The sequence below is a fragment of the Scyliorhinus torazame genome, chromosome 11 (assembly GCF_047496885.1).
Source record: "Scyliorhinus torazame isolate Kashiwa2021f chromosome 11, sScyTor2.1, whole genome shotgun sequence".
NCBI classification, from domain to species: Eukaryota; Metazoa; Chordata; class Chondrichthyes; order Carcharhiniformes; family Scyliorhinidae; genus Scyliorhinus; species Scyliorhinus torazame.
This window is the reverse complement of record NC_092717.1, coordinates 207,843,795-208,420,510: the sequence shown is the minus strand read 5'-3', so window position 1 is coordinate 208,420,510 and position 576,716 is coordinate 207,843,795. Positions and strand designations below refer to the sequence as shown.

The 576,716-nt window shown below is 48.0% G+C and overlaps 1 non-coding gene across 1 annotated transcript; it reads left to right on the top strand.

The window, feature by feature from the left end:
- Positions 1 to 455,059: 455,059 nt before the first annotated feature.
- LOC140386090 (5.8S ribosomal RNA) lies at positions 455,060 to 455,213 on the top strand. Its single transcript, XR_011933568.1, has one exon. It is a non-coding gene; the product is annotated as a 5.8S ribosomal RNA (ribosomal RNA).
- Positions 455,214 to 576,716: the final 121,503 nt, after the last annotated feature.

Genomic DNA, 576,716 nt, shown 5'->3' with positions numbered 1-576,716 from the left:
AAAGGCATGGAAAGTGATATTTATACTGAAGGGGGAGGCATTGAAAGATGAGTCAGCCACAGAAACCAAGGGAAAAGAGTGCTGATGACAGTCTCCAGAGGGAATAAAAGGTGTGAAAGGCCAAAAAGCAGAGAAACTAAAATCAGAGGGTAAGCTGTGCCAGATGTAGATGTGGGGGAGGGGGGACATTGGTGGGAGAGAGGTAAAATGAGAAAAAGGGGAAAGGGGAAAGAAAAGGGAGAAAAGGCAAGGAAATGGGGGATATAGAGGGGAATATAAATATAAAAGAAAGATAAGAAATAAATAAAAGACAATTAAAATTAAATGGAATGAAAACAAAGGATTTGAGGTGGCGTAGAGCTAATCATCTGAAGTTGTTGAATTCGATGTTGAGACTGGAAGGCTATAGCGTGCCTAACCAGAAGATGAGCTGTTGTTCCTCCAGTTTGTGTTGAGCTTCACTGGAACATTGGAGCAGGCCAAGGCCAGGCATGTGGGCGAGGAAGCAGGGTCTTGTGATAAAATGGCAAGCAATGGGAAGATGAGGGTCCTGAATGTGCACAGACCGAAGGTGCTCAGTATAGCGATCACCCAGTCTGCATTTGGTCTCTCCAATATAGAGGAGACCACATTGGGAGCAGCGAATGCAATAGACCAAAATGGAAGAGTTGCAAGTGAAACTTTGCTGAACCTGGAATGAGTGTTTTGGGCCTGGGATGTTAAGCATGGAAGAGAGAAAGGGACAGTTGTTACACCTTCTGCGATTGCATGGGAAGGTGCCATGGGAGAGGTATTGGGTATGGTGGAGGAGTGGACTAGATTATCTCGAAGGGAACGGTCTCTGCGGAATGCTGACAGAGGGAAGGGAAGAAATGTTTGGTGGTGAAATCGCGCTGGAGTTGGCGAAAATGGCAGACGATACGGAGGCTGGTGGGGTGAAATGTGAGAACGAGGGGGAGTCTATCCTTGTTCTGGGAGGGGAGGGGGCGAGGTGGTGTGGGAGATGAACCGCACGCTGTTGAGAGCCCTGTCAGCAACTGTAGGTGGGAAGTCACGGCTGAGGAAGAAGCATCATATTTTTGAAGCACCACTTTGAAAAGTGGCATAATCGGAACAAATGCAACGTCGGCAAAGGAGCTGAGAGAAAGGGACGATGTCCTTACAGGATTTGGGGTGTGAAGAGCTGTAGTCCAGATAGCTGTGGGAGCCAGTGGGCTTGTAATGGATATTAGTAGATACTCTAATGCCAGAAATGGAGACAGAAAGGTCAAGGAAGCAAAGGGAAATGTCTGAGATGGACCAGGTGAAAGTGATGGAGGAGTGGAAACTGGAAGCGAAGTTGATGAATTTTTCCAGGTCTGGACGAGAGCATGAATCAGTACCAAAATAGTCATTGTGTGCCGGGAAAGGAGTTGTGGCAGGGGGCCCGGATAGGCCTGGAACAAGGAATGTTCCACATACCCCATAAAAAGGCAAGCATAGCTAGGACCCATGCGGGTACCCACTGCTACACCTATGATTTGGAGAAAGTGGGATGCGTTGAAGGAGAAGTTGTTGAGAGATAGAAATAGTTCAGCCAGGCGGAGGAGAGTGGTGATGAGTGGGAATTGTCCAGGCAACTTTTCGAGAAAGAAGCAAAGAGCTCAGAGCTGGTGTGGGATGGAGGTGCCGAGAGATTGCATATCTCATAGCAGCCAGTTAGGGCCTTCGAGCCAGAAGCTGTCAATATGACGCAGGGCATCAGAGGAATCCCGGTTGTAAGTGGGGAGGGAATGGACCAGAGGAGTAAGGATGGAGTCAAGATTACATGATGTCAGAGGAGATGTGTGACAGAATACGTGCTTCAGCAGCTGCTGCTTTCGCACTTTGTGCTTGTAAGATTAACAATGATATATCTAAACCCTCTCTCCCCCCTCATCTCACTCCCTCCCTCTCTCCCCTTCCCCCCTGTCCCCTTCTGTCCTCTTCCCTCACCTCCCTTCTTCCCTTTCCCCCTTCACTCTCCTCCCCTCCACTCCATTTTACAAATAGACAGAAGCATTGTCTTTATGTGGAAAAATATATTTGTATGACCACTGTGTTTAAGTGAGAAAATATATTTCATTGCCTGAAGTTGTTATTACACAAAATGTCATTGTTCAGCTGATAACTTTAATTGGTTTTAAAGTTTGGTATTTATAAAAAATCTTTTATTAATAAATTATTTCCATTAAACTTTACAAGCTTCTACAAAAGTTCTACTGAAACATCAAAACACAACATTTAATTGTGGGATAATTGAAGTATACACAGGTAACATGGTGGCATAGTGGTTAGCACTGCTGCCGCACAACACCAGTGCCCAATGTTCAATTCAGACCTTGAATGTGTGGTGGTTTCACATTCTCCCCGTATCTGTGTGTGTCTCCTCCGGGTGCTCCGGTTTCCTCCTCAGCCCAAACATGTGCAGATTAGGTAGATTGGCCTTGCTCAATTGCTTCTTTGTGTCCAAAGGTTAGGTGGGGTTACAGGGATAGGGCCGGGGCGTGAGCTTGGGTAGGGTCAGAGCACGGATACAGACTCGATGGGAGACTGGCTTTTTTCTGCACTACAGTGATCTCTGGGCAGGACCTACTGGCAGCGGTGTGCCCGAAAGGCAATGTGGCATGTCCAGTAAATGCCGGTATGTCCCTCTTCCAGGATCGACCCGGTTCGCCACGCATCGCGAGATCTATAGCGTGGTCGTGATCTGAATCCTGCCCATTGTGGGAGGGATCACTATTTTGCAAGTCTGAATATTAGAGTGAGGCAGCTAGTCTCACTCTAATATGCATTCTCACGATCTACCGAGAACCTGGGGCCTAACCCCCTCGCCTTGGAGACCTTGGCCGGGTGCTGTTCAGTGCTGGTCTCCACAATTGGGGAGCAGGTAAAATGGTGTTCGTGGGGGTCTCCTCAATACAGGGGATGGGACAAAGTGCAGCCTCGTCAGGGAGTTCCCCACTGAGGCCCCGAACATAACCAGAGTCCTGGTAGATAGCATGGTGTTCATTGGCGCTGCAAGTGCCAGGAAATACCCGGCTAAATGTGCTTGCTACGGGACTCTGTTGCCATTTGGTTAAAGTGCTCCCTCTAATTCTCTAAATACAAATCAAAAAAATATCAGGTGTTACAAGGAGAGCGAAAGCAAAAAGCCCTGGGGCGCTTATAAAATCTTATGACCATAATCTAAAGTAAAACATACAAACACCTTTAGGCATGATATTGTAATTGCGACATCTTAATATAGTGCAGATTTAAATAGTTTCACAGATTTGAAACAAATAACAAAACCTATGTTCACTTATGAATAATAATCACCTTTAATCATAAAAAATTAAATTAAAAATTACTTCAAAAGAACCAATAACAACAACAATGCGTGTATAAAAGAAAGCAAAAATAACTGTAAGAAAACTTCTACATATGTTTAAAACACTTGGTAAACACGTTGTCTGTTGTCTTCAATATAAATCTGCAGTTTAAATGCCTGCCCTCAATGGACGATCCCGTGGCTGCGGCGTCACAAGGGGGTATGGCTACATCGAAACTGCTCCTCGCTGGAGCCTGCCCCGTCTGCAATGCTGGAGGCCCGAGGCTGCTGTTGGAACAGGAAGGTTCGTTGCACTTTCTGAGGGCAGATAAGTGCAGTTTTCTCTTCCAGTATTGGCGGCCGGCGGCTTTCTGCCGACCATCGGAAGTTACGGGCTAAATCTCAAGTTATTTGGGATGTTTTCTGCATCCTAGGTATGATATAAATGCAAAGTTTTCTGAAGCAATTATGAAAATATCAAACTCTATAATATTGATCACCTTTATTTGAAAGAAGAAAACATCCAGAATTTGTAACATTTTTCTACAAAGACCAGAGCATTTAGGTGATTCAGCACTGTCAAATTTTCAGTTTTATCATTTATCAGTTTTAAATCTGCAACATTCTTTTTGTCTTAATTCAGACTCGGTTAGTCTGTTTACCATGGGTGCAATTGGAGGCATCTTCCTGGTCAATCCAAATCACTCACCCATTCCTTTTTCAACCATTCACCTTTCTTCAAAACCTATTGCTCGACAGTCACTTAAGATTTGCACCCAGTTCAGAATCGGATTTGGGTTACAATCTCTCTTTATGCAGCCCCATAAGTGTAAATCATTTATTTCCGCCTTCATTGGGAGATTCTGCTTTTCAAGTCTGGCACACGAGAGATGGCAAAACCCTTGCTAACGTTAATATTGATTCTTGCTTCTTTTGACTCTCTGTCTCTCGGATCTGCACACATATCTTTCATTACTTACAAATAAGTCCATAAGGTATAGGAGCAGAATCAGGCCATTCGGCCCATCGCGTCTGCTCCGCCATTCAATCATGGCTGATATGTTTGTCATTTTCCTGCCTTCTCCCCATAACTGCTGAAAATCCAGTCAATGCACACGAGCATTTGGTAAAATGATACTTGTTTTGTCTTTTGTATTTAGGATGGATGTTACACAGAAGGAGTTAACAAGTTTAACAAAAGAAGTCTATCCATATACCCGGGAGAAGAGAACACATTTCAGCTTTGCAATTGTGCATCCCAGATCCTAAACGACCTGGTTACAGGTTTGCATCAGAGTCTCCATGAACTTATTGAATGGTGGATAGGCTTGAAGAATCAAATGGCCTCACCGTCCTCCTATTTCTATGTTCATTTACCTGTAAGAGTTTTGAGGCTCACAGACCAAAGTTGAAATCAGTATGCTCATTAATTTGCATATCTCGAGTTGTGGATGTTGACGTTTGATTTTTCCTTCATTCTGATTGCTGCTCAACAAGAACAAAAAATGCTCAGTTTCCTTTATTGACCCTAAATCACCAATATATATTCATAGAATCGTTACAGTGCAGAAGGAGGCCATTCAACCCATCATGTCTGAACCAACCCTCTGAAAGGGCACTGTACTTAGGCCCACATCCCCACCCTATCCCGTAACCCAACCAAATCTTTTGGACACTAAGGGACAATTTAGCATGGCCAATCCACCTAACCTGAACACCTTTGGACAGTGGGAGGAAGCCGGAGCACCTGAAGGAAACTTACACAGACACGGGGATAACGTACAAACTCCACACAGACAGGGATCCAAGGCTGGAATTGAATCTGGGTCCCTTGCGCTGAGAGGCAGCAGTGCTAACCACTGTGCCACATTGTATTTTATTCAAGTTAAATTATTTTGTTAGGAAACTTTCTAATCTTTTCACCACGGTGCCCTTTGCCTCCTACCTAAATAACCTTTTGGGAGCACGATTCTGATTCAGATTTATCAGAAGGTAACTTCTGATTCACTCTTGTGCACATTCCTCATATGTATGTGCAAGACCATGGTCTGCTACAATTTAAAATCTTGCATTGTGTTCATCGATCCAAAGTTAAATTGTCTTAACACTTATCCAAATTGTGATCCAACCTGTGAAAAATGCCATACTGCCCCAGTCATGTATTTTGGTTTTGGACATAAAGTTTTGCATCACACACATATATAGCAGTAACATTGAACCGCCTCCTATTCCAGCAATCTTTGGAGTCGAACAAAATGAAAATGGCATCCCCCCTACAAAACTCCAGACTGATGTCTTCAGCTTTTCAACATTATTGGCGAGATTCCTTATTCTATTAAATTGGAAGCAGTTTCCCCCATCCTCTTTTACTAATTTGATGCGTGATCTTACGCAGAATCTCAAACTTGAGAAAATAAAGTACAGAAGGAAAGGCTCCATTGATAGACCTTATGGAGCTTCGCACCATTTCCTTGATTATTTTGATGAACTACAGCTCTCCACTTTCATATTGCTGACCTAATCAGCATCTTATATCATGTGCAACAGTATCTGTCCTGTGATTGGTGTTGCTTTTCTTATTTTGGGGTGGGCTTGAAAAGGCTTTTCTTTCATCGTTTTTTATTTGCTTTCCTTTTTCTTCTTCCTTTCTTATCTCTTATCTTTCTCTTTCTCTTCATTGCTGTACTGTAAGCTATTTTCTGTACTATTATTCACAATGATTGTTGTTTAAACATAATAAACAGAAATGAAAAGAAGTTCCATATATTGCTTGCAGTATATATATATATATAACCATTTGGAAGAACAAAGGCAGAAGATACTTAGGAACAGCACCACCTGGAAGTTCCCCTCCAAGTAGCTCACCATCCTGACTTGGAAAGCATATCGCCATCCCTTCATTGTTGCCTGGTCAGATTCCTGGAACTCCCTCCCTAACAGGACCAGGGGTGTACCTACATCACAGGGGCTGCAGCGGTTCAAGAAAACAGCTCACCACCACTTTCTCATGGGCAGCTACAGATGGTCAATAAATGTTGGCCTAGACAGTGACATCCACATCCGGTAAATTTTTTAAAAATTTCAGTGTGAAATAAAAGCCAGCTCCCTATCCTGGTGACATAATCAGGGTGCTGTCATGATAATGGAGCCAATTACAGTTATCTGCATGCCGAATCTGGTCCTGCGTGTTTCCTCTTTCTGGTCTAGCTCACTTGGCTAGACAGCTGGTTCATGATGCAGAGCAAGGCGGGTTCAATTCCTGTACCAGCTGAGGTTATTCATGAAGGCCCTGCTTTCTCAGCTTTGCTGTTCTCACGCCTGAGGTGTGGTGATCCTCAGGTTAAATCAAAGGGCAAAGGGTCATCTGGGACTACGGTGACTTTACCTTACATCTAAAGTTGATACGAGCGTCCCTTTTTAAAAATAAATTTAGAGTACCCAATTCATTTTTTCCAATTGAGGGGCAATTTAGCGTGGCCAATCCACCTACCCTGCACATATTTGAGTTGCGGGGGTGAAACCCACGCAAACACGAGGAGAATGTGCAAACTCCACACGGAGAGTGACCCAGAGCCTCGGCCCAAAGCCTGGGACCTCGCGCTGTGAGGCAGCTGTGCTAGCCAGTGTGCCACCGTGCTGCCGATATGAGCATCCCTAATGGGAAAGGTTCTTAATGGGTCCGAGTGTAAAAATGGGAGACATGCACATGGAGCTTCCCCTTTGCAACTCGACGCAGATTTGATTCCAAATATAAAATAAATCAGTCCCCAATATTGATGGTGGAAGTGGCTGTCATGTACAAGGGTTCTCTTGTGCTGCATTTTGCCTGAAGGAACTTGTTAAATAAAAGCATTTTGCATATGCTTAGAAAAACAGACAATGCGATACTCATGAGTGTTAAATATTTAAACATGGCATTAATCATTGTCTTCGAGACAATTATTGAAGACAAGAGGTTGTACAAGCAGCACTAAGGCTGATAAAATATTCCTGTCTGATTGCAAGGTTCCCTGATGAAAAGCCCAAAATCACCATCTGACAAGCAAAAGGTCAAGTGGAAGGAATTTATCAGAGTACAACAATTGCCTGATCCTTAATCATTGAATCTCAACGAGAATTAAGCCTTGTGTGTGGTCCTGCTGCAGCACACTGCAGTAAATGTTGCAGCTATCCTATAGAGCATCGAATCCCATCAAATACACGTTTTGAATTCTTCCTCTTGGCAGGGCTAGATCATATGATTAATGATCCTTTACTGACCCAGCAGAATACATCAGCCTATACTTACTTCAAATCTAGTTTCATAAATCATTCCCTGAATAGCATAAATCCATACTTCTGGCATTCTCAAAAAATGAGGATGACTCCAGCTGTCACGCCATCATGCTCAATTCCCAAGGGATGCTCCCAGGCTTATCTCTACCGAGCCTTTCCTTCCCTGAGGCCCATCCAGGCCGAATGCTGAAGCCTGGTTTCTGTTGAGCAGTGTCACCAGTGTCAAACCACCTGCATCGTAATGTTGTGCTGGTGAATGAATTCAGCGGAGCATGAAGTGAACAAAGAAACAAGTAGAAGAATGGAAAATCCCGATCAAGAGAAGTATTCAAAGAAGTAATTATCATTGAAATATACTGGGAGCTGTGAAGCTGATGGCACAGCTGTCGATAGTGGTGTGCAAGAGGCAAGGTTTCAAATGAGTCGGGAACTCTGGGCAGAGTAGGGATGGGTGACCCAGTCACAAGGCTCAACCAGCTGTTTTCACTGCTGCCCTGTTGCGATCAGTGAACTCACTGGAGGTTGCAGTTCTGAGCTCAGGCCTTGCTGATCCAGATTTCACAGTGCATTTTACAACTGAGCCCTTGGGAGGGTAAGATGAATCAAAATGATCATGAGCTAATTTGAAGTTACTTAACTGTTGCTATAGATAATTCATAAATGTGCGACCTTTTTCCACTTATTGCTTCTAGCTATATTACAATGAGCTGAATGTTAATGTTTTATTTGTGAGGGTGATGAAATGGGTCCTTTGTTTGACTCCTAAAATTCTTGTTGGGGTGACTGAAGTAGGAGACAGGGGCATGTGTATTGATATTATCAATATGGATTTTAAATAGGCATTATAGTTGCAAGCAAATCAAGGGTTGTGTGGGTCAGGCAGGAAAGTGGAGTTAAGGCCACAATCAGATCTTGCTGAATGGTGGAACAGGCTGAAAGGCCCACTCCTGCTCCTATTTCCTTCGAAGTTATTACTCAGAAGATCCTGGCTTAATAGCTCACCATTGAAAAGACATGACTGATTCAAATCGGCCCAGAACTTCTGTTCCCCGGGAGGTGACACCAGAAGATGTGCTGACGGAGTTAAGAACATCAGACAGGAAATTAACCTGCATCTGAAACCATTCAATACTCCAATTTATAAATTGCTCCAACTCTCTTAACAGGCAGTGGTGTAGTTGTAATGTCCCAGGCCTCGTATTGTGAATGTTCTGGGGATATGGGTTCACATCCCACTATAACAGCTGGTAGAATTGAAATAAATCTGGAATTGAAACTGTTCTCAGTAATGGTGATGCATGAGAAAAATCATTGACTGTTTCTCCTTAGTAGTGAGGTCTAAAACCAGGGGACATCGATTTCAGGTAAGGGGCAGGAGATTTGGGGAAAAACCTTTTCGCCCAGAGGGTGGTCAGAATCTGGAACTCTCTACCTTAAAGAGTAGTAGAGGTGGAATCCTCACAACATTTAAGGACATTTAGATGAGCAATTGAAATGCCACAGCACACAACGCTATTGACCAAATACTGGAAAATGGAATTAGAATGGATTGGTGACTGATGGCCGATGCAGACACGTTGGGCGGAAGGGCCCCTTTTTGTACTGTAAAACTCTTTGGCTCCTTAAAAATAGTTACTCTGGAAAAGTTAGATGAATTAGAATTGACTCTAACGCCTGGGTAACTATGCTACTGAACCGCCCCCACCCCCAATGGCCACCGCCTGGAGACTTGGGCCGCGATTCTCCAATCCCGCGGCCATGTTCTGATGCCAGCGTGAAAAGCAGCACAAACCACTCCTGTGTCAACGGTCCTTGATTGTCAGGTATACACCACTTCCTAGGGGGCTAGGTCGGCACTGGAGTGGTCTCCGCTGCTCAAGCCGGAACAGCATGGCCGGCGTGAGTCCGCACATGCCTGCTACGGCTGGTGCGAGTTCGCGCATGCATGCTGCAGCCGGCGCGAGTTTGCGCATGTGCATGGGTTCCCGTCTCTGCGCCGGCCCCCGGGCAATCTGGCGGAGCACTACAGTGGCCTGGCGTGGAGGAACATAGGTCCCCATGGAAATAGCTCGTCCGCTGATCGGTAGGCACCGATCGCGGGCCAGGCCACCGTGGATGCCCCCCCCTGGGTCGGATCCCCCCCGCCCGCTCCCCTACCAGAATGGCCCTCGCAGACAGAACTCTAAGGTTCCGCTGTGTGGGACAATACGTGACCCACGCTGGCGGGACTCGGCGGGCACACGGCCCTTCACGGCCCGGAGAATCGCCGGGGGGGGGGCGCTATCAACAGCCCCCCCCGACCGGCGCAGCGGCGATCCCGCGAGCGCCCGAGAATCGGCAAGCCGGCGCGGGGCGGCGTGGTGCGAATTCTCACACCCACCCCTAGGGGTTCTCCGACCAGGCGCGGGGTCGAGAATACCGGCCCCGGACTATGCCTCCCCTGTTCCCCACCCTCCCTACTCTACCCTATCAATTCCCTATCACACCCCATTTCTCCAACTACCTCCCCCAACCCCTGACCACCCAACTCTCTTACCATCTGCCAGACAACTTTCCTCACCCTGTCAAAACTCTTATTGCCCCCAACCTGCCTAATCTTCCATCCCTTTCTTAGGCTCCCCTCACATCCAATTACTCCCCCCTCTGACCACCCAACATCCGCCTCCGACCACCCAACCCCTCTCGACCACCTGAGGCCCCACTTTTATCACCCTTACTAACCCTTCTCCTTGGCTTCTCGTGTGGCTAGGTCATTTAAACTTAGCAGCTTTATGGCAACTAGTGCTGTAAAATAGGGCGTGTCTTGAGTCTTCCTGATACTGCTGCCCTGAACTGGAAGGACCCCTGAGTTGCTGTGCTTCACATCTCTCGCGATGCCCAAGTCAGAAGGTCGAGCGGAAAACTTGAATCTCCCGAATGAGGTCGGGAGAAAAGGAGCTGAGCGGAAATCTGGTACTGACTGCCTCTCCATGGAAATTTAGTTCATAGATTTATATGATATTGTATGTTTTCTGGGGACCTTAAATGATTGTTAGTGTATCTCTGTTGACCTTCACCTAATTTGTCCGTTCACTTTAACCAACTCTGATTTCATTGGATTGGATTGGAATTGTTTATTGTCACGTGTACCGAGGTACAGTGAAAAGTATTTTTCTGCGAGCAGCTCAACAGATCATTAAGTACATGAGAAGAAAAGGGAATAAAAGAAAATACATAATAGGGCAACACAACATATACAATGTAACTACATAAGCACTGGCATCGGATGATGCATTCAGGGTGTAGTGTTCATGAAATCAGTCCATAAGAGGGTCATTTAGGAGTCTGGTGACAGTGGGGAAGAAGCTGTTTTTGAGTCTGTTCGTGCGTGTTCTCAGACTTCTGTATATCCTGCCCGATGGAAGAAGTTGGAAGAGTGAGTAAGCCGGGTGGGAGGGATCTTTGATTATACTGCCCGCTTTTCCCAGGCAGCGGGAGGTGTAGATGGAGTCAATGGATGGGAGGCAGGTTTGTGTGATGGACTGGGCTGTGTTCATGACTCTTTGAAGTTTCTTGCGGTCCTGGGCCGAGCAGTTGCCATACCAGGCTGTGATGCAGCCTGATAGGATGCTTTCTATGGTGCATCTGTAAAAGTTGGTAAGAGTCAATGTGGACATGCCGAATTTCCTTAGTTTCCTGAGGAAGTATAGGCGCTGTTGTGCTTTCTTGGTGGTAGCGTTGACGTGGGTGCTCTCATAATTGCTCTTATTTAAGTTTAAAGTACTAGTCTTAGACCCCATCTTCTCTCTCTCAAACTGATTGTAAAATTAATTCGATTATGATTGCTGCTACTTGGGCACCTTCAGTATGAGGTCATTAATTAATCCTATGCCGTTGCACAATTCCAGGTCTAGCATAGCCTTGCTCTCTGGTTGGTCCCACAACATGCTGTTCTCCGAAATTATCCAGGAAATATTTTATTAATTTCTCATCTATGCTACCATTTGTCCATTTGATTTTCCCGGTCTGTCTGCAGGTTACAATATCCATGGTTATCGCCATACTTTCTGACAAACCACCACTACGTCTTCCTTTATATCCCGTCCTACCATGTGGTTACTATTAGGGAGTCTTTATCATTTCTCATCTCTACCCAGACAACTTCTGGATCCTGGTTTCCTGAATCTCTCCCTACTGTACTCACACCATCATTAATTAACAGTCACCCTTCCACTTTGTCATAGCTTCATCTCCTTCCTAAACATCATATAGCCTTCAATATTCAGGTTCCAAACTAAGTTATTCTGCAGCCATGTCTCTGTAATGGCTATCGGATCATATAATTTTAAAATCTCTATTTGTGCTATCAGTTCATCTGTTTTGTCTCAAACACTATATGTGTTCAGATACAGAGCCTTTAGCTTTGTCCTTTTATTATGTTTGTAAAATCTATAGCTTAACTGCTGATTCACCTTTAGATTTGCACTCTCTGCCCCTTCCTGCCATGGTCTGTTTAGCATTTCCCATATTAATGCCTTTGTCTCTTATGTGGTCTATACTCTGTTTTACCACATCTTCTCAAATGTTATCCCTTGGCCCACTATTTCCTAGTTACATCACTCAATAGAATGCTGGTCCGAGCATCGTTCAGGTATAGACCCTCCAATAGTATATCCCCCACTTTCCACAGTACTGGTGCCAGTGCCACATGAACTGAAACCCATTTTTTCCACATCAGTCTTTGAGTCATGCATTTGTCTCTAATTTTATTTAACCTAAGCAAATTTTCCCACAGCTCAGATAATAATCTACAGATTATTGCCTTTGAGGTTCTGCTTTTTTATTTTGTGCCTAATTCCTCACACTGACAATGCAGAATCTCTTTCCTAATTCTACCTTTGTCGGTGGTACCTACATGGACCTCAATGTCTGAATCCTACCAATCATTCTGCATGTTCCTCTCCAGCCCTGAACAGATGTCCCAAATCCTGGCACCAGGTGGCCTTCTGGATTCTCACTCTCAATGGCAGACAACAGTGTCTGTTCCAACTCACTCTACTGCCCCCTACTATCACTACATTCATTTAGCTCCCCTCATTAAAATGCCTTCCTGTAACATGATGCCATGGCCGATCCGCTCATCTACCTTGCAGACCTTGCTTTCACCTACACTGGGATTGCAAGCACTACAGACCTGTTTGACAATCGCAAAGTTTGAGGCTTATCCCCTACTGTCTGCCTATTCCCTTTATCTGCCTCATTCACAGTCACACCTTCCTGTCCCTCACTGCTGACCAAGTCAGACATTCCCTATTCTAAGAGGTGTGACTGTCTTCTGGAACAAAATGTCCAGGCATTTCGCTCCCTTCCTGATGTTGCACAGTGTTGTAGTTCAATACACCTGGCCCGCAATTCCAGCTGATTACACTTCCTGCAGATGTATTTGTCCTAGATTACACAGGTGTGTGAATATCCCACATTCCACAGCTGCAAAACAACACCTATTATGCCATTGTTACTCATGTTATTTAGTTAATGGAATTGAATTACTTTCTTAAGGGGAGGACAAGGCATCCATGGTTGATGAGGGAAGTCAAGGACAGCGTCAAAGCAAAAGAAAAAGCATACAGAGTGGCGAGAATTAGTGAGAAGCCAGAGAATTGAGAAGCCTTTAAAAGCAAGCAGAGGACAACAAAAAAAGCAATAAGGGGAGAGAAGATGAAATATGAGTGCAAGCTTGTTAGTAATATAAAAGAAGATAGGAAGGGGTTTTTTCAATATAGAAAAGGTAAGAGAGAGGCAAAAATAGACATTGGACCATTGTAAAACGTGACTGGAGAAGTAATAAAAGGAAACAAAGAAATGGCAGATGAACTAAATAGTTACTTTGCATCAGTCTTCATGGTGGAAGACACCAGTGGGACGCCAGAGCTCCAGGAGAATCAGGGGGCAGAGGTGAGTGCAGCGGCCATCACTGAGGATAAGTTTCTGGGAAATGAAAGGTCTGAATGTGGATAAGTCACCTGGACGGATGGACGACACCCCAGGGTCCTAAAAGAGATAGCTGAGGAGATTGTGGAGGCATTGGTGGCGATCTTTCTGGAATCACTGGAGGCAGGAAGGGTCCCAGGGGACTGGAAAGTGGCTAATGTAACACCACTGTTTAAGAAGGGAGGGATGCAGAAGACAAAAAATTATAGGCCGGTTAGCCTGACTTTGGGCATTGGTAAGATTTCAGAGTCCATTATTAATGATGAGATCGCGGAGTACTTGGAAGTGCATGGTAAAATAGGACTGAGCCAGCACGGCTTTATCAAAGGGAGGTCATGGCTGACAAATCTGTTAGAGTTCTTTGAGGAGATAACAAGGAAGTTAGACAAAGGAGAACCAGTCAATGTGATTTATTTAGATTTCCAGAAGGCCTTTGACATGGTACCACATAGGAGATTGTTAAATAAGTTAAGAAAACATGGCGTTAAGGGTAGGATCCTTACATGGATAGAGGATTGGCTGACTGGTAGAAGGCAAAGATTGGGATTAAAGGGGTCTTTTTCAGGATGGCAGCTGGTGAATAGTGGTGTGCCTCAGAGGTCTGTGCTGGGACCACAACTTTTCACAATATAGATTAATGATCTGGAAGAAGGAACTGAAGGCACTGTTGTTAAGTTTTCAGATGATACAACGATCTGTAGAGGGACAGGTAGTATTAAGGAAGCAAGGGGGCTGCAGAATGACTTGGACAAGCTAGGAGAGTGGGCAAAGAAGTGGCAAATGGAATACAATGTGGGAAAGTGTGAGGTTATGCACTTTGGAAGGAGGAATTTAGACATAGACTATTTTCTAAATGGGGAATTGCTTAGGAAATCAGAAGCACAAAGGGACTTGGGAGTCTTTGTTCATGATTCTCTTAAGGTTAACGTGTAGGTTCAGTCTGCAGTTAAGAAGGCAAATGCAATGTTGGCATTCATGTCAAGAGGGCTAGAATACAAGACCAGGGATGCACTTCTGAGTCTGTATGGGGCTCTGGTCAGACCCCATTTGGAGTATTGTGAGCAGTTTTGCCCCCATATCTAAGGAAAGATGTGCCTTGGAAAGGGTCCAGAGGAGGTTCACAAGAATGATCCCTGGAATGAGGAACAATTGAGGACTTTGGGTCTGTACTCGTTGGAGTTTAGAAGGATGAGGGGAATGTAATGATATGTATATAGTCAGGTTTGTGAAGGGTTAATAATTACATCTCTGTGTAAATCAAACACTAGCTATGACTTCTCTGTAGTTAAGTTAGATTCTGAGGGAATTCTTGGAGAACCTGGAAGGAGTAGCAGAAGGAGAAAGTATAGTGCAAGCATAAGAAGAAGATTAGAGTAGTTGGAGTTAACACAATGTTAGATCATAGTGTAGTTAGTGACTATTTCGATTATAGAGTACTTTAAGACAGATTCAATATTACTTAATTATTATCTGCAGCTTAGTAGAGTGTGCGAACTTCATTTAATTAGTCGTGTAATAATAAATTAATTTTGTTTCAATCTCTTGATTGGTATATTTGTTGTCAACACTACATTGGATCGTTTTGGAGATAGGACAAAGAATACAACATATTACCAAGCATGGTGACACAACATGGTACCAGAGTGACTGCTGAAGCTAGTTAGATAGTTTAGTAAGGATTTAGTCAGAAAAACTAACACGCAACTCGAATTTTGAAGAACAAACCTGTTACTGCAATACATTGAAGAATCCAGGACTGATGGAGAAAGCTCACGCTTCTGGACAACTCCGGCTCACCGGTAAACTAGGTGTTACCTGGCGAGTGTTCAAATAATAGTTTCAGATATACCTGTTGGCTTCTGATTTAAATGATGCGAGCAATAATAATAATAATAATTGCTTATTATCACAATAGGTTCAATGAAGTTACTGTGAAAAGCCCCTAGTCGCCACATTCCGGCGCCTGTTTGGGGAGACTGGTACGGAAATTGAATCAGCGCTGCTGGCCTTGTTCTGCATTACAAGCCAGCTGTTTAGCTCTATTTCTAAAGATGGCTGGTGCACAAGCCATAGAAATGTATAACTCATTTCAATTTGCTACGGTTCAAGACAAGACTAAATATTATGTAGTCATAGCAGAGTTTGATCTTCACTGCAAGATCCAGATTAATGAACCTTTTGAGCATTTTGCCTTCAAAAGAATAATGCGAAATAATGGGAATCAATTGATTGCTTTTTGACTGATCTCAAACTCTTAGCTCAAACATGTAATTTCTCCGTTTTAACTGATTTAATTATCAGAGATCAAATTGTATTTGGAATAATCGATGATAAGCTCAGGGAGCATTTTCTGAGACAGAAAGATCTCCAGCTTGAAAACGCTATTGAAATGTGTCGTATGCGTCAATTATCCAACAGTCAATATATTGAAATTCTCCAGCAAGAAAGGGGTGCAAAAATGAACCTCGAGGTAGAATGCATTAGGGCTGTGTCGCAGCTCAGAATGATGCGCATTTTGAATGGCAGTCATCTTGCGCATGCGCGTCTTTAGCCCACACATGCGCATTTCACAAAAAGATGCGAGATGGAAGAAGACCAATCTGCACATGCGTGAAGAAACTGTACACGTGACGACATGAACGTCGTGACGTGTGGACGTTGTGGACACGGCCACCCACACAAAAAATGTCCAGCACGAGTAAAAAATTGCTCACAATGTGGCAAACACAACCACTTTGCTGCACAGTGCAGATCCACTCTTAAATTTAAATCTGCAAATTTAAATAAACAGCAGATGAATGTAAGAAGTGTGGACACAAAAGAAGAAGCTTTTCAAAAAGACAATTTTTCCAATGATCTTGATGCTTACGGTTTAGAAGTCTCATTCTTCAGAGACATCATTGAGAAATGTGATGATACCACAGGTATCTCATCTTCTCTTCAGGTAGTTCATTCTATCAACACAGAATTGGAATGGTACTTCAAATTCATGATTCTCAAATCAAATTTAAACTTGACACAGGAGCTTCTGCAAACCTACTCAAGAGGCATGATCTTTCGCAACTGAAGCAAACTCCTAAAATCAAGAAATCGAATTGTCAATTGCGTGACTATAATGGTAATGCCATCACCTCAGTGATAGGGCAGCACAGTACCATAGAGGTTAGCACAATTGCTTCACAGCTCCAGGATCCCAGGTTCGATTCACGGCTTGGGTCACTGTCTGTGCGGAGTCTGCACGTTCTCCCCGTGTGTGCGTGGGTTTCCTCCGGGTGCTCCGCTTTCCTCCCACAGTCCAAAGATGTGCAGGTTAGGTGGATTGGCCATGCTAAATTGGCCTTAATGTCCAATATTTCCCTTAATGTTGGGTGGGATTACTGGGTTATGGGGATAGGGTGGATGTGTGATCTTGGGTAGGGTGCTCTTTCCAAGAGTCGGTGCAGACCCAATGGGCTGAACGGCCTCCTTCTGCACTGTAAATTCTACAAACTCAGTGGGATCTTGATATATACTGGTTACCAATCACGACACTGCCATATCTCTAAGATTTGAGATTGTTGTTTCAAACAAATCTTCACTCTTTGGTGCGCAAGCCTGCAAGGATCTTCACCGAATTCAGAGAATTTATAGTGTGAGTTCGTCTCATCCACCAATTCAAGATGACATACAAGGAATTTTTGATCGCTTTCTGCATGTCTTTGAAGGCCTGGGTACTCTTCCCTATTAATATAAAATTCAGTTACAGCCAAATGCCAAACCAGTGGTACACCCGCCGAGAAGAGTTCCTGCACCACTTCGGCATAGATTGAAGCAAGAACTTGCACGTATGCAACATCTAGGCATAATATCCAAAATAACAGCACCGACTGACTGGGTCAGTTCCATGGTGTGTGTCAAGTAACCTTCTGAGGAATTAAGGATATGCATTGATCCTAAAGATCGTAATAAAAATATTAAGAGAAAGCACTATCCCGTAACAGCCTCCCCGAACAGGTGCCGGAAAGTGGCGACTAGGGGCTTTTCGCAGTAACTTCATTTGAAGCCTACTTGTGACAATAAGCGATTTTCATATCCTATACCCAAGAGAGAAGAAATCACCAGTGAGATGGCAAATGCTAAAAACAATTCCAAACTGGATGCTTCCAGAGGATTTTGGCAAATGAGTTTGTTGACACAAGCAAGAAATTGTGTAAGTTCAACACACTGTTTGGAATTATCTTAGCATCAGAAATTTTTCATTGACTGATGGAACAGATGACTGAAGGTATTGAAGGTGTACGAGTTGATATGGATGATATAATTGTCTGGTCATCTACAAGAGAAAAACACAATGCAAGGTTATTACAAATATTTCAGCGAGTACATGAATTTGGTTTGAAACTGAACAGAGCCAAACGCAGTTTTGGTATCTCAACCCTGAAGTTCCTTGGAGATCAAATTTTGTAACATGGTGTGCGACCTGACAATGACAAGATTGCTGCCAAATCCCAGAGGACAAGAAAGCTGTGCTGAGATTTTTAGGTGTTGTGGATTTTCTGGGAAAGTTCATTCCCAACCTCTTGTCCAGAACTACTTAAGAAATCTCATCAAAAAGTCTACCACGTTTGCATGGACTGACACTCATCAAAAAGAATGGATCGGTTTGAAGTCCAAACTGACTACCGCACCTCTTCTTTATTTCTTTTACCCGGCAGAGAAACAAAAATCTCAATGGATGCAAGTCAAAGTGGAATTGGAGCAGTTTTGCTACAGAAAGATGCCAATTCTTTATGGTTACCAATTGCCTATGCTTCCAGAGCAATGATGCCTCCTGAACAACGGTATGCCCAAATAGAGAAGGAATGCTTAGGTTTACTGATGGGTGTTCTCAAGTTTCATGATTATGTTTATGACCTTCCTACATTTACAGTTGAAATTGATCACAGACCACTTGTTCATATCATTCATAAGGATTTAAATGATATGACACCAAGGTTACAGGGTATCCTGATGAAGCTACATAGACACTACTTTCGACTTGTATATACTCCAGGCAAGGAATTGATAATTGCTGATGCGTTATCATGTTCTGTTAATTCAGAAGAGCAACCACCTGAATTTATACAGCATATAGAAGCTCAAGTGCAGCCCCGAGCTGAAACTTTACCTGCATCAGCCGACAAACTGAAACTTATCCGTGAAGAAACCAAGAAAGATTGAATGTTACTTCGAGTCATAGACCATTGAAACAATGGTTGGCCAATAGGACATTGTTCCAAGTATAGGAACATACAAGCTGAACTAACTGTCGTGGATGGATTGTTACTTTGACTTGATCGAATAGTCATACCTATGTCACTTCGACCCATGATTCTGAAATAGATACAAGGTCACCTTGGCTTCGAAAAATGCAAGAGAAGAGCACGACAAGCTGTGTATTGGCCAGGTATCAACCGAGACATCAAAAATCTGATACTCAAGTGTGAAACATGTCAAAAATTTCAACCTGCGCAAAGAAAAACTTCTACCGCATGCATTGGAGAAAATTCCATGGTCAAAAGTAGGAATTGATTTGTTTCATTTCAATGGTCGTGATTACGTGTTAATCATAGACTACTTTTCGAATTATCCTGCAGTCATCAAGTTGTCAGACTTAACTTCTCGATCTGTTATAAAAGTTCCAAATTAAATTTTTGCCAGACATGGTATTCCGAACACTGTCACATCTGATAATGGACTGTGCTTTGATAGTCATGAATGGGCTGAATTCACCAAAGAATATAATTTTGCTCACATCACATTAAGTTGAGAAAGGGGTTCACATCATGAAGCAACTTTTTCATAAATCCTTTGATTCTCATGCTGACATGAATCTTGCTTTACTCAACTACAGAGCAACTCCGCTTGCCACGGGTTTATCACCAGCGCAATTGTTGATGAACAGGGAGCTAAGGACTACTCTTCTGTCCATTAGACTACCTGATCCAGATCATCTACCCGTAATAAAAAAGATACAATGTTAACAAGATATGCAAGAACAATACGACAATCAACATGCAACTACACTGGAAACACTGAATCCAGGGGATCAAGTCAGGATCAGAATTCCTGATGGAGGATGGTTTGCCATTGCCAAAGTTGTTCGTCAAGTAGCACCACACTCCAATGTCATTCAAACGAATGAAGGTTCAATTGTTCGACATAATTGATGAGCAAGATTTTTCCAGATCTACAACTATGTGAAAGTCTTTTCAATGGCACGATGACATCTTCCAAAGTTATTGAACACAGTACGAAGTCTTACAACACCAGGTTAAAGTCCAACAGGTTTGTTTCGATGTCACTAGCTTTCGGAGCGCTGCTCCTTCCTCAAGTGAATGAAGAGGTCTGTTCCAGAAACACATATATAGACAAATTCAAAGATGCCAAAGCCGGAATCGAACCTGGGACCCTGGATCTGTGAAGCAATTGTGCTATCCACAATGCTACCGTGCTGCCCGTGGGAGAGGCTGAAAGCGGGATCCGTGCCAATCTACCCAGCGTTCTCCCGTTGTAGAGATCCGGAGAGAAACTAATCGTCACCAATTAAGGCAAATCTCTATTTTGTTAATGGAACAAATTCCTATCTAATAGCCTCCAGCGAGCAGTCACTCGGGTGCCCTTTAGCGCACCTATTTAAAAATGTGAAGCTAGTGCAATGGCTGCTATGGGGATCGGAGGAGGTGAGTAGCCATCTCCAAAACCAGGCAGTCAGTCCAGGGTCCCTCGGGTTGCTGCCCGAGTGTTCGGAACAGGTGGGGAGAACTCGGGAGGGACAGGCCTTGTCATGGGGGCCGGCCGCCATTGGTTGGGGGGGGGGGGATTGCCCCTGGTCTGGGGGGTGATGAACTCAACTCGGGTCAAACATGCCACCCCCCCAGATAGTGTATATCCATACCAGGGCAACTTCAGCGGCTGCCTATCCGTCCCCTCGAGCAGCCCCAGGATAGAGCCCTGTCCGTGGTAATATGGTGCAGGTCACTTTCACTCCCACTGACTGGGGCGACTTCTGCCTGCATAGCTGAAGGCTATTCCTAATAGGGAATTGGCAAGGTTAGTTATTGAGCTCCCCACAGCTCCCAAGTGACTGCAGGGTGTGTTTGCTGATGCTCCTATATGTAGCTGCAATGCCTGCAGACGTGGTGTTTGTTTGCTGCTGCCTTTTCTGCTTCTGGTTGGCCTGGAATAAGGCAAAGGGAGAATGTAAGCAGGCCTACTACCAGTCTAAAGAAGGAGAAGGGGTGATCTTTCAATCTTCTGCTGTGCTCTATTTTAGTGTGACTTTCTGGTCATGATTGTTCCTGTCTTTGAGAGTCTGCTGCTGGGAGCTGCCAGAGGGGGAGAGAGAGGCAGAGCAACCTGAATGCTGTTGTATCTGCATAGTAGCTGTGTGTCTGTTTGATGATGTCTCTTTTGCTTCTGTATCTTGGAGTGCATGGAAAGGGAGGGAGTAAGAAAAACCCTGTCAGTGCTGGAGAGGGGGAGGTGGGCTGATTCGACTGTGCTATTTGCTGAAGGTATTGAAGAAATGTTTTTCTGGATATCTGGTGGCTTTATTGTACTGTTGACAGAAGAATGTTTAATGTCTGGAAGCTATGTGTGTACTCTTGCACTGTTGATTGTTTAATGCATGGAGGCCATGTGCTTGTCTGCTGCAGCCCCCTTTGCTTCTGTGACCTGGAGTAAGGAACCACTGCGAGTGCTGGAGAGGGGGAAAGGGTGCTATCTCACTCTTCCGCTGTGCTTTGCTACAGTGTGACTTTCTGGTGTATTGTTGCGCTACCCCCCCAAGTTACTTTCTCCTGATGTGAGTCTACTGCTGGTTGCTGCGGGAGGGAGAGAGCGCGGTGAGTTGATTAGGATGCTGGTGAATTCATTGTACTGTTGACTGCGTACTGTTTAATGTGTATTTGATTTTCTTTGTATGACTGTAACTTTGTGTTTGTACCAATATTCTGTCATGAGATGGTGCCTGTGTGTATGGCACAATGTCTTTTTTTGTTGTTTGATGGTTATTATGATATATGGACTGTTAAGTAGTTTTATCTTTTTGTGTAGAGGTATTGTTCACTGTTTAACAAATAAAATATTCCCAAGTCGACTAATTGCTTCACTCTGACTGTAAATAATTACTGTAAATAGTTGCAACATGTAACGAGGCAAACGGTGGCGGAGTGATTAGCACGCTGTCTCACGGCACCGAGGATGCAGATTCGATCCCGGCCCCAGGTCAATGTCTGTGTGGAGTTTGCACATTCTTCCCGTGTCTGCGTGGGTCTCACCCCCACAACCCAAAAAGATGTGCAGCATAGGTGAATTGGCCATGCTAAATTGCCCCCTAATTGAAAAAAAGAATTGGGTGCGCAAAATTTATTTTTAAAATGTTGCAGTGTTCAATAAATCTGCTTTGTTCACGTATATTCATTTTGTTGCAAGCATTGGAATCAACCATTATTTCTTTTTTTTTATTTGAAGGGATTTTCTTTTCAAAATGGTATTTGGTTCAAAGAATTCCAGCAATATTCCAGAAACTCAGCTAGACATAAGACAATTTTAATATATAACAGTTGGAGTTGTTCATGAGGGTCCCGATGTCCCGGGTCCCAAATGTCATTTGAAGGGATGGAAGATGCCTACGTGTGAGTTCTTTCAATGTGGGGTAGCTGTTACACACATGAGGGGCTGGTTTAGCACAGTGGGCTAAACAGCTGGCTTGTAATGCAGACGAAGACCAGCAGCGCGGGTTCAATTCCCGTACGGGCCTCCCCGAACAGGCGCTGGAATGTGGCGACTAGGGACTTTTCACAGTAACTTCATTGAAGCCTACTTGTGACAATAAGCGTTTATTACTATTATTATGTGACTGCACGGGCTCAGCAGAGCAAGGCCTGGTTCAGTGACATGGGGCCGGGATTCTCTAAAATCCTGGCCAAGTGTTGACGCCGGCGTAAACACCGGAGTGCTTCATGCCGGCGTCAATGGGCCTCTTGGCCCAGTGATTCAGTGGCCCACAGGGGGCCAGCAGAGCGCCGGAGTGCTTCACTCAGCTCCGGCGCTGAAACGCAGCCCTGCACTGCCGACGCAGGCGCACGGCGGCCGTTTCCGCCCCGCCGCATGCGCGTGGTTGCCGTTTCCGCGCCGGCGGTGCGCAACATGGCATAGCGACACAGCGGGCCCGTGCAGAAGCAGGTAGGCCCTCCACGGATCACGCGCGCCTGTCGATCGGTAGCCCCCGATCATGGGCCTTGCCGTCGTGGAGGCCCCCCCCAGAATCTCATCCCCCCCCCCCCCCCCCAACCAGGACAGCCACCATGGCCGCGGGTCCAAGCTCCTGCCGGGTGGTACCATATGTGAACCACGCCGGCGGAACTTGGCCGGTCGACCGCGGAGAATCACCGTGAGGGGCCTCTTTCAACGGCCCCCGACCGGCGCCAACGGCGGCCGCGCGCGTGACTTGCGCCGATTCTCTGGTCGCCGGATAATCACGTCCCGGCGTCGGAGCGGCGTGGCAGGAATTTACGCCGTCAACGATGATTCTCCAAAAGGGCGTGGGCTCGGAGAATTCCAGCCATGGAAGTACAAGATGACTGGGGATCAGGCTCCAATATATGGGCCCAGGATCTGGAGGCCTGGAGACCTCACTCCCTGGGATTCATGAAGTGCAGGTTATAAAGAATGAGACTTCAGCGAAGAGAATGGGATTGTAAAGATCGAGACACAGTGAAGAGAACAGGGTATAAAGATTGAGACTTCAGTGAGGATAGCAGGCACCACTGAACTTTATGAATCCCAGGGAGAGAGGCTATGCGGAAAGAAAGATGGACGGTAATGAGCATATGTGTTTGTATGTCCCGTGCCCATACTGCAGTGTCTGGTCTTCAGTCATCTTGGGCCCTCTTGTCACTGGAGCAAGGCCATGCTCCGTCAAGCACATGTGATAACTGGTGTGCAATAGCCATCCCATGTTAAAATAACTTATGTGCAGGCATCTTCCATCCTTTAAAATGGGGTGGATCTTCATGGACAACCCCAACAGTGACAGACCTGAACAGCATACTTCCATCTTTGTCCGGGATCTCAGGCGTTTTGACATTGACATTGTTGCCATAAGAGAGACCCGATGGCAGGGAAAGGCCAGCTCAAGGAAAGGTCAACCAGAAGAAGAACACCACCTCTACAGGGTTGGCTCTGCCATTGGAATCAAATTAGTTTGCAGTTTAAGAGTCTCCCCTTGTGAGATAAAACTTAACTCAGAACCAGTGCGTGATAGTCCTCAGCGAGTCAGCCCCAACACTGGAAGCTACAGATGAGTCCAAAGAGGAATATTACTCCAGCCTCGACCAATCCTTGGACAAGTCCCAATGGGTGACAACCTGGTCCTCCTTTGTGACTTCAATGCAAGATTGGAAAGGACATAGACCTCTGGGGAGGTGTGATCGGCAGAGAGGGGGAGGGAAATCCAACATCGATGGTGCTCTGCTCCTGATAAAATATCTAGAACAATGCATTGTTATAACCAACACCTTGTTCTGTCAGAGAGATGAGTACAAGGCTCAATGGCAACACCATCACGTCAAGTACTGGCATCTGCTCAACTATGTCATCATCTGAACAAGGGACCGCAAGGTCTTGTGTATCACACCCGCCATGACAGGAGTTGATGACTGCTTGACGGAACACCATCTAATCCATTCTGTGATCAACATCAATGTAGCCCCAAAGCAGAATTAGCAATAGAAGCAGGAAATTCATTGCAGAAGTACTCAAACACCTTGATAAGAGAGCTCTCTTCAGTCAGCAACTCACTGTCAACCTGATGGTTGCCGGTGGCCCAGAGATGCAGAGTGTTCACACCGCCTGGCCAGCCCTCAAGTCCTCCATAGTCAGCATCTGCGAAGGGACAGTTGGTCACTCGATCAGGAAGCAGCAAAATGATCTGTTGAGAATGATCAGTAAACCCAGGAGCCAATTATCAAAATTCTCCACAACTTTAAAAAAAAGATGGTAGCTCTAAGGCATGCATTATGTACAGCAGGCACCTCAAAACCTGGAATAGTACCACCAGCACTGCCTCCACAAGATCCTGCAAATCCATTCGCAGGATAGGTGCACCAATGTCAATGTTCTTACTCAAACAAACATCCCCAGCGTCGAAGCATTGACCGTGCTCGATCAGCTCCGCTGGAACGGACACATCGTCTACATGCCTAAATATGACACTCCCGAAAGAAGCGCTCGACTCGAGCAAGATTGTCCGAAGTGGAGGAAAAGCATCTGGGAAGGAGCTGATGACCTCAAGTTTCATTGCCGAGTGGAAGTTGAAGCTAATCATTGACAGTGAAAGGAACACATGGCAACCGGGGCAACACCCACTCCTCCAACCACCGTCTTCCCCGTCTATAACAGAGACTGCAGGTTATGTCGGGCACTATCCAAAACAGAGGCCAGCACCTGAATGGATATTGGCTCCCTTGTGGGATTTACCTCCTGCATAAAGACAAATAGAGCTATTGGATCCTTGGACAACGTTTACAATCTGCAGACATGTTGCGGCACGTTGGATTGCTGTTATAAACACAGAGATTGTAAGTGCAGCTCGCGAGAAGAATACCAGAAAAAAGGGCAAAATAAACAGGAATTTTGGAATTCCCCAAAGTATCTGCTAAACCTGCTACCTGAATGTAAACTAAGGCTGACAAGTCATACGGAGAGTGCAAATACTGGGTGAACTGTTGAAAATTATTTCCTTCACATTTACCAAGTCATGCAATGCATGGATTACATGGTGCAAAAGTAGGCCCTAGAGGTATAAAACAGCAGATTGAATGCACTGTATCATATATCTTTATCGCTTTTATTGTCTGAGCAGAAGCATGCGCTCACTTGTGAAAAAAAATCTTTCAGCATGAACATTGAAAAGTTCATGTAACCCCAACGTGGTGAGCAACAGTTTGTGAAGACATCTGCTGAGGATATATAATCCTAGAGAATGGAAATGCAGTGGAAAATTGTGTGGTAAATTGGAATGTGCTTGAAGTTTCTGTGAAGGAGAAAAGTTTTTTTTTTAGCGGACAAGCCCCTGAAGCCATCAGCATATTGTTCCTCAGCTGTATGGCAGTATAGTGGGATGCATAGCAAGATGTACAACATATAGATCCAAAGAGATCAATTTAGACTTGCATTTGCCCTGGTGAGGTTACATTTGGAGTGGTGCGTGCTATCCTGTTCTCTTCCACTTCATGATGGATATTTCTGATATTGGATGGGAGCACTGAGGACTGCATGGTTGATGTCAAAATATAAAGGAATGATGTATAAGAAGAAGACTGGCCGCCCTGTCTTATTTGTCTCTTCAAATCGGAAGACCGAGGGGGTGATTTGATAAAAATCTTTTAAATTATGAACAATTTGGACATATTGGAGTCAAGTAAGCTTTTATGCCATTGGCAGACTTCAAGCACAAGGGATCATATGCATAAATAAAGGGTAGAGTTTAACGCTCCCCCCGAAACTTGAACTGGAGGACACTGGAATGGCTTGGGGGTGAGGGGTGGGGGTGAGGCTGCAGCTGGTAGTGGTCGTGTTCATGTAGCCGGGTGGAAAGGTGCAGAAAGGAGACCCTGTCACCTTGGATAAAACAAATTGCTCCAGATGCTGGAATCTGAAACCAAAGGGAAAATGCTGGAAAATCCCAGCAGGTCTGGCAGCATCTGTAGGGAGAGAAAAGAGCTAACGTTTCTGATTTGTTATGTTATCGGTGTAACATAAGCGGCTTCCTTGTGGTGCACTTGACAAAGGAAGGTTCAGACGTGGAGATAACTTCAACACGTTTATTAAACTATTTACACTTCTATTACTTGGGTTCGACACTACTGCTAATCCTACTATAGCTACCCAGACTGACTAACCAGTTGCTGCAATCCACGTGGTGGGTGTAATATTGAATCAACCCTGTGTCTGTACTCACTGACTGTCTCCACTGGAAAGAGGCAGATCATGTGTGTGGTGTCCTTCATGTATGGGTTGGTGTAATGCCCCCTGTGGTCATGTCACCTCCTTGTGTATCGTTTTCAGAGATGTGGAAAGAAGAAAATAATTTTTTCAAGGAATTAGATTCTTGTTTACAGATGGAATTCAGAGTTATTATCAATGCTTCAAATGAGTACTATGGATTGACGGACAAATGGTATGTTCCTGCCTGAAATCTGTACTGTTCATGATTCAGCACAATATCTCAGGATAGGAACTATTCTGGTCCCAACAGTCGGATACTGGACAGAAACCCTAATAATTTATCTTAATTTTGAAAGCTTGTGAGGAAAGAATACTTCACTCCAGGAATGATTGCATGAAGAAATAGGGATATGGCATATTAAAACAAACTTTATTGGTAACACAGTATTCAAATGTTTGATATCACACCTGGAAATGGTTTACAATTATCCCTTAAACAATACTACTCAATACAGTGAATACAACACCCTTAATTGCTATCCTTATTTCTCCCAATGACACAGGGGAATACTTACTTTACCATGACATTCTTTTAGAAAGAGATCATTTGACACTGCTTTACAGAAAATATCTGACTCCTGTCAGAAGGTCTGCCTGTATGTCTTCAAAAGCTGTTTCAGTTGGCTTGTTTCAGCTCCCCCCTTGTCCTCAGACAAGTCAGCACTGCTTTAAATACTGTTAATTAATCAATTTCAACTAACTGACAGTGAGAGCAGAACTGTTTCATTGTGCTCACAGCTTCAGCCAGATCAGAAGTCAACTGAAAATACTGTCTCAAAAAGCCTGATGCCTTAGCTCCACCCAGCAGTGACATAATCTCACCAAGCTGAAAACTAATTCATCACCCAGGGAATCCATTATTCAGAACAAAACGGCATCAGCCCAAGCTTTTTACAATGGTTAAGTGCACCTCTAGTTCCCAAAGGCTTTGTTGTTTTTCACCCTAAGAATCTTTTAAAACAGGATTTCAGCAGTCAAACACACTCTAATCCAGGCTTTTAACCCTTACTTCACCAAATACGTACAATACAATGTATCTGAAATTCCCACATTCATCACGGAACATATATCTGAAATGTATGTGATGTATAAAACAAGTCTGCTGGACTGAGGTTTATGCTGCTGAGACTTTCACAGCCATAGGAAGAGGTACCCAGGTGCAACCTATAGAAATGGCACTGCTTATACAATGCCTCTGAAATTATGCCAAGGTGCTGATTATAAAAGTCCTGATAGGATCCTGGATGAGAACCCACCTATTTGCAATGTGTAAAATTGTGAGGGGACGTTACTGCACCACAGGAGTGCTAACAATAGTCCATAGATATATTTAATTTAAACACAGAAATTACCACATTAACAACAGATAAATAGCTTTACAGTTAACAGTTATAACAGTTCTGAAGTAAAGGAAGAAACTTTAACTTACTTGCAAAACTTTCCTCTGTATTCTAATTAATTAAACCAGTAGACTCGAAATGTCCCCCATGAAAAATGTTAGCAGTCAGGTTTCCACTTGCTTTTCTCTGTGCAGAATCTTTGGAGAGAACCTACCAGGACCAAAACTGAAACATCTGTTCATATTGTCGGGTGGATGGACCTTTAAGAAATGAGTGTTTATCAAATGGCTGCAGTGATGTCAGTGTGTGGGTGGAGCTGGGCTGTCTGTCTGTTTTTACTTTCGTTTTGAGCTGAAAAGCTGCTTTGTGGCTCTGTTTTGATTTTGTTTTCAGAGTTGGAGAGCTGTATTCAAAGCAAGCAGATGTATAACATGATCTTTCTCTTACAGGCTATAGAATGTCTTCAGCTCATTGATGATTTCAAAGTAATACCTGTTTCTGTGGAGATTTTAAACCTGCTGTCTTTGTTTAAAAAAAGGCTTTAACTTATGGATGTTGCAAGGAAAGGTATCAAGAGTTACCTAAAGAGTATTGTATCTGTGGGGTTACGTGTGTTGGCAGTTGATAAACTGTTTACTGTGTGTTTATAAAATGTCAACTGGATTCATAGAATAAACATTGTTTTTGTTTAAAAATACTTAAGGTCTCTGTGGAAATAACACCTGGAGAATGGACCCTTGTGCTCCCCATAAGCAAAATCTATTAACAGTTGTGGGTCAGGTGAACTCCATGATATACTTTGGAGTTTTCTAAATCCTGGCCCATAACAATATCCAGCAGGTTGGAGAATTCCTGGGGAGAGGCACGAATCCCGCTCTGCTGCACCAACGCCCCAACACCGGCTGCCGTTTTTTCTGGCGCCGTTTTTCGGGCGGCGGTGGGATTCCCATCACACCGGTCGGGGGCCGTTGAAAGCGTCCCCCCCCCCCAACGATGGGCTGAGCGGCCATCCATTTTTGGCCAGTCCCGCCAGCGTGAATTACTCACCTCACGCACGGCGAGATCTGGCAGGTGAGTATGCGGGGATGGTCCTCGAGGGGCTCTGACCCTGGGGGGGGGCCGCCACAGTGGCCTGGCCCGCGATCGGGGCCTACTGATTTGTGGGCGGGCTTAGAACATAGAACATAGAACAATACAGCGCAGTACAGGCCCTTCGGCCCACGATGTTGCACCGAAACAAAAGCCATCTAACCTACACTATACCATTATCATCCATATGTTTATCCAATAAACTTTTAAATGCCCTTAATGTTGGCTTGTTCCATGGGGGCACTTCTTTCTTCCGCGCCGGGCCCCTGTATGGCTCCGCCATATTGCCAGGGGCCGGCGCGGAGAAGAGAATCCCCCGCGCATGCGCGAAAATATGTCGGCCGTTCCACACATGCGCGAGATCACACCGGCTGTTTCACGTAGGCGCAAACTCGCGGCGGCACTTTGGCGCGGCTGGAGTGGCGGCAACCCCTCCGCCGTCCACCTAGCCCCCTAGAAAGGTGAGAATTCCTCACCTTCGGGGGCCGTTGACCCCGGAGCCGTTGGCGCCGGTTTTCCCACCAGCGCGGGTTCTTAGTCCCCAGAAGGGAGAATCCGGCCCACATTCCTCATAAATTACCGATATTCCAGTTGCCCTTTAAAAGTAAACAATATTTCCTTGCAGATAACTTCACCTGCAAAATCAAAAATCAACAAATTTACAACCCCTTAATCACAGCTTTAGCAGACATACTGGCTGTATGCGTATTAACACGGGTTTCAATAACATTACTGCAAAAAATATATAAAATATGACTTCCTTACATTCACCACAGTTCTCTAGCATATCTTCCAGACTCACCATTGTCCAGCTTGTTAACCCTAAAACCTTTTCCTGACATTCATGTGCCTCTTGTTCTTTCTCTCCTTATATTTGCAATATTCACCATCACTATCTCTCCTTACCTAATTAACCCGAGTGAATTCACACTTCTTCACTTTGCTTTTCTTTCCACAGTTTTCAGACACTATGCCCTATATAAGTGTGAAGTAGGAATGGAACTTGTGTTTTGGACACTCGAAAGTATACGGCTAACCAGGCCCTGTAGAACTGAACAGCAAGACTCATTTTAATTATTTTCAGCAGGTTTCCCGACTGCATCAAATTAGCTTTTCTAGTCTGTCTTGGTGTTGGGTGAGAAGACAGCTGGGGAACAGAAGAGAATTGGTGGGAATAGAGTTTGAGAATGCAGTTGGGGAGGGACAGCTAAATGTTGTGGTAATACTGGAGATGCTTTCACCAGGGGTTAAGATTGTGGGCCAGAGTGAAACACTGCTACTGCTCGCAGCACATAATCAGTGCTCCAATAGAACTTAACACTTCCCTTTAGCTCACGGGTTTCCTGAGGTACAGTAAGTCCAGCCCATAATCATTAAAATGAAAAGGCAATTAGAGACCTACTTAAAATATTTTACTGAGCAGCCAGTCTGCTAAGACCATGTAGATAATCCACACCTCAACATGTCTCCATTAAAATTAGAAGTTGGAAGTGGGTTGGGTTTGGGTGTCACATTTTAACATATTTATCCTGCCTTCCCCTTGGACCTGCTCTGAGTTGGGGGCAAGGGCAGTGGTGTAGGTTGTTACCTCCCATATCCCCAAACTCAGCAATTTTTATCCCGATCCCTTTTGGCTTACTCCACTATCCCTCCCTTCAAATGCTTCCTTGTCTCTTCAACTGTTGATATTTTTTGGTAACTTTTCAAAGCATTTCTCACTCTTCCTCCACAGATGCATCTTGCTGTAAAACCCTTGGAGTGCTTTATTTTGGATGGACTTCCTTATAAAAATGCATGTTGCTGTCATTGTTGGGGTTGACTGACCTGTTGAGAGTTTGTCGAATTTGCATCAAGTTTGCATCAGTGAGTTAACCAGACAAGTGCAAAAGAAAAGAAAACCAGGAACTGTTATGGTCCTGTGACAAGTATGAAAATATATGGGAAACGTATATCAAATGAAGCATAAAATTAGAACTAGGGATGTAAATGTAATTAAATATTTATCTCTTATTGCATTATAAAATGAAGTGTGCAATAAAACCAACTAGCTCATAAAAATGATTATGTATCTCACTAGTTTTTAGTTACATTAAGGAATACACACAACCAAAGTGTTGATATTTGTATGTTAGAATGTATCAATGAAACAATAAGTGTTAATCTTTAGGAATGCTAATTCTTTGAATAGGGACTCTAAAACCTGATTAATAACCCAATAACAACCTTAACTTAAGTACGCTATTAAAGGTATAATAATGGATCATTCTGCTTTTGGAGTATAACCTGTTCAGATTCTGTAAGTGGTGCAGCACTGATGTTCCCTGCCGAGCTCCTTCAGAATCGTACATATCGCAATGTGGTTACCCCTCATTCATCTAAAATCCAGGGCCAGGATTTCTAGGATGGTGGGGTTTCCCATCTCATCATCCGCGGAGTTGGCAGTGAACACATTGCATCGCTACTGGTCACCACACAGCCATTTCACATTCTAATAAGTGCTAATTGGCGGATTGGCCGGCAGGTCTTCAGTCAGTATCGCGTCAGAAGATGTAGTGGACTTCGCAGAGTCTAAGGGCAGGATCTTTCAGCTCTGCCCACCGCTGGGAACATCTTCAGGCTTACCGCTCCACCTCAACAGGTCCTATCGTGGTGGGGTTGGAAAATCCTGACGTAAGAGAAGCCGTGGCAGAGTGGCATTGTCACTGGCCTAGTAATGCACAGGCCCAGGGTAATGCTCTGGGGACTCAGGTTCGAATCCCACCAAGGCAGTAGATGGAATTTGAATTCAATAAAATAGAATCTGGAATTAAAAGTCGAATGGCGACCATGAAACCATTGTTAATTATCGTAAAAACCCATCTGATTCACTAATGTGCTTTGGAAAAGGAAATGTGCCATCCTTACCTGGTCTGGCCTACACGTGACTCCAGAGCCACAGCAATGTGATTGGCTCTTAAATGCCCTCAGAGATGGGCAATAAATGCTGGCCCAGCCACTACGCCAACATCACATGAACACATTTTTTTTCAAGTCTTGGATGACTATTATTGGACCAGGTAAGTGTGGCTGTCTTAGGGTAAGTCTTGTGGGCAGCACGGTAGCACAGTGGGTAGCACTGTTGCTTCACAGCACCAGGGTCCCAGGTTCGATTCCCGGCTTGGGTCACTGTCTGTGCAGAGTCTGCGTGGGTTTCTTCCGGGTGCTCCGGTTTCCTCCCACAAGTTCTGAAAGATGTGCTGTTAGATGAATTGGACATTCTGACTTCTCCGTCTGTGTACCCAACAGGCGCTGGAATGTGGTGACTAGGGGCTTTTGACAGTAACTTCATTGCAGTGCTAATGTAAGCCTACTTGTGACAATAAAGATTATTATTATTAAGGAAGGGGAGCTGAGTTGAACACTGATTGAGGTCATTATCTGCTTGCTCTGTGTACCTCCAGAAGCAGCTAACTAAATGTTGTTCTCTGGTCACACTAACAGCCTGTATGGCATTGGATGTGACTATCTTCAAAATGTGTACACACAGCAGGTACCATTTTGGACTCCAAATGGCCCACATAGCAACTCTTCTCAATTTCATGTCGAATGTCTGATTTGGCTCAGGGTATCCGAAATGTTAAACTACGGATGCTTGAGTTTGTCTCTTTGGAAATTAAGAAATTCCATGAAGAGCTGTTCAAAGGACATAGAAACATAGAAACATAGAAAACTACGAGGAGGGGTAGGCCATTCGGCCTTTCCTGCCTGCTCCACCATTCATTATGATCATGGCTGATCTGCCAACGCAATAGTCTAATCCAGCCTCCTCCTCCCCAGCACCCCCCCCCCCCCCACCCCCACCACCATACCCTTTGTTCCCATTTGCCCTAAATCCGATATCTAACTGCCTCTTGAAAACAATGAGGGGTAACCTCAATTACTTTGTGGTAACGAATTACATGGACCTACCGCTCACTGGGTGAAGAGAATTGAAGAGAAATTATGAAGAAAATTGATAACAGTGATCCATGCAAATTCTTTACTGTGATGGTGAATTCAAATCGCTGACGATAAATTAGGAAGTTAGGACTAAGTGTGCAAGTAAGGACAAATAAAAAATAAAGAATACTTTCAGCTAAAGCATAACAGAACTGCGCAACAAAGTTCCAGGAAAAGCCATTGGAAACAAATATGTAGGTTCCAGAGATAATTAGATATGTCTCTGAGAAGAGATGAATAGCTCGAGGAAATACTTGTTAGGAAGGAAGATGTGTTGGGCATTTTGAAAAACTTGAGGATAGACAAGAGCCCCGGGCCTGACGGGATATATCCAAGGATTCTATGGGAAGCAAGAGATGAAATTGCAGAGCCGTTGGCAATTATCTTTTCGTCCTCACTGTCAACAGGGGTGGTACCAGGGGATTGGAGAGTGGCGAATGTCGTGCCCCTGTTCAAAAAAGGAACTAAGGATAACCCTGGGAATTACAGGCCAGTTAGTCTTACTTCGGTGGTAGGCAAAGTAATGAAGGATAGGATTTCTGAGCATCTGGAAAGACACTGCTTGATTAGGGATAGTCAGCACGGATTTGTGAGGGGTAGGTCTTGCCTTACAAATCTTATTGAATTCTTTGAGGAGGTGACCAAGCATGTGGATGAAGGTAAAGCAGTGGATGTAGTGTACATGGATTTTAGTAAGGCATTTGATAAAGTTCCCCATGGTAGGCTTCTGCACAAAGTAAGGAGGCATGGGATAGTGGGAAATTTGGCCAGTTGGATAACGAACTGGCTAACCGATCGAAGTCAGAGAGTGGTGGTGGATGGCAAATATTCAGCCTGGATCCCAGTTACCAGTGGTGTACCGCAGGGATCAGTTCTGGGTCCTCTGCTGTTTGTGATTTTCATTAATGACTTGGATGAGGGAGTTGAAGGGTGGGTCAGTAAATTTGCAGACGATACGAAGATTGGTGGAGTTGTGGATAGTAAGGAGGGCTGTTGTCGGCTGCAAAGAGACATAGATAGGATGCAGAGCTGGGCTGAGAAGTGGCAGATGGAGTTTAACCCTGAAAAGTGTGAGGTTGTCCATTTTGGAAGGACAAATATGAATGCGGAATACAGGGTTAACGGTAGAGTTCTTGGCATTGTGGAGGAGCAGAGAGACCTTGGGGTCTATGTTCATACATCTTTGAAAGTTGCCACTCAAGTGGATAGAGCTGTGAAGAAGGCCTATGGTGTGCTCGCGTTCATTAACAGAGGGATTGAATTTAAGAGCCGTGAGGTGATGATGCAGCTGTACAAAACTTTGGTAAGGCCACATTTGGAGTACTGTGTACAGTTCTGGTCGCCTCATTTTAGGAAGGATGTGGAAGCTCTGGAAAAGGTGCAAAGAAGATTTACCAGGATGTTGCCTGGAATGGAGAGTAGGTCTTACGAGGAAAGGTTGAGGGTGCTAGGCCTTTTCTCATTAGAGCGGAGAAGGATGAGGGGCGACTTGATAGAGGTTTATAAGATGATCAGGGGAATAGATAGAGTAGACAGTCAGAGACTTTTTCCCCAGGTGGAACACACCATTACAAGGGGACATAAATTTAAGGTGAAAGGTGGAAGATATAGGAGGGATATCAGAGGTAGGTTCTTTACCCAGAGAGTAGTGGGGGCATGGAATGCACTGCCTGTGGAAGTAGTTGAGTCGGAAACATTAGGGACCTTCAAGCAGCTGTTGGATAGGTACATGGATTACGGGAAAATGATATAGTGTAGATTTATTTGTTCTTAAGGGCAGCACGGTAGCATTGTGGATAGCACAATTGCTTCACAGATCCATGGTCCTAGGTTCGATTCCGGCTTGGGTCATTGTCTGTGCGGAGTCTGCACGTCCTCCCCGTGTCTGCGTGGGTTTCCTCCGGGTGCTCCGGTTTCCTCCCACAGTCCAAAGATGTGCGGGTTAGGTGAATTGGCCAATGATAAATTGCCCTTAATGTCCAAATTGCCCTTGGTGTTGGGTGGAGGTGTTGAGTTTGGGTAGGGTGCTCTTTCCAAGAGCTGGTGCAGACTCGGGGGGCCGAATGGCCTCCTTCTGCACTGTAAATTCAATGATAATCTATGATTAATCTAGGACAAAGGTTCGGCACAACATCGTGGGCCGAAGGGCCTGTTCTGTGCTGTATTTTCTATGTTCTATGTTCTATGTTCTAAAGGGCACAATGGGCAGAACTGATCTGCAAAATAGGATGCTTAAGTGCGTTTACACCAAAAGTCATGAAACTTGACAGACCAGCAACGTTTTTGACTCAATTCCTGGTCTACACTTAATTATTTGACCAAAGTTGAGGCAATTGTATATGTCCTTTAATTGGCCTAAGCAACATTAGTTCCATTGGGCAAAATTTTCCTAATTTTGTATTCCTGCTAATTATCTGATCTTGAAGTGCAAATCAAGAATGGGTCGCACTTGATCAATTTTATTTCATGGATTTCAAACAAAGCAGTGAAGCTCTTTTCTTTTTACAAATAATAAATTTGTCGTTATTGGATTTCTGCTTGTCAAAGGAAGATGCGCACGAAGAATGATTTACTAGGGATTGGGACTTTTCAGTAGTTCCTGATCGAGAATACAATCAGTTTCCACTTTTGGACAGGTCAAACTCTTCAGGGAGTTGCATTGGAATCGATGCCTGCGACAAGTACTCAGCCTATTTTTTTGTTTAATTTGGCACCAGGGTCCTAAAACAGATGTTCGACCCCAGATTAGCATAGTTTAGATACTCACCTCCTGTTTCGGCGAGGTGTCCTGACATCTCAGAAGCTGCTCGCCAGCTGCCAATCTAATATATAGTAATTATGCCACTAGACCAGTAGTCCTGAGGTCTGGACCATCTGGAGCCTTGAGTTCATATGCCACCATGGCAGCTGAGGAAAGTAAATTCAATGAATTAAATAAATCTGGAATAAAAGGCTCAGTTTGCCTTATATTCAAACCAAAGTCAGAACATTGTGACTTCACCACACAATCAGGACTACTAATTCAATGCAATACTGATGGAGTACTACCCCTGTGTTCGAAGTGTGCCTTTTTCAAATAATGGTTAAACCGAGACCATATCTGTTTGCTTGTAAAGCCATAATGAGTTTTAAAGCACAGAAAGAGGACCCTTCAGCCCATCATGTGTGCATCGGCTATCAAGCACCTATTTATTCGAATCCCATTTTCCAGCACTTGGTCCGTAGCCTTGTATGCTATGGATTGGATTGGATGGATTGGATTGCGTTATTGTCATGTGTACCGGGGGTAGAGTGAAAAGTATTCTGCGTGCAGCTCAGACTGATCATTCTGTACATGAAAAGAAAAATACATAATAGGGCAAACATAAAATACATAATGTAAATACATAGGCACAGGCATCGGGTGAAGCATACAGGAGTGGAATACTACTCAGTAGAGAAGATGTGTGAAGAGATCAGATCAGTCCTTAAGTCCATCAATCCGTACGAGGGTCGCTTAGGAGTCCGGTAACAGCGGGGAAGAAGCTGTTTTTGAATTGAACAATTTTAGTGTGTGTTCTCAGGCTTTTGTATCTCCTGCCCAATGGAAGAAGTTGGAAGAATGAGTAAGCCAGGTAGGAGGGGTCTTTGATTATGTTGCCCGCTTTCCCAAGGCAGCGGGAGGTGTAGACAGAATCAATGGATGGGAGGCGGGTTTGTGTGATGGACTGGGCGGTGTTCATGACTCTCTGTGGTGCTCATCTAAATTATTCTTAAATGTTGTGAAGGTTCCTGCCTGTACCACCCTTTCAGGCAGTGGGTTCCAGATTCCCACCACCCTCTAGGAGAAAACGTTTTTCCTCAAATCCCCCCTTAAATCTATGTCCAACTGTTCATTGACCCCTCTACTAAGCGATAAAATGTATTCCCATCTACCCCACTTAAGTCCTTCATAGTTTTGTACAACTTGAACAGGTCCCCCCTCAGCCCTCTCTGCTCTAAGGGAAACAAACCCAACCTAACCAGGTTCCTCTCTTCATAGCTGTAATGCTCCAGCCCAGGCAACACCCTGGTGAATCTCCTTTGCAATCACATCCTTCCTGCAGTGTGGTGACCAGTTGGACGTTAAAACTGTCTGTGTGACTCTTCAAAGGAGAGGAAGAGGAGATCTCCCAGTCTCATGTCTGGCATTCCTCGTCCAACAGCATTTGGTCAGACATTTAGTTTGCTGCTTTTGGGGCACTCATTTGGAAATTTTGTGCCATATTTAACTACAGTCGATCCATAATAACACTTCAGAGTATTCCATCAACTGTGAGGCATTTTTTGCACACGCTGAGAACTTGGGAAGCCATTATGCCAACGTAAGTTCTTTCTGACCCTCAGTGGGAGTCAACACCTTCAGAAAAGGAGGGCAGAAAATTGGCACAAAGGCTTACTACCATTGAGTGACTCCAACCATTCGACTCCTCATCAGCAGGAGTACCCAACCTCAAAGGAATTATTCAATTAAAAAGAAGACGACTTAATTGAATTTTGAATGAGCTTCCACATTAGGAATAAGCCGCAGTGTTGTTAGACTTGTAAAAGAATTAAAATTAACATTTCAAGATGAGACCAAGTTCAAATAAAGTACAGCTGAATAGCATTATCCAACTGGCATTTGACTAATCTAATGTTGAGAGGCTGCAGTGATAGGTGAGAGCTGACTAATGAGGTTGTAAACTGATGTGCACCTCATTCTTTGTAATGTGGAACTGCTGAAAAATAGCTGTTATTCTCATTAATCATTCTTGTTACCAAGCATTGATGATAAGGGCTGCCCTCCATTTAGTTGTTCACTGAAATGATACAGTTAGTAATTAATGAATCCTCAAAGAAACGTCTGACAAAAAGCATATGGAGTTGTCATTTGTAGTCAAAAACGGTTAAAGATGCCCATTTTAAGATTTTCCTGTATGCAAAAGCATGCGTCCTTATTTTGGATTACTCGCCAGTAATTAATTGAATGTTTTCTATGATTTTGTATGGTTCAGTACTTATGTAATGGGCGGGACTCTCTGGCCACCTTTGCCCGGCGACCGATGGATCCCGCCCGAGGTCAATGGACTTTTCCATTGTCGGCGTCTCACCCGTGGCATTCTAGCGGTGGGCGGGGCGGGTGTATTCAGCTCACAGATTGCTTCAATAAAGATCACTTCAAAATTTCTTCCACTACCAATGGCCGGACTCTAACTTATCTCCAAAGTACTCAGTCTTGATGAGCACCTAGACATTGAGTGTTGCCAGGCTATTGAAATGGAGAGGGATAGGGGGCAGGGGGCGGGGGGTTTGGTGAAGTTGGTGAGGTGGAAGGCGATTGGCAGTTTTACACTCTTGCTTTAACTTGGTGACCATACGTAGCAGATGGCGTGTCACAAAGGAAATGACACTAGTTCCTTTACCCTTGACTTGCCCAGCCATGCTCTTGGTGCCCTGGAATACATATAGATCATTCAAATTTGGGATGTTGTAATTTGACAAAGAGATTGACTTTGTGCGTTGTTGGGGGCAGGAGTTATTGGGGGTTGACACCCCCCCCCCCCTCTCCACCCCACCCTCTCCAACATGAGCAGCGAGCTGGCATGGAGCAGGCAGGCACACCAAAGATAATTCTCAATGGGTGTTGCACTCTTCTGCCCATTGCAATTTTGAAGCCCTCCCACTATCGCCAACTCTAATTGAGGGCAATATTGGAGATCATCGGCAGGCATGATCCTGCATGGATTGCGGCTTGTGGAATTTTAAGGCCTCTTCTGTAGCAAGAGGATGTAGATCTAATTTCAAGCACCAGAAACAGGTTCATTTCACTGTGGTTGGAGTGACACCTGCCCTCTGGAATCAATTATCTTTATATGATAATATTTGGTGCTTTTCAAAGACCTGAAAAAGCCATAACAGCTGACGGTTGGCAGGTGTTATCCTGATGTATGTTAACGGATGGAATTCCGCTTGATATAGGGTTCACAGGTCAGAGGTTAACTCATGTCACTTCTATGAAAATGGCTGCAGCAAAAAAGGGTGAAATGTGGGAGAATTGGCTCCCATGTTATGTGAATTCAATCTTCTCATCTGAAGATTAAATACATTTTCTTCCTGGCCTCAAGTGGAATTTCAAAGATTTTAACAAAGAATCATAAATAACAGTGAATCTGCTGTTGAATGGGATCTTTACTCTTGGTGTTGAACAAGCTGTGTTTCTTAATTTTTTCTTATGGTATGGGCAAGACTGTATTTATTGCACCCAGATATAAAAAATACAGGGTGGAGGAAGATATTGTTTCCATCACATATGTGGTAATCCATTCGAGTGCCACTATTTACAGAATCTATCCAAATTTTACTCCATTAAAATCAATTAGCTGTATATCAGACAACTCCTGTAAAGGCTGATAGGTCTATTCTATTAGCTGACGTTCAGTTGGCGAATAAAAAGTGCACTTGAATATTGCTGAAAAGCGAAACATGTTGCCAAAGTTTTTAATTTTGCAATCATCAGGGCAAATGCATGAATGCCAAATTTCAAATGATCACTGCAATTCATACGAGAAGAGAAAAAACAGGTGCTGATTGGATGGCAAGTCAACTCTGGCTGAGGCCTTCCCAGCAGGCCAAGCTCCCAGGTAATTTTTTTAAAAGGCTTGAGGCTTGAACATGTTCCTTTTGTTTGCTCACATCAGCAACGGTCATCAAGGCATGCAAAAATACTTTTGCCCGTCATGGCATTCCACTGACAGTTATGACTGATAATGGCCCTTGTTTCTTCAGCCAGGTGTGGACGGATTTTGCCCAGCAGTACAATTTTACGCACGTCACTTCAAACCCCCACTACCCCCAGTCGAATGGGAATGCTGAAAAGGGAGTCCACATTGTTAAAAGACTGTTGTGCAAAGCTGCTGACTCGGGTTCGGATTTTAACCTGGCGCTGTCAGCCTACCGGGCGACTCCTTTGTCCGCTGACCTGTCCCCTGCACAGCTGCTGATGAACCGCACACTACAGACGACGGTGCCGGCTATCCACATCCCGGATCTTGACAATTTTCCGGTCCTGCAGAGGGTGCAACAGTCCTGGGATCAATGCAAGTCACATTCACTATTTATTGACCTACACACATTTTTTTTAATAATTAAAAAAAAAGGGGGGGAGATGTCATAATATACACACAGGTATATGAAGGTGCACAGACAGGCAGTGATTGATGCACAGGATGACCAGTGAACACACAGAACACAGCAGCCAATCACCAGACAGGACACGACTACTATAAAGCCAGAGGGCACTAGTTTTCCCGCGCTCTTGGGATCCAGCCTCTGAGATAGTCTGAGCCCATGAGCAGCAACTAGAACTTACACCATGTGATAGTAAGATAGTCTGGTCAGGTTAGCCTCAGGTATCCAGTCAAGTCAGCATAGTGTCAACCCACAGTTAAAGTATGTATGACAGTTAAGAGTTCAATAAAATCGAGTTGCATTTCTTCAAGAGCTGGAAGCCTGTCTCTTTCACTGCTGCAGTAAACGCAGTCCTCGCAGGCCCGGCATACCCAACACATCAGTGTTCTGCTTGGCTTTGAGGTGGGAATCATAGAATCATAGAATCCCTTCAGTGCAGAAGGAGGCCATTCAACCATTGAGTCTGCACTGACCTTTGGACAGAGCACCTTACCTAAGCCAGGTTACCCGGCTTGGCCATTCACTGTCGTTTGTTTTTGGGTTCAGAAGGCCTTACCTTTTCAACCTTGTCCCTCGCCTGAGGTATGGTGATCTTTAAGTTAAGCCACCAAGGAGGAGCTCCGTCCCCAAGGAGGAAAGCAGCCTATGGTCATCTGGGACGATGGTGACATTACCTTACCATTTATTTATCTCTGTCCTGCCTCCCAAACCTCCTGTTTCACTTTGCTCCCAGCCAATGCTCCGCCTGTCCACACAACTGCTGCAAGTGATGATCCAACCCACCAGGACACCGACTTGTCTAACTCCCAGCGCCCACTAAGATTCCTGGAGGAATAGGCCCTGAGGGAGCTATCTCATTCCTCTAACAATCAAACTCTCACAGAGCAGAATCACTGGGAATGAATACATGCAATCAGAACTTTACCAAGGTGACCACAACAACAACCTTGCCCAAAACTGGATTCTCTTTTGTCTGTACATTGTTAGTCTCAGAAATGACAATGATGTGAAACGTAACCAGTTTAACATCAACGTGTGAAATGTTAGACAGTTCCAGCATAATCTCTCTGCTCTTATACTCTATACCTCAGCTAATAAAAGCAAGCATACCTCATGCCCTCTTAGCCACCTTATCCACCTGCTCTGCCATCTTAAGGGACCAGTGTACATGCACGCCAAGGTCTCTCTGATCCTCAGTGATTCCCAGGGTCCTGCCATTCATCAGGTATTCCCTTGCCTTGTTTGTCCTGCCCAAGTGCATCTCACACTTACTATAGTGGTGGCATCTGTAATTCAAGATAATTCATCGCATGTGAAATATTTTGGGATGACCCGAGAGATATGGCAAGGCTCTCCGAAAACATAGATTCCCTTTTACTGTCATTTCCATTTTTCGCCTGTGACGAGGTGATGGTAGTGGCATTTCCAATAACCAAAGCAAACATTAGAACTCAAGAGATGATCTCCATTCCCTGTCCTCTGCCCGATTTTGGACATGACAGAAGGTAGCCACATTAACAGCCGAAGGGTCTTACTCAGAACAACCAATGATCTCCAATCGGCTCTTTCGTGGAAATAAACCACAACAAGCCGTTTGTGTCAATTTATCCAGAGGAACAGGTTGCTAAAGTTAAAATAATCTACCTCAAGAATAATTTATAGCCTGAAAACATTCTGTTAATTTCCATCCTGCTGCCCTGGATACAGCTGGAAGGAGATTCATATAAGCTTAAGATTTAATTCCACACCTCCAATACCCAAGGGCTACATGCATATCATATTAGAAGGTGCCACATGGTCGGCAGGTTTTTGGAGTTTTAATCACTTAAAAAGCAAAGTGTTTTCAATGTAAATACCCATCCATCTTAATAAAGCAAAGCAACCAACTTATTCCTCAAATAAAAGCAGCAAACGGCACTGGGATGAACCATCTCATCACCGACACCATGAATGTAGTGGAGGATTTTCTCCAATTTAACAATTCTCATGGAGCGGAACTATCCCTTTTGAACACGCTTATGCTTTTCCAAGTGATTATGAGCATAGGAAATGTTACTGCCATTAATATGATGCCAATTATACGTGGCAAGCAGAGGAATTCTTCTTCCACGTCACGGCTTGTCAGCAACTTTGTCAAGACTCACCACTACAGGGTTCCAAGCTGACTTCTTGGGTGTGTGATTTAAAACTTTTTTGTTCTGGATGCCAGCCGTCATGCCCTCTGATGCTCGATCAATAGCTCCTGAGACGAGTTTGGAGACAATTGAAGGCTTTATTGCACTAGATGTTTCCCCCAGCAGCGCAGGTACAGAATGCAGCTGCTGGGAAGACACAGGCTCTTATACTCCGCCTTACTGGGCAGAACCAGCAGGCAGGCTTCACCAGTGAAAATAGCAGTCTCAGGTACCTCCCACACTAATGGTCTTATAGCATAATTCAGGGTACCGTAATACACCGAATACCGACTACCACATTCAGCCCCTGTTAAAAAAGAGTCCGGCGGGGGTGGTGGTCTTGCATTATACAGTGGTAGAGGTGTAGGGTGTGGTTGTATCCGGTATACATCAGCACAGTGTTTTGCCTCGTTACATGTTGCAACTATTTACAGTAATTATTTACAGTCAGAGTGAAGCAATTAGTCGATCGGGGGCACTGGTCGTCCTCTGCGATCGTCATAGCTTTGGCGGTGCTGCAGGCGCCGGCACGGGCATCCTGGCTCCGGGAGCATGGCTTCGGCTTCTTCAGCAGCTTCATCACCCCGAGATGGGACCAGTGGAAGGACCGATCCACCTGGGAAGGGGGCGGCTGTGGGGTGCGCCGGTGGAAGGGAGGATGTGGTGTGGAGGTGTGTGTGGGGATCCAGCGGGTGCCAGGTCCCGTAGGGAGACTGTATCCTGTCGGCCGTCGGGGTACGCCACGTAGGCGTATTGAGGGTTAGCGTGCAGTAGGTGGACTCTCTCGATCAATGGGTCCGACTTGTGCGCTCGCACGTGTTTGAGGAGCAGGATGGGTCCAGGAGCTGCCAGCCAGCTTGGGAGCGAGGTCCCGGAGGAGGACTTCCTAGGGAAGACAAGGAGACGTTCGTGAGGGGCTTGGTTGGTTGTGGTACACAGCAGTGACCGGATGGAGTGGAGAGCATCCGGGAGGACCTCCTGCCAGCGGAAGACTGGGAGATTCCTGGACCGTAGGGCCAGTATGACGGTCTGCCAGACCGTTCCGTTCTCCCTCTCCACCTGCCCGTTTCCCCGGGGGTTGTAACTGGTCATCCTGCTTGAGGCAATGCCCTTGCTGAGCAGGAATTGACGCAGTTCGTCGCTCATGAAGGAGGACCCCCTATCACTGTGTATGTAGGCGGGGAAACCAAACAGCGTGAAGATACTGTGGAGGGCTTTTATGACGGTGGCTGCGGTCATGTCGGGGCAGGGGATGGCGAATGGGAACCGGGAGTACTCGTCAATCACATTCAGGAAGTATGTGTCACGGTCGGTGGACGGGAGGGGCCTTTGAAGTCCATACTGAGACGTTCAAAGGGACGGGAAGCCTTTATCAGGTGTCCTTTCTCTGGCCTGTAGAAGTGCGGCTTGCACTCCGCGCAGATTTGGCAATTCCTGGTGGCGGTCCTGACCTCCTCGATGGAGTAGGGCAGGTTTTGGGTCTTATTGAAATGGAAGAACGAGTGACCCCTGGGTGGCAGAGATCCTCGTGGAGGGCCCGGAGGCGGTCCACTTGTGCGTTGGCACATTGTGCCGCGGGATAGGGCATCAGGAGGCTCGTTTAGTTTCCCAGGACGATACAAGATCTCATAGTTGTCGGTGGAGAGCTCGATCATCCACCGTAAAACCTTATCGTTCTTTATCTTGCCCCGCTGTGCATTATCTAACATGAAAGCAACCGACCGTTGGTCAGTGAGGAGAGTGAATCTCCTGCCAGCCAGGTAATGCCGCACAGCTTCTACTATGGCCTGGGTCGTCTTTTCAACTGAGGAATGGCGAATTTCTGAAGCATGGAGGGTGCGTGAGAAGAAGGCCATGGGTCTGCCCGTTTGGTTGAGGGTGGCCGCCAGAGCTATGTCGGACGCGTCGCTCTCGACTTGGAAGGGGAGGGATTCGTCGATTGTGTGCATCATGGCCTTTGCGCTGTACGCTTTGATGCGGCTGAAGGCCTTGCGAGCCTCTGCCGACAGGGGGAAAACTGTGGATTGAATTAGTGGGCGGGCCTTGCCCGCATAGTTGGGGACCCACTGGGCATAATACGAAAAAAATCCCAGGCAGCGTTTCAGGGCCTTGGAGCAGTGGGGGAGGGGGAACTCCATGAGGGGGCGCTTGCGTTCGGGATCTGGGCCTATAACTCCATCATGCACTACGTAGCCGAGGATGGCTAGACGGTCGGTGCTGAACAAGCATTTGTCCTTGTTATATGTTAGATTAAGGATTCTTGCGGTATGGAGGAATTTTCGGAGGTTGGTGTTGTGGTCCTGCTGGTCGTGGCCGCAGATGGTGACGTTATCGAGGTACGTAAACGTGGCCCGCAAACCGTACCGGTCAACCATTCGGTCCATCTCCTGTTGGAAGTCCGAGACTCCATTTGTGACACCGAAGGGAACCCTGAGGAAGTGGTAGAACCGCCTGTCTGCTTCGAATGCAGTATATTTCCGGTCGCTAGGGCGGATGAGGAGCTGGTGGTAGGCAGATTTTAGATCCACCGTGGAAAAGACCTTGTGTTGTGCAATCTGATTGACCAGTTTAGATATACAGGGGAGAGGGTACGCGTCGAGCTGCGTATAACTGTTGATGGTCTGACTATAATCGATGACCATCCTATGCTTCCCCCCGGTCTTTACTTGAGCTCTCTAGGGATTGTTGCTAGCCTCAATAATACCTTGCTTCAGTAACCACTGGACTTCCGACCTAATGAAGGACCAGTACTGGGCACTGTACCGTCTGCTCCTGGTGGCAACGGGTTTGCAATCCGGGCTGAGTTTCGCAAACAGGGAAGGCGGATCGACTTTGAGGGTCGCGAGGCGGCAGACAGTCAGGAGGGGTACAGGGTCGCCAAATTTAAAAGTTAAGCTCTGGAGATTACATTGGAAGTCTAACCCTAGGAGCGTGGCAGCACAGAGGTGAGGAAGGACGTAGAGCCGGTAATTTTTCAACTCCCTTCCCTGGACCGTGAGGTCTGCTATGCAGAACCCTTTGATCTCTACCTAGTGAGACCCGGTGGCCTGGGAGATTTTTTGGTTGACTGGGTGGATGGGAAGAGAACAGCGCCTTACCGTATTGGGGTGTATGAAGCTCTCTGTGCTCCCGGAGTTGATCAGGCAGGATGTTTTATGCCCATTTATGAGCACGATCGTCGTCGCAGTCGAGTGTTCGGGGCCAAGACTGGACCGAGACTGGTCAAGGGTCACCGAGGCAAGTCGTGGCAAAATTTGGATGTTTTCCTCGGGCGGTGTTTGGTCATCCGAGTTGGGGTCCTGAGAGTCCAGCCAAGATGGCGGCACCCATTGGTTGCACATGGCTGGAGGTGTACAAGATGGCAGCACCCATCCGTCGCACGTGGTCCCCAGGGGACAAGAGGCGGCGCGCGAAGGCCGCACCTGGCCCTGGAGAAGGAAGATGGTGGCGCCCACTGGCCGCATGCGGCTCGTAGAGAGAGTTGTGGTGGCGGTCCCGGTTCGCCCCCGGAGATCGCGGCGACCGCCCGGGCCTGACATACTGCCACGGAATGGCCCTTTTTGCCGCACCCTTTGCAGATGGATGAGCGGGCCGGGCAGCGCTGCCGGTGGTGCTTGGCTTGCCCGCAAAAATAGCAGCGGGGCCCCCCAGTGTTGCCTGGCAGTCTCACAGCACAAGCTTGTGGGGGAATGGGGGATGCATCGGAGACGGCCGCGGGGGGGTTCCACGCTGTCCAAGGGGCTGCCGCGTGGTCAGGGACATAAGTGCAGGTGTTTTGGGAGGCCACATCCATGGAGCTAGCAAGGGCCCATGCCTCCTTGAGGCCTAGTGTCACTTTCTCCAGCAATCGCGGGCGGATTTGGGAGGACAGCATACCTGCAACGAAAGCGTCCCGGATCAAAAGTTCTGTGTGGTCACTGGCCAAAACTTGCAGGCAGTCACAGTTCCTCCCTAATGCCAGGAACGCACGGTAGAACTCCTCCAGCGATTCACCGGGGATTTGTCGCCTCGTCGCGAGCAGATGTCGGGCGTAGACCTGGTTTCCAGGGCGAATATAGTGTCCTTTCAGCAGGGTCATTGCGGCCTCGAAATCGTCCGCATCCTCGATGAGGGTGTAGATCTCTGGGCTCACCCTCGAGTGGAGAACTTGCAGTTTCTAGTCCTCCATAGGTTCAGTCGTGGCCGTCCTGAGGTACCCTTTGTAGCACGTGAGCCAGTGTTTGAAGGTTGTCGCTGAGTTTGCCGCGTGGGGGCTGAGTAGCAGACTCTCTGGCTTGATTCGGAGCTCCATTATATAAAATCTAGTGCAATAAACTGATGCTCAATCAATAACTCCTGAGACGAGATTGGAGACAATTGAAGGCTTTATTGCACTAGATGTTTCCCCCAGCAGCGCAGGTACATAATTCAGCTGCTGGGGAGACACAGGCTCTTATACTCCGCCTTACTGGGCGGAACCAGGAGGCAGGCTTCACCAATCAAAATAGCAGACTCAGGTACCTCCCACACCAATGGTCTTACAGCATTATTCAGGGGACCGTAATACCCCTAATACCGATTACCACACCCTCAAATAAGAGTTTATTCAGTTCAGGCCAGTAAATGAGATTTCTCCAGTGGTGGAGCACTGGGGTAAGCAGTCAAGGTGGGTGCCAGCATTTTCAAGATATGAACCCATGCAGCTAAAGGTAAATTCTATTTATGTAAGTGTGTATATTTGGGGTAAAATAATAATTGAAATTTTTGCGCAACATACAGTTGAACTGTGGCTGTGAATGTGTTTTGATTAAGCTAATGGATTTATTTTCTGCAGTCCAATACTTTAACCATGGCTGAACAATTCTCTCTTGTCATTGCATTAACCACCTCTACTTGATTGAGTACAACAATTTTTCTGTTGAGAATGACACTGTAAATATGTATCACCCATCTCTCTCTGTCACTTCTGTTGTGCATGACGGGACTTCAGTAGGATCGCAGAGGTTTCAGACCCCGAGACACTTGGACATGCATATTTGCTGAGTGGCACAGGTGGTCAGAAAGGAAGGGGTGTCAAATCCATTGCCAAGGTAGAGAAGTGTGAAACACAGTGCAGAAATATTTATGGTGCATTTGTGAATAAGATAGAAAATGACATTTTACTCATGAAATTTTGAATGCCAGGTTTTTCCACGACGCAATATTCAATTTGAAATGAATCCAGGATAACAAGACTTGATAAAACTCATGCAATATGGATGGCATATGATAACGCATTTCACCAGTTGTTAAGCATTAATGATATGTCAAGCAAAGCAAAAAGATTTCACATTTTCTGCCCTGTATTCTCCCACTGACTGAGCCACTCACACATTAATCTGTTTCTTCTGATCATCCTGACCGATTAGGTCAATGTTTCCCGCCATCTTGCAATGTCCTTGCCTTCTCTTCAAGGAAGTTCCACATCTTTCCTTCCCCAACTTATCAGGCGATGTGCTTGGAAACATACCCATTCCTCTTCCCTTTTTTCTTTTTATCCTGATCGTCTGCTGAAGTCTTCCTTTCTCTTTCAGTTCTGAAGGAGGATTTCATCGGAAACCTCAACCTGTTTTTTTTCTTTCGCTGCTCATGTTGACTGACATGCTTCACATTTCCAGCTTTTTCTGAGGCACATGTTTCTGCTTCTAAATCCAAATGGGAAAATTGAGACAGGTAGGAATTCCTGTCGAATGAAGTGTGCCTATTATCCTGGAGCCCATTTTCCTGTTTTGTTATGATTAGATGATCGAATAACCCGTGGTTCAGGTCAGTTTTATTATTACACGTGATGTGCTTGTGGTTATGAAATAGAAATTCTAAATTCCAAATCACTGAAAGGGATAAAAAACACAAGGGGCGCAATTCAACGGGACAAAAACACAGTGCTAAAGAACACTCCATGCAACAGCACATTGCCCTTTTTTTTGGCATGCTGAGGGAAGCCCATCGAGGCCGCATTTACATCAGAGTATTCATGGTGCGAGTGCAATTTTTAAAAGGAAGCTCCGATCTTTCAAGACAATCCGCCTGCCCCCGTTGCTGTTACTATCCTCCTGACGGCTGTTACTATCCTCCCAATAGTTGGCACTATTCTCCTGATAACTGTTACTATCCTCCTGTTAGATGTTACTATCATCCTGATAATTGTTACTATCCACCTGATAGCTGTTACTATCCTCCTAATAGCTGTTACTATCCTCCTGATAGCTGTCACTATCATCCTGATAGCTGTTACTATCCTCCTGATAGTTGTTACTATCCTCCTGACAGCTGTTACTATCCTCCTGATAGCTGTTACTATCCTCCTGATAGTTGTTACTATCCTCCTGACAGCTGTTACTTTCATCCTGATAGCTGTTACTATCCTCCTGTTAGCTGTTACTATCATCCTGATAACTGTTACTATCCTCCTGATAGTTGTTACTGCCCTCCTGACAGCTGTTACTATCCTCCTGATAGCTGTTACTATCATCCTGATAGCTGTTACTATCCTCCTGTTAGCTGTTACTATCATCCTGATAACTGTTACTATCATCCTGATAACTGTTACTATCCTCCTGATAGTTGTTACTGCCCTCCTGATAGCTGTTACTATCCTCCTGATAGCTGTTACTATCATCCTGATAATTGTTACTATCCTCCTGATAGCTGTTGCTATCCTCCTAATAGCTGTTACTATCCTCCTGATAGCTGTCACTATCATCCTGATAGCTGTTACTATCCTCCTGATAGTTGTTACTATCCTCCTGACAGCTGTTACTATCCTCCTGATAGCTGTTACTATCCTCCTGATAGTTGTTACTATCCTCCTGACAGCTGTTACTTTCATCCTGATAGCTGTTACTATCCTCCTGTTAGCTGTTACTATCATCCTGATAACTGTTACTATCCTCCTGATAGTTGTTACTGCCCTCCTGATAGCTGTTACTATCCTCCTGATAGCTGTTACTATCATCCTGATAATTGTTACTATCCTCCTGATAGCTGTTGCTATCCTCCTAATAGCTGTTACTATCCTCCTGATAGCTGTCACTATCATCCTGATAGCTGTTACTATCCTCCTGACAGCTGTTACTATCCTCCTGATAGCTGTTACTATCCTCCTGATAGTTGTTACTATCCTCCTGACAGCTGTTACTTTCATCCTGATAGCTGTTACTATCCTCCTGTTAGCTGTTACTATCATCCTGATAACTGTTACTATCCTCCTGATAGTTGTTACTGCCCTCCTGATAGCTGTTACTATCCTCCTGATAGCTGTTACTATCATCCTGATAGCTGTTACTATCCTCCTGTTAGCTGTCACTATCCTCCTGATAGCTGTTACTATCATCCTGATAACTGTTACTATCATCCTGATAACTGTTACTATCCTCCTGGTAGTTGTTACTGCCCTCCTGATAGCTGTTACTATCTTCCTGATTGATGTGTTGGGTGCTCTGGATCCGTGGAACACATACAGGCCACCAACACTTAAAATAGTGCAACACTATTTTATTAAGTTAGAAACTGTTGAACATACTTTCACTGTGGGTTAACACAATGTTAGATTAAACTAAAGACCTATGCCTGTCCTAACCAGTCTATGCACTCAGCACATGGTGAAGATCTGTGCTGTAAGCTGTAAGCTCTGCCCTTCTCGGAGGCTGCATCCCGAATGAGCGGGAACTCTGAAGCCCCCTGTCTTTATAGTGATGTGCTCTAACTGCTGATTGGCTGCGGTGTTGTGTGTGTTGATTGGTCCCGCTGTGTGTCCATCACTGTGTGTGTGTCTGCACCATGATATACTGGTGTGTGTTATGACACTGATAGCTGTTACTATCATCCTGATAACTGGCACTATCCTCCTGATATCTGTTACTATCCTCCTGATAGCTGTTACTATCCTCCTGATAGCTGTTACTATCCTCCTGTTATCTGTTACTGTCCTCCTGATAGTTGTTACTGTCCACCTGATAGCTGTCACTATCCTCCTGATATCTGTTACTATCCTCCAGATAGCTGTTACTGACCTCCTGATAACGGTTACTATCCTCCTGTTAGCTGTCACTATCCCCCTGATAGATGTCACTATCCTCCCGATAGCTGTTACTATCCTGATATCTGTTACTATCCTCCTGATAGCTGTTACTATCCTCCTGTTATCTGTTACTGTCCTCCTGATAGCTGTTACTATCCTCCTTATAACTGTTACTGTCGTGTTAGCTGTTACTGGCCTCCTGATAGCTGTTACTATCATCCTGAGAGCTGTTACTATTCTCCTGATAGCTGTTACTATCCTCCTGAAATCTGTTACTGTCCTCCTGATATCTGTTATTATCCTCCTGATAGCTGTTACTATCCTCCTGATAGCTGTTACTATCATACTGAGAGCTGTTACTATCCTCCTGCTATCTGTTACTATATTCCTGATAGCTGTTATTATCCTCCCGATAGCTGTCACTACACCTGATAGCTGTTACTATCCTCCTGATAACTGTTACTGTCCTACTGATAGCTGTTACTATCATCCTGAGAGCTGTTACTATCCTCTTGCTATCTGTTACTATCCTCCTGATAGCAGCTATGATCCTCCTGATACCTGTTACTATCCTCCTGTTAGCTGCTATTATCCTCCTGACAGCTGTTACTATCATCCTGAGAGCTGTTACTATCCTCCTGATAGCAGCTACTAGCCTCCTGATATCTGTTACTATCCTCCTGATAGCTGTTACTATCCTCCTGATAGCTGTTACGATCCTCCTGATAGCTGTTACTATCCTCCTGACAGCTGTTACTATCCTCCTGACAGCTGTTACTATCATTCTGTTAGCTGTTACTGTCCTCCTCATAGCTGTCACTATCCTCCTGATAGCTGTCACTATCCTCCTGATAGTTGTTACTGTCCTCTTGATAACTGTTACTATCATACTGATAGCTGTTACAATCATTCTGATAGCTGTTACTATCCTCCTTATAGCTGTTACTATCCCCTTGATAGCTGTTACTATCATCCTGATAACTGTTACTGTCCTCCAGATAGCTGTTACCAGTGCCAGTACGTCCTTTCTCAGGTAAGGAGACCAAAACTGAACACAATACTCCCGGTGTGGCCTCACTAACACCTTATACAATTGCAGCATAACCTCCCTAGTGTGAAACTTCATCCCTCGAGCAATGAAGGACAATACTCCATTTGCCTTCTCAATCACCTGTTGCACCTGTAAACCAACTTTTTGCAACTCATGCACGAGCACACCCAGGTCTCTCTGCACAGCAGCATGTTTTAATATTTTATCATTTAAATAATAATCCCTTTTGCTGTTATTCCTACCTCGATGGAAAACCTCACATTTGTCAACATTGTATTCCATCTGCCAGACCCTCGCCCATTCACTTAACCTGTCCAAATCCCTCTGCAGACTTATGGTATCCTCTGCACTTTTTGCTTTACCACTCACCTTAGTGTCGTCTGCAAACTTGGACACATTGCACTTGGTCCGCAATTCCAAATCAGTTATGTAAATTGTGAACAATTGTGGGCCCAACACTGATCCCTGAGGAACGCCACTAGCTCCTGATTGCCAACCAGGGAAACACCCAATAATCCCCACTCTTTGCTTTCTATTAATTAACCAATCCTCTATCCATGCTACTACTTTACCATTAATGCCATGCATCTTTATCTTATGCAGCAACCTTTTGTGTGGCACCTTGTCAAAAGCTTTCCGGAAATCCAGATATACCACATCCATTGGCTACCAGTTATCTACCGCACTGGTAATATCCTCAAAAAATTCCACTATATTAGTTAGGCACAACCTGTCCTCTGAACCCATGCTGCGTCTGCCCAATGGGACAATTTCCATCCAGGTGCCACGTTATTTCTTCCTTGATAATAGATTCAAGCATCTTCCCTACTACTGGAGTTAAGCTAACTGGCCTATAGTTACCTGCTTTCTGCCTACCTCCTTTTTTAAAGTGATGTCACGTTTGCAAATTTCCAATCCGCCGGGACCACCCCAGAGTCTAGGGAATTTTGGTAAATTATCACTTGTGCACTTGCAATTTCCCTAGCCATCTCTTTTAGCACTCTGGGATGCATTCCATCAGGACCAGGAGACTTGTCTACCTTTAGCCCCATTAGTTTGTCCATCACTACCTCCTTAGTGATAACAATCCTCTCATGGTCCTCATCTGTCATAGCCTCATTTCCATCAGTCACTGGCATGTTATTTGTGTCTTCCACTGTGAAGACCGACCCAAAAAAACCTGTTCAGCTCCTCAGCCATTTCCCCATCTCCTATTATTAAATCTCCCTTCTCATCTTCCAAAGGACCAATATTTACCTTAGCCACTCTTTTTTGTCTTATATATTTGTAGAAGCTTTTACTATCTGCTTTTATGTTCTGAGCCAGTTTACTTTCATAGTCTACCTTACTCTTCTTTCTGGCTTTTTTAGTAGCTTTCCGTTGTCCCCTAAAGACTTCCCAGTCCTCTAGTCTCCCACTAATTTTTGCCACTTTGTATGTTTTTTCCTTCAATTTGATACTCTCCCTCACCTCCTTAGATATCCACGGTCGATTTTTCCCCTTTCTCCCGTCTTTCTTTTTTGTCGGTATGAACCTTTTCTGAACACTGTGAAAGATCGCTCGGAAGGTTCTCCACTGTTCCTCAACTGCTTCACCATGAAGTCTTTGCTCCCAGTCTACCTTAGCTAGTTCTTCTCTCATCCCATTGTAATCGCCTTTGTTTAAGCACAAAACACTAGTGTTTGATTTTACCTTGTCATCCTCCAACTGTATTTTAAATTCCACCATATTGTGGTCGCTCCTTCCAAGAGGATCCTGAACTATGAGATCATTAATCAATCCTGCCTCATTACACAGGACCAGATCTAGGACCGCTTGTTCCCTTGTAGGTTCCATTACATACTGTTCCAGGAAATTATCCCGGGCACATTCTATAAACTCCTCCTCAAGGCTGCCTTTACCAACCTGGTTAAACCAATCGATATGCAGATTAAAATCTCCTATGATAACCGCTGTACCATTTCTACATGCATCCATTATTTCTTTGCTTATTGCCTGCCCTACCATCCTGTTACTATTTGGTGGCCTATAGACTACTCCTATCAGTGACCTTTTCGCCTTACTATTCCTGATTTCCACCCAAATTGATTCAACCTTGTCCATCATAGCACCAATATCATCCCTTACTATTACCCGGATGCCATCCGTAAACAGCAAAGCTACACCACCGCCCTTACCGTCCATTCTATCCTTTCGTATAGTCTGATACCCTTGGATATTTAACTCCCAGTCGTGGCCATCTTTTAACCATGTTCCTCAGCCATTTCCAAAATCTCCCATTATTAAAGCTCCCTTCTCATCCTCTAAAGGACCAATATTTACCTTAGCCACTCTTTTTTGTTTCATATATTTGTGGCAACTTTTACTTTCTGTATTTATATTCTGAGAAAGTTTACTCTCATAATCTATCTTACTCTTCTTTAAAGCGTTTTTAGTAGCTTTCTGTTGCCCCCTAAAGATTTCCCAGTCCTCTAGTCTCCCACTAATCTTTGCCACTTGGTATGTTTTTTCCTTCAATTTGATACTCTCCCTTATTTCCTTAGACATCCACGGTCGATTTTCCCTCTTTCTACCGTCCTTCCTTTTTGTTGGGATAAACCTTTGCTGAGCACTGTGAAAAATTGCTTGGAAGGTTCTCCACTGTTCCTCAACTGTTTCACCATAAAGTCTTTGCTCCCAGTCTACCTTAGCTAGATCTTCTCTCATCCCATTGTAATCTCCTTTGTTTAAGCACAAAACACCAGTGTTTGATTTTACCTTCTCACCCTCCATCTGTGTTTTAAATTCCACCATATTGTGATCGTACCTTCTGAGAGGATCCCTAACTATGAGATCATTAATCAATCCTGTCTCATTACACAGGACCAGATCTAGGACCGCTTGTTCCCTCGTAGGTTCCATTACATACTGTTCTAGGAAACTATCGCGGATACATTCTAAACACTCCTCCTCAAGGCTGCCTTGACCGACCTGGTTAAACCAATCGACATGTAGATTAAAATCCCGCATGATAACTGCTGTACCATTTCTACATGTATCAGTTATTTCTTTGTTTATTGCTTGCCCCACCATAATGTTATTATTTGGTGGCACATAGACTACACCTATCAGTGACTTAATTCGCCTTACTATTCCTGATTTCCACCCAAATGGATTCAACCTTATCCTCCATAGCACCAATGTCATCCCTTTCATTTGCCCGGATGTCATCCTGAAATAACAGAGCTGCACCTCCTCCCTTACCATCCACTCTGTCCTTCCGAATAGTTTGATACCCATGGATATTTACCGCCCAGTCGTGACCATCCTTTAATCATGTTTCAGTAATGGCCACTAAATCATAGTCATTCACGATGATTTGCGGCATCAACTCATTTACCTTATTCCGAATACTACGAGCATTCAGGTAAAGTACATTTATGTTGGCTTTTACACATCTGTTTTGAATCTTAACACCTTGATCAGTAACCTCTCCTAAGTTATTTTTCCTCTTAACTTTTCTCCTAATTTTCCTTGACGTTGAACCCATAACTTCATGTAACAAGCTGCCGCGTCGCTTTCCATTTATGTTTTTACTTCCGGTTTTATGCCTTTTTGTATTACTGGGCCTAATCACTGAACTCCCCTCAGTCACTGTACATTGTACTGTCGCCCTTTTTGATTCTTGACAATGGCATCTCTGCCTTACAATTTCCCCCTTACTGCCTTTTGTTTCTATCCCTGTTTTACTACCTTCCAACTTCCTGCATAGGTTCCCATCCCCCTGCCACATTAGTTTAAACACTCCCCAACCGCTCTAGCAAATAGCACCCCGAGGACATCAGTTCCAGTCCTGCCCAGGTATAACCCATCCAGTTTGTACAGGTCCCACCTCCCCCAGAACCGGCTGCATTGCCCCAGGAAATTGAAACCCTCCCCCTGACACCATCCCTTCAGCCATGTATTTATCCTATATATCCTGTAATATCAACTCTGAATAGCACGTGGCACCGGTAGTAATCCTGAGATCACTACGTTTGAGGTCCGATTCCTTAACTTCCTTCCCAGCTCCCTGTATTCTGCTTACTAACAGCTATCCTCCTGATAGCTGTTAATTTCCTCCTGATGTCTGTTACGATACTCCTGTTAGATGTTACTGTCCCCCTAATAGCTGTTACTTTCCTCCTGATATTTGTCACTATCCTCCTGATAGCTGTTACTATCCTCCGGATAGCTGTTACTATCCTCCTGATAGCTCTAACTATCCTCCTGATAGATGTTACTGTCCCCCCCGAAAGCTCTTACTGTCCTCCTGTTAGCTGTTACTATCCTCGTGATGGCTGTTACTATCCTCCGGATAGCTGTTACTATCCACCTGATAGCTGTTACTGTCCCCCTGAAAGCTGTTACTGTCCTCCTGATAGCTGTTACTATCCTCCTGATAGCTGTCACTATCCTCCTGATATCTGTTACTATCCTCCTGATCGATGTTACTATCCTGTTAGCTGTCACTATCCTCCTGATAGATGTTACTATCCTCTTGATAGCTGTTACTGTCCTCCTGGTCGCTGTTACTACCCTCCTGATAGCTGTCACTATCCTTCTGATAGCTGTTACAATCATTCTGATAGTTGTCACTACATTCGTGATAGCTGTTACTATCCTCCTGTTAACTGTTACTGTCTCTCTGATAGCTGTTACTTTCCTCCTGATAGCTGTCACTGTCCTCCTGAGAGCTTTATCTATCCTCCTGAGAGCTGTTACTATCCTCCTGATAGCTGTTACTATCCTCCTGATAGCTGTTACTGTCCTCCTGATAGCTATTACTATCCTCCTGATAGCTGTTACTATCCTCCTGATAGATGTTACTGTCCCCCCCAAAGCTCTTACTGTCCTCCTGATAGCAGTTTCTATACTCCTGATAGCTGTTACTGTCCTCCTGATAGCTGTTACTACCCTCCCGATAGCTGTCCCTATCCTCCTGATGGATGTTACTGTACTCCTGATAGCTGTTACTGTCCTCCTGATAGCTGTTACTACCCTCCTGATAGCTGTCCCTATCCTCCTGATGGATGTTACTGTACACCTGATAGCTGTTTCTATCCTCCTGATAGCTGTCACTATCCTGCTGATATTTGTTACTGTCCTCTTGATAACTGTTACTATCATACTGATAGCTGTTACAATCATTCTGATAGCTGTCACTACCTTCCTGATAGCTGTTACTATCCTCCTGTTAGCTGTTACTGTCCACCTGAGAGCTGTTACTGTCCTCCTGATAGCCGTTACTATCCTCGCGATTGCTGTTACTATCCTCCTGATGGCTGTTACTATCGTCCTGAAAGCTGTTACTATCCTGTTAGCTGTTACTGTACTCCTGATTGCTGTCACTATCCTCCTGATATCTGTTACCATCCTCCTGATAGCTGTTAATTTCCTCCTGATGTCTGTTACGATACTCCTGTTAGATCTTACTGTCCCCCTGATAGCTGTTACTTTCCTCCTGATAGCTGTCACTATACTCCTGATAGCTGTTACTATCATCCTGATAGCTGTTACTGTCCTCCTGAGAGCTGTTACTATCCTCCAGATAGCTGTTACGATCCTCCTGATAGCTGTTACAGTCCTCCTGACATCTGTCACTATCCTCCTGATAGCTGTTACTTTCCTCCTGATATTTGTTACTATACTCCTCTTAGATGTTACTTTCCTCCTGATAGCTGTTACTATCCTCCTGATAGCTGTCACTATCCTCCTGATAGCTATTACTAAACTCCTGCTAGCTGTCACTGTCCTCCTGCTAGCTGTCACTGTCCTCCTGATAGCTGTTACTGTCCTCCTGATATTTGTCACTATCCTCCTGATAGCTGTTACTATCCTCCGGATAGCTGTTAATATCCTCCTGATAGCTGTTACTTTCCTCCTGATAGAACAATGAACAAAGAACAAAGAAATATACAGCTCAGGAACAGGCCCTTCGGCCCTCCAAGCCCGTGCCGACCATGCTCCCCGACTAAACTACAATCTTCTACACTTCCTGGTTCCATATCCCTCTATTCCCATCCTATTCATGTATTTGTCAAGATGCCCCTTAAATGTCACTATCGTCCCTGCTTCCACCACCTCCTCCGGTAGCGAGTTCCAGGCACCCACTACCCTCTGCGTAAAATACTGTCCCCCTGATAGCTGTTACTTTCCTCCTGATAGCTGTCACTATACTCCTGATAGCTGTTGCTATCATCCTGATAGCTGTTTCTGTCCTCCTGATAGCTGTTACTGTCCTCCTGAGAGCTGTTACTATCCTCCAGATAGCTGTTACGATCCTCCTAATAGCTGTTACAGTCCTCCTGACATCTGTCACTATCCTCCTGATAGCTGTTACTTTCCTCCTGATATCTGTTACGATACTCCTCTTAGATGTTACTTTCCTCCTGATAGCTGTTACTATCCTCCTGATAGCTGTCACTATCCTCCTGATAGCTATTACTATACTCCTGCTAGCTGTCACTGTCCTCCTGATAGCTGTTACTGTCCTCCTGATAGCTGTTACTGTACTCCTGATAGCTGTCACTATCCTCCTGATATCTGTTACCATCCTCCTGATAGCTGTTAATTTCCTCCTGATGTCTGTTACGATACCCCTGTTAGATCTTACTGTCCCCCTAATAGCTGTTACTTTCCTCCTGATATTTGTCACTATCCTCCTGATAGCTGTTACTGTCCTCCTGATAGCTGTTACTGTACTCCTGATAGCTGTCACTATCCTCCTGATATCTGTTACCATCCTCCTGATAGCTGTTAATTTCCTCCTGATGTCTGTTACGATACTCCTGTTAGATCTTACTGTCCCCCTAATAGCTGTTACTTTCCTCCTGATATTTGTCACTATCCTCCTGATAGCTGTTACTATCCTCCGGATAGCTGTTAATATCCTCCTGATAGCTGTTACTTTCCTCCTGATAGAACAATGAACAAAGAACAAAGAAATATACAGCACAGGAACAGGCCCTTCGGCCCTCCAAGCCCGTGCCGACCATGCTCCCCGACTAAACTACAATCTTCTACACTTCCTGGTTCCGTATCCCTCTATTCCCATCCTATTCATGTATTTGTCAAGATGCCCCTTAAATGTCACTATCGTCCCTGCTTCCACCACCTCCTCCGGTAGCGAGTTCCAGGCACCCACTATCCTCTGCGTAAAATACTTGCCTCGTACATCGACTCTAAACTTTGCCCCTTTCACCTTAAACCTATGCCCCCTAGTAATTGACCCCTCTACCCCGGGGAAAAGCCTCTGACTATCCACTCTGTCTATGCCCCTCATAATATTGTAGACCTCTATCAGGTCGCCCCTCAACCTCCTTCGTTCCAGTCAGAACAAACCGAGTTTATTCAACCGCTCCTCATAGCTAATGCCCTCCATACCAGGCAACATTCTGGTAAATCTCTTCTGCACCCTCTCTAAAGCCTCCACATCCTTCTGGTAGTGTGGCGATCAGAATTGAACACTATACTCCAAGTGTGGCCTAACTAAGGTTCTATACAGCTGCAACATGACTTGCTAATTCTTATACTCAATACCCCGGCCAATGAAGGCAAGCATGCCATATGCCTTCTTGACTATCTTCTCCACCTGTGTTGCCCCTTTCAGTGACCTGTGGACCTGTACTCCTAGATCTCTTTGACTTTCAATACTCTTGAGGGTTCTACCATTCACTGTTCTTCCCTGCCTGCATTAGACCTTCCAAAATGCATTACCTCACATTTGTCCGGATTAAACTCCATCTGCCATCTCTCCGCCCAAGTCTCCAAACAATCTAAATCCTGCTGTATCCTCTGACAGTCCTCATCGCTATCCGCAATTCCACCAACCTTTGTGTCGTCTGCAAACTTACTAATCAGACCAGTTACATTTTCCTCCAAATCATTTATATATACTACAAACAGCAAAGGTCCCAGCACTGATCCCTGTGGAACACCACTGGTCACAGCCCTCCAATTAGAAAAGCATCCTTCCATTGCTACTCTCTGCCTTCTATGACCTAGCCAGTTCTGTATCCACCTTGTCAGCTTACCCCTGATCCCGTGTGACTTCACCTTCTGTACTAGTCTACCATGAGGGACCTTGTCAAAGGCCTTGCTGAAGTCCATATAGATAACATCCACTGCCCTACCTGCATCAATCATCTTTGTAATCTCCGCGAAAAACTCTACCAAGTTAGTGAGACACGACCTCCCCTTCACAAAACCATGCTGCTTCTCACTAATACGTCCATTTGCTTCCAAATGGGAGAAGGTCCTGTCTCGAAGAATTCTCTCCACTAATTTCCCTACCACTGAAGTAAGGCTCACCGGTCTGTAGTTCCCTGGATTATCCTTGCTACCCTTCTTAAACAGAGGAACAACATTGGCGATTCTCCAGTCCTCCGGGATAGCTGTCACTATCCTCCTGATAGTTGTTACTATCCTCCTGATAGCTGTTACTATCCTCCTGATAGCTGTTACTATCCTCCTGATAGCTGGCACTATCCTCCTGATAGCTGTTACTTTCCTCCTGATATCTGTTACTGTTCTCCTGTTAGATGTTACTGTCCCCCCGATAGCTGTTACTATCCTCTTGATAGCTGTTACTATCCTCCTGATAGCTGTTACTATCCTCCTGATAGCTGTTACTTTCCTCCTGATAGCTGTTACTATCCTCCTGATTGCTGTCACTATCCATCTGATAGCTGCTACTATCTTCCTGTTAGCTGTTACTATCCTGTTAGCTGTCCCTATCCTCCAGATAGCTGTTACTATCCTCCTGACAGCTGTCACTATCCTCCTGATAGCTGTTACTATCTTCCTGTTAGCTGATACTATCCTCCTCATAGCTGTTACTATCTTCCTGATATCTGTTACTATCCTCCTGATTGCCATCACTATCCTTCTGATAGCTGTTACTTTCCTTCTGATAGCTGTTACTATCCTCCTGATAGCTGTTGCTACCCTCCTGATAGCTGTCACTATCCTCCTGATAGCTCTCACTGTCCTCCTGAGAACTGTTACTGTTCTCCTGAGAGCTGTTACTACCCTCCTGATATCTGTCACTATCCTCCTGAGAGCTGTTATTATCCTCCTGATAGCTGTTACTATCTTCCTGATAGCTGTTAATTTCCTCCTGATGTCTGTTACGATACTGCTGTTAGATGTTACTGTCCCCCTAATAGCAGTGACTTTCCTCCTGGTATTTGTCACTATCCTCCTGATTGCTGTTACTCTCCTCCTGATAGCTGTTACTTTCCTCCTGATAGCTGTCACTATCCTCCTGATAGCTGTTACTATCCTCCTGATAGCTGTCACTATCCTCCTGATAGCTGTTACTCTCCTCCTGATAGCTGTTACTTTCCTCCTGATAGCTGTCACTATCCTCCTGATAGCTGTTACTATCCTCCTGATAGATGTTACTATCTTCCTGTTAGCTGTTACTATCCTCCTCATAGCTGTTACTATCTTCCTGTTAGCTGTTACTTTCCTCCTGATAGCTGTTACTGTCCTCCTGATAGCTGTTACTTTCCTCCTGTTAGCTGTTACTATCCTCCTGATTGCTGTCACTCTCCTCCTGATAGCTGTTACTATCCTCCTGATAGCTGTTACTACCCTCCTGATAGCTGTTACTGTCATCCTGATAGCTGTTACTTTCCTTCTGATAGCTGTTACTATCCTCCTGATAGCTATGACTATCCTCCTGTTAGCTGTCAATGTCCTCCTGAGGGCTGTTACTGTTCTCCTGATAGCTGTTACTATCCTCCTGATAGCTGTTACTATCCTCCTGATAGCTGTTACTATCCTTCTGATAGCTGTTACTATTCTCCTGCTAGCTGTTACTGTCCTCCTGATAGCTGTTACTTTCCTCCTGATAGCTGTTACTATAATCCTGATAGCTGTTACTTTCCTCCTGATATCTGTTACTATCCTCCTAGTAACTGTTACTTCCCTCCTCATATCTGTTACTATACTCCTGTTAGATGTTACTGAACATAGAACATAGGACATAGAACATTACAGCGCAGTACAGGCCCTTCGGACCTCGATGTTGCGCCGACCTGTGAAACCACTCTAAAGCCCATCTACACTATTCCCTTATCGTCCATATGTTTATCCAATGACCATTTGAATGCCCTTAGTGTTGGCGAGTCCACTACTGTTGCAGGCAGGGCATTCCACGCCCTTACTACTCTCTGAGTAAAGAACCTACCTCTGACATCTGTCTTATATCTATCTCCCCTCAATTTAAAGCTATGTCCTCTCGTGTTAGACATCACCATCCGAGGAAAAAGGCTCTCACTGTCCACCCTATCCAGTACTCTGATCATGTAGTATGCCTCAATTAGGTCACCTCTTAACCTTCTTCTTTCTAATGAAAACAGCCTCAAGTCCCTCAGCCTTTCCTCATAAGATCTTCCCTGCATACCAGGCAACATTCTGGGAAATCTCCTCTGCACCCTTTCCAATGCTTTCACATCCTTCCTATAATGCGGTGACCAGAATTGCACGCAATACTCCAAATGCGGCCGCACCAGAGTTTTGTACAGCTGCAACATGACCTCATGACTCCGAAATTCAATCCCTCTACCAATAAAAGCTAACACACCGTATGCCTTCTTACAACCCTCTCAACCTGGGTGGCAACTTTCAGGGATCTATGTACATGGAAACCAAGAACTCTGTGCTCATCCACACTGCCAAGAATCTTACCATTAGCCCAGTACTCTGTCTTCCTGTTATTCCTTCCAATCTGAATCACCTCACACTTTTCTGTATAAAACTCCATTTGCCACCTCTCAGCCCAGCGATGCAGCGTATCTATGTCCCTCTGTAACTTGTAACATGCTTCCGCAGTGTCCACAACTCCACCGACTTTAGTGTCATCTGCAAATTTACTCACCCATCCTTCTACGCCCTCCTCCAGGTCATTTATAAAAATGACAAACAGCAGTGGCCCCAAAACAGATCCTCCTATTTCTGTCCCCCTGATAGCTGTTACTTTCCTCCTTATAGCTGTCACTGTCCTCCTGATAGCTATTACTATCCTCCTGTTAGCTGTCACTATCCTCCTGATGGATGTTACTGTCCTCCTGATAGCTGTCACGATCCTCCTGATAGCTGTTACTTTCCTCCTGATGTCTGTTACTATACTCCTATTAGATGTTACTGTCCCCCTGATAGCTGTTACTTTCCTCCTGATAGCTGTCACTATCCTCCTGATAACTGTTACTTTCCTCCGGATATCTGTTACTATCCTCCTAGTAGCTGTTACTTTCCTTCTGATAGCTGTCACTATCCTCCCGATAGCTTTTACTATCCTCCTGTTATCTGTTACTATCCTCTTGAAAGCTGTTCCTGTCCTCCTGATAGCTGTTACTATCCTCCTGATAGCTGTCACTATCCTCCCAATAGCTGTTACTACCCTCCTGTTATCTGTTATTATCCTCCTGATAGCTGTTACTATCCTCCTCATAGCTGTTACTATCCTCCTGATAGTTGTTACTATGATCCTGATAACTGTTACTGTCCTCCTGATAGCTGTTACTATCCTCCCGATAGCTGTTACAATCATCCTGATATCATAGATTCATAGAATTTACTGTGCAGAAGGAGGCCATTCGGCCCATCGAGTCTGCACCCGCTCTTGGAAAGCGCACCCTACCCAAGATCCACCCTATCCGCATAACCCAGTAACCCCACACAACAATATGGGCAAATTTGGACACAAGGGGCAATTTAGCATGGCCAATCCCACCTAACCTGCACATCTTTGGACTGTGAGAGAAACCGGAGCACCCGGTGGAAACCCACACACTGGGAGAACGTGCAGACTCCGCACAGACAGTGACCCAAGCCGGGAATCGAACCTGGGACCCTGGACCTGTGAAGCAATTGTGCTATCCACAATGCTACCGTGCTGCCCATACCTGTTACTATCCTCCTGTTAGTTGTTACTATCCTCCTGATATCTGTTACTATCCACCTGATAGCTGTTACTATCCTGCTGATAGCTGTTACTATCCTGCTGTTATCTATTACTATCCTCCTGATAGCTGTTACAATCCTTCTGATTGCTGTCACTATCCTCCTGATAGCTCTTACAATCCTCCTGATAGTTGTTACTGTCCTCTTGATAAATTCTTATCATACTGATAGCTATTACAATACTTCTGATAGCTATCATTGTCCTCCTGATAGCTGTTACAATCCTCCTGTTCGCTGTCACTTTCCTCCTGATAGCTGTTACTATCCTCCTGATAGCTGTTACTATCCTCCTGTTAGCTGTTACTATTTTCCTGATAGCTGTTACTATCATCCTGATAACTGTTACTGCCCTGCTCATAGCTGTTACTATCCTTCTGATATCTGGTTCTATCCTCCTGATAGATGTTACTATCCACCGGAGAACTGTTACTGTCCTTCTCATAGCTGTTACTATCCTTCTGATATCTGTTACTATCCTCCTGGTAGCTGTTACTATCCTCCTCACAGCTGTTACTATCCACCTGATAGCTGCTACTAACCTCCTGGTAGCTGTTACTATCCACCTGGTAACTGTTACTATTTTCCTGATAGCTGTTACCATCATCCTGATAACTGTTACTGTCCTCCTGATAGCTGTTACTATCCTCCTGATATCTGTTTCTCTCCTGATAGCTGTTACTATCATCCTGATAACTGTTAATGTCCTGCTCATAGCTGTTACTAGCCTTCTGATATCTGGTACTATCCTCCTGATAGATGTTACTATCCACCGGAGAACTGTTACTGTCCTTCTCATAGCTGTTGCTGTCCTTCTGATATCTGTTACTATCCTCCTGGTAGCTGTTACTATCCTCCTGGTAACTGTTACTATTTTCCTGATAGCTGTTACCATCATCCTGATAACTGTTACTGTCCTCCTCATAGCTGTCACTATCCTCCTGATAGCTGTCACTATCCTCCCGATAGCTTTTACTATCCTCCTGTTATCTGTTACTATCATCTTGAAAGCTGTTCCTGTCCTCCTGATAGCTGTTACTATCCTCCTGATATCTGTCACATCCTCCCGATAGCTGTTACAATCCTCCTCATAGCTGTTACTTTCCTCCTGATAGCTGTTAATATCCTCCTGATAGCTGTCATTCTCCTCCTGATAGCTATTGCTGTTCTCCTGATAGCTCTTACTATTACTTTCCTCCTTATAGCTGTTACTATCCTCCTGATATCTGTTAATATCCTCCTGATATCTGTTTAGATTCTCCTGATAGCTGTTACTTTCCTCCTGATATCTGTTACTATCCTCCTAGTAGCTGTTACTTTCCTTCTGATATCTGTTACTGTCCTCCTGTTAGATGTTACTGTCCCCCTGATAGCTGTTGCTGTCCTCCTGATAGCTGTTACTTTCCTCCTGATAGCTGTCACTACCCTCCTGCTAGCTGTCACTTTCCTCCTGATAGATGTCACTATCCTCTTGAAAGCTGTTCCTGTCCTCCTGATAGATGTTACTATCCTCCTGATAGCTGTTACTATCCTCCTTTTATCTGTTAATATCCTCCTGATAGCTGTTACTATCCTCCTGATAGCTGTCATTCTCCTCCTGATAGCTATTGCAGTCCTCCTGATAGCTCTTACTATTACTTTCCTCCTGATAGCTGTTACTATCCTCCTGATATCTGTTAATATCCTCCTGATATCTGTTTATATTCTCCTGATAGCTGTTACTTTCCTCCTGATATCTGTTACTATCCTCCTAGCAGCTGTTACTTTCCTTCTGATATCTGTTGCTGTCCTCCTGTTAGATGTTACTGTCCCCCTGATAGCTGTCACTATCCTCCCGATAGCTTTTACTATCCTCCTGTGATCTGTTACTATGCTCTTGAAAGCTGTTCCTGTCCTCCTGATAGCTGTTACTATCCTCCTGATAGCTGTCACTATCCTCCCAATAGCTGTTACTATCCTCCTATTATCTGTTACTATCCTCCTGATAGCTGTTACTATCCTCCTCATAGCTGTTACTATCCTCCTGATAGTTGTTACTATGATCCTGATAACTGTTACTGTCCTCCTGATAGCTGTTACTATCCTCCCGATAGCTGTTACAATCATCCTGATATCATAGATTCATAGAATTTACTGTGCAGAAGGAGGCCATTCGGCCCATCGAGTCTGCACCCGCTCTTGAAAGCGCACCCTACCCAAGATCCACACCTCCACCCTATCCGCATAACCCAGTAACCCCACACAACAATATGGGCAAATTTGGACACAAAGGGCAATTTAGCATGGCCAATCCACCTAACCTGCACATCTTTGGACTGTGAGAGAAACCGGAGCACCCGGTGGAAACCCACACACTGGGAGAACGTGCAGAATCCGCACAGACAGTGACCCAAGCCGGGAATCGAACCTGGGACCCTGGACCTGTGAAGCAATTGTGCTATCCACAATGCTACCGTGCTGCCCATACCTGTTACTATCCTCCTGTTAGTTGTTACTATCCTCCTGATATCTGTTACTATCCACCTGGTAGCTGTTACTATCCTACTGATAGCTGTTACTATCCTGCTGTTATCGATTACTATCCTCCTGATAGCTGTTACAATCCTTCTGATTGCTGTCACTATCCTCCTGATAGCTCTTACAATCCTGCTGATAGTTGTTACTGTCCTCTTGATAACTTCTTATCATATTGATAGCTATTACAATACTTCTGATAGCTGTCACTGTCCTCCTGATAGCTGTTACAATCCTCCTGATCGCTGTCACTTTCCTCCTGATAGCTGTTACTATCCTCCTGACAGCTGTTACTATCCTCCTGTTATCTGTTAGTATCCTCCTGGTAACTGTTACTATTTTCCTGATAGCTGTTACCATCATCCTGATAACTGTTACTGTCCTCATGATAGCTGTTACTATCCTCCTGATATCTGTTACTCTCCTGATAGCTGTTACTATCATCCTGATAACTGTTAATGTCCTGCTCATAGCTGTTACTAACCTTCTGATATCTGGTTCTATCCTCCTGATAGATGTTACTATCCACCGGAGAACTGTTACTGTCCTTCTCATAGCTGTTACTATCCTTCTGATATCTGTTACTATCCTCTTGGTAGCTGTTACTATCCTCCTGGTAACTGTTACTATTTTCCTGATAGCTGTTACCATCATCCTGATAACTGTTACTGTCCTCCTGATAGCTGTTACTATCCTCCTGATATCTGTTACTCTCCTGATAGCTGTTACTATCATCCTGATAACTGTTACTGTCCTGCTCATAGCTGTTACTATCCTTCTGATATCTGGTTCTATCCTCCTGATAGATGTTACTATCCACCGGAGAACTGTTACTGTCCTTCTCATAGCTGTTACTATCCTTCTGATATCTGTTACTATCCTCCTGGTAGCTGTTACTATCCTCCTCACAGCTGTTACTATCCACCTGATAGCTACTACTATCCTCCTTGTAGCTGTTACTATCCTCCTGATAGCTGTTGCTGTCCTCCTGATAGCTCTTACTATTACTTTCCTCCTGATAGCTGTTATTATCCTCCTGATAGCTGTTAATATCCTCCTGATATCTGTTTATATTCTCCTGATAGCTGTTACTTTCCTCCTGATATCTGTTACTATCCTCCTGTTAGATGTTAATGTCCCCTGATAGCTGTTACTGTCCTCCCGATAGCTGTGACTTTCCTCCTGATAGCTGTCACTACCCGCCTGCTAGCTGTCACTTTCCTCCTGATAGTTGTCACTATCCTCTCGAAAGCTGTTCCTGTCCTCCTGATAGCTGTTACTATCCTCCTGTTATCTGTTACTATCCTCCTGATAGCTGTTACTATCCTCCTGTTATCTGTTACTATCCTCCTGATAGCTGTTACTATCCTCCTGTTATCTGTTACTATCCTCCTGATAGCTGTTACTATCCTCCTGTTACCTGTTACTATCCTCCTGATAGCTGTTACTATCCTCCTGTTATCTGTTACTTTCCTCCTGATAGCTGTTACTATCCTCCTGATAGCTGTCATTCTCCTCCTGATAGCTATTGCTGTCCTCCTGGTAGCTCTTACTATTACTTTCCTCCTGATAGCTGTTAATATCCTCCTGATATCTGTTTATATTCTCCTGATAGCTGTTACTTTCCTCCTGATATCTGTTACTATCCTCCTAGTAGCTGTTACTTTCCTTCTGATATCTGTTACTGTCCTCCTGTTAGATGTTACTGTCCCCCTGATAGCTGTTACTGTCCTCCTGATAGCTGTTACTATCCTCCTGATAGCTGTCACTATCCTCCCGATAGCTTTTACTAACCTCATGTTATCTGTTACTATCCTCTTGAAAGCTGTTCCTGTCCTCCTGATAGCTGTTACTATCCTCCTGATAGCTGTCACTATCCTCCCGATAGCTGTTACTATCCTCCTGTTATCTGTTACTATCCTCCTGATACCTGTTACTATCCCCCTCCTAGCTGTTACTATCCTCCTGATAGTTGTTACTATGATCCTGATAACTGTTACTGTCCTCCTGATAGCTGTTACTATCCTCCCGATAGCTGTTACAATCATCCTGATATCATAGATTCATAGAATTTACTGTGCAGAAGGAGGCCATTCGGCCCATCGAGTCTGCACCCGCTCTTGGAAAGCGCACCCTACCCAAGATCCACACCTCCACCCTATCCGCATAACCCAGTAACCCCACACAACAATATGGGCAAATTTGGACACAAAGGGCAATTTAGCATGGCCAATCCACCTAACCTGCACATCTTTGGACTGTGAGAGAAACCGGAGCACCCGGAGGAAACCCACACACGGGGAGAACGTGCAGACTCCGCACAGACAGTGACCCAAGCCGGGAATCGAACCTGGGACCCTGGAGCTGTGAAGCAATTGTGCTATCCACAATGCTACCGTACTGTCCATACCTGTTACTATCCTCCTGTTAGTTGTTACTATCCTCCTGATATCTGTTACTATCCACCTGATAGCTGTTACTATCCTACTGATAGCTGTTACTATCCTGCTGTTATCTATTACTATCCTCCTGATAGCTGTTACAATCCTCCTGATTGCTGTCACTATCCTCCTGATAGCTCTTACAATCCTCCTGATAGTTGTTAATATCCTCTTGATAACTGTTCTTATCATACTGATAGCTATTACAATCCTTCTGATTGCTGTCACTATCCTCCTGATAGCTCTACAATCCTCCTGATAGTTGTTACTGTCCTCTTGATAACTGTTCTTATCATACTGATAGCTATTACAATACTTCTGATAGCTGTCACTATCCTCCTGATATCTGTTACAATCCTCCTGATCGCTGTCACTTTCCTCCTGATAGCTGTTACTATCCTCCTGTTATCTGTTACTATCCTCCTGGTAACTGTTACTATTTTCCTGATAGCTGTTACCATCATCCTGATAAATGTCACTGTCCTCCTGATAGCTGTTACTATCCTCCTGATATCTGTTACTCTCCTGATAGCTGTTACTATCCTTCTGATATCTGTTACTATCCTCCTGATAGCTGTTACCATCTCCCAATAGCTGTTATTGTTCTCCTGATAGCTGTTACTATCCTCCTGTTAGCTGTTACTATCCTCCTCACAGCTGTTACTATCCACCTGATAGTTGCTACTATCCTCCTGATAGCTGGTACTATCATCCCGATAGCTGTTACTATCCTGTTAGCTTTTTTCTGTCCTGTGATAGCTTTTACTATCCTCCTGATATCTGTTACTATCCTCCTGATAGCTGATACTTTCCTCCTGATAGCTGTTACTATCCTCCTGATATCTGTTAATATCCTCCTGATATCTGTTAATATCCTCCTGATATCTGTTTCTATTCTCCTGATAGCTCTTTCCTCCTGATATCTGTTACTATCCTCCTAGTAGCTGTTACTTTCCTTCTGATATCTGTTACTGTCCTTCTGTTCGCTGTTACTATCCCCCTGATAGCTGTTACTGTCCTCCTGATAGCTGTTACTTTCCTCCTGATATCTGTCACTATCCTCCCGATCGCTGTTACCATCCTCCTGATAGCTGTTACTATCCTCCTGTAGCTGTTACAATCCTCCTGATAGTTGTTACTGTCCTCTTGATAACTGTTCCTGTGGTGTTGGGTGTTCTGACACACAGATGAGCCAACACGGTTGCATATGGTACAACGCTACTTTATTTAAACTTACTATTTACAGTTTGGTCTTTGCACTCTGCACGTGGGGGGTTCCCTGCTTGTGATGTTTTAACAGCTCTTTCTTGTTCCCTTCTCCCCAGACCTACTGACTACCAGGTGTCGTGCTCGTGCTTTTTATGTGGTTGGTGTTCTTGTCTGTGATTGGTTGTGGTGTTGTGTACTCTGATTTGCCTGTTAGTGTGTCCATCATGATGTGTGTGTTTGAATATCATGACATCCTCCCTTTTTACAAAGATATGTGCCTACGTGGTAATAAATATGATCGTGTCGTGAGTGCATCTAAGCGTGTGTGTGTGTCGTGTGCAGCATGTGCATATGACGGAACTATGTACATGGGGCGATGTCGGGTGCGTCACATGAACCAAGTTGTACCATAACATAACATAAATGCGAACGAGAGAAGAAGAAAAAAAAACTTGAACAGTTGTCCAGTCAGACGACATCTGGAACGATAAACAACAACAGGTTATCATGTAAAATTGTGCAACTTGTTAAACATATGAACGGTATTATAAGTCCAGTCTAATGGGCTTGCGACGAGTTCGGGTTGACCGCCTCAAGGGTGGATCAAGAACCACCGGCTGCTGTGCAGGCATGGCCATGGATGGCGATGGAAAGGGCGTGATGTGCGGCAGCTCCACAAAGTCATCCTCGGAAGCCTGTTGAGGATCTGGCGTGTGCGTGCTGTGTGGCTGTGAGCGTGGAAGTCGGCGAAGGGCGCGCCGATTGCGGCGACGCACGGAACCATCCGGCATGCGAACCAGGAACGAGCGGGGAGCCACTTGTCGGAGGACTTCGGCCGGTGCTGACCAGCCACCATACGGTTGATGGACGCGTACTTTGTCTCCGGAGGACAGGGGGGGCAGGTCCGTCGCTCGTGTGTCGTACCGACTTTTCTGGCGATCACGCTGCAGTTGCATGTTCCGAAGAACCGCCTCATGGTCTGTTGTTGGTGCCAGGATGGAAGGTACCGTCGTCCTGAGGGAGCGACCCATTAGTAGCTGCGCTGGCGAGAGACCCGTGGATAGCGGGGCCGATCGATAGGCCAGCAAGGCAAGGTTAAAGTCCGATCCGGCAGCAGCCGCCTTGCACAGGAGCCGCTTGGCGATGTGGACACCCTTTTCAGCCTTCCCGTTCGATTGTGGATGCAGAGGGCTGGATGTCACATGAGTGAAACCATATGCTGCGGCAAAGGACGACCATTCACGGCTGGCAAAACAAGGTCCATTGTCTGACATGACAGTCCTTGGAATGCCAGAGCGAGCAAATGTTTCCTTGCAGGCCCCAATGACTGCGGACGACGTCAGATCATGGAGAGGCATGACTTCCGGGTAGTTTGAGAAGTAGTCTATAATAACAATGTAATCCCTGCCGAGCGCGTGAAATAGGTCAACACCCACCTTCGCCCAGGGGGACGTCACCATCTCGTGTGGTAGAAGTGTTTCCGGAGGTTGCGCCGGCTGAAACCTCTGACAGGTTGTGCAGTTGAGCACCATGTTGGCTATGTCTTCATTAATACCCGGCCAATATACCGCCTCCCGGGCCCTTCGTCTGCATTTTTCGACGCCCAAGTGGCCTTCGTGTAGTTGATGAAGAATCATCTGGCGCACGCTGTGCGGAATAACGATCCTGTGTGATTTCATAAGGACCCCGTCTATGTTGGTGAGATCATCTCGCACATTATAAAACTGGGGGCACTGCCCTTTTAGCCACCCTTCCGTCATGTGGCGCATCACTCGCTGCAGAAGGGGGTCAGTCGCCGTCTCTGCGCGTATGTGGGCCAGACTAGGATCATCAGCTGGCAGATTTGCTGCTGTCAGAGTTACGTGTGCCTCAATTTGACGCACGAACCCCTCCGCATCTGGTGGTGTGCTCACTGCTCGGGAAAGAGTGTCCGCCACGATGAGCTCCTTCCCCGGAGTGTAGATCAGTTCAAAATCGTACCTCCTGAGTTTAAGTAAGATGCGCTGGAGGCGAGGAGTCATGTCGTTCAGGTCTTTGTTAATGATGTTGACCAGGGGGCGGTGGTCAGTTTCGACCGTAAATCGTGGCAGGCCATACACATAGTCGTGGAACTTGTCCAGTCCAGTTAACAAGCCCAGGCATTCTTTTTCGATTTGCGCGTAGCGCTGTTCGGTAGGGGTCATGGCTCGTGAGGCATATGCAACCGGGGCCCATGACGACGTGCTGTCTTTTTGCAGGAGTACCGCTCCAATACCAGATTGGCTGGCGTCTGTTGAGATCTTTGTAGGGCGAGTCGTGTCAAAGAAGGCCAGCACTGGTGCCGTGACCAGTTTGTGCTTGAGCTCCTCCCATTCCCGCTGATGCGATTGGTGCCAGTTGAATTCTGTCGATTTTTTTACGAGATGGCGCATATTTGTTGTATGAGAAGCCAGGTTGGGAATGAACTTCCCAAGGAAGTTGACCATGCCCAGGAATCTTAAGACAGCCTTCTTGTCAGCCGGTCGTGGCATGGCTGTGATGGCGCTAACCTTGTCTGCATCGGGACGGACCCCTGACCTTGAGATGTGGTCCCCGAGGAATTTCAGCTCCGTCTGGCCGAAGGCACACTTCGCATGGTTGAGACGCAGGCCATTTTGTCGTATGCGGGTAAAGACACGTCGTAGACGATGCATGTGTTCCTGCGGAGTGGTGGACCAAATGATGATATCGTCCACATATACACGTACCCCTTCGATGCCTTCCATCATCTGCTCCATAATGCGGTGGAAAACTTCAGATGCCGAAATGATGCCGAATGGCATCCGGTTGTAGCAGAATCTGCCAAAAGGGGTGTTGAATGTGCATAGTCTTCGGCTGGCCGGGTCCAGTTGGATCTGCCAGAATCCTTTGGACGCATCCAATTTAGTGAATATTTTGGCTCGCGCCATCTCGCTGGTGAGGTCTTCTCGTTTCGGGATGGGATAGTGTTCCCGCATGATGTTGTTATTCAGATCTTTTGGATCTATACATATACGGAGATCGCCAGAGGGCTTCTTTACACAGACCATGGAGCTGACCCATGGCGTGGGCTCCGTGACCCTGGATAGGACCCCTTGGTCCTGAAGAATCTGCAGTTGTGCCTTGAGGCGGTCTTTGAGTGGCGCAGGAACCCTGCGAGGTGCGTGAACGACAGGGATGGCGTCCGGTCTGAGTCGAATCTTGTACGTGTATGGCAATGTCCCCATGCCTTCAAAAACCTCCTGGTTGTGAGCAAGGAGGGAATGGAGATTTGCGTGGAACTCAGCATCCGGGAAGTCGGATATCTCATCTGGAGAGAGAGACATAATGCGCTGTACCAGGTGAAGAACCTTACACGCCTGTGCGCCCAGTAACGAGTCCTTTGATGAGCCGACAACTTCGAAGGGGCGTGTGGCCGTGTACCTCTTGTGAGTCACCTGTAGCTGGCAAGATCCTATGGACGGGATGACGTTCCCGTTACAGTCAACCATCTTGAGCCGGGATGGCGTGATGGGTGGTTTGACCTTCATGGCCTGGACTGCAGAGTAAGCAGTCAGGTTGGCGGATGCGCCGGTGTCCAGACGGAAGGCGACGCGCGATCGGTTGACCGTCAGGGTGGCACACCACTCATCGGCTGGATTGATGGCATTGACCTTGTTGACATCAATGACGGAAACTCGGAAGGCATCCTGGTCATCTGCATCACTTAACTGGAAGTCTTGATGCGTGGGCTGGACGGTCCTGACTTGTCTGCGAGGTTGTCGAGGATGCGCCGGATCCATGGGTTGAGCCGAACGACAGTGGGCTGCGTAGTGGCCCATCGTGCCACATCTGTGGCACTGTCGGTTTTTTGCAGGACATTGCCCTTTTAAATGTAGAGCTCCACAATTGCCGCACGTCATGACGTCACGGCGTTCGTTGCGCCACTGCGCATGCGCAGTGCGATCTTGCGGTGGGCGCGCCTGCGCAGTGCGTCCCTCGTTGTGGCCGTTATTTTTGGCGCGCACCTGCGCGGGAGACCGCGAAAAGCGCGGGAAGCGGCCGCTGTCGTCCGGGCCGTGGGTCGGGAAGTAATCGACGGCCTGGATGCGTTCGACGTCGTGGGCGGCCTGGCTTGCCGATTTGACGGCTGGGGACCCCCTCCGTGCCAACTCGGACGCCTGAAATCGGGCAAAACGGCAGGTAGCATTTTCGTGGAGGACACAGGCTTCCACAGCAGACGCTAAGGTGAGGCTTTTCATTTTAAGAAGCTGCTGGCGTAGGCCACTAGAGGCAACGCCAAAAACAATCTGGTCCCTGATCATGGACTCTGTGGTGGTGCCGTAACCGCAGGACTGCGCTAGAATCCGGAGGTGCGTCAAAAAGGGTTGAAAAAGCTCCTCCTTACCTTGCAGGCGTTGCTGAAAGAGGTATCTTTCAAAACTTTCATTTACTTCAACTTGAAAGTGCTGGTCCAGTTTGAGGATGACCGTGTCATATTTGGCTTGGTTTTCGCCTTCTTCGAACACCAGTGAGTTGAAGACGTCGGTGGCGTGCGGACCTGCGTAGAAGAGGAGCATTGCAATCTTCGTGTCATCCGAGACATTCTGTTTTTCGGTGGCACGGATGTACAGGTCAAATCGCTGCCTGTAGAGCTTCCAGTTGGTACCTAGGTTCCCCGCGACTTGCATCGGCTGCGGTTTGCCGGTGTGGTCCATGTCCAGAATGGCAGGTTAGTAGGCAGGTATCGATCCACTCCTGTACCATGTGGTGTTGGGTGTTCTGACACACAGATGAGCCAACACGGTTGCATATGGTACAACGCTACTTTATTTAAACTTACTATTTACAGTTTGGTCTTTGCACTCTGCACGTGGGGGGTTCCCTGCTTGTGATGTTTTAACAGCTCTTTCTTGTTCCCTTCTCCCCAGACCTACTGACTACCAGGTGTCGTGCTCGTGCTTTTTATGTGGTTGGTGTTCTTGTCTGTGATTGGTTGTGGTGTTGTGTACTCTGATTTGCCTGTTAGTGTGTCCATCATGATGTGTGTGTTTGAATATCATGACAGTTCCTATCATACTGATAGCTAATACAATCCTTCTGATAGGTGTCACTATCCTCCTGATAGCTGTTACAATCCTCCTGACCGCTGTAACTTTCCTCCTGATAGGTGTTACTGTCCTCCTGATAGCTGTTACTATCCTCCTGATAGCTGTGACTGTCCTCCTGATTGCTGTCATTATCCTCCTGATAGCTGTTACTATTCTCCTGACAGTGGTACAATCATCCTCTTGATAACTGCTACTATTGTCCTCATTGACAGAACATATTAACCGGCTGGATTCTCCATTTCAGTGATTAAGTGCCTTCTCAAATGGAGCACTTGCGGGTGTTTTACGATGCCAAAATTGGCACGAACCCTCACCGATTCTGGGACCGGTGATGGGCTAGCAACGGCACCGGGTGAACCTCCAAGTTCCCGTGCCGAAAACCGTTGGAGGATGACTGGGTCCTTGGCCGTGCATGCGTACGCCAACGACCTGCAGCGATCGCGCCACACAATATGGCCATCCGTGACCCCAAGGGCCACCTCCCACCCATCCTCCCAGCCCTTGCGGCAACACCGCAGGCCACTGGCACAGATCCAGGCTGAGTGTGGCGGCACTGGACACAACGCAACCGCCACGCCGGGTTCCCGACCGCTCAGACCACACGTCACCCGCGTGTTCGGGAACTCGGCCCATCGGGGGCGGAGCATTGCCATGCCACGCTATTATGCCACTTCCAAGAGACGGCGTCAAACCAGTGCCAGCTCCGATTTGGGTGCAAAGTGGCTCACCCGCCTAATTCCCGATTACGATATTGCCGGCAGGCAACAGAGAATCCTGCCCAACAAATTTCCTCTCAGATTAAAAATTTGAGAAAACTATCCCTCTTCACAGCACCCTCCCACCACCCCCCCCCACTCACACACCCCAGTCCCACACCCAACCCTACCCCCCACTCCCACCCCCAACCACACCACCAACTCCTACCCCCACCTTCACCCCCACCCCAAACCCCATGCACACCACAACTCTCACCCTCACCCACCCCCGACCCCACCTACAGTACTCCATCACCCCACAGAGCAATGGGTTTGGAGATAATGCAAAATCAGATATCACTGGAGCAGTTAAGTCATTCAAAAAAAGCTAAACAAATATTTGGTAAGGCGCTATCTGCTATTTGGATCAAATATATTTCCTGTACAGCACGTTTTCTGATTAAAAACCTTATTTCGCCATCATTTTACCTAATTTGGGAAGGAATCTTTCTCCAGCAGAGTTGGACAGATTGCTCCAAAAAAGCTCGGGTGGCATTTTCAGTCCAGCGACGCCAGAATTGCAAAATGCCATTGGACGGGAATCGCGGGTCACCCGAAAACCTATGGCCGGCGCCGAGTGCCTAACAGAAATCCACGCCTCCGGTGCGTAATGCGTTCCATGCTGCACTCAGGCATGGGCACACAAATTGTACATTAAAGACCATTGGCATATTATTAATGGGCCTGACAGGGCATTCTCTGGGCCTCCTGCAATGCTCTGCCTCCGCCAGGCGAAAGTACTAGTGTCAAGGTTCAGTTGAGGTATTTAAAATTGGGAAACAGTCACCATGGCTGCTGAGGGAGAGAGAAGAGACAAGGCATGTTCCCTGAGGCGCAACCATGATGTCGGCTCGGGTGGCATCTGCCTGGACCGGAGGAAGTAGCAGGACTACCAGGAGATGGGCTGAGGGGTGATGGTGCAGTGTCCCCCTGGGATCTGGGTGTTTAGACAGGGATAGCACTTGCTGCGGCCTGCAAGTCAGCCATTCGCTGCGCAGACCACTGACCGGCCAACATGACCTGTGGTTGCGCTGAGCATCACCGGCCGTCCATTCCCCCCCCCGGCCCCCCGCCAACCCCCCCCCCCCCCCCCCGACCACAATGAGGAGACACCCTGCTGAAGGATATCACCCAGACCACCCAAGGAGGTCACCCAAATCAGTTCCCACATGACAGCTCATGGCAGGGGGAGCAGAGCATGCCATTGGCATGGGATACACAAGCCACCACTACCCCTGCCGGAGTCAGAGGCCCCCTCGGTGCCAGGCACTGATGGTGCTCGGGACGTGGTGTGGAGGGCATAGCGTCAGGGGGGATGGCTAGTGGTGGGGGCGAAATTGGGACACAAGGGAGGATGTGCTGGGCCAGGGGCAGCAATGCAGGCAGGGCCACCGTATATCCTGCCGGACCTGGTTGGGCATGGGTGCACTCATGTCATGATAGCACAGTGGTTAGCACTGTTGCTTTACAGCGCCAGGGTCCCATGTTTGATTTCCGCTTGGGTCACTGTCTGTGCTGAGTCTGCATGTTCTCCCCGTGTCTGTGTGGGTTTCCTCCGGGTGCTCCGGTTTCCTCCCACAAATCTCGAAAGATGTGCTGTTATATAATTTGGACATTTTGAATTCTCCCTCTGTGTACCCGAACAGGTGCCAGAATGTGGCGACGAGGGGCTTTTCACAGTAACTTCAGTGCAGTGCTAATGTATGCCTACTTGTGACAACAATAAAGAATATTATTATTATGTCTGACTTTCACCTCCTGCAAACAATGAATTTTGGTAGACCAGGGAGACCGTACAGCATATCTGCCGCATCATGGCGCACCCGAAACCGCGGGATATGGGAGAGCTTAATCGCCCCCCCCCCCCCCCCCCCCAGTAGAGCCCAGGAGATACTCCCACATCATTGTGGTCCGCTGTGTCCACCACAACGTTGCACAACAGAGGGGCACCATGCTGAAGGAGGAGGATGAATGCCAGGCCACGTCCGATGAGGAGTATGGGGACGAGGCCAGGATGCGCAGGGTATGGGGCCTGAGCAGTCACAGGAAGCTGCACAACACGTGCACCAGGGCTAACGCACACAGGAGACTCTAATCACATCGAGGTTCACCGACTAGGGGGCCTAGCCATTGGCAACCCGAATGTCCTGTCGCACCCCCACACACCCCGCCGTCCCCAGTCAGCCATTCACTCCCTCCCCTTTCCACACTCCCTGTATCCCCCCCTCCCCAGCACCTGCAACCCAAGCGTGCTTCCTACCTGCTCCACTACAGGGTATTGACCCTGGGTTTGCAGTATCAGTGAGCCTGGTCTACGGGATGGAGGATGACGATGACCCGATTCGCAGTGAGCATCGTTTGATAACACCTGACTCCTGCCCTTGTCACCATCTGCCCGGGTAATCTCTGTATGAGTGCTGGCCATTCCATCTCCCAGTCCTATCAGACCCCTGGGGTGGTGGAGGTGGGGACAGAGTCCGGAGTTGGGGGGGAAGGGGAGGAGAGTGGGATGTCATGCACCAGGTTAACCTATCAGATGGCACCCCACATATCTGGCCCCATTCTGTGCCGCCTCCGGGGGCAACACTGGGGTTGGCCTCTGACTGCCCTGGGGGTCCATCTACAACGCCCGCATCCCAAATCAGTGGCCTCCCAAAGCCCCCCAATCCGGCTCCCGCACTGCACCAGGCCAGCCCAGCCCTTCCCTCACACCGTTCTGACAGAGCACCAAGGCAGGTCGGAACATTGGTAACCAGTTGTTTATTGTGATATGTCAAGTATTGTGCCCTAGCCCCTATCGCTAACCTACGTGCTTCACCCGTGCCAACCTAACTGGTGTCCAACTCTCTAGCCTTCTGTGCCCTAAAGCTCCATTTATGTGGGTCTCCAGGCGGTACATCAGAAGTGGAGGCGGCCTGTTTCGATCCCAGCCTGTGACCTGGGTTCCCTTTTGCAGCCATTCTCTGGGGAGAGTGGGCCCATTCATCCTCCAGATATCACAGGTGGTGTGGTGCCACCCTGTTCTTCCCGCTCCCCATCGGAAGTGCTTGGGACAGGTGGAGGCGGAGCCAGAGGTGCAGCGGTGTTCCGGCACTGCACCTGCAAGAGTCACCGGCACGGGCCCCAGCACCCCCTCCTCCCTTGGGGTGCCTGATGGCCCCCAGCTACTCTTTGGGATGGGGGTGCAGCCGGTGCAACCTCCGGGGCTCCCCTGCCACCTGGCACTGCCAATCCTGGAGGCCCGCACTCATCGCGAACAGGGTCTCAATGCTTGCAGCCATCGTGCACAGGGACAGGGCCACGTCATTCAGGGACTGTGCGAGGTCCCTCAGTGTCTGGTTCAGGTAAGCCAGTGCCAGGCCAATACTCTTGATGTCCGCAGCCATCAATTGCTGCCCACGCTCTGGAGAGCTGCAGCAACATCTATGTAGCCCTGGTACATGGCTGCCTGTGACATGGCCACTGTGGTGTTGGGCGTTCTGACACACAGATGAGCCAACACGGTTGTATATGGTACAACGCTATTTTATTTAAACTTTCTATGGACAGTTTTGTCTTGATACTCTGCACGTGGGGATTCCCTGTTTGTGATCTTGTAACAGGTCTTGTCCGTATCTTTGTCCCCAGACCTACTGTCCACTAGGTGTCGTGCTCGTGCTTTTATGTGGTTGCTGTCCTTGTGTGTGATTGGTTGTGGTGTTGTGTGCTCTGATTTGTCTGTTGGTGTGTCCATCATGATGTGTGTGTTTGAATATCATGACATCCCCCCTTTTTACAAAGATATGTGCCTACGTGGTAATAAATATGATCGCGTCGTGAGTGCATCTAAGAGTGTATGTGTGTTGTGTACAGCATGTGCATATGACGTAACTATTTACATGGGGCGATGTCGGGTGCGTCACATGAACAAGGTTGTACCATAACAGAACATGAATGCGAACGAGAAAAAAAACTTGAACAGTGGTCCAGTCAGACGATATCTGGAACGATAAACAACAGGTTATCATATAAAATTGTGTAACTTGTTAGACATATGAACGGTGTTATAAGTCCAGTCTAATGGGCTTGCGACGAGTTTGGGTTGACCGTTAGGGCGGCACACCACTCATCGGCTGGATTGATGGCATTGACCTTGTTGACATCGATGACGGAAACGCGGAAGGCATCCTGGTCATCTGCATCACTTAACTGGAGGTCTTGATGCGTGGGCTGGACGGTCCTGACTTGTCTGCGAGATTGTCGGGGATGTGCAGGATCCATGGGTTGAGCCGAACGACAGTGGGCAGCATAGTGGCCCATCTTGCCACATCTGAGGCACTGACGGTTTTTAGCAGGACATTGCCCTTTTAAGTGTACAGCTCCACAATTGCCGCACGTCATGACGTCACGGCGTTCGTTGCGCCACTGCGCATGCGCAGTGCGATCTTGCGGTGGGCGCGCCTGCGCAGTGCGTCCCTCGATGTGGCCGTTATTTTTGGCGCGCACCAGCGCGGGAGACCGCGAAAAGCGCGGGAAGCGGCCGCTGTCGTCCGGGCCGTGGGTCGAAAAGTAATCGACGGCCTGGATGCGTTTGGCGTCATGGGCGGCCTGGCTTGCCGATTCGACGGCTGGGGACCCCCTCCGTGCCAACTCGGACGCCTGAAATCGGGCAAAACGGCAGGTTGCATTCTCGTGGAGGACACAGGCTTCCACAGCAGACGCTAAGGTGAGGCTTTTTATTTTAAGAAGCTGCTGGCGTAGGCCACTAGAGGCAACGCCAAAAACAATCCGGTCCCTGATCATGGACTCTGTGGTGCTGCCGTAACCGCAGGACTGCGCTACAATTCGGAGGTGCGTCACAAAGGGTTGAAAAAGCTCCTCCTTACCTTGCAGGCGTTGCTGAAAGAGGTATCTTTCAAAACTTTCATTCACTTCAACCTTAAAGTGCTGGTCCAGTTTGAGGATGACCGTGTCATACTTGGCTTGGTTTTCGCCTTCTTCGAACACCAGTGAGTTGAAGACGTCGAGGGCGTGCTGACCTGCGTAGAAGAGGAGCATTGCAATCTTCGTTTCATCCGAGGCACTCTGTTTTACGTTGGCTCGGATGTACAGGTCAAATCGCTGCCTGAAGAGCTTCCAATTGGTACCTAGGTTCCCCGCGACTTGCAACGGCTGCGGTTTGTCGGTGCGGTCCATGTCCAGAATGGCAGGTTAGTCGGCAGGTATCGATCCACTCCTGTACCATGTGGTGTTGGGCGTTCTGACACACAGATGAGCCAACACGGTTGTATATGGTACAACGCTATTTTATTTAAACTTTCTATGTACAGTTTTGTCTTGATACTCTGCATGTGGGGATTCCCTGTTTGTGATCTTGTAACAGGTCTTGTCCGTGTCTTTGTCCCCAGACCTACTGTCCACTAGGTGTCGTGCTCGTGCTTTTATGTGGTTGCTGTCCTTGTGTGTGATTGGTTGTGGTGCTGTGTGCTCTGATTTGTCTGTTGGTGTGTCCATCATGATGTGTGTGTTTGAATATCATGACAGCCACCACACGCACACTGTGCCCCAGGCCTTGGACAACCTGACCCATAGCTGGATCTGTGGGATGAGAGTGGTGCCAGGGGCATGGAGGTGGTGACTAATCCTGACCGTCCTGAAGGGATAGTGCAGCTTCTTCCTGCACTGCTGGCCGGTCCTGGTGGTGGGGCCCACGACGCTCACTGCTTCTGCCACCTATGCCCAAGCCCGGTGGACATCCGTGGGTGGCAGCCTCCTTCTCAACCCGGGGAACAGGGTGTCCTGCCTCTCCTTCATGGCATTCAACCATGTCTCGAGCTTGCCATCAGCAAACATTGGTGCCGCTCTTCAGGGTAGTGCCTTCTTGGCTGGAATGAGAGCATGTGGGGATTGGAGTGCTTACATGCGGCTGCCAATCATGAATCGCACGAATCACATGCTAACGTTCGTTGGAATTGCACGAGTTTGATGTGGTGCTGGTGCTGGCCCATTAGGATGTCCTGAATGACATCGGGACCGGTGCCACTTTTGGGGCCGGATATCCCTCGTGACTCAGTCCCAGCATCATCACTTAGTCTCTGAAATGGAGAATCCATTCTTCAAAGCTGATCGAAACAAAGTAGGAAGAACACCCAATCTCTACCTCAGACCTTCAGAGAAGTTCAATTATCCTAGTGGAGTGGTGCAGCGACAACAATCTATCCCTCAATGCCAGCAAAACTAAAGAGCTGGTCATTGACTTCAGGTAGCAAAATACTGTACACACCCCTGTCAGCATCATGAGGCTGAGGTGGAGATGGTTAGCAGTTTCAAATTCCTCGGGATACACATCTCCAAAAATCTGTCCTGGTCTACCCACGCCGAAGCTACCATCAAGAAAGCACAACAGCGCCTATACTTCCTCAGGAAACTAAGGAAATTTGGCATGTCCACATTAACTCTTACCAACTTTTAAAGATGCACCACAGAAAGCATCCTATCTGGCTGCATCCCAGCCTGGTATTCCAACTGCTCGGCCCAAGACTGCAGGAAACTTCAGAGAGTCGTGCACACAGCCCAGTCCATCACACAAACCTGCCTCCCATCCATTGACTCCATCTACACCTCCCGCTGCCTGGGGAAAGCGGGCAGCAGAATGAAAGATCCCTCCCACCCGGTTTACTCACTCTTCCAACCTCTTCCATCGGGCAGGAGATACAAAAGTCTGAGAATACGCACTAACAGACTCAAAAACAGCTTCTTCCCTGCTGCTACCAGACTCCTAACCGACCCTCTTCTGGACTGACCTGATTAACACTACACCCATGTTTGCTTCACCCGAAGCCGGTGTTATGTAGTTACATTGTGTACCTTGTGTTGCCCTATTATGTATTTTTGTTTATTTCCTTTTCTTTTCATGTACTTATTGATCTGTTGAGCTGCTTGCAGAAAAATTACCTCGGTACACGTGACAATAAACAAATCCAACCCAATCCAATCCTCTCATTCCAGTTTTAACAATTCCATCTAACTTGTTGACCTTTATTTAACAGGGGCTGACAGGTGAGTCCATATATCCCAGCATTTTCTTTATTCAATAGTCAATTTTGAAGTCAGTGCGAATAAAAATTGTGAGATGTAAAACTGGCTCACTCTCGTCTGTTTTGCACTGTTTCCAAAAGTCGAAATTATCCCTTTAACATGCGATAAACAGTGATAATTCAATCTCTTTGTACAAGCTAACTTCCACATCCTCTTCACTTGGTAAACTCACAGGGTGAGAATTTAGCTGAGAATTAAGCGTTAATCATATCCAAATAAGTGAGCACATCACAGGGGGAAAAAGAAGAAGATTATAGATGACTATGTTGGTAGTTTGTCGAGCATATCCTGGAATTTAAAGTAAAGCTATTATTTCAGTTCAAAGAAATTCCATCAAGACTATAGCTCAAACCTGTCAAAATAAATCAACCCATTTGTGAATACGCCTTAAAATATTCCACTCGAATTCTGCAACCTTTTGGGGGGAAAATTCAATCCAACTGCTTCAAAGTAATTTAAAGAATCATAACTAAAGATTGCAGACAGTATCTGCTGCTATTAAGAAGACTATAACCATTGAATAAACCTATCTTGTGATGCGATGTTCGCTGAATATGAAAAGGTTTCAGCTCGTTATATGACCTCAGGTGATTCTGTTATAAACATTAGATTCTGAGACAATGCTTGTTTATTTATTTCAAATTCAATCAGTGGGATTCTCTTTTGCACTGGCAGTGCACCATACCCACGGATTTCCCGGCGGCGAGGGGTGGCCACACTGGGAAATCCCGCGGGAAAGGAGAATTCCTCTGTCGGCAAGGGCGCACTGCCCTGGAAAATTCGGCTGCCGCACCAGAAAACCCCGCAATGTCTTTCTGGAGAAAAAATAATATATTTAAACTTACTCAAGTTTTTTGATAGACTACAATATAATAGACTAATAAATACATTCAGAATGGAGTCCTGGCAATGAATCAGGTTAATGGTTAGCCAGCTGACATACAGAAGTCAAACTATCGGGGTAAAGGCTATTCAGGGAAAGGGCGGCAAATGGCACTGTGGTTAGTACTGCTGCCTCACAGCGCCAGTGGCATGGGTTTGTCTGTCTGGAGTTTGTACATTTTCCCTCTACCTGTGAGGGTTTCCTCTGGGTGCTGCGGTTTCCCCCCACAGCCCAACAATGGGCAGGTTAGGTGGATTGGCAATGTTAAATTGCCCCTCAGTGTCCAACAATGTGCCGGTTAGATGGATTAGCCATGCTAAATTGCACCTTAGTGTCCAATGATGCGCAGGCTAGTTGGATTGACCATGCTAAACTGTCCCGAGGTGGATTAACGGGGATGGGGGTGGTGCTGGGTCTCGGTAGGGTGCTCTTTCAGAGGGTCGGTGCAGACTCGATGGGCCAAATGGCCTCCTTCTGCACTGTAGGAATTTTATGATCCAATGGCAACAGGTGTGAAATGAAGTTCCAGGCTAAATTAGTGTTGGGTCATTGTTGTTCATAATTTATATTAATCTCTTAGACTTTGGAATCAAAATTATAATTTCTAAATTTGCAGGTAACACCCAATTACGGTCAACCAATCCAGCACTGCGGAAAACAGCAATGATTTTTTTCATGGGAGTTGGGCAATGCTGGCATGGATAATATTTATTGCCCATTCCTAATTACTTTTGGGAAGGTGGTGATCAAGTCTCTTCTCGAAGCACTACAGTTCATGTGGCAAAGATCCTCCCACAGCGCTGTTAGGGAAAGAGTTCCAGGGTAATGACTGAGCGATGGTGAAATATTGGTCCATGACTTGTGAAATTCCCAGCCTTGCATTTAGGGGGTTCCCCTATGATGTGCTGGGAATCCCTCTCGGAAGTTCCCACATAAGGGTTGACCCAGCAATTGCCCAGAAGTGCTTTGAGTAACTTCCTTTGAACATTTGCGCTGGGCTGGGAACCATGTGACAGAAGTGGCTTAAATCGCTGACTTCGGATGATTCTGCCAGTTTTACCCTCATAGTTATTCTGAAAGAGTTAGAGGAAAAAAATCAATTCCAATCACTGAGCAACTATATAAAAAACCCAGACGTGGCCTTGCAAGGGACACCCCCCACAAATGCAACCCCCCGCCCCAGGGGACTACCCACACCAACCCCACACCCTGAATGTTTAATACCTTCAAGTACTCATCCAATTTTGTTTTGAAAACATTTATTGCTTCCACTTCCAGAAACTGCACTGCCTCTTGCTGAGGGTATCCGGACGGCCCTGGGTGTCTCCATGGGATGGAGGAGCAGCTGGGGTGAGCTCCAGAAGCCTCTGAATCATCTGGTACATCCAGTCCTAAAGGTTCCCTATTGTCTGCACGGTGGTTTCTATACCCTCTCAGTGATGGTCCTCAGTGACTGGGCCCCACTCTATAGTGCCGTGACAATGTTCATCTGCCTCTGGGTCATGGCCCTCATCGATGCCCTCTGCCATGGTCGTCATAGTCTGAGAAATGCCTTGGACACCACCAATCAAGGCGCGGATATTGTTCTTCAGATTTTCCACAGCGGTTGCCACCCGAACAGTCTTGGCCTGGGTGCCGTGCAATGCCGGCACCACCTCCCGTGTCTGAAGGCGTTTGTACTCCTTCAATTGGTCTTGCAGTCACTGGAATGTTACTGATGCCCCCTCTGAATGTCACTGTTGTGTGCTATCATCTGCATCCACCCGAGGAGATCCTTGTTCAGAGGTTCGACATCTGGCTGGGACCCAACTAAGTCCTGGGATCCAGCAGACCTGCAACTGCTGCCTCCCTTGAATGTTCCTGCCTCCACCTGGTGTGCATCGACAGCTGTTTGTGCTCACCACATGGAGCCCTGGAGCCTGTCCACTCATGTCGGCCACCGAGGTGTGTGTCTGCTCCGGTAGAAGGTGTGGATGATAGATGTTCTCCTCAGAACTCACCTCAGAGGTGTTCTCTTGGGTGGCAGGGGGTGGAATGACTCCTGATGGCCAAGCCCCATCAGATAGTGACCCTGCAAGGTAATGGACATGTGGTGAGTGAGGGGGAAGGATAATTCTGTGGGACATCAACAACTCACTTGAGACAGGTCATTTGGGTGAAGGGGCAGTAGATTCTCACTTGTCTGTCGCAGGTCAACATTGCTGTTGGTCACTGCTCTCTCCTCAGGCAACCCCACAATCTCCAGTGCCTGTTCCTCATATGGGGTGAGGACTCGGATCTCTGGAACTCCCCCCGTGTTTTGTGCTCTTTTCCTCTTATTATGGGATATCCTCTTCTGTGGGGATAAAGAGAGGGCACTGTGAGCCACATGCTTGATGGGTCAGGGAGTCGTTAGAGGTGGCATTTGTGGGCACCGCCCAGAGACATTAAGGGGTTGTGCAGGTGGGTGCAAGGGGGTTCTGAGGAACAAGCTTGAAGATCAGATGTTAGGACCATGCGAGGTGTCAGATTGTGGATTGGGGGTGGGGGTGGGAGGGTTTGGGAAATTGAAGGTGGCAGGTTGGACTGATGTAATCAGAGAGGTGGTAACTTACCCTCGCAACTTGTTGGAAGTCGTTTGTCTTCTTCCGACATTGGACGGCGAGCGTCCTGGTCACGGTGCCCGCACTCACTGCAGCTACCACTGCCTCCCAGGCAACATTGCTCACCCTGCTGCTGGTTCTCTGACCCCCTCAGGGGAATACGGTGTTCTGCCTCCCATCCATGGTGTCGAGAAGCCAAGCCAGGTCTGTACCCCAAAGCGGGGAGCAGGTTTCCGTGCTATCATCCTTGTGTTTTTACTGCTGAGGGAACCTTTAAAAGCAGCTCCCCGTTGTTAATGGCGAGCAGCTCAGGCGTGAACCAGGTGAATCAGACAGGAGGCAGGCAGGAGATTTATGTGGGGGCTGATTTTTTTGCACTAAGTGGGGGTAAATACAGATCGGGATTTTGCCATCGCAGGCGACACGGAACACCCTACCAAACTCGCCCAAAATGGCACTTTAGTCATTTTTTGGGTGAATCGCACCAAATATCACAGCATTCCTCTTTCCCTAAAGAGAAAAGTTACACAACTTATAAGCTATGTACATAATAGAATATAATTATGAACAGAATTGACACATGCATTGATTCTCGTATTAGATATTTAAGTGTCTCTGAAACGTACAGATGGCTTTCTGATGTGACCTGGGCTGATTACAGTGAAACTTTGCTGAGATCTGAAGTTGTCAACTCTTTTCTCTTCACTCGTGAGATTTGTGCATATCATCGCCCTTAATTCCATTCTTAAAACTTGAATGTATACTTGTTCCTGACACTGCAGGAGTGCTAAGTATGATGCTCTTGGAATAATAATTTCAGCTGACATTTCATTCTCCTTAAGATTGCTCCATTCGGGATGGTCACCTCATATGACTGTGTTTCATTGCAAATCTTTGGCGCTTCCACAGGAAGCCATGTCCTTTCTTACGGGCGGATCACTTTGAACTTTTCCCTCCATGCAAAGGAGGTAACTCCACACATGCAAAGTTGACATGTGTGTAATTATCTTGCTTTGACAACAATCCAACTTGGACCAGAAATGATCTGATGACTCAGAAGAGTTTTCTTTACTTGCCTTCTGAATATAGGCTGGAATTCTCCAGCCATTGGGATCCTCTTTTCCCGCTGGCAGTGTACCACTGCTCCTGGGTTGCCCGGTGGTGTGAGGTGGCTTCAATGGGAAATCCCATTGTCAAGTAGCGGGAGTAGAGAATCCTGCTGCCAATGAATGGCACATCGCCGAGGAACATGCGGCTGGGGACCAGAGAATCGCACCCGTCAACTTTACTGTCCACACTATCCTTTCTGCTCATCCGTTTGTGCGTGGAGAGTGTGGGTTTAACATAACGTTGTTCACAGCCCAGCTTGCTCTTATATCTTGGAAGGCTTTACTGCTATTCTGTGGATAATTCCATGTTCAGTTGAGGCATTCAAGAGAACATTGGGTGATTACTTGAATAGAAACAATGTGCAAGGGTACGAGGAAAAGGCAGGGAATAGCACCAGGTCATGGGGCTGATTCTCTGTTCCTCAGGCTAAGTGCCGATGCCAATGGAGGATCTGTGGTGTTTCCTGATGGGAAAATCGGCACAAAACCAACACCGATTCCGCTAACAGTGAGAGGCTAGCACCGGCAACGCATGAAACACCTGCAGAATGAGCGGAAAATAGTTGGAGAATCGTTGGGTCCGTGCTGCACATGCGCAGGGCTGACAAACTGCAGCCGAGGGTATGCCCCCACCCCCCACACACGCACCGTCCGCGCCGGAAAAGATTGCGCCGGCTGTGCTGGACCGAGTACCTGCCCACCCCGACCCCACCGCCCAACGTCCTGACCACCACCAACCACTCCCCTCAGCCGTCGCAGAAGCCCCCCAGCCAGTGGCATGGCTGTCGGATATGTATGACGCTGCTGGACACTGTCCATACGCCCTCTCTCTCTCTCCGCAGCTGCCGTGCCAGGCTCACGGCCGCTGAGACCACACATGGCCCTCGCAGCCAAGAACTCAGCCCATTCGGAGGTGGAGCACCGTGGGTGGGCCCGTTAATGACATTCCAACAGGGCTGCAACGCCGACTTGGAGGGGGCGGAGCATCGCAACCCGCCGCCTGCCGCGATTTCGCCGTCAGGAGCCGTTCTCCGCCCGGTCGTCGTTCCCGATTTTGGGGTCGGGCAACGGAGAATCCCACCCACGATGTTCACCTGGGGAGCTGCTGCAGACACAATGAGGTGAATGGTTTCCTTCTGCACAGTAACAATTCTGTGATTCTTTGATTTTGTGACCCTTGTCTGACACAATCTCCTCCAGGGAACCAAAAATACTGAAAACAGTGCTCATCACTGCATGCACTTGATGAATCCCTCAGTTAATGAATGATAGGAAATTTGGACAATCAACAAGTAAGAATTCATCAGCTCTGACAGTAAACAAGTCAGTTGGTATTATGGACCACGGATGTGACAGAACATCATGAGGATGGTGGGGCTCTTTGTGTTGACTCGCCTGAAGCTCATGCCATGTATCGCACATCCTCACAGCTTGTTCAATGTCATTCTTGATCCCCGGCCCATAAATAGTCCTCAACACGGCGCCCCGCAAGGCTGCGTACTTAGCCCCCTACTCTACTCCCTGTACACACACGACTGCGTGGCAAAACTTGGTTCCAACTCCATCTACAGGTTTGCTGATGATACGACCATTCTGGGCCGGATCTCGAATAAGATTGAGTCAGAATACAGGAGGGAGATAGAGAACCTAGTGGAGTGGTGTAGCGACAACAATCTCTCCCTCAATGCCAGCAAAACTAAAGAGCTGGTCATTGACTTCAGGAAGCAAAGTACTGTACACACCCCTGTCAGCATCAACGGGGCCAAGGTGGAGATGGTTAGCAGTTTGAAATTCCTAGGGGTGCACATCTCCAAAAATCTGTCCTGGTCCACCCACGTCGACGCTACCACCAAGAAAGCACAACAGCACCTATACATCCTCAGGAAACTAAGGAAATTCGGCATGTCCACATTGACTCTTACCAACTTTTACAGATGCACCATAGAAAGCATCCTATCAGGCTGCATCACAGCCTGGTATGGCAACTGCTCGGCCCAGGACCGCAAGAAACATCAGAGAGTCGTAAACACTGCCCAGTCCATCACACAAACCTGCCTCCCATCCATTGACTCCATCTGCACCTCCCATTGCCTGGGGAAAGCGGGCAGTATAATCAAAGATCCCTCCCACCCGGCTTACTCACTCTTCCAACTTCCTCCATCGGGCAGGAGATACAGAAGTCTGAGAACACGCACGAACAGACTCAAAAACAGCTTCTTCCCCACTGTCACCAGACTCCTAAATGACCCTCTTATGGACTGATTTCATTAACACTACACCCTGTATGCTTCATCCGATGCCAGTGCTTTTGTAGATACATTGTATATGTTGTGTTGCCCTATTATGTATTTTCTTTTATTCCCTTTTCTTCCCATGTACTTAATGATCTGTTGAGCTGCTTGCAGAAAAATACTTTTCACTGTACACTCGGTACACGTGACAATAAACAAATCCAATCCAATCCAATCCAATCCAAACTATCAGATGTGCAAGTCATCTTGTTCATTAAGAAGATCCTAACAAAGCACTCTTGATACCAGCACTTATCCAGCCCTTGAGAATAGCTCCACTTGAAATGCCTAATTCATCACTGTTATAACCCGAACAAGACCCACGGGGACGGCCCAATTAATCTCCCCGTGAGACTCATGGAGCACGAGCTCCCCTGATGAGGGGCGTAGGCCCATCAGGGGGCTAGTTAATTCAGTACCATAAATACTGTCACAGGTAGGAGCCTAGCTGCAGAGTAGTCCCGCCTGGGACGGGGACGGGGACGGGGATGGGGACGGGGGCGGGGGCGGGAGCGGGGGCGGGGATGGGGACGGGGACGGGGATGGGGACGGGGACGGGGATGGATTCTAAATTGGCGATGAAGATAAACTACAGTTGGCGCTGCTAACCAGTTGGAGCACGACAACCTCTCTTCATAAAATAATAAAGGTTGCACTGTTTGGAAAATGCCGCTCTTTTGCCGACTCAATGCATATGATGCAGGTGTAGAAGACTGAACTCAGTATGCGGAGGGCACGCACTATTTTTAAGGCGAACGTTATCATTGGGATGAACAGCAGACAGCAATTCTACTGACCGCCTGTGGGGCCCCCACTTTCAGCATCAGAGAGAGCCTAACACACCCGCGGCGCCAGACTCCCAGATGTTTGAAGAGTTAGTGACGCTCGATGCAAAAACCTAAGACCCCAAGTTGTCGGTTATCATACAGAAGTACTGATTTAATAAAATCGAGAGGACCCCAGGGGAGTCTGTTACCAAGTTTTTGGTGTGAGTGCACAAACAGGTGAAGTTTTGCTACTATCGGCTATCACTACCCGAGATGCTATGGGGTAGCCTTGTATGCAGAGTAAATAATATGGTGACCCAGTGGAATGTACTGGCCGAGCTATTGCTGAAGAGCACCCGTAAGGACTGAGACCCCCAGAACTCCACCACCCTGACCCGAACACCGTCAGGCCCAGGCATATTGGGCAAATGTTTGCTACAGCCAGCGGGACACCTTCCCGGAGTCGATGGAGGATGATCTAAGGTGGTGCGGCACTTGCGCCGGTGAAACTGCAGGGATAGGAAACCATAGGTCCGCCAGAAAACTCTTCCCCCTACCCAAGGGAGACACCAGCCCAGAGCTAGGACCTCCACTTAGAACAACCTGATGATCATAGAATCCCTACAGCGACGAGGAGTGTGTGCCAATGCATTGCCGCGCCAAGAGTTGCCCCAATCAGGATTACTGTCCAGGTGAACGGTCACCCTTAGACATGGAATTGGACACACAGGCTTCAGTTTCAGTAACAGGGAGGCAGACCTTCAAGAGAATGAGGACTAGAGTTCAACAGTTGGGGTAAGGCTAGCGACCTATATAGGGGAACCCCCGAGCCATAATGGACATGATGATGACCCCGGTTATGTATGGCCAGCAATCCGTTTGGCTGCTGTTAATAATAATGCGGCGTCCCGGACAGAATCTGCTGGGCCGTGACTGGCTACAACGCCACCGGCTAGACTGGTACAGATGTTCCGGATGGGGAAGTACCCAGAGGTCTGGTAGGAGGGCCATGGCCAAGATATCTATGGATCCTGAGGCCTAGCCAAAGCATTTCCGGGCCCATCTGGTCCCCATGCACTACCGGTGAAAGTCAAGGACAAACTCAACTGAATGGATTTGGATTTGGGTTTATTGTCACATGTATCGAGGTACAGTGAAAAGTATTGTTCTGCGTACAGTTCAGACAGATTGTCCCATACATGAAAAAACATAGGACATGTGATAGATACATAACGTAAATACATAGACTCAGGCATCTGGTGAAGCACACGGATTGTAGTACTGCTCAGTAAAGAAGACACATGGAGAGGTCAGTTCAGTCCAAAGATGGGCATTCAGGAGTCTGGTAACAGTGGGGAAGAAGTTGTTTTTGAATCTGTTAGTGCGTGTTCTCAGACTTTTGTACATTCTGCCTGATGGAAGAGAGTATAACCCGGGTGGGAGGGGTCTTTGATTATGCTAACTGCTTTCACAAGGTAGTGGAAGATGTCAATGGATGGGATGTGGGTTCATGTGATGGGCTGGGCTGTGTTCACGACTCCCTGTAGTTTCTTATGGTCTTGGGCCGGGCAGTTGCCATACCAAGCTGTGATGCAGCCAGATAGGATGCTTTCTATGGTGCATCTGTAAACATTTGTAAGAGTCAGTGTGGACATGCCGAATTTGCTTTGTTTCCTGAGGAAGTATAGGCGCTGTTGTGCTTTCTTTGTCGTAGCGTTGACGTGGGTGGACCAGGACAGCTTGTTGGTAATGTGCACATCTAGAAATTTGAAGCTGTCAACCATTTCCACCTCAGCACCATTGATGCAGATATGGGCGTGTACAATACTTCGCTTCCTGAAGTCAATGACCAGCTCCTTAGTTTTGCTGATGTTGAGGAAAAGATTGTTGTCATTCCACAATGCCACAGCGTTCCCTATCTCCCTCCTGTACTCTGACTTATCATTGTTTGAGATTTGACCCACTACAGTTGAGTCATTTGCAAACTTGTATATGGAATTGGAGTCAAATTTTGCCACACAGTCATGTGCGTATAGGGAGTAGAGTAGGGGGCAAAGTATACAGCCTTGCGGGCCCTGGTATTAAGAACTATCATGGAGGACATGTTGTTGTTTATTCTTACTGATTGTGGTCTATGGGTCAGGAAGTTGCAGAGGGAGGAGCCAAGTCCTAGGTTTTGGTAATTTGATATGAGCTTGACTGGGATTATGGTGTTGAAGGCAGAGCTGCAGTCAATCCTCAGCTGGGGCTTGTTTAGCACAGTGGGCTAAACAGCTGGCTTGCAATGCAGAGCAAGACCAGCAGCATGGGTTCAATCCCCGTACCGGCCTCCCCGAACAGGTGCCGGAATGTGGCGACTCGGGGCTTTTCACAGTAACTTCATTGAAGCCTACTTGTGACAATAAGTTATTATTATTATTAATCAATAGGAGTCCAACGTAGGAGTCTTTGTTGTTTAGACCAGTTGTGGTGATATGCGAATTGCAGTGGATCAAGGCATTCTGGAAGTATGGAGTTGATGTGTCTCATAACCAACCTCTCGAAGCACTTCATAATGAAAGATGTCAAGGCCACCAGATGGTAGTCATTGAGGCACATTACCTGGTTCTTCTTTGACACAGGTATGATGGTGGTCTTCTTGCAGCAGGTAGGAACCTCGGGAAGGAATAGGGAGAGGTTGAAGATGCCTGCAAACACATTTGCCAGCTGGTCCGCGCAGGATATGAGTGCACAACCAAGGACTCCGTCAGGACCCATTTCTTTCCGTGGATTCAATTTCAAGAATGCTGATCTGACTTCAGAAGCTGTGACGGTCGGTATTGGTGTGTCCGAGGCTGCTCGGGCAGTTGACAACGGTCTGTTGGTTTCCTGCTCGAAACGCGGATAGAATGCATGGGTTTATCGGGGAGGGGTGAGCTGTAGCAGGAGATTCCACTCGGCTTTGCTTTATAGCCCGTTATGTTGTTTAAGCCTTGCCATAACCGATGAGCATCAGTGTCGTTGGTCTGTGACTCTAGCTAAGTCTGGTACTGTCTCTTGGCGTCCCTGATGGCTTTATGGAGGATGTACCTAGGTTTCTTGAGGTCAGGGTTGCTTGTCTTGAACACCACGGGTGGGATTCTCTAAGCCTCCGTGCCAAAATGGCGCCTGAGCTGCGAGGAACACTCCGGGGCCCGGCTAGCCCTCTGCAAATCGGAGAATCACCCTCGACTTTCTCCAGGTAAGTCCAGAGTGATTTGCGTGCATTTTTTCGCGGGTGTGGGGACATCGCCCTATTATTGGCGAATCCCACCCCACACACCTGGCTTTCAGTAGGGAGTGAATCTCCCAATTAAACCATGGTTTCCAGTTGAGGAACGCACGTACTACATTTTTTAGCATGCAATTTTCTACACACTTGCTGATGTAGTCTGTGATAGTAGTGGCATACTCGTTTAGGTTTGCCACTGAGTTCTTAAATATGGACCAGTCCACTGACTCCAAGCAGTTGTGTAGGAGCTCTTCCCTTGCCTCTGACCAGCATTGCATGATCTCCTTAACGGGATTCTCCTGCTTAAGTTTCTGCTTGTATGCCGGGAGAAGGAGTACAGTCTCGTGGTCCGATTTTCCGAAGTGCGGTCGGGGGATGGATCAGTAAGCGCCCTTGATGTTTGTGCAGCAGCGGTCAAAGATTTTGGCGCTCTTGGTGGGACAGGAGATGTGTTGGTGGAATTTTAGCAGTACACTCTTAAGGTTGGCCTGGTTGAAGCCCTGGCCACGATGAACAAGGCCTCCGGGTGTTCAGTTTCATTGTTATTTATAGCGGTGTACAATTCGTCAAGCGCCTTCTGCACTTCCGCCTGGATTTAGACCACTGTCATGATGGCAGAAGTGAACTCCCATGGAAGGTAGTATGGGAGGTACTTCATAGTCATGTATTCCAGGTCTTGGGAGCAGTAGTTCACCAGGATCACCACATCTGAACACCAGGAGGAGTTAATGAGGAGATACATCCATCACCCTTCGCTTTGCTGAAAACAGCGTGCCCTCAGGTTATATGGCACAGTCCAGTGAGGCAGGGGTGAGCCATGTCTCTGTGAAACAGAGCAAACAGCAGTCTCTTACTTTCCTCAAAGAGGTAAGTCTCGCGTTAAACCCATCCAGCTTGTTTTCGATCGTTTACACGTTTGCCAGGAGTATGATGGGGAGAGGAGACTTGAAACCGGGTTGCTTTAGTCTCACCTGCAGACCGCCATATTTCCCTCACTTCACTTCCTCGGTCGGCAGCTGCTTCTGGATTGTCCCGAGATCTGATGGGAGAAGCCTGATCTTCTGGAATGTAAATGGTCGCGTCTGGCGGGGTCTGTTTGTCTCTGAACCAATGTCACGAGGCAACAGCACAGTCTTTCCTATGTTGTGCTTTTTTAAAACTTCACTAAACTGCTGAAGCCTTAGTAACCTGTCTCTTCACTTCAAGAGTCGTAAAAGCTTGTTAAAAATATAAGTAAATTAAAAACTCCCCAGATTTGCTGCCACCCAGCTCACAAAAGAAACTCTCAATGAAATCAAACCCAGGTTTCACATTTCTTAACATACAATTACAAATAAAACTTAAAGCTATACATTGTCCCTAACAATAGCCTTCAGGTTTATGTCAACAAGTAGCTAGTGAAATTTCAAGCACATTTTTTTTTCAACAACATTTTTTCTTATCAAAATTTTAAAGAGCAGGGGGCTTAGATAACTTGACATGTCCACAGAGTTTATCCACTTTTTGCACACATTCATGTGTGTCCTTAGCAATCCCTCAGGGCATGTGACTGCTTCCAAAGGGTATGTCACCTCTCCCAAGTGGTTACCGGCTTCTCCATATGTATACCTAAGCTCTCCAAAAGGTTTTGTGACCTCTCCAAATAATTGCAGCCATTATAGACCTTTCTTCTCAAGCCCACAAATTGTGCTTCAGAAACCTGGTTGACCAAAATTTCATCTGTGCGAAGGCAGCTGCATATTTAAATGTGCAACCATGAACAGTGAATGGACAAAAGAAGCCTCATCTCCATTGCCATCAGTTTGAATTGATGGGTTCTGAAATTGACCCTGATTCTCATTTGATCTTCCAGTGATGTCCAAATTTTAGATAGGTCTTTCTGTTCTGCTGCTGACAGTCCAGAAGAGTTGATGCAATGAAAACCTTCATTGCCTATCACTATCTTTATCTGCATTGCATGCTAGTTGGGATCTTTGACTGTATAATCCAAAAAGCTTAACCCTATGTACGGTCCAAGAAATAGGAGTTTGCTAAGGATGTCTGGAAACTTCCAATTCGTAACTGGGTATTTTGTTGAGATGGCGCCAAAACGTTATTGTGCCAAACAGTTTCTCTTGCTAACACTTCCCTCTTAAACAACCTACCTCAATGGTAAAAAATACAGCACGGGTCCAGTGCACCTGCTGCACTGGACCTCTGTCACTGCCTGAGCTTTGTGGTTGCACTCACCCATTGGTGTCCAACCTCTGCGTGTGAGGATTATATCCACTGAGCTCTTTTCGGTTGAAAAAGATCCCACAGTGCTCAATGTCTTTGTGATCTCTCAGCCCCGATATGGATTGAGTTTCCAGCTCTTTTCCTCCAAAACACAGCTGTTTTAGGAGATTATAAAAGCAGAATGTGCTGCAATAATTCAGCAGGTCCAGCAGCATTTGTGTGGAGAGAATCAGAATTAATGTGGGCAGCATGGTAGCGCAGTGGTTAGCAAAGTTGCTTCACAACGTCATGGTACCAGGTTCGATTCTCAGCTTGGGTCCCTGTCTGTGTGGAGTCTGCACATTCTCCCTGTGTCTGTGTGGGTTTTCTCCGGGTGCTCTGGTTTCCTCCCACAAGTCCTGAAAGACGTGCTGTTAGGTGAATTGGACATTTTGAATTCTCCCTATGTGTATCAGAACAGACACAGGAATATGGCGACGAAGGGCTTTTCACAGTAACTTCATTGCAGTGTTAATGTATGCCTCCTTGTGACAATAAAGATTATTATTAAATTAATGTTTTGAGTCCAGTATGAAGCTTCTTTGGAAATCTGTACGATCGCCATTCCAAAACACCTCTGGCTTCAATTACTCACTCTCTCAATTCACCTATTCTCAAGGGTGGATTCCAGACCAGGGGCAAGATTCTCCGCAATCGGTGCGATGTCCGCCGACCGGCGCCAAAAACGGCGCGAATCAGTCCGGCATCGCGCCGCCCCAAAGGTGCGGAAGTCTCCGCATCTTGAGGGGCCGAGCCCTCACCTTGAGGGGCTAGGCCCGCGCCGGACTGATTTCCACCCCGCCAGCTGGCGGGATAGGCCTTTGGTGCCCCACCAGCTGGCGCGGAAATGACTTTGCCGTGCGGCGCATGCGCGGGAGCGTCAGCGGCCGCTCACAGCATCCCCGCGGAGTGGAGGGGGTCTCTTCCGCCTCCGCCATAGTGGAGACCATGACGAAGGCGAAAGGAAAAGAGTGCCCCCACGGCACAGGCCCGCCCGCGGATCGGTAGGCCCCGATCGCGGGCCAGGCCACCGTGGGGGCACCCCCCGGGGCCAGATCGCCCCGCGCCCCCCCCCCCAGGGCCCTGGAGCCTGCCCGCGCCGCCTTGGCCCGCCGGTAAGAGAGGTGGTTTGATTCTCGCCGGCGGGACAGGTATTCCAGCAGCGGGACTTCGGCCCATCGCGGGCCGGAGAATCGCCGGGGGGGTGGCCCTCCAACCGGCACGGCGCTGTTCCCACCCCCGCCGAATATTGGGTGCCGGAGAATTCGGCAAACGGCTGGTGCGGGATTCATGCCAACCCCTGGCGATTCTCTGACCCGGCGGGGGGTCGGAGAATCCCGTCCCAGATCTCAAAACTCTACAGCTGTTGCTTCTTCTAGCCATTTTCCATCCTCCAAATATGCTTTGGCTGGTTCTGTTCTTCAACAATGTCACCACTTTGTGATTGCTGCTACTAAGTGCGAATTGTTGCCACTACATTGAGCATCAGTGCTTCCACCTTGCTCACCGCTGTCGCCTTGTTATAGTATTGGCTCTTCACACCAACATACAAAACATTATATGGATGATTGGTTATTTATTGAAGAATAACATGATTCTAGAACTCTTCAATACATGTGTTACCTGATAATCAATGCTGTTCCTACTATGGCATTGTATGTTACTTGCATCACTTCCTGTGATAACGTATACCAAGCGATTTACATATTTAATAGTATTTCAGGAACGTAGAAACAAGGGAGTAGGTTAATTAGCCCTTTGAGCCTGCTCTGGCATTCAATACGATCATGGCTGATCTGATTGTGGTCTCAACTCCACTTTGCCATCAGCTCTCAATAACCCCTGACTCCTTTATCTGCCCTATCAAATCCTCTCAGCGTCATAGGTTAGCACTGTTGCTTCACAGCGCCAAGGTCCCAGGTTCGATTCCTGACTTTGGTCACTGTCTGTGCAGAGATTGCACATTCTCCCTGTGTCTCCATGGGTTTTCTCCGGTTGTTCGGGTTTCCTCTCTAAAGTCCTGAAAGACGTGCTTGTTGGGTGAATTGGACATTCTGAATTCTCCCTCAGTGTACCCGAACAGGCGCCGGAGTGTGGCGACTAGGGGATTTTCACAGTAACTTAATTGCAGTGTTATTGTAAGCCTACTTGTGATAATAACAATAAAGATTAAGATCATATATGGTTCAATAACATCCCCACTCATTCTTCTAAATTCCAATTGGTGTAAATCCAACCTGTTAAAACTTTCTTCGTAAGATAAGCACCTCACCCAGGAATGAATCACGTGAACCATCTCTGAAGTAGGCCTAATGCAATTATATATTTTGTTACAAATGAAATCTGTGCACAATATTACAAATGCGGTCTCACCAATGACATGCACTACAAAAGCATTGGAACAACACCAGCTAGGGGCCACACTTGCCAGATGCTAAACACTGTTTTGTTCTGACAGTGATGAATGCCCTCAGGCTTTAAGCTGACCAATCTTCTTGATATGCACAAAGCAAATTTGATTGATAGATCTGTCACTGCAATATGTGCCTTGAAGTGGGTCAGCTTTCATAATTGTGACTGATCTTTTTGACAGTTTTGCATTCACTGCGATACATATCTTTTGACATTCCTTTTCCTCAGCTTGTAAATCAAAGTAGATTGTAACAATTGTCCTCTAACAAGGTTTTTTTTTGTGAATCTCCATTTTGCCAGGCAGCTGGTGGAGAGGTTCAAGGAATATCAAATTTCACTGACCTGTACGCTCCAAAGTTCCAAGATCTGCCAAAAGTTTTCATGGCATTCGTAATTTAGAATGGATTTAGAAAATGTAAATGATTTTCTTATTGCAACTTTAAAAATGTGTATCTCACCTGGTAGCTGGGGTGAGATACACACTGAATATTTGACTTCGGTATAGACGTCACCTTATGGCCACTTCTTCTATCTGTGACTTAATTCTGAAACCCATTGGAACCGTGAGATGTTTGTTTCTTTTTTTGACAGGTTTTGTGATCTCGATGAATCACTGTGATTTATATATCTGCTGTCTTAGTCCACATCTTATTCTTCCACAATCTTCATGGAGTTGGGCCAGGTTTTTTAAGAGTCATGATTCACGGTCCCTCAGAGAAGTCATGAACCCTGGTCTGCAGGAGGGGGCCTGTGGAAAGGTAAGTTCAAAACATCGTCCTGATGTCCCACATGCAAAGTTACGCACCCGCATCCACACCCTATGGCTGCCTGAGCCTGCTTTGCCAGGCTATGGCATATTCCCATGAACACCCTAGAAACAATGAACCCCCTAGTGTATAGTTGAATGTGTAAAAAAAAAGCATTAAAAAGTAATTTATTCATAAATTTCTCCTATATTGAAAAATCATCATCACGCCAAGCCAACAAAATTGTTAATCATCCAGGCCCTTCAAATTCTCAACAACAAAACCATAAGTTAAGTGGTTTCAAGGGTTTATGTTTTTTGTTATTGATACTTTCAAGGGCCTGGATGATTCACAGTTGTGTTGGCTTGTAGTGGAGATTTTGTTTTTCAATCCCCCCATCACGCCTCACAATTCCCAACACTGGCTGGCACTTTGTTCCAATGTGGATGGGTGGGTTGAGCTGAATTTTCCGAATTCCAGTTACCCACCTTAATAATGAAAATCCAGGCCAGAGTGATGGATACACACAGATATAAAAAGAACAGGACCACAGACACATTGCAAAAAAAAGAGAGACAAATAAATCTGCTGGAATTCTCCCATCATTGCGATTCACTTTTCCCGCTGGCAGCACCCCCCCCCCGCCCCCGGTTTCCCGGTGGCGGAGGGTGGACATGGTGGGAAGATAAAATCCCACTGCTAGCGAACAGTGCGCAGCTGAGAAACACATGGCTGGGGAACTGAAGTATCCTGCTCTGAGTTAGAGAGAAGAAGGAAACAGATCGTGATACATAGGTATATGTAGAGAAAGAGATGGGGCGACATTCTCCGACCCCCCACCGGGTCGGAGAATCGCCGGGGGCTGACGTGAATCCCGCCCCAGCCAGTTGCCGAAGTCTCCGGCACCGGATATTCGGCGGGGTTGGGAATCGCGCCGCGCCGGTTGGCGGGCCCCCCGCTCGATTCTCCGGCCCGGATGGGCTGAAGTCCCGCCGATAAATTGCCTGTCCCGCCGGCGTAAATTAAATCACCTACCTTACTGGCGGGACAAGGCGGCGTGGGTGGGCTCCGGGGTCCTGGGGGGGGCGTGGGGCGATCAGACCCCAGGGGGTGCCCCCACGGTGGCCTGGCCCGCGATCGGGGCCCACCGATCCGCGGGCGGGCCTGTGCCGTGGGGGCACTCTTTCCCTTCCGCCTCCGCCACGGTCTCCACAATGGCGGAGGTGGAAGAGACTCCCTCCACTGCGCATGCGTGGGAAACTGTCAGCGGCCGCTGATGCTCCCGCGCATGCGCCGCCCAGAGATGTCATTTCCGCGCCAGCTGGCGGGGCAACAAAGGCCGTTTCCGCCAGCTGGCGGGGCGGAAGTTCCTCCGGCGTCGGCCTAGCCCCTCAATGTTGGGGCTCGGCCCCCAAAGATGCGGAGCATTCCGCACCTTTGAGGCGGCGCGATGCCCATCTGATTGGCGCCGTTTTGGGCGCCAGTCGGCGGACATCGCGCCGTTTCCGGTGAATCTCGCCCATGCTGTGTATAAATATACTCAAAGAAGACAGAGATAGATCATTTACGTTAATGGATGGGCTTGTCATTTGAGTGGAGCAGGTGGTGGGGACATGCTTCCATATTTGAAAGCAAACTTATTTTGTTCCGATACAATTAGTTGCCAACTGTGCGTTTCTATTAGTCATGCTCTAATAGAGTTTGATGCAGGTTGCAGCATCTCACATTCAAGACACTCAAAACCATCCAGAACAGCTGGTCATGATTTTATTTTTGTGAATGGGATGTGGGAGTCGCTCGCATTTATTGCCTGAGATTACTTGAGAGTCAATTACATTGCAGTCGGTCTGGTATCATATGTAGTCCAGGCCAGGTAAGGACAACAAATTTCCTTCCCTAAAGGACATTAGTGAAACAGTTGGATTTTTATGATAATGGTTTCAAGCTCATTGTTCGACCTTTTGTTTTCAGATTTTTAAAAATTGAATTCAAATTTCACAATCTGCCTTGGGGCATTTGAACCTAGCGCCCAAGAGCATTGCCCTGGGTCTCTGGATTATTAGTCCAACAATACCACTGCCTCTCCTGAAGGACTCACTCTGTTTTCCTCCAACAAAATGCCTCAACCTCTATTTCAAGAACATATCCTTCACTATAATATGGTTCTTTTTAATTTTCCCTATTAGGCAACCTGTGTCATGCCAGGTTTCTAGCCTGCTGTCTGTTTATTCATCAACTGAGAAAACCCCATGCGGAGCTTCAATTTAGGTCAAGCATGTTGATTAACAATGTAATAAAATCATCTTATCACCAGAAAGTAAGAAGACTAGACTGGGTAAGACCAATTAGTCCACCGACGGGCTTCCCTTGAATACCCTGGGCGGGATGTTCCGTTGGCTGACGGCAAAATTGCAAAACGCGATCGGTCGGAGAATAGGTTCCAATGCCAAAATCACGGCAGGTGCCGATTTGACGCCAAATCACAATTCTCCGTCACGTCGACAGCGGTGTCAATACAGTCCGGAATGCACGTACAGTAGACACTGTTTGCATATGATTAGCGGGCCCTACCCGGTATTCTCCGGGGCCTCCGCAATTCTCCACCTCCGATGGGCTGAATACCCGACAGCGAGGTTCACTTGTACTTTTAAAAATTGTGAAACAGACGTCATGGCTGCTGAGGGAGAGAGAGAGGGTACGGAAAGCGTCCAACATCACCATAGTTTGCTGACAGTTGTCCCGCTGGCAGGGAGTGCTTCTGTCAAGGTCGGGGGAGTAGCGGGGGTGTGGCTAAGAAGTGGGCTGTGGGGTTAGGGTGGATGGGCACGGAACACCTTTGCCGCAGTTGGAAAGGCAGCCATGCAGCTGCGCATGCCACTGATAGCCCACTGTGAACTTAGGGCCATAGGTCATATGGGTGTGTCCCCAGGGAATCCCCCTAGGTGCCCTCTGTCCCCAGCTGACCCATCAACAGGATGGGCGTGCTCCAGCACAACCAGTGACATTTGTTGGCTGGGATGAGTGTGTGTTGGGATTGTAATGTGTATGTGCGGCTGCAGCTTGTCAGCCTCTCGAGTGTCAATCACAGATCTAGCGAATCTCACACCGCTTTTTTATTGGAATCGATTGTGTTCCACGTGGAACCAATGCTAGCCCCTCCACAGTCGCTGAATCAGTCCAGGTTCAGCGCCAGTTTGGGTGCTGTGAAAGTTCTGCCCCGTCATCACACTTAGTCTCAGGAACGGAGAATCCCACCCGCAATCTTTCAGATCGCAGCTAATTCTTCCAGTTCTGTAACCTTATACCTTGCTTACATTCCCTTCAAGTGTGGCTGAGGATTATGAATTTACCTTTTAAAAGCAATGCTTCCATGATGCGCAGCCTAATGAGCCATTTGGTGTTGGGGCATTCTGGATTCAGTCTTTGATCTGTGCATTTTGATTGCTCTTCATGACTTTGATAGCAGAGAGAATCAGAATTGTTACCACACAGAAAGAGGCCATTTGGCCCATCGTGACGGCACCGGTTCTCCAATCAAGCATCAGGGGCGTCATTCTCCGACACCCCCGCCGGGTCGGAGAATGGCCGTTGGCCGCCGTGAATCCCGCCCCCGCCGAAGTCTCCGGTACCGGAGATTGGGCGGGGGCGGGAATCGGGCCACGCCGGTTGGCCCGGATGGGCCGAAGTCCCGCCCAGAAATTGCCTGCCCCGCCGCGTAAATCAAACCTGGTATTTACCAGCGGGACCAAGCGGCGTGGGCGGGCTCCGGGGTCCTGGGGGGGGCGCGGGGCGATCAGACCCCATGGGGTGCCCCCACGGTGGCCTGGCCCGCGATCGGGGCCCACCGATCCGCGGGCGGTCCTGTGCCGTGTGGGCACTCTTTCCCTTCCGCCAACGCCACGGCCTCCACCATGGCGGAGGCGGAAGAGACTCTCCCCACTGTGCATGCGTGGGAAACTGACAGCGGCCACTGACGCTCCCGCGCATGCGCCGCATTTCCGCGCCAGCTGGCGGGGCAACAAACACCATTTCCGCCAGCTGGCGGGGCGGAAATCCCTCCGGCGTCGGCCTAGCCCCTCAATGTTGGGGCTAGGCCGCCAAAGATGCGGAGCATTCCGCACCTTTGGGCCGGCGCGATGCCCGTCTGATTGGCGCCGTCTTTGGCGCCAGTCGGCGGACATCGTGCCGTTGGGGGAGAATTTCGACCCTGACTTAGTGCATTTTCCCTGTACTCCTGCACATTGTTTCTATTCAAGTAATCATCTAATGCCGTCCTGAATACTTCAATTGAATCTGCCTCCACCACACTTCCAGGCAGTACATTCCAGACTTGAGCCACTCATGTGAAAAAAATTCTCAACTCACATTTGCTTCTTTTGCAAATCACTTTAAATCTGTGCCCTCTCGTTCTTGATAGTTTTCCAACAGGAACAGTTTTCCCCTATCCACTCTGTCCAGCTCTCTCATGGTTTTGAACATCACTAATTAAATCTCCTCTCAACCGCCTCTCGAAGGAGAAGGGTCTCAATCTCTCAAATCGATCCTCATAACTGAAATTTCTCACACCTGGAACCATTCTTGTCAACTTCTCCCATATTCTCTCTGGTATGTTAATATGGTAGATTAATCCCAAAATCTAGCTCCCTTTAAATTATTTAATTCCTTCTAATATAAGCTTTAAATTAAATTTCAAACTGTCTTGCCAAACATCGGCATCGCCTCTCTCCATACTTGTATTCCACATCAACAACTCAGCACCTGGTATTAGTGCCACTATTAACTGCTGTTAGAAAAAAGTTTTACAAAATATAAAATTAGCATCTGGATCCACTGCAAGGCATATGGGAGGCTGAGAACTTGCTGAACATATGTTTCGGAAGGTTCTCAGCTATAGTCTTAGAGACGCAGAGAGTACAACAGACCTCCAAGTGCATGGCAGTAACCAGTTTTCAGCATTGTTATGAGTGAGGGTAAAGGCACTTCAGAGGAGCTTGGAGCTTGGCACTGTGGAGCAGTGAACCACACAGAGGGCACAGTGAAATGCAATTCAGTGGTTATGAGGGATTCAACTGTCAGGGGACAATTTCGTTCAACATCACTTCAATTCGTTCAAAGCTCAGCTGCTCTTGTCCTGCTCAGTGTACAGTCTCACACACCCTGTAGTAACTGAGCTGGATTCTTCGGGCTGGATTTGATTTTAAGAATAAGTGCCGATGTCGGCGTGGAAACAGTGGTGTTTTACGACAGAAAAAACAGCACGACAGCTGCACCGATTCAGCTACTTTTAATGGGATAACACCATCGGCACGTGGAACACAATCAATTCCATGCGGAAATGGTGCCGGGTTCACTGGGTCCGTGATTGCTGCACATGTGGCTCAGACGCCCTAGCCACACTGAAATGATCCATTCCCCCCCACACACACACCATCTCAGTCAACAAGATCGCTGGAAGGAGAGCAGCGCCACAGTTCAGGGACCCTGAGCTGGACACCCTCATAGATGCCATGGAGGACAGAAGGATGATCCTCTACCACGGCCTGCGAGGAAGGCCGCGAGGCGCCGCTGTTTGCCATGGGCGCAGGTGGGAGAGGCGGTCAGCGCCGTGGGCAATGTCGCCAGGACTGGCATTCAGTGCAGGTAGAAACTCCACAAACTCCTCAAGGGGGTCAGGGTGAGTAGGCACGAACCCCCCCCCCAACCCACACATACCCGTAATCCAGCTCCTCCCCCCCAGGCAGACAGCCAAACACGCACCCTGTCCCACATGCCAGCCGCCGTGGTCAGGTGCCCTGGCCACTGGGGCCACTTTCTACCCAACCCCTGTGCTACATGCGTCGGAACATCGAATGGTTCTGCTGTTTGTGTTTCCCCCCTGCCCCCATGGGAAGGATGCGCAAAACCGTATGGAACGGGCGAAGACTGGAGGGGGATCAACAGAACTGCGGCCCCTTACCATGCCCGAACAGGGAGCACTGGATGTGGTCGGTGGCCGTGTTTGGATTGGATTGGATTGGATTTGTTTATTGTCACGTGTACCGAGGTACAGTGAAAAGTATTTTTCTGCAAGCAGCTCAACAGATCATTAAGTACATGAGAAGAAAAGGGAATAAAATAAAATACATAATAGGGCAACACAAGGTATACAATGTAACTACATAAGCACTGGCATCGGATGAAGCATACAGGGGTGTAGTGTTAATGAGGTCAGTCCATAAGAGGGTCATTTAGGAGTCTGGTGACAGTGGGGAAGAAGCTGTTTTTGAGTCTGTTCGTGAGTGTTCTCAGACTTCTGTATCTCCTGCCTGATGGAAGAAGTTGGAAGAGTGAGTAAGCCGGGTGGGAGGGATCCTTGATGTGCTTTCTTGGTGGTAGCGTCGATGTGGGTGGATCAGGACCGATACCCTGACTGATGCCTGGCCAAGAGACTGCCTCTCGGGCTCAACGGCGACACTTTTTGACCCCCAGGTGACCCTCGTGGATTTGGCTGAGGACCAGCTCTCGCATGCTCTGTGGGATTACTATCCTGCCCAGCTTCATTAATATGCCGTCCTCTACCGCTAGATTGTCCTTTATATTATAAAACTGGGGGCATTGCCCCTGTTGCCAATCATCCGTGAGATGTCGCATTATCCGCAGGAGTAAAGGATCCCTGGCTGCCTCCTGACGAATTTCCCTGAGCGTCAATCTGACAAACAAAGTCCGACTGCTCACATCGCATGGTGATGGATCTGGAGAGTGCGTCGGCCACAATGAGCTCTTTGCCCGGGGTGTAGACCAGGTCGAAATCGTAGCGGCGGAGTTTGAGGAGGATACGTTGTAGCCGTGGCATCATATCATTGAGGTCTTTTTGGATGATGTGAACGAATGGCCTGTGGTCTGTCTCGACCGTGAATTTGGGGAGTCTATACACATGGAATTTGTCAATTCCTGTGAGGAGGCCCAGGCATTCTTTTTCAATCTGAGCGTATCATTGCTCAGTAGGGGTCATGGCTCTAGAGGTATATGCGACTGGGGCCCAGGAGGAGGATTTGTCCCGCTGGAGGAGTACTGCCCCAATGCCAGCCTGGCTCGCGTCGGTGGAGATCTTTGTCTCCTTGGCGGAGTCGAAAAATGGCAGTACCGGGGCCTTGGTGAGTTTCGCCCTGAGCTCACGCCACTCTTGCTCATGAGCGGGCAGCCACTGGAAGTCTGTAGTTTTTTTGATAAGATTGCGGAGAGCTGTGGTGAGTGATGCAAGGTTGGGGGTAAACTTCCCAAGGAATTTGACCATCCCTAGGAAGCGGAGGACAGCCTTCTTGTCCTCCGGGGTCTTCATGGTGTTGATCGCCGATACATTGTCTGCATCTGGCTGCACACCGAACTGCGAAATATGGTCGCCAAGGAATTTTATTTCTACTTGACCGAACGAGCATTTGGCTCTATTGTGTCGGAGGCCATGCTCGTGGATCCTGTGGATCACTCGCTTGAGGCGATCGATGCGCTCCTGAGGATTTGTGGACCAGATAATAGTATAATCGACGTACACTCGCACCCCCTCGAAGCCCTCCATCATTTGCTTCATTATGCGGTGGAACATCTCCGAGGCGGAGATGATGCCAAAGGGCATCCGGTTGTAACAGTAGCGACCGAACAGGGTGTTAAATGTGCACAACCTTCAACTGGATGCGTCCAGCTGTATTTGCTAAAAACCCTTGGAGGCATCCAGCTTCGTGAAAAGCTTGGCGTGAGCCATTTCGCTGGTGAGCTCTTCTCGTTTAGGTATAGGGTAGGGTTCCCTCATGATGTTCCAGTTCAAATCTTTGGGGTCGATACAAATGGGAAGTTCCCCTGATGGCTTTTTGACACAGACCATGGAGCTAACTCAGTCCGTGGGTTCAGTGACCTTAGAAATGACGCCCTGGTCCTGGAGGTCTTGCAGCTGCTGCTTGAGGCGGTCCTTAAGGGGTGCCGGCACCCACGCGGTGCATGAACCACAGGTGTGGCATTCGGCTTCCGCAGTATCTTGTATCGGTAAGGTAGTGTACCCGTACCTTTGAAGACGCTGTGGTATTGTTGACATCTGGCGAGGCCGTTGCCTCTGCGGACGACATGGTGTGAACCCGCTGCACAAGATTCAGGATTTTGCAGGCCCGAGGACCGAGCAGGGAAGCTCTGTTGGTTCCTACAATTTCAAAACGCAGGGTTGCTTTTGAAGAACAATGGGATACCACAAGCTGGCATGAGCCACTGGCAGCAATGGCATTGCCATTGTAGTCGAGGAGCTTGCAGGCCGGTGGAAGAATGTTTGGCTTGACGCGGATGGTGTCAAGATCAGACTTTGAAATGAGGTTTGCTGAAGCGCCAGTGTCCAGCCTGAAGCGTATACGAGCCTCGTTGATCGTAAGGGTGGCACTCCACTCGTCGTCCGGATCAATGCTCATCACTGGGAGTTGTTTCACCTTTTTTGCTGAAAGCATCGTATGCTTGGTGATGGTGCCCACCGGGAATGGGGATATGAGGACCTCGGTGTCGGAATCTGGAACCATGTCAGAGTCGGAGTCTGCAACGGGTTGCTGTACTGACCGGACGTTCCTGCACTGCGACTGGGATCGCTGTGTATTGGGCAGTTGAGCAGATCTGCACAGGGCTGCGTAGTGGCCAAACTTGCCGCACTGGAGACAACGTTGAGATTTCGTGGGACATTGCCGTTTTAAATGGGTGGAGCCACAGTTGTGTGCACATCATGGCGCCGACATCAGGACGCTCCGTGCGCCACCGCGCATGCGCGGTGCGGTCGAACGAAGTGCGCACCTGCGCAGTTCGTTCGTCGGCATCGCCATCCCCTTGGTCGTGGCACGCATGCGCAGGAGGCCGGGAAAAGCGCGAAATGGCCACCCTCATCCAGGCTCAGGCCCTGGAGCTGTTTTACGGCCTGCACCCGCTCTGCATCGTGGGGGCCTTGCCACGCCATCTCTGCCGCCTTGATATGGGAGTACCGGTTGTTAGCGTGCTCGTGGAGGACGCAGGTTTCAATGGCGATGGTCAGGGTGAGCTGCTTAACTTTAAGGAGCTGCTGGCGAAGGGGATCGGGGTGGACCCCGAAAACGATCTGGTCGCGGATCATGGAGTCGGAAGTGGAGCCGTAGTTGCAGGACTGCGCGAGGATACGGAGATGGGTTAAGAAGGACTGAAAAGGTTCATCCTCACCCTGAAGCCTCTGCTGGAACACATTGCGTTCAAAGCTCTTGTTGACTTCGATGTCACAGTGGCTGTTGAACTTCAGCAGGACTGTTTTAAACTTTGTCTTGTCCTCGCCTTCAGCAAAGGTGAGGGAGTTGAAGATGTGGATAGTGGGGTCCCCGGCTGTAGAGAGGAATAGAACGATCTTCCTGGCATCCGATGCGGTTTTGAGGTCGGTGGCGTCAAGATACAGCTGGAACGTCTGCTTGAAAATCTTCCAGTTAGCACCGAGGTTGCCGGCGATGCGGAGCTGCGGGGGAGGGCAGACGCTGTCCATGTTACCGGATGGCTGATCACTGGTCAAAGTCAGACTATCTCAAGGTAGGTCCGTCAAACTCGAGCATGACTCACTGGTACCATGATGTGTTGGGTATGCCGGCTCTGCGAGGACTGCGTTTACTGCAGCAGTGAGAGAGACAGGCTTCCAACATTTGAACAAATGCAACTCGATTTTATTGAACTCTTAAAAATCATAAATACTTTAACTGTGGGTTGACACTATGCTGACTTGACTGGAGACCTGAGGCTAACCTGACCAGACTATCTTACTACCACATGGTTTAGGTTCTAGTTGCTGCTCACGGGCTCTGACTGTCTCAGAAGCTGGATCCCAAGAGAGCGGGAAAACTAGTGCCCTCTGGCTTTATAGCGGCCGTGTCCTGTCTGATGATTGGCTGCTGTGTTCTGTGTGTTCACTGGTCATCCTGTGTGTCAATCACTGCCTGTCTGTGCACCATCATATACCTGCGTGTATATTATGACAGAGGAGTCCATCCACGTGCAGATGCAGGGGGTGGTGCCGGTCATGCATGCCACCCAGGCCGACACTGCATGGGTGCCGTCCTTGTGGAGACATTGGGGGCGATGGTTTTGATTATGGATTAGCGTGTCCATGGTCTGGGGCATTCTGTGCAGGCGAGGGCCGAGGCCTAGGACAGGGCTGTCCTCTTACAGGCAGCCAGGTACCAGAGCTACCTGGACATTGCAGTGGCGCTTCTCAGCATGGCCCAGTCACAGCAGGCCTTGGCTGGGAATGTCGACTGCATTTCCCAGGTGCTGGCCAGCGTCGCACAGGCACTGGGTGGAGTGGTCCCAGAGGGAGGTGGCCCGGTCCCAGAGGGAGGTGGCTCGGTCCCAGAGGGAGGTGGCCCAAACTCAGAGGGAGGTGGCCCAGACCCAGAGAGAGGTGACCAGTGATGCGGCACAGACCCTCAGGGTGGTGGCACAGGCGTAGCGTGATGTGGTGCAGTACCAGGCGGAGATGGTCCACTCCCTGCGCTCAATGGTCACGAAGGTGCAGACCCTGGTCGAGACCAGAGAGGGCCGCCAAGACTGGCAGCGCCAGGTGGCGGGGACCTCAGGGGGTGGCTCCGCTCGCACCCCCATCCAATGGAGTAGCCCGGGAGCCATCGGGCACCCCGAGAGAGGAGATGATGGGGCCGCGCCGGTGACTCCCGCAAAGCAGGTGCCGGAACACCGCAGCACCTCAGACTCCCCCCACTTTTGTCCTTGGTGCATCTTGTGGGCAGCGGGCAGAATAGCTTGACACCACGCCACCTGGGACACCCGAGCAGCGGCCGGGTCCATCTAGGCCATTTCGCCCCATGAGACGCACGCCAACGGGACCCTTATCGCAGGGCAGGAATCACAGCAGGCTCACTGCAACCTAACACCAGTTAGGTTGGCACGGGTGCAGGACACAGTTCAGTCATAGGGGTTAGAACACAGAATGTATATATTTCTTCACATTAAACACCTCTAAAACCATTGAAAATTGCATTGGTGCTCTGTCAGATGGGTGTGGGGGATGGGCTGGTCCGGGCTGGCCGGGGGAAGTGGGGGGGTGGGGGACCAGTGCAGGTCCTGTGGGAGGACTGTCCCCCACCTCCCTTCTCCCCCCCGCCCACCCCCACCCCGTGCCACAACCGTCCCCAGAACCCACAGCCCAGGGATTCGACGGGGCCGGGTGATGGCCTGGCCAGCTCGCATGCAGAGGTCACTCAGGTGGAAGGTGCTGCTGTGGGCATGAGTCACATGTTGTCATACGATGCGGAGTACCTTAGCTCATTGCAGAGCGGATTGTCATCATCCTCCATCCCATGGACCAAACCCAATGTCACTGCCAACCCAGGGCCCCCAGCTCGTAGCATCGCAGGAATGTATAACGGAGGGGTGTGCAAGCGGACGGTTTGGCGGTGTGGGAGGAGAGGTGATGTGGGTCTGGGATGTGGTGTCCGTGCCCCAGGCTAGCAACGCCCCCCCCTTTCTCCACCCCCTCCCTCCTAATTGGTGAACCTGGAGGCGATCACAGCGTCCCGTGCCGTTGGCCCTGCCCCCATGTCCTGCTCATCGTCCCCCTCCCCCGCATCCTCCTCGTCGGACAAGGCCTGCCCTTCCTCCTCCTCCTCCTCCTCCAGCAATTTAAATCCATACCCTCAGCGAATTAGCCAGGTGCTAGTCCTGGTATTACCACAATGCTGTCATGTTCTTGTCGGATGACCTGATTTATATTACAAGAACACTTGTAGCTAAAGCTATAAGATTTATTATGATTAACTGTGGGTCAACTACATATAAAACAAAAGACGAATAACACAAGCAACCTCTCTCTTCCCTGCTCTCCAGTCAGTCTGAGGTCAGTTTGACTCTATAATTCACTGATATACTACTGAGCCTTCTAGTGGTCAGTTGGTGAATTACAACACAACCATGATATCACTACATCCCCTTTCCTTTGAAGGAATAAATTAATACATTATCATCGGTATATTTACATGTGATATAATTAGACCTGTGAGTCTAACAGTATTAATTTATATATATATATAAATATATATATCGACTATAGTCCAAATCTATAAATTGAGTAGATCTGGTTTTCTTCTGACTCTGGTTGATCTTCTCAAGGTTTGACCTTGCTGCTCAGAGCTTGACGATTCAATGTTCTCTATTACATTCTCATGCTCAGGAACTGCTGAACTATCTGACACTGCAGCTGACGTTGATATTGACGTAGATTTGTCATCCATCATGTTGTTGCGAAAGTCTTCTCTGGTTTTCAAGAGTGCGCGGTGATTTCGTCTTTTAACCAATCAATGCGTGGTGATTTGTTCTTAAAACCAACCCATCTTCTGTCTGTACATTGTAGGAACGAGGTGCTACTTCTTGAAGTACAATGGCTTTTCTCGACCAATTGCCTGAAACTTCAATTCTCACAATGTCACCACTACTCAGAAGTGGTAAAGTTCTAGACACTAACATAGAACTGCTTGTGTTTTGATTTAATATTTTGCATTTCCTGCAGTACCACTGCATTCTCTTCCTTCTTTTCCAAGTATGGAAATCTGATATGCAACCTTCTATACATGAGTAACTCTGCTGGCAATCTACCAATGGTAAAGCTTTGTAATGTGATTTTGTGAGATATGGATCAGATTGGCTGTCCATTGCTTTCTGTAATAATTGTTTTACAATATGTACACTTTTTTCATTAAGATCTTTGGGATCTATATGAGCATCACCATTTTTTTGTTTCACACATACCATGAAATTTACCCCATTGATAGATTCTTCTATCTTCTTGATAACTTGTAGTTTTGTATCTCATACGGGTAGTCGGGTACAAATGAGATTGAAATGCCGATGTACATCATCAGCAATTTCACTACCAATATTATGTATCGGTGCTCTAGACAATGCATCTTCTTCAAATTTATCTCGTTAGAGAATGGTAGTGCACTAAAATCAGTGGACACATCACTGAATTTGCTGCTTATGTTCTCAGAATCGTTGGACTGTTGATCCAATCCTTTGTGGATGATATTTACCAACTGCACTCGACCGAATTCTCCACAGGACTGATCACCTAAAAATGAATCCAAGCCCTCCGATACAATACATAATGGGATGGAATAAACGGTGTTCTTCGCCACCACACTCAGGCCACAAGCACCATAACACTTAATGCTTGAACCGTTATAATCTCTCAGAGATATTTTGTGATTTCTTCTAATCGGATGAATTATTAGATTTTTTTAAATCAGTCCTGTTGATTAAGTTGGCTTTGGCACCAGTGTTTAACTTCAATTGGACCACTGTCCCATTCACTTCAAGTGGTAGCAGCCATTTGTCCTCATCAATGGCATTTATTTTAAATGGAGTATCAGTTTGCATTTTCTAAGTGCTGGAGAACTTTTTGGTGTCTCCAAAAAGTGATTCTTCTCTGTTATTACTCCAACAAACAATGATGTTTCATCACTGGAGACTGTGTCTTCCACTGTGCTGACTGATGTCGGGTTGAGCTTGGAGTAACAATTCCGAGCAAAGTGATTTTTTTTCCTTTGCACCTGGAATAAAACTTGCCAAACACTGGACATTGTGTTAATGTGTCCCTTTGACCACATCTTTTGCACAGAAATACTTTGTCCAGACCTTTAACTTGTTTGTTGGTGTGCGAGGAACTGCCTGAACTTTCACGCCTTTTTTGGAAGTTCCCCGCCTTGTTGGAAAAATGGTGGCAACCGGAGTGCTTTCCTCCAATAAGATGCCACCATTATTGAGAAACGTTTTATAATGCTGTGCTGCTAGCTCGTGAGCCTGGAAAATCTTAACTATTTGTTGCAAAGGCAGCTCCGATTCCCTCAGCAACCATTTTTTCAGCTTCTTTTCATTCACACCAAACACAATCTCGTCCCGAATCATGGAAGATTCCATTGCAGAAAAATTACAGGTTTTAGCTTTTAACTTTAAATCAGTGATGGAATGATCAATGGACTCTTCTGACTTCTTTAAACATGATCTAAACATGTAGAGCTCATGAATTTTATTCTTTCTGGGGGTGCAATGTGCATCAATCTTTGAATCATCTCGTTAAAATTTTTACTATCTTCATCGTTTGGAAATTTAAACACATTAAACACAACAATTGTTTCGGGCCCTGCCGCTGATAGGAGCATCGCTACCTTACTCCAATCTGATTGACCTCCTAAAGTTATTGCAGTAAGAAACAGATTAAATTGTTGTTCAAATACACGCCAGTTGCTGTCCACATTACCATGAATTATGAGACTCATTGGTGGTTTCAACAACTTCATGTTGTTAATTCTTGCAGTCTGCTGTTTTAGTTTGTGTTAGTTTGTTTTAGTGTTTAATATCACCCAACCATGGTACCATGTAACATTCTTGTCAGATTGCTTGATTTATATTACAAGAACACTTGTAGCTAAAGTTCTAAATTATTTATTAACATTAACTATGGATCAACTATATACAAAACAACAGATGAATAATAGTATGCACAAGCAACCTCTCTCTTCCCTGCTCTTCAGTCAGTCCGAGGTCATCTGACTCTAACATTCATTTGACTCGTAGTGGTCAGTCGCACCACCATGATATCACTATAAATGTTACCATCCGTCCATGTTGTAAAACACCCTCCTGATTTGCTCCCACCATGTTACACTGATGCACAAAGTAAAAAAATTGAATTTATTAGTTTAGTCTCAATTAGAAATTTGTAATCACACTAAATGCCATTGCTTAAGAAGGAAGGTGTGATGGGGAGTGGGAGGGCGGTGGAAAATCGATCAGGGCGCAATGTATTGATTCCTATCTTGTCATGGGAGACAGTGGGATTGATCTACCGGCAGTTCGTGCCGGCGAGATATTCCTGTCCCACGCTGGCGCGCGGATTTCCCGGTGACGAGGGGTGCAGTCACTGGGAAATCCCATTGACAATGGCAGGGTCGGTAAATCCTGCTGGCGGCTGCCTCCATCGGCGTAAAACATGTGGCGGGTTGGTCGGAAATCCCATCCAGCGTATATGTGTATGAATGTTAGCTAAGAACAGGGGGCTGGATTCTCCAATAATGAGGCTATGTCCGTACACCAGCTGACGTTTCACTCTAGACTTTCCTTAAAAAAGTGATTCTCCCATCTGCAGGGGGCTGGCAGGGCCCCAGAGTGCTTCTTGCAGCTTTGGCTGTGGATACGGTGCCCCGCACCTCTGGTTGGGAGTCCGCGCATGCACATGGCGGCGGCCTGCAGTGGCATCAAAAATGTAGGCCCCCCTAGATCGCGCACGCCCACGGGTCCATGCCACCCGATCGCTCCCCTGGCTGTCAATAAGCCCCCCCCCCCCCCCCCCCCCCCCCGGGACCGGTGAACAATCCCCCCCGCCCCCCCACCAGGGTGGCCGCGGACCAGCTGACATTCCCGACAGCCGACAGGTGGTTAGAACCATATCGCCGGGACCTCGGCCAGTTGTGCGCGGAGAATCGCGGGGGGTACTCTGTCAATGGCCCCCTACCCGCGGCGTGTAGTTCACGCGTCCGCGATTTGCGAGCGATCCTCCAGGGACCGGAGAATTATGGGACCGGCGCCGGGTTGACCACCATTCTCCGTCCCCCGCATCGAACGTGATTTTGGAGCAGAGGCTCAGAGAATCTAGCCCAGAGATTCAGTGTTATGCCTTTCATGATCAAATAGCTGCTACATTTATTCTGACATGGAGAATGAGTGTTTGCACGAGACATCAGAAGGGTGCCAGTATCAAAGAACAGGAGAAGTCAATGTGATAAACAGAGATCAAGGACATTATAGTGAACCTTTATAGAATGTTGATTGCGCCTCAACAGGTGTAGTGTCCAATGTTGGAGATTGCAATTTGGAAAGGATGGAAAGGGATTGGAGAGTGTTCTGAAAGGATTCACAATATACTGCAGTTCTGACAAGAGATTAGTGAATTTGGGGCTATTCTCTTTCGAGGAAGGGAGATTGTGAGGATATTTGATTGAGGTGTTCAAAATCTTGAGGGATAAAGCTAGAGGAGATTTAGAGAAACTGATTCCATTGGCAGAAGGGTCGAGAACCAGGGGATAGTGCTTTAATGTGATTGATGAAAGAAGCAACAGCGACATGATGAAAAACTTGGGCAGGATTCTCCGTTGGCCGACGCCGGAAGCGGGAAACACGATTGGGCAGAGAATCGGTTCCGACACTGAAATAGTGACGGGTGCCGGTTTCACGCCTCATCGCAATTCCCCTTTGCCTCGATTGCGGTGTCAATGTGTTCCAGCACGCAGGCTCAGTAAACATCCTTGGCACATCATTAGCGGGCCCGATCCTGTATTCTCCGGGGCCTCCGCAATTCTCCTCCTCCACTGGGGAAAATTCCCGATGGGGAGCTTCACTTGTGCTTTGAAAAATCTTGAAACTGATGCTGTGGCTGATGAGAGAGAGAGAGGAAGTAGGACACACAGAGACATGACCGTGGACTGCTGGGCGGGATACTTGCCAGGCTAGAGAGGTGGGGGGGGGGGGGGTCCTGCTTGTGCCGGGGGGCAGGAGGTGTTGACGGGGAACGAGCCATGTGGCCAGGGTGACTCCTCACAGGACTGAGGCAGTGTCTAGGCATGGAACACAATTGCCACGGGCTGCAAGACAGCCATCTTGCTGCACACCACCTTGACAACCCTGGTTCTGCAGAGAGACACCCGACCGTATGGGTGCCCCCATCCTCGCACCCCAGCCCCAACACTCCCCGCACCCAAGCCCCCACCCTACCAACCCCCCACACCCCAACCTCCGCCATACCACCCCCCAACCGGTCGCCACCCTCTGGTGGGGCATCAGGGGGCCTACCCAGTGCAATGACCACTGTAGCACCTACAGGAACACCAGATGGGTGACACGGAGTGTACTGCTGGCAAGGGCAGTGCCAGCCGACGGTAACCCTTGCCGCAGGGATGGGTGCCAGGGACATAGGTCCCCTTGATTCTGGCCACTAATGGGTTCCAGGATGCAGAGAGGGGAGGGGTGACATGCGGGGGCAGAACCCGCAGTGCCATCCTGGGGCACCGTGTAGCCCATTGAACCTGGTTGGGCATGGGGGTATGCACTATGCTACCATGTTGGCCTTTCACCTTCTGCAGACAATGGATATTGGAATACAAATAGCAATGGTGTTCTTCCTCCTAGTCACAGCAGCCCTGGGATACCATTCGGCTGTATGAGTTGGAGCTGCTCGAGGAGGAGGAAGCTGCAGCAACGAAGCGTGCAGCAGCGGAACAGGAGACAGCCTCTCAGGGTGGAGAACTGGCTGCCCAGCAGGTCAAAGAGGAGAAGGTGATGCAAAGGAGTCACTGCATGAGGCCTTGCGTGTAGTGGAAGTGCCAGTCATTTGAGGACCTGCCAGACTGGCATGCCGTTGAAGTCTCCAGTGGAGCAGGTGGACAGTGCGACATACCTGCCAGATCATGGCACACCTGGCATTGTGAGGGAATGGATGAGGACACCCGCTCCCGGTGGCGATCAACGAGACAGTCATCTTGAAATTGTAGTGCCCCGGGGTCCTTCCGGCACCGAGTAGGGACTTGTCCAGGATCTCACAGAGCTCGGTGCACATGTGTATCTGCACCATCAAGGAGGCCCTATATGCCCAGTCGGCACAGTACATCTATTTCAATGTTGACCAAGCCCATTAGGATGCCCGGAATAGCGGGGTTCACTGCCATCGCCGACATGTCATGGGTCGAGGGGGTGATCGACCGGATGCATGTCACCCTACGGGCACCTGCAAATGGCAAGGCCGCACAGCACCATCTGAATAATGAACGTGCAGCTGATATGTGACCATCAGCTGCACATCATGTACGTCTGCGCCCAATTCCCGGGCGTGTGCATGACACCTTCATCTTGGAACACTCGATGATTCCCTGCCTCTTTGTGGCACCCCCCCAGCTGGGCGGGGGGGGGGGGGGGGGGGTGGTTGGCTCCTGGGCTGCAGTGGTATCCACTGTGGTCGTGGCTGATGACACCGATCCGAAGGCCACAGACATGCAGAGACCCGCTACAATGATGCCCGTGCAGCGACCAGGGGCATGACCCACCAGTGCTTCGACATCCTGAAGACGCGGTTTAGATGTCTGGACCATTCTGCAGGAGCCTTGAATATGGCGCTGGGAGTGTTGCCCACATCGTGGTGGCCTGCTGCGCCCTCCACAACATCGCACAGCAGAGGAGCGATATGCTGGAGGAGAAGGATATATTATTTCTTATGTCCTAAAAAAGCTCGTAGTCTTCCAGTTGAAGTAAATGCTTTATTGCGTTAGATCTTTCTCTAGCCACTATCTGTCATTCCTGTGAAGAGAGGGATCCTGGATCCCGTCTGTCTATCTTATACCTCTCTAGTGCTCCCTTTAGTGATTACAGGGAAAACTGTAGAAAACAGGCAGATAAATGATGTTATGTACAAGTTGTGATGATATTGAGAATTATACAAAGCCAAATAATACTTATGAGTCCAATCATTATAAAAAATGTTCTGAGTCCAAACTTTATACATTTATTAGGTTGAGTTTTTTTCTTCTTCTGTTGCTGAGGTGGTGATGTTGATATTGTAATTTATTTGTGAACGTCGTCAGTGTTCTTGTGTTTAAGTAACCAACAAGTCATCATGAGGTGTTTGAATGGTCAAATCACTTTTGTTGTCTGACCTGGACTTTGTCCTGTGCTTGTGGTATCGATTCTGGATGGCATCTGCCTTGAAAACTGGTTTGCTTGTTTGTTGTGGAGCAGATATGAATTTGTGAGATTTGTTCTCATGCCATGTTATGTTTGTACTCTTGCCATTGTTTTGGACTGAACTGTTACATTGTCCTTCATGTGCAGAGTTGTACCATGTTGTACAGGTCATTGTTTCATTGTTGTTGTTTTTGTTGTTTCAGTCGTTTCTGTTTATGTTGTTTTCATTGTTGTTCTTGTTGTTTTTGTCGTGCTTGTAGTTTCTGTTGTTGTCTTTATTATGCTTCTTGTTGTTGTTTTTGTTGTTGTTCTTGTAGTTTTTGTTGTTGTTCTTGTAATTTTTGTTGTTGTTCTTGTAGTTTTTGTTGTTGTTCTTGTAGTGCTCAATGGCTGTTCCGTGTGGATAATTTGAGTTATTCTCAAAGTTATTGGTATCAGTGCCCTTTGTGGTGTCCGATGTTTCATTGAGCGTTTTGACTTGAGGATTTTGAGAATGATCTGATGTTTCATTGATCCTGGTGACATCAGTCCTTTGCGGTTGAGTGATTCCTCTTTGATTCTTTGGTGCTCCTCTTCTGGAGTAATTTCTGCTTAATTTACTTCATCATTGATCTCTTGGTGCTCCCTTGTGGAGTAATTTGTGGTTGATTTGCTTCCTCGTTGATCCCTTGGTGCTCCTCATCTGAAGTCATTTGTGGTTGATTTCAGTTTAGTGTGGGTTGTCAAGAGTGGATGAGGTTTTAATTGATGTGGTCTCACTGGACTCAAGAGTAGTTTTACTTTGATTGTTGAGTGCAGAGCTGAGATCTGTCTGTCTCGCTGTGGTCTTGCACATCATGTATGCTGATTGTGATCACTGTGTCACTATTCGCACATACAGTGTTTGGACATTCATCATATTCATGTTGTTCAAATGAGCTGGGTAGACTTTCATAGTCTGCTTCTGGTTGCTCAAATAAGGTGGATAGACCTTCATAGTCTTCTTCGTGCATGGTTATCGCTCTGAAGTCTTTAATTGCTTCCATTCTGGAGTCTGTCAACGAGCTCTCTGTGTAGGCTTGTGTCGCTCTCTCTCTGGAGTCTTTCATCACTCTCTGTGTGGATTCGTGCAGTGTTCTCTCTGTGGAGTCGTTCAGTACTCTCTGTGTGGCATTGTTTTCTTCTTGGGTATTTGACAGGTTGCTGTCATCCAATGTATCGACGATCTGCCATTGCATCATGGTATTGGATTCATCTACCATGAGTAGAGTCATGTTGAGCTTTTTGACTGTGTTGCTGATGCTATGATCATCATATCCAAACAACTCAGCCATGTGTGAGTAGTATTCTTTGATAAACAAATCATCTTTTGTGGTTTTGGATTTGTTTCGTGCTCTTCACTTTTTATTAACAAATCATCTTCATCAGTTTTGGATTTTTTATGCTGCAATTTGCTAGTTCCGTGGTGCTGCAAAAGTTATTTTCAATTTTTTGTTGAAGTTCAGGCAATGTTGTGCCTTTTGAGGTTAAAGTTTTGGATTTTGTACCTTTCAGAGTCTTAATTGTGATTTGTGGGCATTTCCCCTTTAAGCTGGTGTGGTCGGAGTCTTCTGACCTCATGACGCTCGTGACATCATGCGTACTACTCAATTGCGCATGCGCAAATTGATCATCGGGCGTTGTGCGATCTTTTTCCAACTGCACATTCGTGGCTTGCGCATGCGTAGAACGATCTTCGCCCAATGCGTCTTTTCTCAACTGCGCATGCGCGGCTTCGGGTTCCTGCGCATGCGCAGAACGGAATTTTGCCGTTTTGCGTCTTTTGTTGATGTGCGCATGTGAGGACAGTTTTGAATCAGAGGCGCCGCGATGATGAAGCTGATTTGAATGCTGAGACTCCATTTTAAGTTTCTCAGCCTCGTAGAGAGTGTTGTTTGTTTGTGAAAACTAAAAGTACTGATTATTAATTGTTTTCTTGCGATTTACACTTTTCAATCACGATTTCCAGCATTAAACCTTTCTTTTTTAATAATGATTGGTTGAGTTTCGCATCACTTATTCCCTGTACAATTTGGTCTCTGAGCATTGAATGTCTCACAGCAGCATAGTTACAGGTGTCACTGTGATCTTCAAAATTTCTGAGCATCACTTTCAATTTAGTTCTGTCTTCACCTTCCAAGAAATCAAAGGAGTTATAGATTTCACTCGCTTGATGCCTTGCTAGTTGCAGTGCTATTTTCGTTTCTTCAGAGGCCGTGTTCAAATCATTAGCTCCGAGATATATTTCAAACATTTGTTCACAAATTTTCCAGTTATAACTTAAATTATCGGTTGTTTCCAGCTGTGGTGGAGTTCCAATGCGTTCCATCGAATCAGCGAAGTCTCCCCACGTTGAATGTCTGGTACGAGTTTTCTTCTCTTTTTGATCTTTCTTTGTCGGCATCTTGTGTAATCTGTCTAGTAAGCGTTCTGAAGCTAGTCCTGGTACCATATATTATTTCTTATGTCCTAATAAAGCTCGTAGCCTTCCAGTTGAAGTAAATGCTTTACTGAGTAAGTTTGTTCTCTCTCCAGCGCTTATACTAGATGTTACAGCTGAGCTGTCTGTTTGTGTCTGCTCACTGGCTGCTGTTCCTGTCAAGAGTGGGAGTCTGGATCCCGTCTGTCGATTTTATACTTCTCTAGTGCTCCCTCTTGTGATTACTTAGCTTTAGTGTATTTACATTAACCCCTTGTATACATTCAGATATGCAGATCACTACAAAGGATGAATTCCAGGCCTCGTCTAATGAGGAGGATGCAGGGAAATGGGGCTCAGGCAGGCACGGGAGGCTGCACAACGTGTACTGCAGGTCCAAAACGCAGGGGATGATGTGATCGCCTCCAGGTTCACAGACTAGGTGGGGGGGGGGACTGACCGGTGGCATGGACACCACATCCCACCCCCACACCAACCACCCCGCCAGCCACCCGCCCCCCACAACCCCTTCTGTGATACATACCTGCCGCACTACGGGGATGTGGGCCCTGGGTTGGCAGTAACAGCGGATTTGGTCCATGGGATGGAGGATGATGACAACCCACTCTGTGATGAGCTCTAACAGTCCACACCGTTCATCAACGTCTGACCCAATGTAGCACTTCCCACCATCCACCCGATGATCCCCGCATGCAAACTGGCCATTCCGTCACACAAACCCATCAGATCCCTGGGGTGGTGGAGGTGGGGATGGTGAGGGGGGAGGGGGGAACTCAGGCCACCCACAACATCTGCCCATTCCGTCCCCCCCTCCCTCCCCACCCCCATGCCCTCGAACTGGCCAGCCCAGACTAACCCACCCTGCACAACCCGAGGCAGGTTGTAACATTGTGAACAGGTGTTCAATGTGGATAAATATATACAGAGTTGTGCCCTGGCAGCTATCACTATACTGTGCCCTGCACCCAGGCCAAATTAACTGGTTCTAGCGTTCTGGTCTTACAGGCCCTCTGGCCATGGCTGGGTGGATTCCCAGATAGTACATCAGGAGTGGAGATGGCCTGCTGTGATGCCCGCCCTGCAGTCTGGGTCCCCATTGGGGTCATCTTCTGGTGTGACTGGGCCTGGATGTGCCCGGCTGCTACTCGGGTGTCCCAGATGGCGTGGTTCCACCCTGCTCTGCCCGCTGCCAACCATATGCACCAGTGACAGGAGGGCGGGAGTCCGAGGTGCTGCAGTGTTCCAGTACCTCCTCTACAGGAGTCACCAGCATGAGTCCCATCACCTCCTCCTCCATTGGTGTGCACGATGGCTCCCAGGCTACTTTGTGGGACAGGGGTGTGAGCAGAGCTATCCCCTGAGGCTACCCCGCCACCTGGTGCTGCCAGTCCTGGAGGCCCGCTCTTCTCTCGGCCAGGGTCTCCATGCTCGCAGCCATGGAGCACTGGGAGTGGACCATCTCCACCTGGGGTTGTGCCACATTACCCTGTGACTGCGTCACCACCTTCTGCGCCTGTGTCACATCATCCAGTGAGTGTGCCATCTGTCTCTGGGACTGGGGCACCTTCCTCTATGTCTATGCCATGTCAACCATTACCTGCTCAATACCACCGGCATTCTGAAAAATGGCCTGCTGTGACTGGGCCATGCTCAGAATCGCCGCTGCAATGTCCAAGTGGCTCTGGCACATGGATGCCTGTGGGAGGGCAGCCCTGTCCTGGGCCTCGGCCACTGCCTGCACAGGTCTTGCACATGCTGATGCATAACCAAAACTCTTCCCGCCCCCCCTCCTCCCCCCACCCCAGTGAGGTGTTGGCCTGGGTGGTACACATGGTCGGCACCACCTCCTGCTCCTCCACCTGCGCCTGCAGGTGCTGGATGCTCGCCGACGAGCCCTCATGTAGTCCACAGCTCTGCATCTGCATCTCCACAAAGACGCCCGAAACCCATCTGGACGTCAGCTGGTCCCTGTGGTCAGCTCGCCCTCCAACCACCTGCCCCTTCGGGAGTTCCTACCCCTACGTGTTCTGGAGCATATGTGTGGCGCTCTGCAGAGAGTGTTCCAGGAGTCCCTTCACTAAAGTGCCCAACCGAGGTAGTGTCTCTGGCATGGTGGAGGGTGTTGGAGACAGCTGAGACGGAAAATCCGTGGCAGCCTCGGACTCGAGCTCCGGGCTTTCTCGGGTCTCAGGCCTATGGGTCCCCTCTGTGTTGGCGTCATTGCCGCTGCTCGGCATATGGCGGGGTTCGGGTGAGGGCGGGGGGCACACACCAAACAGACCCACCCCATCACCAGCAGCTCCTGCAAGACACAAAAGAAGACGCATGTTTAGACCATGGGCCTGGGGGGTATTGGGGAGATGGGGGTGGTGTGGGATCGAGTATAGCGTGGAGGCAAGGGTGGTGTGGGAATGAGGGTCTGGGGGTGATGGTAGTGTGGGGGTGAGCGTGCTGTGAAATAGATGTGGGGATGAGGGTGGCATGAAGGTGCTGTGAGGGTGGTCTGGGGATGAGAGTGGCGTGAGGTTGGTGTGGGCGTGAGGGTGGTGTTGGGGGGGTGCGATTGACCCACGTAACACGGGGAACTGCAACTCACAGCGGCCTCACTTCCTCACCCTCAGCCGATCTGAGCCCGGCGATTTCCCTTTACTCAGGCACGCCGACCATGTCCAGAGCCCGCTGCTCTGCCAGGTCCTGCAGTCCCCCTCCACTTTTCTCTCGCTCCCTGCATTTATGGCTGGCCTTCTACTGGGGGGGTGGGTGTCAGGGGGAACAGACAATTCACAGTGTAGACAGTCTGATGCATGCGGTCCAGGGGGTTGTTTCAGTGGCCATGGCGCCTGAGCATGGCGATCGGTATGGGTGCTGGCATGCGGTGTCGGGTGCGGGTTCCTCCTAGGCGTCCAGCAGGGTCTCGAGCTCGGCGTCCGTAAATCATGAAGCCGCGCGTCTTGCTGCCATCTTGTTCGCTGGGATGGTGTGTGTGGGGAGTGTGTATATGTGGCTGCAGCTTGTCAGCCTCCTGAGTGTCAATTGCAAACCTGGCGAATCCTGCATCGTTTCTCATTGGAATCGATTGTGTTCCGTGTGGTACCAGTGCCAGCCCCTTAACAGTCGTTGAATCAGTCCAGGTGCGGCGCCAGCTTTGCTGTCGTCGAACTCCACGAATCCTGCCCCGGTGACAACACTTAGTCTCAGGAAGGAGAATCCCGCCACTTATCTTTGCAGTGAGCGGTTAATTGGATTGGATTGGATTTGTTTATTGTCACGTGTACCGAGGCACAGTGAAAAGTATTTTACTGCGAGCAGCTCAACGGATCATTAAGTACATGAGAAGAAAAGGGAATAAAAGAAAATATATAATAGGGCAACACAAGATATACAATGTAACGACATAACCACTGGCATCGGATGAAGCATACAGGGTGTAGTGTTAATGAGGTCAGTCCATAAGAGGGTCATTTAGGAGTCTGGTGACAGTGGGGAAGAAGCTGTTTTTGAGTCTGTTCGTGCGTGTTCTCAGACTTCTGTATCTCCTGCCCGATGGAAGAAGTTGGAAGAGTGAGTAAGCCGGGTGGGAGGGATCTTTGATTATGCTGCCTGCTGTCCCCAGGCAGCGGGAGGTGTAGATGGAGTCAATGGATGGGAGGCAGGTTCGTGTGATGGACTGGGCGGTGTTCACGACTCTCTGAATTTTCTTGCGGTCCTGGGCCGAGCAGTTCCCATACCAGGCTGTGATGCAGCCAGATAGGATGCTTTCTACGGTGCATCTGTAAAAGTTGGTCAGGGTTAATGTGGACATGCCGAATTTCCTTAGTTTCCTGAGGAAGTATAGACGCTGTTGTGCTTTCTTGGTGGTAGAGTCGACGTGGATGGGCCGGGACAGATTTTTGGAGATGTGGACTCCTAGGAATTTGAAACTGCTAACCATCTCCACCTCGGCCCCGTTGATGCTGACAGGGGTGTGGACAGTACTTTGCTTCCTGAAGTCAATGACCAGCTCTTTAATTTTGCTGGCATTGAGGGAGAAATTGTTGTCGCTACACCACTCCACTAGGTTCTCTATCTCCTTCCTGTAATCTGACTCGTCGTTATTCGAGATCCACCCCACTATGGTCGTATCGTTAGCAAACTTGTAGATGGAGTTGGAACCAAGTTTTGCCACGCGGTCGTGTGTGTACAGGGAGTAGAGTAGGGGACTAAGTACGCAGCCTTGCGAGGCCCCAGTATTGAGGACTATTGTGGAGGAGGTGTTGTTGTTCATTCTTACTGATTATGGTCTGTTGGTCAGAAAATCGAGGATCCAGTTGCAGATTGGAGAGCCAAGTCCTAGGTTTTGGAGCTTTGATATGAGCTTGGCTGGGATTATGGTGTTGAAGGCGGAGCTGTAGTCAATAAATAGGAGTCTGATGTAGGAGTCTTTGTTTTCAAGATGCTCTAGGGATGAATGTAGGGCCAGGGAAATGGCGTCTGTGTGGACGGTTGCAACGGTATGCGAATTGCAGTGGATCAAGGCGTTCTGGGAGTCTGGAGGTGATGCTCTTCATGATCAACCTCTCGAAGCACTTCATTACGACTGACGTCAGGGCCACCGGATGCTAGTCATTAAGGCACGTTGCCTGGTTCTTCTTTGGTATGATGGTGGTCTTCTTGAAGCAGGTGGGGACTTCAGAGTGGAGTAGGGACAGGTTAAAGATGTCTGTGAATACCTCTGCCAGCTGGTCCGCGCAGGCTCTGAGTGCACGACCAGGGATCCCGTCCAGGCCCGTCGCCTTCCGAGGGTTCACTTTCAGGAAGGCCAATCTGACTTCGGAAGCTGTGATGGTGGGTATGGGTGAATTATGGGCTGCTGGGGCACTCGACAGCGGATTGTTGGTTACCTGCTCGAACCGAGCATAGAATACATTGAGTTCATCGGGGAGGGGTGCGCTGCTGCCAGAGATACTGTTCGGCTTCGCTTTGTAGCCCGTTATGTTGTTTAGTCCTTGCCACAACCGCCGAGAGTCTGTCTGTGACTCTAGCTTGGTTTGATATTCTCTCTTGGCATTCCGGATGGCTTTGCGGAAGTCGTACCTGGATTTCTTGTATAGGTCAGGGTCGTCTGCCTTGAACGCCTCAGATCTGTCCTTCAGTAGGGAGTCAATCTCGCGATTGAGCCATGGTTTCCGGTTGGAGAACGCATGGACTGCTTTCTTTGGCACGCAGTCGTCCACACATTTGCTGATGAGGTTTGTGACGGTGTTGGCATACTCAATTAAGTTGATTGCTGAGTTCTTAAATATGGACCAGTCCACTGTCTCTAAGCAGTCACGTAAGAGCTCTTCTGTCTCCTCGGACCAGCACTGCACAACCTTCTTAGCTGGATTCTCCCGCTTGAGTTTCTGCTTGTATGCTGGGAGAAGGAGCACCGTCTTATGGTCTGATTTCCCAAAGTGCGGTCGGAGGATGGAACGGGAGGCGCCCTTGATTTTTGAGTAGCAGTGGTTAAGAGTGTTGTTGCCCCTGGTGGGACAGGAGATGTGCTGGTGGAATTTTGGCAGTACACTCTTGAGGTTGGCCTTGTTGAAGTCTCCGGCCACGATGAACAAGGCCTCCGGGTGAGAGTGTGGTGGATGCAGATTCAATTGTGGCTTTCAAGAGGGAATCGCATAATTAGCTGAAGAGAAAAAAAATATCCAGAGCTACAGGGAAAAAGTGAGAGAATGGGACTAACGGAGTAGCTCTTACAGAGAGCTAGCATGGACATGGGGCTGAATGGCATCTTATGTGCTGGAACTGAAGTTTGAAGCACAGCAGCTGTGCATCCAAGGAGAAAGGAGAAAAATCTGAAGAAACTAAGTAAGTATTTTGTTGACTGTTGCCTATTTGTCAGGCCATCTATGCCCCATTGCCTGTTATACAAATGAGTCTCATCATCAGGTAAGTCAACTGAGAAATCTGTGTAGCGAGAAACTTTGATGTTGATAAATTCTAAGAAATCAAGAAATACATTGATGAAGTGGAAGGAATATATCCACATAAAAATATTACAGTAACTTGCACCTATCGTCCAGCAGACAGGTTGTCATGATGCATTATGACCTTGACAACGTACATACAATGAATTAATGCTGTTTTCGATGGATTTACAATTGAAAAAAGAGCTGAGGCAGCCGGAGAGTTTATCCCAAGAGGCCATGTTTACAGAACATGGAGCTCCACCTAATCTCCTAATGGTATGTCATTATTTTGAGAGTTAAAGAGTGCAGGTATTCCCTTGACAGAAAAAGATTGCAATCTCAGTCTCATTAACAAAGCTAACGATCCTGTTGTTGCATTCAGAAAGCTTCATGCGACATTGGAACCTTTGTTGCATCTTTCAAGAGCTTCCTCTTCAGAGAGGCTTTGATTCTGTATGCACTTTATTTATATTGAAAAGCCTGGATGAGGGAACAAGATTTATAATGCAGGACACCAGCAAGGTTGAAAGGAGTAAGAGAAAGGATGAGCTGCATCAAGAAGTTGTGATGAATATCTTGTTCATGGATCATGTTAATATTTCAGAGGTAATGATGGTTTCTGGGAAGAATAACGTTTAACTGTAGAAAATGAGATACATGCAACAAAAGCGACTTGGAGTCTATTACACATTAAAGGGTTGGGGCTACGGTGACTTGAGCTGGAAAGTTAAGCATCATAAAATAGCAGGCACGCTTACTTAACTGGAGAACTGGAGATGATATTGACACAACGTGCAAAAAAATGCAGTCCAGACAGATGTTTTGTTTTTGGAGTAGGAGCTAAATTAGTTTCTGATGCGACCATCAATTCACACGAGACAGAGAGTTGAAGTGAACAGTGGCTTTAATCAACTAGAACAGTGCCTGCCTGCGACTGCTCTGCACTGATAGCCGCCTACAGGGCAGTTGCTCGATATACCTCCCCTCAAGGGGCGGTGCCAGGGTCGGAGCCCTCAAGGGCACCAACATGATACAAGCGGTGTAATACAATACAATGGTCCATAGGTGGAGCCCATAAAGGCAACAACATAGTACAATGCAATACAGTGGTGAATGGTTGCCATAATACGTTCACCACATTTTCAAAGCATTCAGTGAACCCTGAAAGGTTACATTGTCAGAGAGTTAGGTGGAACTCAAGACGTTCACAGGTTTCAATCGATCTGTGTGTAAATATGGCAGGAGTGGCAAGCTAGGATAAAATTCTGGACATCTTCTCTGATGCCCGGCCACCAAGTTGATTGTGGTGCTTTCGCCCTACATTTACCTCTGCTGAGGTGACCTCCATGTAGACTGTGAAGAATATCTTATCACATTGCATGTGGTATGACCTAACGATGGTCATAAAGTAGGAGGTCACCCGCAGCAGTTTGTTGCTCATAGTATTTGCAGAAAAAATAATCAGTACGGTTGTATTTGGACCACCTTTGGAGAAAGAACTTGGGTGACCCTAGATAGCGCCAGTAGGTGGCGACTCTCTGGGAAATCTCTCCCACTGATCTTCTTCCTATATCTCTTATAACAATACAAACCTTTTAAATTTAATTCTAAAACTAACACTGTCTCTAACCTTTCTCTCTTATGTTAACTTGCAGGTCTGAAGATGCTCCGCCTGGCCAGGTCCAAGTCCTCCAAATCACAGGCCCGACTCTCAGACTCACATGCCCGCAGACCCCGCAGCGTGGCTGTTTGCCTGCCGCCTCCGCCCCCTTTGGACGCGTCACCCGCCTTGTGTTGTCCGTGGGGGCAGCCATCTTCGACTCTACACAACATGTGCGACTCACGGGGGGCGCCATCTTGGCCGCCGTCTCACACGCGGCCCGCCGTGTGCGACTCATGGGGGCCACCATCTAGGGGCTGTTTAGCACAGGGCTAAATCGCTGGCTTTGAAAGGAGACCAAGGCAGGCCAGGAGCACGGTTCAATTCCCGTAACAGCCTTCCCCAACAGGCGCTGGAATGTGGCGACTAGGGGCTTTTCACAGTAACTTCATTTGAAGCCTACTTGTGACAAGAAGCGATTTTCATTTCATTTCATTTATTTCATCAGTGGATCAGCCCAAGTGACCTTGCAGGACTCCTCCAATGACCAGAACCTGGCCTCAACCTGGAAGCAGATGAGACCTGACACGGAAGTCCAACCTCGACCTCTCGTAGGACCCGACCGGGCCCTTCGGAGTGCCCGACCTGGCCTGGGAATCGACGCCAGCCCCCGGAGTGCCTGATCCAGCTGCCGGAATGCCCAACCCGGCCCCCAACCATGAGACCTGGCCCAATCCGACCCGGAGAGGCCCGCCCAGCACCCTAACTTACTGACAGATGGAGGAAAGGAGGAGAATTAGGCCTACTCCAAAGCCCGATTTCAGGAGCGTCCGATGAGACCACCAACGCTGGAACCAAACATGGGACCCGGCCCAACCTGACCCAGAAAGACCCTGCCTGTGACCCAAACCTGGACTAAAGACCCCTAAAATGGCGGAGGCCACACAAAAGGACCTGAAAGCGCCGAAAGGTAGACCAGGCCTCGCGTAACCACGGGATCCAAGCGGATCGCGAACATGCCTTTGCAGCTGCTCCGAAAATGCAACCAGCACCCGGGACCCCACCAGACCCGACCCCGAAATCGCAACCAGCACACGGGACCCTGCCAGACGCAATCACTTACCTTCCACAAGGTCAGACTTCTCCCATCAAATCCCGGGATCATCCAGAAGCAGCTGCCGACCGAGGAAGAAAGGGAAACATGATGTTCTGTAGATGAGACTAAAACAACATGGTTAAAGTCTCCGCTTCCCAGCATTCTCCTGGCAAACATCCAAGTGATCGAAAACAAGCTGGACGAGCTTAACGCTAGACCTACCTCTCATAGGGAAGTAAGAGACTGCTGTGTGCTCTGTTTCCTGGAGACATTGCTCCCCCCTGCCTCACCGGACTATGCGATACCACCTGATGGCTTCTCAATACACCTTCTCATCAACCCCTCCTGGTGCTCGGATGTGGCGACCCTGGCGAACTAGTGCTCCCCGGTCCTGGAATATCTGACTGTGAAGTGCCGTCCATACTACCTTCTATGGGGAGTTCACTTCTGCTATTATCATGGTGATCTACATTCCACCCTCGGCGGAAGTGACGAAGGCGCTTGATGAATTGTACACTGCTATAAATAATAATTGAACAGAATACCCGGGGGACTTGTTCATCGTGGTCGGGAACTTCAACCAGGCCAACCTCAAGAGTGTACTACCAAAATTCCACCAAAACATCTCCTGTCGCACCAGAACCCCAAACATCCTTGACCACTGGTACACAAACATCAAGGCGCTCACCGATCCATCCCCCGACTGTACTTAGGAAAATCGGACCAGAAGACAATGCTCCTTCAACCCGGCATATAAGCAGAAATTTAAGCGGGTGAATCCGGTTAAGAAGGGCGAATAGTGCTGATCTGAGGCATCAGAAGAGCTCCTAAGCGACTGCTTGGGCAGCATGGTAGCACAGTGGTTAGCACAGTTGCTTCACAACTCCAGGGTCCCAGGTACGATCCCCAGCTTGGGTCACTGTCTGTGCAGAGTCTGCAGTTCTCCCCGTCTCTGCGTGGGTTTCCTCCGGGTGCTCCGGTTTCCTCCCACAGTCCAAAGATGTGCAGGTTAGGTGAATTGGCCATGCTAAATTGCCCTTCGTGTCCAAAACGGTTAGGTGGGGTTACGGGGATAGGGTGGAGGTAGGGCCGGTGCAGACTCGATGGGCCGACTGGCCTCATTCTGCACTGTAAATTCTGTGATTCTGTGTGATTCATTGGACTGGTCCATATTCAAGAACTCACCGGCCAACCTAAATGAGTATACTACCACCAGCACAGGCTTCATCAGCAAGTTGTCGAAGATTGCGTGCCAAGGAAAGTAGTATGTATGTTCCCCAACCGGAAACCATGGTTTAATTGGCAAATACATTCCCTAATGAAGGACAGATCTGAGGCGTTCAAGGCAGGTGACCCTGACCTATACATGAAATCCAGGTACGACCTCCACAATGCCATCAGGGATACAAAAAGACAATATCAGAGTCACAGACTAACGACAGGGACTTTCGTCGGTTGTGGCAAGGTTTAAACAACGTAACGGGCTACAAAGCAAAGCCGAGTAGAATCTCCGGCAGCAGCGCACCCCTCCCTGATGAACACAATGCATCCCATGCTCAGTTCGAGCAGGAAATCATCAAACCGTTGTCAACTGCCCCAGCAGCCCGGATACACCCATACCTACCGTCACCTACCGAGGGGCTGTTTTAGCACAGTGGGCTAAACAGCTGGCTTGTAAAGCAGAACAAGGCCAGCAGTGCAGGTTCAATTCCCGTACCAGCCTCCCCAAACAGGCGCCGGAATGTGGTGACTAGGGGCTTTTCACAGTAACTTCATTTGAAGCCTACTTGTGACAATAAGCGATTTTCATTCATTTCATTTCATTTAATTTCACAGCTCCCAAAGTCAGGCAGGCCTGCGTGAAAGTAAACCCTCAGAAAGCAACGGAGTCCCTGGTTGTGCACTTAGATCCTGCGCGGATCAACTGGCGGGGGTGTTCGCGGACATCTTCAACCCCTTCCTATTCTGTTCCGAGGTTCCCACCTGCTTCAAGAAGACCGCCATCATACCGGTGCCAAAGAAGAACTCCATTGGGGTCTGATGATTGTCTGTTCAGAAGTGTGATGGGGGGTCTGTTGGGGGTTGTGAATGTGATGGTCTGATGGGGAGACTGGGAGGGGGGTCTAATGGGATGTTGTGGGGCTTGGTCACCCTCATGTGTGTATGCGTGGTGGGGGAGGATGCCCCTACTTGTCAGCTGGGGGGCAGGATTTGGGCTGTAGGGGGGAGTGGGGCCAGCTACCAGACTTCAGTATCAGGCCATCTGCTGACAATGATGGCCTAATACTAGGATTCCAAAAAAATCCCATGAGTTCCCCTCCATGCATAAATGGACATGGAGAAGGGGAAGTGAATCTCTTCAGCGTGCCGCTCCTAGCACCAAAGGGGAACAGGGACAATCTACTCCAGCGGGAGAACTTCGCCTCCCATACAGAAACTCTTGCCCTGAAAGATCTGTGAGAATAAAATGAAAATCATCCCATCTGATGGTGGCCTCTGTTGGAGGGGTCTCATATGGGGATCTGATTGGCTACTCTGTTGTAATGGAGGTCTTTTTTGGGGGTCTGATGGGGGATCTCTGTTGGGGGTTCTGAATGTGATGGTCTGATGGGGAGACTGGGAGGGGGGTCTAATGGGAGGTTGTGTGGGGAGCTTGTTCACCCTCATGTGTGCATGCATGGTGGGGGAGGATGCCCCTACTTGTCAGCCTTAAAACATTTGAACTGTATCGGCATGATAAAATGAAAGATCTGTGAGGTAACGGTAAAAGTATTCCCTTTAATGTGGTGAAAATCTTTGAAGTCCTTTTTTACAGTTAATTTCATTGCCCTTTATCTTTTTAAAGTTGCATGCCTAGAAGCCTAAAAGCTTTGAACTGCGTTATTTACATTCATGGACCATTGCCTGTTTATCGGATAAGCATATGGATGATAAGGGCATAGTGTAGGTTAGATGGCTTTTGTTTCGGTGCAACATCGTGGGCCGAAGGGCCTGTACTGCGCTGTATCGTTCTATGTTCTAAAAGCATCTTAATTAGAACAAAAGAACAAAGAAAAGTACAGCACCGGAACAGGCCCTTCAGCCCTCCAAGCCCGTGCCGACCATGCTGCCCGACTAAACTACAATCTTCTATACTTCCTGGGTCCGTATCCCTCTATTCCCATCCTATTCATGTATTTGTCAAGATGCCCCTTAAATGTCACTATCATCCCTGCTTCCACCACCTCCTCTGACAGCGTGTTTCAGGCACCCACTACCCTCTGTGTAAAAAAGTTGCCTCGTACAGCTACTCTAAACCTTGCCCCTTGCACCTTAAACCTATGCCCCCTAGTAATTGACCCCTCTACCCTGGGGAAAAGCCTCTGACTATCCACTCTGTCTATGCCCCTCATAATTTTGTCGACAAAATTTGTAGACAATAATTGTCAGGATCAGGCAGTTTCAAAAGAAATATTACCATTGTTTATTTATATAACTCGACAGGGGTCCATTAACTCTGAAGTACATCCTCTTTTGAGCAGCTGCTCTTTCTAACCGCAGTTTTTTAAAGGTGCTGTCTCTTTGTTCTGAAGAGCTTACTAGAAAGACCTATGGAGGCTGAGGATATTGTCCCTATTCTCTCAAAGATTGTTGACTGACCCGATCAACTATCTCAGGGCAGATAAAATGCTGAAAGGGAGAAGGTTGAAGCAAAATCGGCCACTGGGCGTAATTATGGTTGTCATCTACATCATCTATGGCCAGCACAGTAGCATTGTGGTTAGCACTCGGCTTCACAGCGCCAGGGTCCCAGGTTTGATTCCCCGCTTGGGTCACTGTTTGTGCGGAGTCTGCACGTTCTCCCCGTGTCTGCGTTGGTTTCCTCTGGGTGCTCCGGTTTCCACCCACAGTCCAAAGATGTGCAGGGGTAGGTGAATTGGCTATGCTAAATTGCCCTTAGTGTCCAAAAAAGGTAAGGTAAAGTGGGGTTATGGAGTTAGGGTGGAAGTGTGGGGATAGGGTGGAGGTGTAGGCTTAGGTAGGGTGCTCTTTCCGAGGGCCGGTGCAGACTTCTGCACTTGTAAATTATGTGATTCTGTGATACCTTGATTCCTTGTCGAGGTGTATTTGCCAAATGCTGATGCTGATATCGCTCTTCACTAAAAGGATTCCTTGGCCAAACTGTTTTCTGTCGATGTGATTGGGTGGACTCCTCCCTGCACGATTTTATGAAGCTGCTTAAGTTCCACACAAAGACAAATGTGCCATTAGGTTTCGGAAAGGTGGCCAGACCAGAACACTAGCAGGTTGGTTGTGTGACCAGGGAAATAAGATGCCTGTGTAAAATGCGACCAACCTTCGACAACAGGAGTGCGGCACCCTCCTAGAGGCAACCAAAGAGACTGGCATGTCATCTGGGAGAAGACAAATATGGGGCGGGATTCTCCGCCGACGGGATGATCCATTTTGCTGGCAGCCCAGGGGTTTCCCGACAGCGTGGGGCTGCCCCACAATGGCAAACCCCATTGACCAGCCGGCAAACAGAGCATCCTAACAGTGTGCTGAAACAGAAATGTGGCGGGGCGGAGAATCCAGCCCATGATAGTCAATCTTTAACTTCCCCAATCCATGAAAAACTTGCGGAAACATAAAGCAGGATTACACAATAAATGGGAGGATACTGAGAGGCATAGACAAAGTGAATATTGTGCGTATTCACACATCCCTGAAGGTAACAGAACAGGTTGATAAGGGGGTTAAAAAGGCATATTGAATCCTTTCATTTATTAGCTGAGGCATAGAATATAAAGCAAGGAGGTTATGCTGGAACTATATTAAACATGAGTTAGGCCACAGCTAGAGGATTGCGTGCAATTCTGGTCACCTAATTAGAAAGGGTGTCATTGCTTTAGAAAGGGTGCAGAGGAGATTTACGAGGATGTTGCCAGGACTGGAAAATGAAAGCTGTGAGGAAATATTGGGTTGGCTGTGGTTGTTCTCCTTAGAATAGAGCAGGCTGAGGGGAGATTTGATTAAGAAGTGCAGAATTGTGAGGAGACTGGATAGAGTGGATGGGAAGAGCCTATTCACTTTAGCAGAAAAGTCAGTGACTAGGGGTTCAAAGTGGACAGAGATTCAAAGTGATTGGTAGAAGGTTAGGGGGTAGATTAGGACATTGTTTGTCACTCAAGAAGTTTGTGGCACTCACTGTCCAAAAGGCAGAAATATTCAACTAATTTAAAAGATTTCTGATTATGCATCTCAAATGCCATATCCTGCAGGGCTATGGCCAAATGCTGGAAAGTGGGATAAGGCTGTTTAGCTTGTTTGCTAGCCAATGTGAACATGATGATGTCATGATCCCCCGGGCTAGCATGCGGTCCATTCCAGCCCCACTTGACTGGGAGTCGCAACACAGGTGAAATCAAATTTTATTTTAAATACCCGAGGTCCTTGGTTGAAACCAATAAACTACAGTCACCAGGTTTGTAACTTTAAAACATAAGTAACCTATTTATTTTTAGGGCAGTGCGATAACACAGTGGTTAGCACAGTTGCTTCACAGCTCCAGCGTCCCCAGGTTTGATTCCCGATTTGCGTCACTGTGCGGATTCTGCACGCTCTCCTCGTGTCTGCGTGGGTTTCCTCCGGCTGCTCTGGTTTCCTCCCACAGATCCAAAGATGTGCAGATTAGGTGGATTGGCCATGATAAATTGCCCTTAGTGTCCAAAAAGGAAAGGTGGGGTTACTGAGTTACGGGGATAGGGTGGAGGCATGGGCTTAAGTAGGGTGCTCTTTCCAAGAGCCAGTGCAGAACCGATGGGCTGAATGGCCTCTTTCTGCACTGTAAATTCTATGAATCTATGAAACCTTTTATTCTATACGGTATGAGAATTAAACTCACAGAAGATGTCACTGATCATCTGCCGCAGCTTTCCCAACCATGCCTTTCTAACTCATACCACTCTCTATACACTCACACACACAGACAAAGAACAAAGAGGGGGAAGGGTGATGGAAAGGGAAAAAAAATATAAATAAAAATAAAAAGATAAGGATCCTTGATGTACTGGGATGACTTCCAGTCAATGTCTTTCTGAAGTTTAGGTTTTCATTTTGGTACTTCTTCATTCTCAGCTTGAGATGCTTTTCTCTGGCAAAGTTATCTACTTTCTCTGCAGACTCAGCATCCTATCATGTTACAACAGAAGGATGTGCCAGGCATTCACTGCTTTTAGAACAATCGAGTGGTTCTCTCACCTCAGCAAGCAGGACAGAGAGAGAAATTGTCTCTTTCACTTCCATGGTTTAAATGTGGCTATTAAGTTCTCTTCAAAAGCATCACACAGGAATCAATCACTGATCGTTGTCAGGCAGAACACCTGGTTTCCAGTTGACCAATTAAATTGAATCCCTCCAAAGTTGGTTCTTAAGATCCACCCGCTGCTGAGGAATTTGGTTTCTACTCTCCAAAGTACAAAACAACAGAACAGGGTCCTGGCAAGCAGGTGGTTTCAACTGACTCTTCTGCTTAAAATTATGGGTCCAGATTATGGGTCCACAAATCAAAATTCATAAAAATAAAATTTCAAACATGGGAACAAAGGAAATACATAGGAAGCAATCTTACAATGGGCAAAGTGGCCCCTTTCTGTGCCATAAACATTCTATGTTGAGCCTGGTGTCAGAAGGAAGAATCTGATCGACATTTTGTATGATGCCTAACTGTACCCACGTATTCCCGCTAAGTAGGGAAATAGATGTTTCATTGTTGAAGGCTGAAGAGAAATTGTGTCGGACCATGCAAGGCAATCAGCCAGTATAGGTACTCCTGCGCTTGTTTTGAATTTGAAGCATGTTGAGAATACTCCAACCTCTAAATTGATGGACCAGAAGTCCTGGGAATGCAAGTGAACTGCACAAAGGAAGTGTGAGAGAAACGCTAATTTCTGGTGATGGCATTACCCGCTCCATTTGTTTGAGGCTTTACCACTGGAAAAGTCCCATCCTGTTGAATCTGAAGTGCTGAGGATCCCTCATTGGGCAATCCTGCCATTTATGCCACATCACAGACATTTCAAAATGGCAGCTGAGCAGTTTCCCGCCTTTTGAATCGTTTCGCTGGTTTTCAGCCCGAATGGAATTACCGAGTGTCATGCCACAAATGAAGGGTGAACCTTTGGTTGTAAATATTTCCCACGACACATCATCCAACTGCAACCTACGTGTAAGTTTTTGAATATGAGTGAGGTGGATGTTGACTAATCTTGCTGTGCAGCCATCATTAACTCATCTACCATAAGTCTGTTGCTGGGATGCTCAACATGGCACCTTGCCAAAGCGGGACTGCAGTCTTCTTGGACCATGGGTGTTTGTCATGTGGCACCAACAATAAACTAAATTTGAGCTGCTAATCTGCAAAGATTTTGTAGAAGGTGCTTGGCCAGGATTCTAACAAAGAAAAGCCATAGGTATATCAGGGTACCTCTTAAAAACTAGTTTATTTATACTATTTACAGTTTGTATATAGGGAATTATTGGGAAGGCATATCTCTCTTCAGTGTTGCCCATCTGCTCCCCACAGTGCCTCTTACATGGCTTCCTCATGTCAGTGTCACATCATCATGTACCCATAGATTAGAATATCCATTCTGTTAACCTTCGTAATACAGTATGGCTTTCAGCTCACAAAGAAGCCTTTAGAGCTGTTAACAGCTTCCAGACAGTTAGGGTTCAGATAAATCCTCCCTGAATTGAGAAGGTGGTAGATGGTCATTGGTTCTATGCCAAACAATTTGGCATCAGAATGCCCTGGCAGTCATTTAGAGTTTGGAGCAACAGGAATATTAGAGTTTGGGGTAACCCAGAAGCAGTGCCAGCTTACTGAAGCTTACGGTTTACAAAAGAGTTGGAATTGTGGTGGTATTGAGAGCTGAGAGGGTAGATTTGAGAATCCTGTGGAATGTGGTCTCAGGAGAAGAGATTGAACCATCAGGAGTTGAGCAGTTGTTTGAATTACCTGGGAGATTTGGGACCCTATAGTTCACCATTGCTTTCTCCATGGAAACATCAATTGGAGTTGACCTGCTGACTAATCAGCACCCTTCACCCCTGTAACATATTTTTTTTAGATCGTTTGAGAGCTGTATTCTCATATCTGTTCTGATGAGTGCAAGTTGAAATGTTTCAGCAACATATCTCCCTTTTTCAGAATTATTCACAATAGCCATTGCAATGTTGAGAAAGTCTAGAAATGGCATTGCAAAGAGAAACATTTGAGCCTCACGATGACTGATGACTTGCCAGCTTATACATTTTTCACTATGTTGTATTAACAAGTGCTGGGCCCAACATGATATATATATCAAATAAGTCAGCCGCATTCTAGTTTAAAAATCAGATAACCCATTCAAAGAGAAAATAGGGTGCTGAATTATTCTCTAGTTAATGTTTCTCTTCTTTTTTTCCCTTTGTGAGTGTTGAATAACAACTAAGACACACCAATTAATCAAACAACTCATCCAGGAAATCATTTAGTCACGTAATTTGAATGGAAAGTTTTCTGGGTGCTCAGCTGATACTGTCAATATTTTATGATTGGGTCATTAGGTATAATGCATGCCTGGTAAAATGCAGGATAAAAGTCTCTTTGCCATGTTTGCAGGGATACAATAAGTTGAATCAAAGTGTTAAGCGCAAATTACTTTTTATGACACTTCTCCACAACAGCTATATGTTCCTATCTAGTTAAGGAGAGAAGCAATCTAAAGCTGGTTCGCGGATTTATCATTCATCCTGCCTCATATGCAAGATTCCCGTCAACTCCTAGCTGCATAATGATGATTAAAACTACAGCCCTGATTGTGTGAAGAGAGCACTTTCCATACTCAAATTGTTGTTGTGTCAAAACCTCCTTCCTATCATTCTCTTTTTCTCCTAACATCAAGCGAGACGCAATATCTACTGTAAAGAGCAAAGATTAATAATGGAGAAGAAATGAAAATGCAAATGAGAAACGCAGGAAAAACAGGATGAGAGAGAAGAAGAAGATAGAACTTCACAGTATCAACCATGTGTTGATGGTGTTCGGAAAATAAGGGTTGTTTTAAGAGAATAGATTTGTATTGGTCAGCATTAGGAATAAGGCATTGTTTTAAGTGGGTTTAATTGAATATTTCCTTGCCTGGAAGGGTAAAACCCATAATTTGATTCATGTTGGACAATAGTGTTTGTATGTGTGGGGGTTGGTTAAGTTCCAATTAGTGTGCTTAGAGAGGGCTACGCATGAATAATAAATAATCCAGCAATGGTTGCAAAGCAACTGAGGTCTTGTAAGGCACAAAACTTTTAAGTTTTATTTCAGCTAATTTGATTGCAGTTGAAGATAGACAGTGAGAGAAGGCAGCTCTCACAGGTCTGCTGGAAGCACTTGGTTCATAAGATGAGTCTGGTACTTGTGATGGTATTGAGCCATGTAGACCAGGGGGTCTGGACTGCTCTGAGTAAACTGGTTTGAGTTGGAGCTGTAATGGAGTCTTATATTCAATTCCAGGCTAGCCAAAATCAAAGTTATTGAAGCTCAAGTCAAAAACTCCCCAGTGACCACTGTCAAAAGCATGCCAGTGTGGGAATCAAGTGAGTATTGGGAAAAGGGGGGCCAAAATTTGAATAAGGCTCCTTTGTGGGTGTATAATGTGCAATTATCCTGAATTTGTTCATGGTGAAGCAGGTAGACTTCAAACTTGGTTCTGCCTGTTCATCTCAATAATTGTTGCATGCAGGCCAGTGTGAAACTCTTTGTTAATTGGCCACATGGTGAGCATCGCACCCAGGTGTGGCATAGGTAGCCGGTCAAAACCAGGTGCCCACTCCTGCTTCTCTCAGACAATGAATCCAACTTTTTTCACATTGCAGCAATGGGCAGTGACTGTGTGATGTTGGCAATGTAGCTGGAACCAGCCGAGGAGTATTTAAGGATTGAAAAAAAAAACTGAAAAGGAGAGGGAACTAGGCTGGGTGTGGTCAATGTCAAATCAGGTTTAGACTGAGAAATAAAGAGAGGGGTAGGAAGATTGGGTTAAGAGGGAGAGAGAGAAAAGAAAAAAAAAGTGAGAAAAAGATTTGAATTTGAAAAATGTTAAATTTTAACTGTCTCCAACAACAATTTACTATCTCAAGTACGCTACATGTATCGTTGTTCATTCTGGATGAGGGATGTTTATTGGCAACTATTAAAAATCATCACGTTGTTAAATATTTTAATTTTTAAAAGTGGAACAACAATTTCCACTTGCATTGTGCCCTTAATGTAACAAAACCTCCGGAAGTGAATTGCAGGGGTTTAGAAAGCAAAATGTGTCAACAAATCACATAAGGCGATGTTAGGGAAGAAAAATTGGTCTCAGAGGTAGGTTTTAAGGAGTGTCTTAAAGGAGAGGTAAAGACAAAGAGATGAACTTTGGGTCTAGGCAGCTGAAGACGTGACTATAAAGATTGAAATGATTAAAATCGAAAATACACAATTGGATGAATAATGATATCTTGGAGGGTGTGGGCCTGAGAGTGATTGCAGAGATAGGGAGAGACTTGAAAAAAAGGATAAGATTTTCAAAATCAAGGCATTGACTGACATGGAGCCAACATAAGTCAGGCAAGTGCAGGGTGAATGGAATTTGTCTATCTTAGCTTTCTGTGATGATTTTAATGGACAATTAATGTGCAAATGCAGAACCATCCTGACATGAGGTTAAAGCAAGACAGAGTTTTCATGCATGCCTGAGCTGCAGAAGTTATCTAGAACCACTGGTGATTTTCAATTCACGGTTTATCTCTCCCTTGTTACAAAGGAACATGAGTAGGCCATTCAGCCCCTCGAGTCTGCTCTACCATTCAATGGCCGATCTGTGGCCTATCTCAAAACACCTGCCTTTGGCCTAAATCTCTGAAGGTGTTTGCTCAACAAAAAATGATCTGCCTCAGATTTAAATTGAACAACTGATCGAGCATCAATTCCAAACCTCGACCACCCTTTGTGTGTCATAGAATCATAGAATTTACTGTGCAGAAGGAGGCCATTCGGCCAATCAAGTCTGCACCGGCTCTTAGAAAGAGCACCCCACACAAGGTCCACTTCTCCACCCTATCCCCATAACCCGGTAACCCCACCCAACACTAAGGGCAATTTTGGACACTATGGGCAATTTAGCATGACCAATCCACCTAACCCGCACATCCTTGGACTGTGGGAAGAAACCGGAGCACCCGGAGGAAACCCACGCACACATGGGGAGAATGTGCAGACTCCGCACAGACAGTAACCCAAGCCGGGGATCAAACCTGGGATCCTGGAGCTGTGAAGCAAGTGTGCTATCCACAATGCTACCGTGCCAACGTGCTTCCTAACATCTCTCCTGAATGATCTGGCCCAGATTTCTGGACTATTCTCCCAAGATCTAGAATCCCCACCCAGTGGAAACCAGTTTATCTTTATTCACTCTGGCTTTTCCTGTTAATATCTTGAAGACTCTGATCAGATCGCCCCTTACACATTGCAGATTGCTGGACGATTTGAAGAATAATGATATGTGTGCTGTATTTTTTAGGCTTCTTTCATGTGTTCAGCATTTTGCAACTTAAGTAAATGTGATGGCCGGAATTTTCCGGCCGTTGCAATTCACTTTTCCCGCCGGCAGTGCACACCCACCCGTGGGTTTCCCAGTGGCATGGGGTGGCTTCAATTAGATATCCCATTGGGATATCTAATTGCAGCGAGAAGACAGAATCCCTCCGCCAGCGAACGGGGCACTGCAAGGAAGCACATGGCTGAGGAACTGGAGAATCCTTCCCGATAAATCAAATAACAAAATGCTACAAGGTAGCTCGCCATGCTTTCCCTCATCTAGGCATCGTTTAAGCTTATACTGACAGCATGAAAAATGAAAGTATTTCAATATGCAGCATTAGCATCCTTCACGTTGACAAGTACATATCTTCACATAAAACACAAAAGTCAAAAATAGCTTATCTCTTACATTCAGTGTCACATGCTATTCACATACTTGTCTGAATGTGATTGACAGGTTGAGCACCCACTAATGTCAAAATTTGGAGTTTTGAGCTGTGGGTATTTTATTGCAGCATCTAAAAGAGAGATGGTAAGGAGCTCAAAATTATTACTGCAGCCTTCTGCTGCTGAAACAGAGGAGGTTGAGGAAGAGAAAGAAAATGAGAGGCGGCAATAATATTATTATATCTGAATAAACAATAAAATTATCCGGGTTATCGATGATTAAATGCATCATTGTTCACATGACTCCAGCAATTTAAAGTACTGAACAATTAATTGGTAAAGAGGACACAGCCCTCCATCTATTTAAACAAGATGTGTTCACTTATTACATTGATACCAACTAAAACACAAAAAGGAAAAAAATACAGTTTGATATTGTTATGGGCCAGAGTTTAGAGAACCCCAAAGTGTATCATGGAGTTCACCTGACCCACAACTTTTAATAGATTGTAGTATGGGGAGCACACGGCCCACTTTATAGGGGTGGTAGAGCAGAAATGGAAAAGTATTTTTTAAAGCAAAACAATGTTTATTCTATGAACTCAAGTTAACCTTTTTAAAACAGTGATACAGTGAACATCTTAGCAACCATCAATTAAAATACAACCCCAAAAGAATACAGCACTAAGTAATCCTTAATAACTTCCCAAACAACATCCAGAAGACAAAAGAAACACCTTTTAACAGAAGCACATTACGTTTACATTCACTCCTGAGAACATTTATAATTCTGAATTTACCAAAAGAGATAGTCTTTTCATGGCAGAGAGATCAACAGTACAACTGCTCTGTCTGACTTCAGCTCCAACACTGAAAATGAAACTAAAACACATCCTGCAGCAAACAGCCTAAAACAAATGTAAATAGCTGACAGACAGCCCAGCTCCACCCATACTCTGGCATCACTGATAAACACCCATTTCTTAAAGGTACATTTCTTAAACACCCATTTCTTAAAAGTACTCTCACAATTCACCTCCCCCCAAGAAAAAAAAACCCATCAACTTCAAGATGGTTTCATTTTTCACCTTTTCACCATCTTTTAAGAAATGCATACAGTAAATACACTTTATCGTTTCAAAAAAAGCAACACACACAAACAGGTATAATAATATAGTCCATTTTGTTTTGTTCTTCCTCCAACTGAAATCCGTCTCGATTGACAGTCTCTTTGAACAAGAAGGTCTCTGCACGATCCATCCATTTCTCTACGCCTTGACATGTCTCTTTAAAGTCAGATACTTTAGTTCAATCTGATCACAGAGTCCCTTGTAATTTCCAACACAGGAGCATTGGTTATCACAGCTTCCAAGCAGTCAAATGCCTGTTGAAACTCCGCTGTCCATTGAAATTTTCGAAGTTTCTTCAGCAAGTCCATCAGTGGAACAATCACACAACAAAGCTGTTGCACAAATGTTCGATCAAATCCACTCATGCCAAGAAATCGCATTATTTCCCTTCGTCTTGAGGGTATCGTAAACTCCTCAAGGAATGTGACTTGGGCCTTTCCAAATTCACTTTTGGCTAGGTTTACCACCAAACCCGCCTCCTGAAGTCGATCGAATCACTCCATCAGATGTTTCAAATGTTCTGTCCATGTCTGGCTGAAAATTACCAGATCGTCGATGTATACCGCACAATTGGGTAATCCTGAAATGATTTTGTTAGTTAACCGTTGAAATGTGGCTGGTGCGTTTTTCATGCCAAATGGCATTACTTTGAATTGGTATATACCATCTGGAGTCACAAAAGCTGAAATCTCCTTCGCCCGTTCAGATAAAGGTACCTGCCAGGAACCTTTAAGTAAATCCAGTTTGGCGGAGGCTTTTGAACGTTATCATGATGCCGGCAAGGGAGGGGGAGGCGGAGATAATGGTGGCGATGGACGCTGAGAAAGCCTTCGATAGGGTAGAGTGGGGGTACCTGTGGGAGGTGCTGAAGAGGTTCGGGTTTGGGGAGGGGTTTGTCAGGTGGGTTAGGCTGTTGTATGAGGTCCCGATGGCGAGTGTGGCCACAAATAGGAGGAGGTCCGAGTACTTTCGGTTGCACCGAGGGACGAGACAGGGGTGTCCCCTGTCCCCCCTGCTCTTCGCACTGGCGATTGAACCCCTGGCTATGGCACTGAGAGATTCGAGGAACTGGAGGGGGTTGGTGCGGGGTGGGGAGGAGCATAGGGTGTCGCTTTATGCGGATGACCTGCTGCTGTATGTGGCGGACCCGGTGGGAGGCATGCCAGAGGTAATGAGGATGCTTAGGGAATTCGGGGACTTTTCAGGGTACAAGTTCAATATGGGGAAGAGCGAGCTGTTCGTAGTTCAGCTAGGGGACCAGGAGAAGGGGACTGGCGAGCTCCCACTAAAAAGGGCGGAGAGGAGTTTCAGATATTTGGGGGTCCAGGTGGCCAGGAGCTGGGGGCCCCTGCATAGGCTTAACTTTCCAAGGCTGGTGGAGCAAATGGAGGAGGAGTTCAAGAGGTGGGACGCGTTGCCGCGTCCCTGGCGGGTAGGGTGCAGTCAATCAAAATGACGGTGCTCCCAAGGTTTTTGTTCCTGTTCCAGTGCCTCCCCGTGTTTATCCCGAAGGCTTTTTTCAGGCGGGTTAACAGGAGTATAATGGGGTTTGTGTGGGCGCGAGCGTCTCCGAGGGTGAGAAGTGTGTTCCTGGAGTGGAGTAGAGATAGGGGGGGCTGGCGCTGCCCAACCTCTGTGGGTACTACTGGGCCGCCAATGCGACAATGGTGCGCAAGTGGGTGATGGAGGGGGAGGGTGCTGCATGGAAGAGGCTGGAAAAGGCGTCCTGTGTGGGTACGAGTCTGGGGGCGCTGGCAACGGCGCCGCTGCCGCTCCCTCCAAGGAGGTATACCATGAGCCCGGTGGTGGTGGCGGCCCTCAAAATCTGGGGGCAGTGGAGGCTGCATAGGGGGGAAGTTAGGGCCTCGGCGTGGACCCCATTACAGGGGAACCACCGGTTCGCCCCAGGAAGAACAGGTGGAGGGTTTTTGGGGTGGCACAGGGCAGGCATACGAAAGTTGGGGGACCTGTTTGTGGACGGGAAGTTCGCGAGCTTGGGTGAGCTGGAGGAGAAGTATGGGCTCCCCCCTGGGGAACACCTTCAGGTACTTACAGGTAAGGGCGTTTGCCAGACGGCAGGTGGTGGAATTCCCACACACAGGACAGGGTGCTCTCGGGGGGGGGGGGGGGTGGGTGGGAGTGGGGAAGATCTCAGAAACTTACCAGGTGATGCAGGAGGAGGAGGAGGCCTCGTTGGTGGAGTTGAAAGGTAAGTGGGAGGAGGAGTTGGGAGAGGAGATCGAAGAGGGGACGTGGGCAGATGCCCTTGGGAGGGTGAACTCTTCCTCTTCATGCACGAGGCTCAGTCTCATACAGTTTAAGGTGCTGCACAGGGCACACATGACCGGGACAAGGATGAGCAGGTTCTTTGGGGGTGAGGACAGGTGTGTTAGGCGCGCAGGGAGCCCAGCAAATCACACCCATATGTTCTGGGCATGCCCAGCGCTGGAGGAATTTTGGAAGTAGCAAGGACGGTGTCGAGGGTGGTAGGATCCCGGGTCAAACCGGGCTGGGGGCTCGCAATATTTGGGGTGGCAGAGGAGCCGTGAGTGCAGGAGGCGAAAGAGGCCGGAATTCTGGCCTTTGCGTCCCTGGTAGCCCGGCGAAGGATTCTCCTTCAGTGGAAAGATACGAGGCCCCCAAGCGTGGAATCCTGGATCAGCGATATGGCAGGGTTCATTAAATTGGAGAGGGTGAAATTCGCCTTGAGAGGGTCGGTACAAGAGTTCTTTAGGCGGTGGCAACCGTTCTTAGACTTTCTGGCAGAACGATAGACATTGGTCAATGGCAGCAGCAGCTTGTGGGGTGGAGGGGGGGGTTTACTTTATTTTTGTTTATGTTATTTACACTGGAAGGGTCTGAGGGGGTGTAGACACCTGTTGTCTTAAGTCGGGGTGTTAATGTTAATTTATTATTTAGGTACGGGGGGAGGGGTTTGGGGGGTTGCTTTTTTAGATTGTGTTTGGTACTTAACCCTGTTGGGTTCTTTTTTCTTTCTCATTTTGTTATTGATATTTTATGAAAACCTTTAATAAAAAGTATTTAAAAAAAAAAAGTAAATCCAGTTTGGAAATAAAAGCTGATTGTCCCACTTTCGCAATGCAATCCTCCAAATGTGGGATAGGATAAGAGTCCTTTCTTGTAACTGCATTAACCTTTCTATAGTCTACACACAACTGTTGGGTACCATCTGGTTTAGGTACCATCACTATGGGTGAGCTCCATTGGCTGCAACCCACTTCAATTATGCCATTCTTAAGCATACTCTCAATCTCTTTGTTAACCTGTGCCAATTTTAAAGGGTTAAGTCTGTATGGATGTTGTTTGATTGGAACAGCATTTCCCACACTTATATCATGTATAGTATTTTTAGTACTTCCCAATTTATCTCTACAAACTCGCCCATGTGGTATCAATAACTGTTTCAGGTCAGATCGTTTTTCATCTGGAAGGTAACTCAACAATTTATCCCAATTTTTAAGAACATCCTCATTTTCCAATTTAATTTGAGATATGTCAAAATCAGTCATTTGGATTTGGTTCGTCACTTTGAGTTAGAATCATTAAAATCTCCTTTTTCTCTCCTTCCCTTTCAAAGTATCTTTTAAGCATATTCACATGAAACAACCGGTGAGTTTTCCTTCAACTGGTGTTTGTACCACATAATTCACCTCACTTAATTTCCTTTCAATCTGATAAGGTCCACAAGACCTAGCTTTTAAAGGTTCACCTACCACTGGTAACAACACTAAAACTTTATCTCCACTGGCAAAACTACGAACTTTGGATTTCTTGTCCGCGACCCGTTTCATCACATTTTGTGCAACTTTTAAATGTTGTCTAGCCAATTCACCTGCTCTATTTAATCGTTCCCTAAAATTTGACACATAATCCAATAATGTAATTTCCGATTTCTCACTCACCAATTTTTCCTTAATCAATTTAAGTGGTCCTCTTACCTCATGACCAAAAATTAGTTCAAAAGGACTAAATTTGCTTGATACATTAAGTGCATCCCTAATTGCAAACAGTTAGAAAGGAATTCCTTTATCCCAATCCTCTAGATAATCTTGACAATAAGCCCTCAACATTGTCTTTAATGTCTGATGCCACCTTTCTAACGCTCCCTGCGATTCTGGATGGTACGCAGTTGATATAAATTGTTTTATTCCTTAGCTATCCATAACTTCTTTGAACAACTTGGAGGTAAATTTTGATCCTTGATCCAATTGTATTTCTGTGGTAGTCCATATCTAGTAAAGAATTTAAGTAATTCCTCCACAATCTTTTTAGCTGTAATATTACGTACTGGAATGGCCTCTGGAAAACTAGTAGACACATCCATTATCATCAAAAGATATTGATTCCCACTTTTCGTTTTAGGAAGCGGTCCTACGCAATCAATTAGGACCCGTGTAAAAGGTTCCTCAAATGCTGGAATTGGTATTAAGGGTGCTGGTTTTTTCACTGCTTGAGGTTTCCTTATCACTTGACATGTGTGACATGATTGACAAAATTTAACTACATCTGTATGTATTCCAGGCCAATGAAAATGTTTGTGTATTTCAGCTTGAGTTTTCCTTATTCCCAAATCAACTCCCACTGGTACCTCATGTGCAACTCGCAACACCTCTTTTCTATACCCTACCAGCAATACTACTTGATGAACATCTGCCCACTTTTCATCCGCCTGCAGATGTAAAAGTCTCCATTTTCTCATTAAGACATTACTTTTACGGTAATAACACTCTGGTATACACTCAGATTCCTCTTCCGTATATGCTTTCTGATACATCCATTTTATTTCTATATCTTTCTGTTGTAACTCCGCCAATTTTCCTGAACTAAAAATATCCGCCTCATCCTCCACTTGTTCTTGTTCTTTTTCAACCATCTGATCAAAAATCGTTTCTGATAATTGCACTTCAACTTCATCTTCACTCTTTGATTTTGCCTCTTGACTTAACCTGTGACTTTGCGACCTTGTTACTACACAATCCGTAAAAATCCCAGGATATTCGTCCTTCAACACTTCAATTGTCTGATTTTCCACTGGCTTATCAACCACAGTAGGCATCATTCCCACCTGTGATCCAGCTATCTCATTACCCAAGATAAACTGTATTCCTGAACAAGATAGTTTCTCTATTGCTCCTACTACCACTTCACCACCCTTCACTGGACTTTTCAACCTTACTTTATATAATGGAACACTACTCCTCTCACCCTGAATTCCACATATTATCACCATTTCTGGCAACATTCTTCCCAAACTACTTAACTCCTCATCTCTTACCATTAAAGATTGACTAGCTCCCGTATCTCTTAAAATTATCATAGAATTTACAGTGCAGAAGGAGGCCATTCAGCCCATCGAGTCTGCACCGGCTCTTGGAAAGAGCACCCTACCCAAGGTCAACACCTCCACCCTATCCCCATAACCCAGTAATCCCAACCAACACTAAGGGCAATTTTGGACGCTAAGGGCAATTTATCATGGCCAATCCACCTAATCTGCACATCTTTGGACTGTGGGAGGAAACCGGAGCACCCGGAGGAAACCCACTAACACACAGGGAGGATGTGCAAACTCCGCACTGACAGTGACCTAAGCCGGAATCGAACCTGAGACCCTGGAGCTGTGAAGCAATTGTGCTATCCACAATGCTACCCTGCTGCCCCAAAATTGTGACTTCTTTACCTGCTCCTCCTGGTACACATGAGTAAACTTTACACACACAAGTAAATTCTTTAAAGAGATGTGGCACCTTCTTATCAATCACCTCTTGATCAGGTTGTACAATCTTTTGCACCTCCTTCGCTTCACTTGGGCTTTCCTTTACCACTTTCACAAACCCCACTGTCTTATCCTGTTTTACCACATCTGCCTTCCCAGTGTTTTTCTTCAACCATCAACACTGTGACTTTACATGGCCTAGTTTATTACAGTGAAAACATTTGAAACTTTTCATGTCTATTCCACCCTCCTGGATTATTTTATTAATCTGAGGTACACTCTCCTTATTATCTCCCATCGGATCACCTTTACTTTTGCCACTTGAGTATTTCTCATGTCTCCAGTTTCTATCCTTCACAGGCTGAAACTGATGTCGGAAACCAAGCTTTGATTAAAAAACTGATTCATAATCATCTGCCTCGCAGTTTTAACCTTCTGCTCTTCCACATGAGTTCTCACTACATCAGGAATTGAATTTTTAAACTCCTCCAATAGTATAATTTCTCTGAGAGCTTCATACGTTTGGTCTATTTTCAAAGCTCTTATCCACCTATCAAAATTACTCTGTTTGAGCCTTTCAAGCTCCATGTCTGTTTGACCAAATGCTTTCCTTAAATTTCTAAACCTTTGTCTGTAGGCTTCAGGCACTAGTTCATATGCACCTAAGATGGATTTTCTTCACCTCCTCATACGTCCCAGATACCTCCTCCGGTACTAATGCAAACATTTCACTAGCCCTACCTATCAGCTTTGTTTGAATCAGTAATAACCATGTGTCCTGTGGCCAGTTCATTTGTTTAGCCACCTTCTCAAATGAAATGAAAAAGGCTTCCGCCTCCTTCTCGTCAAACCTTGGCAATGCTTGGACATATTTAAATAGATCCCCACCGAGCCTTCGACTTTGAAGCTCTTTTTCACTATCCTCAGCACTATCATCCAACTGTACGTTTCCCTTTACATCTGCCAATTTTAACTGACTGTGATGTTTCATGGCCACTTTCCGAAGTTCAAACTCTCTCACTTTATCTTTTTCCCAGATCTGTATCTCCCTTTGTCATTCTTTTTGTTTTGCTAGGGCTATTCTTTCTTTTCTTCTTTCTTCTTTCTCTCTTTCTTTTTCCCCTCTCTCTCTTTTGTATTCAAGCCACTTTAATTCTTTCTCATGTTCCATTTGTTTAAGTTGTAACTGAATTTTTGCCATTTCCAATGAGTCAAACTGTATCTCAGGCAACTTTAAATGCTTAGCCACTGCCATAATTACCTCATCTTTTCACATTTTGTCAGGTAATGTTAACTGCAATGTTTTTGCCAACTCTAACAGTCTGCTTTTAATCACTGTCCATAAGGTACTGTGTGTGACCGTCTCCACCCCCAGAACTGAGCCTCTGAAAGAGCCATTGTCCACAACACACTCCCCACTTAAACTAGAATACCACACCTGATAAGCAACCACAATATGCTCACCCCTCACTGTCTTTAAGTTCACTAAGCCAATCCAATAGATAGACTTCTATCCTCCCGAGCCCCCAATTTGTTATGGGCCAGGGTTTAGAGAACCCCAAAGTGTATCATGGAGTTCACCTGACCCACAACATTTCATAGATTGTGGTATGGGGACACACGGCCCACTCTACAGGTGTGGTCGAGCAGAAATGGAAAAGTATTTTTTAAAGCAAAACAATGTTTATTCTATGAACTCAAGTTAACCTTTTTAAAACATACAGTGGTACAGTGAACATCTTAGCAACCATCAATTCAAATACAACCCCCAAAGAATACAGCACTAAGTAATCCTCAATAACTTCCCAAACAACATCCAGAAGACAAAATAAACATCTTTTAACAGAAGCACATTGGGTTTGCATTCATTACTGAGAACATTTATAATTCTGAATTCACCAAATGATCAAGAGATTGTATTTTCATGGCAGAGAGATCAACCGTACACCTGCTCTGTCTGGCTTCAGCTCCAACAGTGAAAACAAAACTAAAACACACCCTGCAGCAAACAGCCTAAAATGAAAGTAAAAAGCTGACAGACAGCCCAGCTCCACCCATACTCTGACATCACTGATAAACACCCATTTCTTAAAGGTACATTTCTTAAGCACCCATTTCTTAAAGGTACATTTCTTAAACACTCATTTCTTAAAGATACTCTCACATGACAATACCTGAACTTACGTTTGTGTATTATACTGTGTAAATATATCAGATTTTGATATCTCCTATGCCATGATATTGTTTATTTCTACAGTTTGCAGGAGCTCGCTCTCTAAAGAAACATAGAAACATTCACCAAGATTTTCCCATATATTCCAATGTTGGGCGGGAAAAATGGTATTGGAGCCATTGACAGCAATGGTGGCTTTTCTGCCATATAATGCAGCTCTTTGGAAAATAACATTCAAGTCACAGGTTCATGAAGCATTGCTGGTGGGCAGCCTCTGATTCACTTGCCCTGCCAGCAACTATGAAGATCGGGGCAGTATTTATAATGGTTGCCCCAGTGCTGAGGAAGCAAATCAGTTCATTCTGGAACTCCCCAATGGCACCCCCTAAAACAACTCGGGCATGCCTGGCACTGCTCCCTGGCACTGCCTGAGTAATCCACAAAACTGCTTCGGAACCCTTCTCATCAATCACATTCGCACCAAGTTTCATGTCATCACGAAATATTACGAACTTGGAAATATTACGTTTGGTTCCCTCATCCAAATCATTGATGCATATTGTGAAAAGCTGGGGTCCAAGTACTGATCTCTGCGGGATGCCACTTATCACTGCCTGCAACATCAAAATAGGCCCATTTATTCCAACCTAAAAGCAGTGACTTTTACGGCCTTTATTTTTCCCTCGGGATAAACAAACCTTTGCACCAAATCCAAGCTGTTATTCTTTATGGATGGATGCAGATTGTGAGTGTTAGTGATTTTACCCAATGCTCTCCTTAAATAAAGATCACCCGTTCCAACCTTCCAGCCAGTTCACCAGTGATAAAGAGAAGAAACTAGTCTGGGATTAAACATTAGAATACATCACCTTATCACATCGGGAAGATATGGGTCGGGATTCTCCGATCCTGCGGCCAAGTTCTGACTCCAGTGTCAAAAGCGGTGCGAGCCACTCCGGCATCAACAGGTTGGCAGGCCCGGGTATGCACCCCTTCCTAGGGGGTTAGTACTCCGCCGGAGTGGTGTCTGCTGCTCGCGCCAGCGCGCCACGGCCGGTGCGAGTCCATGCATGCAAGTGGGTTCCCGTCTCTGCGCTGGCCCCCAGACAATATGGCAGAGCCCTACAGGGGCCCGACGTGGAGAAACATAGGCCCCCCACAGAACGAGCCCGCCTTCTCATCGGTAGGCCCCGATTGCCGGCCAGGCCACCATGGAGGCCCCCCTCGGAATCGGATGCCCCCGCCCCCCCCCCACCAGGACGACCCCCGCAGCCAGAACTCAGAGGTCCCGCCGGGTGGGACCATACGTAACCCACGGCGGCGGGACTTGGCTCAACTTGGCGGGAACTCGACCCGTCGAGGCCCGAAGAATCGCCGGGGAGCCGCTTTCAACGGCCCCCGACCGGCGCGGCGGTGATCCCGTGGGCGCCCGAGAATCGGCACCATAGAGACGGCGGGCCAGCATCGGGGCAGCTTGACGCAATTTCTGCACACCCCCCCCCCCCAGCGATTCCCGGCTATAGAATGGGAGGGAAATTTGAAACTGCTGCCTGAAATGGTAAATGCTGCCGAAACCAGCTATGAGCTGAAGGGGGCGATTCACCCATAAAGTTTCTATGTCCGGTTTTGGACACGTTTAGTGGGGTGTTTCTCGGTGGCTGCAGTGCCAAGCGACATCTCGCTATTCAACGGCACTTTCCTTTTTGTTGGCCTCGGGGAATTTCTCTCCGCCAAGGCCGCACTCAGAGGGATTTCCTGCTGGTGAGCTGAAGGTCGGCAGTGGCAATACTCTTCGCAATTCAGGGGGCTATTTTGTCTGGCTGCCCTAGTCTCCCCTCCCCCCTTTCAAGTCCTCCACATTTTCCTTCTCCCCTTCCAACCTTGTGGAGGCCCCACTTCACCCTCTATCTGGTAAAATCCCTGTGCCCAATCCGCTGGCACTGCCAGCCTGACACCCTGACAGTGCCCCTGCGAGCCTGGCAATGCCACCTTATACCTTGGCAGTGTGCCAGAGTTCCTTGGTGACACTTCCAGGGTCTCAGGCTCATTTAAATATGCTGATCTGGGTCACACCCAGGCAGGGCGAGATCCAGATCCAGGCCTCTTGTGAAATACAACGGCCTCGTCCCGACATTAAGTCGGGTGCGACAAGGCCGCTGAATCACACACGGACGCTTGAAGCAGTGGACCTCAGTGAAAGGCGTTCCATGCAGATTTTCAGAATGGTGACTTCTAATTGGAACAAACTCTCACCATTCCACTCAGCCAAACCCTCTTGGAAGACATACTTGGCCAAGTTTCCCTGACACAAAGTAAAACATTTTTTTTTTTACAGTACCCAATTCTTTTTCTTTCCAATAAGGGCCAATTTAGTGTGCCCAATTCATCTGTCCTGCACATCTTTGGGTTGTGGGGGTGAGACCCACACTGCCTGACACAAACTGCTGATGATGGCAAAACGAAACTGCCCAGCAGTAGCATTCTGGCACCATGTCATTTTTCAGAGTGTGCAATTGAAGAGAGGTTTTGATGTTTGCCTGCAGGAGAAGATGATGACAGAATGGACTTTGTTAATTAATAATGGGGAGGGAGGTCCATGTGGTATAGGTATCAGCATCAGTTCTGTTTTGTAGTTTCTACATAATTCCATGCACTAAGTAATTACACGAACTATGCACTTACAATAGTCCATACCCTCAGCAGCATGAAAGCACTTGGCCGAAATGTTTCAGTAAGTGATGATCTCTGTGGTGGAAACTTCCTCTTGCCCCGTGGGAGTATATATCTGGCTCCAACTCAAGAGCAAAAGCTATACAACAATAGTGATGTTAGCAAGCATGTATGCAACCAATCAAACTGATATATTCACACACAACAGGCCAGAAGGTTTAGAGGAAGATGGTGGCATTGTGGTAATGTCTTCGGTCTGGTAACCCAGCAACCCAGTCTAAAGCTTTACTGACATGGGTTCAAATCCCACTGTGACAGCTGATGGAAATTAAATTAGTGAATCTGGAATTTAAAGCTCTCTCAGTAATGGTGGCCATGAAATTATTGTTGTAAAATCCCATTTTGTTCACTCATGTCATTTAGGGAAGGAAATCTGCCACTCTTACCTGGTCTGGTAAGTATCAAAGGATATTGGGGGGAAGGCAGGATTAAGCTATTGAGTTGGATGATCATGATGAATGGCAGAGCAAGCTCGAACAGCCGAATGACCTCCCTGGCTCCTATTTTCTATTTTCCTATTTACACGTGACTCACGACCCACAGCAGGTTGATTCTTAACAGCCCAATGAAATGGCCCAGCAATCCGTTCAGTTCAAGTGCAATTCAGGATGGGCAACAAATACTGGCCTTGCCAGAGATGCCTGCGCAGTACGGAAAAATAAGGGAAAAATAAGTTGAAATTACTTGCAAATCTTTCACTTTTGATTTAAAATTTCAGAATGTATGACTGTACTAAGGGCGGCACGGTGGCACAGTGGTAGCACTGTTGCTTCACAGCTCCAGGGTCCCAGGTTCGAGTCCCGGCTTGGGTCACTGTTTGTGCGGAATCTGCACGTTCTCTCCGTGTCTGCATGGGTTTTCTCCGGGTGCTCCGGTTTCCTCCCACAGTCCAAAGATGTGCAGGTTAGGTGGATTGGCCATGATAAATTGCTCTCAGTGTCCAAAAACGTTTAGGTGGGGTTACCGGGATAGGGTGGAGGTGTGGGCTTAAGTGGAGTGCTCTTCCAGGCCCTGGTGCAGACTCGATGGGGCGAATGGCCTACCTCTGCTCTGTAAATTCCATAAGTCAAAATAAATTCAAACAAGCTTCAAAAAAGAAAATAAAAGCAGGGGGTGGAATTCTCCGATCCTGGGGCGAAGTGTTGACTCCGTCGTAAAGGGCTGGGCGTTTTACGACGGCATCATCTGGCCCCTAAGACCAGCAATCCTGCGCCGCACAGGGGGCCAGCATGGCACTGGAGCGACTCACGCAACTCCAGCTGCCGATACGGGTGTCAGGACGGGCGCCGCGAGTTCGCACCTGTGCGTGGGTTGCCGTCTCCGCGCTGGCCCTGACGCAACATGGCGAAGACCTACAGGGGCCCGGCGCGGAGGAACATAGGCCCTCACCAGGATTAGCCCGCCCGCTGATCAGAAGGCACTAATCACCGTGGAGCCCCCCCCACCCCCGGAGTCGGATCCCCCCTACCAGGCCGTCCTCCGCAGCATGAACGGCGAGGTCGCGCTGGGTAGGATCAGACGAGAACGATTCCGGCGGGACTCGGCCTAACAGGGGCAATAAAGATGGTTTCAGTAATTTGAAGCTCGAACACTGTTAAAAAACAAGTTACACCTCATTCAACAAGGTGCAACCTGTTCAAGGGCCTTTACAGTATGCTGACTGCAACGTTCCAGTGAAAGGTTTCATCAAGTCATGATTGCAAGTGCAGGACACCCTCTGAAGAAATGTAGAATCAGCTACAGAAACATCTGGATTTCTGAGTTATTCTGTGTTCTTCTATCAGTTGAGGAAGATGAATATTGACAGTCCTGTCGTCATTACCACCACAAAATCTGGGCCCTGAGGATTTTGCAGCAAATACATAATCATGAATTGCACCCGTGACAGTCCTTTACTGCAGATGAATCTACCCAGCTGTATCTGCAGAACTGATTGAACACGGTGGTAAGAAACAGGCACTGCTCTTCAGTGAAAAGTGGCCCTGTAATCCTGCTATCGAGCAGCATTTGTACTGCCATGACTTGCGCATTGACATTCAGTTTTGGTTCCACCCAAGCCATTCAGTTCCTGACCTCATTACATCACTGGTTTAAACATGGGAAAAGGAGCTGAACCAAAAAGGTGAGGTGAGGGTGGCTACCCATGATATCAAGGCAGCATCCAACCCAATGAAGCATCAAGGAGCCTCTGCTAAAGTGGAGACAATGGGGATCAGTGGGAAAACTCTCCATTGGTTAGAGCCATACCTATCTCAAAGGCAGATGATTATAATTATTGGAGGTCAATCATCTTAATCCCCGGACATCAATGCACGACAGTGTCCTAGGCCTAAGCATCTTCAGTTGCCTCAGTTACCTTCCCTTAATCATAATGTCACAAGTGGGAATGTACGCTGATGTTGGCACAATGTTTAGCACCATCCATGACTCCTCAGATGTTGAGGCAGCCCATGCCCACATGCAGCAAGACCTGGGCAATATTCAGTCATGGGCTGATAAGTGACAAGTAAAATTCACGCCACACAAGTGTCAGACAATGATCACCTCAAACAAAACAGCATTTAGCCATTTCCCCCTTACATTCAATGGCGGGAAATTGCTGAATCCCCCACTATCAATATCCTTGGGACTACCAAATGCCTTGATGTGGCTATATGAGCAGGTCAGGACATGTCAGAGCTATATTGTGTAATAACAAGGAACAGAGAAGCAGGTCCATAGCCAACTGAAGTTATTTAATGATAAGTATCTTCCAAAAGTTTTAATTTAATTTAAAGGGGTAAGTCATGGCAGGAAAGCACAAAGCCATGGTGTGCTCCTTCTGCCCCATGTGGGAAGCCGGGAACATTTCCAGTGCCCGGCAGCCAGCATGTGTGTGGGAAGTGTCTCCAGCTTCAGCTCCTGGAAACCTGGGATTCAGAGTTTCCATGTTGACTGGGAACCCTGGAACATCAGTGAGGGGGAGAGCATTGTGGATAATGTAGTGATATGCATCACTGTATGTACACAAAGGGTTAATGTAAATGCACCACAACTAAGTAACCAATCGAGGGAGCACCTGAGATGTATATAAGAGACAAACAGGAAGTCAAGGTGCATTCTTCACAGGAACGGCAGCTAGTGAGCAGGGCGCAGGCAGACAGCTCTCATATAACATCTAGTATAAGCGCTGGAGAGAGAACAAACTTACATAATAAAGCATCCACTTCAACTGTAAGATTACGAGCTTTATTCAGAGACAAGGAATAATACATGCTACCAGAACTGGCTTCAGAACACTTTCTAGAAGATTACACAAGATGCAGACAAAGAAAGATCGAAAAGACAAGAAAAGTCGTATGGGACATTTGACGTGGGGAGATTTTGCTGATTCGATGGAACTTGTTGGAACTCCACCGCAGCTGAAAACAACCTGTAATTTAAGTCATAGATGGAGAATTTTTAAACAAATGTTCGAAATATATATCGCAGCTAATGATTTGAGCACGGCCTCTGATGAAATGAAAATAGCACTGCTACTAGCAGGACATGAAGCTAGAGGAATCTATAACTGCTTTAATTACTTGAAAGGTGAAGACAACACCGAATTAGAAGTAATACTCAAAAAATTTGAAGATCACTGTGACCCCAGTAACAATGCTGCTTTAAGACATTCAATGCTCAGATATCAAATTGCACAGGGAATGAACGAAACTCCATCAATCATTATCAGAACAGAAAGGTTTAACGCTGGAAATCACGATTGAAAAGTGCAGATTGCAAGAAAAAAATAACATTACGTTTTTAACAAGAAAGAACGCCGAAAAAGTTCCTCTATATGGGTCTAAAGAAGTTAAAATGGCTTCTGAGCACATCTTAAACCGCCCGGGGAACAAAAGATGCAAATCTGGATCTGTGTATCCGCAGGAAACAGCAGCCGTGCATGCGCAGTTGAAAATAGCCGTCTTTTGCAAAGACCGTTCTGATTGAAAAAAAACGTTTTGGAAGCAGATCGTTCTGCGCATGCTCAAGCTATTGAACAAAAAGAGCGCACCGTTCGAAGCTGGATCTGCGCATGCGCACGCCACGCATGTGCAGTTTACGAAAAAGCGCACAGTGCCTCTCGAGTGGCAACCCTGACCCTGGCAAATCGGACACTGTTTTTCATTGGAATCAATCATGTTCCACATGGCACCGGCGCTAGCCCAGTAACGGGTCATGAAATGGTTTGGGTCTGCCGCCAATTTAGTGGTCGTAGATATCCACTGATTCAGACCCGGCAGAAACGCAGTTTTTGAAACGGTGAATCCTGCCCATTGTATTTTCTAGAAATTTCCAAAGGCAGCAGAGTTATATTGATAATCCAAAGTAATGTCTGGAATAGAAACATAGAATTTATGTATATGGTCATGGAAATTCACCAGTGACGATGTTTCAGCTTAATCAGTTATGTGGGAAATTCCTCAGGGAAAAAAAATTAAACTCTCCTCATAGTTACACCAAAGTATTTCATGAAATTCCAGACTCTTTTCTTGTTTGTGGGAATGTGCTGCGCGGAAGCTAGATTTGTTTTCCTACGTTGCAATAGTGACTAGATTTCAAATGAAGTGTGATGGGTCTGTGAAACAAATATCATGAAAGGCTTTAGATAAATACAAATTCTTAGACAGAGCCAGGGTTTAGACGGGGTCTCTCCGCTATCCGGCGGGGCGGGCCGTACCGTTGCCGAGGAGTGGCGTGAACCACTCCGGTGTCAGGCCACCCCGAGGACTCTGTAGGCCGCCCGTGGAGCCAGGTCCCACCGGTAAGGACCTTGTTTGATTTACGCCGGTGGGACTGGCCGAAAATGGGCGGCCACTCGGCCCATCGCGGAGTGGAGAATCGCCGGGGGGGCCACTGCCAACGGCCCCCAACCGGCGGGACGCGATTCCCGTCCCCGCCAAAAAACCAGCGCCGGAGAATCCAGCAGCCGGCATCGGGGCAGCGGGGCGGGATTCACGCCGCCCCCCCCCGGTGATTCTCCAGCCCTGCGGGGGGTCGGGGAATCCCGCACTGTCTGTGCTGAGAATTTAATCAAAGAAAATAATTCAGGGCACCATCACTAGGCACTTGTAAATGCCCCATTGCTCTCCAAGAAGGATCGTCACTGTTGTATGTTGGTTGTGACTGACCGAGGAATGTCTGTGGCGACATAGACACGTTTGAACAACAACTGGTTTATAGCATGAACAGAACCATTTGCAGACATACATGAAATGGATTCTCTGGTGCCCCAGCCATGTGTTTCACGCCATTCACCAGCGATTGGACTCTCTCTTCCTGCCGCTTTCAATGGGATCTCCCAATGAAGACACCCCACGCCACCGGAAAACGGTGATACGCCGCAACGGGAAAAGAAAATGCCATCGGCCGGAGAATTCCGGCCCAGGTGTCACTCAGCCTGAGCCATGAATTAACTCCTACCAAACTCTTCGTCACCTGACTCTCTTACATCATCATGTAGGCATCACTCTTTCTCCAGTCCCACACATTCAGCCCCAAACAACCCAGTCGGTTCATTAAGGAATTGGAATAAATACTGCCTGGAACTGAATGGGAATGATTTCAACCATTAATATTGGACCCACCCCTCCAGATTTTATGAGTCAGCTAGGCTGGCCAGTCAATCATCAATGTTGCCTTGGAATACGCAGAATTACCTGTTTCAGTTCTTATTACCGAGAAGATTAATGTTTTATTTTCTAACTGTACTTTAATTCTTGTGATGGATGTAACTCTTTCCATATCTGGTGGGAGATGAAATAGGTTAAATTATCTTTTCAGCAAGTGACTGATCTGTATAGTAGAGATCCAAGCACAATTGAAAACATCTCACTGTGCCAAAAATGAATCATGTGGCATGCCCTAATGTCTTATGATCTTTCAGTTTATACTTTAAAACTAGACACGAACAGGCTATTAAAATAACTGCTGCAAATGAGGCCTATGAGCTTCAAACAGCCCTAAATCACAAGCCAATGCCTAATTAAATAGGGGCAGCCACAGCTATCCAGGGAACTCACACATCTTTTTGTTCAGGGATGGATCAACACAAATGAACATAGGGTGCAATTCAGTGGACAAAAGTTCAAGTCCAGCTTTGAGTGGGTTTGGCACGGAACTTCGCGTTGGCCGTGTTAGTGACGGAAATGAGCCCCCACGAGAATCTCAACATAACTGGCTGTCTCGCCATCTGATTTGCCTGACACGTGCATCAGCTGCTCGCCACAAACTCCCAGTCAACACACAAGCATAGCAGTGCGCAGACCTGCTCCTCACTTTGGGAATGCCGACCTGACAAGACTTATCGACGCTGTGGATAAGAAGCGGGGCACGCTATTCCCCCAAATGGGCTGGAGAACCAGCAGCAGGGTCAGCAATGCCACCTGGGTGGCAGTGGCAGCTGCTGTCAGTGTGGGCAGAATGACCAGGTGGACTGCCATCCAATCCAATGTAGCAAAAAGACAAACAACCTCCAACATGTTGCAAAGGTAATTTTTTTTAATTATAAATTTAACGGACAATTTTAGTGTGCCCAATCCATCTACCCTGCACATCTTTGGGTTGTGGGGGCAAAACCCATGCAAACATGGGGAGAATGTATAAACTCCATGTGGTATTATAGGTATTACGGTACCTGAAAGGCTAAAGCACCATTGGTGGAAACTGTATGCTTGCTATTGGTTAGAGTGTATGATAGCTCCGCCCTGATAGGCGGGGTATAAGAACCCGTGCCACCCCAGCAGCCCGCATTCTGTACCTGAGCTGTTGGAGGAAACATCTCGCCTCGTAAAGCCTTCAGTTGGACTACAACCTCGCTTTAGTGGTCATTGATCGTGCATCACTCCACATCGACAGTGACCCAGAGCCGGGATTGAACCTGGGACCTCAGTGCCTTGAGGCAACAGTGCTAACCACTGCTCCACCGTGCTGCCCTCCTTGCAAGGGTAAGGTACCACCTCTCTCTTGGCACCAATTCCACCTGTCACACTACAATTCCCAAACCCCCCCTCGCCCCAATTTACTGGCTGACACCTCATACTCTCCCCACATCTGATCTTCAAGCTTGTTCCTCAGAAACCGCTGGCACCCACCAGCACAACCCCGTCATGTCCAGCTGCAGTGCCCACACATGACTCCTGCTAAATAGCCCCATTGACCCATCAAGCGTGTGGCTCACAATCTCCTCTCTTTGTCCTCTAAGGAGAAGATAGCTCACAGTAAGTGGCAAAGAGTCAAGACGGTGGGGAGGAAAAGCAGAGATCTTAGTCCTCACCCCGTATGAGGCCCTGGAAATTGTGAGGTTGCCTGAGGAGGGAGCAGTCATCGCCAGCGAGGTTGGCCTGTGGCAGAAAGGTGAGCATCCATTGTCCCTTCATTCAGATGACATGTCTCAAGTGAGTTGTTCATGTCAGACTAAATGATCCTTCTCCCTCACTGACGACCTTGTCTTGCAGGATCTTCATCTAATGGGGCCGGGCCACCTGGAGATGTACCCAGACACCCCTCCCCCGCAACCCAAGAGAACTCCTCGAAGGAGAGCTCCGAGGAGACCACTCGCACAGCCGTCACTCCCATCTTCCACCAGTGCAGACACACACCTCAGTGGGTGACATTCGTGAACAGGCTGCGGTGGCACAACCTGATGAGCACCACACAGCTGCTGATGCACATCAGGTGGAGGCAGGAACATCCAACGGAGGCAGCAGTTGGAGGTCTTCTGGATCCCAGGACACAGCTAGTTCCCAGCCAGATGTCAAGCCTCTGGACAAGGTTCACCCTGAGCTAATTCAGATGGTAGGACAGAGCCCTGAGATTCAGGAGGGTGCGTTAGACACTCCAGCAACTGCAAGGCTGATAGGAGAAGTCGCAAAGCATTTAGGCACAGGGACCATGGCTGAGGGCCTTGACATCATATCCCAGTCAACTAGTGACGTGTCCCAGACACAGGTGGACATTGCCAAAGCACTGCAGAGTGTAGCCCAGTCACTGAGGAACACCGCTGTGGCGCTAACACTGTAGTACAGACAATGGGGGCCTCCAGGACTGGCAGAGCCGGATGACTTAGAGGCAGCTGTAGCTCACTCCAGCTGCACCTCCATGGTGTCCCCCAGGTTCGAAGGGCATCCTCAAGGAGGTGGAAGCACTGGAGGCCAACGTGGGACATGCCCCCAAGGAGACTAAGGTGGTCTCCGGTTCTTCTGATTCCCCCTCCTGACACCAATGAATCTCATGGGCAGCTGGCAGAACAAGGTGGTACGGCAATGCCTGTAAGACCAATAAGGTGGCTGGGACTCTCTAGCTCCTGGTCCTGCAGAGGATGCCCGACAAGGGCTTCAAAGGCCACAAGATGTGAAATGCAACAGGGTGCCTCCACCTCTGATGTGCCCCCTGGGGACACACCTAGATGTAGCACTAGGCTATGGAAAATCAAGAAAGGGTGAGGAGCACTGACTGGGCACTGGACACAACACTATCCGTAGCTAGGGGGAATAGAAACCTATCACAGTAAAACGTTCATGATTCAAACATATCACACCTGACACATGTGAAGCCTCTGTCATGTTATTCTTCACAGTGGGCCTGCCTACACCCCTGTTCCCTTCCCCTCCCTTGGGCAGAGTGGCCCAAGATCAAAAACCCTCAAAGCTGTCCCTGTTCAGAGGATGGGTGTGAGCGCGCTGTCAACGGAAAGACAGGAGTCAGACTTTATCAGATCCTGAGGAGCACCAGAGCTTTCTTCACAGCGAGTGAGCATCACTCTCCTGACTCGGAAAGTCACCCATTGACAGTGCCGACACAGACCCATCACCTTGGGGTGATGTTACACAGACCTTTGGAGGGGGAAACGGGGTGGCCGGGGAGTTGGTCGTGTGATGTTGGAGATGGAATGGGGGTTGGAGAAAATTGGGAGGGGGATGCAATTGGGGAAGGTGGTAACTGAGGGGTAGAGAAATGGGGGATGGGGGGTGAGGGGAGGGATGGGGGGGTGTTGAGCTGATGGACACTGCCTCGTCCTCGGAGAATCTGGAGCTGATGTGGGCCTTGCTGGTATGTCGGACCCTCGCCGCAGTCTCTGCTCCATCTTCCGGCTCCTCCTCGGACTCATCCTCCAGCCCCTCCTAGTCCACCTCCTCCTCAGAGTAGGACACATGTCCCTCTGCCTCCTGCTCCTCCTCCCCAGCATGTTGCCCTGCTGCTGTGCGTGTTTTTGGAGTGCACAGAAGACCACCATAAAGAAGGACATTCTCTGGGGGGTGTACTGCAAGACACTGCCATAGCAGTCCAGGCATTAGAACTACATTTTCAGCAGGCCAATGCACTGCCTGGATGGCAACGTGGGCCTCATTGTAACGGGTTTCCGCCTCGATCTCAGACCTCCGCACTGGCGTCATCAGCCATATCCTCAGACGGTATCTCTTGTCTCCCATGAGCCAAACTATCATCCTGGTGTGGCCCTTGAAGGCACTGGGGATCTCCGAATGTGGAACACATAAATTCTCTCCATGACACATAACAAATTATTTATTGCATTATTTATTATATACTATTGGAATGCACACAGTGTTAAAAATTGATAGCTATTTCTCCAATTGTCAAAGAAAATATTCTGCATCATTAATATACATCTGGAGGATCTCCCTACAGAACCCGCCGTTGTTAAATTTCTTAGCATCTGTTGTGTACAGAGCCTTAGTTACATTCTGTCCTCGAGCACTGTCCAGATACCAATTTGGATAAATGGCAACATCGACTGTTTATATCCTTCTCTATAAAATGACATAGAAATTACATCAACGAAACAAACATTTCTGCTCAATCAATCCATGTTAATCTTTATCTTAACATGAGCACAAGATTGTCACTGATGTTAGATGCCACCAACACCTGGAAATTTGAAGTGAAAACAAAAAATGCTTGAAATACTCAGCAGGTCTGGCAGCGTCTGTGGAGAGAGAAACAGAGTTAAAGGGTGCGATTCAGTGGACAAATTTTTAAGTTCGCTTTTGGGCGTGTTCAGCGGGGTGTTTCTCAGCGGCTGCAGTGCTGAGCAACACCCTGCTATTCAACGGCACTTTGCCATTCTTTTTGGCCTTGTGGAGCTTCTCCCACCCGTGGCCTCACTTCAAGTGATTCCCTGCTGGCGAGTTGATCTCAAAGAACGGGGCACCATTTTGATCTGCAGCCCAGATCTTCACACCAACCCCCCACTCCCCCCCCTCCACCCCTCTGCTTTCAGGTCAACCCCCCCACACACACACACACACTTTCTGCCTCACCCTCCAACCTTGTTGAGGCCCCTGGGAACCACACTCCTCCAATTGACAAGGACCCCCGGGCTTGACCCCTGGCAGTGCCAACTGTCGTGTTGGGTATTCTGCTATACAAACGAACCAACACGGTTGTAGATGGTACAACTCTGTTTTATTATTCGAGATAACATCTACTGTATACTTCTGGCAGTGGTTCGTACTTTACCAGTTAACCTGTAGACCCAGCCCTAACACTATCTTAGAGAGGCACTCAGCACATGGTGTATGTCTGAGTGGCGCGCTGTGAGCTCTGTGCTCTGAGCTATCTCCTGCTGGAATGGGCGGGAACTGTGGTGTTCCCCGTTTTATAGTGCGTGTGCTCTCACTGGTAATTGGCTGTGATGTTGCGTGTGTGATGATTGGTCCGTTGATCTGTCCATCAGTGTGTGTGTGTTTGCACCATGATATGTTTATATGAATATCATGACATCCCCCCTTTTTACAAGAATATGTGCCTATATGGTAATAAATATTGGTGTGTACTGAGTGCAGCTGAATATGTGTGTGCAATATCTACAACATGTACATGAGGCTAAACTATATACAGAGGAAGGTGTCAGGTGCAACATAGCAACGAGGTTGTACCATAAACAAAACAAGTGCAATCATCAAATATCGAAAGAGAACTCCTGAAACGACACAAAGAGAAACACATTAAAATTGGTGCATAACAATTCAGTGAGTCCAATGTGCAACAGGCTCATAAGTCCAGCCTAGTAGGTGAGCGACGAATTCGGGTTGACCGCCTCAAGGTGGGTCAGGATCCACCGGCTGAGGAATGGGCCTGGCCACGGGCGATAGAGGAGGCATAGTGGCAGGAAGCTCCACGAAGTCGACATCAGGGACAACAGGAGGGCATGGCACCGGTGCATGATCACGTAGCGAGCGCGGAAGCAGCCAAAGGATCGCCGATTACGACGGCGAATGGAGCCATCAGGCACATGAACCAGGAACGAGCGGGGAGCCACGTGGTGGAGAACTTCGGCAGTTGCCGACCAGCCACCCTCTGGTAGGTGTATGCGGACGTTGTCTCCAGGTGCCAGGGCAGGAAGATCAGTTGACCGAGTGTCATGTGCCACCTTCTGCTGAGCACGCTGCTGTCGCATCCTTTGCAGTACTGGAGCATGGCCGGGTTTAGGAACATGAATGGACGTTACAGTGGTCCTGAGGGCGCGACCCATCAACAGCTGGGCTGGTGAGAGGCCTGTGGACATTGGAGCCGAGCGATAGGCCAGCAGGACTAAACAGAAATCAGATCTGGCATCAGCAGCCTTGCAGAGGAGCCGCTTCACGATATAGACGCTCTTTTCCGCCTTGCCATTTGACTGGGGATGCAGAGGGCTGGACGTCACGTGTGTGAAGCTATACGAAGCGGCAAAAGAAGACCATTCTTGGCTCGCAAAACAGGGCCCGTTGTCTGACATGACGGTAAGCAGAATGCCATGGCGAGCGAAGGTTTCCTTGCATGCTCTGATTACAGCGGACGATGTCAAATCGTGCAGGCGTATGACCTCCGGATAATTTGAAAAATAGTCAATTATGATGATGTAGTCCCTGCCGAGCGCATGAAAAAGGTCCACATCCACCTCCACCCAGGGGGACGTTACCAACTCATGGGGCTGAAGCATCTCAGGGGGTTGCGCCGGCTGAAACCTTTGGCAGGTGGGGCCGTTGAGCACCATGTTGACGATGTCGTCGCTGATGCCCGGCCAGTACACAGCCTCTCGGGCCCTCCACCTGCACTTCTCAACCCAGAGATGGCCTTTGTGTAATTGTTCGAGGACCAGCCTGTGCATGCTGTGTGGAATCACAATCTGGTCCAACTTTAGGAGGACACCGTCAATGACGGCCACGTCATCCCGGACATTGCAGAATTGTGGGCACTGTCCTTTGAGCCACCCTTCCGTCATGTGGCGCATCACACGTTGTAGAAGGGGGTCAGCCGCAGTCTCCCGGCGAATACGGGCCAGACTTGCATCATTAGCTGGCAGATTGGCTGATGTGAAGGCCACATGCGCTTCGACCTGACAGACGAACCCCCCCGATTGGGTCGGTGTGCTTACTGCTCTGGGTAGGGCATCCACGATGATGAGGTCCTTTCTCGGGGTGTAGGCCAGTTGGAAGTCGTACCTCCGGAGCTTGAGCAGTATGCGCTGGAGGCGAGGAATCATCTCGTTCAGGTCCTTTTGTATGATGCCGACCAGGGGCGATGGTCCGTTTCCACGGTGAACTGAGGGAGACCATACACGTAGTCATGGAATTTATCTATGCCGGTTAACAAACCCAGGCACTCCTTCTCAATCTGCGCATAGCGCAGTGGGGTCATGGCCCGCGAGGCATAGGCGACCGGGGCCCATGATGCAGTGTCGTCCCATTGCAGGAGTACTGCCCCAATGCCGGACTGGCTGGCATCAGTCGAGATCTTTGTATCTTGAGTAGTGTCGAAGAACGCCAATACCTGGGCTGTGGTGAGCTTGATCTTGAGCTCCTCCCATTCCTTCTGGTGTGCGGGCAGCCACTGGAACTCCGCAGTCTTCTTCATGAGGTGGCAAAGAGCCATTGTGTGGGAGGCAAGGTTGGGAATGAACTTCCCCAGGAAGTTGACCATCCCGAGAAAGCGTAGCATCACCTTCTTGTCTGCCGGCTGTGGCATGGCTGTAATAGCTGTCACTTTGTCTGCATCCGGATGCACCCCTGACCGGGATATGTGGTCCCCCAGAAACTTTAGCTCAGTTTGGCCAAAAGAACACTTGGCTCAGTTGAGGCGCAGGCCGTGTTCTCGCATCCGAGCAAAGACGCGCTGGAGACGACTGATGTGCTCCTGTGGTGTGGTGGACGAGATGATGACATCGTCAACGTAGACGCGCACCCCTTCGATGCCCTCCATCATCTGTTCCATGGTTCAATGTAACACCTCGGATGCTGAGATGAAAAATGAAAATGAAATGAAAATCGCTTATTGTCACAAGTAGCCTTCAAATGAAGTTACTGTGAAAAGCCCCTAGTCGCCACATTCTGGCGCCTGTTCGGGGAGGCTGGTACGGGAATCGAACCGAGCTGCTGGCCTGCCTTGGTCTAGTGATGCCAAACGGCATCCTATTGTAGCAGTACCTGCCAAAGGGAGTGCTGAAGGTGCACAGCTTCCTGCTGGACTGATCCAGTTGAATCTGCCAAAAACCCTTTGAGGCATCAAGCTTTGTAAAAATTCTAGCCCGGGCCATTTCGCTCATGATCTCTTCCCGTTTGGGTATGGGGTAGTGTTCCCTCATGATGTTATTGTTCAGGCCTTTCGGGTCGATGCAGATCTGGAGTTCACCAGAGGGCATTTTTACGCACAACATGGAGCTGACGCATGGCGTGGGCTCCGTGACCCGGGATAGCACCCCTTGGTCCTGGAGATCCTGCAGCTGCTGCTTGAAGCAGTCCTTGAGTGGTGCTAGGACTCTACGAGGTGTGTGAATGACCGGGGTGGCAACCGGTTTGAGCCGTATTCTGTAAGTGTAGGGCAGTGTGCCCATGCCCTCGAAAGCCTCCTGGTTGTGGGCGAGGAACGAGTGGAGCTGTGCCCTAAAGTCTGCATCTGGGAAATTGGATGTGCCTTCTGGAGACAGAGTGTGTACCCGCTGAACGAGGTGGAGAACCTTGCATGCCCGTGCACCTAGCAGGGAGTCCTTCGAGGATCCAACTATCTCAAAAGACAGTGTGGCTGCGTGTGAATTCTGTGTAACCTCGAGCTGGCAGGATCCCATGGCGGGGATAACATTACCGTTGTAATCGACCAACTGACAGCGGGATGGCCGAATCGGTGGTTTGACCTTCAAGGCATAGAAGGCTGACCATGCAGTGAGATTGGCAGAGGCACCAGTGTCTAAACGGAATGTGATTGGTGATCGGTTGACCGTTAGGGTGGCACACCATTCATCACCCGGATTGACGCTGTGCACTGGCATCGGCTGGTGGGTCCTACTTAGGGACATCCGATTTCTGTCAATTACCGCAACGCGGAAGGCTTCCCGGTCGTCGGTATCACCGGTCTGTACGTCGTCAGGGTATGACTCAGTGTATGGAGGCTGAATGGCCCGCACGTCCCTGCGAGGCTGGCGGAATTGGGGAGCGTTGGCAGTTTGAGCTGCTCGACAGCAGGCAGCACAGTGGCCCATCTTGCCACAGCGGAGGCATTGCCGATTTTTCGCTGGACATTGCCGCTTTAAATGTGCGGATCCACAGTTGCCGCACGTCGTGACGTCATGGCGTTCGTTGAGCGACCGCGCATGCGCAGTTCGGTCCTGCGTAGAGTGCGCCTGCACGTCACGTCCCTCTGCGTCGACATCTCTTTTGGCGCGTACAAGCGTGGGAGGCCGCGGAAAGCACGTGAAATGTACGCCCTCGTAAGGGCCGCGGGCCGGGAGGAACTCGATGGAGTGGACCCGTTCGGCCTTGTGGGATACCTGCCATGCCGATTCGGCCGCCTGGAATTGGGAGTACCGGCTGGTCGCGTTTTCGTGGAGGACGCAGGTTTCGATGGTGGTGGCTAGGGTGAGGCTCTTTATTTTGAGGATCTGCTGGCGTAGGCTGCCTGAGGTGACCCCAAATACTATCTGGTCCTGAATCATGGAATCGGAGGTGGCCTCATAACCACAGGATTGCGCAAGGATATGGAGGTGTGTCAAAAAAGATTGAAAAGACTCATCCTTACCCTGCAGGCGCTGCTGGAAGAGGTACCTCTCGAAGCTCTCATTCACTTCGACGCTGAAGTGTTTCTCAAGTTTTAGAAGGACCATCTTGTACTTCGTCTTGTCCTCGCCGCCCGCAAATGCCAGGGAGTTGTAGATGTGGATGGCGTGTTGCCCTGCCGTCGAGAGGAGGATTGGATTGGATTGGATTGGATTTGTTTATTGTCACGTGTACCGAGGTACAGTGAAAAGTAATTTTCTGCGAGCAGCTCAACAGATCATTAAGTGCATGAGAAGAAAAGGGAATAAAAGAAAATACAAAAATACAAAATATAGGAGGGCGATCTTCCTGGTGTCCGATGCATTCTCTCTGTAAGTGGCTTCTAGGAAGAGCTGGAAGTGCTGTTTAAACAGCTTCCAGTTGACGCCGAGGTTTCCAGCGATTTGGAGCGGCTGCGGCGGGCTGATGGTGTCCATGGCGCAGGATGGCAGATCGCTGAAGATGTGCAGGTAGGTCTCACAGTTGCTGGGTTCCAATCCTGGTACTATGTCGTGTTGGGTGTTCCGCTATACAAACGAACCAGCACGGTTGTAGATGGTACAACTCTGTTTTATTATTCGAGATAACATCTACTGTATACTTCTGGCTGTGGTTCGTACTTTACCAGTTAACCTGTGGACCCAGCCCTAACACTATCTTAGAGAGTTACTCAGCACATGGTGTATGTCTGAGTGGCACGCTGTGAGCTCTGTGCTCTGAGCCATCTCCTGATGGAATGGGCGGGAACTGTGGTGTTCCCCGTTTTATAGTGCGTGTGCTCTCACTGGTGATTGGCTGTGATGTTGCGTGTGTGTTGATTGGTCCGTTGATCTGTCCATCCGTGTGTGTGTGTGTTTGCACTTTGATATGTTTATATGAATATCATGACACCAACCTGACAGGTTTGGCACCATGACAGTGCACAGAGCACCCTTATAATGCACCCTGATGGTGCCCAGGTACCAGGGGCAGTGCTAAAGTGCCACCCTGCCCTGTCCCCTTTCTTCCGGGGGTCTCCAATGACCTGCGAGATCCACTGAGGTGTTGTTACGCCCGGTCCATGTTTACGTGGACCAATACTAAACAGCGCTCTGGAGAGGCCTCGCAGGCGTGGCCGTTGAGTCCTGGTCACCAGGTGACTCCAGGCTCATGGCGTCTAAATGAACCATCAGGCTCATTTAAATCTGGAGATCTGTAACTCGCCCAGCAAGGGCGGGATTTAGATCGCACAAGGTGGAGCAAGTCGGGTGACTCGCGATCGGCCCCACGCGTGGCATGGAGCCCAATTTGGGGTTCTCATGTGATTCATCCATTGATCCCAGATCTGCTCTGACCGTAATGGGGTCGCTGACTCACGCCCACGATTTTAGAGTCAAATATGATTTCTTCAGAACCCAGAGTCATATTCAACTTGAAATATGGGCAGCAGGGTAGCACAGTGGTTAGCACTGTTGCTTCACAGCTCCAGGTTCCCAAGTTTGATTCCCGGCTTGGGTCACTGTCTGTGCGGAGTCTGCACGTTCTCCCTGTGTTGCGTGGGTTTCCTCCGGATTCTCCGGTTTCCTCCCACAAGTCCCAAAAGACGTGCTGCTAGGTAATTTGGGCATTCTGTATTCTCCCTCAGTGGACCCGAACTGGCGCCGGAATGTGGCGACTGGGGTTTTTTCACAGTGACTTCATTGCAGTGTTAATGTAAGCCCAATTGTGACAATAAAGATTATTATTATTAATATACCTTACCCCTGTTTCTCTGTCCACAGCCGCTGTCAGACACGTTCGGCGGGATTCTCCCAAATCGCCATGATGGCCCGACGTCGGCGTAAAAAACGGCGCGAACCACTCCGGCGTGGGGCCGACCGGATGTTGCGGAATTCTCCACACTTTTGGGGGCTAGTCAAGTGGCGGAGGCGTTGGCGCCACGCCAGCCGGCGCCGAAGGGACTGGCAAGTTAGCGCATGTGCAGAACCGCCGGCGTGATTCAGCACATGTGCAGACCTGCCGGCGTATTCTAGCGCATGCGCAGGGGGTGTCTTCTCCGCGCCAGCCATGGCGGAGCCCTACAGGGGCTGGCGCGGAAGGAAGAAGTGCCCCGATCGTGGGCCAGGCCACCGTGGGACCCCCCCCAGGCGGATCTGCCCATGCCCCCCGAGGACCGGACCAGCCAACTTACCTGCCAGGTCCCGCAGTGTGGGACCATGTCCAATCCATGCCAGCGGGTCTGGCAGAAACCGAAGGCCGCTCGGCCCATCGGAGCCCAGGGAATTGCCGGGGGGCCGCTGCCAATGGCCCCCGACCGGCGCGGCGTGATCCCCGCCCCCACCCAAGAACCGGCGCCGGAGAATACGGCAGCCGGTGTTGGAGCAGCGGTGCGGGATTCACGCTGCCCCCCCCCGGGGATTCTCCGACCCAGCGGGGGTGTCGGAGAATCCCGCCTGTTGAGTCATCACTTTCTGTTTTTATTCCAGATTAATGTCATCCACAGTATAATGCTCTTGATGATGCTCTTGGATATTTTATTACATTCAAGTCACTGGGTGGGATTTTCTGCTCCCATCAACGGCATATTTTCGGATGACCATTGGCCAGAAGTGGGATCTTCCAGTTCCACCGATGTCTGCAAGGTTTTGTGTGCCCTGCACCCCCTGTCGCCAGGAAACATGCCACAGGGATGGGGGAACGGCGGTGGGAGTAGGGGGAGGGGGGGTCACCATTGGTGGGACCTTCGGATCCCCCTGACAGGAGGGTAGGAAAATTTCATTGACAATATAAATTTAAATTGTTGTTGTAGTCTGCCAAATCTTAATGTCCATTATGATATATCCTCCATCTGTTGTTGATGGACTTGTATTCCTTTGTGCGTTCCAGATCACTCGAAGCCCGAGTTGCTATGACGGTATACACTTTTACATGCATGTTGTGGCCCAAAGATGTGGATGGCGATGGTCGATTTCTTTCCAACACGTGGCTAACCAGGAATCTCTCCTGCTCTTCCCCCCTGCCATTGGCACCTGTTGGAAGGATTTGCAGGTTGATCGATAGTCAGCCTGTTTGGCCATGTTATGAACGCACTTTCCTTGGCCATTGAGTCATGGGGCAGGGTTTGACCCCGAAACGTTGACTCAGTGGCAGGAATACCACCCACTGTGCAACAAATGCCCATTTGAATTCCTTCACCAGTCTCCTTCATCTTACTTATATTTTAAAAATCTTGCTTCACTCTGATGTCGCGTGCAGTGTTTTACAATTCGGATTCCCTTCTATTACTTTCTTTGAATCTCGTTCGTTTTCCCAGCCCTGTCAGGTTTGCACTTTTCTTCCCATTTGCATGGAAGCCTCCTCTTTCAACTTGTTACTGACACATACCTCACTGATTGATCATAATTTAATTACAACTTAAACTGGCGAGATGAAAATTTCCTGATAGCTGTCCTTGCTATTTAAAATCAGCTTAATCAAATTCTGGAGTTATGAAAATAAGCCACTGAACTATCGTTTGACATTACTGGTCTTTAATGAATTATCTCACAGGCGGCCTGCTCCCACAGGATGACAGGAAGCATTAATAACTCACCTTGTCAATCAGATATGCTTGTGCGGCAATGTCTTTCAACTGGCAGAACAATATTAATCTGATTAACACATTAATATGTTTAATTAATCCACGGTTATGCAGGGCTGGCTTCATAGATAAACTGTTGCTTGGGCAGATTAACCCATTATAATGTGCAAATGAATGTTGACATCCTCTCCAAATGAGATTTAGCTCCAACACACATCTGTATATTTCAGATTTGTATGTCAAAATCAAATTCATTGAGCATTCAGCACTTGGCTGCAGAATTTTATTTTTAAGTCCATCATCTGATGAGTCTTACTTCCTATTCCCCAAAACGAACAAGTAGCTTAAGGAACCTTATCTTGGCGTGCCACAAGCCAGCTCTAAGTGATAGGATTTTGCTGCTTACATGCCTGTGAGAATTGCTGGTCCCAGCGCTCATTATTCCACGACTCTTTTCACTCCTGTTCCAAGGGAATATGTATTCTTTGTTGACAGTTGCAGAGCTCAGCATATCTACTTTGATAACAGGGAAACAGAAGCCTAACATTCCTGTGGCCAAGATTTCCCTTTAGGTCGGGATTGGGTGGTAATAGACCTTTCATTGTCTATTGACATTTGTGCCCTCACTTTATCCGTTGATCTCAACTGGAAATTGATTGCCGAATCCATTGTTGAATCTGTCAAACATTGCCTTGATATAGTATGTAACAATAGAGGAACTTCACCCAGCTACAAAAAATAGAAACAGATGGCAAGTTAAATACATAGAAATACAGAGAAATTGTTATGAAAATGTGTTGTATCAAATATTAGTTTACCATCGGCTGGAGATAGATCGCTTTATGATGTCAGTAGCGATATATGTATTAAACATTTTTGAAAAAAATCACTTTTCCTTGGTAAAGGACAGTGTCTTACAGCGGCCACTATGCTGCATCAGTGAAGCTCTCGAGTACAGATCACGTGATCCAACTCTTGGGTATAAAAAAGATACGTGATTTATAATAGTAAGAGGCAGACGGCTGCAGGCGTAACCTTACCCCAGCTCTCTTTTTCTTCCAAAATCTCTCTCATCGAAGCTGAGCTGTTTGTGATTTGACAAACCTACCAGAAGACCTCACTGCTGCAGGTCAAGTGTTCTTAAAGGATAATTCCAAATCAACATTACTGTCTCTGGTGAGAAACCCCAAGAACCAGTAACATCCGTTGGTCGTGTAAAAGTAGTATAAATAGCAGAAAGGGCAAGAATTCCTCGAGTCTGATTTTCTATCAGAGTATGTTTGCAGTCCATTGAGAAAGGTATGAGAGCTAGGCCAGCTGCAGGATTTTCCATCAGCGGGATCCTCCGCTTCGCCGGCAGCGCACCCGCACCCGCAGGTTTCCAGACCGTATGGGTGGCCACAATGGGAAACCCCATTGTCCGACTGTGGGAGCGGAGAATCCCGCTGCTGGCGGGGGCACACCATGGCAGAAAATGGAGCTGGCGGGACAGAGAATCCCACCCCTGGTTCTTGGGAATGAGCGGGCCAAGTGGATCATGTGTCAGGAGAACATTTAGGCGACAGCGATTATTGCGCCATAATGTTTAAGCTGACAAAGTAAAAAGTTGAAGAATAATCTGTGGTAAAATATTTGATTGGTGGAAAATCACCTTCAATGGGGTAAGAATGGATCTGGTCTGAAAAAACTGAAGTCAAAGGTTTGAAGGAAGAATGGTAGCTGAACAGTGGGCCGCTTTCAAAGAAGAGATATCCAAGCACAGTCAAAGTTTATTCACGCAAAAGGACAAACAAATCCAGAGATCCATGGATGACAGAAATATAAAAATTAAGACAAGGAAGAAAAAATATGCTTCCGACAGATGCCAGCTAGAAAATACAATTTCAAACCGAGCTGACTGTAGAAGGTGCAGAGAGGAGGTGAAAAAGTGTTATAATCCTCCAGGCTACCAGGCATGAACTACACTCAGTAGTAAAGCGGCGACTGTCGTCCTCCTACTTGCTGGCTCACTTTGACCGGTTAAAGCCCTTGTTGCCCACATGTGACACCTCGCCCTATGGAATTGGGGCCGTCCTGGCACACAGGATAGACAATGGTACCAAGCGTTCACTTCACGCATTTTGGCAGCGGTGGAGCGAAACGTACGCCCAAATAGAAAAGAAAGGGTTGGCACTGGTGATCGGCATCAGACGATTCCATCAATATGATTATGGCCTTGTGTTTGCGGCTTATACCGACCACAAATGGCTCTTGAGGCTATTCAAAGAGGACAAAGCAATTCCCCCGGTGGTGTCTGCCCACAATCAGAGTTGGGCTCTCCTTCTGGTGGCGTACTTGTATATTTTGGAACATTGCGCAGGGGACAAAGATTCCCCATGCGGATGTTCTCAGCCGCCTCTCGCTGACCACCAGCGCGCCAACACGGGTGGCATCAGACGAGGTAGTCGCAGCCTTACATTTTATGGACGCATTGCCGGTAATGGCGGCCCAAGTAAAGGTTTGAACACAGTCAGACCCACTGCTGGCCAGGTCCGCCTCATCCTGCTGCATGGGGCCCAGCCTCGTGATCTCTCGGAGGACCTGAGGGGTATTACCACAAATGTGGCTGAACTCAGCATGGTGGACGGCATCCTCCTGTGGGGTTCCCAAAAGGTCATCTGTGAATGCAGCCAGTGGGCAATTTTGTCGGACCTCCACAGCAGACACCCAGGAGTCTCCAAAATGAAAATGTTGGCGTGGAGCTATGTGTGGTGGGATGGCATCGACGCGGAGATAGAGAAGTTAGCAAAGCAGTGTACCCAATGCCAGGAGCACCAGAAGCTCCTCCTTCGCCCCGCCTCCAAGTAGATTTTGCGGGGCCTTTCCAGGGGACAATGTACCTACTAATAGTAGACACGCACTCTAAATGGATGGATATACATTGGATTGCGACAACTACATCAAGAGCCACCACTGAGTGGCTCAGGCAGACATTTAGTGTTCACGGACTCCCAGAGGTACGTGTGGTGGACAATGGAACTGCGTTTATTAGTTCGGAGTTTGCAGATATTTTGAAGTAAAATGGGGTCCGTCCTGTCTACACCGCACGTTATCTCCCGCCCTCAGATGGGTTGGCAGAACGTACTGTATGGACATTCAAACTTGGGATGAATAAACAGACCTCGGGCTCACCAGAAACTCGCCTCGTCTGTTTCCTGTTCTACTATAGGACCACGCTGAATGCTACCACTGGGGAGATGCCCACGGAGCTGTTGATGGGTTGTCGCTTGCTTACGTGATTGAGCCTCGTTTCGCCAGACATTGTGGATAGGATCCGTGACCGGCAGGAACAGACCGGAGCGAAGCGAGCCAGGCCCGTGAGAGAATTCACCACAGGTGACTCTGTTTACGTCCGGAATTGTACTGACGGGGCATTATGGATTCCGGGAATGACCATAAAATGGTCCGAGGTAGTCTCATATACGGTGCGGGTGCAAGAGAAAGATTTGAATCGGCACGCAGACCATCTCCGGAGCCGGGTGAAACAGGGACCCGTGGACCCACCATGGATCCTGATCCCGGTAGTTCCCCTCCCTCTGTAGCAGTTGCCGGTGGTACCCAGTGAGGCGGCTGGGCCCTGTGACTCTGAAATGCATGAGATCGACCAGTCCAACCACGAGTCGAACATGGAGTTTTTGCCCACCGACGATGCAGGTTCGAGGGTGACCACCGAATGAAAGGCTGCGGAACTTCCCAGACATTCAATCAAGAAGCGACGCTCCCCGGTCTGAAACACTCTTCTGGCCTCGAGTGGCAGCCGCCGAATAATCATCCTTTGGCAAAGAGGGCAAAGGATTTCCTCACTTCCGTCGAAATGGATGATGTTTCGGATTTTGGTGGGGGGGTGGGGTGTTTTAACCCTGCAGGAGACCCAGGGATTTACAACATCAGAATCTTTATGGCCTCACCTGAATATGATCTTCCAGATGCGAGGACGGGGCTAGCCCCTCCCTTTCCGAGGACTGCTGGAATATAAATACCCTGGCCCAGGAGCAGGCTGGGTCTGGGAGACCCTTCAGGGAGCAGGACGTGTGTATAGTAACCAGAATAAAACTGAACCTTTCTACAGGCATCACTTCCGATGCTTGCCTGAGACTTTACAAAAAGCAAATAAGATAAGTAAAGGGGAAGTATGAAAAGGGGCTGGCAGATAACATGAAAAGGGGCTGGCAGATGACATAAAAAGAATCTCAAAGTCTTCCAGCAGCATATAAATAGTAAAAGGGTGCCAAAGAAAGAATAGGCCAATTCGGGACCAGACAATGGATTTATGCATGGAGGCAGAGGGCATAGTTGAGGTATTAAAGAAATACTTTGCATCTGTCTTTAACAAGGAAAAAGATGCTTCACAGGCCATATTGAAAATGATGGTAATTCAGACACTGCAAGGTTTTAAAATGAATAAGGAGAAGGACTGGCTAAGTGTCAGTATGGGACTGGGACTGGATGCGATTTAACCAAGGATACTGAAGAAAGTGAGAATGGAAATTGAGGAGGAACTGGCCATAATGTTTCAGTCTTAGACACATGGGTGATGCCAAAGGACTGAAGAATTGCAAATGTTACATCCTGGGCGAAATTCTCCCCCAACGGCGCGATGTCCGCCGACTGGCGCCAAACACGGCGCCAATCAGACGGGCATCGCGCCGGCCCAAAGGTGCGGAATTCTCCGCATCTTTGGCGGCCTAGCCCCAACATTGAGGGGCTAGGCCGACGCCGGAGGGATTTCCGCCCCGCCAGCTGGCGGAAATGGCGTTTGTTGCCCCGCCAGCTGGCGCAAAAATGCTGCGCATGCGCGGGAGCGTCAGCGGCCGCTGTCAGTTTCCCGCGCATGCGCAGTGGGGAGAGTCTCTTCCGCCTCCGCCATGGTGGAGGCCGTAGCAGAGGCGGAAGGGAAAGAGTGCCCCCACGGCACAGGCTCGCCCGTGGATCAGTGGGCCCCGATCACCGGCCAGGCCACTGTGGGGGCACCGCCCGGGGTCAGATCGCCCCGCGCCCCCCCCACAGGACCCCGGATCCCGCCAACGCCGCCTGGTCCCGCCGGTAAATACCAGGTTTGATTTACGGCGGCGGGACAGGCAATTTCTGGGCGGGACTTTGGCCCATTCGGGCCGGAGAATCCAGCAGGGGGCCCGCCAACCGGCGCGGCCCGATTCCCGCCCCTGCCCAATCTCCGGTACCGGAGACTTCGGCGGGGGCGGGATTCACGGCGGCCTACGGCCATTCTCCGACCCGGCGGGGGGGTCGGAGAATGACGCCCCCTTGTTCAAAAAAAGGGTATAACGATAAGCCCAGCAACTACAAACCAGTAAATCTAACTTCAGTGGTGGGGAAACTTCTGGAAACAATAATTTGGGATATATTAATAGTCTCAGGGACAAACGTGGGTTAAATAAATAAAGCCAACATGGATTTATTAAGGGAAAATCATGTTAAGTAACTTGCAGGAGTTTTTTGAAGAGATGTTTGGGGCAGCACGGTAGCATTGTGTATAGCACAATTGCTTCACAGCTCCAGGGTCCCAGGATCGATTCCGGCTGCGGAGTCTGCATATCCTCCCCGTGTGTGCGTGGGTTTCCTCCGGGTGCTCCGGTTTCCTCCCAGAGTCCAAAGATGTGCAGGTTAGGTGGATTGGCCGTGATAAATTGCCCTTAGTGTCCAAAATTGCCCTTAGTGTTGGGTGGGGTTGCTGGGTTGTGGGGATAGGGTGGAGGTGTTGACCTTTGGTAGGGTGCTCTTTCCAAGAGCCGGTGCAGACTCGATGGGCCGAATGGCCTCCTTCTGCACTGTAAATTCTATGATAATCTATGATGTTAGCAAAGGCAGGTGAGGGTGATATTGTTGATGTGCTGCACATGGGCTTCGGAATGTCATTTGCCATAGCACCACACAACAGACTTGTGACAGAAGTTATGGCTCATGAAATAAAAGGTAAAGGAGCAACATGGATATGAAATGGGCTGAGTTACAGGAAACAGCAAACAATGGTTAATGGATGTTTTACAGGCTGGACGAAGGTTTATGGTTGAGTGCTGGGATTCTTGCTTCTTCCAAAATGTATTCAAGGCCTAGACCTTGGTGACCAGGGTGCAATTTAAAAATTTGCGGGTGATACGAAACTTGGAACTGTGAGGAGGCTAGTGTGGAACTTCAAAACAAGTTAGATGAGTTGGTGGAATGAGTGTTCAGGTGGCAGGTGAATTTCGAAGCAGAGAAATGTGAATTGATTCATTTTGGTAGGAGGAACATGGGGAAACGATATAAAATAAAGTGAACTAATCCAAAAATGGTACAGGAGCAGGGGGACCTGAATATACATGTGCATACGTTATTGACGGCGGCAGGACAGGTTTCAAGAGCGGTTAAAAAAATATGCAGTGTCCTGGCCTTTATTAAGAGTGGCACTGTGTACAACAGCAAGAAGACGATATTGAACTTGTATAAAAGCAAAAAATACTGGACAATCTCAGCAGGTCTGACAGCATCTGGGGAGAGAGAAAGGAGCTAACATTTCGAGTCTGGATGACTCTTTGCCAAGTGGTTTGGGTTCTGATGTGTTGGGTGCTCTGGATCCGTGGAACACATACAGGCCACCAACACTTAAAATAGTGCAACACTATTTTATTAAGTTAGAAACTGTTGAACATACTTTCACTGTGGGTTAACACGATGTTAGATTAAACTAAAGACCTATGCCTGTCCGAACCAGTCTACGCACTCAGCACATGGTGAGGACCTGTGCTGTAAGCTGTAAGCTCTGTCCTTGCAGGAGGCTGCATCCTGAATGCCCGGGAACTCTGATGCCCCCTGTCGTTATAGTGGGTGTGCTCTAACTGGTGATTGGCTGCGGTGTTGTGTGTGTTGATTGGTCTTGCTGTGTGTCCATCAGTGTGTGTGTATCTGCACCATGATATACTGGTGTATATCATGATATGCCCCCTTTTATAAAAGAATGTATGTGTGTGGCAATAAATAATGTATGGTGAGAATGTTCCTAACTACGTGTGGGTTGCGAAGGCATATTTACAGGACTGCATACATGAGAACTAAGCTATTTACATGGGAAGGTGCCTGGTGCAGAGAAGCAGTATGCAACAAGAATAACGAGATCAACACTATATACAAACCAGGGAAACAATCAAACAAAGCAACAAAACAATTCAGAGAGTCTATAAGTCCGCAAAGTTCATAAATTAAGTCTCTGAGGTGGGAGACGAATTCTGGTTGACCCTAAGGGTGGCACACCACTCATCGCCTGGATCGATACTGTATACCAATAGAGGCTGGATTCTTTGCTTCGGGGAAACCCTGTTTTTGGTAACGATACTGATTCGAAAAGGTGTCTTCGGGTCCTCGGTGTCAATATTGGGTCGTAGGTCCGCATCGGACTCGGTGACCGGGGGTTGAATGGCCCGGACATTCCTGCGAGTCTGGCTGGAGCGATACGAATTTGCAGGCCGTGCTGATCTGCATAAAGCAGCATAGTGTCCAAGTTTGTCACATCTAGGCATTGTCGGGAATTGGCAGGGCATTGCCACTTTAAGTGGGTGGAGCCACAGTTGCCGCAGGTTGTAGCGTCAGTACGTTCGCTGCGCCACCATGCATGCGCGGTGTGGCCGTACGTAGTGCGCGCCGGCGCAGTACGTTCGTTGACGTCCCCTCGTTCGGTGCGCACAAGCGCGGGAGTCCGCGAAAGGCACGCAAAATGGCCGCCCTCATCCAGGCTGAGGCCCTGGAGTTGCTCGATTGCTTGGACCAGTTCTGCCTCGTGGGGACCTTGCCGCGCCGTATCAGCCGCTTAGATGTGGGAATACCGACTAGTGGCGTGTTCGTGTAGCACGCAGGTCTCGATGGCGGCCGCTAGGATGAGCTGCTTTACCTTGAGGAGCTGCTGGCGTCGGGGGTCCGACTGAACACCGAAAACGATCTGGTCGCATATCATGGAGTCGGAGGTGGGCCCGTAATTACAGAACTGCGCAAGGATGCGGAGGTGGGTGAGAAAGGACTGGAAAGGTTCATCTTTACCCTGTAAACGCTGTTGGAATACAAAGCGCTCGAAACATTCATTCACCTCGATGTTGCAGTGACTGTCAAACTTGAGGTGGACCCCTGTCTTTATAGTGAGTGTGCTCTAACTGGTAATTGGCTGCGGTGTTGTGTGTGTTGATTGGTCTTGCTGTGTGTCCATCAGTGTGTGTGTCTGCACCATGATATACTGGTGTATATTATGACAGGTTCATACTGTAATATTGCGTCTAGTTCTGGGTGTCGCACTTCAGGAATGCTGTGAAGGAATTGCAAAATCTGCAGAAAAGATTCATGAGAATGGTACCTGGAACGATAAAAGCAAATTACTGCGGATGCTGGAATCTGAAACGAAAGAGAAAATGCTGGAAAATCTCAGCAGGTCTGGCAGCATCTGTCGGGAGAGAAAAGAGCTAACGTTTCGAGTCCAATGACACTTTGTCAAAGCTAACAGACAGAGAAAGTGGGAAATATTTATACTGTGGAGTGAGAGTGAAAGATGAGTCATAGCCACAGAAACCCAGGGAAACCAGGTGCTAATGACCACAGCAACCAAGGGGAAAGAGTGCTAATGGCAGTCCCCAGAGAGAACAAAAGATGTGAAAGGTCAAACAGCAAAGAAACGAACATCAGAGGATGAACTGTAGATGTGGGGGGAGGGGAAGGGGTCAGCAAAGAGGATAAAGGTTAAGGAAAGGTGGATAAGATTGGAGGAGGGGAAATTAAATATATATTAAGGAGGTGAAGGGGCAGGTGTTATACCTTCTGTGATTGCATGGGAAGGTGCCATTGGTGATGGGAGAGGTACTGGGTATGGTGGAGGTTTATCTCTTTACCTCTTCCATGCTTAATATCCAAGGCCCAAAACACTCATTCCAGGTTAAGCAGTGTTTCACTTGCAAATATATATTTCTCTGTCTATTAGCTTTGACAAAGAGCCATCGGACTCGAAACGTTAGCTCTTTTCTCTCCCTACAGATGCTGCCAGGCCTGCTGAGATTTTCCAGCATTTTCTCTTTCGGTACTTGGAACGAGGAACTTTGGTTATTTTTTTTTGAGAATCTTTATTGTCACAAGTAGGCTAACATTAACACAGCAATGACGTCACTGTGAAAAGTCTCTAGCCGCCACATTCTGGCGCCTGTTCGTATAGACAGAGGGAGAATTCAGAATGTCCAAATTACCTAACATCACGTCTTTCAGGACTTGAGTGAGATATTGAATTGCAAATGTCAGATGGGATCTCCCCCCCCGCCCCGGCAACATGTTTTGCGGTGGTCATGGCAGCCCGCTATTGACCAGCAGCTGAATCTTCCGGTCCTGATGCTGTCAATGAGTTTGCACCCTCCGCTGGTAGCGAACCCACAGCAGGGGAAGGTTCCATTGGCGGGACTATGAAATCCCACCCATCACCTCAATTTTAAATTAAAACTCCGTTATAGCTAACCCAGGAAAAGGGACATAGAGTCATGGGGTGTGATGTTCCCAAAAGAGAACAAAGCCTCTGAGCGAGCGCCTTTCGCTGTGCGTTTCCCCGCACTCGCAGCGCCGAGAGACACATGGCTATTCAACGTGACTCGCGTTGAATAAGGGGCCCGAATGGGGAATGTGTGGCCGAGGCCGCACCTAGCCCCGTTTTTTATAATGGGTATTCAAAATTCTCTTTGAATGTTAACATTCCCTAACCAGATCGTAAAAAATATCTGATGGACTTAGCTAGTGATTCAAAACAAACCTGTTGGACTTTAACCTGATGTTGTAAGACTTCTTACTACTCTCTTCACATAGTAAGTGAGCTTTTACAGGTAGGACCATCATTTGTTTCTTGCACTCATGATGCTCGGTATACCATTCTGCAAACAGCACAACAGCCCCCGTAATGAGCTGCTGTGTTTTTACTGGAACAAATTATTTGTTTTGTTTCCCATGTGACCATAGTGACTAATAATAATAATCTTTTTTATTGTCACAAGTAGGCTTACAATAACACTGCAATTAAGTTACTGTGAAAGGCCCCTGGTCGCCACACTCTGACGCCTGTTCGGGTACACTGAGGGAGAATTCAGAATGTCCAATTCACCTAACAAGCATGTCTTTCAGGACTTGTGGGAGGAAACTGGAGCACCCGGAGGAAACCCATGCAGACACGGGGAGAATATGCAGGCTCCGCACAGATAGTGACCCAAGCCGGGAATCGAACTTGGGTCCCTGGCGCTGTGAAGCAACAGTGCTAACCATTGTGCTGCCGTGCCGACCACTGGATTTTGGGAAGGATTTTCCACAGCCCCATGGTATGCTTTGTGGAAGTGTCCCGCCATTGGCCAGAGGCAGGTACAGCCAGTCCCCACAATTTCCTGTCATTTGCACCTCCCACGACCTGGGAGCCCACAGCGGGGGGGGGGGGGGGGGGGGGGGGGGGGGGGGGGGGGGGGGGAGCTGTCGCCTTCAGTGGGACAAGAAGATCCAACCAACAGGAATGACTAGAATATCCCACCCTTTTTATTTGGCTAAAATCACTTTAGGCCATCCCAAGGGTGTGAAAGCCACATTATTGTTTGCACTGAGTGCTGAATTTGGTGCATTTGAGTGCTATAGTGAGAGTTTGGTGACTGAGGGAGTGCTGAATTTGGTGCATTTGAGTGCACCAGTGAGAGTTTGGAGACTGAGGGAGTATAAGGGTTCATTTTTATCTAAAGTCTCGTCTTTCTTTTATTTAGTTAATTAACTTAAAAGTTGCAGTTTGGTTTAGAAGAAGGTGAATTTCCAATCAGCTTTAAACAAAGGTTCTTCTTGTAGGTACTTGCAGCTGGAGCTTGTTAATTAGTTAATTGGATTAGGCCAGTTTTCAGATGCTAGATTCACAGTATAAAAGTGATCCACCTATAGTGCAGACTGTGTGTGCACTGAGTGCTGAATTTGGTGCATTTGAGTGCTATAGTGAGAGTTTGGTGACTGAGGGAGTGCTGAATTTGGTGCATTTGAATGCTTTTGTGAGAGTTTGGTGACTGAGGGAGGTAGATGAGGAGGGAGTAAGGTGCTGCTTTCACTTTGTTTCCTACATTTCCGCAAAGAGCAAGAAGGGAGCCAGGAGTTTACAGAGAGTGCAGCTGACTGGGAGCAGAGTCGGAGGGCGGAGTTCCAGTTGGTCCACAGGGCAGCTATATTCTGTAACGTAAGAGGGGATGGAGGCTAGGCCAGTTGCATGCTCCTCCTGTAGGATGTGGGTGGTGAGGGATACCACCGGTGTCCCCGCTGACTAAACCTGCGGGAAGTGCACCCAACTCCAGCTTCTCAGAGACCGTGTTAGGGAACTGGAGCTGGAGCTGGATGAACTTCGGATCATCCGGGAGGCAGAGGGGGTTATAGAGAAGAGTTACAGGGAGGTAACCTCACCCAAGGTACAGGACAAGATAGTGTAGATTAATTTGTTCTTAAGGGCAGCACGGTAGCATTGTGGATAACACAATTGCTTCACAGCTCCAGGGTCCCAGGTTCGATTCTGGCTTGGGTCACTGTCTGTGCGGAGTCTGCACATCCTCCCTGTGTGTGCGTGGGTTTCCTCCGGGTGCTCCGGTTTCCTCCCACAGTTCAACGATGTGCAGGTTAGGTGGATTGGCCATGATAAATTGCCCTCAGTGTCCAAAATTGCCCTTAGTGGGTGGGGTTACTGGGTTATGGGGATAGGGTGGTGTTGACCTTGGGTAGGGTGCTCTTTCCAAGTACCGGTGCAGACTCGATGGGCCGAATGGCCTCCTTCTGCACTGTAAATTCTATGATAATCTATGATTAATCTAGGACAAAGCTTCGGCACAACATCGTGGGCCGAAGGGCCTGTTCTGTGCTGTATTTTTCTGTGTTCTATGTTCTATTATTAATGGAAAATCCTTTGAAAAATCCTCTCGATTTCCATTAGAATATCAGGGATAATATTCATGGAATGTGTTTTCCATGAATCACATTGCTATGGAATCGATGGGTGTTGAATGGCTTTTCTGATGGTGAATAAGAGGACATGTTAGTGTGCAGTTGATTGCCATTTTATGAATTGCAACATTCGAGGCATTGGGGGAAAATTAGATAATCGAGTGGAACTAGCTGGAGAGGGAAAGAAGATTGACAAAGCAAAGCAGAAGAGGATGAAATAATCACTGGAGCAGAAAGAAGTGGGCATAAAATAAGTACATAAATAAAATAATGACATGTGAAGCAGGAATGTTTATCAATAAATAATGAGCAGCAAGCGCAAAACACTAATTGAACAATGGAGCATGAAACCCTTAGCATGAAGTAAATGGATAAATAATGGGGTGGAGGCAAGCACAAAATAAGTAAATTATGGAACAGGAAGAGTTTTTTGTGGACTAAATATATCAGTATTAGCATAGGTGGAGGGATGCAGGAAGTAAATAATGGAGCAGAAATGCATGCATCAAAAAATAATCATGGACAAGCAAAAACTTGAATCAGATGAATTAGTAATGAAGCGTAAAGCAGTTGGTAAAATAAGAGACCAGCAGACAATGTATTTGTCAAGTATACAGCACTGAGGTGTGCTAGGAAGCATAACTGAAGCCTCAGTCCGTGAGTAACAACGTCAAGTGCCACCAAATGGAATGGATAGACACGGTTAACTTTCAGCTTTTGAGGCTCAAAGTAGGTGGTGTTGCTGCACATCAGTCAATGTGGTGCGGAAAACTACAAGAGGGAGTGAGGGTGGGTGCTTGAGGCCCAAGGCATATTGACAACAGTTGGAGGGAATGTAAAAACATACAGATAGTTACTTTGGAAGTGGCAACAAAGTCCAGATTCATGAAACAGGTGGTGTCATGGATCAAACAATTGACATAATCCAAGAGGTGTTAATACTTTGATGCAGTTTGCCTTCATGTGTTTTTTCATGTATCCTTTTGGTGGAAGAGGGGCTTCATTGCATTGAGGCTACAGTGAGCACACCTTATCAACAGGAAGATACCATTTGTATTTACTTTTCCGTGGAGGTTAGGTGGATTGGTCATGGTAAATTGCCCTTAGTGACCCAAAAAAGTTTGGAGCGGTTATTGGGTTACGGGGATAGGGTGAAAGTGAGGGTTTAAGTGGGTCGGTGCAGACTCAATGGGCCGAATGGCCTCCTTCTTCACTGTCTGTTCTATGTTCCCATCCTATCTTTTCCAATAGTTCCACTCCAGACATCAGTCACGACCGACCCCAGCATCAAAATCCCTCAGAAGACTGATCTTTTCTTCTTTATGGATTCCAGTGAGGACTTCATGAAGGTCAGAATAGAACTTTTCCTCATCATCTTTATCAGAGTCAATGATTTGGGCACCAATCCTGATAACGGTGGCATTTTGATTACCACTGAGTTCCAAGATCCTAATCCAGGGAGAAAACCCAACTCTGTGGACACAAGGGTCACTAGAAACCCTTCCTATCCCATACAAGTTGTCCTTCCCAGCTTTTTCCTTCAACTACCCCTCCCGAGGGTGGCTTAACCTATCCTTGAGTGTTGCCAAAACAAACCCCATATATCAACCCACTGTCAGGCAAATATTCCATCTCCCAGATCTGTTGAAGGACAGACTCTCTCGAGCGTGTTAAGCACTTCCCAATCACCTCACTCGAAAGGCCTCCAATGATGAGGAGTGTTGTGTTGGGTGTTCCGATGCACAAATGATCCAACACGGCTGTAGATGGTACAACTCTGTTTTATTGTCTTCAACAATGACAACTACTAACTGCTGGCTTAGGTTCGTGCTTCACCAGCTAACCTGTGGACCCAGCCCTATCACTATCTTGGTGAGGCACTCAGCACATGGTGAATGTCGGAGTGGCACGCTGTGAGCTCTGTGCTCTGAGCTATCTCCTGGTAGAATGAGCGGGAACTGTGGTGTTCCCTGTTTTATGGTGCATGTTCTCTCACTGGTGATTGGCTGCAATGTTGTGTGTGTTGGTTGGTCCAACTACCTGTCCATCAGTGTGTGTGTGATTGCACCATGATATGCTGATGTGGATATCATGACAAGGAGATTCAAAACCAGATCAGCTGAGTCAGTTCAGCCTTTTACAAACTATGGTAGCAAGTGCTTGACAACAAAAGCCTCTAAAAGTCAACGATAGTCCAAGTGTACAGAGCAGTTGTCATCACCACACGCCTGTACTGCAGTGAGATCTGAACTGCATGGCAGCCACACATAGGAGCCTGAAAAATACCAAAGGCAATGCCTCCACTGAATCTTCCATTGGGAAGACCATCAAACTGGAGAACATCTTGAAACCAGGTCCACAAACATTCAAGCAAAACTCCTGCAAGATCAACTTTGATGGACTGGACTCAATGTCCATGGGCTAAAAACTATCAATGCCAAGCCCTGTTTCACCAAATCTCAAATGGCCACTGTTCCAGAGGGGACAAAGCAAATGCTTCAAAGCCACTCTGCAGCTCTCCTTGAATCACAGCAACATTGATATCAATGACTGGGAAGAGCTTGCTACCAATTATTCAAAATGAGGACAGCTTGTCTATCAAGCTGCATCACACTTTGAGTCACAATGATGAGATGGAACTGGTGCAAAGGAGGAAGGAAAAGGAAATAAATCCTGCACTCCAGATCACACAATTACTTGGGACATACTGCCCCATGTGCTTCAAGATATGTGAGTCAAGGATTGGCCTGTTCAGCCACATGAAGATCCAGAGCAGAAAACCGGAATCCTGAGTCATCCTGTCATCCTCGAATCAAGGGACAGACAATGATGATGATGTTGTGGCATGTAATCTTCCAGCACAATTTAGTTTTGAGAGGACAGTAAGTATGATCATAAGCACTTGCCACTTTTAATATGTTATAAATAGAAAGTTAGAATTCACGTAGCTTATATATAGTTAGACTATCAATATCCAGATATAGTTCTAAATATCCAATTATAATGTCTTGCTTCTTTTCACTTTCTTGACAAAATTGCTGCACAAAACAATTTTATATTATTATTATGTTATATTCTTATATTATAATTTTTGTAAGTTAGATGTGCATTCATCAATATTCACTGCACAGACGAAGCTGCATTATTAAACTAATAAGAAATGTATCCATATGGGTTATGATTCCTGAGAATTTTATTACAACAGTAATATTTTCCCAAGAGCTTGGCTTCTTTGTATTTCATTATACTTCTAGACGACTAAAGCCCCTTTCTGCTTTGAATATCTGTGGCTGCTTGTCACAATCAAAGCCCTGCGGACAGCAGTTCCAATTTTGCACCAAATTCAATTTTCAACATCTGGACTCCCAGTACTTCCAGGTGTACCTCAGCTGGACCCTGGGACATTATGAAGTTTAACGAATGACAGTTTTGCTCCAGGGCTGAGACTGTAACATCTGGGATGAGTATTTTTTTTATTCTTCTGACTCTGCTGCAGTCTTGACAGTTAAGCATTTAAGCAATAACAAGACCTCACAAGATTGTCAATTATATTTGCATCTCAATTAACTCTTTGACTACAATGGTTAGAGCTTCAATGTGCAGCATTGACCCAGGCTGTTGGTATTACACTTCAAAATACCTTATTGGTGCCATCAAGTCATAGTCATGAATAGATTTTCTGACTACTGCAAATAGAACATGTATTTTACACGGGCTGAATTTTACTCTCCCTGAAGACTAGTGTAATTAAATACTGGCAGTGTGGGAGAGAACTACAAGGACACAGGTTGACATCCCAGGCACAGCTCATCTTGAGGCAAAGCAGTCCTTGTAAATGTTTTATAAATAATAATTTGGAAAGAAGGAAAGACCTCAAGCACTATTTATACAAAATGGGATTGTAATGTTAAGTTAACATTCAGAGCAGGACATTTAACTTAATCTTTGCAAGTCAGCTTTTGTACAGATCCAATGGAAATAATTATGAGGTAAGAACCTTGAATTACCAGTGACTGCTTCACATTTTGCACTGAATGAGCTACCTTTAAATACAATGAATGCTGACTCAGTAAAGAAAGACTGACTTGACTTCAATTTACATGGCACCATATCACTTATTTCAGGAAAATCTCAACGGTCTTTACACACAATTTACAATGAAGTCATTGATGTTACATGGGCAAATAAAACAAATTACAGACATAAAAATCCCTCAAACAGCAATGAGTTATGATTAACTTATTATCAATTGCATGGATTGAGAGAAATGTTGGACTTGAGATCAAAAGGACACCATGTTCTTTGCATAACAGAATCAGATCTTAAACTGCATTGTGAATGATTAGAACAAATGGACAGTGATTTTAGTTAAAGCTTGACAGTACAAACAATTCAGGTCTCCTTCAGTATTGCACTGGAATGACAGGCTAAAGTAGTCACCATAGTCTCAGATAACCAAAGGCTGCTTTCCCCTTTGAGGGTGATTTAATCTGAGGATCACCACACATTAGGCAAGGGGCAAGGTTGAGAAGGCAGGGCCTTCATGAGTAACCTCAGCCAAGTCGGGAATTGAACCCGCACTGTTGCTCCGCAACATGAACCAGCCATCCAGCCAACTGACCCCCAATGCCTCATGTGCAGAAGTTCAGGTTTGGAACTTGAAAGCACAACCAAATGCCCCAAGGACAAAAAGAAACAAACTAAGAATACAAATACCGAGAATTAAAAATATCCAAGAATTTGAATGTCTACATTTCTATTCGGTGGGCACTTTTTGTGACTGCTCATTATTCTTCATGGAAACTGTAGAACTCCTTATTCTCCCCCCACCCCACCAAATACCGCACCCACTCCTGCCTTTGCTTACGATACTGATTTTCAGTTTTCAAACAAAACCGTATTTCTGTTTAGTGATTTATTCTGTCCCCTGCTTTTACTTGTTGCGAAAAATGTTTTTTCCTGCCGAACAGAATACTCTTCCTTCTGTTCAGCATCTACCTTTGACACCCGGAAATATTTCAGACTCAGGCAGTACGGTAGCACAAGTGGCTAGCACTGTGGCTTCACAGCACCAGGGTCCCAGATTCAATTTCCCCGCTGGGTCACTGTCTGTGCGGAGTCTGCACGTTCTGCGTGCGTGTCTGCGTGGGTTTCCTCTGGGTGCTCCGGTTTCCTCCTACAGCCCAAAGACGTGCAGGTTAGGTGGATTGGCCATGCTAAATTGCCCTTAGTGTCCAAAAAAGGTTAGGAGGGGTTATTGGGTTACAGGGATAAGGTGGAAGTGAGGGCTTAAGTGGTTCGGTTCAGACCCGATGGCCGAATGGCCTCCTTCTGCACTGTATGTTCCATGTTAAGGTGACGGAATTTACCAGTTTGCATCTAATTTCTGTTTTTAATATGGAAGCTAAATTTAAATTTACTTTCAGAAAAATAAGAGTACAGATACCGCTTCTTCGCAAAAATCATCTGGAAAACTACAAAGACATAATTGCTGTTATTTGAATCCTACTGTGCGCAAAATGGCCACAGTATTTACTTAATTATTCATTATCACTGCCCTTAAAAGCAATTTGTTATACAGGAAATGCTTTGTGGTATTTCTGAAACATGTAAGAAGATGCTATGTAAATCCTTAGGTCTCCGTTGGTTGCATATCGCTATTTGCCATTTAGAAGGTTGTGGTGAACCCCCTCATTGTACCTTTGCATTCACAAGGTGCAGGTACAGCCATGGTGCTGTTGGGAAAAGAGTTTGAAGATTTTAACCCAGCAACAGTGAAGAAGCAAATATAAATCTGTTATAGCCTTTTTTTAGGGCGGCATGGTGGCACAGTGGTTAACACTGCTGCCTCACGACGCTGAGGACCCGGGTTCAATCACGACCTTGGGTCACGCTCCGTGTGGAGTTTGCACATTCTCCCCATGTTTGCGTGGGTCTCACCTCCACAACCCAAAGATGTGCATGGTAGGTGGATTGGCCATGCTAAATTGCCACTTAATTGGAAAAAAATAATTGGTTAATCCAAATTTTTTTAAAATAACCTTTTTTTCTTATGTTAAATTGAAAGATCTTTTATTGAACCTTTACCTTCTGTTTTGTTGCTCTTTTAGGTTAGAAACAATTTTGAAAGATAAACCTTTGCGTTGGATGGAAAGGGACAAAAAAACAACTAAATTGAAGATTTGTCATAGTGAGTTCATGCACTAAGCAGCTCATGGAGATTTTCTGCATCCAACCAAGGAAATGCTAATTGAGGCTGCACCAAATTTGTGGTCACACTGGTATATTAATGAACATTGCACTTATGAACTAAAAAATTGAGGTAGAATTAATATTAGAGCAATGAATATTGATTGTCATAGTAATGTGTGATATGATAAAAAGATTATTTGAAGGCATGTGCAGTATTGCAATGTACCTATGTAATTTTGCATTTATTTACCCATCAATCATAATTTCATGGATCTGATCATTTTGACACACCATAAGATCAATGATGGGATTGTTACATGTTGAAAATAATTAAAGCCAAAAACGAAAGTTGTGAAGATTCAAAGGCCATTACGGAAATGCAGCCATTACAGACAAGTGATTGAGTATCAATCATTGGATGGGAGGAGATTTGGGAGAACTCGGGTGTGGAGAATTGCCTGTCAAAACTGCAGATGGCCTAATTTTTAACTTGTTTAAATTGATGGATACAAAAGTGGGTGTATTGCAGAATGTGTGTGGAATGGACTGGTGAAGACGTGGTGGAAACTTATTCAATAGTAAATTTGAAAAAGAAATGTAGAAGTCTGTGGAAAAAGCAGGGCAGTAAAAATAATTGAAAGCACTGGAATTTTGCTCCTGAGGTGGGGAGCTCAAGTCAAGAAATTTCAAAGTTTAGTGCACCGTCTCAGGTAAAAATTCCCTCTGGCACCATTTTCACATGAAAGTGTGGGGAGTGGGGGGTTGGGAGGAGGGGTTGGTGGTGCGAGATGGACTTGGGCCTGGCTTCCCTATATGCAGATCGAAGAAGGTCACAGGGTGTGCTGTGTGAGGATGTGAGCTGTTTAAATTTCCCGCTTCAGTTATCGGGAGAGCAATCCGATGGTTTTGTTAAATATTGGGCCCTCTGGCTCTCAACCCCCGTATCCCCTCACACCCTGCGCATGCTCCATATTACACCATGTTAATTGATGCCAACAAATGCTTCCATCCAACCCCAAAGGCCTCTTATATCCTCCATGCGAACCGTGGCCCACCCAACCTACCTCCATGGCCTCTTATAGCCCCTTTGTCAACTATGTGCCAAATCATGTCAACTCATGATTCAATACTCATTTCCATAGTAACTTACAGCCGCTTATGCTAACATAATGCCAACATGTTATTCCCTCTAATCCTTGAGGCCCCTTGTAGCCCCCTATTCCAGCTTTGTTGCATCTCATGCTAACCCATTCCATCATCACCACCTCAGCGCAGTATGGTGACACAGTGATTAGCACTGTTGCCTCACAGCACCACTGACCCACGATTGATTCCGGCTTTGGGTAGCTGTTTGTGTGGAGTTTGCATGTCCTCCCCGTGTCTGTGCGACTTTGCTCTGGTTTTCTCCCACAGTCCAAAAAATGTGCAGGTTCAGTGGATTGGCCAAGACCAATGTGCAGAGATAGGGGGCGTCATTCTCCGCCGGCGGGAGTCTCCGTTTTGCCGGCGCCCGAGGGTTTCCCGATGGCTTGGGGCTGCCCCACAATGGGAAACCCCATTGACCGGCCGGTGTTACGGAGACTCCCGCCGGCCGGTCGGGGCAGAAATGTGGCGGGGCGGGTAGGAGAACCCTCATAAAGACAAATATTTGTATTCAGAGTCATTTTAATGCATTTGAATCCCTTTAGGTACTTAAACCCTTATAAAGACAAATATTTGTATTCATAATCCTAATCAAAGACAGATAACCTTTAATAATCTTATTTAAGGTGTCAAACAAAGAGTGAACCTATGCCCCTCCATAATGAGTATGATAGGCTGTGGAAAGCAGGCAAGTATTAATAATGCTATATTTATTGCATTTTGATTATGTCAACAACCAGCTATTGAAAGTGCGAGAACATAACTTATTCAACTCTCAGAGACACAGGAAGGTGTATTCATTTTTTAAAGGGAAGGGCGCTTGAAAGTTCTACATGCTTTATTCACCATCCAAGAGCATTTGACCGTCACCATAAATTTGGGGAACACTGCGAGTTGAGATAGTTTGTGAAGTGGATCTTCTTGTCCTGTGCACTGAGTTTAAATGGGCCAGCCAATTCATAATTCACACCTGTGCACTTCACATTGTGCCACCTTTCCTCTACTATCGAAAATGGGATCTGCTGGAAATGGGGCAAAATATCTGGATCTGGGTCCCGTCCGCCATTCTAAAGTCTGTGGAGTTCACAAGAGTCAATAAAAACCTTGCACAGGTATAATGGGCTAAACAGCCTCTCTCTATGTCATCTGCGTCTCTGATTCCACCCTGCCCATGTTTTATGTGTTCACACATGTGATGATTAAGACCGTGCATTTGATGTCATCTGCTCCAAGAATTCTAATGAACACATTTGGGGCAGCATGGTAGCACAGTGGTTAGCACAGTTGCTTCACAGCGCTAGGGTCCCAGGTTCGATTCCCGCTGGGTTACTGTCTGTGCGGAGTCTGCACATTATCCCCGTGTCTGTGTGGGTTTCCTCCGGGTGCTCCGGTTTCCTCCCACAGTCCAAAGATGTGCAAATTAAGTGGATTCACCATGATAAATTGCCCTTAGGGTCCAAAACGATTAGGTGGGGTTACTGGGTTACTGGGTTACGGGGATAGGGTGGAGGTGTGGGCTTAAGTGAGGTGCTCTTTCCAAGGGCCGGTGCAGACTCGATGGGCTGAATGGCCTCCCTCTGCACTGTAAATTCTATGACTCTATGACTTTATAACACAGTCTTTGTTAATTGATGCAATTTTTTTATTGAAATGCTAGAAAGGAAGATGAAACTGTTCAGTTTGGGACATTAAAATGATTCAAAACTTAAAAATAAAATGAACTATGTCATGGGGACGGGCAGCATAATAGTAATGTTACTCACCTGGTATTCCAGAAACACAGACCAATGTTCTAGAGACATGGGGCGTCATTCTCCGACCCCCCGCCGGGTCGGAGAATGGCCGTTGGCCGCCGTGAATCCCGCCCCCGCCCCCGCCGAAGTCTCCGCTCCCGGAGATTGGGCGGGGGCGGGAATCCAGCCGCGCCGGTTGGCGGGACCCCCCGCTGGATTCTCCGGCCCGGATGGGCCGAAGTCCCGCCCAGAAACTGCCTGTCCCGCCGACGTAAATCAAACCTGGTATTTACCGGCGGGACCAGGCAGCGTGGGCGGGCTCCGGGGTCCTGGGGGTGGCGCGGGCTGATCTGACCCCGGGGGGTGCCCCCACGGTGGCCTGGCCCGCGATCGGGGCCCACCGATCCGCGGGCGGGCCTGTGCCATGGGGGCACTCTTTCCCTTCCGCCTCCGCTACGGCCTCCACCATGGCGGAGGCGGAAGAGACTCTCCCCACTGCGCATGCGCGGGAAACTTTCGGCGGCCGCTGACGCTCCCGCGCATGCGCGGGGAAACTGACAGCGGCCGCTGACGCTCCCGCGCATGCGCCGTATTTCCGCGCCAGCTGGCGGGGCAACAAACGCCATTTCCGCCAGCTGGCGGGGCGGAAATCCCTCCGGCGTCGGCCTAGCCCCTCAATGTTGGGGCTAGGCCGCCAAAGATGCGGAGACTTCCGCACCTTTTTGCCGGCGCGATGCCCGTCTGATTTGCGCCGGCTTTGGCGCCAGTCGGCGGGCATCCCGCCGTTGGGGGAGAATTTCGCCCATGAATTCAAATTGTATCATGGCAGCTGGAGGGAGTAAACTTTGATAATTAATGGCCGAGATTCTCCGACCCCCCACTGGGTCGGAGAATCGCCGTTGGCCGTCGTGAATTCCGCCCCCGCCGCCCGCCGAATTCTCCGAAGGGAGAAAAGTCGGCGGGGTGTCAATCGCACCGCACACCTCGGAGAATGGCACGGGTGGGCGCAAGGCAATGGAGTTTGAGGCTGCCGATATTCTCCCGTCCGGATGGGCCGAAGTCCCGCCGACGTGATGACGGGTCACGTCGGCGTAAATCAAACCACCTTTCAATCGGCGTCAACCAGTGCTCAAGGTTTACGCCGACCAGCGTGGAGGTGGGTGACGGCCTGGAGGGTTGGCCGCTGGAGAAGCGATGGCGTGGCTGCAGTCTGAATGTGTGGGGGAGAGGTGTGTGTAGGGTTTGTGTGTGTCTGTGCGGCGGGGGGGGTGGTTAGAGTGGGATGGGCTCCGGGGGAATGCCGGGAGGGGGATTGAGTGCCGGGGATGGGAGGATGACTGCTGGGGAAGGGGACGGGGTCCGTGCCGGGGAGGGGTACGGGAGGACGGGGTCCGTGCCGGGGAGGGGGGTGGGGTCCGTGCCGGGGCGGGGGATGGGGTCCGTGCCGGGGAGGGGGATGGGGTCCGTGCCGGGGAGGGGGTTGGGGGGGGGTCTGTGCCGGGGAGGAGGATGGAGGGACGGGGTCCGTGCCAGGGAGGGGGATGGGGTCCGTGCCGGGGAGGGGGATGGGGTCCATGCCGGGGAGGGGGATGGGGTCCGTGCCGGGGAGGGGGATGGGGTCCGCGCCGGGGAGGGGGATGGGGTCCATGCCGGGGAGGGCCGTTGGGGGGGGACAAGTGAGTTGGTCCACCTGGCCAGGTGCCAGCCACCAATAGTCGGGCCCATGCGGTCCATGCCACCTGGCAGGGGGGAGGAGGGGGTATGGGCAATGATGACATGTCGTCGTTCGCCCCCCCCCCCCACCCCCCCCCACCCCCAGGCCGTCATGTTTTCCGATCAGCCAGCGATGTTGGCCGCCGTGGCGGCAGCCGCTAATGTCCATGTTGCCCTGGATGAGGATGCGGAGGAGGAGCGTGCCAGAGAGGCGGCGCAGGCAACCGCAGAGGGGCCGGCGGCAGCCGACCAGGCTGGAGGGACACCTGACCGACAGGACGAGGAGGGGGAGGAGGACGTCGCGGCCCCACGGCAACGGAGGCACCCGAGGGCGCCCCGTGTGTACCGGCCCCGGCAGTCATACCAGGACCTCACGGACCGAGAATGCAGGAGGAGGCTCCGGTTGAGCCGGGAAACCGTGGCACACATCTGCCACCTGCTGGCACACCTGTCACTGTGTGGCACTGGCGGGGGACACCCTCTCCCCGTGTCCGTCAAGGTTACGGTGGCCCTGAACTTCTATGCAACGGGGTCATTCCAGGCACCGAGTGGGGACCAGTCTGGCATATCGCAGACATCGGTGCACCGGTGCATCCGGGCAGTGACAGATGCCCTATATGCCATGGCGCACCGCTACATCTGCTTCCCCGTGGACCGGGCCAGCCAAGATGCCCGGGCCCTGGGCTTCTCTGCCGTGGCCGGGTTCCCCATGGTCCAGGGCGCGATTGATGGGATGCACGTCGCCGTGCGGCCACCTGCAGATAACAGGGCCGTGTTCACCAATAGGGAGGGGACCTATTCGATGAACATACAGGTGGTCTGCGACCACCGCATGATGATCCTGCACATCTGCGCCCGGTACCCGGGCAGTGTACACGACTCATACGGTTGCTAGGCGACATAGGCTACCCATTGCGATCGTGTCTGATGACGCCTATACGGAGGCCACGCAATGAGGCGGAGAACCGCTACAATGATGCCCATGTAGCGACAAGGGGAGTGATAGGTGCTTTGGCATGCTGAAGATGCGTTTCAGGTGCCTGGACCTCTCTGGGGGCGCCCTCCAGTATTGGTCAGGTAGGGTCGGCTGCATCATTGTGGTGTGCTGCGTCCTGCACAATATAGCCCAGCAGAGGGGCGATGTGCCGCAGGCAGAGGAGGGCGGAGTGGAGGAGCAGCAGAAAGAGGCGCAGTCCACCCCAGATGAGGGGGATGGGGGCAATGGTCAGGGCAGACGGGGTAGACACAGGCGGGTGGCTGTCCACCGTTACCGGCTGGCCCAGCGGGCACGGGACAGACTGATAGACGCCCGCTTCACTGACTAGATGGGCGTAGGAATCGGGTAGTATGGCCACAGACCGCACACCATGGCAACAGCCGACCACCCACACCCCCCACCCATCCACTCACCCAGCACCCTCACACCCCTCCCCAACCCCACCCACCCCACCCACATGCACACCACCCCCCCCCATTGCCAATCCGCCTGCGGCACAACGGCCGGGCTCACACAGTTGCCGGTGGACGCGTGTCTATTGCAGGCCATGGAGGATGATGACACATCGTTGGACTATGTCTGACCCATGGCCACAGTACCACCATCCACCCGGACCATCCCTGCATGCGGCTGTGACACTGCAGCGCACGGTCCCGTCCTCTGCCCGGGGGGATGTTGATGGCGGCCCAGGGGGAAGGGGGCAGACTCACCTGTGGTTGAGGTAAGACCACCCCTCACACACACACTTGCGCTCAACGTACATGACACCCCCGCACGCTTTGGACAGAGCACAAAGGCTGCTTCTGTAGGTGTAACATTGACTTTAATAACAAAAGGAGTTCATGCACGTGCCCTAGCTCATAAAACTCATCTGTGCCCAGCACCCGTGCCAACTTACTCAGTGTCTAATTGTTCGGCCTTACAGACCCTATGACTACGTCTACGTGGTTCCCCAGACGGTACAGCAGAACTGGAGGTGGACTCCTGTGATTCCTGCCCTCTGACACTGGATCCCTTTGGCGGCCGTTTCCTGGGGCGTCCTGGCCTAGATGGGCCAGGCTTCGGCCCGGGCAACTGGGATGGCGAGCTGCCAGCCTGTCCTGCCCGTTGCCCACCCGATGCTCCTGGGACGGAAGGGGGGGAGTCCGAGGTGTCGCGGTGTTCCGGGACCTCCCCTACAGGGGGACCTGGGACGGACCACAGCACCTCCTCCTCCCTCGGGGTGCCCGATGGCCCCCAGGCCTCTACATGGGTGGGGGATGCGAACGGACTGGCCATCCGACGCCCCCCCGACATCTGGCGCTGCCAGTCCTGGAGGCCCGTGCTGGTATCGACAAGGATCTGCAGGTTTGCAGCCATGGAGCTCAGGGAGTTGGCAATCCCTGTCTGTCTGGGCGACGCCGGCTCGCACATGGGCAATGGCGCCGATGCCCTCAGCGATGGCCTGCTGAGACTGGGCCATGGCCTGCAGAGACTGTGCCACGGAGTTGAGCCCCTCTGCCATCTGGCACTGGCGCTGGCTCATGGCCTCCTGTGAGAGGGCAGCCATGTCCTGGGCCACAGACGCTGCCTGCACGGAAAGCCCCAGGCCTCGCAAACCGTTCCCCATGTCTGACACCGTCGCACCCATTGCCTCCACCGCGGACGCCACCCGTGCGGTGTCGGCCTGGGTGGCACGCATGACCGGCACCATTCCCAGCTCCTGGACGCGGGTGGACTCCTCCACCTGCGACTGCAGCCGCCGCAAGCTGGCCGTCACCCTCTTCGCTCGTCTCAGGTTCGGTGGTTGCATCGGACCTATGGGTGGGTGTGGTAACTCCAGGAACCTGGGATCCATCTGGGCGGCAGATGTTCGCTTGGGCTGGGCTGCCCTCCGACCGCCTGGCCCCTCTGCTGCTCCTACCTCCACCTGCTGTACCGGGACAGCTGTATTGTGCGCACCAGTGAGTGTACCAGACGCCTCATCACTAAAGTGCCCAACCGAGGTGAGTGTTTCTGCGATGGTGGAGGGTGTTGGTGACAGCAGTGGCGTTGTGTCGTGCGCATCGTCCGACTTGGAGTCCATGGCACTTTGGGGTGGCAGTTCGTCTCCGCCCATCCAATCTGTGTCACTGTCCTGTATTTCAGTTTCCTGGGTAGTGGTGTCCTGGGTAGAGGTGTCCTGGGTAGTGGTGTCCTGGGTAGGGGTGTCCTGGGTAGTGATGTCCTGGGTAGTGGTTTCGTTGCTTGGCTGTGACGGGTGCCTGTGGCTGCCCCTCTCGTCGCTGGGTGGCACACGCCTGCGACGTCACACCTGCACGAGACGGGGGCGTCGTCTCCCTGTTGCTCCAGGTCTCTCCATCTCCAGTGGTCTCCGAGGGGCGTCCTGCGGGCGTCGCATGCCAGAGGGGCCACGTCTCTCCGTCTCCAGTGGTCTCCGAGGGGCATCATGCGGGCGGTCTCATCTGCGGGGATGGGTGCCTGGACGTTTGCTCCTGTGATACACAATGAAGCATGCATGTTAGACACGCAGGCAGTGATCAGGTGATATGAGGGAGAGGGATATAGGGGAGGGGGGATATGGGGATGGGCTGTCGGTGGCTCACTTGCTAGTACGCCCCCGACCTCTGCATCAGCAACCTCCCGGTCCTTAGGTCCGCCAGCCAGTTCCAGGGCCCTTTCCTCATGTTCGGTCAGTGGCCTCTCATCAGCTGGGCCTCCTCCAGTCCTCACATGCTCCCTGGTGTTGTGTGCGCATTTCTCCTGTGGGGTGGTGGTGGCAGGGGTAAAAGGCAACAGCGTTAGACAGGTATATGAATGCACGCCATCGGTTGCGCGTGTATTGCAGAGGTTAAGGTTAGGGCTGGATTCACTTGGGGAAATGGGGGATATGGGGGAGGGTGGATATGGGGGAGGGGGGTATGGGGGAGGGGGGATATGGGGAGGGGGATATGGGGGATATGGGGTAGGGGATACGGGGGATATAGGGGAGGGGGATATGGGGGAGGGGGGATATGGGGAGGGGGGATATGGGGAGGGGGGATATGGGGAGGGGGATATTGGGGATATGGGGGAGGGCGGATATGGGGGATATGGGGGAGGGGGATATGGGGTAGGGGGGATATGGGGGAGGGGGGATGGGGGATATGGGGGTTATGGGGGAGGGGGCATATGGGGGAGGGGGATATGGGGGAGGGGGATATCGGGGATATGGGGAGGGGGGATATGGGGGATATGGGGAGGGGGGATATGGGGTATATGGGGAGGGGGATATGGATATCGGGAGAGGGGGCGGCTCATCCTGGCTGCTCTGACGAGGTTGTTCACCTTCTTGTGGCACTGGGTGCCTGTCCGTGGTGTCAGGGCCACAGCGGTGACGGCCTCTGCCACCTCCCTCCACAGACGTTGGCTGTGGCGTGGGACAACTCTGCGGCCGTGTCCGGGATACAGGGCCTCCCTCCTCTGCTCCACTGCGTCCAGGAGCGCCTCAATGTCACGAGACTGGAACCTCGGGGCTGAGTGGCGGGCGGCCATCCGGTCGGGTGTTCTGGTCGGGTGGGGGGAGCAGGGCGTCCTTATGAGCCGTCATGCCGTGCGGTGGCGTGAACCACGTGAGCCAGCGCGGCTAGCGTCACGTCGCTGCTAGCCCATTCCGGGCCGGAGACTTTGTGACGTTTGGGGCGGCATGATGCAGGTGGGATTTGCGCCGTTTTTGGTGCCGGTCAGCGGACTTTGCGCCGATAACGGAGAATTTCGCCCAATAAATCTGGAATATAATATTAATCTTATTCAGACAGCATGATCGTAAAAACTCATCTGATTCACTATTTAGGGGAGGAGATCTGCCATTCTTACCTGACTTTAAATGTCTTCTGAAAAGGCCAAGAATACTATTCAGTTGTATTAGATCAGTACAGAAAGCACCATGGTCGAACTTACATAACTGCACTGATCCAAGATGGCCACTCACCACCACCTTCTGAAGGACAAGCAGGGGTGGACCATGAATGCTGGCCTTGCCATTAATGCTCACATCCCAATTGAGCCATGGTTAAATAAAGGTAATTTGGGTTTCATAGAACATATAGAACATAGAACATAGAAAATACAGCACAGAACAGGCCTTTCGGCGCACGCTGTTGTGCCGAACCTTTGTCCAAGATTAATCATAGATTATCATCGAACCCACAGCGCAGAAGGAGGCCACTAGGCACCCCGAGTCTGCACCAGCCCCCGGAAAGAGCACCCCACCCAAACTCAACACCTCCACCCAACACCAAGGGCAATTTGGACATTAAGGGCAATTTATCATTGGCCAATTCACCTAACCCGCACATCTTTGGACTGTGGGAGGAAACCGGAGCACCCGGAGGAAACCCACGCAGACACGGGGAGGACGTGCAGACTCCGCACAGACAATGACCCAAGCCGGAATCGAACCTGGGACCCTGGAGCTGTGAAGCAATTGTGCTATCCACAATGCTACCGTGCTGCCCAGCATGTTCCAAGCATGTTTCTTGCTGAGGAAGATTGATTTAGTTGGAAAGTATGGAATGGTATTCCTGCCAAGTCATCATCAAAATGGCCTTAACGCCATGTGTAATTGAAAAAAATATATAATGAAGCCACCTTCATTTATCTCATATTGAACATCATTGTCTATGCGAGGTTGTACAGAAATCAAGCATCATTGCTTGTGGAGTAAGAAAGACTCTAAATGTTTGCAGCAGCACACAGCATGGCAATGCTGTCATTTAGTGTTGTTGCTCCAGATATCACACAGTTCTACTCGCAGATACAGCCACCATCTGCCAATCATCAGAGCCAGAAAACGTCTGCCTTTTCTGAAAAGTCCGTGACCTTGGCTTCCAGTCGGAGCAGAACAAATCCCCAGCTCATCAAACAGATGCTCAATAGGTAAATGAACTGCTTAGGAGGAAGGAATCTGCAGAGAAGGTAGAGGCTTGCTGCTGAGTAATTGAATAACCTCCCACCACAGGCATTTAGAATGACAAAACATTTCTTGTTGCTGTCATGCAGTGGAAGTAAAGAAATAACTTATTATCTCCTATGTATCTGGCAATTGAAAGGAAATTACATTGCACCCCTCTGGTACAGTCTCCTGATACAGGCGGATAGAAGCAAAATGTGCTGCAGGAAATGAAGGCCCTGGCTTTTGCTGCTCCCAGCACTAGCATTATACCTGAAAACATAATTCAAACAGCTGAATAGACATGAAGAAAACAATTACGGTCTTCCCACAGGCTGTAAATAGACTGCATTGTAGAATTATTATACAATTGTGAACAGAATGCTGCACTGGTCATTAAATTCCAGAGCGCTCCGTTTCTGATTATTGTTAAACAAGAGTCTATGGAGCAGATCTGATGGCTCTGTTTTTAAATGCCAAGTGTGGCAGCGATGGACTCTGGATCTACCTCTGTGCTGTGATGTATATGCTGAGTTCAACAAGAATGGTGATCAGGACAATGACTCAGGTTTCCCTAAAAACATAATGATGGAGCTTAAAATGCTCCCATTTACTGCACAAATAAGGTAGCACCCCCATATGAGGAACAGTGCGCAGTTAAACTCTGATATCCAAAGATTGGTGCCTGAATTCTACTGTTCTGCCGTTAGTTTCAAGACAATGGTGTCTTGCTGGCTGTCTCCCCATTATAATTTACTGAATGGCGTGAAGTTGCTGGGCTGGAATCTCCGCAGGCGTGATCCTCCGTCTCGCTTGCAGCGCACTCACGCCCACTGATTTCCCAACGGCATGGGGGTGCCCACAATGGGAAACCCCATTGGCTAGATGGCGAGATTGAGGATACTGTAAGCAGAAACCAAACTGAAAAGATTTTTGTGCAATGTATGGGTTGTGATGGCATATTAACAGCAGAGTTGATTGCCCAGTTATCGTGCTGCTTTATGAAATGAGATAGCAATGTATGGCTCAATACTGTGAAGCATGGAAGTGTATTGTTGTCTCATCCATCAGGAAGACAAGGTGAGACGCACAAAGGCCAAAAAGACAATGGCAACCGACAAAAGAAGTCCTCATCAGACTTCACAATTCTCATTAAAGCATTTTTCCATTGACGTCCAACCATAGGAGACTGATTTAAATGGATCCATATCTGAATTATTCATTTTATAATGGAATTGATTAATCTGATTAATTACTTTGAATAAGTATCGGACCACAATAAATCCTTTGGGAAATAAAACAGTTATCGAATACACATATTTCTTTTCATTGCGTAAAATATTTGTCATTGAAATTCTACAATTGTCAGTATGTAATTAGAGTTCTTGTTCTGCAAGGGGCCCAAGCTATTGATAACAGTGTCAGCTCAGCCTCGTAGAAGATACTTTCCAAAGTCAGCACACTTGTCTATCAACTGAGCTGGAGGGAACACCGAATGAATTTCAGAGTACGGTTTTGAAAATTACACGAGTCAGCTGTTTTTATGAGTAGGCATTAAGGTGATATTGTATACTACCAGAAATTAGCTGACAGATCTGGCAGTTGCTTCCAACTTCAAGCCACCCTTGAACATATAACGTTGACTGACACTTCAGTACAGTACTGAAGGTGGGCTGTGTTATCAAAGATGCTGGGCTGGATTCTCTTATTCTGCGGCTATGTCCACAGGACCTGTCCGGTCTTATGACCAAACAGACGGTGCCGCCCGCGCAGAATGGCTGGGTCTGAGGTTGCGCATGGGCACGGCAGTGGCCCGTGGTGGCCGTGCAGCATGGCACCAACAGTGCGCGGACCCAGCCTGCCAAACACTGTCCCTCTGTAACGCCCCCTCGCCACCCCAGTCTCCCCAGGCCCCGCTGAAGCACCCGCTGCCAGCGGAATGGATCCCCCACGATTGTGGCGGTGCTGGAATTAGTCCGCAGCCATCCCCGAAAGTTGTGAGGACACGGGCTCCATGCTGTCGGATACACGGCCCATCGGGAGGAAGCATTGGGGGAGGGCCTCAGGTGAAGTCCTGATTCCAGCGTAAAAACGCATTCTCCGGCTGATCGCTGAACGCGATTTCGGCGTCGGCTATCGGAGAATCCAACCCGCTATCTTCTGAATCAAATATTAAACTGAAGACCACATCTGCTGAAGTGGATGTAAAACAGACAAGGTTCAGTTTAAGAAAAGGAGGAAGATATTCTCTGGAAAGGCTGGTGAATATTTACCCCTCAGGCAAGGCAACATTGCGAAAATTGATTCTTTGTTTGACTACAATTGGTAATAATAATAATCTTTATTGTCAAAAGTAAGCTTAAATTAACACTGCAATGAAGTTACTGTGAAAAGCCCCTAGCCTCCACATTCCGGCGCCTGTTCGGGTACAGAGTGGGATAATTCAGACTGTCCAGATTACCTAACAGCACATCTTTCAGGACTTGTGGGTGGAAACCGGAGCACTCGGAGGAAACCCACACACACACGGAGACAACATACAGACTCCACACAGACAGTGACCCAAGCCGGGAATCGAATCTGGGATCCCGCAGCTGCGAAGCAACAGTGCGAACCATTGTGCTATCGTGCCAACTTTGAAATATCCCGTGTTCATGGAGGGCCCTATTTAAATGCAAGTTCTTTCTTTGACTTGAACTTTCCACACCACTCTCTTACTCCTGCTCCCGAGGAAGTTCAAAATATCATCATGTAACTGAAGAATACCTTGCTTGCTGAAGAATTCAAAATCCTTGAGGGTGTAGCTAGTTTCCTGACCAGAAATGAAAAAGCAAAGAAAAAAAGACATTATTTAGTGTTATATGTTATTGTGGTAGTCTGTGTAGAGGTATTACAGTACCTGTTAATGCTGGAACACCATTGGTCAAGCTGTATTGTAGCTCCATCCTGCAAGGCGGGGAATAAGAGCCCGTGCCGCCCCAGCAGCCTTCATTCTGTACCTGAGCTGCTGGGGGAAACATCTAGCTTATTAAAGCCTTCAGTTGGACTACAGCCTTGTTTTGACCGTGCATCAATTTAATAAGCGAGATTTAAAAGGATGGAGCTCCGAATCAAGCCAGAGTATCTGCAACTCAGCCCTCACGCGGCGAACTCAGCCGCAACCTTCAAGCACTGGCTGGCGTGTTTTAAAGGATATCTCGGAACGGCCGAAAACACACCTACGGGAGAACAGAAATTGCAAGTCCTGCACTCGAGGACGCGGACGACTTTGATGCAGCAATGGAGCTGCTAAAAGGACATTATATTCACCCGGTAAATTAGGTCTACGCCCGACATCTGCTAGCAATGAGGCGGCAAATCCCTGGGGAATCACTGGAAGAATTCTACCGCGCGCTCCTGGTGTTGGGGAGAAACTGCAGCTGCCCGCAAGTTTCGGCGAGCGAACACAGAACTCTTGATCCGGGACACTTTCGTGGCAGGTATGCTGTCCTCCCAAATCCGCCAGCGATTGCTGGAAAAAGACACCCTAGGCCTCAAGGAGGCACGGGCCCATGCAGGCTCCCTGGATGTGGCCTCCAGAAACGCCCGTGCTTACGTTCCCGACCACGTGGCAGCCTCCTGGGCAGCGTGGAACCCCTCCGCTGCCGATCCCAAGACATCCCCCATCCCCCCACAAGCTTGTGCTGCAAGGCAGCCTGGCAACCCCGGGGGGGCCATGCTGCTACTTTTGCGGGCAGGCCAAGCACCCCCGGCAGCGCTGCCCGGCCCGCGCGTCCACCTGCGAGGGATGCGATAAAAAGGGCCACTTCGTGGTGGTATGCCTTGCGGTCGCCGGCGGCGAAAGCGGACCGCTGCCATCTTCCTCCTCCAGGGCCACGTGCAGCCCCCAGGTGCCGCCATCTTGTCCCGCGGCTGCCACGTTCGATGAATGGGCACCGCCATTTTGTGCACCCCCAGCCATGTGTGACCAATGGGAGCCGCCATCTTGGATGGACTCCCAGGACCCCAGCTCGGCTGACCACACACCGCCCGAAGAGAACGCCCAACTGCTGAGATTAGCCTCGGTGACCCTGGACCAGTGCCGGCCTCGAACACTCTCAACTGCTACAACAACAGTACTAATCAATGGGCACGAGACGTCCTGCTTAATCATCACTGGGAGCATGGAGAGCTTCATACACCCGACACGGTAAGGCGCAGTTCTCTCCTCGTCCACCCCGTTAATCAAAAAATCTCCCTGGCCTCCGGTTCCCACTCAGTAGAGATAAAGGGGTTTTGTGGAGCAAACCTGACAGTCCAGGGAAGGGAGTTTAAAAATTACCGGCTCTACGTCCTTCCCTACCTCTGCGCGGCCACACACCTGTGTTTAGACTTCCAGTGTAATCTCCAAAGTCTAACTTTCAAATTCGGCGGCCCAATAGCCCCCCTCACTGTCTGCGGCCAAGCGACCCTCAAGGTCGAGCCGCCTTGCCTGTTTGCAAACCTCACCCCGGATTGCAAACCCGTCGCCACCAGGAGCAGACGATACAGTGCCCAGGATCGGATCTTTATTAGGTCAGAGGTCCAAAGGCTACTGAGGGAAGGAGTCATTGAAGCTAGCAACAGTCCCTGGAGAGCTCAAGTAGTGGTGGTAAAGACCGGGGAGAAGCATAGGACGGTCATCGACTACAGTCAGACCATTAACAGGTTTACGCAGCTGGACGCGTATCCTCTCCCCCGCATATCCGACCTGGTAAACAGGATTGCGCATTACAAGGTCTTCTCCACGGTGGATCTTAAATCCGCCTACCACCAGCTCCCCATCCGCACTAGTGACCGCAAATACACTGCCTTCGAGGCAGATGGGCGGCTCTATCACTTCTTAAGGGTTCCCTTCTGTGTCACCAACGAGGTCTCGGTGCCCCAGCGTGAGATGGACCGAATGGTTGACCGGTGCGGTTTACGGGCAACATTCCCGTATCTCGATAATGTCACCATCTGCGGCCACGACCAGCAGGACCATGACACCAACCTCCAAAAATTCCTCCAGACCACAAAGATCCTTAACCTTACATATAACAAGGATAAATGCATCTTTAGCACCGACTGCCTAGCCATCCTCGGCTACGTAGTGCGAAATGGAGTTATAGGCAGCGACCCTGAACGCAGGCGCCCCCTTATGGAATTCCCCCTCCCTCACTGCTCCAAGGCCCTGAAGCGCTGCTTAGGGTTTTTCTCTTACTATGCCCAGTGGGTCCCCAACTATGCGGACAAGGCCCGTCCCTTGATCCAATCCACAGTTCTTCCCCTGTCGATAGAGGCCCGCCAGGCCTTCAGCCGCATCAAAGCAGACATTGCAAAGGCCATGATGCACGCCATCGATGAGTCCTCCACTTCCAGGTCGAGAGCGACGCAACTGACGTCGCTCTAGCGGCCACCCTCAACCAAGCGGGCAGACCCGTGGCCTTCTTCTCACGTACCCTCCATGCTTCCGAAATCCGCCGCTCCTCAGTCGAAAAGGTGGTCCAGGCCATAGTAGAAGCTGTGCGACATTGGAGGCATTACCTGGCCGGCAGGAGATTCCCTCTCCTCACTGACCAACGGTCGGTTGCTTTCATGTTCAATAATGCACAGCGGGGCAAGATAAAAAACGATAAGATCTTGCGGTGGAGGAGCGAGCTCGCCACCTACAACTACGAGATCTTGTATCGTCCTGGGAAGCTAAATGAGCCTCCTGATGCCTTATCCCGTGGTGCCAACGCACAAGTGGACCACCTCCGAGCCCTCCACGAGGACATCTGCCACCCTGGGGTCACTCGCTTTTTCCACTTTATCAAGACCCGCAACCTGCCCTACTCCATTGAGGTCAGGACAGCCACCAGAGACTGCCAAATCTGCGCGGAGTGCAAACCGCACTTCTACCGGCCAGAGAAAGCGCACCTGATAAAGGCTTCCCGTCCCTTTGAACGCCTCAGCATGTACTTCAAAGGCCCCCTCTCCTCCACTGACCGCAACACGTACTTCCTGAACGAGATTGATGAGTACTCCCAGTTCCCATTCGCCATCCCCTGCCCCGACCTGACTGCAACCACCGTCATCAAGGCCCTCCATAGCATTTTTGCACTGTTCGGGTTCCCCGCTTACATACATAGTGATAGGGGGTCCTCCTTTATGAGCGACGAACTGCGTCAATTCCTGCTCAGCAAGGGCATCGCCTCGAGCAGGACGACCAGTTACAACCCCCGGGGTAATGGACAGGTAGAGAGGGAGAACGGGACGGTCTGGAAGACCGTCCTACTGGCCCTACGGTCCAGGAATCTCCCAGTCTCCCTCTGGCAGGAAGTCCTCCCGGATGCCCTCCACTCCATCCGGTCACTGCTTTGTACCACGACCAACCAAACACCTCACGAACATCTCCTTGTCTTCCCCAGGAAGCCCTCGTCTATTGACCTTGCTCCTGACCTGGCTGGCAACTCCCGGACCCATCCTGCTCCGAAAACACGTGTGGGCGCACAAGTCGGACCCGTTGGTCGAGAGGGTTCATCTTCTCCACGCTAACCCCCAGTACGCCTACGTGGCATACCCCGACGGCTGACAAAATATGGTCTCCCTACGAGACCTGCCGCCCGCCGGATCCCCACGCACACCCCAGCAACCAGTCCCACCCTCCCTCCCACCAGTGCACCTTACAGGAGGATCAGTCCTTCCGCCGGCCCCATCTAGGCCTCCCCACCCACCGAAGCACCCCGCAGACACTCCCTTCCCAGGTCAACCGTTTTCCCTACCAGCGCGGTCTAGGGGTGTTGAAGCTACCACAGAGATCAAGGCCACGCTCCCGGAGTCACAGACGCCCGAGCCTCCACCGGAGTCACCACCGGTGCTTCGATGATCACAGAGGACGAGCAGGGCCCCCGATCGACTGATTGCCTCATTTTAAAGTGTATAGTCAATATGAATCTATAAATAGTTACAAAACGCTGTACGGAGGTATTACGGTACCTCCATAACTATAATTTCTACCATGTTACCATGTCGTAATATCAAGCCACCACCCTCGCCGGACTCTTTTTTTAAAAAAATATATTTTATTGAAGTTTTTCAAACAAAAATTTTCCATTTTTACATCTTGAAAATAAAATATACATTAAACATTATTTAAATAATATATTAAACTAACAACAAATGAGAAAAAAGTAATACACAAGAAGCAAATATAAACAACTAGCATAAAAAGAAAAACAAAGCACAAAATAACACTCCCCCCCCACTTCCCCCCTCCCCCCTGGGTTGCTGCTGCTGTCTTTTCTGTTTTTCCATTATCGTTCCGCGAGATAATCAAGGAACGGTTGCCACCGCCTGGTGAACTCCTGAGCTGATCCTCTTAACGCATATTTTATTCGTTCCAGTCTTATGAACCCTGCCATGTCGTTTATCCAGGCCTCCACGCCCGGGGGCTTCGCTTCCTTCCACATAAGTAGAATCCTTCGCCGGGCTACTAGGGACGCAAAGGCCAAAACGACGGCCTCTTGCGCCTCCTGCACTCCCGGTTCTTCTGCAACCCCAAATATAGCTAACTCCCAGCTTGGTTTGACCCGGACCCCCAGCACCTTTGAGATCACTCTTGCCACACCCTCCCAGAACTCATGCAGTGCCGGACACGACCAGAACATGTGGGTGTGGTTCGCCGAGCTTCCCGAGCACCTCGCACACCTATCCTCCACCCCAAAAAACCTGCTCAGTCTTGCTCCCGTCATATGCGCCCTGTGTAAAACCTTGAATTGAATCAGGCTAAGCCTGGCACATGAGGACGAGGAATTTACCCTGCTTAGGGCATCTGCCCACAGCCCCTCCTCAATCTCTTCCCCTAGCTCCTCCTCCCATTTTCCCTTCAGCTCCTCTACCATTGTCTCCCCCTCGTCTCTCATCTCCCTGTATATTTCGGACACTTTACCTTCACCAACCCATGCCCCCAAAATCACTCTATCCTGGATCCCTTGCGTCGGGAGCTGCGGAAATTCCCTCACCTGTTGCCTCGTAAATACCCTCACTTGCATGTATCGGAAAGCATTCCCTGGTGGCAACTTATATTTTTCTTCCAATGCTCCCAAACTCGCAAACGTCCCGTCCACAAACAGGTCCTTCAGCTTCCTAATTCCTGCTCGCTGCCAACATTGAAATCCCCCATCTATCCTCCCCGGGACGAACCTGTGGTTATTCCTAATCGGGGACCACACCGAGGCACCCGTCACTCCCCTGTGTCGTCTCCACTGCCCCCAGATCTTCAAGGTCGCCACTACCACTGGGTTTGTGGTGTACCTTTTCGGGGAGATTGGTAGCGGCGCCGTCGCCAGCGCTTTTAGGCTCGTTCCCTTACAGGACGCCATCTCCAGCCTTTCCCACGCCGCACCTTCTTCTTCCCTCATCCACTTACAGACCATCGACACATTGGCGGCCCAATAGTAATCATTCAGACTCGGCAGTGCCAATCCCCCTCTGTCCCTACTGCGCTGCAGGAACCCCCTCTTTACCCTCGGGGTCTTTCTCACCCACACAAAGCTCGTAATGCTCCTGTCTATTTTTTTTAAAAAGGCCTTTGTAATCAGGATGGGGAGGCACTGAAACACAAAAAGAAACCTCGGGAGGACCACCATTTTAACCGCCTGTACTCTGCCCGCCAATGACAGGGGCACCATATCCCACCTCTTGAAGTCCTCCTCCATCTGCTCTACCAATCGCGTCAGGCTAAGTTTATGTAGGGTTCCCCAGTACCTGGCCACCTGAATCCCCAAGTATCGAAAATTCCTTGCTACTCTCCTCAGCGGCAGAGCACCTATCCCCCTACCCTGTTCCCCGGGGTGCATCACAAAAAGTTCGCTCTTTCCCATATTTAATTTATATCCCGAGAACTCTCCAAACTCCCTGAGTATCTGCATTACCTCTGGCATCCCCTCTACTGGGTCCGCCACATATAACAGCAAATCGTCCGCATATAGTGACACACGATGTTCCTCTCCCCCTCTAAGAACCCCCCTCCACTTCTTAGAGTCCCTCAGCGCTATGGCCAATGGCTCAATTGCCAACGCGAACAGTAACGGGGACAGGGGGCACCCCTGTCTTGTACCCCTATGTAATCGGAAGTAACCCGATCTTTGCCTATTTGTAACAACGCTTGCCACCGGGGCCCCGTCCAGGAGTCTAACCCATCTAATGAACCCCTCCCCGAACCCAAATCTCTTCAGCACCTCCCACAAATAGTCCCACTCCACTCTATCGAATGCCTTCTCTGCATCCATCGCCACCACTATCTCTGCCTCCCCCTCCGGTGGGGGCATCATCATCACGCCCAGCAACCTTCGTATATTGGCGTTCAATTGTCTCCCTTTAACAAACCCTGTCTGGTCATCATGTACCACCCCTGGGACACAATCCTCTATCCTTGTTACCATCACTTTGGCCAGCAGCTTGGCGTCTACGTTTAGGGGGGAGATGGGCCTGTAGCACCCGCACTGCAGCGGGTCTTTGTCTCGTTTCAGAATCAACGATATCGTCGCCTCCGACATTGTCGGGGGTAATGTCCCCCTTTCCTTCGCCTCATTAAAGGTTCTCGCCAGAAGTGGGCCCAGCAGGTCCACATATTTCCTATAAAATTCCACCGGGAACCCATCTGGTCGCGGGGCCTTCCCTGCTTGCATGTTCCCAATTCCTTTGATCACCTCCTCCACCTCAATCTGTGCCCCCAGACCTGCCACCTCCTGCTCCTCCACCCTCGGGAACTCCAGCTGGTCCAAAAAATGTATCATTCCCTCTTTCCCCTCCGGGGGTTGGGACTTATACAGCCTCTCATAAAATGTCGTAAGCACCTCGTTCACTTTCCCTGCTCTCTGCTCCATCTTTCCCGTTTCGTCCCTAACTCCTCCGATCTCTCTCGCCGCCCCCCTCTTTCGAAGTTGTTGGGCCAGCAGTCGGCTCGCCTTTTCCCCATATTCATATTGTGTTCCCTGTGCCTTCCTCCACTGCGTCTCCGCCTTACCCGTGGTCAGCAGGTCAAACTCCGTCTGTAGTCTTCGTCTTTCCCTGTATAGCCCTTCATTCGGGGCCTCCGCATACTGCCTAGCCACCCTCAGAATTTCCCCAATCAATCTCTCCCTTTCTTTACCCTCTTGTTTCCCCTTGTGGGCTCTAATGGAAATCAGCTCTCCTCTAACCACCGCGTTCAGCGCTTCCCATACTACTCCCACCTGGACCTCCCCACCATCATTGACTTCCAGGTATCTTTCGATACATCCCCTCACCCTTCCACATACCCCTCGCCCGCCAGTAGTCCCATGTCTAATCTCCAAAGTGGGCGCTGCTCCCTTTCCTCTCTTAGATCCAGATCCACCCAATGTGGGGCGTGATCTGAAATGGCTATAGCCGAGTACTCCGTTCCTGCCACTTTCGGGATCAGCGCCCTTCCCAAGACAAAAAAGTCTATCCGGGAGTATACTTTATGGACGTGGGAGAAGAAGGAAAACTCTTTACCCATCGGTCTGGCAAATCTCCACGGATCTACTCCTCCCATCTGCTCCATAAATCCCTTAAGCACCTTGGCTGTTGCCGGCCTTCTCCCGGTCCTGGATCTGGACCGGTCCAGCCCTGGGTCCAGCACTGTGTTAAAGTTCCCCCCCATTACCAAGCTTCCCGCCTCCAGGTCCGGGTTACATCCCAGCATTCGCTTCATGAATCCCGCGTCATCCCAGTTCGGGGTGTATACATTCACCAGCACCACCGCCGCACCCTGCAATCTGCCACTCACCATCACGTACCTGCCCCCACTATCCACCACTATGGTCTTAGCCTCGAACGATACCCGTTTCCCCACCAGTATTGCCACCCTCTGTTTTTCGCATCTAACCCTGAGTGGAGTACCTGTCCCACCCAGCCCTTCCTTAGTCTAACCTGATCCGCCAGTTTCAGGTGCGTCTCATGGAGCCTGACCACGTCCGCCTTCAGTCTCTTTAAGTGCGCAAACACCCTTGCCCTCTTAATCGGCCCATTCAAACCTCTCACATTCCACGTGATCAGCCGGGTTGGGGGGCCATTTAACCACCCCCCCTCGTCGACTAGCCATTCCCTTTTTTAAGCCAGCTCCTCACCCAGGTCCCACGCACCCGTCTGTCCCCCAGACGGCGCCCTCCCGTCCCGACCACCTCGTCTCGTATCAGCTCCCCCTTACCCCCAGCAGCAGCAACCCAGTTTGCCCCCCCCCCCCGCTAGATTCCCCTCTAGCTTGATTGCTCCCCCCATATTGCTTCCGGGAGTCAGCTAACTCTGGCTGACCTCGGCTTCCCCCGTTTATCCTTTGACCTCCCTGCGTGTAAGGCCCCCTTCCTTCCTGCGCCCATTTTTCCCGCCACAATTTCCATAGCGCGGGAGAAAACCCGCGCTTCCCTCTCGGCCCCGCCCCTAATGGCGCAGTTCCTTCATTCCCCTTCCCTGTCCCCTTTTCCGCCGGCGCCCACATTTCTTCGTGTCCCCCCCTCAGGGGGGGGGAGAAAAATTCCCCGTCCAACATTATTACATATTAGCCCTCCCCTCTCCCCACTTTACATTTCTGTGCCACCACCTCGCTACCTCTCTCCAAACATCAATTTCTCAAGTCTAGTCCAATTTCTCTTCCTGAATGAATGTCCATGCCTCCTCCGCCGTCTCGAAGTAGTGGTGTTTGCCCTGGTGTGTGACCCACAATCTTGCCGGCTGCAGCATTCCAAATTTTACTTTCTTCCAATGGAGCACCGCTTTGGCCCGATTGAAACTCGCCCTCCTTCTTGCCACCTCCGCACTCCAATTTTGATATACGCCTATCACCGCGTTCTCCCACTTGCTACTCCGTGTCTTCTTAGCCCATCTCAGGACCATCTCCCTGTCCCTATAGCGATGGAACCTCACCACTATTGCTCGTGGTGTTTCCCCTGCCTTTGGTCTTCTCACGAGGACACGGTACGCTTCCTCCACTTCTAGGGGGTCCGTTGGGGCCTCAGCTCCCATTAGAGTATGGAGCATCGTACTCACATACGCCCCAACATCAGCTCCCTCTGTCCCTTCGGGGAGACCTAAAATCCTTAGATTCTTCCTCCTCGAGCTGTTCTCCAGGGCTTCCAGCCTTTCTATGCACCTCTTATGTAGTGCCTCGTGCGTCTCCGTTTTTACCACCAGGCCCTGTATCTCGTCTTCGTTCTCGGCTGCCTTTGCCTTCACTCCACGGAGCTCCATCGCCTGGACCTTTTGTGTTTCCTTCAATCCCTCGATTGCCAGTAACATTGGTGCCAGCACCTCTTTCTTGAGCTCCTCCACACACCATCGGAGGGACTCCTGCTGTTCCGGGCCCCATACCATCTGGGCTCCCTCGGCCGCCATCTTGCTTCTCCCTTCTCTTCCCTGCCACTGCTCCAAAGGATCCTCCGCAATCTGGCCACTACTGTCGCCCCTTTCCATCCACACCCGGGGGGACTCCTTTCTTTGTCACCTCACACTGGGTTTGGCCGTAAAAAATTTCCGTTGGGGCTCCCGATAAGAGCCCAAAAGTCCGTTAAAACGGGAGGTGCCGAAACGTGCGGCTTAGCTGGTCATCGCCGCAACTGGAAGTCCGCCGGACTCTTTTTTAACAGGGGGTGACTGTGGTAGTCTGTGTGGAGGTATTACGGTAGGTGGTAATGCTGGAACACCATTGATAGATATTGTATGTTTCCTATTGGTCAAGCTGTATGGTAGCTCCGCCCTGCAAGGCGGGGCATAAGAGCCTGTGCCGCCCCAGCAGCCTTCATTAATTATGATGCGATGAGGCAAGACTTAGGATGCATCGGATGAAGAGGAAAACTGCAGGGGATGGGCACAATGGAAATGTGGAGATTGTTCAAGGAACAGCTACTGCGTGTCCTTGATAAGTATGTACCTGACAGGCAGGGAGGAAGTGGTCGAGCAAGGGAACCGTGGTTTACTAAAGCAGTCGAAATACTTGTCAAGAGGAAGAAGGAGGCTTATGTAAAGATGAGACATGAAGGTTCAATTAGGGCGCTCGAGAGTTACAAGTTAGCTAGGAAGGACCTAAAGAGAGAGCTAAGAAGAGCCAGGAGGGGACATGAGAAGTTTTTGGCAGGTAGGATCAAGCATAACCCTAAAGCTTTCTATAGATATGTCAGAAATAATAGAATGACTCGGGTAAGAGTAGGGCCAGTAAAGGACAGTAGCGGGAAGTTGTGCGTGGAGTCCGAGGAGATAGGAGAGGTGCTAAATGAATATTTTTCGTCAGTATTCACACAAGAAAAAGATAATGTTGTCGAGGAGAATACTGAGATTCAGGCTACTAGACTAGAAGGGCTTGAGGTTGATAAGGAGGAGGTGTTAGCAATTCTGGAAAGTGTGAAAATAGATAAGTCCCCTGGGCCGGATGGGATCTAACCTAGGATTATCTGGGAAGCTAGGGAGGAGGTTGCTGATCCTTTGGCTTTGATCTTTAAGTCATCTTTGTCTACAGGAACAGTGCCAGAAGACTGGAGGATAGCAAATGTTGTCCCCTTGTTCAAGAAGGGAAGTAGAGGCAACCACGGTAACTATAGACCAGTGAGCCTTACTTCTGTCGTGGGCAAAATCTTGGAAAGGTTTATAAGAGATAGGATGTGTAATCATCTGGAAATTAATAATTTGATTAGAGATAGTCAACACAGTTTTGTGAAGCGTCGGTTATGCCTCACAAACCTTATTGAGTTCTTTGAGAAGGTGACCAAACAGGTGGATGAGGGTAAAGCAGTTGATGTGGTGTATATGGATTTCAGTAAAGCATTTGATAAGGTTCCCCATGGGAGGCTACTGCAGAAAATACGGAGGCATGGGATTCAGGGTGATTTAGTAGTTTGGATCAGAAATTGGCTAGCTGGAAGAAGACAAAGGGTGGTGGTTGATGGGAAATGTTCAGACTGAGTCCAGTTACTAGTGGTGTACCACAAGGATCTGTTTTGGGGCCACTGCTGTGTGTAATTTTTATAAATGACCTGGAGGAGGGCGTAGAAGGATGGGTGAGTAAATTTTCAGATGACACTAAAGTCGGTGGAGTTGTGGACAGTGAGGAAGGATGTCACAAGTTACAGAGGGACATAGATAGGCTGCAGAGCTGGGCTGAGAGGTGGCAAATGGAGTTTAATGCAGAAAAGTGTGAGGTAATTCATTTTGGAAGGAATAACAGGAAAACAGAGTACTGGGCTAATGGTAAGATTCTTGGCAGTATGGATGAGCAGAGAGATCTCGGTGTCCATGTACATAGATCCTTGAAAGTTGCCACCCAGGTTGAGAGGGTTGTTAAGAAGGCGTATGGTGTGTTAGCTTTTATTGGCAGAGGGATTGAGTTTCGGAGCCATGAGGTCATGTTGCAGCTGTACAAAACTCTGGTGCGGCCGCATTTGGAGTATTGCGTGCAATTCTGGTCGCCGCATTATAGGAAGGATGTGGAAGCATTGGAAAGGGTGCAGAGGAGATTTACCAGAATGTATGGAGGGAAGATCTTATGAGGAAAGGCTGAGGGACTTTAGTCTGTTTTCGTTGGAGAGAAGAAGGTTAAGAGGTGACTTAATTGAGGCACACAAGATGATCAGAGGATTGGATAGGGTGAGCACAGTACGAAGTCTTACAACACCAGGTTAAAGTCCAACAGGTTTGTTTCGATGTCACTAGCTTTCGGAGCGCTGCTCCTTCCTCAGGTGAATGAAGAGGTCTGATCCAGAAACACATATATAGACAAATTCAAAGATGCCAAACAATGCTAGGAATGCGAGCATTAGCAGGTGATTAAATCTTTACAGATCCATAGATGGGGTAACCCCAGGTTAAAGAGGTGTGAATTGTATCAAGCCAGGACAGTTGGTAGGATTTTGCAGGCCAGATGGTGGGGGATGAATGTAATGTGACATGAATCCCAGGACCGGACCGACCTCCTCAGAAGACAAACATGGGACACAACCGACAGAATACCCTTCGTCGTCCAGTATTTCCCCGGAGCGGAGAAACTACGTCATCTTCTTCACAGCCTTCAACATTGATGACGATGAACATCTTGCCAAGGTCATCCCCACACCCCCACTACTTGCCTTCAAACAACCGCGCAACCTCAAACGAACCATTGTTTGCAGCAAACTACCCAGTCTTCAGAACAGTGACCACGACACCACACAACCCTGTCATGGCAATCTCTGCAAGACGTGCCAGATCATCGACATGGATACCACTATTACACGTGAGAACACCACCCACCAGGTACGCGGTACATACTCGTGCGACTCGGCCAACGTTGTCTACCTCATACACTGCAGGAAAGGATGTCCCGAAGCGTGGTACATTGGCGAGACCATGCAGACGCTGCGACAACGAATGAACGGACATCGCGCAACAATCACCAGGCAGGAATGTTCCCTTCCAGTCGGGGAACACTTCAGCAGTCAAGGGCATTCAGCCTCTGATCTCCGGGTAAGCGTTCCCCAAGGCGGCCTTCAGGACCCGCGACAACGCAGAATCGCCGAGCAGAAGCTTATAGCCAAGTTCCGCACACATGAGTGCGGCCTCAACCGGGACCTGGGATTCATGTCACATTACATTCATCCCCCACCATCTGGCCTGCGAAATCCTACCAACTGTCCTGGCTTGATACAATTCACACCTCTTTAACCTGGGGTTACCCCATCTCTGGATCTGTAAAGATTTAATCACCTGCTAATGCTCGCATTCCTAGCATTGTTTGGCATCTTTGAATTTGTCTATATATGTGTTTCTGGATCAGACCTCTTCATTCACCTGAGGAAGGAGCAGCGCTCCGAAAGCTAGTGACATCGAAACAAACCTGTTGGACTTTAACCTGGTGTTGTAAGACTTCGTACTGTGCTCACCCCAGTCCAACGCCGGCATCTCCACATCTTGGATAGGGTGGACAGTGAGAGCCTTTTTCCTCGGATGGTGATGTCTAGCACGAGGGGACAGAGCTTTAAATTGAGGGGAGATAGATATAGGACAGATGTCAGAGGTAGGTTCTTTACTCAGAGAGTAGTAAGGGCGTGGAATGCCCTGCCTGCAACAGTAGCCGACTCGCCAACACTAAGGGCATTCAAATGGTCATTGGATAGACACATGGATGATAAGGGAATAGTTTAGATGGGCTTTAGAGTGGTTTCACAGGTCGGCGCAACATCGAGGGCCGAAGGGCCTGTACTGCACTGTAATGTTCTAATGTTCATTCTGTACCTGAGCTGCTGGGGGAAACATCTAGCTTATTAAAGCCTTCAGTTGGACTACAACCTCGCTTTAGTGGTCATTGATCGTGCATCAGTTACATGTTACATTCATTGACGGTACATTACAAAAACAGGCCATTCAGCCCAACCTGTCCTTGCTCCTCCTATTTCATTCTTAATCTAACCCCATTGGTTTAAACTTCTAAACTATTCCTTCATTTGTTTTATCCAACTGCCCTTCGAATGCATCAATACTACTCTCCTCAACTATTCCTTGTGGTAGCATGTTTCATGTTTCAATTTATGGCCCCGAGGTTGGGTCCTCTGCCACCCTCTGCTTGAATGGAAACATCTGCTTTATGTCTCCCCTGTCAAATCCTATCATAATCTGAAAGAATGCTATCAGGTTATCCCTCTGCTTTCTTTTCCCGAGAGAAGAGACCCAGTCTGTTCAATCTTTGAATCTCTCAGTTCTGGCTTCATCCTTGTGAATCCATTGTGTGCCTTCTCCAGCCGCCTCCATATTGTTCATCGAATGTTCCATCGAATTACACAGCATGCCTTTCACAACCTCCGGTCAGCCCAAACTGCTTCACAGCCTATTGAGGGACTGTGATTTTTTTCAAGTGCATTTACTGTTGTACGATAGGGAGGACAGTGGTCAATCAGCTCACAGGAAGCTCCCGCAAGTAAAAATAAATAAATGTTGCCACAGCCCCAGAGGACCATAGGCTGCTCTCCCCATTGAGAGATGACTGCTGGTGATTTATCCTAAGGGTCACCACACCTCAGGCAAGGGGCAAGGTTGAGAAGGCAAGGCCTTCACGAGTAACCTCAAATGGTACAGGAATTGACCCTGCGCTGTTGACATCGCTCCACGTTACGAACCAGTCATCCAGCCAACTGAACAAACTGGCCCCACACTCCCATAGTAACCACCTGATAATGAGCAGCTTTTCAATGACATTAATTGATGGATCAATATTGATCAGGACATCAGGGAGAATTCCCCCGATTTTCTTTGAAATAGTAACATGGTATGTTTTGCCTTTACCGAGGAGGCCGTACACAGCCTCTGTCTAACATCTTATCCAAAAGACAACACTTCAGGTGGTGCAGCACTGGCTCTGCACTGAACTGAACTGTCAGACTAGGTTTTTCTCCCTCAGTCACTTGGGTCTTGAAATTGACTTGAAATTGTAAGTTACTGACTCAGACGTAAAACCGCTACCACTCAGCCGCGCTGACACCTGAACAGTGTATGAAACGTAGGTACTTATTTGATTGAAATTGCCTTGCTTGTCTGCATGCAGAGAGAGCGCCTGCTGAAAAGTGCTTTGAATAATATCAGGAGCAGGTGGTTGACAGTAAATTAAAGCCGCGTGAAAAAATCTCGAAATTCTGATAGAGACTTGGCAAAAAAGTAAAATATTGCACACTCTTTGCTTAAATGGAATGTTTTTTAAAAACATGTTCATGGGATGTGGGTGTCGCTGGCTGGGCCAGCATTACAGTGGGCTAAACAGCTGGCTTGTAATGCAGAACAATGCCAGCAGCGCGGGTTCAATTCCCGTGCCAGCCTCCCCGTTCAGGTGCCGGAATGTGGCAAATGGGGGCTTTTCACAGTAACTTCATTGAAGCCTATAGTGACAATAAGCGATTATTATTATTATTATTGCTCATCCCTAAGGACATTTAAGAGTAAACCACATTGCTGTGGATCTGGAGTCACAAATAGGCCAGACCTGGTAAGGAAGACGGATTTCCTTCCCAGAAGGACATTGGTGAATCAGATAGTCTGGCAGCTTTATGGTTACAGCAGTGCCAGTGACAGTAGTAGCCAGGACTGAGACATCCCAAAGTCCCAAGTGCTAATTAAAGTGTTGGAGGTTCTCCTGGTACGGGGGAGAAGGGTGTGGTGATCAGGGCAGGGCAGGGTGATTCACCTCAACTGGTGCAAGGGTGTATTGGCCACCCTAGGCTTTGCATACCCTCTGCCCTGTAGAATTACGGACAAGTTGGTGGTGGCTGAGCGGGTGGTGGGAAGGCCATCCAGGGGATTAGAAGCACACACTTACCCACCCCTTCCCTAATCCCTGCCTGCAAACTGCTGGCAGTAGATAAGAAAGTTCTGCGCTGGTTTGAGAAGCGGATAACCAAACTTAAAGTAATTGTTCATTCTTATAAAGTCATAGTGGGAAGTATGTAGACTAAACAATGGGCCAGCTCTCTTAGCTTCTTGGTGGGGACATGAGTTCTAAAACTCTCCCAATAAGGGTTTTAAATTATTAAGCTGGATCCCCAAACCAAGTGATATGGAATTGGGGATAATTCGTTGAAATCTCTGTGTAAGAAGTCCCAGTCTTGCCACATTGTTATGGAAATAGATTGCAGGGTGATTGTTGTTTTTGGTTTTGTGCTTGTCTGTGTGATTTCTGACAGAGACATATAGATGAAAATCAGAAGATGAAAATCAGCTGGAGTAGCAGGAACCATATGTGTTGCTGATTTGGAATTATGAGATGCAGTGAGGCCCATGCGTGAGCTGCAGAATCCACTTAATCTGGTGTTGTAGGAGAGATGGAGCATTCTCCTAGCTGGATGCTAGTGGAAGAACCCTAAGAAACAGGATACCTCAGAGAATGACCAGAGGATTGAGGGGAATCAAAGTGAATTCCTGGAAGCTGTGCCATACCTTGGTTTGCTCCCAGAAGTTGTGGGTACTCCCTCAAGGTCCTGGAAAGTGTAAGAGAACACTTGTATGAAGTTAAAAGCAGCACAGGGTGAAATGTATTCATTTTTTTTCTGGTAATCACCATGTTTGGCCACATTATGTATGCATGTTATATGGTTATCAAATGTTAAAGTGCGACTTTAACCTAAAGCCTTTGGCTCAAAAGTCAAGATGTGAACACTGCACCTCAAGACCTCTGTTTAGACAGTACGAAGTCTTACAACACCAGGTTAAAGTCCAACAGGTTTGTTTAGATGTCACTAGCTTTCGGAGCGCTGCTCCTTCCTCAGGTGAATGATACCTCTTCATTCACCTGAGGAAGGAGCAGCGCTCCGAAAGCTAGTGACATCGAAACAAACCTGTTGGACTTTAACCTGGTGTTGTAAGACTTCATACTGTGCTCACCCCAGTCCAACGCCGGCATCTCCACATCTGTTTAGACAGATATGGAAAGGATCGATTCTAAGAATGACATTAAGTTAAACAGTGACATTATGAGAAGAGGAAAATGAGTACAAATTGATAGAATGCACTTTCAGAACTTTTTCAACCATTGATTAATTCCTGGTAGGGAAGTTGAAGCAAACCTCTGGAATCATTTAAGAGATAACGAGTCATTGTGATGGGAAATTCTATTGTTACTATATACTTACCTAAATGATCTGTGAGTATTATATAGTGTTGATCTGCCCATGGGTAGCCACTTGGATCATTTTCCCATACCTCACGGTGCGGTATTTTCTTCTCCAGTTTCTCCTAAGAACCTTCCATTTTCAACTTCAATGAGCAATATAACGAGGGAAAAGAATAAATGAGTTGGTTTCTCATATGTGGTTGAAGAAAACACACGTCCTTTCCTGCAGAATCCTTCACCTGTAAGTAACCGTTGACCATCAAGGTTCTAGCTCTTCCACCATTACAACCCAAAGATTCATTGGTTCCGCCATTAGCCATGCCTCATAACGTGAGCATGTCACCCCCTTAACCAGGCCTGAGGTGACTCATGAAAGGTCAGGGATGACCAGCTCTAAGATCTCAAATGACACTGCTACCCTGTGTGTTGGAATAATAACTTTAAAATAAGTTGGTTAAAAATGACTGAAAGTTCTCTAACCTAATGGCAAAAACATTTGGAAAAAGTATTGCCAAAGTGTTGTTTCATTTTCTCTCGCAGTTGCTATGAATAGAATTTTTCTTTGCAAAGCCTGGTTTGGATAGACTTACTTAATTAACAAAAGAGTGGTTTCTTATGCATTTGGGACAGACTCAAGATATTACTTAATTATAATGCGTCAGTCTTAGCTACAGTTCTGTTGGATAAATATTTTCAATTTGATCACAAAAACAGTGATGTGTAAAAGAACGTTACCATACTTGTTAAATTTACTGGAAATATTAAAGGGAAAGAAAGGGAGCTTAACCTCCTTGTTGACGATCACAAAACAAAGTATTTATGCACACTTTGGAGGTGCCAACTACATGTTGGAGATTTAGGGGCGAGATTCTCCGACCCCCCGCCGGGTTGGAGAATCGCTGGTGGCTGGCATGAATCCCGCCCCCGCCGAATATCCGGTGCCGGAGAATTCGCACCGCGCCGGTTGGTGGGCCCCCCCCCCTGCGATTCTCCGGCCCGAATGGGCCGAAGTCCCGCTGCTAGAATGCCTGTCCCGCCGGCGTAGATTAAACCACCTACCTTACCGGCGGGACAAGGCGGCGCTGGCGGGCTCCGGGGTCCTGGGGGGGGGGGGGCGCAGGGCAATCTGGCCCCGGGGGTGCCCCCACGGTGACCTGGCCCGCGATCGGGGCCCACCGATCCGCGGGCGGGCCTGTGCCGTGGGGGCACTCTTTTCCTTCCGCCTTCGCCACGGTCTCCACCATGGCGGAGGCGGAAGAGACTCCCTCCACAGCGCATGCGCGGGGATGGCGTGAGCGGCCGCTGACGCTCCTGCGCATGCGCCGCCCGTAGATGTCATTTCTGCGCCAGCTGGCGGGGCACCAAAGGCCTTTTCCGCCAGCAGGCGGGGCGGAAATTAGTCCGGCGCAAGCCTAGCCCCTTAAGGTTGGGGCTCGTCCCCCCAAGATGCGGAGGATTCCGCACCTTTGGGGCGGCGCGATGCCCGACTGATTTGTGCCATTTTGGGCGCCAGTCGGCGGACATCGCGCCGATACCGGAGAAATTTGCCCCAGATGCCTGATTTAAAACATGGAGACTTGTGGTATCAGATCAGCCTGGGGCCATTGACACTATTACTTTGGACCTCAGATGAGAATTGAAATGACCACTATCAGCACCAACTCTCACACCAGAGTAGCCCTGCTGCTCACAGACTGGCACTTCCTCAGGATAGAGGGCACCAGCAGAGAGTTGCAGCTCACGGAAAGCTCTGCCCAAAGTGTCTCTCCAGGAAAAGGTTAAGCTATCTCAACATGTCGGACCATTTGTGTCTCAGGGGGCTCAGCAATTTTGTCAATGTGCTGGCAGACATTTGTCAGCTGCTGAACCTGGTGATCATTCTTTACCAGTGGCTGTCAAAATAGACACTGGCATTATTATTTCTTTGCTTCTGGACCCTTGCACGGCTTTTCCAAGGTTCTGGTAGTTAAGCTTTTGTTTTATAATCGATCCACATAAATATTTCTGTGCACCACGTTCATGTCTTGCCCATTCTTGGATGCTCTGCTGGCAAGTGGCTTTTTCAGTTGTGTGGCCATGAATGGGAGAGTATTAATTGATGTCTACCAATAGAAGTTTATGGAAGCTCTGTGTTACTTGCTCTGTGGGTAGGGGAGGGAAGGGAAAGTACCAAAGTGGCCTTTGCATGTCATTGTTAAGATGGGTGCCGCAATGAAATCTAATCTCAAAACTTTGAGATCATGGTCAGTAACATGAGCAGCGTGTGGCACCTTGGCCAGGTAAGCTTCCTCCTCATCTCCCAGCCAGTGGAATACTTATGCATAAGTCAGGTGAATGGTGGTTTGTTTTAGGGCTGCCAATTATATCAACATTCCCTGTCATGTCAGAATGAATTAACTCTCATGTTAATGGCTCTAGCTGCCTTCTCACGGGTGCAGGGCATTACCACACGCATGAGGCAATTAAATCTCCCAGGGGCGTTCGTCAACCACGGGCACTTTAATTTCATCACAGGTGTTCAATCACTAAAGGATCCTCACATGGGTTCATATAAGATTCCCAGGAAGGTGACCTGATGCCTTTAACCTCCAGCAAAGTATCCTCCCTGACACATTGAAGCAGAGTTGCCAGCTGACTGCCCAGAGACAAAGGAGTATCCACTGATAATGTGGCTGCTGACCCCTCTCAGAAACCCCAGGAATGGGGCTTAGGCTAAAGGAGCAATATGATTAAATGCCATATCACCACCAGATGTGTTATAAACGAGAAACAAGCCAACAGGTGCTGAAGAAGCACTTTGTGAGATGCTTCTGCACCATTAAACAGATATGGAGGTGCCCTTCATTACACATCAGCAACGATCTCCAAAATATTGCACAACAAAGAAGTTTGGAAGTGTTGGAGGAACAAGACTCAAAGCACAGAGCTTCCTTGGGTGAGAAGGACATAGAAGATGACAGAGAAAGGGAGGAGGAGGATGGTTAACTGGCCAAGGTGCCACCAGCTGCTCACAATACTGCCCGTGATCCCCTCATAATTGAGATTGGATTTCACCACTGCCCCCATCTTAACAACCACATGCAAAAGCCACTTCTGCACCTCCCCTTCCTCCCCTACTCCAGAGCAAGTAACACAAAGTTGTCTGCAAACCTCCATTTCTTGGCCTTCACATTCACAGCCACACAACTTAAAAGGCCACATCCCAGCCACGCATCCAAGAATGGACAAGACATAAAAGTGGTGCAAAGAAATATTTTTGTGGCTCACGTACAAAACAGAAACTTAACAATGTGTACACACCCAAGTGCATGCCCTTTTGAATTTTACAAACCTCAGCAGCGATAGAGGCAGTCTGCTCAGGTCTCTTTTCTGATAGCTGAGATACTTTTGGCTGACATTATCGGTGTTTTAGCACCTGTGACAGCCCTGGAAGTGACTAATTCATCTGCACCTTTGCTGAGACAGACTCAGCAATCAAGACATGAAGCAGTATATATCAGAGACAGAGAAGGTGTTGGATGGTGGGGGTGGTGGTAATGTAGAGAAAGAGGTGAGAAATTGAAGCTATTTGAAGTGAATCTTTACTTCCATGTCTCTTTTCACCATCATTCATCTCCTTACCCAGGCATGCCTCCCTGCTAGCATCAGATGAAGCACACGTTGGTACAGACCAAGGGTATCAGTCATCCAATGTAAGGTGGGATTCACAGTGTTCAAGCCATTGATGAATGCCATGTTTGAAGCTCTATGCATGTGGCCACTCTTTCCAGGGACAAAGTCATCATCACAAAGATGTATAACATCATGCCAGGAATGCTTGAAAATTAACCTCTCCAATCTCTCTGCGAGCATGCATAGTGCATCTGAAATGCCTGCCAGTATATTGAACATATACGTTCTCCCCGTGTTTGCATGGGTTTCCTCTGGGTGCTCTGGTTTCCTCCCGCGGTCCAAAGATATGCGGGTTAGGTGGATTCCTAAAAGGTTAAGTGGGGTTATTGGTTACGGGGTTAGGGTGGAGGCATGGGCTTGAGTGGGGTTCTCGTTCCAGGGGTCGGTGCAGACTCAATGAGCTGAGCGGCCTCCTTCTGCACTGTAAATTCTATGATTCTGTGATATCCATCCCTGGTCTATAAATGTCCAGTTCATCAATGGTCACCAAGAAATAGCATCTATGTCCAGCCGAACAGAGTTTGCATGATCCTGCACTTTTAATTCAAACACTCCACTGCTGTCCCTGTCTCCACCATCTGTTCTTGCTATCTTGTGATGTGTGAGTCATCAGGGAAGAATCTAACTATCTGCCTTACTGCGCTCACTGAAGAGCGAGAATTGGTGCAAGATTGACATGAGTCCCATGGTGGTACAGCCGCAGAGGGAGCAGCATCCTTTGAGAAGTATTTGATGTCACCCAGCTAGACTACCATCTGTGCAAATTATGACAGCCCTTTGGGAGATAAAGGACATGAATGCAGGAACATTTGACATTATCAATGTACACATGATGATAGCGCACTTGCTGTTAACACTAAGTCAACATGGGTCTTGTATGCCATGTTGCTGTCAATATTTAATTATTTCACCTCATACCTGGGAGACACCCATCTCTGATGGTCAGGCATGCTGAAATTCCATTGATGTTTTCTTGTTAGCTGTGAGATACTGGAATCAGTTTCTCTGCCTCTCATTTGTTTTCACATCTCATGAAAGGATGGAAAGAAGAGGACTATGAGTGAACATAATAAGTTAATCGGATAGGTCCCCGAGGGATCTCGCAGCATTGGCTTGGAGTAACTGGGACACAGAAAGGTAAGTCACGCCCCTTTTTACAGCAGTAGTTGTCATAAAGGGAGGATTAAAGGCACAATTTACAGTGAGCAGGTAAGTTATAAAGTTTAGTAACCAAGTTGCCAGTTGGGGAGGGGGGAACAGGGGGGCAAGTGTCTGTCGGACCTGAGGTGAGGAGGGAAATGGGTTGGTTTTGGTCGGAGTCAGTGGGGGGGGAGGGGGTCGGTCAGCCCCAATGGCGGGATGGGTTCTAGGTGGGAGAGAGGGTGGGATGTCGGTCCGGAAGGGGATTTAGTCTGGGAGGCGGGTAAGTCCTGAAGAGGGTGCAGTCTGGCAGGGCAGGAGGGAGGGGAGTCAGTCCAGGGAGGGGGGTGGGTGGAGATTCTGACTGGATTGCACTGGGATGGGGGTGTCTGGAGTTTCAGATCATGCCTGGGAGTGGGAGCTTTGTTCAGAGTCAGTGGGGGGGGGTGTTGAGTGGATCCAATGGTGGGGTGTCGGTCAGACCCAATAGAGGGGCATGTATGGGTGGGAGGGAGGGATAGGGGTTGGTAAAAGATGGAGGGAGGGGAGGGGGATGGGGGAGGGTGGGTCAGTCTGGGACAGGGTTCAGTCCAGGAGGGTGGTCAGTCAAAGGGGGGAGGGAGAGGGGTCAGTCCGATGGGGGCGGCGGGGGGGTGCTTGGGCCCGGTCGCAAAGGGTGTGGGACGTCAGGTAGGGCCAGTTAGTGTTGTGTCACGTTGGGAGATGGGGGGGTTGGGGGTGCGGTGAGCCAGGCTGAGGAGTGGGGGTTGGGTCAGTTCAGGCAGGAGGTAGTGTGGTGGGTCCCCTGGGGGATCGCGTTTGGTGGGGTGTCTCATGCAAGGTTGGCTCTGAGTGCTTAGATATTTACTCCGGTGTTTGAAGTTTTATTTTCCGTTTAACCCTTTCAGAGTAACTCCCAGGGTAAAACTGACAGAACCATCCGCAGTTAGCGATTTTAGTTGCTTTGTTGGATGTTTCCCAGCCCAGCACAATTATCCAGAGGAAGTTAGCTTTTCCGGACAATTGCTGGGTAAATTTAGGGTACCACATAAATGCGACCCTGGAGAACCCGGAAGTTCTCGACCATTGAATTCAACAACTTCAGACCATGAACTCTGTCTTCAATCTTGAATGTCCCCCAAATGCTGCTCTGTATCTTGTTCTCACAATTTTGTATTTAGACAGCATTGATCTTTATCCTGCTGTTAACACACTCTGCTGTTTTCCTTTAAAGTGGCACAAACCTTTATTCTGCTATTGACAGCCACTCTGGACAAATAATATGTTTCTTTAAATACTAGCATTACTATCCCTTTTGCTTTTTGTTCAATGGCATCTTTGTCATTTAATCTCCTTCACTCTCCAACCATTCTCTGACCTTCTCTTTTGCTCCATCTGCCCCCATCTCTCGATTCTGGCACTTTCTTTCCTTTGGCTCCGAACTCCAAATTGCATATTGGAAGTGTCACTAATGTTGAAAATGGCCTCATGCGGGTCGTCAGCATGCCCGCTGACACTAACAGTTTGGAAATCCCAGCAAACATATGGCAATACAGTGGCTGGCCTAAAATGAAAAACGCTGGTAGATGTGTTGTACAGACTTCTGAATTTCCTGCATGACACTAGACCGCAGCCACACCTGACTCCCAATAGATCGCAAAATTAAAATCCAACCCCGAACTGTTTTGAACGTTTAAAACAGCAAACTAGCTGTGAGCTAGCAATTCAGAGGTCATTAATTCATTTCTCACCATTGCAGCTTGTGAAGACTGATAATTTGTGAGATAATACCATGAAATTATCATGAATTGTGGTATAAAAAAAAACCAATTGGTGCATATTGTCGTTTAGAGAACACAATGGTGCACCAGACAAGACTCTAATACATAATCTGTGATTGCCATTTTGGGGTCTCTGAAGTGACTTGATGTAGGGCCAACTAACTTCTCGTGGGGGGGGGGTAATTAAGATTATGCAATAAATGTAGTCTTGGTCGTTCTGTCCATATTGAGGTGACATAATTAAAACATTGTTAGCGTATTGTGGTCAACGATGAATTATGACCTATTTGTCACTTATGAGGCTGAACGTAAAGGGCGTAACTTTGCTCTCAGTGCTGCCTGAGCCAAGAAAACCGCGTGCAGCTCTCCAGCTGCACAGCTGAGTTCTCTCTCTAGATTCTCTAGCACTACGAACTCAAAAAATCTGGGGCCGTGGTTTTCGCTGACAGGGTGGGGTCTGATAGAGCCGACGCCGCGACCTGTGTTGAAACAATACTCCCTCCCCCTCCCCCACCACATACAGGAACCCCCGCACGAGCACTGGGGCAATCTCCCCCACACAAAATGGGAGCAGCCCACCCTCCCTCCCAATGGAGCTTCCCAGAGGACCAGCCCCTGACACTTGCCACTGGCACTTCCAGTTTAGCACTGCCAGGTTGGCTCTGTCAGGGTGCTGGGGGCAGCCGGGGTATGTCCCTCTCAACCAGGGGGCTATACTTACTTTTGCACCCCCCGATGGGTACCCCTCAACTGCTTTATGTTGTTAAGTACCTGTTGTAAAACACGCCAACTAGATGTCACATTGGTGAGGGGAAGTTCTTTATGTGAGGGGGGGATCGGGGGGCGGGGGGGGGGGGGGTGGGGGGGCAGACATATGTCCTTTAAACATTTGTAAATTTATTAAAATGCATTCAAATGAGATTCCCGCCCTTTCTTGGTGGGAATTCCATTACGTCACTGACAAGGGGCGGGGTTAATCAGAGGACAAGATCTTGCTCCTGCGATCTCATGAGATCTTCCATCAGTGCTGAAATGTTCGCCTCCCAATGTCCTCTTTGAATTGTGGATTTTTTAAATTGACATCCCAAGGTGAAAGTTCAAGGTTCAAGTGTATGGTCCACATGCTGAAGAAAAAAGAGGAACAAAATAAATTATTGATGTTCAGCTGGCGCCAAGCATGGCTTTTAAACGCCTTTAGAATCTGAAAGAATAAATGATGATTGTTCGTAAGAAGTCTGGATGATGAATGATTTGGGGACAGCACATTGTAATTACAGATTTTAACACAGGATGTTGGGAGCAGAAAGATTCTGAGAAAACTTGAAGCCGAAGTGCAATCAGCTGATGACCTTTTCATTATATCATGTGAAGGAAGGTATTAGACATGTTATTCATACTATCCCTGCAGGGCAGAAGGAGGCTATTCAGCCCATCATGTCTCCATCGACCCTCCAAAAGATCACCCTGACCTAGACCTCCCCTTTCCTAATCCCCGTAACCCCCCCTAACCTTTGGACACTAAGGGGCAACTTATCATGGCCAATCCATCTAACCTGCACGTCTTTGGACTGTGGAAGGAAACTGGATCACCCAGAGAAAACCCACACAGACACGAGGAGAATGTGCAGACTCCACACAGACAGTCACCCGAAGCTGGAATCGAACCTGGATCCCTGGCACTGTGAGGCAGCAGTGCTAACCACTGTGCCACCCTTGCTGAAGAATCTTTCATGTCTGAATATGTTCACGTATAAGACGTTTTGTTATGATTGGGTAAGAAGGAGTGAGCTGACTCCCCTTCAATTCAGCCCCCTCAGTTGACTGCAGTAAAGGTTTTAAAATTTATTTTCCCCATAAATTATTTTCCAACCCAAATGTATTTATTTAATAAGGAGCCAATCTGTAGCAAAGGAAGGATTAGCGAACACCAGTCGGCATGTATGACAAATTATAACGGTTTATGTTCAGACATTATTTACACACAGTCTTTCACGATGTTATCACTACTCATTCTGGGATCTACTCTGGCTGCAAAAGCCTGTGCTCTGCACCAAGATCACTGTGCTCGATTCCCATTGGGTGATGGGGCCACATGACCCTCCTGATGTACGCCCCTTAAAGGGGCCAGCTACTAATCGCTCCTCCTTCAAGTGTCTTATTATACAAACATGACATATTTGTACAATTGACAAAACACCAGTGCTGAGAAACACCTCTTGTATACAGTCCATCAAAAGCTCAGTCTGTCAGGGGACGTTATCTTCCTCTGGGAGCCACAAAGCTCAATTGGTTGGGTCATCTATCTCAAATTTCCTCTCTATTTTTGAAGAATCGTAGTTCCTCTTTTGACAACTCTGCCTTGTCTCCACCCTCCCCAGCAAATTCAGAATTACGAAAATGAAAAATGAAAATCGCTTATTGTCACGAGTAGGCTTCAATTAAGTTACTGTGAAAAGCCCCTAGTCGCCACATTCCGGTGCCTGTTCGGGGACGCTGGTACGGGAATCGAACCGTGCTGCTGGCCTGCCTTGGTCTGCTTTAAAAGCCAGCGATTTAGCCCAGTGTGCTAAACCAGCCCCTCAGCTGGCTTAATCTGTCCCTTAAGCGATGGTGCAGTAACAACTCAGCTGGAGCCCTTCCTGTCATTGCATGTGGGGTGGTTCTGTAAGCCAGGAGAAGACGTGCAACTTTAGTCTCCAATGGAGCAGGTGATTTTTTTTCATACCAGCCTTCAATGTTTGGACAGCACGGTCAGCGAACCCATTCAACGAAGGGAGGTATGGTACTGTACAAATGTGTTCAATGCCGTTGAAGGCCATGAACTTGTGGAACTCTGCACTAGTGAATGCTGTGCTGTTGTCTGGAACTAGCACCTCTGTCATACCATGGGTTGCAAAGCCTTGACACAATTGCAGCGTGGAAAATTGTGGATCCATTTTGAATACCTAGGTCCATTTTGAAATGGCATCCACCAACAGCAGGAACATTGTACCCATAAATGAGCCAGTGTAACTAATGTGGACTCTCACCATTGGCCAGTCATAAGGGTGTAAGGGAGCAGTGACAGGTCATTTCTGTTGTGGTTGGCACTGGTCACATTATTTTACCATCTGTTCTACGTCTGCATCAATCCCAGGCCAACAAATATAGCTCCTCATTAACATTTTAATCTTTGACAAGCCCGGATAGACACTATAAACTATCCTCGTAACAACTGTCTTCCTGTTTTTGGGACCGCCCCCAAAGGATGACACTATCCTCGCAACTAAGCTCATCCTTTCTGAGCTGATATGGCACAACCTCTTCAGAAATGTCCATGTTTTGCCAATCATGCAAAATCATGTACTAGATCCTTGACAACAAAGGGTCCCTGTTAGTCCAGTATTTGACTTGCTGTGCTGTGACGGACAAGGAATCCATAATGTTGAGGACCATCACAATCCATTTTGGTACTTAGGAGTGTGCTCTGCTTTTAGGTAATGGAAGCTGCCTTATAGCTACTATGTGAGTCCCTGGTGGATTCTCAAAAATATATTCGTTGGCCATTAGGAACAATGTCCACCACTGAATTTGAGCTGAAGCAATTGAAGGTACCTCCTTGTTTTCTTTGAAAAGTCCTAAAAGTGGCTTATGATCTGAAATAATGGTGAAGTGGCAGTCATATCCATACTGGTGAAATTTCATAATGCCATAAATGATGGCCAAACCTTCCTTTTCTATCTGTTAATATCCCCATTCAGCATCAGATATATCTCGGTACATAACCAGTGGGTCTCTCAGATCTGTCATCCGTTACAAGAGAAATTAAAGCCCGACCTCCATCCAGTGACAAATCTCACGTACGTACCATTGTTTCCTTTGTACTAATAAACTTGAATGTTGAAGCACTTGCTTCACTTGATTGAAAGCTTTTTTGTGGATTCTTCCAGTACCATTTTTGGCACTTCTCCAACAGCACATGTAACAGGGCTCTTTTGTTATGTCCTTGTCGTGGCATAAGCTGCTTTCTTGATGTGCACTCTGACAAAGGAAGGTTCAGACTTGGAGATAGCTTCAACACGTTTATTGAACTTTTAACAATTCTCCTACTTGGATTCGATGCTACTTTTAATCAGACTGACTAACCAGTCTGCTACAATCCACGTGGTGGGAGTGATGTGTTTCAATCAACCCTGTGTCTGTGCTCACTGAGAGTCTCCACTGGAAAGAGGAAGATCATGTGTGCAGTGTCCTTTTATATGGGTTGGTGTAATGCCCACCTGTGGTAATGTCACCTCTCTGTGTATCGTGACTGCCCATTAGTCGTGTCCTATCTTACTGACCTATTGGTTGACTGTCTGTGTGTCATGTCTCTGGTGTTCCCGCTAATGTCTAGCTAGGTGTAGTGTATGTACAATATGTACAATAACCCTTTGTGTACTTACAGTGATGCATATCACCACATCCCCCCTTTTTTCATGTTACATATTTTCTGTACAGTGTTAAAGAAAATTGAACAAACTAGGTAGATGAGTGATGCTCTGTACAAGTTATGATAACAGTGATCATTAAACAATAAGTCCAAATCATGTGCATGAGTCCAAAGTTCATTAATTATTATGGTCGAGTGGCTTTCTTGTTTGGTTGGTGAGTTGGTGATGTTGATGGTGGCATTGCATTGTAAACGCCATCGGCATCCCTGTGCTGAAAGAACCAAGAAGTGGTCAAATCATTTCGTTGTCGGATTTGGACTCTTTTTTTTCTTCTTTCGATGCATGTGGTGGTAATTCTTGATGGCATCTGTCCTGAAAGCCAGGTTGCCTGTTGATAGTACAGCAAACGTGAATTGTTAAGATACATCTTGCCATGGCATGTCATTGTATTGAGCTGAGCAGTAACAATTTCCCTCATTTGCAGAGTTGTACCATGTCGTAGTTCCAGTGGCGTTGGTGTTTGTCGTGCTTGTTGTCGACGTTGTTGCCTTTGGTAGGCTTCTTGCTACTGTCTTTGATGTTGTTGCTGTGGTTGGTTTTGTTGCCGTGTTTGCTGCGCTCAAGGACCACACTCTCTGGATAATATGAGTCCTTCACACAGTTACTCGTGTTAGCGTGCTTTGTGGCGTCTGCTGTCTCCTTGGGCGTGCCATCACTGAGGTTGCGGCGCTCCCCGTCTGGAGTCATGTCCGGCTTACTTGAATCAGCTTTGGTTTGTCGATGCTCCCCGTCTGGAGTCTGGTCTGTTTCACCTGAGTCAGTTTTGGTTTGTCGATGCTCCCCGTATGGAGCCCTTTCTGGTTCACCTGAATCAGCTTTGGTTTCTTGATACTCCCCGTCCGGAATCATTGCAGGTTCACTTGAATCAGTCGAGATTTCTTGATGATCCCCGTCCGGAGTCATTTCAGGTTCACTTGTATCTTCTGGGGTTTCTTGATGCTCCCCGTCCGTAGTCAAAACAGTCAGAAATGCATTTGCTTGTGGAGAGGCTCGAGCGAATGAGGTTTGAAGTAACGTGGTGTCACCGGAGTCACTAGTAGTCTCACTGTGATTGTCGAGTGCCTCTGTACATTCTAGCTGAGGTCTGTCAAATTGCATATCTGGTATGGGAAGTGGGATGCCGTCGTCACTTGTCTCACATACAGTGGGTAGAGCCTCAGTGTCTTCTTGTCTTTCACTTGACCTGGATAGACTGTCAGAGTCTTCTTCTAGTGGCTCAAATAATCTGGGTGGACTGTCATAGTCTGCTTGCTGTACACTGGAGCGTGGCAGACTGTCATAGTCTTCTTCTTGTTCACTTGAGCGTGGCAGACTGTCATAGTCTTTCTGTTATTCACTTGAGCGTGGCAGACTTGCATTGTCTGCTGCTGGTTGCTCAGAGGAGGTTGCTAGACCCTCATGGTCTTGTTCATGCAAGGACTGCGCTCTGGAGTCTTGCATTGCTTCTATCGTGGAGGCTGTCCACAAGCTCACTGTGGAGGCTTGTGTCACTCCCTCTCTGGAGTCTTGCAGCGTTCCTTGTGTGGAATCGTGCATTGGTCTCTCTGTGGAAACTGTCAACACTTCTTGTTCATGCAAGGACTGCGCTCTGGAGTCTTGCGTTGCTTCTATTGTGGCGTCTGTCCACGAGCTCGCTGTGGAGTCTTTCATTGCTTTCTGTTTGGGGGCTGGGACCCTTTGTGGTGCGTGGACCACTCTCTGTGTGGAGTCAGGGACACTTTGCGGTGCGTGGACCACTCTCTGTGTGGCAGAAGGCCGCTCTCTGTGGGCTTGTACCGCTCTCTGTCTCTTGGTGTCGGGCCGCAGCATAATCCTGCACTCACGAGTCGGGATGTCATATCTGCTGGCCTGAGGATCCTCAAATCCGAAGAAATCGTCGTCGGGGTCGTTAATGTGCAACATGTCTAGTTGCGGTTCGGATTTGGTACTAGGGTAGCCTCCCAAGGTGAAAGCTTCGTCTGAGTCAATGTCTTCCAAGACCATATCATCACGTTTTGTGTCGGAGCTGGCATTGGGCTCGCGATGTCCAAAGAAGAATTCAAGGTCTGAGTCATAGTCTTCAAGGACTGTATCATCTCTTTGGGTGGTGCTAACTGCTTGTTGCAGGGTTCTGCGGAGGTTACTTTCAGCTACTGGTCGAATGTCAGGCATTGTGCTGTCGTTCCAGGTGAAAGAATCTGGTTTTGAGGCTTTAAATTTTTTTTCCGTGTTTTGGGACATTTCCCCTTTAAGTGGGCGTGGGCCGGTGCCTCTGACATCATGATGCTGGTGACGTAGAGTTTAGGAAGCGATTGCGCATGCGCAGATCGCTGTTCCTTTACTTGGGTCCTTTTTCGCAATTGCGCATGCGCGGCTTCTCCCGTTCTGTGCGCTCTTCGCGCAACTGCGCATGTGCAGCACCTTTTCCATGATGCAATCCAAAACTGCCATTCGTTGCTGCAAGCCTACCTCGCGGTGAGTTTTGGCACCTCTTTTACCTTTTCTTCTTGTTTGTACCTCGCAGAATTCTTGGAATTTGTCCAGGACTGCCTGGAAATCGCTCTTGTTTTGCCCCTTTGAGTATTTGAATGTCTGGAAGATTTCAGCTGCTTCTGGACCCACGATGGTAAGTAGAAGCTTTATTTTCTCTGCATCCGCCACGCCATCTAGGTCGCACGCTACCAGGTAGATCTCGAATCTCTGCCGGAATCAACGCCAGTTTTCACTGAGATTGCCTTGGTACTGGAGCTGCTGTGGAATTGGAATCCCAGACATCATCTTGCCTGGCTTTTGTTGCTGGTTGTCACTGTTCGCTGAGTTGAAACTATATGGATTTAACAGTCCACTTCTGGAACCATGTTTTGTTATGCTCTTGTTGTGGCATGAGCTGCTTCCTTGATGTTCACTCTGACAAAGGAAGGTTCAGACTTGGAGATAGCTACAACATGTTTATTGAACTATTAACAAGGGCTAGCAACATTGATAAGTGAGGGAGGAACCATTCGTAGTAGTTAACCCTTCACACGAAAGATCTGGGGCGAAATTCTCCGGAAACGGCGCGATGTCCGCCGACTGGCGCCCAAAACGGTGCCAATCAGACGGGCATCGCGTCCGCATCTTTGGGGGATGAGCCCCAACATTGAGGGGCTAGGGCGACGGCGGAGGAATTTCCGCCCCGCCAGCTGGCGGAAACGGCCTTTGTTGCCCCGCCAGCTGGCGCGGAAATGACATCTCGGGGCGGCGCATGCGCGGGAGAGTCAGCGGCCGCTGACAGTTTCCCACGCATGCGCAGTGGCGGGAGTCTCTTCAGCCTTCGCCATGGTGGAGACCGTGGCGGAGGCGGAAGGGAAAGAGTGCCCCCATGGCACAGGCCCGCCCGCGGATCGGTGGGCCCCGATCGCGGGCCAGGCCACCGTGGGGGCACCCCTCGGAGTCAGATCTCAGGACCCCGGAGTCCGCCCACGCCGCCGTGTCCCGCCGTTCAAAAGGTGGTTTAATCCACGCCGGCGGGACAGGCAATTTAACGGCGGGACTTCGGCCCATCCGGGCCGGAGAATCGAGCGGGGGGGCCCGCCAACAGGCGCTGCCCGATTCCCACCCCCGCCAAATATCCGGTGCCGGAGACTTCGGCAACCAGCGGGGGCGGGATTCACGGCAGCCCCCGGCGATTCTCCAACCCGGCGGGGGGTCGGAGAATGACGCCCCTGAGCTCTGAGAGGCTCTTGGGGCTGGTGTTTCTTTAATGGTTCGCACTTTAACTTCCATTTGGTGCAGCCCTTGAGCATCCACCCTGTATCCAAGATAGGTCACCTCTTTCACATGAAAGGTGCACTTTTCTCTCTTCAAGTGCACTCCTGCTTCCTGGAATCTTTTTTAAGCTTCATCCAGATTTTTCAGACGTTGTTCCTCAGTGGACCCTGTAATCATGACAACATCTAAGCAAATGACAACTTTGGGCATGCTTTGCAGTAAGATTTACATAGTCCGCTGGAAGATGGCACAAGCTGACCAAACCACAAATTGTATTCATGTGTATTGATCGAGTCCTTTGTGGGTGTTTAGAGTGGCATAATTACTCGATGCCTCTTCTAAGTCTAATTGTTGGTTGGTGTAGCTCATGTCCAACTTCAAATACATCAGGTCCCCAACCAACTTTGCATAGAGCTCCTCTATTGTGGTTATGGGATATCTGTTCAAATTCATGGCTTGATTCAGCATTAACTTATAATCTTCACAAATTCTGATTACTTTGTCTGGTTTAACTGTGGTGATAGGCATCACTGTAAATACACAAGGGGTTAATGTAAATACACTACGACTAAGTAAACACAAGAGGGGGCACCAGAGACGTCATGCCATGCAGACATACAGCTAATGAAAACATAGAATAGGACACAACCAATGGGCAGTTAAGACACCCAGAGGTGACACTACCACAAGGGGGCATTACACAACCCATATATAAGGACAGGGCACACATGCTCTGTCTCTTTCCACAGGCGACACTTGGAGAGTAGGACAGGGGCAGATCAGACGCATCACACCCACCACGTGGCTTCGAGCAGGCTGGTTAGTTAGACTGAGGTATGATAGCAAGATTAGCAGGAGCGTTGAACTCATAGAAAACTGTGCTAATGGTTCAATAAATCACATTGAACTTACTTCAAAGTCTGGAGTATCTTTTGGTCAAAGCTGCATCGAGTTGCAGCCAGTGTTATCCCAGAGTACAGAACACAACAAACAACCGGTACGCTGGGTACGGCCATCTCAGCAAATTGTCCGGATTTGATGTTGGCCAGATCTTCCAATTGCCACAATTCTGTTTCAACCTTTCCCACTAAAGCTCAAGACACAGGCCTTGTCATACAAACAAAACTTGATGTAGCTTCCAAACCTACATACCTCCTAGTTTGTACTCCTTTAACCTTTCCAAGTTACAACCCCCCATGTTATTTACCAACGCTTGGATATTTCCTGTTTGAACCGGGCTGGCCCTGCTTGCTTGTGCATTTGTGCCTTAGATTAGTCATTTTCAAAGTTGGGGTCGGGACCCGCAGGTGGGTCACGGGCGGGTATCGGGATGGTCGCGGAGCCATCCATCATGGCGTTCCCGATTGCGGGAATTCATGCGCTTTTTAAAATGCCGGTTGCAACCATCTTTAAATATGACAGCTGTGACCTGCATTCAGAATGTGGCCATGCTGTGCATGCGTGCCCGCTCATCAAAGAACAAAGAACAAAGGAAAGTACAACACAGGAACAGGCCCTTCGGCCCTCCAAGCCCGTGCCGACCATGCTGCCCGACTAAACTACAATCTTCTACACTTCCTGGGTCCGTATCCCTCTATTCCCATCCTATTCATGTATTTGTCAAGATGCCCCTTAAATGTCACTATCGTCCCTGCTTCCACCACCTTCTCTGGCAGCGAGTTCCAGGCACCCACTACCCTCTGTGTAAAAAACCTTCCTCGTACATCACCTCTAAACCTTGCCCTTCGCACCTTAAACCTATGCCCCCTAGTAATTGACCCCTCTACCCTGGGGAAAAGCCTCTGATTATCCCACTTTGTCTATGTCCCTCATAACTTTGTAGACCTCTATCAGGTCGCCCCTCAACTGCCGTCGTTCCAGTGAGAACAAACCGAGTTTATTCAACCTCTCCTCATAGCTAATGCCTTCCATACTAGGCAACATTCTGGTAAATCTCTTCTGCACCCTCTCTAAAGCCTCCACATCCTTCTGGTAGTGTGGCGACCAGAATTGAACACTATACTCCAAGTGTGACCTAACTAAGGTTCTATACAGCTGCAACATGACTTGCCAATTCTTATACTCAATGCCCCGGCCAATGAAGGCAAGCATGCCGTATGCCTTCTTGGCTACCTTTTCCACCTGTGTTGCCCCTTTCAGTGACCTGTGGATCTGTACACCTAGATCTCTCTGATTTTCAATACTCTTGAGGGTTCTACCATTGACTGTATATTCCCTACCTGAATCAGACCTTCCAAAATGCATTACCTCACATTTGTCCGGATTAAACTCCATCTGCCATCTCTCCACCCAAGTCTCCAAACGATCTAAATCCTGCTGCATCCTCTGACAGTCCTCATCGCTATCCGCAATTCCACCAACCTTTGTGTCGTCTGCAAACTTACGAATCAGACCAGTTACATTTTCCTCTAAATCATTTATATATACTACGAACAGCAAAGGTCCCAACACTGATCCCTGCGGAACACCACGAGTCACAGCCCTCCAATTAGAAAAGCACCCTTCCATTGCTACACTCTGCCTTCTATGACCTAGCCAGTTCTGTATCCAACTTGCCAGCTCAACCATGATCCTGTGTGACTTCACCTTTTGTGCCAGTCGGCCATGAGGGACCTTTTCAAAGGCCTTACTGAAGTCCATATAGACAACATCCACTGCCCTACCTGCATCAATCAGCTTTGCGACTTGTTCGAAAAACTCTATCAAGTTAGTGAGACACGACCTCCGCTTCACAAAACCATGCTGCCTCTCGCTAATACGTCCATTTGCTGTTGCGAAGAATTCTCTCCAGTAATTTCCCGACCACTGACGTAAGGCTCACTGGGCTGTAGTTCCCTGGATTATCCTTGCTACCCTTCATAAACAAAGGAACAACATTGGCTATTCTCCAGTCCTCCGGGACATCACCTGAAGACAGTGAGGATCCAAAGATTTCTGTCAAGGCCTCAGCAATTTCCTCTCTAGCCTCCTTCAGTATTCTGGGGTAGATCCCATCAGGCCCTGGGGACTTATCTACCTTAATATTTTTCAAGACGTCCAACACCTCGCCTTTTTTGATCTCAATGTGATCCAGGCTATCTACACACCCTTCACTAGACTCAATATCCACCAATTCCTTCTCTTTGGTGAATACTGACGCAACGTATTAATTTAGTACCTCACCCATTTCCTCTGGCTCCACACATAGATTCCCTTGCCTATCCTTCAGTGGGCCAACCCTTTCCCTGGCTACACTCTTGCTTTTTATGTACGTGTAGAAAGCCTTGGGATTTTCCTTAACCCTATTTGCCAATGACTTTTCGTGACCCCTTTTAGCCCTCCTGACTCCTTGCTTAAGTTCCTTCCTACTTTCCTGAGATTCCACACAGGCTTCGTCTGTTCCCAGTCTTCTAGCCCTGACAAATACCTCCTTTTTCTTTTTGACGAGGCCTACAATATCTCTCGTTATCCAAGGTTCCCAAAATTTGCCGTATTTATCCTTCTTCCATACAGGAACATGCTGGTCCTGAATTCCTTTCAACTGACATTTGAAAGCCTCCCACATGTCAGATGTTGATTTACCCTCAAACATCCGCCCCCAATCTAGGTTCTTCAGTTCCCGCCTAATATTGTTATAATTAGCCTTCCCCCAATTTAGCACATTTACCTAGGACTACTCTTATCCTTGTCCACCAGCACTTTAAAACTTACTGAATTGTGGTCACTGTTCCCGAAATGCTCCCCGACTGAAACGTCTAACACCTGGCCGGGCTCATTCACGACTACCAGGTCTAGTACAGCCCCTTCCCTAGTTGGACGATCTACATATTGTTTTAAGAAGCCCTCCTAGATGCTCCTTACAAAGTCTGCCCCGTCTAAGCCCCTTGAACTGAGTGAGTCCCAGTCAATATTGGGGAAGTTGAAGTCTCCCATCACAACAACCCTGTTGTTTTTACTCGTTTCCAAAATCTGTCTACCTATCTGCTCCTCTATCTCCCGCTGGCTGTTGGGAGGCCTGTAGTAAACCCCCAACATTATGACTGCACCCTTCTTATTCCTGATCTCTACCCAAATAGCCTCGCTGCCCTCTGAGGTGTCCTCCCATAGTACAACTGTGATATTCTCCCTAACCAGTAGCGCAACACCACCACCCCTTTTACATCCCCCTCTATCCAGCCTGAAACATCTAAATCCTGGAACGTTTAGCTGCCAATCCTGTCCTTCCCTCAACCAGGTCTCTGTATTGGCAACAACATCATAGTTCCAAGTACTAATGCAAGCTCTAAGTTCATCTGCCTTACCCGTAATACTCCTTGCATTAAAACATATGCACTTCAGACCACCAGACCCGCTGTTTTCAGCAACATCTCCCTGTCTGCTCTTCCTCAGAGCCATACTGGCCCTATTCCCTAGTTCTCCCTCAATGCTTTCACCTTCTGACCTATTGCTCCGATATTCACCCCCTGCCATACTAGTTTAAACCCTCCCGTGTTACACTAGCAAACCTCACGACCAGGATATTTATGCCTCTCCAGTTTAGATGCAACCCGTCCTTCTTATACAGGTCACACCTGCCCCGGAAGAGCTCCCAGTGGTCCAGATAACGGAAACCCTCAATCCTACACCAGCTGTTTTGCCACGTGTTTAGCTGCTCTGTCTTTATATTTCTAGCCTCACTGGCATGTGGCACAGGGAGAAATCCCAAGTTTACAACCCTAGAAGTCCTGTCTTTTAACTTTCCGCCTAGCTCCCTGAACTCCTGCTGCAGGACCTCATGCCCCTTCCTGCCTATATCGTTAGTACCAATATGTACAACGACCTCTGCCTGTTTGCCCTCACCCTTCAGGATGCCCACTACCTGTTCTGAGACATCCTGGACCCTGGCACCAAGGAGGCAACATACCATCCTGGAGTCTCTTTCACGTCCACAGAAGCGCCTATCTGTGCCCCTGACTATAGAGACCCTATGACTATTGCTCTTCTGCACTTTGACCCTCCCTGCCGAACATCAGAACCAGCCATGGTGCCACTGCTCTGGCTGCTGCTGTTTTCCCCTGATAGGCTATCCCCCCCGACAGTATCCAAAGGGGTATACCTGTTCGAGAGGGGGACAACCACAGGGGATTCCTGCACTGACTGCCAGTCCCTTCTGGTGGTCACCCATTTCTCTGCCTGCACTTTGAGTGTGACCACATTTATATAACTGCTATCTATGACACATTCCGCCACCTGCATGCTCCAAAGTGCATCCAACTGCTGCTGCAACCGAACGATGCGGTCTGTGAGGAGCTCCAGTTGGGTGCACTTTCTGCAGTTGAAGCCATCTGGAATGCTGGAAGCCTCCCGGACCTGCCACATCTCACAGTCAGAGCACTGCACTCCTCTAATTGACATTGCATTAATTAATTAGTAAATTAAATTTTAAATTAAAAAAAAAAGTTACTGTTAACTATATGTTTCCTAGCACTAGATTTCTACTATAAATGTGAAAGCTAAATACAGTACTCTCAGATCTCTGGCTTAGATACCCCTCTAAATTATAATTAAGTAATTATGTTTAATTAGTTGAACAATGCTTAATTTTTAAATTTAGTGTAGATTCCCAACCAGCCAATCAGGTCACAGCTTTACTGTGATGTCACTTCAGTTTCCCCCCCGCCCCCGACACAATTTGAAAAGATAATAAAAATAAAAATAAAAATCACTTACCTTCCCAGGATGCTCTCTGGTTATCTCCCTGCAGATTAACAGTTACAGGCTAGAAGAAAGAGAACAAAACAGTCAGGAAAAAGCACCTTCTCCCACTCTGCACCGAATTACCTCCCTGCACCAAATTACCAAGTTCCAATTCCCACTCTGGCTGTGTCTCACTCACTCAGGATGTGTCTCCTTGACCTGCGCAAAGCTATCAGTATGCATGCCTGGAATCTAGCAAAAAACACCACCTCCTCCTGATGCCAGCACGCTGAGCCCCAGGTGAAGACTTCTTTTAATTCAATGTAGTCTTCCTGCCTGAAGTGACGGCAGAGTACAGGTCATGCGCCCCAAACACTGAGATCATGTGTTCTGGGCGCGATTGCGATTCCTCCATCTTGTTAGCAGCAAATAAGCAACAGGATTGTAAAATTTAAAATGGAAGAGAGGACCAGAGACTTCAACAGGCCACAACTAAACCTGCTGGAGAGAGTGGCTCAGGCGAATCCACAGCAGGACAAAGCATTGCTGGTGTGAGCTCCAGGACCTCTGATGAACATCCCATACAGAAATGTAACATTGAATGACAAAGCAAGTGAGTTCATGAGGACCAAGCAGGCTCACCTGTTGTCACATTAATGGTAAGTGAAAATGGTGGGTCGCGACGGTTGGCCGTCGTGTGTCGCGACTGTCGGCCAGTTGGTAAAAATAGGTCCCCGGAAAAAAAGTTTGAGAAACACTGCCTTAGATGGCCTTTCTTCTCACACCTGTAGCAATTGGCTACTTTGAATTTGCACACTTCTGGAGAATGGCTTCCCCCACATTGAAAGCACTCTGTGTTACTCCTAGGCTGCTTAAATCTTTAGTATTTAGTGATTTTCTGTACTGAATTCACTCCCTGAGCTTGATCCAGCTGGATCCGTGTTTCTGGTGCTATTACTACTCACGGTTTCCTATCCTAACTGGTGGACTTCAAAGCTTTTTTTGCCTTGTAACTCTTCGGCACCTTTTTCTGTGCACTCATTTGCTGTCGCCATTTCAAATGTCGTTTTGAAAGTCAACTCGGACTCAGCCAGTAGTTCCTTCTGTATGGATATACTAGTCACACCCCACACCAGCCAATCTCTGACCATATCATTTAAAGTATTCTATAATCTACTTTATCTTGGGTAGGAATGCTGTGAGGATCTCCCCCAGGGCCCTTCCCATTGAGTTAAACTTATATCTTTGCAGTGCCACCAAGGCTTCTGGGTGATAATGCCCCATTGACTAGTTCCACAACCTCTTCAAATGAATTAATTTTGGGAGCTTCCGGAGATGTAAAACTATGAATCAGATTATAAGTCTGGGACTTGATGATAAGTAAAATGACTTTCTTTCTATCTACCCCATCTATTCCGTTAGCCCTGAAAATATACTCCAGCCTTTTGATATACTGCACTCAATCCTCAATGGTTAAAGGTTCCTCGCTTCTCGAAATGAGGCATATTTATTCTCTCTTCTTCAGGCTTTGAACAAACTGATTCACCTTGTAGTTTTTCAATGGCGCTCTCGTCGAATTTCTCTGTGCTAATTAAGTCATTATGTTTTACCACCTCGCCAGTGTAGTAAAGGAAGGATGAGTGATCATCAGCCAGTATGTATAACAAATTATAATGGTGTATTTTGTTATGGGCGAGGCATTTTCAGAACCCAAAATGTATCATGGAGTTCAACCAACCTCCCCCTTTAATGTATTTGTTGCTTTTCCTAGCACACGGCTTGTTCCCTAGGTGTGGGGTTACAATTATGGACAAGTGGGTTTTTAAACACAAAACAATGTTTATTCCATGAACTCAACTTAACATCTCAAATAAACATTGGATCTCTTAACACCACTTACTTCAAAGATAACTCTGAAAATATTACAACAGTAAATAATTCCTCAAAATGTTCCTTCAAACTTCCAAGAGACTTAACACCTTTAAACAGAATCACATCAGGTTAAAGGCTTTATTGTTATGAATTTAAATCACCCAAATGATCCAGAGATAGTCTTTCATGGCAGAGATCACAGCAAATCCAGCTCACTGCAAAACACACACTCCCCAAGCTCTTTTCCTCCAAACTGCAACTCTCTGGAAACACACAGACACACACAAGCTGTTTTTTCAAACTGCCGCTCTTTGGAAACACAGGCACACACCAGCTCTTTTTCAAACTCCAACTTCACAATGGCTGACCTAAAACCCAGCTCCACCCACACTCTGACATCACTGCATTTTCTTAAAGGTACAGTGCGTAAACATCCATTTCTTAAAGGCACTCTCACATGACAATTTACAAACGGTATTTACACAGAATCTTTCAAGATGTTATCGCTATTTGTTCTAGGATCTAGTCCAACTGCAAAAGCCTAACCTCTTCACCAAGATCCCATGCTCAACTTCCATTGGGTAATGGTGTCATGACACCCTGGGCTAGTGCACGGTCAACATGGCTTTCTCCCACAACAATGTTTGCCTCAGGTCTCCTAGTTCTAGCGAGAGCGACATTCTGCCCTGGAGTACAATCCAGTTTTGTTTCCTTTTCAGAATCATCCTTATGAACCCCAATTAGTCCCATGGGCTTTCCTCACAACTTCCAATAGGCTGACCACTTTATTGCAATGTGAGTCAGAGCAGAGATTTAAAAAGAGTGGGAGCTGAAAGGGACACCTTTGAGCAGCGGGTTGAGTTTCAAAAACAATTCAGGTGTGCAGATAGTCTGGGTCACACTGAGGTCAAAAAGGAAGAGGTGTTGGGTGTCTTGAAAAACATTAAAGATAGATAAGTCCCCAGGGCCTGATGGGATCTACCCCAGAATACTGAGGGAGGCAAGGGAAGAACTTGCTGGGGCCTTGACAGAAATCTTTGCATCCCCACTGGCTACAGGTAAGGTCCCATAGGACGAGGGAATAGCTAATGTTGTTCTTTTGTTTAAGAAGGAGAACAAGGATCATCCAATAAATTGCAAGTCAGTGAGCCTTACGTCAGTGGTAGGGAAATTATTGTAGAGGATTCTTAGAGACAGGATTTACTTCCATTTGGAAGCAAGTGGACATATTAGCGAGATGCAGCACTGTTTTGTGAAGGGGAGGTCGTGTCTCACTAACTTGATTGAGGTTTTCGAAGAAGTGACGCAGATGATTGATTGACTGACAAGGGAAGTCAAGGACAGCATAAAAGCAAAGGAAAAAGCGTACAATGTGGTGAGGATTATTGGGAAGTTAGAAGGTTAGGAATCTTTTAAAAGTGAGCAGAGGACAACTAAAAAAGCAATAATGTGGGTGTGTAAGCTAGCTGGTAATATAAAAGAAGATTGCAAGAGTTTTTTTGGGATATATAAAAAGTAAGAGAGAGGCAAGAATGGACATTGGACCCTTGTAAAATGAGGCTGAAGAAGTGGTAATAGGAAACAAAGAAATGGCAGAGGAACTGAATAGGTACTTTGCATCAGTCTTCACAGTGGAAGACACCAGTGGCATACAAGAACTTCAAGAGAGTCAGGGGCAGAGGTGAGTGTAGTGACCATCACTAAGGAGAAGGTGCCGGGGAAACTGAAAGTTCTGAAGGTAGATAAATCACCCAGGCCGGATGGACTACACCTCAAAGTTCTGAAGCAGATAGCTGAGGCGATTGTAGAGCCGTTGGTGGCGATCTATCAGGAAACACTGGAGGCAAGGAGGGTGTCAGAGGATTGGAAGATGGCTAATGTAGCACCCCTCTTTAAGACGGGCGAGAGGCAGAAGACCGGAAATGAGAGGTCGATTAGCCTGACTTCGGTTGTTAAGGTTTTAGAGTCCATTTTTCAGGATGACATTGCGGTCTACTTAGAAGTGCATGGTAAACTAAGACTGAGTCAGCACGGTTTAGCCAAGGGGAGGTTATGCCTGACAAATCTGTTAGAATTCTTTGAAGAGGTAACGAGAAAGTTAGACAAAGGAGATCCAGTGGATGTGATCTATTTGGATCAGAAGGCCTTTGACAAGATGCTGTACAAGAGACTGTTGAATAAGGTAACAGCCGATGGTGTTAGGGGAAAGTTACTTGCATGGACCCAACCCACACAACCCAAAGATATGCAGGTTAGGTGGATTGGCCACACTAAATTGCCCCATTATTGGGAAAAAAAATTATTGGGTACTCTAAATTTAAAAAAGGGAAAAAAAAGAACACTACATAGAAACATAGAAAATAGATGCAGCAGAAGGCTGTTCGGCCCTTCAAGCCTGCACCACCATTCAATATGATCATGGCTGATCATGCAAATTCAGTATCCCACTCCTGTCTTCTCTCCATACCCCTTGATCCCTTTAGGCAAAGGCCATGTTCAGCTCCCTTTTGAATATATCCAACAAACTGGCCCCAACAGCTTTCTGTGATAGAGAATTCCACAAGTTCACAACGCTCTGAGAGAAGAAGTTCGTCATCTCAGCTCTGAATGGCTTGCCTCTTATTCTTAGGCTGTGACTCCTTGTTCTGGACATCCCCAACATCAGGAGCATTCTTCCCGCATCGAGCCTGTCCAGTCCCATCAGGATTTTATATGTTTCTATGAGGTCCCCTCTCATTCTTCTAAACCCTCTGAGTTCAAGCCCAGTTGATCGAGTATTTCATCATAAGTCAGTCCCGCCATCCCGGGAATAAATCTTGCAAACCGTGGCTGGACACCCTCAATAGCAAAAATGTCCATCCTCAAACTAGGAGACCAAACTGCACACAATACTCAAGGTGTAAACTCACCCAGACCCTGTATAACTACAGCAAGACATGCCTAATCCTATACTCAAATCCTCTCGCTATGAAGGCCAGCAAGCCGGAAGCTTTCCTCACCGCCTGCTGTACCTGCATGCCAATCTTCAGTGACTGTTCCATCGTGACACCCAGGTCTCGTTGCACTTCAATTTTTCCGAAACTGCCACCATTCAGATAATAATTTGCCTTCCTGTTTTTGCCACCAAAGTGGATAACCTCACATTTACCAACATTATATTGCATTTGCCAGGTATTTGCCCACTCAACCAGCCTGTCAAAGTTGCCCTGCAGACTCTCTGCATCCTCCTCACAGCACACACTGGTACCCAGCTTAGTGCCATCTGTAAATCTGAAAAATTGCATTTAATTCCTTTGTCCAAATCATTAATATATATTGTGTATACCTCCGCAATAATCTTAGTGGACCAGATTTTATTGACTAATGTGTATTTATTATTTTCATATTTATCATAGCTAGCTTTCAGAATTCCCTGGTTGCGGTCATCAAAAGGAGAAAGATTACCCTCTCACTGTATGGAGCAACATTATGAATTAATTCATATACACTTCTTCTGGTTAAGATATATAGAGAAATCATAAATTCTTGTTCCAGCTGAGGCTATTCATAAATATCCTGCCTTCCCAACCTTGCTCCTCGCCTGAGGTGTGCTGATCCTCCCGTTAAATCACCCTGTCAGCTCTCCCCCTCAAAGGGGAAAGCAGCCTACGTCATCTGGGACTATGAAGGCCTAAGTCTCTTCTTTTTAACAAAATTGTTGATTTATTCTTTCATAGGATGTGGGGGAGTCACTGGCTAATTCAGCATTTATTGCCTATCCCTAATTGCCCTTAAGAGTTCACTGATGAGCTGTCTCCTTGAACTACTGCAGTCCTGATCAATTCTTCCAAAAGCTAATCTCTAAGTTTGGATACCATCCTTGTTATTTGGAAGTCTTATGGTTCGGTTCGTAGCAGTCCTGCCTTGGAGCAAGAAGGACCTGGTTTCAAATGCCCTGCAGGAAGGAGCATTCATGAAGTGGTTCAGCAGATTGTTGCGACACTCCATGTCATTTTCCCAAGGGGAAAACATTTGTGTGAATATACATAAAAAAAAGTCTGATTTACAAATCCTTGTAAATCTTTTTTCCACGTTTTCCAGTTCTTCTATGGTGTTTTAAAAAATGGAGACCAGAGGGCCTGTACAGTTCTCTGAGTACAATTCGATCAGGTCCTATACAAGTTTTAGAGTAACACTTCCCTGACAGCATCAGCACTACAGTGCTTTATAAGCTTTAGATTCACCCTGTTTCATTAATTGAAGGGGGAAAAAAAGTTATTGGATTTAGGACCTTTCACAAAACCAAGTAAGATTTAACCTAACAAAGAGTGAAGAGATATGTGAGTGACAGCACCAACTTGTATTTGTAAAACACCTTTAATGTAGAAAAAATGCAGCCTACAACATTAGCAACTTTGGAAAAATATCTCTAAATAATTAGCATATTACAGACAGCTAATAAATTACTTATGAGGTATCGTTGGTGATGCCATCTAGGGAGGTGAACATTGCGGGCAAGACCACCTCTAATTGCCCTTGAGAAACTGGTGGTGAGCCCCCTTCTAAATTGCTCTGGTGCATGTGATATAGCTACACCCCAGTGTTCCCAAGAAGAGGTTTCCATGTTTTTCATCCAGCAAGTGAAGGAACAGTGTCAAGTTCCAAGTCAGGATTGTGTGTGACTTGTAGAGGAACTTGCATCCAAATGCTGCCCTTGTCCTTCCAGCTGGTAGAGGTCACATGTTAAGAGGGTGACGTAAAAGGAGCCCTTTGCAAGTTGTTGCCATGCAGTTTATAGATGGTACACACGGCTGCCTCTGTGCGCCGTTGGTGCAGGGAGTAAATGTGATGACCACGCGCCTACTTAGCCACCACAAAAACTTCAGTGATTCTCCTGCTCTCTCTTTATTCCTTGTTCCAAATTCTTCCAAGGATTTTTTCCCCCCCTCACTCAGGTTACAACTCTGGGCAACACAGATAAGCATACATATGAATTTAACCCACTCATAAATTTTTATTGAGAATTAGAATTAAATATTAAGCCTTTCTTGATTAGTCACATATGCAATTCAACTGTGGTAAAGAATAAAATTGCTACCTAATAAAATTTAAATCCACTGCAGCAGCTGTTCTTCTTCACTGCCTTAACTGCTTAATTCATTATGATAGTTAATAGGAATTCAGGTCATTTTCGTTCACTGGATTTATGAGCCAAGCCTGTTCCAAAGGAACATTTTTTTTCTCCCTGTTTTACTTACTTATTTTTGTTGAGAAACTCAGCTAGAAAAGTCAAAGCTCATTGTGCAGGCCCCAGTCAAGACAGTACAAAAGAATGAGAGATGGTGAGGTAAACTCGGAAGCAGAAATACCTGACACCTAGCTGGAGTTTTAATATCCTGGTTAATCTTGACTCGAATCAGCTGAAAGTATTGACACAAGGTACAGTCGTGACAAAGGCCTAAATTTTAATGTGGATGAGAACGTGAGCTTGGGGGCTGGTTTAGCACAGCAGGCTAAATAGCTGGCTTGTAATGCAGAACAAGGCCAGCAGCGAAGGTTCAATTCCCCAAACAGGCGCCGTAATGTGGTGACTAGGGGCTTTTCTCGGTAACTTCATTGAAGCCTACTTGTGACAATAATTGATTATTATATTATTATTATCATTATTATTATAGTTGGGGGTGGACAGGGGAAGAATGGCTGGAGGCATTCCAAAGCTGACAAACTATTTTTAAAAAAAAATTTAGGGTGCCGAGTTCATTTTTTCCAATTAAGGGGCAATTTAGCGTGGCCAATCCACCTACCCTGCACATCTTTGGGTTGTGGGGGTAAAGCCCACGCAAACACGGGGATAATATGCAAACTCCACACAGGCAGTGACCCAGAGCCAGGATCGAACCTGGGACCTCGGCGCTGTGAGGCAGCAGTGCTAACCACTGCACCACCATGCTGCCCAAACCTGACCTGGAAAGGTGCGTTGTCAATTTCTAGATGCTACCCATCATTTAGCGTGCTATTGGTAAACTGTTCTCCAGTCTACAGGTTGCATGAATGTCCTGAAATTCAACTGTGAAGCCAAAGAGAATGCTCAGTGGCAATGGAGAGGACTGGGCAATCACAGCACGGTAGCATTGTGGATAGCACAATTGCTTCACAGCTCCAGGGTCCCAGGTTCGATTCCGGCTTGGGTCACTGTCTGTGCGGAGTCTGCACATCCTCCCCGTGTCTGCGTGGGTTTCCTCCGGGTGCTCCGGTTTCCTCCCACAGTCCAAAGATGTGCAGATTAGGTGGATTGGCCATGATAAATTGCCCTTAGTGTCCAAAATTGTCCTTAGTGTTGGGTGGGGTTACTGGGTTATGGGGATAGGGTGGAGGTGTTGACCTTGGGTAGGGTGCTCTTTCCAAGAGTCAGTGCAGACTCGATGGGCCGAATGGCCTCCTTCTGCACTGTAAATTCTATGATACCATCATAGAATCACTATAGTGCAGAAGGAGGACTTTCAGTCCATCAAGTCTGCGCTGACGCTCTGAAAGAGCACCCTATTAAGTATTCATAGCTTGATAGTCGGAAAGGGTTTGTTCATAGTACGTTTGCTGAGAAGTTACTTTCAACATTGTTGAGGTTACTTTGTACAACGTAGAAGTTACTTTCTACACTTTGGCAGTTGCTTTTTTACATTCAGGTCGGGTGGCATTTATTCTGCTTCAGATTGGATCTCAGGTGATCAGAAACAGCACTCATGTCAGTCTGCTGCTCACAGACCAGCAGAAAGGGGGCCAGCAGAAAGGGGGCTGGCAGAGAGGGTACCAGCAGAGAGGGGACCAGAAGAGAAGGGACCAGACAAGAAGGGTCCGGCAGAGGGGGAACCAGCAGAGAGGGGACTAGCAGAGAAGGGACCAGTAGAGAAGAGACAAGCAGAGAAGGGACCAGCAGAGAAGGGACCAACAGAGAAGGGACCAGCAGGGGGAAGAGGTGAGTGAAGTGACCCCGCGGCCGACCCCGAAGCATCTCCCATCCCCCCACAAGCTTGTGCTGCAAGGCGGCCTGGCAACCCCGGGGGGCCCCGCTGCTATTTTTGTGGGCAGGCCAAGCACCCCCGACAGCGCCGTCCAGCCCGTGCATCCACCTGCAAGGGATGCGGTAAGAAGGGCCACTTCGTGGCGGTATGCCAGGCCCGGGCGGTCGCTGCGGTCTCCGGTGGTGAATGCGGACCGTCACCTCAATCCTCTCCACGGTCTCCGTGCAGCCAGCGGGCGCCGCCATCTTCCTCCTCCAGGGTTACGTGCGGCCTCCGGGCGCCATTTTCTCCCGCGGACGCCTCGAGCGATGGATGGGCGCCACCATTTTGTACACCCCCAGCCATGTGCGATAAATGGGCGCCGCCATCTTGCAACCCAGCTCGGCTGACCACACACTGCCCGAAGAGAACATTCAACTGCTGCCACGAGTAGCCTTGGTGACCCTGGACCAGTCTCGGCCCCGAACACTATCGACTGCTACGACGACGGTGCTTATCAATGGGCATGAAACATCCTGCCTAATCGACTCTGAGAGCACGGAGAGCTTCATACACCACGCCACGGTAAGAGGCTGTTCTGTCCCCGTCCACCCCGTTAATCATAAAATCTCCCTGGCCTCCGGATTTCACTCAGTAGAGATCAAGGGGTTTTGTGTAGCTAACCATACAGTCCAAGGAAGGGAGTTCAAAAACTACTGACTCTACGTCCTTCCCCACCTCTGTGCGGCCACACTCCTCGGATTGGATTTTCCGTGTAACCACCAAAGTCTAACGTTCAAATTCGTCCACCGTATACCCCCCCTCAGTGGCTGCAACCTCACGACCCTCAAGGTCGATCCGCCTTCCCTGTTTGCGAACCTCACCCCGGATTGCAAACCCGTCGCCATCAGTAGCAGACGGTATAGTGCACGGGACCGGATCTTTATTCGGTCAGAGGTCCAACGGTTACTGAAGGAAGGTGTCATTGAGGCTAGCAACAGCCCCTGGAGAGCTCAAGTAGCGGTGGTAAAGACCGGGGAGAAGCGTAGGATGGTCATCGACTACAGTCAGACCATCAACAGGTTTACGCAGCTCGACGCGTACCCTCTCCCCTGCATATCCGACCTGGTCAACAGGATCGCGCATTACAAGGTCTTCTCCATGGTGGATCTTAGGTCCGCCTACCACCAGCTCCCCATCCGTAATAGTGACGGCAAATACACTGACTGCGAAGCAGATGGGCGGCTCTACCACTTCTTAAGGGTTCCCTTCGGTGTCACTAACGGGGTCTTCGTCTTCCAATGAGAGATGGACCAAATGGTTGACCGGTACGGTTTACGGGCCACATTCCCGTATCTCGATAATGTCACCATCTGCAGCCACGGCCAGCAGGACCACGACACCAACCTCTGAAAATTCCTCCAAACCGCAAAAATCCTTAACCTAACGTATAACCTTCAGCCGCATCAAAGCAGACATTGCAAAGGCCACGATGCATACCATCGACGAGTCCCTCCCCTTCCAGGTCAAGAGCGATGCGTCTGACGTAGCTCTGGCAGCCACCCTCAACCAGGCGGGCAGACCCGTGGCCTTCTTCTCACGCACCCTCCACGCCTCCGAAATCCGCCATTCCTCAGTCGAATAGGAGGCCCAGGCCATAGTAGAAGCTTTGCGACATTGGAGGCATTACCTGGTCGGCAGGAGATTCACTCTCCTCACTGACCAACGGTCGGTTGCTTTCATGTTCGATAATGCACAGCGGGGCAAGATAAAAAACGACAAGATCTTACGGTGGAGGATCGAGCTCTCCACCTACAACTATGAGATCTTATATCATCCCGGGAAGCTAACCAAGCCTCCTGATGCCCTATCCCGCGGCACATGTGCCAACGCACAAGTGGACCACCTCCGAGCCCTCCACGAGGACCTCTGCCACCCGGGGGTCACTCGATTTTTCCACTTCATCAAGACCCACAACCTGCCCTACTCCATCGAGGAGGTCAGGACAGCCACCAGGAACTGCCAAATCTGCGCAGAGTGCAAGCCGCACTTCTACAGACCAGAGAAAGCGCACCTGATAAAAGCTTCCCATCCCTTTGAACACCTCAGTATGGACTTCAAAGGCCCCCTCCCCTCCACCGACCGCAACACGCACTTCCTGAACGTAATTGACGAGTACTCAAGGTTCCCATTCGTCATCCCTTGCCCCAACATGACCGCAACCGCCGTCATAAAAGCCCTCCATGGTATCTTTACGCTGTTCGGTGTCCCCGCCTACATACACACAGATGGGGGTCCTCCTTTATGAGCGACGAACTGCATCAATTCCTGCTCAGCAAAGGTATTGCCTCAAGCAGGATGACCAGTTCCAACACCCGGGAAAACGGACAGTTAGAGAGGGAGAACGGAACGGCTGGAAGACCGCCCTACTGGCCCTGCGGTCCAGGAATCTCTCAGTCTCCCATTGGCAGGAGGTCCTCCCGGATGCCCTCCACTCCATCTGGTCACTGCTGTGTACCACGACCAACCAAACACCTCACGAACGTCTCCTTGTCTTCCCCAGGAAGTCCTCCTCTGGGACCTGGCTGGCAGCTCCCGGACCCGTCCTGCTGCGAAAACACGTGCGCGCGCACAAGTCGGGCCCATTGGTCGAGAGGGTCCATCTCCTCCACGCTAACCCTCAGTACGCCTACGTGGCATATCCCGACGGCTGACAGGATACGGTTTCCCTACGGGACCTGGTGCCCGCTGGATCCCCACACACACACCCGCCACCAGCCCCACCCTCCCTCCCACAGCTGCCCCCTTCCCAGGTGGATCGGTTCTTCCACCGGCCCCGTCTGGGCCCTGCCCACCGGCGCACCCCACAGCTACCCCCTTCCCAGGTCATTCGGCCCTTCTACCAGCCACGTCTGGGGGTGATGAAGCCGCCACAGAAGCCAAAACTACGCTCTCGGAGTCACAGGCGCCCGAATCTCCACCGACATCACCACCAAAGCTACGACGATCGCAGAGGACGACCAGTGCCCCCGATTGACTGATTGCTTCCTTTTGAAATGCACATTATTGTTGTAAATAGTTAACATTTGTAATGAGGCAGAACGCTGTACGGAGGCATTACGGTACCTTCATAACTATAACTTCTACCACTTTTACCACGTTGTAATACGAAGCCACCCCCCCTCCCACCGGACTCTTTTTTAACAGGGGGTGAATGTGGAAGTCTGTGTTAGGAGGATTACTGTACCTAGTAATGCCGGAATACCATTGGTGGAGAAAGTACTTGTTCCGATTGGATAAGCTTGCATGTTAGCTCCGCCTTGCAAGGTGGGGTATAAGAGCCCGTGATGGCCCAGCAGCTTTCTACTGTAGCTGCGCTGCTGGGGGAAACATCTAGCGCAGTGTTCTTCAAAGTCAGGGGCGCGACCTGCGGGTGGGTCGCGGGCAGGTGTCGGGAGGGTCGTGGAGCCGTTGTCCGCAGCGCTCCCAATCGCGCAAATCCGCGCGCAGCAGCCGGCTTTTCATAACGCCGGCTGCAAGCGGCCGCAAACATGTTAAAAAATAAATTTGGCCGCATTGCGCATGTGCGCCGTTAATCGGGCACGCATGTGCAGTGCGGCTGCTATTTTTTTTAAACGGTTGTAACTTTTTGTTTTTCAAGTTCTGTAGTGGTTTTTATTCATTTATCTTATTCATTTAATTTTTTTTTTTCATTTATTTTGTTCATTTTATTTTTTTACAAGTTCGGGGGGGTTTTATTGATTTTTTTAACTCATTTTATTTTTATTTTTTTACAAGTTCAGGGGGGGTTTTATTTGATAAAATATTACAGGAAAAAAATTCTGACACCAGAAGGCTTCACCTTCATCCTACAGGTTCCATTGGAGGAGCGATACGAGGGCAAAAGGGACCCGAAACCATTTCCTCCATTTTTGTCAGCAACAAACAAGGTAAGAGAAAATGGTGGGTCGCGCAGGTCGGCCGGCGTGGGTCACAAAGGTCGGCCGGCGTGGGTCGTGAAGGTCGGCCGGGTTGGGTCCCGAAGGTTGGCCGGTTAGTAAAAATGGGTCCCCGGAAAAAAAGTTTGAAGAACACTGATCTAGTGTATTAAAGCCTTCAATTGTCTCCAATCTCGTTTCTGAGGTTATTGATTCTGCATCAGGGAATAAATATGATAGAAGCAGAGAGGTTGTTTCCTCTGGCGGGTGAAACTAGAACTAGGGGGCGTAGGCTCAAAGTAAGGGGGAGAAGATTTAGGACTGAGTTGAGGAGGAACTTCTTTACCCAAAGGGTCGCAAAACTGTGGAATTCCCTGCCCAGTGAAGCAGTTGAGGCTATCTCGTTAAATGTTTTTAAGGCAAAAGTAGATATTTTTGAACCGTAAAGGAATAAAAGGTTACGGAGAGTGGGCGGGTATATGGAGCTGAGTCCACTAAACGATCAGCCATGATCTTATTGAACGGCAGAGCAGGCTTGAGGCGCCTAGTTCTTATGTTCTAATGTTTACCAATGCCCTCCACTTTCTTATCGCCAGACCCTTCCAGGGCTTTGGTGAAGACGTTTGCAGGATTGCTCAATTGGTCCCATACAAATGCAAGATGGAGGACTGATGGATTGATTGTGAGGGCTGGAAATGATTTCACATTTGCCACTCTGATGATGCCAGTCAGAATGAACGCAGCAGCGAGGTTTGGACTTGCAAGAGGTAGAAGGTGAAAGCTGAGGTCCCATTAGATGATTCAGAGGTGGGGAAAGGAAGAAAAGGAGGGTATTTACCCCCCCCCCCCCCCCCACCCCCCAGCTGCTCACATTGCTGCTCAGCTGCCAAGAATCCCTTTATTAGTGCAAAATTCACTTTGGCTGCATCATGTCAGGAGGAAATGGAAAGATTATTCTTCCCCTTGTAACACACCCACCAATGCTGTATGCTAGCCTTTTGTGATTCATGAACTAGGATACCCAGATCCCTCTGTACCTCAGACCTCTCACGATTTAAATAATAAGCATATTTTTTTATTTTTCATGCCAAAATGGAGAATTTCACATTTGCCTACATTATACTCCATTTGCCAGATTTGGTTGCCGATTTACTTAACCTATCTACATCCCTTTCTCACCTCCTTACATCCTCTTCACAATTTACTTGACCTATCTTTGTGCCATCAGCAAATTTAGTAAATATAACTTCAGTCACTTCCTCCAAGTCATTTATATAAATTGGAAAAGGATGAGGACCAGCACTGATCCCTGTGGCACACTACCAGTCACATCCTGCCAACTAGGAAAAGATCCATTTATACCAACTGTCTGTTGTGTGTTAGCTAGCCAATCTTCAATCCATGCAAATACATTGTCCACTACACCATGAGCTTTTATTTTATGCAATAGCCTTAGATGTGGCACCTTATCAAATGCCTTTTGGAAATCGAAGGACAGTACATCCGCCAGTCCTCCTTTATCCATATGTGACTCCTTCAAAGAACACATGAGGAATTCTGCCTACACATGTGCAGAACAGATGTAGCTATCAGGTGAGAAGGCAGTATGGGCTACTGATTGAGAGGTGGGCTCTGGGTGTCAAGTGTGTTATGAAAGATAACCTACCTTCTCATCAAGAGCAAAGTCTTGATCTCCAGGTCATGACAGACCTCAGAATTCCTATGCATGCTCAGACCAGGAGCAGATTGCACATGTGCAGTTCAACATTTTGGGTTCCAGGGGCTCATCTTACGTGAGGAGTGTTCAGGAAAAACCTCTTCCTGCCCCTTGCCAACATTGTCTTTCAATTAACATATTGAAACATAGTACCGAGTCAATATTTCATGACCTTTTGTGGAAATTTACAGTGTGCAAAATGGCTGTTGTATTTGCCTAAAATGCAACAGTTACTGAGCTTGAAACCAATTTAGTGACATTGGCCCAAATATTCCATTCAGCATCAGAAGAGTTCCGGACAATGCTAATCGTAAGTGGGGTAGCAATAGGAGAGGGTTAGCACTATCCAGGGTGCTGGATGGGGTGTGTCTCATTGGAGGGGTTGGGAAACATTGTCAGTAGTTAGGGGGAGGGGGTCAACATTGTTATGGATTCTGAAACACTATAACACCCCAGCTGATTTTTACTTTGAGATTCACTGGTTTTAGACCTGCTGTGAAAAGTTGTAAATAAATCCATGTAAAAATGAGGGTAAGTATATGTCTGCATGGTTCTGGTCAGTGACAGAGCAATCTGAGCAGGGTAAAATTGGCAATCGGAAGTTTAAACTTCCCACAGAAGTACATGAGATGTTTGTACCTCAGAACTTCCAAGGTTCCCATTCGTATTTTTCTTGGTGTCATAGAGTCATTGTGGCTGAGAGAATAAATTATTACTTTGCATCTGTTTACAGCAATGGTGTAGATGCTGCCAATGGGATAATGAAGGGGGTAGTTGACATATTAGTGAGCTAAACTTTGGAAAAGAAGAGGGATTAGATCGGCAGCTGTACGAAAAATCCATGAGTCGCTTGGATGGATCAAATGTCTGCGAGTAATAGAGTTTTTACAGCACGGAAATTGGCCCTTCGACACATTGTATCCTCGCCGGCCAACAAGCATCTATTTACTCGAATCTCACTTTCCAGCACTTGGTCCGTAGCCTTGTATGATGTGGCTTTCAAGTACTCATCTAAATACTTCTTAAATGTTGAGGGTTCCCACCTCTACCACCCTCCTGCCATTAAGCCAATTTTGGATCCAATTTGCTGAATTGACCTTGATCCCATGGGCTCTTACCTTCTTGACCAGTCTCCCATGCAGGACATTGTCAAAAGCCTTATTGAAGTCCATGTAGACTACATGAGCTGCACTGCTCTCACCTACACACCGAGTCACCTCCCTGAAATATGTAATCGAATTCGTAAGACATGGAGTTGGATTCTCCGGCCTCCCATCCCATGCATCTTTCTTCACAGCGGGAGGCAGCACGCCGTTTGTTAGTGGTGCGATTCTCTGCTCCTACTGCTTTCAATGGTAATTCCCATTGAAGCCACTCCACCTCACCCGGAATGCGGGAATGCACTGCCGACGGGACCAGAGAATCCCACCACTCGGGAATGGCCGGAGGATTCCGGCCATGATATCTCTTTGACAAAGCCATGTTCACTGTCCTTGATTAACCCCCAAGTGGATATTAATTCTGTCCCTCAGAATTTTTTCCAATAGTTTCCCTACCACAAAAAGTAGACCCACTGGCCTGTTATTTCCTGGTCTTTCCCTATTTCCCTTCTTGAATAATGGTACCACATTAGCTGTCCTCCAGTCCTCTGGCACCTCGTGTACCAGAGAAGATTTGAAAATTATTGCCAGAGTCCCTGCAATCTACTCCCTTATCTCCCACAGCAGTGGGATACATCTCATCTGGTCCTGGTGATTTATCTACTTTTGAGTCCGCTAAAACTGTAAATACCTCCTCCCTCAAGAACATCTCATTTTTGGATTGGATTTTGTTTATTGTCACGTGTACCAAGATACAGAGAAAAGTTTATTTCTGTGAGCAGCTCAAAAGATCGTTATGTACATGAAAAGAAAAGAAAAATAAATACATAATAGAGCAACACAAGGTACATAAGCACTGGCATCGGGTGAAGCATACAGGGGTGTAGTGTTAATGAGGTCAGTCCATTAGAGGGTCATTTAGGAGTCTGGTGACAGTGGGGAAGAAGCTGTTTTTGAGTCTGTTTGTGCGTGTTCTCAGACTTCAGTATCTCCTGCCCGATGGAAGAAGTTGGAAGAGTGAGTAAGCCGGGTGGGAGATGTCTTTGATTATGCTGCCCGCTTTTGCCAGGCAGCAGGAGGTGCAGATGGAGTCAATGGCTGGGAGGCAGGTTCGTGTGATGGACTGGGCAAGTACATCACAATCCCCCTTGCTGATTTCCAAGGATATGCAACAGGATGTAATATTGTTGACTGACTTAATCATACTGTTAATTGACATTTGTGGTTGAGATTTGTGGAAGCTGTTCAATTCAGGAGGAGCATTGATCGTTTAAAATGTAACACAGAAAGCAATGTATATGTCAAATGTAACAGCTGCTGATTGTTTCATCCATCACTGATTACAAAGGCAGTAGCCTATCAGAGTTAAAACCTATGGTTTGGTTAGCAAGATGCAGAAAATGTCGTAAAATGAATCACATCCAATAAACAAACATGTTTCAAAAGCTATTCTTCACCTAACGCCTAGTCAGGACATTGCAGATATTTTACATATAGGGGAAATCTAGAAACCTTGTTTTGAAGAACATGGATGGGAGAGAGAACAGAAGCTGTCATTGTTTGACAACATTTCCTTTTGAAATTCTGTAGAATGGGCAGACAGGTCTAATTTATATGTTTTGTCGAGGGTCTTTGTCTTAACTGTCCAAGCAACAGGTTTTAAGGAGTCAGAAACTTAAGAGGCTTCAATCGTTCATTGTCATATGTCACTGGCAAGACCAGCATTTGTCACTCACACTTAACTGCCTTGAGAAGGTGGCGCTAAGCCAACCTCTTCAATCGCTGCAGCCAGATGTTGTAGATATACCCACAGTGCTTGTTATGAGAGAGTTGCAGGGATTTTCCCCAGCAACAGTGAAGAAACAGCGATATAGCTCCAAGTCAGTACGGTGTGCGATCTTGGAGGGGGACTTGCTATGATGGTATTCCCACGTGTCTGTTGCCCTTGTTCTTCTAGGTGGCAAAGGTCAAGAGTTTGGAAGACACTATCAGGAGAGCTTTGTTAAGTTGCAGCTGTGCAGGGCGGCATGGTGGCGCAGCGGTTAGACTGCTGCCTATGGCGCTGATGACCTGGGTTCGATCCGGGCCCTGGGTCACTGTCTGTGTGGAGTTTGCACATTTTCCCTGTTTCTGCGTGGGTTTCACCCCACAACCCTTGTGCTCCCCATAACCAAAATCTATTAAATGTTGTGGGTCAGGTGAACTCCATAATATACTTTAGTGTTCTCTAAACCCTGGCCCATAATAAGGGGGAAAGGTAGGGAGCGGCTGAAGGGAAGATGTGTTTCATGATGGCATCACGCTGGAGTCGGAGGAATTAATTACTCCCATCACCCCATCCCCTTCCCATGACACCTTCCATTGCAACCATAGAAGGTGCAACACTTGCCCAGAACACATCTTAACATCTCAGCATTTTGCCCTTGTGCCCACATGTATATCTTTGGCCTGCTGCAACGCTCCAGTGGCACCCAACATAAGTTGGAGGAGTAGGATCTCATCTTCGAATTAGACATGTTACAGCCATCAGGACTCAACATTGAGTGCAATAACTTTAGACTGTGACCTTTCCCCTCCTCCACCTTAAACCCTTTTTAGAAATGTCCCATACATTTATTGCCTCAGTGCAAAAACCCTCCCTTCCACCCCACCACCACAACATCTGTCTCTTCTCCTTCAGGTTTCTACCTCTTGTTGCAATCTCTCGCAGCTACAATTTAATATTCAACACATGTACCCTCTCCTTCAATCTGATGAAGAATCAAATGGATTCAAAACATTAACTCTGTTTTCTCTCACTACAGATGCTTCCGGACTTGCTTTTCCAGCATTCTCTGTACTTTTAACAGATTCCAGCATCTACAGTACTTTGCTAACCCTAACAAACTGCTCGCTTATGTCTTGTAGATGGTGGATAGGCTTTCTGGAATCAAAAGGTGAATTATTTGTTGCAGAATTTTCAGCCTCTGACCCCTATTTATACAGTACGAAGTCTTACAACACCAGGTTAAAGTCCAACAGGTTTGTTTCGATGTCACTAGCTTTCAGAGCGCTGCTCCTTTCTCAGGTGAATGAAGAGGTATGTTCCAGAAACACATATATAGACAAATTCAAAGATGCCAAACAATGCTTGGAATGCGACCATTAGCAGGTGATTAAATCTTTACAGATCCAGAGATGGGGTAACCCCAGGTTAAAGAGGTGTGAATTGCATCAAGCCAGGACAGTTGGTAGGATTTTGCAGGCCAGATGGTGGGGGATGAATGTAATGTGACATGAATCCCAGGTCCTGGTTGAGGCCGCACTCATGTGTGTGGAACTTGGCCAAATGTTTCTGCTCGGCGATTCTGCGTTGTCGCGCGTCCTGAAGGCCGCCTTGGAGAACGCTTACCCGGAGATCAGAGGCTGAATGCCCTTGACTGCTGAAGTGTTCTCCGACTGGAAGGGAACATTCCTGCCTGGTGATTGTTGCGCGATGTCCGTTCATTCGTTGTCGCAGCGTCTGCATGGTCTCGCCAATGTACCACGCTTTGGGACATCCTTTCCTGCAGCGTATGAGGTAGACAATGTTGGCCGAGTCGCACGAGTATGTACCCCGTACCTGGTGGGTGGTGTTCTCACGTGTAATAGTGGTATCCATGTCGATGATCTGGCACGTCTTGCAGAGATTGCCATGGCAGGGTTGTGTGGTGTCGTGGTCACTGTTCTGAAGACTGGGTAGTTTGCTGCAAACAATGGTTCGTTTGAGGTTGCGCGGTTGTTTGAAGGCAAGTAGTGGGGGTGTGGGGATGACCTTGGCAAGATGTTCATCGTCATCAATGACGTGTTGAAGGCTGTGAAGAAGATGTCGTAGTTTCTCTGCTCCAGGGAAGTACTCGACGACGAAGGGTATTCTGTCGGTTGTGTCCCATGTTTGTCTTCTGAGGAGGTCGGTGCGGTTTTTCGCTGTGGCGCGTTGGAACTGTCGATCGATGAGTCGAGTGCCATATCCCGTTCGTACGAGGGCATCTTTCAACGTCTGTAGATGTCTGTTACGCTCCTCCTCGTCTGAGCAGATCCTGTGTATACGGAGCGCTTGTCCATAAGGGATGGCTTCTTTAATGTGTTTAGGGTGGAAGCTGGAGAAGTGGAGCATCATGAGGTTATCCGTGGGTTTGCGGTAAAGCAAAGTGCTGAGGTGACCGTCCTTGATGGAGACGAGTGTGTCCAAGAATGCAACTGATTTTGGAGAGTAGTTCATGGTGAGTCTGATGGTTGGATGGAACTTATTAATGTCATCGTGTAGTCGTTTCAGTGATTCTTCGCCGTGGGTCCAAAGGAAAAAAATGTCATCGATGTATCTGGTGTATAACGTCGGTTGAAAGTCCTGTGCGGTGAGTAGGTCCTGTTCAAACTTGTGCATGAAGATGTTGGCGTATTGGGGTGAGAATTTGGTCCCCATGGCTGTTCCGTGCGTCTGGATGAAGAACTTGTTGTCGAAGGTGAAGACGTTGTGATCCAGAATGAAGCGGATGAGTTGCAGAATTGCGTCTGGAGATTGGCAGTTGTCGGTGTTGAGTACTGAGGCTGTTGCAGCAATGCCGTCGTCATGGGGGATGCTGGTGTAGAGTGCCGAGACGTCCATTGTGACGAAGAATGTTCCTGGTTCAACTGGTCCATGGGTGCTGAGTTTCTGTAGGAAGTCCGTCCCCTATTTATACGGCTGACTCCATTAAGCTTCTAGGCAGTGTTAACCTCCAGCAGGTGATGGATTCAGCAGTGGCAATGAACGTTACTTGCCAGTTATCACTTCTAACCTATGAACTCTCCAGGTCTTGCTTCATGCTGACATAAACTGCTGCCATATTCATATGTGAATAGTCTTGAACACTCTAATTGTCAACAAACATCTCCACTTCTGAACTTACGATAGACAGGAGGTGATTGATGAAGCAGCTGAAGATGTTTGGGCCTATGACGCTACTCTGAGGTGCTCCTGCAGTGATTTTCTGCGTCTGAACTGATTGGCCTTAAAAAACAATCATCATCCTTTGTGCTAGGTGTGACTGGAACCAGTCAAAAATCTTTCCTTCACTTCAATTTTATTGGGCTCCTTAATGCCACGCTGCGTCAAGTGATGCCTTGATCTATATTACCTTTCAGGTGAAACAGTTTCAGCTGCCTTCCCTTGTCGATCCTGATTTAGAAATCATTAAGCTTTCGGACGTTGGTGTTTGAATTTTTCATCATAAGGATGAGAAATTACTATCAGACAATGGGCTTTCAATCATTTAAAGCAGCTTAATGGGTTTTGTATTGCATCTGCCTTTTAGCTGAAGATGGTATTCCATCATCTGGTCATTCAGTCTTCTTTGCCTTATTTTTTAACTAACCATTGGGATTTTTGGCTGGAATTCTCCAGCCGTTCGCGACGTGAGTGACTTCAATGGGAATTTTTGTTGAAGCAGCAGGAGAAGAAAATGGCGTGCCACCAAGAAAGAGGCCGAAGATTCCTGCCCATTTTTAGGAATGCTGCGATGTATGATCTGTAGTTGAATGTTTGGACTCCATAAAAAGCTGATCTACTGGAATGTGAAATGGTTTTGCAGTGGACTCGGTCATAATATTGTGAGGTAGAACAAAGAACAATACAGCACAGGAACAGGCCCTTCGGCCCTCCAAACCTGTGCCAATCAGGTATCCTATCTAGGCCAACCATGTAAAGGAATGGATAAGAACCATGGAAACCCTTGTTTCCTTACATTATTCTCTGTCATCAGCGTTTTGTTTAAGGGGTGTGTGTTTCTCAACCACTGAATGGAAGGATAAAGGACAATTTGCTTAATCAGCCACAAGCATTTTGTGGGTTTAATTGAAGAAGTTTATTTATTCACGTGTTGTTGCTAAAAATTTAATGATATGGCACCCACTTACACACACACACACACACACTCTCTCGAGGAAAATACTGTTAAACAGAATAGTGCACTTTTACAAGTTATCAACAAAAGAATAGTTCATCTGTTTGAGTAATCTTGGAAAATACATGGTGCAGGCCTCTTCAAAAAGCGATTTTTCACTCCTGATTTGTGATTCGTTGAATTCAATAGCTGAAGTGGTAAATACCAGTCAATGCAGAAATCTCTTGGAGAGATTAACTTTTCAGGATCACGAAGTTCATTACTTACTGTCTTGTTACCAGGAAGTTTGTTTGCTGTATTGGTCGATTTGAAGACAAATAGGTTTTGAGACCTTATGATTTTTCAGTTTCCATTTCTTAAGGGATGGGTGTTGCTGTCCTTTTTTGCTGCTGATGTTACTGCGGCTGTGTGTAGCACTTAACAATTAAAAGGGGGGACTAACATGGTTGCATTTCCATGTGGCCTCTCACGGATCCCTTCCAAATATGGTTCTGGGCATATGTTTATTGGCCAAAACCTGGGTTATTTTTTGCAGATACCCACCCTGGTGATTTGAGACAATCATCATCTTTGTTTCAAAATGGTCCATTCAGATCAGGAGACACATTTTGGATGATTTCAGGAGATTGATAGTGACAACTCTCGTCTGAAATGTGTCTTTTTATCCTTAGAAAGACAGTGAGGTAGTTTTGAATCCAAAGACCAAATCAGCTGATCTTGGCAGCCATCCTTTGCAATGTTTTATTGTCCACTTTTACAGAAGATTCCACACTGAATACAGTCCATTTTTAAAAATTATGGATAGGGTCTGCCTTTACTGGACAAAGGGATAGGCATTGGTATTTAAATGTTGGCAGTTTCGCATTTCCTTGCCCCCTTCAGCCTTGTATTTTTGTTCTTTCAATCATATGCCTCTGTATCATCTAAGGCAGTCTGGTCTCTCAGGATCGAGGGTGACTTGCTTCCAATTTGGTTCAATGGGTTCGAAGATAGATGATACGTGTAATATGCGATTTGCAGACTGTGTCACATGCAGGGGCCAGTGGTGCTTGAAGAGTTCAGCAGATAAAGTGTTTGGGTGTTTCTGCATTCTCTTCCAATTCCTTAATGCCATCTCTTTATGCTGCTGATGTATTTTCTTGATGTGCTTGCTGCCTTCCCAAATAAACCTTCTCCATTTTGGTTGTTCATATGCCAGAAACTCTCATGAGCCAGTAGGAATGCTTGATCTCCTTAGCGATGGTTGAGGAAATCCCAAAAGCATTTTCACTGTTCTCCTGGGAGACTCCTAACCCTAACCCAGTTGTTAGCAATTCGCAATCACTGCCAAAGTGCCAGCTTAGCCATCAATTAACTAAGAAATAGAGTATTCGAGAATCAGGATCTCTATTCCAAGACTAAGGTCTACAGATGAGTTCACAGTGATCCCTGCATTCTTGGAGTCCTGGACAACCAATAACAGACATCTCAAAACATTGGAATGTGCCATCAGCAGTGCCTTCGCCAGATTCTCCAAATCTGGTGGCGATAAAGGCAGTCCAACTGCAACATCCTCTCCAAAGCCAACATGTCCACCAATGAGGTGTGACTGACTAAAATCTCACCCCGTTGGGAGGTACATGTCATTATTATGCCTGAGACCAGACTCTCCCTGTTTTACATCTTAGACTGTTAAAAAGTAATGGAGACCATTATGTACAGTGTCCTCTCCAGAAAGTTGTGACATTAAACCCAATTTTGTTTTATGCTTATCATCTTTTGTTAAATGCATTGTAAATACTGTGGATTGCTGAAGTATGGAGTCCCAAGACTGTTCAGTGATCCTCAAAGCTTCCATCTCAAGGTCTACTTTTGGGATCCCGACTTTACCCTTCGGCTTCTGGCAATGTAAATTGCAACTGATGGAAAAAAGGGAACTGCTGAAATGTCTAACCATGCCACAACCAAAAGCAATAACAAGCACATTGAAAGATCATAAAAAGCGCTCAATTAGAAATTAATATTGCAGCAGAATAATGTCCAAATTGCTATTTCTCCTTTAAGAGTGCATTCTTCACAATTTGGACACTTAATATTTTGAGTGTATTCCTGGCACAAGTCATAGAAAATGCAACCACCAGGTATAATTTATGAATCATTAATAAGGGTGTTGCAATGCAATCACCATTCACATGAAATTTGCTGACTGGCTGAAAAATAACACCTTTTATTTTGAGCAGAAGAGAGACCTGAAACACGATTCTCAGATTATCTTCCCCAATATCTTGTACAGATCCTGACCACAGAAATTCTCTTTGTTCTTTTCTATTCATTCTTGGCACGTTAGCACCGCTGACAAGGTCAACATTTATTGCCCATTCTTAATTGCAGTTGAGGGGGCAGGACGGTGGCGCAGTGTTGAGCACGGCTGCCTCACGGCGCCAAGGACTAAGGTTCGATCCGGGCCCCAGGTCACTATCGGTGTGGAGTTTGCACATTCTCTCGGTGTCTGCGCGGGTCTCGCCCCCACAACCCAAAGATAAGCAGGGCAGGTGGATTGGCCACACTAAATTGCCCCTTAGTTGGCAAAGAAAACGAGTAGGGTACTCTAAATTTTAATCCTCCAAAATTAATTGCAGTTGAGAACATAGTGGTGAACCACCTGGATTTGAATGGCCTCCTCAGGCCAGTTCAGAGTTAAGAGCCAATCACAGTGCCATGGTTCTGGAGCCACCCGTAGGCCAAAGCAGTTAAGGTGAGCAGACTGAGTCCCCTGAAAGACATTAGTGATCAAAAGGTTTTTTGCTTGCAACAATCCACTAGTTTCATAATCATTATTAACAGGGCTAGTATTTTATTCCTGATTTATTGGTTAATCAAATTTCAATCACACCCCCACCCCCATGCTGGGATTTGAATTCACATCTTCAGGGTATTACAGTCCGAGCCTCTGGATGACCAGTCCTGTAAAATTACCACTCTGCAACTGTCTCCATGACAATGTACTAATAGTAATATACCAATGCACTAAAATAGATCAATGGGATCAAAAGAGTATATCCTAAGATTGCTATTTGAGATGCAGAGAACAGGAGGTCTTGTGATGCAATGATGCCCTTTCCTGCCTCTGAGCCAGACATTCAGAGTTCGAATCACACTCCAGGACTTGACAGTCACCACAGAAGGTATCTTCATAATGAGGCCTGCAAACTGGCTAATTAACAAGCTGTAAGTCCTGCCAAATTACCCCAATGGCAAGCGGTAAGAATGGGAAAGAAACTTGGTCAGTCAGGTGATGGAAAGAAAATTAGAGTCTCTGCTGTCACTATTCATAGCTCTGGTATGCAACATGCATGTAACAGTGCATGTTACCACAGCAACTCTGACTCCTTGTTGGGGGGGGGGGGGAAGAGTCGGGGGGGGGGGGGGGGTGCAGTGTGCTCCAGTTGGCTTGAGCGAACAGCACAGGATTTGATCCCTTTCCAAAACTGTGGTGGAGATTGAGGTGCTGTAGGTTGGACACGCCTGAAGAAGTTGAAAGGATAGCAGGCTGGTTGAGATGATACAAGTACAAACTGTGAAGGGAATAGCTATGATTGGCTGTCAGTGCTGGAATTCCCCTTTCGTGCAAACTGCTGAATTGAATAATAATTCAGATTATGTGCATAGCTGCAATTAAGGTTGCTAATTGGCTTATATTTGGTATTTGAGAATATCATGAGGAATTACGATATTAGCTCAATGCTGATGCAGAATTTTGCAAGGATTTTGCAGAATGAAATTTTGGGGGTAAAGTGGTATTAACTGTTAATAATGAGATTTTACGACAGTTTTGTCTGCTAGTGAGTTTACACTGATTTCATTAGATAGCTGGTAGTGCTTTTTTGATGTTACCATGCTCTTTCTTTTCTTTCCTGATGTTTTTATTTTTAGTGGTGCGATTTTATTTTGTTTTCTTCTTTATTTGATTTAAATCTTCAGTCTCTTTCCTCAATTTGCTGGATGAGCGATCATGGGGCATGGATCCAGCATCCATGTCGAGCTGGAGGAGGAAGAGCTGAGGCGGCCGTAGTAGCTCCTCGCTGATGAAAATCCATCTCCATCGGATTCACCTGCATTTGCCTTGTCTCTCTGCCAGCAGGTGTATTCGAGTGCAAAAATGACCTCAATGTGTCAAAGCAGCAGTGCTTGAAGAATCTGCAAGTAACTAAGATTATTCAGAGCTACCTCCTTCATGAAGTCTTCCAGCTACGTTCCACTGCCGAATGTGCTGCGAGTCATCAATTGTACCTTTCTAGGCCCGTGAACTGTAAGGCATCCCATCTGCCCCACTTAAGAGGCCTCATGGAATCTCTTACAGTACAGAAGAAGGCTATTCGGCCAATCGAGTCTGCACCCACCCTTCGAAAGAGCGCTCCACCCATGTCTACTCCCCTGTCCACCCTGCCCTATCCCTGGAAGCCCCATAACCTACACATCCCTGGGCATTAAGGGAAGATTTTGCATGGACAATCCACCTAACCCGTACACCTTTAACTGTGGGAGGAAACCGGAGCACCCGGAGGAAACTCAAGCACACACGGGGAGAATGTACAAACTCAGCACAGACAGTGGCCCAAGGCCGGAATTGAACCCGGGTCCCTGGCGCCGTGAAGCAGCAGTGCTAACCACTGTGCCACCGTGGCACAGATCATCGCCATTGACACTTCAGTGCAGAACTGGAAGAGTGCAAGGCTGTTTCCATTCAGTGCAACCACTGACCCAATCTGACACTTGATAATGAAAGTTTTTAAATTTGTATTTTGCATAACGATATAATAATGTGTGCAGGTCATGTTTGCATTTGTTGAATGAATGCTTTCTCCTGCCACACTTGTGTTTGATTTACCTTTAAACAAAAAGAAAATATAAAGTACAATTTTGGTTTCTGTAACCCCATTCACTGAATTCAATTTACATAAAATAGCCCACGTCTTGTCATTTTACTGCAAGCAATTAAGCATGAGGTGACAATGTTTTGACACAGGAGAGGTGGTTTGAACAGATGTATTTCTCGGCAGGACGAGAAGGTCAACATATTTGAAAAGATTCACCTTGAAACACATCGCTTCACATGATTTAAGCATTATTCAGTCTTTATCTTCTTTATTTTATTAGCATTTTATAAGCAATGAACAGAAGAAATCTTTTTTTTATTCCCATTTAAACTCGCATAGCGAGTGCTCAGAGCAACCTTCAACTCGTTTACTGGCAAAAAACACTTCTGCTCCACCAAACCTATTGATGAATAGTCGGCATAATGTCAACTGATTAAGGGCATCCAACTGTACACTGTGGTAGCCAAGTTGACAAGTCTGACATTGCAGAACACACTCATTGTCAAATAGCCTCAGGCTTCTCCTGGCTTATACTGAATGAAAGCTTACAAGCACCACTCTCTAAGTAGACCCATAATTACATAATGAAGTCTTTTTAGAAAATGGGTATAGACTAGGGTGTAATGGTTCACTGTGTCCTTGTATTGCATAATGATCCGTTGGAACATTATTAATATTTAGGAATAAATGGTGCTACAGGACTATGTTATGCCTTGCACAATGTGAATTCTTCCTCAGTGTACCCGAACTAGGGGATTTTCACAGTAACTTCATTGCAGTGTTAATGTAAGCTACTTGTGACACTAATAAAGATTATTATTATCTTAAGAAAATGCCATGTCATAATTATGAGCCCTGGCTGAATTGATAAAGATTTTATGAGTAAGATGTTAACACTTAATGATAGAATCACTACCGTGTAGAAGGACGCCAGTTCAGAAGGAGGCCATTCGGCCCATCAAGCTTGCACGAACCCTCCGAAAGAACATGCTGACTCTCAGTACATGAGTAGGCTAACTCTCCAGCCCACACTGCCCTATCTTTGTAACCTAGCCTGCACATCCCTGGACACTAAGGGGCAATTTAGTACAGTCAATCCACCTAACCTGCATATCAGCCATGATTGTATTGAACGGTGGAGCAGGCTTGAGAAGTTAAATTGCCTACCCCTGTTACTAGCTCTTATGTTCTAAGAAAGAACTATTCGGTCTAATTCCGCCTTCCAGCTCTGTAGGTAACAGCACCTCAAGTACAAATCTGGTGTTCTTGATTAATAAAGGGTCAGAGGTTATGGGGAGAAGGCAGGAGAATGGGGATGAGGCACTTATCAGCCATGATCGAATGGTGGAGCAGACTCGATGGGCTGAATGGCCTAATTCTGTTCCCATACCTTATGGTCTTATCCTTGCTGGGTGAAAACCGGAACACCCGGAGGAAACCCACACAGACATGACGAGAATGAGCAAACTCCACACAGAGTGTCACCCAAGACCAGAATTGAACCCGAGTTCCTGGCGCTGTGAGGCAGCAGTGTTAACTGCTGTGCCACCGTCCCGCCGTTAAGTGATGCTTAAGAAAATAGAAGTGGGAGTAGGCCATTTGGCCTCTTAAGGCTGCTCCAATGTACAATAAGATGATGGCTGATCTGATTGTTGCCTGAATTCCACTTCCTCCCTTTTCCCCATAACCCTCGACTCCCTTGTGGATCAAAAACTTGTCTAATTCAGTCTTGACTATCTTCAATGATTTTGCATCCACTGCTTGCTGCGATAGCGAATTCCAAAGATTAATGACCCTCTCTATTCCTGTCTTAAATAGGAGATCCATATTTTGAAACTTTGTCCTCGAGCCCTAGATTCCTCCATGAGGGCAAACATTTTCTCATCATATGTCCTGTCAAGTTCCCTCAGGACCTTATATGTCTCCATAATATCAGCTCTCATTCTTCCAAACTCAAATGTATACAGGATCAAACTTGCTCAACCTTTCCTCATAAGGCAGCCCCTCCGTCCAAAAGAATGAACTGAGTTATGCAAGTACTGAGTCGTTAGGGCACCTTGGTTGCTGGAGGTGACTCAGCTGTTCCTTCTCATCGGATTGCCGGGTATTATTTTGTAGTGCATCCTCCAACCTGAACAGGCTACAACCTCACACCGCTTTATCACTAGAAATCAGCTATGAAGGGTGCAATTGACCCAATAAGTGTAATTTTGGGCGGATTTGACGAGGTGTTTCCTGCCGTTTTTTGGGCGAGATGCAGACTTGGATTCACCCACACTTAGGGCGCGATTTAATGGAAGTGTTTTTAAGCATGACAGCAAGCAGGAACTGCTGCGAGCTTCCCAGCATTCGTCCCGGGAGGCCATCACCGGTATCAAATGTTAATTGTTGCATTTATCAAGGCCCCACGGACTCATGATGGTCTCACCGGCTGATCCAGCAGAGCAAACCCCACACAGCTCACAGCCATTGCACTGAAGAGAGCAGTCCCTCGATTCAGGGATGCCGACCTGGCCAGATTGTTGGACATGATCGAGTCCAGATCATGTCCAATGAGGGGTTCGGAGGATCAGTCACAGGGAAGCCAGTATCACCTGGGATGCGGTGACAGCAACGGTCAACTGGGGAGAGTCACCAGGTGCGTCGAGGATCACAGAGAGGACACCTGGGGGGGGGGAAGGGAAGTATTGGGCATGAGGGGTTGGGGAGAAGGCACCATCAGGGGCTAGGGGCAGTTGGGGACACATGTACGGCATTAAGAAAAGTTCCACCCAAGAAATATGACGCCTCTGGCACTTTCCTCTGCAACGCATGCCGACCACCAATCCCCACTGGGATCCCTCCGCCCCCGCCAGGTATACCACTGCAGGTCATGGGTTTGAGCAAGCACTCAGCAGACAGGCAGGAGTCAGACTATGTCATAGATTGAACAGCATCAGCGTTCAACTCTCGGCATGTTATCATCACCCCCTCCTCCCATCCCCAATGACCAGTTGACAGCGCAACACAATCCCGTCAATCTGGGGTGATGTCACACAGACTCTGGGAGGGTGCAACAAGGTGGTTGTGGGGGGGGGGGGGGGTAGTTTTGGGGGATGGGGTGCAAAGTCCTATGTGAAGGGGATGAGGATGAGGATGAGGTCCTCCCTGGCACTCCCGGCTTGCCAGACCCCTACCCCCTTACCGCTGCTATCTGTCCTCCTTCCTCTGGCATGTCATGCGGGTCCTCCTGGGCTCACCCTCTAGCCTGCCTGATACAGTGCCTCATCGCCCTCCTCCTCTGTGGTGGCCGCATATTTCTTCCCTTCCTCCTCCAGCATGTCACCCCATTGCTGTGCCAGGCTGTGGAGGGCACAGCAGACCACCACGAAGTGTACGACCTTATGGGGGTTACTACAGTGCACCACCAGAGTGGTCAATGCATCGGAACTGCATTTTCAGGGGTCCAATGCACCGCTCAATGATAGCGCGGGTGGCAACATGGGCCTTGTTGTATTGGGTCTCTGCATCGATCACTGGCCTCCTTACTGGCGTCATTAGCCAAGTCCACAATGGGTATCCCTTATCTGCCAAGAGCCAACTGGCCATCTGGGGGTGGTCCTTGAAGAGGCCGGGGTGTCCGACTGCCCCAGGATGAAGCTGTCGTGCACACGCTCTGGGAAGCGTGCATTGACTGCATGGTCTTTATGAGGTGGTCGCATACAAGCTAGATGTTCAGGGAGTGGAACCCTTCCTGTTGATGTCGGGCACTCCCTGATGGCCCGGAGCCGCTAGACAACATTGTCATCTATTATCCACTGATCTAGGGCATCCCATCGATGGCGGAGAATCCTTTGCCTGGGCATCTTGTTGTGCCTGGCCCAGGTCAAAGCTTATATTGTTTTCTGCTTGGGCAAATAAGACATCCGTAACTTCATGGATGCACTTGTGGGCTAAAGCTTGTAAGATGCCAAACAAGTCCCCTCTCGAGCGCTGGGATGGTCTTGAGATGTAAAAGTTCAGGGCGGCGGTGACCTTTACTGCCACCGGAGCGGGAATCCTCATCCTTCTCCACATGGTGCCAAGTCTGCGAGGCCATCCCCTTGTTGAGGCAGAGCCTCCTTCAGCACATGCTGTTCATCGTCTATTTAAAAGACCAGCGCCACCTGGTCAACTCGGGCTGTCACTGGCCTTCCCCTCTGGGTACCTCCCTGGCCTGATGGTTGGATGGGTCCTCAGGGTGTGGGGCTGGGCCCTGCACATGGGCTGCTGCCTCTAGCCTTTGGCGACACTGCTGCCGCCTCCTTCTCGGCATCTTGCCACCTGGCCTGCCAGCATAACAATAATCTTTACGTGGGCAGCACGGTAGCACAGTAGTTAGCACAGTTGCTTCACAGCTCCAGGGTCCCAGGTTCGATTCCCGGCTTGGGTGACTGTCTGTGCGGAGTCTGCACGTTCTCCCTGTATCTGCGTGGGTTTCCTCCGGGTGCTCCGGTTTCCTCCCACAGTCCGAAGATGTGTAGGTTACGTGGATTGGCCATGATAAATTGCCCTTAGTGTCCAAAGAGGTGAGGTAGGGTTATTGGGTTACAGGGATAGAGTGGAGGTGTGGGCTTAAGTAGGGTGCTCTTTCCAAGAGCCGGTGCAGACTTGATGGGCTGACTGGCCTCATTTTGCACTGTAAATTCTATAATTTACTGGTATAACAAGTAGGCTTACATTAACACTGCAATGAAGTTACTGTGAAAATCCACTAGTCGCCACACTCCAGTGCCTGTTCGGGTACACGGAGGGCGAATTCAGAATGTCCAATCTTTTGGGACTTGTGGGAGGAATCCGGAGCACCCAGAGGAAATCCACGCAGACACGGGGAGAACATGCAGACTCCGCAAAGACCGTGACCCAAGCCGGGAGTCGAACCCGGGTCCCTGGCGTTGTGAAGCAACAGCGCTAAACACCATGCTACCGTGACCACGAGGGCTGCCTCCGCATGGTCCGAGATGTCATCCATCCCTTGTAATATCTGTAACAAATTGGAAAGGGTTTCAGACTGACAACCAGTGGCGTCTTCCACTCTAGGACCCCCCTCCATTGCAGCCCCCCCCCCACATCCGCTGCCATCCAACACGCCCTGGCCATGCACCCCGGTTGCAGTGGGGCCGCTGGTCACCAGACCCCAGATCCTGTACCCCAGACACCCACATGTAACATTACTGGACTGTGCGATGGTAACTTCTTCTGTGCACACACCCACTCTCTGGTCACGGAAATGTCCTCCGTGCTGGGTGCCAGTCCCTGGGTGTTCGGATGTTGGCTGCTGCATCCATGGTGTTGCTCCCTGCAGTACTCAGGCACTGTGTCCAGGCATCACAATCTGATTGGGATGCTTGTCAATAACTCCCACATGCTACGTGGCACGCCCACCCACAGGAACATGGGTTGTGAAGTGTTCACTTAACTACGATTGCCAATTCCCTATTAGCAACAACCTTCAACCACATGGCCAGAGGACTCCACGGGCAGTGGGAGTTGCGGGTGGTCGGTGCGCACACAGGCAGGATATGGGGTTGCCCCTGCTATGGGTACACACGAATCAAGGGGTGGCATGGCAGACCCACGGGCGCTGAGACACACAGTTCCACCCCCCCCACCCACCCAGCCCAGGGGCGAACCCGCACCACTTATGGTGACCCAATGCCCCCTCTGAACTGAGGCCGCCCCCCCCCATGGGTGCCCCTCATCACCCCTTTGTGTTGGGTGTTCTGATGCACAAATGATCCAATACGGCTGTAGATGGTACAACTCTGTTTTATTGTCTAATCAACGGTAACAACTAACTACTGGCTTGGGTACGTGCTTCACCAGCTAACCTGTGGACCCAGGCCAATCACTATCTTAGTGAGGCACTCAGCACATGATCTATGTCTGAGTGCCGCGCTGTGAGCTCTGTGCTCTGAACTATCTCCTGGTAGAATGAGCGGGAACTGTGGTGTTCCCTGTTTTATAGTGTGTGTGCTCTCACTGGTGATTGGCTGCGCTGTTATGTATGTGCTGGTTGGTCCAACTGCCTATCCATCAGTGTGTGTGTGATTGCTGACCATGATATGCTGATGTGGATACCATGACATCCCCCCCTTTCACAAAGGATATGTGCCTACATGCCAATAAATAGAAATGTGTACTGAGTGCATCTGGTTATGTGTGTGCAATATTTACAACATGTACATGAGGCTAAACTATATACAGAGGAAGGTGTCAGGTGCAACAGAACAATGACGTTGTACCAATAACAGAACAAATGAAATCAACAAACGATGAGAGAAAACTTCTGGAACAGTGAACGACAAGAAAAAAAACCCCATTAACAGTACTGTAAAACAGTTCAGTGAGTCCAATGTGCTAACATGATTAAGTCAAGTCTCTCAGGTGGGCGACGAATTCGGGTTGACCTCCTCAAGGGTGAGTCAGGATCCACCGGCTGAGGAATGGGCCTGGCCACGGGCGAGACAGGAAGAGGCAGAGTGGCAGGAAGCTCAACAAAGTCAACATCAGGGACAACAGGAGGGCACGATCTCGTAGCGAGCGCGCAACTAGACGAAGGGCCCGCCGATTACGGCGGCGAATAGAGCCATCAGGCATACAAACCAGGAATAAGCGGGGAGCCACTTGGCGGAGAACCTCGGCGGTTGCCGACCAGCCATCCTCCGGTAGGTGTATGCAGACGTTGTCTCCAGGCGCCAGGGCAGGAAGATCAGTCGCCCGAGCGTCATGTGCCACCTTCTGCTGAGCACGCTGTTGTTGCATCCTTCGCAATACTGGAGCATGGTCGAGGTCAGGTACATGAATGGACGGCACAGTGGTCCTGAGGGTGCGACCCATCAACAGCTGGGCTGGCGAGAGGCCCGTGGACAGTGGGGCCGAGCGATAGGCCAGCAGGGTTAAACAGAAGTCAGATCCGGCATCAGCAGCCTTGCAGAGGAGCCGCTTCACAATGTGGACGCCCTTTTCCGCCTTGCCATTCGACTGAGGATGCAAGGGACTGGACGTCACGTGTGTAAAGTTGTATGAAGTGGCAAAGGAAGACCATTCTTGACTCGCAAAGCAAGGCCCGTTGTCAGACATGACGGTGAGCGAAATTCCATGGCGAGCAAAGGTTTCTTTGCATGCCCGGATGACAGCTGATGACGTTGTGTCGTGCAGGCGTATGACCTCCGGATAACTTGAGAAGTAGTCAATAAGAATAATGTAGTCCCTGCCGAGCGCATGAAAGAGGTCCATGCCTTCCTTCGACCAGGGGGACGTGACCAACTCATGGGGCTGAAGGGTCTCAGGGGGTTGCGCCGGCTGAAACCTCTGGCAGGTGGGGCAGTTGAGCACCATGTTGGCGATGTCGTCGCTAATGCCTGGCCATCTCTCGGGCCCTCCGCCTGCACTTTTCAACTCCGAGATGGCCTTTGTGCAGTTGTTCGAGGACAAGCCGGTGCATGCTGTGTGGGATCACAATCCGGTCCAACTTCAAGATGACACCATCAATGACGGCCAAGTCATCCCAGATGTTGTAAAATTGTGGGAACTGCCCCTTGAGCCACCCTTCCGTCATGTGGCGCATCACACGTTGTAGAAGGGGGTCAGCCGCAGTCTCACGGCGAATGTGGGCCAGACGGGCATCAGTGGCCGGCAGATTGGCCGATGTGAAGGCTACCTGACAAACGAACCCCTCCGAGTCGGGCGGTGTGGTGACCGCCCTGGACAGAGCATCTGCGATGATGAGATCCTTCGCCGGAGTGTAGACAAGTTGGAAGTCGTACCTCCGGAGCTTGAGCAGAATGCGCTGGAGGCGCGGGGTCATGTCGTTGAGGTCCTTCTGAATGATGCCGACCAGGGAGCGATGGTCGGTCTCCACAGTGAACTGCGGAAGACCATATACATAGTCGTGAAACTTGTCGATGCCAGTCAACAGGCCTAGGCACTCCTTCTCAATCTGCGCATAGCGCTGTTCTGTGGGGGTCATGGCCCGCGACGCGTAGGCGACCGGAGCCCATGATGCGGTGTCGTCCCGTCGGACGAATACCGCCCCAATGCCAGACTGGCTGGCGTCAGTTGGAACGTGTGGTATCGAAAAACGCCAGTACCGGGGCGGTGGTGAGTTTGACCTTAAGCTCCTCCCATTCACTCTGGTGTGCGGGCAGCCACTGGAATTCCGTTGTCTTTTTGACCAGGTGGCGAAGAGCAGTCGTGTGCGAAGCAAGGTTAGGAATGAACTTCCCCAGGAAGTTGACCATCCCGAGAAAGTGCAGCACTGCCTTCTTGTCTGACGGCTGCTGCATGGCTGCGATGGCTGCCACTTTGTCGGCATCCGGCCGCACACCCAACCGGGAGATGTGGTCCCCCAAACACTTTAGCTCAGTCTGGCCAAAAGAGCATTTGGCTCGCTTAAGGCGCAGGCCCTGATCCCATATCCGTGCAAAGACACGCTGGAGACGACTGATGTGTTCCTGTGGCGTGGTGGACCAGATGATAACGTCGTCTACGTAGACGCGTACCCCTTCGATGCCCTCCATCATCTGTTCCATGATGCGATGGAACACTTCGGAGGCCAAAATGATGCCGAATGGCATCGTTTTGTAGCAGTATCTGTCAAATGGAGTGTTGAAAGTGCACAGCTTCCTGCTGGACTGATCCAATTGAATCTGCCAAAAGACCTTTGAGGCATCAAGCTTGGTGAATATTTTTGCCCGAACCATCTCGCTCGTGATTTCTTCTCATTTGGGTATGGGGTAGTGTTCCCTCATAATGTTGTGATTTAAATCTTTTGGGTCGATACAGATCCGGAGCTCGCCGGAGGGCTTTTTTACGCACACCATGGAGCTGACCCATGGCGTTGGCTCCGTGACCCGGGAAAGCACTCCTTGGTCCTGCAGGTCCTGCAGCTGCTGCTTGAGGCGGTCCTTGAGTGGTGCTGCGACCCTATGAGGTGCGTGAATGACTGGGGTGGCGTCCGGTTTGAGCCGTATTTTGTACGTGTCGGGCAGTGTGCCCATGCCCTCGAAAACCTCCTGGTTGTGCACGAGGAGTGGAGCTGCGCCCTAAACTCTGCATCTGGGAAAACGGACATGCCTTCTGGAGACAGAGTGTGTACCCGCTGAACGAGATGGAGGATCTTGCACGCCTGTGCGCCTAACAGAGAGTCCTTCGGGGATCCTACGATTTCAAATGATAGTGTGGCTTTGTGTGAGTTGTGTGTAACATCGAGCTGGCAGGACCCCGTGGCAGGGATGGCGTTTCCATTATAGTCAACCAGCTAACAGTGGGATGGCAGAATCGGTGGTTTAACCTTCAAGGTCTGGAATGCTGACCCTGCGAGGAGATTGGCGGAGGCACCAGTGTCCAGGCGAAATGTGACCTGGGATCGGTTGATTGTTAGGGTGGCTCACCACTCATCGCTCGGATCAATGCTGTGCACTGACTGCGGCTGGTGGTTCAGACTTGGGGACATCCGGTTCTTGTGGATTACCGCAATGCAGAAGGGCTCCCTCTCTTCGGTATCGCTGGTCTGCATACTATATGGATATGACTCAGTGTAGGGGGACTGAATCGCCTGCACGTCCCTGCAAGGCTGGCGGAATTGTTGGGAGTTGGCAGGTTGAGCTGCTCGACAGCAGGCAGCATAGTGGCCGATCCTGCCACATCAAAGGCATTGTCGCGCTTTGGCCGGACATTGCCGCTTTAAGTGGGTGGAGCCACAGTTGCCGCACGTCGTGACGTCATGGCGTTCGTTGCACCACCGCGCATGCGCAGTGCGGTCCTGCGTAGAGCGCGCCTGCGCATCACGTTCCTCTGCGTCAACGTCCCCTCTTTTGGCACGTACAAGCGCGGGAGGCCTCGGAAAGCGCGCAAAATGGCCGCCCTTGTCCGGGCCGCGCGCCGGGAGGAACTCGATCGACTGGACCCGCTCCGCCTCGTGGGACCCGTGCCGTGCCTTTTCGGCCGCCTGGATTTGGGAGTACCGGCTGGTCGCGTTCTCATGGAGGACGCAGGTCTCGATGGCAGTCAGTAGGATGAGGCGCTTTATTTTAAGGAGCTGCTGGTGTAGGGTGTCCGAGATGACCCCAAAAACTATCTGATTCCGTATCATGGAGTTGGAGGTGGCCCCAAAGCCGCAGGACTGCGCGAGGATTCGGAGATGTGTTAAGTAAGATTGGAAAGGTTCATCCTTACCCTGCAGGCGCTGCTGGAATAGGTACCTCTCGAAGCTCTCATTGACTTCCACGCTGAAGTGTTCATCGAACTTCAGAAGCACCGTCTTATATTGTTTTGTCCTCGCCTTCCGCGAATGCCAGGGAGTTAGAGATGTGGATGGCGTGTTGCCCTGCCGTGGAGAGGAGGAGGGCGATCTTCCTGGTGTTCGATGCATTCGCCCTGTCTGTGGCTTCGAGGAAGAGCTGGAAGCGCTGTTTAAACAGCTTCCAGTTTACGCCGAGATTGCCAGCGATTCGGAGCGGCTGCGGCGGGCTGATGTTTTCCATGGAGCAGGATGGCGGATTGCTGAAAGGGTGCAGGTAGGTCTCACATTCGCTGGTTTGCGTCCACTACTGGTATCATGTCGTGTTGGGTGTTCTGATGCACAAATGATCCAACACGGCTGTAGATGATACAACTCTGTTTTATTGTCTAATCAACGGTAACAACTAACTACTGGCTTGGGTACGTGCTTCACCAGCTAACCTGTGGACCCAGGCCTATCACTATCTTAGTGAGGCACTCACACATGGTCTATGTTTGAGTGGCGCACTGTGAGCTCTGTGTTGTGAGCTATCTCCTGGTAGAGTGAGCGGGAACTGTGGTGTTCCCTGTTTTATAGTGTGTGTGCTCTCACTGATGATTGGCTACGATATTATGTGTGTGTGCTGGTTGGTCCAACTGCCTGTCCATCAGTGTGTGTGATTGCACCATGATATGCTGATGTGGATATCATGACACCCCTAACCCCGGGAGCTCCCCCCCCCCCAAGCCCCCGATCAATGGGGCTCCCCTCCAGCCCCCTGATCAATGGGGCAGCAACTTCAGGGCGCCCAGGCACATTGACCAGGAGTGAAGATGGCTGCTCACTTCCACAGACCCCTCCAGCAGCCATTCCGCCAGCTTCCCGTTTTTAAGGTGTACTGATCGGCGCTCGTGACCACGTGCTGGGGAGACAGTTAGATCACAGTAGGCCGTTGGATATGGGGTCTTTCCCATAAATTGTTTGGAGATTGGCTTTAAGTGGTGATTATTGATTTCCCGCCACACCACTGCAGGATCCTGGTTTTGCAGGCTGGTTAGATCGCAAACCGATTGCCTCCAGCGTGGTTCCTGATTTTGGCCTCTCCCGCGATCAAATGGCTCAAGCATGACGCGGCTGGAAAGTCACACCCTTAGTTGTTTTTTGGGCCTTAAGGAGTTTCTCCCTGGTCCAGCCCACACTTGGGAAGATGTTTCTGCAGTAGGGAGCTGAACGCAAGGGAAGACCGGCTCCTCAGAGACCTGGGTGCCATTTTGAAAGGGTACCCCGATCTCTAGGTGAGCTTCAGGGTCGCCCACATCCCACACCTACAGGCAATGCCAGTCCCGCATTCATGGATATTAACCCCCCCCACCACCTCCACCAAGTCCAAGTGAGGACACCCCGCAGTGGGGTTGCGGAGGGTTCTGCTTTTCAGGGTCCCCCCACACTCCCTTTCGGGCCCCACCCTTCACCATCTCAACCTTTATGAGGCCACTTCATACCCCTCTTCATCCCCCACCCTTCATACTCGCCTCTCTCTTCTTTCACTCCTCTCGCCACTGACCTTAAATGATGTGGGAATTTGGGGCACAGCGCTGGGAAACCTGAAGTACTGAGTTTGAATGTATAATCAGCAAAACTGATTGTTCCATTAGCATCAAATATGATCGATAATGGCCATCCAATAAGTAATGATGCACATCCTATTGTCTTTTTTATTTACGCCGACCATTAACCTATGGTTAGTTATGTTGGCAGACCATAATCCCAATTGGATTGTGCCAAACCAGTTGGCTTGGGACTGAAAAGTAGAACCACATGGATTGAGGCACTAGGCATTTCTTCTGAAAGGTGAAGAAGTACTAAGCCTGTCTGTGCAGATCTATATATACTGCCTCCCAAGCTCCCACATCATTCATTATTCTGTAGTCCATTCTGTTTGGAGGGTGCACTACAAAACGGTGCCAGCAACATCTTCACACAGTAACAGTCAAGTAGAAGGGTGACTAACTCACCTCATGCAGCTAAGGTGCCCCTAGTGATTTAGCTGCATCAGGCCTGAACTGTCTGACTTTGAGTTTGAGTCACAGGAGCAGCTAGGGATGTCTTCATCCAACCCAATGTTTTTGATTCTCCTTTCTTATCTACCCCAACACTGAGCAGCTACGAATATTTCTTGTTTCAGAATTCTATTCCTTTTGGCATTGTCAGTACTTTTTAATTTCCATCTCTTAGCCATCACTGACTGTTTATATTTACCTCTGCGGCACTGTTTACTTGTACTCTTTCATCATTGCATGCACGCATGAGATAGAGAATTTGGTGAACTGGTGCGACGACAATAATCTCTCCCTCAATGTCAAGAAAACAAAGGAGATTGTCATTGACTTCAGGAAGCGTAGTGGAGAACATGCCCCTGTTTACATCAATGGGAACGAAGTAGAAAGGGTCGAAAGCTTCAAGTTTTTAGGTGTCCAGATCACCAACACCTGTCCTGGTCCCCCCATGCCGACACTATAGTTAAGAAAGCCCACCAACGACTCTACTTTCTCAGAAGACTAAGGAAATTTGGCACATCAGCAAAGACTCTCAGCAACCTCTACAGATGCACCATAGAAAGCATTATTTCTGGTTGAATCACAGCTTGGTATGGAGATTGCTCTGCCCAAGACCGCATGAAACTACGAAAGGTTGTGAATGTAGCCTAATCCATCACGCAAACCAGCCTCCCATCCATTGAATCTATCTATAATTCCCGCTGCCTCAGAAAGGCAGCCAGCATAATTAAGGACCCCACGCACCCCGGACATACTCTCTTCCACCTTCTTCCGTCAGAAAAAAGATACCAAAGTTTGAGGTCACGTACCAACTGACTCAAGAACAACTTCTTCCCTACTGCCATCAGACTTTTGAATGGACCTACCGCATTAAGTTGATCTTTTCTCTACACCTTGCTATAACTATAACACTATATTCTGCAGTCCCTCCTTCCTTCCCTGTGTATGGTATGCATTGTTTGTACAGCATGCAAGAAACAATACTTTTCACTGTATACTAATACGTGACAACAATAAATCAAATCAAACTTACATCGAAATCCTCCAGCCACACTTATATTGTGTCTCGGCCTACCTGACACAGGTTTCAACTTATCGAAAATCTCCTCTGTTCTGCCTATCCACACCAGGTTCGGCTTGCCTATTATTAGTTCCTTTCTCATCAACCGTCAGTGCTCCCTGGAGTCTCGTGTAATAAATTGACTGTAAATTTGGTATTCATTGCCACCTCCTGTCTTGTCTGCACTGGACCCTTCCAGAGTAGCTAATCCAACTTTATTACCTACTCAATGGCTCTTCAGCTGTCTAACCCTGCCCCCCACCCCCCCCCCCCTCTTCCCTCCCCTTTTCTCTTCTTTAGGTGATTAAAGCTCAGCAGTACTTTTCCAATAGACTTTGTCTGCTATTGTTCGGAACATCGGAATTTGGAGCAGAAATAAGCAATTCAGCTCTTTGAGCCTGCTCCGCCATTCAATCACATCATGGCTGATCTCTTCCTGATCTCAAATCCTCGACCCTACCTGTTCCCCATATCTCTCTAATCCGTTTTTTTAAAAATTAGAAATATATCTATCTCCTTCTTGAAACTATTTAATGCCTCCGATTCCACCGCATTATGGGGCAGCGAGTTCCACAAATTCACCACCCTCTCCGAGAAGTAGTTCCTCCTCATCTCAGCTCTAAACGTACCACCTCTCAACCTATATCCCAAATCCATGTCCATGACCTCTCGTTCTCCAGGCATCTTACAAATTTATCTTTTGGGCCATATATTTGCTTATCACTGATCTTCTTGCTTATACAGTGCATCATCATAAACATCAGCCTGAGCAACTCCACGGAGGATGTGCAAATAGTTTATAAAGAGCACAATTAGTACTCAGACTTTGTGCCTCCTTTAATTGCTTCTCCTAAATGTTATATCTGGATTTTCTTTGTTCTTATTAAGCAGTTCTCCGTTTATTGCGTGACATCTGGCATAACGTAGGGGTCTACAAGCAACAAAATCTATGCAGAAGTAGCTTGTGACACAACATTAGATTAATGTCTGTTAGGGGGAGAGGAAGAAAACTGTATCTTCCGTTAATTGATAACCATGTTAAAAATTCCGTGCTCAGTGAAACAGCTTTTTAAATCAGCTTTGCCTTGCTTCTAATTAAATTCACACAACTAATGAAGATCTTGATCCAGATACAGAGGAAAAAAAATCTGAGGCTTCACATGACTGATGATTGGAAAACTCTTGGGCTGCAGTCAAATAATTACTGGCAAAAGATTTGCAATGAGGCTGCATGGGAAATATGCAGAGATGTTTCTTAAATGAGTGATGAGAAAAACATTAACAACACTATGGCCAGGATTCTTCAAAATGGCAGCTAAGTGTTGACGCCGGGGTAAACACCGGAATGTTTCACGCCAGCGTCAACGGCCCTCTGGGCCCAGTGATTCCATGGCCCACAGGGGCCAGCAGGGTGCAGCTCCAGCTGCCGATACGCGGCCCTGCACTGCCAGCCGTGGGTCCACGCATGCGCGCGGCGGCCGCTTCCGTGCCGGCCCGCTGTGTGGGTCCGCCATGTTGCGCGGGGCCGCCGCGGAAGATGGTAGGCCCCCCCAGATTACGCGCGTCCGCCGACTGGTGGCCCCCGATCGCGGGCCTGGCTGTCGTGGAGGACCCCCGGAGACTGATACCCCAAAACCCCCACCAGAACGGCAACCGCAGCCGCGACGCCTAGCTCCCACTGGGTGGAACCATACGTGAACCATGTCGGCGGGAACTTGGCCGGTTGACAGCAGAGAATCGCTGTGAGGGCCTCGTTCAACGGCCCCTGACCGGCGCCGCATCGACTGCATGCGCGCGACTGACGTCGATTCTCCGGTCGGCGGAGGTTCGCGTTCCGGCGTTGGACCCGAATGTGGATCTGACGCCCCATTCTCCGCCCCCGCGCCGAGCGCGATTTCGGCGCGGATGCTCGGAGAATCCCGGCCCATACCTGACAGAGTATTGGCCCCTTGTGATTTCTGTCCTGATATCCCGTCTGTTTTACATTTAAATATTTGCTTGACATGTTCTCATTAGGTCCTTAAAAATCTTCAAGAATCTCTAAGTATTCTTGAGGGTTTTGTTCTGTGAAAGGCAGGAATATCAAGCAGACCAATTGTCTGCTTTTCAGTATCACGAAAAATAGAAGCTAATTTTGAAAAGGGGTTGGGATCGTCATGCAGGAATAATTCACTCACATTGCGCTGCCTTCTCAATTTTAATTATTCCAGCATCCAGTCATTGTTAACCATGCTGCTGGTTGGCCGGGTCCAACACCACGAGGCCAATATTGTAGTAATCGGTGCCAGTTAAAGCTCATTGCACTGCTCAAAGGGGAACCTTGTGACGGGACCATGTAATGGCAGTCGTGAAGGACTAATTCTGACCGGGAAGACATTAACGAGTGACACAACATGTGAGATAGCTTTCTTTGTTTTTGGATTCTGAACTGGAGGTCTTTGTTGGAGGAGGTGGAAAGGAAGAGAAATGGCCCATAGTTGTCAGGGTCCAAGAGATGCCACACGTCAAGCCCTGAGAACTGCGGACTTACATTCAGTGCCACAACAAATTCAATCGCCTCACATGAGTCACCTAAGTCAGCGAGTGGATCTTCAAGTGCCATATTCTACCAACGAAACCACTGGCCTCAGATGCTGCTCACTTCAATCACGCACAAACAATCTTGATCAAGCATGACTGTTACCCAGCATTCATGTGCCTCATCCCATCCGTCACACAATTAACCCTTTCTAAGCCTCACTCCCACATCGCACGGCTGATATATGCTGCCAACTGTTCAAGCATGGCAGTTTCCTTCTTGCATTGCATCTCTCCTATCTCATTTTCAAGCTGCAAATGGTGTATGCATGCTTGCCCTCCTCTTCCGCACACTACAACCTTACTTTTGTGCCCTTCTCCTTTCAGACAGCCAGACAGTGCAGAAAAAGCATGATGAAGACAACACCATTCTATTTCACAAAAGCAATCACAAGCTTGGAAACTGGCACTGCACATAATTTACATGATAACATAGGGACAGAGTCTGCATATGGTGGGACACTGGGTGCGGGTGGCCTGCAATTGGGGTAGTGGATAAGAGTAACAAATGTGACACTTGCCAGAAGGTTAGGTTGTACCTGAGTTACAGAGGGCTCATGTGAACACTTTGATAGGATAACCCACAGATGAACACTGATGGATATGCACAGCAAAATGCTTTTTGTCAATGTTGAGAATCATGAAGAAGTCCAGCTCCAATTAAACACAGCTTTGAACAGAGCTTGGGGCCCATCCTTTGCAAAGCATAATGCAGTGGCTGATGTTGCAGCTACCACTGCAGCACCAGCAGTAGCCACACGATACCTGAGTGCAGCAATAAAAGCTCAGACTGCTGCTATTCAAGTTCACCTTGCTGTCATGCAGCCTCAGAATGCTGTCATCGTGACTGTGGATTACAGTTTGAAAAAGGACTTGCAGCATATCACAACAGGCCAGCAATCTGTACTCACAACAGATTGGGAGCATCGCTGAGAGGCCCCTCCAGAATCCTCGCTCAGGGAGACAGCCTATATCTTCCTGTCACCACCAGTCAATTGTTCATTTTAAAACTGAGATTGATAGAATTTTTGTTAAGATATTAAGGAACAAGGGGCGTATGCAGTTAGCTTGCAAATTAGCCATGATCTAATTCAATGGATGAACAACTGGAAGGGGAAATGGCCTACTCCTGTCCCTATGTTTCCGATGCCCTTGTTAACAGGCTGGTCCAAACTACTATTGCCCATGATGAGAGGATGCAGCACACATCTGGGCAAGAGCTGCTATAAGGCATCCTCCATGTCCATCCTCAGTCTCCTCCATTGTAAGTCAACAGGCCATCCGCTATAATGGGGTAGCACTGCATTGGAGCACTAGGGCAGGCAACGACACATTTTTTTAAAATTCATTTTAACGGGACATGGGTTTTGCTGGTTAGGATAGCTAGGACAGGCCGGCATGTTAGCACCGTGGTTAGCACTGTTGCTTCACAGTGCCAGGTTCCTGTGTTTGATTCTCGGCTTGAATCACTATCTGCGTTGTCTGCATGTTCTTCCCGTGTCTCCGTGGGTTTCCTCCGGGTGCTCCGGTTTCCTCCCGAAAAACATGCTTGTTAGGTGATTTGGACATTCTGAATTCTCCCTCAGTGTGCCCAAACAGGCGCCGGAGTGTGGCAACTAGTGGATTTTCACAGTAACTTCATTGCAGCGTTAATGTAAGCCTACTTGTGACACAAATAAAAATAATTATTATTTGTTGCCCATCCCTAATTGCCCTTCAGAATGTGGTAGTGTGCTGCCTTCTTGAACTGCTGCATTCCAGGTGGTGTCAGTACATCCACTGTGCTGTTAGGGAGCGAGTTCCAGGATTTTGACCCAGTGACAGTGAAGGAACAACGATATATTTCCAGGTCAGGATGGTGCGTGACTTGGAGGGGAAATTCTAGGTGGTGGGGTTCCCATGTATCTGCTGCCCTTGTCCTCCTAGATGGCAGTGGTCGTGGGTTTGGAAGATGCTGCCGAAGGAGCTGTGGTGAGTTTCTGCAGTGCATCTTGTAGATGGTACACACTGCTGCTACTGTGCATCGATGGTGGAGGGAGTGAATGTTTGCAGAAGGGATGCCAATCAAGTGGGCTGCTTCGTCCTGGATGGTGTCAAGTTTCTTGAGTGTTATTGGAGGTGCCCTCAGCACAGGAATAGACTCTTCTGGCCTATTTCGAGTGTGTATGATTCTTCCTCAGAGCTAAAGAGAGGGAGACATATGATGGAATATAGAATCATAGAATTTGCAGTGCAGAAGGAGGCCATTCGGCCCATCGAGACTGCACCGGCCCTTGGAAAGAGCACCCTACCTAAGCCCACACCTCACCCCCATCCCCGTAACCCAGCAACCCCACCAAACCTTTTTGGACACGAGGGGCAATTTAGCATGGCCAATCCACCTAACCTGCACATCTGTGGACTGTGGGAGGAAACCGGAGCACCCGGAGGAAACCCACGCAGACACGGGGCGAAAGTGCAAACTCCGCACAGTGAACCAAACCGGAAATCGAACCTGAGACCCTGGAGCTGCGAAGCAACTGTGCTAACCACTGTGCTACCGGGCCCCCCTATATATGGCATTAGAGCGGGTGGAGCAGCTGGAGCAGAGTACAAGTATACCACTGTTGGTCAATGAAGAATTGGGGTTGCAAGTTCTACTGTCAAATTCAGATAAGTTCTTCCTGTTGAGTATAAGGCTGTCTTGATTGTCTCCTCTCTTCCTCTTATTCCAGTGGACCCCACTCCTCAGCTAACCACCGTATAACATGTTGAAAGGGCTGTCCCCTTCTGACAACAAGGTTGTGTAGCATGCAGCAGATCACCACAAATCTTCACATCTGCTCTGTTGCGTTCTTCTCAGCTCCTTCAGAGTGATCCAGGTACTTAATGCCTTTTTGAGCATACCAATTGTCAACCACATTTTGTGTGGAAGCATGACGTTCACTACAGTCTGCACATGTCAGAATGAGTGCTCACAGGAGTCATCAGCTTTATCGTCAGTGGATAGCCTTTATCCAGTAGTAGCCACTGTTTGCTCTTCCGTGTGGTCCAAATGCAGCTCGTACAGTTGAGTGCCTGCCACAGGCTGAAGGCACCGTTGCCAGCACCCGTATCATTTATTGCTTATAGTCACACACCGACTGGGTTTGAGAGATCAGAATCTCTTTCGGTTCTGGTTCAGGGCAGCATCCACAATGTTAATGGCATCCTTCACCCTGGGGGAGCTGGCAATCGAGACAAAACCACAAGCTTGCTCCACCTGTTCCTCCCTGGGAAAAGAGAATGAGAGTAGTTAGATCTCATTGAATTGAAAGCCTCAGCGACCTCCCTCAGTCAACAGTAAATGGTCGGGTGTCAGGTAAGTCCCGCTTCAGCCTGAGAGTCAGACACATATAAGTTCCTGGCCTCGGCCACCTTCACAGCCGCTGGCAATGGGGTCCAACCCTGCTCTGTGTTTGCTGCTGTGGCTGCAGCAGGTGACAGATTACATTGATGATGTCCTTCAAAGCCCAGACGTCTCGCACATTGTTCTCTGCTGAGGGTGAGGTTGGAGAATTGCCTCCTACTGAGGGTCTTTCTGCACCCCTCCTCCTCCTCCTCCCTCTCTCAGCTTTGTGAGGCCTCTGTATCGTGCAGGGGTATGCCTGGGAGCAATTGGTTTGTCCAGATACTTTAAAATCACTGAAGAAAATCCCTTCAATGCCTGTCACACCACACCCTACATACATTATCAATTTCAAACAACTATAGAAAGCATTAATTACTTGCAGAACTAAAGCAACAGCCAAACAACATCAACCAGTAACTAGCTTGTAAGTAGTTGATGACCAGTTTAATCTACTTTAATCTATTTTAAACTATGCTGCTGAATGCACATTCAACTGTGAGACTCTAAAAGAGAGTGTGAGTGAGATATTGAGCTCCAAAATGGCAGCGTTGGGATCAAATCAACATTTAATGTTAATTGACTGCTCTGCATACCTCTGGCTGGCGTTCAATATGGGCGGAATTTTACCATAATTTGTCAGACAGTCAGGCTCTGACTGAAAACCGGCCTGCATTTCTCCAGATGGCAAAGCCGGGTTTTCAGACCAGATTTTCTGGTGCTTAGTGCAAAATAAATCTGGAGGCGGGGTTTACTTAGACGGGACGGAGCCTGATAGAACTGCAAGGCCGGCTCCACACAGATCAGGGTGCCACCTTTAAAGAGCTGGAATTAGTCCTTATGGACATGAAGAACCTCCACAATAAGCATTTGGACACTGCCAACCACCCCCACCCAGCACGGACTTATCGTGGGCTCCATTTTCTCCTCCCACCTCTCCCCTCATAACCACACAAGAATCATGAGCTTTCTTCACACCCCACCACCACGGCAGCATTGCAGGCACTCTCCACCCCTCTCACAGCCATTGACCTGTGGTTCACAGTTGACTCCCACGCCCCTTCACAGGCATCGGCCCTCCCTGTACCCCGCCCCCCACCACCACATATAAGGGGAACCCGCAATGGAGCTCCCTAGAGAGCCTGCCCTGGCACAGATTGGCACTGCCAGATTGGCACCACCAGGTTGGCAGTGGCAACTTGTGCCAGGGAAGGTGCCGGGGGTGTCACCCGGCCATGTTCCTCTCCCCAGGCATTATACTCACCTTGGCGACCCTGGCGGGGTACCCCTGACTGAATCCCATTTTTATAAAACTGTTGTAAACCTCACCAACATGAATAGTCAGTGAGGGGAGAAACATGTGGCGGGGAGGCCCGTTAATATTTAAATGTATTAAAATGTACGTAAACCATCAAAGGGCGGGAACCTCTTTGTGTCTCCAGCGAGAGGGAGGGAAAAATCGGCAAATGCAAACTCGCCATCGAGAATCATGTTTCCAGACTCTCGCGGGATTGTGCACCCAAGTTGCTGTTTACGTTCATGGCGAACGCAAGCTCAAAATTCCACCAATGTGTCTGAGCCGCCTCACGTGTATGGCCTTTAGTGCATTTTATTCTGCAAAAGTGTGCATGCACGTTCTGCGAGCAATGTTTTGGAATGCTGAGGTTACTCAGAACAGCTAACAAAAATGGAAAATGATCCCAATTTCCTTTCTGCCTCAGTATAGTTGGCCCTTTCTTCAGAAATTGTGGACTGCTTATGTTTTAGTATTTATGGCTGCATGAATATTATATCAAAATAAGCAAGAGGCCAGGGTACAGGTAATTTGCCACCCATCTATAAAAACGATTTCTGATATTGTCAGCTCATAAATGCTTAAATTCATACAACATTTATTTGTCCACTTGTTTAACCCACTATTGAGCAATTTATCAAAATGGTTAAAGCCGCAGGTGAAATTGCAGAGCAATTCAAATCAACACGTTAAGCTATTATCATCAAAAGCATTTTCTAGCCATATATTTTTATAGACAAGTCAAAGGCACTGTATATCTTGTGAATGAAAATTGTTTTCCAACACTGCTCTTTGATTGCCATGTTTAGCATGGGCTATTCTGTGCTGAATGTTCAGCAATACCATTTAATCTTCATATTAGAACTTCAAGGCAGATTTGTGCCTCTTCTGAAAGAAAAGTTGCATTTATATTGTACTTTACACGACCACCGGACACCTCAAAGTCACCACTTTGGAAGCGTGTTGACTGCTGTCACGTAGAATATGTTGCAGCCAAGTCAAACAAGGCAAGCTCCAACAAACAGCAATGTGATAAGGATCGGATAATCTATTTTTGTCATGTTAATTGAGGGATAAATGTTGGCCACAGCACCGTGGATACCTTCCCCATACTCTCTAGAAATAACGTCATGGGATCTTTTACTTCCACAGAGCAGGCAGGTGGGATGCCAGTCCTAATTTTCATTCATGAAAACAGCTCTTCTGACAGTGCTCCCTGAGCTCTGCACCGTAATGCTTGCCTTGATTTTTATGTTCAAGCCCTTCAAGCCAAAACCTTGTGACTGAGGCAACTGAGCTACAGCCTGACACTTTCTGCCTAAATGCTGGACACGACAGACATCCCCAGCCCTTCTGGGTTAAGCCTAATTTGATGCACATGGTGACCTCCTGGATTGAATTTGGTCCCTTAGAATGAGCAAAGGCGGCTCAGAATGTCTCGCATTGCAACAACTGCTCAGGGGCTGCAGCATGCATTTAAAAACCCTTGGCAACCTAAAATTAGATGGCCGTATGTGCAATCTTGGCTGTCAAAGTTGATTTGTAGTGAAGAATTTTCTTTGGCTTTCCAAATGGGTATGTTGCGTGGAAGAAAATGCTGGCACAGTCAGTTGACACCACCACAGACAAATATGGAAGCGGAGAGCAGTCTCCGGGCAGATGATGCAGGAGTGCACCACGCAGATCCACTGGTTTTCCTTACGGATTATGTTGATATTTAATGAAAAATCTAACTGAGACCAGGGCCCAAAATGTACATACCTTTGAGGAGGTCAATCTGGACATAAGAGGGTAGCAGGATTAGGAGAAGGTGAAGTCATAGACTTCCCGCCGAGATCTTGAGAACGTCGGGTGGAATTTTATAGCCACTCCCAGCATTAGGATTTTCCAGTCCCAGTGAAGTCAATGGACTTTTGAACATCTCGTTGCATTTCCCGGTCCTGCCCCCAAGGAGGCTGTAAAGTTCCACCCCTGGAAATTGCCGACCGATTAGGGTTCAGCTAGTTCTCCATCGACTATCATCGCAGTCGCACGGTGCAGTGACTCCAGAGTTATGACCGAGTCAGTCTCCATCAGTTATGTAGACAGTCTCAGATGCAGACTACACTCGGATAACCCCAAAGTCCCATTGTATCACCATCCTTTGCTTGTTGCACCTTGGGCCGAATTTAGCCTTTTTGGAGGGCAAAGTGACATCTCGGGCAGGAAAAGCAGAGGGTAGCCTGCCGGCGGCGCTGCCAGGTTTTTCTGCCGTATCTTTAAACGCTTTGCCAAAGAAAAGGTGCAAAGGCGTTTCCCGGGACATCATTCTGGCGAGGGAGCTGGCGATTCATGTTTTTAAAGCTAAGGGCGCTCTAATTTTAAAAATTAAAATGGAGGTTTCCCCCTAAATTGAACTGCAACCGCCACCCCCTCCCCCCAACACGAACGCCCCCCTCCCGCGCCTAAATCATGAAACATCCCACCCCCCCCCCATTCCCCACCACCACAATCCCCATGGAAATCTCCCAGCCCCTCTCCCACAGAACTCACCCTCTTCCCACAGTGACAGCGGACTATGCCAGGCAGTGCCAGGGTACTGCCCAGGAATGCTCCTCTCCCCCCAGGCGCTGTGCTCACTTGTGTGCCTCCAGCAGGTTCTGGTTGCCAGCGCACGTTTTGGGTGACCCGTCATCATTCACATCGGTGTCCCCTCATGTCAATGTGAATGGACAATTTAATGTTGAGGGGGGGGGGGGGGGGGGAGCTTTCACGCTTAAAGACTAATAATGATAATGATATTTAAATTGACTCAAATGGAATCCCATTCGTAAAGTCAGGACTCCCGTTACTTCATTGGCCCAGGGACAATCGATCGGGGAAATCCAGCTGACTTATCAGCCATTTCGGGACTTTCGCGCGATTCTCTGCCCCCTCCCCCATTCCCATCCTCCAAAAAATGGCAGCATAAATTCCTCCACCCCCTTAGTACTCTCTCACTCACAAAATGAGTACTGTTATCTCACATTTTGTTTTTGCTCTCCTCATAGATCTGATGCCTACAACACTGAGAATGAACCAGAATACCACACTGCACTTTCTGTTTCTTTCTCTTCCGTTTCCACGCAGCAGAATGGTAATGTATGTTGTTCTGGGAGAGGTGTTTTCAGAACCCCAAAATGTATCATGGAGTTCACCCAACTTGAAGCACACGGCTTGTTCCCAGATGTAGTATTACAATTATGGACACGTGGTTTTTAAAACAAAACAATGTTTATTCCATGAACTCAAATTAACCTTTTAAATAAACATTGGATCTCAACATTCCTTACTTCAAAGATAACCCCAAAAATAATACAACACTACCAATCCTGAAAACTATTCCTTTACACATCCAAAAGACTTTGCAAATCCTTCAAACAGACATGAGGTTACATTCAATATATTTATAGTCTTTGGATTTGCAGACATCAACAGACTAGCTATGTGTTTCTTCCTGCAGCTCTCAGCAAAACACACAGACACTCCCAGCTTTCTCCTCAAACTGAAACTAAAAACTTCAAAATGGACGAGTTGAAGCCCAGCTCCAACCACTCTCTGACATCATTATTTTCTTAAAGGTACATTGCTTAAACCTCCATTTCTTAAAGGTACTCTCACATGACAATGTCATGCAAATTATAGAGTTAATGAGGTTGAGAAGGTTGCAATGGACAATCCATAATGCACAGATAATCATGAGTATATGATGAGGATGAGGGCAAGTATTTGATGCTTGCATCACTGTGTGGCTGCTACCACATGGCAATACAGCAAAGCAGTAAAATTGATTCTCCATGTTCAGATCCCATTGCCAATTTTGATTGGAAATGCGGTGCAAGTTTTGGCCATTCTGACCAAGGGATTATATACTTGTTGGATGCGTGTATGGGGAGAGCATTGAGTAATGTTACAGATGATCCGAATGCTTGGGAGAAGCCAGAATTAGAAAAGTTGAGAATACTTGATTGCAAGTCTCAGATCCACATTTCCTTAGTTGGCGGCAGAAGCTACAGCTCGGGAAAGTTTTCCCTGTTGAGCCAGAAACCGAAGAGGCAGGCATCCTCAGCCAGTGCAAACTTGGTGTGCAGAAGTCTAGAGATATGGTTGATGGCATGTTGGCACATGTAATACACTCAGTTTAATATCTGTAGTGTCCCTGATGCCTGTGATTATCCTGGTGCCTATGATCCCCAGTTACCTCTGATCTACATGTTCATTTGATCTTCTTGCGTCTATGACTCCCCATGTATGGTTTCTTTCATCTGTTACACTTCAACCATGAAATTCCATATTTGGCAGGAAGTTATATGCAGCCTGTTTCTTTGGTCGAACTGCTCCTAACATTTCCTTCTTTGGCATGGTGTCAATGTGTCTCTCATCGAGTCTGTGTGAATTGCCTTGAAACATTTTTTCCAAATGATATGCACTTTACCAATACACACTGTTTTATATACCTGCAGCTAACTTTCTCAGGATATTTTTATGTGGAGTTTATTGCAATATCAACTGATTGTGCTCACACTGTCTATGAAGTATCTCCACTCACATCTTATGTTAAGATACTGTGAAAATGAAGCGTTCGCTTCCTTTTAACATCAGAAAGATTCCACATGAAGCCTTAAAATTTCAAATGAACTGCCTGGATTATTTGCAACTGCAGGATTGCACCAAACTGCAGTTGTACCGCAACTAGTGCAAAGTCAAAGGTGCGTAATATATTATCCTGTCTGTGAGGTTGGTAAGAAACTCCATTTGGTTTTAGTGCCTTTCACAAACAGATCTTCACATAACTCCCGATTAATAAGGCATCAATGTGCACCCACAATTTATCATTGTGATTTGAGGCAGTAGCTACATCAATATTCAATATTTGATTGCACCTATAGGTAAATTTATAAGTACTAAAGACCAAGAGGACTAGGAAATATATATGCAGTTAGGAATAAGTATTTGCTTATGTGGATAATAAATGTAATGCAAATTATTTGGGCAAAATATCTCTTTCCCATATTGCAACCTCCAAGTATTTATCTATGTATTTCCATGTACATCTATACCCTAGGCAAACCAAGATTAAACAATACAAAATAACCAAGGATACATGGAAAAGGGAGTTAAAATAACAGACAAGGAAATGAGGAAATTCTTAAAAATGAGGGAGAAGACATAGAGGGAGAGGAAGAGATCTTAATTGCACAAAGTAAATTGATATTAAAGGAAACAAGTAAGAAAGAAACTTTGGTAACCTATTATAAGATTAAAGAAAAGTGTTTAGAAGGAGAATGGGGTAACATGGTAATTTTTTTAAGTGCAATGGTTGGGTATGGAGTTGACATAATCATTTAAATGGAAGCTTGCATTACAATGATAAATATAACAAATGCAAAACTGTGGGTAAACATTAGTGCTACTGGTCATAATGGATCTGACAATCAACAAAAGTAGAGATATATCCTCACTGGGACAATTGTCAGAACCAATTTGGATAAAAGTCTGTAACTGTAAGGGTAAGAATTTAAACAGAGGTAACAGCACTAACGTCCATTGGAATGTAATCAATTTGATATGGAGTTGCTCAAGGAGATTAAGAGGGGACTTCTGAGGAAAGGAATGATGTCACCCATGGATGATTTTAATTATCCTGAATTAAAGGAGGTGGAATGGAAATTACTTTCCATTGGAGGGAAATTCATGATGCTAATGGAAAACAACTCCTTGACTCAGCAACTAAATCTAGAGACACGGGCAGAGGCCACCCGGAATCCCATACGTACAAATATAAGAAAGTCCACAGCTTAGAAGCGTAGAGAAAATATTGTCAGCAACCACCTTGGTATCACAGTCTCTTAAAGTGTTGAGGAAGGATGGGGGAGCAATGACAAAATGAAAATTGTAAATTCCATAAGAGCAGATTTTAGCCTCGCAAAGGCTTCGTAAGCAAATAATATATATATACAATGCCCGAAATCTAGAAGAGTTTCAGTGAAAAATTATTGGTGGCAATCTCCTTCCCATTTTGTTTCCATGCCGCGACTAGAATGTACAGATCAGTTCTAGTTCATTGTCCGGAATTATGATTCAATCTTTCCTCAAGCTGTGGAAACCATAACTCCTTCAATATTCTCTTTCCCCTGTGAAGTGCAGAAACCTTCTAAATGTGAAAAGACAAATAAAGACCATGAGGTAATTTCAACTTCAATAGAAGGTTAAAACTGACAGTCTCAGACCTTCTTGGGTTTAAGTCGATTCGAAAGGAACATTTTTTATTTGGGTATAATGTGTGGTCAGCATGATCATGCCCCTTCGCTTCCCTGTTGTTAAAGTTATACCTGACAGTCTTGAGAGCGGCTCAGCCTTCAGATATTTTGTATTCTTCAGTACTTCCAATTAATAAGCCACCACCAATCATGCCCCTCTAAACTACAGACAAACCAGAGATTCAGGGTGGGATTCTCGCAACCCGACACCGGGCCGGAGAATCCCCGCGACTGGTACGATTCTCACCACGCCGCCCCAACGCCGGCACGCGATTCTCCGCAGAACGGAGAATCGCCACCATTGGCGCTGCTGTGGTCGGTGCGGCGCCAGTCGGGGACCGCTCTACGTGACCGGCCCGCCGATTCTCGGCCTGGGATGGGCCGAGTGGCCGTCGTAAAAAAGCCAAGTCCCACCGGCGCCATCCACACCTGCTCTCAGCCGGCGGGAACTCGGAGTGGAAGGGTCGGGGGTGGCCTGTGGGGGGGGGGAGGGGGATCTGACCCCATGAGGGGGGGGGCTCCGACCCCGGGGGGGGGGGGGGGGGGCTCCAATGTGGCCTGGCCCACGATTGGAGCCCACCGATCGGCGGCCCAGCCTCTCTGGCTGGTGGCCTCCTTTCTTCCACGCCCTGCGCCATGTTGGGTCGGGAGCCACTGCGCAAGCACAGATTCCGCGGCGCCCATTTGAAGCCGGGATCAGCAGCTGGAGCGGCGTGAACCGCTCCAGTGCCGTGCTGGCCCCCTGTCGGGGCCAGAATTGCTGATCCTGAGGCCGTGTTGACGCTGTTGAGAAACGCGACGGCGTTTCCGACAGCGTCAACACTTAGCCTCAGGATCACAGAATCCCGCTCTAAACATCTTCCAATCGCTTTCCATCTTCCATTTAGCTGGGAATGTTCACTATAAGTGAATGAAACCTTTGGTTTCAGTACCTATCCACTCTCAACAACATGAAACCTCATCAGGTCTTATTAACATGTCACTGGCCAACTTCCCACAACAGGCTGCTACCTCCAAACAACTTCTGGTGGGTAATTAAACTGACCTGATTATAATTGCCCACTCAGCCAGTTCTGAATAATAATAATAACCTTTATTGTCACAAGTAGGCTTACATTAACACTGCAATGAAGTTACCATGAAAAGCCCCTAGTCGCCACATTCCGGCACCTGTTCGGGTACACTGAGAATTCAGAATGTCCAAATTACCTAACAGCACCTCTTTCAGGATTTGTGGGAGGAAACCAGAGCACCCGGAGGAAACCCACGCAGACATGGGGAGAACATGCAGACTCCGCACAGACAGTGACCCCAGCCGGAATCGAACCTGGGACCCTAGCGCTGTGAAGCAACGGTGCTAGCCACTGTGCTGCCATGCCACCCACAAATGTCAACAACTTTATCCCGCTGTTGAACAAAGAAAGTGCACCTCCTGAAAATGAAGATCGATCTCTGGGAGCACTTTGAGGCCGATCTGGGCACCCACAGAGGTGGACTTTCCAGATTAGGTGTCCTGGAGGGAGTCCATCTCCCACTGGCTGGGTGAGTAGGGTTAAAATTCCACCCTAATCTCGACTGAGGTGCCTTCTATAATAGCGTGGCTTAGATCAGGAATGGAATATGTGGAGGAGCATGAGTGCAGAGTTGCATTCTACTACTTTTACGACAATACACTGTGAGGCTTCAGTGTATTGTGGCATTTTAATCAATGCCACTAGAGACTGCTGTGAATCTAATTTGCTGTTAACAGTAAGCCCTACCGCCCCACACCCGATTCTCCACGGTTCCAGTGGTAAAGCACGTTCAGAGCATTGTGGCATGCAGATGTCAGGACTCAATGCCCAGGGCAGCCTCCAGACATCATAATGGAGGCTTCCCGCAACCCTGGAGGCCCACAGCATTGGGTGAGAGGAGCCTCTGGAAGTGGCCTTTCCAGATTAGGTTTCCTGGAGGGGGTCCATCTTCCACCCTCAAAATATTCCTGCCGATCTACCTTCTTTCTCAGGAGGTGCACCTTCCAGCCTCAGAGTGCTCTCGGAGATCTATCTTCATTTTCAGGAGGTGCACTTTCGTTTTTCAACAGGTGGATAGTGATGTTGCCTATTTCTCAATATGCACCCGGCCATGAAGGCAGACTATGCCTGCCCCCCCACTGAATATGGCATGAATACACGTGTGTATAATTAATGCTTGGAACGAATGTTTTATCATGTTCTCCCGCCAGCCGCTGCAATGAGAAGCACTCCACATTCCCACCCCATGACACAGCAATTAGTCTCAAAATGGGAGAATTCCACCCTTGGGCTTTATTGGCGGGATAGCCCGACGCCGGGGCCAAAAAAGGTGAGAACCACTCTGGCGTCGGGCAACTGGAAGTTGCGGAATCCTCCACACTTCCGGGGACTAGGCCTGCGCTGGAGGGGTTGGTGCCGTGCCAACCGGCGCCAAAGGGCCGGCGCGAGTTGGCGCATGCGCAGAACCACCGGCATGGTTCCGCGCATGCGCAGATGGGCCGGAGTGTTCCTGCGCATGCGCAGGGTTTTTTTTCTCCGCGAGCCGGCCATGGTGGAGCTCTACAGAGGCTGGCGCGGAAGGAAGGAGTGACCCCACGGTACAGGTCCGCCCGCAGATCAGTGGGACCCGATCGTGGGCCAGGCCACCGTGGGGGCCTCCGCCAGGGCCGGATCCCCCCGCACACCCCGAGGACTCCACTAGACAGTCTACCAGCCAGGTACCGCCATGTGGGACCATGTCCCTTTCCCACCGGCGGGACTGGCCAGAAACAGACGGCCGCTCGGCCTATCGGGGCCCGGAGAATTGCCGGGGGGGGCCACTGCCAACGGCCCCCGACTGGCGAGGCGTAAACCCCATCCCCACCCGAAAACCGTTCCAGAGAATACGGCGCCAGAGCGGCGGGACGGGATTCACGCGGTCCCCCCCAAACTGGACCTGACTACTGCTGATCACCTGAATACTCCCCAACCCAACTACCTTCCATTCACCACTCTACCCCATCACCCGACTTGAGTTGACTATCCTCCCCCCGCCAACTTACTACTCCCAATTAGACCCGATCGTCGCCCAACTACCCGACTAACTCCCAACACAACCCAACTACTTGCCGACGAACTCAGCAACCCCCTGACCTTTCCAATACCTACTCACCCCCTAGCCAACGACCCATTCATCCACTTCACCCACTCACCTACTCACCCATCCTACCCCAATGGAGCTCCACAGTAGAAGCTGTGGTGGGGAAGATCCCGGCATAGCAGCGTCAGGTTGGGAGAATCTTCACCCGCAGCTCACCTTCTCATCCACACCACTTGCTTCTCTGGAACTGAGTCACTCTCGAGTTGGGGATCACGCCCCCCCAACCCTATGATCAGATGCTGTCGGGATCAGAGCTCACTCTACATGGAATAGGATCCCCCTGTGTTCAGGATACTGGCCCCCATCTTCTCCTCACACTCCCACAAGAAGCTATGGCTCTGTCCTGCTGCAGAGTGCTCCTCAATCAGCCTGAAAATCACAGTGAACAACGAGTGCCTTCTTTGTCATTGACTGCAAAATGTGGACCATTAGATTTGTCTATTGATGTGCGTGTGGGTTAGCTGGCTACACTTGGGCACAGTGGGTAAAAGCTGTATCTATAATAAACAGAACACAGGAAGTTTTTTTTTCTCTGTGAAGTACTTCCAGCTTTAAAACTTAAAAATTCTAGGGCCTTCCGAGTGTAATTGGGTTATCTTGGAAAGGAAGTTAATAAATGGTGCACCTTTTAGCTTAACCACAGGGTTCTGCTATCTATGAGTCTCTGTTTAAATTAGCACACCAGCACAAGCTCCACTTGCTTCCAAATCTTTTTGTCCCTATTTCAATAATCGTTTCTCTGACAGAAGCAGCAAAAGTCGAGCAGTCAAGTAACCAGTCTTAAAAATGCACAACGAACGCTTGAGGGACCAGCAGGAAGAGAATGTTTCCCCATGCTGTGATCTTGCCTTTATCCAGGGAGTGCTAGTTGGTGAGATTCTTAGCTGGTGTAATAAAGGAGCACCGATGCCAGGGACTACCTCCATTCCTGAGGTACCCGCCAAGTTCTGCAGACCATTGTGATCCCTCCCGATAACCCTCACCCCAACCCATCTCATCCCCCCCCCAATCTGCCCAATTCCCACTTACTCTCTCACAACCCTTTAACCCCAAATCCCCTCAATACCTACCCCAAGCCCTCACCAGACACCACCTCACTCACCACTTACCACACTTTATCCCCTTTGCACCAAACCCCCCTACCTCTGCAATCAACCCAACCCATCAGCGAACATAAACAGAACTCATGAAATCTATGATAACATTTGGAAGTCTTTGAAAAACTCATAAATCTGCAAAAGATAAACAAAGAGTACATAAATAGCCACTTAGAAAACATTATCTCTTCAAAAGCTAATAAATCTGTCAAAATAAGCAAACTTTACTCGAATAGACATTTAACAGGAAAGCATTATTCATTTCAGAAGCTCACAACTCTTATCAAAATAAATTAGCTCACATTCCTCTGGTACAAATACAGCTGTACAAAATCCATTAGTGGTTTGAATGGCAACCAAGCATTCAAATTAACATGCCCCCAAAACAACTGTATAAATAAACCCTTTGGACTAAAGCCCATTAATGCCTTTGAAGACTGTCAAAAGCTCAGCCATCTGTCAAATCTGAGATGAGGGCTGAGATTAGGAGAAATTGTTTTACTCAGAGGGTGGTGAAACTTTGGAATTGGCTACCCCAGAGTGCTGTGGAAGCTCAGTCTTTGAGTATGTTTAAAGGATAGACCAACATCTAAATGCTAATAATGGAAAGGATATGGGGATAGTGTTGGGAAAAGGAATCGAAGTTGATGATCAACCATGATCATTTAAGTGGCAGAGCAGACTCGATGGGCTAAATGGCTTACTCCTGCTCCTCTGTTCCAATGTTCCTAAGTCTCTGGAACCACCAAACAGATAGCTGAGCTCTGCTGAATAAATTTAGTGAAAGCTTAAATATATGTCGAACCTTTGAAACAGCAGAATCGATGTCTCAGCTGGACTTCAAGGAAAAAATAAATAAAAGCAAAAGGGATAGTTCACAGAATCAACTCTGGATTTCAAACTGAGTTAACCTTTGAATCTTATACAATACAGAATAACACTTTATCAAGTGGATAATCTGTTCTAATGCATCTGAAGGCTTTTTGCTTCCACAATGCTGTTCTTTCCAATTCCAGTTTGCCAGTTGTCAGAAGCTGCCACATCCTCCAAATGATCACTTACTTTTACAAATTACTGCACAATCAACACTCACTTTGGTAAAACTAGATGCAACTTAGGCTTCAGCATTTCATAATGTCATGCAAAACAGGCAATACCTTTTGAACTGACCTTGTGATGTACCTTGCCGAAAAAACCTGCCCACCTCCATCAAGATTGTGGAAGTTCAGAAATGCACACTTCCGCAATGATGTTGGCAACTTCGGGAGAGAAGGGTACGGATTCCAGATGCACCCACTTTGCCACTCCAATGAAAATTGTCAGCACTGGAAATTGAATTGGGATTCACAGATCCTGGCCCTGTCCACCATATCTAAAGCCTTCCTGACATACTTCAGCCCTGCATTGCATCTGGAAAATCTAACTCTAGGTTTGGGGTGCTGGACACACTGAAGGAGGAAAATGAAATGAAATGAAATGAAAATCGCTTATTGTCACAAGTAGGCTTCAAATGAAGTTACTGTGAAAAGCCCCTAGTCGCCACATTCCGGCGCCTGTTCGGGGAGGCTGGTACGGGAATTGAACCGTGCTGCTGGCCTGCTTTGGTCTGCTTTCAAAGCCAGCAATTTAGCCCTGTGCTAAACAGCCCCATTTTAGGCCCTCAGGATTGAAGCCCTAACTGATTGTCAATCTCTCTCCTTCCCCAGTTCCTTCCAGAAACAAAGATGTTTGCTGCTGTAGATCTCGCAGAGGCTGCTGTTGCTGTACTTGTCACAGCCGAGGCAGGCAGAAGGCGAAGACGGCAGCAATGCCAATACAGGCTGGTGACGGTACCATAGGTTCAGGGTCTGCTGCACACCCTGAAGACCCAGCTGCCCATTCGGCTGAGGAGTGGTCCAGAAGGGGAGGCCAGCAATGGGCCAAGGAGTACAGGAGTAGTTGATCCTTCCATGAGCTGACGGGCAACAGAGAGACAGTTCAGCACATGTGCCACATCCTCGGGTCATTCCAGAGCTCGAATGGGGACCTGAGTGCATTTCCCAATCGTCAGCCCATAGGAACATTCAGGAGGTGATGCCAAAGGTCCCCAACCAACTTACCGGTGTCACAGGCGTTGCCGTGCCACACTATTCTACCTGCTGCCCTTCAGATGCATCAGTGTAAGGATGGAGTTTCAGAAGAGAAAGAGGCCACCATCATCTCCTTGGTGGAAGGCTCCAGGATGGGCTCCAGTGTTTCCTCCTCCCTGAGGGTGCCCGTAAGGCCCTGTGTGACTCTATGGGATGGAGAGACAGGTGGAGTGAGCTACAGAGGCCCATGAGTCATCTGGCTCTGCCAGTCCGGGAGACTCCCCATGGCCTGCACTATGGTGTCAACGCCCTCGGTGATGGTAGTTAATTACTGAGTCACGCTCTGCAGTGCCTCGGCAATGTCCATCTGCATATGTCACACATCCCTCAGCAACTGGAACACGACATCGAGTCTCAGCGATGGTGGTCACAGACTGAGCCATGCCTAGGACACAACACCCAAGTTTTGCACGCCACGCTTCATATTTTCCACTGTGGTTGCCACCCTAGCAGTGTTGGCCTGGGTGCCATGCATTACCTCCACCTGAAGGCTTTGGGACTCAACCAATCGACCATGCAGTTGTTGTAATGTCGCTGACATCCCCTCCTGAACGTCACGACTGTGTCCTGTCACCTGCATCAGCTCTGGGAGAACCTTGTTCAGAGGCTCGACATCTAGCTGGCACCCAGCTGAGCAGAGCTCCAACTGCTGACTCCCTTGATGTTCAAGGCAGCACGGTGGCACAGTTCAATTCCGGCTTTGTGGAGTTTGCACGTTCTGCACGTGTCTGTGTGGGTTTCCCCCGGGTGATACGGTTTCCTCCCACAGTCCAAAGATATGCAGGTTAGGTGGATTGGCCATGTTAAATTGCCCCTTAATGTCCAAAAATATGCAGGTTAGGTGGGGTTACGGGGATAGGGTTGGGGAGTGGGTCGAGGTAGGGTGTTCTTTCGAACGGTCGGTGCAGACTCAATTGGCCAAATGGTCTCCTTTTGCACTGTAGCAATTCTATGGTTCATTCCTCCACCTGATGTGGATCAGCAGCTGTGTGGTGCTCACCAGTTAGTCCCCCTGAAGGCTGCCCACTAATGTCACCTACCAAGGTGTGTATCTCTGCACTGGTGGAAGGTGCAGGTGATAGCTGTGATGCTTCGCTGGTGTTATTCTCTGATGACCCGGCCTCATCAAATGCTGATCCTGCGAGACAATGGACATGTGGTCAGTGAAAAGGAAAGATTAATTTTGGTGGGACATCAACAACTCGCTGGAGATCAATCATCTGGGTGAAAGGCGGTGGATTCTCACCTCTCTGGTGCAAGCCGACCTTGCTGGAAGTCACTGCTCTCTCCTCGGGCATCTCTGCGATCTCCAGGGCATGTTCCTCATAGGAAGTGAGGATTGGAATCTCTGGGCTCTTCCCCCGTCTTCGTCCTTTCCCTCTTCTCCTGTGGGGCCAAAGAGAGGACATTGTGAGCCGCACGCTTAATGGGTCGGGGGGTCGATGGCACATGGCATGTGTGGACATGAAGTGTAATTCAATATGCCTCTGCCACTACCTCCCAGGAAGTGTTCAGGAGGGCCTGTGACTCACCCTTTGGGAAGAGGGTGACTCTCCACTCCACACTGGCATGGGCTGTGGGTCCATGGAGGTTCGGAGGAACAGGCCTGTAGATCGGATTTTCGGAGAGTGTGAGGTGTCAGCCAGTGGATTGGGGGAGTGAGGAGGAGAGTTGGTTTGGGAAATTGAGGGGTGGCAGGCGGGACTGATGCCAGGAGAGAGGTGGTAACTTACCCTTGCGGCTCGTTGTAGGTCGTTTGTCTTCTTCCGACATCGGGCGGCAGTGCACCTGGTTATACCACCTGCTCTCACTGCAGAAGACCTGCCCCTGAGGTAATGAGTCGGAGGTGGACCCACAGCTCATGCCAGTGTGAGTGGAGGGACACCCTCTTTCCAAAGGGTGAATTACAGACCCTCCTCCACACTGCCTAGGAGGTGGTGGCAGAGGCATATTGAATTCCACTTGCAGGCCAGATCTGTATGCAATACCCAATATAAACGTAGGAATAAAGGAATTAGGAGCAGAAGTAAGCCATTCAGCCCTTCGAACCTCCTCCTCCATTCAATCAAATTGTGGCTAATCTCTTTCTGGTCTCAAAACCACCATCCTACCTGTTCCCCATATCCCTTTAACCCATTTAAAAAAAATCAGAAATATATCATCTCCCTCATGACATCAATTAATGATTCAGACGCCACCACACTATGGGGCAGCGAGTTCCACAAATTCACCACCCTCTGTGAGAAATAATGCTTCCTCAACTCAGTTTTAAAACTACTGCTTCTCAACCTATATCTGTGACCTTTTATTCTAGATTGCCCCACAAGGGGGAACATTTGGTCCACAGTTACTTTATCAACCCATTTTAGTATTTTATATACCTCGATCAGATCCCCTCTCATCCTTCTAAACTCCAGTGAGTATAAGCCCACACTGTTTAATCTCTCCTCATACATCAACCCCTTCATCCCCAGAATCAATTTGGTGAACCTCCTCTGAACTGCTTCCAATGCTACCACATCTTTCCACAGATAAGGAGACCAAAACTGGACACAGTACTCCAGATGTGGTTTCACCAACACCCAATACAATTGCTACAATACTTCCCCACTTATATACTCCAGTCCCTTTGCAATAAACGCTAATATTCCATTTGCCTTTATTTTTACATTTGTACCTGCATACAGACTTCCTGCGATTCATGAATAAAGACACCTAGGTCCCTCTGCCCAGATACATTTTGAATCTGTTTTCCATTTAGATAATAATTTGCCTGACTATTTTTTTGGCCAAAATGGATAACCTCACATCCACATTAAACTCCATCTGTCAAATTTTGGCCCAATCTCCTAGCCTATCTATATCTGTCTATAAATGTTTTATCTTCTCTTCACTGCTTGCTTTCCCACCTGTTATAGTATCATCCACAAATTTTGCTATGTTATACTCTTTCCCTGCTGACAGATCATTTATCTAGATTGTAAACAGTTGAGGTCTGAGGACTGAACCCTGCGGCACCCCACCAGTTCCAGTTCACCAGCCAGAGAAGGACCCATTTAACCTGACCCTCTACTTTGCAATGATGTACTAATTTAAAATCATATTTTGCACTGAGAAAGTCTGCAACGTCTTGTGGAGCCATGAACCCTTCAGCCTTTAATCAGTAAAACAATAGATGGGTGATGTGTATACCCCAGTAAGTGAGTGAGTTTTAAGTCAGTTAAAATTGGACCTATAACGTCCAGAGACAGAAATGTTATCAGTTCATCATAACGTTTATGTATAAAGATAATCTTCCAAACTTGTGGCCTCCACCACCTAAAAGGTTAAGAGCAGCAGGTGCAGGGGACACTGTTGGCCCCAAGTTATGCTCAATGTCGCGAACCATCTTGATTTGGACATATTTTGCTGTTCACTCATTTTCACTGAGACAAATCCTGGAACTTTTGAATACCAGCGCTATGGGAATGTTTTCACCACATGGACTACAGCAGCTAAAGAAAAGGGTCACCACCTATTTCGCAAGGATAACTAGACATAGGCAAGAAATACTAGCCTTGTTAGTGACGCCATGTCCTGGGTCTAGAATATAAACTAAAAAGCGTCGACAGCTGGGAGACACTGGTGGTCCAAACGCCTTCTCTTTGTCCTGCTCTTCTTGCTTTACCTCCTCTCATAGAATTTACAGTGCAGAAGGAGGCCATTCAGCCCATCAAGTCTGCACCAGCCCTTGGGAAGAGCACCCCACTTAAGCCCCACTCCTCCACCCTTTATCTCCACAACCCAATGAAACCTTTTTTGGACACTAAGGGCAATTTAGAATGGCCAATCCACCTAACCTGCACATCTTTGGACTGTGGGAGGAAACCGGAGCACCCGGAGGAAACCCACGCACACACGGGGAGAACGTGCAGACTCCGCACAGACAGTGACCAAAGCCAGGAATCGAACCTGGGATCCTGAAGCTGTGAAGCAACATTGCTAACCACTATGCTACCGTGCTTCTCTCCTTCCTGCTCCTCTTGTTATGTTGCTTCATCATGCTGAAGGTCTGCTAGATATTTCTGACAGCAGCATGGTTTTTTTTATAGCTCTGCAGCTATGCCTAAGTTCCTGACAGACATCATGGCCTGGATTCTCCACCTCGTGACGCTTGAAGCGCAAATCACGATCGGTCGGAGAATTGCGGGTAATCCAAAAATTAAGGTTTGCGCCCTATGCCAATTCCGTCATGCTCCGTCCCTCGCTGGTGGCATTATTGAAGTTTGGGCTGGCAGATTCATGCAAAACCGTCATTTGCATGCATTTTAATATCATTAGCGGCTTGGGCACTTCATGCTCCACTCTTCTGCGATGCTCCGCCCCTCTGAGGCGGATGTCTCGCTGGCGCGAGTTGGTGCAGGTAATTACAAGCGGGGCTTAGCCGCCATGGCTGTGGAAGGGGGAGTGTGAAGCTAAGAAAAGTGCTGAAAAACCATAAAACATTTTCAGGTTTGCTGACAGGGCGGCTGCCCGGGCGATGGGCAGGGCAGCGAGCGACTTGGTGCCAAATTCATGGACTTGAGGTGTCCCCCTCAGGATCGGGGTGGCCTGGCTCAGACCGCTATTGCTGCAGTGTGTCTTATAAACACAATCCGTTGGTACTATTTATAGGCCCCTGGCTGTTGATTCTGCTGAGTGCCGCCTGTGTCCTTTGAATGCTCAGAAGGTCTCTGTTCATCTGTGAGTCCACCCAGGCCGCTCCTCTGGATACACTCATATTTCCGCTGTTGCATCAAAGAAATGGGCCTGGGCAAGCTCATTCAGGGGTCCATCAGGAGTTGGCACTCCTCAGAAGTGCTGCTCCACAGCAGAGGAAGCAGGGGATCAGCAGAGCCCACCCCTACCAGAGAACACCTACACCGTGGCCTTTGAAACCCACCCTCTCAGGGCAGAAGCCTCTCACCAGTGACCCCCAGCACTTTAGATCGTCAGCTCTCTCCTCCTGGTGAGTCTGGTGCCACTTACCAATTGTGCCCCCAACGTCTGCCCACTAATGTCACCCATCCAGGAGGCACGGTAGCACAGTGATTTGCAGCGCCAGGGCGATGGAGTCCAAATCATTAAATGGTTTCAAGAGAGTGATAGATATATTGCTGATTTTAAAAATGGGTTAAAGGGATATGGGGAATAGGTAGGAAGGTGGTTTTGAGACCATGAAGAGATTAGCCACAATTTGATTGAATGGAGCAGGCTTGAAGGGCTGAATTGCCTCCTTCTGCTCCTAATTCCTATATTCCTACATTTATATTGGGCATTGCATACAGCTCTGGCCTGCAAGTGTAAGTCAATATTCCCAACGCTGGAAGCAATGCAGAGACAGGCCATTTTTCCTAGAATTGGAGGGCTATGTAATGTGGAAATGTGAGAAAATCTTAAGGACTTCAGCACTGAAGACAAATGAGGGACAAGTAACTTTTGGAGATAAATCAGACACTGAAAGGAAGAAAAATGCATAATTCGTTACATTTCCAAAATCAACATGGTAGCAAGGTTTGTATGAAAAAACTAATAAATATCTTGCTTTATTTTTTTATTCATTCTTGGGATGTGGCCATTGCTGGCTGGGCCAACATTTGTTGCTCATCCCTAATTGCCCTTGAGCTGAGTGGCTTGCAAGGCCATTTCAGTGGGAGGCAGTTAAGAGTCAACCGCATTGCCGTGTGGGTCTGGAGTCACTGGTACGTGACAGCAGATTTCCTTCCATGAAGTACATTGGTGAACCAGATGGATTTTTACAACAACCGGCAATGTCAACATTAGACTTAATTCCAGATAGTTTAATTGAATAAAAGCAAATTACTGCGGATGCTGGAATCTGAAACGAAAGAGAAAATGCTGGGCAATCTCAGCAAGTCTGGCAGCATCTGTCAGGAGAGAAAAGAGCTAAAGTTTCGAGTCCGATGACTCTTTGTCAAAGCTTTGACAAAGAGTCATCGGACTCGAAACTTTAGCTCTTTTCTCTCCCTACAGATGCTGCCAGACTTGCTGAGATTTTCCAGCATTTTCTCTTTCGTGTTTAATTGAATTCAAGTTTCACCAGATGCCATGATGGAATTCGAACCCGGGACCCCAGAGCATTACCCTGGATGACTAAATCCAGTGACGATACCACAGACCACCTCCCTCCTTAAGCTAAGGATTTCTGCTTTATTGTGTCAATTGATACCTTAGTGCGAGTCACTGGCTTCAAAACAGAGGGGAGAAAAGTAGAACAGATTTATTGCAAACTATGAAATATATGTGCAGCAATTCAGGCAAGTCCAAATTTCCCTTTTGATAAATATTCAGAGCAGATATCGGTTGCCTTGATGACTGAGAATATTGCAGTGTCCTGACAGCTCTGTTGTTTCTTGGAGATATTCGGAGAGAGGTGTTAAATGTAGCTTGGGCAAGGAAACAAAGAGAACTATTGGGATGCGTCATCAGTGGCCAACTCTTGCATTTCAGTGGGTGGTTAAAGTGTACGTTGGCACAGAGCTGCCCGCCCACTCAGCTAGGAAATCTGTTAGTACAGAGGGACCTCAAGTGGCTGACAAAAACATAACAAAAAATGCAAAAATACGCATCGGCGACATCCAGTGTCAGCAAATGCCTGGTAATTTTTCAGGAAAGAGATCATAGAATCATAGAATTTACAGTGCAGAAGGAGCCCATTCGGCCCATCGAGTCTGCACCGCCTCTTTGAAAGAGCACCCTACCCTAGCCCACAACTCCACCCTATCCCCAGTAACCCCACCCAACACTAAGGGCAATTTTGGACACTAAGGGCAATTTAGCATGGCCAATCCACCTAACCTGCACATCTTTGGACTGTGGGAGGAAACCGGAGCACCCGGAGCAAACCCATGCACACACGGGGAGAACGTGCAGACTCTGCACAGACAGTGACCCAAGCCGGGAATCGAACCTGGGACCCTGGAGCTGTGAAGCAGTTGTGCTAACCACTATGCTACCATGCTGCTGATGTGTCAAAGAATGGCGTCACATTTTTCTCCCTGTATTCCAAGGTGTTTTAATTGTGGCCCCTAAACCGCTCCCCCGACGAACTGACACAAAGTTGGGATCTTCTAGTTTTCATTGTTTCATGTTCATGTCAGGAGATAGCTTTGCCGACAAAGCCATTATGCACCCTTGCTCATTCCTCTTTGGTTCTATTTGGTTTATCATCCATTATTTTAAAATCCTTTGCTCCGAGAACTCTGTGAAACCACTAGAACACTAGAGACCCCTTTAGTCTGAGGTTGTGCCCTCAGGTTCTAGTTTCTACTATTAGTGGAAACATCCTCTCTACTTTCACTCTATCTAGGCATCTCAGTCTTCTGTAAGTTTCAGTGAGATTACCCCTCATCCTTCTAAACTCCATCGAGTACAGATACGGTGAAGGACAGGAGGGATTAATTAACAAAAGCTTTCAAAGTACAAGGAGAAAGGGGGCAAGTAACAAAACAAAAGATGCATCTGGAAGTAATTTGAATGGCAAAAAAAGAAAAGAAATGAGCGAGACAAAAACAAACCAGCACAGAAATATGTACTGTAAATATCTAGCGCACATGTTTAGGAATATAACTTATAATTAATTTTAGGAATGAATGTTTTATTCCTAATGTCGATAAATAGGGACACGTGATTGAGAAACTGATAGCCAACCCTAAAGTAAATGCAATTCAAACAATTACATAGAACATACAGTGCAGAAGGAGGCCATTCGGCCCATCACGTCTGCTCCGACCCACCTAAGCCCTCACTTTCACCCTATCCCCGCAACCCAATAACACCTAACCTTTTTGGTCACTAAGGGCAATTTATCATGGCCAATCCACCTAACCTGCACGTCTTTGGACTGTGGGAGGAAACCAGAGCATCCGGAGGAAACCCACGCAGACACAGGGAGAACGTGCAGACTCCGCACAGACAGTGACCCAGCGGGGAATCGAACCTGGGACCCTGGCGCTGTGAAACCACAGTGCTAGCCACTGTGCTACCGTGTTTATCTTACAAGATCAGCTGGATCGTGAAAAGGAAACAATCAATTGGTGATCCATTTCTGGACTGCTGGATAGAGCCAGGGTGCATATCACTATCTCAATTATTCAGTGGGAAGGAGTGTCATAAAACTCTATTAGAAATATGGATTATTCACAAGTGTTGGAGAATCAAAGAGGTGTGTTGATGGCAAAATAATTTCTGTTTGAATCATCCCAAAGAATGCCACTTTACCATAATGATAGTAATTCTGATTAAAGCATTGATCAGAATGTTATTTTGTTTAATTTATCTTTGTGAGCTGATAGCAGAAGGCAGCTCCGTTTATTTTGGGATTCAAGAGGAGATGCAGCTGGAAAAATAGTTCTAGCTTGCAGCGAGTGGGTGAAAATCTACAGTGGTCCTCATAAAACCTTGGAGCAGAAAGTATTTGGCTTGAATAATGAAAATAGCTGTACAGACGTTACTGGGAAAATGCAGTCTACATATGTCCAAAACTAGGACAAGAAATTATGCCATCTCCCCTGCTGGACACAGCGAGCCATTTAAATCTCCATTCAATTCGACAGAACCATAATATCCTGCTGGACAAGAGGGCAGTAATTTCTGGCCTTGGTGTTACGTCAGTGGTATGTGCTCTGTTTAATTTCTCTTTAAATGCAATACAATGTGTTTTTGTTTAAAAACAGGAAATCTTGTGGCAATTATTGGGTGTTTGCATTTCTTGTTCAAATTTTAATGGACTCTAACAGGATTGTGACATACCTGTTTTCTAATCTCGAAGTAACATCAACATTTTTTATTGCAACGTGCATTGTTTTGCTACATGATCCGGATCTCAGGTGAACCGTTTGAGGAGGCATTTCATCATCTTGAAGGAATTCCATTGTGCTTCTGAGGGCAAGGGAAAGGAGTGAGAACTGAAGTATAGAAAATGGGACAGACTCAGTTGAGGACCCTGTCAACCATGGTGGAGGGGAATCCGCAATTGAGGAAACTGGACAAGTGGGGCATAAAGAGAATCAAAATATTAAGAAGTCAGTTCCATAGGCTGATACGATGGATCTCCAAGAACCATCAGATTTGTGGATCTTGAGAAGAAGCTAGAGATGGGCTGTTGGGGTCAATAGAACTCAAGGCCATAGAGGAAAGATCTTTAGCAGGGCACCTGTTTGACATCCATGGCTTGCTGATAGCATTTGATTGAGGCACAAATACGTTTGGTTCAAAATTGCTGCTGTTGCCTTTGGGTGGCTAACCTCATGCCTATTTTAAATTGGAGGTTAAAGAGTGTCCCTGCTATTTCCTTTGGTTGCTGAGGTGGTAACAACGGGAAAATAAATATAAAATTTTCATCAAGAGATGAAGAGAGTAAGAGAAATCTTTATCTTTTACATGAAGGGTTCTTGGAACAAAGAATGGCCTGCCAGAAGTTATGGTGGAAGCAAAGCTCATCAATGCTTTTAAAGAAGTGTATAAATGTTGGTAAATAAAACAAAACAGTCAAGAAAAAGGAAAGAAAATGGACAAAGTTAACTGGTGTTTTCGAAGGGTGAAGGGTGGCACAGTGGTTAGTACTGCTGGCTCCCAGCTTCAGAGTCCCGGGTTCAAAACCAGCCTCGGGTGACTGTGTGGAGTTTCTACTTTCTCCCCGTGTCTGCGTGGGTTTCCTCCAGGTGCTCCGGTTTCCTCCCACAGTCCAAAGATGTGCAGGTTAGGTGGATTGGCTACAATAAATTGCCCCTTAGTTTCAAAAAGGTTAGATGGGTTACTGGGTTACGGGGATAGGGTGGAGGTGAAGATTTAGGTAGGGTGCTGTTTCCAAGTGCCGGTGCAGACTCAATGGGCCGAATGGCCTTCTGTACTGTAGGGATTCCACAGATCGAATGGAATAGCTTCCATCATGCCTGTCTCGCAGCAATTTACTTGATCAGCCACAGAAGGTACACCGTGGGGGCACTCTTTTCCTTCCGCCTTCGCCACGGTCTCCACGTTGGCGGAGGCGGAAGAGACTCCCTCCACTGCGCATGCGCGGGAATGCCGTCTGCGGCCGCTAACGCTCCCGCGCATGCGCCGCCCAGAGATGTCATTTCTGCGCCAGCTGGCGGGGCACCAAAGGCCTTTTCCGCCAGCTGGCGGGGCGGAAATTTGTTCGGCGTGGGCCTAGCCCCTTAAGGTTGGGGCTTGGCCCCCCAAGATGCGGAGCATTCTGCATCTTTGGGGCGGCGCGATGCCCGACTCATTTGCGCCGTTTTAGGCGCCAGTCGGCGGACATCGCGCCGATACCGGAGAATTTCGCCCCTTATTCCTGATCATTCTGATGCCTCTCCCACAATAATCATCCAAAACTATCACCCCACTGCCTCACTTGACATGTCACTCCTGCTTGCTGACGCTGGCATCATTCCAACTGGTTTCAGACAGGAGTTATTTTTAAGCAGCCAGATGGATCATCACCCACATTGGCCCCTTTTACGGTCCAAGTTAAATTCTACAGTGGTGAAGCTCTTTTTCGATAATTAGTCCAGTTAAACCAAGGGAGTGAGAGGAGTCATCAGGGTGGAACTATGACTCCAAACATTCACTAAAGTTTTGAAGTTCCAAGCAGCTTCCCTCACCTTGTAGTAATCAACATCACTACGAACATCCTGCAAGATATCATTAACCAAAAACTGAACTGAACTAGCCATATAAATACTGTGGTGAACGTATTATGGCAACCATTCACCACTGTATTGCATTGTACTATGTTGTCGCCCTTGTGGGCTCCACCTATGGACCATTGTATTGTATTACACCGCTTGTACCATGTTGGTGCTCTTGTGGGCTCCGCCCCGGCCCCGCCCCCTTGAGGGGAGGTATATCGAGTAGCTGCCCTGTAGGCGGCTCTCAGTGCAGAGCAGTCGCAGGTAGGCACTGTTCTAGTTGATTAAAGCCACTGTTCACTTCAACTCTCTGTCTCGTGTGAATTGATGGTCGCATCAATTTAATCAACGACAAGATCGCGATGGAAGCAGCCCTCAAACCTGACTGACTGGAACTCGACCCACAAGCCGCGGAAGCCAAAGGGATTTTTTCACACTGGCTCCGATGTTTCGAGGCCTACCTCGCCGCCTCCTCCTCGCCCTCCGTCACCGACGAACAGCCCTCCGTCACCGACGAACAGAAGCTGAGCCTCCTCCACGCCCAGGTGAGCCATCAAATCTCCGTGCAAATCGAGGAAGCGACCACATATGCAGACGCGCTCAGGATCCTGAAGCAGCAATACGTGAGGCCGGTGAACCAAGTGTTCGTGCGGCATCTCCTCACCACTCGCCGCCAACGCCCCGGGGAATCGCTGGAGGAGTACCTACGCGATGGTATGGAAGGCCGTCCTCCTGCCATGGAAAATTGGGAGATTCCTAGACCGCAGGGCCAGGAGGACGGCCTTCCATACCGTCGCGCTCTCCCTCTCCACCTGTCCGTTTCCCCGGGGACGAGTCCGTCCCCTTCCAGGTTGAGAGCGACGCATCAGAGGTCGCCCTCGCTGCCAGCCTTAACCAGGCAGGCAGGCCCGTCGCATTTTTCTTCCGTACCCTCAACGCCTCCGAGATTCGACACTCCTCAGTTGAAAAAGAAGCTCAAGCCATCGTGGCAGCTGTACGGCACTGGAGGCACTACCTTACTGGTAGGAGGTTTACCCTCGTCACTGACCAACGGTCGGTAGCCTTCATGTTCGACAATACACAACGGGGCAAGAACGATAAAACCTTGAGGTGGAGGATCAAACTCTCCACCTAAAATTACGATATAGTGTACCATCCTGGAAGGTCAATGAGCCCCCAGATGCCCTGTCCCGTGGCACATGCGGCAGCGCGCAAGATGCCCGACTCCAGGCCATCCACAATGACCTCTGCCACTCGGTGATCACCCGGCTTATCCACTACATCAAGGCCCGCAACCTGCCCTATTCCACCAAGGAGGTCAGGGCCATGACCAGGGACTGCCGAATCTGCGTGGACTGTAAGCCGCACTTCTATCGACCGGATAAGGCCCACCTGCTGAAGGCATCCCAGCCCTTCGAGCGTCTCAGTATTGACTTCAAAGGGCCCCTCCCCTCCACCAACTGCAACGCGTATTTCCTCAACGTCGTTGACGAGTACTCCCGCTTCCCCTTTGCAATCCCTTGCCCCGACATGACCGCGGCCACTGTCATTAAGGCCCTACATAGTATCTTCACCTTGTTCGGTTTCCCCACTTACGTCCACCCATCGCCGGCCTACAGTGATGAAGCTCCAGAAGACACGCTCCCGGAGTCCACACCCGTGCCTGCATCGACGAGTTGAACACCCATGCCCGCATCGACGAGTTCAACACCCATGCCCGCACCGACGAGTTTGACACCTGTGCCCGCTGCGAAACCAAAGCTCAGGCGATCGCAGCGCATGATCAGGGCGCCGGACAGACTTAACCTGTGAGCCCTACACCCCCGCTGGACTTCAATTTTTTTAACAAGGGGTGAATGTGGTGAACGTATTATGGCAACCATTCACCACTGTATTGCATTGTACTATGTTGTTGCCCTTGTGGACTCCACCTATGGGCCATTGTATTGTATTACACCACTTGTATCATGTTGGTGCCCTTGTGAGCTCCGCCCCCTTGAAGGGAAGTATATAGAGCAGCTGCCCTATAGGCGACTCTCAGTACAGTGCAGTCGCAGGCAGGCACTGTTCTAGTTGATTAAAGCCACTGTTCACTTCAACTCTCTGTCTTCTGTGAATTGATGGTCACATCAGTTACCAAAGCAAGTCAGATGCTGGGAATCCTGTGGTGAATAACTCACCTCCTGACTCCCCGAAGCATGTCCACCATCGAGAAGGCACAATTGAGTCAGAATTATTTTCTAAAATTCATTTACGAGATGTGGGCGTTGCAGGTTAGGTCAGCATTCATTGCCCATCTCGAGTTGCCCTTCAGAAGGTGGTGGTGAGTTGCCTTCTTGAACCGCTGCAGTCCTTGCAGTGTAGGTACATCCACTATGCTGTTAGGGAGAGAGTTACAGGATGTTGCCCCAGCGACAGCGAAGGAGAGGCGATATATTTCCAAGTCAGGGTGGTGAGTGTCTTGGAGAGGAACCTCCAGGTTGTGGGGTTCCCAGGTATCTGCTGCTTTTTTCCTCGATGGTAGTGGTCATGGGTTAGGATGGTGTTGTATAAGGGACATGGGTGAGTTACTGCAGTGCATCATGTAGATGGTACACACGGCTGCCACTTTTCGTCGATGGTGGAGGGTTTGAATGTTTGTGGCAGGAGGGTCAATCAAGCGGGCTGCTTTGTCCTGGATGGTGTCGAGATTCTTGAATGTTGGATTGGATTGAATTTGTTTATTGTCATGTGTACCGAGGTACAGTGAAAAGTATTTTTCTGCGAGCAGCTCAACAGATCATTAAATACATGGGAAGAAAAGGGAATGAAAGAAAATACATAACAGGGCAACACAAGGTATACAATGTTACTACATAAGCACCGGCATCGAATGAAGCAGACAGGGTGTAGTGTTAATGAGGTCAGTCCATAAGAGGGTCACTTAGGAGTCAGGTAACAGCGGGGAAGAAGCTGTTTTTGAGTCTGTTTGTGCGTGTTCTCAGACTTCTGTATCTCCTGCCCGATGGAAGAAGTTGGAAGAGTGAGTAAGCATGGTGGGAGGGGTCTTTGATTATGCTGCCCGCTTCCCCCAGGCAGCGGGAGGTGTAGATGAAGTCAATGGATGGGAGGCAGGTTCGTGTGATGGACTGGGCTGTGTGCACGACTCTCTGAGGTTTCCTGCGGTCCTGGGCCGAGCAGTTGCCATACCAGGCTGTGATGCAGCCAGATAGGATGCTTTCTATGGTGCATCTGTAAAAGTTGGTAAGGGTTAATGTGGACATGCCGAATTTCCTTAGTTTCCTGAGGAAGTATAGGCTCTGTTGTGTTTTCTTGGTGCTTGCATCGCCGTGGGTGGACCAGGACAGATTTTTGGAGATGTGCACCCCTAAGAATTTGAAACTGCTAACCATCTCCACCTTGGCCCCATTGATGCTGACAGGGGTGTGTACAGTACTTTGCTTTCTGAAGTCAATGACACGCTCTTTAGTTTTGCTGGCATTGAGGGATAGATTGTTGTCACTGCACCACTCCACTAGGTTCTCAATCTCCCTCCTGTATTCTGACCATCTTGTGTGTCTGAGCGTCTTGAGTGTTGTTGGAGCTACACTCATCCAGGCAAGTGGAGAGTATTTCATTACTCTCCTCACTTGTGCCTTATAGATGGTGGACAAGCTGTGGAAGGTCAGAGGTGAGTTACTCACCGTAGGATTCCTAGTTTTTGACCTGCCCTGGTAGCCTCAGTATTAATGTGCCTAGTCCAGTTCAGTTTCTGGTCAATGGTAACCCCCAGGATGTTGATTGTGGGGGATTCAACGATGGTAATGCCATTGAATGTCAAGGGGTGGTGACTAGATCCTCTCTTGTAGGAGATGGTCATTGCCTGGCATTTGCGTGCTGCAAATGTAACTTGCCGCATGGCAGCGCAAGCCTGGATAGTGTCCAGGTCTTGCTGCATTTGGACATGGACTGCTTCATTGTCTGAGGAGTCATGAATGGTGCTAAACATGTGCAGTCATCCGTAAACATCTCCACTTTTGAGCTTATGATAGAAGGGAGGTTATTGATGAAGCAGCTGAAGAAGGTTGGACCTCGGACACTATCCTGAGGAACTGCAGTGATGTCCTGAAGCTGAGATGATTGACGTCCAACCACCACAGCCATCATCCTTTGTGCCAGGCATGACTCCAACCAGTGGAGAGTTTTCCCCTGATTCCCATTGACTCCAGTTTAGCTAGGGTTCATTGATGCCATACTCGGTCAAGTGCCACCTTGATGTCAAGGGCAATCACTCTCACCTTACCTCTTGCATTCAGCTCTTTTGTCCATGTTTGAACCAAGGCTGTAATGAGATCCGGAGCTGAGTGACCTTGGCGGAACCCAAACTGAGCATCTGTGAGCAGATTATGGTTGAGTAAGTGCCGTTTGATAGCACTGTTGATGACTCCTTCCATCACTTTGCTGATGATGGAGAGTAGACTAATAGGGCGGTAATTGGCTGGGTTGGATTTGTCCTCTTGTGTACAGGACACACCTGAGCAATTTTCCACATTACTGGGTAGATGCCTAATGTTGTGGCTGTACTGGAACAGCTTGGCTAGGGGTGCGGCAAGTTCTGGAGCACAAGTCTTCAGTATTTTTGCTGGGATATTGTCAGGGCCCATACCCTTTGCAGTATCCAGTGCCTTCAGCCATTTCTTGACATCACATGGAGTGAATCGTATTGGCTGTGATGGAATACTTCCGTGGATGAGTTCAACTCCAACAACACTCAACACACTTAACACCATCCAGGACAAAGCATCCCAATTGATTGACACCCCATCTACAAATATTCACTCCCTCCAGAATTGACACACAGTGGCAGCCATGTGTACCGTCTACAGGACACACAGCAGGAACTCACCAAAGTTCTTATGACAGCACCTTCCGAACTCACAACCGTGACCAGCTAGAAGGACACGGACAGCAAATGTGTGGGAACACCAGCACCTGGAAGTTCCCCTCCAAGCCACTTGCCATCCTGACTTGGAAATATGCTGTCGGTAATTCACTGCCGTTGGGTCAAATTCCTGGAATTCCTTCCCTAACAGCACTGTGGGTGTACCTACACCACATGGACTGCAGTTATTCATGAAGGCTCCACACCTCCACTTTCTCAAAGGCAATTAGGGATGTTCGTTAAATGATGGCTTAGCTAGGAAACCCCACGGATGAATAAAAAAATGTTTAATTAAAAAGTCACCCAATGAGATGGTCTACAATGCTCCAGGCTGAGGTGAGGAGAAATAAGCTACGCTTAAACCAATCAGTTGCCCCTTTTAATCTTCTTGTCTCATATAGTTTCTCATTGCAAAATCTATCTTTTGCCTGGGATTTTAATCTCAGATCAATGGTAATTTTCATCGATGCAACTCCCTGTTTCCTGCTTGTCTTTTCAGTGAGAATTGAAATTCTCCACTGATCCACAATATTTCAGTTTTGCCATTGGCCATGCTGTGGATTTATAATCATTCACTTGAATAAATGAGGCAAAAAGGTTGGGAGGAGATGGAGCATGATGCTGACTCCATTAACTGGGCTCAGGTTTAAGCCCTGATTACAGCCAAATTACCACAATGGAGAAACTTTCATTATCTCTGTGCTATTGCTGCCCCAAGCAAGAACAAATAAAATAATAATCAATAAGTGAAAATACTACAGGATGAATACCGACGGTGTGAAAACTCACCATATATTGAACCTCTTTAACAACAATTTATTTTTTACGGGATATACACGGCGCTTATGGTGGTTTGTCTCTGATTCGTTTGCGCTTGGAAAACTTAATCTCGGTAATCAACGCTTTTAAACGCCTCCCCAGCACTTGCCCCACGCCAGTCGGGGGAAGACGGAGGGACCCTCAGCAAACCCTTGGATGGTGTCGAGTAGAGGCGTGACATCCTCTACCTGCAATTGGGCAGATGTCCAGCAAGCAAGGTCCCCAACCCCGTCCAGGAGGATGTGGCCACGGTAGTGACTGTCAGCTCGCTTCATACGAGGATGGCGAAAGAAGACGAATGACCTTCTTCGAGGCTAAGTCTGCCTCCTCACATCTCCCATTGCACCCCTTCACCAGTCGCTGGAACCCTTTAACCCTAGAGCAACACAGCCATGAAGCCCCCCAAGGTGCCGAGACTGAACCCCACCCCCCACATTCCCTCCACCTGGCCGCGGATTGCACTTAACTGGGTCCCCCCAGTGCCCCTTCAGCCATTGACACTCCAGAGAGTGATGGCGACCTCCAATATCATCTTCAGAGGTGAGGTCACCAGGTTTCTTTTTTTAGAAATCGAGCTGGCGTGACGTCACACTGGTGCCCGATGAATATTCAGTGAGAGGGGCGGAAAGTCCCAGCAGGAGGGCTCACTAATAAGATGCTAATGTATTTAAATGAGGGTTCCAACCTTCCATGGAGCGACTCTCATGAGGCTATCAACAAGAGGCCTGGAATAATCGGAAAAGGCGATCTCGCTGGCGAAAATCACGTTTGCCAATTCCCGCCGCACTTTGATCCCGCGTCGCTCTTCTCGCTGATGGCTAACACGGGCTGAAAACTGCCCCCTAGGTCCACCTTCTGGTTTCCCCAGAGTGACATTGAAGATAAAGCACTTTACACTAAAACTGTCCAATGGAAACTGTTTACTGCAGTGACTGCAGACTGCAGTCTGGCTGGATGTTTGATTCCATTACCCATTTGGGAGGAAATGCGAAGACGGCGAGCTGACTCCTTTAGCTGCAGGAGACTGAACAGCAAAAGGCATTGAGAACATCCTATGAATACATTACAAAGCAAGACAAAAAACGCTGATACAATCCTCTATCCGTGGAGCCCCTGTGTCGTTTTAATTCCTAACAGTAATTTCCAGAGTTGATAGTTGTCTGAATCCGCATTTTTTAAAAAATCTTCTAATAACCCTGAATGGAGTGATTATGTTGAGGTGACAAGAAAATGATAGTGGGGTGGGTTTGTGCAGGAAGGCTTAACACAAAACAGTGATTGCTGGTGGCAATTTGGCGATAAAAGGAAAGCAAAAGCCACAAGTGGGTGTGTTGAAATGAATTGGGACTGAGGAGGTAGACAATAGCATTAGCAAATGTCCGCAAACGGACTCTGTTCAGTGTCCAAGGCGACCATCGGGGGCGTTTCTCACCAGCAGCAGTCGGAGCTCAATAGTTGTTGCAACAAAACATTTCTGTGTTTAGCAGGGGTCGGTGATTAATTTTTCTTTTACAATCTTTCCTCCCTTTTCCCTCCTACTTTCCTCCATTTATTGGAGTACACTGGCCTACAGGTCCAACCCCCTCCCTACTTTTCCAATGGCCCATTCTCCATCAGTGAACTCGGAAACTGTGTGTCAGCAGACGCTTTGACATTTAACCTAAGCTTGGCTCTGCACCCGTCTGCTGTTTCCGTGAAATCATAGCAAAACAGGAAACATGAAAAAGCCTTTCCACTCACCAGCCATGAAAAATCTTAATGTTGTGTCTTCCTTTTTCAATTGGTATCACAATTACCTCTGAGCAAAGAATTTATCATGGAATCATAGAATCCTTAAAGTGCAGAAAGAGGGCATTCAGCCCATCGGGTCGGCACTGATCCTCCGAAAGAGCACCCTACCTAGACTCACCCTACGAATAACTCCTTGGGTTACTGTCTGTGCGGAGTCTGCACCTTATCCCCATAAGCCAATAACCCCACATAACCTTTTGGACTCAAAGGGGCAATTTACCATGGCCAATCCACCTAACCTGCAGGACTGCGGGAGGAAACCCGGAGGAAACCCACACAGACAGGGTTGGAATGTTCAAACTCCACACAGTCATCCAGGGCTGGAATTCAACCCGCGCCCCGGATGGTGTGAGGCAGCAGTGCTACCCACTGTGTCACCATGCCGCCCACCTGGGGTCAGGAATAGGAGCTCCAGTGAACAGTCTAAATTGACATTTTCCAAAAGAAAGAATTTTCATTTTTATGCCACCTTTCAAGACCATGGAATGCCCCAAACCAATTTCACAGCTAATTAAGTATTTTTGAAGTGTAGACATTCTGTTGTTAAATGTAGCAGCCAATGTTCCCAAGTTCCTCAAGCATAAATGAGATAAATAACTGGAAAATCTGTTTTGGTAGATAAAAGGATCAATATTTGCCAGGACAATGGGAGCTCTCCCCCAACCCTGATCGTATTGCCTTGGGGACTTTTCTGTATACCTGAAAGGTTTGTTTAATCCAAAGGACAACACTTCTGACAGTGCAGCACTCTTTCAACACCCAAATGTTGGCAGAAATTGAAGCCAAGATCTGCCTCAAAGCCAATGAGTACCACTATTCAATGCAGCAAGGTATAAAGCTGCACAGTCTGTTTATTCCCACTGCCCAGTCCAGCATAAAACTAGATTAAATCGCAACGGGTTATTGATCTTTGAAATACGTGCTCAGTTCACACAGTGGGTTGAATTTAATGGCAGTGGCACTGGGCCCGGCCACTCGCTGGAAAACAGGAACCACACGGCCACTGTGATTTCTGGGCGTGCTGAAGCTACTGTATCTTAAGCTTAATCTTAATAATCTTTATTATCACAAGCAGGCTTACATTAACACTGCCATGACGTTACTGTGAACATCCCCTAGTCGCCACTTTCCGGCACCTGTTCAGGAATAAACAAATCTAAATCAAGATACACTGAGGGAGAATTCAGAATTTTCCATTCACCTAACAAGCATGTCTTTCGGGACTTGTGGGAGGAAACCAGAGCACCCGGAGGAAACCCACGCTGACACAGGGAGAATGTACAGACTCCGCACAGACAGTGACCCAAGCCAGGAATCGAAACTGAGACCATGGCACTGTGAAGCAACTGTGCTAACCACTGTGGTACCGTGTATGACCATAAGAGAGTTAATTGCCTAGCTTCAGGGCTTGCGTCCCTTTAAGGGTGACGGTTCTGCCTGCAAGAACTACCAGCCAATTGGATAGCTGGTCCCAGCAGAGCAGATGGAGGAGGCTCCAGAACTCCACTAAGTGTGTCAGGCTTGCTGCAACCAGCCAGGTAGAGGCTGGTGAAGGGGTGAGAGGTCATTTCTGAAGTGGAGTGCCTTTAAGACGGAGTGGTCTCTGACTCTGGGAGTAGAGCATGGGATCATTTTCCGTTGGCCAGAGTTTGCTCAGTCAGGATTGGTGCGGCTTACAGCTTTCACTGGAAGGTCACCCACATGGCATGGAATGCCAGCAGTGGCAGGGTGAGGCCATTAATTGCCTCATTGGTCAGCAGTGGGGAAAGCATTCCTTGATCTTCCCTGTCGCTGACTCTATTTGAGGGAGTCAGGAAACCAATGGGCAGTCCGCTCTCCACCTTTCTTCTGATTCCACAGCCCACCACCACCCCGAGACTTCCAATCCACGCTTGAGGCTGAATTAAATTCTTTGGTCCCCTGAACAGGCTTAGGTTTTTTCTTTAATGCGTTTGCCACAGGTGGGGACTTTTGCGCATTTTATTGCCGAGTTGCAACAGAGCTGGAGGGCAAGACGCGGCGCAGCATTTAGTCCTTTTCTATCTGACTATTTTGTATTTTTTTATGCAGTTCAGAAAAAAAAGCTAACTTTCCAGACTGGAAAATAATTCTTCTGAAAAGTGCAGCACCGTCAGAAACTGAGTTACAGTTTCAATGGGGTAACTGGGATGAAGGATTTTTAATTATACAGTTACCTCCACAAGCTTTACTCTCAGAACAATGAATCCTTTTACATTGCACCAATTATTGTTAGAAAGCCAGCAGCCAGTTCACGATTAGAAATTTTAATCGGGGAAGTGGGGTGGTTCTTGGTGCCTGTCAACCAGGCCAACTTCAAGGCAGAACTGCCAATGTTGAAAGATACACAAGTTCCACCAGTTTCCAGTGAAGCAGCATTGTAACATTCTGTCAGGAACACAGAAATAAGAGTGAGATGAGCAATGAGGAAATGGTGGTCTGTTGGAATATTGAGAAAGTCACTGAATTTGTAATCCAGAGGCTCAGGTTAAAGCTCTCGGGGCAAAGATTCAAATCCCAACATGGCAGCTGGCGGACTTTTAGATTCAGTTAATCAAATCTGGAATTACAAAGCTTCTCTCAGTAATGGTGACAGTAATGGTGACCATGGTGACAATCATCAATTGTAGCAAAACCCCACCTGGTTCACTAATGTCCTTTAGGCCAGGATCCAGAATTAACTCTCTGCTCTTCTTTGTATTGTGCTCTGTGATTATTCATGCCAAACTGAAAAATCAAAATTGGCAGACAGATTTTGATTTGATCTCTGACCGCACAAGTATAGCTCCAGCATTGCAGCAGTCCCTCAGTATAGCTCTAGAATGCTGGGCCTGAAATGAGGTTTGAACTTGCAGATGTTTGACACAAGTTCGGGAATGCTATCGATTGAGCCAACATAACATTGCAAATGATCTACTAGATCGCATACTGAAATAATAAAACACTTTGGTAAAGCATGCTTTGAAGATTTGGATTTGGTACAGAGAAAAGTATTTTTCTGCGAGTAGCTCAGCAGATCATTAAGTACATGAAAAGAAAAGGAAATAAAATAAAATACTTAATAGGGCAACACAGGGTACACAATGTAACTACATTACACTAGCATCGGGTGAAACATACAAGGGTGTAGTGTTGATGAGGTCAGTCCATAAGAGGGTCATTTAGGAGTCTGGTAACAATGGGGAAGAAGCTGTTTTTGAGTCTGTTCGTGCGTGTTCTCAGACTTCTGTATTTCCTGCCCGATGGAAGAAGTTGGAAGAGCGAGTAAGCCAGGTGGGAGGGGTCTTTGATTATGCTGCCCGCTTTTCAAAGGCAGCGAGAGGTGTAGATGGAGTCAATGGATGGGAGGCAGGTTTGTGTGATGGACTGGGCGGTGTTCACGACTCTCTGAAGTTTCTTGCGGTCCTGGGCCAAGCAGTTGCCAAACCCAGGCTGTGATGCAGCCAAATAGGATGCTTTCTGTAAAAGGTGGTAAGAGTTAATGTGGACATGCTGAATTTCCTTAGTTTCCTGAGGACGTATAGGTGCTGTTGTGATTTCTTGGTGATAGCGTTGACGTGGGTGGACCAGGACAGATTTTTGGATGCATGTAATGCATGCATAGTATACATGAAGAGAGATTGGATAGACTTGGATTGTTTTCTTTGGAGCAGAGGAGATTGAGAGGGAGATGACTGAGATGTATAAAATTATGAGGGGCTTAGATAGAGTAGACAGGAAGAAACCTTTCTCTTGGTGGAGGGATCAATGACTGAGAGTAATTATTTTGAAGAAGAACGGAAAAAATTATCTGTTGTCTTGATCAATATTTACCCCTCAAACAACATCGCTAAAGCAGACTTTAAAAAAATTCCGAGATGAGTTACGGGTATCGTTGACAAGTCCAGCATTTGTTGTCCATCCCTAATTGCCCTTGAACTGAGTAGCTTATTCGGCTATTTCAGCAGGCAGCTATGAGTCAGTGACAGTGCTATGGATCTGGAGTCACATGTCGGCCAGCAGACTTCCTGCTCTGAAGGGGATTAGTTAACCAGATGTTCTTTGTTTAACCATTACTGAAACTATGGGCGAGATTCCAGTCCATTCACGGGAGTGGGATTCTGTGACCCTGCTGCCATGAATGAGAGATTTCGCTGAGGGCCAAACTCTCCATCCTCGCGGGGCAGACTCACGATGGAGAATCCCGGCCTCGCTTTAAATTCCAGATTTATTCAATTGAATTAAAATTCCACCGGCTGTCATTGTGGGATTGGAACCCATGCCCCAGGACATTAACCTGGGCCACTGGATTACTCAACCAGTGATTTAGCATTACGTCACCACCTCCCCTAAAATGGTCATTGGCCGGAATTCTCCGTCTGTTCACGCTGGCAGGATTCTCCGATCCCACTGCAGTCAATGGGAGATTTGGCTGAATGCCAAATTCTCTGTTCTTGCTGGAAGCGATGGCAGAGCGGACTGGCAATGGAGAATCCCGGCCATTATCACATTAATGTTTATGGGGTCTTGCTGTGCACAAATTGGTTGATGTTTGCCTGCTCCTTTACCTCTTCCATGCTTAACATCCCGGCCCAAAACATTCATTCCAGGTTAAGCAGCATTTCACTTGCACCTCTTTCATTTTGGTCTATTCGCTGCTCCCAATGTGGTCTCCTCTATACCAGAGAGACCAAATGCAGTCTGGTTGATCGCTTTGCTGAGCACCTTCAGACTATGTGCATTCAGGGCCCTGACCTTCCCATCGCTTGCCATTTTAACACAAGACCCTGCTCCCATGCCCACATGTCTGTCCTTGGCCAGCTGCAATGTTCCAGTGAAGCTCAACGCAAACTGAAAGAACAACATCTCATCTTCCAGTTAGGCACGCTACAGCCTTCCGGTTTCAACATCGAATTCAACAACTTCAGATGATTAGCTCTACCTCACCTCGACCCCTTTGTTTTCATCCCATTTCATTTTAAATGTCTTTTACCATTTCTTTCTTTCTTGTCTTTCTTTATATATCTTTCCCCCACCTATCTTATCCCCCTTTTCCTTACCTGTTCTCCCTTTACTTCCCCTTCCCCTCCGCCTACATCTACATCTGTCAGAGTTTACCCTCTGATGTTAGTTTCTCTGCTGTTTGACCTTTCACACCTTTTGTTCTCTCTGGGGACTGCCAGTAACACTCTTTCCCCTTGGTTTCTGTGGCTATGACTCATCTTTCATTCCCTCACCCAGCAGTATAAATATTTTCCACTTTCTAAGTCTTCTGGCTTTGGCAAAGGGTCACCTGGACTCGAAATGTTCGCTCTTTTCTCTGCCTACAGATGCTGCCAGACCAGCTGAGATTTTCCAGAATTTTCTCTTTAGTTGATGTTTCCTATATTGCAGCTATTACAACACTTCAAAGAAAGGTACATAATTGATTGTAAAGCATTTTGGGATGTCTTGAGGACATGAATGTTGATTTGTTAATGTTAGTGTTCTTCCCTCCTCCCTTGCCTTCTATCCATGAAACACTCTATCTAGTTCAATAGTTCATCAGCCATGCATCACAGCATTGTATTCAGGATTGATTGCCATGGGGTGGCACAGTGGCACAGTGGTTAGCACTGCTGCCTCACAGCGACAGGGACCTGGGTTCAATTCGAGCCTTTGGTGACTGTCTTGGAGTTTGCACATTCCCGTGTCTGCGTGGTTTCCTCCGGGTGCTCCGGTTTCATCCCACAGCCCAAAGATGTGCAGGTTAGGTGGATTAGCCTCACTGAATTGCTCCTTAGGTGTTGAAAAGGTTAGGTGGGGCTACTGGGTTAGGAGGATAGGGTGGAGGCGTGGGTGCTCTTTCCAAGGGCCAGTGCAGACCCGATGAGACGAATATCCTCTTTCTGCACTGGAGGGATTGTATGATTCTATGTCTGAAAAAAAGCTTTGAGGACAACTAACTTAATTGTGGGTTTGATGCTAATTGCACCATTTTTCGGCCTTGTGATTGAAAATGTGACAAGTCCATTAATTTGCTCTAAAATCACATTGACAAACAGCAGGCAGTCGTATTTGAGATATTAAAATACCTTATTATTCATTTTGATTTCCCCAAGATTTAATAATACTGTCAGTGGAAATAATGTTTTTCAGATTGGTCCTTTCTGGTGGAGAGGTGTGATGTTTACAGGCTGTTAGAGATAACTCAAGAATAAAGCATACTTTTAGAAATAACAATAGAAACAAAATAATATCACTTACTGAACACAGTACACCTATCGCAAGCTGGCTGATAATTTAACACTTTATGGGGAACATGAAATTATGACCAACAGATTAGTTTTTACCTTGGTGTGTAGCTCCATCTATTGAATCATTCTGTGATGCACACTGCACAATTTAACAGTTTGCTACCTCCAGTATGAAATTCAATACTTGGTTCTTTGTCTCCCCTGTGTTGTAAGGTTATGAGTGATGATGGACAAATCTTCAAAAGAATTAAAACAAAAACTCTTCTGATTGGCATTGAGTTATTGTTACAACACCCTGGGCTAGGGCACTGTCAATTCCAACCCCCCTTGACCCAGAGTCGCAACCCAATTGAATTAACCTCTAAAGATTCTTAGAAAAATACTCTTTGGCCCTTGGTGCCCAATAATTACAGTCACCAGGTTTGTAAATTTAAAGACAATTATTTTTATTTGAAACAAGAACCATAATGAAATATGCAACAAATACAACTGGTTAACTACTATCTAATTCCTTATCCCTCACTTTACCTTGCCCCACTCTATACACACACACAAGACAGACAAATACAGAGGGGAGGAGAAGGTGTGAAAAATGCTAATGGAAGTAAAAGATAAGAGATAGTTGTTTCTAGCTCACCTTGCTTCAATCCTGGAATTTAAGATGGCGCCGGAGCATGGCGACTCTCTGCAAGCTCTCTCAACCAGATCCTTTTCTTTTATCACCATTACCGTTTGTCAATGTACTCTGTTGATTATTCTTTTGTCTACCATGTACGTACTGTGTACATTCTCTTGGCTGCAGAAAAATACTTTTCACTGTACTTGGGTACATGTGCCAATAAATAGCAATTAATCTAAGCTTTCAATTTGAGGTTTTTGCTGTGGATTCATTCATTCAGCTTCTCAAGTTCAGAAATACATTAACTCACAGCCTTTCTGGAGAGAGAGGGACAGTGAAGAGAGGGAGCAAGCCCTTCATTGGCCACCAGCCAACCAATCGAACAAAGTCCCATCCAGTCTCTCGGATTTTGAAAAGTCTGTGAGTTTTCCTGTCCAAAGCTTGCAGAGTGTTCTCTGTTGTAACTTTCAAGGTTCTCATTTCCACCTGCTCGACGTAAAGGTGCATGTCCATTAAGCATCTATGGATCAAAATGATAACAGCAGAAATAAAGAAAGAGAAGAAACAGGATCAACAGGAAGGACCATTACATTATTTCATTGTTTGGATGGTCTTTCATACAAAAGATCATGAAGATCAACAATGCTGGAAGCAGAATATTTTATCCCTCTTTTCCCATTCGGGTATCATTAATGTTTCCTCTACCCTGTTCCAAATTTTGCTATTTTCTCATCTCACCCTCACTAAATATCTCGTACTTCACCAGTCACCCAGTTTCCTGCACAAAACGCTCATAAGATGGCCAAATATTGTCAAACTTTGAACATTTTTATTGTAATTGGGAAAGTGGGAAGATCGAACAAAAAAAAAAAGCTCCAGTTGATTTAGCTGCTGATGGTCCACTTGGATCCAGCCGATTTAAATTGTAATCTTCTGAGAAAGTGAGAAAGGGAACTGCCCGAAGATGGAGATGGCGAAGATGGTGATTTCCAACTTTAAGTATGCAGATCAAGGTCAGCTGGTATCATTGAGCCCTAACCTCTATTTTCAACTCTGACCTGTGTAGGGAAGCCATTGTGGCTTTCCTGCCAGGCGATGTCAAGGTAAAAGATAACTGGATGCAAAAAAGACTGTTCAGCGGAAGTTGAATCCTCTCCCTTCCTTTTTTAAAAATAAATTTAGATTACCCAATTATTTTTTCCAATTAAGGGGCAATTTAGCGTGGCCAATCCACCTACTCTGCACATTTTTGTGCTGTGGGGACAAAACCCACGCAGACACGGGGAGAACGTGCAAACTCCACACGGACAGTGACCCAGAGCCAGGATCGAACCTGGGACCTCAGCACCGTGAGGTGGCTGTGCTAACCACTAGGCCACCATGCTGCCCATTAAATCCTCTCCCTTCCTATTGGGGGACACCCAAAACCCATACACCAATTCCGATATTCACCAGCAGGTGGCTAAGGCCAACCCAAATTTCTACAGGGCAGCTTCCATTTTCTTTTCAATTCCTGGCCGGATTAACAACATGCGATTGAGGCCTGCCGGTTAAAATGACCATGGCTTCATTCCACTGAGGGCAGGCAGGAACCTAACTAAAATCGATAGGTTCTGACAGGAAAGCAACTGGCAGTTAATAGATGTGCCCTCTTGAAATTGGGTTAAGGCTATCAAATCACATTTCAGATATCCCCGTAGTCATCAGAAAGAGAGAAAGGAATGGAGACTTGATCCGATTGTTCTATACTGGCTGTAGATCGAGATCACTGAAGCTGTTTTGAAATTGAAAGCACCATGTAGTCCCATGTGAATTTTGACATTTCAAACAGGTTGAAATGCAATTCGCTTGCCATCAATTTTTTTATTGAATAGATGAATTTTTTGTGCACTAAAAGTCCAAAGGTATTTCTGAGAAAACATTGCCTCAGAGTAAAGGAGTTAACCCTACAATCTCAGTTTATCTAGTTTTTACTCTGCTGTGGGTGAGAATACAATGCGGAGTTGCAAATAAAAGTATTCAAACAAGTAAATTTAAATGAAGCAAACATCCTCTCTCCATTAAAAGTTCAGAATTATTGCATCAACAAGGCAAAAATCTAATCGCACCAAATCATTATCGCTGTGGAGATAGGGAGGGATGAGAGTGTTTTTTCTGCTTTGTGGTGACTGTACACTGTTATTCAGACAGAAAAATAGTCAACTGGAGTTCTGATGAGGAAAAAAATGTTGCAATTTTAAGGCATGTTTAACACTTCAATATTTGAGCCTTGTCTTGTTCTTCTACTTCATCCTTATCATAGAAGAAACATAGAATCCCAGCAGTGCAGAAGGAAGCCATTCAGGCCATCGAGTCTGCACTAACCCTCTGAAAGAATACCCTACCTAGGTCCACCCACCCCATCCCTGTAACCCCAACCAACCCGCACATCCTTTGGACAATATGGAGCAATTCATCATGGCCAATCCACCTGGTTTGCACATCTTTGGACTGTGGGAGGAAACCGGAGCACCTGGAGGGAACCCATGCAGACATGGGAAGAATGTGCAAACTCCACACAGACAATCATCCAAGGCTCGAATTGAACCCGGGTCCCTGACGTTGTGAGGCAGCAGCGCTAACCACTGTGACACCGTGCTGCCACTTATGTCCCATTTCTTTTCATGATTTGAGAAATATGTATCATGCTTCTTTTCAATTTCTTCAGAACTTTAGAATCAAAGTTATTGTTATTTTATGAACTGAGCTCCCTGATGGTTTACTTGGTTAAGACATTGATTGGCACAACACTTCATCATGAGGAAAGCACACAGTTTAATTCATAGCAGTACTTATTTAAATGAGCTCACTGGGGACAAGTTTGCATAGTGGCAATGTCAAGGGACAAAGAATAGAGAACAAAGAACAAAGAAAAGCACAGCATAGGAACAGATCATTCAGCCCTCCAAGCCTGTGCTGATCATGATGCCCTAAAAAAAAAATCTGCCTTTGCTCGGTCCATATCCCTCTATTTCCTTGTACCCATCCAGATGCCTCTCAAATGTTGCGAAAGAACAAGTCATTGGCCTAGTAATCTAAAGGCCCAGACTAATGCTCTGGGGACATGGGTTCAAACCCACCATGGCAGCGGACAGAGTTTAAATTCAATCAAGTAAATTTAATTCATTCAAAGCTAGTCCCAGTAATGGTGACCATGAAACTATTGTCTTCACTGGTTCACTCATGTTGTCCACGGAAAATAATCTGCCATCCTTACCTGGTCTGGCCTACCTGTGACTCCAGTCCCACCCCACAGAAATGTGGCTGACTCTTAACTGCACATCTTAAATGGCCCAGCAGGCCACTCAGCTGAAGGATAATTAGGGGTGGGCAACAAATGCAGCCCTTGTGACACCCACATCGCATGAAAGAACGAAAAACAGAAACATCAAGCAATTTGGTGTTTTTGATACTTTTGGAGTGGCTGGGTTCTTTACTTCAAAATGGCCCCTGAACCTATTTTTCAAGCAACCGCATGAGTCTGAATGTCTAAAAGGGGACACCTTTCAAATGCCACTCTGGTGTCCCTTCCAAAATAGTGCATATGACAATCTCACTGGAAATTCCCTCACACTTGCCTACTTGAAATTCTGCCATTCCTCTCATTGAATATATGCTTTTGTTGTTGCTATAATCTTATTTGACCTTTACAGCTGATATGCTCATACTTTGCTCTGTATTTCGTTTCGAAGTTCAAGCTGCCAAGTGTTTCTGATTTTCCAGTAATGTCAACCAAATGTAATGAAGGTGCCAGCAACGTGGTGAGCCATTTGATAAACAGTCTGTGCATATTTAGATGATAGAAAGAACATTAAGTGATTGACGTGTTGAGTTGGAAACCTTCGCTGTTCAAACTCTTGCACAATATTCCCGACGCCAGGAATAGGCGAGAAGAAATAAAGAAAAAATTGATATGACAGGCGCATTTGATTCCGGTGATGTGATAAAGACAGTGGGGAAGCAATTATCCAGAATGTTACATTTTTTTTGTCACCTATCCTCACGTCACTAGAGGAAATGACAGCAGAGGCCTGAAATGTGACACATCAGAAAAATGAATACCCTTTTGTCATTTTAATGCTACTGCATGGTGTATCATGCTCTGTATAATTTTTTTTTCATTTGATGATGTGTTTATGATCATTCTTTATACATCTTTATTGCAGGGATGAAACATATAAACAGATGAGGAGAATCTAATATGTTCTCTTGTTAAATTTCCATCTCTCCCCCTGCACTTGACTCATGTTGACGGAATTGAATGATATCTTGGCACTCAGACTAGCTGAGGATGATTTGCTTATGCTTTCAGCTGAACAAAACTGGATAAAAGTGAGCAGCATCTGGAGAAAACAGAGAGTGAAGTTTATTTTTTTTTAAAAGAGTGTCTGCTATCATGCTCCTCTTCCACCCAAGCTCTAATTATTCCATATCCGCTTGTTTTCCATTGCCTAAATTGAAATCAGGGGCACGAATCAGGGGACTTGAGGTAAAGTCCGCTGCATGGCGCATGTAGGGAGAACTACATGAGAAACATCTTGTTATTCAACAGATCTTTGCCTTTCTTTTTGGCCTCGGGTAGATTCTCTCCACTGAGGCCACGCTTGAAGAGATCTCCTGCTGGGTGCCGAAGGCCCCCTTCCCCCTGTTTTTAACCCCTCGCTCTCACACTCCAACCTTGCGGAGGCCCCAGGGAACCCACCCTGACCCTCCATCTATATGGTAAGGCTTATCCAGGCCCAAACCCTGGCAGTGCCAACCTGGCACCTGTGCCCCCTGGCACAGTTACCCTGGCATCCTGGAAGTTCACCTGGCACCTTGGCAATGCCACACAGGTACCGTGACAGCACTGCCAGGGTGCCCAGGTGGCAGTGCGAGGGTGCCAGGCTGGCAGTGCCTAGGTGCCAGGTGGAGAGCCAGGGGGCCACCCTGCCATGGGTCTCCAATGGCCTGGGAGAACCCTGCAGGTGCTGTTATGTCTGGTCTACATTTGTGTGGACCAGTACTAAACAGCACCCTGGTGAGGTCTCCCAGGTGTGGCCATTGAGTCCTGGGCACCAGGTGAATCCGGTGAACGTATATTTAACCGAGCCATATGGCCAGCTTAAAATGCTGATCTGGATCATGCCCAGTGAAGGTTAAAGAAGCCATTGGCCAGGGTTTCTCAGCCTGGCGGGGACAGCTTCAGAGGTGATGGCCTGACAAAATTAGAAAGAGAAGTCAGGCCAGCATTTTCCTCTGGAATAATGAGCTTGATGACAATCTCCCTGCCAAACGCAGGAAGACTATTAGAGTGATTACTGAGCCCACTAGTGGCCATATTTGAATGTAAATGAAATCTTGCCAATGGTGCTCAAAACTCCTGTGTTATCTGCAGTTCTCCTATTCACACGAGGAGAGAGCAGAGCGGAAGGTTAGAGCAGTATGAGAATGAGATGAGGATTTAACTGTCAAGGTCAAAAGTGACAATCTTCCAGCCATGTATCTTCAAATGACTCCACCTCACTTTCAAACAGACCCACAGGACCGTGCTGGGTGGGAGGGGATTGGCTCCCAGTTGCTTCGTGCTATTTGTACCTTCATCTTGGACTGCTATCTCCTGCTTCACTTATTTCAATGGCACACAGCTTTCACAATGGAGCTGATGGCTGCTCTTCACTTCTGGAACTCTGATCATCCTCACCCCAATTCCCCACTCCCCGGGCGGGATTCTCCACTCCCACGCCAAAGTGGCCGCGCCGTCGTGAACGCTGTCGAGGTTCACGACGGCGCGGACGGCCCCTGTCCCGACCGATTCAGGCCCTGACAATGGGCCAGTATCGGGGCCGCGTCATCTACACGCGCCAGGCCTTGTCGCCCGCGTAAAAGTGGCGCCGCATAGATGACGCGGCCAGCGCCGCATAACGGACGTCATCCGCGCATGCGTGGGTTGGCCGGCGCCAACCCGCGCATGCGTGGTTGCCGTCCTCTCTAAGTCCGCCCCGCAATAAGATGGGGGACGGATCTTGCGGGGCCGCGGAAGGAAGGAGGTCCTCCTTCAGAGAGGACGGCCCGACGATCGGTGGGCACCGATCGCGGGCCACCCCACATTGCAGGTGAAGCCCGGTGCAGGATCCCCCCTCGCCCCCCCACAGGCCGCCCCCCCAGCGTTCACGCACCGCCCACGACTGCAACGACCAGGTGTGGACGGTGCCGGGGGGAACCCGCCGTTTTGGCCTGGCCGCTCGGCCCATCCGGGCCTCAGAATAGCGGGGGTGCCGGAGAATCACCATTTTCGGTGTCTCCGGCGATTCTCCGGCCTGCGGCCCTCGAAACTCGAGCGGGCCGTTCCCGCCGCTTGAGTGAATCGCAGGAGGGCGTCGGACCAGCGTCCCCAAAAATTTTGACGGCCCAGGCGATTCTCCCAACCGGCATGGGAGTGGAGAATCGCGCCCCCCATGTCACAAATTAGGGAACAAATGCAGAGGGGGCTTGTTATTTGGCCTCCTCCTGTAAGATTATGCAAGGGGGTGCACTGGTAACGTGGGTGGGGTTCAGGTCCAGAAATAGCCCTGACTCAAACAGAAAATATGGGGCCCTTGATTTTCATTGATGGTAAATCAGATACTCACCATTATATACTGTCACCCAAAATCAGCATTACTCTCAATACAATTTCTCCTCTTCCACTTATTCTTCCCAAAATATCAAATTATGAACAAAACACTCAGTAGGTCACACAGAATCGATGATATTTTTCCTTCCAATTGCAAACCTTTGCCACTCTCTTTGATTCCATTCTAAACATTGCTCATCTGAAATATCTTTCACTTCTGAATTTACTTGAAAGTTTGACTTGTTTGTTCTCTCCAGAGATATTGAGTGACATCCTGTGCGTTTCCAGCATTTTCTGATTTTTTTGTTGTTTCCATTTAGCTGAAGAAATTCAGCATGTCTGCATCGACTCTCACAAACTTCTACAGATGTGCGATGGAGAGCATCCCATCCGGCTGCATCACAGCCTGGTATGGCAACTGCTCGGTCCAAGATTGCAAGAAACTGCAGAGTGTGGTGAACTCAGCCCAACGCATCACTCAAGCTTGTCACCCCCACATTGATTCTGCAGACACCGCCCGCTGTCTTAGGAAGGCAGACAGCATTATCAGAGACCCCTCCCACCCAGGCATTGCCTTCTTCCAGCCCCTTCCATCAGGCAGAAGGTACAGAAGCCTGAAGACCCGCACATCCAGACATAGGAACAGCTTCTTCCCCACAGCTACAAGACTCCTCAACGACTCTCCCTCGGACTGATCTGTTCCCTGTCAGAACACTATTCACGATGCCCAATGCTGCTCTTGCTCATATATTTGCTTTGTTTGGCCCCTTGTTCCGCACTGTAACCAATCACTGTTTGTCGATGTATCATTTGTCAATGTTCTCTGTTGATTATTCTTTTTGTCTACTATATACGTATTGTGTATGTTCCCTCGGCCGCAGAAAAATACTTTTCACTGTGCTTCGGTACATGTGACAATAAATCAAATCAATCTATCAAATTTCCAGCCACTTCTTTATTTTGCATTGAGGGAATTTTTTTAAATTGTTGCATAATTGCTGATTTCCCTCAACCTTTACATCACCATGATCATCAGGATTTCAGCAAATCAATTTGGCATAACCTAACTCTTCTTGATAATTTGGAGTCAATTTGATTGTCAGTTCTACCCAGGTACTCTGCTGGTTGCAGAGCACGTGGAAAAGGTGCAAAGACCACAACATTGGCTATGGACCCATTTACAGAGCTATCAGATATTAATACTTCCTCTGAGAAGCATGAATTGCCTGCACCTATGCTCAGGTAAAGGACAGCAATGTTAATACGATTGAGAGCAGCATTTTCAACCCTCCTCTCTCATTTCTTGTTTAACCACCTGTTTTGCTGTTTATCTGCCTATATCAGACAAATCCCCATAAAGAATGGACAGCAGATCCTGCCTTTCCCTGGTCAGCGCATTAAAGGTGGGCGTGACCCAGAAGGCAAGTTTTTTTAAAAGTTGCTTTGGGAAGATCAGACCATGGATCAATGTAAGAGGCCTTTTGATTGTTGTTTTTGGACCTCAGGCTGAAGGCTCACATGTTGAGCCTAGCTTCCTCCACTCACTCGCCTTCAACCTTAATCCCGGCGCAAGGTCTTGCCAAGGAATGGAGCTGTCACAACCAGATAACTGACTTGAACCTCCAAATCTGGGTGAATTTAAGTCAAAGTAACAGTGGACACCTGATGCACTGAACCCAACTGTTATAGTGGCCACAGAGGACACGGGATTGTCAACTGACCTCCCCGTATTGCTTCTCGGCCTTTTGGCAAAGATAAGCATGCGGTCAGGTGTAATGCCTGGATCTGGTATGTCTCTCTTGTGGGGACAATGAATTGGATTCAATTTGAATTGGATTTTGGAGCAGGCAAGGAGCTGGATTAGGGGTTTGCCCCTGTCCACAATCTAGAGCTCTGGTTTTGTAACTCTGATAAAGTAATAAAAAAACAAAATTGATCTCCCCGTGGGCTTCAATGAATATCAATTCCCTTATTAAGTGAGCGGGAGCTCACCCAATGGGGAATGAACAGCGGGAGCTTAAAACCCGCTGCTTCAACCTGGACCGGGAGGCCGTAGGCCTTGAGATTTTGACCTGAGTGCTGTAAGAAGCAGCAGTGGACTTTTATGTTATTTTAATCAAGGCCTTTGGTGCTGGAAGACTAGACTTGGAGAAGTTATTACACCTAATGCAAGTAAATTGTTCCTATTTACAGGAACATAACAACAGGAGTAGGCCATTTAGCCTACTCAGGTTTACACCCTCATTAAATGGGATCATGCCAATCTGTGACCAATTGCCGTTTTTCCCCAACATCATTAATGTCTTTGATGAATAACATTTTTCACAGCTTCAACTGTCATTTGTGTTTAGAAGTATTTCCTAATTTCACTACTGAAACATCTGCTCTAATTTCTTGGCTAGCCCTTCTGGCCCAGATTCCCCAAACCTGTGGCAATAGATTCTTTCTATCTTTCTTTCTGTCTACCCTATCGGATGTCTGCGATGTCTTTTTGAACATCCACTTTTTAAATTCCAGGGAATTGTGATCTTGCTCCACATTCAGTGCTTGGAGCTGTGCTCACTCAAGACCAATGTATCCTTTCCAAGCTGTGGTGTCCAGCCCCAAACACAGGGCTCCACATCTGATCTCACCAGAGCTTTGTATTATTGCAGCAATACTTTTAATCCCTTGTATTCTAGTCTCCTAGATATAAAGGGCAGAATTCCATCAACCTTTTGATTATTTTTGATATATATCTATCCAAGATATTTTAATTATTTAGGTGTCTAGAACCCGAGGCCTTAAGGATCTCCACTTTTTCCAACTTTTCACTATTTGGCAAATACTCTGAGCTATCATGTTCAGGTCCAATGTGATTGAACTCATTCTTGCCTATATTAAAATCCATTTGTCACAATCTTGTTTATTCACTTCACCTATTAATATTTTCTGGTGACTTTTATGCTTCCATTTACGCAGCTGTAATTCCAACTATCATTGTGCAATCAGTCAACTTGGATATGTAGCTCTCTATCCTATAATCAAGCTCATCAATTAAAAAAAAAAATTAGAGTACCAAATTCCTTTTTCCAATTAAGGGATAATTTAGTGTGGAAAATGCACCTACCCTGCACATCTTTGGGTTATGGGGTGAGGTCCACGCAGACACAAGGAGAATGTGCGAACTCCACACGGACAGTGACCCGGAGCCTGGCTCGAAACCAGGTCCTCGGGGCCGTGAGGCAGCAGTGCTAAGCACTGCACCGCCCGTGCCATCCCAGCTCATTCATAATTTTGGTGAATAGTTGAGGCCAAATGCTTTTTGCAGAGAAAAAGAGGAAGCAAGAGCCCTTAACTGTCTTTGATGTGGTCCAGCTCTGTCAATCATCATTAGATATTTATAGTTAGTTAGTTTCACAGCTGACTATTTGAAATCCACTCAAGTGTGAAGGGAGATGAATTAAACAATCCAGGCAGCTGGGTGTGTGTGGCAGCTGTCAATCACAGCCTAGTAAAATTAGTTTCACATAGCTATGAATGAAAGGCTTGCTGATTAAAGATCTTAAGGGGTTTAAACCCAGCTGACTGGTTTTTCCTTTACAGGAATTTAGAGGTGCTGCATCATCTGCCAGAACCAGCAGGTGTATTGCACAGGTGAGTTTTCTACCGCATTGGGAATGCCACTACAGGCAGCGGACGGCGGAGAATCCAGTCCCCTATTTAAAGGACACATGGGGCGAAATTCTCCATTATCGGCGGAAATTCCGCCGATCGGCGCAAAAAACGGCGCAAATCCCACTTGCGTCACGTCATAAAAATGGGCCGATAGTCTGCGGCCCGAAATGGGCTAGCAGCGACGTAACGGGATCCGCGCTTGCGCAGTGGTTCACGTCATACGCGCTGCACGGCGTGACGGCTCATAAGGCCGCGCAGCTCCCCCCCACCCGACCGGAACAGCCGACCGCAACACCCGACTTGATGGCTGGCCGTCGCTCAGCCCCGAGGTTCGAGTCACGCGATGTGGAGGCGCTCCTGGACGCGGTGGAGCAGAGGAGGGACGCCCTGTATCCCGGGCACGGCCGCAGAGTTGCCCCACGCCACAGCCGGCGTCTGTGGAGGGAGGTGGCAGAGGCCGTCACCGCTGTGGCCCTAACACCACGGACAGGCACCCAGTGCCACAAGAAGGTGAACGACCTCGTCAGAGTAGGCAGGGTGAGCCTCCCCCATATCCTCCATATCCCCCCTCCCCCATATCCCCCCTCCCCATATCCCCCCTCCCCCATATCCCCCATATCCCCCCTCCCCCATATCCCCCATATCCCCCCTCCCCCATATCCCCCCTCCCCCATATCCCCCTCCCCATATCCCCCCTCCCCCATATCCCCCCTCCCCCATATCCCCCATATTCCCCCCTCCCCCATATCCCCCCTCCCCCATATCCCCCATATCCCCCCTCCCCAATATCCCCCCTCCCCCATATCCCCCCTCCCCCATATCCCCCCTCCCCCATATCCCCCCTCCCCCATATCCCCCATATCCCCCCTCCCCATATCCCCCCCTCCCCCATATCCCCCCCTCCCCATATCCCCCCTCCCCCATATCCCCCATATCCCCCCTCCCCCATATCCCCCCTCCCCCATATCCCCCCTCCCCATATAACCCATATCCCCCCTCCCCCATATCCCCCCTCCCCATATCCCCCATATCCCCCCACCCCCATATCCCCCATATTCCCCCTCCCCCATATCCCCCCTCCCCCATATCCCCCCTCCCCATATCCCCCCTCCCCCATATCCCCCCTCCCCCATATCCCCCATATCCCCCCTCCCTCATATACCCCCTCCCTCATATCCCCCCTCCCCCATATCCCCCCTCCCCCATATCCCCATATACCCCCTCCCCCATATCCCCACTCCCCCATATCCCATATCCCCCATATCCCCCCTCCCCCATATCCCCCATATCCCCCCTCCCCCATATCCCCCCCTCCCCCATATCCCCCCTCCCCCATATCCCCCCTCCCCCATATCCCCCCTCCCCAATATCCCCCCTCCCCCATATCCCCCCTCCCCCATATCCCCCCCTCCCCCATATCCCCCATATCCCCCTCCCCCATATCCCCCCCTCCCCCATATCCCCCCTCCCCCATATCCCCCCTCCCCCATATCCCCCCTCCCCCATATCCCCCCTCCCCAATATCCCCCCTACCCCATATCCCCCCTCCCCCATATCCCCCATATCCCCCCTCCCCCATATCCCCCCTCCCCCATATCCCCCCCTCCCCCATATCCCCCTCCCCCATATCCCCCCTCCCCCATATCCCCCATATCCCCCCCTCCCCATATCCCCCATATCCCCCCTCCCCCATATCCCCCCTCCCCCATATCCCCCCTCCCCCATATCCCCATATCCCCCCTCCCCCATATCCCCCCTCCCCCATATCCCCCATATCCCCCCTCCCCCATATCCCCCATATCCCCAAGTGAATCCAGCCCTAACCTTAACCTCTGCAATGCACGCGCAACCGATGGCGTGCATTCATATACCTGCCTAACACTGTTGCCTTTTACCCCTGCCACCCCTCCCCCCCCCCCACAGGAGAAGCGCGCACACAACAATAGGGAGCATGTGAGGACTGGAGGAGGGCCCGCTGATGAGAGGCCACTGACCGTACACGAGGAAAGGGCCCTGGAACTGGCTGGCGGACCTGAGGACCGGGAGGTTGCTGATGCAGAGGTCGGGGCCCCACGAGCAAGTGAGCCACCAACAGCCCATCCCCATATCCCCCCTCCCCTATATCCCCCTCCCCCGTATCACCTGATCACTGCCTGATGTCTAACCATGCATGCTTCATTGTGTATCGCAGGACCAAACGTCCAGGCACCCATCCCCGCAGATGCAGACCGCCCGCAGGATGCCCCTCGGAGACCACGGGAGACGGAGAGACCCGCACCCTCCAGCATGCGACGCCCGCAGGATGCCCCTCGGAGACCACGGGAGACGGAGAGACCTGGAGCAACAGGGAGACGACACCCCCGTCACGTGCGGGAGCGACCACCCAGCGATGAGGGGGGCAGCCACAGGCCCCCGTCACATCCGAGCCAGGACACCACTACCCAGGACACCACTATCCAGGACACCCCTACCCGGGACACCACTACCCAGGACACCCCTACCCGGGACACCACTACCCAGGACACCACTACCCGGGACACCACTACCCAGGACACCCCTACCCGGGAAGACGAAATACCGGACAGTGACTCAGAGTGGATGGGTGGAGACGAACCCCCACCCCAAAGTGCCATGGACTCAGAGTGGGACGAAGAGCACGACACAACGCCACTGCTGTCACCAACACCCTCCACCATCGCAGAAACACTCACCACGGTTGGGCACTTTAGTGATGAGGCGTCTGGTACACTCACTGGTGCGCACAACACAGCCGTCCCGGTACAGCAGGTGGAGGTAGGAGCAGCAGAGGGACCGGGCGGTCGGAGGGCAGCCCAGGCCAAGCGAACATCTGCCGCCCAGATGGATCCCGGGTTCCTGCAGTTACCACACCCACACATAGATCCGATGCAACCACCGACACGGAGGCGAGCGAATAGGGTGACGGGTGCCTTGCGGCGGCTGCGGTCGCAGGTGGAGGAGTCCACCCGCGTCCAGGAGCTGGGAGTGGTCCCGGTCATGCGTGCCACCCAGGCTGACACCGCACGGGTGGCGTCCGCGGTGGAGGCAATGGGTGCGACGGTGTCAGACATGGGGAACGGTTTGCGAGGCCTGGGGCCTTCCGTGCAGGCGGCGTCTGTGGCCCAGGAAATGGCTGCCCTCTCACAGGAGGCCATGAGCCAGTGCCAGCGCCAGATGGCAGAGGCGCTCAACGCCATATCCCAGTCTCAGCAGGCCATGGCCCAGTCTCAGCAGGCCATGGCCCAGTCTCAGCAGGCCATAGCCCAGTCTCTGCCGCCAAGGCCCAGTCTCTGCAGGTCATGGCCCAGTCTCAGCAGGCCATCGCTGAGGGCATCGGCGCCAGTGGCCATGTGCGAGCTGGCGTCGCACTGTCGCAGACAGGGTTCGACAACCCCCTGGGCTCCATGGCTGCAAACCTGCAGACCCCTGTCGATACCAGCACGGGCCTCCAGGACTGGCAGCGCCAGATGTCGGGGGCGCGTCGGATGGCCAGTCCGTTCGCATCCCCCACCCATGTAGAGGCCTGGGGGCCATCGGGCACCCCGAGGGAGGAGGAGGTGGTGTGGTCCGTCCCGGCTCCCTCTGTAGGGGAGGTCCCGGTACACCGCGACACCTCGGACTCCCCCCCTTCCGTCCCAGGTGCATCGGGTGGGCAACGGGCAGGACAGGCTGGCAGCTCGCCATCCCAGTCACCCGGGCCGCAGCCTGGCCCATCTAGGCGAGGACGCCCCAGGAAACGGCCGCCAAAGGGATCCAGTGTCAGAGGGCAGGAATCACAGGAGTCCACCTCCAGTTCTGCTGTACCGTCTGGGGAACCACGTAGACGTAGTCAAAGGGCCCGTAAGGCCAAACAATTAGACACTGAGTAAGTTGGCACGGGTGCAGGGCACAGATGAGTTTTAGGGGCTAGGGCACGTGCATGAACTCCTTTGGTTATTAAAGTCAATTTAACACCTACCGAAGCTGCCTTTGTGCTCTGTCCAAAGTGTGCGGGGGTGTCATGTACGTTGAGCGCAAGTGTGTGTGTGAGGGGTGGTCTTACCTCAGCCCCAGGTGAGTCTGCCCCCTTCCCCCTGGGCCGCCATCAACATCCCCCGGGCAGAGGACGGGACCGTGCGCTGCAGTGTCACAGCCGCATGCAGGGATGGTCCGGGTGGATGGTGGTACTGTGGCCATGGGTCAGACATAGTCCAACGATGTAGAGCCAGGAGCTCATCGGAGGCGGCTTGTCATCATTCTCCATGGCCTGCGATAGACACGCGTCCACCCGCAAGGTGAGCCCGGCCCGTTGTGCCGCCGGTGGATCGGCAATTGGGGGTGGGGGGGTGGTGTGCATGCGGGTGGGGTGTGTGGGGTTGGGGAGGGGGGTGAGGGTGCTGGGTGGGTGGATGGGTGGGGGGTGTGGGTGGTCGGCTGTTGTCATGGTGTGCGGTCTGTGGCCATACTACCCGATTCCCACGCCCATCTAGTCATGAAGCGGGCGTCTATCAGTCTGTCCCGTGCCCGCTGGGCCAGCCGGTAACGGTGGACAGCCACCCGCCTGTGTCTACCCCGTCTGCCCTGACCATTGCCCCCATCCCCCTCATCTGGGGAGGACTGGGCCTCTTCCTGCTGCTCCTCCACTCCGCCCTCCTCTGCCTGCTGCACATCGCCCCTCTGCTGGGCTATGTTGTGCAGGACGCAGCACACCACAATGATGCAGCCGACCCTATCTGACCGATACTGGAGGGCGCCCCCAGAGAGATCCAGGCACCTGAAACGCATCTTCAGCACGCCAAAGCACCTCTCGATCACTCCCCTTGTCGCTACATGGGCATCATTGTAGCGGTTCTCCGCCTCATTGCGTGGCCTCCGTATAGGCGTCATCAGCCACGATCGCAGTGGGTAGCCCCTGTCGCCCAGCAACCAGCCCCTCAGCCGGGGCTGGCGTCCCTCGTACATGCCGGGGATGGATGACCGCGACAACACGAATGAGTCGTGTACACTGCCTGGGTGACGGGCGCAGACGTGCAGGATCATCATGCGGTGGTCGCAGACCACCTGTACGTTCATTGAATAGGTCCCCTTCCTATTAGTGAACACGGCACTGTTCTCTGCAGGTGGCCGCACGGCGACGTGCATCCCATCGATCGCGCCCTGGACCATGGGGAACCCGGCAACGGCAGAGAAGCCCACGGCCCGGGCATCTTGGCTGGCCCGGTCCACGGGGAAGCGGATGTAGCGGTGCGCCATGGCATAAAGGGCATCTGTCACTGCCCGGATGCACCGATGCACCGATGTCTGCGATATGCCGGACAGGTCCCCACTCGGTGCCTGGAATGACCCCGTTGCATAAAAGTTCAGGGCCACCGTAACCTTGACGGACACGGGGAGAGGGTGTCCCCCGCCAGTGCCACGCGGTGACAGGTGTGCCAGCAGGTGGCAGATGTGTGCCACGGTTTCCCGGCTCATCCGGAGTCTCCTCCTGCATTCCCGGTCCGTGAGGTCCTGGTATGACTGCTGGGGCCGGTACCCACGGGGCGCCCTTGGGTGCCTCCGTTGCCGTGGGGCCGCGACGTCCTCCTCCCCCTCCTCGTCCTGTCGGTCAGGTGTCCCTCCAGCCTGGGCGGCTGCCGCCTGCCCCTCTGCGGCAGCCTGCGCCGCCTCTCTGGCACGCTCCTCCTCCTCCTCCTCCTCATCCAGGGCAACATAGACATGAGCGGCTGCCACCACGGCGGCCAACATCGCTGGATGGTCTGAAAACATGACGGCCTGGTGGGGGGGGGAGGGGAACGACGACATGTCATCATTGCCCATATCCCCTCCTCCCCCCAGCCAGGTGGCATGGACCGCATGGGTCCAACTGTTGGAGGCTGGCACCTGGCCAGGTGGACCAACTCATTTGCCCTCCCATCACCCACCCCGGCACGGACCCCGTCCCCAACCTCCACCCCAGCACGGACCCCCCCCCCAACCTCCACCCCAACACGGACCCCCCCCCCCAACCTCCACCCCGGCACGGACCCCCTCCCCAACCTCCACCCCGGCACGGACCCCCCCCCCCCAACCTCCACCCCGGCACGGACCCCCTCCCCAACCTCCACCCCAGCACGGACCCCCCCCCAACCTTCACCCCGGCACGGACCCCCTCCCCAACCTCCACCCCGGCACGGACCCCCTCCCCAACCCCCAACGTCCACCCCGGCACGGACCCCCCCCCCCAACCTCCACCCCGGCACGGACCCCCCCCCCAACCTCCACCCCGGCACGGACCCCCCCCAACCCCCAACCTCCACCCCGGCACGGACCCCCTCCCGGCACTCCCCCGGAGCCCAGCCTACTCTAACCACCCGCCCCCCCCCGCCGCACACACACACAAGCCGAGACACACCTCTCCTCACGCAATCAGTCTGTGGCCACGCCATTTCCTGCCCAGAGCCAACCCCCCAGGCCGTCACTCAGCTCCTCGCTGGTCGGCGTGAGCTGGAGCACCGGGTCACGCCGATGAAAAGGAGGTTTGATTGACGTCGACGTGAACGGTCATCACGTCGACGGGACTTCGGCCCATCCGGAAGGGAGAATATCGGCAGGCCGAAAATCGGCTGCCTTGCGCAGACCCGTGACATTCTCCGCGGCAGCGGCGCCATTAACGCCCCGCCGACTTTTCTCCCTTCGGAGACTTCGGCGGGGGCGGGGGCGGGATTCACGGCGGCCAACGGCCATTCTCCGACCCGGCGGGGGGTCGGAGAATGACGCCCATGGTCAGGGAATTAATTCCCTGCAAGCCAAGAGCATAGCTCGGTCTCTGTGACTGAAAACCTGCAGCAAAATCCTTTCCCTATATATTGGCATTTGCTAACTTAGCTGTTAAATAACATTCGTGCCACACAAGCGGCAGGCAATAATCATCTCCAACAAGAGGAAATCTAACCATGGCTACTTGACACTCAATGGCAATGCCATCACTAAATCCACCACTATCAACATCCTAGAGGTTATAATTGATCAGAAACAAAACTGAACTAGCCATATAAATACTGTGGCGACAAGAATAGGTTAGAGGCTAGGAATCCTGTGGTGAGAAGCCTGCCCACCATCTACGAGGTACAGTGTGTCAGGAGTGTGAAGGAATACTCTCCACGTGCCTGGATGAGTGCAGCTCCAACCACATTGAAGAAGCTCGACACAATCCAGGACAAAGCAACCCACTTGATACCCTTTCCACAAACATTAACTCCCTCCACCACCGACGAACAGTCGCAACAGTGTGTCCCACCCACAAGATACACTGCTGGAACTCACCAATTTTCCTTTGGCAGCACCTTCCAAACCCATGACTGCTACAATATAGAAGGACAAGGGCAGTAGATATCTGGGAACAGCACCATGACTTGGAAATATATTGCCGCCTCTGTACTGTCGCTGGTTCAAAATCTTGAAACTCCCTCCTAATGGCACTGTGGGCATACCTACACCTCAGGAACTGCAGCGGTTCATGAAGGCAGCTCATGACTACCTTCTCAAGGGCAACGTCCACATCAGTAAATCAATAAAAAAACTTTTATTCAGGAATTACGTCGCAGAGAAGGCACAGAAGAGTGGCCCAATGGCTCAGAAAATCCTTGCTGCAGGTTCCCCTCTCGGCCATCAATATAGAAGCTTCCAAAATTAATGAGAATGTGGAGATTGCCAATGGAAGAGTAGCTGGGAGGTACGACCCAGGGCTGACTCTATGGTGTGGGCAATCGTCATCAGACAGTCTGTGCTTAAAGTTGATTCAAATAACGTCCTCTGAAAGCTCAACTGCCATCAGCCAGTCTCTGGTGACATGCTTCCACATAAAGTACCTTGTACATTGACTCCACAATTATTCAAGGCACTGCCCATCCCCCACAAAGGGGAGAATAAACAATGAGTTTGACTTAGTCACACTCATATGGCTGAAACCCTCATCATCACAGCCATAATAATAATCTTTAATAGTGTCACAAGTTAGGCTTACATTAACACTTCAATGAAGTTACTGTGAAAATCCCCGACTTGCCTATTCGGGTACACTGAAGGAGAATTCAGAATATACAGTTCACCTAACAAGCACATCTTTCGGAACTTGTGGGAGGAAACCAGAGCGCCGGAGGAAACCCACGCAGACACGGGGAGAATGTGCAGACAATGCACAGACAGTGGCCCAAACCGGGAATCAAACCCTTGTCCCTGCCGCTGTGAAGCAACAGTGCCAACCATTGTGCATGAGCCTCGACATATTGCAAACACACATTGTAAGTCATTTACAACCTGACTCCTCGTATGAACACCAGTAACTGTAAATAAAGGACCAATGCCATCAAATTGTCTATAATCAAATCAATCCCACAATGCTGAGTGACAGAATGTCAAAGTGCAAACCCTCTAATTTCTGATTTGTTGCAGAATACATGCAGATAAGGCATCTTGCACATGAGGTGTAACAACAAGAACTCACACACCACCCATTCCGGCCATCAGTCCGCTTTCTGATATGGATGCCACATGCAATATGCCTGGTTTAGCAGTCACAAAGTAGTAATAGTAGTAGTAGTCTCTGGAAAGAGGAGTCAAAAGAATGGTTTATTACCAAAAGTAACATATTTACAATAACAGTCTCAGTTCCAGTCGGGAGAACTCTGCAGCTCGGCTCCTACCTGGGCCGGTTTTTGCGGTATTGAGTTAACAAGCCCAATGATGGGGAGATTAATTGGATCATCCTCTTGTGTCTTCAAAGTCTATCAGTCTCTCTGAAGAAGATAAAGCAGGAGGACCTCTACTCCTCTTACCCTGTGGCTAGACTTCCAATGGTTGTGGGGCCAGGTCAGGGGGTTTATAGCGTGTCGGCCACTGATCCCTGGCCAGATCGCCTTCGGGAGCCTCGGATGGCTAGGTCTCCATTTCCGAGTCGGAGTCTACCACCTCTTGCAGCTCGGTTTCTAGGCCCCCGGGGGTGATGCCCAGGTCCCCATGTGTCAGCAAGATATGGCTGGAGGACGGTTCATCTGGCAGGCAGAGCCTGCTGCTGGCCCCCTACCCCTGGGGTGGTCAAGGTGTTTCCGCACCATTCGATCGTGCACCTTCGCCTGGTATGAAGCCGGTCCATTCTACTGTACCACTGCCCCTGGAATCCATTGGGCACCGTCCCTGAAGTTTCGTATGGATACAGCATCCCCTGGTTTGAACCTCCTGGTCCGCGTCCGCCTGGCTTGGCTTCACCTTTGCAGGTCCTGACCATGTCAAACGTTCCCGTCAATATTGGGGAAATGAGGCTGAAGCGGCTCCTGTGCCTCTGGGCCATCAATAGTTCCGTCAGCGCTACACCAGTCGCGTCATGCTGCGTCAGCCGATAGCTGAACAAAAACTTTGCTCGTCGTGTCTCCATGGACCTCATGGTCTGTTACTTTATCCCTCTCTTGAAAGTCTGCACCGCTAGTTCAGCCAGCCCATTTGAAGGAGGGTGATACAGGGCCGTGCGGATGTGGCACACCTTGTTTGTCTTCATAAACTGCTCATGCTCGTTGCTGATAAAGGGAGTGCAATTGCCTGTGACCAGTACTCCAGAATGCCTTGGGTGCTGAATGAGAGCCGTAGATTCTCAACTGGAGCCCAAGACATGGTGGATGACATCCGATGGACTTCCAGCCACTTGGAATGGGTGTCTACCATGAGTAAAAACATTGACCCTTGGAAAGGCCTGGGGAAATCTGTGTGTAGGTGCACCCAGGGTCGATGGCTGGTGGGAGCTTTTGCTGTTCCTGGTATGTAGTGCATTGTTAGGCCTGTCATTCGATTGCGCCATCCAGGCCTGGCCACCGCACATAGCTGCGGGCCAGCATCTTCATTTTCCACAGCCCTGGCTGTCTGTTGTGCGGATCGGGTCCAAGTTCACAATTTTCATGCCTGGGCAATGCTTGAAGATGAAACTGCCAGCAGCAGGCATATCAACACAGGCAAGGTCGCCCTGTCCTCTTTAAAAAGCCCAAACAATGGCTTGTGGTCTGTCACAATAGTGAATCGACGCTCATACATATACTGATGAAATTTCTTCACCGCAGATACAACGGCCAGTTTTCAGTGTGGGCATAATTGCGTTCTGCAGTGGCCAGTGCCCTTGAAGCAAATGCTATCAGCCTTTCTCTTCAGTCAGGTATGTGGGGGGGGGGGGGGGGGGGCAATACAGCTCCGATTCCGTAAGGCAAGGCATTGCACATCACCAAAAGAGGCGTGGAGGGGACGTAATGTTTAAATAATCCAAATGTCAGGTCCTCAGCACCTTCAGGCAGCAGTGCTAATCACTGCGCCACTATGCCGCCAAAAATATGTATGTTGGTTAAAGGGGACTCACAATTCGAAGATGCTCGCTTGTAAAGATATGTGTTGGTTTTTGAGTGTTTTTTTCCATTAATGTAGTATTTATTAATTGATGGATATAAAAAATGAAAACTCCAAAAAATAGCACATCAGCTCCATATGGAGCCCAATCCTCCACACCCACATTGAATGCATCAAGTCTGCCAAAGAGTGACATTTTCAATATGGTGGAACCTCTATTTCTTCTTGGAGAGAGATGGCTGTGCTCCAAATGGTTAGTAGTGCCGACTGTAGTTCTGCTTTGTCCTCGTTGCCAATTTAGAAGTCACAGAGGAATCCAGAAAGGAGAGTCAAAAGAATGGCTTATTACCAAAAGTAAAGTTTTTACAGGTAACCGTCCCAGTCAGGACTACGTTACAGCTCGGCTCCTACCTGGGCCGGCTTTTAAGGTCTGAGTTAACTATCACGCTGTTGGGCCTTCACCCCTCAGCAGGGGAACTTTGACTCCATGAGGCTCACGGAGAGATTAATCGGGTAATTTCCATGGGTCACATGGGGGTTATAATACTTGGATTCTATACACTGTTTATCACACAAAACATATCCTGGGATACCTGGAATGTAAATGCAGCCAAAGCAAAAGGCATAGCAGTTGACCAATATTACCACATGCTACATGGCTTCTCGAACAGTAATGCATACACCTAGACCAATGTGCAACACGGCAGTGAAGATGAATGCCTTACACCCAGCACTCATGCTTGAGAAACACATGCTGCCCAACATCTCCATCAGCCTGCATTTAGTACAGCATTATCTTCTGTTCCCTTTCTTGCGTGCTAAGGAGTCCTTCGCTGGATGGATATTATAGGGTCATTCTATTAGTTCATGTCTGCTGCAGTTATTGTTTCAGAATAGGTAATTGCATTTTTGAAGTCTCATCTCAGAAGCATTTGAAAAGTCTCAGCATGGTGTGAATCGACAGGGATGGCTGTGCCATCTGTCAGCCTCCCCAGGAGGTTGAGTGTCTGTCTTCACCTCAGTTAGTGGAATGTGAAATGTTGTATAATGCAGCAGTCTGGCAGTTTAAAGAAAAATGCAGCCAGAAAAATAAAAAATAGAAATTCTGGGTGAGGTTTTCTGGTTGTTCACGCTGGCTGGATCTTCAGCTCCTGCAAACGCCACACCCCTGCCATGGGTTTCCCATGGCATGGCATGGATCCATTGGAAAATCCCATTGACTGTGCCGGGATCAGAAATACCATTGCCGTCCAATGGCGGGCCTCCTCCCACCGCTGAGAAATATGCCGCTGTAAAGCCAGAGAATCTCGCCCTGTATCTTCAAAAATCATGCCCTTGTAACAGTGAAACACAGGTATATATAATGCTTAATTTCACTTTATGCAGGTCGGTTGAATTTTCCTGTGTATTTAGGAACATGGCACTTGATCCCCTATCAGTCTTGGATGATGTAGGCCTATGGATACACCATTGATCCTGTCACATTATCAGGAGTGTCACCGCTGAGTATCCTGACATGGGCATGTTTAAGCCTTGGGTATTATTTGTAAGGTGAAGGGCAATCAGTGTTGACCTGATTATCGTCCCTCTCAGGCCACTGCCTGATCAGCATTTGCGGCCGAGTTGCTGCATGTCTGGTTGGTTTCCACATGACAATGTTCTTTGCTCGACATTTCCCCAAATTGGCGAATGTGTCAGTGAGACATGAGTGACTCCCTACCAAATTACAGTGTACAGGGTTTCAAATGTAACATGAATATGGGCTTGCTTGTGCCAAGGGCTTGTATCAATTTACTTCCAAGTGCCAGAGTTCATGGGAATGTACAGTGCTTTACAGCCATGTTCCAGTCCTGACACTGTGATTCTGTGTGAGCAGCACATCTAGTGCCAGTGGGGGTACTTTACTTCAAATTGACATATACACAGCATCATAAGCGCAAAGGTTAAAATGCTAATTTTAACACAGCCAGCAAAATAACAGTGCAATGAAATGAAACAAATGTCCTTGCCCTGGGCTTCCCGCCACCAGAGGTTAATAATCTATGGTGCTGTGGAGATATTCTGGACCCTGGTGGTGATGAGTGTGTTACAGGTCTGCCTGCCATATCACCCTGGCATCTGCTGCTGCATCCACACTGTGCTGTTCTCTGCTTTGCTTTAGCTGGATGGTTTGGATGTGTGGTGTTGAATAAAGAACACTAACCTTTGTTAACAAACAAAACTAAGAAAACAAATCAAAGTTGATAATCAGCCATGATCATTTAAGTGACAGAGCAGGCTCGATGAGCTAAATTATCTACTCCTGCTCCTCTGTTCGAATGTTCCAAAGTCTCTGGAACCACCAAACAAATAGCTGAGCTCTGCTTAATAAGTTTACTGAAAGCTTAAATATATATCAAAACTTTGAAACAGCAGAATCGATGTCTCAGCTGGACTTCAAGGAAAAATTAAATGAAAGCAAAAGGGATAGTTCACACAATCAACTCTGGATTTCAAACTGAGTTAGCCTTGAATCTTATACAATGCAGAATAACACTTTATCAAGTGGATATGGCGGCATGGTAGCACACTGGTTAGCACTGTAGCTTCACAGTACCAGGGTGCCAGGTTCAATTCTGGCTTGGATCACTGTCTGTGCGGAGTCTGCATGTTCTCCCTGTGTCTGCGTGGGTTTCCTCCGGGTACTCCAGTTTCCTCCCACAGGTCCTGAAAGACGTGCTGTTCGGTGAATTGGACATTCTAAATTCTCCCTCTGTGTACCCGAACAGGCGCCGGAATGTAACGACTAGGGGCTTTTCACAGTGACTACATTGCAGTGTTAATGTAAACCTACTTGTGACAATAAAGATTATTATTAGCAGGTTCCTCTGGATGTTCGAAAGCCACACTCTCTGGGTAGCTGTCCTTAGCTACAGGAAGTAGGCGATTCAGGAGAATGCATTTTAAGACTTTCCGTGACCCTGGGCAACAGGGAAATACCTTGATAGTTTCCACAGCATGAGACTTATCTCTTTTCTTGAAGATTGCCACAAGTTTTTACATTCCTGAAGTTGGGGGACGGAGGTAGGGGTTGGGGTGTGAGTTTTATTTTCTCCCAAATCTATAGGATAAGTTCATGGAGTCTTAAGATGAGCATAGGCGCAACTTTGAAGACTTCTACAGGAATAACAATGGATCAACATCTATTTGATTGTTTGATGCAGCTCTTCCATCGATGCTGCTTCACTTATGGATTCTATTAGAGGCATAGAGTCACACAGCACAGAAATAGACTCTGCAGCCCACCATGTCTATGACAACCATCAAATACCAACCTATATAAATCCCATTGACCAGCAACTTTCTCTATTTCACTTTTAGAGGACTCCCACTTTCCAAATGTAGATTTATCTGCAAGTAGCTGCTCCCAATCTAATTTTGCCAGATTCTGTCTAATGATATTGAAATCCGCCTTCCTCCAATTCAGACACCTTGATTTCTGGACTATCTTTATTCCTTTCCATCATGACTTTGAAACTTATAGAATTATGGTCACTATCCCCCAAATGCTCGCCACTGACACTTTGCCCACTTGCTCGACTTTCTTTATTCCCTATCTATTCCTCTATCTCTCTCTGGTGTTAGGAGGCCTGTAGTATAATCCTGGCAAAATTATTGCCCCTTTTTTATTTCTGAGCTCCACCCATATAACCTCATTTGAAGAGCTTTCTAATACATACTCCCTCATTACTGAAGTGATAGTCTCATTTATTAATAATGCAATGCCCCTTCCTCTCTTACATCCCACCATATTACACCTGAAACTTCAATATCCTGGAATGTTGAGTTGCCAGTCCTGCCCTTTTAACCATGTCTCAGTGATTGTAACAATAGCACATTTCCACATGCTGATCAATGTTCTAAGTTATCAGACAGGCTCGCTGCATTAAAATAGATGCAATTTAGCCTTCGAATCCTCTCATCTGCCTTATCATGCCCATGGCTTCTCTGCCTGCTGGATTGACCTACTTTTCCTTCTATATTTGAGTGTACTTCACTCCCAACTGCACATCTACTCTGTGCCCACCCCCCTGCTGGCACATGTTGAATTGACCCTATTACAGGGTACCAGGGGAAAATCTGGAGAGTATCAGCTGTCATGTGGATTCGCAGTTGAGGAGTTGTTCAAAATATTCCTTCCGGCATTGAGGGATGGCACTGTCATTCTTCAGGAGAGAAAAACACCATCATGTGAATGAAAGGGATTGTGACCATTTGATCTTCATCTGTAAATACCCTTGGTGGCTTCAAATGCTTCACTTGACATAATGACCACCATATCATTGGATTCCTTGGGTAGCACAGTATTGGTTCGCAGCGCCAGGGACCCGGGTTCAATTCCCGGCTTGGGTCATTGTGTGAAGTCTGCATGTTCTTCCTTTATCTGCGTGGGTTTCCTCCGGGTGTTCTGATTTCCTCTCACAAGTCCCAAAAGACATGCTTGTTAGGTGAATTGGACATTCTGAATTCTCCCTCAGTCTACCCGAACAGGCGCCGGAGTGTGACGACTAGGGGATTTTCACAGAAACTTCATTGCCAGTGTTGATATAAGCCTACTTGTGACAATAATAAATATTATCATTATTACTTTATTTTCCCACCACATGTCCTTTATCTTAGACTTTGCGAGTCAGACTTGAACTGTTAGAATATTATCTTCTTGAGTTGCAGCTTTGAGTTGTTCTGCCAGTTAATGAAAACTGCTCACTTTTGTTCCGGGTGGTCACATATTTGAGCATGGCCTTGGTGACTATGGTGCTTGAAACCAATAGTTTGGGCAGAAGAGTGCAGTACAGTTGACATTATTTGAACCCACTTTTCTGAAATTGTACAAATGGCATAACATACACATTTATACATTATGTTCTTCAGAAACTACTGAGAGTCCTACGAATGGACAATCTTACCCTGCACTATGAAGCTTTCAGGTATATCAGCAGCTCTGATAAAAAGGATGCTTAATTTTGCTTTGCTTTATTCAGTTATTGCTGTCGACTGGCATGAAGTTGCACTGTGAAGTACTCATAATGAATGTATTCATAAAATGAATTTCTCCTATTTAATGAAGAGTTTACACAGTTTATCTAATGTAGCCCTAATGCTTTTGATGAAATAATGGACAGAGGAATTTTTTTTTACATATGCATGAAGATGTTCATCACCATTACAGTGAAGCATAATTTCAAACCCATTTACTGTGACTTGCACCTGATTGAAACACACAAAATAATTGACTTTCAACACTCAGAGTAGAATTCTGCCAATGCAGAATCCCTCAATTGCAAAATGATGTGGGGTTTTCTCTGAATTAAAATGGGCGTGAAATTATTTGAAATGTTTTTCTGTTCTGGATTTACTCAATGGTAGCTTGAATCTGATTGTTGTCACAGATCGATATATCTCTGGTCCTTGTCCAACTATAACTGATAGAAACTCTTGCGATCATGGGCACGATTTAATGGCCTCATCGTGCCCGACTTGGTACCCACGAGGCCGTTGACTCTCGTGAGAGGCCTTTTGCGAGATTCACGACGTCCAAACCTCTCACGAGATTTAACATAATCTCGCATGTCATCGCGATCTGGATCTCCCCCTCGCTGGGCAAGGTCCAGATTAACATATTTAAGTAAGCCATGGGAGGTCGGGCACTGGGCAGGGTGGTACCCTCGTATGCACGCTGACACCTGGGCATGTTGGTACTGCCAGCTTGATGCCTTGGCAGTGCCACCCATGCACCCTGGCAGTGTCACCATGGCACTTCCTGGGTGCCTGGGTGCCACTTCCACACTGGCAGGGGCACGGCCAGGGTGCCAGTCTGGCAGTGTCAAGGTACCCAGGTGCCAGGTTGCCCATGCCAGGGATCAGGTGCATTGCTCTTTAGGGATGGGGTGAAAAGGGACTCGAGAAGAGGTAAGTTGGGTGCAGTAGAGGGGGGGAAGGGGAGGTCTGGGTGCCACGTAGCGGTGGCTGAGAGGGGAGGGGTCAAAAATGGGCGGCATTTTAAAATGGCACCCCAATCCGTGATCACTCTTCCTGCACTATTGAGCTCAGCTTGTCAGTGCAGGGAACGGTGTACATACGACCTCGGCAGGGCGTTCCTCACTGAGGCCAAAATATACAGGAGCCAAGAAACACCCAACGAAACACACACAAAACAGGACTCTGTTTCTGTCCTTTTAAATTGTGCCCGATAGCTTATAAGGTTACATGATATGTAAGCAGATTATAGTCAAAGTTTGATTACTATTTTGCCTAAGCCATCATACGTGGGGTAAAATTTCGGAATGTAGGAACATAGAACAGGAGCAGGCCATTTCCCTTGAGCCTGTCCCACTATTCAATTAATTCATTGTTAAACTGCAACATAGCACCTTATTATATCATTAGCTTCATGTTATGTGAAATGGACCTTTGCCCTACACCCATTAACACCTTTGAATAGCAACAAATCTCTCACTCGCAGATTTTAAATTTACAACTGATTGAGCATCAATTGCTGTTTGCTGCATTATGACCAATCCAAACGTTATTTTTGTTATTAAACCTGATTTCATGATAGAGCACTTGAGGGGTTGAATGGACTTGTTCTGTTGCTAATGATCCTATATTACTCTGACAATGGGGCCAGACTGCATCCTTAATTCTGTTTTCAGGTTTGATCTCTGAGAAAAAAGGAACGAATTTGAGACAAGGCAGAGAAAACCCATTATCCCTGTTGTCAAAGGATGTAGTTATGACAGGAGAATCTGGGGTCTTTTGGCTTTGAAAGAGGCAGCCAAACAGGAAATCATATGCAAGTGTAGAAGATGTTCAAGATTTTTTCCAAATTTAGAGTACCCAATTCTTTTTTTTTCAATTAAGAGGCAATTTAGTGTGGCCAATCCACCTAGCCTACACATCTTTGGGTTGTGGAGGTGAAACCCACGCAGACACGGGGAGAATGTGCAAACTCCACACGGACAGTGACCCAGGTCCGGGATCGAACCCGGATCCTCAGCGCCATGAGGCAGCAGTGCTGTCCACTGCGCCACCATGCCACCCATATAGAAGATGTTCAAGTGACAATTAAAATTAATTGAGATAACTACCTCTAAATATGAGATGCTAGAATAAGGTGGTAATAGTTAAAACTGATTAAAGTGAAAATTAGGACAGGTGTCAGGAAATAGTACTTCTGAATAGTGCTTCTGGGGTAACACAGTGATTAGCACTGCTGCCTCACAGCGCCAGGACCCAGGTTCGATTCCACCTAGGATGACTGTCTGTGTGTAGTTCACATGTCTCCTCATGTCTGCGTGGGTTCCTCTGGGTGCTCTGGTTTTCTCTCAGTCCAAAAATGTGCATGTTAGGTGGATTGGCTATGCTAACTTATCCCTTAGTGTCCAACAGTTAGGTGGGATTACAGGGATAGCGTGGCGGATTGGGCCTCAGTAGGGTGGTCTTTCGAAGGGTCAGTGTAGAATCGATGGGCCAAATGGCCCCCTTCTGCCCTGTAGGGAGGTTTTCCATTGTCTCCGGCCAAAGAATGAATACCACAGGTGCCCTATTAAAAGGTCATCACAAACAAAAAATCTAACTAGGCTGAATCAAACCGATAGAAATTTAAATTAAATCAATATTTAGTTGAATCTATCAATTATTCAATGGGCATCTTATGGTGCTTATTGTTTGGGGAACTCTTCAAGCATCCTGGTGAATGTTGTATACAACCTCTCCAGGGCCATGACTGTGCAAGAAAGACAGACAGCCAAAGTGGCCCTCTAGGTGGTCACCCTGGAACAGTGAATGCAATTAGGTGATATGATACTGTTCGAGCTAATGATAAAATGGGGAAAAAGTAAGAAAACCAGTCATTGCGAATGTGTTCTGGTGGCTGTCGGTTTAAAGGGAAAATAAGCTATAATTTTTTTAAAGATGAAAAACAGTCACATTTTCTGAGTTGATAGAACTTGGGCTATCTGACTAGTCATATCTTGGGCTCTGACTAGCATAGCACTCCTGGGAACAAGTGTCTACCTAAGATAAGTTTAGTAACAATAGAAGATTGGGGTGGATTTCACATTGATATTTTAAAAGCTGAACTTGTGTAATAAAGGTGATTATGGGTGACTTCTAAGAAGGTTAGTTCAGATAAGAGACAAGCAAAATGAAAGACAGTACAGAGGCAAATTCGGTCCATTCAGTAAGCTGGTTTAGAGATCGTAGCCACACAGCAGAAAGCTGTGTTCACTCTCAACAAGATCTATCTGGAGAAAGGCTGTTTTCAGAAACAGTGTGGTAACTCTTGCTGGATTTTACTTGTAGTTTAAAACCTATGGGGTGTTGTTTGGGGAAGATTAGCTCTGAGTTTAGGAAAATAGAGGGTTTGGAACAGGGTAAATTTAAATATTTTGCAGCTAGCTATTACTGTAGTTAACTGCATTTTAAGTGACTTTATTGTGTGTTTTACTGTGTAATAAAGTTGTGTTTTGCTTTAAAACACCACAAAAGAGTCTGGGATATCCTTCACTAGTCTTCACATCTTCCCTCACATTACACAAATTGTACAAAATACAATTAAGAGCAAGCATTTCAAAGTTCCCTTCTGGGCTTTGGAATACCCTAACACTTTACATCAGCTGTGCTCTTAACAAGGACAAAAAAATAAGTTTCTTTAAAATTATAGACGGGTGAGCTACTTTGGGCCAGATGGTCTCCCTCATCTAATCATCAGTCATCATTTTACCATTTTCTCTTCCTTTACACTGTACAAAGGCCCTCTCTTAATTAACTGCAGTGTCTGTCTTCAACCACTTAACACCCGTGCTGCATCTAATTTGCATTCAATTGCTTTAATACACTATTGTAATCATGTACCTCATATCAGCATGAGCACTCAAATAAAGGCTTTCTCAAAGCACATTCTTTGCCAACTTAATTAGATTCTGAAGGTTTGTGGCTTTATAGATTGCCAATTATGCAGAATTAGCTTAAAATGTAATTCCCAACATCCAGGAATAAGGCCAAGCAGTACCAGTTCTATTGAAATTGTATCAATATTTTGTCACAACTTAATCAATATCTTCCTTTTGTTTTGACTATATGCTTTCAGATGAAAAGAACAAGAAGGGGATAAACCAGGAACAATGGCTGGCTTTAATTGCTGCTTTGGCGATTCAATACACTGAGTTGCCGAATGAAAAATGGTGTTAAAAGGAAACAAAACATTCAGCTCTACTGGGTTGCAATAACAGTCAATTGGCTGAAAGTATCTGTCCACCAGCTGAAAGCATTCTACATGCAATGACTGAGTTGTTTCAATCCGCCTTCTTGGAGGCATTAATGAAAAATACAATACTATCCTCAATCCAATGGTAATTGGCACTAGATCGGCTGTGAGTGTATGAAAAATTAACATTGGTGCTTCAGGGCTGCCTTCTGTGATACAGCAGGAGCAAGGTTAAAGACATTTACTGCAAATTCAGTCGAACGTAGGAATACTCAATGGTAATTTTGTATGGCTCAAATTGAAGTGTTGCACTTCCTAACATTAACACTCATCTTCATAGAACCATAGAATCCCTGTAGTGCAGAAGGAGGCCATTCGGCCAATCAAGTCTGCACTCACAGCGAGGCAGGAAGGCTGCCCACAAGTCTTCCTGTCCCAGATTTAATCAGGACAGAGGAAGCAAGGTGGCAGTGTGCGTACCTGACACGCTCCTGTCAGATTAAACCTCCCTCTGCCTACTAACTCACCTCAGGGAAGGGCATTAAATTCCACCCTCGGTATGCAGTCATTCTTCAAAATGGCAATCAATATCCTCACTATGTTTTATCTTCCTGTTTGCAATTAATGATCTTTCGCCCGAAAGAGGTGGGTGCTCAGACAATCAGCATTTAGGCCTCCTTCAGGATGAAGTCAGCTGGATTGAAAGCATTAAGTGTTTCCCTGTAATTTGCATGGAGTGAGAGTCCCATTTCCACCCAATGTGAACATTTCCCCATTCACTCGTTGGGTGGCAAATAGAAAAGATGGGATGCCCAGAATGCGTTTCCCAATGGGATGGAGAATCGGGCATAAGGGCAAAATCGGGATTGAACCAGATGGCGATCCGAACGCGATGCGTGCATCGTGGACCTTGTTCACGTGCCAGCGGAAGGATGTAAATGGATCTTATTGTCCCATTTTTAGCGATTTATCAGACCTGGCCCCCTATGCTCTGGCCTTCCGTGATTCTCCGGTCCCCGTGGCCAGGAATCACATGGACGCGAATCACTTGTGTTCTCAGCAATCGTGAACCTCGTGTGGTGAAACTCATGGTGGACTAAGGGGGCAACAGTTGCCCCATGTTGAGAGGCACCATGCCAGAGCTACGCTGGTAGAGGCCATCCGAGCCAATCTGAGGGCCAGTCCCCCCCCAACAATGCACTGCATACCCACACCTCATCTAGCAGACCCACCCCCGCTCTCTCCTGGCAGGGACCCTGTAATAGGGGAGCCCCCAAGGGGCCCTGTAATAGGGGGAACCCCCCGAGAGACTCCCCCCAGGGAGCCCAGTAATAGGGCCCCCCCCACAAGGAACTCTAATAGGGGGACCCCATATGGGGACACCCTCCCTAAAGGAACCCACCCCACAGACATCCCCCACACACAGACACCCCCAGAATAGGAACCCCTGTTTGTAAATGCATTCCAAGCATTAAGTGAATTTCATTCACTCAAGTGTGTGATGTCACTGCACTTATCTCTCTTTGATGGGATCAGTAATTCCTGGGATTTCACCACTTAGGCCACTGAAGCGTGAAAAGATATGAATGGATCAAAGTTGCAGATGGATTTTACAAGCTGTCAATCACAGATCACTACTCAGAAGCTACAAATGGCTTGCAGCCAATGGATCTGTGGGAACCAGATGCAGGCAAGGCAGCTCCCTTTCAAGGAATGGACACATGGAGCTGCAAAGTAAGTATTACACTGATAATGCTTTCCATTGCTCCTGACTGGACTGCTCTCTAGCTTACAGACAGGGGTGGGGGGGCACCAGGTAATAGAGGGCTGGGGGATGCTGTGTGATGGGGGTGGGGGGAGGGAGGGCAGTCAGGGCCAATTTGCGGTGGGGGCCGATTTGTAATGCAGGAGGGGCATGGCTAGTGGTGGGACATCGCCATTGGCAGCCCAATTGTGGGATTTCCTGGGGATCCCTCATATTCCACGGTATGCATAAATTTGCATGGCGAGGGACAGTGAATTGCATTCTGCTTTACGATTCGAAAAGGGATCATAGAACTGGTGCAATTCAGCTCCAGCAGGAGAGTCTCCCAAACGGAGAATCCTGCCCAAAATCTGTGACTTATTTAGCAATTGAATAATCATTTGTCACACCTGAAGTGGCTGACCGCCATTTTCGTAGCACCCATCCGTGAAACTACGGTCGCCCCTCAGGATAACTTGCCGGCCTAAGTGATGGAGGTTCAGACTCCACACCATAGGTCAGTGACAGGATGTTACCGCTGCTAAGCCTTCAATGCCTTCCCCTCTTGCTGAGTTGAAAATGAAATGAAATTAAATTAAATGAAAATCGCTTATTGTCACAAGTAGGCTTCAAATGAAGTTACTGTGAAAAGCCCCTAGTCGCCACATTCCGGCACCTGTTCGGGGAGGCTGGTACGGTAGACTCCATTCCAGGAGTCCTCAGTCCTCAGTCAAGCTGGTAGAATTTTGCACAGTGAGGAAGCATTCCTTGCATGGGTGAGCAGGGCTGTCTTGAATTGCACTTCAAGCTGTCTATAATCAAGAAGATTTCTGTCCTTTGGTCCACTACTATTACTTTCTTGCTGTGCTGGTTGAAATAAAAGACGCATTAATGAAAGCTGTATTGTAAGAGGCAGAATACAGGGGTGAGGGAAGATTGGTGCAATACAGAAAAGGATGATAAAGGAAGGACAGGAGTCGGTCGACAGCGTTACATTTTTTTGCATGTTCGTGCAATGTTTACTTAGCAGATGGAATCATGGTCTACGCTCTTGTTATGAATATATTAACAGTTTCTGGGAATTTTTTTGTTGGTCTTTTTAAGCTGCAAGAACACAGAGCCACATTCTTCTACTCTCTCCGCAACCTCAGTAATGAAATCATGACTCATTTCACCATTTCTTATTTGAATTAATTATTTTAAGGGTCCTTAGCCTCTTCAGCTTTCCGTCCACCCTGTCAACATCCTTCTACAGAACAAGCTTGGTGTCACCGAGTTATAACTTCTGAATTTCTCATGCCTCCTCTTCAACATCTTCTGACCCGTGACAGTGTCTTGTATTATGCAGGAGACTTTCAGCTAGGATTCTCGAGCTGAATAATGGGGAAATGGAAGGTGTTAAAATAACTATCGGTCAGGTCCAAAATGGCCACATGACTCCAACCTACCTGCAAATCGGCCACTTCTTCGTTCAACAAGTTAAGATGTGTGCTCAAACCCAAAGAGGCTGGTAAGTCATCGTGGCTCCCAACTTAACTTAACTTTTATTTTTAATGCTTGTAGACTTTGTGTCTCCCAAGCCCGAGGATACAGAAGAGCTGGAGGGAGGGCCAGATCAAACTAGCAAGTGCCTTTCCAGCAATGCTTGTGGGCCAGGTAGAGCAGGAAGACTTCTCCCCACTGGACCTCTTTTCTCCACATGATTGACCAACTCTCCGTCCTGTAACACAGCCCTCAGGGTTTGGTATCTCCCCCAGGGATGCCTCACTTTAGCAGCTCTTCCTCATTTCAGATTTGTGACTGGCCCGCTCCCTGTCTGCCTTTCCCGCAGCGGACAGGCAAGATGTCCATCTGTCACGATTTACAGCAGGTCCTGTTGTTACATCCAGCAGAGCCTGTGGGAAACCTCTACTCCCAGAGTTTCCTGGCAGCAAATCCATCCCCACTCCCTTCTTGCATCCGAGCTATTAATAAGGCCGAGAGATCAGCTTTCACTGTACATTGATGTCCACCCGTTGTAGTTCCCTGGACAATTATATTGTCATCCAAGGACTTATAATCTTCAGAAATGGATGGCTCTGAGACTAAACAAATTCTTCTCATCTCTGTCTTAAGTGGGAGACCCCTGTGGCCCCTAGTTTTATGCCCTTCCACAAGGGAAAACTCCTTTCAGCACCCACCCTGTCAAGTCCCCTCAAGATCATACATGTTTCAAAAAGATCACCTTCTCATTCTTCTAAACTCCAACTCCAGGCCCGGCGTGTCCTAATTATCTTCATAAGATAGTACTCCCCCATCCCAGATATCAGTTGAGTGAACCTTCTCTGCATTGATTATAATGAATTTATCTCTTTTTTTTAAATAAAGAAACCCAAACTGTACTCTAGATGTGGTTTCACCAATGCCCTGTATAACTGCAGCAAAACATTCCTACTTTCCATTCCATTCCCTTTATAATAAATGACAGGGATGTAAGGCTGTCACACAGGCTGGTTTTCCTATGAGGATCCTACTGTTTAACTGGCAACATGCCCACTCTGGAATTAATCACCCCCCGCATTTGAGGAAACCCAGACCTTCCTGACCAGGGTTCCTCCTCTCTGCTTGGAAATCCAAAGATTGGGAGCTCATTCTAGGATGAGCTAGAATTTACTTCAGATCAATATTGTGAAATAAAAATGCAAAGTCTTCATCCTCCAGCTCAAGCTTTCTACCTTGTTCACTCAATTCCCTTTTCACCCTAACCAGAGTCTCAGGTTGAATCAGACTGTTCACAATCCCAGCGTTCGACCTAAGCTCAGCTTCCAAGCACATGTCCTGTCTATCGCAAAGGCTCCCGACTTCAACTGCCATAATATTGGGGAAAGTTGCCCCTATGGAATGGGAAACGGGATTTGGGACTTTTTCTGCATCCTAAATGCATTGGGATTTTCAGGAATCATCTCTGTGATTGGCATGGGGACAGGCTCTCCCAGCTGGAAATCCAGTCAGAGGTCTTGACACGAGCAGCAGACTGTAATGTCAGGGAAGTGATATGGAGCATGCTTCAACATGGAGGCATGTCGGGGATGGGCAGTGCACCTCTCGTACCTAAGAAGGAAAAGTGGGGGGGTGGTAAGGCCTCTCGGCCTGCCTGGAGCATGGCCCACAACCTGCCACCAGCTGCCCATGTTCAGTCACATAAACTGACCACAGATGCGAGAAACCTGAGGCTAACTGGAACATTCTAGTCAACCTCCTTTAATTACTCTTAACAAAGACCTTAATAAGCGTGATCGGCTACTCACCACGTTTAACAGGTGGTCTTTCTGATCTAACCCGGAGGCTACATCAAATGGAGGCTAGGGCAGTTGCATTCTCCTCCTGTAGGATGTGGGTGGTGAGGGATACCACCGGTGTCCCCACTGACTATACCTGCGGGAAGTGCACCCAACTCCAGCTCCTCAGAGACCGTGTTAGGGAACTGGAGCTGGATGAACTTCGGATCATCCGGGAGGCAGAGGGGGTAATAGAGAAGAGTTACAGGGAGGTAGCCACACCCAAGGTACAGGACAAGAGTAGCTGGGTTACAGTCAGGGGAAATACAATGCAGAGATCCCTCGTGGCCGTTCCCCTTCAAAACAAGTATACTGTTTTTGGATGCTGTTGGGCGGAGTGATCTACCAGGGGAAGGCCCTAGCAGCCAGTTCTCTGGCACTGAGTCTGGCTCTGTGGCTCAGAAGGGAAGTGGGGAGAATAGAGAAGCAATAGTGATAGGAAACTCAATGGTTAGCGGAATAGATAGGAGATTCTGTGGTCGCGAGCGAGACTCCCGGAAGGTATGTTGCCTCCCGGGTGCCAGGGCCAGGGATGTCTCGGATCGAGTTTAAAGATTCTTAAGGGGGAGGGGGAGCAACCAGTAGTCGCGGTGCACATAGGCACCAACGACATAGCTCAGAAAAGGGATGAGGATCTGAAAAGTGATTTTAGGGAGTTAGGTTGGAAGCTAAAGAGCAGGACAAGCAGAGTAGTGATTTCAGGATTGCTACCGGTGCCACGTGGAAGTGAGGCAAGGAACAGAGAGTGAGTGCAGCTGAACATGTGGCTACAGGGCTAATGAAGGAGGGAACGCTTCAGATATGTGGATCATTAGGCTATCGTCTGGGGAAGGTGGGACCTGTACATGAAGGACGGATTGCACCTAAACTGGAGGGACACCAATATCCTGGGTGGGAGGTTTGCTAGAGATCTTCGGGAGGGTTTAAACTAGTTTGGCAAGGGGATGGGAACCAGAGCTATGGATCAGAGGATAGGGTAGCTGTTGAACAGGCAGACATAGTAAGCAGCAAGTTTGTGAGGAAGGATAGACAGTTGATAGGGCAAAGTTGCACTCAGTGGAATGGGTTAAAGTGTGTCTGTTTCAATGCAAGGAGTGTCAGGAATAAGGGCGATGAACTTAGAGCATAGATCAGTACTTGGAACTACAATGCTGTGGCCATTACAGAGACATGGATTTCACAGGGGCAGGAATGGTTGTTAGATATTCCAGGGTTTAGATGTTTTAAGAAGAATAGGGAGGGAGGTAAAAGAGGAGGGGGAGTGCACTGTTAATTAGGGAGTGCACCACAGCTGCAGAAAAGGAGGTAGTTGAGGAGGGTTTGTCTACTGAGTCATTATGGGTGGACGTCAGAAACAAGAAATGAGCAGTCACTTTATTGGGAGTTTTCTATAGACCCCCCAATAGCAGCAGAGAGATAGAAGAACAGATTGGGCGTCAGATCTTGGAAAAGTGCAGAAGTAACAGAGTTGTTGTCATGGGTGACTTCAACTTCCCTAATATTGACTGGAACCTCCTCAGTGCAAATGGTTTGGATGGAGCAGATTTTGTCAGGTGTGTACAGGAAGGATTCCTGACTCAATATGTAGATAGACCGACTACGGGGGAGGCCATATTGGACTTGGTGCTCGGCAACGAACCAGGCCAGGTGTCAGATGTCTCGGTGGGAGAGCATTTCGGTGACAGTGATTTAATTGGTGGAGGGAAAATTATACCGCTATTAGACAGGAGCTGAGGAGCATAAAATGGGAACAATTGTTCTTGGGGAAATGCACAACAGTAATGTGGGGATTGTTCAAGGAGCACTTGCTGCGAGTGCTGAATTGTTTTGTCCCACTGAGCCGAGGAAGGAATGGTAAGATGAAGGAGCCTTGGATGACAAGAGAAGTGAGCTTCTAGTCAAGAGGAAGAAGGAAGCTTACATAAGGTTGAGGAAGCAAGGATCTGACTCGGCTCTAGAGGGTTACAAGTTGGCCAGGAAGGAACTCAAAAATGGACTGAGGAGAGCTAGAAGGGGGAATGAAAAAGCCCTGGCGGGAAGGACTAGGGAACACCCCAAGGCGTTCTACACTTATGTGAGAAATAAGAGGATGATTAGAGTGAGAGTAGGGCCAATCAGGGATAGTGGAGGGAACTTGTGCCTAGAGTCTGAAGTGGTGGGGGAGGCCCTAAATGAATACTTTGCTTCAGTATTCACGAGAGAGAGGGACCTTGTTGCTAATGAGAACAGTGTGAAACAGGTTAATAGACTCGAACAGGTTGATATTAAGGAGGGGGATGTGCTGGAAATTTTGAAAAGCATCAGGATAGATAGGTCCCCTGGGCCTGAAGGGGTATACCCAAGGTTACTACGGTACACGAGGGAGGAGATTGCTGCACCGTTGGCAATGATCTTTGCGTCCTCACTCTCCACTGGAGTAGTACCGGATAATTGGAGGGAGGCGAATGTTGTTCCCCTGTTCAAGAACGAGAATAGGGAAATCCCTGGGAATTACAGAACCATCAGTCTTACGTCTGTGGTGAGCAAAATATTGGAAAGGATTCTGAGACAGGATTTAGGATGATTTAGAAAAACATAGTTTGATTAAAGATAGTCAGCATGGCTTTGTGAGGGGCAGGTCATGCCTCACAAGCCTCATTGAATTCTTTGAGGATGTGACGAGACACATTGATGAAGGTCGGGCAGTGGATGTGGTGTATATGGATTTCAGTAAGGCATTTGAGAAGGTTCCCCATGGCAGGTTCATTCAGAAAGTTAGGGGGCCTGGCATACAGGGAAATTTGGCTGTCTGGATACAGAATTGGCTGGCTGAAAGAAGACAGCAAATGGTAGTGGATGGAAAGTATTCCGCCTGGAGGTCGGTGTCCTGCAAGGATCTGTTCTGGGACCCCTGCTCTTTGTGGTTTTTATAAATGACTTGGATGAGGAAGTGGAAGGGTGGGTTAATAAGTTTGGTGGAGTTGTAGATAATGTTGAGGGTTGTTGCACGTTACAACAGGACATTGACAGGATGCAGAGCTGGGCTGAGAAGTGGCAGATGGAGTTCAACCTTAATAAATGTGAAGTGATTCATTTTGGAAGGTCGAATTTGAATGCTGAATACAGGATTAAAGGCAGGATTCTTGGAAGTGTGGAGGAACAGAGGGATCTTGGGGTCCACGTACATAAATCCCTCAAAGTTGCCACCCAGGTTGATAGGGTTGTTAAGAAGGCGTACGGTGTGTTGACTTTCATTAACAGGGGGATTGAGCTGAAGACCCGCGAGGTTTTGCTGCAGCTTTAGAAAACTCTAGTTAGACCACACTTGGAATATTGTGTCCAGTTCTGGTCGCCTCATTATAGGAAGGATGTGGATGCTTTGGAGAGGGTACAGAGAAGATTTATCAGGATGCTGCCTGGACTGGAGGGCATGTCTTATGAAGAAAGGTTGAGGGAGCTAGGGCTTTTCTCACTGGAGCGAAGGAGGCAGAGAGGTAACTTGATAGAGGCGTACAAGGTGATGAGAGACATGGATAGAGTGGATAGCCAGAGACTTTTCCCCAAGGTGGAAATGGCTGTCACAAGGGGACATCATTTTCAGGTGATTGGATGAAGGTATAGGGGATATGTCAGACGTAGGTTCTTTACACAGAGACTGATGGGTGTGTGGAATGCACTGCCAGCAGAGGTGGTGGAGTCAGAGTCATTAGGGACATTTAAGCGACTCTTAGAGAGCCACATGGACAGCAGTAAATTGAAGGGGTGTAGGTTAGGTTGATCTTAGATTAGGATAAATGGTCGGCACAACATCGTGGGCTGAAGGGCCTGTACTGTGCTGTACTGTTCTATGTTCTATGTTCTATGTACCACAATAGTTTGAGTGAGTACAATGTCTGGAAGCAGGCAGGCCAGCTGGAACCGGTATTTTCAGGACCAACCTGTCTGCATTCCCACCCCCTGGCCGGCCCAAAAATCCAGCCCAATTCTTTGCTTCCACCGCACATCAATCCATTAACTGCTCATATCCTCAACCAAGCCTTTGCCACCTCCAGTCTCAACTATTGCAAAGCCCCTGCCAAAACATCAATCATTCACCCTCTCTAAACTTGGCTGATCAATAGGCTGGTGCTTGTATTCTATCCCATAAACCCCTGCTCAATTGTCAGCCCTATCTAACTGATGAACATTAGCTCCTGTTCATCCAGAACCTCTAATTTCAAATTTTAATCATTGCTATTAATTCTTTCCATGACCTCAGCGATCTTTATTTCCTTAATCTTCATCAGCCCATCATCCAGAACACTCAATCCCTCTAACTCCTCTAACTTTACCAAGCCAGTATTTATTGACCTATGCTTTTAGAACTATTTGCTAAAACTGCCTACCTCGCCACCTTCCTGTCCATAATTTGGACCCTGCTTAATGCCCACCACTTTGACCATCCATCTTGTAATATCCTCTGGCCCTTAATCCTTTTGTGACTGATTATCCATCAGTACATGTTCCCGTGTTAAAGATGCAACATGAATGCCAATTGCATGTCTTGCAAGACATATATTCACCTGAATTGATAGGTTGACAACCTAATTATGAATCAAAGGATTAAGGCAGATGAGTAGGTTTAATGTCACTTGGAGTCAGGCGCTATGTGGTTAAGCGAAAATGTCACTTATCGGAATTGCGTTCAGTTTTAAGATTGCAGATTTGATTTCTGACAGAATGCTCTGTTGCAAGATGATGCGTGATAGTTCAATGTTCATTGCTGATAATAATTATTCAACAATCAACGTTTCACAAAATATCATCCAATGAATCAAGAAACAGGAGAGAAATCCTTTCGATTTGAAACCAATGTGAAAATGTTACTTCAGATTAGACATTATTTATGTGCCTGGCGTATCATTTTGAGTTAACTGATAAGTGATGTGTGAATGCAGTTGTGAACTTGTTATGAGGCACTAAAGTTAGCCGAGAGCTGATTGAGGTAATCCGGTAATCTGAATCTCACCGATTACAGTTAAAGAGGAAGCAAAATTAAGTCAGTTTTAATATTTTGCTTCAAATGTTAAATCAAACACAATACAAATTTCATCTGTGCTTTCAATTCTGCTGTGGATCGCACTTAGAGTATCTTCTGAATTATCAGATGATCAGATTCATTCCAAACCATAAGGACCTGGGAAAATGAAGAATATTGATAGCTATGGTTTGGAGATCGATCACGATGATACTCAATTCATAGTAATTTGTACAAAACCTCCAACGGAGACAATGTGGGAAAGTAGTAGTCAGCATGTAGCCAAGGGCACTATGTATTAGTGTTAAGGTAGCTGATTTTCAACAGATCAGAAAGCTCAGCTCTGTATAAACAATATTATAATGCTGTAAGTATAATGAGAATGAAACCCTTGTATATCTATACTTACCAAAGCTGTAGCATATCGACCCCCCCCCTATTCCTCATCCAGACCAATTGATTTTCATCAGTTCATCGGGTTCCTGTCACCCCAAGCAATCATTCACTTCTCTTTTTTTCTCCTATCCAAGAAAAGTTTATCTTTCTACTCTGGCCAATCAGAGAATCATAGAATGGATACAGCACAGAAAGAGACTATTCTGCCCATTGTGTCGGTTCATGCTTTCTGAAGGAGCAATTCGCCCAGTGTCTCTCCAATGCCTTCTCCCCATAGTGATGCACTTCCTTCCATTTCACATAATAATCCAATTCCCTTTTTAATGCTTAGATTGCACTTACATTCGCCACACTCGCAGATTCTAATCACTTGCTGCTGCTGTGACCGGGATGGGAGGAGTGCACAGTTTCTCTCGCCCCATGACTTCACAAGTCACAGCAATAGTGGAGATGTTTAATTCACTCACCAAAATGGCCAACTGACAACCATCGCCACCACTAATCCCAGAATAAAAGAGGATTTAACCAGGCTTTCTCCAATTAACTCAGAATAATTGATTTCTGAAGAAAGAAAATATTTTATTTTTGTTAAAAAAGTTGCAAAACTGGTGAACATACAATGTGTATTCTGCAAGAGGAAAAATCCTAATGCACATACACATTCGCAAAACAAAGGGCAAGACGTATGAGGGGCTGAATTTTCCGCTGCCTGCCGCTGGTAGTAGAGTTCCCAATGCAGCGGAGACTCCAGCATCATCCAAAAAACAGGATCGGGGCTCACCGCCGCTTCTGTCCCTCGCTGGCGGCAGTATCAAAGTTTGCGCCCCGCCAGCGGGAGGATGCAGACTGGCCATCTGATTCTCCAAGCCTGTGTGAATCTCCGGTCCTCTGGGTCAGGATTCTCATGGGTGAGAATTGGTACAGATATATCCCAGTGGGACCCTAGTGCCGTGGACCTTGCGGTGGGCCAAGGGGGTAACTATTTAAGGGAGCAGCCCCCAAAGTCCATGAGAGGGCCCCCTCCCTCCCAAATACTGCCCACCCCAACTCTGCCAGACCCCCCCACCTGACACCCCCATTATAGATACCCTGACCAGAGCTCCCCAGTCACAGAGACTCCACACCAGAAACCCCTACCCAGTTAATTGTGTTCTGCAGAAAAAAAAAGGAAGTGAGAGCACTTAACCGCCTTTGCAGTGACCGCACTGTCAATCATAGCTAGATGTTTATAAACATTGCAGTTAGTTACACAGCAGGGTACTTGAGATCCATTCAAGCATGAAGGGCAATGGAATTATATAATCCAGGCAGCTAGCTGCATCAATCACAGCCTATTAAACCAATTCCTGTTGATGTGCATGAAAGCTTTGCAAATCAAAGATCTGGGGGGTTTAAACCCAGCTGCTGTGATTTTCAATTTAAGAATTTACAAGTGTCGCTTCCTCTGCTTGTGTCAGCAGTGTATGCACAGGTAAGTTTTAAAGCCTTAATTTGTCACTGTCCCTGGCTGGACTGCTCTCTAGCTTCCAGGCAGCGGTTTTTGTAATGGGGGTTTTCTGTGAGGGTCTCCATAATGGTGAGGGGGTTCTGGTGGGGTCTCTCTGATGGGGTGGATTTCTGGTGGGGATCACTCTTATGGGGGGTCTTTGGTGGGGGTTTCTGTAATTGGGAAACTCTGGTGGGGGGTCATTGTGGGGGGGGGGGGGGTGGATTGTGTCACCCTTGTATTGTGGGGAGGAGGTAACCCAGAAAATCCCATGGTGTGGGTTGGGGGGGGGGGGGGAATTGCATTGCGGGAGGAGGGGGCAAGCCTCCGGACCTCGCTATTGCACTGCCCACTTAAACCTATGACCAATATGGGGTTTCGCAAGGGAATTCCTCGCAATCCTCATCATACATAAATTTGCATGGCAAGGGATAGTGAATCACCTGTAGACATCTGCTCCCAGCATGAGTGCAAATCAGAGGCAATTCATCTCCGGTGGGAGAACATAGGGAGGGATTCTCCGTTCGCTGTCGGAGAAATCGCGAAACCTGATTGGGCGGAGAATCAGTTCCAACGCCGAAATCCCGGCTGGAGCCGATTGATGGCAAATCATGATTCTCTGTCACCTCGACAGCAGCGCCAATACGTTCCGCAATGCAAGTACAGTAAACACCATTTGCAAATCAAAGGGCCCTGTCCTTCCAACACCGACGCCCATATCACACAGCCCCCACATCGAACCATTTCACCCAACCCCACCCAGCACCAAAGAAAACAGAACAGAGCATCCCCCAAAACACAGTAACCCCCCTAGACACCCCCTACCATCAAACCCTCAGTTCGAGTCCAACTTTTCAGTTTGGATAAAGGTCCACGCCTCCCCCGGCATCTCGAAGCAGTGGTGCCGATCCTGAAATGTGACCCACAATCGCGCTGGCTGTAGCATCCCTACCTTGTTACCCCAGGGTTAATAACACAACATGATACCAGGAGTGTCTACTTCCTCTCAGTAATTTACCTTGAATAATTCAGTGACGACTAGCAAGTGCCTTCCAGCGGCATGGAGAAGATCCAGGCCCTTCCCCAGCTCTGGATCTCCGGCAAACTCAGCGCCAACTGGCGGGGCTTCCAGCAGAAGTTCAGTCTCTACATTGAGGCCTTGGGCCTCGAGGATGCGTCCGATGCCCGAAAGATCACGCTGCTCCTATCGACTGTGGGGGACCAAGCCATCCAAATCTTCAACTCATTCACTTTTGCCGACGGCGAGAACAAACCAAGTTCAAGACCGTGTTAGCCAAATTCGACAGTCACTGTGAAGTTGAAACGACCAAGAGCTTTGAGCGCCATGTCTTCCAGCAACGCCTTCAGGGTAAGGATGAGCCTTTCCAATCCTTTCTAACTCATCTCCGTATCTTAGCGCAGTCCTGCAACTATGGTGACACCGCTGATTCCCTCATCAGGGATCAGATCATGTTTGGGGTCCACTACAATACCCTGCGGGAGCAGCTCCTAAAAATAAAAACATGATCCTGCCAGTAGCCATCGAGATGTGTAAAGTGCATGAACAGGCGAAAAGATGCTACTCCTGCCTTAAATCGGCAGAACAGGACCAACTTGCCTCCCTCGAGGCAGAGAGTGTACAGGCCATCGCCCGGATGCGGCGCCTTAGCATCGATGAAGGCGGCCATTTTGCACGCTTTTCCCAGAGTCCCGCGCATGCGCACCACGGATGGGAGAACGAAGAGGCCGAAGACGACACTGCGCAGGTGCGAACGCCGGCTGACCGCACTGCGCATGTGCGACGACGCACGGAGCGTAATGCCGTCAACGTCGTGACGTGCCCGAACTGCGGCACCGCCCACTTAAAGCGGCAATGCCCTGCAAGAGGCAGGCGATGTTTAAATTGTGGGAATCCTGGACATTATGCAGCCTTGTGCAGGTCTGCAGCTCCGATCGTGGGCCAGCAATCCCATTTCCAACGCAAACGCGTTCGATATGTGCAGCAAGGGCTGATGGATTCAGAACCTGGTAGCATCACGGAACCAGAGGACGACTGCCTGGAGTCCCCATATCGTGTGGGCATCATTACTACGTGTGACAAGGCCTCCTCAAATTCAGCTACACGCCTATCTATCCTCAACGTGGATTCTGCGGACGAATGGCGTGCTGTCGTACACGTTAACCAATGCAACATCTGGTTCAAGCTGGACACTGGTGCTTCAGCCAATCTCATATCTCAAGCAGATCTTGATTGCATCAAAAAGCAACCAAAAATTCTTCCGCCGGCCTGCCAGCTTCTTGATTATAATGGCAATGCCATTACTGCGTTAGGGTCTTGTCACCTGCATGTCTCCAACAAGGCCATCAAAGTAATTCTGCGATTCTAAATCGCCAAGCCTGACAAGGCTTGCCTGCTTGGTGCCCATGCATGCAAGCTACTCAATCTCGTCCAGCACGTACATGCCATGTCCTCTTCCAATGTGGATCTTAAGGCTGACATTGACAAAATCTTGTCACAATATCCGGATGTGTTCAGTGGGATGGGTATGCTGCCGTACTGCTACAAAATCTTACTCAGGCCTGGTGCCAGGCCTGTGCTCCATGCACCACGCATTGTGCCGGGTCCTCTGAAGGAACGTTTAAAGGCGCAGCTGCAGGAGCTTCAAGACCAGAGTATAATCTCCAAAGTGATGGAACCGACTGACTGGGTCAGCTCGATGGTCTGTGTGAAGAAGTCCCAAGAGAGTTGTGCATATGTATAGATCCTAAGGATCTTAACCGGAACATAATGCGGGAACACTACCCAATCCCGAAGCGGGTGGAGCTAACCAATGTGATGGCACACGCCAAAATCTTCACGAAGCTAGCTGCTTCGCGTGGCTTCTGGCAGATACAACTGGACGAGTCCAGCAGGAAGCTCTGCACGTTTAATACACCTTTCGGAAGGTACTGTGACAACCGCATGCCATTCGGTATTGTTTCAGCCTCTGAAATCTTTCACAGGATCATGGAACAGATGCTGGAGGGCATTGAGGGTGTGTGTGTCTACGTGGATGATGTAATCATATGATCCACGACCCCAGAGGAACACATATCTCATCTCAAACAAGTCTTTCGACATATCCATGCAAACGGCCTTGAATTGAACAAGGCCAAGTGCTCCTTTGGCATGTCATCAATCAAGTTTTTGGGCGATCAGATATCCCAGCAGGGTGTGCAACCAGACTCAGACAAAGTCAAGGCCATCAGCACCATGAAGACCCCAGAAAACAAAAAGGCGGTACTACGCTTCCTTGGTATGGTTAACTTCTTGGGAAAGTTCATTCCCAACCTTGCATCACACACCACGGCTCTCGGCATCTGGTGAAGAAGTCCACTGCCTTCCAGTGGCTACCCACACATCAAGCAGAGTGGCTCGCAGAGTTGCCTTTCGAAAGGCAAAGCTCACCACTGCTCTGGTACTAGCATTTTTTGACCCGGAGAGGGAGACAAAAATCTCCTCGGATGCCAGCCAGGACGGCATTCGTGCAGTGCTCCTCCAGAAGGATGACTCCTCGTCCTGTGCTCCAGTGGCCTATGTGTCAAGGGCCATGACTCCCACTGAGCAGAGGTATGCTCAGATAGAAAAGAAGTGCCTGGGCCTCCTCACCGGCATTGTAAAGTTCCATGACTACGTCTACGGTCTACCAACCTTCACAGTAGAGACTGACCACAGACCCTTAGTCCATATCATTCATTTTTTATTTTAAAAAAAAAATATTTTATTCAAGATTTTTTGGCCAAACATAACAGTACGTAGTGTTTCTTTTAAACAACAATAAAGCAATATAAATAACAGTGGCCAGATTTAAACAAATAAATAAATAATATATGAACAGAAACAAGAACCAAACTAAATGGCAACTGCCTTGTCAAAAATAAATACTCTCCAAAGATACAATCCAACAGTCCAATATACATTACCTAAAACAAGTGCCTATACATATACAATAACATCCCTGAGAGTCCGTCCGATTCCTCCCCCCCCCCCCCTCCCCCCTGGGTTGCTGCTGTTGTCTTCTTCTTTTCCATTCCCTCTATCTTTCTGTGAGGTCGTCGACGAACGGTTGCCACCGCCTGGTGAACCCTTGAGCCGAACCCCTTAGTACGAACTTAATCCGTTCTAACTTTATAAACCCTGCTATGTCGTTTATCCAGGTCTCCACACCCGGGGGTTTGGCTTCCTTCCACATTAACAATATCCTGCGCCGGGCTACTAGGGACGCAAAGGCCAAAACATCAGCCTCTCTCGCCTCCTGCACTCCCGGCTCTTCTGCAACCCCAAATATAGCCAACCCCCAGCTTGGTTCGACCTGGACCCCCACCACCTTCGAAAGCACCTTTGCCACCCCCACCCAAAACCCCTGCAGTGCCGGGCATGACCAGAACATGTGGGTGTGATTCGCTGGGCTTCTCGAGCATCTCGCACACCTATCCTCGACCCAAAAAAATTTACTGAGCCGTGCTCCAGTCATATGCGCCCTGTGTAACACCTTAAATTGTATCAGGCTTAGCCTGGCACACGAGGACGATGAGTTTACCCTACGTAGGGCATCAGCCCACAGCCCCTCCTCAATCTCCTCCCCCAGCTCTTCTTCCCATTTCCCTTTCAGTTCATCTACCATGATCTCCCCCTCGTCCCTCATTTCCCTATATATGTCCGACACCTTACCATCCCCCACCCATGTCTCTGAGATCACTCTATCCTGCACCTCCTGCGTCGGGAGCTGCGGGAATTCCCTCACCTGTTGCCTCGCAAAAGCCCTCAGTTGCATATACCGAAATGCATTCCCTTGGGGCAACCCATATTTTTCCGTCAGCGCTCCCAGACTCACAAACGTCCCATCTACGAACAGATCTCTCAATTGTGTTACCCCTGCTCTTTGCCATGCTCCAAATCCCCCATCCATTCTCCCTGGACCAAACCTATGGTTATTTCTTATCGGGGACCGCACCGAAGCTCCCGTCTTTCCCCTATGCCGTCTCCACTGCCCCCAAATTTTCAATGTCGCCACCACCACCGGACTTGTGGTGTATTTCTTCGGTGAGAACGGCAACGGTGCCGTCACCATAGCTTGTAGGCTAGTTCCCCTGCAGGACGCCCTCTCCAATCTCTTCCACGCCGCTCCCTCCTCTTCTCCCATCCACTTACACACCATTGAAATATTGGCGGCCCAGTAGTACTCACTTAGGCTCGGTAGTGCCAGCCCCCCCCCTGTCCCTACTACGCTGCAAAAATCCCCTCCTCACTCTCGGGGTCTTCCCGGCCCACACAAAACTCATAATACTCTTCTCGATTCTTTTGAAAAAAGCCTTCGTGATCACCACCGGGAGGCACTGAAACACAAAAAGGAATCTCGGGAGGACCACCATTTTAACCGCCTGCACCCTACCTGCCAGTGACAGGGACACCATGTCCCATCTCTTAAAGTCCTCCTCCATCTATTCCACCAACCGCGTTAAATTAAGCCTATGTAATGTACCCAAATTCTTGGCTATCTGGATCCCCAAGTACCGAAAGTCCCTTGTTACTTTCCTCAACGGTAAATCCTCTATTTCTCTGCTCTGCTCCCCTGGATGCACCACAAACAACTCACTTTTCCCCATGTTCAATTTATACCCTGAAAAATCCCCAAACTCCCCAAGTATCCGCATTATCTCTGGCATCCCCTCCGCCGGGTCCGCCACATATAGCAGCAAATCATCCGCATACAGAGGTACCCGGTGTTCTTCTCCTCCCCTGAGTACTCCCCTCCACTTCCTGGAACCCCTCAATGCTATGGCCAGGGGCTCAATCGCCAGTGCAAACAATAACGGGGACAGAGGACATCCCTGCCTCGTCCCTCTATGGAGCCGAAAATAATCAGACCCCCGTCCATTCGTGACCACGCTCACCATCGGGGCCCTATACAGCAACTGTACCCATCTGATATACCCATCTCCAAAGCCAAATCTCAACACCTCCCACAAATAATCCCACTCCACTCTATCAAATGCTTTCTCGGCATCCATCGCCACCACTATCTCCGCTTCCCCCTCTGGTGGGGGCATCATCATTACCCCTAGTAGCCTCCGTATATTTGTATTCAGCTGTCTCCCCTTCACAAACCCAGTTTGGTCCTCATGAACCACCCCCGGGACACAATCCTCTATCCTCGTTGCCATTACCTTGGCCAGAATCTTAGCGTCCACATTCAGGAGCGGGTCTTTTTCCTTCTTTAGGAGGAGCGATATCGTTGCCTCTGACATAGTCGGGGGCAGCTGCCCCCTTTCACTCGCCTCATTAAAGGTTCTCATCAGTAGCGGGGCCAGCAAGTCCATATATTTCCTATAGAATTCAACTGGGAATCCGTCTGGTCCCGGGGCCTTCCCCGCCTGCATGCTCCCAATCCCTTTCACTACTTCCTCCGTCTCAATCTGTGCTCCCAGTCCCGCCCTCTCCTGCTCCTCCACCTTAGGAAATTCCAGCTGATCCAGAAAGCACATCATTCTCTCCTTCCCATCCGGGGGCTGAGCTTCATATAATCTTTCATAAAATGCCTTGAACACTCCATTCACTCTCTCCGCTCCCCGCTCCATCTCTCCCTCCTCATCTCTCACCCCCCCTATCTCCCTCGCTGCTCCCCTTTTCCTCAGTTGGTGGGACAGCAACCTGCTCGCCTTCTCCCCATATTCGTACTGTACACCCTGTGCCTTCCTGCATTGTGCCTCTGCATTACCCGCAGTCAACAAGTCAAATTCTACATGTAGCCTTTGCCTTTCCCTGTACAGTCCCTCCTCCGGTGCCTCCGCATATTGTCTGTCCCCCCTCAGAAGTTCTTTCAACAACCGCTCCCTTTCCCTACCCTCCTGCTTTCCTTTATGTGCCCTAATAGATATCAGCTCCCCTCTAACCACTGCCTTCAGCGCCTCCCAGACCACTCCCACCTGAACCTCCCCATTATCATTGAGTTCCAAGTACCTTTCAATACACCCCCTCACCCTTAAACACCCCCCCTCATCTGCCAATAATCCCATGTCCATTCTCCAGGGTGGACGCTGTTCTTTTTCCTCCCCTCTCTCCAGGTCCACCCAATGTGGAGCGTGATCCGAAATAGCTATAGCCGTGTACTCCGTCCCCGTCACCTTCGGGATCAGCGCCCTTCCCAAAACAATAAAGTCTATCCGTGAATAAACTTTGTGGACATAGGAGAAAAACGAAACTCCTTACTCCTAGGTCTACTAAATCTCCAGGGGTCTACTCCTCCCATCTGCTCCATAAAGTCCTTAAGCACCCTAGCTGCAGCCGGCCTCCTTCCGGTCCTGGACCTCGATCTGTCCAGCCCTGGGTCCAGCACCGTATTAAAATCTCCACCCATTACCAACTTCCCCACCTCTAGGTCCGGGATACGTCCTAACATACGCCTCATAAAGTTGGCATCATCCCAGTTCGGGGCATATACGTTCACTAAGACCACCGCCTCCCCTTGCAATTTGCCACTCACCATCACGTATCTGCCCCCACTATCCGCCACTATGGTCTTTGCCTCAAACATTACCCGCTTCCCCACTAGTATAGCCACCCCCCTGTTTTTTGCGTCTAGCCCCGAATGAAACACCTGCTCCACCCATCCTTTGCGTAGTCTGACCTGGTCTATCAGTTTCAGAAGCGTCTCCTGCAGCATAACAACATCTGCCTTAAGTTTCTTTAGGTGTGCGAGTACCCGTGCCCTCTTAATCGGCCCGTTCAGCCCTCTCACATTCCACGTGATCAGCCGGGTTGGGGGGCTCTTTACCCCCCCCCCCGTCGACTAGCCATCTCCTTTTTCAATCCAGCCGCTCACCCGGTTCCCACGTAGCCGTATCTCCCCCCAACGGCACCCGACCACCCCGACCACCCCGCCCCATACCAGCTCCCCCTTCTCCCCAGCAGCAGGAACCCAGTTAACAACCCCCCCCCCCCCCGCTAGATCCCTCATTAGCGTAATTGCACCCCCCATGTTGTTCCCAGAAATCAGCAAACTCTGGCCGACCTCGGCTTCCCCCCGTGACCTCAGCTCCCACTGTGCGAGGCCCCTCCTTCCTGCTTCCCTGTTCCCACCATGATTACCATAGCGCGGGAACAAAGCCCGCGCTTCCCATTTGGCCCCGCCCCCAATGGCCGGTGCCCCCAGCTCCTCATCCTCCCTCCCCCCCTCCCCCACGACATGGGGAAGAGAGAAAAGTTACAGGGTCGCAGGATTAACAACTTGGGAAATCATCTCTTCCCCCTTTTCCCCCTCTTCACCCTACATATTCGCCCCACTACTTTGTCCCAAACGTTCTTTTTCTAGCCCGCGTATTCCAGTTTCTCCTTGACAATAAATGTCCACGCCTCTTCTGCCGTTTCAAAGTAGTGGTGTTTCCCTTGATGTGTGACCCACAGTCTTGCCGGCTGCAGCATTCCAAATTTTACCTTCCTTTTGTGCAGCACCGCCTTGGCCCGATTAAAGCTTGCCCTCCTTTTCGCCACCTCCGCACTCCAACCTTGATATACGCGGATCACCGCGTTCTCCCACCTACTGCTCCGAGTTTTCTTTGCCCATCTGAGGACCATCTCTCTGGCCTTATATCGGAGAAATCTCACCACTATGGCTCGAGGAATTTCTCCAGCCCTCGGTCTTCGCGCCATAACTCGATAGGCTCCCTCCACCTCCAACGGGCCCGTCGGGGCCTCCGATCCCATTAACGACTGCAGCATCGTGCTCACATATGGCCCGACGTCCGCCCCTTCTGCACCCTCGGGAAGACCAAGAATCCTTAAATTCTTCCTCCTCGCATTATTCTCCAGCACCTCCAGCCTTTCCACACACCTTTTGTGTTGTGCCTCGTGCATCTCTGTCTTCACCACCAGGCCCTGTATGTCGTCCTCATTCTCAGCAGCCTTTGCCTTCACGACCCGAAGCTCCTGCTCCTGGGTCTTTTGCTCCTCCTTTAGCCCTTCAATCGCCTGTAATATCGGGGCCAACAGCTCCTTCTTCATCTCCTTTTTAAGTTCTTCCACGCAATGCCGCAGGAACTCTTGTTGGTCAGGGCCCCATATTAAACTGCCTCCTTCCGACGCCATCTTGCTTTGTGCCTGCCTTCCTGGCCGCTGCTCTAGAGGATCCACCACAATCCGGCCACTTTCCTCTCTTTTTTCCATCCGTGTCCAGGGGGATTCCCTTCTGGTTTACCGCACAGTGTTTTTAGCCGTTAAAATTGCCGTTGGGGCTCCTATTAAGAGCCCAAAAGTCCTTTCCACCGGGAGCTGCCGAAACGTGCGACTTAGCTGGTCATCGCCGCACCCGGAAGTCCTCCATATCATTCATAAGGACTTGAATGACATGAGGCCCAGGCTTCAGCACATTCTCCTTCGGCTCTGCAGGTATGATTTTGAATTGGTATACACTCCGGGCAAGGAGCTAATCATTGCGGATGCCCTGTCACGCGCCATTACCTCGCCCTGTGAACAAATCGACTTCATCCACCAAATTGAGGCACAGGTGCAACTGTGTGCCAGCAACCTCCCGGCCTCAGATGAAAGAGTGGTTAACATTCGAGAAGAGACTGCCAAGGACCCTCTTCTGCAGCGGGTCATGCATCACCTTTCAAATGGTTGGCAGAAAGGACAATGCCCTCAGTTCTTTAATGTTAAGGACGACCTATCAGTTGTCGAGGGGATCCTCCTCAAGCTAGATCGTATCGTTATTCCTCGCAGCCTGAGAGCTTAGTGCTCAAACAAATCCACGAGGGACACCTCGGTATCGAGAAATGCAGGCGCAGGGCCCGGCAGGCTGTCTATTGGCCTGGAATGAACCAGAACATATCCAACATGGTCCTCAATTGTGCAACCTGCCAGCCCAAAGAAACACTCCAGCAACACGAGATCGTGACCTCTCCGTGGTCTAAGGTGGGAATCAACCTGTTTCACGCCAATGGGCGTGACTATGTGCTCATCATTGATTACTTCTCGAGTTATCCGGAAGTGGTGAAACTGTCTGACCTCACATCAAGGAGGTTCATCAAGGCCTGTAAGAGACATTTGCCAGGCATAGTATTCCGCTCACTGTCATGAGTGACAAGGGTCCATGCTTCCACAGCCAAGAGTGGTCCAACTTCGCCAAGCTGTACCAGTTCAAGCACATCACCTCAAGCCCGCATTACCTGCAATCTAATGGGAAGGTCGACAAAGGGGTCCATATCGTGAAGCAATTGCTCTGCAAGGCTGCGGACTTGGCTTCTAACTTTAACCTTGCACTGCTGGCGTACAGGGCAACCCCTCTGTCCACCGGTATGTCTCCAGCACAGCTCCTTATGAACCGAGACCTGCGTCCGACTGTTCCGGCCATTCATCTCCCAGACCTGGATCACCTCCCAGTGCTGCAAAAGGTGCAGCAACTCAGAAACCGGCAAAAGCTGACGTACGATGCTCATGCTACCGATTTGCCTGTGCTCTCTGCGGAAGATGCTGTTCGCATCAAGTTACTTGCTGGAGGCTGGTCAGCTCCAGCTGTTGTTATTCGACAGACTACTCCCACATCGTTTGTGGTTCACATGGCTTATGGCTCCATTGTCAGGTGCAACAGAAGGGCACTACGCAAACTTGCCTGCCCACCAGTGAATCTCACTTTTCCAACTGTCGGTATGCCTTCTCTGGTCACCAATCTGGCTGCATTCCAGCCAGTGTCCCCACCTCTACCTCTCAGGCGATCGACAAGGATCCGATGCCAGCCTCAAGGATTGGACTTATAGACATTTATTTTGTATATATTGTTCTGTATCTGCACGCTAGACACCTTCCATGTACATATGCACTCACTCTCCATTCGCTGTAAATAGTTACATCTGTATAATAGTCATCTTTGCTCTAAGCAACAGACAACATTTTTTAAAAAAGGGTGGGATGTCATAATATGCACTCATGCACATCATGAGGCAGTGACCGACACCTAGGTTACCCAATCAATATACAGGACACAACCGATCACCAGACCGAACACTAGAGGGAGGCCTCCTACTATAAAACATACGAGGCATCAGCACTCCGCCTCTTTCCACTGGTGCCAACTGTAGTGACAGTCAGGGTGTACATATCATTCGCAACTTCTACACGTGGCTCAGAGTTAGTCTGGTCTAGTTAGTTAGAGTTCACAAACTTAGGGTAGTAGAGTGTCAAACCCACAGCAAGCTGTGTGCCTTGTTACAGAAGTTCAATAAATTGTATTGAACCAACGTCTAAATTTGGTGTCTGCTTTACAGTCTAACTGCATCCAGGTTGCAGTCCGGGTTAATAACACGACAGTTGTCAGGCAATGTGAAGCACCAGAGCTGTCTCAGAGCAGGTTGTCATCATCCTCCATCCCATGGACCAGATCCACTGTTACTGTCAACCCAGGGCCCCGCCCTATAATGCGGCAGGAATATATCACGCAATCGATTGCAGGTGGGCGGATGGCTGACAGGGCGCAGTGAGGGGGTGTGGGTTGGGATGCGGTGTCTGTGCCCCTGCCCAGTACCTCCACCCCACCACTCTAGTTGGTGAACCCGTGCGTGTTGCCCTGGTGCACATATCGTGCGGCCTCCTGTACCTGTCTGGGCCCCATGTTCTGTCCATCTACGCCCTGCTCAGCATCCTTCTCATCGGACGAGGCCTGGCATTCCTCCTCGTCCTCCAGCACATCGCCCCTCTGCTGCTTGATGTTGTGGAGGATGCAGCAGGCCGTCACAATGTGGGCGACCCTCTCAGCATCATACTGGAGGGCCTCCCCAGAGCAGTCCAGGACCTGAACCAGCAGGTGCTCGTAGGGGCACATGCATCCCGATGGACCTGGGCCATCCGGCCAGTGCCGGCGAATTTCGCTGCCTGGAGATCCTTGTGGTCTCGGTCCACATTGAAATGGATGTATTGAGCTGACTGGGCATATAGGACCTCTGTGACAGCCAGATGTACCTGTGCACTGAGTTCTGTATGATCCCGGAAAGGTCCCCACTCGGCGCCTGGTAGGGCCCTGTTGCATAAAAGCTTAGGGCCTCACCTTGACGGCCATCGGGAGCGGGTGTCTTCCCCCATGCACCCGCTGTGTCAGGTGTGCCATGATCTGGCAGATACGTCGCACTGTCTCCCTAGTCAGCTGGAGTCTTCGACGGCATGTCCGGTCTGACAGGTCCTTGAATAACAGGCGGTGCCAGTACATATGAGGCACCGTGCAGCACCTCCTTGGCACCTCCTCTTCCTCAGCCTGTTTGCCGATTCGCTCTCCACCCTGGGTGGCTGCCTCCTGTTTCTCTGCTGCACACTCTGCTGCTGCAGCTTCCTCCTCCTCGGGCAGCTCCAGCTCGTACGGCCGCAGGGCATCCATCAGGGCAGTCGCGACTAGCATGAATGCCACCGTTGCTGGATGAATTCTCGTACTCCAATGTCTGCAGGGGGTGAAAGGCTCACATGTTAGCATGAGGCATACCCCCATGCCTAACCATGTCCACCGGGTTACACGGTGGCCCTGTTGGTACTGCAGACTCTGCCTCCTCATGTCATTCTGCAGAACCAGGGGCCAAGGTGAGTGGTCAGTGGGTGTGCTGCAAGGTGGCTGCCTTGCAGGCTGCAGTAATGGCGGTCCTGGACTAGACACCGCCCCGGTCCTGTGCAGGGTCACCCCAACCACTTGGTCTGTTCCCCCTTCAGCCCCCTCACCCCACCCAGCCCTGGCAGTCCAGTGTCCAGTTTGGCAGCTCGCAGTCACGCCTCTCTGTGTCCTACCTCCTCTCTCACCCTCATCTGCCACGACACAGGTTTCATGATTTTTAAAGGCACAAGTTAACCGCATCACCGGGAACTCGGCCCATCGTAGGAGGAGAATCGCGGCGACACGGAGAATACCGGGTCGGGCCCGCTAATGACATGCAAACAGTGTTTTGCTTATGTGCGCCTGGAACACATTGATGCTGCTGGCGACGTGACGGAGGATTACAATTTGGCTTCAAATCGGCTTTCCGTGGCAATTTTGGCATCGGAACCTATTCTCCGCCAAATTTCGTTTTCGAATTGAGAATCCTGCCTAGGATGTCCAAATGACTGAATGTCCTTTCAACGTTCAAAGCATATAGGGCGGGATTCTCCGCCGGCGTGATTCTCCGTTTTGCCGGAGCCCGGGGATTTCCCGACGGCGTGGGGTTGCCCCACAATGGGAAACCCCATTGACCGGCCAGCGTAATGGAGCATCCCGCCGGTGGGTCGGAGCGGAAATGTGGCGGGGCGGGATGGAGAATCCAATCCATCTTGGATTGCTAACATTGGCTGTTTTTATTTCCTTCTGTAGTCATGGCTTATTTTGCCAATTACCTTAAATCCTCTTATTCTCAATTATTTAAGTTTTTCCCATCTACTCAGTCTGGATCCCTCATGATTTTGAAGACTTGTATCAAATTTCCTCCCAACCTTCTCTTCGCCAAGGAGAAGATTCCCAACTTCTCCAGTCTAAACAGGTGACTGAAGTTCCTCATCCCCGGAAGCATCCTTTTGAAACTTTATCACACTCTTGCTAATGGCTTTGCAACCTTCCTAAAGTATGTTGCCCAGAACTGGATGCAATGCTCCAGTTGAGGACAAAGCAGTGTGTTATACAGGTTAGAATGTAAGAGCACAAGAACCCAAGAAATAGGAGCCACATGGCCTATCAAGCCTGATCCACCATTTAATACGATCCTGGCTGATTTTGTGCTTCAACTCCATTTTATTGTCCACTCTCCATGGGTGGGATTCTCCCGCAATCGGCAGGGCGGCCTGTATCGGTGCCAAGAGCGGCGTGAACCACTCCGGCGTCGGGCTGCACGGAAGTTGCGGAATCCACTGTACTTCCGGGGGCTAGGCCGGCATTGGAGGGGTTGGCGCCGCGCCAACCGGCGCCGAAGGGCCTCCGCCGGCCGGTGTGAGTTGGCGCATGCGCAGAACTGCCGGCGTGTTTCCTGCGCATGCACAGGGGTTTCTTCCCCACGCCGGCCATGGCGGAGCCTTACAGAGGCCGGCGTGGAGGGAAAGAGTGCCCCCACGGCATAGGCCCACCCGCAGATCGGGCCAGGTCACTGTGGGGCCCCCCCCCGGGGCCGGATGCCCTTGCGCCCCCCCCGATTTTCCCACTAACCATCCTCCAAGCCAGGTCCCGCCGGGATGGACAATGTCCATTTCATGCTGGTGGGACTGGCCGAAAACGGGCGGCCGCTGGGTCCATTGGGGCCCGGAGAATTGCCGGGCGGGGTGGTGCGCTGCCAACGGCCCCCGACCAGTGAGGCATGATCCCAGCCCTAACCCGAAAACCGTCGCCGAAGAATTCGGCAGCCAGTGTCGGAGCGGCGGGGCGGGATTCACGCCGCCCGCCCGGCGATTCTCCGACCTGGCGGGGGGTCGGAGAATCCCGCCCCATATTCTTTGATTCCCTGAGGGGCCAAACTCTGTCTATTCCAGCCTTAAATGCATTCAGTAATGTGACATCCACAACCCCCTCGGCAAAGAATTGCAAAAATTCACAACACTTTCAGTGAATAAATTGCTCCTAATCTCAGCTCTAAATGATTAGCCCCTTATCCTGAGACTGTGTTCATGTGTTTTAGATTCCCCGACCAATGGAAACAATCTCTCAGCACACACCCTATCAATGTCTTCAGAATGTTGTAGGTTTAATGAGACTCCCCTCATTCTTCTAGTTCCGGGAATAAAGCAAACTTTTCTTAACCCCTCATCCAAAGACAACTCCTTCGGCCCGGGGACCAATTTAGTCACATGACCCCCTTGCTTTTGTACTTGCTTCCCCTTTTGATAAAGCCCATATGCTTTGAAAAGATTTTAAATGATTTAAAAAGAGCAGGAGCTGAGAGTCTGAACGAAGATTGAAAGAGTGCAGTGGGTAGCACTGCAATCTCATGGCGCCGAGGTCCCAGGTTCGATCCCGGCTCTGGGTCACTGTCCATGTGGAGTTTGCACATTCTCCCCGTGTTTGTGTGGGTTTTGCCCCCACAACCCAAAGATGTGCAGGGTAGGTGGATTGGCCACACTAAATTGTCCCTTAACTGGAAAAATGAATTGAGTTCTCTAAATTTATTAAAAAATGATTGAAAAAGAGCAGGAGTTGAGAGTCAGAGCAAAGATTTAAAAAGAGTGTGAGCTGAGAGTCAGGGCGAAGATTTAAAAGAGTGGGAGCTGAAAGGGACCTACCGGGCAGCAGGCTGATTTTGAAAAACAATCCATGCATGACGTCAGTCACAGGAAAATGGTAAGTTCATTGGCTGGCAAGTAACTGCTAATATGCATGACCTATTCTAAATTGCTTTCAGATTAAAGATAAAAATAGAAATACTTTGCAGATTAAGAAATTTTAAAAACAAATTCAATCTAATTTAAAAAGTAGAGATGCAGGGCCTGGTGGTGTTGTTCCTGCATGATGTGGGAGCTGGTGGACCCCATCGTAGTTCCCAGTGACTCCATCTGGAATAAGTGTTGGTTGCTTAAGGAACTCCGGCTCAGAGTTATCGAGCTGGATTCTGAGCTTTGGATGCTGCTTCACATCAGGGAGGGGGCAAGGTACATAGACATTGTGTTTGAGGAGGCAGTCACATACCTTAGACTAACTAACTGGAATTAGGTGAGTGGTCAGGGACAGGAGGGTGTGGCTGCGAGTGAAGCAGCTAGAGGGATCCAGGAGGTAGGGTTGCAGGAGCCTCAGCCCTTGGCCTTGTTCAACAGGTTTAAGATTCATGCTTCCTGTGTGGACAGGAATGGGGACTGCAGGAAGGATGAGCAAGCTGACCACAGCACCAGGCACAGGAGCCATTCAAGTGGGGGCGGGGGAGAAAAGAAATGAAGTTGTAATTGGGGATAGCATAGTTAGGGGCATAGACACAGGATCGAGAGTCCTGACGGTTGTGTCGCCTTCCTGATGTCCAGATTCGGGATATCTCATCTGAGCTGCAGAGGAACTTGGAATGAGATTGTAAAGATCCAGTTGTCATGGTCCATCCTATCTCTGTCCTAAAGACACCCAGTGACTTAGCCTCCATAGCCTTCTGCGGCAATGAGTTCCACGGATTCACCACCCTCTGGCTGAAGAGATTCCTCCTTATATCCGCATTAAAGGATCGTCTCTTCAGTCTGAGGCTGTGCTCTCAGGTTACAGTTTCTCCTACTAGTGGAAACATTCTCTCCATGTTCACTCTACCTAGACCTCTCAGTATCTTGTAAATTTTGATGAGATCCCCCTCATTCTTCTAAACTTCATCAATTGCAGACCCATAGTCCTCAACCGTTCCTCATATGGCAAGTCGTTCATTCCGGGGATCACTCTTGTGAACTTCCTCTGGACCCTTTCCAAGGCCAACACATCCTTCCTTAGATACGGGGCCCAAAACTGCTCACAATACTCCAAAAGGCGTCTGAGCAAAGCCTTATACAGCCTCAGAAGCACATCCCTGCTCTTGTATTCTCGCTTTCTCGACATGAATGCGAACATTGCATTTGCCTTCCTAGCTGCCAAATGAACCTGTACGTTAACGTTAAGAGAATCCATAACTAGGACTCCTAAGTCGCTTTGTGCTCTGATTTCCGAAGCCTTTTCCGATTTAGAAAGTAGTCTATGCCTCTATTCTTCCTAACAAAGTGCACAACGTCACACTTTTCCACATTGTATTCCATCCACCACTTATTTGGCCACTCTACTAGCCTGTCCAAGTCCTTCTGCAGCTTTCCTGTATTCTCAACACAACCTGCCTGCCCCTCTGCATATCTTTGTATCATCTGCAAACTTAGCAACAATTCCCTCAGTTCCTTCTTCCAGATCATTAATTTATATCGTGAAAATGTTTACAACACAGTTACTGTTTATTTATTACAAAAACTATAATGAACTATGCAGCAAATGCCACTGGTGAAAGAGGAAGATAGCACTCACAGGTTTTCTGGATAGAGGTGACACTCACAGGCCTTCTGGAGAAATACAACACTCACAGCAGACTTTCTGGAGAGAGAGACAGTCGGTCTTCCCTCTGCACTGTAAGAATCAAACTGAAACCTTGGGACTCTGAAAAGCATATCAGCGGGATAAAATTCAATCCCCACCTGTTGCCGGGCTGAACACAGCCTTTGAGACCAATTCATTGGCAACAGGCCATTCAGTCAAACCGCATCCCAATCCATTTCTGTCACTGGTATTTGAAAGTCTGTGGTTTCCTGTTCAAGCCAGCACAGGCTAGCAAAGCGATCTTTCCTGCTTCTGGATTCTTCTGCTTGAACTAAAGACACAGGGCTGAATTCTCGCCATCAGGATGCTCTGTTTTTCCGGCAGTCCAGGGGTTTCCCGACAGCGTGGGTTTGCCCCACAATGGGAAATTCCATTGACCAGCCGGCAAAATGGAGCATCCCACTGGCGTGCTGAACCAGAAATCTGGTGGGACAGAGAACCCAGCCCACATGCTGCTTGCTTTAAAGAGACATGTCCATTAATCATTAAGGATCAAAATAAAAACGGCAAAACAAAAGAAAGGAAAATAAGTGGGATGAACAGGAAGGAGTCTTACAATATCCACACAGGTTTTTGATGGGTAAATCATTGGGCAAATCATTAGGTAGCACAGTGGTTAGCACTGTTGCTTCACAGCTCCAAGGTCCCAGGTTCAATTCCTGGCTTGAGTCACTGTCTGTGCAGAGTCTGCGTGTTCTACCTACGTCTGCGTGGGTTTCCTCCGGGTGCTCCAGTTTCCTCCCACAAGTTCTGAAAGAAGTGCTGTTAGGTAATTTGGACATTCTGAATTCTCCCTCTGTGTACCCGAACAGGCGCCGGAATGTGGTGACTCGGGGCTTTTCACAGTAACTTCATTGCAGTGCTAATGTAAGCCTACTTGTGACAATAAAGATTATTATTGTGAAGGCAGCACGATAGCGCAGTGAGTAGCACTGCTGCCTCATGGCGCCGAGGTCCCAGGTTCGATCCCAGCTCTGGGTCACTGTCCGTGTGGAGTTTGCACGTTCTCCCTGTGTTTGCTTGGGTTTCACCTACACAACCCAAAGATGTGCAGGTTAGGTGGATTGACGACGCCAAATTTGCCCCTTAATTGGAAAAAATGAATTGGGTATTCTAAATTTGTATAAAAAAAAGATCATTATTGTTATAGATATTTGTTTAACATGGAGTATGGAGCTATGGTGGGTTAATGCAATTAAGGATGTTGTCAATTGATCAAGGCTGAATGATGTATGAACCAAACTTAGAGTGGTTCTCAGTTACCTTTGGAATTTTGTGGAGCATCTTAATAAAAGCTTTCTCGCTGCAAAGCTACGAGGTAGATTTTCAATCTTTGCCCAGGTGTAAAACTAGCATTGTGGATAAGATGTCTAATAGAGAAACTGTCAATTATCATTTTCACTGATATCAATGGAAATGTGCACCAGGCACATAAGAGGAATCCAATCTGCACTGCCAGTTTTAAACTCAGGCAGCAGGTTGAATGCTAGTTCAGGTTTGAGCTGATGTGTGCTCCTTTAATTCCAATCGATATGGGTGGACATTCCAATTCTTCTGCTGTCAGCACACAAGTTTTCACCCATTCACTTTGCCGGGGAGAAAACAAAATCGCAGAATCAAGCACGTTCACGGATTTTTGCTGCGTTCAGTGAAATGTGGGGGAAAAGATGATCATTTGCAACAAAGGGTAGATAGTGAATGGTCAAAAACAAGCCATTGTTCCCAGAAAATGTCCCAATGGTAAGACAGCTGACCAGATGCTCATGCATGCTGCAGACATAATGGAGACACAATGAACGCTCTGTCATCGGGTATTATGTCAAAGTTGTTTGGAAGAAAATTTTATCACTCTATCCATTTCATATAAAATGGGACTATCCTAAATGTGACACAGAAGATTAGCTGTGAGCTAGCTTTCATCTCAATCTAACTGAAAGATCCCTGGTGCATGACTGCTGTTCTGATACTGATATTTTATAACTGTCAATGCACACTTAACTCCATCATGGGCTCATCCATTTAAATTTTATTGACATCGTTGATCAATCTGTGTGCCTGGATTTTAGCCCGGCAGTAAGTTCCAAGTGGGCATTTGTTTTGGTATTGGGAAACCTGGAAGAATTTTGATTCTTTAATCAGAGTGTCCCTTTAGATTTGTTTCTGTCGCATACCTACGCACAAGCAGCCAGGCTGTTAGGCTGGAAGCTTATTGAGTGAGGAAGCCTATGCTCAAGGCCACAGATTAGGAGATCAGGGTTAAGTGCAGTGTGGCCTGCCTCTGCTCACCGTTGGCTCCTGAATCAAGTGTCATGTATTGTAACCCTGACTAAATTGGCACAATTGACTCATTAATGAAAGGTCAGGGAGCTGATTAGGAAACTGGATTCCCCTTGTGGCAGGCAATACATACCTGATGCATGTGAAGACTGCATTTTACAGTCAGCTTCATTCAGAGGGCATCCTGATTCCGCCAGCTCTAATGGGCTGCAGATTAAACAAACCTTCCAATTTGAACAGCCAACCACCCATACACTAATCCCTGAGAGCCTGGCCTCCATAACCAGTGGCCTTGCACTTCCAGACATCTCCTGCCCTCAGGCTGCAATGTGCGGCCTGCGTGTGGTTGTTCATTCTTACTGCACTTGTCCTCTCTACTGTGTGAGGGTCTTCAAACCTCATGAGACTGGAAACCATTGTCATGATATGTAGACATGCAGATAATGATGTACAGACAGGCACAGCCGGGCAGCTAATGAACACAGAGAACAGGATATGACCAATGAGCAGGCAGGACACTCAGGGCTGGTATCTCACTATAAAAGGCACGACGCACTCACACTCTGCTTCTTTCCACTGATGAACATCTACAAAGTGAGTCAGGGTGTATGTACAGTATCACACCTCCAGCACGTGGCTCAGAGCTAGTCTGGTTCAGTCAGACAGAGTAACTACACTTAGGTTAGCAGAGAGTCGAACTCATAGAGAACTGTGCTACTGGTTCAATAAATCAGATTGAACTAACTTCAAGGTCTGGAGTATATTTTGGTTAAAGCTGCACCCAGTTGCAGCCTGTGTTATTCCAGAGTACATAACACGACAACCATGTCTTATTAGAGACCCACTCTGCCCATGCAGCCTTACATCTCATGGGATCCCACCCAGGCATCTCAAAGTTGCCCCCGCTGCTCACCCTGTGGATTCAACTGTTCCCACCCACTTTCCAGCTGCCACTTTGGAAGGCAATCTCTCAGCAGTGATGTCACTACAAGCTGAGCAAGGAAGAGTTGGGGACCTGATTCGGTCAACTGGCTTCCTCTTGTGCAGGTGATACACATCAGGAAATGATACATGAAAACCAGCCGCAAGACCCCTTTGAAACAAGAGGCTCACAAGCACGAAGGGCCACTGATGCCTGCGAGCGACCCCAGCCTCGATATGCCGAGACTGATCCTTCTCAGACACTGAGGCAGTCCATATACAAAAGCAATAGGACCTGGGCAATATCCAGTGTTGGGCTGACAGTGTCAAGTAACATTTGCACCACACGTGCCAGGCAATGACCGTTTCCAACAAGAGAGAATCCAACCATCGCCCCTTTACATTCTATGACATTGCCATCGCTGAACCCCCACCACCAACATCCTCGCGGGTTACCTTTGTTCATAAACTGAACTGGACTCGCCATATAAATACTGTGCTGCTCGCTGCTTTTTGATGTTCTACTATTCTTGAGATGCTTTTTGTGTCTTCTCCTGTGGTGACAGGTAGAAAATACTTCTTCAAAGCCTCTGACATTTCCCCTATTTTCCATTATTAATTTCCCTGTCTTACCGTCTAACCGTCTAAAGGACCAATGTCCATTTCCGCCACTTTTTTCCTTTTTATGCATGAGTAGAAGCTTTTATATTCTGTTTTGTACACCTTGCTATTTTTCTCTCATACTGAAATATCTTCTTTGTTTAGTTATCATTTGGTGGTTTCTAAAACGTTCTCAATATTCTGGCCTACCACTAATCTTCGCAGCATTTTGCGCTTTTTATTTCAATTTAATACTATCCATAACTTCCGAAGTTAGCCACGGATGTTGCGTATTCAGTCAAGTTTCTCTCCCTTTTACCATTTGTTGAGAATTATGAAATATTTCCTGAAATGCCTGCCTCTGCTTCTTCATCATCTTCCCCATTAACCTATTAACCCAGCCCACTTGTAATTGTCTTTATTTAAGTTTAATTTTAGGGACTCAAATTTCTCACTCTCAACCTGAATGGAAAATTTCAACATGTTATAATCACTCTTGCCCAGAGTATCATTCACTATTGAATCATAGAATTTACAGTGCAGAAGGAGGCCATTCGGCCCATCGAGTCTGCACCGGCCTTAGAAAGAGCAGCGCACTTAAGCTCACCCCATCCCTGAAACTCAGTAACCCCATCTAACCTTTTTGGACACTAAGGGTAATTTATCATGGCCAATCCACCTAGCCTTCACAGCTTTGGACTGTGGGAGGAAACCGGAGCACCCGGAGAAAACCCGCACAGACAGTGACCCAAGCCAGGAATCGAACCTGGGACCCTGGAGCTGTGAAGCAACTATGCTAACCGCTGTGCTACCGTGCTGCTGATGTCTTTGATTAATCATGTTAAAGCTCTTGAGTCCTGGGCGCCGGGTGAATCTGGCGTCTGGTTGTTTAAATGAGCCATCAGAATGCCAAAGCCTTAGGTACCTTGGGAATCTGCACATTGGAGTGAGGCTAATTGTCTCGCTCGAACATGCAGATTTGCCACAACGTGATTCTGCCTATTGTGGGCGGGATTCACATCGCAACGCTTTGCGAGATCGCGTTGGATCTTGAGAGGGGTGGCGAGTCCTGCTAAATCCTGGGAGCAGGGTCTCCTGACTTTCAATGGCAATGCTGCGCTGCGGTGAGCAGCTGTTTGGGCGCAGTGTGGCCGTTGGATCGAGCTCTTCATCTCAGGAGTGGAGAATCCAGCCCAATCTCAACTTTGCGTGGAACAAGTGATCAGCAACATTTGTTGGAAATGTTTTGATCTGTGCCTTGAAAACTTGGACGAGAGTGCTTCTCCCCAGTATGCCAGTTTATTTTGCTGTTACTTTTAAGTGGTGACAGATTTATGTGTACACCAATTTTTAGTTCCAAAACCTATTACAGAAACAAGCTAAATATGTAGGATGTCTATCAAAGAGGACTGGTCTCAATGCAACCATTAAAAAAAATGTTTGCTTGGCAGTGTAAATTGCTACATGTTTTGCGCTGTGTCTTTCCTCCAATACATTAATCATTATAGCTACATGTGAGTGATTGGCACGCCAGATGTGACTAATAACATTGCAAATAAAAATTGAGGAATCAACATCATTAGTGGGCGTTTAATCTCAATCTTAATATTCAACAGGAGTATGGATGTGAGTTTGTTAGTAAAATGTTGTGGCACAAATCAGATTGTGCAAATATTTTTGGTCATTGTATATACTTTACCTCCTTCACAGAATCACAGAATAATACAGTGCAGAAAAGGCCCTTCGGCCCATTGAGTCTGCATCGCCGCATGAAAGACAACTGGGGCAGAATTCTCCTTTCCGGGGACTAAGTCCCCATGCTGGCGGGAAAACCGGCGCGAACCACTCCGGCGTCAATAGCCCCCGAAAGTGCGGAATTCTCAGTCTTCTCTGCTCCAACGAAAACAACTCAGGCCTATCCGACCTCTCTTCATAACTTAAATATTCCATCCCAGGCCACATCCTGATGAAATGCCTCTGCACCCGCTTCATTGCAATCACATCCTTCCTATAATGTGGCAAAGCCATGCTGACTATTCCTCTCCAAGGGGAGATAGATTCTCTCCTTCAGAATTTTCTCCATTCGTTTCCCCACCACGTGAGACTTACTGACCTGTAGTTCCCTGACTTATCCCTACAGCCTTTCTTAAATAGTGGAACCACATTTGCCGGTCTCCAGTCCTCTGGTACCTCTCCCGTGGCCAGAGAAGAATTCAAAATTTGGATCAGGGCCCCTGCAATCTCCTCCCTCGCCTCCCACAGCAACCTGTGACACAATTCATCTGGACGTGGAGATTTCTCCACTTTCAAGGCTGCACTTGAAAGAGCAAACGACAAAGAGTCATTGGACTCGAAACGTTAGCTTTTTTCACTCCCTACAGATGCTGCCAAACCTGCTGCGATTTTCCAGCATTTTCTCTTTTGTTTCGGATTCCAGCATCCGTAGTAATGAAATGAAATGAAAATTGCTTATTGTCACAAATAGGCTTCAATGAAGTTACTGTGAAAAGCCCCTAGTCGCCACATTCCGGCGCCTGTTCGTGGAGGGTGTTACGGGAATTGAACCGTGCTGCTGGCCTGCCTTGGTCTGCTTTCAAAGCCAGCGATTTAGCCCTGTGCTAAAATTTGCTAGTATCCAAAATGGTGTACTTGTTAGAGAGGGGGACAGCCAGAGGGGGTTTCCTGCACTGGCTGCTTGCCCTTTCTAGCGGTCACCCATCTGTCTGCTTGCGCCTTGGGTGTGACAATATCTCTACAACTCCTGTCCATGTTGCTTTCCGCCACCTGTATGCTCTTAAGTGCATCCGACCGCTGCTCCAACAAAACCACGCAATCTGTGAGAAGCTGCCATTGGGTCCATTCCTGCAAATGTAATCATCCAGAATGCTGGAAGCGTCATGGACTTCCCACATCTCACAGTGAAAGCACTGCACCTCGCTGAATGACATCCAGCAATAATTAATTAAATCACAATAAATAGTTATTAAATTTAGCACGAATAATTAAGTTAAAATAAATACTTATTAATTTAAAATAAAATTAATTATATAACCCTTTGCTCTAGATTTCTCTAATAAATATTAAATGCTAAATGCACTAATCTCCAAGTTTCTCCTCTACTTAGTTAATTATTTGAGTTTTTCAAATTTAGAACAGATTTCCAACTAGACAATCAGGTCACAGCTTTACTGTGCCATCACTTTTCCATCTTTTCCCCCAGTTACCCACACCAAGCAAGCGAGTTATTTATACCAACGGTTCCAAAACACCTCCTCCCCAAATTCATGCCAACTCAACTTCCTGCTGACTAGGTAGATTAACTCCAAATTTCTATGGCCCTTCTTTGCTTGTACTTGTTACTACCAATTAGAGGCCTTCAGATTATCAACCACAAAACTTATCTTTAAACTATAATTGTTGTAAAGACTTACATACCTTGTCCACTTCATAACCAATCAGCTCTCTCCCTTGTAGCCTCAGCTACAGCAGGGCAAGAGCACTCTCTGAAGATTTGCACGGTGCAAAGCAAGGAGAAAAAGTAAAGAGCTCTGCAGCGAATCCCCGCTCGGCTTCAAATTCCCAAGTTTAAAGCTTAAAGCTCACTGTCTGTGGCCTCACTCCGGATGTGGTCTCTCTCCCACTGCTCGTGCGCAAAGCTGCTTGAATATTGCTTATTGATTACTGATGCACGATCAATTGCACAAAGACTTGAGTTGGGTACAACTGAGGCTTTATTGCTCTAAGCTGTGTGGCCTCCCACAACAGCTGGCGAAATGGCTGCGGCATGGAGGACACACATATTTATACTCCACCTACTGGGCGGAGCCAGCAGGCAGGGACTACCAACGTACCTGTAGTACAGGAACTACCATACATCACCAAATAGAAGTGCAACAGTGGTTTACCACATTCACCCCCTGTTAAAATTGAGTCCAGCGGCGGGGTGGGGGGGGGGGGGGGTGGGTGGAGAACTATATACAACAAATGGTTTTCTTTTTACATTTACATTTACAATTTTTGATAGAGAGGAAAAAAATGTCTTTTGAAGTCCAGCGGACCAGTTAGAGGTTTAATCGGTCCAGGACCTTGATGTGCCGCTGGGAGCGATGTAGTGGTGGCGGCGATGCCAATGCTGGTCTGATGTCCGGAGCCTCCAGGAGCGTGCCGAAATCCTCTTCATCCTCGAGCGTGGGCAGGGGAAGGATGGATGGTCCCGGGGGGGATGCTGCTGGGAGCGCTGGGGGAAGGGAGGGTGGTGCCGGGCCGGGGTGTGTGTGTGTGTGTGTGTGACCTGCTGGTGCCAGGTCCCTGAGGGAGACGTTCATAGGGTGTGTTGTTAGTGGCGGTGCACAGTAGTGACCGAATGGAGTGTAGTGCATCAGGGAGGACCTCCTGCCAGCGGGAGGCCGGGAGGTTCCTGGACCGTAGGGCCAGCTAGACGGCCCTCCATACCGTCCCATTCTCCCTCTCTACCTGTCCATTTCCCCACGTGTTGTAGCTTGTCATTCTGCTGGAGGCGATACCCCTGCTGAGCAGGAACTGACGCAGCTCATCACTCATGAAGGAGGATCCCCTGTCACTGTGGATGTAGGCGGGGAAACCGAACAGAGCGAAGCTTGTGTTGAGGGCTTTGATGACGGTGGCAGACTTCATGTCGGGGCATGGGATGGCGAAGGGGAATCTGGAGTACTCATCGACCACACTGAGAAAATACATGCTACGGTCGGTGGAGGGGAGGAGCCCTTTGAAATCCACACTGAGGTGCTCAAAGGGGCAGGAGGCCTTCACCAGGCACGCACGGTCCGGCCGGTAGAAGTGCAGCTTGCACTACACACAGACCTGGCAGCCGATGGTGATTGTCCCTACTTCCTCGACAGAGTAGGGCAGATTGCGGGCCTTTATGAAATGGTACAACCGTGTGACTCCCGGGCGACAAAGACTGTCGTGCAGGGTCCGGAGTCAGTCTACCTGTGCGCTGGCACATGTACCTCGGGATAGGGCGTCTGGGGGTTCGTTGAGCTTACCGGGACAATACAAAATCTCGTAATTGTAGGTGGAGAGCTTGATCCTTAACCTCAAGATCTTATCATTCTTGATCTTGCCCCGCTGTGTGTTATTGAACATGAAGGCTACCGACTGTTGGTCAGTGAGGAGAATGAATCTCCTGCAGGCCAGGTAATGCCTCCAATGCCGCACAGCTTCAACGATAGTTTGGACGGATGAGTGCCGGATTTCTGAGGCACGAAGGGTGCAGGAAAAGAATGCCACGAGTCTGCCTGCCTGATTGAGTGTGGCGGCTAGGGCGACGTCTGATGCGTTGCTCTCTACTTGAAAGGGCAGCGTCTCATCTACTGCGTGCATGCCGGCCTTGGCGATATCGGCTCTGATACGGGCAAAGGCCTGTTGTGTCTCGGCCGTCAGGGGAAAATGGGTGGACTGTATGAGTGGGCGGGCCTTGTCCGCATAGTTTGGGACCCACTGAGCGGAGTACGAAAAGAACCCCAGGAAACGTTTGAGGGCCTTGGTGCAGTGGGGGAGGGGGAGCTCCATGAGGGGGCGCATGCGGTCGGGATTGGGCCCCAGAACTCCGTTCGAGACCACATAGCCGAGGATGGCTAAGCGGGTCGTGCCAAACACGCACTTCTCCTTGTTGTAGGTGAGGTTTAGGAGAGTGGCGGTGTGGAGAAATTTGGCAACGATGGCGTCGTGGTCCTGCTGATCATGGCCGCAGATGGTGACGTTGTCTAGGTACGGAAACGTGGCCCGCAAACCATACCGGTCGACCATTCGGTCCATCTCCCTTTGGAAGACCGAGACCCCATTGGTGACGCCAAAGGGGACCCTGAGGAAGTGATAGAGGCAGCCATCTGCCTCGAAGGCAGTGTGTGGACGGTCCGATTTACGAATGGGGAGCTGGTGGTAGGCGGATTTGAGGTCTAAAGTTGAGAAGACCCGGTACTGTGCAATCTGATTAACCACATCAGATATGAGTGGGAGGGGGTACACGTCGAGCTGCGTGTACCGATTGATGGTCTGGCTGTAGTCCACGACCATTCTGTGTTTCTCCCCAGTTTTAACTACTACCACTTGGGCTCTCCAGGAGCTGTTGTTAGCCTCGATGATGCCTTCCCGAAGCAGCCGCTGGACCTCAGACCTGATGAAGGTCCTGTCCTAGGTGCTGTACCGTCTGCTCCTGGTGGCGACGGGTTTGCAATCCGAGGTTAGATTTGCGAAGAGGGAAGGCGGATCGACCTTTAGGGTCGCGAGGCCGCACACAGTGAGGGGTGGTAGGGGCCCGCCGAATTTCAAGTTTGGGCTCTGGAGGTTGCACTGGAAATCCAGGCCTAGCAGTAGGGCAGCGCAGAGGTTAGGGAGGATGTAGAGGCAGAAGCCGCTGCATGCTATGCCCTGGACCGTGAGTGTGACCGTACAGTACCCCCGGATCGCCACGGAATGTGATCTGGAGGTCAGGGAGATTCTTTGACTGGCGGGGTGTACTGCGAGGGAGCAGCGCCTTCCCGTATCCGGGTGGATGAAGCTCTCGGTGCTCCCGGAGTCCAGCAGGCAAGAGGTAAGGCCCCCGTAGGAGGGGTGGCCTGAACGTTGCGCGAGGCGACCGTCATGGAGAGCGCTAGTTTCTTTGTCTCCGCTAGGTCGAGAGTGGCCCCCTCTAACAGTCGCAGGCGTATGAGGTCCGACCCAATCCCCGTAACAAACGTATAAGGAGGTTTGAATGTTCAGTGGCCGTAACGGCCTGACAGTCACAATCCCGGACGAGTGTGATTAGGGCCCGCCAGAAGCCTTCTATGGACTCACCAGGAGTTGAGAGCGAGTGGCGAGTACATGCCTGGCGAAGAGCGTGTTCGTCTGCTGAGCGTAATTCTCCTTGAGCAGCGTCATGGTTTTGGCGTAGTTCAGCGGGTCCTGGATTAGTGGAAAGACGCTGGAGCTCAATCTCGAGTACAGGATCTGTATCTTCTGAGCCTCCGAGACAGGGGTGGACGCCGAGTTGATGTACGCCTCGAAACAAGCTAGCCAGTGTTGAAAGTCCTTTTTGGCGTCGCTTGAATGCGGATCCAGCTGCAGGTGATCTGGCTTGATACGGAGGTCCATCTTTTGAAAATCTTAGAGCAATGAATTGATGCACGATCAATTGCACAAAGACTTGAGTTGGGTACAACTGAGGCTTTATTGCTCTAAGATGTGTGGCATCCCACAGCAGCTGGCGAAATGGCTGCAGCATGGAGGACACACATATTTATACTCCGCCTACTGGGCGGAGCCAGCAGGCAGGGACTACCAATGTACCTGTAGTCTTACCATACATCACCTAATAGAGGTGCAACAGTGGTTTACCACAATTACTTGCTAAAAGGAAGTGTATTAAGGAGGAAAACATTTAGATTTCAGCACCATGGGCAGGCATTACAATGACACCCCATGAAAAGGGGAACTGTCACCGTGGTTACGTCAACCAATCAGAATTACCACCCCAGACTGGTGAAGAAACATTAGCCCAACCAGTAACTCAGCTGCAATGCAGCACAACCTGTGAGGAAAAGAGCATCCAAGTGCGCTCTGGACAGAGATCAGGGACGGAAACGACAGGCCTCATGGTAAGAAATAACATACCCAGGAATCCATCTGCTGAAGTTAAAGTGCCGCTCACAACTGCTGGGCAAAATATTTGACGCTGCACTGGAAAAGCATCTTGCCATGGCGCAGCGTGGCTGGAGAAAGCCGGGAGACCCCTCTCCCGGAATCTACCCAGCTCGCAACACACCTCACAAGATTCAATGTAATCTTGTGAGACGTTGCAAGGTGAATTCTACCCACAATGGCCGGGATCACTTTTTGGCAAATCTGCATATTAGAGCGAGGGAGTAAGCCTTACTCTAATGTGCAGATTCCCGAGGTACCTGAGGCTTTGGGATTCAATCAACAAGGTAGCATAGTGGTTAACACAGCTGCTTCACCGCTCCAGGGTCCCAGGTTCGATTCCCAGCTTGGGTCACTCTCTGTGCGGAGTCTGCACGTTCTCCCCGTGTCTGCGTGGGTTTCCTCCGGGTGCTCCGGTTTTCTCCCACAGTCCAAAGATGTGCAGGTTAGGTGGATTGGCCACGCTAAATTGCCCTTCGTGTTCAAAAAGTTTGGGTGGGGTTACTGGGTTACGGGGATAGGGTAGAAGTGTGGGCTTGCTTAGGGTGCTCTTTCCAAGAGCTGGTGCAGACTTGATGGACTGAATGGTCTCCTTCTGCCCTGTAAAAAAAAAAATCTCTTCACCTCGGAGAACGTAGGCAAGTGCCATTTGGTACTGGTCTCACAAACAGGGACCAGACGGAACAGCACTTGTGGGGTCTCCAAGGGGATCGGAGGCCCCAGTTTCATGCCCTTCGGACAGGGTAGTGCCCTGGCACTGCTGGTGCCACCTGTGTACCATGGCAGTGCTATCCTGGCACCCTAGCAGTGCCAGTCAGACAGTGCCATCTGGGTGCCAGGCTAACACCGCCAAGGTACCCAGGTGGTACTGCTAGCTGGCAGGGGCACAGCCAGGGTGCCAAGCTGGCATTTTATGCACGCTTGTGATCATGCAGGAGTTATTTGGTGTGGGTGTTTTGGGATGCTGGGGGAAGCCGGAGGACCCTCCTGTATTGTGTTCGGGTGGGTTGGAGGGAGAGGTTTTTTTTGTGGGCCTCGGAGATCGCATCGGGGAGTTCCGGCGAGCATAGCTCCCCATTATAAAAAACGGGGCTATGTGCCGCCTCGGCCGGGTGTTCCCCGTTTGGGCCCCTTACTCAAAGCGAGTCACATTGAATAGCCATGCAATTCTCGGCACTGCGAGCACCGGCAAACATGCGGCTAAAAACACTCACTCGGTGACGTGTTCCCCTTTGGGAAGATCACGCCCCAAGTGTTGACACTGGGACAGAATTCGTGGACTTCCATGACAGGAAAACTGGTGCCACACCTGGACTGATTCAGCAACCATTGAGGGGCTAGCAACAGCAACACGTGGAACACAATCGATTCCAAAGAGGAATGGTGCGGATCCGCCAGATCTGTGATTGGCACTCAGGAGGCTGACCAGCTGCAGCCGCATAGACACATTACACTCCCACACACACTCATCCCAACTGCCTGTGTCCTTTGAATGCTCAAGGCCCTCTGATCATCTCTCTGGACACCCACCGACACCAGCTGTATGGGTTATGCTAATGGGTCGGCTGGGGCTAGAGGGCACCTGGCGAATTCCCTTGGGGGGGGGGGGGGACCCATTCGACCTGTGGGTAAAAGCTCATAGTAGGCGGTCAGCAGTGTGCAGAGCTGCATTGCTGCCTTGCAGGCCGCGGCAATGATGTTCCATGCCGTCCACCCCGGCTGCACAGCCTACCTCCTGGCCAACTCCACTACTCTCCCCAGTCCTGGCAGAAGACCCCGGCCAGCGGCATGACTGTCAGCAACCTATGGCAATGTTGGACACTTTCCGTACCCCCCTTATCTCCTTCATCCCAATGTTTCACGATTTTTAAAAGCACAAATGAACCTCGGGAATTCACCCCAGTGGAGGTGGAGCATCGTGGAGGCCTCAGAGAATACCGGGTCAGGCCCGCTAATGGTATGCCAACGGCGTTTACTGTACGTGCATTCTGGAACGCATTGACGTCACTGTCGAGACACCGGAGAATTGCGATTTGGCGTGAAACCGGCCTCCACCGCTATTTCGCCATCAAAACCGATTTGCCACTCAATCACGTTTCCCGATTCTGGTGTCAACCAATGGAGAATCCCGCCAGAGATTACAGAATTGAGGTGGGGGGAAATCAAAATGGAGGATAGAGTTCACGGCCTGAAGTTGTTCAACTCAATGTTGAGTCTAGACATCTTTAAAATGCCTCATCAGAAGATGAGGTGCAGCTTGTGTTGGCTTTGCTCGAACATCATAGCAGGTCGAGGACAAAACTTTTAACAGGAGAGCTGGATGGTGCATTGCAATGGCAGCAGGGAGGTCAGGACAAATTTCCAGACAGTTGTATTAAACTTCCAGTCTTTTTTTTTCCAGCTTCAAAAGTGTGTGAACCACTCAGGGAAAATGCTGTTCCCATCAATTTTATAAATGATCTGTAAATATATTAATTCAGTCCCACAATATGAAGTAATAAATTAAACATTAAAATGCTGACACATCATGCTGACTGCAGAGATGATCGTATTTATATATTATGTGGACAGCAGCTATGCAAATTTTTTGCCAGAAATGGTAGTTTTCACTAGAACTGCTCATTCATGGTGTTAATTAATCTTGTACTTGCTACATTTGAGAAAGAAATCATTTCCAGAATTAAAAGGCCACTTCTGCTGATTAAACCAGATAATCTGCCTAGATCTTGAAGTGACCAGAAAACAAATCATACATAAATGTGAATTTGGTCCACCCTTTCTAATTTAGCACAGTTTTTAACACATTGATTTTGAATGTGTTAACATCACCACAGAAATAGAGCAAAGAGGAATTTCAGACAAAAGCAATTTCTATGCTAATGTCCATTGCATAGTTTCAAAACGATATCCTTCTACCTTGACGGAAACTACTCCTTTCATCTTTCATGGGATATGAGCGTGGCTGACAGATCCAACATTTGTTGCCCATCCCTAATTGCCCTAGAACTGAACATTTCAAAGGACACTGAAGAGTCAGCCATATTGCTATGGGAGTTACATATAGGTCAGCCCTGGTAAGGATGGCAGATTTCCTTCCCTAATGGCTTTAGTGAACCAGGTGGGTTTTTACAACAATCAATGATTGTTGACATGACTGAGACGAGTTTGATATTCCAGATTCATTCAGGGAATTTGAATTTGGTGGGATTTGACCCCATGACTCCAGGTCATTAGTCTGGGCCTCTGGATTACCAACCAGGGACATTACCACTATGCCACCATCTCCCCATAACTTAAAATGATACTTCATATCTGAAAAGGCAAGATTTTATAATATCTACTTGATGGCAAAAAAAGGTTCTGAAAAATGCAATATAAAGAGAACGCCTTGCATTTGTAAGTATTTTTCATGACATTAAACCATCCCAAAATGTTTTATAGGCAATTAAGTACCTTTTAAGTGTGGTTGCTGTTGTAATGTAGGAAATGCGGCAGTCAATTTGCACAAATAGCAATGTGATAATGACCAAATAATCTGTTTTTCTGATGTTGAAGTGCTTTGCTGCTTTTTGTGATAAACTCCAACTGTGGAGTGCCTGTGAGCCACGCGATATTCACAACACCAATGTCATTTCCCATTTGTTTTCTCCTTTAACCACACCTTGTACCCATGTCTGCGTGGGTTTCGCCCGTGTGCTCCGATTTCCTCCCACAGTCCAAGGATGTGTAGGTTAGGTGGATTGGCCATGTTAGTGTCCAAAAAGGTGAGTTGGGGTTACTGGGTTGCAGGGATAGGGTGGAGGCGTGAATTTAAGAGGGGTGCTCTTTCTAGGAGCCGGTGCAGACTCGGTGGGCCGGGTGGCCTCCTTCTGCACTGTAATATCTATGATTCTATGATTCTATCCTATGAAGGATCATGATGTAATTAGAAGAATTAAGGGTTTGCTTGCACGAAGGAAAAAACATGATACAATTCCACATGATCCTTCCTGTCATAATATACACCAGTATATCATGGTGCAGACACACACACTGATGGACACACAGCAAGACCAATCAACACACACAACACCGCAGCCAATCACCAGTTAGAGCACACTCACTATATAGACAGAGGGCATCAGAGTTCCCGCTCATTCGGGATGCAGCCTCTCAGAAGGACAGAGCTTACAGCTTACAGCACAGATCTTCACCATGTGCTGAGTGCATAGACTGGTTAGGACAGGCATCGGTCTTTAGTTTAATCTAACATCGTGTTAACCCACAGTGAAAGTATGTTCAACAGTTTCTAACTTAATAAAATAGTGTTGTACTATTTTAAGTGTTGGTGGCCTGTATGTGTTCCACGGATCCAGAGCACCCAACACATCATGGTACCAGTACTTGAGGGATGTTAGAACGTCTTATACCTACCTGCAAGTGATCTGCCTTCCACCAGTATACAGACATCCTGCAAAATGGACAGCGTCCGCCCGCCGCCGCCGCTCCGCATCACCGGTAACCTAGGTGCCAACTGGAAGATATTCAAACAACGCTTCCAGCTCTACCTTGAAGCCACAGACCGGGAAGATGCCTCGGACACCAGGAAGATCGCTCTCTTCCTATCCACGGCCGGGGAATATGAAATCCACATTTTCAATTCTCTCACCTTTGCTGATGGTGAAGATAAATCAAAATTCAAGATGGTCCTCCTTAGGTTTGACAGTCACTGCGACATCGAGGTGAGTGAAAGTTTGGAGCGCTATGTATTCCAACAGCGTTTGCAGGGTAAGGATGAACCTTTCCAGACCTTTCTCACCCACCTCCACATCCTTGCGCAGTCCTGTAATTACGGGCCCACCTCCGACTCCATGATACGCGACCAGATCGTTTTTGGTGTTCAGTCGGAACCCCTATGCCAGCAGCTCCTCGGGGTAAAGCAGCTCAACCTAGTGATTGCCATCGAGACCTGCGTGCTACATGAGCATGCCACTAGTCGGTATTCCCACATTCAAGTGGCTGAAACGGTGCGGCAAAGTCCCCATGAGGCATAACAGGTCTAAGCAATCGAGCAACTCCAGGTCCTCAGCCTGGATGAGGACGGCCACTTCACGCGCTTTTTGCGGACTCCCGTGCTTGTGCGCACCGAACGAGGAGACGGCGACATCGATGAACGTACTGCGCAGGCGCGCATCACATACGACCGCACCGCGCATGCGCAGTGGCACAGCGAACGTACTGACGCTACAATGTGCGGCAACTGTGGCTCTGCCCACTTAAAGCGGCAATGCCCTGCCAAATCCCGACGATGCCTGCGATGTGGCAAATTTGGCCACTGTGCTGCTTTATGCAGATCAGCTCAGCCTGCCAACTCTCGTCACTCCAGCCAGCCTCGCAGGAATGTCCGGGCCATTCAACCCACGGTCACCAAGCCCGATTCGGACCTGCTACCCGATATTGACACCCAGGTCCCGAAGGTGCCTTTTCGAGTTGGTATCATTACAAAAAACAGAGGGCAGGATTCTCCCCTACCTGGCGGGGCAGGGGGTTCCGGCACGATGGAGTGGCGGGAACCACTCCGGCATCAGGCCGCCCCAAAGATGCGGAATTCTCCGCACCTTTAGGGGCCAAGCCCTCACCTTGAGGGGCTAGGCCCGCACCGGAGTGGTTTCCGCTCCGACGGCTGGTGGGAAAGGCCTTTGGCGCCACACCAGCCGGCGCCGAAAGGACTTCGCTGGGCGACGCATGCGCGGGAGCATCAGCGGCCGCTCACAGCATCCCCGCGCATGCGCAGGGGAGGGGGTCTCTTCCGCCTCCGCCATAGTGAAGACCATGGCGAAGGCGGAAGAAAAAGAGTGTCCCCACGGCACAGTCCCGCCAGCCGATCGGTGGGCCCCGATCGCGTGCCAGGCCACCGTGGGGGCACTCCCAGGGGCCAGATCGCCCCGCGCCCCCCCCAGAACCCCGGTGCCCGCCCGCCGTTCACAAGGTGGTTTAATCCACGCCGGAGAGGGTTGACAGCGGCGGGACTTCGGCCCATCGCGGGCCGGAGATCGCCGGGGCTGGGCCCGGCGACCGGCGCTATTCCCGCCAACCGGCGAGGCGAGATTCCCGTCCCCGCCGAATCTCTGGTGGCGGAGAATTCGGGACAAGGCAGGGGCGGGATTCACGCCAGCCCCCTGCGATTCTCCAACCCGGTGGGGGGTCGGAGAATTGCGCCCAGGGTGTCCGCGAAGCAAAGAGTCCAGCCTCTATCTGTGTACAGCATCGATCCAGACGATGAGTGGTGTACCACCCTTACAGTCAACCGGTCCCAAATACGATTCCGTCTGGACACTGGTGCCTCGGCCAATCACATCGCGGTCTGACCTCCAAAGCCTTTGTGTCAAACCAGCCATCCTGCCATCAGCCTGCCAGCTATTAGGTTATAATGGCAATGCCATTGCTGCCAGCAGCTCATGCCAACTTGAAGTGATGCACAGGTCACGCAAAGCCATCCTACCCTTTGAAATCATGGGCTCCTCGAAAGCCTCCCTGCTTGGTGCGCAGGTATGCAAGCTGTTGAACCTAGTTCAGAGAGTTCACTCTCTCTCTCTCCTGCTGACGCGTCTGCCTTTCAGGACACTGACTTCAGGGCGCAGCTTGATGCCATTATCAACCAGTACCACGATATCTTCGAGGGCATGGGCATGCTCCCGTACACCTACAAGATTTTATTAAAACCAAATGCCACGCCTGTGGTGCATGCACCTCGCAGAGTCCCAGGACCCCTTAAGGACCGCCTCACGCAGCAGCTGCAGGACCTCCAGAACAAAGGAGTGATTTCCAAAGTCATGGAACCAACCGACTGGGTCAGTTCCATGGTATGTGTAAAAAAGCCTTCCGGCGAATTGAGAATTTGCATTGATCCCAAGGATCTAAATCGCAATATCATGAGAGAGATCTATCCAATTCCCAAGTGCGAAGAGCTCACATGTGAGATGGCTCGCGCCAAGCTCTTTACCAAACTCGACGCCTCAAAAGAATTCTGGCAAATCTAGCTCGATAAATCCAGCAGGAAACTCTGCACATTTAACACCCCCTTTGGAAGATATTGTTACAACAGGATGTCGTTTAGTATCATCTCTGCATCAGGAGTGTTCCATAGGATTTTGGAACAAATGACGGAAGGTATTGAAGGTGTTCGCGTCTATGTCGATGACATAATCATTTGGTCCACCACCCCGCAGGAGCATGTTAGTCGCCTCCAGCGCATATTCAGACATTTACATGAGCATGGCGTCCGCCTCAACAGGGCCAAATGCTCTTTTGGTCAGACAGAACTCAAGTTCCTCAGGGACCACATCTCCCAATTGGGTCTGCAGCCGGATGCGGACAAGGTAGCTGCCATCACAGCTATGAAAACACCAGAGGACAAGAAGGCGGTCCTCCGATTTCTGGGCATGGTCAATTTTTTAGGAAAATTCATCCCTAACCTCACCTCTCATACCACAGCTCTCAGGAACCTGGTCAGGAAGACGACAGACTTCCAATGGCTCCCTGCCCATGAGCGCGAATGGAGAGAACTCAAGGCAAAACTGGCCACGGCCCCGGTCCTAGCCTTCTTTGATCCAGCAAAGGAGACCAAAATTTTGACCGATGCCAGTCAATCCGGCATTGGGGCAGTGCTCCTTCAACGTGATGAGGCCTCATCATGAGCCCCCATTGCATATGCGTCACGTGCGAAGACCCCCACGGAGCAGCACTACGTGCAGATAGAAAAGGAGTGCTTGGGCCTTCTGACCGGTGTGGTTAAGTTTCACGATTATGTCTATGGACTTCCTCAATTCACCGTTGAGACCGACCATCGCCTGCTGGTCAATATAATACAGAAAGACTTGAACGACATGACGCCTCGCCTCCAGCGTATTCTTCTCAAGCTCCGGTGATATGACTTCCATCTGGTATACACCCCAGGCAAGGACCTCATCATTGTTGACGCCCTCTCCAGGGCAGTCAACACTCCATGTGACCCAGCGGGATTTGTCTGCCAGGTTGACGCCCATGTGGCATTTACGGCCTCCAATCTACCTGCCTCGGATGAACGCCTCTTCCAAATTGGCCGCGAGACAGCAGCTGACCCCTTGCTAAAGCGAGTCATGTGCCACCTAACGGACGGGTGGCTCAAGGGCCAATGCCCTCAATTCTATCATGTCAGAGATGATCTGGCGGTAGTAGATGGGGTTCTTCTAAAACTGGACCGCATTGTCATCCCGCATAGCATGCGCCAGCTTGTCCTGGAACAACTGCACGAGGGCCACCTTGGCGTGGAAAAGTGCCGCCGACGGGCCCAAGAGGCAGTGTACTGGCCCGGCATTAATGAGGACATAGCCAACACAGTGCTCAACTGCCCCACTTGTCAGCGCTTCCAGCCGGCCGAACCACGTGAGACCCTGTAGCCCCATGAGTTGGTCACGTCACCATGGACCAAGGTGGGCATCGACCTGTTCCACACGCTGGGTAGAGACTATGTCCTGATCGTGGACTACTTTTCGAATTACCCGGAGGTGATACGGTTGCATGACCTCACCTCGTCTGCAGTCATTCGTGCATGTAAAGAAACCTTTGCTCGACACGGCATCCCGCTCACGGTTCTGTCGGACAATGGCCCCTGCTTCGCCAGCCAAGAATGGTCCAACTTTGCCAGGCGGTACAATTTTGCCCATGTGACATCCAGTCCCCTGTACCCCCAATCCAACGACAAAGCAGAGAAAGGAGTACATATCGTCAAACGGCTCCTATGCAAGGCTGCAGATGCTGGGTCTGATTTCTACCTTGCCTTGCTGGCCTATCGCTCCGCCCTACTGTCCACTGGCCTGTCATCAGCCCAGTTACTCATGAGTCGCACCCTGAGGACGACGGTGTCGTCCATCCATGTCCCAGACCGCGACCCCGTTCCGGTCCTTCGCCGGATTCAGCTGTCTCGTGCACAGCACAAGGCGGCTCATGACTCCTGTGCAGTTGATCGCCCTGCTCTGGCTCCAGATGACAACATCCGCGTCCATCTCCCGAATGGTGGCTGGTCTGCAACCGCTGTTGTCCTTCGGCAGGTGGCCCCCCGCTCGTTCCTGGTTCGTCTACCGGATGGCTCTATTCTGCGCCGCAATCGACGCACCCTTCGTCTCGTTCCACGCTCGGCACGTGATCTTCCCGTGTCGCCTCGCCCTCCTGCTGACCCTGCCACGGACTATGCAGAGATCCCTGTCACTCTGCCTCCCCCTGACTTTGACGCAGTCCAGCCCACTCCTGAACTGGTGGCTCTCGACCCACCCTTGAGGTGGTCAACCAGAACTCGTCGCCCATCTCAGAGACTAAATTTATGAACTTTTCGAATTTATGGACTCTCTGAATTGTTTCGTTGCTTTGTTTGATCGTTTCCCAGGTTTGTATATAGTGTAGATCTCGTTACTCTTGTTGCACACTGCTTCCCTGCACCAGGCACCTTCCCATGTAAATAGCTTAGTTCTCATGTACGTAGTCCTGTAAATATGTCTTCGCACCCCACACGTAGTTAGGAACATTCTCACCACACATTATTTATTGCCACACACATACATTTTTTATAAAGGGGGGGATGTCATAATAGACACCAGTATATCATTCTGCAAGACCAATCAACACACACAACACCGCAGCCAATCACCAGTTAGAGCACACCCACTATAACGACAGGGGGCATTAGAGTTCCCGCTCATTCGGGATGCAGCCTCTCAGAAGGACAGAGCTCACAGCTTACAGCACAGATCTTCACCATGTGCTGAGTGCATAGACTGGTTAGGACAGGCATCGGTCTTTAGTTTAATCTAACATCGTGTTAACCCACAGTGAAAGTATGTTCAACAGTTTCTAACTTAATAAAATAGTGTTGTACTATTTTAAGTGTTGGTGGCCTGTATGTGTTCCACGGATCCAGAGCACCCAACACATCACTTCCTTCGATAGCTCGCTCGTTTACCTTGCCACAGTTTAGATTCCGACTAAAGTCAGCTAGTCTGCAAGAGAAAGTTTGCAAGGAAACAGAATTATGGGGTGACTGGCAGGAAGATTGTGTTCTTGGATCAGGGCAACAACATTGTAACCCAATTCTCCAATGCATGCAGCCTGTGGGGGTGAATTGCCACCTCATTCCCCACCTTCACAAATTGACTGGTTCTTTTAAAGTTTCGTTTATTTGAAGTCTTAATACAGTTCAACATTAGAAATGCTCATAGCTTTCTTTTCTGTTTCAGGCCTGTGGTGCTTGTGCTTTTCTTCCCCACTAGAATTGGCTTCCTTGCTGAAAGAATACTGCAAAGCTTTGGACTCCACAACTTCACCACTTAAGTATTTTTCTGTTTATCATCCATCCTATAGAACTAACACACCGTGAAATGTGCACACCATCTATAAACTAGCCTGTGGATATTTTTGAAAGCCATTATAAATTTAATGAATTTGAACATCAAAAATGGATGAAAGTCCATTTATTTCAGAGTATTATGCAACTTGAAAATTTGTTCTGTGCATGAGTGGAGTTTCTGAAGTGTCTGACTGCCCTCCTGTTAATACAAGTTGTGTTGCTTTCGCAAGTGACTCGGGATTACTTAATAGAAGGCCTCATCCAGTGCATATGGAATAATCTTATTCCAATCTTCATATTCAGTGGGTTTTCCTTTCTTCAGGGCATTTGGATATTTTTATGTGCAGCCATTTTGAACAACGGGTTTTTCATTTCACAGACTTGAGTATTTATTTTCATTGCCCACTTCTGCTAAAGCTCTGATTTGTGATGGAACATGGTTTTAAGTGTACTTCTAGCCTCTCTCTGACCTCTTCGGGTTGGCGTTCTTCATGTTTGAGCCGTGAAAGGTGTTTTGAAAGGGTACTCAACCATTGGAGGATTAAGATGGATTTTTCTCTTGCCCAATGTGTGTGTACACTGTTCTAAATTGGCGGCATGGTAGCACAGTGGTTAGCACTGTTGCTTCACAGCGCCAAGGTCCCAAGTTTGATTCCTGGCTTGGGTCACTTTCTGTGCGGAGTCTGCACGTTCTCCCTGTGTCTGCATGGGTTTCCTCCGGATGCTCCGGTTTCCTCCCACAAGTCTCGAAAGACATGCTTATCAGATGAATTGGATATTCTGAATTCTCCTTCCGTGTACCCGAACAGGCGCCGGAATGTGACGACGAGGGACTTTTCACAGTAACTTCATTGCAGTGTTAATGTCAGCCTACTTGTGACAATAAAAATTATATAACAAAAAAAAGGAACTCCGAGAGAAGAGTTATCCTTGGCTCTTATTTTTAACCTTTCTGCTGAGCTCTTTTCTAGCTCTTCAGCTCAGAACCAAAGGAGGCCACAAACCTAAACACGTAGTCCTGTTGGTCTGGATGATTCATCATTACAGGATTTTATTGCTTTAATCCAGTTGTCCATCAACTCCAGTAAATCATTCCAAGTCTCAATGCGACAAAAAAGAAAATGCTGGACATTCTCAGCCGGTCTGACAGCATCTGTGGAGCGAGAACGGAGCTAATGTTTCGAGCCTGGATGACTCTTCGTCAAAACTGAATTGATTTTAACTTTTCAGTGAATATTTCGGATAACCTCTCCTGACATTTTTGTGTTACATTAAGTTGGTTGTTTGCAGCTATGTACTCATCAATTTAATAACAAAAACCGAGAAAGCTGGAAAAGGTCAGCAGGCCTGATCGTATCTGCTGGGAGAGAAAACAAAGTAAACATTTTGAGTCTGCATGACCCTTCGTCAGAACTAAAGAGGGGGAAATGTGATTATATATAAGTGGGGGTGAAACAGCTGGAACAGTGATTAGTAGAAGCTGGGAGAGATTGCAAAAAAGACATAGGAACAAGTGACAGATGGCCCAGTGGGGGAGGGGGAGAAAGGATTTTTGCAGAGGGACAAAACATGTTTGGAATCTAAAAAAAGTTAAGACGAAGGCGAAAGGCCACACGCTAAATTTATTGAGCTCAATGTTGAGTCCTGCGAGCTGCAATATTCCGAATCAGAAGATGAGGTGCTGCTCCTTCAGTTGGCGCTGGGTTTCACTGGAGCATTGCAGCAGGTCACGGATGGACATTTGGGAACGAGAGCAAGATGCTGAGTTGAAACAGCGAGCAACAGGAAGGCTGGGTGAGTCCATTCACTAATTTAATAGTTAATTCAATGGTCAATCAATTTAATTGCTCATCTGGCAGACGTCAACTCAGTCACCTCGACTGTACTGTGGGTAGCCGAAGAACTGGTGTCAAGGAGCGGTTAAGTCTGAAACACTACATTAGTGTTTCCTTCCCTCCCTCCTCCACTAACCAAGAATACTGAGAACAAGGCACTGTGAGGAGGACAAGCAAGGTAACATTCTTTTACTTATATCTGACTTAAGTGTACAAGGGCAGAGGCGATAGTTAGGGCAGTGGTATGCTTCACCTGCCAGGTGTGGGAGATCAGGGACCTTTCTAGCATCTCTGAAGACTATGTCTGTGGGAAGTGTGATCAGCTGTATCTCCTCACAGACCGCTCACAGACAGAGTAGTTCAGTTGGAGCAGCAGCTAGACTCATTGTGGTGTGTACAGGGGTCACCGAGTGCAATAGACAGTAACCTGAGGGAGGTGGTCACACCACAGGCTCATACGGGTACATGGGTGTCCGCCAGGATAGGCAGGCAGGTAAGGCAGGATCTTCCTGTGGCTATTCCTCTCTCAAACTGGTATACCATTTTGGATACTGTTGGGGGAGATAGCCTCTCAGGGGATACCTGTAGCAGCCAGCCTGTGGCACCACAACTGTTTCTGCTGTACAACAGGGTCGGGCTAAATCCAAACGGGTGACAGTAGTAGGAGACTCGGTAGTCAGGAGCATCGACAGGTGTTTCTGTGGCCGCAAATGGGACTCCAGGATGGTCTGTTGCCTTCCTGGTGCCAGGGTCCTGGATGTCTCTAAACAACAGGGCATCCTGAAACAGGAGGGTAAACAGATGTCATTGTCCACATTGGTACTAACACAATATGACACGTGCCAGTGAGGTTTGGAACAAGGAGATAGTACAGTTGAACATATGGCTAAAGAGCTGGTGTCGGAGGGAGGGCTTTAGATACATGGATCAGTGAGATGTCTTTTGGGGAAAGAGGGGCCTGTACAATAAGGACGGGTTGCACCTGCACTGGAGGAGCACAAATATCTGGGCGGGAGGTTTGCTAGTGCTGTTCGGGAGTGTTTAAACTAGTGTGGCGGAGGGGGTGGGAACCGGAACAGAAGGTCAGTAAGTGTAGAGACTGGGAAAAAAGTGAGACTGAGATAAACATAGCACAGAGTAAGAGCGGGCAGAGAGAAGCCTCAGGGCTCAGCGGGACTGTAGGTCTGGACTGTGTTTGCTTCAATGCAAGAAGTATAACAGGTAAAACAGATGAACTGAGAGCCTGGATTACAGCATGCACCTGTGATGTAATTGCAATTATGGATACTTGGTTAAAAGAGAGACAGGACTGGCAGCTTAATATCCCGGGATATTGTTGTTATCGAAGGGACAGAAGGGGAAACAAAAGAGGTGGGGGAGTTGCATTGCTGATTAGGGAGTAGATCATAGCTGTGTTGAGGGAGGATACATTGGACGGATCTTGTAGTGAGGCATTATGGGCGGAGCTCAAGAATAAGAATGGTGAAATCACAATTTTGGGAGTGTACTATGGCCTCCCAACTGCCCACAGGAGACAGCGGAGCAGTTGTGTACTCAGATACTGAAAAGGTGTGAAAAAAGCAGAGCAGTTGTGATGGGTGACTTTAACTTCCCGCATATTGACTGGGAATCCCTTACAGGCAGTGGTTCTGATGGATGTGTCCAGGAGGGCTTTTTGATACAGTACGTTGACAATCCAACTAGGGAGGGGGCCATACTAGACTTGGAATTGGAGAATGAGCTTGGCCCGGCCATTGATGTTTCAGTGAGGGAGCATTTTGGGATAAGCGACCATAATTCCATCGGTATTGGAATAGTCATGGATAAGGACAAGAGTAGCCCGCGGGTGAGGGTGCTTTGACATCAAAATTAGACAGGAACTGGAAAATGTGGATTGTGATTGGCCCTTTGAAGGCAAATCCATGTCTGACATGTGAGAGACTTTTAAAGGCCAGTTGATTGAAGTGCAGGACAGGCATATACCCGCAACAATGAAGGATAGAAATGGCAGGATTCGGGAACATGGCTGACAAGGGAAATTGTAAGCTTAGTCAAAAGGAAAAAGGAAGCATATGATCGGACTACGCCTCTAAAAAATTGATGAAGTCCTTGAGGAGTACAGTGAAAGTAGGAAGGGACGTAAACGTAGATTTAGGAGGGCTAAAAGGGGCCATGAAATGTCATTAGCAAACTTGGTCAAGGAGAATCCCAAGGTTTTTCCTGTATATATTAGGAGCAAGAGGGTAGCAAGAGAAAAAGTAGGCCCACTCAAGACAATGGAGTGAAGTTAAGCGTGGAACCACAAGAAGTGGGTGAAATCCTTACTTTAAATCGGTATTCACCAGGGAGAAGGACATGAAGGATGTTGAGGTCAGGGCTAGGTATGTGAACTCTCTTGAGAACCTCAATAGATCAAAGGAGGAAGTGTTGAATTTCCTAAATTGAATTAAGGTAGACTAGTCCCCAGGGCCGGATGGGACCTATCCCAGGTTACTGCGGGAGGCAAGGAGAGAGGCTGGGGCCTTCACAGATATCTTCACATCCTCTTTGACCACAGGCGAGATTCCAGTGGACTGGGGAATTGCCAATGTTATTCCCTTGTTTAATAAAGGAAGCAGGGGTAATACAGCAAATTATAGGCCGATGAGCCTGACATCAGTGGTGGGCAGCTTTTGGAAAAGATACTGAGTGATAGGATATATGCACATTTGGGGTAAATGGAGTAGTCAGTGACGGGCAACATGGTTTTGGACGGAGAATGTCATGTTTCACCAACTTGGTTTGATTGAATTAGATTTGTTTATTGTCACGTCTACCGAGGTACATGAAAAGTATTTTTCTGCGAGCAGCTCAACAGACCATTAAGTACATGAAAAGAAAAGGAAATGAAAGAAAATGCATAATATGGCAACACAAGGTGGACAATGTAACTACATAAGCACTGGCATCGGATGAAGCATACAGGAGTGCAGTGTTAATGAGGTCAGTTCATAAGAGGGTCATTTAGAAGTCTTGTAACAGCGGAGAGTCTGTTTGTGTATGTTCTCACACTTCTGTATCTCCTGCCCGATGGAAGAAGTTGGAAGAGTGAGTAAGCCTGGTGGGAAGGGTCTTTGATTATGCTGCCCGCTGTCTCCAGGCAGCGGGAGGTGTCGATGGAGTCAATGGATGGGAGGCAGGTTCATGTGATGGACTGGGCTGTGTTCACGATTCTATGAAGTTTCTTGCGGTCCTGGGCAGAGCAGTTGCCATACTTGGCTGTGATGCAGCCAGATAGGATGCTTTCTATTGATTGAGCATTTTTGAAAAGGTGACAAAGAAAATTGATAAAGGAAGGGCTGTGGATGTAGTTTATATGGACTTTGGTAAGGCATTTGACAAAGTCCCACATGGCAGACTGGTCCAAAAACTAAAATCACATGGGATTCGGGGTGGGCTGGCTAGATGGATACAGAACTGGCTTGGTTATAGAAGAAAGAGAGTAGCAGTGGAAGGGTGTTTTTCAGAATGGAGATCTGTAGCTAGTGGTGTTTCATGGGGATCAGTGGTGGGACCACTGTTGTTTGTAGTATATATAAATAATCTGGAGGAAAATGTGGGTGGTCTGATTAAGTTTGCAGATGACACGAAGATTGGCAGTGTTGCTGATAGTGTTGAGGATTGTCAGAGGATACAACAGGATGTAGATCGACTGGAGATTTGGGCACAGAAAGGGAAGATGGAATTTAATCCAGAGGAGATGAATTTTTGACACTGAAAACATGGCGAATGCCGGGTTCATGCCAAATGGCAATTCTACGGTGCCTCGATAGTGTTAATGTGTTCCACTCCGCATGAACAGTAAATGCCATTTGCATATCATTAGTGGGCCTGACCCGGTACCGGTTCTCTGGGGCTTCCGCGATTCTCCGTCTTCACTGCCGGGAATCCCCGCTGTGAGGTTCACTTGTGTTCTTAAAAATCGGGAAACAAGCGCTGTGGCTGATGAGGGAGAAGAAGGAGGTAGGACATGCAGAGGCGTGATCGTGGGCTGCCGGGCCTGACACTGGCCAGGCTGGCTGGGGTGGGGGAAGCCCTGGTGACCCTCCATGGGACTGGGGCAGAAAGTAGAGCTGAGGTCAAAAGGAGATCGGCCATAATTGTATTGAACGGCGGAGCAGGCTGGAGGGGCTGAATTGTCTACTGCTGCTCTTAGTTCTTACGTTCTGAAGAATAAATTCAAGAAGCAGTTGGTTGCTTTCTGGCGGGTATACGAGGTACAGTAAGAATCAAGAGTCCAATGGGTGCCTTATTTTACTTATACATGATAGTTCAAATCATAAATTAAGGAGCAGGTAGGTAGGTTTTGAATTAATAGTAGGATGAAGAGTTAGAGGGAGTTGGCGAGAAGGTGGCGATGAAGCCGAGAAAGCATACCGAATCGTTGCCTTCATTGGACGGGGCATTGAGTATAAAAACTGGCAAGTCATGCTACAGTTGTAGAGATACATTAACGGCATTCAAAAGGCATCTTGACAAACACATAGATAGGATTGGTAGAGAGGGATACGGCATAAGGAAGTGCTGAGGGTTTTGGTCAATGTTGGTATCATGACTGGTACAGGTTTGGAGGGCCGAAGGGCCTGTTCCTGTGCTGTGTTGTTCTTTGCTCTTTGTTCTTTATTCTTTGAGATCAGCCATGTTCATATTGAATGGCCAGTGAAGAGCAGCTATCAATCAGAATCATTGTTTGTGACAGCTACTCTTTCCAACAAGTGAGAGGAGCTCCTGACCATCTTTGTCCCTAAGATTCAGATCATCCAATCAGATACATCTGCCACTTCTCTTCCTTCCTCGAGCTCCCTGAGCCAAATGTCTGGAAGTTCCTCACCATCCTAGCCCTGAACATACATCATTCTCCAGTTTTTCTCTGATCTCCCTTCAAGCTTTCATTAAGATGGACTGAATGTTCTCCTTCTGTCCAGAGCATAACAATTCTAAACTTTAATTTATCTCTCAGACCTTATTCCCGCGAAACTGCTGACCAACAAAGTCTCCTTCCTGATGCTCGCGTCAGCTGATATGTCATTTCATGCACATGCCCCTTTCTCCTTTAATCGTTTCCACAAAAAGCATGACAAATCCAATCTGACCAATTACCATTCCAACAGACTTCTCTCGATCATCAGCAAAGTGATGGAAGGTGTCATCGACAGTGCTATCAAACCCACTTACTCAGCGCTAACTGAATATTCCGTTCAGGTTCCACCAGAGCCAGTTGCTCCAGACTTCATTACAGCCTTGATCCAAACATAGAAAAAATAATTGAATTCCAGAGGTGAGGCGAGAGTGATTTCCCTTAACATGAAGGCAGTATTTGACTGGCATGAAGGAGCCCTCGCAATCCTGGAGTTAATGGGAATCAGGTGGAAAACTCTTCACTGGTTAGAGTAAGATCAAGCACAAAGTAAGATGGTTGCGGATGTTGGAGGCCAGTCATATCAGACCCAAGACATTGCTGGAGGTTTTCCTCAAGCTAGTATACTAGGCCCAGCCATCTTCACCTGCTTCATCAGAAATGTTTTCCCTTTATCATAAGGTTAGTGTTTAGTTTCATTAATGATTCCTCAGATACTAAAACAGTCTGTGTCTCTCTGCAGCAAGGCCTCGTCAATATTCAGGTTTGGGCTGATAAGCAGCAAGTAACATTTGTATCAGTCAAGTGCCAGGCAATGACCATCTCCCACGAGAGAAGCGAACAATGATGTTGATCTTCAATGAGATTACCAGTGCTGAATCTTGGTGGCACCATGGTAGCACAAGTGGATAGCACTGTGGCTTCACAGCGCCAGGGTCCCAGTTTCAAACCGTGCAGAACCGTGGGGGCAGCACGGTAGCACAAATGGATAGCACTGTGGCTTCACAGCGCCAGGGCCCCAGGTTCGATTCCCTGCTGGGTCACTGTCTGTGCAGAGTCTGCACGTTCTCCCCATGTCTGCGTGGGTTTCCTCCGGGTGCTCCGGTTTCCTCACACAGTCCAAAGACGTGCAGGTTAGGTGGATTGGCCATGATAAATTGCCCTTAGTGATCAAAAAAAGGGTTAGGAGGATTATTGGGTTACGGGGATAGGGTGGAAGTGAGGGCTTAAGTGGGTCGGTGCAGACTCGATGGGCCGAATGGCCTCCTTCTGCACTGTATGTTCTATGTTCTATCATCCTGGAGCTTACAATTACCCACAATCTTAACTGGACCAGGCACATAAATACTGTGGTTACAAGAGAGGTCAGCGGCTAGGAATTCTTTGTCAGTAATTCATGCCATGACTGCCCAAATCTTGTCCACCATCCAAAGCAAAAGTCAGGAGTGCAATGAAATACTCCCCACTTTCCTTGATGCGTACAACTCCAACAATCTTCAAGGCCCGAATTTCAGACTGGTGATGTCGGAGTCTATCATCCTGAGAGTCAGTGGGTAACCCATCCCTGCTGACCCTGATAGACCCACTGACATTTGACACTTGATTGAAATGAAAATTGAAAATCGCTTATTGTCACAAGTAGGCTTCAAAAATGCCATATTCCGGCGCCTGTTCGGGGAGGCTGAGTGTTGAATGGCAGCAGATAAGACTTCCGTTCACAGTTGGCAGACATCCTGTCTTGGAGACTGTTGTTGAAAACTCACCACTATTCTTAGAAGTCCCCCTAGACCAAAAAGGGCCAACATTCTAAATGGTGAACAGGTTTTCTCACTCCGCGACTCCGATGCAGGCTTCAGTGGGTGCTATTCAGATCAAACTATGTTTTCAAGTTATCCCCCGGTATAACCCATACCTTCACCAAAGATTTCATCTACTTACCACTTAGTAGCATCAATCCTGGGTCCCGCATTGCTAAGTAAGTAAAGTAGACTTTGGAATAACCACTATTTCAGGTTAAATTAAGTTATTTTATTATTATATTTTTTCTTTTAAAAACTGCAATTACTTTCTTTTCAGAAAGGAAAAAAATCTTGCTTCTGGATCCTTCTGGTTGATTGAAGGGGCCTTCAGGCCCAACTTGACAATCAATCTTCTTTTTAAAGTCTGGTCTTCTTTAGATGTATTCGCTGGTTAGCTCGGTTGCTGTGTCCTATCTTTCCCATGTACCGAGCTGTGAGAGCTGTCTCTGCTGGCTGTCTCTGAGCTGACTCTGAGCTGACTCTGCCTACTCTTTAAATTCTAGTCTTCCTTAAGTGTATGAGCTGTTTTAGCTCGGCTGCTTTGCCCTGTCCCTTTCCCATGGCCAAGCTGACTGTAATCTGACTCTGAGCTGCTTGTTCCTTCTCTGCTTCTCCCCCTCTCTCTGAGTTCTGGTTGTGGTCTGATCTCTAGGTTTATATTCTCTTTCTAACAGTTATTAAGTTTTTATGACTTTATTGTAAAGTAACTCTTGATTTTCTTTGATTGTAAAAAGTATCTTTGATCTAAACATTCTAATCCAACTAAGTATTCATTTTGACATAACCTCATCTCATAGATCTGATTACATTGTTTCCTTTGTGATGTTCAAAAATGCTTTGGTTTCAATAGAAGTGTGAATTTTGGTTTGGTTCCTGTCATTTTTATAGTTTTATTTTCCAATTGTGTCCTCAGCTCATAATTTTGACTTTGATTTTAGCTTTAAATTATGTTTCTCGTGGACTGATAGTCTACAGTTTTCTTTAATTTACCTGGTATTAGCAAAATTTCACACCTCGAATAGTCCCCAAATTCAACTGAACCTCATCCTTTCCTTTCCAGCTGCTTACTAAGATAGTTACTTTCAATGAAGGTGTGAGCCATTGTTTTTGGCTTCATTCAAAATCCTGTGTGTTTGCTGAGCCTGCTTGACCAAGGATATCTGCATTTTACAATCCTGCTCTTTGCAGCTGCTGTTAACCCTTTGTGGGATCTTTCCCTGTATTCTCTCATGTTTCTCTCAGACCAGATATTGCCAGACTTCCATGTTTCAAATGACACATCTTTCCATATTATCAATTACAAGACCTATCGGCCAAACGGATTGGACAACAGTTCTCCAGTCCCTCCAGGCACAGCGCTGCAGTTGACAGAAAAGGTGCTGCAGTGCTGTGCCTCAACCTAAGTCCTGGGACCGTGCTTTAGGTCATTACCCGGGTTCCAGGGGGAGGAGAGGGGTGGTACAGGAGGGGGAGGGCAATCTCGCTGTTAGCGTTAGGCCAGAGGGGAAGTTAAGGTAGGAGCTCCCAGACCATAGATGGGAGGGTGGCAAAAATATTAAGCGGCCGTCAGATTGAGGTGCTGCAATCCACTACAGGACAAAGAATAAATCAGGAGATGATGAGGGTATGTAAAAAAGGTAAATAATCATGTGTGATTTTCATCTCCATGTGAATTGGGAAAATCAAATTTGCAGATGTAACCATGAAGAAGTATTTATTGAGTGTATTTGGGGCAGTTTCCAAGGACAATATATTGTGGGTCCAAGCAAGGATCATGTCAGACTATTTCGGACCTGGTAATGTGCAATGAGGTATGTCTAATAAAGAATCTCAGAGAAAAAGGTCCCCAAGGAGATAGTGACCATAACATGGTAGAATCAGAATTCAGTTTGAGAGTGAGAAACTTGGGTCCAAAACAACTGTGTCAAACTTAAATAGAGATAATTATAAAGAAATGACGACAGAGTTAGCTGGAGTGGACTGTGTAAGTAGTTTAGCAGAAAAGTCAGTTGATTGTCAATGGCAGTTTTCTATGAAAGTAGTTCATGACTCACAACAAAGATATATCCCAGTGAGGAAGAAGGATTCTCAGAACGGGATAAATCAACCATGATTAACCAAGGAAGTTAAGGATAGTATTAAAGTGAAAGAGAAAACATACAATGTGTAAATGTTAGTGGTGAGCTGGAGGATTGGGAAAGCTTTAAAAACGTAACAAAAGATGACCAAAAAAATTAAAGAGGGAGAAGATAAACTGTCAGGATAAACTAGCAAGTAATATAAAATTGACAGTAAGAGTTTCTTTAAATATGTAAAAAAGAAGGGACAGGTCTTCATGGCAGAAGACACGAATAGCATTCCAAAAATATTAAATAATCAAGGAGAAAAACAAGGTCAAGAAATAGATACTGTGGGCGCGATTTAATGAACACGCCGCTAGAACTGCCCAAAATCGGACATAGATTTTTTTCCAGTTAACTCGTGTCCTCGTGCCTAGTAAATATCAGTGGAGCATAAGTACTGCAGAAACTAATGAGTTCTAAAGGCCAAAAAGTCCCCTGAACCTGATGGGTTGCTATCCTAGGATATTAAAGGAAGCAGCTACAGAAATAATGGATGCACTGCTGATAATATTCCAAAAAATCCTTAAGTATTGGAAAAATCCCAGAGGAATGGAAAACTGCCAATGTGTCATTCAAAAATAATAATAATCACTTATTGTCACAAGTAGGCTTCAATTAAGTTACTGTGAAAAAGAGGGGGGACTAAAAAAATGGTAATCAGAGGTCACAGATATAGGTTGAGAGGTGGTAGAGTTAAAACTCAGATGAGGAGGAACTTTTTCTTGTAGAGGGTGGTAATTTGTGAACTTGCTGCCCCATAGTGTGGTGGAGTCTGAGTCATTAACTGGTTTCAAGAAGGAGATAGGTATATTTCAGGGGGGGAAAAACAGGTTAAAGGGATATGGGGAGCAGCTAGGAAGGTGGATTTGAGACCAGGAAGAGATCAGCCATGATCTGATTGAATTGCAAGCAGGCTTGAAGGTCTGAATTGCCTGCTTCTGCTTCTAATTCCTATGTTCCTAACTATAGGCCAGTTCGCTTAATATCTGTCATTGGGAAAAGGTTAGAGTCCATTACAAAGGATGTGATAGCAGATCATTTAGAAATATATATTATGATCAAACAGAGTCAGAATGGCTTCATAAAGGGGAAATCATTCCTGATGCATTTATTAGAATTTTTTAAGGTGACAACGAGCAGGATAGATAAAACCAAACCAGTAAATGTAATATACTTGGGCCTAGATTCTCCGCCCCGCCGCGCTACATTTCTCTTTCAGGATGCTCCGTTACACCGGCTAGTCAATGGGGTTTCCCATTGTGGGGCAGCCCCACGCCGTCGGAAAACCTCCGGGATGCCGGCAAAACGGAGCATCCAACCGGCGGAGAATCCAGCCCTTGGATTTTCAAAAAAGCATTCAATGAGGTATCGCACAAAAGGCTACTTAGTAATATAAGAACCCATAGTGTTGGGAGAGTATGTTAGCATGAATAGAGGATTGGTTAACTAATAGAAGTCTCTCCTTCCTTCCCTATGTACGGTATGCATTGTTTGTACAGCATGCAAGAAACAATACTTTTCACTGTATACTAATACATGTGACAATAATAAATCAAATCAAATCAAATCAAGAAGACAGAGAGTTAGGGTAAGTGGATCATTTTCAGGATGGCAATGCGTAACTAGTGAAGTGTTACAGGAATCAGTGTTGGAGCCAGAATTATTTACAATATACATTAATGACTTGAACGAGGGAAGTGAATATGTATTATTGTCATGTTTGGCGATGACACAAAAAGAGGCAAGAAGACAGGTGGTTAAGATGGCATTACAAGTCTATGGAGAGGTATAGATAGGTAAAGAGTGAGCAAAAGCTTGCATTGGTTTGTCCCCCTGATTCCCATTGGCTCCCATTTTGTGACGCCTCCTTGATGCCACACAGTCAAATTCTGCCACGGTGTCAACAACAGTCACTCTCACCTCATCTCTGGAGTTCAGCTCTTCTGCCCATGTTTGAACCAAGGCTGTAATGAAGTCAGGTGCTTAGTGGCCCTGGCAGAACCCAAACTGAGTGTCAGTGAGCATGTTATTTCTGAATAAGTGACATTTAATTACAGTATCAAGGACACTTTCTACCACTTTGCTGATGATCAAGCGTAGACTGAAGATTGGTCGGATTGGATTTGTCCAGCTTTTTGTGGACAATATATACCTGGGCAACTTTCCAAATTACCGGGTAGATGTCAGTGTTGCTGCTGTATTGCAACAACTTGGCTGGGGACACAGTACATTCTAGAGTACAAGTCTTCAGTAATATTGCTGGAATGCTATCAGGACCCGTAGCCCTTGCAGTATCCGTGCCTTCAGGCGCGTCATGATATCATGTGGAGTGAATTGAATTGGCTGAAGACTGGCATCAGTGATGCTGGGGACCTCAGGAGGAGGCCAAGATGGATCATCCACTCTTCAAATCTCACTGAAGATTGTTGCAAATGTTCCAGCCTTGTCCTTCACACTGATGTGCTGGGCTTCCCCATCATTGAGGATGGGGTTATTTGTGGAGCCTCCTATTCCAGTGAGTTGTTCAATTGTCCACCACTATTCGCAACTGGATGTGGCAGGATTGCAGAGCTTAGATCTGATCCAAAGGTTTTGGAATCGCTTCGCACTGTCTATAGAGTTCTTCTTGGCAGTATGTTGAAAGTTACCAATCTATCTCAGAAATAGCTGTGAAATGTCTATCAAGGCGAAGGTAATAAATCTGATTGCCTTCAATATTCCATTTGTAGTTTGAGCAGGGCTCATAACCCACGTTACTTGTCTTTGGGTCTAGTCTTGAGGGGAATTAAATGGAAGACATATCAGACCTTGAATAAACTTCAAATACTGTTGAAGGTTGTTGCAATCAATATTCTCACAAATCCAGGGAAATAAAAATACATTTAGGCCAGAATTTGACGTTGCTCAGGTGGCTGCAAGCATGTGATATCGTGCAAGTAGACTTTGTCGGTCTGTGCCGAGGTCTTTGCACACTTACACAATATTTCTGTCGATAGGCATGAACAAGAATTGGCTGTGCACCCACCGATAATGAAGCAGCCAGTTAAATGGATTAAAAGTCCAATTAAGTTGAATTTTACACTGTCCGTGCACTTTTAGGTCAGCATACGGGCAACACGAGCAGGTGGCCAAATGCTTTTTCACTTTTCCCCTCCAAAGGTGGTGGGGACGGAGCACAGGCTGTGAGAGTTTTATTTTTAGAAAATATTTTATTGAGGCATTTATAATTTTAATACTTTTAAACAGAAAAATCCGACAAAGACAAAAAACCCACAGTGACATAGTCATCCCCCTCCCAAACACAGACACCAACCAACATGCAACTATTCCTCCCTCCTCGACACAAACTTCAGAGTGCAGTATGTTCATACACATGGGCATAACAGAAACAATATCAAGTACCATGGCAATTTTCAGAGTATTTACCACTTGAAAGGGGCTGGTTTAGCACAGTGGGCTAAATCGCTGGCTTGTAATGCAGCACACAGCCAGCAGCGTGGGTTCAATTCCCTTACCAGCCTCCCTGAACAGGCACCGGAATGTGGCGACCAGGGGCTTTTCACAATAACTTCATTGAAGCCTACTTGTGACAATAAGTGATTATTATTATTGGAAAGCAAAACTTGTTTAAAAACTGCAACATGATTTGAAGGACCAGTGAATGCACTACAGTACTGTACACTCTGTTTCAGGCTGTGAGAGTTGTGTGGAGTTCAGTTGAGACTTTTCTGTAGCTATACCTTTGAGATTTCAGACCTTTTCCTCTGGTTTCTTGTAAGGTATTGTTAGCCTTGTCCTGAGGACTCTTCTTCTGGTAATTCTGTTGGTGCATTTCTGCCCATTGTAGCCCCCAGTGCACGGGACAGTGCCACCTGCATTTCAGCCGATGGGAATTCTGTACTCTGCTGGGCCACCTCCTCTGAGTTGGAAGAGAGGAGTGGAAGGGAGGCGAGGCCAGGTGTCTGCATGCAGCATCACAGGGAGAAAACTGTGGGAGGAGAGACACAAGAAGATGGGGTGCAAGGTCAGTAGGTAGAGCAAGGGAGAACAGGCCCTCAGAAGACACCACCAACCTGCTGCTAGTGTGTACAGGCAGCGATCCAACAACCTCAACATGACAGAGGTCCAGGGCCACCAGGAGGCTCCGCCTCTCAAGGTAAACCGTGACATCATTATGCCACATGTTTGGGCCGGAGATCACCTTTACCTGTGTGAGTGGACACCCAATGACTCTGAAGGTCACAGTTGCCTTCATTTTTTCTGCATCTGGATCTTCCCAGGGGTCTGTGGGGGATCTGAGCCAAGTGCGCCAATCAGCTGTCCGTAGCTGCATCAAGGTTGCAACTGATGTTCTGTTCAGATGGGTCTACAGATTCATCAATTATCAGATGGACTAAGGCAGCTAGGTTGAGTGATCCAGAGGCTTTGCAGTGTTTCCCCCACATCCAGAATGCCATTGACTGCACCCATGTGGCCATCAATAGGAAGGGTATCACACCATGAAATTTCAGATAGTATGCGTCAATAGGACAAGATTTTACAAGTGAATGAGAGGTATCCTGGCAGTTTCCATGATGCATACATTCTGCAACACTGCGAGGTGTTCATGGGCTCCAGCTCAGCTGGATGGTTGGTTGCTGGTTGACAAAGGGTATTCACGAACAAAGTGTTCATTACACAACTCAGGCAACCTAGGACAGAGGGAAAGGTACAATCGGTGTCAGCCTCTAGAAGGACGGTGATCGAGGGGACAATAGAGCGACTGAATGTGAGGTCCCACTGCCTGAATCATTCCAGGGGATCCCTGCAATATCCTCCAGAGAGTCTGTCACTTATTATAATGGTATGCCATGCTCTGCACAATCTGGCACTTATAAGGTGTGAATCCACTGAAGGATGAGGACATTGAGGCAGCCCCACATGCCTCAAATGAAGACTCAACAAATTGATCTGATGAGGAATCTGGGCAGGCAGAGGGTTAAAATGAGAGTCAGTGGATGAGAGGCGGGTTCACGTGATGGACTGGGCCAGTCTTCGCGACTCACTGTAGTTTCTTACGGTCTTGGGCCGAGCAGGTGCCATATTAGGCTGTGATGCAGCCAGGTAGGATGCTTTCTATGGTGCACCTGTAAAAGTTGGTAAGAGTCAATGTGGACATGCTGAATTTCCTCAGTTTCCTGAGGAAGTATAGGCGCTGTTGTGCTTTCTTGGTCGCAGTGTTGACGTGGGTGGACCAGAACAGATTTTTGGTGATGTGCACTCGGAATTTGAAGCTGTCAACCAACTCCACCTCAGCACTATGGATACAACAGGGGTCTGTACAATACTTTGCTTCCAGAAGTCAATTACCAGCTCCTTAGTTTTGCTGACATTGAGGGAGAGATTACTGTCTCGACACCAGTCTACTAGGTTCTCTGTCTCTTTTACCTGCTTCAGTGGCATCTGAAACTAATGTACGAGTACATTTAGTGGTATCTTACTCATTGAGGTGAGTGCGGTCTAAGTTTCCATAGACTGCCTTGAAATGTATCCACAGGCGACCGGCAAAGGCGGTCGGATGTTCCCCTCTCTATTGTCAACATTTGTTTAGACCCTCTACCGGATTCCCTTTGTTGTATCCGATAGCATCTAATATTGCGGCCTTCATTTCCTCTAGGGTTCCTCTTCCTACATTTTGGGGGTCTGGCAAAACTGAAATACCGACTGGCTGAGACTCATTACTATCAATTTACCTTCCTCCCTCCCATCTAATCCATACATAACCTTTTGTTGGCGCACCTCCTCAAAGAAGCTATGCGGGTCTGCGGTGGGCTGAACATAGAACATAGAACAGTACAGCACAGAACAGGCCCTTCAGCCCTCGATGTTGTGCCGAGCTTTGTCCAAAACCAAGATCAAGCTATCCCACTCCCTGTCATTCTGGTGTGCTCCATATGCCTATCCAATAACCGCTTGAAAGTTCCTAAAGTGTCCGACTCCACTATCACAGAAGGCAGTCCATTGCACACTCTAACCACTCTCTGAGTAAAGAACCTACCTCGGACATCCCTCCTATATCTCCCACCTCAAACCTGATAGTTATGCCCCCTTGTAGCAGCTACATCCACCTGAGGAAATAGTCTCTGAACGTCCACTCTATCTATCCCCCTCATCATCTTATAAACCTCTATTAAGTCGCCTCTCATCCTCCTTCGCTCCAATGAGAAAAGCCCTAGCTCCCTCAACCTTTCCTCATAAGACCTACCCTCCAATCCAGGCAGCATCCTGGCAAATCTCCTTTGCACCCTTTCCAATGCTTCCACATCCTTCCTATAATGAGTTGACCAGAACTGCGCACAATACTCCAAATGTGGTCTCACCAGGGTCCTGTACAGTTGCAGCATAACCACACAGCTCTTAAACTCAAGCCCCCAGTTAATAAACACTAACACACTATAGGCCTTCTTCACGGCTCTATCCACTTGAGTGGCAACCTTCAGAGATCTGTGGACATGAACCCCAAGATCTCTCTGTTCCTCCACATTCCTCAGAACCCTGCTGTTGACCCTGCAATCCGCATTCAAATTTGTCCTACCAAAATGAATCACCTCGCACTTATCAGGGTTAAACTCCATCTGCATTTTACGGCCCAGCTCTGCACCCTATCAATGTCTCTTTGCAGCCTACAACAGCCCTCCACCTCATCCACTACTCCACCAATCTTGGTGTCATCAGCAAATTTACTGACTCACCCTTCAGCCCCCTCCTCCAAGCCATTGATAAAAATCACAACTAGCAGAGGACCCAGCACTGATCCCCGTGGTACACCACTGGTAACTGGTCTCCAGTCTGAAGATTTTCCATCCACCACCACCCTCTGTCTTCTATGTGATAACCAGTTACTTATCCAATTGGCCAAATTTCCCTCTATCCCACACCTCCTTACTTTCTTCATGAGCCGACCATGGGGAACCTTACCAAACGCCTTACTGAAATCCATGGATATGACATCAACTGCTCTACCTTCATCTACACACTTAGTTACCTCATCAAAGAATTCAATCAAATTTGTGAGGCAAGCCTTACCCTTCATGAATCCGTGTTGACGATCCCGGATTAAGCTGCATCTTTCCAAATGGTCATTAATCCTATCCCTCAGGACCCTTTCCATTAACTTACCGACTAACCGGCTTATAATTACTAGGGTCATTCCTATTCCCTTTCTTGAACAGAGGAACAACATTTGCCACGCTCCAGTCCGCATTCAAATTTGTCCTACCAAAATGAATCACCTCGCACTTATCAGGGTTAAACTCCATCTGCATTTTACGGCCCAGCTCTGCACCCTATCAATGTCTCTTTGCATTGAGGACACTGAGGACCCAAAGATTAAAGCCAAAGGCTCTGCAATCTCATCCCTTGCCTCCCAACGAATCCTAGGATATATCCCATCTGGACGAGGGGACTTGTCGACCCTCAGGTTTTTCAAAATTGCTAATACATCTTCCCTCAGAACATCTACCTCCTCCAGCCTACCCGCCTGTATCACACTCTCATCCTCAAAAACATAACCCCTCTCCTCGGTGAACACTGAAGAAAAGTATTAATTCAACGCCTCTCCTATCTCTTCTGACTCCATGCACAAGTTCCCACGACTGTCCTTGACCGGCCCTAACCTCACCCTGGTCATTCTTTTATTTCTCAGATAAGAGTAAAAAGCCTTGGGGTTTTCCTTGCTCCGACCCGCCAAGGACTTCTCATGCCCCCTTCTAGCTCTCCTAAGCCTTTTTTTAGCTCATTCCTTGCTACCTTGTAACCCTCAAGCGACCCAACTGAACCTTGTTTTCTCATCCTTATATATGCTTCCTTTTTCCTCTTGACAAGACATTCAACCTCTTTTGTGAACCATGGTTCCCTCACCTGGCCATTTCCTCCATGCCTGACAGGGACATACCTATCAAGGACATGCAGTATTTGTTCCTTGAACAAGCTCCACTTTTCATTTGTGCCTTTTCCTGACAGTTTCTGTTCCCATCTTATTCTCCCTAATTCATGCCTAATCGCATCATAATTACCCCTCCCCCAATTATAAACCTTGCCCTGCCGTATGGCCCTATCCCTGTCCATTGCAATAATGAAAGACATCAAATTGTGGTCACTATCTCCGAAGTGCTTTCCCAAAAACAAATCTAACACTTCGCCCGGTTCATTACCCTGTACCAAATCCAATGTGGCCCCACCTCTTGTCAGCCTATCCACATATTGTGTTAGGAAACCCTCCTGCACACACTGTACAGAAACTGCCCCATCTGAACTGTTCGACCTGCAGAGGTTCCAATCAATATTTGGAAAGCTAAAATCACCCATGACAACTACCCTGAGACCTCCATACCTATCCATAATCTGCTTTGCAATTTCTTCCTCCACATCTCTATTACTATTTGGGGGCCTATCGAAAACTCCTAATAACGTGGCCGCTCCTTTCCTATTTCTGACTTCAGTCCATATCACTACAGTAGGCAGATCCCCCTCAAACTGCCTTTCTGCAGCAGTTAAACTATCCTTGATTAACAATGCTACTTCTCCACCTCTTTTACCACCTTCCCTACACTTACTGAAACATCTATACCCCGGAACTTCCAACAACCATTCCTGTCCCTGTTCAAACATGTCTCCGTAATGGCCACAACATCGTAGTCCCAAGTACCAATCCACGCTCCAAGTTCACCTACTTTATTCCGGATACTCCTTGCATTAAAGTAGACACACTTCAACCCACCTTCCTGCCTGCTGGTACAGTCCTGCGACCTTGATACCCTTCTCAGTACTTCACTACTCTCAACACTGGCTTCTGGACGACAGCTCGTTTTCCCATCCCCCTGACAAATTAGTTTAAACCCACCCCGAAGAGCCATAGCAAGTTTTTCTACCAGGATATTGGTGCCCCTCTAGTTCAGGTGCAAACTGTCTTGTTTGTACAGGTCCCACCTTCCCCAGAATGTGCTCCAATTATCCACGTAACTGAAACCCTCCCTCCTACACCATCCCTGCAGCCACGTGTTTATCTGCACTCTCTTCCTGTTCCTCAACTCGCTAGCACGTGGCATTGGCAACAAACTAGAGATGACAACATGGTTTGTCCTGGCTCTCAGCTTCCACCCTAGCTCCCTAAATTCCTGTTTTAAATCCCCATCCCTACTCTTACCTATGTCATTGGCACCGATGTGTACCACGACTTGTGTCTGTTCCTCCTCCCCCTTAAGGATTCTGAAAACACAGTCAGAGACGTCACGGACCCTGGCACCCGAGAGGCAACATACCATCCGTGAGTCTCTTTCGTTGCCACAGAACCGTCTATCTGTCCCTCTAACTATCGAGTCCCCAATAACTATTACTCTCCTGCTCTCCCCTTCCCTTCTGAGCCACAGAGACGGACTCAGTGCTGGAGATCCGGTCACTGTGGCTTACCCCTGGTAAGCCCCCCCCCCCATTAGTATCCAAAGCGGTATACTTGTTACTAAGGGGAACGACCACAGGGCATCCCTGTATTGACTGGTTCCTCCCAGCCCCTCTCACCGTCACCCATCTATCTTCCTTCTTCTAATGAGTGGGGTGGTGTGGGTGATATCTGAACCTGCCTGATCCCTTATCCTTCTTTCCGTGTGACCGGATTCATGGGTGTCGGGGCAGCTGTGGGGTTGGTGCGACCTGTGGAGACGGTGCTGCCGGTGCCTTTCTTTTTGGGATGCGTGGTGGCTGCTTTTGACTTTCCATTCCTTTAACGTACATTTGCGCGCTTTCAATTAACTCTTTCCAGTCTGCCATCTCTTCCTCATCTGTCTCAACTATCCCGAAGGCACACATAAAACCATTCTGAACTGAAAATAACGACTGGAGCTTATCTATCTCCCGCTGGCATTTAACGTCGTCAACGGTGCTCTGTCTTTGTTCTTTAGTGGACTGGTGGAGCGCTCTTAAAGCTGCCTGTAAATCGGTGCATTTCTTTGTTAACTGGGTGACCTGGTGTTCAGTCTCCTCTCTTATCTAGACTGCGCACTGTGTATCTTGATAGGCCTTGTCGTACTGGGTCTGAAAGCTGCTCAGGTGTACTATGCAAGACTGGTGGGCGCGTTTAACGTCGGCGATTTCCCTGTCTTTAGCGGCTAACTTAACCCGGAGTTCCTCAGTAATGTTCTCACTTTCTTTACTGTTTCTCTCATTCTCTTCTTCCTTCTCTGCTAACTGACTGCGGAGCGTCTCAACAACCTCCTCGGTGCCTCACAACTGTGCCAAGCAGCACGCTATTGCCATTGGCTTTCTGAACTTTGCTGCGCTTTTCTTATATATCTCACAAAGATTCTCCTACCAAGTCTGTCCTATCTTTCCTGGACCTGTCTCGGTGTTTGCACAAAAATTCGACTAAAGGGGCCATCGTTTCCCCATTAAATACTTTCTCAACACATCCTCCAATATGGGGCACTGCTCTGATTTATCAACTACTGTAACCTTGGATTGCTGCTGTGGGTTCATCAACTTCTCTATCATCTGCGCTGGCATCTCTTCTCTACTTAAAATTTGGAACGGGGGGAATAAGGAGTCGATCAAACAATGGGTATGACTTATGGCTATATTCCGGTTCACTATCCATCTAGATTCGCATGCAAGTCTGACGAGTTTACCTTACCCTTCCCTGTTAGTTCCGCATGCGGTTAGTGCACACTTCTGAAAATCGGTTATTTGGCCGATATGAAACTCACTCTTGTGGTTCGTTCTCTTTCCCAATTTAATTCAAAGTTGTGGGATCCCTCAGAGTAACAAAGTCACTTCTAATCGAGGTCCCATCAGAGTCGCCAATAAATGTTGCCTTCTTTACTTTGGGGTGAACCACAAACTGTTTCTTATATCGACCAAATGACCACACAACCAATATGTTAGCTCAAAAACACAGTATATTAATAGCACAAGACTTGTATCTTTATGCAATAACACACGCGACTCCATACTAAACTACACCTAACGACTAAGATGACTTTTACTTAACTTCAAGTGACCGGCACTGTGCGAGATAAGGCCTTTATCCAGGTCCACGTGGTCGGTTTGGAAGTTGTTGGGTTCATCTCAGCTGGGCTCGTCCTTCAGGAATGGTCGCGGGTCCTGGAACTTAGTTGTTCTGCTGCAGTTGGCCGCGCACAGGCCGGTCCCAAAAGAGATCGATCTCTAGTGAGCAGGGCTTTTTATCCTTCGTCTCTTTCACGCCCTTTAGGGCGGTACTTACTACAGGTCCAATGGATCGATAGGGTTTTCGATCACCCTCATCGATCTCAGCAATTAGGGGGCGGATACCTCGATAGAAAGGGCAGGTCATAGCTATCATTGTCCCAGGCACGTAGGTTTTTCGAAATAAGGGGGGGTGGTGCCAGTTAGTCTGCTGCTGTTGTAACCCCTTCATTCAAACTCTATTGTCCTGGGGGAAATGGTGATCGACTCTTAATGGATACAAGTTTCAGCCAAGTCTGTTTTTTTTGCGCAATACACAGAGGCTGTGTACCTGTTTGTGTCCCAAATTGACCACAATTCCCATGGTCCTTTGCAGGTGGTCATTTTACATGGCTACACAAGCTACAGTTGGAGCTGAAGCTAGGTGTTTTGTCAATGCAGGAAGATCAACAAAGTTTTTCGGCATGTCCAAAACTTGACCGTCATGAAATTAAAATGGAAGTGGATATGAGCGCAGCGATAACGCTAATACCATGAGTCATAGAAACATAGAAAATGGAAGCAGGAGGAGGCCATTCTTCCCTTTTAGCCTGCTCCACCATTCATTATGATCATCAAGTTCAATAGCCTGATCCCACATCCCCCACCTCCCCTGCCCTCTCCCTTGATCCCTTTAACCCCAAGAGATATATTTAATTCCTCCTTGAAATCACGCAATGTTTTGGCCTCAACTACTTTCTGTGGTCGCAAATTCCACAGATTCACCACTCTCTGGATGAAGAAATTTCTCCTCATCTCAGTCCTATAACCCCTAGTTCTGAACTCCCCCACCATCGGGAACATTCTTTCTGAATTTACCCTGTCTGATCCTGTTCAAATTTTGTAAGTTTCTATGAGATCCCCTCTCACACTTCTACAGCCCAATTAATATAATCCTAACCGACTTAGTTTTTCCTTCTATTAAGGTCCCGCCATCCCAGGAATCAGTCTGGTAAACCTTCGCTGCACTCCCTCCAGAGCAAGAACATTCTTCCTCATGTTACTCGCAGCCATTTTAGATGGCCACACTCAGATAAGGACACCAAAATTAAACACAATACTCCCAAGTGTGGCCTCACCAACTCCCTATACAATTGCAATAAAACATTTCTATTCCTATGCTCAAATACTCGGCAAATACCATTTGCCTTCTTTACTGCCGACAGTACCTGCGCTCTTTCTTTCAGTGATTGATGCACGACGACAGCAAGGTCTCGCTGAGTATCCACCTCTCTCAATTTACACCCATTCAAATAATAATCTACCTTCCTATTTTTGCTACCGAAGTGGATAACCTCACATTTATCCACATTATGCTGCATCTGCCATTTGATGCCCACTCAGCCTGCCCAAATCCGGCTGAAGCATCTCTGCATCCTCCTCACAGCTCATCCTCCCACCCAACTTTGTATCATCTGCAAATTTGGCGATAATGCATTTCGTTCCCTCATCCAAATCATTAATATATCATATGAACAGTTGAGGTCCTAGCACAGATCCCTGTGGTACTCCTCTAGTCACTACTTGCCAATCAGAAATAAAAACATTTATTCCAACTTTTTGCTTCCTGTCTACTAACCAGCTTTCTATCCATCGCAAGACACTACCCATCATCCCATGTGCTTTAACTTTACATATTAATCTGCTAAGTGAGACCTCGTCAAAAACCTTCTGAAAGTTTAAATAAACCACATCCACCAGTTCTCCCTGGTCAATTCTACAAGTTACGTCTTCAAGGAATTCTAGTAGATTTGTGAAGTATGATTTTTCTTTAGAAAATGCATGCTGACTTTGTCTGATTACACCACTGCTTTCCAAATCTATGCGCTTTGAAATCCTTGATAATGGATGAATCGGGATGAACCTGAGACCTCGGTGCCGTGAGACTGCAGTGCTATCACTGCGCCACCGTGCTGTCCTACCCAATTATACTTTTATAAGGCCACGAAGGAGTCCACACTGAGTAGTTCAACGAGACTTAGTTTATTTACTATAAATATTATATACATTACACAGTAGATCCCAGTTGGGTCTGCCTTGCCAGTGCCTAACTGGCTGACTTTATATACCACACAACTATACATTGTTTAGATGTCCCCCGCCCCCTTAATGGGGGAGCTCGTATTTTGCAAGATTCACAGAGAAGTTCATTGTTCCGACCTCATAAGACACTTGCAGGTTATAATATCTACCAAAAAGGAATAGACGCCCACCAAAGACACTGTCTTATTGAATTGTATATATGTATAGAAATAACATAGCAGGAATCATGGGCGTCATTCTCCGACCCCCCGCCGGGTCGGAGAATCGCCGGGGGCTGCCGTGAATCCCGCCCCCGCTGGTTGCCGAAGTCTCCGGTACCGGAGATTCGACGGGGGCGGGAATCGCGCCGCGCCGGTTGGCGGGCCCCCCCGCTCGATTCTCCGGCCCGGATGGGCCGAAGTCCCGTCGATAAATTGCCTGTCCCGCCGGCGTAAATTAAAGCACCTATTTACCGGCGGGACAAGGCGGCGCGGGCGGGCTCCGGGGTCCTGGGGGGGGCGCGGGGCGATCTGACCCCGGGGGGTGCCCCCACGGTGGTCTGGCCCGCGATCGGGGCCCACCGATCCGCGGGCGGGCCTGTGCCGTAGGGGCACTCTTTCCCTTCCGCCTCCGCCATGGTCTCCAACATGGCGGAGGCGGAAGAGACTCCCTCCACTGCGCATGCGTGGGAAACTGTCAGCGGCCGCTGACGCTCCCGCGCATGCGCCGGCCCGACATGTCATTTCCGCGCCAGCTGGCGGGGCAACAAAGGCCGTTTCCGCCAGCTGGCGGGGCGGAAATTCCTCCGGCGTCGGCCTAGCCCCTCAATGTTGGGGCTCGGCCCCCAAAGATGCGGAGCATTTCGCACCTTTGGGGCGGCGCGATGCCCGTCTGATTGGCGCCGTTTTGGGCTCCAGCCGGCGGACATCGCGCCGTTTCGGGAGAATTTCGCCCCTGTTGTCTGAATGTTGATTGTTTTCATTGCACTCAGGAAGTAAATAGGGAATAATGTTGTGTAACTGGGATTGCATTCTTGCTGGTTTTGTGTCACGTGATGTATAGTGATGTCGGCAGAGTGTTTGCTTGGGCTTTGAGGAGATCACTAACTTGATTGTATTGGGCAATACCCTGAATAAACCTCTCAACGTGTATTCCAAGAATCCAGAGCATGTGCCCCTCCAAACCTTTACACTTTGCGGCAACAAAACAAAACAATTTCATTGGCGGAAAGTGGCCTGTGCATGCTTGTGGCTGTGACCACTTTGCTGACCCCTACAGATGGGCCTTCACCATTCCTTGCACTCTCTTCTGTCCTGTGCCTCTATCTAGTGAGACCACACACATTGGAATTCCGTTATCACATAGGAGGGTTGGAGCAGGGGGAGAAATGCTTTCCATGATATTTTTGAAATAAAGGTCAAGTGGCTGCTCTTGACCGTTTTGAACCTGAAGCCATTTGATTTTTGCTAAATACGGGTCAGCTTCAGGGCCTTCAACACTTTACTGATGTAACTCCCTCACAGCTAGCCTTGCATCTTTTACCTCCTCACATTGTCTGGTACTTTCTATTTGCAAATCAATATTTTGTTTCAGTGTTTGGTCTAGTATTTTTTTCCTTGTATAATGTGTTCTGACATGAGCCTCCTGTTCCCAGTGTAACTGATTGTGTGGGAAAGCAATGTTCTCATGCCAGCCATCACTTTCCTTTTGCAACTTATTGATCTGTTCCCTGATCTCTTTATACTTTTTATTCAGTCGTAAGGCAAATATATATGCACTGTGGACTAACTTATCCTGGACTTCTTTTCAACATAATCTTTCTGATCTGAACCCCTTTCGAAAGCCTGTCAAAATGCACTTGTAATCTCCACTATACCTCTCTACAGCTACCAGGATACCTCTTGCTCCAGGCACGCCTGTTTTCTCAGTTAGACTCCCTCTGAGAATTATAGAATCATTGAATCCCTACAGCACAGAATGAGGTCATGCAGCCCATCGAGTCCGCACCAATCCTCACAAATAGTACCGTACCCAGGCTCCTTCCCTAGCCCCGTATCCCATGTCACATTTTGGACACTAAGGGGCAATTTTGCATGGCCAATCCACCTAACCTGCACATCTTTGGACTGTGGGAGGAAACGGAGCACTCAGAGGGTACCTGTGTAGACATGGGGAAATGTGCAAACTCCGCAGTTACCCAGAATGGTCAAATTATGAAAGATATTGTTCAATTTTGCCTCAATTTAAAATAGCTGTACATGTGATAAATGACAATGCACACTCATAAATCCCCGTAATCCCTTGTCCATCCAAAGAATGTCTGTTTTCTTGCTTTATGCAATTACAAATGTGGCAGTGAGCTGGTTTCATCCAAACCTACAATTTTAGTTTAGTTTGCAAGCAATTGTTGAATGTAGTGTGGGACAATGATGATTGATTGTTGTGTTGAGCAGAATGCTTCCTGAGCTGTTGGGATGTTGTAAGTGTCAGTCCAAAAATAAACAATTGGTCAAGCTTGAATAATATGTATATATAAACATAGGTAGGTTTAGGTTTTGTTGGATTTGCTTTGGAGAGACAGGGGCAAACCTTATAACACAAAAGCAGAATTCTGTGGATGCTGGAATTCTTAACGAAAAACAGAAAGTGCAGGAAATGCTCACTCAGAAGATCTGGCAGCATCTGTGGAGACAGATGTTTCAAGCCAAATTTGACTGCTTCACAACTGACGCAAGATAGAAATGTGATGAGTTTTATGCCATCGAAGTGTAGGGGAGGAATGTTTGAGATAGGGTAGAGGGCAGGGGAGATGGTGTCATGGAAGAACAAGCAATGGGAGTGACAATAGTTGTGAGAAAGAATCGGTCCCAAGTGAATGTGAATGGCAGAATAAAGAGCAACTATGTTCAAAAGCAAATATTTTTTTTTTTAAAGATGCAGACCAGCACATGGGAAAAGACATGTATCAAAATGTTGACCAGGGTTCAAGGTCTGAAATTGTTAAACCCATTGTTGAATCTAGAGGACCGTAAAGTGCTTAATCGAAAGATGAGGCAGTGTTCCTTGAGTTTGTGTTGAACTTCACTGGAGCATAGTAGGAGGTTGGATACAGGTGGTGAATTAAAATGGCAAGAAACTGTGAGCATCGGGCCATATTTGAGGAAGAGTTCCACTAACCGGTCTGTCACACAGTCCAAGTTTGATATACCCTAAGAGGATATCAATTGTAAGCAGAAAATATTGGAAACTAAACTGAAAGAAGTATATGTTAATTGCTGCTTTACAAGAAAGGAATGTTTGGGGCCTTGGATGGTGAGAAGAGAGAAGATTAGAGGGCAAGTGCTGCACCTCTTACGATTGCATGGGAAGGTGCTGTGGAAAAGGGTCATTGTGCTGGAGATGATTGAGGGATGAGCCAGGATGATGCAAAAGGAATGGTCTCTTAGAAATTCTGATGGGCTGGGAAAATTTGTTCACTTATGAATATATGATTTAGGAACAGGAATAGACCACTGGAGGTGGCAGAAAAGGTAGAAATTAGGCTTTTACATCAATTGATCTATAATCTTTATTATTGTCACAAGTAGGCATACATTAACACTGCAATGATGTTACTGTGAAAATCCCCTAGTCGCCACACTTCGGTGCTTGTTCGGTACACTAACAGCACGTCTTTTGGCACTTGTGGGAGGAAACCGGAGCACCCGGAGGAAATCCACGCAGACACGGAGAGAACACGCAGACTCTGCACAGACAGTGACCCAAGCCAGGAATCGAACCTGGGACCCTGCTGCTGTGGAGCAACAGTGCTTACCACTATGCTACCGTGCCACCACAAAAAAATGTGGTTCAAAGAGCTAAAAAGGCTTTCAGGACTACTTTTCCTGCTGTGGGAGAGTCCACTCTTCTAATATTTGTAGTGTAAAACCCCAAGCAACTAGCCTTACTGAAGCCATTTCAGCGCTATCAGCAAGGACCTTTTCCATACAAATCCATCCATATGAGAAGGTTGGCTGTCCCCCCCTTTCTGGTACTTCAGAATAAATGTCAAATTCCTTCCAACTATCTAATACCTATTGTTTTGTCTGGCTGATTAGTTTACCCTCTAGTTTATTGGCAGTCACAAAAATCTGTTGCTCCATGAGGATTTCAGCTTCTATTCCTATCTTGTGATAGTTCTGTGGCCCTCCTTTCATTTTGTATTCAATCTGAACTGCAGCCTCTACTTGCACTTTGATATCTTTCAGAACAACGACTGTCCGTCTTTCAGTGATCAGAGACTCTGCCCCGGGTACACGATTATTTTTCTAACCAGTCGCAATCAGACCCACTATTAGACCTTGTCCTGTGCTTTCTGAATCTCCTTTCTTTCATGCCATTCTGCCAGTTAACGGATTTCATTTCTTGGTCATCATCTCAAAAATTTAACCAGTATTTAAACTTGCTTTTTCTGCACATCTCACACTAGCTGGAACCTCCATTCGCAGGACCTTTCTGGAACATATATCAGCTGAGTAGTCACTTTAAGCATTTGGCCCTTGAATGCGGTAACCCTTCCCTGTGCATTACGATCACTCAGCCTACCATTCAGTTGCATCTACTTTGTCAGGACTTTCATTGAAAACACATGAATATGTGAGGTATGTGATAAATATCAACTGCTCAGATTCTGAGAGTGCGTAATCAATCCCGATAAACCGTGAGGAGTGAATTATATAATTTAATTCATAAATATCAATAATACTTCACTGTCATATTTTATTATCTTAGCGGGACACTTACATTTATCATGGCCCTTTTTTTGTAATACAACAATTCCCGAGAATTAAAGTCTATGTTGAACAGTCTTCTACGGTGGGCACGATTTAACAGCCTTGTTGTCCCAGACTTGCATGATTTGTGACGCTCAAAATGCGTCGCAATATTTAACGGAGTCTCGTGAGACATTGCGATCTAGATCTTGCCCTAACTGGGCCTGATCCAGATCTGCATATTTGAATGAGCCTTTGTGCTCATTTAAATACGTGCTTGTGGGATTGTCCCAGCGTCCAGGACCGAACAGCGTGTCTGGGAGCTCACACCCCGGTGCCGCTTAGTCCTGGTTTTCACAAAAGTGGATCAGTCATAATGGCACCTAGGGGTTCTCCCAGGCCTTTGGAGACCCCTGGGTGATCGGGGTCAGGGCAGGGTGGCACCCTGGCTCTTCCTTTGGCACCTGCATATCTTGGCACTGCCAGCCTGGCCCTCTGGCAGTGCCACCCTGGCACTGCCCAGGTGGCACTGACAAGCTGGCTGGGGCACTTCCAGGGTGACAGTGCTATGGTGCCCAGGTGCCAGGTTGGCTGTGCCAGGGATTGGGCCGGGGTGGCTTACCGGGTGGAGGAGGGGTGAGGGTGTGTTCTCAGTGGCCTCATCGAGGCTGGGAGGAAATGGGCATTGCAAACGCAGTGGGGGGCTGAAAGGGAGGGAAAGATTGGGGGAGCCAGACAAAATGACACTCCGATCTGCAATGAACCTTTCCTAATGGGCTTGCCAGCAGGAAATTACTCTAAGTGCGGCCTCTGAGCAGAGAAACTCGCCAAGGCCAAAAGAAAAATCAAAAGTGCCATTAAATAGTGGGCTGTTCCTGGTGCTGCAGCCATCGAGAAACACCCCGCTCACCCTGCCTAAAACCAGACAAAGACTATTTGTGGTTAAACCCCACCCCATTTCTCAGTGTTCTCTCTACTTTCTCTGACACCGTCTCCTTGGATATAAAGCATTCAAATGTTCAGAAAAAGTAATAGTGATTGGAGTCGCCTATCAGACAGGAGGTCTGTTGTCCAGCTGCTGCTGCTTGTAGTTACTCCTACCAGGAGATCTGTCATGGCGCATCATGATCACCTGTCTTGATCAATCCTCATGCATCCACCGTAGCTCGTCTTCAACCATTTGTTGACATCCATCAGACAACGATGCCCAGGTCGAACCCTCTTTCTGTTGCCCTTCAATTTTCCATGTAGAAAAGCTTGCTTTAGCTTTTCAGCTCTGCTCAAATGGCCGAAACGCAGACATATTCTTTCCCAGATGTGACTTTTTAAGAGTTCTTTCTGCTCTTGCACTTTAAAGCAGTTTTCCGTTTGTCTTATGACCTGTTCATTGAATTTTAAGCATATGCCTTAGAATCAACATTTCAAAGGCCTCTATTTTCTTTCATAGACCTTTACCTCTTGTCCAGTTATCTGAGGTATCCAGCCAACTGGATACAATGCAGCATCTTAAGAGTTTTTCTCCGTGCTAAAAGCTTGCGTTATCTTGTTATTAACACATCCTTCATCTTCATGAAATTACTCCTGGCTACCTCTAACCTTCTTCTGACATTGGCACTGCAGTTATCATCTTCTGTTATCATTTGTCTTAAAGAGACATGCGTATCTACTTATTGCAGTGTGAAACCATCCACTTCAATTTCCCTCTAGTTTCTTCAAATGTATTCCGTCTAACTACCATTGTTTTTGACTTGTTGATGTTCGTACTCATTTTACATTCTCTATTTCAAAAGTTTACCTTATCTTCAATATTATGCAGGGGGTCCTCTGATTCTCGCGGTAAGGCTATATCATAAGATTTGTGTTATATTGTTGCCTCCGATTATATTAATTATATTAACCAATTACACACATTGAATCAATAATTTTAGAACTCGAAGCCCAACGAGTCAACAAGTGATCTTGAAAATCATAATAGAAACAAACAATAATGCATTTGAAGCAGAAATTAGTGAAACACAGTCTGGATTTAGACCTGGAGTAGGAACAAATGAGGGAACTTTTAAACTAAGAACAATCTTGAATAAATATTGTCAGGAAAGCAGAGGTAGTTTTTGATGAGCTTTATTTGTATTGTTAAATATTAAAAATAAAGTACAGATTTGAGTGAGTTAAATTTAGTGGTTCTGGGTATGAACTCTAGTTAGATTCATGCCAGACAAAGATTGTACGTATGGGGGTTTGGTCAGTTCAAACTGTGCTTCTATTGTGCTTAGAGAGGGTTATGGCATGAAAAGTAAACAATCTGGGAGTAATAGAAATTCATTGCTTAGCAACCAGGGGCCTTTATGGTCGGAAGGCGTTTTGAATATAGTTTTAGCTGAATTCATAGCAGCTGGGGCTAGGAAGCAAGAAAGTGAACAGCTCTCAGCTCTGCTAAAAGCAGGAAAACTATACAATGGAGAAAAATGCAAGCTCCAGAGGAACAAAGAGACAGTTAATTTTAGAAACCAGGAAATGGAAAGAAGCTCCAAGAATATAGAAGTAAAATGGAACAAAGAGGAATTGCCTTTGGAATAGGGTACTGTTCATGGAAGTTAAAGTCAGAACTGGGAAGAGAAGAGCTGATGATATTGGGTACACACCAGCCACATATCGGAAGCAATTGTAAGGTTAGGTGTCCTTACTTCCAGTTTTTGAAGCATTAGTATTCTGTTGGGGACTAAGTACCTGTGCTTGTGTAGAATTTTGGATGCATGTTGCAACTCAAGACAAATTAATTCTGAAAGCAGGGGCGAGATTCTCCGACCCCCCACCGGGTCGGAGAATCGCCGGGGCCTGGCGTGAATCCCGCCCCCACCGGTTGCCGAATTCTCCACCACCGGATATTCGGTGGGGGCGGGAATCGCGCCACGCCGGTTGGCGGGCCACCCCCCGCGATTCTCCGGACCGCATGGGCCGAAGTCCCGGCGCTAAAATGCCTGTCCCGCCGACATAGATTAAACCACCTACCTTACCGGCGGGACAAGGCGGGTGAGCTCCAGGGTCCTGGGGGGGGGCGTGGGGCGATCTGGCCCCGGGGGGTGCCCCCACGGTGGCCTGGCTCACGATCGGGGCCCACTGATCCGCGGGCGGGCCTGTGCCGTGGGGGCACTCTTTCCCTTCCGCCTCCACCACGGTCTCCACGATGGCGGAGGTGGAAGAGACTCTCTCCACTGCGCATGCGCGGGAATGCCGTCAGCAGCCGCTAACGCTCCCGCGCATGCACCGCCCAGAGATGTCATTTCCGTGTCAGCTGGCGGGGCAACAAAGGTCTTTTCCGCCAGCTGGCGAGGCGGAAATTCGTCCGGCACTGACCAAGCTCCTTAAGGTTGGGGCTCGGCACCCAAAGATGCGGAGCATTCCGCACCTTTGGGGCGGCGCGATGCCCGACTGATTTGCGCCGTTTTGGGTGCCAGTCGGCGGACATCGCGCCGTTTCCGGAGAATTCTGCCCAAGAATTGGAAAACCTGGTGCTGGATTCCTTATGAAAACAGTACAGATGAATATTTGGTTGACAGGACAGTTGGAAAACCTGGAGTGGATTCTTAATCAAAACACCTGATGGAAAGCATTGTTAAAATGAAGGGACAGGATTCGACCCTCCCTCAGTCAAGTGTTTCTCAGCGGCGCACCATTTGTTGGCAGCAGGATTATCTACTCCCATCACTTGTCAATGGGAGTTCCCATTGAAGCGACCCACACCACCGGGAAACAGGGGGGTGGGTATGCGCTGCCAGCAAGAACTGAGACTGGAGAATTCTAGCGAAGATTTTAAAACATGACTTTTTGAGGGTGGAGTTGGAAACACCTATGTGATAATCATCTGGGGGGGGATTGTGAGAGAAACCATGGGCGATCAGTTGAGTGGCATCGGCCATTTGCTAAATCTATATACATTTGTGAACCTAAGTAAATGCGTCTTGTATTATATTTGTTATGGGCCAGGGTTTAGAAACTCCAAAGTATATTATGAAGTCCACCTGACCTACAACCTTTATGTTGAATTTGGCTAGGGAGAGCACACCCTTCAGCTGTGATTCAACAGTCTTCCTAGACACTTTAATCAAAATAAACTTTATTCTAAGAATTTAGTTCACATATATATACACACATACAGCAAGAACTGTTTTCAATTACAAACATAAAGACCCCACACAGCTGAAGTAGTCTATGTATAACACTTAATGAATTCCACCTTATCTGTTCCAATTCAAAAACAAAAATCTCATAAACAAAGGGCGTGGCCCAGCACTCTGCATTCTCACTTGATTAAGACTGGATTTCCTTGAGATTCTGACCCTGTCTCCCCAGCAGATTTAAATCCTTCCAGAAAGCAAACTATATCTTTTAAGTTGCCAAAGCAGGTAGCGATAATCAATGGGTATTTTACTGAACCAGACATTTCAAATGAAAATAGAGAGACAGGCCAAAACACTTCCTTTCTCTGTCTGAGTCCACAGCAGTCAAAACTGAAAGCGAAAGTAAAAGCAGCTCATAAAGCCACTGCCCAGCTCCACCCACAAAATGACATCACTGAAGCCATGTGATAAGACAAAAACCTGTCTAAAGGGATACTTCCATGACATATTGTTTTAAATAAATTTAGAGTACCCAATATTTTTTTTCCAATATGAGGCAATTTAGCGCAGCCAATCCACCTACCCTCCACACCTTTGGGTTGTGAGGTGAGACCCACAAAAACAAGGGAAAAATGTGCAAACTCCACACAGACAGCAACCGGGACCGGGATCGTACTTGGGGATCCGATGCCTCGCGGGACTTGGATGAATCCCGTAAGGCATGAAGACTGTCAGGAAGCCCACGAGAGGGCTCTCCTGGCATTCACCGACCGCACCACGCTCAAGGGGAAGCACAGCGCAGCTGGTGGATCGCGTCCTTTGTTTCCAACCTTCACCTTTAGACAACCATCCTCTGCTGCATGTTGAACTTTAGTCAAGAAGTTGGTGAAAGAGGAGACCAGAAGTCAATCTTGACTCAGTTTTAAATATTTTCACAAAGTAAAACATGACAAGGGTATAGCTCATAACTCTACTGATAATTTCTGGGAGGTTGGTTAGCCTAGTTGGTTGGATGGCTGGTTTGTAATGCAGAGCAAGGTCAACAGCGTGAGTTCAATTCCCATACTGGCTGAAGTTACCATGAAGGCCCTGTCCTCTCTACGTTGTCCTTCCCCTGAGGTGTGGTGATTCTCAGGTTTAATAGCCACCAGTCAGCTCTCTCTCTCAAAGGGGAAAGCAGCCTATAGCCCTCTGGGATTATTGTGACTCTCACTCACCATTCCAATATCTCTTTATAAATGCTTAAACAATGAATGTTTACCAATTGTTAATCATAACACTTAATTTATGCAAGTAACATTTAGAAGATCTACAATTTTAACATTTTGTTTCCTAGCCATCTCTTTTGTCCCCCTTTGTTATGATCCTGGACCAGAACCTCAAAGATTTTGGTAAACTCTGGTTCAGGACCAGTAACTATTTGTTCAAACTAGACAAAGTTTGAGATCCAAGACACTGGCTAAAAGAATAAACCCACAGGATTTCATGGCGTGTGAACAAAGAAAGTAAATTTTACCATACAAGGTCAAAAAGATAAAACAATTTACAAAAATCCTTATGCTCTAACATTCAGGGTAAATATGAGGTAAATGTGGGTGCAATTCCCAAGCACAATTTCAGCATCTCAACAGAACACTGCTGCTCCAAAGCATTTCCTTTGCCCCAATAGCCTGCAGCATGATTCACCAATCTACTGATGCCTTCTTCGATTTCTGGGGCGTCCCCTGAGCACTCAATGCTTAAAGTCTGCCAACCCTACTCCTTATTCTGGTTGGAGTCGCTTTCTCTGCTCCTCTTTCTCGTTTTAACTGGGAGCTCTCCCTGTCCCCTCTCACTGTCCTCTCTGGGACTCTTCTCTGATGATGGTGCCCCATGTTTTGGTCACATGATCAGGTTTTTCATGTTGTTTTCTTTTAAGGCAGGAGCACTGGGTCCATCCTCAATCCAAAGAATTACAAAACACCGAATTGTGCATGTGCCCCCTGCTCCCATTCACACCTGTGCGGAAACTCCCAGGACCTGTTCGGATCTGGAGTTCCCAGCCATGCTTGCCGATTAAGTTTGGATCTCATGACACCTTTCCATCATTTGAACAATGATTTCAGACTGAAAATGCTTAACCTTTCTGACACATTCAAATCTTCTCACACTTAGTTTTTGGGCAACCACTGATAACAAACAATAATGATAGACAGTAATCTGATAATAAACCTTTTAATAAAAATAAAACTGTGTGTGTTGCCAGAAACCTGACACAACAAAGACCTTTACCTAGCCTTGTCCGCCTTACTGACATTAGGAGACCTGTGCCAAATATGGTTGATGGTCCACAGACTAGACAGGCAACAGCCTGATAAGATCATGCTCGCAGATTCATATCCAACAACTAACATCTGACTCCTGGGTATGTTATGTCCCACTTTTAGAATGGACCGACCATATGTTGCGATGTATTGGTATAGAGTCAGGATAAAATCGGCCTTGAAGTCCGCAATATCGACTTTGTTTCCATGAAGTCTCTTGACATTAAGTCGAAACTGAGCAATGAAACCACTTATTAATTACCACCTGCACCTCCCTCAACTTATGAGTCAATACCTCTCCATGTTCAACACCATGTCGGAGAAGCAATGAGGCGAACAAGGGCACAGAATATAGTTTAAGTGGGGAACTTCAATGTCTACCATCAAATATAGCTCGGTACCACTAGTGGTGACTGGACTTGCCAAGACCTGAAGGATTTTACTTTTTCATTTATTTATTCATTAGTAGTGGGAATTACTGGCTAGGAGAGCATTTATTGCTCATTCCTAACTGCCCTTGAGAATGTGGGGAGGAGTCACCTTTATGAACAGAAGAAATCCATGTGACGTAGTTACACCCATGGTGATGCTGCAAAATGAATGCAAGGATTTTGACCCAGCAACAGTGAGGGAACAGTGATACAGTACCAAGATGTGTGTGACTTGGAGGTGAACTTTCAGGCAGTGGTGTTCCCATGCATCTGATGCACTTGTCCTACTAGGTGGTGATGTGGAGATGCCGACACCCCATCAGCCAGAGGCATTCACCTGAGGAAGGAGCAGCGCTCCGAAAGCTAGTGACATCGAAACAAACCTGTTGGACTTTAACCTGGTGTTGTAAGACTTCGTACTCTACTAGGTGGTGAAAGATGAGGTAAATCCACCTTTGGCCAACGTCGATATGATACGGGAACATTGAACCACCACTGGGCTGTAAAGCGGACATTTTGAATGGAATATGGACAATTTAAAAATTCAACATTTTTAAAAAACCACATGGGCTCAAAATGGCTGCAGGCAGACCTAGAAATACACAACCTGATCGAACCCATCTGGAACATGGCAAAGGGGCGATGAGTCATGAGCAAAACTAGCCTGATAGTTGTACAAAATGTCATGAGCAAAACTAGCCTGATAGTTGTACAAAATGGGTCCGTTAGCCCTGGCTCGAAACTGGAAAACAATGGGGGAGCACATTGGTGGCTCAAGGAAGTCGACAAGATTCTAACAAGTTTGAGTCCCAGCCTTTGTCGTGCAAACCATCCTGATGGGAAAATGGTTAACACCTCATGAAGGCCACCCTGAACCATTCCTCACCCCATCAGCCAGAGGTGATCTCATCAAATTCAACTAATTCAACTGGGAGGAGCCAGCTAAAATTGTAAAGGTCGCTTCTTTTAAAAATTTGATGTGGAGGTGCCGGCGTTGGACTGGGGTGAGCACAGTAAGAAGTCTTACAACACCAGGTTAAAGTCCAACAGGTTTGTTTCAAACAGTAACTTTCGGGGCACTGCTCCTTCCTCAGGTGAATGAAGAGGTATGTTCCAGAAACATATATATAGACAAAGTCAATGATGCACGACTATGCTTAGAATGCAAGCATTTGCAGTTAATTAAGTGTTTACAGATCCAGAGGTAGGGGTAACCCCAGGTTAAAGAGGTGTGAATTGTCTCAAGCCAGGACAGTTGGTAGGATTTCGCAAGCCCAGGCCATATGGTGGGGGATGAATGTAATGCGACATGAATCCCAGGTCCCGGTTGAGGTCGCACTCATGTGTGCGGAACTTGGCTATATGTTTCTGCTCGGCGATTCTGCGTTGTCGCGCATCCTGAAGGCCGCCTTGGAGAACGCTTACCCGGAGATCAGAGGCTGAATGCCCTTGACTGCTGAAGTGTTCCTCGACTGGAAGGGAACATTCCTGCCTGGTGATTGTCGCACGATGTTCATTCGTTGTCAGAGCGTCTGCATGGGCTCGCCAATGTACCACGCTTCGGGACATCCTTTCCTGCAGCGTATGAGGTAGAAAACGTTGGCCGAGTCGCACAAGTATGTACCGCGTACCTGGTGGGTGGTGTTCTCATGTGTAATGGTGGTATCCATGTCGATGATCTGGCACGTATTGCAGAGATTGCCATGGCAGGGTTGTGTGGTGTCGTGGTTGCTGTTCTGAAGGCTGAATGCTGCAAACAATTGTTTGTTTGAGGTTGCGTGGTTGTTTGAAGGCAAGTAGTGGGGGTGTGGGAATGACCTTGGCAAGATGTTCATCTTCATCGATGACGTGTTGAAAGGCTGCGAAGAAGATGTCGTAGTGTCTCCACTCCAGGAAAGTACTGGACGACGAAGGGTACTCTGTCGGTTGTGTCCCGTGTTTGTCTTCTGAGGAGGTCGGTCCGGTTTTTCGCTGTGGCTCGTTGGAACTGTCGATCGATGAGTCGAGCGCTATATCCCGTTCGTACGAGGGCATCTTTCAGTGTCTGTCGATGTCTGTTACGCTCAACCTCGGCTGAGCAGATCCTGTGTATACGGAGAGCTTGTCCATAGGGGATGGCTTCTTTAATGTGTTTAGGGTGGAAGCTGGGGAAGTGGAGCATCGTGAGGTTATCCGTGGCCTTGCGGTAAAGCGAAGTGCTGAGGTGACCGTCCTTGATGGAGATGAGTGTGTCCAAGAATGCAACTGATTTTGGAGAGTAGTCCATGGTGAGTCTGATGGTGGGATGGAACTTATTGATGTCATCGTGTAGTCGTTTCAGTGATTCTTCGTCGTGGATCCAAAGGAAAAAAATGTCAGCAATCTGGTGTATAACGTCGGTTGAAGGTCCTGTGTGGTGAGGAGGTCTTGTTCAAACTTGTGCATGAAGATGTTGGCATATTGAGGTGCGAATTTGGTTGCCATGGCTGTTCCGTGCGTCTGGATGAAGAACTTGTTGTCGAAGGTGAAAACGTTGTGATCCAGAATGAAGGGGATAAGTTGCAGAATTGTGTCTGGAGATTGGCAGTTGTCGGTGTTGAGTACTGAGGTTGTTGCAGCAATGCCGTCGTCATGGGGGATGCTGGTGTAGAGTGCCGAGACGTCCATTGTGATGAGGAATGTTCCTGGTTCAACTGGTCCATGGGTGCTGAGTACTTTAAAATTTTTGACTCAGAACAAAAGCACAGAGTAAAGAGAACAGAGCGAACAGGGAAGAAGTCAGTTAGCTGGTGGGGAAGCAAGAAGTGAAGCCGACCCGGGGACCGTCAGAAGACACCAGCAATCAACCAACTTCAACTGCTCCAAACAACTGAAAGGACTTTAAAATTAACTCTACCTCAGGATTGGCGAGTATATCCTTCCGGTTCCCAGAAATCCCCAATTAGTGAGCTGTTGAGGAAGGGTGGTTGGGAATTCTGTAAATCTGTGCAAATTTAAAGATATTCAGTGTGCCGTTATAGTCCTTTTTGTTCTCTTTCATATTATACCAGCTTGGTTTGGATTGGATAGGATTTGTTTATTGTCACGTGTACCAAGGTACAGTGAAAAGTAATTTTCTGTGAGCAGCTCAACAGATCATTAAGTACATGAAAAGAAAAGGAAATAAAAGAAAATACATAATAGGGCAACACAAGTTACACAATGTAACTACATAAGCACTGGCATCAGATGAAGCATTCAGGGGTGTTGTGTTAATGAGGTCACTCCACAAGAGGGTCGTTTAGAAGTCTGGTAACAGCAGGGAAGAAGCTGTTTTTGAGTCTGTTCGTGCGTGTTCTCAGACTTCTGTATCTCCTGCCCGATGGAAGAAGTTGGAAGAGTGAGTAAGCCATTGGGAGGGGTCTTTGATTATGCTGCCTGCTGTCCCCAGGCAGCGGGAGGTGTAAATGGAGTCAATGGATGGGAGGCAGGTTTCTGTGATGGACTGGGCGGTGTTCACGACTCTCTGAAGTTTCTTGCGGTCCTGGGCCGAGCAGTTGCCATACCAGGCAGTGATGCAGCCAGATAGGATGCTTTCTATGGTTTGTGTATATTGACTGGTCCTGAATAAAATTAATAATATTTGGCCTTTTGTGTCACCCACTCGTCTCTCTTTTCGTTCTGGTGAATCACAGAGTCAGAGCATAATTCCGAAGACTAGAACCGTAAGGGTCTGGGCGCCTCAAAAACGCTCACTCAAGTGGGTTCACTGGTCAGGCATAAAGCGTGACCCACTCTCTCTCTCTCTCCTGCGAAGTTGTCCCAGTGTGACACTTCCACAGTTTACCACGACCTGCAAGAGGGGTGGACACACATGTCCAAGAGTGGTAGTCGAGACCACCACGTGTGGAGTAAACAGACCCCAACCGTGGTAGAGGTTGTGGGTTTGGAAGGTGCTGCCTTGGTGAGCTGCTGCTGTGCATTTTGAAGATGGTACATGCTGCTGCCACTGTGCATTGGTGGTGGAGGGAGTGAATATTTAATATGATGGATAGGGTGTCAATCAAGGAGGCCGCTTTGTCCTGGATGGTGCAGTGTTTCTTGATTTTTGTTGGAGCTACGCTCTCCAGGCAAGGGCAGAGTATTCCATTACACTCCTGACTCGTACCTTGGAGATGGTGAACAGGCTTTAGGAAGCCACAGAATTTCCAGCCTGTGACCTGCTCTTGCAGTCACAGTATTTATCTAACTAGTCCAGTTCAGCTTCTGAACCCCCAAGATGTTAATAATGAGGTTTCAACTATGGTAGTCATGGAATGGCAAGGGAAAATAGTTAGATTTTCTCTTGCTGGAGATGGTCATTGTCTGGCTCTTGTATAGCGTGAATGTTGCCTCCCAACTATTAGCCCAAGCCTGAATGTTGTCTCTGTCTTGTTGCAAATGGACATGGATTGTTTCAGTATCTGAAAATTTGCCAAAAATTGGTGCTGCAGAAGGGGCGGGGGTGCTGCACTCTCTTTCTTCTGTCATGCTCTTTGTCGGTGTGACTTTTCCAGTGGATTGGTTTTGCGAGTTTTCACTGATACGGGTTTACTGCTGGGGTTATGGAGGGAGAGAGAGTTTCTATACTCTTGATTGTGTATTGCTTGATCTGGAGGCCATGTCAGCTGCAGCCCCTTTTGTCTGCGGCTTGGCTCCCAGAATGGGGTGCTCTCTAGTGCTCCCACCGTGCCCTGAGGCTGGGTGCTGCCAGGGGGTGCGGGGGGGGGGTAATGCGGGTGGATTGAGATCTGGTACCCTTATAGCACTGTTAATTGTCCACTGTTGCTATTTGGAGGCCCTGGGCTGGATTCTCTGCATCCCGACGCCGAAATTGGGGCCGGCGCCGGGGCGGAGAATCCATTTCCGCTCACGAAATCAGGACCAGCGCCGGTTCCCTGATTCTCTGGGCCCCGAAAAGCAGCATACTCAGATAGTACGCCTCGCCGCGTATCCCCACCCTGTGGCCATTGCTGGAGGCCGTCCCCACCATTCTCTGCCTCCGACCAGCCGAAGTACCGACTGCGTGGATCGAATGACATCCTGCCGGTCAGGATACTAGCATAGCCATGGTCGAGGGCGGGTCGATTAGAGGGCAGGGGGTCTTTATACGGCACCGGGCTAATTTTGCGCGGGCGGTCCAGGCCGGGCGCGCGGCCGATTGGGGGCACGATTTGGAAGGTCCAACTCCGCGGTCTGAGTCCGCCATGGAGCACGGCGCAGCTGCTGGAGGATGCCATCGTGCACATGCGCAGCCTCCAACCTGGAAGTGCGGGGGCACGTATCTGCAGCAAAAGCTGCGAGCTTCCTGACGGTCCACTGCTAGTCCCTTGCAGGGCTATGAATATGTGGCCCTTTCACGCCAGTTTTTCTGCCATGAAAGGCCACAGTTTTTACGGCGGTATGGGGACATAGTCCCAAAAACGGAGAATCCAGCCCCATGTGTTTATCAGCTACAGCCCTTTTATCCGTGTTTCCAGCCCTCAAAGTGGGGGTGGGGGCGCCCCCTTGCCCTTTTGCTGTGCTCAACACCAGTGTGACTTTCTGGTGCATCGTCGCATCACCTCAGCGGCTTTCCACTGATGTGAGTCTGCTGCCGGGAGCTGCTAGGGAGGGAGCGAGTAGCAGGTTGATTTGGATGCTGATACCTTCATTGACGTGTTGCCTGTTTTTTTTTGGTTCATGTCATTGATTTGTCTCCTTTGTAAAGGTGGAATGCTAGTGACCTTATTGTGTTGTTGACTGCTTATTATTTCACGTAATTGCTTTGGGATTTATTTGTACAAAGGAACTGTCAATAAATTAAAATAAATCCATGGAGTATTGGATCATCCTTACCCCATAAGACCTGTGCACGTTATAGCATCACTCCAAGGAGGCACGGTAATCTGCAAAGAGCAACAGATTTTACAATCACCTAGAGCCAGAAAATCATATATCACAGAGGGAGGTCATTTATACTGTCACGTCTGAGCCAGCGAGGTATCAAATTAACCCGACTCCTCTGCTTTCTCTCCATAGCACTGCATTTCCTCCTCCCACCACTCCCATCAATCATGTATTTAATTATCTTTAAAGCTACATTTTGAATCTGCTTCCACCATCCTTTCAGGCAGCACATTCCGGATTGTAACAATTCACTGCACAAAAAGATAGTCTCATTTCCCCACTGGCCCTTGTGCCTGTGTGTGAAATGTCCCTCTCCTGTGACACCAGGGGACATTGTGGCATGTGCAACAGTGTTGCAGCAGGAATCAAGGAGGGGGAAGATTTCCCCTGTGTAAAAAATGCACTGAAAGAGCAAGCTCCTTCTTTAACTGCACATTTTAATGACTTGACTATACCGAATGCACAGAGGAAATCAACCCCAATCAGCTGAGAAGTGACAAAATATTACGAAAGGGGATAAGAAAATCTGAGCCGAGGGTTTGTTCTATGGTTTGAATTGAATCATTTGTATTTGAAACCACCACAGAGAAAGGGATCTACAGAAATGTGGCAGCTTAACCGTGAGCCATTGTGGAGCTGACTGAAACAAAATAGGAGTTTGTGGCATCAAGTCACCTCACGCAAGCCCAGTTATCTAAAACCTTTCCTGCTCCCTTCTGCGCAAATATTATTTGCCCTGTAAGCTATCGGTAATGAGCGTAGGTAATGGTGTTGCGAAGGCAAGGGAACATCTGAGACCTTGATGTACAGAAAAAGGTGATCCATCTCCCAAAGCAATCAGATTTAAGGATTAAGGAAAAACAGAAGGACAATGGAGGAGGTGAGAATTACAGTATGTGAATACAAACACAATTGTCAAATCCTGTACAGAAATAAAAAGGAATAAAGAAAGACCGGATTAAGAGAGACAAAAGAAAAGGCGAGAAGGTCTTTAAAAATATAAACATCGTTTTAAAATTTCCAGGAGCAATCCCATTTCAAGAAGGAATGGGAACCATGGGCGCGATTCTTCGACCCCCCACCAGGTCAGAGAATCGCCGGGGGCCGGCGTGAATCCCGACCCCGCCGTGTCACGAATTCTCCGCCACTGGAGATTCAGAGGGGGTGGGAATCGCGCCGCGCCGGTCGGCGGGAATCCCCCGGTGATTCTCCGGTCCGCGATGGGCCGAGGTCCCGACGCTGTCAACCCATGCCAGCCGGCATGGATTGAACCACCTTTGGGACGGCGGGACACGGCGGCGGGGGCAGGCTCCGGGGTCCTGGGGGGGGCGCGGGGCGATCTGGCCCGGGGGGGTGCCCCCACGGTGGCCTGGCCCGCGATCGGGGCCCACCGATCCGCGGGCGGGCCTGTGCTGTGGGAGCACTCTTTTCCTTCCGCCTTCACCATGGTCTCCACCATGGTGGAGGCGGAATAGACCCCTTCCACTGCGCATGTGCGGGGATGCCGTGAGCGGCCGCTGACACTCCCGCGCATGCGCCGCCTGGCAAAGTCATTTCCACGCCAGCTGGCGGGGCACCAAAGGCCTTTCCCACCAGCTGGCGGGGCGGAAATCAGTCCGGCGCGAGCCGAGCCCCTCAAGGTGAGGGCTCGGCCCCTCAAGATGCGGAGAATTCCGCACCTTTGGGGCGGCGCGATGCTGGACTGATTCGCGCCGTTTTTGGCACCGGTCAGCGGACATCGCGCCGATATCGGAGAATCCCGCTCCATACCTTTAATTGTTTGCTTGCTGGACCAGAGCAGTTAAACGGCAGTCAGTAACAATGGCAATATCATAATTGGGTAGGGGTTTAATCGTCACACACACTAGATGAATTGCATTGGCAAGGATAACCTGAAAGGTGAACGTGACACATTTCTTTGTGTTAGTATCCTGGAAATTACATTGTGGAACCAACTAAGCATGAATCTTAGAATTAATATTGCACAATGTGGCAGGTTTAGTTAATAATCTCTTCGTAAAAGATCCTGTGGGGAAAAAGCGATCATGGCATATATGAATTCCGCATTCAGTTTGAATTTAAATTTGAGTTTGAATTTGAATTTGAGTATGAATGAGCCGCGGGCAGGGAGGGCAAGCCCTCTCCCTGGTAAATGGGTGACCCAGACGAAAATGCATCTCAGGGTGTGGTTGTCGAAGAAAGTCGAAGGCCTTCGCGAAAAAGAGCTCATAAGTCAAGTACATTTAATGCCAATTTCCGTGGGCTTTTCGAACTCCGTTGTCGGTCGGAAATGTGGGTCGGAGGTGGACCGACCGGTTCGTCTTTCCCCCGGGTGAACCAGAAGGACGTTGTCACTGACAAAGGGGGCAGTCCTGGCTCCATTGCACAGTTAACCAATGGGACTTGGGCCGTGATCTTCCCAAGAAGGAACAAAGTTTCCGAGCGAGCGTGTTGCCCGGCACTAGCGACTGGTTTGAATCGGGGCCTGAACAGCAAATGCGCAGCCGAGGTTGGACATAGCCTCATTTCTTACAATGGGGTGTTCCGCTTGCCGGTAACTACTGGCGGCAGCCAACGGGATTAATCTCTGGCAGGAGGAGAACATTCCTGGGCCACGAAAATTGTTAACCACCTGGACTTAGTTTCTGGCAAGTCCTCTGCCTTGCAAATGGGTAACACAGATGAAAATGTACCCCAGGGAGCAGTTGTCAATTCGATAAAAGTGGCCCCCGATCCCTCAGACTCAAAATCCCGACACACATGGACGTGTCCGAGGTTGTATCTGGCCAGCTTACTGGGGGCACAGTTGCGGCATTCTTGCTGAGGTCAGCGGATTCCTCCCGCCAACATGGACACCTCGTGGACATTTGCATTTGTTGTCCCCTGTGTTTGACAGCTAGTTAATTAGTTGCCGCCGGTGGTCCCTCTGAAGTTTTGAAAAAGCGTTGTGCAGGGAGCCTGTTCCTCGGAAGGACCACCGGGCAGCCTCCCGCTGAATTGCCATTAGATTTTGTTGGCAGGGGGGCTTGGCGTGGTGCCCAGAGATTTACGGGAACACACTTTTCACAACATTTTCTGACAGATTGTGCACTTTGAAAATGCCCAGAAAGGTCCAACTTTGGGAAACGGTTTTGATTTCAATCAAAGGCCTCCTCAGGAGCTCTCGGAAGTCCACAAGGGCTTTTACTGCAAATTTTGACGGGCTTTTTGAACTCTGTTGTCAGTCAAAAATCGGTCATTGACCAGGCCGGTGGTAACTGTGTTTTAGGGGTGAGACACACAAAAACAGACTAAGGGCACAATCTAACCCAAAAATAGAGTCCATTCTGGTCGGGATTAGCAGGGTCGTTCCCGGCACCACAAGCACCACGAACGACCCTGCTATTTAATGGCTCGCTGTTTGATTTTTGTGCCCCGGCATGGTACGCCCTCCTTTCGAGGCCGCGTTCAGAGTGGTTTCCTGCACAGGGGAGCTCCAGCCAGTGGCACTCCTCCGTGCAGGAAAAGATCACATGCATCCAAATCTCTCGACTCCCCCTCCCCTCCACCCCCCCCACCCCCCCCCCCCCATGCACCCCACCTCACACACGCAGGGCACCCCCGACCCAATATCGGCATGGGCAAAATGCTACCCTTGCACCTTGGCAGTGCCCCTTCCAGCCTGGCAGTGTCACCTGGGCACCCTGGAAGTGCCTATCTGACACCCAGGTGAAACTAACAGGGTGACACTGCCAGGCTGGAAGTACCAAGAGACCGACCACCTTAGATTGTCCGGGCGATCCCTGCAGGTACCGTTCCGTCTGCCCAGTTTGTGAGGCCGATAGATGAAGGGTGGCCGTTACACGCGAGCACGGCTAAGTAGATTCTTAAACTCACTTAGCTGAGTAAAATTGGGTCCTGGTCACGTGATATCTGGTTATATCTCGCAAGGCATAATGGGTGTCGGGAGTCCCAGGGGAGACCTCTGGGGGATCTACCGGCCGCGTCGCGCCCCGGTTCTGGTGGGATGCAGCTGGTAGATTGCGGCCAAAGCATTTTAGTAGCAAGGAACATAAAAAAACAGACAGTAAAATATATATCTTATGCACGATAAAATCTGTTTAAGTACTTTGGCGGGTACCTGAAGTTTGTTTCATCTCTGTGTGGCGGGTGCGTGTGCCTAGTGTGGTAAACCACTGTTAGTGTATTATATATATTGTGGTAAACTGTTACTGTACGACATGTATTGTGGTGAACCACTACCTGATGGCTCCGCCTCCCCTCAGACTCGGGATACAGATGGCTGACGCCACCTTCGATGCCACGCGTGACCCATGGGGGCTGCCATTTTGGAACCATTTTGCCGGCTCCCGGGACCCCTGCTCACCCGGTCGTACATCCGACCAGCCCACCCACCACCTTCCGAAGCTCGCCTCCATCACACTCGACCAGTCTGGACCTCATCATCTCACAAAATCCACGATGACTGTCCGGATCAACGGGCACGAGACGGCCTGCCTCTTCGACTCTGGGAGCACAGACAGCTTTATCCACCCAGATACAGTAAGGCGCTGCTCCCTCCCAATTTTACCCGCGACCCAGAAAATCTCCCTGGCTTCCGGATCACATTCCGTAGAAATCTGGGGGTACTGTGTCGCGACCCTTTCGGTACAAGGCGTAGAGTACACTAATTTTCAGCTCTACGTCCTCCCCCATCTCTGCGCTGCCCTATTACTGGGGCTCGACTTTCAGTGCCACCTCCAAAGCCTTACCTTAAAGTTCGGTGGACCCCTGCCCCTGTCACCGTCTGTAGCCTCGTGATCCGTAAGATCGATCCACTCTCGCTCTTCGCTAACCTCACCCCGGACTGTAAGCCCGTCGCCACTTGGAGCAGACGATACAGTGCCTGGGACAGGGCCTTTATCAGGTCGGAGGTCCAGCGACTCCTACGAGAGGGGATCATTGAGGCTGGTACCAGCCCCTGGAGAGCCCAAGTGGTCGTCATCAAAACTGGGGAGAAGCACCGGATGGTCATCGACTACAGTCAGACGATCAACCGATACACGCAGCTCGATGCGTACTCCCTCCCCCGCATATCTGACATGTTCAATCAGATTGCGCAGTATCAAGTCTTCTCCACTGTTGACTTGAAGTCCGTGTGCTACCAGCTCCCTATCCACCCGGAGGACCGCCAATACACTGCCTTCAAGGCAGGTGGCCGCCTCTACCACTTCCTCAGGGTTCCCTTTGGTGTCACCAATGGGGTCTCGGTCTTCCAGTGAGAAATGGAATGAATGGTTGACCATTTCAGGCTGCGGGCCACGTTCCCATACCTAGATAATGTCACCATCTGCTGCCATGACCAGCAGGACCATGACGCAAACCTCCGGCATTTCCTCCACACCGCTAAGCTCCTTAGCCGCACATACAATAAGGAGAAATGCGTTTTCCGCACAACCCGCCTAGCCACCTTGGCTACGTTGTGGAAAACGGAGTCCGAGGGCCCGACCGCATGCTCCCCCTCCTGGAACTTCCCCTCCCCCACTGCCACAAGGCCCTGAAGAGATGCCTGGAGTTCTTCTCTTATTATGCCCAGTGGGTCCCCAATTATGCGGACAAGGCACGTCCACTCATTAAATCCACCATTTTTCCCCTGAAGGCTGAAGCTTGTCTGGCCTTCAACCACATCAAGGCAGATATTGCCAAAGCCGCGATGCACGCTGTGGACGAGTCCATTCCATTCCAGGTGGAGAGCGACGCGTCGGACCTTGCCCTGGCCTCTACCCTTAACCAGGAGGGCAGGCCCGTGGCTTTCTTCTCCCGTACCCTCCATTCCTCCGAAATTCGACATTCCTCAGTCGAAAAGTAAGCCCAAGCCATTGTAGAAGCTGTGCGACATTGGAGGCATTCCTGGCCGGCAGGCGATTCACTCTCCTCACTGACCAACGGTCGGTTGCCTCCATGTTTAATAACACACAGCGGGGCAAGATCAAGAACGACAAGATTCTGAGGTGAAGGATCGAACTCTCCACCTACAGCTATGATATCTTGTACCGACCTGGGAAGCTCAATGAGCCCCCAGATGCCCTATCCCGCGGTACATGCGCCAGAGCACAAGTAGACCGACTTCGGGCCCTCCACAATGACGTCTGTCAACCGAGGGTCATCCGTTTTTTTCATTTTATCAAGGCTCGCGATCTGCCTTACTCCATCGAGGAGGTCAGGACCATAACCAGGGCCTGCCAGGTCTGCGCGGAGTGAAAACCGCACTTCTATCGGCCCAACAGAGCACACCTGGTAAAGGCCTCCCGCCCCTTTGAACGCCTCAGCATCGACTTCAATAGGGCCCCTCCCCTCCACTGACCATAACATGCACTTCCTCAACGTTGTTGACAAGTACTCACAATTCCCCTTTGCCATCCCATGCCCTGACATGACCTCTGCCACTGTGATCAAGGCCCGGCACAGTCTCTTCACCTTGTTCCAAATCGATCGGGGTTCTTCCTTCATGAGCGACGAGTTGCGTCAGTTCCTGCTTAGCAAGGGCATCGCCTCAAGCAGGATGACCAGCTACAACCCCCGGGGAAACGGACAGGTGGAGAGGGAGAACGCGGCGGTCTGGAAGGCCGTCCTTCTGGCCCTATGGTCTAGAACTCTCCCCCTGGCAGGAGGTCCTTCCCGATGCGCTGCACTCCATCCAGTCACTCCTGTGCACTGCCATCAATGAGACCTTTCACGAACGTATGTTTGCCTTCCCTAGGAAGTCCACCTCAGGGGTTTCGCTCCCGTCCTGGCTGACAGTCCCCAGGGCTTGTCCTCCTCCGGAAGCATGCGAGGAGTCATAAATCGGATCCCTCGTCGAGAAGGTCCTGCTCCTCAATGCCAACCCACAATATGCCTACGTGGCACATCATGACGGGCGGCTGGACACAGTCTCCCTCCAGGATTTGGCACCTGAAGGTTCCCCAGCGACCATCACCACCACCCCCGACCATACACCGTCTCCCTCCACCACTACCCAGCTACTTCGAGAATTAGCACCCGCAGGCCCGCCGGCGACCATCACCACCACCCCCACCCCTACACCGCACCCCCCCCCCCCCCACCGACTCAACTACTGGACGAAGAAGAAGACAACACGCTCCCGGATACGCTGGTCTCGACATCAGTGCACACACCACAGCCGGGACTGAGGCGATCACGGCGGAAGGTCAAAGGCCCCGACAGACTCGGCCTTTAAGTCCACTTCACCCCCGCTGGACTCTTTTTTTAACAGGGGGTGAATGTGGTAAACCACTGTTAGTGTGTTACATGTATTGTGGTAAACCACTGCCTGCTGGCTCCGCCTCCCCTCGGGCTCGGTATAAAGGTGGCTGACTTCCAGCCATGCCCCAGTTCGGGATCAGTGGCAAGGAGGCTTTCTGTTTAGCTTATTAAAGCCACAGTTTCATTCACAACTCGTCTTGTGTTAATTGATGGCACATCACCTAGTTCAGTAAAGGCATTTGGGGTGGGTGCCTTAAGTCTGTTCAAGCATTGTTAGCTGGTGGTGAATGACTGGTTACACTGGTGATGATAACTAGATGCGGACTATCAGTGGGTGTCCAGAGACCGAGTAATGTCACAGGTCGCACGCCGGCTGGTTGCAAGTTCCGTGTGAGTGCTGAAAGCCTTGACTGGGTGATTGTCGGTGGATAGGCCACGCTCTGTGTCAGCTAGACATTGCACCCTTTTTACACAGTTACGTGTGCCGCTCCAGACCCTGTCGAATGATCGGGTGGGTCGTGTCCAACATGGGAGGGCCTTCAGCAGGCCAGCACACGCTGTTGTTCAGGCTTGGTTGTCCCTCCCCATTCTCTGTGTCCACCACCCCCCCTCCCACGCAAAACAAAAGTGTCAGACGGACATCGGCTGAGAATTCGCAGCCCTTGTGAACCCGAGACATGCATTTAATCTCTACATCAGTGGCAATATTCGAGCTCTGGAATGGGCAGGCTCTGAGTCCTCATTATCGGCTGTTTCAAGCACGGTGCCCTGTTCCTGTAGCCGAACGCTCTTTCCACGGCAAAGAAATGGAAACGGGCAGACACAGTTTCCGTGCATGTGTGTATTCTTCCAATTGGCGCCTTTGGTTGCACCAAAAGAGTTGTACCGGGGGCCCATCACATTGTGGCAGTTGCCATCCACTCTCACTCTGAGCCAGTGGTGCCGAGGCCAGCAAGAGTGCTCACGGGGTGGCAGACCCTGGAGCCTTGGTCAGCGGCATCCAGCTGTGTAGGTGAGACCTGGTGCGCCTGGCAGCCAGTGGTGGCAGAGCACCTCCATCTGTTGGCTGCGGGGCATGACGGCACAGTTGAGCTCTCGCGTTTTCCCGGGTTGCCACGCAATGTGCCGGGAGCGCCCTGAACACAGTAAAACCCATTTGTAATTTTGATGAGCGACTGATTGCTTGTGGGCCACGCCAAGCTGGGGCTCTCATTGCGTTAGGCGGGAACGTTTCGCACTGTCCCGGTTCAGCCCTCATTGGAGGAACAAACCAAAGTACAGATAACTCTTAGCGGTGGATCTCTTGGCTCGTGCGTTAATGAAGGACGCAGCTAGCTGTGAGAATTAATGTGAATTGCAGGTCACGTTGATCATCGACACTTTGAACGCACTTTGTGGCCCCGGGTTTTTCCCAGGTCTACGTCTGTCTGAGGGTCACTTGACAATCAATGACATTTGCCTAGGTGGCGAGAGTGCTGCTGGGGTGTCGCAGTGGCACCGCCCTCTCTGTCCCTCAAAGTGCAGACCCAGAGTTCACCGCTTTGGAGAGTTTGACCTTTGGTGGTTTGCCTCCGAGCGGTTGTGCACCATTCGTTGGCTCAGCCGCCTCGGTTCCCGGCACGGCTGTCAATGGGTAGCAAGGACTTGACTGTCTCGATGTCGGTGGTGCTTGGCTTCCTCCAGGCTCAGTCCAGGGTTGACTCTCTGCGCGTCAGGAAACAAAAGCTGAGTTCGGCTGATTTGGCTCAGCACACACAGGGAGAGAAAATGACTGTTGCTGGTCATCTTCAGAAGCGGCCTGTCCAGTGTGTGCATGCTTGTCTGCGGGTGTGGTCCATCCTCGCTGCTCATCAGCGGTGTCATGGCTTCCGGTGCTTGGTGTCGTGCATGGAGGACAAAAGCTTGACCCGCTGACTGCGGTGGCTTGTCCGTGCTGGCTTTGAAGGTGTGAGTGTGCGCCTCGGTGCTCGCATTTTGTCGATTGACTCTAAGGTGGCGGTTGGGTGCTGTGTGTGTTGTGCTGGAGTTTGTCTCCTTCCTGCATGATACTTTTCCTGTAGCCACAGACAATCTTACCTCAATCACCCTCGTGCCCTCCACCATCAACCTTGAGGCAGTCTTAGTGACCACTCCCCTTACCTTTGACCTTCCTGCCATCATCCTAGAGCCTCCTTCCATCAACACTTGAACTTCCCCCAGGTTGCACTGGACTCACCCTTTTTTTTGTTCGTTCGTGGTATGTGGGCGTCACCGGCTGGGCCAGCATTTATTGCCCATCCATGATAGTCAACCACATTGCTGTGGATCTGGAGTCGCAGGTAGACCAGACCAGGTAAGGATGTCACATTTCATTCCCGAAAGGACATTAGTGAACCAGGTGGGTTTTTACGACAATCGACAATCACCTATAGGCTTCTAATTCCAAATTTTTATTGAATTCAAATTTCTCCATCTGCCATGGTGGGATTCGAATCCGGGTCCCCAGAGCATGACTCTGGGTCTCTGTATTAATAGTCCAGCGATAATACCACTAGGACACTGCCTCATCCGAGTTGAGAAGGGTGGCCTCAGCCATCCATTAAGTTGGATCTGCTCTCCATCACTTTGAGCTTCTCTCTGTGAATGTGGTCCCTCCCTGTGTGGGTGACTCATTTAGACACACAGGACCTTATCTCAGAAAGGGCTGACCCCTTCCTGCCAGCCAGAGCCAGATGTTCTGACAATGGTCCCATCATTATGCCCAATAGTTGTGCCTTATTCCACTAGGGTTGGCCTCTGATTGGATATTCAGGTGAGGGATAGTAAACAAGGTTATAAAATGTGATTGAATACATTTCTGCTGCTGAATAATTCTGTTAAAATTGTGGAGAGTGGAACTTGATGCACTTGGGTGAAGTATTTGTGCAATCATGTCACCATTTGTCCTTTCCACCCTGAGAATATTAACATGAAAAACGGGAAATGCTTTTTCATTGTCATTTGGTTCTGTCCTCACAAAGTGCTGTGTTGTGCTGTAATCGGCTGCCTCATACATGCCTTCAAGTGGCAGATGTATTTATCTTTCCCCTGTTAATAAAACCCAAGGAATTAACCCAACATCCTTTCATCTATTAACCAGTGTTGGGTAGCAATTTAAACAAGTTAATTTACGTGCATTTCACAACAATTGCATAATCTCCTCGGGCAATAGACAAAGTGAAGTGACTGAAACAAATTTGCTTACCACGGTTATTGTATTTTACTCTTTTACAGCCCTTTTTGGAGAATGCGGAGATGAATATACGGGAAACATAAACATCTTTCTCAAGAAGCTGTGAAAGAGTTCAGCCCCTGACCTGGGTTTGCGGCAGGCCCAGCCCTGCTCCCAATGGTTTTGAAGCCATAGTGAAAACCTGACTGGAATGGAGTTCTCGGGCGTCATTCTCCGACCCCACGCTGGGTCGGAGAATGGCCGTTGGCCGCCGTGAATCCCGCCCCCGCCGAAGTCTCCGGTACCGGAGATTGGGCGGGGGCGGGAATCGGGACGCGCCGGTTGGCGGGACCCCCCGCTGGATTCTCCGGCCCGGATGGGCCGAAATCCCGCCCAGAAATTGCCTGTCCCGCCGGCGTAAATCAAACCTGGTATTTACCGGCGGGACCAGGTGGCGTGGGCGGGCTCCGGGGTCCTGGGGGGGGGCCCGGGGCGATCTGACCCAGGGGGGTGCCCCCACGGTGGCCTGGCCCGCGATCGGGGCCCACCGATCCGCGGGCGGGCCTGTGCCGTGGGGGCACTCTTTCCCTTCCACCTCCGCTACGGCCTCCACCATGGCGGAGGCGGAAGAGACTCTCCCCACTGCGCATGCGCGGGAAACTGACAGCGGCCGCTGATGCTCCCGCGCATGCACCGGGAAACTGACAGCGGCCGCTGACGCTCTCGCGCATGCGCCACATTTCCGCGCCAGCTGACTGGGCAACAAACGCCATTTCCGCCAGCTGGCGGGGCGAAATTCCCTCCGGCGTCGGCCTAGCCCCTCAATGTTGGGGCTAGGCCGCCAAAGATGCGGAGCATTCCGCACCTTTGGGCCGGCGCGATGCCCGTCTGATTGGCGCCGTCTTTGGCGCCAGTCGGCGGACATCGCGCCGTTGGGGGAGAATTTCGCCCCTGATCAGCAATAATTGGGCAGACTCACTTGAGTGGTTTTCTGAGTGACTATGTGAAAAATGTAAGCATCACTCTGGCACAGTTAGAAATGTTCTTTATAGAGGGGCATTTTGCCGTATCTATTGAGAATCCAGGTGATCAACCAAGAATAACAGAGCTAGAATTACTGGAGTTGAAAAGAGGAGTGGAAAAGATAAGACAAATAATTTGATGATGTTTGCACATTGCTGAACTAAGGGAACTGAAGGAAGCAAAAGAATTGAGATTCTAGGCGGCACGCTAGCACAGTAGTTCGCATTGTTGCTTCACAGCTCCAGGGTCTCAGGTTCGATTCCCAACTTGGATCACTGTCTGTGCGGAGTCTGCATGTTCTCCCCGTGTCTGCTTGGGTTTCCTCCGGGTGCTCCGGTTTCCTCCCACAGTCCAAAGATGTGCCGGTTAGATGGACTGGCCATGCTAAATTGCCCCTTAGTGTCCAAAGGTTGGGTGGGGTTACTGGGTTCTGGGGATGGGGTAGAGGCGTGGGCTTAAGTAGGGTGCTCTTTCCAAGGGCGGGTGCAGACTCGATGGGCCGAATGGCCTCCTTATGCACTGCAAATGATTTTATGATTCTATAACTGAGCAAATGCGAAAGGATGTGGTAAGTCTTAATTGCAATACAATAAGGATACAGAGAACAGTTGATAGAAATTGGAACTTTTCAGCATAGATAAAGCTTACTGCTCTTTCTGCTCTGCTAGAGAAATTCACATCTGGTGTAGCTTTGCTGCTTTCTCCATATTCTTGCATCTTCCACACTTTCTCATGTTTAACTCTTCTATTAAAAGTTGCAGCCGTCTCTGCTTTACCTGCTCCAAATGGTGAGACATTTTATGCTCTAACCACGCAATGTAGAATCAGTGAATCTTAGATTGGTTACAGCACAGAAGATGGCCATTCCCTGCATCGTGAGCGTGCTGGCTCTCTGCAAGGATCGTCCCAAACCCTTGCCTTTGCCCCATGGTTCAAATTGAACCGTGGCCCATAACCTCCACCTAGCGGTGGAAAACCATGGGCTACCAAAAACCGAAGGTTTCTTTGTGTACTCACCTCTGTTGGAACACCCCGCTGGTACACGTGATGAAAGCAGCAGCCGATGGCCTGCGGCAGGACAGTCTCTGCAGGCCCTGGCACGGTGCAGGAGGAGTGTAGCCACATCCGCATATGGCGCGGCCATGTAGCGAACGCCCATTGAGGGCATGCTGTGAAAGAGCAGTTTTAAAGTGAAGACAGAGACAGCCCAAGGATTCCCTGTTATTCTTAAGGCATTTTGAAGCCTTTTTAAAATCATTTTTTGTTATTGATTTTGAACAATTGTTGTTATTGGCTGATTTAACGTGTAAAGTACAGGTGGGGACTGATTCCATGAGAGGGGTGATGACTTACCCTTGCAGCTCGTTGGAGGTCGTTTGTTTTCTTCCTACATTGTACGGCGGCCTTTATCGTCATGCTGCCCGCACTGACAGCCGCTGCCACTATCTCTCCGGTGGCATTACTGACCCTGCTGCTGGTTGTCCAACTGCCTCAGAGGAGCAGTATGGCTTGCCAGGTCGACATCCTCAAAGTGAGGAGCAGGTCATCCTTATTTCTTGACTGGAAGTGAATGCTGAGGGACCGCTTAAAAGCAGCTCACTCTTGTTAGCAGCGAGCAGCTGAGGCATGAGTTGGGTGAATCAGATGGCGAGGGAGCTAGACATGTCAAAATTCATTTTTCGGACTAAGTACAGACCACAATCTCACCATTGCAACCGACAGAAAACACCCTGCCAAACTCACCCAAAATGACACTTAGAAATGTTTTGGGTGAATCATGTCCATGGCAACTCAGAATTAGTTGTGAAGAAGAGAAGTCAGACTTCTTGGAGAAGAGCTGGCTATAGGGTGTGTATATATCTTGATCGATAAAGTAATAGCTTGATGCGACCATCAATTCACACGAGACAATTAGTAGAAGTGAACAGTGGTTTTAATAAGCTAGATCTGTGCCTATAGCGACTGCACTGTACTGAGTGCCACCTACAGGCTGCAGGTTTATATACCACCCCTGAGGGGGCGGAGCCCACAGGGGCATCAACATAATACAGTACAATACAGTGGTGAATTGCAGTAGCAAAACATTCATCACATAGCTAAAACTTAAAATCCTAGTTTCTGACTGTAAAAGTTAAGAAAGGGAATAATGGTAGTTCTGCCCACTCCGTGTTTGATGTGTCAAATGCAATCTTGACAATGCACAATGATGTCTATTTGATGTCTGTTTGCTAACTTTCTGAGGGCGCCAGTAACATTGGTTATGCTGTGAAGACGCTCATCCAGTGTAAATGAGTCTGTCTCCTTGTTAACTTTCTGAGGTGTCATCAAATGCTGATCATTCTGATCTCGTCATATGTGTTTACAATGGAAACGTTTCCCTCAGACACAAACTTTCAGCTGACTCTGTGCTTGACATTTCCATTTATTTCTGCAGCCAAAACAGCTCCATAATGCCCAGGAGTGTTCACTGATTGGAGGGGTGGCTGATGTTATGCACGCTCCTTTTTTTATTGTTCTGTGCAGCTGACCACCGGCTTGATGTAAAATGTGTTTTGAGCCACCTGGATGGGCGGGATTCTCTAGTCCGCCAGCCGCATTTTCCGTCGCTGCGTGCCCCTGCTGGCAGCGGGATTTTCCGTTCCCGCCACCGGCCAATGGGGTTTCCCATTGTGGCCACCTCACGCTATCTGGAAACCTACGGGCATGGTGGCACTGCCGGCTGACCGAAGGATCCCGCCAACGGAGTATTCCGCTGTTGATTTTTTTTTTGCTGTTGGTCATTAGTATTTTTCTGTCTTGTTTACTTCAAACATGTTATTCAGTTATAATTATCTAATATTTAAACATGGTCCTTTGATGTTTGAATAAGATATTTGTGGAAGTTAGTAAATTTTAATGGAAAATATTTAACAAATATAATGTTATAAATACAAAACCTTGGCACCTTGTTAACATTTCAGCTGCAAAATGACTTTTTGTTCAATAACTACCTCAACTATTCAACATTTCTTGCAATAACATATATATTTTCACTTTAACACAATGGTTCTTTGTTGTTTTGTAAATCGACAGGGAAGGATGGGTATGGAGGGAGGGATGTGATGGGGAGGGGAAAGAGGGTAGAGGGAAGGTGAGGGAGGGAAGGGTTGGAGGAAGGGTTCAAAGTCCAAAAGGACAGCTGCCAGGTGATCTCGAACTGCTCTTGCGTTACCTGGAACCTGGGCTTCCATGAAGTGTGCCCACATCAGGCTCCATATTGCCCTCCTCCATAATTGCCTAATAGCTGGTCAGACATGAGTGTTTCAGAAGACAATGGATCATGGGGCAGCACGGTAATAGTGGGGCAGCACGGTAGCACAGTGGTTATCACAGTTGCTTCACAGCGCCAGGGTCGCAGCTTCGATTGCAGCTTGGGTCACTGTCTGTGCGGAGTTTGCACATTCTCCCCGTGTGTGCGTGGGTTTCCTCCGGGTGCTTCGGTTTCCTCCCACAGTCCAAAGATGTGCAGGTTAGGTAGGTTGGCCATGATAAATTGCCTTTAGTGTCCAAAAAGGTTACCTGGGGTTACTGGGTTACGGGGATAGGGTGACAGTGTGGGCTGAAGTAAGGAGCTCTTTCGAAGAGCCGGTGCAGACTCGATGGGCCAAATGGCCTCCTTCTGCACTGTAAATTCTATGATGATTAAATTAGCTTGCTTTAACAGGAGTACCCTGTTCATTTCTATTAATGAGTTTCAGTCATGATGGAACAATGGAACTCAGGCCAGGTGTGTGTGTGTGTGTGCGTGTGTGTGTGTGTGTGCATGTGTATATCATGTGTCAGGACTAGCAGAACCTGGATAAAAGGAGGGACATCACAACACATTGTGAGTCACAACTCAAAAACCCTTGGGAGCAACCATCGCCGAAGAGGAGCTCAGAGCTCAGAGAAGAAGAAATCCAAACTGAGCGATCATAGCCTGGCCAGCCTCCTTTACTTGTGAGGGTACTGCCTAGATCTCAGTATTGAGCTTGTCATCTCTGTACTATATTGTCAGAAATCACAATTCAGCTAACTCTCCTGAACAAAGTAGATTTGTACTAAATTCTGGTGGCTTTATGTGTCTGTCTAAATCGATCGATTGGGGTCTTGGTCAACAGAATGCATTAGGTACACATGCTGATCAGTTCCGTGGGTGATGGTGCTGAAGAGACTGCAGTCAAGATACGTTTGGTATTATTTTTCTAAGGACTGGAGGAGTGGCAGTGACCATTCAATGCTAACTTTACCCATATGAATTCAATGGAAGAGAAACTGGGATTGGTGGAAATCTGGCTGCTGATTTTCTCTTAGCCTTTTGCCTGCTAATGCCCATAATAAATGTTATTCACGCATTCTGAAATTTAGGTCAAAACCTTCTTGATTAAGTTTCTATTTCATATAAACTGAAAGGTGTAAAGATTCACATGATTTCTTACCAAAGGAAGGATCCTGGAAGCAAAGGGCAAATCTGAAAATGATGTAGTTTGAGTGCAAATGAAGACAGTAAGTAATTGGAGGCTGCTCTAGTTGGGATTCAAGTACATTCTCCCAGGGATTTGCTGAACTGTGCGACAAGAAATAACAGAGTGATTATTCTTTGCAACACCCAAACCTCAAGGAAACATATCTGGAAAGGTGTTGAAGTAATAGTGCTCAACATTGTTGTATTTGTAAAACCTCACTTTCGACCAGTTCACTTACTCAAAGGGTTTACCTAGGCGTCTTTAATGAGGAGAACAAACTACAAACACAAATTCAAGTTCACCAATATTATTTAACATAATTAACCCGTAAAATACCCACAAAATATACTCTAGAGGTATCCAAGATCAGTTTATCCTACCCGCAAAGATGGCTTGGAAGGGCTATGAATTCGATCAGGTGGCATGGCAGCACAGTGATTGGCACTGTGGCTTCACAGCTCCAGGGTCCCAGGTTTGATTCCTGGCTTGGGTCAGTGTCTGTGCGGAGTCTGCACGTTCTCCCCGTGCCTGTATAGATTTCCTCCAGGTGCTCCGGTTTCCTCCCACAGTCCAAAGATGTGCAGGTTAGGTGGATTGGCCATGCCAAATTTCCCTTAGTGTCCAAAACGTTTTGAGGGGTTAATGTGTTATGGGGATAGGGTGGAGGTGTAGGCTTAAGTGGGGTGGTTTTTCCAAGCGTTGGTGCAGACTCGATGGGCCAAATGGCCTCCTTCTGCACTGTAAATTCTATGTTCTATGTTGATCACTGCATTCGTCTGGTCCATCTTCATGAAGGTGACCCGCAGCCTCTTCCTTCTTTCTCTGGTCTAGTCTGATCTTCTCTGGTCTGGTCAAGGTCACCTCCCAAGTCGAGACTTTGTTGCCGAGGGGTCCGGAGTGGCTACTTTTATTCCCCCCCCCCCGGGTTTCGCGCCTTCATCCCACTTCCTGTGGCCTTTTGCCAATGGGGTATCGAGAAGGGGTTTCAGTGTCCAATAATCCGATTGATGCCCGATTGACAGGTCACCTGGGTTCGCATCAGGTGTCCATTTCCAGTGGGGTTATTCGCACGTACACCTTTACCAAATAAGATGGCGGCAGGAACTCTAGGTGCCCGACAGTCAGACCTGGCCTGGGCTTGCAACAATAGATCAATGCATATTAATCTTGATGGCCGATTGACAGGGCAGGTCCAGACATGTCCAGTTCAAATTCCCATGGGGCTGTGTGCTGGAGTGACTGTGACCTGTTTTAAAGTGCCCAATTCTTTAAGTTAAAATGGCCAATTTTAGTTAGGCCTAAAAGCTAGGCCCTGGTAGGTCACCACAACATACTCCTGCAGCAAGTATCCTTTAGACCACTACTCTTAATGCTTCTTAATTGACAGTTGCTTTCTTTTCGAGTGGCATGGTAGCACAATGGTTAGCATTGTTACTTCACAGCTCCAGGGTCCCAGGTTCGATTCTTGGCTTGGATCACTGTCTGTGCGGAGTCTGTACGTTCTCCCCGTGTCTGCGTGGGTTTCTTCCGGGTGCTCCGGTTTCCTCCCACAGGCCAAAGATGTGTCGGTTAGGTGGATTGGCCATCCTAAATTGCCCTTAGTGTCCCCCAAAAAAAGGTTAGGTGGGCTTACTGGGGATAGAGTGGACGTGTGGGCTTTGTGCAGACACAATAGGCCAAATGGCCTCCTTCTGCACTGTACATTCTATGATTCTATGACCAAAACCCCTACCTTTATATAGAACATAGAACATAGAATAATACAGCGCAGTACAGGCCCTTCGGCCCACGATGTTGCACCGAAACAAAAGCCATCTAACCTACACTATGCCATTATCATCCATATGTTTATCCAATAAACTTTTAAATACCCTCAATGTTGGCGAGTTCACTACTGTAGCAGGTAGGGCATTCCACGGCCTCACTACTCTTTGCGTAAAGAACCTACCTCTGACCTCTGTCCTATATCTATTACCCCTCAGTTTAAAGTTATGTCCCCTCGTGCCAGCCATTTCAATCCGCGGGAGAAGGCTCTCACTGTCCACCCTATCCAACCCCCTGATCATTTTGTATGCCTCTATTAAGTCTCCTCTTAACCTTCTTCTCTCCAACGAAAACAACCTCAAGTCCATCAGCCTTTCCTCATAAGATTTTCCCTCCATACCAGGCAACATCCTGGTAAATCTCCTCTGCACCCGCTCCAAAGCCTCCACATCCTTCCTATAATGCGGTGACCAGAACTGTACGCAATACTCCAAATGCGGCCGTACCAGAGTTCTGTACAGCTGCAACATGACCTCCCGACTCCGGAACTCAATCCCTCTACCAATAAAGGCCAACACTCCATAGGCCTTCTTCACAACCCTATCAACCTGGGTGGCAACTTTCAGGGATCTATGTACATGGACACCTAGATCCCTCTGCTCATCCACACTTTCAAGAACTTTACCATTCGCCAAATATTCCGCATTCCTGTTATTCCTTCCAAAGTGAATCACCTCACACTTCTCTACATTAAACTCCATTTGCCACCTCTCAGCCCAGCTCTGCAGCTTATCTATATCCCTCTGTAACCTGCTACATCCTTCCACACTATCGACAACACCACCGACTTTAGTATCGTCTGCAAATTTACTCACCCACCCTTCTGCGCCTTCCTCTAGGTCATTGATAAAAATGACAAACAGCAACGGCCCCAGAACAGATCCTTGTGGTACTCCACTTGTGACTGTACTCCATTCTGAACATTTCCCATCAACCACCACCCTCTGTCTTCTTTCAGCTAGCCAATTTCTGATCCACATCTCTAAATCACCCTCAATCCCCAGCCTCCATATTTTTTGCAATAGCCTACCGTGGGGAACCTTATCAAACGCTTTGCTGAAATCCATATACACCACATCAACTGCTCTACCCTCGTCTACCTGTTCAGTCACCTTCTCAAAGAACTCAATAAGGTTTGTGAGGCATGACCTACCCTTCACAAAGCCATGCTGACTATCCCTGATCATATTATTCCTATCTAGATGATTATAAATCTTGTCTCTTATAATCCCCTCCAAGACTTTACCCACTACAGACGTGAGGCTCACCGGTCTATAGTTGCCGGGGTTGTCTCTGCTCCCCTTTTTGAACAAAGGGACCACATTTGCTGTCCTCCAGTCCTCTGGCACTATTCCTGTAGCCAATGATGACATAAAAATCAAAGCCAAAGGTCCAGCAATCTCTTCCCTGGCCTCCCAGAGAATCCTAGGATAAATCCATCAGGTCCCGGGGACTTATCTATTTTCAGCCTGTCCAGAATTGCCAACACCTCTTCCCTACGTACCTCAATGCCATCTATTCTATTAGCCTGGGGCTCAGCATTCTCCTCCACAACGTTATCTTTTTCCTGAGTGAATACTGACGAAAAATATTCATTTCGTATCTCGCCTATCTCTTCAGACTCCACACACAATTTCCCATCCTTGTCCTTGACTGGTCCTACTCTTTCCCTAGTCATTCGCTTATTCCTGACATACCTATAGAAAGCTTTTGGGTTTTCCTTGATCCTTCCTGCCAAATACGTCTCATGTCCCCTCCTTGCTCGTCTTAGCTCTCTCTTTAGATCCTTCCTCGCTACCTTGTAACTATCCATCGCCCCAACCGAAACTTCACACCTCATCTTCACATAGGCCTCCTTCTTCCTCTTAACAAGAGATTCCACTTCCTTGGTAAACCACGGTTCCCTCGCTCGACGCCTTCCTCCCTGTCTGACCGGTACATACTTATCAAACATATAAAACACATTTTATATTGCCTAAAATGTGTTTCTGCTTGACTAAAAACATGGTTGTCAATCATACATGGGCTATGATCTCAGAAGTTCAGCTGCTCCTTGGCACCCTCCAGCACTAATGCAGTTGGGGCTTCCAGAGTGAGTGCAAGGCCAATTATGTTGCACAGGATTGACGGGTATTTGTGCCTCTCTGTGTATATCTCCAGTACCACTTCTACATAGAGCCAGGAAGACAGGAAAATCTAGTGCCTGCTCATTATTGTGGGGTTTTGTCCAGTTGACCCTCATCAATCCACTATATGGCCTCCCTTAGCCACCACCACCCCCAGCCCTCCACCGTACCACACCCTTCCCTTCTGATGCAATCCCGTCACCCTGGATCCATTTTTTATAATAATAATAATCTATATTAGTGCCACAAGTAGACTGACCTTAACACTGCAATGAAGTTACTGTGAAAATTCCCGAGTGGCCACACTTTGGCCCCTGTTTGGGTACACAGAGGGAGAATTCAGAATGTCCAATTCACCTAACAAGCACGTCTTTCGGGACTTGTGGGAGGAAACCGGAGCACCCGGAGGAAACCCACACAGACACGGGGAGAATGTACAGACTCTGCACAGACAGTGACCCAAGCCGGGAAGCGAACCCGGTTCCCTGATGCAGTGAAGCAACAGTGCTAACCACTATGCTACCGTGCCACCATTTTGAAACAGTTACTATTCCATCAGGGGTTTAGGTTGTTTCCTTGTCTCACCTCCCGAAGGAGGTATATCACATTTATCTGAAGGATGTCATTTGTCGGGGGGAGATGTTAATGTCGTGGTAATGTCACTGGACCAGTAATCCAGAGGCTATTGCTCTGGGGACATGGGTTCAAATCCCGCCACAGCAGCTGGTGGAATTTAAATTCAATAGTGAATAAAAACCTGGAGTTGAAAGTTAGTCTCAGTAATAGTGAACGTGAAACTACATTTGATGGTTGTAAAAACCAACAATCTCTGACAATGACTCATTATTTTACTATTGCATGGACTTGCAGGTTATGAGCAAAAGTCTTGATTGCAAATTTTCATAATCCTCGATTCAAGTCAGTTTGGGAGGCAGAGCGAAGGTAGACATGTTAAGGCACATGAGAATGTGGCAAGGCTGGATAGTATTTATTTTAATGCAAGGAACTTTAAGGGTGTTGATTAACAAATGAGAGTATGATATTACAGTGTCATGGTTGAGGGAAGGGCAGGTCTCGCACTCAATATTCTGGGGTATAGAATCTTCAGTGGAGGCGGGGGCGAGGTGGTGGGTAAGAGAATATTTTGTTTATTAAACGGTCAACAGTAACAAAGATATGAAAATCAACTACGTAACATTCTCTCTATCAAACTAACCATTAAACAACAAGGAAACGCTACCGTTCATATTGGTACCAATACAATGCTAAATCAGCTAATTTTCACAAAAAAAAACCCAAACACACGGTATCACCCCTCACAGATACTTCAATAGAAACAGAGGATAAGCTTGAGAATGTGTTATCATGTGCAGGACAGAGGAGGTGGTGTTGCAATGTTGATTAAGGAGTCAATTACTGCAGTGAGGAGGATGACCTTAGCAGGCTGCACAATTGAGGCCAGATGGGTGGAACTTAAAAAGGGGGCAATCACTTTGCTGGGAATGTATTATAGGCCCCAAAACAGTCAGGGAGAGATAGAAGAACAGGTATCTAGGTAAATTTCAGGTAAGTGTAAAAATTATAGGTAGGAGTAGGAGGGGATTTCAACTTTCACAATATTAACTGAGATAGACAAAATATGAAAGGTTTGGAGAGGGCAGAATTATTAAAGTGCATCCAGGAGAACATTTTGAGCCAGCATGTAGAAGGTCCTACAAGAGACTGGGCAGTACTGGACCTAATTTTAAGGAATGATGCTGGGCAAGTTGTGGAAGTGTCAGTGGGGGAGCATTTTGGTGATAGTGTTCATAACTGGCAAGATTGAAGGTAGTTAAGGAAAGGACAAAGATAGACCAGAAATAAAGGTTCTGAATTGGCGGAAGCCCAATATTAATATGATAAGACAGGATCTGGCCAAACTGGACTGGGATCAGCTACTTGTAGGAAGATCCACATCAGAAAGGTGAGAGGCATTCAAAAAGGGAACAGAGAAACAGGGCCAACATGCTCCCATAGAGGTTAAGGGTGGGACCACGAAATCCAGAGAACCCTGGATATCAAGGGATATACAGGATTGGATAAGGCAAAAAAGGAAAACTTATGGCAGAGACACAGGGCTCAAAACAGTGGGTGCCTGGATGAGGACAGAAAGTGCAGGGGGGTATTTAGAAATTTAATTAGAAGAGCAAAGAGGGGGCATGAAAAAATACTGGCAGGAAAATAAAGGAAAATCCCAAGGTGTTTTTAAGGGTGATCAGGGAAAGAGCAGGGTCCATTAGGGACCAAGTGATAATCTGCATGTGGAGCTGGCAGGTGTAGATGAGGTATTGAATGAATAATTTGCATCTGATGCAGTGTCTCTGATGCTAATTTTCAAATTCTCTCTGAACACATGAGAGATGTCAGTGGATTGGAGGACAGTTAATGAGGTCCAATTATTCAAGAAGCAAAGGAGGGAAAAATCAAGTAATTACATACATGCCATTGAGTCAAACATGGGTGATAGAAAAATTATTGGAAAATATTCTGAGGGACAGAATTAATCTCTACTCAGAGAGGCAATGATTAATCAGACTGACTTTGTCAGGGGGAGATACAATCAAGGAGGTAAAAGCGTGTAGGTGAGGGTTGTAGTCTACATGGACTAGAGTAAGACTTTTGAAAAGGTCCTGCCCGGGAGACTGACCCAGAAGGTAAGAGTCCATGGGATCCAGAGCAATTTGGCAAATTGGACCCAAAATTGGCTCACTGGCAAGAGGCAGAGGGTGATGGTTAAAGGTTGCTTTTGTGTCTGAAAACCAGTATCCAGTGGTGTACTGCAGGTATTGATGCTGGGTCCCTTGGTGCTTGTAGTGTACATTAATGATCTAGATGTGTGTGTGGGAGGCATGATCATTAAGTTCGCAGCTGACACAAAAATTGTTGGTGGGTTAAATAGTGAGGAGGAAAGCCTTAGATTACAGGATGACATAGGCAGGCTGGTCAGATGGGCAGAAAAATGGGAAATGAAGTTTAACCCTGGAAAATGTGAAGTGATGCATTTTGCGAGGTTTAACAAGCCATGGGGACACACAATTAACGATAGGGCGCTAGGAAATACAGATGACCAGTGGCATCTGAGGGTGCATGTCCAAAGACCCCTGAGGGCAGTGGGCCAGGTAGATAAGATAGTTAAGAAGGCATAGGGCTATCTTTATTAGCATAAGGCTATCTTTATTAGCCGAGGCATAGAACCATAAGCAGAGAGGTTATGATGAAGCTTCATAAAACGCTTGTTCAACTACAGCTGGTGTGCTGTGTGCAGTTCTAGTCGCCACACTATAGGAAGGATGTGATTGCACCAGAACGGGTGCAGAGGAGATCCACCAGGATGTTGCTAGGGCTGTAGCATTTCAGCTATGAAGAGAGGCTGTTGAGGCTGGGGTTATTCTCCGAGCAGAAAAGGCTGAGGGGGAACCTGATTGAGGCATACAAAATTATGAGGGACAGCGATAGGGTAAATAGGAAGAAACTTTTCCCTTTGTAGAGGGGTCAATAACTAGGGGGCATAGATTTAAGGTATTTGAGGAAAATCTTGTTCACCCAGAGAGGGGTGGCAATCCAGAACTCACAGCCTGAAAGGGTGGTAGAGGTGGGAACACTCAACATTTAAGAAGCACTTAGTTGAGCACTTGAAACACCATAACATACAAGGCTTCGGATCAAGTCTTGGAGAATGGGATTTCAATAATATTAATATAATAATAATTGCTTATTGTCACAAGTAGGCTTCAATGAAGTTACTGTGAAAGGCCCCTAGTCACCACATTCCGGCGCCTGTTCGGGGAGGCCGATACGGGGATTCAACGTGTGCTGCTGGCCTTATTCTGCATTACAAGCCTGCTGTTTAACCCACTGTGCGAAACCAGCCCCTGAGGTAAGTGCTTGATAGCCACAATAGCCCGAAGGGCCTCTTCTGTGCTGTAAAACGTTATGACTCCATGACATACTTATCCTCAGGCAGCTGGGTAAGAGCAGCAAGCAGAAAGTTAAGTCACAGAGCAACAAATCACTTTCCACATCAATAATGTTCCAATGTTTTTCTTCTAGATTTTATTTGGTCTAATTCCACTTGTGTGCTCGCTCACTTTAATCTCTCTGTTCTTCAAGCATTATTGAAATTCCCTTTTATAAGAATTTTTAGAATCTTCTTTGATACCAATTTCTAGTAGAAAATTCCAAAATCTTTCACTCTGGATAATGAATCCCTTTTGTGATCCCTCCTTTAATTCTTTTCAGTGATTATCTTCAATTTGTGACCTCTTGTTGCTGTGCTGTCAACCAGTGAAAACAATCTACTGCTCCTTACCTGATCAGAACCTATCACAATAGTTACCTCTTAACCTTCTCAGCTGGAATGACAAAGCTCTCACGTCTCGTGTCTATCTTCGTAATTGTGACTCCTCATCCGTGGTAACATTATTATCAATCCACTCTGCATTTTCTCCATTGCTGTGCAATGTGTTACTGTTACTTCGCGTTATAGGAGAGTGACAGGAGCTAATAAACCACATTAACTGTATTGGCTGTGGATCTGTTTCTTGGTTCCATGCAGTGTGAAAAATATGCTTTCCAATCTCCTCTCCCATTTAAGGTCTATTTCTTTCAAATAACATTTCTGTTGTTTGCACTTCTTCATCATTTTAAACTCGCAGATTCTGCCCCTCTCATTCATTTTTTTTCATAAAATAAAAACAAGTTGAGTCCGATAAGTTTGTTTTCAGAGACCTGTCATTGTGACTGACGGCATCTTATTTGGTGGAATGCATATTCTATGAGGAAGTAATAGACTATTAGTTGTAGACGATGCTTCGTAACAATTAGAGCAATGCTGCAAATTCCAGCAGGAGCAGTTGGCAAATTAGCATAACTTTGATCTTAAATTTTACTCTTGAAGTTTTCACCCATTATGAAAAGCTGTGATACTGGTGCACAATCACTTATGCAATTTGCAGTTTAATAGACAACTGAGTACAACCCTGCCCTTGTGAGAAAACATATATTTATGATACTACAAAGGTGCCTGTGTGCCAAGAATGAATTTGCGTGCAGTAAAATACATGGAAGTTTATTGAGTCAACTTGGATACATTCATAATCAAAATCCGTAGCAACAAAGGGTTTAGTAACAAAATGCCATTTAGACCATCAAGCCTGCTTCATCATGGCTGATCTGATTGTGGTCTGAACTCCACTTTCCTGTCTGCCTCATAACTCTTGGCTCCCTTGTTTATCAAAAATCTACTTAACTCAGCCTGGAGTAAATTTAATGATCCAGCAAGCACAGCTTTGTGGGAATGAGAATTTCACACACAGACCATATCAGTTGTGCATGACCAAAACGCAAATCTCCCGCTGCCTTCCTCTTTGTTCCCCAATCCATGGTACTATGGTTTTGCATTTAAGCTTGGCTATAATGTCGTTATATCACTTCATCCATGACCCTTCTCACAGCTTCAATATCCATTCTGAAGTCTTATGCCCTCCAGTTATACCAAAAAGCGTTGTCGTTTTGAAGGGCACTGTGGTTTCAAATGAACAATGCTATCACAACTATGTTTTCAAAAATATGTTCATGGGATGTGAGCATCAATGGCAAGGCCAGCATTTGATTATCCTTGGATGCCTTAGAGGAGGTGGTGGTAAATTGGCTTCTTGAACTGCTGCAGTTCATGTGGTGTATCTACACCCACTGATAGGGAGCGAGTTCCAGGATTTTGACATAATGACAGTGATGCAATAAAATATAGTTACAAGTCAGGATGGTGTGTAACTTGAAAGGGATCTTCTAGATGGTGGTGCTCCCATATGCTGCTGCTCAGGTAGTCGGGGTGACTGATTTGGAAAGTGCTGTTGAAGGAGGCTTGGCGAGTTATTGCGATACATCATGTAGATGGTTGACAATGCTGCCATTGTGAGCTGGTGGTGGATGGACTGTTTTGCAAGCTGCTTTGTCCTGGATGGTGTTGTGCTTCTTAGATTTATTGTCACATGTACCAAGGTACAGTGAAAAGTATTGATCTGCATATAGTCCAGGCAGATCGTTTCATACATGAAAACATAGAATATACGATAGGTACACAATGTAAATACAAGACATAGGGGCTGTTTAGCACAGGGCTAAATCGCTGGCTTTGAAAGCAGACTAAGGCAGGCCAGCAGCACGGTTAAATTCCCGTACCAGCCTCCCGAACAGGCGCCGGAATGTGGCGACTAGGGGCTTTTCACAGTAACTTCATTTGAAGCCTACTTGTGACAATAAGCGATTTTCATTTTTCATTCACATCGACATCAGTGAAGCATACGGAGTGTGGTGCTATTCAGTAGGGAAGATGAGTGGAGAGATCAGTTCAGTCCAGAAGAGGGCCATTCAGGAATCTGGTTAAAAGCAGGGAAGAAGTTGTTTTTGACTCTGTTAGTGCGTGTTCTCAGTCTTTTGTATCTCCTGCCTGATGGAAGAGGTTGGAAGAAAGAATAACCTGGGTGGAAGGAGTCTTTGATTATGCTGCCCACTTTCCCCAGGCAGCGGGAGGTGGAGGTGGAGTCAATGGATGGGAGGCGGGTTTGTGTGATGGATTGGGCTGTGTTTACGACTCTCCAAAGTTTCTTACAATCTTAGGCCGAGCAGTTGCCATACCAGGCTGTGATGTAGCCGGATGGGATGCTTTCTATGGTGCATCTGTAAAAATTGAAAAAGAGTCAATGTGGACATGCCAAATCTCCTTAGTTTCCTGAGGAAGTATAGGTGATGTTATGCCTTGAGTGCTGATGGAGTTATGCACACCTAGGCAAGTGGAGAGTAGATTACTAAAGCATATTTATTTATCTTCTTTTTAAAAAATTTAGAGTACCCAATTCATTTTTTTCCAATTAACGGGCAATTTAGAGTGGGTTTAGAGTTTATTGTCATGTGTACCGAGGTACAGTGAAAAGTATTGTTCTGCATGTAATCCAGACAGATCGGTCCATACATGAAAAACATAGGACATACGATAAATACGCAATGTAAATACTACTCAGTAGAGAAGATGCGTTGAGAGATCAGTTTAGTCCATAAGAGGGTCACTCAGGAGTCTGGTAACAGCGGGGAAGAAGTTGTTTTTGAATCTGTTAGTGCACGTTCTCAGACTTTTGTATCTTCTGCCCAATGAAAGAGATAAGAAGAGAGAATAACCTGGGTGGAAAATGATTATGCTTTGATTATGCTGCCCACTTTCCCAAGGTGTAGATGGAATCAATGGATGGGTGGAGTGTTCGGATGATGGACTAGGCTGTGTGCATGACTCTTTCGTTTCTTATGGTCTTGGGTCAAGCAGTGGCCAAACCAGGCTGATTTGCAGCCAGATAGGATGCTTTCTATGGTGCATCTGTAAACATTTGTAAGAGTTGTGGTGATATGCATCACTGTAAATACACAAGGGGTTAATGTAAATATACTACGACTAAGTAAACACTAGAGGGAGCACCAGAGACGTCATGACATGCAGACATACAGCTAATGAACACATAGAATAGGACACGACCAATGGGACACCCAGAGGTGACACTACCACAAGGGGGCATTACACAACCCATACATAAGGACAGGGCACACATGCCCTGTCTCTTTCCACAGGCGACACTTAGAGCGTAGGACAGGTGCAAATCAGAACCATCGCACCCACCATGTGGCTTAGAGCAGACTGGTTAGTTAGACTGAGTTACTATATCAAGATTAGCAGGAGAGTCGAACTCATAGAGAAGTCTGGAGTATCGTTTGGTCAAAACTGCATCGAGTTGCAGCCTGTGTTATCCCAGAGTGCATAACACAACATAGTACCAGGAGTGCCTGTTGAATCTATATAGTTCAACTCAGCAAGATCTATGACTACCAGCAACAGCACCCAGGCAAGATGATCAAGATTCCGGTTCCTCAGCAGCTCAGGTACCACGGCAATCTCAGTGCCAACTTGCGCGCATTCAAGCAGAGATTTGAGATTTACATGGTAGCATCCGACCTAGATGGCGTGAACGATGCTCAGAAGATAGATCTTCTACTCACCATTGCGGGTGAAAGTGCAACAGAAATTTTCAACTCCTTCAAGTACTCCAAAGGGCAGGACAAGAGAGACTTCCAGACAGTCCTGCACAAGTTTGAAAACTACTGAGAGGTGAATACACCAGAAATCGGTAAAACTGGCGCCTATACTCACCACGAGGCAAAGGTAGTGTCATGTGAGGGTACCTTTAAGAACTGGATTTTCAAGCAATGTACCTTTTAGAAAACAGTGATGTCAGAGAGTGGGTGGGGCTCAGCTCAGGTCAGCCATTTTGCAGTTGGGTTTTTGCAGGTTTTTATTTTCAGTTTAAAAAGCAGTGGGTGGGTATCTGTGTGTGTCCAGAGAACTGCAAGAAGAAAGCAAGGTGCTGGAGCTAAAATCAACCAAGCTAATATATCTCTGCCATTCTACAGAAAAAATATATATCCTTTAACCTGATGTGATACTGTTTAAAGGTGTCAAGTCTCTTGGAGGTTTGAAGGAACAGTTTAAGGAGTTATTTACTGTTGCAATATTTTCTGAGTTATCTCTGAAGTAAGGGATGTTACGAGATCCAATGTTTATTTAAGATGTTAAGTTGAGTTCATGGAATAAATAGTGTTTTGTGTTTAAAAACCCATGTGTCCATAATTATAATATCACACCTGGAGAAAAAGCCGTGTGCTAGGAAAAGCAACAAATCCATTAAAGGGAGAGGTTGGTTGAACTCCATGATACATTTTGGGGTTCTGAAAATGCCTCGCCCATAACAGTAGGCTTGCAACAGAAGCAAACGGCAATTTTGATTGGCAGCCATCTTGTGCAAGGAGCCGCACATGCACAGTTCCCAAGAAAACGCGAACCGGCGAAACTGTTTTGCGATGCGCGAGAAACCGCGCATGCGCAGTTGCAAAAAGAGCGCAAAGTGAAGGAAAAGCGATATGAATCACTGTAACTACACAAGGGGTTAGTGTAAATACACTACGACTAAGTAAACACTAGAGGGAGCACCAGAGACGTCATGACATGCAGACATACAGCTAATGAACACATAGAATAGGACACGACCAATGGGCAGTCAAGACACCCAGAGGTGACACTACCACAAGGGGGCATTACACAACCCATATATAAGGACAGGGCACACATGCTCTATCTCTTTCCACAGGCGACACTTAGAGAGTAGGACAGGGGCAGATCAGAAGCATCACACCCACCATGTGGCTTAGAGCAGACTGGTTAGTTAGACTGAGTTACTATAGCAAGATTAGCAGGAAAGTCAAACTCATAGAGAACTGTGCTAATGGATCAATAAATCACATTGAACTTACTTCAAAGTCTGGAGTATTGTTTGGTCAAAGCTGCATCGAGTTGCAGCCTGTGTTATCCCAGAGCACATAACACAACAAGAGTCAATGTAGACATGCCGAATTTCCTTTGTTTCCTGAGGACGTTTGGGCACTGTTCTGCTTTCTTTGTCATAGAGCCGATGTGTATGGACCGGGACAGATTGTTGGTGATGTGCATACCTAGGCTGTCAACTATCTTCACCTCGGCACCATTGATGCCGACAGGGGTGCATACGATACTTTGCTTCCTGAAGTCAATGATCAGTTCCTTAGTTTTGCTGACATTGAAGGAGAGATTATTGTCATTACACCACGCCACAAGGTTCTCTATCTTTTTCCTGAACACCGACTCATCATTGTTCGAGATCTGATCCACTATGGTCGTGTCAGCAGCAAACTTGTAGATGGAGTTGGAGCCAAACTTTGCCACACAATCATGTATAGGGAGTACAGTAGGGGGCTAAGTACGTAGCCTTGCGGAGCCCCAGTATTGGGGACTTTTGTGGAGGTGGTGTTGGTGTTTATCCTTACGAATTGGGGTCTGTGGATCAGAAAGTCAAGGATCCCGTTGCAGAGTGAGGATCCAAGTCCTAGGTTTCAGAATTTGATATGAGCTTGGCTGGGATTATGGTGTTGAAGGCAGAGCTGTAGTCAATGAATAGGAGTTTGACATAGGAGTCTATAATAATCATATATTATTATTATTATATATTATTGTTGCCAAGATTCTCCAGGAAGGAGTGTAGGGTCAGGGAGGTGGCGTGTGTTGTGGACCGGTTGAGGCGATATGCGAACTGTCGAGGATCTAGGCATTTTGGAAGTATGGAGTTGATGTGTCTCATGATCAACCTCTCAAAGCACGTCATAATAATAGATATCAGGGCAACACGGTGGTACAGTGGTTAGCACACCTGCTTCACAACGCAAAAATCCCAGGTTCGATCCCGGCTCTAGGTCACTGTCCATGTGGAGTTTGCACATTCTCCCCGTGTTTGCGTGGGTTTCTTCCCCCACAACCCAAAGATGTGCAGGGTAGGTGGATTGGCCATGCTAAATTGCTCCTTAATTGGAAAAAATTAATTGGGTATTCTAAATTTATAACAAAATAAAAATAAAATATAATAGATGTCAGGGCCACCAGACGGTAGTCGTTGAGTCACGTTGCCTTGTTCTTCTTCGGCACCTGTCTGATGGTGGTCTTCTTGAATTAGGTGGGAACCTCGGACCAGAGTAGGGAGGGGTTGAAAATGTCCATGAACACACCCGCCTGGTCCACGCAGGATCTGAGTGCATGACCAGGGACTCCGTCAGGACCCGTTGCTTTCCAAGGGTTCACTTTCAATAAGGCCGATCTGACTTCAGAGGCTGTGACAGTGGGTATGGGTATGTCCAAGGCTGATGGGGCAGTTGACAATGGCTTGTTGATTCCCTGCTGGAAACGAGCATAGAATGAATTGAGTTCATCGGAGAGGAGTGTGCTGTTGTCAGAGATTCTACTCGGCTTTGCTTTGTAGCCCGTTATGTTGTTTAAGCCTTGCCATAACCGATGAGAGTCTGTCATTTATCTGTGACTCCAGCTTAGTCTGGTATTGTCTCTTGACATCCTGATAGCTTTATGGAGGTCATACCTGGATTTCTTATAAAGGTCAGGGTCACTTGTTTTGAACGCCTCACACCTGGCTTCCAGTAGGGAGTGGATCTCCTGGTTAAACCATGGTTTCTGGTTAGGGAACGCACCTACTACCCTCTTTGTCATGCAGTCCTCGACACACTTGCTGATGAAGTCTTTGACGGTGGTCGCATACTCGTTTAGGTTTGCTGTTGAGTTCTTGAATATGGACCAGTCCACTGACTCCAAGCACTCGCATAAGACCTCTTCTGTTGACACGGACCAGCATTGCATGACCTTCTTAACAGGATTGTCCCGCTTAAGTTTCAGCTTATAAGCCGGAAGTCCGATGTGGTCCAATTTTCCGAAGTGTGGGAGGGGGATGGAGCAGTAGGCACCCTTGTTGGTTGTGTAGCAGCGGTCAAGGATATTTGGGCCCTCGGTAGGACAGGAGATGTGTTGGTGGAATTTTGGCAGTACACTCTTGAGGTTGGCCTGGTTGAAGTCGCCGGCCACAATGAACAAAATCTCGAGGTTTTCTGTTACATTGTTATTTTGAGCGGTGCACAATTCATCAAGCGCCTTTTTCACTTTCACCTGGGGTGGGATGTAGACCGCCGTGATGATGGCAGAAGTGAACTCCCGTAGAAGGTAGTACAGGCGGCACTTCACAGTCAGGTATTCCAGGTCCGGGAGCAGTAGTTCCCCAGGTTCATCTCAGCCAAGCACCAAGAGGAGTTGATGAGGGGGCAAATCCCTCCAGCCTTCGCTTTGCCCGATGATGCCGTGTGGTCCATCCAGTGTATTGAGAAGCCGTCAGGTTGCATGGAACATTCCGGTGAGACGGGGTGAACCATGTCTCTGTGAAACAAAGCACACAGAAGTCTCTTAATTCCCTCTAAGCGGGACATCTAGCATTAAGCTCATCCAGCTTGTTTTCGATCACTTGGACATTTGCCAGGAGTATGATGAGGAGAGGAAACCAGAAACCACATTTTAGTCTCAGCTGTCGACTGCCACATTTCTCATGCTTCCTCGGTCGGCAGCTGCTTCTGGATATCCCGATGGGAGAAGTCTGACCTTGTGGAAGGTAAATGGGAGTGTACGATGGGGTCCCGGGCGCTGGCTATGACATTTGGGTCACGTCTGGCGGAGTCCCGGGTACTGGTTGCGATTTCGGGATCGCCAGGGAGGCATGTTCGTGATCCGGCCGAGCCCAAGGTTCCACAAGTACAGGTCTACCTTTAGGTGCATTTGGGTCTTCGCATAGGGTCTCTGCTGTTTTGGGGGTGTTTAATGTGGGTTTGGGTCACAGGCAGGGTCTTCCTGGTTCTGGTTGGGCCAGGTCACATGTTAGGTTCCAGTGTTGGTGATATGGCCGGGCGTCCCTGGAATTGGGCTTGGAGAAGGCCTGGTCGGGTCTCCATGTACATTCTCCTTTCCTCCATTTGCCAGCCAGTTGGGTCGCTGGGGAGGCCGTCCAGGTCGGGTCGGGTCGGGCCAGGCAATCTGGGAGCTGGGTCGGGCGCTTCAGAGACTGGGGCCACCCTGGGAGCCAGGTCGATTGCTGTGCGAGGTCGGGGTTGGACCTCCGCATCGGACCTCTTCCACTTCCAGGTCAAGGCCGGGTCAGGTCGCTGGAGGAGTCCTGCTGGGTCGGGTCACGTTGGCCAGCCGATGGACATAGGAGAATCTTCAGGCCTGTAAGTAAACATAATAGAGAAAGGTTAGAGATCACGGTTAGTGTTAGAATGATATGTTTTAAAAGGTTAGTGAGATGTAGGAAGACGATCTGTGGGAGAGAGCTCACAGAGAGTCTCCACGGTCTGGCGCCATCTTGAGATCTAGAATAAGTCATTATTTATTTAAAATGGATTGCATTGAACAATTTCTCAATCTTGCACTCTTAAAACCCTCAAATGCTGTTTATTTACTGCATCATGGGTCACTGGAGAGTAATAAGGAACAGAAATCCATCCTAGGACAGGACAGCACGGTAGCACAAGTGGATAGCACTGTGGCTTCACAGTGCCAGGGTCGCAAGTTCGATTCCCCGCTGGGTCACTGGCTGTGCAGAGTTTGCATGTTCTCCCCGTGTGTGCGTGGGTTTCCTCCGGGTGCTCCGGTTTCCTCCCACAGTCCAAAGATGTGCAGGTTAGGTGGATTGGCCATGATAAATTTCCCCTAGTGACCAAAAAAGGTTAGATGGGTTACGGGGATAAGGTGGAAGTGAGGGCTTAAAAGGGTGGGTGCAGACTCGATGGGCCGAATGGCACAGTATGTTCTATGTATCTTTCCTTACTCAATTTTGAGGGGATCCTGATCAGCTCCCTTCATAAAGAATGGTGATCAAGCCTGGGACATTTATGTGTAAGACAGAGCTACTCTGCCATGAATAGCCATGTTAGATTTGAATCTAATGTAATTTTACTTCTGCTGAAACTCTTTTTGTCTCACCAACATAGGCTGTCAAACTCTTGGCTTCACCTAATTATTCTTCATTTCCTATCTATTGCCGGTCTTTGTAGTTTTTTTCCACTTCATCCACTGTTTGATAGAGTTTCTAATCACTCACATTGTTTATCTTCACGTTCATTAAACTAGAAGGCCTTGGATGTTCATTTACAATTTCCGCAACCAATCATTCACAATTAATTGAAGAGTAGAGAATTGCACATCCAAGCTCATGAATGACACTCAGTTAGGAGGCACAGTACACTCTGTGGCTAGGACGAGAAAGCCACAGGTTCCATTTAGGACTTTGCAAAGTTATGCATTCAGAGTCATTATAGCACAGAAGGAGGCCATTTACCCATTGAATCCATGCTGGTTCATTGTAGAGCAATCAGATCATTCCCACAATAATGCCCTGTCTCTGGAGCCCCAAATTTCCTTCTCATGAATGCCCATCCCATTTTCTTTTGAAAAAAACAATTGTTTCTGCTTCCAGCATTCTCAAAGGCAGTGAGTTCAAGGTCATTGTCGCTCACTGTGTAACCTCTTGTAACATGAACCTTAATTTTGTTAATCAGCCTTTTGTCAAACACTTTTTCTATAGATTCATTTGGAGAACATTCATTCCTTTCCCTTTATCAAACTTCTCTGTTACTTCATCAAAGTATTAAACGAGATTAGTCCATCAAGATCTGCCTTTTTCAAATCCTGACCAAGGCTCCATTCCTTGGAATCTTACAATCTCCACAGTGCCATCGAGTCTGCACTGACCCTCCGAAAGGGCACCCTTCCCAGGTCCACTGCCCCGTCCACTCTGCCTTATCCCCGTATCCCTTGATTAACTAAAACCTCACCAAAGAGCCTGTTGAGTTTTATCCGCTGATTGTTACTTCTACAACCTTACTCACCACTGATGTTAAGCTGACCGGCGAGTGTTTGCTAGGAATGTCCTTACACATTTTATGGAGGAAGGATGTCGGGCGGGATTCTCCATTTGAGACATTAAGTGTTGATGCTGACACAGGATTTGTGGACTTTCACGGCAGCAAAACTGGTGCCGAAGCTGGATCAATTCAGCGACTGTTAACGGGCTACAACTGGCGCCACGTGGAACACAATCGCTTGCGATTAAAAATGATACGGGATTCGCTGGGTCCGTGATTGACATTCGGGAGACTGACAAGCTGCAGCCGCACATACACATTACGATCCCAACACACACTCATCCCAGGCAACAAGGTGGCACTGGTTGTGCTGGAGCACGCCCATACAGCTGATGGGTTGGCTGGGGCCACCCATACGACCCGTGGCCCTAACTTCACAGTGGGCAGTCAGCGGCCTGCATAGCTGCCTTTCCGGTTGCAGCCCTGATGTCCCATGTCCGTCCAACCTGACCTCACAGCCCGCCTCCTATCCATTGCCTGCTGCTCCCCCTGGCTCTGGAAGAAGCCCCCCTAGCCGTTTGATAGAGTGCCCCCCAGCGGCACAACTGTCAGCAAACTAGGGCAATGTAGGATATTTTTCAGACCCCGTTGTCGCTCCCTCAGCAGCCACGATGCCGGTTTCGAAATTTCCAACAGCATAGGTGAACCGTGCCGTCGGGAACTCGGCTCATCGGAGGTGTAGCATCGTAGAGGCCCCGGAGAATACCGTTTCGGGCCCGCTAATGATATGCAAATGGTGTCTACTGTACGTTTGTTCCGGACCACTTTGACGCCACTATTGAGTTGATGGAAAATAGTGATTTTGCGTCAAATCGGCACCCGCTGCGAGTTTAACGCCGGAACCTATTCTCCGCCCAATCGCATTTTGTGATTTTGGCATCACCCAACAGAGAATCCCACCCATCATGTTTGCAACTCTCCAATCCCGGGAGATCATAGCATATGGAAGCACTAAGCCTTCTCTGTCACTCAAAACAAATATGATGTGGAGATGCCGGCGTTGGACTGGGGTGAGCACAGTACGAAGTCTTACAACACCAGGTTAAAGTCCAACAGGTTTGTTTCGATGTCACTAGCTTTCAGAGCGCTGCTCCTTCCTCAGGAAAGCTAGTGACATCAAAACAAATATGGCTGATCATGGGCTTCAACTCCATTTTCCACCCATTCTCCATATCCCTGGATTTCCTGAATTTCCCTAGAATTTGTCTAATTGAGTAATAAATAAGTCATCGCCAGTGCATCCACAAGCCGCTGTGATAGAGAATTCCAAAGATTCATAGACCTTTGAGTGAAAAGTATTCTCCTCATTTCAGTCCTAACTGAGACTGTGCCCGTGTTCTAGATTCCCCAGCCAGGGCAAACAACCACTCAGTATCTACACTGTCAAGCCTTCAGAATCCTGGATGTTTCAATGAGACCACGGGCTGGATTCTCCGTATGGACTCATGCCAGCGTGGGAACAGTGGTGTTTTAAGCCCGAAAATTTGGTGCAAAACAGCCACCGATTCTCCATGCAGTTGGGGGCTAGCATGTCGGCAAGATAGAGCACCCGGTTCTCGCTGCCGATACGGCCCGGAGAATTGCCGGATCCATGGACGCGCATGCGCACCGCGGTGTCCGACAGTGGCTGCGCCGTGCTACATGGCGCCGGCGCCGCGCGGACCCGGTCTGCCAAATAGTGCCCCCTTTTGGCCGGCTCACAAGCCCCACACCATCCCCCACCAGTGCCCCCAGCTCCTGATAAAGTCCCCGCTGCCCGCGGTTCGTCCCTCCCCTGACTGTGGCGGCGCTGGACTGAGTCAGCAGCTGACATGTCGAGTTCCCGATGGGTGAGAGACCCACGCCGTCGGGAACTTGGCCGGACGGACGGAGCGGGGAAACTGGGGTGGGGCTCAAGCAATGTCCAGAGGCCGTCGGTACTGTGCACTCTCCGAGGGAGGGGAGCATCGCGAAAGAAGCGCTGCACCCAATTTGGTTGCGGACGGGGATTCTCCGGCCAATCGCCGAACGTGATTTTGGCATCGGTGACCGGAGTATCTTCCATTCCTCTGAGCCTGGGAGAATATAGGTGGAATTTACTCATCCTCTCATCATAGGACAATCCTTTCACCTCAGGGACATTCGCTGAACTGCCTCCAATGAAATTAGCTCTTCCCTGACATTTGGAGACGAAAACTGCACACAGTACACCTGGTGTGGTTTCAACAAAGCCCTATATCACTGCAGTAAGACTGATTCTCCAATCCCCTTGCAATAAAGGCCAACATACAATTTGCCTCCCTAATTACTTGTACCTAATCATTCTAACTTTCTGAGTTCCTTATCTGAGCAAACCTCTCTGACAAGTTTTGAGCATCTTAAAAATATCGTGGGCGGGATTCCCCCATCCCGCGGCAGAGTAGCCACGCCGTCGTAAATGCCGTTGCGTTTTACGACGGCGTGAACAGCCGCTGCCAGGAGTAATTCTGGCCCCTACAAGGGGCCAGCATGGCGCTGGAGCGGTCCGCGCTGCTCCAGCTGCCGATCCCGGCATGAACTGTGCGCCGCGGGATCAGCACATGCGCAGTGATGCCGGTGCCGGTGTCAATGCACACAAGCGCAGTGGGCTCCTTCAACGCGCTGGCCCCGACGCAACATGGCGCAGGGGTACAGGGGCCTGCGCGTAGGAAAGGAGGCCCCCAGCTACAGAGGCCGGCCTGCCGATCGGTGGGCCCCGATCGCGGGCCAGGCCAGATCGGAGCCCCACCCGGGGTCGAACCCCTTTCCCCCTCCCCCCCCCACACCGGCCGCCACCCGACCCTTCAACGCCGAGGTCCCTCCGGCTCAGGCGCCGCGCCAACCACACCAGCGCCAATTGCGCCGATTCTCCGCAGAGCGGAGAATCGCATGCCGGCATCGGGGATTCTCCGGCCTGGCCCAGGGCTAGGAGAATCCCGCCCCTGGTCTTTGCTTGCAGCATGCAATGGTTTTCCTGTGATTCATTTATTCATGTTCTCTGCAGCTTCAGGAGTATAGCACTCACAGCTTTTCTGGAGAAGGGGAGAAAAGCAGGTCCGTGTATTTCTGTGTCTAGGACTCAACTGCTCCCTGAGGTTTCTGAGAACCCTCCCACTCGGATACGAACCAATCACCACCTGTTACCGAGCAGAGTACGCCTACTTGGTCAATTCATTGGCCACCAGCTAATCAAGCAAACCGAGTCACCACCCCATCTCTCTCTCTGGTGCAGAAAAGTCTGAGAAAGCTCCTGTTCAATCTAGCAGTGGCTAGCAGAGTATCCATTCCTGTAACTTCTGACATCTTCATTCTCTCTGCTGCTTGACTTAAAGATACTTGTCCATTAATTAGCCATGGATCAAAAACGATATGGCAAAATAAAAGAAGGGTGAAATAAGGGAGTAAACAGGAAATATCTTGACAATTAACAAGGAAAAACTGTACAGAGGCCAGCAGCCCACCGGCTGCCCCCAGTCTCTATATGTCTTCTCAATGCCTTCTGCCAAGGAGAGGATTCCACACCCTAGTGTAAATACCCACCCTCAGTCCCAATTGGTTCCCCGAGTCAGGTGACCGTTTTCTGCATCGATGTCCTTAAAAGGTCAATCACCACATCCCTGCCCTTCAACTCCTTTATACAATATTCAATATCTACTTTACTCAGCCCTAAATTCTAACTAAGCATTATACACATGATTTGAAATCGAGGTCTTCTGAGGGTTTTTCTGCTTCTTCTCGAGCGGCATAATTATATTGTCTGAGATTCTTCCACAGGATCCATAGGAGAGGTGGTGGCATGGTGGTATTGTTGGTGGACGAGTAAAGCAGACACCCAGGGTAATGATCTGAGGACCCGATTCGAATCCCACCACACCAGATAGTGGAATAAAATATCTGTATACCATGAAACCATTGTCAATTGTTTTATCAGCCCATCTGGTTCACTAATGTCCTTTAGTGAAGGAAATATGCCATCCTTCCTCATCCGATCTACATGTGACACCCGGCCCACAGCAATGTGGTTTACTCTGAAATACCCTCTGAAACAAGCCACTCAGTTGTATTCAACCACTACAAAAACGCAAAAAAGAAATGAACCTGGACAGACCATCCAGCATCGACCTAGGCACCAGAAACGACAACAGCAAATCTATTCCTGTTGACACTGCAAAGTCCTCCTTACTAACATCTGGGGGCTTGTGCCAGGCTTGGGAGAGCTGTCTCACAGACTAGTTAAGCAACAGCCTGACAAAGTCATGCTCACATAATCATATATTACAGATAATGTCCCAGACACCATTATCACCATTTCTGGATATGTCCTGTCTCACCGGCAGGACCTATCCAGCAAAGGTGGCAGAACAGTCAAATACAGTTGGCAGGGATTTGCGCTGGGAGTCTTCAACATTGACTCCGGATCCCATGAAGGTCATGGCTTCAGGTCAATCATGGACAAGTAAACCTCCTGCTGATTACCACATACGGTCCACCATCAGCTGATGAATCAGTTCTTCTCCATGTTGAACACCACTTGGAGGAAGCACTGACAATGGCAAGGGTGCAGAATATATTCTAGGACTTCAATGTCCATCACAAGAGTGGCTCGATAGTACCACCACAGACAGAGCTGGCTCAGTCCTAAAGTACATAGTTGCTAGACTGGGACTGCACAAGGTGGTGAGGGAACTGTGGTAAACTACGGTATTGCATTGTATTGCATTGTATTGTATTGTGCATGCCTGGGCTTGTCCAGGCTGGCTCCGCCTGTGGCTCCTCCCCTCAGGCTTATATATAAAGGTGGCAATTCTCCGCCTCCAACCCAGTTCAGTTCCAGAGGCAGGAGGCTTGCTGTTTAGTGTATAAGAGCCTCAGTAAAGTTCATCACTCGTCGTGTGTTATTGATGGTGTATCAATTTAATACACTAAACTCCTAAAGATGAACTCATCACTCAAGCCTGATCGCTTGGAGCTGGAGCCACAGGCAACCGACGCTACAGAAACGTTTGAACACTGGCTAAGCTGCTTCGATGCGTACCTCACATCCTTCACCGAAGACTTCACAGACCTCCATAAGAAGCAGATACTCCACGCACGGGTGAGCCCAAGAGTCTTTCTCCTCATCAGGGATGCCCCCTCGTACGCGGAGGCAATAACGCTGCTAAAGGGACAATAGGTGAAATCCGTTAACGAGGTGTATGCTAGGCACCTCCTCGCCACGAGACGGCAATGTCCTGGGGAATCACTCGCAGAATTCCTGCGTGCCTTGCGCATACTCTGCCGGAATTGTGACTGCCGGGCGATATCAGTTAACAGCACGTGGAGCTGCTGATCAGGAACGCTTATGTCGCGGGCATGAACTCTAACTATATCCACCAGCGATTACTAGAAGGGAAGACACTTGGCCTCCCAGAGACAGTACAACTCTTTAACTCGCTGGAGGTGGCCTCCCAGAACATAGGGGCCTACACCTCCGACCGCGCGGTACCCTCGTGGGCCTCGTGGGCGCAGACATCAACCGACCCAGGTGCGAAGCAAGCCTGTGCCGTGCAGCGGCCCGCCAACGCCGGAGGCCCGAGGTGCTACTTCTGCAGCCAGAGTTATCACCCCAGACAACGCTGCCTGGAAAGGAACACAACTTGTAACGGCTGTGGGAAGATGGGGCACTTTGCAAAAGCCTGCCAGGCCCGATCCCCCCCTATATCTTCTAGGCCCAGCAGCGCTGCCTGCTGCCTGTCGGGGCCACTCCCAGCTGCCGCGCCACCCACCATGTGCGACCCGTGGGCACCGCCATCCTCGCCGCCATCTTCATTTCGGCCACAACGTGCGACCCACGGGGGCCGCCATCTTGGACCCTATCGCTGCTGCCACCTGCCACGTGTGACCCACGGGGGCCGCCATCTTGGACGCCATCGCCGATGCCACCCGCCACGTGCGCCACCTTGGGACCACTCCGCAGCCTCCCGGGAGCCCAGATGGCCCAACTGTACGCTGACCGCTGCTACCTCCGACTGGCCAATCGACCGCCTTCCGAAGCTCGGCTCCATCATACTCGACCAGTACCTGCTGCACCACCTTGCGAAGTCCACGAGGATCATCTGGATCAACGGGTACGCGACTACGCATGTGCCTCCTCCTGGAACTCCCCTCCCCCACTGCCCCAAGGCCCTCAAGAGATGCCTGGGGTTCTTCGCGTTGATGTACCATCAATGAGCACGCGACGAATGGTGAACTATTGTGGCTTTATTGTGATAGATGGAAAGCCTCCTGCAGCTGGACCCAAGAATGGGGGCAGTGCCGGAGAGCATACACTTTTATACAGAGCCTGCTGGGTGGAGCCAGCAAGCTGGGATTTACCGTTAGAACTGGAATACAATGGCAGTGTACCATAATACATGTAATGTATGTTCAGCGGTTTACCACATTCACCCCCTGTTTAAAAAAGAGTCCAGCGGGGGTGAAGTGAAGTTACAGGTGTAGTCTGTCAGGGGCTGTCACTGGTGGTGATAGTCACTGGTGGGGGGGGGAAATGGCGCAGGGGCGGGGGTGGCGGTGGTCGCCACCGGTAGGCGGATGAGACGGTACTACGTCGGGGGTGGTGGTGATGGTGGATGTGGAACCAGCGGGTGCCAGGTCCTGGAGGGAGACTGTGTCATGCCGCCCATCATGGTGTGCCACGTAGGCATACTGTGGGTTAGCATGGAGGAGGAGGACTTTTTCGATGAGGGGGGTCCGATTTATGGCTCCTCGCATGCTTCCGGAGGAGGACGGGCCCAGGAACTGTCAGCCAGGTTGGGAGCGAGACCCCGGAGGTAGACTTCCTGGGGATGGCAAACACACTTTCGTGAGGGGTCTCATTGGTAGCAGTGCACAGGAGCGACCAGATGGAGACCGAAGGGCCAGCAGGACGGCCTTCCAGACCGTTGTGTTCTCCCTCTCCACCTGTCCGTTCCCCGGGGGTTGTAGCTGGTCGTCCTGCTCGAGGCGATGCCTTTGCTGAGTAGGAACTGACGCAGCTCATCACTCATGAACGAGGAGCCCTGATCACTGTGGATTTAGGTGGGGAAACCGAACAAAGTGAAGAGATTGTGCAGGGCCTTTTATGACAGTGGTAGAAGTCATGTCAGGGCATGGGATGGCGAAAGGGAAACCGGAGTACTCATCAATGATGTTGAGGAAGTACACGTTGTGGTCAGTGGAAGGGAGGGGCCCTTTGAAATCAATGCTGAGGAGCTCAAAGGGGCGGGAGACCTTCACCAGGTGTGCTCTGTCCGGCCGGTAGAAGTGCGGTTTGCAGTCCGCGCAGACCTGGCAGTCCCTGGTCGCGGTTCTGACCTCCTCAATGGAGTAAGGCAGGTTGCGGGCCTTGATAAAGTGGAAGAACCGTGTGACCCCCCCGGGTGACAGAGGTCGTTGTGGAAAGTCCAAAGTCGGTCTACTTGTGCGCTGGCACATGTACCACGGGACAGGGCATCTGGGGGCTCATTGAGCTTCCCAGGGCGATGCAAGTTCTCATAGTTATAGGTGGAGTGTTCGATCCTCCACCTCAAGATCTTGCCATTCTTAATCTTGCCCCGCTGTGTGTTACTAAACATGAAGGCAACCGACCATTGATCAGTGAGGAGAGTGAATCGCCTGCCGGCCAGGTAATGCCTCCAATGTCGCACAGCTTCTACAATGGCTTGGGCTTCCTTTTCGACAGAGGAGTGCTGAATTTCAGAGGCATGGACCGTACCGGGAGAAGAAAGCCACGGGTCTGCCCGCCTGGTTGATGGTGGCGGCCAGAGCCACGTCCGATGCGTCACTCTCCACCTGAAATGGAAGATATTCGTCCACTGCGTGCATCGTGACTTTGGCAATGTCTGCCTTGATGTGGTTGAAGGCACGGCGGGCCTCAGCCGTCAGAGGGAAAATGGTGGACTTGATGAGTGGGCGGGCCTTGTCTGCATAATTAGAGACCCACTAGGCGTAATATGAGAAGAATCCCAGACATCGCTTCAGAGCCTTAGGACAGTGAGGCAGGGGGAGTTCCAGGTGGGGTGCATGCGGTCGGGGTCGGCCCCTAGGACTCCATTTTCCACAACGTAGCCAAGAATGGCTAGGCGGGTTGTGCGGAAAAAGCATTTCTCCTTATTATAGGTAAAGTTAAGGAGTTTAACGGTGTGGAGGAATTTCTGGAGGTTACTGTCGTGGTCCTGCTGTTCGTGGCTGCAGATGGTGACATTATCCAGATATGGGAACGTGGCCAGCAGCCCGTACTGGTCAACCATTCGGTCCATCTCTCGCTGGATGACCGAGATCCCATTGGTGATGCCGAAGGGAACCCAAAGGAAATGGTAGAGGTGGCCATCTGTTTCGAATGCAGTGTATTGGCGGTCCTCCAGGCAGATGGGGAGCTGGTGGTACGCGGACTTCAAGTCGACTGTGGAGAAGACTCGATACTGCGTAATCTGATTGACCATGTCAGATATGCGGGGGAGGGGGTATGCATCGAGCTGCGTGTATCTGTTAATGGTCAGGCTGTAATCTATGACCATCTGGTGCTCCTCCCCAGTCTTGACGACCACCACTTGGGCTCTCCAGGGGCTGTTACTAGCCTCAATGATCCCCTCTCGCAGGATTCGCTGGACCTCCGACCTGATAAAGACCCTGCCCTGGGCACTGTAGCGTCTGCTTCTGGTAGCGACGGGCTTACAGTCCGGAGTGAGGTTTGCGAAGAGGGAGGGTGGGGTGACCTTAAGGGTCGCGAGGCTACAGACAGTGAGGGGGGCCCGGGGTCCGCCAAACTTTAAGGTAAGTCTCTGGAGATGGCACTGGAAGTCGAGCCCCAGTAATAGGACAGCGCAGAGATGGGGGAGGACGTAGAATCTGAAGTTACTATACTCTACGCCCTGTACCGAGAGGGTCATGACGCAGTACCCCCGGATCTCAACGGAATGGGATCCGGAGGCCAGGGAGATTTTCTGGATCACGGCGAGAACCAGGAGGGAGCAGCGCCTTACCGTAGCTGGGTGTATGAAACTCTCCCTGCTCCCGGAATCGAAGAGGCAGGTCGTCTCGCGCCCGTTGATCCGTACAGTCGTTGTAGCAGTCACGAGGTTGCGAGGCCGGGACTGGTCGAGGGTGATGGAGGCGAGCTGCGATCGGCAGTGGCAGAGGTATCGGCGGCCAGCGTACGGCCAGGTGAGCAGGGGTCCTGGGGTGCATTCCAAGATGGCGCCGAAGATGGCGGCGCCCATGGGGCGCACATGGCGGACGACATCCAAGATGGCGGCGCCCAGGGGCCGCACGTGGTAGGCGGCGGCAAAGATGGAGGCGCCCCTGGATCGCACATGGGGGATGTCGCGGTAACGATGCTGAGCCTAGAAACAGCAGCAACTGATCGGGCCCGGCAAACGGTGACGAAGTGGACCTTCTTGCCACACCCGTTGCAGATCGCGCTCCGTGCTGGGCAACGTTGTCTGAGGTGCTTGTTCTGGTCACAACAGTAGCATTTGGGGCCTCCGGAGCTAGCTGGCTGCCGCGCGGCACAGGCGTGCTGTGCACCCGGGTCAGATGATGGCGGGGCCCACGACGCCCACGAGGGTGCCACGCGGTCAGAGGTGTAGGACTCCAGGTTGTGGGAGGCCACTTCTAAGGAGTTTGCAAGTTGTACTGTCTCTGTGAGGCCGAGTGTACCCCCTTCTAATAAGCGCTGGCAGATGTAGTTGGACTTAATGCCCGTGACATAGGTGTCCCGGTTCAGCAGCTCCGTGTGTTGGACGGCCGACACCACCTGGCAACTACAGCTTCTGCCAAGTAGCCGCAAGGCCCGCAGGAATTCATCCTGAGATTCCCCCGGGGTGTCGCCGTCTCGTGGCCAGGAGGTGCCTGGCGAACACCTGATTTACAGTCCTGATATACTGTCCTTTCAGTAGTTCTATTGCCTCCATGTAGGTGGGAGCGTCCTGAATGAGGAGGAAGACTTGTGGGCTCACCCGCGCAGAGAGTAGCTGGAGCTTCTATGGGTCTGAGAAGACTTTGATGGATGCTCCGAGATACCCTTCGAAGCAGGCTAACCAGTGCTTGAAAGTTGCTGTGGCGCCGGCTGCGTGTGGGTTCAGCTCCAGGACATCCCCCTTGAGTAAGACATTCATCTTCAAAATTCTGGCACAATAAATTGATGTACCATCAGTGAGCACGCGACGAATGGTGAACTAGTGTGGCTTTATTGTGCTAGATGTAAAGCCTCCAGCAGCTGGACCCAAGACTGAGGGCAGTGCAGGAGAGCATACACTTTTATACAGAGCCGGCTGGGTGGAGCCAGCAGGCCGGGATTTACCGTAATAACTGGAGTACAATGGCTGTGTACCATAATACATGTAATGTATGTTCAGTGGTTTACCACACTCGTACTATGCCCAGTGGGTCCCCAACTATGCGGACAGGGCCCGCCCACTGATCAAATCCACCGTTTTTCCCCTGACGGCTAAGGCCCGCCTGGCCTTCAATCACATCAAGGCAGATATTGCCAAAGCCACGATGCACGCTATGGACGAGTCCATCCCATTCCAAGTGGAGAGTGATGCGTTGGACTTTACTTTGGCCGCTACACTCAACCAGGCATCCAGGCCCGTGGATTTCTTCTCCCGTACACTCCATGCCTCCGAAATCCGACACTCCACCGTCGAAAAGGAAGCCCAAGCCATCGTAGAAGCTGTGAGACATTGGAGGCATTACCTGGCCGGCAGGCGAATCGCTCTCCTCGCTGACCAACGGTCGGTTGCCTTCATGTTGAATAACACACAGCGGGGCAAGATTAAGAATGACAAGATTCTGAGGTGGAGGATCAAGCTCTCCACCTACAGCTATGATATCTTGTATCGACCTGGGAAGCTCAATGAGCCCCCAGATGCCTTCTCCCGCGGTACATGTACCAGCGCACAGGTAGACCGACTTCGGACCCTCCACAACGACCTCTGTCACCCGGGGGTCACCCGTATTTTTCACTTCATCAAGGCCCGCAACCTGCCTTACTCCATTGAGGAGATCAGGACCGTGACCAGGGACTGCCAGGTCTGCGCGGAGTGCAAACCGCACTTCTACCGTCCGGACAGAGCGCATCTTGTGAAGGCCTCCCGCCCCTTTGAGCGCCTCAGTATCGACTTCAAAGGGCCCCACCCCTCCACTGACCGTAACGTGTACTTCCTCAACATCGTTGACGAGTACTCAAGATTCCCCTTCGCCATTCCGTGCTCTGAAATGACCTCTGCCTCCGTCATCAAGGCCCTGCACAGTCTTTTCATCCTGTTCGGGGTTCCCGCCTACATCCACAGTGATCGGGTCTCCTCCTTTATGAGCAAACGAGTTGCATCAGTTCCTGCTCAGCAAAGGCATCGCCTCCAGCAGGACAACCAGCTATAACCCCTGGGGAAACGGATAGGTGGAGAGGGAGAACGTGACGGTCTGGAAGGCCGTCCTACTGGTCCTATGGTCTAGAAGTCTCTCAGTCTCCCGCTGGCAGGAGGTCCTCTCCGACTCGCTCCACTCCATCCGGTCGCTCCTGTGTACAGCCACCAACGAGACTCCTCATGAATGTATGTTTGCCTTCCCCAGGAAGTCCAACTCCATGGTCTCACTCCCATCCTGGCTGGCAGTCCTAGGGCCCATTCTTCTTTGGCAGCATGAGAGGAGCCATAAAACCGACCCCCTCGTCGAGAAGGTCCTGCTGCTCCATGCAAACCCACAATATGCCTACATGGCACACTAGGACGGGCGGCAGGACACGGTCTCCCTTCAGGATTTGGCATTTGCAGGTTCCCCAGCAACCACCACCACCACTCCTGACCCTACACCATCTTCCCCCACCCCTGCCCTCTTCCCTCATGAACTAACACCCGCAGGCCCACCGGCGACAATCACCACCACCTCCATCCATACACCGCCTCCCCTTTCGCCGACTCAACATCTGGGTGAAGAAAAAGAAGACAACATGTTCCCCGACGTGCAGGTCTCGACACCGGCGCCCACACCACAGCTGGGACTCTGCCTCCAACCCAGTTTAGTGTATTAAAGCCTCAGTTACATTCATCACTCATCGTGTGGCATTGATGGTGTATCAGGAACCAACAAGAGGGAAATATATACTTGACTTCATCCTCACTGACCTGCCTGCTGCAGATGCATCTGTCCAGGAGAGTAATGGTAGAAGAGACCACTGCACAGTCATTGTGAAGATAAAGTCCATCTTCACATTGAGGATACCCTCCATCCTGTTGTGTGGCACTAATACCGTGCTCAATGGGATAGACTTTGAACAGATCTATCAACTTCAAGAGCGGGCATTCATGAGGCACTCTGGGCCATTGGCAGCAGCAGAATTGTACTCAACCACAATCTGAAACCTCATGGCCTGGCATATGTCGGCCTTGACAAGCAAAAGATGGTGCCGGAGCGAGGCGACTCTCTGCGAGCTCTCCCCAACAGATCCACTTTTTACTTAACTTATACTCGTTCTAATCTTTTAAAATTTAATTCTAAGACTAACATTATTACTAACCTCTCTCTTTTATCTTTTCTTGCAGGCTTGAACATCCTCCGAGGCCCGTGGAGACCTTTTGACCCGACCCGACCTGACCTCCACGACCTGGAAGTGGATTGGGCCCAAACCGGAAGTGAAGCCCCGACCTCGATTTGGAGCCAGACCTCAGAGCTCCCAAACCGGCCTAACAACCGACGCCAGTCCCTGGATCAGCCGGCCCAGTCCCCGGAACTCCTGACCCGACCCCCGACGATGAGACCCAGCCCAACTCGACCCTGAGAGGCCCGCCCAGCGACCCGACCCGGAGAGACCTGCCCAGCAACCCGACCTACGTGGAAATGGAAGAAAGGAAAATCCACGTGGAGCCCGACCAGGCCTACTTCTACTTCAAAACCCAACCCCAGGAGTGCCCATGGAGGGAACAGACCACGGAACTCAGCCCAACTTGCCTCAGGAAGCCCCTGCCCACGACCCAGGATCCCCAAAATGGCAGAGACCCAGCGTGAGGACCCAAACGCGCTGCAAGGTATTCACGTGCCCGCAGAATGCCGGGACCCATCTGGATCACAAACATGCCCCCCTAGCAACCACTCTACCTCAACCAGCACCAGGGACCCTGCCAGACACGATCCCGGAAACGTAACCAGCGCCCTGGTCCCCCCCCAGCACCCTGGACCCCGCCAGACGCAACCACCGACCTTCCACAAGGTCAGACTTCTCCCATCGGATTCCAGGATCATCCAGCTGCAGGTTAGACTGAAGCAACACGGTTTCACGACCCCTCTCCCCAGCATACTCCTGGGAAACGTCCAAGCGATCGAAAACAAGCTGGATGAACTTAACGCCAGACTTACCACTCAGTGGAAAGTCAGAGACTGCTGTGTGCTCTGTTTCACAGAGATATGGCGCACACGCGCCTCACCGGACTGTGCCATACAACCTGAAGGCTTCTCAATTCATCGGCGGACCGCATCGCGTCATCAGGCAAATCAAAGGGTGGAGGGGTTTGCCTCCTCATTAACTCCTCCTGGTGCTTGGATGTGGGGATCCTGGAAACCTACTGCTCCCCGGACCTGGAATACCTGACCATGAAGTGCCGCCCATATTATCTTCCACGTGAGTTCACTTCAGCCATTATCACAGCGGTCTACATCCCACCCCAGGCAGAAGTGAGGAAGGCGCTGGACGAACTGTACACAGTTATCAACAACTACGAAACAGAACATCCGGAGGCCTTGTTCATCGTGGCCGGAGACTTCAACAAGGCCAACCTCAAGAGTGTACTGCCAAAATTCCACCAGCACATCTCCTGTCCCACCAGGGGCGACAACACTCTTGACCACTGCTACTCAAAATTAAAATCAAGTGCGCCTACCGTTCCATCCCCCGACCGCACTTTGGGAAATCAGACCATAAGACGGTGCTCCTTCTCCCGGCATACAAGCAGAAACTCAAGCGGGAGAATTCAGCTAAGAAGGTTGTGCAGTGCTGGTCTGAGGAAACAGAAGAGCTCTTACGTGACTACTTAGAGACAGTGGACTGGTCCATATTTAAGACCTCAGCGACCAACTTAAATGAGTATGCCACAACCGTCACAGACTTCATCAGCAAATGGGTGGACGACTGTGTGCCAAAGAAAGCAGTACGTACGTTCTCCAACCGGAAACCATGGCTCAATCACAAGATTGATTCCCTACTGAAGGACAGATCCGAGGCATTCAAGTCAGACGACCCTGACCTGTACAAGAAATCCAGGCACGACCTCCGCAACGCCATCCGAGATGCCAAGAGAGAATATCAAACCAAGATAGTGTCACAGACAGACTCTCGGCGGTTGTGGCAAGGACTAAACAACATAACGGGCTACAAAGCGAAGCCGAGCAGCATCTCCAGCAGCAGCGCACCCCTCCCCGACGAACTCAATGCATTCTATGCTCGGTTTGAGCAGGTAACCAACATTCCTCTGTCGCATGCCCCAGCAGCCCATAACTCACCCATACCCACCATCACAGCTTCCGAAGTCAGATCGGCCTTCCTGAAAGTGAACCCTCGGAAGGCGACGGGCCCGGATGGGATCCCTGGTCGTGCACTCAGAGCCTGCACGGACCAGCTGGCAGAGGTGTTCGCGGACATATTTAACCTGTCCTCACTCCACTCCGAGGTCCCCACCTGCTTCAAGAAGACCAGCATCATACTGGTGGCCAAAGAAGAACCAGGCAACGTGCCTCAATGACTACCGTCTGGTGTCGCTGACTTCAGTGGTAATGAAGTGCTTCGAGAGGTTGATCATGAAGCGCATCACCTCCATACTCCCAGAATGCCTTGATCCACTGCAATTCGCATACTGTCGCAACCAGTCCACAGCAGACGCCATTTCCCTGGCCCTACATTCATCCCGAGAGCATCTCAACAACAAGGACTCCTACATCAGGCTCCTTTTTATTGACTACAGCTCCGCCTTCAACACCATAATCCCAGCCAAGCTCATATCAAAGCTCCAAAACCTAGGACTTTGCTCCCCATTCTGCAACTGGATCCTCGATTTTCTGACCAACAGACCACAATCAGTAAGACTGAACAATAACACCTCCTCCACAATAGTCCTCAATACCGGGGCCTCGCAAGGCTGCATACTTAGCCTTCTACTCTACACCCTGTACACACACTACTGCGTGGCAAAATTTGGTTCTGTGGTGTTGGGTGCTCTGGTGCACAGATGAGCCAACACAGTTGTATGTGGTACAACTCTATTTTATTATAACTCTTATAATACAGTTCGTTCTGGACACTCTGCACGTGCTGTCTCCCTGAGTGTCCCCGGCAATAGCTGTGTCCTGGTTCTCCTCTGCAGTTCTTACTGACCACCAGGGGTCGTGTCTGTGCTTTTATATCTTTCTGTCATTGGTTGTGGTGTTGTGTGTTCTGATTTGTCTGTTGGTGTGTCTATCATGATGTGTGTGTTTGAATATCATGACATCCCCCCTTTTTACAAAGACAAGTGCCTACGTGGTTATAAATATAATTGTGTCGTGAGTGCATCTAAGAGTGTGCGTTTGTGTTGTGTACAGCGTGTGTTTATGACGTAACTATTTACATGGGGCGATGTCGGGTGCGTCACACTAACAAGGTTGTACCATAACAAAACATGGATGGGAGAGAAAAAAAAACTTGAACATTGGTCCGGTCAGACGATATCTGGAACAATAAACAACAACAGGTTATAATACAGAAGTGTTTGACTTTTTGAACGTATTAACAGCGTTATAAGTCCAGTCTAATGGGTGACCGCCTCAAGAATGGGCTGGTCCTCAAGCCGGTTCAGCTGTGGAGATTTGTGGTCACACTGGTTCACCTTGGACTGTTGTGGGTGATGCTGTTGCCGAAGTCTCTACTTTACCATTTGTTGTACTTCATGCAGTGCTTGGTTTTTTTCATTCTTACAAATATAACATTCAACATCTTTGTTAGTGGTGCCCTGGCTGTGGTTTGGTTCTGGTGGCGATGGAAGGGGCATGATCCGTGGCATCTCCACGAAGTCATCCTTGGGAACCAGTGGAGGATCCGGCGTGTGCGTACGGTGCAGTTGCGAGCGTGGAAGGCGGCACAAAACCCGCTGATTGCGCCTACGCACCAATCCATCCGCCCTGCATGCCAGGAACAAGGTGGAGTCTGTTTTCTTTTTATGTTTGTGGTGGACGGCATCTTGTAGCCGATGGGTCGTTGCCATCGAAGTAGCACCATCACTAATATCATGCAAGGCGATGACTGTGCCAGATGTGGAAGTTGGCCAAGACCGTGTACGCTGGTTCCGGCCACCTGCTGTGCCGGAAGGGCGACTCCGCAGAGAAACGTCGAAGCATGTCGCCTTGGATAGAGAATTGTTGCTCGCATCAACGTCTGGCGATGGCGCGAGGTGGTGTGTCCATCTTGGACCGCCGGTGCTGGTTGCCACTGCCGACCCAGTGGGACTGCCACGCGATCCATTCCCTGTCGCCGTGGCATCTGCCGTCACCCTGAGCGTGCCATCACCGAGGCCGCGACACCGCCCGTCCGGAGCAAGGTCTGGCGTGCGCAGATCAGAGTCGGCGCTTGGCTGCTCCCCATCTGGAGTCCGGTCTGCCTTCCGTCGATGCCCCCCGTCCGGAGTCCCAACAGGTTCACTGGAGGCAGCCGAGATTCCCTGAAGCTGCACTTCTGGAGTCGGAACATGCAGGAATGCACCAACCAGTGGAGAGGCTCGAGCCATCGAGGGTGGAAGCGGTGCGCCGCCACCGCAGCCGTCAGTGGTCCCACCGTGATCGTTGAGTGCCTCGGTACGCACTAGGCGAGGTCTGTCACCTTGCACCTTTTGCATGGGAAGTGGGATGCTGTCGTCACTCGTCTCACATCCCGTGGATAGATCGTCATTAGCAGCTTGCTGTTCACTAGGGTTGGGTAAATTGTCAGAGTTTTCATCTGGTGGTGCACACCATGTCGGTGGACTGTCATTGTCTTGCCATTGTCCTTCATTTGGGCTTTTCTTCTTTGGAACTTTAAATCTTCCCCCAGACATTGCAGAACCTTGTTTATTACCCCCAAATTCTCCCATATGTATGGTCTCGAATATAGTATCCACTGTTTCTATCGACATTGTACCATTTTCCAAAGAACATTCCGTTTCACTTTTCTTCTCAGGTAACTCATATGTAACTTTGTTTGATGTACATGCCTTCATGGTCTCTGGGTCTGATTTTGCTGGGACTGGCATGGTCACAGTCTCTCTTTTACTGTTCTCAATTGCCCACATTATACTCCCCATACATAACTGCTTAATCACTGGGGTTAGTGTGGTACAATGGATAATCGGGTCGACCTTATCTGCATCTTCACCATTAGTGGAAAGCACACTTGGTTCACTTGAAACTGCTGTGGGTGTTAAATTCGTTATCTGGCTACTCGATGTCGGTGTCCTCAGGATTCTTGCTCCAATGTTCTGCTCAATAATCAGTGGACTGTGTATAGGTTCAATGCAATTAATGTTCCCCTCCAGGTTTGAAGAGTCATTACTGACTAACTGCTGGTCTCCGAAGTTGGGATTTTGCGGCATTGTGTTGAAGGGAGACATTTGTCCCTGCTGTAGATATGATTCAGGTTGTGTTATTTCCATTACCTGAGGATCAATGTCTTGTCCATTTTTTCGATCCGTACTAAAACACTGGCAATTCTCAGTCTGCTCCTTGCAAGTTAAACATACAATTAATTTCGTTAGCAAATCCTCAGCATCCTTCTGTGGCCGTGCTGCATTATTAATCTCTGTTCGGCTACAATGATCCTGAAGGTCAGCGCATAAACCTTTTTTCTTCGGGCTTGGACGAGGCGATTCCTTTGGCTTGTCTTCAGTTGGGCTTGAACAGTCTTCAGCGCTGTGCCCTTTATTGCAGCATGAGAGACCGTCATGGTCATGCTGCTGTGTCGTGGAGCATGGTAGGCTGTTATAGCCTTCTTGCTGTTCACGGGAGCATGGCAGACTTGCATCGTCTGCCGCTGGTTGGTCAGGAGAGGTTGCTAGACCCTCATGGTCTTGTTCCTGCAAGGACTGCGCTCTGGAGTCTTGCGTTCCTTCCATCGTGGAGTCCGTCCACGAGCTCTCTGTGGAGGCTTGTGACACTGGAGTCACTTCTTGTTCGTGCAAGGACTGCACTCTGGAGTCTTGCATGTCTTCTTTCATAGAGTCGGGAACGTTGAGCGGGACGTGGACCACGCTCTGTGTGGCAGCAGGGCACTCTCCGTGTGCTTGCACCGCTCCCTGTCTGGTAATGTCAGGCTGCAGCATCATCCGGTACTGATAAGTTGGAACGTCATATCTGCTGGGTTGAAGATCCTCAAATCCGAAAAATGAATCCGCATCTGCGTCGGATTCAATATGGGGGCCGCCAATGTGCAACACGAAAGGTTCGTCCGAGTCATAGTCATATAGGACCACGGAGCTATCATTGGGCTCGCGAGGTCCGGAAACACTGTAAAAATCGTCATCGAAGTATTCAAGGTCGGAATCATCGGCTTGTGCGTAGGTAACTGCTTGTCGGAGGGTTCTTCGGAGGTAAAATTCATCTCCTGGGTCAATTTGCGGCACTGTGCTGTCATTCCAGGTGAGGGAAGGTTGTTTTACAGCTTTAACAGATTTTTGTTTTTTTGATTTGGGACGTTTCCCTTTTAAATTGGATTTGGGACATTTCCTTTTTAAATTGATCCAGTCTTGGGCCTCTGACATCCTGACGCTCGGTATGTAGCACGTAGGAAGCGACTGCGCATGCTCAGATCGCTGTTCCTTTACCGATGGCCGTTTTCTTAACTGCGCATGCGCACCATATTGCGCATGCGCAAACAAAACTTCCGGTTCTGCGCACTTCTCGCGCAACTGTGCTAGCGTTATACCTTTAGCAAGATGGCCGCCGACCTCGACCCAGCCTTTTCTCAGGCCCGGGATTTCGGGCTCCAGGATCCCAGCCACGAGGTGAGTACTGCAGCTTTTCTTACCTTTAAGTCCCCATTGGATTGCGTATTCTTCACAGTACTTGGCGAATTTGCCCATGACTGCCTGGTAATCGTGCCTTTGCTGCCTCCTGAAGAACCTGAACCTTCTGAACATTGCTCTTGCCCTTGCACCGGCGACGATGAGGAGAAATTCAATTTTTTCCTTATCATCCAGGTCTTGGAGTTCAGCTGCCGCCAGGAACAACTCGAACATTTGCCGGAATCGCCGCCAGTTTTCGTGGAGGTCGCCGTCGCACTGGAGCGCCTGCGGAACCGGGAGCTCTTGCATTATGCCTGGGCACTGCTGGTTGTCTGTGTACACTGAGGTATGCCGGCAGGTATCGATCCACTCCTGTACCATGTGGTGTTGGGTGCTCTGGTGCACAGATGAGCCAACACAGTTGTATGTGGTACAACTCTATTTTATTATAACTCTTATAATACAGTTCGTTCTGGACACTCTGCACGTGCTGTCTCCCTGAGTGTCCCCGGCAATAGCTGTGTCCTGGTTCTCCTCTGCAGTTCTTACTGACCACCAGGGGTCGTGTCTGTGCTTTTATATCTTTCTGTCATTGGTTGTGGTGTTGTGTGTTCTGATTTGTCTGTTGGTGTGTCTATCATGATGTGTGTGTTTGAATATCATGACAGGTTCCAACTCCATCTACAAGTTTGCTGACGATATGACCATAGTGGGCCGGATCTCGAATAATGACGAGTCAGAATACAGGAGGGAGATAGAGAACCTAGTGGAGTGGTGTAGCGACAACAATCTCTCCCTCAATGCCAGCAAAACTAAAGAGCTGGTCATTGACTTCAGGAACCAAAGTACTGTACACACCCCTGTCAGCATCAACGGGGCCGAGGTGGAGATGGTTAGCAGTTTCAAATTCCTAGGGGTGCACATCTCCAAAAATCTGTCCTGGTCCACCCACGTCGATGCTACCACCAAGAAAGCACAACAGCGCCTATACTTCCTCAGGAAACTAAGGAAATTTGGCATGTCCACATTAACCCTTACCAACTTTTACAGATACACCATAGAAAGTATCCTATCTGGCTGCATCACAGCCTGGTATGGCAACTGCTCAGCCCACGACGGCAAGAAATTTCACAGAGTCGCGAACACCGCCCAGTCCATCACACAAACCTGCCTCCCATCCATTTACTCCATCTACACCTCCCGCTGCCTGGGGAAAGCGGGAAGCATAATCAAAGACCCCTCCCACCCGGCTTACTCACTCTTCCAACTTCTTCCATCGGGCAGGAGATACAGAAGTCTGAGAACACGCACAAACAGAGTCAAAAACAGCTTCTTCCCCACTGTCACCAGACTCCTAAATGACCCTCTTATGGACTGACCTCATTAACACTACACCCTGTATGCTTCATCCGATGCCGGTGCTTATGTAGTTACATTGTATACCTTGTGTTGCCCTATTATGTATTTTCTTTTATTCCCTTTTCTTCTCATGTACTTAATGATCTGTTGAGCTGCTCGCAGAAAAATACTTTTCACTGTACCTCGGTACACGTGACAATAAACAAATCCAATCCAATCCAATATCCCCTACACTACCATTATCACTAAGCCACCTGGTTCGATGAAGTGCGCAGACAGGCAAAGCCAGGAACAACACCAGGCAAACTGAAAAATGAGTGTCTCAACCTGGTGAAGCTACAACACAGGATTATTTGTGTGCCAAGCAGAATAAGCAGCAAGTACTGTACCAAGCTAAGCGATTCCACAACAAACGCATCAGATCTAAGCTCTGTATTCCTGTCACATTCAGCTGCAAATGGCATTGGAAAATTAAACAACTCATTGGAGGAGGAGGCTCCAGATATATCCCCACACTCAATGATGGGGAGCTCAGCACATCTGCCTAAAAGACAAGGGTGAGGGATTCGCAACAATCTTCAGCCAGAAGTGCCGGGTGGATGATTCATCTCGGTCTCCTCCAGAGGTCCCCAGCATCACAGATGGCAGTCTTCAGTCAACATGATTAACTGCACATGATATGTAGCACAGTAGTTAGCACAGTTGCTTCATAGCTCCAGGGTCCCAGCTTTGATTCCCGGTTTGGGTCACTGTCTGTGCAGAATCTGCATGTTCTCCCCGTGTCTGCGTGGGTTTCCTCCAGGTGCTCTGGTTTCCTCTCACAGTCCAAAAATGTGCAGGTTAGGTGGATTGGCCATGATAAATTGCCCTTAGTGACCAAAAAAGGTGAGTTTGGGTTATGGGGATAGGGTGGAGGTGTGAGCTTAAATAGGGTGCTCTTTCTAAGAGCTCAAGCAGACTCGATGGGCTGAATGGCTTCCTTCCGCACTGTAAACTCTATTATTCTATGATATCAAGAAATGGCTGAAGGCACTGGATACTGCAAAGGCTGTGGGCCCTGGCAATATTCCGGCAATAGTACCAAAGACCTGTGCGCTAGAACTTGCTGCACCCCTAGTCAAGCATAGGGACAATACTGGCATTTACCTGGCAATGTGGAAAGTTGTCCAGATATGTCGTGGACACAAGGAACAGTACAAATCCAACCCAGCCAATTACCGCCCTATCAGTCTACTCCGCATCATCAGTAAAGTGATGGAAGGAGTCATCAACAGTGCAATCAAACTGCACTTTCCCAGCAATAACCTGCTCACTGATGCGCAGTTTGGGTTCCACCAGGATCACTCCACTCCTGACCTCATTACAGCCTTGATTTGAACATGGACTAAAGAGCTGAATGCCAGAAGTGAGGTGAAAGTGTCTGCCCTTAACATCATGGCAGTATTTGACCAAGTATAGCATCCAGGAGCGCTAGCAAAACTGGAGCTAATGGGATTTGCATTGGGTCACTTGCAAAAGTAGCAATACAGAACATGAGGAAACGCTTTATGCAATGAGTGGTTGGAATCTGGAATGCATGAGAGTGTGGTGGAAACTGTGGTGATATGCACATCGGCACATCTATGTATAACTGTACATAGTTGCACCAATGTATATATTTGTAAATAACAGCACCAGTGTTTCTCGCCACTAATCATTACATGTAGTGACAGTTATGACTTCCCGCCAGCAGGTGGAACCAGATACCCATACAGACATATATGTACCGGGGAACGGATGACACTGGATGACACTTGGTAGAAGGACAGACAATGGGACAGTCACAGCTCTCCTTAGCTTCTCAGTAACGTAGACATAATTGTTTGTACATAGAATTGCATGGTTACCATCCAGCGTGTCAAGAATAAATACTTATTACAACCACATCTTCATGTTCTATATGTGCCTTCATGATCAGGGAGTCATAGAACACAACAGAAACAAATTCAGGTGTGACATTTAAAAAATAATTGGATTATTAGGCTCGGGGGGGGGGGGAGTGGGCATGGGATGGTGTGATATGAGGTAAATTGCTCTAATGGTTGCCTTAAATACTCCAACAATCTGTGATTCTGTAATAATAACTAAATGCTAATGGGAAGAAAAACATTTGAATTGATATAGCATCTTTTTAATATCTCAGGACACCGCACAGTGATTTGAAGCCAATTATGTGCTTTTGAAGGGTGGTTACTGTTATAATGTAGGAAATATGGTGGCTCGTTTGTATACAGCAAGATCCACAAACAACAATGAGGTAATGACCGAATGACCTGTTTTAGTAATGTTAGTTGACAAATACATGTTGGCCAGGACCAGGAGAACTCCCTGCTTTTCTTCACATAGTGCCATGGGACCAGCGTCAAAAAAGGGTGATAATTTCTTCCTTCCACTCCCGGTGCGCCTAAAATTTAGGCTGTAGCAGCTAGAAAATAAAATGCATTTTCCCTCCCATCTCTTGTTCACCGCCTTTACAAGTAGTTTGTTTTCTCAGCCAACATGACTGCCCGCCACCAGACCGACCATCTGAAATACGTGGGAGCCTCAAGAGAATCTGAAAATAAAAATCAAATAACACCAATGTGATGTTGGCGTCTATGCCATTGTCTGATCTTACACCATGCCACTTCCTGTTCCAAACCACCAACCGTGGGCAGTACAAACCCTGAGACAACCATTCAAACGTTATTGAAGATGATCGCCAGCAAAATAAATTTTTTGCTGATATTCAACAATATAGAGATTTTTTTCCCCTTCCATTGTTTGTGGATTGTTGACCTCATAACTTTAACAGGGACTGCACTTCAAATGTATTACATTGACTGTAGAATGCTTTGAGTCTTTTCCCGGTGGTTAGGAAAAGCGTTATATAAATGCAAGTCTTTATTTATGATTTAAAACTTCCTGTAGTTGTTATTTTTGGTCCCGGCCTGTTAAGGGGGTTTCTGACATTCCATTTCTTTTCTTGATGAGGCTCCTCACAGGAACAGAAGCAGTAGGAGGAAAGAGCGGCAGGGAAACCAATTAAAAGAAGGCATGCTCAGGAGAATCTTTGCCTTCCCGACGGAGATTGGAGGCTCTGAAGAATGTATTTGTTGTTCTTTGTACGTCACAAGACTTCAATTTTCCAGGCAGGCAGTGACAGAATTGTGTCACATCGCACAAGAAGATGTGCAATTAAAGGAGCTAGCACAGTTTCACCTCCCAACCTTTGTCTCCTCTTGTTCCTGAAAACTGAGCTTTTTGACCAAGCATTTGATCACATCTACTTCACATAACTTAATGTCAGTTTGATAACTCTCCTTTGTAGCACATTTGGACATTTTTGCCACAATGAGAATCCAATATAAAGGCAAGTTATTCTGGCTGTTGTGATTGAGGTTACAGCAGTTCCACATTTATTTGCCTTTGGCTCCTTCTGATAAAGTGGAGGGTGTATCAGCAACATCAACCAATCTGAAGTCCATGCTCATATTAAACAAATCACTGATGCTTGTATACTGCCGTCCCTCCCTAACATTGCCTTCATTGGACGGGGCATCCAGTATAAAAACTGGCATGTCATGCTACAGTTATATAGAACCTTGGTAAGGCCGCACTTGAAATATTGTGCGCAATTCTGGTCGCCACAGTACAGGAAGGATGTGGAGGCTTTGGAGAGGGTGCAGAGGAGGTTTACCCGGATGTTGCCTGGTCTGGAGTGTTTTAGCTATGTGGAGAGGCTGAATAGACTTGGACTGTTTTCATTAGAAAGACGGAGGCTGAGGGGTGACCAGACAGAGGTTTATGATTATGATGGGCATGGATAGAGTGGATGAGCAGGCACTCTTTCCCAGGGTGGAGGGGTCAGTCACCAGAGGGCATAGGTTTAAGGTCCGTGGGCAAATTTTAGAGGAGATGTGCGAGGCAGGTTTTTTACACAGAGGGTGGTGAGTGCCTGGAACGCGCTGCCAGGGGGGGTTGTGGAAGCAGATACATTAACGGCGTTCAAAAGGCATCTTGTCAAACACGCGGATAGGATGGGCATAGAGGGATACGGCACAAGGAAGTGATGAGGGTTTTGGCAAAGGTTGGTATCATGACCAGTGCAGGCTTGGAGGGCCGTAGGGCCTGTTCCTGCGCTGTATTGTTCTTTGTTCTTTATTCTTTGTTAACAGTATTGTGGGTGTTCCTACAGCACATGGACTGCAACAATTCAAGAAGGCAGCTCACCATCACCTTCTCAGGCACGGTTAGGGATGGGCAATAAGTGGTGGCCTGGCCAGCACTGCTCCCATTCCCTGAGTGAATTAAAAAAATTATCCATTTATCACATTCTCCACAAACATCCAAAAACCTCACAAGAGAGCTCGATGGGATGCACCTAATTGCACAATTTCCCTTTTTCAAGATGCTATTGACTGCAAGTCACTCTGCCGTTTCTTCCCACGATCTAAGGACAAATGGTTTGTGATGATCAGCGGCACATCATTAGTTCTGTGTGTGGTGATATACATCACTGTAAGTACACAAAGGGTTAATGTACATACACTACACCTAGATAGACATTAGAGGGAGCACCAGAGACATGACACACAGACAGTCAACCAATAGGTCAGTAAGATGGGACATGACCAATGGGCATACAAGATACACACAGAGGTGACACTACCACAGGAGGGGATTACACCAACCCACATAAAAGGACACAGCACACATGCTCAGTCTCTTTCCAGTGGAGACTCTCAGTGAGTACACAGGGTTGATTTGAAACACATCACACCCACCACGTGGATTGTAGCAGACTGGTTCGTCAGTCTGAGTAGCTATAGAAGGATTAACAGGAGAGTCGAATCCAAGTAGGAGAATTGTTAATAGTTTAATAAACGTGTTAAAGGTATCTCCAAGTCTTAACCTTCCTTTGTCAGAGTGCACATCAAGGAAGCAGCTTATGCTACGTCAAGAGCATAACAAAACACTGTTCCTTATTTTTTGGCAGCTACCATCTTGCTTTATTATTATATCAGTTGTCTTTCCTCTCCCAACTCCCCACCCCACTGTTTACAACTGCAGAAGCAAGTTAGTTAGAGACAAGAACAATCCCCTGCATACTTAACTCATATCTCCTCTTCGCAAGGTGCTGATTGCGAGGGAATATCCTCAATGGTGCCTGACTGCTGCTTCCTAACACTGACATTCCTGTCTGACAGGTGGCTCACCTCAATTTGGCCGTTTGTCTGGTCCGAAACAGAATAGAAAATGATAATGAAGTTCTGCCGTTAAATTCAGCAGGACCTGCATGTTCCCGCCTAACTACAAATCCACTTCTCTGCCCTCTCTCCACCTCCCTGTAGATATCAGTGGCAATGATTCAAATGTTTGAATAGGCCTGGTAGCCTCCTACAACACAGGCCAGAAAGATTGCTATGCTTCCAGGTGGTTTTGTTTTCCAATGTCCCATTGTTTGCTTTTGTTACGACTATTTTGGGAGGAGCACTTATATTACTTAGCCCCAATACTCCATAGGTCACATTATCAATTAAATGTTCAATTTACTCACCTTCCCTCCTGGTACCCAAAATATAATAGCCTTTGACACGCAATCAATTACACTCAAGACAAAGTGATTTCATAACTGAAGGCTTTAATCTACTAGAACCTTTTCCCCAGCAGCTTCGATACAGAAAGTGAAGGCTGCTGGGACGGCACAATCTCTTATACCCCGCCTTCAGGGCGGAGCTACGTAATACAGCCAATGGTCGATTCCTGGGTCTAACCAATGGTCATCAGCCTCTCAGGTGCCGCAATACCTGGTACTACCACATTCACCCCCTGTTAAAAACGAGTCCGGCGAGGGTGGTGACTTACCTGACCTCCTCGATGGAGTAGGGCAGGTTGCGGGCCTTGATGAAATGGAAAAAGCGAGTGACCCCCGGGTGGCAGAGGTCCTCGTGGAGGGATCGGAGGCGGTCCACTTGTGCAGTGGCACAAGTGCCGCGGGACAGGGCATCAGGAGGCTCGGTGAGCTTCCCCGGAAGGTACAAGATCTCGTACTTGAAGGTGGAGAGTTCTATCCTCCACCGCAAGATCTTGTCGTTTTTAATCTTGCCCCGCTGTGCATTATCGAACATGAAGGCAACCAACTGTTGATCCGTGAGGAGAGTGAATCTCCTGCCGGCCAGGTAATGCCTCCAATGTCTCACAGCTTCTGCTATGGCTTGTGCCTCTTTTTCGACCGAGGAATGGCGAATTTCAGAAGCATGGAGGGTACAGGAGAAGAAAGCCACGGGCCTGCCCGCTTGGTTGAGGGTGGCCACCAGAGCTACATCGGACGCATTGTTCTCGACCTGGAAGGGGAGGGACTCGTCCATGGTGCGCATCGTGGGCTTTGCAATGCCTGCTTTGATGCGGCTGAAGGCCTGTCGGGCCTCCGTCGACAGGGGGAAGGTTGTGGACTGGATTAGGGGTCGGGCTTTGTCTGCGTAAATGGGGACCCACTGTGCAGAATAGCTGAAGAACCCGAGGCAGTGCTTCAGCGCCTTGGGGCAGTGAGGGAGGGGGAACTCCATAAGGGAGTGCATGCGCTCAGGGTCGGGGCCTATAACTCCACTTCGCACTACGCAGTCTAGAATGGCTAGACGGTCGGTGCTAAACACGCAATTCTCCTTATTGTGTATCAGATTAAGGATTTTCGCGGTCTGGAGAAATTTGACACAGCCGCCCATCTGCTTCGAAGGCAGTGTACTTGCGGTCACTATTACGGAGGGGTAGCTGGTGGTAGGCGGACTTGAGATCCACCGTGGAGAAGACCTTGTATTGTGCGATCCTGTTTACCAGGTCGGCTATAACGGGGGAGAGGGTACGCGTCCAGCTGCGTAAACCTGTTGATGGTCTGACTGTAGTCAATGACCATCCTATGTTTCTCCCTGGTCTTTACCACCACTACTTGAGCTCTCCAGGGACTGTTGCACGCTTCGATGACCCCTTCCCCCAGCAGCCTTTGGACCTCTGACCTGATGAAGGTCCGGTCCTGGGCGCTGTACCGCCTGCTCCTGGTGGCGACGGGTTTACAATCCGAGCTGAGGTTCGCAAACAGGGAAGGCGGGTCGACCTTAAGGGTCGCGAGGCCGCAGACAGTAAGGGGAGGTATAGGGCCACCGAATTTAAAGGTCAGGCTTTGCAAATGGCATTGGAAGTCCAGCCCCAGGAGGGTAGCCGCGCAGAGGTGCGGCAGGACATACAGGTGGGAATTGTCGAATTCCCTCCCTTGGACAGTGAGGTTCGCTAGGCAGAACCCCTTTATCTCCACCGAGTGTGACCCGGATGCCAGGGAGATCCTTTGATTTACAGGGTAGGTTACAAGTGAACAGCGCCTTACCGTGTCGGGGTGAACAAAGCTTTCCGTGCTCCCAGAGTCAATCAGGCAGGACGTCTCGTGGCCGTTAATGAAGACCGTCGTTGTAGCCGTTGCAAGTATCCGGGGTCAACTTTGGTCCAGTGTCACCGAGGCCAGATGCAGCAATTGCGAGTTCTGATCGGGCAGCGTGTAGTCGGCTGTGCTGGGGGCCTGGGGCCCCACCCAAGATGGCGTCACCCATGGGTCGCACATGGTATCCGGGGATGAACAAGATGGCGGCAGTGATGGACGAAATGGCGGCGCCCACCCGTCCAGCGTGGTGTCCGGGGGGCAAGATGGCCACGCCCATGGGTCGCACGTGGCACTCGGATAGGGGGGTGGCGGTGAGTGGTGGGCGGTCGGGGCCTGAAGGAGGGGTTGCCGCAGCGGGCCATAGTCGCTGGAGACCGCGGCCACGACGCAGGCCTGGCAGACCCCCACAAAGTGGCCCTTCTTGCCGCACCCTTTGCATGTGGCGGTGCGGGCCAGGCAGCGCGGGCGGGGATGATTCGCCTGCCCGCAGAAGAAACAGTGGGGCCCGGCGGCATTAGCGGGCCGTCTCGTAGCTAAGGCCAGCGGGGTCAGGGGGAAGGTCTGTGGGGCTGCGGCTGTGGGGTGCCACGCAGCCTAGGGGGCCGCCGCGCGGTCGGGCGCATAGGACTGCGAGTTTATGTAGGCAACGTCCATGGACCCTGCCAGGGCCTGTGCCTCTCTAAGTCCGAGAGTGTCCCTTTCTAGGAGTCTTCGGCGGATATCAGGGGAGCTCATACCTGCTACGAAAGCATCTACTAGAACCTTTTCCCCAGCAGCTTCGGTACAGAAAGTGAAGGCTGCTGGGATGGCAACATCTCTTATACCCCGCCTTCAAGGTGGAACTACGTAATACAGCCAATGGTAGACTCCTGGGTCTAACCAATGGTCATCAGCCTCTCAGGTACCGCAATACCTGGTACTACCACAGCCTTTTACCAGGCTTCTTTCAGTAGACTCATGATGATTGTTTATTACAAAACAAAGCTACTTTTAACAAGTTGCACATAATGATTCACACACAGCTGTAATCGGGAATATAATCATCTTCCACTTCCTAAAGAATTCCCCAGCACATAAAGGGACACACATAGGCAAAAGAAGGACAACAGATAGAGTCTCTGCAGAGATGGGCTTTCTAATATAATCATTATGAAATAAAGGATGAGGTTTGCAGAATCTCAACAGGATCGACCTAGACTTCTTTGTGTGAGGATGGGTCGCTGGTCCTGGTGGATGCCTGTGAGTTCTCACCAACTGATTTCAGTTTTGTCGGTCCAAATGAAGATGAGTTACACATTCAGATGAGCATTCTCTGGTTTCAAGTTGATATTTTTATTGGCAAAAACAGTCAACATTAACAAAGTATTGAGAATCACCGACATAACATTCCACGTATCACACGAACCATCAATTAACAAGGAAACATCATCATTCCATATTGGTGCCAATACAAAGCTATATCAGCTCAAAACATGGTATCACCCCTCGCAGGCTCCTCAACAGAAACATAGCATAAGCCTGAGAATTGATATTAGGTCCAAAACGTTGTTGCAGAAATGATCTGTCCATCAATGTGTAACTTGTTCCACATATCGGTGCCATTCTCCGTCCAGGAGCTGCAGCTATGCAGACGCTCCCACACAGCCCAATCTCACCGCAACCAAATCCTGGCATCCACATATTCCACTGGCGCTCAAGGTGCAGTTTAGCATAGAGAGAGAGAGGTGGGCAGGATATAGCCTTCCTGCCTCAGTTTGTTCCCGAAACAAGACTTCCTTCAACACCAGCAAAGTTTTTTTTCTCTCTCCCATATGATTTCCAGCAGGAGTCCTTTTCTGTTTTTCCCTCCCATCAATTATAGCAATTGCATTTTGAAACAAGCAACCAGTTCTTCCTCAAGTACCATAAAGGTCAGGTGACATCTTGGAAAATGCTTGCTTATTGACAGTACCGAGGTGAACTTAGGACCTTCTTAAAACCAAATGTCACTGTGGTAGTCTGTATTAGGGGTATTACGGTACCTAGGTTGAGGCTGTAAGACCATTGGTGTGGGAGGTACCTGAGACATGAAGATCATTGGTGAAGCCTGCCTGCTGGTTCCGCCCAGTAAGGCGGAGTATAAGAGTCTGTGTCTCCCTAGCAGCTGCATTCTGTACCTGCACTGCTGGGGGAACCATCTAGTCCAATAAAGCCTTCAATTGTCATCCAATCTCGCTTCTGGAGTTATTGATCGAGCATCAGTCACATTAATTTTGCAAAACAAAAACTCAGTCCTGAAAAATATGTGGTAGGATCTCCATCCCGCCAGACCCATTGTCTGACGCGGCGCACCCCCGCCGGCATCGGGATTCTCCGTTCCTGTAGCCAGCCAATGGGGTTCCCCACGACGTTGGGAAACGCGTGGGCGTGGATGAACTGTCGGCGGGGCGGAGGATCTTACCGACGGAGACTCCCGCGAATGATTCAAACACTTTAAGCCAGTGAAAATACATGGAGCCACCTTTGAAGTAAAATCTTCAGCACAATAAGAGAGAGGACGCTGATGATAGTGAGAATGATGAGGAAGCAGACCGGGGTCCATTAGTTTTATGCAGACAGAGCTCTTCAGCAACATTTCATTGAACAGGATTCTAGCTGAACTGCTCCCCCGCATGTTCACCATATGTCTCATTCTTCTCCCCGACAAGAAACAGCTTCTGCCAAAATACCAAAATTGATATTCATGTCAATGACATTACAAGATACCAGATGCTGCAAGAACATGAAGTATTGTGTTTTTAATGGCATAAAGAAAGATCGTCGAAATATTTCTCACCCCACTGTATCTGAAATCCACTTTTGTCTACTCCAGCCTGTCTATAAGCGATTGAGACAGTCACTGGTTAGTGACCATCAGGACTGAGGCCTGACAAGGCCCAGTTGCTGTTTGTTGCAGCTTGGTGCCCACAGGGTGATTTGGTCCCGTTGGCTCTCTGTTGCTCGGTGATAATAATGCACAGCGGCCCGATGACTAGGATGCAGCTCAACATTCTTGATGACATGAAGGTTTTGGTGGATCTACAATTATAGTGAAACTCCACAATGTGCATTCTCTCATTCTGTTTAAGACAGAAGAGTGGGATGAGCCCAGAGCCTGCAGGCCCCCGGATAGGCTTTTCTGAACGGAATTATGAAGCTTGCAAAATGGGGGCAGAGGGGTGGGGGTGGTTGAGGAGATCAGGTGCAATTTTCATTGAGGGACCACACGGTCTATAGTTGACTATAGAGTGTCAATACCATGTGTACAAACCTCACTCCATTTGACAGACAACCCTCTATACAGTGCAGACGGTTCTTGAAATTCCCTGGCAGACACGAATAATCTTTATTAGTGTCACAAGTAGACTTAAATTAACATTGCTATGAAGTTACTGTGAAAATCCCCTGATCGCCACACTCAGGCGCCTGTTCGGGTACACTGAAGGAGAATTCAGATTGTCCAATTCATCTAACAAGTACGTCTATTGGGATTTGTGGGAGGAAACCGGAGCACCCGGAGGAAACCCACACAGACACAGAGAGAACGTGCAGACTCTGCAGACAGTGACCAAAGCCGGAAATCAAACCCGGGTCCCTGGCGCTGTGAAGCCACAGTGCTAACCATTGTGCTACCGTTCCATTGTATTCGGCAACAAATGATACACCAATATCATGCTGGGCCCCTGCAGCCTGCATTTCTGTTCTCTTCACCTAGAAGGTGAAATAGTCTTCCAGTTAGCTCTTACCTTGGCTCTCCTTGACATCGCCACTGGCTGCTGCTCACTTACGCTCAGTAAATCCTCAAGTGCAATCCCCCTCAAAATTACAAAGTCAAACAGGACACAAATGTCTGTGCTGCTTGGCAGGGTAAAATAAAGTGATGATACATTTCATTAAGTTTTTCCTCAGGAGTCTATCTGGCACAATGGCTGACTGATTTTCAAAAAGCGAAGAAGGAGCATTGCTAGCATGTAAGGAGTAACATGAGTAGATGGGCCATGCACTCTCATATTGTCATTGCTCACTGTGCGATGGATATGGGAGTTATGTATGAAGTAGAAAGAGAGGAAAGTAAGTTGCAATCACATCTTGCTGTGTCAGGCACCTAACCTTGCCATCTCTGATGCTGGCTGTTCTGTATCTTCCTATCCTGTCAATGGCTGTCTTGTCACAGGGTGCAATTTGCATTATGAATGTAAGGTTTAGGGCAGCATATGGCGCAGTGGTTAGCACTGGGACTGCGGCGCTGAGGACCCAGGTTCGAATCCCTGCCCTGGATCACTGTCCGTGTGGAGTTTGCACATTCTCCCCATGTCTGTGTGGATTTCACCCCCACAACCCAAAGATGTGCTCGTTAGGTGGATTGGCCACACTAAATTGCTCATTAATTGGAAAAAACAATAATTGGGTACTCTAAAAAAATTTTTAATGGATGAAAGGTTTTATAAAATTAGCATGTTTAAACTGTTTATTTTATTTAAGGTAAGACCATTAGACCACAAGACATAGGATCAGAATTAGGCCATTTGGCCCAGCGTGTCTGCTCCGCCATTCAATCATGGCTGATGTGGGGCGTCATTCTCCGACCCCCCGCCGGGTTGGAGAATCGCCGGGGGCTGCCGTGAATCCCGCCCCCGCCGGTTGCCGAAGTCTCTGGTACCGGATATTCGGCGGGGGCGGGAATCGGGCCGCGCCGTTTGCGGGCCCCCCCGCTGGATTCTCCGGCCCGGATGGGCCGAAGTCCCGCCGATAAATTGCCTGTCCCGCCGGCGTGGATTAAACCACCTTTTGAACGGCGAGACAAGGCGGCGTGGGCGGGCTCCGGGGTCCTGGGGGGGGGCGCGGGGCGATCTGGCCCCAGGGGGTGCCCCCACGGTGGCCTGGTCCGCGATCGGGGCCCACCGATCCGCGGGCGGGCCTGTGCCGTGGGGGCACTCTTTCCCTTCCGCCTCCGCCACGGTCTCCACCATGGCGGAGGCGGAAGAGACTCCCTCCACTGCGCATGCGCGGGAAACTGTTAGCGGCCGCTGACGCTCCCGCGCATGCGCCGCCCCGATATGTCATTTCCGCTCCAGCTGGCGGGGCAACAAACGCCGTTTCCGCCAGCTGGTGGGGCGGAAATTCCTCCGGCGCCGGCCTAGCCCCTCAATGTTGGGGCTCGGCCCCCAAAGATGCGGAGCATTCCGCACCTTTGGGGCGGCGTGATGCCCGTCTGATTGGCGCCGTTTTGGGCGCCAGTCGGCGGACACCGTGCCGTTTGGGGAGAATTTCGCCCATGTTTCTCATCCCCATTCTCCTGCCTTCTCCCCATAACCCCTGATCCCCTTGTTAATCAAGAACCTATCTATCTCTGTCTTAAATACACTCAGTGATTTGTCCTCCACAGCCTTCTGCAGCAATGAGTTCCACAGATTCACCACCCTCTGGCTGAAGAAATTCCTCCTCATCTCTGTTTTAAAAGATCATCCCTTTAGTCTGAGATGGTATCCTCTGGTTTTAGTTTTTACTACTGATGGAAACATCCTCGCCAGCCTCTCAGTATCCGATAAGTTTCAATAAGATCCCCCCCTCAGCCTTCTAAACTCCAACGTATACAAACTCAGAGTCCTCAATCGTTCCTCATAAGGCAAGCTCTTAATTCCAGGGATCATTCTTGTGAACCTCCTCTGGACCCTTTCCAAGGCTAGAACATCCTTCCATGATACAGGGCCCAAGAATTCTCACAATACTGCAAATGTTGTTTGACCAGAGCCTTATACAGCTTGAGAAGTACATCCTTATTCTAGCACTCTCGACATGAACACCTTTATATCATTTTTTCCAATTAAGGGGCAATTTAACATGGCCAATCCACCTACTCTGCACATCTTTGGGTTATGGGTGTGAGAGCCACGTAGACATGAGGAGAATGCGCAAACTTCACATGGATAATGACCCAGAGCCGGGATCGAACCCGGGTCCTCAGCGATCAACATGAAAGCTAACATTGCATTTGCCTTTCCAACTGCCGACTAAACCTGCATATTAACATTCAGAGAACCTTGAACTGGGACTCATAGGTCCCTTTGTGCTTCTGATTGCCGAAGTCTTTTCCCATTTAGAAAATAGTCTATGCCTCCATTCTTTCTACCAAAGTGCATAATCTCACGCCTTTCCACAATGTATTCCATCTGCTACTTCCTCGCCCACTCTCACAGCCTGTCCAAGTCCTTCTGCAGCCCCCCTGCTTCCTCAATACTACCTGACCCTCTGCATATCTTTGTATCATCTGCAAACTTAGCAACAGGGCCCTCAGTTCCTTCTTCCAGATCGTTCATGTATATTGTGAAAAGTTGTGGTCCCAATACCGGCCCCCTGAGGCGCACCACTAATCACCCGGTCCAGGTGATTTATCCACCTTCAGACCTTTCAGTGTCCCCAGAACCTTCTCCATGGTGATAGCCACTGCACTCACCTCTGGCCTCTGATTTGCCTGAAGTTCTGATATCCCACTGGTGTCTTCCACCGTGAAGACTGATGCAAATTCAGTTCTTCTACCCTTCTTTGTTTCCTATTATTGCTTCTCCAGCCACATTTTCCAGTGGTCCAATGTCTATTTATGCCTCTCTCTTTCCTTTTATATATTGAAAAAATCTCTTCCTATCTTCTTTTATATTACTAGCTAGCTTGCACTCATATTTCATCTTCTCTCCCCTTATTGCTTTTTTAGCCGTCCTCTGCTTGCTTTTAAAGGCTTCCCAACCCTCTGGCTTCCCACTAATTCTTGCCACCTTGTATGCTTTTTCTTTTGCGTTTATGCTGTCCCTGACTTCCCTTGTCAGCCATGAATGCCTTGTCCTCTCCTTAGCATTTTTCCTTCTCCTTGGGATGAATTTCTGTTGTGCCTCCCAAATAACCTCCAAAAACTCCAGCCATTGCTATTCCATCTTCTTCCTTGCTGGGCTCCCCTTCCAATCAACTCTAGCCAGCTCCTCCCTCATGTCTTTGTAGTTACCTTTATTCAATTATAATACCGTTACATCTAATTCCAGCTTCTCCCTCTCAAACTGCAGGGTAAATTCTATCATATTGTGATCACTGCCCCCTAAGAGTCCCTTCACCTTAAATTCCCTAATCAGGTCTGCCTCTTTACACATCACCAAATCTCAAATTTCTTGTTCCCCAGTGAGCTCTACCACCAGCTGCTCCAAAAAAACATCACTTAGACATTCCACAAATTTTCTTGGGATCCGCTACCAACCTGATTTTCCCAGTCCACCTCCATATTGAAGCCCCCCATGATTATTGTAATACTGCCTTTTTTACATGCCTTTTCCATCTCCTGATTTATTTTCTGCCCCACACCCTGACTACTGCTAGGGGCCCTGCACATAACTCCCATCAGGGTCTTTCTTTTCTTTGCGAAAATGGAGGAATGAAGAGGGTCATGTGATAAGCTTTGAACTCTGCCTAACAAGAAGCCTGAGTGGGTTGGTTACCATGGGGACAGGGTGGCATCCGGTCAAAGGTTATTGGAATATGAATGCTGTATGTCATGATATGCAGACATGCAGATAATGATATACAGACAGGCACAGGCAGGCAGCTAATAAACACAGAGAACAGGACATGACCAATGAGCAGGCAGGACACTCAGGGGTGGTATCTCACTATAAAAGACACGAGGCACTCACACTCCACCTCTTTCCACTGATGAAGATCTACAGAGTGAGTCAGGGTGTATGTACAGTAGCACACCTCCAGCACGTGGCTAAGAGCTAGTCTGGTTCAGTCAGACAGAGTAACCACACTTAGGTTAACAGAGAGTTGAACTCATAGAGAACTGTGCTAACTGTGCTACTGGTTCAATAAATCAGATTGAACTAACTTCAAGGTCTGGAGTATCTTTTGGTTAAAGCTGCATCCAGTTGCAGCCTATGGTATCCCTGAGTACATAACACATCACTGTACACATGGAAACAAAGGAAAGTGTATTAATGCAAACTGTGGACAAACTTTAGATCTCCATGTTTTTGGTCAGAAAAGGAAATAAGGAGAAAAAGGTCTTGCAGAGAGACAATGACTTCAGCTGGTATGGTCATCAGAGTGATGAAGGCAGCGAGTTCTCTATGAAATATCGGGCAGAATGTGGGAGGAAGGATGGTCTCTGGTTAAAGAGACACATACCATGGCATGCTAAAGGCTCTGACAAATTTGCCCTGTTGAGGCTGGAAGGGAAACTTGCTGGAGAGGATCTTATTGCTGGAAGCCTGATTGAAAATTCTACGAAATCTGAAGGAAGCCCCTTTGGACAGTTACTTATCATTAACTCGGTCAAAATGGGGAGATGTGAATGCATTGGAAGCTGGGAGTGTCTGTGCACTGCTTCCTATAAAGACAATAATCCTGTGGTGAGAGTACTGTAGTGTATATGTATGTGATGGGGAGTTACCAGTTGTGTTAAAGCATTAAAAGGAATTAACTTTTCTTATTGTTTACTTTATGTGTTGCTTACTAGATAATTTAGATGTTTACTCGGCAATGTTTAGTCAATGCTCCTTTTAGTTGGTTTGTTTCAGTAAAAGTCTTAAAATTCTACTCATGCAATGGGGGTGATGGTGTAGTGGTAATCTCACTGTGCTAGTAATCAAGACGCCTTGGCAATTGTCTGGGGACACAGGTTTGAATTCCTTCATGGCAGTTGGTGGAATTAAATTAAATTATAAATCTGGAATATGAAGCTAAACCTAGTTATGGTGATGACGAGACTATCATTGATTGATGTAATAACCCCATCTGGTTCACGAGTACCGTTTAGAGAAGGAAATCTGCCATCCTTATCCAGTCTAGCCTACATGTGACTCTAGACCCACTGGTTGACTCTTAAAAATGACCTCTGAAATAGTCTAGCAAGTCAGTTGGTTCAAGAAGAATTAGGGATGGGCAATAAATGATGGCCAGTGATGCCCACGCCCTATGAAGGAATGAAGGAGAAAGAAATCCTTTCAGCTGGTCACTGGGAATTCAAGTCTCTTGTTTAGAGTTATCTGTCTCGCCGAAGTTCATAACAGTGTTTGCAATATATCAAGTTCTCCTCGAGCTGATTTGCATGAAACGTGTTTCCTACTTTCAATCCTAAATGCTTCAGCATTTAAGATTATGTCCCTTTGTTCTGGATTTCCTCTGAATTTAACAATCCTATCGAATCACTGATTCATTTCGAACCTCAGTTAGATCAATCATAAATTTCTAAATTCAAGGAAATACAAGCCAAATTTATTCGACTTGTTCCCATAATTTAACAGTTTAAGCTTCAATATCATCCCAGTGAATATGTGCTATTCCCTCCTGTGCAGCCCCTTGCCCACTGGTATCAATGTATAAATTCAAAATATGTTTCCGGAGGTTCAGTGATAAATCAGCATGGGAAAGCTTGCGGACTGATTGGAGGGGAGCAGAAGGTGCAGCTGCCCTGATCAGAGGATGATAAATCAGGGAAGAGGAAGAGTGGAACTGAACAGAGGCTGATAAATCAAAGTGGGGGAGAGAGTGCAAACCTTCCTGTATTCCAAAAGTAAAGCAAAGAGTAACATCACAAGACACCAGGCAAAGGGGTCCAAATCTTGCTAATGCAGTTGATGGAACTTGGAATTGAATTAATTAATTCAATTGCTGAATACAAAAAAGAATGGAATTGGAAGGTACTCACAATGATGGAGTCAAGTCTCACCGATTGCCGTAAAAAGCTTTTTGGTTCACCTCACGTCCATTCGTGAAGGAAGTCTGCCGTCCTTACCTGATTTGGCCGACATTTTTCTCCTGAACTACAGTAATGGGGTTGACTCTAAACCACACTCTGGAATGGCCGAGCAGACCACTCAGTTCAAGGGCAATTAGGGATAGGCAATAAATGCTGCCCTTGTCAGCCGCACGTGCATAATACCACATAATAATCAAAGAAAAGGTTGCTGTGATCGGTTTGTGAGTTTTAAGGGGCTTTTATTACCTCAAAACTAGGGCAGTGGTTCAAACTAGCACCAGGAAATTAAAAGCTACTGGGTGGTTTTCTCCAATAATGGGGCTAAGTCCCCATGCCAGCGTCAAAACACAGGTGTTTCACTCTGGACTTGCCTCTGTCAATGGCCCCCCTACCCGCGCCGCGTAGACCGTGTGCGCGCGATTTGTTGCGATTCACCGGGGACCAGAGAATCGTGGGAGCGGCGTCGGATCAGATTTTGGTGTAAACGTCCATTCTCCGCCGCCACGCGGAGGCGCGGAGAATCTAGCCCCAGACCTCACACTCTCTCTTTCTAGAAAGGCTGTGGGCATTGTATTCCTGAAACTATAGAGGCCTGAATGAATATCCAGTAAAAACCTCAAACTGAAAGCAAAATCTGAAGAGGGGTATGGTGCTGAAAACACCCATTTGAAACAAAGACTCTTTTTCTCTTTTACTTATTTTTTACCCCCTTTATTCCCCCTCTGTGCTTGCCTGTCTTGTGCGTCTGTGTAGAGGGCGGGGGGGGGGGGGGGGGGGGTTAATAGTTAACTGGTTCTTGCCATAAATAAATAGTGATTGTGTTTAAACTTACAAACCTGGTGACTGTAATTATTGGGCAACCAAGGGTCAAAGACCTTTGTTTTTTTTCTAAGAATTAATGGTGAGTTCATTAGTGTTTTGACTCTGGGTCACGTGGGGCAGGACTTGATCATGGATCATGCTGTCTTAGGCAGCATGGAGGCACAGTGCTTTGCACTGTTGCCTCACTAAGCCAGGGGCCCAGGTTCAATTCCGGACTTGGGAGTTTGCACATTCTCCCTGTGCCTGCATGGGTGTCCTCCGGGTGCTCCGGTTTCCTCCAACATTCCAAAGATACGCAGGTTAGGTGGATTGGCCATGATAAAATTGCTGCTTGGTGCCCAAAAGATAGGTGGGGTTACAGGGACAGTGCGGAGGAATGGGCCTGGATTTGAGTGCTCTTTCGGAGGATCTGTGCAGACCCGATGGGCCGACTGGCTTCCTTCTGCTTTGTCGGGATTCTACGTAACATAATATGTGCTCCTGACAAAGTCTGTGAACGTGCATCATTTAATGTTTGCTAAACCCCATCTTGATCTCTGAACGGCACCCGGCAGCTCGTTTGTATCATTTACTTTAGGAAATGATAGAAAACTGAGCTTCCAAACAACGGTTATCACACATCTGATCCAAGTAGACTAATGATCAAAATCTCTTGATTATTAATGGTAAAAATTAAGGAAGATTTCTACCCTTTGACAATTCACAGCAGGCTGCATGAAATTCACTGTGGCATTTTATTACACAACAATTTGCAAAAGTTACTTGCATCATGACAGCATCTGGTTCAGCAACAGAAATTGATATGAACCGTGTCAGGATCATCTGGCTTAGCAGTGAGATGGTGACAGTTACATCAAGCACATACAGGGAATTCAATGCAACGGTACGAATCATAAGTTGAAAGCAGTAAGAGTGGCTAATGGACTTTTTCGTTGAGTTCAGAAATACTTCATAATCTTAGAGTTAATGTCACAGATAGCACTACTCTTCTTTTCTATCACTGAGAAAACCAAAATAACAAAGTGCAGAATCCCACTAAGGCGGGAAAGAGTAGGAGGTAAATAAATCTGATTAGATTATTCTGAAGCAAACAACAAGACAAAATGAAGCCTACATGGTGACATAGCACATGAATAGAAGTCCCAAGTGATTTCATAGAGAAGTAAGGATAATATGGATGTCGAATGAAAGAAGGAAATTTTAAGAAGGGTGATTAAATCTTGAACAAAGAAGTAGATGTTCCAGCTTCCAGAATCACAAAAAGCATAGCGCAGAAGAGGCCCTTCGGCCCATTGAATCTGCAACGACACAGGAAGAACACCTGACCTGCCTACCTACTCCCATTTGCCAGTACTTGGCCCATAGCCTTGAATGTTATGACGTGCCAAGTTCTCATCCAGGTACTTTTTAAAGGCTGTGAGGCAATCCGCCTCTACCACCCTCCCAGGCAATGCTTTCCAGATCGCCATCACCCTCTGGGTAAAAACGGTTTTCCTCACATTTTTCCTTGTGCTCTATGTCACACCACAGGTAAATTAATCCTCTACTTTATTCATACTGCCCCTTGATTGGGTGTCTGAGTTCTGAATAATGGAGCGGGATAGTAGATGTAAAGGATTTTACCAGGTCTTGTTTTTCAGCCATGTTCTCTGCTGTCTGTTGACTTGTAGCCTGAGAAGAGATAAGACACTGAAGGGAAAATTATTTAAGGCCCATTTTCATGCAAGGTGATAAAAATGTGCAATCTATCCATGCCTTTTCCAATTGAGGAAGGTAGTATGCAAGCAATGTGCCACCCGGTGCAATCTACACTGCTGGCTGGCCACAACAGGGTGCCTGATAGCATATACTGTAGCTGGCCTCCATCTCTTAAGGAGAGTTTGTACCTCTTAAAGGGAGGCTGCACTGAATCAAAGGAGACTGTTGATGACTATCAGTGCTGCAAATTATCCCTCTGGGGATCCAGAAGACCATCAAAAACCAGCCTATTAACGTAGTGGGTTCAGGTGGCCAGGGCTGTCAGCTCCCTGTGTCTACCAGAAGACTTGGCAACAGTGCCATAAGAAGTCTAATGATCTCCCATGGGTTATTTCGGGCAGCACGGTGGCACAGTGATTAGCACTGCTGCCTCACAGTTCCATAGCTCCGGGTCCAATTCCGGCTTCGAGTGACTGTCTGTGTGGAGTTTGCACTTCCTCCACGTATCTGCATGAGTTTCCTTTGGGGTGCTCCGGTTTCCACCCACAGTCCAAAGATGTGCAGTTTGGGTGGATTAGCCATGGTAAATGGTCCCTTAGTGTCCAATCGGTTAGGTCTGGTTACTGGGATTTGGGGATAGGGTGGAGTTGTGGGCTTAAGTAGGGTACTCTTTCCAAGGGCCGGTGCACATTTGATGGGCTGAGTCCTTGTTCACGATTCTCTTAAAGTTAAGGTTCAGTCGGCAGTTAGGAAGGCAAATGCAAAGTTAGCATTCATGTCGAGAGGGCTAGAATACAAGACCAGGGATGTACGTCTGAGGCTGTATAAGGCTCTGGTCAGACCCCAATTGGAGTACTGTGAGCAGTTTTGGGTCCTGTATCTAAGGAAGGATGTGCTGGTCTTGGAAAGGGTCCAGAGGAGGTTCACAAGAATGATCCCTGGAATGAAGAGCTTGTCGTATGAGGAACGGTTGAGGACTCTGGGTCTGTACTCGTTGGAGTTTAGAAGGATGAGGGGGGTCTTATTGAAACATACTCGATAATGCGAAGCCTGGATAGAGTGGACGTGGAGAGGATGTTTCCACTTGTAGGAAAAACGAGAAGAAGAGCTCACAATCTCAGACTAAAGGGACAATCCTTTAAAACAGAGATGAGTAGAATTTCTTCAACCAGAGGGTGGTGACTGTGTGGAACTCTTTGCTGCAGGAAGCTGTGGAGCCAAATCACTGAGTGTCTTTAAGACAGAGATACATAGGTTCTTGATCAATAAGGGGGTCAGGGTTATGGGGAGAAGGCAGGAGAATGAGGATGCAAAAAATATCAGCCATGATTGAATGGCGGAGCAGACTCGATGGGCCGAGTGGCCTAATTCTGCTCCTATGTCTTATTGTCTTATAATGGCCTCCTTCTGCACTGTAGGGATTCTATGATTAAGGGAAGGGAAATTATCTTCGCATGATACCTCCTACCAACTAGGGCCCAGCAACCTCTCATGCTGCTCAGTGTACCACACACTCACTCATTAACAATTCCTCAGAGCTCATGCCTAACAGTCAGACACTCCATCTCACCCTCACACAACTTGTCATGTTGTCAACCTCACACCCACCTCTGACTACATCGACATACCCCCAGCTATTCAGCTGTGAATAGAATCACTGCCAGGGCAAAGTGACATGAAATACAACGGAGCAGCAGAGAACCAGTGGGGGCCAGACTGACTTTCAACCCCTGAATCTAACAACAGTGTGTTATGGGCCAGGATTTAGAAAACTCCAATGTATATCATGGAGTGCACCTGACCTGCCACTGTTTATTGATTTTGGTTATGATGAGCACAAGGGCCTGCCTTTCAGGTGTTATTCAACAGAGGCCTTAAGCACTTTTAATCAAGATGTGGGGATACCGGCGTTGGACTGGGGTGAGCACAGTAAGAAGTCTTACAACACCAGGTTTAAGTCCAACAGGTTTGTTTCAAACACTAGCTTTCGGAGCACTGCTCCTTCCTCAGGTGAATGAAGAGGTATGTTCCAGAAACATATATAAACAAAGTCAAAGATGCAAGACAATGCTTTGAATGCGAGCATTTGCAGGTAATTAAGTCTTTACAGATCCAGAGATGGGGTAATCCCAGGTTAAAGAGGTGTGAATTGTCTCAAGCCAGGACAGTTGGTAGGATTTTGCAAGCCCAGGCCAGATGGTGGGGGATGAATGTAATGCAACATGAATCCCAGGTCCCGGTTGAGGTCGTACTCATGTGTGCGGAACTTGGCTATATGTTTCTGCTCGGCGATTTTGCGTTGTCGCGCGTCCTGAAGGCAGCCTTGGAGAACGCTTACCCGGAGATCAGAGGCTGAATGCCCTTGATTGCTGAAGTATCCCCCAACTGGAAGGAAACATTCCTGCCTGGCTATTGTCACGTGATGTCCGTTCATCCGTTATCGCAGTGTCTGCATGGTCTCGCCAATGTAACACGCTTCGGGACATCCTTTCCTGCAGCGTATGAGGTAGACAACGTTGACCGAGTCGCACGAGTATGTACCGCGTACCTGGTGGGTGGTGTTCTCACGTGTAATGGTGCTACCATATATTTCTGGAACATACCTCTTCATTCACCTGAGGACGGAGCAGTGCTCCGAAAGCTAGTGTTTGAAACAAATCTGGTGGACTTTAACCTGGTGTTGTAAGACTTCTTACTTTTAATCAAAAACAAGCTTTATTCTACGAATTTAGTTAAAATTTTGATGACACACACAGTAAGCATTTTTATCAATTACCAACAGAAATAGCCCACATAGCTACAGTAATCTATGTATAACCCTTAATAAATTTCCCCTTTTACTTTTCCAACTAAATAACAAGATCCAAGTAGAAACCAGAAACCCCTTTTCAAAGGTGTGGCCCAGTATACGGCACTCTAACTATCTTTAAGACTTGGTATTGATACTCTGTTTCCCTTCTCAAACAATAAGTTTGCATTCCTTCTGGAAAGCAGTTATCTCTTTGCAAGTTATCAAGCAGTCTGGAAACAGTTTTTAAAATGCAGATAGAGAGACACTTCTTTTTCCAACCTATGCAGACCAACCAGTTCAAACTTAAAGCGAAAGTAAAACCAACTCCCAGAGCCACAGCCCAGCTCCAGCCACACAATGACATCACTGAAGCCACGTGATAACACAAAAACATTTCTTAAAGAGACACTCCCATGACAAGTGCTCCACATCATGTGGTTGGTTGTGACAAAGCTCGGAGCATCTAATGTCATAGAGAGCATTCGGGATGAATACATCCATTTTTAAATTCATGGGAGGGGGATTGAATTGCTTCAGCCTGCAAGGCAGCCATGCAGCTGCATATGCCGCTGACTGCCCACTGTGAACTTAGGGCCTCAGGTGGTATGGGTGTCCCCCCAGGCCACCCCCCCCTCGGTGCCCTCTGGCCCCAGCCAATCTATCAGCGGGATGGGCATGCGCCCACGCAACCACTACCACCTTGTTGGATGGGATGAGTGTGTGTGGGGAGTGAAGTGTGTGTATATGCAGCTGCAACTTGTCGGCCTCCAGAGTGTGAATCACGAATCTGGCGAATCTCATACCATTTCCCATTGGAATCGATTGTGGCGCCGGTGCTAGCCCCTCAATGCTAGTTGAATCGGTCCAGGTGCGGCGATACTTTTGCTGTCATGGAAGTCTGCGAATCATGCCCCGGCGTCAACGCTTAGGGCAGGATTCTCTGATTGCCGACGCCAAAATCACATTCGGCGATTGGGTGGAGAATCCTTTCTGACGCCGAAATCGGGGGCGGCGCCTGTTTTCAGATGCTCCACCCCCTCCAAAACGGCATCATCGGTGAATACGCCGCATGCCGTTGGGACAGCCTCAGGACATCATCTGAAGGCCGTCCCCCGATGCTCTATCTCTGATGGGCTGACTTCCCGACGCTGTGGATCACTTGTGATCTGAGGTTTTGTTAACCTCGTGTGGCGGCTGCGGACTGTGTTCAGCGCCGCCACAGTCAGGGGGGGGGGGGCTTCGACAGGGGCTGGGGGGACTGGTCCGGGGTGGCGAGGGGGGTTACAGGGGGGCACTATCTCGCAGGTCGTGTACGCACGTGGCCGGCACCATGCTGTACGGCGCGACCGCTGCAGGTTCCCGCTGTGCGCATGCACGGCCACGGACCCAGCAATTCTCCGGCATTTTCTGTCAGGAACGGCGGAGGCTTTATGTGGCACAGCTGCTAGCCTCCCACCGGGCGGAGCATCGGTGCTGGAGCGGCGCCGACTTTTTTGCTGTAAGACTAAACACATGCTCCGGACATAGCCTCAAAATCGGAGAATTAGTCTCAGCAGCGGGGAATTCCACCAATGGTATTCAGAGCAATTTATTCATATATCTACTTTCAGTTAACTGACTCAAACACCTTCATACTTGACATACTTTCAATGATCCCATGGTACATTTTTATTTATAAAGCACCATGTCATCCCTTTTTCAGCACCTTTGACTCCTTTTAACCTACAAGTAGAGAGTTGCTTCCTAACTACTTCAAACAAAAGAATCTGAATCTTCCATTTCTTTTGTTCAGTATATTGTGCTGATCCTTAATTTAACATGTAATTGGTGCCAGCAGCAGGAACATACCATGATAAGGGGAGAGATATGCTTCACTGTTTCCGTCAATGGTTCCTTTAACGAGAGAGAGAAGTTGGCTGTGTAATTGGTGAGGTACAGACCGTCCAAATCTTTACCTTCGCAGTCCTGAAGGGAGATCTTTGTATTACCACAGGGAATGAGGGTGACCAGGATGACCTTGAACTAACATTGCAAGACACAAAAACATGTATTCACTCGAAACTCCTCAGCTAACTCATTGGCAGTATTAACCCGTTTAAATTAAATGGCTTAAAGCCACAATCAAAAATAGAACAGAGAGGGATTTCAATCAAACAGGTTAACTAGTCATGCACACATAATCTACAGTGCAATTTCAAAACCAATGTTTCTCATTAGTAACAGGGGGAGGCAACTTTGAGAAATGAGAATAAATAACACTGCAGTATTACCATAGGGTGCACTGATCATGTTGCTACTGCTACAGCAAGCGCCTTTCTTAACTACAGCTGTAGCTAAAAATCTCATTTGCAAATCTCTCCTTATTTGCAAGCAGATTGTCGACAAATGAAAGTTGTCTGAAAGATTAGGGAAGAACTATTTCTACATCTTGGATCTCATCAATCAGTCATTCTTTTACCAAAATCATTCATTTTCATGGGGATAATTGATGAGCATGAGTGTGCATGGCGAACAGACTGATAAGGTGATGCTTCACTGGATAGAAGCATTTTAACTTGGTTTATAGCAGTTAGCTACCTCTGCATCTATTTCAAGGTCAAGTATCCCAGTTTATGTCTTGACCAGCACGAGAAAAGAATTATCTCTCTACTTAATCTCGTAAGACCACACGCTGAAGCACTGTTTGCCGAATTGATACCCTCTATAATTACAGCTCCTTTAATTGCTCCTTTTGCACATTTTACATTAAAAGCAAATTGCATTGAAATCTGATCTCAGTACACTGTCGCTACATTTAGTCCTCGGAAAGCTCAGTAAGGCTTTTGATCAGAGACACAACCTTTATCTTCTTCTTCTTCGGCGATCACACACTAACGAATATGATTGTCCACCTGAGAAACTCTGTGTTACTGGTCATAGGTTCGGTGGTTCTTGCGTGGCTGATGAGCTCGATCCTGGAGCCGCACCTTCGACTGTACACTTGGCAGGTGTTTCTTGGAGATGTGATCAGTCCTTGGATTGTAGCTCGCTGGTATTCCTTTCTTAGGCTCCTTTTTTGAGCCTCCTGATGACATTGGGAGTCCTCAAAGAATTCTGTCCCTTCAATCAGGAGGTTCCTCCAACTCGGTCTCCTCCAACTCGGTCTCTTCTGAGCAAGGGTCTCCCAGGCGTTAATGCTCTGGTGCATTTTCTGAGGTAAGACTTTTTTGGAAGCCTTCTTTGAGCTGGGAAAAGTAGATTTTCTTTGGCAGACGGGAATCTGACATCCTCAGCACATGGCCGGCCCAGCTGAGCTGGTCTCGAATGATCATGACCTTGATGCTGATGCTCTTGGCACCTTCAATAACACTGCTATTAGTGCACCTGTCCTCCCAGGTGATGCAGAGAATCTATCTCAGACAATATTGATGGTACCTCTCAGGGGCCTTGAGGTGGCATCTGTACATAGTCCAAGTTTCTGAACTGTTTAGAAGGGTTGGGAAGAGGACCGCCTTGTACAAGAGGATCTTGGTGTCAGCACAGATGTCGCAGTCATAAAAGCTCTTGTCCTTAAGCATCCGAAGGAGGTGCTCGCATATTGGATACATATTGGACCACTGCATCAACGTCAGCCTTAGAGGAGAGGTGGCACCCCAGATATGGAAATATTCCACATTTGGTAGGGTTTCTCCATTGATAATGATGGAGGGAGAAACCGGATCTCCATCCGCCAAGGTGTCAAGTATGATTTGGAGATTCTCTTCCAAGAGAGTGGAGATGGCGATGTCATCCACATACTGAAGTTATACAGGGCCTTGGCGAGGCCATACCTTGAGTATCGTGTGCAGTTTTGGTCTCCTAGTTTAAGGAAAGACATTCTTGCTATTGAGGGTGTCCAGCGAAGGTTCACCAGACTAATTCCCGGGGATGGCAGGACTGACATATGAAGAAAGACTGGATCGACTAGGCTTGTACTCACTGAAGTTCAGAAGAATGAGAGGGATCTCAAAGAAACATATAACATCCTGATGGTACTAGACAGACTAGACACGGGAAGAATGTTCCAAATGTTGGGGACATACAGGACTAGGGGTCACACCATAAGAATAAGGCATAAGCCATTCAGGACTAAGATGAGGAAGAACTTCTTCTCTCGGAGAGTTGTGAACTTGTGGAAATCTCTACCAGAGAAAGCTGTTGGGGCCAGTTTGTTGGATATATTCAAGAGGGAGCTGGACGTGGTCCTTGTGGCTAAAGCGACCAAGGAGTATGGAGAGAAAGCGGGAGTGGGATACTGAATTTGCATGATCGGCCATGATCATAATTGAATGATAGTGCAAGCTCGAAGGGCCGAATGGCCTACTCCTGCACCTATTTTCTATGTTTCTATGAGCAATGTCAGTGTCATTTTCTTTACCTTATATCACTTTTACTGGGATGAGTGCATGGTCTTTCTCTGCTGTGGTATTGGACAGGAGCAGCACGGTCAATGTGTGCTGCAATTGTGTAATCCTTAACGTTGTGGTAGATCTGTCCCAGGTCATTTGAGTGAATGAGAATTTACATGTCAAGAACGTTTGCCTCTCAGTTTCCACTCATTCATTTTTGAGCCAAGTTTTCTTTGTGAATTCTGTGTTGATCATGATTAGGACAACAGAGTAACTTGAGGTAATGTTTCAGGTCGGGAGCTTTCACAGATCAATCTGAAATTCATTTGCTGAAAGGCCACAGATCTGAAATATTGGGCTGGACTTTCAATATGGGTCGGCAACTTGATAGATGGATGAATTCCAGGTCCTGACCCCACACGCAAGCTTTGTCGCCCTCGCAATGTGATTTTTAAATGCAATATGACTCAATTGGCTAGCTCAGTTCCCAATTTGATCCACTGAGCATTTCCAGGAGGTGGGAGTTGGCTGTCTGGCCCCAGTGTTAAAGGCAGGCAGCAGCCATATTGGGCCTGCTCTGCCTTGTTCCTGGAAAGGTCACGGAGGTGGAACAAGGCAACTGCAGCCTTGCACAACCAGGTAAGGACCAGTGTTCTTGCCAGATCTGTTTCCGATGCTGCTGCAGAGAATTTTATTTGGGCCCTGCAACTGATGGGCACAAGACTGTTCAGGTTCAAACAATAATTTGAAAATGGCGCTTGAGAAGACGATCCTTAAGGAGCTTCAGGGACAATTAATTTTCAGCGATCACATTTCCTGCTCTCTCCATCCTTCAGAATTAAAATGTGTCCCGGAGGCACCAGGATCCCCAAACAATTCCTTGGACCAAAATATTGGAAACCTAATCACGAAGCCCTTTGAAAATCCCGACTATGAACTCTGTTTCTTTCTCCACAGATGCTGCCAGGCCTGCTGAGCATCTGTAGCACTTTCTGGTTTTATTATTTCAGATTAACAGAATACACAGCATTTTGCTTCTGAACAATTTGGGTATCGAGTATCAACACTTCCAGACCGGTTTCGGCATATCGAAGTTGAAAGCTTTATGTCCTTGTGGTGCATAATTTCCTGAGTAAAAATAATCCTAAACCAACAACCTTTATTGTGAGACAATGACCCCTACTTCAAGTCTCTCCAGACATGAGGAACACCCTCTCACAACTCCTCTGTCCTTCCTTGTTAGAATTTTATACATTTCAGTCATCTATTCTGATCCTAGACCTGGAGTTTAGAGAATGAGAGGTGATCCTATTGAAACAGATAAGATTCTGAGGAGGCGGGCAGGTTAGATGCTGACAGGATGTGCCCTCTCAATGGGAATCGAGAACTACGGGCACAGTTTAAATATAAGGCATCTTGGATTTCAGAGAGGAGGAAGGATTTCTACTCTTCGAGGGTCATTAGTCTCTTACTTAGAAAGCAATCGATGCTGGCTCATTGAATATATTCAAGGTTGCGTTAGACAGACTTTTGAGGGACCAGGAAGTCAACAGTTATAGGTGTGGTGATATTGTAGCCATCTGGGATGGCCATTTCCAGAATATAAAATGGATGTTTGCAAAGATTGCAGGGAACTATAGACAATGCTAAGAAAACAAGCAGGCACAGTGGGACCCCAGCTCCCAGACGAGACTGAAACTGTAGGTCTACATGGCCCATCTCCGGGAACAAAGGGGAGATACTCAAGTAACCGATCTGGCTCCAGACCTTGCGGCACCAGTTCCCCAAACCGAAAGTACAAACAAAGCCAGGCCAACGGCCACCTAGGACACGCACAGCCATCAGGGCACCCACCCCTTTATTGGTCAAGATCAATATGAGTGATCAAGATATGGCCCAATTGATTGGGGCCAAGTTCAAGCCCCGCCCAAAAGCGCGCGAAGCCCTTTCAGGTATAAGAAGAAGGCCCCAGGAGAGAATCGCTCTCTTGGAATCGGCTCTCAAAGCGGAGAGACCCTTCCACTAGCTACATCAGAAGCAAGTAAGTCCTAGGTCAACGCTCGCTACCAGACGGACGACCTTAGCTATTCCCTTGTACCACTTCGACCTCAGCAGCCTCAGATCCAAACAACGGCCATTGTTCCTCTGACTGAGTGGGCACCCGAAGCTGAGTATAGGCTTTAGCATTAGAGATAGTTTAGTCTGCAGCATTTTGTGCATGAGTAGATATTGCTGTGTATGTAAATCAATAGTATTGACTTTGAACCAACTAACTGGTGTATCGGCTCTTTGATCAGTATTCAGGTTTGAACCTTGTGGCGGTATCGAAAGGTACCTGGCGACTCTAAAGCAAACGTAATTAGGATTAAGGAAGGCAACCATATTGACCGCCATATTTAGAACCAAATAAAGAGAGCAACAATATACATCACTGTAAATACACAAGGGGTGAATGTAGATACACTAGGACACTGTAAATACACAAGGAGTTAATGTAAATACACTTAGACTGGATAAACACTAGAGGGAGCACCAGAGACATCATGCCACACCGACATTCAACCAATAGGTCAGTAAGATAGGACATGACCAATGGGCAATCAAGATACACACAGAGGTGATACTACCACAAGGGGGCTACCCATATAAAAGTACAGGGCACACATGCTCTTTCTCTTTCCATAGGCGGCACTCAGAGAGACAGGAGTAAATCAGGGAAGCATCACACCCACTGCATGAATTAGAGCAGACTGGTTAGTTATTTGAGTTAGTATAGTTCGATGAGCAAGAGAGTCGAACTCAAGTAGGAGAATAGTTAACGGTTCAATAAATCTTATATTAAACCAATGCCTTCGTTTGGTGCATACTTGATTAGTTAATTGCATCGTGTGCAATCCGTGTTACCCCAGGGCGAACAACACGACAATAGGGACAGGCAGGAAAGTGAAGTTAAGGCCACAATCAGATCGGTCATGATATTATTGTATGACTGAGCAGACTGGATGAGCCAAATAACCTATTTCTGCTCCTTTTTCTTATAATTTGACTCTCATATGATCTCTCATTCTTCTTTTTTTAAACTTTTTATATAAATTTAGAATACCCAATTCATTTTTTCCAATTAAGGGGCAATTTAGCATGTTCAATCCACCTATCTTGCACATCTTTGGGTTGTGGGGGCGAAACCCACGCAGACACGGGGGGAATGTGCAAACACCACACGGACAGTGACCCAGAGCCGGGATCGAAACTGGGACCTCAGCGCCGTGAGGCACCAGTGCTATCCACTGTTCCACCGTGCTGCCCCTATCTCTCATTATTCTAAACTCCAGAGAACAAAGCCCATTGTGCTCAATCACTTCTAATCTGCTCCCAATCTACTTTTATGCCTAACTCAATAAATTGGCACAGGGAATTTTCACAGTGATCATATATTGGCGTGCATCAACTTGGTATTATCATTCCTCATAAAAGGATAATCACAGGTACCACCACATGACGTACCTTACGATATTAAGTCTTGCCCATGGGAACATCACCAATCCATTTCATGGCCCCTCCCAATGGGCGGGATCATCCGGTCTCACCACTGTCAACAGGATTTCCCTGCCCCCCGCGGCCAACAGAAGACCCATGTTGGGGGAGGGATTGCCGTCGGCAGGACTAAAAACTCACATCCAGTTTTTCAGACAATTTTGACCATTTGCCCTTGGTACTACTGAATATTTATTATAAGTTTTTAAAAATATTATGGGGCTGCCCACTGTGACATAATCTGTGGGTGCACTTACTAACAAATACGATCGCCATCAGGAGCATGTATGGTCCATAAGCTAGGAGTCTCCTTCACTTTGTTTCGAAACATTATGGGCGGTATTGGTCTGGGTTTGCCATCAGTGAGAATGGTGATGCCGAGGCAAAGAATTGCGCGAGCCAGGAAACGAGATTCTCGCCAACAGGAATTCCAGCGAGTGGAATCCTCTCCTCATGCGTCAGTCCTGCCATCCGAGAAATCAGTCTGGTAAACCTTCTCTGCACTCCCTTTAAAGCAAGAAAATCCTTCCTCAGATAAGGAGACCAAAGTTGCATACAATATTCCTGGTGTGGTCTCACCAAGGCCCTGTATAATTGGCGCAAAACGTCACTGTTGTTGTACTCAAATCCTCTCGCAATGAAGGCCAGCATATCATTTGCCTTCTTTACCTCCTGCTGTACCTGCATGTTTACCTTCAGTGACTGGTGTATGAGGACACCCAGGTCTCGTTGCACATTCCCCTCTCCTAATTCACCTGATGAAAGAGCAGTGCTATGAAAGCTAATGATTCAAAACAAACCTATAAGACCATAAGACATAGGAGTGGAAGTAAGGCCATTCGGCCCATCAAGTCCACTCCACCATTCAATCATGGCTGATTTCAACTCCATTTACCCGCTCTCTCTCCATAGCCCTTAATTCCTTGAGAAATCAAGAATTTATCAACTTCTGTCTTAAAGACACTCAACGTCCCGGCCTCCACCGCCCTCTGTGGCAATGAATTCCACATACCCACCACTCTCTGGCTGAAGAAATTTCTCCTCATCTCTGTTCTAAAGTGACTCCCTTTTATTCTAAGGCTGTGCCCCCGGGTCCTAGTCTCCCCTGCTAATGGAAACAACTTCCCTACATCCACCCTATCTAAGCCATTCATTATCTTGTAAGTTTCTATTAGATCTCCCCTCAACCTCCTAAACTCCAATGAATATAATCCCAGGATCCTCAGACGTTCATCGTATGTTAGGCCTACCATTCCTGGGATCACCCGTGTGAATCTCCGCTGGACCCGCTCTAGTGCCAGTATGTCCTTCCTGAGGTGTGGGGCCAAAAATTGCTCACAGTATTCTAAATGGGGCCTAACTAATGCTTTATAAAGCTTCAGAAGTACATCCCTGTTTTTATATTCCAAGCCTCTTGAGATGAATGACAACATTGCATTTGCTTTCTTAATTACAGACTCAACCTGCAAGTTTACCTTTAGAGAATCCTGGACTAGGACTCCCAAGTCCCTTTGCACTTCAGCATTATGAATTTTGTCACCGTTTAGAAAATAGTCCACGCCTCTATTCTTTTTTCCAAAGTGCAAGACCTCGCACTTGCCCACGTTGAATTTCATCAGCCATTTCTTGGACCACTCTCCGAAACTGTCTAAATCTTTCTGAAGCCTCCCCACCTCCTCCATACTACCTGCCCCTCCACCTATCTTTGTATCATCGGCAAACTTAGCCAGAATGCCCTCAGTCCCGTTATCTAGATCGTTAATATATAAAGAGAACAGCTGTGGTCCCAACACTGAACCCTGCGGGACACCACTCGTCACCGGTTGCCATTCCGAAAAAGAACCTTTTATCCCAACTCTCTGCCTTCTGCCTGACAGCCAATCGTCAATCCATGTTAGTACCTTGCCTCGAATACCATGGGCCCTTACTTTACTCAGCAGTCTCCCGTGAGGCACCTTATCCAAGGCCTTTTGGAAGTCAAGATAGATAACATCCATTGGCTCTCCTTGGTCTAACTAACCTATTTGTTATCTCTTCAAAGAACTCTAACAGGTTTGTCAGGCACGAGCTCCCCTTACTAAATCCATGCTGACTTGTCCTAATCCGACCCTGCACTTCCAAGAATTTAGAAATCTCATCCTTAACAATGGATTCTAGAATCTTGCCAACAACCGAGGTTAGGCTAATTGGCCTATAATTTTCCATCTTTTTCCTTGTTCCCTTCTTGAACAGTGGGGTTACAACAGCGATTTTCCAATCCTCTGGTACTTTCCCTGACTCCAGTGACTGTTGAAACATCATCACCAACACCTCCACTATTTCTTCAGCTATCTCCTTTAGAACTCTATCATTCCTAATGTTACTGGCTAGCCTACCTTCAAATTTGATCCTCTTGACGAATGTGATATAAAATAGTTACTTTAGAGATACTAGTTAATGTAATGTAGAATATTATATGGGTTCAGGGGCTGATGTGACTTCAGTAATGAAGGTTCAGTCTATTATATGGGTTCAGGGGCTGATGGGACTTCAGTAGATGAAGGTTCAGTCCAGTATAACTGTTTTTAAATCTGAAGATGGTTCAACTCTATGTGTGAGTGTTTTAAATATATAGTTGATTAAGCTAAAATTGTCTCCTTGGACTGTATTGGCGAAAAACGCAGTTCCGAGGTCTAGTTGAGATTGTGAGGAATGCTGCATATTGGTTGAAGCAGAAGTCTCTCAAAGGGTTAACAGCAGAAGGCGAAGTTGAAAACAGACAGTGCTTCTCACTCACGCTTTGAGATAACAGCAACAGCCTGTAGTGTAATTGGATACCTTTCCTTTGAGTCAGTGAACACCAGCAAAGTTACGTTTTGAATTAATTAAAGGAAACCAGTGGGTTTCTCCACCTCTTTGATCAAAGTTATTATTTTCAAAAGCAATTGATTGAAATTGCCAGAATCTTAAGTTTTACTTACTTGAAATAAGGTTTATCTCATTTTATCTGGAGATTATTAGAAACTTAAAGAAGATCATGGACACCATTTTAAAAAGTGTCAATCTGGAGATGATAGTTGATTTTGCTAATACTTATGTGTATGTAAAAGAAAAAAAAACTTGTCAAAAGAAAAATTGTTAAGACAAAGAAATAATTAAGTTGTAAATGTTATACAAGTTTGTGTTAAGCAAATTGTAAATTTAGTTCTGAGTTGAGATCAGAGCTAAGCTTGCAAGTTGCAGTAATTCAATTTGAATTTTCAAACATTTTTAAGTTTAAAAAAAAAAAAGAGCAAATAGAGAAAAGAAGGACACAGATCTTGAATGCGTTGAATAGCACATTTCAAAGGTCCATAAATCTTTCTGTTATCTTAGACCTAAAACCTAGGAAGACTGAAGAGCCAGAGGAATTTCTGGAGCGTTTTAATGAAATCTACCGGGGGCAGTCAGGCGATTTGCTGTATCAAAATGGTCAGAATTCCCCTCAATACTGTGCTATGTTAATGCATTGCCTACCACCTTCTGTGGTTACTGCTGTGAAATGTAATAACATGAATTGGACAGAGAACGACCCTTCCCAGATGGCAAGGGCAGTCAGATTTTACTGGAAGGAGGGTGTAGGCCAAGAAGGAGGCTCAGTTACAAAGGTTAAGACTGAGTATGTAATGAGAAAGGATGATCTGCGACCCCAACAAGCGGCAGAAATGGTAGTTTACCAGCAGGAGCCCCAATATAGTGACTTTGGGTGGGTGGATCAGCGAAGAGGAGGATGAGACAACAGTGCTATATTTCTATCACCCCCCAGTGGTGGACGTTAGACGTTGAACAGTCACTGCATCACGTTACCCTGGCCTATGACAGAACTGGACGAAACAGGGAGTTGGAGGACAAATACCGGCCATTACTTGAGACCGAATGGCCAGTCAAGGTTACAGCCACAGTCACGGGAAAAGAAGGTACAGCCGATTTTGTTACAATATCACCACATTTATGGCCACAGTCAGCTTCGGTAAGCCCTCATATTACACGTCAGGTCCATGACCAGTACCATGCCAGGGATATGGGGCGAATGGTCAGCATCTTACCGCAGCTCATCAGAATAGGTATGAGATATACCTTTTGAACAATCCACGTCTGACATTTAAATACTGTACCACTATCAATCCAGCCTGTTTTCTTAGCGGTCCCCCTGTCCATGAGGACGCGCCTGGTCAAGAATGTTTAGCCTTGATTCAGGAAACTACCACAATAAGGGGCGATTTGAGTGACATTTCGTCAGAACAACCTGACATGATTATGTGTGGTCAAATATCCCACCGGGGTTTAGTTAATGACCTACTGCAGGCCCTCCTTATGCCAGCGCAGATTTCCGTTATTAAATGCGCTGCCCACACGAATGGTACAACCCCAATTGACGTTGGTAATGAACGAGCAGATCGTGCAGCGCGAACAACCGCGCAAATTCAGCAAGTGATGGTGCCTAAGATGTTAAGTCAGACTAAACGATCTACTATAAATATGTCTGCTTCTGACAAGTCAATGCCAACCATCCAAGACGTCATAAGGTTACAGGAGGACGCTCCTGAGAGTGATAAACAAATGTGGAAACGGTTAGGTTGTACATATGATTCTGTTTCCTCTTTATGGACCACGCCTGCACATCAGACTTGTATGTCTGATGTGCTGGCTTTATGGGTCATTGAATGTGTACACTTTGCAACTCATTGTGGGGCTCGAGGGACTAGTGATTTGTTTCTGGACACTTGGTGGCACCCTAAAATGCAGGGGTTGGCCCAAAGTATCAGTAATCGGTGTTTGATTTGTCAGCAATATAACACCGGAAAAGGTATCCCTTGTGGGAAGGGGCAAACCCCGTTGCCCAGTGGTCCCTTTGAGACGTTCCAAATGGATTACATTGAGTTGGAAAGGTGTCAATGTTACAAATATGTTTTGGTCATTGTGGATGTGTTCAGCAGATGGGTCGAGGCGTATCCGACTATCGATAATAAAGCTGCTACTGTGGTTAAAGTCTTGATGAGGGAAATCATTCCCCGGTACGGTATACCAGCTCAGTTAAGTTCTGATAATGGGCCTCATTTTATTGGACAAATTAACAAGGAGTTTTGCTCCCAGTTGGGCATACGCCAGCAGTTACACTGTGCTTACAGACCGCAGGTGGCCGGGTTGGTTGAGAGACACAATCAGACCCTCAAAACTAAATTGGCTAAATTAAGAGCAGACACGGGACTGACATGGCTTAAGTTGCTCCCCGTTGCCCTCTTCCAGCTGCGGGTTACACCTGCGGGACCGGCCCGGCTCTCTCCCGCCGAGATTCTTTATGGCAGGCCTCTTGGAACTCCCTGGAGCCTGCAGGTTCCCAGACTGGTTCAGTGTCATCAGATGACTGAAGAAATGACCGCCTATGTTCTAGCCCTCACGCAAGTGCTCAAGGAACTCCATGGCCAGGTCCGCGCGGCTCACCAGCCATTTCCCCCAGTACCTAGCTCACTTTCAGTCCAGCCCGGTAGTTATGTCATGGTCAAAAATTGGACTAGGAAGGGGTCGGAGCCGCGATGGGACAGGCCCTTCCAAGTTCTCCTTACCACCCCCACAGCAGTTAAAGTGGAGGGGCGAAGTGCTTGGGTCCACCTACATCACTGTAAATTGAGTCCATCTCCACTACTGTAAAAGGTCGGATACTAACCTGCCTCCCTTCTCCAGTGCTATTTTACAGGTGTGGAGCATGATGGAGTGGCTACGCATCGTCTGTCTGATATTTGGCCTCACTTCGCTTGGCGTGTTATTGGCGATGGACATGGAAAAGGGGAATATTATGTATCTGTGTAGCCCCAACCAATCTACAAGGATACATCACCTATGCAAAGGTGATGTTCTTCGCTGCCCCCATATACGAGGACATGGTATCGACTCATGGAAGGTCATCAAAGTTAAGGAGAATGCAGGAATCATGAAGCAGTTGCACCGGTCCCGGCGATGGGAAGGGAACATTATATGGACATTGCCTTGTTTTTGGAATACATGTAAATTTGATTTTGGATGTGTTAAGAGTGGTACAATAAAGGTAAAATCAGGCTGTCAGAAGAGTGTAGGAAAAGGCTATGAGAAAGAGAAAGGGACTAGAGAGAGGACGGGGCGTATGAGAAGGGAAGTACAGCTAGAACGTAGGTTACCGGGAGATACACTTAAGTTAATTAAAGGCCAAACTGAGGAAAACCCGGGTAGTATGAATCTCTTCTACCAGATTTACCACCGCTTGTATGGCCAGGGACGGGTTGTCTGCTACCCAAACCCCACAGCGGTGTCTAGGTTATTTTCTGTTTCACCGCTTTGGGGCACTCCCCAAACGGTGGTTCATTGTCAGCATTACGAGCCACTGCCCGAGCAAGTCACTCTTCCTTACGATCCGGGTTCAGCACCACCGGCTATTTGCCTTCCCCTTCCTCGGGATAATTCCCATTCACAGTACGATAGGCTGCGACGGTGGAGGGCGCACATACCTAGCCACTTCACTCCCAATAGGGATTCCCGGTCGTACGAGAATTGCTTCAGCAGTGAAGGATATGGCTGTTTGCTGGTAGAGGTGGACACAAATATAACATGTCTGTTTCCCACCTGTACGGACAGGAGGTGCCATATCACCCAGGCGTCCGGCCAATGCGTTTGTTACAACACCACTTGCGTTCCATTGAACGCCGGCCTCCAGCTCCTCTGTGGCTGGGCGAATGTCTCTCATATCACTGTTGGGACTAGGGCTTTCCGCATTGCTGGGCGGCCCAAATGGCATTTCAAAGTTGGATAAACTGGGAGGTGTGGGGGGTTCCTTGGCTGTCAGTGATCGGAATTATTTTATTTGCGGCCTTACCATCTTGGGAAATGAAACCTTGGGAGCCCTCGGGGCAATAACCAAGGAGTTGTCTCAGCTACGGTTGTTTGCAATGCAGAACCGGTATGCTCTTGACTATCTTCTGGCCTGTGAGGGTGGGGTATGCGCCATAGTACAGGGCAAGTGTATCATGGGAGTTCAGGACTTGACCGCTAACATCACTAAATTTATGGATCGCATACGGGATCACTTGGACGGGATGCAGGATCCTGGCTCTTGGGGTAACTGGGGATTTGGAGGATGGAAGGACTGGTTGATAAATATGGCCATGTATCTAGTGGTAGCTATCGGCTGCATCTTTGTGGGCCTGGCCATCCTTAAATGTGTGATGGGTAGAATGTGGGGTGCACTGGATCATATCACCGCCCCAATCACCGAAAAAAAAATTTAACTGTTAAAATCCATGAGGGTGAGGCAGATGAAGGGGGGCTAAGACAGGAATTGGAAATGCAGCGACGGATCTTTTAGATGAGGAACCGTAGCTATGGATTGGATAGTTCGGTTATCATGGAATGATAAAAGGAGGGAATGACGAATGTGATATAAAATAGTTACTTTAGAGATACTAGTTAATGTAATGTAGAAATAAGCCACTTTGATTCTGGCAGTTACGGAGAAAGGGATTTGAGACCGCATGGAAAAAGCAGGAAGAGGTGTCTATGAGAGTGATGCTGCATTGATAGGGGCCAGAGAAAGTGATTGGAAGTGAGCCAATCAGAATAGATCAAACATGTCAGGAGGGATATAGGCTGACCTATGGGCGTCGAGTATGTGAAACTTGATACCATTTGAATTGATTTGCAGAGATCCCTTTGTTTCTTTGTTCATTCGCTTTCTGGGATATAGGAGAGTGGATGTCTCTTATATTTCTATGAAATGAATCAAGCTTGCAAGCTAAATAAATAACTTCTTTTTACGTGCGAATCCATCTCAACTTTTATTGAGGCCAGACTGACAGAGAAAGAAATTTGGGAATCAACACTCTCTTTCCTTATCTCTCTCTTTGTTATCCTCTGTTTGTTTTCGTAGCCTTCCCAATCTTCTGACTTCCCACTACTCTTTGCCACATTATAGGCTTTCTCTTTTGCTTTGATGCATTCCCTAACTTCCTTTGTCAGCCATGGCTGCCTAATCCCCCCTCTGATAACCTTTCTTTTCTTTGGGATGAACCTCTGTACTGTGTCCTCAATTACACCCAGAAACTCCTGCCATTGCTGTTCTACTGCCTTTCCCACTAGGGTCTGCTCCCAGTTGATTTTCGTCAGTTCCTCCCTCATGCCCGTGTAGTTACCTTTATTTAACTGTAACACCTTTACATCTGATTCTACCTTCTTTCTTTCAAATTGGAGATTGAATTCGACCATATTATGATCACTGCCTCCTCAGTGCTTCCTTACTTTAAGATTTTTAATCAAGTCTGGCTCATTACATAACACTAAGTCCAGAATGGCCTGTTCCCTCGTGGGCTCCATCACAAGCTGTTCCAAAAAGCCCTCCTGTAAACATTCAATGAATTCCCTTTCCTTGGGTCCACTGGCAGTATTATTTACCCAGTCCACCTGCATATTAAAGTCCCCCATGATAACTGTGACTTTGCCTTTCTGACATGCACTTTCTATTTCGTGGTGCATCTTGTGCCCCTGGTCCTGACCACTGTTAGGAGGCCTGTACATAACTCCCATTATGGTTTTTTTGCCTTTGTGGTTCCTCAACTCTACCCACACAGACTACACATCATCCGACCCCATGTCGTTTAGTGCTATTGATTTAATTTCATTCCTAATTAACAAGCCAACCCCGCCCCCTCTGCCCACCTCTCTGTCTTTTCGATAGGTTGTGAATCCCTGGATGTTTAAATGCCAGTCATGAACCCCCTGCAACCATGTCTCTGTGATACCTACCACATCATACCTGCCAGTCACAATCTGGGCCACAAGCTCATCTACCTTCTTCCGTACACTGCGCGCATTTAAATATAGCACCTTTAATTCTCTATTGACCGTCCCTTTTTGTTTTCTTAGTGTGGTGGACCTTGGTTTACTGAGCCTTTCCATACACTGTGTCATATTTTGTGGGATGGAGACTATTGTAACCTCTCCTGAGTTCTGTCTTTTTGTGCTTTTTTGTATTCCTGAGCAGCTACGCTTCCCACTGATTACTTCACCTTTTGGTTCCCTGACTTTCCCTTCCCCCCAATCTTTAGTTTAAAGTCCTATTGACCACCCTATTTACTCTTTTCATTCGCCTGTTGGACTTTAACCTGGTGTTGTAAGACTTCTTACTGTGCCCACTCCAGTCCAACACTGGCATCTCTACATCACTCCTTAATGGCCATTCATTTTATAATCTGCCTTCCCGTTTTTGCTATCAAAGTAGATAACTTCACATTTCTTCAAATTATACTGCATCTGCTATTCATTTGCCCGTTCACTCAACTTGTCCAAATCCCACTGAAGGACCTCTGCATCCTCCTCACAGCTCACTCTCCCATGCAGCTTTGTGTCATCTGCAAATTTGGAGATATTACATTTTGATTTGATTTGATTTGATTTCTTGGCACATGAAACAAAGTACAGTGAAAAGTATTTTTCTGCAGCCGAGGAACGTACACAGTACGTATATAGTAGACACAAGAATAATCAACAGAGAACATTGACAAATGGGACATCAACAAAGCAGTGATTGGTTACAGTGCGGAACAAGGGGCCAAACAAAGCAAACAAAGCAAATACAGGAGTAAGAGCAGCATAGGGCGTCATGAATAGTATTCTTACAGGGAACAGATCAGTCCGAGGGAGAGTCGTTGAGGAGTCTTGTAGCTGTGGGGAAGAAGCTGTTCCTATGTCTGGATGTGCGAGTCTTCAGACTTCTGTACCTTCTGCCTGATGGAAGGGTCTAGAAGAATGAAATGAAAATGAAAATCGCTTATTGTCACAAGTAGGTTTCAATGAAGTTACTGTGAAAAGCCCCTAGTCGCCACATTCTGGCGCCTATTCGGGGAGGCTGGTACGGGAATTGAACCGTGCTGCTGGCTTGCCTTGGTCTGCTTTCAAAGCCACCGATTTAGCTGTGTGCTAATCCAGCCCAGGCAATGCCTGGGTGGGTAGGATCTCTGATAATGCTGTCTGCCTTCCTGAGGCAGCAAGAGGTGTATACAGAATCAATGATGCTCCATCATCTAAATCATTAATATATATTATGAATAGCTGGGACCCTGGTACTGATCTCTGTGGTACCCCACTAGTCACTGCCTGCCCTCCAAACTGTAGGAACTATGCCCGAGACTATACATTCTTGCAAGATGACCACCAATGTATCCACTATTTCCAGAGCCACATCCTTAAGTACTCTGGGATGTAGATTGACAGATCCAGGGGATTCATTGATCTTCAAACTCATAAGTTTCCTCAATACCTTTTCTGGTACTGATCTTCTTCAATTCCTCCCTCTCAATAAATCCAACATTTCTGCTCTGTTATTTGTGTCCTCCTTGGTGAAGTCAGAACCAAAGTACATATTTAGCTGGTCAGCCATTTGTTTGTCCCCATTATAAATTTCCCTGTTCCTGACTGTAAGTCATTTGTCTTCACCGATTGCTTTTCTTTTCACAGACCTATAGAAACTTTCAGAATAATTTTTTATGTTCCTCACAAGCTTACTCTCACACTCTATTTTCCCCTTCTTCATCAATCTCTTGGGCCTCCTTTCTTGAATTCTAAACTTCTCCCAATCCTGAGCCCTATTTTCTATCCTGGCCAATTTGTATGCCCATCCCGATGTAGTTAGAATGAAGGAATTGGCGAGAAGCTACTTCTGGTGGCCCAGGTTGGATGCCCAAACAGAGGAGAAAGTGGGGTTTTGTCAATCCTGAGCTGCGTTGAAAAAGTATCTCCAGTACAATCTTTGCACCCATTGGTATGGCTCACCAGGCCACGGCAAAGAATCCATGTGGATTATGCAGGACCAGTCGAAGGGCAGATGTTTTCGGCCATGGTTGACGCGCATTCGAAGTGGCCTGAGGTTGCCATAATGAAACTGACACCTATGGAACAGGCCATAGAAAGGCTTGATGAGGTATTTGTAAGATTTGGGCGACCTGAACAACCTGTGAGCACTAATGGTATTCAGTTCACATCTGTTGAATTATAGGATTACCTTAAGGGGTGTGGCATCCTGCATATCAAATCTGCCCTCTATCATCCAGCTGCAAACGGTTTAGTGGAACATTTTGCACAATCACACAAGTGAAGGTTTCGAGGAATAAAGGCTCTCTACCTAACCATGTCAATAGCTTTCTATAGACATAAAGAAACATTGCATTCAAAGCTCACAGGCTATACTGATGTTCACTCGGAAGCTACGCACACAGTTCGAACTTCTGATCCTCCTGTCAACGTCAAAGATAGCCAGGCAACAACATCAGACGAGTGGTTCGAAGGGATCAATATTCCAAGAGCATAGTCTTTGAGCGTGTTCTTGCGAGAAATTACACCTCAGGTGAGAAATGGACTCCAGCAATTGTACGAGCAAAAACGGATCCGATTTCAGATACTGTGAAAAGGAAGAAAAACAAATGTGGCATCAATGCACTGACCAATTATTGTCTGCACCTAGTGAGAGTATAAAATCTGTACCTGATGTTTTCACCACAGAGAGTATGAGCAGTGACATGCCCGACTTGATAAATACAACTTTGGAAATGACAGAATCTGCTCTGACAGAATCATCCACACAAACGGAGGCCGTCCCTGAGTTGGTTTCGCCAGCTGCAACACTGACCAGTGTACAGGAAGACACTCCTGGTACCTCTACCTTTAAAAGTATGTTTATTAACGTTTTACCTGTTAATAAACAATCAATAAAATACAAGAATGCAAATATTACAAACAAAGAAAAAGAAATAATTTAAACACTATTTCTGCTCTGACTAGCACATGGCAGTGGTATCCTGAGATCACTACCTTTGAGTTCCTACTTTTCAACTTACTTCCTATCTCCCCATATTTAGCTTTTAGGACCTTATCTCATTTTTACCTACGTCATTTGTACCAATGTATGCCATGACCACTGGCTGTTCTCCCTCTCTCTCCAGAATGTTCTTTCGCCGCTCTGACACATCCTTGACCCGAGCACCAGGGGGGCAACATATCATCCTGGAGTCTCATTTCCCTTATCTATTTCCCTTGCAATTGAATCCCTCATAACGCATGGCATTCCAACACTTTTTACTCCTCCCCTGTGCAGCAGAACCAACCGTGGTGCAATGGATTTGTCTGTTTCTACCTTCCCCTGAGAGGTATCGATGGTGTTCCACGTGGCGCCAGTGCTAGCCCCTTAACAATAGCTGAATCGACCCTGGTGCGGCACCGGTTTTGCTGATGTGGAAGTTCACGAATTGTGTGTCGGCTTCAACACAACGGAGAATTCTGCTCCACTTCTCTGCCATATTCATTCTGCTGACTTGGATTTCTTGTAAAGCATTCTTCTATCAGTTTATTGCTCTCTGCATCAGTTATGCTGCTGATGCAGTGCCGGTCAGCAGAGAACCATCATGTCCACTGGCCCAGTCTTAATCTTTTCACAAACTGACGGTGGCAGAGTAATAGTGCATAATATGCTCTGTTAATCAGAATTATGTTTAATTAATGCCGACATGGTTGGCGGAAACTCTGCATTATCACTTTACAAGACCATTGGGCATAAGAACACTAAGGGTGAGTGACTGTTTCTCATACGAATCAGTGAAATGCAATGCAGTTTGGTGTTTAATACATAACTTTAAAGAAACAGTTAATAGCAGAGGTCTGACTGCTAAATCTTAATGTCAACACAAATGGAGGTCAAGGATCACATCTTAGCACAGGTGAGCCATACAAGGAGCACGATAATGTGATAAAGGTTCAAAATTGTCACCCCCAACTCTCAGTGCTCGGTTTTTCACTGACGATGTGAGTTGACGAATTAGCCCTCATTCGTGTCAAATCTTTAGTAATGCTCTCACTGAATTAGGAGCTAATGGTTTGATTGCACGTGTTCCCTACATGTTGCTACATCAAATAATCTGGAAGTTACTTTGTTCAGTACGCAATAGTTAGCCCAACGTAAGAGCAAAGTTTGAATCGAACGAAATGCGTTGGAATTCATAGAACCATAGAATCCTTACAGTGCAGGAGAAGGCCATTCGACCCATTGATTCTGCATTTGCCCACTGAAGGAGCACCCCACCCAGGCCCACACCCCTACTCTATCCCTTTAATCCCACCTAATCTGTTTTTCTTGGACAATAAGGGACAATTTTGCATGGTCAATCCACCTAACCTGCATATCTTTGGACTGTGAGAGGAAACCAGAGCACCCGGAGGAAACCCACGCAGACATGGGGAGAACATGCAGACTCCACACAGTCACCCAAGGCAACAGTGCAAACCACTGTCCCACCCTTTCAGCCAAATAGTCAATTTCACTATTGTAACTTCTTCAGCTGGCATCTATTTAGTTAATAATTAGGCGTTTAGAAACAGATGGAGTAAGGGAGTTGGGGGAAATTTAAACAAAAACAACTGGCATTTAAATAGCTCCTTTAATGTAATAAAACATTCAAAGGCAACTTCACAGGAGCAGAAAAAGAAAAATTGAACACCAAGTCACATGAGCCAATATCAGGGTAGCTGTCAAAAGCTTTGTCCAATAGGGAGGCTTTAGAAGCCATTTTAGGGAGGGTTTTAAGGAGAAAAGAGAAGGAGAGAATTCCAGAGCTAGGTGCCGAGGCAGCTGAAACCATAAGGACCAATAGTGGAGCGATTAAAACCAGGGACATTCACAAGGTCAAAATTAGATGATCACAAAAAACTTGGAGTATTATGGGGATGGAGAAGATGGTACGGAGAGAGAGATATGAAGCCTTGGAGGCATTTGAAAACAAGGATATTCAATATGAGGCCCTGCTTAACCAGAATCCAGTTGGTCAGTGAGAAAAGGGCTGATAGATGACTGGAACCCAGTATGAGCAAGGATACGGGCAGCAGAATGCTGGATGATTTCAAACGCATGGAGGGTCGGATTTGGGAGGTTGATCAAAAGTGTATCTGAGCTGCCTGGCCCAGAGGCAAAAAAGGCATGGAGAAGGATGAGGCATGAATTAGATATAGCTCTTGAGGCCAAAGGGATCAAGGGATATGGGGGGAAAGCGGGATCAGGGTATTGAGCTTGATGATCAGCCAAGATCATAACGAACGGCAGAGCAGGCTTGAAAGGCCGTAAGGCCTCCCCCTGCTTCTATTTTCTATGTATGTTTCTATGCAATGGTTCAGCAGCAAGATGACCTGAGTTACAGATCTTATTGAGAATTTAAACAGTAATTTTGGTATCTCTATAAAGTATTTTGAACTTTGCAGCCAGGTTTAACTTGAAATATAACTGCAGGTTTTGACCCAACTCCAGATAGAAGTGTCTTGAATTCTGCGAGTAGTTAGTCTCACACCATTTGACTTCAACACTGCCCAGAGTTCAATTCCAGTGCTGTGCTAAATGGGGTTTGAAAAGTGCTCAGGCGACCATGCTTTCATGACATTGTATTTTTAAATACTGGGGAAAATACACTGGGCTCGATTCTCCGATTTGGAGACGATGTCCCCACGCCGGCCTGGGAACGGTGGTGATCTAGATCCCACCTGGGCGGCAGAATTGGAGTTTGAGCCAGCTGGTATAACGGAGCTTTGGGCCTGCTCCCAATTCTTAATTTTGAGCTAGCCGTCACGAAAAAATGCAACTTCCAGAGGCAACATGAACTGAGTTTAAATGACCATAATCTGTACTTTGAATAAGTGGAATACATCGAAACAGATCCTAATTGATGTTCAACCAACATGAATGAAGCTTATTCTGAATGAATAAAGCTCAACGGGCCTTATATATAATTTTAAAAAAACAATTGACTCTCATTGAAACACAATTCAAGAGCGAGTATGTGTGTGAGAGTGAGAGTGTGTGTGAGAAGAAAAATGTGTGTGAGAGAGGGAGTAAATGAGAGAGTGGGCTGGAATATCCGATTCTGCGGCTATGTCCGCAGGATCCATCTTGTCTTACGACGTAAAGGTCGGCGGTGCCCTCACCCTGATGCTCCACCCGGTGGGGGACTTTCAGCTGCACCACATAACCTGCCGATACGGATGCAGAATGGTCGGGTCCGTGGCTGTGCATGCGCAGAGCGGCGGCCGTGCTGTACAACATTGTGCCGGCTGCACGCGGACCCCACCTGCCAGAAAATGCCCCCATAATCCCTGTCGCCACCCCCGGACTACCCCCCACCAGTCCCTCCAGCCCCCGCCGAAGCCCCGCCTGCAGCAGAATGCACCCCCCCCCCCCGCCCGACTGTGGCGGCGCTGGACACAGTCGCAGCCGCCATGCCAGGTTTACAAACGTTGAGAATGCACGTGTCCCACACCATCGGGAAGTCGGCACATCTGGGGTGCAGCATTGGGGGAGAGCCTAAGTTGACATCCGGAGGCCGTCCCAACGGCGTGTGGCATACTCCTCGAGTACGCCGTTTTTGTGGGGTGGAGCATCAGGAACATGGCACCGCCCCCGATTGAGGCGTCAGAAGGGATTCTCCAGCCGAGGGGAATGCGAATTCAGCATTGGCAATCGGAGAATCCCGCCTGAAGGCTGGGAGACACTGTTCTGTGATGCTAATTTAGTAATCGGCGATTGGGCAGAGTAGCACTTCTGACGCCCAAATCGGGGGGGGGGGGGGCGAGGGGGGGGGGCGGTTTGACGCCAGTTTTCTATCCTTCGCCGCCTCCAAAATGGCATCATTGCGTTGTGCGCCGCACACCAGCATTGGTGAGTCACCTAAAGGCCCTCCTCCGATGCTCCGCCCCGATGGACCGAGTTCCCAAACGCGCAGGACACGTGTGACTGTGCGGACTCTGTCCACAGTCGGGCAGGAGCCATGTTACTGGCCAGGGCGGTCTTTCACGAGGACTTGGGCGATTGGTGGGGCGTGGCCAGGGGACACTATTTGCAGGTTGTGTCCGCGCATGGCCGTGGCTATGTTTTACGGCGCGACCGCTGCAGGTGCGCGACCACGGACTAGGCCATTCTCAAGGCATGGTAGCTGTGGTGTTGGGTGTTCTGACACACAGATGAGCCAACACAGTTGCATATGGTACAACGCTACTTTATTTAAACTTACTATTTACAGTTTGGTCTTTGCATTCTGCACGTGGGGGTTCCCTGCTTGTGATGTTTTAACAGCTCTTTCTTGTTCCCTTCTCCCCAGACCTACTGAACACCAGGTGTCGTGCTCGTGCTTTTTATGTGGTTGGTGTTCTTGTCTGTGATTGGTTGTGGTGTTGTGTACTCTGATCTGCCTGTTAGTGTGTCCATCATGATGTGTGTGTTTGAATATCATGACATCCCCCCTTTTTACAAAGATATGTGCCTACGTGGTAATAAATATGATCGTGTCGTGAGTGCATCTAAGAGTGTGTGTGTGTCGTGTGCAGCATGTGCATATGACGGAACTATGTACATGGGGCGATGTCGGGTGCGTCACATGAACCAAGTTGTACCATAACATAACAGAAATGCGAACGAGAGAAGAAGAAAAAAAAAAACTTGAACAGTTGTCCAGTCAGACGACATCTGGAACGATAAACAACAACAGGTTATCATGTAAAATTGTGCAACTTGTTAAACATATGAACGGTATTATAAGTCCAGTCTAATGGGCTTGCGACGAGTTCGGGTTGACCGCCTCAAGGGTGGATCAAGAACCACCGGCTGCTGTGCAGGCATGGCCATGGGTGGCGATGGAAAGGGCGTGATGTGCGGCAGCTCCACAAAGTCATCCTCGGAAGCCTGTTGAGGATCTGGCGTGTGCGTGCTGTGTGGCTGTGAGCGTGGAAGTCGGCGAAGGGCGCGCCGATTGCGGCGACGCACGGAACCATCCGGCATGCGAACCAGGAACGAGCGGGGAGCCACTTGTCGGAGGACTTCGGCCGGTGCTGACCAGCCACCATACGGTTGATGGACGCGTACTTTGTCTCCGGAGGACAGGGGGGGCAGGTCCGTCACTCGTGTGTCGTACCGACTTTTCTGGCGATCACGCTGCAGTTGCATGTTCCGAAGAACCGCCTCATGGTCTGTTGTTGGTGCCAGGATGGAAGGTACCGTCGTCCTGAGGGAGCGACCCATTAGTAGCTGCGCTGGCGAGAGACCCGTGGATAGCGGGGCCGATCGATAGGCCAGCAAGGCAAGGTTAAAATCCGATCCGGCAGCAGCCGCCTTGCACAGGAGCCGCTTGGCGATGTGGACACCCTTTTCAGCCTTCCCGTTCGATTGTGGATGCAGAGGGCTGGATGTCACATGAGTGAAACCATATGCTGCGGCAAAGGACGACCATTCACGGCTGGCGAAACAAGGTCCATTGTCTGACATGACAGTCCTTGGAATGCCATAGCGAGCAAATGTTTCCTTGCAGGCCCCAATGACTGCGGACGACGTCAAATCATGGAGAGGCATGACTTCTGGGTAGTTTGAGAAGTAGTCTATAATAACAATGTAATCTCTGCCGAGCGCGTGAAATAGGTCAACACCCACCTTCGCCCAGGGGGACGTCACCATCTCGTGTGGTAGAAGTGTTTCCGGAGGTTGCGCCGGCTGAAACCTCTGACAGGTTGTGCAGTTGAGCACCATGTTGGCTATGTCTTCATTAATACCCGGCCAATATACCGCCTCCCGGGCCCTTCGTCTGCATTTTTCGACGCCCAAGTGGCCTTCGTGTAGTTGATGAAGAATCATCTGGCGCACGCTGTGCGGAATAACGATCCTGTGTGATTTCATAAGGACCCCGTCTATGTTGGTGAGATCATCTCGCACATTATAAAACTGGGGGCACTGCCCTTTTAGCCACCCTTCCGTCATGTGGCGCATCACTCGCTGCAGAAGGGGGTCAGTCGCCGTCTCTGCGCGTATGTGGGCCAGACTAGGATCATCAGCTGGCAGATTTGCTGCTGTCAGAGTTACGTGTGCCTCAATTTGACGCACGAACCCCTCCGCATCTGGTGGTGTGCTCACTGCTCGGGAAAGAGTGTCCGCCACGATGAGCTCCTTCCCCGGAGTGTAGATCAGTTCAAAATCGTACCTCCTGAGTTTAAGTAAGATGCGCTGGAGGCGAGGAGTCATGTCGTTCAGGTCTTTGTTAATGATGTTGACCAGGGGGCGGTGGTCAGTTTCGACCGTAAATCGTGGCAGGCCATACACATAGTCGTGGAACTTGTCCAGTCCAGTTAACAAGCCCAGGCATTCTTTTTCGATTTGCGCGTAGCGCTGTTCGGTAGGGGTCATGGCTCGTGAGGCATATGCAACCGGGGCCCATGACGACGTGCTGTCTTTTTGCAGGAGTACCGCTCCAATACCAGATTGGCTGGCGTCTGTTGAGATCTTTGTAGGGCGAGTCGTGTCAAAGAAGGCCAGAACTGGTGCCGTGACCAGTTTGTGCTTGAGCTCCTCCCATTACCGCTGATGCGATTGGTGCCAGTTGAATTCTGTCGATTTTTTTACGAGATGGCGCATATTTGTTGTATGAGAAGCCAGGTTGGGAATGAACTTCCCAAGGAAGTTGACCATGCCCAGGAATCTTAAGACAGCCTTCTTGTCAGCCGGTCGTGGCATGGCTGTGATGGCGCTAACCTTGTCTGCATCGGGACGGACCCCTGACCTTGAGATGTGGTCCCCGAGGAATTTCAGCTCCGTCTGGCCGAAGGCACACTTCGCACGGTTGAGACGCAGGCCATTTTGTCGTATGCGGGTAAAGACACGTCGTAGACGATGCATGTGTTCCTGCGGAGTGGTGGACCAAATGATGATATCGTCCACATATACACGTACCCCTTCGATGCCTTCCATCATCTGCTCCATAATGCGGTGGAAAACTTCAGATGCCGAAATGATGCCGAATGGCATCCGGTTGTAGCAGAATCTGCCAAAAGGGGTGTTGAATGTGCATAGTCTTCGGCTGGCCGGGTCCAGTTGGATCTGCCAGAATCCTTTGGACGCATCCAATTTAGTGAATATTTTGGCTCGCGCCATCTCGCTGGTGAGGTCTTCTCGTTTCGGGATGGGATAGTGTTCCCGCATGATGTTGTTATTCAGATCTTTAGGATCTATACATATACGGAGCTCGCCAGAGGGCTTCTTTACACAGACCATGGAGCTGACCCATGGCGTGGGCTCCGTGACCCTGGATAGGACCCCTTGGTCCTGAAGAATCTGCAGTTGTGCCTTGAGGCAGTTTTTGAGTGGCGCAGGAACCCTGCGAGGTGCGTGAACGACAGGGATGGCGTCCGGTCTGAGTCGAATCTTGTACGTGTATGGCAATGTCCCCATGCCTTCAAAAACCTCCTGGTTGTGAGCAAGGAGGGAATGGAGATTTGCGTGGAACTCAGCATCCGGGAAGTCGGATATCTCATCTGGAGAGAGAGACATAATGCGCTGTACTAGGTGAAGGACCTTACACGCCTGTGCGCCCAGTAACGAGTCCTTTGATGAGCCGACAACTTCGAAGGGGTGTGTGGCCGTGTACATCTTGTGAGTCACCTGTAGCTGGCAAGATCCTATGGACGGGATGACGTTCCCGTTATAGTCAACCATCTTGAGCCGGGATGGCGTGATGGGTGGTTTGACCTTCATGGCCTGGACTGCAGAGTAAGCAATCAGGTTGGCGGATGCGCCGGTGTCCAGACGGAAGGCGACGCGCGATCGGTTGACCGTCAGGGTGGCACACCACTCATCGGCTGGATTGATGGCATTGACCTTGTTGACATCAATGACGGAAACGCTGAAGGCATCCTGGTCATCTGCATCACTTAACTGGAAGTCTTGATGCGTGGGCTGGACGGTCCTGACTCGTCTGCGAGATTGTCGAGGATGCGCCGGATCCATGGGTTGAGCCGAACGACAGTGGGCTGCGTAGTGGCCCATCTTGCCACATCTGTGGCACTGTCGGTTTTTTGCAGGACATTGCCCTTTTAAATGTAGAGCTCCACACTTGCCGCACGTCATGACGTCACGGCGTTTGTTGCGCCACTGCGCATGCGCAATGCGATCTTGCGGTGGGCGCGCCTGCGCAGTGCGTCCCTCGTTGTGGCCGTTATTTTTGGCGCGCACCTGCGCGGGATACCGCGAAAAGCGCGGGAAGCGGCCGCTGTCGTCCGGGCCGTGGGTCGGGAAGTAATCGACGGCCTGGATGCGTTCGACGTCGTGGGCGGCCTGGCTTGCCGATTCGACGGCTGGGGACCCCCTCCGTGCCAACTCAGATGCCTGAAATCGGGCAAAGCGGCAGGTAGCATTTTCGTGGAGGACACAGGCTTCCACAGCAGACGCTAAGGTGAGGCTTTTCATTTTAAGAAGCTGCTGGCGTAGGCCACTAGAGGCAATGCCAAAAACAATCTGGTCCCTGATCATGGACTCTGTGGTGGTGCCGTAACCGCAGGACTGCGCTAGAATCCGGAGGTGCGTCAAAAAGGGTTGAAAAAGCTCCTCCTTACCTTGCAGGCGTTGCTGAAAGAGGTATATTTCAAAACTTTCATTTACTTCAACTTGAAAGTGCTGGTCCAGTTTGAGGATGACCGTGTCATATTTGGCTTGGTTTTCGCCTTCTTCGAACACCAGTGAGCTGAAGACGTCGGTGGCATGCGGACCTGCGTAGAAGAGGAGCATTGCAATCTTCGAGTCATCTGAGACATTCTGTTTTTCGGTGGCACGGATGTACAGGTCAAATCGCTGCCTGTAGAGCTTCCAGTTGGTACCTAGGTTCCCCGCGACTTGCATCGGCTGCGGTCTGTCGGTGTGGTCCATGTCCAGAATGGCAGGTTAGTAGGCAGGTATCGATCCACTCCTGTACCATGTGGTGTTGGGTGTTCTGACACACAGATGAGCCAACACGGTTGCATATGGTACAACGCTACTTTATTTAAACTTACTATTTACAGTTTGGTCTTTGCATTCTGCACGTGGGGGTTCCCTGCTTGTGATGTTTTAACAGCACTTTCTTGTTCCCTTCTCCCCAGACCTACTGAACACCAGGTGTCGTTCTCGTGCTTTTTATGTGGTTGGTGTTCTTGTCTGTGATTGGTTGTGGTGTTGTGTACTCTGATTTGCCTGTTAGTGTGTCCATCATGATGTGTGTGTTTGAATATCATGACAGTAGCCAGGAGTTCTACTCGGTGCAGCTGCTAGCCCCTTACCGGTCGCAGGATCGATGAGGGGTCGGCGCCGATTTTGCCTTCGTAAAATGCCACAGCTCCCACACCGGTGTCAGCACTTAGCAAAACGATGAATCCAGCCCTAAATGCTGATGCCAGGACTGAATCGCACGTGCTCTCTGGCCCTAGTAGCGGTGCTGGTTACGGAGTAATTCTGGACATGCTAATGGGCCGGTAACGGTGTCAAGTAGAACTAGTGCAATTCCAACACACACCGCCATGTGATTCTTCGGGATCAGGATTGGCAACCGTGTGCCTGAAAAGCTGCAGCCACATATAAGCACTCCACTCCCCACACACTCTCATTGCAGCCAAGACGATGCCACCACGAAGCGCGGATGTAGATTCGCAGATGCAGAGCTGGGACACTGCTGGATGCCATGGAGGAGAGGCAGGACTCCCTGTTCCCTGGGATAGGAAGGAGGCTGCTACCTGGCCACGTCAAACAGGCCTGGGTGTAGGTGGCAGAGGCTGTAGCACAGTGGGCCTCATCGCTAGGACTGGCAGCAATGCAGGAAGAAGCTGCTCAGAGTGCCCAGGGTGAGTCAGAACCACCACCGTGCCCTAGGCATCACCCCTGCACACACTTTATTTTAAAATTTAGAGTACCCAATTAATTTTTTCCAATTGAGGGGCAATTTAGCATGGCCAATCCAGCTAACCTGCACATCTTTGGGTTGTGGGGGTGAAACCCACACAGACACGGGGAGAATGTACACACAGACAGTGACCCAGGGCCAGGATGGGTCCACACAGACAGTGACCCAGGGCCGGGATTCAAACCCGTGTCATCAGCAGCGTAGGCTGCAATGCTAACCACTGTGCCACATGCCGCCCTACTCTCCACACACTTAACTCCCCACCACCACCATGCGGCCCCTATCAGGCAGACTGGTAGGCAGTGCTGGGTTAGGCTAACAAAAACCCCATGCCAGCCAGGGTGTGTCACCAACACCACCGTTCCCCTGGCACCAACTCCCGCCCCACCCATCGCACCCCCTCCTTAGAGGGCGATTGAACCCCACCCGCCACCGGACTGCGCGCACCCCACCCTGCACCACATGCCAACACCCACCCCGTCCGCCTGGGACAGGGGTGATGCCAAGGGCACGGTGATGGTTCTGACTCACCCTGGCCACCACTAGCTGTATACCCCCTGTGCTGCACGCATCCGATTGTCTCAGCATTAACATTGGCAAGTCATGTTGCAGCTTTATAGAACCTTAGTTCGGCTGCACTTGGAATATAGTGTTCAATTCTGGTTGCCACACTACCAGAAGGATGTGGAGACTTTGGAGAGGGTACAGAAAAAAATTACCAGGATGTTGCCTGGTCTGGAGGGCAAAAGCGATGAGGAGAGGTTGGAGAAACTTGGTTTGTTCTCACTGGAACGATCGAGGTTGAGGGGCGATGTGATAGAAGTCGACAAGATTATGAGGGGCAGGGATAGAGTGGATAGTGAGAAGCTTTTTTTCAGGGTGGAAGTGTCCATTACTAGTGGGCATAGGTTTAAAGTGTAAGGGGCAAGGGGGAGGAGATGTACAAGCAAGTTTTTTACACAGAGGATGGTTGGAGCCTGGAACTCGCTGCCGGTGGAGGTGGTGGAAGCAGATACATTAGTGACGTTTAAGGGGCGTCTTGACAAATACATGAATAGGAAGGGAATAGAGGGATATTGACCCCGGAAGGGAGGCGGTTTTAGTTCAGATGGGCAGCATGGTCGGTGCAGGCTTGGAGGGCTGAAGGGGCTGTTCCTGTGCTGTAATTTTCTTTATTCTTTGTATTATCTGTCCCCCAGGAGAAGGCCGCCCTCAGCCGCAGGGAGAGAGAAGTGGCCAGAGGAGACCTGCCAGGCCTGCGGCCCCTCACCAACGAAGAGCAGAGGGCGATGGGGTTGGAGAGCGGGCAGCTGCCAAGGTGGAGGTGGGCATTGAAGATGCAAGTGAGCCCCCAACACATTGCAATATCTCTATGGCACTTGTGTCACCCCCAGCACCCCACCTGCAAACTAACCAGATCTTGCTCCAAGTTGAATATTGAGTGGGAAATAATAGCTTTAGTGTTTCAAATGATGCAATTTCATACCTATCTTTTGGCAAAAGATTTGTGGAAGTGATCAACCACAAGCCACTAGAGGTGATTTGGTGAAAACATTTGTCCCCTGCACCACCAGGATTGCAATGTCTCTTGATGAATATTCATGATTATGACTGTGAGACTATGAACAAGCCAGGTAACTTGATGAGTGCATAGATACACTTAGCAGCTTCCCGAAACCAGTGAAGGCAGCAGGCATACCCTAAGAACTGCAAGTTGACTTCATTAACATTGAACTTGACAAGTTCTCCAAATTGTTCTGGTATATCTTGCACCACGCACATTCCAGCATCGACAAGAAGAATCGGCAAAACACTCTACATTACAGAAACTGACAAACCATCACCATTCTCTCTTTCCGCAACTTGTCAATGGGATTTCCCATTGAAACCACCCCACTCCACCAGGAAACGCATGGGTGGGGGTGCAGTGCCGTTGGGAAAAGTGAATCACAACAGTCAGAAAATTCCAGCCCTGATATTCTTCAGCAACTTCACCACTCATACATGGGCATGGATCAGATGAGAAGACACACAAGAGAGACAGTTATTTAGCCGGTTATGATCAATGATATCGAAGTTGCCATCAGGAAGTTAGAGGCATGCCAAGAACATTTCCCAAGTCAGCACAAAGAATCATTTACTAGATGAACTTCCTCACCATCTTTGGTTCAAAATTGTACTTGAGCTCTTTCACATCCGTGGGATTGACACTATTGTCATTATCGAGTATTTTACAGGGGCCTCCATTGTTCGACAATTTCACACTATATCAAGCGCAAATGTAACACACACTATAGTGCTGTTTTCAATTAATTTGATGTGCATAGCAAGATCAAATAACAATCCTCAATTTATTATTAAGTCATTTTAGCATATTTCTGAGAAGAGGCATATCAATAAACTGACAAAAATCGACTGGGAGCAGAGCCTAGTGGGAAAGACAGTAGAACAGCAATGGCAGGAGTTTCTGGGAGTAATTGAGGACACAGTACAGAGGTTCATCCCAAAGAAAAGAAAGATTATCAGAGGGGGGATTAGGCAGCCATGGCTGACAAAGGAAGTTAGGGAATGCATCAAAGCAAAAGAGAAAGCCTATAATGTGGCAAAGAGTAGTGGGAAATCAGAAGATTGGGAAGGCTACAAAAACAAACAGAGGATAACAAAGAGAGAGATAAGGAAAGAGAGGATCAAATTTGAAGGTAGGCTAGCCAGTAACATTAGGAATGATAGTAAAAGTTTCTTTAAATACATTAAAAACAAACGGGAGGCAAAAGTAGACATTGGGCCGCTCCAAAATGACGCTGGTAATCTAGTGATGGGAGACAAGGAAATAGCTGAGGAACTAAATAAGTACTTTGCATCAGTCTTCACAGTAGAAGACATGAGTAATATCTCAACAATTCAGGGGAGTCAGGGGACAGAGTTGAATATGGTAGCCATCACAAAGGAGAAAGTGCTAGAGAAACTAAGAGGTCTAAAAATTGATAAACCTCCGGGCCCAGATGGGCTACATCCTAGAGTTCTAAAGGAGATAGCTGAAGAAATAGTGGAGGCGTTAGTTATGATCTTTCAAAAGTCACTGGAGTCAGGGAAAGTCCCAGAGGATTGGAAAATCGCTGTTGTAACCCCCCTGTTCAAGAAGGGAACAAGGAAAAAGATGGAAAATTATAGGCCAATCAGCCTAACCTCGGTTGTGGGAAAGATTCCAGAATCCATTGTTAAGGATGAGATTTCTAAATTCTTGGAAGTGCAGGGTCGGATTAGGACAAGTCAGCACGGATTTAGTAAGGGGAGGCCGTGCCTGACAAACCTGTTAGAGTTCTTTGAAGAGAGAACAAATAGGTTAGACCAAGGAGAGCCAATGGATGTTATCTATCTTGACTTCCAAAAGGCCTTTGATAAGGTGCCTCACGGGAGACTGCTGAGTAAAATAAGGGCCCATGGTATTCGAGGCAAGGTACTAACATGGATTGACGATTGGCTGTCAGGCCGAAGGCAGAGAGTTGGGATAAAAGGTTCTTTTTTGGAATGGCAACCGGTGACGAGTGGTGTCCCGCAGGGTTCAGTGTTGGGGCCACAGCTGTTCTCTTTATATATTAACGATCTAGATGACGGGACTGGGGGCATTCTGGCTAAATTTGCCGATGATACAAAGATAGGTGGAGGGACAGGTAGTATGGAGGAGGTGGGGAGACTGCAGAAAGATTTAAACAGTTTAGGAGAGTGGTCCAAGAAATGGCTGATGAAATTCAACGTGGGCAAGTGCGAGGTCTTGCACTTTGGAGAAAAGAATAGAGGCATGGACTTTTTTCTAAACGGTGACAAAATTCATAATGCTGAAGTGCAAAGGGACTTGGGAGTCCTAGTCCAGGATTCTCTAAAGGTAAACTTGCAGGTTGAGTCCGTAATTAAGAAAGCAAATGCAATGTTGTCATTCATCTCAAGAGGCTTGGAATATAAAAACAGGGATGTACTTCTGAAGCTTTATAAAGCATTAGTTAGGCCCCATTTAGAATATTGTGAGCAATTGTGGGCCCCACACCTCAGGAAGGACATACTGGCACTGGAGCGGGTCCAGCGGAAATTCACACGGATGATCCCAGGAATGGTAGGCCTAACATACGATGAACGTCTGAGGATCCTGGGATTATATTCATTGGAGTTTAGGAGGTTGAGGGGAGATCTAATAGAAACTTACAAGATAATGAATGGCTTAGATAGGGTGGATGTAGGGAAGTTGTTTCCATTAGCAGGGGAGACTAGGACCCGGGGGCACAGCCTTAGAATAAAAGGGAGTCACTTTGGAACAGAGATGAGGAGAAATTTCTTCAGCCAGAGAGTGGTGGGTCTGTGGAATTCATTGCCACAGAGGGCGGTGGAGGCCGGGACGTTGAGTGTCTTTAAGACAGAAGTTGATAAATTCTTGATTTCTCGAGGAATTAAGGGCTATGGAGAGAGAGCGGGTAAATGGAGTTGAAATCAGCCATGATTGAATGGTGGAGTGGACTCGATGGGCCGAATGGCCTTACTTCCGCTCCTATGTCTTATGGTCTTATGGTCTAATCACATTACTTCTTCTCCTCATTACTCTAAATCTAACAGCCGAACTGAATGAATGATTCACATGATGAAATCCCTAATTCTCAAATGTGGACAAGCCAAACAAGATCTACACATTGAAATGTTATTTCTGAGAGTGATACCTTTAGGTGCAACTACCATGTATTCTATCACCAGTAGAGAATATGTTTGGGAGACCAGTGTGTACCAACTGACCGACTCCTACCCATTCGACTCTTTCAGAAATAAGAGAGCAACTTTTACAACTGCATTGGTCAGAGCGGATGACCAATGTGAATATTAAAAATGCAGGTCCAGAATTGCCAAATTTGCAGTCGGAGCAACAGGTTTGCCTCCTGCATCCTACTGAAGTTACGTAGCAATGGGCACAGTGACAAGGATTTGTTCAAATCAAAGTCCAATGAAGTTGTTATGCATAACGTGCAACAGTGAGGCATAAACAAGAATAAATCATATCCATTCCCACGCCTCAATCCCTTTCAGGCCTATTACATACAACATAGAACATACAGTGTAGAAGGAGGCCATTCAGCCCATCGAGTCTGCACTGACCCATTTAAGCCCTCACTTCCACCCAATCACCATAACCCAATAACCCCATCTAACCTTTTTTTGACACTAAGGGCAATTTATCATGGCCAATCCACCTAACCTGCACGTCTTTGGACTGTGGGAGGAAACCGGAGGAAACCCATGCAGACACGGGGAGAACGTGCAGACTCGGCACAGACAGTGACCCAGCGGGGAATCAAACCTGGGACCCTGGCGCTGTGAAGTCACAGTGCTATCCACTTGCGCTACCGTGCTGCTCCGTCTGCGACTGGATCCTGAACCTTCTAACCCACAGGCCACAATCAGTCAGGATAAGCAACAACACCTCCTCCACGATCATTCTCAACACCGGTGCCCCACAAGGCTGTGTCCTCAGCCCCCTATTATACTCCTTATACACCTATGACTGTTTAACCAAATTCCCCTTCAAATCGATTTTCAAATTTGCTGATGACACCACCGTAGTAGGTCGGATCACAAACAATGACGAGACAGAGTACAGGAATGAGATAGAGAATCTGGTGAACTGGTGCGACGACAATAATCTCTCCCTCAATGTCAACAAAACGAAGGACACTGTCATCGACCTCAGGAAGCATAGTGGGGAACATGCCCCTGTCTACATCAATGGAAAAGAAGTTAGAAAGGGTCGAAAGCTTCATGATTTTAGGTGTCCAGATCACCAACAACCTGTCCTGGTCCCCCCATGCCGACACTGTAGTTAAGAAAGCCCAACAATGACTACTTTCTCAGAAGACTAAGAAAATTTGGCATGTCAGCTACGACTCTCACCAACATTTACAGATGCACCATAGAAAGCATTCTTTCTGGTTGTATCACAGCTTGGTATGGAGCCTGCTCTGCCCAAGTCCGCAGGAAACTACAAAAGGTTGTGAATGTAGCCCAGTCCATCACGCAAACCAGCCTCCCATCCATTGAATCTATCTATAATTCCCGCTGCCTCAGAAAGGCAGCCAGCATAATTAAGGACCCCAAGCACCCCGGACATACTCTCTTCCACCTTCTTCCGTCAGGAAAAAGATACAAAAGTTTGAGGTCATGTACCAACCTACCCAATAACAGCTTCTTCCATACTGCCACCAGATTTTTAAATGGACCTACCTCGTATTAAGTTGATCTTTTCTCTACACCTTGCTATAACTGTAACATTATATTCTGCAGTCTCTCCTTCCTTCCCTATGTACAGTATGCATTGTTTGTACAGCATGCAAGAAACAATACTTTTCACTGTATACTAATATATGTGACAATAATAAATCAAATCAAATCAAATCACTCACTCACTCCCCCACAGTGGAAGTCAGTCCTGGGACCATACCACTAACAAGAAACTAAAGAGAGGTCAGGAAGGACCAGATGCCACACCCAGACACCATCGACTGAGGAACGATGCTCCAGCCATCTCCAGTCTGGTGTGAAGAAGAGTGAAGAAAGAAACTGACAATGTCCGAACTGAACAGTGCGCGAGGTAAAAAGGAAGGAGAGGCTGGGGAACAAGGTGCGTCCCATTTGGCTACTGAATGGCTGAGTAGCCTGTCAATCATGAGGGTGGAAGTGCCGGTTTGACTGCTTTTGACACTGACCACTGAGTTGCACATCCTCCGCAGTCAATGATCCCAGGCCTCGCTAGAGCATGGACCCCTGTGTTTGAGCGATATCCACCCACTGTAGCCATCTAAGATGGCCACCTGCAAAGGACCATAGAAACTATGGCCAACCCGGGACTGATAGGGCAGCATGGTAGCATTGTGGATAGCACAATTGCTTCACAGCTCCAGGGTCCCAGGTTCGATTCCGGCTCGGGTCACTGTCTGTGCGGAGTCTGCACATCCTCCCCGTGTGTGCGTGGGTTTCCTCCTGGTGCTCTGGTTTCCTCCCACAGTCCAAAGATGTGCAGGTTAGGTGGATTGGCCTTGATAAATTGCCCTTAGTGTCCAAAATTGCCCTGCGTGTTGGGTGTGGTTACTGGGTTATGGGAATAGGGTGGAGGTGTTGACCTTGGGTAGGGTGCTCTTTCCAAGAGCCGGTGTAGACTCGATGGGCCGAAGGCCTCCTTCTGCACTGTAAATTCTATGATTCACAGCCTATGTGTATCTAAAACACAGGTAACCAGATCTGACCGAAACCCCCGCTCATTTACATTTTAATGGCCCATTTTCCCAGGACAATAGAACTCTAATCAAGCAACCGGTACGGCCACAGACTGATCGGCACCACACCCCTTATTCAGAAAGCACAACTGCTAAGGTCAATCACCACTAAGGATCCACCCAGCTACCAAGGCACCCGCCCCTTTATTGACCGAAATCGAAGAGAGTGATCAGAGCCCTGTCGAACTATTGGGTCCAAGGTTAAGGAACGCCCCAAAGAGCGCAAAATCCCAGGGGGATAAAAGGGAGTGCAGCCATGTGTTCTGTCTCTCTTGGATCTGGCCTGTGCCACCCAATTGCAGCAGGAACAGCCAGCTAAGTTCAAGACCAACGATCGCTACCTGACGGCTGAGCCCAGCAGAGACGGAGCCACTTTCTTCTAACCAGCCAAGTGAAATCCAGATAAAGGCCTTTATCCATTTGCACAGTGCCGGTCGCCCTGAAGTTGAGTATGGGTTATTGTAGCTGATAGGTGTAGTTTAACTCATAGTAGATATTGTGCTTGCATGTTGAGATAACTCTTGTGTATGTAAATAAACCATCTTTTGAACGAACTAACTGGTTGTCTGGTCATTTGATTGATATAAGGGAAAGGCTTGTGGTTCACTGAGATAAATAAATAGAGCAACACCACTCTCCCAGGACATGGGCAGTTACACAGAGTGTAAAAAACATGTTGAGCAACGTTTCTGACAAACAGACCTCAAGCTGAAATATTGGGCTGTTTTTCACTGGTGAGTGAGGCAAAATAGAGGAGGTGTGGTCCCCTCGCCCCCACAGTCCCCAACCCAACCACCATCTTACATTCCCGAATCAAGTGTTAGCTGTCCAATTAGTGACAGGCCGATGGGAAGGCAGCCAATTAGAGGTGCAGAGGGGGGCTCCACATCCAATTGGGAGGCTAGACCATGACATCATTACAGCAGGATGGTTAATCCGTAACAGGAAGTTGGTTGCGGCGACAAGTTAAAAGCCCCCCCCCCCCCTCACTCACTTAATCTGACTTTATATTTAATTGAAGACTCGAAAACAGTCATAAAATGAATTCAAATGTCATATGGAGATGCCACCAACAGAATCTGGTCATGGTTTCAGTGACAGGCCTTTTCTTCCTCAGAGAGCATGATGCGACATGCACCAGGCTAATGCAGCATCACTGGGATTCCCAGGGATGACCTCAAGTCTCCAGGCATTGAGCACAATTGCAACACCTCTGAAAAATGTTTCCACGGTGCTGTTGACGTGTTGCGAGGACATGATAATGACTGGCTTAAATTTACTTAGATTCAGCTTCAGCAGATCCCCAAGTGAGGGGGTTGGCGTCATCAGTGCTCAAAGACAGAATGGTCCGACACATTATAAAAACAGAAAATGCTGAAAAAACCCAGCAGGTCTGGCAGTACCTGTGGAGAGAGAAGCCGAATTAACATTTGAAGCCTGCTCATATGGACTAAAAGCATTAGCACTATTTCTCTCATCACAGGTGCTGCTTTGCTTTTCCACCATTTTCTGTTTTCATTTCCGATTTCCAGCATCCATCGTATTTTGCTTTGATTTTAGTGCCGAATGCATCATTGGATGAACCTCATTTGTGGTTGTGTAATAACATCCAGAGCCACCCATCCAATCTGTCTCCACCATGGAAAATAAGAAACCCAGGTACCCAGGGAAACACACTCTGGTGGAAGTTAGCAACTTGTGAGTCAGGGAAAGATCTGAGGGGTGACAACCAGAGGAGTGATTTATAGATGCAGAGGAGCAGAATAAAAGGTTTCACACTGCTATTTTGTCAAGTCGCTGGGTTCAGCAGAAAAGATCTTCAAATGGTCCACTGGACTGCAGAACAAAGATTTCAGTGCAGCTCTGATGAAACCAACAAACATTCACCTCCACCCAACAGTGAATATCCTCAATAATAACTGATAAATATGCATACACTTGGATCTGGAGTCAGATCTCCATTGTTTGTTCCGTTGTTATAGTCATTGGAAATGACAAGAAAATGCTGAACAATGTTTTCTGGGTCACACTTCGAAGCTATAATTGTTGAACCATTGAGGAGACCAGCGACATGAAAAACAGTGACATTGCTTTTCCTTTCAGACGGCACTCCAAAGCATTTAAAACTAAATGATTGATTCCTCGGTACACATTTCCTTCAAACCGAGCTGTGCCTACGAGGGATCCATTAACAGTCAGCTATGGATTATGTATGTGTATTAGACCAGATCATTTCAAATGCTATTCATTTATTTCAGTGTGGTTTTGATTGCATATGTCTCAACAACAGATTTCATTCAGGAAAAAGAACTGAAATGAAAGCTGACCCACGTCACAAGAAAGTGAACTTGAAACAGTTGAGACAAGTTAATGGCCGAGATCTTGTGATGTCTGCAGCAGTGGATATCTCAACTTAAGTCACTGATGCACATCAGAACCCTGTGGAAATCCCAAAGCGAGCACAGGCCCTGTTGATATGCAGCAAGGTTGAAGTTCCCGTAGCGGCTTTATAGAACATAGAACATAGAACGATACAGCGCAGTACAGGCCCTTCGGCCCACGATGTTGCACCGAAACAAAAGCCATCTAACCTACACTATGCCATTATCATCCATATGTTTATAGAATAAACTTTTAAATGCCCTTAATGTTGGCGAGTTCACTACTGTAGCAGGTAGGGCATTCCACGGCCTCACTACTCTTTGCGTAAAGAACCTACCTCTGACCTTTGTCCTATATCTATTACCCCTCAGTTTAAAGCTATGTCCCCTAGTGCCAGCCATTTCCATCCGCGGGAGAACGCTCTCACTGTCCACCCTATCTAACCCCCTGATCATTTTGTATGCCTCTATTAAGTCTCCTCTTAACCTTCTTCTCTCCAACGAAGACAACCTCAAGTCCATCAGCCTTTCCTCATAAGATTTTCCCTCCATACCAGGCAACATCCTGGTAAATCTCCTCTGCACCCGCTCCAAAGCCTCCACGTCCTTCCTATAATGCGGTGACCAGAACTGTATGCAATACTCCAAATGCGGCCGTAACCAGAGTTCTGTACAGCTGCAACATGACCTCCTGACTCCGGAACTCAGTCCCTCTACCAATAAAGGCCAACACTCCATAGGCCTTCTTCACAACCCTATCAACCTGGGTAGCAACTTTCAGGGATCTATGTACATGGACACCTAGATCCCTCTGCTCATCCACACTTCCAAGAACTTTACCATTCTGCGCCTTCCTCTAGGTCATTGATAAAAATGACAAACAGCAACGGCCCCAGAACAGATCCTTGTGGTACTCCACTTGTAACTGAACTCCATTCTGAACATTTCCCATCAACCACCACCCTCTGTCTTCTTTCAGCTAGCCAATTTCTGATCCACATCTCTAAATCACCCTCAATCCCCAGCCTCCGTATTTTCTGCAATAGCCTACCGTGGGGAACCTTATCAAACGCTTTGCTGAAATCCATATACACCACATCAACTGCTCTACCCTCGTCTACCTATTCAGTCACCTTCTCAAAGAACTCAATAAGGTTTGTGAGGCATGACCTACCCTTCACAAAGCCATGCTGACTATCCCTGATCATATTATTCCTATCTAGATGATTATAAATCTTGTCTCTTATAATCCCCTCCAAGACTTTACCCACTACAGACGTGAGGCTCACCGGTCTATAGTTGCCGGGGTTGTCTCTGCTCCCCTTTTTGAACAAAGGGACCACATTTGCTATCCTCCAGTCCTCTGGCACTATTCCTGTAGCCAATGATGACATAAAAATCAAAGCCAAAGGTCCAGCAATCTCTTCCCTGGCCTCCCAGAGAATCCTAGGATAAATCCCATCAGGACCCGGGGACTTATCTATTTTCAGCCTGTCCAGAATTGCCAACACCTCTTCCCTACGTACCTCAATGCCATCTATTCTATTAGCCTGGGTCTCAGCATTCTCCTCCACGACATTATCTTTTTCCTGAGTGAATACTGACGAAAAATATTCATTTAGTATCTCGCCTATCTCTTCAGATTCCACACACAACTTCCCATCCCTGTCCTTGACTGGTCCTCCGCTTTCCCTAGTCATTCGCTTATTCCTGACATACCTATAGAAAGCTTTTGGATTTTCCTTGATCCTACCTGCCAAATACTTCTCATGTCCCCTCCTTGCTCGTCTTAGCTCTCTCTTTAGATCCTTCCTCGCTACCTTGTAACTATCCATCGCCCCAACTGAAACTCCACACCTCATCTTCACATAGGCCTCCTTCTTCCTCTTAACAAGAGATTCCACTTCTTTGGTAAACCACGGTTCCCTCGCTCGACGCCTTCCTCCCTGCCTGACCGGTACATACTTATCAAGAACACGCAGGAGCTGATTCTTGAACAAGCTCCACTTATCCAGTGTGCCCAACACTTGCAGCCTACTTCTCCACCTTATCCCCCCCAAGTCACGTCTAATGGCATCATAATTGCCCTTCCCCCAGCTATAACTCTTGCCCTGCGGTGTATACTTATCCCTTTCCATCATTAACGTAAACGTCACCGAATTGTGGTCACTGTCCCCAAAGTGCTCTCCTACCTCCAAATCCAACACCTGGCCTGGTTCATTACCCAAAACCAAATCCAACGTGGCCTCGCCTCTTGTTGGCCTGTCAACATATTGTGTCAGGACACCCTCCTGCACACACTGTACAAAAAACGACCCATCTAATGTACTCGAACTATATCTTTTCCAGTCAATATTTGGAAAGTTAAAGTCTCCCATAATAACTACCCTGTTACTTTCGCTCTTATTCAGGATCATCCTTGCCATCCTTTCCTCTACATCCCTCGAACTATTTGGAGGCCTATAGAAGACTCCCAACAGGGTGACCTCTCCTTTCATGTTTCTAACCTCAGCCCATACTACCTCGGAAGATGAGTCCCTATCTAGCATCCTCTCCGCCACCGTAATACTGCTCTTGACTGGCAGCGCCACACCTCCCCCTCTTTTTCCTCCTTCTCTGAGCTTACTAAAACACCTAAACCCCGGAACCTGCAACATCCATTCCTGTCCCTGCTCTATCCATGTCTCCGAAATGGCCACAACATCGAAGTCCCAGGTACCAACCCATGCTGCCAGTTCCCCTACCTTATTTTGTATACTCCTGGCATTGAAGTAGACACACTTCAAACCACCTACCTGAACACTGGCCCCCTCCTGCGACGTCAAATCTGTGCTCCTGACCTCTATACTCTCATTCTCCCGTACCCTAAAACTACAATCCAGGTTCCCATGCCCCTGCTGCATTAGTTTAAACCCCCCCAAAGAGCACTAACAAATCTCCCCCCCAGGATATTTGTGCCCCTCAAGTTCAGATGTAGACCATCCTGTCTGTAGAGGTCCCACCTTCCCCAGAAAGAGCCCCAGTTATCCAGAAATCTGAATCCCTCCCGCCTGCACCATCCCTGTAGCCACGTGTTTAATTGCTCTCTCTCCCTATTCCTCATCTCACTATCACGTGGCACGGGCAACAACCCAGAGATAACAACTCTGTTCTAGTTCTGAGCTTCCATCCTAGCTCCCTGAAAGCCTGCCTGACATCCTTGTCCCCTTTCCTACCTATGTCGTTAGTGCCAATGTGGACCACGACTTGGGGCTGCTCCCCCTCCCCCCTAAGGACCTGGAATTATGTTACATGGATTAACATAGCAATCCAAGCAACATGAAGCCAGCTACGGGAACTTCAACTTTGCTGTCTGGAGGCCCCCAGAAGAGAGACTTCTGACTGAAAGTCACCTAGAAGAGAGACTCCAGCCTGGAAGCCCCCTTTAAAGAGTTACCCCCATGGCTCACTGCGAGGTCCACCATGTTTGGGACAAGTTTGTCAGGCCTGCATTAATTTTCCACCATGTGATTCCCAGTTCAAAGGCCCGGAGAATCACGACGGCCCGGAGAATATGGTTCCCAACCCCTTCATAAGGCTGCAAATGGGGCTTTAATGACTTACTTGCATCCTCCCGTAAGTGTGGGGCATGAACCTTGATTTTGACCCCACCGAGGGACCGGAGCATCGGAACGGCGATTATCCCGTTTTGTGTATGATGCTGGCTCCTCTGCCACCCGCTGCCGGTAGCGAAGTTCCCGATGCGGCAGAGCATCAAGCCCAGTAAGATTGTTTCTTTGGAGTTCCAGCAGTCCTGTAAAGGGCTCCGTGGCTGTGAAAGTTTGGGACACCCTGACTGAGGCAACTACTTGTAGGCTGTCTGATTTTTATTTTCAATTTTGACATGTCCACTGCAAAGAGAAGGGAGCAGTCCATCGCATTTTATACTACAGGAGATTGGTTGGCAGGGCATTTCTGATTGGCTCAGGCCATGGAGAAAGTATTGGGGAGATATAGGCTCCCCAAATAACTCAAAAAGGCACAGGACTTTAACATATTTCTTTTGTTTGCAGAGTATGGCGGCGGGATTCTCCGTTTCTGAGACTAAGTGTTGACGCCAGCGCAGAATTCGTGGACCTTCACGATAGCAAAACTGGTACCAAACCTGGATCGATACAGTGACTGTGTAGGGGCTAGCACTGATGCCTCGTGGAACACAACCGATTCCAATGAAAAACGGTGTGGGGTTCGCCGCTTCCGTGATTGACACTCGGGAGGCTGACAAGCTGCAGCCGCATATACACATTACAATCCCCACACACACTCATTCCATCCAACAAGATGGCAGTGGTTATGCTGGGGCACGTCCATACAGCTGATAGGTCAGCTGGGGTTGGAGGTCCCCCAGGGTAATGACCTGGGGGGGGACACCTATATGACCTGTGACACTAAGTTCACAGTGGGCTGTTACCGGCATGCGCAGCTGCATGGCTGCCTTGTCAGTTTTTGCAATGGGGTTCCATGTACGTCCACCCCAACCCCACAGCCCACCTCCTGGCCACCCCCCGCTACTCCCCCCGGCCGTGGCAAAAGCTCCCTGGCCATCGGCACAAATGTCAGCAAACTTTGGCGATGTTGGACACTTTCCATACCCCCTTGTCGCTCCCTCAGCAGCCACCATGCCAGTATCACGATTTTTAAAAGCGCAAGTGAACCGCGCCATCAGGAACTCAGCCCATCAGAGACGGAGAAACGCGGAACCCCTGGAGAATACCAGGCCAGGCCCCCTAATGATATGCAAATGGTGTTGACTGCACGTGTGTTTCGGAACGCATTGACGCCGCTGTCGAGGTGATGGAGAAATGTGATTTGGCGTCAAATCGGCGCCCGCTGCGAATTTGAAGTTGGAACCTATTCTGCGCCCAATCGCCTTTCCTGATTTTGGTGTCGGCCAATGGAGAATCCCACCCTGGGTCTTTGTTTATAAAAGTATCACCTCTAGCAAGCGTAAATGAGTCACGTTATGAGCTCAACTAATTACCTAAAAATTTTTGTTGGTGTAGCTATCAACTATTTGCTGAACAATCCTGAATGTGTTCAGAAATTTTAGCGGTATGGGATATGGGCACACACAGGAATCCTGACTTCGCCAGCTCCGTTCTTAATGTGGACATTCCAGATTCTCCATAATTTTGATGGAGTTAGGCTTGGTTTCTGAAGATGAAAAAGTTGACACCAGCTCAGAGGATTTGCGAACCATGGAAGATCCCTGTTCTTGAGTTACATGAGTTGAGCCACGTAAGTTCAAAAGGTGTTGCAAATTTACATGTCATTGTGTAATAGTGTATGATAGGATGTGCAGTGATTGATGAAAGAGCTTTGTTCTTAAAATGGTAAGTGACTATTAAATTGACCAGCATTGTGAAAGTTTTCAGATGCAATGGGTACATTATCCAGTCGATAAAATGTTCTTGTGCATTCAACAATATTGCTATTCAGATTTGACTATGCCAATGGCCCATATCATTTCAACTCTGGGGATTTGGGGCATCCCACTGCCATGTTTATTGCCTATCTTTGTTTGGAGAGGATGGAGGCATGAAAATCTGGCAAATAATGTGCAAGAAAACATATTAAATGTAGCTTTCTAGAAGCTACCTTTTGCTGAAAATGTAATTATTTTACCATCAGTCCGATATCTAAAGATATTCTCAATCAACTGGACTGGACAGGAGATATGAAATATTCAAATCTGTATGGTAGCACACGAGGGTATGAGAGAGAAATAATATACTCAAATTAGTTCAATATGCATGGGATAAACAACAACGATTTGCATTTATATCCCAATTTTAAGGCAATAAACAGACGTTTTACATTGAATTATCAAACAAAATTTGACACTAAGCCATATAAGGAGATATTAGCTTTTAAGAAATAGCTTAATTGGGGACAGTGAGGTAGCGTTTTGAGGGATTTAGGGAGGGAATTCTAGAGCTGCCTCGGAAGCTGAAAATATGGTCTCCAATGGCGCAGCAATTAAAATCGATGATTTTCAAGAAGTTCAGAATCGGAGAATCACAAAGATCCTGGAGTGATGTAGGGCTGGGGAGTGATGCAGTGATAGGGAAATACAAGACATCAAATTACTTGAAAATAAGAATGAGTAGTTATAAATTAAAGAATTACTGGGCCAGCAGCTAATGTAAATCAGCAAACACAAGGGCAATTGGTGAAGGGGACTTGATGCAGGTCAGGCAGGCAATGTTACATTGGTGGAAATGTGCAGCATTCATTATCTCTGCATGTGTCAGAAACTCATTACAGGCACCAAGATTGTGAACAGTCTGGCTCAGACTCAGCCAATTGCCAGGGAGTGGCATTATGTTGGTGATAAGGTTTATGGAAGGGGCTGGAGACAATGGCTTTGAGCTGCTCAATAGTTTATTGGAGGAAATTTCTACTCAAATGGTACAGGATGTTGGGCAAGCAACCCAGAAAATTAGAGACAATAAAGGAGTTGAGAGAGGTTGTGGAGTAAGAAGAACAATTCTTCTCCTTCCAACTCCACACAAACATTTTCTCAACGTATTGAGGCAGCTAGAAGGGTCAATTGTTGGGTTTACCATCAATCACTCCTGGTTCCCTTCCTACCTTCCAATTTAGCTTCTGCTCCTTCTTGGGCATTCTCTTGGAACTGAGGATGACTTTCTTCCATTCCGGTTCGATGGGTTCAATCTATAGATATATGGGGTAGGTGGTGATTGAAGGATGGGATAGATAGGGGGTGGGATTCTCCATTTTGCAAGTTGTGTATTCCGACACGGCATGCCCTGCTGGCAGCGGAAGTCTCCGTTCCTGCAGTCAGCCAATGAGGTTTCCCATTGTGGCCACTCCACGCCATAGGGAAACCCACGGGCGTGAGTGCGCAATCGGCGGACCGGAGGATCCTGCCAATGAGGAATTCCGCTGAGCTTGTTTGGGAGTTTGAGCACTCCATTTCTATGTGGAGGCACTGGCATGATGATATTGTTACTGGACGAGGAATCCAGAGACCCAGGGTAATGTTCCGGGGACCTGGGTTCAGGTCCCACCAGAGCAGATGGTGAAACTTGAATTCAATAAAAATCTAGAATTAAAAAGACTAATTAATGTTTAAGCAAGAAAATCTGCCATCCCCTTACCCGGTCTGGCCTTCATGCGACTCCAGATCCACAGCAATGTGACTAGCTCTGAAATGCCCAGCAAGCCACTCAGTTCAAGGGCCCATAGTGATGGGCACTAACTTCGGGCCCAGCCAGTGACATCAAATTATTAAAAATAAACTGTTTAGGCAAAAAAAGAAACGAGCAATCAACTAGCAGATGTGGTAAGTAAACCCTGGAATGTTTATTGTTTTGTTATTTGGATAGTGAGTATCTGTTATTTAGATAGTGAGTAGAAGGAAGGTTTTTCAGTTTCTGGTGTAATTTGAATAGTAATTTTATTATTGAAAGAAGTTAGACTCTTCAATTTTTAATTCAATCGCCTATTGATCTTTTGGAGGACACAGTTTATGACTTCATGAAGTATACATTCTTGAATTAATGCTTTATACCATGTTTCGCTGTGTAAATATGAGTCTGCCAACTTGTTATTAAACTAAAAAGAACTGCGACTCTGATAAAGGAATGATGAGAATAGTAACACCACTAAAACAGCTGCCGGCAATTGAAAGATTGGAACCTGCAGGTACATACACAATGTATGACTGTAAGTAAGATTACCAGCTAATATATATATTTTTTAATTTTTATAGTTTTCAACTTACTTCTCTATGGTTAAGACTGTTATGATCCCCGTGGAGACCAATAACATGAATGAACTGAACTTCCCAAAAGCGCCCAGAAGAAATCGATGGACAAGAATTAACGTTTCAAAATATTTGCTATAACAATCAAACTAAAATCAACATTAATGAAATATGAATTAACAGGCAAATTGTATTCAGAGAAACTATATATTACACTTTAAGTAGCCGATACAACAAAGATAGGACTGACAGTTTTGCCAGGTTATTCCTTTGGCAGCAATGGCATTAATCTCAGCCACCAAGTTCCACAAAACACAGTTCTTCTCAAGCTCAATGTCAGTCTCTTTATTCAGACAGGTGTTCAACCTGACTTCCCATCTACCATCAGCTTTGCCATCCCCAGGTTCCAAGGGTACAATGTCCACCAAAAAGCATATTCATTTTGGTTCCTTCACAGTGCTGCCCCCAGAATCAGCCTTTTTGCTCTCTTTCAATCAATCAAGTGAACCTTCTCTGAACCACCTCAAATGCATTCACATCTTTCTTCAAGTAAGGGGACCAAAACTGTGTAAAGTCCTCCAGATACAGTCTCACACATGCCCCATAAAGTTGTAATGGTACTTCCCTATTTTTAAACTCTATACCATTATTAATGAATGCCAAAATTCCATTTGCTTCCTTATGACCTGCTGCATCTGCATACTAACTTTCTGCGATTCATGCATGAGGACATCCAGATCCCTCTGCTCTGAAGCATTTTGAAGTTTCTCTACATTTAGATAATAAGCTGCCTTTTTATTCCTCTGACCAAAATGGATATCCTCACACTTATCCATGTTAAATTCCATCTGCCAAATTTTGGCGCACTCAACTAACCTATCCATAAATCCATAAATCCCTTTTTTCCTCATTGCAACTTGCTTTCCCGCCTATTTCAATGTCAGCTTATACTCACAGCTTCATTTCACAGTCTGTCTGAACTGTTTTCTTCTGATTAATACAGAGCTCCTAGAGAGCTATGCCCGTTCTGACCACAGGCTAAAATCTGACATCTCAACCATCTGTTTATTTTTCTCCCAACGAGCTTTCATTTCCCTACCAATCTAAGTTATCGGTTGATTTTTCAGAAATCTGTGTCACAACCAGGAATTCCAATTGACAACACCCCCTCCCTCAAACCTGGTAACTTGGTTTCTGTTTCAGTTCGGGATTATACAAATTTTTTAAAAACTCAAACGCAAGCTTTGAAACCATCCTCAGTGCGTACAATGACTTAACCTATCAATTTCTTCATGTCTGAAATATGTTTGACTCCACATTTAAATTATTTTTTGCACAGAATATACTTGAAATTGAATGTCTAACTGCTGACATTTTTTGAGCGTTTGGTCTGAATCCTTTCACAATCATTTTGACACAATGACTGATTTGACATTGTTTCTCAATTTGGTCAAACAGGTGAGGCTGAATTTTCCCAGGCCTGTGGAGGAAGAAACAGAAGCAAGTTTGAAAAATAGAGCATTTGGGAAATGATCTGCCACGTCCCTTACCACTGAGCAATCTTGTCAGACTAAAAGATACGCTTTTGGACATGACAACAGAGGTTGGGGGTGGGGGGAGGGGGAGAAGAGAAAGACAGGGGCAATTGGAATTTCTGTGGAGTTGTATACGTTCTCCTGCTTCCCTTGGTTCACTGGAACATTTCTCAAACTAAAAAATATGTTGTGGCCACGCGAGAATCTATATGGGTGGCTGCAAGTAAGGTCTGAAAGGTTTGATGCCTTTCAGGCCTATTTAGGATGCCAATTCGGTGTTTTATGCCTGTTTCTAGCCCTACATATTTCACATAATCAGAACAAGTGATCTTTTAAACATTTTCAAAATTTGCAAGTAAGTGCAAATATCAATCAGCATTTTCACATTGAAGCTTAAAAAATAATATTCTTTCTTTAAGACTTATGCAAATGTCAGTCAGAAACATTCCACAGACTATGTTGTGCACATTCATCTGAAAAATCTTTTACCAAGAATAAAATACTTTAATACATTAATGAGTTGAAGCTTAACGATCCAGTTGTTGAATGAATCATTGTGTGCTTATTTATTAGTGCTTTGGTACTAGGAGTGGAACATGTGGGAAAGGTAGCACTGCAGTTTTGTATTTATGATTGCATTGGGAGGCCATGGCAGATTGGCACAGTTTATTTCTGTCTGTACAAAATTTCGCCCAAATGACTGAATAATACCCTATTTGCTCTGTCAGCTCAAGCCGGGAAATGCAGCAACAATGGTAAAGTTGCCAGTTATTCATGGAGTGAGAAATGTACACTCATCCGTAGCTCCCATTTGTATTTGAAGATATCACATTAAATTAAGTCAGGAGAGAAAGGATCAGAGAGTTATCAATTTAAATAGATTTAAGATAGATATTAGGAAGATCTTCATCAATCAAGTGATAAATGTTTCGAATAATTTACAGGCAGAGTAATAGAAGCTAAACCATTAGGAAGAGTCAGATTGCAGCTGGGTGCTCTGATGAGAGACTTAACATCCTGGAGAGGTGAGCTAAACTGCCTTTTCCCATTCTTGGTTTTCTTTAAAATGCACTTGGTGCTTTCTATTTTAAAGGAGTGTTTCTTGTTTGGTAAATTGAATCTGAGATCCACGTTTGTGGACAATTATTTTGCAGAGGACTACTACAGGATTTGTGGGTATTTTTCTCATGATTTTTTTACATTTTGTAATCATTCCTTTTATGCGAACACTAAATGAAAAGCATCACTATTAACCTTCCTCAAATCATGGCCATAAGTAAGTGTTTGTGGAATTTACTGAGTAAACAGAAGTGGGCTTGAGATAACAATTGCTCGACTGAATCAAGGATGAGTTATTGTATGAATGAGACAATTGAATGATTGCAAAATTTAATCAAGGAAGACAGTCAGTCCAGTGATTGTTTGAAATAATTACAGAAGGTGCAAAACAGTGAAGGCGAAGCCATACCTCACCAATAAAATGGGTACTGTTGGAATAAGATCAAATATATATGGAAGAGGGGTAAAAGAAGGAAGCTGAAAAGTTTTTCAAAATAAATTTAGAGTACCCAATAAATTTTTTTCCAATTAAGGGGCAATTTAGCGTGGCCAACCCACCTACCCTGCATATCTTTTTTGGGTTGTGGAGGTGAAACCCACGCAAACAAGGGGAGAATGTGCAAACTCCACACGGACAGTGACCCAGAGCCGGAATCGAAACCTGGGACCTTGGTGCCGTGAGGCAGCAGTGCTAACCACTGCACCACTGTGCTGCCCGAAGGAAGCTGAAACGTTTTGACAGGGATTTTCCCGCGTGGCGGGACATGCAGTGGTAATTAGAACTGTTTGAAGCCCAGCTTCACGTTTCAGGCCAATGGGAGGGGTTCAGCAGCCAGGGATGCCCAGAAGATGACTCTATCCAGGCCTCAGGTGGGTGGGAGGGAAGGAGAATTCCGCACTTTCAGGGACTGCTGACACCGGAGTGGTTGGCGCCGGTTGTCCTGTCCGGCGTGGGGACTTAGTCCCCAGAAGGGAGAATCTGGACACCTTAACCTCAGGGGTGGGATTCTCCGCGAACCGGCGGGGCGGGCCACTCCGGAGCCGAGGAGTGGCGTGAACCACTCCGGCGTTGAGCCGCCCCGAGTTGCGGAGTCCTCCGCACCTTCAGGGGCTAGGCCGGTGCCGGAGTGTTTGGCGCTGAGCCAGCTGGCGCGGAAGGACTTGGTGCCTTGCCAACTAGTGGCAAAGGGCCTCCGCCGGCCGGCGCGTTGGCACATGCGCGGGAGCGCCAGCGTGTGCTGACATCATCCCAGCATATGCGCAAGGGCGTTCTTCTCCACACTGGCCATGGCAGAGGTTGACAGCGGCCGTTGCGGAGGGAAAGAGTACCCCCAAGACACAGGCCTGCCTGCGGATCGATGGGCCCCGATCGCAGGCTCGACCATCGTGGGGGCACCCCCCGGGGCTAGATCCCCCCGCACCCCCCCGGGGACTCTGCAGGCCGCCCATGGAGCCAGGTCCCACCGGTAAGGACCTGTTGTAATTTATGCTGGCGAGACCCGCCGAAAACCGTCGGCCACTCGGCCCATCACGAGCCGGAGAATTTGGCTGCTGCCAAACACCCCCGACCGGCGTGGCGCAATTCCCCCCCCACCAAAACCCTGCCGCCAGAGAATTCGGCAGCCGGAGGGGGCGGGATTCACGCTGCCCCCCGGCGATTCTCCGACCCGGCGGGGGGCCGGAGAATCCCGCCCCAGTTCTTTTAATAACGTGACTGCAGCACACATGTAATACAATGGCCGGGATTCTCCGACCTTGCGCCGGGTCGGAAAATCCCCGGGGGGAGGCGTAAATCCTGCACCGCCGTCCCGACGCCGGCTTCCCTATGCTCCAGCACCGTTTTTCGGCTGTTGGCGGTATTCCCGACACACCGGTCGGGACCGTTGAAATCAGCCTCTCCGGCGATTCTCCGGGCCCCGAGGGACCGAGTGGCCGTCAAGTTTTGTGTGTAGCTGGGATCCTCCAATCCCGCTGCAGTGAATGGAGTTTTGGCTGAGCGCCAAATTCTCCCTTCTCGCTGGCAGTGGTGGCGTGGCGATAGAGATCAGAGAACCCCGGTCGTGATGTTGCTCAACAGTAATACTGGCTGCACTTGCATGTCAGGAATGACAAGTTGTTCAGAGTAGATGGTTCTTGATGAACACATCCCAGAGAAGGGCATGGATGATTTCAGAAAGGAAAATGCATCAGTGGTTTTGTGGAGGATTACTGTAATTAAGAAAGATGATCAAAAGGATAACACTAAAGCTGAAAATAGAAAGAAAGGAAAGCTGTGGGGCGCGATTCTCCGAGCTCCGCGCCGGGCCGGAGAATCGGTGCAATTGCGCCACGTCACCCAGACGCCAGCGCGTGATTCTCCGAGGTGCGGAGAATCGACGCCATTTGCGCGGCGCGTTTGACGCGGCGTCGGTCGCAGGTCGCTGTACGCGGCGGGGCCGCCGATTCTCCAGCCCGGATGGGCCGAGCGGCCGCACGGAAAAAGCAGAGTCCCGCCGGCGCCGTCCACACCTGGTCGCTGCCGGTGGAAACTCTATGCGAAGGGTCGGGGGGCAGCCTGTGGGAGGGCGGGGGGGGTGCTCCGTCCCCGGGGGGACCTCCGATGGGGTCTGGCCCCTTATTGAGGACCACCTCTACCCCCCCGGGCCTACTTTGTTGCGCGGTCGGACCCTGAACCCCCACGCCATGTTGCGTCGGGGCTGGCGTGCTGAAGAAGTCCCCGCACATACACGGGTTGGCGTGGCCCAACTGTGCATGCGCGAGTTGCCGCGGTGCCTATTAGGTGCCGGGAAGGGAGGCTGGAGCGGCATGAGCCACTCCAGTGCTGTGCTGGCCCGCTGTGGGGGCCAGAATCGGTAGTCCCCGTGCCCGTTTTGCGCCGTCTTGAAACGCGACGGCGTTCACGACGGCGCAAACACTGTCTCCATTTCGGAGAATCGCGCCCGTGATAATTGAAGAAGGGCAAAGATAGATTCCACAAAGGTTAGGCTTTAAAAGCATGTAGATTGAAGGAGGAAGGATCTTCAGATAGCTTTCAAACACAAGTCCATGCATTGGTTAGGAGCACCCACTTTCACCTTCGGAACACAGTTTAAATCTGCCACCAGTTCTGCTGCACTGCTGCTGAAACTTTCGAGACCATCGAGAAAGACAATGGCAGCAGGTACCTGAGAAGACCATCTATTTTGAGGTTCCCCTCAAAGCCACTCACCAACCTGACTTAGAAATATATCGCTGTTTCTTCACTGCCTCTGGGTCAAACTTCTGGCATTCGCTCCCCACCAGCACAGTGGGTGTACCTAC